General features: G+C 44.0%; 14 protein-coding genes across 22 annotated transcripts in view; 6 read left to right on the top strand and 8 right to left on the bottom strand.

Annotated features, from left to right (window-relative positions):
• Positions 1-43815: 43815 nt before the first annotated feature.
• Positions 43816-96230, top strand: LOC139346824 (collagen alpha-1(XVIII) chain-like). The gene is made up of 45 exons (XM_070986139.1): positions 43816-43911; positions 44004-44086; positions 74079-74326; positions 74432-74602; positions 74950-75081; positions 80338-80412; positions 81307-81399; positions 82990-83128; positions 83723-83766; positions 84051-84218; positions 84392-84418; positions 84680-84742; positions 84884-84964; positions 85592-85639; positions 85848-85973; positions 86276-86338; positions 87022-87075; positions 87476-87511; positions 87640-87774; positions 88036-88095; positions 88226-88261; positions 88528-88572; positions 88674-88736; positions 89125-89160; positions 89243-89326; positions 89459-89524; positions 89749-89802; positions 89962-90051; positions 90148-90183; positions 90321-90374; positions 90739-90795; positions 90973-91032; positions 91162-91203; positions 91907-91934; positions 92051-92119; positions 92604-92629; positions 92734-92832; positions 92922-93075; positions 93366-93439; positions 93528-93656; positions 93747-93794; positions 93910-93972; positions 94134-94331; positions 94457-94572; positions 94839-96230. The coding sequence occupies exons 1-45, from the start codon at positions 43901-43903 to the stop codon at positions 95038-95040; spliced, it is 3786 nt and encodes a 1261-aa protein (XP_070842240.1). The 5' UTR covers positions 43816-43900; the 3' UTR covers positions 95041-96230.
• Positions 64696-102476, top strand: ggh (gamma-glutamyl hydrolase (conjugase, folylpolygammaglutamyl hydrolase)). Of its 2 annotated transcripts, XM_070986137.1 has the most exons (10): positions 64696-64700; positions 99320-99431; positions 99626-99734; positions 99843-99893; positions 100510-100594; positions 100669-100807; positions 101213-101319; positions 101434-101524; positions 101606-101740; positions 101823-102476. In XM_070986137.1, the coding sequence occupies exons 2-10, from the start codon at positions 99350-99352 to the stop codon at positions 101939-101941; spliced, it is 918 nt and encodes a 305-aa protein (XP_070842238.1). In that variant the 5' UTR covers positions 64696-64700; positions 99320-99349; the 3' UTR covers positions 101942-102476. The 2 variants fall into 2 exon arrangements, with proteins under 2 accessions (XP_070842238.1, XP_070842237.1); XM_070986136.1 differs by lacking the exon at positions 64696-64700 and having other exon boundaries at positions 99271-99431.
• LOC139346823 (apolipoprotein D-like) lies at positions 97228-98326 on the top strand. The gene is made up of 4 exons (XM_070986138.1): positions 97228-97242; positions 97361-97587; positions 97714-97802; positions 98091-98326. Exons 1-4 carry the CDS (start codon positions 97228-97230, stop codon positions 98324-98326), a joined length of 567 nt encoding a protein of 188 aa, XP_070842239.1.
• A 270-nt stretch (positions 102477-102746) lies between the features above and the next one.
• Positions 102747-285142, bottom strand: LOC139346820 (A-type potassium channel modulatory protein DPP6-like). 5 transcript variants are annotated; one of them, XM_070986130.1, is made up of 27 exons: positions 284847-285142; positions 284677-284744; positions 151574-151688; positions 141605-141703; positions 130943-131037; positions 130413-130487; positions 128349-128401; positions 126772-126853; positions 122686-122806; positions 115485-115639; positions 115293-115390; positions 114671-114794; positions 114542-114580; positions 114248-114355; positions 113908-113999; positions 113039-113086; positions 112818-112936; positions 111354-111425; positions 109582-109689; positions 109015-109084; positions 108078-108272; positions 107731-107785; positions 107535-107634; positions 106803-106861; positions 106641-106713; positions 106479-106552; positions 102747-105035 (listed from the first exon to the last, which is right to left on the bottom strand). In XM_070986130.1, exons 2-27 carry the CDS (start codon positions 284731-284733, stop codon positions 104886-104888), a joined length of 2436 nt encoding a protein of 811 aa, XP_070842231.1. In that variant the 5' UTR covers positions 284734-284744; positions 284847-285142; the 3' UTR covers positions 102747-104885. The 5 variants fall into 5 exon arrangements, with proteins under 5 accessions (XP_070842231.1, XP_070842232.1, XP_070842234.1 ...); XM_070986131.1 differs by lacking the exons at positions 284677-284744; positions 284847-285142 and adding an exon at positions 263340-263500; XM_070986133.1 differs by lacking the exons at positions 284677-284744; positions 284847-285142 and adding an exon at positions 236184-236498.
• A 54054-nt stretch (positions 285143-339196) lies between these two features.
• LOC139346592 (adhesion G-protein coupled receptor G2-like) lies at positions 339197-355060 on the bottom strand. Its single transcript, XM_070985751.1, has 33 exons — positions 354939-355060; positions 354036-354361; positions 352856-353114; positions 352187-352228; positions 351995-352069; positions 350968-351015; positions 350812-350885; positions 349809-349895; positions 349670-349707; positions 349441-349580; positions 348136-348247; positions 347990-348048; positions 347852-347899; positions 347251-347318; positions 346720-346754; positions 346505-346632; positions 346304-346421; positions 344445-345688; positions 344041-344159; positions 343774-343910; positions 343544-343700; positions 342528-342683; positions 342307-342429; positions 342172-342214; positions 341989-342092; positions 341758-341882; positions 341399-341667; positions 341208-341307; positions 340784-341070; positions 340563-340664; positions 339745-339864; positions 339546-339645; positions 339197-339313 (listed from the first exon to the last, which is right to left on the bottom strand). Exons 1-32 carry the CDS (start codon positions 355054-355056, stop codon positions 339557-339559), a joined length of 4950 nt encoding a protein of 1649 aa, XP_070841852.1. The 5' UTR covers positions 355057-355060; the 3' UTR covers positions 339197-339313; positions 339546-339556.
• Positions 355061-362350: 7290 nt separating this feature from the next.
• Positions 362351-374223, bottom strand: ptchd1 (patched domain containing 1). Its single transcript, XM_070985497.1, has 5 exons — positions 373828-374223; positions 372960-373543; positions 369601-370315; positions 364185-364909; positions 362351-363885 (listed from the first exon to the last, which is right to left on the bottom strand). Exons 2-5 carry the CDS (start codon positions 373371-373373, stop codon positions 362785-362787), a joined length of 2955 nt encoding a protein of 984 aa, XP_070841598.1. The 5' UTR covers positions 373374-373543; positions 373828-374223; the 3' UTR covers positions 362351-362784.
• Positions 374224-383931: 9708 nt separating this feature from the next.
• Positions 383932-398582, bottom strand: phex (phosphate regulating endopeptidase homolog, X-linked). The gene is made up of 22 exons (XM_070986000.1): positions 397827-398582; positions 394922-394978; positions 394635-394796; positions 394449-394532; positions 393740-393966; positions 392907-392975; positions 391646-391762; positions 391359-391442; positions 390971-391113; positions 390703-390796; positions 389434-389562; positions 389033-389134; positions 388053-388130; positions 387673-387776; positions 387513-387571; positions 387025-387079; positions 385964-386031; positions 385732-385862; positions 385531-385596; positions 384577-384681; positions 384302-384378; positions 383932-384167 (listed from the first exon to the last, which is right to left on the bottom strand). Exons 1-22 carry the CDS (start codon positions 397948-397950, stop codon positions 384065-384067), a joined length of 2238 nt encoding a protein of 745 aa, XP_070842101.1. The 5' UTR covers positions 397951-398582; the 3' UTR covers positions 383932-384064.
• Positions 398583-401604: 3022 nt separating this feature from the next.
• mbtps2 (membrane-bound transcription factor peptidase, site 2) lies at positions 401605-413581 on the bottom strand. Its single transcript, XM_070986516.1, has 11 exons — positions 413276-413581; positions 411634-411782; positions 411391-411529; positions 410581-410684; positions 409704-409831; positions 406819-406937; positions 406199-406379; positions 405040-405146; positions 404314-404512; positions 403865-403940; positions 401605-402694 (listed from the first exon to the last, which is right to left on the bottom strand). The coding sequence occupies exons 1-11, from the start codon at positions 413348-413350 to the stop codon at positions 402472-402474; spliced, it is 1500 nt and encodes a 499-aa protein (XP_070842617.1). The 5' UTR covers positions 413351-413581; the 3' UTR covers positions 401605-402471.
• A 3230-nt stretch (positions 413582-416811) lies between these two features.
• On the top strand, positions 416812-429290 carry smpx (small muscle protein X-linked). 2 transcript variants are annotated; one of them, XM_070986019.1, is made up of 5 exons: positions 416812-416877; positions 421043-421102; positions 424521-424607; positions 424976-425137; positions 428613-429290. In XM_070986019.1, the coding sequence occupies exons 2-4, from the start codon at positions 421067-421069 to the stop codon at positions 425123-425125; spliced, it is 273 nt and encodes a 90-aa protein (XP_070842120.1). In that variant the 5' UTR covers positions 416812-416877; positions 421043-421066; the 3' UTR covers positions 425126-425137; positions 428613-429290. The 2 variants fall into 2 exon arrangements, with proteins under 2 accessions (XP_070842120.1, XP_070842121.1); XM_070986020.1 differs by lacking the exon at positions 416812-416877 and adding an exon at positions 417454-417632.
• cnksr2a (connector enhancer of kinase suppressor of Ras 2a) lies at positions 421212-485154 on the bottom strand. 2 transcript variants are annotated; one of them, XM_070986014.1, is made up of 24 exons: positions 484992-485154; positions 471323-471486; positions 470068-470270; positions 463970-464057; positions 463482-463523; positions 462077-462196; positions 460496-460555; positions 460146-460214; positions 458808-458954; positions 457248-457360; positions 456976-457130; positions 456212-456301; positions 454229-454443; positions 452302-452353; positions 448836-449011; positions 447350-447423; positions 447149-447220; positions 445896-445963; positions 445611-445708; positions 444814-445032; positions 443706-443847; positions 442475-442699; positions 441587-441777; positions 421212-424569 (listed from the first exon to the last, which is right to left on the bottom strand). In XM_070986014.1, the coding sequence occupies exons 1-24, from the start codon at positions 485053-485055 to the stop codon at positions 424522-424524; spliced, it is 2895 nt and encodes a 964-aa protein (XP_070842115.1). In that variant the 5' UTR covers positions 485056-485154; the 3' UTR covers positions 421212-424521. The 2 variants fall into 2 exon arrangements, with proteins under 2 accessions (XP_070842115.1, XP_070842114.1); XM_070986013.1 differs by lacking the exon at positions 421212-424569 and adding an exon at positions 436108-438821.
• Positions 431743-433625, top strand: LOC139346930 (kelch-like protein 34). The gene has a single exon (XM_070986307.1). The coding sequence runs from the start codon at positions 431743-431745 to the stop codon at positions 433549-433551; it is 1809 nt and encodes a 602-aa protein (XP_070842408.1). The 3' UTR covers positions 433552-433625.
• Positions 485155-490804: 5650 nt separating the features above from the next.
• Positions 490805-494857, top strand: LOC139346620 (toll-like receptor 13). Of its 2 annotated transcripts, XM_070985786.1 has the most exons (4): positions 490860-491305; positions 491366-493328; positions 493755-493872; positions 494243-494857. In XM_070985786.1, exons 1-4 carry the CDS (start codon positions 490970-490972, stop codon positions 494481-494483), a joined length of 2658 nt encoding a protein of 885 aa, XP_070841887.1. In that variant the 5' UTR covers positions 490860-490969; the 3' UTR covers positions 494484-494857. The 2 variants fall into 2 exon arrangements, with proteins under 2 accessions (XP_070841886.1, XP_070841887.1); XM_070985785.1 differs by having other exon boundaries at positions 490805-493328.
• Positions 494858-495433: 576 nt separating this feature from the next.
• ccl20b (chemokine (C-C motif) ligand 20b) lies at positions 495434-496559 on the bottom strand. Its single transcript, XM_070986443.1, has 4 exons — positions 496423-496559; positions 496142-496244; positions 495611-495685; positions 495434-495500 (listed from the first exon to the last, which is right to left on the bottom strand). Exons 1-4 carry the CDS (start codon positions 496502-496504, stop codon positions 495434-495436), a joined length of 327 nt encoding a protein of 108 aa, XP_070842544.1. The 5' UTR covers positions 496505-496559.
• An 11368-nt stretch (positions 496560-507927) lies between these two features.
• Positions 507928-514970, bottom strand: part of map3k15 (mitogen-activated protein kinase kinase kinase 15) — a 19210-nt gene continuing 12167 nt past the window's right edge. The window contains exons 19-29 of the mRNA XM_070986072.1: positions 514900-514970; positions 514536-514719; positions 512980-513157; positions 512167-512341; positions 511171-511356; positions 510462-510567; positions 510039-510279; positions 508932-509044; positions 508749-508855; positions 508586-508662; positions 507928-508367 (exon numbers count right to left, since the gene is read on the bottom strand). The exon at positions 514900-514970 is cut by the window's right edge and continues 87 nt beyond it. Of these exons, the coding sequence (XP_070842173.1) occupies positions 508274-508367; positions 508586-508662; positions 508749-508855; positions 508932-509044; positions 510039-510279; positions 510462-510567; positions 511171-511356; positions 512167-512341; positions 512980-513157; positions 514536-514719; positions 514900-514970 (1532 nt within the window). The 3' untranslated portion in view covers positions 507928-508273. The remainder of the gene's footprint in view (positions 508368-508585; positions 508663-508748; positions 508856-508931; positions 509045-510038; positions 510280-510461; positions 510568-511170; positions 511357-512166; positions 512342-512979; positions 513158-514535; positions 514720-514899) is intronic.

Raw genomic sequence — 514970 nt, 5'->3', positions numbered from 1 at the left:
CTCATCAGAGGCCAAAGTTTTTCACTTCACGCAGCTGCCAGCGCCGTTCAGCCATGAGAAGTTGCTCAGCAGCGAGACGCCCGGCCCACCTCGCGCGCCGCATGGCGGGCCTCGACCCCGCCACGCGCTGTCTCGTTGATACAGCGAGCGGTTGTGGTGCAGACCTGGAATAAAGTTGTTTTTCTCATCAGCTCTTCTGGGTGTTAGCAGCAGCTCTGGCTAAAAAATAAATCACGATGTCGTCTGGTGAAGATAGCTGCTCATAACTTGGACTTTTTCCATTAAATTCACTATATGCCCCCCCCCCCCCAAATGACTTATGTGCGTGCAGGCAGAGTCTGCTGCTTCCTTCTCTTCCTCACAGCTATAATTTAGTCTGTAATGGGAACCAAGCATGTGTGAGGGTTAACGTCCACTCTTGCAGACCAGAGGGCGAGCAGGGTTTTGTTTTTCCTCTCTCGAGTCATCCGTCTTCTCGGGCCACATTCTCACTGGGAACACTTAATCAAACTTTTTATTTTTTTCGCTAACAGATTCCTCTGCATCCATGACGCACTGGAGGCAGGCAGGGGGATGTAAAGGCGTGACAGCGAGCAGCGCCATGAACACGGTGCAGCTGTTGGTCACCACTGGATCAGATGTCGTGGCGAGGGCAGCGATTGGCCGGGCGGAGGGCCAGGCCTGTTAACGCCGCTCACGCTTTGTGCCTCCCTGCGGTCTCAGACAGCAGGTGTGAGGCTGGGGGCTGCAGTTCAGGCGCTGCTGACTGACGGTCTGCTTCTGTGAAAGGTGACTCCCCTTTCCAAGTAATCAAGAACAGGCAACGGCACGCACGCTTAATTACAAGTCAGCAGAGTTTGAGTTTGTTTTCTCCCGTCTGCAGCCGGTGCAGTGCTGACGGTTGTGGCCCTGCACTGTTTGAAGTGTGGCTCAAGCCTCCGCAAAGGAAATGAGTCACCAGGCTGTGGCCACTGAGGTGCTGTCTCTCTGACTGCAGTTCAGAGAAACTGGAGGGTGAAGAGCTGCTGATGGGGGCTGTTAACCACAGGTGAGGTGGTGTCATCCTGAGTGCTGTGGTGCACAGAGAGCAGCACTGTGCCAGAGGTGACAAGCTTTTTATCACAGTAACATGTAGACCGTCCTCACCTCCTTCATCCGAATCACCCACGGCTGTAAGAAATAGTCTCTTATTTGCCTGGTGTGATTAGCTTAGCTTAGCATAAAGGCTGGGAGCAGGGGGAAACAGCTAGCCGCTCTGTCCAAAGAGACAGAATCTGACTCTGAAGCTAATTAATTAACACGTTATATCCTGTTATTTTAAAAATGAAAAATATTGAAAGCTGCTTAGCTCATATGTCCTCTTGGGTGCCCACAAAAACATGACTGGTAATAAAATATTATCTTGATCCATCTGTTTTCAGTACATTTCCCTGTAAATTACCTTTTATAGTCTCTGTGTAGAATAAAACAGCTCACTGGATATTTGGGAAATATTAAAGTGAAAGTAAGAATAGAGACTTTGTTTGAGCCTGTGTCTCTGGGTGTCACGTGACCTGCAGTTCCAACCTTGGCCACTAAGCCAGAAATTGGCGCACAGCACAAAGCTGTCAGAACCGTCTTGACATCGTCCTCCTTCTGTGGGATTCGAAGGAAAAACTTCTGCTGTGCTGCGTCGTCACAGCGCCCTGTGGCGTAATCTAAGGAATATTACACAAATGCTGCTGAAACCATTGCTGAAACCTAAACGAGAATAAGAGAAGTTGGGAGCTGTTTGGAAGTTTCCGCTTTCGGTGAAGGAGCTTCTTTTCTGAACTCTCCGGACTGACTTCTGCACTGGGCGCATTAAGACAATGAACACCTCCTCATGTCCCTGTGACTAAGGGGAAAATGTCAAACCGTCCTTTTCGCTTTCTGGCTGTGTCTAAATGTTCCCCCAGTTTGCAGCTTCCAGGTTGAACTCTGAGAAAAAAGCTTGTTTCTCAGGTGCTCTGAGGAGCGCAGGCCTGATAAACCCGGGTGTGTTGAAACAGAAGCAGGTTTTAAGAGACTTGTCACAGTGACTCTGGATCAGAGACAGGAACCCGCCGCCTGTGCTGCAGTCTCTGTTTAACGGCAGTAGCACAAAGGTCCACAATCACTGCACCGCTCAGCTCGCCTCACAGTCAACAGAGTCTTGTCTGAGTTGCTTCTCGCATATGCTAATATTATCCCTCAGACAAACTCGGTGTTCCGGCGTTTGGCTCGAGCTTAGCGTTTCACCGTGCCAGAAATGAAGCTGCCACTTTGATGACACATTAAAATATTCTGACACGAGAACGGTGAAATCCATCTCCCCACTGAGTGCTGCCACTCGCAGTAAAGCAAATGTATTGTTGAGGGTGACTGTGGGGAATGTTAATGAGAGACGGGCCCTTTTGTTCTCCTCCATTATGCAGCCAGAGGGCTCAGCCTTGAAGGTTGCCTGCCTATAGCTGCCTCTGTCTGATCATTCTGTGGAAGTTTATTGATCAGGTCACAGAGGTGGCTGTTGAGATGGAGGGAAAACCTTTTTAGAACGCTGATGATTCCTTTGTGACGATAAAACATCTCTGGCTTTAGAAAATGCTCGAATTGAACGGTGACGCAGCAAGAGCTCGAAACCTAAGGCCAAAGTCGACAAGAACCAGTGAGGTTTTATCACGTCGTGTACGTGCGGTCAAGGGCTAATTCTCAATCTGAAGCGATGAATAACAAGTCAGGTGTCTACAAGGAAGTGGTTCGCCACTGATGGATCATCTGGAATGAACAGGCTTTAGTGGGAGAGAGGCCACAACAATCTGCACCGTTTGATGTAATGTTCCAAACAGCGGTTGAACTGTGTGATGTGTTGTATCGTTACAACTGTTGTACAACAAAAAATAATATATTTCCCTTTAAAAATCTCTTGTGTTTTACATCCCAACCTCACGCCCGTATGTCTTAACGGGACTCATTTGCTGTGAAATGATGGAAATGAAACATTAAACAACATTAGTCTGTGGTGCGCCGCTTTAACGTGACCCACGCCATTAACACTGCAATGTGTTTTCTCTAAAGCACAGCGAGGTGAGCAGAGCGGCGAGGGTCATGTTGAAAGGGGAATAGGAATGAGGAGGAGAGCTAAATGTTTATTCAGCCGACGGAGCTCTGTGATTGTAGGATAGCAGATGTGATGTGACTAAATTTCCAACCTCGCTGCCGGGGGGGAAAGCAGATTGTTGACTGTGTGGTCCCAATCTGCGTCAGACTGTACGATAAAAACGTTGAGCAGCATCAGATTGTGCGATAAACATCAGGTGCGGCATTATGCTAGCTCAGCTTTTTTAGATTTTGGTATAAAAAGTGTGTCCCGATGTGGCCACGGATTGTTCTCCTCACGTGATTGTCCCTCACTCAATCCCCGAATGTAGAGCAGCATTTATAATGTTGTAACGTAGCGTAACATAACACAATGTAATGTATCACAACTTACTGTAACACAATGTAACATATGATAACTTAATATGACACAATGTAACATAGCATAATGTAATGTATCATAACACAACGTAACACAACACAATTTAACATAGGGTACTGTATCATCATCTAAGTAAAAAGTAGATTAGTGGCTCAGAAATATAGCTACCATGCAGCTATTTGACGTATCGTTGATGAAGTGTACTGGCTTTTCCTCCCATGTCTCTTTAATTAGATACAGTGTTTCGGGCTTGATCCATGGCAGTCCAAACCGGTAGCATCAGTAATATGCAATGACAATTATTTTGAGAGCACGGCACAGTGGGCAGTTTCTATATTTGCCCTCAAACATGGCTGATCTCTCATGTGGGAAGTCCTGTGGGCTCCACAGCAAAGCCGCTTCAAGAGCAGTCAGCTTGTTCCCACATCGCAGCAGGAAGTGAGTGAGTAAAACCTTCCCAACACCTGATATGAAAGACGGGCAAGAAAGACAGCACAATGGCCCAGTAACACACACACACACACACACACACACACACACACACACACACACACACACACACACACACAGAAACAGACTTTCCTTTAATGCCACTCCACAGGCCCTCTGACCTCTTGAAGAACAACAATGGAGCAGTCCGATGGGGGTCACATTCAGCCATGATGAGGAAAGTGTGGCATCATCGATCTGGCAGTAAACCCCCCCCCCCCCCCCCCCCCCCCCGCTGCTTCGATCACCAGGTCTGCGGAGAGCAAACTACCGCCGCTCTGCCCACTCATCACTGAGTGTTTTGTACCCGCGGTGAAGTACCCCTCCCCACCACCTCCACCTCCAACACACACACACACACACACACACACACACACACTCCTCTGAGTTTTCAGAAAGACAATCTGTGTGCTGTCAGACAAGCCGAGGAGTGAAGTGACCTTTCAATCATTCCTCCAGGGACGCAGAGGGGCGGAGCCCCCCCCCCCCCCCAACAGAAGATTGGAAAAACGTCTGCCTGGATTTTGTTGCTAGGCAGCAAGGCCTCGCAATGACAGTGTGTCAACAATGAGAAGAGAATGAGAAATAGATTGCGTCTGGTCGGTGGAGATGAGAGAGCGTTTGATTCACGGAGTTGGAGCTTCCCGCCGGCCTCGCGGTTCAGGCTGCGTTCACAGACGAGCTCTTTCCGTGTCACGCCGGTTTTCATCAGTCATATTGGCTGCAGAGCGGGAGGCCTTGACTGTACGCCCCGCATGGCTGGGGAAAGTGGAGTCCATGTCGCTTGGATTTTTAAGTTTTGCACAGTAATGGTTTGGTCGTGATGTAGTTCTTCTCTTTTTTTCACATCCTGTGGAAAAACAGTCCTAAAAAGATCCTAAAATCCTGTTGGTGATGTCATATCCTTCAGTGGACCAATCAGCTTTTAGAAATATTTGAAACTAAATGTGATGGCAGTTGTTGACTTTTGTCCAAATTTAACTACATTGATGCTTATTTAGCCAAAAATACTTCATGTTGTCAAGAAAAACTTGACAAGCTGGGCTTTAATTTCCATGTTTTTGGGTCTAAATGATTTTTGAAGCTGGTCCAGAGCTGAGCGAGCGCGCCGCAGCCGGCAGCCATGAAACAGGCTGCAATCTAATCCGTCAATGTGCGTCCGTTTAAAAGCTCAGACTGTCATTATAACTGTCTGACAGCTTTATGGAAAGGATCCCAACAAAGAAATTAAACATTTTTCTTTGGCTCAATCCAGTCTGTGGTCAAACCAAGTCCCACTCGTCCTGAAGTCCTGTGAGAGGACAGTGAAACTCTTCCCAGCAATCCTCTCTCCAGCTGTCACTCACCTTTCCACCCTCCTGCAACGACTCAACTCTCACGAGACTTCAGAAGGAGAACGAGACTTGGCGAGACACAATAACAAACAGACCCGCTCAAGCGGAAAGTAGAGGAACACGTTTTATTTCTCTGCAGGCTCCTTTCGATCATGTCGTCAGACGCTGCACCAGCTCTTGTAGTGGACGTTCATTGACAGCGGCAATTTCCTGGAAGGATTACACCGCAGCCTGTTTCACGGCTGCTGGCTGCAGCACAATACTGGAACAATTTCAAAAATTGTTGTCCTCGTTAGTCATGTAGAACATGGGAAAAGAGGGTCCGGTCTGAGAAATAAGTTTCCCTTTAAGATTAAGTTGTCAGGGGCTTTACAGATGTCTGAGTTAAGCTTAAATCTTATTTTAAACTGGAGGAATCGTCTTGTATCCTGGTTCTACACGTCAACACATGGATAGTTGATGCAAAATTGATGGAAAGTTCTTTGTTAGTGGGCCTTGTGTGTTAGCACATGTAATTGTATGAAGGTCAGCAATTAAATATTAATTATATTCTGATGAACGCAGCACCTGTGAGAGAAAAGAAGACCTCACGTTCTCGTTGAATCTGAGGTTTCGATGGCTTTTGTTTTGGCTGAGCCGCCCCTCTGCGGTGAGACAAAGCACAGAAAAACGAGCTGTACTGATGGCCCAAATGGGAGTTTGATCACTTCTTAATAGTTCATCACCTCTTCCAGAGCCCATTACCCTTGAGAGAATCATGATGGTAATAAGAGACTCATCTGCAGAGCAGGTTTCATTCGCGTTGACGGAGACAGAATACGACAGTAAAAAAGATAAAGAATGAAATGAAGTCTGAGGCTGATGATTTCTGGTTTGTGCCGTGTGTCCTTCCAGGACTAAGAATTATGACTTCTAATCATTTTTCAACTTGTTTTGTTGTGTCTCATCTGCCAGGCAAACAGACAAACTGCAGCACACCCGAAAATGTGGCTGTCTCGATAAACCATGTAACTGGCATCCAGACACAGGCTGAGTCACACGTAGGTTGCCCACCTCGGGATCTGACATATCCACGCGGTCCAGGAATTGAAATTACTCTCTGATTAGACTTTCTGATGCTCGTACGGCTTCATATGCAAACGAACGAATCAGAATTCAGGCATGCTCAGCCGTAGACTCTGTAGGTAGAGGTTAAAAAAGGAAAAATGATGAAGAGGAGTGGGAGACTTGACAGGCAGGAGGCAAGGAATCACACTCACACCTGTTTGTGATGATGGCGGGGTGAAACAGTGTGAGATGAAGTGAATGTGGAGGGGGGCCCGGAGAGATGGACGAGTGTGGAGAGACACTCAACAGAGCTACAAGTGGTCCACTGTTCCCCTGCGGCAGCACCTGCCTCGCCGCCTCCCTCCTCTTACCCAGCAACAGAACTCCTCTTAAGGCCGCTGCACGGGCAATTCAGAGGCGGGGGGATGGTTGTACGAGTGTGTGTGCGCACTTACATAGTGCGTGTGTTACATCACAAAGAGGGTCTTTTACTGTCCGCGTACGCAGAATCCGCCAGGTACTTCCTCCATCTCCTCATCCTCTTTTGGCTCTAATGTGGGAGGTGCAAAATCTCATTCACAAAATACCGGCTTTTAATGTTTTTCCATTAACTGCTCCAAATGACTGACTTGAGTTCAGTGACACATGATGAAGAGAGTGAGACACTCCTCACCTTTCGCACAGCACATACACAGTTTACAATAATAATTTACCACTCAAATGTCTTAAAAATGTCATTTTTAAGCAATAGTTCCTTCATTTTAAAGTGTACAAAAGCAGCTTTTCACTGCTGGCCAACAATAACTGTCACCAGCAGATTTTAGCAGCTCTTAGCTAGCTAGCTGATGAAGCTAACATTAGCATCATGAGTTGGTTGAAAGCGCTGTGTCCGGCTCACTTTTTAATGTTTCCAGCTCACCTGGATGGATTTTTCTTGATGGCTACATGTGTGATATTGTGCTAAAAGACTGAAGCTAAAGCTAACAGGCAAAAATTAGCACTGTTCTTGTAGCCTATTGGAGTGTAGAGCTGATTAATCATAAGTAAGTAATGGAAGCTCAGCTTAGCTTTTAAACGTGTCTTTAATGAGGACAGGCCAAGGAGTTTTGGCAAATATTATTACTTATTATTAATTATCTTAACTAACTTAAGCTGGGAGTGTAAGATACAATAAAGGGCGGGATAGAGCTGCTAACGTTAGCCTAAGCTTTTTCTCACTTGCACCCCCACAAACTAAAGTAGTGTAATACATTTGCTAAATTGTGTTAATTACAGCAATAACTGTGTTCTCCTTAGCTTTGAATTAACACACGATTAGCCAGACATGCTAACGATTGCAGCTCACATTAGAGCAGATTAGCACATTGTTTAATTGATTCCTTAGCTACATTTTTGCTCTTGTGTTTTTGGTTTTTGGTTCTTTGAAAGCATGTTATCTCTCATAAAGCCCCACGTACGCCACAACAACATGTAGAGAAATCTAAAGGTCGACAGGCCTAACGTGCCTACTTCCTGTACAGGTGCTGAGGCTTTGATTGGACAGTCACTCATCTGGGGAGGGGTTTAGTTACTATTTTATTCTATCATTAGGCTAAAAATTGACAGGTACTGAGTTGGGGGAAAAAAATCTCTATCTTGCCTCACAAAAGCAGTCCACAGACTCTTTTTAAAAGACAGAAGTTCTGCAGCAGCATTTATCCCAATCTCTCCAAGCTCAGCAATTGTCTTAAATATACAGCTCAGCTTTTTGTTGTAGCAGTCATACAAACCACCACAGTTTGCTGATTGGACTGGCATTCAGCTGCCAGCCTCAATCGATTCTCAACAGATGTTCTCCACGCTAATATCCTGTAACAAAAACTGACCTTGCACGATTTAAGCTCCAAACACTGCAATGAAACACTTTGCAGCCTATTCTTAGTCTAAATCAGTGGTGGTAAAACCTTAGATTTGTTATTGACTTCCTCATTGTCCCTTGAAAATCAATGCAAGGAGGCAAATACGATTTTCTGAGAAGCAATTTGCCACAAGGGCGAATCCTGCCAGTCAATGGTCAATCAATGACAGGCTGGTTTTTACATGCCGTCTGTTGAGGATAATTACACCGGAGATAATTGGCTTGTTGATTCCGATGCATTCATGAAAGCGACCGCTGTCCAAGAATACATGACTCGCAGCATGCTGCAGCTAAAAAAGCACCTTTTTACTTGTGATTCTGGGAAATTTGTGCATGAGTGTGTTCTTGTATATTCAGGCCAGACCGCATTGGCTGCAGCATGTCAGCATGAACAGAGGTGCATTGAAGCACAACAGGGAAACCTTTTTTAGATATACAAATGCTATGTACACATGCAGATGCATTCACTGCTTCTGTACATTAATCACACCTGTGCATTTCCTGCTGTGATGAGTCGTGCCTTTACAACAACAGACTGCTTGCAGACATTGGCCTTCATCCTCATATCACAAAGCAAATTCTAAAAACTCCACATGATTTACGGAGTGTAAATCTATTTGTGGAGACAGAAAGTTCTCCTTGCTCGCTCGCGCCCACATCGTTTGGCACCAGAGCCTAAACAACATGCATGTTCCATAGCCTGCAACCATGACACCGCCCACTCTGCTTTTTTTAGGCTTCTGCTGGGGACCAATAGCTGCCGTCCGTGCACTGATAAAGAAACTGAGAGTTAATGTTAAATCATGACTTATTATGTATTGTGTGAAGGTGACCTGGCAAAATTTTGTTGTTGCTAAGCTAATCAAGCTATATTTTGCTGGTTATTACTCAGTGAGGTAAGGTGGCTTTTGTTGGTAGACTATATAAACAACTTCATTACTGTCCCAGAGGAAATTTGATTGGCTAAAAATACACACAAATTACACACACACTTTACTGCACTGATGTTTCTCAGGCTGCAGCGTCAGTAACTATCAGCCAACGTGAGAAATGTTTGCTGGCATCATGAAAAGTGGGTTTATACGTGGTCCTGTGTCTCAGCCTCGCAGACACACACACATTCACACACACGCCTCCTCAGTTAATGGGAAGGAGGACTCAGCCAGCTGGTGTAGCTCACACACACACGCGCGCGCACGCACACACCTAATCCCCCGTTCGATTTGTCACCCCTCCAAATCCTATTCATCCAACTTCCTATTCACTGCTGTAGAGCCTCTCCAGTGGAGTCTCCATCAGCCCCTCATCTTTGTTCTACGTCTCAATGGTTTGAGCCTCACAGTCAGTGTGTGACATGCAGCACAGCTGAGCGCATTTCCTGCACTGCAAAAAATGTCCAACTCAGTCCCTGAGACTGATATTGAGTTAGAAAGACAGTTTTTTCCTCAAATATTTTTTTTAAAATGTCCTTTTTCAATCACCTCACCCTGTCAAATAAACTATCTTGAGGTTTTTTGCTTCTTTTTAAAGGCACAATTCAACATTTTAGCTAGTTGACTTATTCACTTTCCTACAGAGGTTGCATGATAATATCATTGCTCTCATATAGATCCATTAAAAATAAGACTGGAGCCAGTAGCTGGTCAGCTTAGCTTAGCATTAAGACTGAAAACAAGGGGGAACAGCTAGCCTAGCTCTGTCCAAGGTAACAAAATCAGCCTTCCAGAATCAAGTTTTCTAATTAACACGTTTTATCTCGTTTAATCTGTGTAATAAGTTAAACATAAAAATATCTTCATATGGTTTTAGGTTACAAAGAGAAACATGGACATAGGTCTAATCCTGACGCAGTGTTAAATATGTGTGGGCAGTGATTTCAATACTGCATCACAGAGGGATTAACGATGACTTCCTTCTAAGATCACACTGTATGCACACAAACATGTGAGTGCATTCAACACAACTGTCCACATACTTTAGGCGATGTAGTGTAAGCAGACACATATGATTATTAGAGTTTTTCCAGTGGAAAAACAATTTATAGCAATACCAACTGTGGTTTTGTTAGATGGCTAACTAGCTTATATAAACTGCTGTAGGCTTTCTTTGCATAGCACCTCCCGCCTTAAAGGCACCCTGTGGAGATTTTGATCACCTATCGTCAGTCTGGTTTCTTTGTATTGGCCGTGATGTGATAAACATTACTGTTGTGGTTTAAACAAAGACAAGGCAGATGGGGAGTTAAGATATATAACTTTATTGATCCCACGCCGGGGAAATGAAGACGTTACAGACAGCAGTGATAACAAGAATGATAGACAATAGAAAGGAATACAAAACAAAAATCGACTGCATATATGTACATTTTATACAAAAAGAGTATAAAAATGCAATTGCCTTGAGTATTTGAATTGCGCATGTGAGCATAGTAACATAATGTGTAATATTGCACAAGGATTTAATGTATATTAACAAATGTTAAACATGAATGCAGCAGTGCAAACAGTAGGTTTGTGATGTTGTGATGAAGGCTGCAGGCTTGCAAACACTGATGCGAGGAAGGAAACGTATAGAACACATGACCTTGGGGATGCACACAGTGTCTTTAGGTGAAGGTAAACACAGCTCCACGGGGCACCTCTAACCCACACCTTTTCCACTGGACTTGAGGCTAACTCAGCTCCACCTCCTGAAGTTTAAGTCAACCAACAGGATTAATTTTGAGACAGCAGCATTACCTCTTAGAAATGTTAAACTCCAATCTGTTCCCATCCCAACGCTGTCCTTACACACTACTTAACACTAATCTTGGGCCACCTTATGCCCACTGCACTAAGTCAGTCTCGGCCTAAAGGCTAATCGTATGCTGGCACAAACTGCAGGCGCGGCTGACCAATGGCAGGCCTGCAAAGAGATTGAGAATGAACTCTGGTGACCTGTTAATATCACACCAGGTTACCCAATAAATGCCTTGCTGGGCGTCATTACAGGCCTGGGCTTGAAACAGCATGAGAGAGCTGACACACACACACACACACACACACACACACACACACACACACACACACACACACACACACACACACACACACACACACATACACACACACTGATAAGCATTTTAACAAATACAACACAAATTTGATGTCCTTTGTGAGCTAATATCTAAAAATCAAAAGCAATTATATTTGAAACTTGAATTTAGTGATGTAAGGAAAAGTATGTAATTATCCTTAAATTAGTTTTAAGCTTAGAATTGAACAGCTTTGAATACTTCAATAAATCTGTTACGGTTTTGGAGACGAATCCAAAATTATTGACAACTCTATGATTATGGCATTTTTCTTACTTACATCCCTCAGCGTTCACTTCATTGACCGTCTATCAGCCTCTGATATCACAGATTTGTATCTCCACCAAGTGGAGAAAGTTGGCATTACACCCCGAACATAAAGTGGCACAGCCAGTCCCAAACACTTAGATGTTACACAATATTCCATCCATCCATCCATCCATCCATCCATCCATCCATCCATCCATCCATCCATCCATCCATTTTCTATATGGAAAATAGAGGGGTAGGGGGTGCTGGAGCCTATCCCAGCCGTCAACGGGCGAGAGGCGGGGCACACCCTGGACCGTAGGGGACAAACACACAACCATTCACACTCACACTCACACCTAGGGGCAAATTTTACAGTCACCAATTAACCTAATGAGCATGTTTTTGGTCTGTGGGAGGAAGCCGGAGTACCCGGAGAAAACCCTACACAATATTCATTCTGTGAAATTTTTTATTGAAAATGAGCTCTTTTAACATGACTTTAAAGGCCTTTGAATAAAAACCAACAACCAAACCACAGACGCAATCCAGCACTTCCATATCGAAACATCCCACAGTCATTGAAGACGTGTGAACTTGCCGCAGCATCCATTTGAAATAGGATAATACTTTATGATATGATGATAAAATAATTGTACATCAATGTCTAAATCTGAAAATCAAATGAAGTTTTCTTCAAAAACAGTACATTGTGCACTGTGTTGTTAGCGCCCCGCGAAAACAGAAATGGACCCTGGACTTGAAGCATTTTGGAGGAGGCACACATGTGCTGCAGCGTAGCTACGTAGCCTAGCATGTACATGCACGGTGCAGCTTAACCCCTCAATGCAGAATGTACATGAAGCCTAACGGGAGCAAAAGCAACAGTCATAAAGTCATGAATCTGACTCTGTAAAGTAAGTAGAGTTAGCTAATGCTAGCTAACATTAGCCACCGCAAGCTGCTGCTCATACAGACCAAGTAGTGTCAAAACCTCTTATTAACTGAGCTGTGGTGCATTTTACTGCTTTTAAACTAACATTTCTCTAAGTAAAAGGAAGATTAAATACTCTCGCTTTAATTGCTGAATCTTTTACTTGTGTGCATGTGTGTGCGTGTGTCACCGGCAGTTGGTTTCAGTTGTTTGTCCTGTTGCTAGTAGCAGCACTGCTGGCTCAGTCACATAGAGCTTCCTGTTGAACTGACATTATTGTTACAGCCACCTTTTGTTTTTTCTTCTCTCTTTTTTTTTTCTCGTCACATCTGTTCCCAAGCAAATATTGACGTCCATGTTTTCCTGTTCAACATTCAGCCTCGTCAGTCGAACATCTGGATTGTCGATGAGTTTCTCACATTGCTGCCTGCAGCTCGGCAGGGCAGGTGTGAATGTAGATACTACTTTGCTGTGCATTTCAAATCATGATACCGGAGTGTGAACGCGTCACTCTAATTTAAAGGCCTTCATCTCCTCATCACCTCTCTTCCTCATCCTTCCCTGCTCAGATCCCGGTGTCTTCTTTCTCTTCTTCTTCATTAACTTTCCATCTCTTCCATGCTCCTTCATCTCCATGCTCTGCCTTATCGTCTTTCTCATCTTACTTTTTTCCCACTTTACCCATAGATTTCTGTCTCGCTCCCTCGTTTTCTCCTTTAATGAATGTGTTCTTGCCTTGTTCCTTTTTTTTAACATCCACTTTTGGCCTCTTCCAGACTTTCGTTCCCTCCAGTACTCTGACTCATCACCCTCATTTCTTCTCCCCCTACTTTTAAACTCATCATCCGCTCTCATCCCTCCCTCCCTCCCTCCCTCCCTTTTTTCATCAGATAATGAATCTGACTCATCGATACAAGAGCTCTCCATCAGCCCCTCGGCTTCTCCAGATCTCCCCCTTCCCTCTTTTTATCCCTTTGTGTGTTTGTTAGGCCTCCTCTTGCTACTGATGCTTCTCCTCTCTCCTCATCTTCCCTTCATTCTCTCCAGGATGTGACTCATCCTCATATCTCATATTGTTTTACCTCACCATGCATCTGTGTTAACATGGGGGGGGGGGGGGGGCAGTTTATTAGCACATGTACAGGACGTGGGAACAGCTGATATTGTGCAGGGGACCCAGATGATTCATTTCACAGCCATGTGAACAGAAGTCATCAAGCAACCAGAAAATCACAACATTTACAGAAGGTTAAAGATTAATGTTTGACCGGAGCCGACACACTGTAAGTTAGTTAATGCATTATGCATTAACAGCTTAAAACATGATCCATTGTACATCACTGCAAGATGGTGCAAAATGTTTCCATCTGAACCCTCATGGCCCCTAAGAGTCATTTTAAACACTGATTCTGGCACCAACAGTACATTTCCTTTGAAAATATTCACTTAGGAGCTTTTATCCTGGAACGTGGCGCCCCCTGGTGGTAGCAAAGCATACGACACCGTCTCATCCACAGTACGTCGAGGCTGCAAAGATGTGAGGATGAATGCAGTGCATGGCAGGACCTGCAGCCGAGCTAAATGGTGCATTTGGATGATAGATTTTGATTCTTCTGAAGTAACAAGTCTGAGTTTAAGAAAGTGCAGTGGGCACTTTGTCGCCCTCAGTACAGCCTGACAGGCAGCGCAGCAAGTGCAGGAAGTAATATCCGGTTAACGTCTGAGTATTAAGCCCACAAATAAATCCATAAATCATTGTACTACACATGGGGCAAAATTGGACGAGGCAAAATTGCAGGGCTTTCTTGATGACCAATTTTAAATCCCCCCTCGTCCCTTTATTTTGTGTTTGTGCTTTTTCTCTTCCATACTATTGCGACTTCTTCTTTTTCAATCTGTAATCCAGCGAGTTTCTGATTACAGTTCTCCTTTCGGCGCTCCATTTGGAAGTGTTTTAATGTTTTGTGTTGTCTGCAGTGTATTGAGGGTAACTATAAGTGTTCACAGAGCATTGAATGCCACCCAAGAATATAGAGACCCCCCCATCTGCCGGCGAACTCTTTGCCTGCTTTCATTTAAACTGCCAGCTCGAATTGAGCTTTTTCTCTGTTGTGACAAAAATACGTACCATAATCACACTCAAGAGTAAGATAATGTGCTGTTTTCGAGCTGAAAGAGTCATTTTAGTCCATGTCAAAGGAGATATGTGAAATTTTACAAAACAAGATAATCATTTTCCTATATATAACAGTTTGACTGACATCTCTGTACCAGATATTTAACAGAGTAAAGATGCAGCCCACACCCAGTTCCTGGGAGCTTTTGAATTTGCTGTTGTAAACTCAGGATAAGTATTTTCCAGGGAAAAATCTTCTGGTGCGCAGGAACTGTCGTACTTTGCATTTCAAACGGCACCCGCAGCGGCTCGCGAAGCTCTGTGCAAACAGCATGAACAGAGATAGCATCAGACAAAGAAAACAGCTGCTGTTCTCCAAGAGTGACTGAAATTTACAAAGGTGGAAATCTTAGAAGGAGACGTCCTGCTCAAACATTTTCAACAATAGCATGAAAGCCACCAGTGAGAGGAGCAGACGCTGAACAGACCAGTGTTTAAATAACGATGCACTGGGAGGCATGGTGAGCACAATAAAGTATGAATTTGTCTCCTCTGCATCATGCAGCACTGCCAGCTGTGACTTCCAGCGTGAGCCTTTGCTCCCAGCTCGTTCATCTGGCGGGAGGCTCTTATCATGTGGCTTGGCTAGCCGCTGATGCTAACTCTGTGGCGGATCTCAGTTTCTATGATCGCAGTGAGGCCTGGAGGCCTGGCAGCATGCTGTCCGCATGGCGTGAGGTCTTTGCTGTGATGGGTGGCGATCTAACTGGAAGTCTGAGGAGCGTGACATTACAGTTTGACAAAATGTGTTGTCATCTCAGACAGCATGTTTCGATGAGAGAACACTGAGGACGTGCAAAACGCTGGATCAGCATCACACGAGGGCCTGAGTTGATAAGTGGAGTCATGTGGACTCTGCTTCAGTCAAAGCTGCTGTCGTTGCTGTTGTTAGAAGCCTGCTTCTAGCGATGGCAGCGCTGATTGGTGAGTCACGCTACCAGTTGTGTCCAAACTGAAAAATATATCAGTAACTATTGGATGGATTTCCCTGAACTCTTTTACAGATATGCAGGGTCCCCAGGGGATGGACCCTCGTGACTTTGCAGATCCCCTTACTTTTCCTCTAGCTCCACCAGCCGGTTGACATTTAACATGTTAACATGCTAAGCTAATGTGGTAAATGTTACACCTCCTAAACATCAGCTTTGAGCATGTTAGCATTTAGCCTAAAGCACCAGTGGGCCTAAGTACAGCCTCCGAGCCTCTGGCTTCTTTTGTTCATTCTTAGATCTATTTCTACGGAAATGCCCTGAAAGAAGTTGTATTTTAATGGTGGAGTTAAGACGGAAACATGATTTTCTTCTTTGTGGACCTTTTTGAAAACTCAAGAACAAGCATGCAGATGTAAAATATACAAACTTAATGAATTTTCCTTTAAGCATCCTTCAGAAACGAGGTTATTTTCGTGCATATAGTGACGAACACTAAATAAACATTAAAGCTGCGTACTTGTGCCTCCGATGCTTTGATGTTGATGTTTCTTTTTGTTTGAAAAACTGAAAGCTTTCCCAAGACCTTTTCTAGTCTTTAGAAAAATTGCCTTAATCTTCTGTGCATGATGTTTTTTTCTTTTATGGAAGATTCTCCCAGCACGTAAAACTTCAAAATGTTCCCAAGAAGTTTTGGAAGAGCAAATCTTTCATCTTTAATTGACCTAAAAAAAGATCTTAGCTCAGATTTGTTCTGATCTCAGAGCGGGGAACTGTTTCGATGGTGCGCCGGTTCGTCATCCTGAGATCTCATTAACGTTTTCTCTGCAGACCGGGATAAAAAAACAGTCATTTTCACATGGGAAGACCCCCAAACTGCTTCACTTCACACTGATTCAGCTGGGTGGGGAGGACAAAGCAGCACAAGCCAGCGACAGCGACAGCATCCGTAAGTGCACACAAACACGTAGAAGCCGAGGCTACAGATCTTTGGCTGGTCAGCACTTTGGACAGCAGTCATGTTTAATGTGTCATTTCCTCCATCACTCACACACACACACACACACACACACACACACACACACACACACACACACATACACACACCTCTCTGGGGTCAAAGCTTATTTGTGGTCATTAGCGTCATAGCAACACTGGAAAGCCCCTGTAAAAGCTGTGGATTTCCTGTGAAGGGCTCTGCTTCGCTCTCTGCTGGCAAACTGAGATAAAAAAAACTGCTTTTTCTTTCTCCGCCATGATTCTGGCCGTTATCGTCCACCAACCTTATCTGACACATAATTAGCCATTAGAAGCCTTTTTTTCATGCTCAGTGAACGTCGTCGCTTTGATGCTCCACCCTAAACTGGACTGTGTCGATGCAGATGTTGAAACTGTAAAATATAAGAAATAGGGAGACATTTTTAGACTTTATAATGATTTTATGCAGTGTTTGAGAAATATGACTCATCAAATTAGTTTAAGGCTGATTTGAAAAATGCAATACGAAATCACAGGTGATCTTCAGTGTACCCTGTCAAGAGAAAAAAGTCCATCCTTTCCATTAAAATCAAAAGAATGCTGCTTAATTTCTCCTTCATTTAAGTTTTCTGTGATTATCTTGGCACATTTTATCCATTACGACCAGTTCAAGCCAGTAAACAAGCAACAATGAGCAATTATTGCCTCTTGTTTCCCATAAAACGAAGCTACGTTTTACATGACGACCTTTTTCATGACTGCGGGTACCACAAAATATTAAATAAAACATTTAGTTTGAACAGTTGGAAACATTAACAAATTGCTTGCACAAAGCCGCCCTTTCTCCTCTGTTTCCTTTGAGTTTGCTTTTGACTAATAATACATTTACAGCCCTCTGTAACGCGGATCTGGCCGTCAGCCTATTGTATATTACAGGGCCGTTAAATGACTGAGCCAAGAAGAGCTTGGGTTCATTTCAAGCGGACCATATGCCTGCTGCTCCGTGCCGTTACAGCAACATAACGTCACACTTTGATAAGGCTGTGTGAGCCTCCTGCCAGCGGTGAGCTGTTTCTGGAAACCTTTACAGGAATTTGACATGCACATACATTTATCATCCTTTAGTTTACAGATGTGCATTGAAAAAGTGAAGTTTTAAGTAGCCCATCCCGGAGAGAGAGACAATAACATCACTGTATCCTGCAACTTGTTGTCTTATAGACAGACCATAAAGAATGATGTGATGTAGTACAATATTTAGAAGGATTTCGCCTCAGTTCACAGCTATTTAAATCCCTCCAGTCTCTCCTCTTACTGGCATGAGTGTGTGTTGTCTGTGTTGCTAAGGCAGCAGTCCACAGGAAGCCTCCTTATTAACTGTACAGTCAGTGGGAGGATTGTGCCATTTAATCTAACTTCCATTGTCCTTAAATTTGCTCCCCCCTGCAGCACATTCCTGAAGGACATGAGAGAGGGTTATGTTTAAAAAAGAGGCTTGATCATGTGTGAAGATGAGTGAGGAAGAGCTGGGAAATGCCCTCTTTTAGGGGCACAATGTGGTCAGAGATGCTTTTTTTAGGAGCTGAGAAGTTTCTGGTCAAAAAAGGTGGCACATCCAATTTGCCCTGAAAGCCACGTGATGCGATAACATCCAAATCCAAAGCAGAGGTCCTGTGGAAATCACTGCTGGAGCACGGGATGAAGTGTAATGAAAAACTTCACATCAGAGTTGACCGGGTGAGGTTGTTTCCCCTGAGAGAGGATGCAGGGAGGAGGGGGAGGAGAGGGGCACGGGGAGGAGGTGAAAGAGAGAGAAAGAGGTGAGATGAAGCACAGAACAGCTCGTTCAATACCGCGCTCTTTAATTAAGCTCGGGCTGCACACGGGAAGAGTTCAGGCTTTGTGATTTTCACCGTTTGCATCATCCACTATTCTAATGGTGCAATTATAAGACCAGAGCACACATTTCCTGTTACAAAGTACTGACAAAATACTTCACACGCTGAGACCTTCCCTGAGATAAAGACTTAAGCCTTTAAAGCGTGCACACCGCAGCCAGCATAGCGAACTCATCAGTCATTTGTTGGAAAATGCTTATCTCACTTTGAAACTCACCATCAAATCCATGTTTTGCAGCTTCTGCACTGTGTTTTATTTTTCATATTCACTCACAAGCCTGTGAAATTCTTCACAAGGCAACATTTGTATACTCTTTTGTATATAATGTACATATAGCAGTATAGTTAATTTCATTTTGTATCTTTTTTATTGTCTATTTGTCTTTTTCTTCCTCTACCTTTTATTCTTGCTGTTGAAACAAGTGATCTTATCTTATCTACTCTAACTACAACAGGGTGGCCCAAACCAGGAACTGCTTTTTGACAATGGGTCACAAGCCAAAAAAGTAGCCAGTTAGCTTAGCTTAGCTCAAAGACTGGAAATGGCTACCCTGACTTGGTCCAAAGGTAACAAAATCCATCCCTCAGTGCTTAAAAAACTCACTAATTAACAGGTTATGTGTTGTTTGTTTAATCTGTACAAAAACCTCGGCTTAAAAATGCCATGCGGTTCCACAGAGGTGAGCAACGCTAGCTGTTTCCAGACTTTGTTTTAAGCTAAGCTAAACAGCTGCTTCGTATTTGCTGCACAGCAAATATGAAGGTGGTATCAATCTTTTCATCTAACTCTCAGAAAGGCAGCAGATAATTTCATTTCCCAGTATGTAAAACTATTCTTTAAAGTTCCCTTTTTTTACTGACGTCAACCACGTTTTGGCAAAATACCAACATTTACATCAGGCAGCAGGAGCAGAAATGACCAGGACTGACTTTGATCCTGCGTTTGATGGTCAGAATTACACGATCTCGTCCCTCGGGAATGCGAACCATTCCGGGGTGGTACGTGCATGCGACCGTGAAACTGCTGAGCTTCATGGCCGCTCAGGCTGGCGGGAAGGTCGCAGCGCTGTGGGGTGAATGCAGGAGGAGGCCTGCTCAAGTTGAGCATTTCACACCATTGTCACTTTTGTACAGCTCGTGCTTGTGCACTTATTTTCCAGATTATAACGCAAGCAAAAACTAGTGCGTCTAATTCAACAGCCCTGCAATAAATCCCATGTGTTATATTGTTGAATATTGTTTTACACTAAAAGGTGTTCCTCATATTTTGTCCACCCTACTTACAGAATAGCAGCGAGGATGTTATGTTAGCATTTTGAGCCCTGATGCTCAAGAACTCTGTATAAAAATATCCCATAAATAGCATCATTTATTTCAGTTGGGCTTCAGTGGATCGTCATTGGGCTCCAAATGTGATAAGGGAGGCCTCCCCTGCTCCCAAAGAGCAACATTTAGAGGAAACACTAGTCTATCAGGATATTGGCCTGGAGGGCAGGGAGGATGTCCCTCAGCCCGGCCTCCCTGTGTGGAGCCTGGCATTTTAAATAGGACGTTTGTCCGGCCTCTGGAAGGAAGCAGCTGTCAGGGACCAGCGCCACACATCCACAGCGTTGGGCTGCTGCAACACCTCAAATATCAGATCTCTCAGTGCTTCACGATCTTCAGCGGAGATCAGGAGCTTTTGAAGAGTTCAGAGTTTACCTCTGCAAATGCCCTTTGGTTTTTCTGTAGCTATTCATGAGCAACAACATCTAATTAAGTCAAATTTAAAAACTATTTTACGCAAACTTTAATAAACACAGGACTTATTTGGATTTATTTTTCAAGCTGCCTTGAAATCAAACATATTGCAAAATTACACACACGGCATCTGTTTGCAATAACAGGAAAAATCCTCAAAACAATCTTCCAAAGTACCTTTAAGCAAAATATTGAATCCATTATTCTGCTTCACAAGATCAGTCCCATGGAATGCAATTTGCATGTGAAGATATGAGAAGCTCAAAGGCTTTCTTCAAAGATTTGTTCCTGCAGCCTTCAGCGCAGAGCAAAGAGAGCTGAAATGTGGCTAACAGGGAAGAGCTAACAGAGCACAGTGTGCTCAACGGCATCCGAGCTAATGAATGTCTGAAAGTTCAAGGTTGTTCATTAGGATGTCTCTCACAACTGCTGACAGGCAATGTCATAATTCAATATTTGAAAACAGGAGAGCTTGATGTGTAATCAAGTTCCTATGAAATTTCTCTTTGACATATGATTCCCACATAATGAGGCAGTGAGGTTTATGGTCATGTCTGGAAAACACAGATTTTTCGCCGCAGCAGAGGGGCGTTTTGTCAGTCAAACAGCGAAGCCCAGGGGGCGGAACAGGAGCAGAGTGACACCAGTGGGCGACTTCCTGTCGATGTGATCATGCGCTGGAGAGGACGTCCGCTTACGTCTGATGGAGCGAGAGCGCCCACGCGCCCCTGCAACCGGAGAACATCCGAGGCATGCGTGAGCCCCCGTGGGCCTCTTGACACAGTCGATTTGAATTTAAAATGTGAATGCTGTGCGCTCACGTTTCAGTTCCTTTGGATCACAGTCGGCAGAGGTGACAGTCGTGCTCTCTCGGCGTGGGTGCCTCGCCGTTGATCTCATTCGCAGAGCAAACTGACAAAACACATGTGAAGGAAGAGACAGAGAGACTGTGGCTGTTCGCCTCCACGGTGTCGAGGTTCTGGGGCTGCATCTCACATCACAGAACGACCGCACTTTCATCACCATCATGGAAAAACGTTGAGGAACTGACTAAAACGTCAAGTTTGACGTGCCAGGCTAGCCAGCTAGAGCTAAGCCAGCTGCAGCAACAGGATGAAGTAAAGAGCATCTCCACAATATTTAGACTTCAGGACAGGCAGAGGCGCTAATTCATGCAGCAGAGGCCACATATGTAAAGAGTGACTAAATTTATCATGAGGTGCATCAGGATCTATGTGTTAGCAGTAATTAAGCAGAGCAGCGTGTCCTTCATCCCACTGCGCCCTCTTCTGTAGCACCTGACTGGAGCTTTAGCGCCACCTCCCAATGTATGTGCAAACACAGTGTGGAAAATGAGGTGATGATACACACCTTTTCATTTCAAATATTCCCCATCTCTCAGCGTTGTTAATGTTTCAGTAACCTGCTTCATCCTCTTCCTGTCGACAGAATGATGAATGTGAAGGAACGATGCATCTGTCAGCCGCCGCACGTCATTCACCTCGCAATTAGGACGGCTTTCCAGAGGTCCTTCGATGTTACCTTGGGGATAACTCAGCCGTGCTGTTAGCCGAATATAGCCAACAGATACACGCAGGCGAAAATACACACAGACATGGACACACAGATATAGTAATCCCTGTGGGAAAGAGGTTTATGTGGAGGTTTGGGAAGATAGGGGGAGCGTTCATTACCTGTAAGCGATATCCGCAGAGCCTGAGCAGAGCAGCCACACGGGTCAACGCGCTTCACCAAGTCTGCTGGTGACCGAACCTCATCCCAGTATGAGGAGCAAGATTAGCATTTTCTTTAGCTTGTTGCTGTCCTTTTCTCTGACCCAGACAAACTCCCAATCAACAGTTTGACGTATTTTTGAAAGCAGCCGAAAAGCGTCTCATTAAAAAGCTGCATAAGAGGAGCGACGCTTTTCTTCAACATCAAATGCACAAACATCAAGAGAAAGGATAAGAAGTCACCATTACCTCTTCCTTCCCAAAGGTTTAGAAACTGGATCACAGCCAGCTCTGGAAACCGTTTCTCTTGAAGGATTCCTTCCCTTTAAGGCCTGTGCTCCTTGCATGCTTTCAACTCCATTCATTTGAAGTGGAGACTTATGTAAGCTTGGCAAGCGTTTCAACGAGGTGAGCGGGGCAGCCGGTGCCGATGACTCAATGACAGCACGACCTGATGATATCGGCAGAGGAAGAACAAGCAACAAAGACATCTCTGACTTTCTCTGTCATTTGTGGAAGTTTCAAAGGTGCTTTAACGATCCCTGTATGGAAGCTGGGCTATAAAACACCCTTTTGAAAGAGTTAAAAAAAGGAAAGTGGGTCAACTGATATGATGACCAGCAGGATGGAAACGCTCTGGAGACGCCACATTTCCTGACGTCTGTCACTGAATGAGTAAAACGACCCCACATGGGTTTCCTGATTCCGTTCATGAGAGATCTCAGTGGATTTAACTGTAATGGTTTTCACTTCAGAAACAGCAGTCGACAAAATCTCACATCAGGTCATTTGTTTTCATGTGATTATACTGTAATCGTTTCTCCTTAATTTATTATATCCACCAACGCCCTCTTCTTTTCAAATTATCTTTCCAATTTTTAAAAAGATGTTCTAAAATTAACCACCCCCGCCAAGAAGTTCTGGTGTCTGACCGTAAATTGTCAAAAAATGACAGTACAAAGAGGAGAAACTAGAATAAGGTCCAAGCAAAACTGCATTACAGCAGTTTGATTCGCAGATGACCTCTGGGAAATGTGGACAAATGTCCACACAGAATAATCAAAAATGGAAAAATGTGGTGGATAACCTCTTCGAGTACTGACTCAGGCCAGAGCGGCTTCATAATACCGCTGCTTCCTTAAAAGGCAGCAGAGCGCTGCTGTGTTTTTGGGAAACCAGACTTATCTTAATGGGAAGACTGCTGGTTTTGAACAGGTTTTATCTGTTTTCCTGAGTTCTGTCACAGCGTTTTCAACAGTCCTGCCTGCCGTTAATGGTCGGCACGTTGGAGCAGACGGTAAACAGGAACAAACAAAATGAATGAATGAAAGAAAGGCAGGGGCTTAGTCACACTAATAGCTTCAGACACACACTTCCTCTGGCACATTTTCATGCGTGCACGGACACACATACAGATGCCAGCAGACACTTTTGTGTGAGGATGAGTAAAATGTAAGGGCCCTGACACGCTGTAGCTCTGCTGAAAGCACCTCTTCTTTTGGACTTGAACACAGCTCAAAGACTACAGTCAAAGGCCAGCTGACCACTGATGTGCATACATGTTATGTGACTGCAGGAGAACAACGAAACTAGGCAGTGGTGGAGTTCTGCTGTTCAATCCCAGCACAAGCTTAAATTTCACCGGAACCAAAACAGAGTACTCTGTTGAAACCTGTGGGACTCGGGGCTGGTTTGGGTCATTTTGTCATGCTTTGGACCAGGTTATGTGATTGCATAACTCTGATTTGCAAGTTAATACTCCATACACATATAGCAAAAATGTTACATAATAAATAAATCAGTAAATAGATAAATAAATAAATCAAGCAAGCAGCAATTTTCATACTACTGTGAGTCTGTTATGCCATTTGGATACCCATTGAAAATACGTCATTAGAAGTTGTTAATGGCACTTCCGCCCTCCCCCTTTCCCGGTGGGCGGTACACTGAAGTCGGCGCGTGCGGTGTTTAACGTCGTTGAACTCGACGGAGAAGAAGCAACAGAAGTTAATATTTTATGATTAAAAGTATTAATTATCAACCAGCCACTTGTCGACACTGCAAAGACTGTTAGAAAAGGTGAAGTTCAACGAGCCACACTGACTCCAAACACGTTAATGAAAGTTAGCAAAGACGGTTAGCTAGCAGACGTTAGTTAGCTAGCAGACGTTAGTTAGCTAGCAGACGTTAGTTAGCTAGCAGACGTTAGTTAGCTAGCAGACGTTAGTTAGCTAAAAGACGTTGGTTAGCTAGTCCTACATACATTGATTAAGATAGCTGCTAATTTTGGGATTAGCTACTTTACATGATGGATATTAGCTTCTTCGCGTCCACGAGGGACAGGAGACAGTCTTCGTCTTCAAATAACGTGAGTCAGAAAACCCTCTTTCTTTCTATTTGTCCCTCTCTTTGCTAGCTGGTCTTTTTTTGTGTTTTTTCTGACTGCGAAACGGCCCGCCGTGGCTGTGCTGTGGTTGTTGCGCACTTGTTTTTATGGCGGTCATATTGGTGAAATGTGATGTACTTTGTTTACCTATCCTTTGTTTACTTGTGCTTTGTTTGCCTGGACACCGCTGTGATATTGTTGTCTGCCTCCACTCCCCAATTTTGCATTTTTTAACACTTTCCTAGCAACGTTAGCCAAATTTATCCAACATGCTAGGTCAACCTTATTGAGGTTATATGCAGATAAAAAAAGCGTGTAAGTCATGTTTTGATGCAAACACTGATTCATTATGATCTGAGTGAATGAATGGATGAATGAACGAATGAATGAATGAATACATGTCTTGGTGTTCCAGAAACACTGCATATAGACTACAGTATTTTTGTTTGTTAAAAGCCATATAGTATAGACTGTATTAATAGCTCTGCATCTGTGACCATGTGTCTGTAGGACAGTTGTGCAGTTGGACTAAAACTCTGTTATCTGTGTGATGAGTTTGAGGTTTTAATGTGAGTTCACAGATGAGATAAGGCTTAATCCAGGTGAAAGGTTAAGTTCAGATGTTAGGCAATGAAAGTAGTCCGCATCATATGAAAAGCATATACTCCACATGTGCTTTAGTACTTGGCATTTCCACCCCCAGTCAAATGGACGGACCACCTGTGCCGTCCTACTCTGTCCCTATCAGCTGCACCGCCTGCTTTTCCTGCTGCTGTTTCCTCTCAGAGGTGGACTGGAAAAATCCAGCAGGAAAACAGGGTCAGATAATGAGGCGGTCACCGGAGTACGGCTTTGAACAGATCACTCTCCTTTTTAAATAGAGCCTTTATTTCAAGTGAAACCAGCTGCGGTAGTGTCTATTTTAAGTTTGCATCTGGGGTGATTTTTATTTTAAATCTGTATGAAGGACCTGATGGGATACTTTATAGAGGCTTGTGTGTGAGTTAAGATCAGTGTCAGTGGTACATTGGATAATCTTTCCAATCATTCAGCTATAAAAATATCATAAGTTTCCAGACCTGATGTAGCCAAACTCTCAAGAGTAGAGTATGTCTTCATTTTTGTTTTTTTTTAATCACTTAAATTTACAATCACAATCTAAAAATAGGACCAAAAAAAAAAAAAAGGTTGTTTCTAAGGTCAATGATTTCCCACAATCATATTTCTAACTATGCTGGTCCTGACCCACCAGAAACTGTCCTGAGGCCAGTTTTTGGCTTTGTCTCGCTTTCTGATACACACTGATCTGAAGAGAAGATGACATATTTCTTTTACACTGAGCCAAATGTAAGTGACAGTGTTTTGACAGTTGGAAGTCATGTCATTATTATTACTGCCAATCAATAATCAGTGTCTTTTTAGATTTCCATCTATGTTGGATTAATGGCACATAAAAGTGTCAGGATCTCCATCATCTTCAAGTGAAACAAAGCCACCGAACCCTCGACCTCAAGAATCCTTCTTTTCTGAACAGTATCCCTCTTTAAAGTCATTCGTCTTCAGCTGGCACACATTGTTTCCACTGATTAGTGTTGATGGATTTTTTTCTTTTCAGTTCTTGGATGTGACAGCACTGTCTAGACACTGTGATTCAGTTTCAATGTCATCTTTCTGAAGAAGGCCTATACTCTGCTCTGGTACCAATTATATTCCCCTTTTTATCCATTAAGAAAGTTTTTGGTAAAGTAGAACTTGATTTTAGAGTGGACAGTAATTGGTATTGGATATTTTTTACAAATGAATTCTTGAAATCAGCTTGTCGTTGCTTTTTGGGTCTCACCTGTCTAAATGAAAGTACGGACAAAGTCAAAGTTTTTCAGTGGCTGGTTTAAGCTGCCACATGATTGATACTGAACATAGTGTAACACATCAAACAGTTTCGCCCAGCAGGAGCTAACTGCTAATGTAGCACAAAGCTGGAGTGCTGTTACTGGAGCGTGCGTTTTCTTCAAACGATAGTTGAACACATTAACGATAATAAGATACAGAAAATGTGTGCAAGGTTTTCTGCTGTGCGTCTGAAAGCTAGGGCCTGGCCGCTGATTCCAGATGAAAGTCTTTATCATGTGGTGGCATCTAACTGTGATGCAACTCTCTGCAGTCCCAACAGTCAGACTTTAAAGTCACCTTGTCAGCTTAACAGAAATCTGCAATTGCTTTTTTTCAGCAGATTTACCAATAGCTCCCGTGCTTAGTTATTGTTCATACATAAAGTAGTGGATTCACTGTCTGTCTGGCGTGTGTGAACTTCACGTTTCAGCTAACACAGCTCTGTAGTCACACTTAATGCCCTCAGCATGGTGAATCCTTTTCTACAACTTTCTTAATCACTGGCCTAATTCCCTCTTTTCCTTTCCTCATCAACATCAAAGCAGAGTAAAACACACACATGCATTAAACTCTAGTTTTCATCTGCCGGAAGAGCGTCTCTCCTGCTGCCACCCAGCTGGGGTCTGGTTTACATCTGTGTGCCACTACCATTGCAGGCCTTACACAAAGGTGTGTGTATGCGTGCAGATTCCCTGGTGTTCTCAACAGTGGGGAGTGTGTTTGTTCATGTTAGCAGCTTTCTAAGATCCTTAACACCCCCACTGTAGAGACCCAGGCCACTTGGATCTGTGGATATGTGGTATGGTTACACACCAGCGTCAACAGTGAGATGCTTCTCATTGCAGCAATATCAAATGCAGCGATGTTTATACCATTTAGATAGCACAGAGGGAGGCATTGGCTGTCTGCGTCCAGAGGAATGCTTTCAATCTGGAAAAGCTCAAGGTTTTCAGATGACAGTTGGCACTGGCGGCGTCCTACATATGACTGCATGAGCAGGAATTTATTATGCCTGTAAAGCTTGCATTCCGGTGTGACTGGGAGTGTGTGTTTGCCAGCATTTGTGCAAGAGAGAGAGCTCAACAGAGAAGGGAAAGAGGTTAATTATAACTCTCGCGGTGACTGACAGTGAGTTCATCTGCATTCACATAATCATACTGTTTGCTTGCATGTGTGCCAGCCCAGGGATTCAAATCCAACAACTTTTGTGTCATGTTGTGCCTCCTGCTAGTGCTCTTGGATGTTATTATTGGAAAAAAACATTCCAAGGTTAGAATTATTGTGGTTGTACAAGATTGAATCTCACGACATACCTGTTTCTGTTTTTTTTACTGGTCTGAAAAATCAGTGTATCCCTGCGGTTTGGTGGTTTACTCCCAAAGTTTCACAGGGTGAAGAAAGACGGGAGGTGTCTGCTGAAGAAATGAGGTGTCATTTACAGATGGACAGGAGTGACTCCACGCTGAACACCATCATATATTGATTTTGAATTCTTTTGTCAAGTATTGCTTTTTGATTAGTTAATGCTGCTTGCCTATATGTTTCAAATAAAATTTTGGCTTCATCTCAAAAATCTCTTCACTGTTCCCAGCAGATTGTGAACTGTCAACCTGACCGTAGTCTTAGTGCTGTTTTTGTTTTAGTCTTTCCAGTGTTCTTATCAATTTTGCGTGAAGTTTCTAAAATCCACTGGAAAAGCTTCTTCTTGACCATGGAGTTAATGAAGTTTTCAGTTTGTCTCTTTCTCAGATTTGATGCTACAAAGCAATAATAAACTGACAATGGCATTGTTGTTGACATCTGTGATACTCAGCTTTAATAAATCCAGACAGGTTTGAACAGGACTTTAGACAAATCCGGCACTTCTTGTCGATCTTGTGCACTTTATGTAGAAAATGAGACGATGGCTCTTTAGGCTGCACAGAGTGGGTAAACGTCTCCACGGAGTGGATTTAGTGTTTATTTTTTAAATATTACAGTAAACAATTGCCTGCAGTGGGTAGAAATCCTTTGAGAAATGGATCACACTGTGGGGAGGTGAAGCATCTTGGGTAATCCTGCCACTAAAGGAGTAAATGTAGCCCTTGGTGAAGGATGAACTGTAAATGACTGTGAAATAGTTTAGGAGGTGGTGGGAACAAATACAAACACACGATCTATTTTGTAGGTAGGTGTACTCACTCATGCTTGATAGACTCATTTTCATCACTCATTACTCATCAGCTACTTATGACTGTCTCCTCTTTCCCTTTTCAGTCATTCATCTGTTTGCTCTTTATTAATTTCTGTACATTTTTGGCCATTCAGAGTCCACACATTTCTGGGCATAACCCTTGAACTCAAGGCAAGCTTATACCTGTCTGTCTTGTACAGGCATGAACTCCAGCTCTTCCTGTCAGATTTGGTGCCATTATGTTCATAATAACTTTATATGAACCTAACTCTGAGACTTAAAGTCTGATGCATTTGAAATGTTTGACACAACGCCCCAGCACTTCACAAAAATCTGTCAGCCAATTGGATCTTGACATGTTGTGTGAAATATGGGTGGTATCAACCATCACATCTCTCTTGTCCAGGTGCTGAGTCTGAGAAACTGTAGTTGTGGTTTCTTCCTCTTCTGGACTTGTGAATGCTCTCTTTTGAAACTTCCATTTTATTAAATTATATAAAGTACAATGTTTTGAACACAAGTTGGCCATTATTTTAATGTGACAGAGTAGAAATGATGAAGGGAGAGTTCATCAGTGAGTCCATGAGACATGGATAATAGATTTAAAACACTTCATAAGTTGTACTCGTTAATCAAGTCGAGGTCAGCATCCATGCTTTGAGCACTGACTACTAGCAGCCACACTGCATTTCATTTAGGAAATATGCTTCAGATTTTCCCTCTCATCTCCTTTTTTTTAAACACACATCTGAGGAACACAGTAATCAGTGGCAGCAGTTTATAGCCTACTACACACAGTAGGTTATGTGGACAGGACATGTTAAACATCTGTTTCAATATGGTGCTAACGCTGCCTGATGATATAATTCCTGGCTAATGTAGATAAATAGCCAGCAGTTACAATAGCAAGCAGCCCCCCTACCTCATCTTTCCTTTCCCATACACACAAACCAGGATGTGGACAGTGACACATCCACTGAGGTATTAGTTTGTAGTCTCTGGTGCGAGAGATAAGATGGGATACAGGAGATTAATGACTCTGTTATTGTTAAAGCAGTGGAAAGTCTGGGTCACACCGGGAACAATTACTCTACTGTACTGCATAACCATCTGTATGCCTCCTCGACTAATGCCCTCCTTCAAATCGAATTAATTAAGTTTTAAATCTCTTTCCACTTGAAGAGGATTATATAATCAAAGTCACATTTTATATGATGAACACAACCTTTGAAAGGTGCAGCTGGAGTTTCACTGAAGATCCACTTTGATATGATTAAATCGAATAAAATCAAGCAATTGCACTACTTAAAGTATTACTTAGAGGACAAAAACCTGTCACACTTTAAAAACTTTACAAGGTCTGCAGGTAGAACCAGGTAATTAAACAGCAGAGCAAAGCCGGCAGTGAATAAAGCTGCCTTTGCAACAGGTAACATCTGCTCTGGTGTTGCTCTGCGTAGGACAGGAAAAAGCACAAAAATCAAACCCAGGACTCACTGATTGTTCTTTTTTATGTATGAGCCTGTGTGACTTTCTGCTCACTAACGGGACCCATGTGTGTTCCATGTCAAACAACAGCAGCCACAGGCATGTCGTTTGATCAGTGGAGGAAAAAGCATCAAGGGGTTTACGTGGAAAGAAATGTGCTAGTCCAGCTTCAGACCTGGCAACCTGGGGCTCCTCTCTTGTTACAACCTGACAAATGATCCTCAAACCAGCAAAACTGAAGAAGTTTCGTTTAAATTGATTTGCCAAAAACAAAAATATCTGCCAGCATGAAGGCGTGCGTCCTGTCATCCTCTGACTACACACTCTCAGCTGAATCCAAATCCTAGCAACCCAGAAGTTTAGTGGAAATACATTTATATAATGCCTGGCAAAAGCATAATGTCTGGCAAAACAGTAGTATGGACTGATTGTGATTGTTTGGAAATATGCGCCCAAGTCAATCCCAAACCTGGCAACCCAGAGTGCAAAGGGTTTTGGTGCAGAGTCTGGCCTAAGATGGAGCTTCTCTCTCAAAGGGCTTAATATGTAGCCAGAAAGCCAGAGGAAAACTCCTGATGGAGACGGATCATCTGCAGTTTATACTCTCTGAGTCCTCTGAGAGCAGAGCAGTCTGACGCCGCCTTCAAGTGCTGTCAGGAAATTCTATGTAGATGAATGAACAGCCAACAACAGTAGGAGTTTGAAATTTTATACAACACAAAGGTTGCCAAGAAGTAGAGGATCAGTTGCCAAAAAAATGTTCCAGCCTCGCTAAAAAGTTTGAGTTAGTGAAGACAGACAGAGGTCGACTCAGTGCCTAATCAGTAAATCAATCAAATAAATGAACAAATAAGCACCAGACAGCAGTTTAATTGCCTTAGAATAACAAAAAACTGTTTATTTATGCTGACAAAATGATCTCACTTCAAGATACATTTCGGGGCTCCAGACTAACTTTTCCACTAGTGGCATGAAATATGAGGCGCCCCAGCACAAAATTTAGAAACAGCACTTAAATCAACATGCGGCGCAACACACGCATTTTCTACCCCATTGTAACTGTATGACTGATAAACACTGTGATTTGGTAATGGCTCTTGATTATACAATGGATCTGGCAGCTAGAGTGTGCTCTAAAATATGAAGGTTTTGGCAGAGTATTAAGTTGATAAGAATAATTTCCTGTAAATACAAGTTACCCAAGATGAGCTTTATTGCAATTCCTACCACTCCTTCAGAGGTCGTTTTATGTCCATAATGCCCTTTAAAGTAAGTAAAATTTTATGACCTAACCAGCCGAAAGGATTGCATTTCATTGCCTTTAATCCTTCACATAAAACATCCAGACTCCAGTACATCCATTACAAATTACATTTTTCCTCATATAAAGCTTGTTTTTGTCCCCTCGCCTTGAAACAAGACAAATACTTACTAAACCTCAGAATGACGTCCACTGGAGTGCTACTTTTCCATGTCCTGCCTGTCTGAGTCCCTCTTCATGTATGCACTGTATACCTTTTGCGTGTTTGTATGCGAGTAATGGAAATCCAAATAGGGCTGTCAGTGATGTGTTCATCGGGGAAAAAATGTCAGTCATCGGCAGTGAAAACACAGTGAGAGGAGAAGAGGACGCCATGAAAACATGCGTATATGTGTTGTCTGTGAAAAGAGACACATCAGTTGATTTTAATTTAACATGTCTTACTCAGGCATTAATTAATGTCAATGATATGTGCTCAAGACATTCTTTAGAAAGTAAACTTCTAATAGTCAAACAAGGAGAAATATATTGACACTGTGAATATACACTCTGTAAATAGTGGATATGTGTAATCTTAAGAACCAGTGTTTGCTGGGACAGGTCAAAGCTTCCCACAACTCTCTGCACAATAGTAGATAGTAGATAGTATGTTTGATTACTGTAGCTTTCGTACACCAGCTATAGTGGCTTGCTTCAGGAACAAACCAAGAGTAGTTGGGATTTGGACAGTTAATCAGTAGTGCAAGACACTGTCTTTTTCAGCATTATATTAACACTCTGGCACCAGTGCTGAGGCAGACATATTTCTTTCTTTCCATGGCTGTTTGACATTGAAGTGCCGTGGGCGGTATTGAAAAGAAGAATTTTGGGTACACGCTGTTTCAGCCCAGCTGCCTGACAAACTGTGAATCCTATTGTCACAAGTTTGTAGAAGTTTGCTTTGGGAAATAGTAATATGGCCTTATAGTGCTCTGTCTTGCTGTTCAGCTATTTTGATGTAATGATTTTCTTTCAATACATTCACAGAACCTCCTGTTGCTAAATGTCTTATTGTAAGTGACCACTGTGAATCCAGTTTTTCTCTGGTGATTAACACGCAGCTGCACTGATGAAAACCTTTGACCCTGAAGTGACCACTCTTAAAAAAAGAAACCTTTGTCTATCCGCCAACAGTCACCAACCACTTTTGCAGGCTGCCAAAGTTGAAACCTTGAAACTCCTTCATGTGCTGGAGAAGACAGTTGGTCTGCAGACTCTGTCCGGTTGGAGATCCTTGCTGAAAGTTGCGTGTGTTTGCTGAGTTTAGGGTTTCAGCCTTTACAATAACACACCACCATATGTCCTCATGCGTGTCCTTGAAGAGGGATGTGGAGATAATAGGGTGTAACATCATGGTGACAGTAAGCTGAATGGTGGTCAAGGATTCTGGACTTACTCTAAGACGCAAAGAACAAAGAAGCATCAGTTGGGCTGGTTAAGAGAAGAGGTCTCTTTGTGTTTTTGGTTATTTTCCAGTGTCATCATTGGGTGATCAGATGTGTGTATGGTGTGTACGTCTGTGCTTGCTTAGGCAAGCTTTTGTAGGGCAAATCCTTCATGTGTGACCACTATCCAACCATGAATTTGAACCTGTCTCCTCTGGCATATTTTCTCAGACTTACACATTTATTGCAGTGCTTCCAGCAAAGGTCTTTTTAAGCAGCTTTTGGTTTGTTTGAGTAGAAAAACTAAATCCTACATCTTAACGGGGTGATCACAAACCTCCAGACTGGACAGTAAAAGGAATTAGGCTCAATTAAGACATTCCACAGAAATTTGGAAATTGTCAGGGAAGTCCCATCTGACTTGCAAATACTTTCTCACAGCAGTTTGGCTAATCAGAACCAGTTGCCATCCAAATTTTCCGAAGACTCTGACCAATAAAAAAAAAAATGTTTGCATCCACCCTTGGTTTACATCACGCCTTTTTTACTTGGACAAGCAGTTGCTTTTCTTTGCCAAGCTTTAAGTACCACTGTGAAGCGCCTTTACAGCTATGAAAGCCAACCACATAGACATAGATTAGGTGATGATATCTGGGATGGAGTTTGTAGATGACCTCAGCTGGCGTTGCTGTTCATAATCAGTCTTTGCATGCATAATGGCCTTTTGCTGGGCAGGAATGAAACCAACCTCCTTTACAAGTGCTGAAGTTTGACTAAGTCACCATAAAATCAATAACAAAACTGGCAGAACCTGTAGTGTTGTATAAGAAAGGGAAAAGAAAGAGTATCATTTTAATTTTCTTTCCAGTCAAAATCCAGAGTCAACGTCATTTGTGCTCTATGAGGTAAAAGGGAGTTGGTTGGTATTGCGGTGAGTTAAAACAGTTCCTTGCATCACTTCGGAAACATCCCAGAAATATGCCAGTGAGGTGTCCAGGAATGAAGTAGATGATGCAGAATTTGGCCCGTTCTTAATCCAAACCCTGTTTGTCTATTTCCAAGTTTATCTTTCCTGTCTTTGCCTTTGTGTCTTCTCCAAAACAACTCAAATAAACAATTTCTGGCAACCTCATTGCAGGCTAGGTTGTGGTCTTGGCTTCCTTTAAATAACTGCTTGGTTAAGGTTAGGGAGAAATTGTTGCCATGCATAGTTAAAAACACCTTGACTTTTGGTGGGAGATGAGATGTGGCCTGTGGTGTCAAACTCTGACACTTGTACATCAACCATCCACCCCAACCTCCTCCTCAAGAGGTGTTGTGGTCATGTAACGTCACTCTATGTCCGTCTACACAGAAAAAACAGTAATTATTCAAGCAAATGTTCAATTCAGTGTTAGAAGAGGCTAGAAGTTGTATAATACATTGTATTCTTATGTTCACGAATCATATACTCCAGGAACAAGAGAAGCAGCAGCCATTTTGGTTTGCGTGCTTTCTACTGATGTATTTTTGTTTGTATAGACAGTCGCTCTACATGGCAAGTACAAAATGGAAGAAGAAGAAACTGATTACACAGCCCTGATAAAAAAAGGGGATGTTGGGCTAAACATAAACCAGATCGAGGGATTTTGCTCATCCTTTTTGACATGTACTCAATTGAAAACAGCACAAAGACAACATTTTAAACGTTTGACCTCATCAGCTTCATTGACTTTTGTAAATATGTACTAAGTGTGAATTTGATGGCAGTAATATGTTTCAAACAAGTTGGGACATGAGCAGATAAAGACTGGGTTCATTGGTAACAGGTGATAGTGTCATGATTGGGTATGAAATGGGCATCCTGGAAAGGCTCAGTCATTCACAAGCAAGGATGGAGCGAGGTTCGCCACTTTGTGAGCACATGATTGGATAAAGGACATGGACTCAGGAACACTGCTGTTGATAAAAACTGTTTGCAAATAGCATCGCAACTTTTTTGGAATCAGGGTTGCAGCAATTAAACGTTTCTCTGGAACCTGTATTTGGAAGACTAGCATGATACAAGTTTCAGAAACAAAGAATTGCAGTTTCAGTCCATGGGGTCAGTCGTCTGAAGTCATTTTAATGAGGTTTTGATGTTTACTTTCAATTGATGCAGTGTCATTAGTGCTTACAGCTCAGCACTGTTATCTTGCAGTTTCCTCTAATGTTGCAGAGGAGAATCCAAGCAAGGACAGCACCCTCTGAGGAACTTAGAAAAGTGTCTTCAGCTTTTCAGCTGAACTGGAAGGTCCTTATATGGAGCTCACTGAACTTAAAATACATTAGAAATCAACAATTCCTTGGTGATCCAGCTCCATTAAGCTTTAAATCTAATCTAGAAGATAAACATTACATTGACCACAGTACACTAAAACCTTCATGAATACTTTGAATAGGCTTTTATCCATAGTGTGCACCTTTCCTGACCCATTCAGTAGCCCAAACTTGTACCCAGCTTCATTTCACAGCCCACTGCCTGGGTGTGGTGTCAAGGCCTGAATTTGGCCCAAACAAATCTGCTCCGTGCATACTTTCTGCACCATCAGAGAAAAGAATATACAGTATAATTCAGTGAAAAGGTGGATTTTTTTCTGTTGAAATTCTGGATCCCCCCTCTCCATCTGGAAAAGTGACTTTTGATCGACGCTCAAAAATGTGATCCACCCACAGCTCAGACTGTCTGTTGTCCGAGATCTGAATGGAAATACTGGATGGAGCGATGGAGATTATTTATGGTCCGCAGGGGCTTTTGTCGGGGCAGCAAACATGAGGGGAAAAGGCTGGCTTGTCCCGAGTCGGATGTTAATACCAGACATTTGGATGGGACGCCACCCAGGCCTCACACTTGCACGCTCGCAAGGAGAAAATCTCCTGAAGACAGCCCCTCCCCTCGCCAACACTCTGTCTTTAAATATGTGTGATAGTGACGCATGAGACATTCGCCAACCTCGAGTAATGAGCAGTGAACAATAGGCTCCAATTGTCTGTCTTTCCTGAACATTCTCCAAATAGTGTGTGCAAGGACGACTTTCCTCCCCACATACTCTTTGTAATGTCAACACTGTACCTAATTAATTCATCGTGTCCCCTTTTCAGATGTCAGTAAGCATTTTGATGGTAAGCAGAAGAGCAGTGAACTTGAATATGGAAAGATTTTCCTAAGAAATTCTAAATTATAAACTTTACAGCTCATTTGGTTATGGACTCTTGACAGTCTGAAAATGGGCAGTTTTGCAGTGTGAGACTACACAGTGTAATTTAGAGTAAACTCTCTGATTGCACTGTGTATATGTTCATAAATAGCAAAAATCCCAGCAGCCCAAACTTGTTAATGAGCATATTTACATGTGCTGATGCAGAAATAAACTCAAAGCTGAGGCTGAACTTTAGATACATGCTTGTTTGTTTCAGAAACTAACAGAGAAATGCTGATTCAGAATAATACAGTTTAATTCAAAGAGATTTGGTTTTTTAGAAAACTTCTTGACCCTGTTTCTCACACTTTTAGACCCATGAAGGTGATGATGTGCAAAAATGTTTGAACAGTCGTTGGGTTATGAGAAAAAAAAATGGGGGATGTGTTGAATTTCTTGGCAGACAGGTGACAGTATGTGAGAAAACCCAGTGAATATATTCTCCTGTCCACAGAGTGAAGTATGGTAGAGGCAGACTCGTGGCTTAAGGCCTGACCACGTCTCTGTGTTTACCAGCCGTGTTTTCTTTAACAGACGCTGGGGGGGTTGGAGGCGTCAACAGCACCTGCACATACACACTCCTGAATAGTAAACGACACACAAACTGTTGTTCTATTGTTAATGTTATATTTGATCGTAATCACTTTGTGTAAGTAGGGTGCTGTGTGGCAGCCATATTAAAGGCCCATCCTGAATTCCCATGCAAATGCACTACAGTTTGGGCTGTAGCTGCTTGAGCAGGAATGGTTATTTTACAAAGGATCAAGTTTTGTGTTTGATTAACATTTATATGGCCGGGCGAGCATTAGTGGGTAAGCAGGAGCATTTGCACGTGTTGCTTTGATAAATTGGCTTTCGGACTAGCTAGCCAAAACACACAGTTAGCCCAGCCTGCTCCGACACCCTGAACAAACTGAGATGCTTTTTTAGGCCTAAACTCATAACATTACTGACCTGATCTGAACTGTTTCATATTATATTTACATTGATCCATTTTCTGTGATAACATAGTCTTTGTCACGTTGGACAGAACCAACTTAAGTTTGTCCAAGGCCTGTATACATGCTGCACATCATTCAAGGTGGAGCTCCATGCACTGATGACAAGGAACTCATGTCTATAGTCTGATTTGACAAACAGTCCATAAACCTGTCTCACAGAAAGCAATATAAGGCGCACTAGCTGTTGTGTTTGTTGGTGGCCACATTACTCGATGCAGCGAATAGCCAGCGTGTTGCGAGCCATTGGAAGTAATATGACTCAGAGCGCAGTGATGCTGTTACCGCGTTGCCTGACAGGTCCTTTCAGAAGATGCTGAACAGTGCTCCTCTGACATATTTAATTTTAAAAAACTTACAAAGACGTAAAAAAGTGCAGTGAATTGGTGAGGATCGAGGGGGCAGGCGGGGGTGGAATGCACCTAATCCTTTGCAGCTCATTGAAACCAGCTGCCGCTCACCCACGTTAATCACCTGCACATCTGAGTTTGATCTCACAGATCCCCAAAAACCAAAAGGTACGTCTCCCCTTGGTCACTTTAAACCTCTGTAACCCACGCTTAAGGCAAAATCCTCCCCAAATTTCTTCTTGAGTTTCATCTGACATGTTACACTCCTATATGAGATTACATTCAGATGTTACTTAACTCTTAATCTATTCTGGAGGCTGGAGGGATAAATGACTGAAAAATCACCAGTGTGAAATAAAAGAGGAAATTACAATCATTTGTTTTTCCATGAGCGGTTCAGTGATGCGGCCCACGTCCTCCCTGTTACCTAACTGACCACATACAAATGCAGGTAGAGGCAGTAAGGCCAGTGTGTACCACGCTAGTTTTATCTGTGCACAGAAAATGACATTTTCAGCAGTGATGTGGGTGTTTTTTGGATTAACCAGACATCGAATCTCTTATTATGAACTGTGGGGAATGCAACTGGGAACTCAAACCAGGCTTTAATGCCAGGCAGTATCTATAAAAAGTACACAAATGAGTCATCAAGGAAATGCAAGTCCATTCGAAAATTCTAAAATAAGATATTACATATTTTAAAATGACTTTTTGTTTCACAAACTAAACTTTCAAATTGAGTTTAATGTCATAAGATTGTCTTCCCCATTAGACTTGTATTTTTCACGAGTGAGACTTCAGCACACAGCATAAATGTTAAAATCTTGCTGTCTCAAAACACCCACCATGTTTAGGACTTGTTTTTCCACCTTTTTTTCCCCCTCCTAGTTGCAGCTGCACAGCCAAACGCAGGATGAATGAACAATATCTGGCTGCTGCTGCTGCTGCTGAATCCTCCCCTGACTGACGGTTCCATTACATTCAGGCTGCTTACATTTGCACTCAAAATTCCAAGCAAAGCGCAAACCCACTATGACAATTTAACATCATAATTACAATGCAGACAGCAGCCCAGTCTCTCAAACACGCAATCAATCCTGTCCTCACACAGGGTTAGATACAGTGTGCAAGCTTCATGTATGGATGCAGGGTCAAGGACAGCCTGTTTGGAGGTCAATCCTTTGGCTGTTTGCAGGAACACCTGCAAGGATGATTACACTTGAAGACTATAATAACATCCATACTGGAGCAGTGAATCGGAAGATAAATGGGACTTAAAATGCATCTTGACAACTGGCATCTCTCACTGCTTGGCACTCTCTGATCCGGCAACTTAAACGCCTATAAACACAGCCATGTTCCTGTAAAGGAAAGAGAGCGGAAAGGAAACATTAAAGTGGAGCTAATATGTATTTTAAAGCCAGATTTTATTTATTTATTTATTTTTTTTCATATTTTTAGTGGAACTTCAGCTGTATTTTAACCCTGGAAAACACTTTCATGTGCAGGCCAGAGGAACTCTTGCTAGTAATCTAAATAAAACAGCAAATGCTTACGTTTAATAATGTGTCAAACTTCCATAATCCCACAAGGGTATTGTCTTTTTGGAGAGACGTGCTATGAAGATCTTGAGCTACACACGTGAAGCCTAATCGCAGTAGTTTACTTGTATTTAATTTCTGTTTATTTGAGCTATATTGGCAGTGACAGTGTTAATGTTCAGCACATTTTATTTTTTTTTCTGTGCATTTGTGGTCTGGATCAGAACCTTTCTTTCTTAACCCACCATAAATGAATATACAGGTCTGCTTTGTCTCTGTAGGCTATTCAGGGTTTAAATCCATTTATTTAAAGCTCATCTTTCACTTTTAAAATGTGGCTTGACCTTGTAGCTCATGTTCCTGCCAATCACTCGGAGAGTGAATAGCGGATCCCTTGCTTGTTTTCGGTAGCGGGGTTACCCCCTTTTGTTAACATTGCGTTTGAATTTCATCTTAAAAAACACCAGAAGCACTTGTTATTTTCTGCATGACCTGGGACACACACGGCCACATGCTGCAGCCCAACCATCATCCCACCCTCAGAGATGAAGTGTGACCTTTAAACCCATGGCTTTGTGTAGAAGCTTCATAACGCTGCAAACCCCTGCGCCCAAATCCGAGTGCCGGGAGTCCGTGTCAGTCACAGGGAGTGTGTGAAGGGAAAAGTGAGCAAAGGAAAAGAGGGGGAGACAAGTGGCTAGACACACAAAGAAACCAGGTTATTTCTGAAAAAGGTAGAAGAAATTTGTTGCAAGATTTAAATATCTGCTACACACTTAATAAGTATTTAACACTGTTAGTGTCTACATAGTCTCTGTCTTCAGCGTACTTATTTCTTTTTGTTCCCAGTGAACATTTATCTAACACTGATGTATTATTCACTTGAACACAGAAAAATATTTGAAACAGTTGGATGAAAGCCATGCAAGCACTGGGAGGACATGCAAACTCCACACAGACGCGCCCCGAGGCGACAGTGTTAGCCACTGAGCTGCCACGCTGCTCACTCTGCTTACATGCAATGATGCAGAGTGTGTCTTGTATGCACAATGTGCTGTAGTTGGAACCGGTTCCATTAACCTGGTGTAAATTCCTGAATGTATTGTGAACTGTGGCACAGATCCACACAGGTTTGGTTGTACCGCTGGATTTATCACAGTATCACGGCTCTTGCATCTTAGTCTGGTTATTTGGTTTGCGGCACTTGGCAATGCTAACATCAAACCTGCATCATCTAAGCTGTTAGGAAACATGAGACATAAAGCGAAAACTTACACTGCCATTGATCTTTAACAGGACACAGATGAATGGATGAAATAAGATTTATTTAGGAACAACGAGATCCTTCTGGGCATGAAACAAAAGCATGCATTGCATGCATAGGCACATAACAACTGGAGTTTTAGACCACCGTCACTGCTCACGATGCACAATGTTGATTGGACTTTGGGAATGACAAAGCGTGTTAGTGGCCAGCACTACGTTACATGAGTCAACAGAAACTTAGTGATCCATAGTGATGTATATACAGCATAATCCCTCTTCTTTGAGACCCAGTCCTCTCACCATCCCTGTGTTCAGTCTCCTCACACAGCATTTATCACTGTTCTCTCATTGCTCTCTGAGGGTTAATAGACACTTACAGTAGGTCAGAGGTTCTGTGAGGAATTCTACACTCTGTGATGAGAAGTATTCAGAATGTAAGCAGCAGAAATTTCATCTTATCTAGAGTAAAGTTGGCATTTCGGAGCCCCATTCCTTCTTCCTCTTACTTTATTCTACATTTATCAGCTCTACATGCATCCTTTTGCTTTATAGCACTCGGCTCTTATGCCCTTTAACCAAATCTCTCCACATCAGTTTAAGGTGCAAATCCAGGATTGAGCTATCCAGTTTCATCAAAGTAGGCGCTTTGCTCAAAAAGTTTCATATCACAGTCTATTATTTTTATTATGAATTTTATTGAATTACACTCTTGGTGGGTTTTTCTTCCACTACATCTCTGGATGTCTTTTGGCAGCACTGCAGTCTATTAGAACCACAAACCGCTTAGGTTCACAACATGGAAATTCCCTACAAAAAAATGCCCCCCTTTTAGACTCAAAGTCAGTCACTGCTAGCAGATGTGTTTTCTTTTTGTTCTTGGGTGCATTTTGATGTCAGCTGGGGCAGCTCAGCCTGGCTTCTCACCACAGCCAGCTTAAGAGCGATGACGATCCGGTATCTTACTGACTCATACCAGCAAGATCTCGGCCTAGACCCCTTCTAATCTGCAGCCACCCACAGGCTGAAATCCCTCACTCCCCCCCCCCACTTCTCTGAGTAACTGTTTTCTTTGCATAGAAACAGTCTGTTGCTCTTTGTCCCCTTGTCTCTCTCTTCACAAAGAGTGGGCTTCCCACTTTGTTTACTTCAAAATATACAGACTACTATGGAGATCTCAGAAAATCCACCTAAAAGTCTGAGTGTGGGGGGGTGTAGAATAATCTTAGCAACCCACAAAATATATTTGTTTCACTTGAGATTCTGTGTAAAACAAGCATCCGAAATGTGAGCTTTCCCCACATCCTCATAAACTGATGATTCATCACTTTTTTTTTTTTCAATTATCATGCGCAGATTTTGAGTTTATATACACTGCTAGGTTGCACTGCCAAATGTACATTGGAGGAAATGGAATCACAGCCTGTATGATGTTTAGTGTCCACTTTTTGGTCCAGTGCAGGAAGTGTGATGCTCTTATACAGCTGCAAACTCTTTGTTCGGGATGGATGGTTAAGCGTTCAAAGCACTGTTGACAACAGTGCATCCATGTTTCAGGTGTGGTTAAGTTTGAGCAACCAAAACACTTGGTAAAGATTAGGTTAGGGAGAGAGAATGATGTCAGTGTTTGACATGTGATTTCTGGGCAGTACAGAGCAAAAGCACTACAAAGATGAGGCAACGTCCATGAACTCGTTACATCAAACCCAGCACGTCTACACCAACCAGCTGTGTTTTGAAGTGTGAATGCAGACAGAAACAAACACTGACTTTTCTATTGTGTGAATTTCTTAGTTGAAAGCTTATTTTTATCAAGACAGTCCTCCATCATCTACCCTAAACCTAAACTAAACTAGACTAGACTAAGCTGGACACCTGTGCATGTATTTTCTTTTATGTTGGGGTGTAAAGATGTTGAACTAAACCGAACAGATTGTTGCGCGGGGGGGGGGGGGGCTCTGAAAATGATTGATGAGTGTAAAACCTGATATACAGCAGATAAGACATTTACACAAAGAGAAAAAACACACTTTTCAGGCTTTTCGAGTTGAGAATGAAATGGTCATTTTAGCTGATTATTTCCGTATGTCTGCCGTAAATCTCTATATGTTGTAAATAGCGATACAGTATGTCTCTGCGTTGAGTTTGTGTGATTCCAAACTTTCATTTTGTTTGTATCTCAGAAACTTCATCCAAAAATAAATAAAGAGAGATTATATAAACAAAAGTGAAAGTTTCCATACCTAGAAATTCTATAAATGGATTTAAAAAGGTGCCCAATCCCCCATGACTTTTAAGGTGGAAGGGAAACTTTCTCCCTTTATATCCTGCCCAATAACAAAGCTCCAAAAATGAGTGTGTCCAGCCAAGGATGACTTTGAATATGAAGTCTTGTTAGCTACAGACCGTATTCGACAGACTGAGGAGGAATGTTGTCTGACAACAGCAGTGGTCAGTCTGCGTGAGGTCAATGAAGTGAGGATGGCTTATCGCCGATGCTGCCTGCCTAACAGCATCGCTCAGAAGCTCTTATCTGTCAGAGCTGTCAGAGACAAGGTCTTCACACATCTTTATCTGTCCTCCCCTCTACCACACTGGCTCCTGCAGCGAGACTGGTGGATGTGTTGGTTGCAGGCGGATTCCATTTGACACCACTGCACCAACGCTCTTGAGTCCAGACATTGTGGCAGATGAATCAGTGATGGTATCATCAGTCAGCGGAGCTGTTTAACCTCACATACTTTTAACGATGATTTCGTGATGCATTAGAAAACAAGAAACTAGACTTCGAGTGCATTTTAGTTGACAGAACATGTCAAGGTAACGCCACAGTTCAACGCATGAGTAAGTGTGGTTGTGTTGTGTACCAAGGTTGTCTTTTCCCATCAGTTCTGCTTGTGATTTTCCAGAACTGAATGAGTGTTCAACAAAAGTGAAGATTTTGGTAGCCTCAGGGTTAAATCTCTTCGCTGACAATATTGTTCTGTTTGTTCGAATTTTGACATATGATGGGAGCTCTGAGTTGAACCAGTTCACCTTTAAGTGAGTCAGTCAAGATGATATGGCGTCTGATCAGGTTGCCTCCTGGATTCCTTCCTTGCAGAGGAATTCTTGATATGTCCGACTGAGAGACCCTGGGAAACACTCACAACAGATTGGGATAAAATTTCCAATTTGGTCTGGAATGCCCCAAGATCTTCCAAAAGAAGCTGGAGGACATGTTTTGGGCAGAGCTGCCACCATTGGGACCCCAATGATAATGTTTGAAACACCCAGTGGAAAAAGGCAGTGGTGCATCTTTTGTTGATAGATATTGAATTATTGACAGGTGGTGATTTTACTTGGCATCTTTGGATAATCATTAGAAGTTACAATCTCATAGTTGGTTTGGACGTCACAAAGAAAACACATTCCTGTAATGCCAGTGATAAGCTGAGCTTTAGCTGTTTAAATTTTTGCGTTGATCCAGTGAAAACTTCTCTTGATAACTTACAAGAAAGTTTTGGAGTTGACGCTGCAGCTCCTCCTCCCATAGGTCAAGGTCACACATGAGAAGAGCTTTAAAGCACAGGGAAAGTGAGAGAAGCCACACTGGTGGGGAGGAGCAGGAGGAGGATTTAACCGGAGTGTGTTAATTTGTATTTGGAGTTGTGATGTCTGAGGGGAGGGCAGGATTAGAAAGCGGTGGTCCATAGAGAGACACACGAGGAGTCGGGTTTCAGCTTTGCGAGGGCCCCTTGAGTCTGATGCACTGAAGCTGCCTTTGTTTGACTGGGAACCACAGAGAAGGAGAGAGAGAGAGAAAGCAAGAGGAGGAGGAGGAGAGTGAGAGGCTTTTAGTTTGGAGGGAGTGAGGGAGAGAGGCAGAGTGGGCTCCATCTCTCTCTCTTACCAAGGCTTTCACACATGAACAGGACAACTTTAGTTTGGATCTAAGCTTACCGTCGCTGAAGATGACTTCACGGTAAATGAAAGCACTCTTTTTTTTCCATGAAGAAGTTGTTTTAAGTCAACATTTAATCAGTTTTCAAACTCTTCACTCCTCTCTTTATGCAGCATTCCTCCCTGGTTCTTTGGATTATTTCTGCTCGTCCTGCGGTTCTGCTGCAGTTGCTCCTCTGCCTATCAGCTGCTGGATGGTATGTGCACTCTGTTTGTTGATTGCTTATTGCTGTGTCATGTGTTTTTTTTAATTCTGTTGTTGCTGAACTTTCTGCTGCCTCATGAGTTTTCACTGACTATGACTGGGGAAACTGTTCGCTCTGGTCCTGGAAACTCAACTTGCTGCACTGACGCACTGAGAAAGATGCTTAAACAGCAGAAATACTGCAGGACTAATGTGCTGTTATTGGGTGATCACATAAAGGTTGTGGTGATAGTTTAGGACATTATGAACTTAATTAGTGTTATAATAATAGTCATGTTGATATTAAAGTGCCTGTATAGCAAAGACCATGGGAAGGTCTCTAGGTGTTTTAAGTCTGCATTTTGAGGGCGTATTTGCATTAGACGCTCATTTGATAAGATCATTACATCCCATGGGATGCTTAATGTTGGATTGGACTGGGTCCAGCTGCACTCTACATAACACTGTTTATTCTGGGAGTAGGGAGGTAACCGTGTGGAGAGTGAAACATGGCATTCCCCCAAACTCTTTGGAAACTTTTGGGAACCACTGTTTTTGGATGAACTTGGGGACACAAGAGCCTGTTTGGGAGATACCTGCTGGCTTCTGAGCACATGATGGTTTCACTTATTTCTGGACTGATATTTTCTCAGAGCCCCTTTGCAGCGTGTCGCTGTCTTTGCAGACTGTTTGCACAGCTTAAATCTAGAATTTCTCCATGATGAATGGATCAATCAGGACACTCACAACATGTTCCCAATTAGCGCTGAAGGAGCTGCAGATTTTCTTTTCCACTGCAGTTGGAAACCTCACAACGTGTACATCAACTGACAGGCTCTGCAATCAGTAGCTCCGCATAATTAAGGTAGTGAAGATGATGTAATGCTACTAATTTTTGAATGTGTGTGTTGGAACGTGCTTGTCGTGACGGTCGATGTCAATTACGTCTGAGAGCTTCTTTTTATTAGTTTTCGTCCTGGCCTTGACACAAGCTTCCATACCATCACTGCTTTCGTCAGTGTGCTGGAATCCAGATTGACATTTGCAGCTGTGTGTTTGTGTTTGTGTTTGTGTGTGTGTGTGTGTGTGTGTGTGTGTGTGTGTGTGTGTGTGTGTGTGTGTGTGTGTGTGTGTGTGTGTGTGTGTGTGTGTGTGTGTGTGTGTGTGTGTGTGTGTGTGTGTGTGTGTGTGTGTGTGTGTGTGGATATCTTGACCTGTGATCACTTCAAGGACCTCCGTGTCACAAAAGCAGCATTGTTTAGGCCCAGTCAAATAATTACGAGGTCTCTTCAGCTAATGTGGCCCAATGGAGCTTAATTATCACAGTCTGACTTTCTGAATTAAACACCACTTTGGCTGCTTGTGGCTAAAAAAATGCAACCACTTTGCAAGTAAACCCTGTCCCTAATTATGAAATAAAGTGAGAGATGATCAGAGGAATGAGTTTTGACTCAGAAGAAACACAGCAGAACTTGACTGTGGATGTGTGTGAGGAGGTGGGTGGAGTTCAGCTGATGTCTGACTGAAGAAAAGTTTTCTGAGTGTGATTTCATGGTCCAGTTTCCTCGACTATAGACCCTGCAGCAGCTGGCTGAGCCAGAGGCTCCACTCTCATGCTGTTTGTGCTTTTGCCATATTCATAATCCTCTGTCATGATTCACTTTTTCAAGAAGGGGAAAAAAGAAGTGTGTGCATGCTGGCTCACTCGACACAGAGAGCACTAGGGACAAATATTTCCAGGCTGCATGTTGTAAATATTCTTGAAAACAGAGCTGTCGTCGTGGCAACTTTCATATTTCTGTGCACAATTGTTGAAATAAAGCTGATTTAATCCATTTCCTCTATGTGAAATCGTGCATGCTGCTTCTTCCAGCTGTGTGTCTTGCTAGTGTGTCCTGAGGTTTTTAAGTGGATGCAGTGGAGCTGAGAGGTGGCAGAGTGGACACATTTCTATCAATGGAAGATTATGTTTGTCTCACATTTGACGGGAGGGGACAAGTTCTTATTGGCAGTCTTTGGTAATGGTCATGAAGTCTTGGTTGTATATACGAAAACAGTGCACAGATTAATGTATTACTTTGAAAACAGTTGTCTGATTGATTCGAGGAGTGACGTAGAAAGTGAGATTTGGATGAGATAAATACATTAATGCTTAACTATTTGAGTGCATGAATGAATGAATGCAAGACAGAAAAATGCATGTGCAAAAACTGAATGAGTGAATGAGTTAACACATGTATGGGTAGTCATCAGCTGAACAATTAGTGAATAAATGAATGAGCTGACAGGATGAAATACATGTACTCACTGCAGTGAAATGTCTTAACAAGATGTTCAAAACTGCATAAACAAGTAAACAAACCATCAAAAATGGCTGTTTTTTGGCTGTAGTCCTTTTTATTCAACAGAAGAGTCATAAAAGCATTCTCTTTGGGTATAAGCCACTTTTATTCTTTACTAATGAGTAACATGCCAACAAACACAGTATACATCTTCTTCAGCCTGGGGTGCTGTGCACACATACACACATGTGTATGCTTGCATATGCCTATACACCATGCACACAGAGAGAACACACACATGCAACTCACTCATGATGTTCTCCAGCTGCTGTACACATGGTAATTATTCACAAGTGATAATGTTTTTAATTATCTTGAAGGGACAGTGCGGATGCTCAGGACACTGTTGGCTGTTAGGGATGGTGGTAGATGATGTGGCTGATCATGTGAGTAGTAGAGAATGTGGTTGTGATGATTACACCGGGGCGATGATGGGGATGATGATGAGGACAAGGCTGACAGTGAGAATGATGTAGATGGATTATGATACAAGTCTTCGATCTGTGAAGGGTGTTGGTAGATACTGTAGAGCCAGCGGAGGATCATGTACAGGGTGAATTATGACTTTAACAGATTTATGTGTGGAACACATTTGACTTCCAGAAAGTGCTGTGAATCTGAACATTTTCATTCTTGATCATCGATGCACTTTGAGTTCATTTGAAGAGTGTACTTCCAAAACAAAACAGAAAAACTGGCGCTCGCTGTTAAAAGATAAAAGAGCAAGGGTCTGGTCTGCTATCAAAGGCAGGACTCATTATTTACTTTGTTTTATCTGTTAGAGTTTATTCAGGGAAGGTCAACTGAGTCTGTTTACTCTTTCTTTTTTTTCTTTTCAACTTAATGGTGTCACGATCAAGCCACTGACACCAACCTTTACATCACCACTGGTCCTGAACCAAATCAAAAACTCTTTGCAGGTTCAAGGGACTCTTTTAATGCAGGGAGGAAACCCCATGGCAGCATGTATTGGCATCCAAACATATTACTCATACAAAACCAGCCAAAAAACACTTCTAAAACCCTGTTTTTTTTTTTTTTTTAACATGAACAATTAATAGAATGAATAAAGGGGATGAGGAGGAAGGCCTTGATGTAATTGTCAGCTCCGGAGGTTGAGCTGTTGATTTATGGGTGTGATCTTTTGACACTAGATGGTGGAACTGATCACAGAACCCTGTGACTCACTCTTTTGTAGATCCAGAATACTTCATTGGTTAGTCATTTTAAACAATTAATGGTTGAAGTAATTTGGAATATTCTGGTAACGTGATGCTGAATGAGCTGATGCATTTAGTTCCACTGATTCACGTTTCTTGATTAGCTTAATGCTGGTTATTATTAAACCATTTTACAACCATTCCATACATCATATTGTAAATATAAAACACTGTCTTGGCATTTTTGATCTGAATTCACAAGTGTACTCTTGGCTGCTGCAGTGAAACTTTGGAACCATTTCCAAATTCTGGAAACCATTATGGGAGTAAAGCTGATTTCTCAGTGCTGGAGGGTTTTTCTCTGGTGTCCAAGCAAAAGCTGGAGAGAAAATTGACACATAAGTGTAGATGGCAGCTCTGCAAAACTAAAGAGACACAACGTAAAACACAACAGGGAGGTAGAGATGGACAGAAGCTGTACCTACAACCAGGCTTTCTAACTTGTTTCTTTCATCTGTGAACCCCAAATCCACTGTAAACCCATCTTAATGTAGGTAGCAGTAACACCTCTAGATTGACTTCACATTGCAGATTTGTCAACAGAAGTGAGATGACAGAGTTTAAGGAAGTAATGTGTAAATCCTTCCATGTCCATTTGGTCTTGGTTCTGATTTAATGAGCCCCTGCTGGCTTCAGTTTGATGTAGGTCATCTGGACAGCAGCCCTGCGCAGAGGTAACACGTCAGATTTTGATTTAAAGTCCAATTTCAGCTCAGGCACAGTCAGATTCTCAGTTGTGTCCAACAATGATTTCATGAATGAGCATGAAACACGCTCACACACAGCACCAGAGGCTTTTAAAGTCTTTGGCATTTTCCTCGAAATGAACGTCCAGTTTGTTTCCATCCACGTGATGAAAAACACCAGTGTCAACTTCTATCCAGTTCATGAAAGTTTTTGCAGTTTTGTTTGACACACGTGGTACCAGGCAGGCCTTTTCTGAGGAAAAAAATCACAACAGTGAGCACTGAGCACCAAAGCTGTCACCAGTTTAATAAAAACAGCCAAAGCAGATCACGATGGCTAAACGTTAGAGGTAAAAGCGGCCAGATGTTGTTACTCTGCATGTCAAATGTTTGAGTTTTTACAGGATGAAAAGCACTTTCTCTGTCGTAACATGAGGTAATGGTTTAAATGCTGACATTTCGCAAATGCTCACAAGAAAAGTGGATACGAAACCATAATAGAAAATATATTCTACGCTCATTTTTACAATGATGCAGCTTTTTCAGAACACTTTGAATTGTTGGTTTCTTTGTAGATAAAAGAGCTTGGTCTGTACCAGCTCTATATGGAAAGTGTCCTGAGACAACTTCTGTTGTGATTTGGCGCTATACAAATAAAATTGAATGAAATTGAATAGTTTGACAAGATAACCCGCAGGTGATCAGGGTTTTTGGTCTGGGGTTTTGTCGAGTCAGACTCAATGTGGTCAAACAAGACCAGACCATTGCTTCTGACAGAGACAGGAGCCCCATTATCGCTCACTTTCAAACTGTAAGAACTGAGAAGTTGAACAGAAAATGTCTGAGGAGTGTGGCATGAATGTCTTATAATTTCATCCTCCCTTAATCAGCTGTCGTCATATTTCTTTGTTTGCCCTTGGGAGAGTGACATGTGCCTTCATGTGGCTCTTCACACTTTCACGTGTCAGCAAGCTCAAACTGATTCAAGATGTGCTGCAGGTTGTGTGTGTTGCACATGTTTCTGCATCCCAGATTATTCCTGTTTACTTCCACCAGCTGCCAAGTTTGGTCCAATATGACAGCTCTTATTATCTTCATCTGGCTCCTGGTGAAGTTCCTTCTCTCATAATTGATGAAGTTTGTTTTTTGTTGTTGAGTCAGTCACTGATTTTGTTCCGTGACCTTGGATTCTTCACTCTTTTTGACGAAGACAACCAACTCATGAAAAAGTTTCAGAGGGAAACTGGAGCCGATGTAATGGCAGTAAAAGTAGATTATTGTCAAATTATGTAAGTGGCGATAGATTCTGCTGACTTAACGCTTTGAGGAAAGCTGCTCAACAGTCCCGGAGCCTCCACGATTCGATCTGCAAATAATCTGAGACAAACCCCAAACAAAAAACATGTGCATTATCCTGAAGGCTAAACAGGAATTGCTAAATTTGTCTTGGACAAAACAAGCCACTATTTTGAGTCTTGGACTCAGTGTGAGCACACGTGTGTGTGTGTGTGTGTGTGTGTGTGTGTGTGTGTGTGTGTGTGTGTGTGTGTGTGTGTGTGTGTGTGTGTGTGTGTGTGTGTGTGTGTGTGTGTGTGTGTGTGTGTGTGTGTGTGTGTGTGTGTGTGTGTGTGTGTGAGATGACGTGGGCGACTTTCTTCAAAGCAGGAGAGCAGAGGACAAACACAGGATGTGTTAAGTATAGGATTGATTCAGTATGGGAGGGTAAAGGTGTGACGCCGAATGTCACTTTGACCTCCGTCCTTTGTACTCCCACATTTTATGAATGTCTGACCTCTTGAGTAAAACCATAAAACAGAGCAGCAAGAAAAACCTTTTAAAAAAGCTCCTGAATGCCACATCCTTAATGCCTTGTTTGATGTGGTTGACTGTTATCGTTCCTTGGACGATGCAGATCAGATGGAACAGCGCATTGACTCCTTTCTAGCTGCTGTTGCAAATCGTGATACATCTACATGTCGATGTCAAGGGTCCGTATTCCGTGGTGCTATGACAGAACCCGGTGTTTCTCACAGAACGGTATTCAGGCAGGGATGTAGTCGAGCTGATATCCAGCCAGGCTTTTTCAAAACTATTGTCTTGACATGTTTTGACATGCTACCTGTGTCGTCTTTCAGCCTCACTTAACAGATAACGGTGTTGAGCATCCACTTGTTGCTCAGCTCTGCAGCAGACAGTGTGATTGTTTTAAAAACAGTGCATTTCCACAGTAAAGCTCAGAGGAACAGGCCTGTGACGAGGAGATAAATGATATTCCAAAGTGACAGGGAAAAGTAAAAGAACTGATGAAGTTCCCTTGAGCAAAGCTCATGCAAAGCTGTTCACTGGGCAATACTAGACTGTGGCTGTTGAAGGTTGGAGTGAGTGCAACTGTAAATGTGACGCAGGATGAAAAGAAAATTCCTCTCTGTAGCCGAGTGTTGGAACATAAACACATAAACATGGTTACAGCTGTAAATGGCATGGTTGTGGCCGACCCACAGTACATCCTGTGTACTATGAGGACGTTTTGCTGAATAAAATGTGCCATGAGTCGTCCTGCATTCCTGTAGGAAATGCTGTGCTCATGCAGAAGGTTTTGCCATCAGAGGGGATTAGAGGAGCATCAGAGCTTCAATTTGCAATAATGTAAAGTGGTCAGAATTAGTGTGTTTATTTTTCCGGGAGCGGCCGGCTTCCTGGCTTTCGCGCCGCAGAATCCCGATGTGTGAAAACATGGAATATTTAACAGTCTGGAAAATGTCTGTCAGTGCGGAAGGATAGAGTTGAAACAAGCAGGTGTCTGTTCAGCTGTGTGGAGACCACAGAGAGAGAGGACATGTCCTGTCGTACAGCAACGGAGCATCTGAGTCTCTAATGAGGTCATGGAGTGCAGAGCAGCTGTGTGTGGCTCTAAAAACAAGCAAGAAATGAGGCTTTTGGAGTCCTTAATCTACCAAAAATCCCTGTTAAATGAGAATTCTGTATTGATAATAATGAAGAAAAGTATTGTTTTCCACATAATATGTGTACATGCTTGTGTATGGGCATGTATGAGTGTGCATCTTTTTGTGTGTCTGTGTTTGCACTGCTGGAGGACTCCTCCTCTAATGACAGAGCAGTCGTCTGTGGGAACAGATTTATGAACGCTTCCTTCACTATATCTTTACCCTCCTTTGCTCACTGATCTCTGCCTGTTTGATCAGTCTGTTGCCTCTAAACCAGGATGTTAGTGTTGAAGATAAGGCTGTTTTGCTCTCCCTATTGCTACATGAGAAGAAGTTTCAGCTTCTTTGAACTTGAAGTTTGCATTTTATCTTAATTTCAAAGTCTGCGTCTCATCCCCAGCCCTCTTTCTATATTGCTTTACATTGCCAAAACTAAATGGACATCTGAACCTTACAAGTATTTGCAGTTGTTTAACATATCATAACAAATCTATAGGCTTTAATATTCTCCAATAACAACTTTTCTGGGAAATTTTCCACAAGATTTTGGAACCTGGAACTCCCATTGAGCTTCTAGAGCATTAATCAGTTTGTCCACTAATATTTGGCGATAAGACGGTTCATCCCAATGATGTTTGATTGGGTTGAGGATAAAGCCTTGGGGACCAGTCACATCCTTCCACACCAAAGTGTCTACAATATTTCTGCATGATGTATAGGATTGAGATTAAGATGTGGACATAAGTGTCCACATACATTTTGCCTTATAGCGTTAGCACAGGTAAGTTTTCGTAGATGATTATCTTTCATATGTTGCTTAGCAAATACAAAATCCTAGGTTTACTTTTGGTCTTCCACAAGGTTACACCAGGTCACAGCTCAGTAGTGTCAGTGGTATGTTGACCCCACCTTGAACCTTTATGGCTCTGGTTTGGTCTCCTGTCTAGCTGACGGATGAGTAGTGGTCATCAGCAAACCAAAGAACAGACTTCAAAGAAAGTCTCAAGTTTAAGCTTTGCTCAACAGAAACTTGAACTCTGTATCTTTTGTTGGACCTTTTGTTTCGTGTCCTAGTTGGAGTGATCTGCTTAATTTCTATTGGAATTACGAGGTGCTCGCATGGTGTGAGTTTTGCTCGTTGATTTCATTGTAAGTGCTGAGCGATGGGTGTTTCTCTTTGGCAGCTCGAGGCGTGATGAAGGGAAGAGATCAATTTGACGATAGTTTGTAGGAAAAGAGAGAAAAATATTCCCTGAGGAGCGCAGTCAGGATCCTGATTGTTTCCCAGTGGGCGGTGGGATTAGTGGTGGTGTTGATGGTGGTTTTGTGGCATGTGTGTCTCCGTGTGTGCGTGCTCAGCTGGTCTGCAGCTGCGTTGTTTTTGAGCACACTGTCAACTCACTTCCTGAAAATCCCACAACAAAACTAATTAATGGTTTGTTCTCAGTTTACCTTATTATTTCACCACCTCTGGCGAGTAAACATCAGCAAACATGTCGTTATCTCCTTTTACTTCTTGTTTTTATTCCTTCCTTTCATTTCATTGCCTGGTTTTTATCCTTTTTCCATATATTTTTCTCATATTTTGCCATTCATCATCTGCCTCTCATCTCACCATTCTTTCTGTCTCATCCTTTGTCTATTTGATCATTCACTTTCTTTGCTTGTAACTTCCTGCGGGTCTGACAAAGGTGAGTGCTGTTTATTCTGCTGTGTGTTTATTCATTTTGAAAGTTCATGCAGGAAGTAATAACTGTGAAAAACAGTCAATTTCTCACTTTGGTTTGCGGTTAGCTCTTTGCTGCTGTTTCTGCTGTTGGTCTCTCAGGAGCACTACCAATTGTGTTTATGCATGTGGTCAACTCCTTCACTTTAAAACTGTATGTGACACCTTTCCATCAAAAAAATCCCCTTAGTGGTGTACATGTGCTTTGTTTTATATTACTGCTCACTGTCATTTCCTCCAGTTTGCCCCTTTCTTAACCGCTTAAACCATAGACTACTAAATATAGAAAAGATAGAGAAAGATAGAAAATATAAAAGTTTCACAACACATGCTCATACCTGGACGACAGAATCAGTTGATTGCCAATGACTCCCAAAACAACATGTATGACCATTTGAGAGTACCAGCGATAGGCATACCAGACCTTTGTTGCACTGGGCCTTCATCTTAATGTAGTTTATGTTGTGAAACAATCGTTTCCTTAGGTTTCTGGTGAGGATGAGCTATATTATGTGACTCATTTTGTCTCTAACATCTGCATTAATAAAAGATTCTTCATTTATCTAAAGCCCATTGTGGCCTCTAATATGGAGTCCACACTATTTGCAAGATGCCCATAACCTCAAGTTTGTTTAGTCACAAAGATGAAGTCAAACATATAGGCTTGTAAGACATTGGATAGGTTTGTTTCATATGGCTCTGGTTGTGTTGAAATATGAAATGCATTTTTCTGGTAACTGTCATCATAAGGCTATGACGTGTCCCAAGTTATTGACGTCTCTGCAATTATACTTGTTGATGATGGGCAATAAAAAACGTATTCAACGGTCAACAGAGCCCGCTAGAGTTCCCCAAAGGGATCCTAAAGATCTATCCCAATAGCTTCAATGTTTCTGAGACAAAGTATTTTAGGGTGTTTTTCACTTCTCTGCTTTCTTTCCTCCTTGCCAAAGCTGATTTCACTTCAGCCCATTGTACACTACTCCCCTCAATAGATCTAAAAACACTTAAAAGACACAACAGACAAAATGTGATTTAAAAAAAAATGTGAAAAAGTGAAGGGTTCATAAAAAAGATGTGAATGTGTCTTCTCATTGCAAACTGTTTTAGGCTAAAATATGTTGGTCTTAGTTCTGTTGAACTTTTTCTTAATAAAAAAAATTGGCAGGTGCCCAATTTAAAATGAGAACCATGTTTGTGTACTACAGCGGACAAGCAAAACAGTGCAAGACTAATCAGCCATGTTCATTGCTTTAAAATGGGTTTATTTAACCTCAGAGATTTGGGAATTTTTCTTGCATACCTTTGTTGCTAAATGTTAAGTCAAGACAAAAGATTGAAGCGATATCATCAGGCTGGCATTGTTGTCTCAAACACTTTACAGCTAAAGAACCTTTTTCATGACTTGTCATCTGGCAAATTGAAGTTTCTTTCTTTTTAGAAATATTAAGATAGAAAACAGACATGTCTTTTGAGAGCATGGCTCTTGTCCTCCGTCATTGATTCCAAGAAATGTTTAACTGAACTGTAATCCGCAGCTTAATTGGATGAACATTGCGCTCACCCTGACTTTGGGGAACCACCCAAATTTGATTCATGAAGGTATTTTCTAAAGCTACTTTAGCATTTGAGGTAGTAGAAAGAATTTTAGATTTCAAGTGGCTGAAACCTGTAAATATTATTCTTGGTGACTGCAGAGAGCTTTTCTTCTTCTTCTTCAGCCCCTGGTTGAACAATGCTGTCATCAGCCCATCCTTCAGGCAACACCAGACATCCCAGTTTGGTGCTCAGCCCCCTAAAGCTTTCAGCAGCCTCTTTTGACCCGAGTAGAAGGAAAAACAGACCTGTTTCCCCAAGAAGCGCTCAAATTTGAGAGTTGGTTCAACACCTAATCAGTCCCTGAAAGCAGTCCTCATGTTTTTATTATGCTTGACTGGAAATGTCTGGTTGTCATGTGTATAATTTTGGCCAGGCTTTAAGACTAAAAACTTTATAGGGATCAAGAGATTAGTTTCATATAAGACCACCCTTGTGTGGCGCCCAAACCTCCTTTTTAAATGACCTCTTCCACTAAAACAGAAAATTAGAGCAAAGTTCAGTCCATATTTGGCCCTTGTCGTCCAAAAAATGCCATTTCCTCACTGTCTCAGCAGCTTCTCTGCAATTCAGTCTGTGAGCCCTGACTCATGACGACACTATCAAACAGTAGGATTTAGGCACAATGTTATTTAATAGAGCAAAGGGCAGTCCAGTTTTTTTTATTTTATTTTTTTTACATTTGTTCAAAATAAGCAGTAACGGCAAGATTGGAATGACAGTCTGATTTTTTTCTGTTGATCTAACATGAGTGGTCCTGCTGAGAAGTAATTTGCCTTCTCTCAAACAGCTACTTCTCTTGTGTGTCAGTGATGTGGTGTCCATAAAAACTGATTGAAAGCTGGCAACGTGGGGGAGCTGAAGGCAGTTTTAATGGAAAATTGTGGTGGTTAGAAGTATGTATCTGGCAAGCAGAACCTGAAATTAACTGCAGTGAAACAGTGAAATGCTGGTAAATTTTGTCTGTGGTTTGTCTGGCAGAACTAGTGGTTTCTCTGGTAAGGAGATACGGGTTTTAACTAGTTATTGTATTATGTTTTGTTTGTTAATCCATCACAGCTGTACACGTTTCCTTTTGGCATCCTTGAGTCTTGTAATCCAGTGGTTTCCTGCTCAGATTTCCTCTCCTGAACATCATGTGAACTGTCTCTTCCATTAATATATGTATGTAATTATACCAAAATCTCAAACTTTTAATATGGACTCATACTGACTGGCATTGATAAAACTGGTTTTATATAGTAGGTGTATGGTTTAGTTCTGTATGAGAGAACTGAGAGCATAAATACACAAGTCCCAGCTCATAAATCAGCTCCCAGCTCGTGATAAAAAGTCTTGTCTTTCCATTTGAACAATGCCCTGTATACCCCCTCATCAGCCAACTCTAACAGCTGAGTCAAACCTGGCAACGCGGCCAAGGGTAAGAGAACCAATTTAATGTGATACCGCGCTTGCCTGAGGAGACTTCTGCCTCCTGACTTCTCCAGGCAACCCTGGATTTGATAACTCTCCCACTGGCAGCAGATATGAAACGTGAACTCTGGCCCAATTTCCTCTCCGCAAATAACACCAACTGGGAAATCGCTTTGCTTTTGATGCATTATTGAGCATAACCTGACTGCAAACCCTCGTGGCAAGAGCTCCAATTTTGGCAGAAGTTTTATCTTTTGTTTCGATATTTTCCTTTTTCTGCATGTGGTTTAGCCGAACATAACAGCAAGACTTGTATGTAATATGTTTCAGATGAACTCAGCACCTGTAAAGTGGGAGATCATTGTCAGAAGTTGTGTCAGTAAAGTCACCTTTTGTCAGCCAGAACCACTGAGAGGAAGTCGGTTTGCCATGTTGGTTGTGGACAAGCAGAAAGAAACCTCAGACGTTTGTCAGTTTTCCTTCAGGATTTTGTGGTCAGAAGAAATAGAAACAAAATACAGGGTTTGTTGTTCAAAAAGCCAGGGTGCTTAAAAAGTGAAGACATGGAGAGTTATAGATGTGAAAACTTGCTGGGTGCAGGCAAGATATCTTCAAAGAAAACTAGGAGACTGTATCATTAATTGTGAAAGCCTCTGTTGCTGTTACTTGGGGTTACATTGGCCAGCTGGAAATGTCACAACATGTATTTCAGCAGTTAACTGTAACAGTTCCTTTCATCCCTTTTTTTCTTCATCTCACTCCTAAAGACATGTTTTTGATGGCAAGATTGTAAACCTGCAGCTCACCCCCCTGCCCCATCCTCTGTGTGTTTTTGGACAAGATTAAGTCTGTTGAAGAGCTTCAAGGCCTTCCAGTGAAGTTTCCAACAGATGATGCAATGTAGATGTAATGGTCTGGAACAAGAAGAGGGGGACAGGCAGCAGTATTATCATTACAACCTTGGCTTGTCTTGTACCCCTGGAGCTCTGAAGTTGAGGGTAACATGGTGTTCATCAGGGTTATGACTGAGGTCTCCCCCTAGTTTATGATTGGAAGGAATTGAGGTTTCAGAAACACGTGTCTTTCATGTTCATTCAGCAGCAGCAGTCAACCACAACTTAAAAAAAAGCTGATTAGGAAGTTAGAGGAGGGTGTGATCAGACCCGACATTTAGACCTTTTAAGATGTTTAGTGTGACAGATTAGGTGACCCTTGTCCTGCCATGGCTTGGCAATGAGACATGTCAGTGCAATGCAATCTGGCAAGAGAGGCCAGAGACGGGCCTGTGGACGGTCAGGAACATCAACAGTAATGGCATCTGAAGTGGCACATTGTAGACACGTAACATTAGGCATGTAGAAACAGAAAAACTATGGACGTGTTAGTCTCTCTGATATGGCCTTGTTTGTGTCTGTTTCTCATTTTTGTCCTCAAAGCACCCCACATCTGCTTGATTGTTGCATTCTGGCTTAACATGGCAGAATGATAGTGGTCCAAAGGATAGGCAGTGCTTTTCTCTATAAAATCCTGAGAAAGTTTCACTTAACAAGTGAAAACAATACTAATTTGACCAAAACCCTTTCAGACACAGTCTCATCATATGTGTATGAAGATTCTCATTCATCCAGGTCATGGTACCTTTCTTTGTTTCATCCCAGAATAACATCTGTGTAATCAGATACAGCATCATGATTATTTCTTACTGTTCAGGACACGTGGCTGTCCATCACAAACTATATTAACAGGTGTTTTGGTTTTTCAGCATTTGTTAGCAATTTGTATGCATTGTCAGTACGAGGCAGAGAGCCTGGAACCAATTTACTTAGAAAGATTTTATTTATGAACACTGTTTCATGAAGGAGTTTGTAAACAGTTTCAATTGGAGATGAAATGCACTCATGATTATGCCGAGCAAAGACAAACAATAAAACAAATGATACAAAGTCAACAACTTCATCTTCTAATCGCTCCAAAATAAAGCAGGACCTGATGTCGCTTTCATTCATGATGAATCGTAACAGAGAGCTTGAAACTTGATCTCCATGAGCAAATCTTGATTATCTGTTTTTTGAGGTACTTTTGTATGCAGAGGATGAAGTCATCATGCTGCCAGTTCATGTCATGGATGGGGAAATTAACTCCACCTCAGATGTTCAGGATGAAAGAACCTGTCAGGGTGCCAGCAGGTACTTGTTGAGGGTTTTTATTGAGGCTAACAGCTATGTGCAATCTCCTCTGTTAAAGGATGACTGTTAGCAAAGGAAGAGGCCAGCCTCTAAATCTGGAAAGCTTTACACCCCTGCAAGAACTTGTACTCTTAGATGCACATGTGCTTGCAGACATGCATCTGTAGATGAACTGATTAGGCCACCTCAACACTGACTGTAAATCAAACTGCTTACTCTGGAGAGCACTGAGACTCTTCATGATTAGAGAGAGGAGGAAGAGGTTGTTGCTTTGTGTGTGTGATTGTGTAGTTTCCAGGAGTAAAGAATAATGGTTTTATTTCCAGTTTGACTGACTGCAGCAGGTTTAGGGTGATGAAACTCATTGCAAAGTTTTACTTAGGAGAAGTTTGGTCAAACTGATATGATCAGTTTTTTTAATGAATGACATTGATAACATGAGATTAGGGCTGGGCGATATGGCCTAAAAATAAAATCTCTGATTTTTTCACAAAAAACTTGAATTACGATTTTTTTCAGATTTTTTTCCTACTTTTTAAAGAAGACAATAAGTACAAATGACAGAGATTATTCAAAACAAGTTTTGCATTTATTTTATCAAAAACTTACAGTAACCCCTATTTCCCTCTGGGAATTAAAGTGCAAGCTGTTCTTTTGTTATCAAAAAGGTGTGTTGGTTGTAGTGGTCTTGTTCCCCCTATCTGTTGATTCCACCTTTTTAAAATGAAGATTTTGAATGAAGAGTCACGTCAAAATCTCTCATCAAGCTAACACAGTGCAAGTTTTTCCTTGAGAAGCTGATAATGTGGAGATACACAGGTCAAAGATGTTCTCTGTGGGGTAATATGGACACAGTGTGAATATGGCAAATAAAATCATGTTAGAAGCTTCTAGCCTTGACTGTAAAAACAGTGCAGATGTTTCCATCATGTGGAGCAGTAAATGGAGCAGACACATCATTGACTTAAGGGGGTCCAGAGGAGCTGGACCATTTCAGTGCTGTGAGAAATGGCAGTCTTGGGATCTTGGCTATGAGGTTGAGACGTGTTGCTGTTTGGCTGTGTTAGTTTTGTGTGTGTGGGTTTTTTTTTTTTGGTTAAACCAAGTTTCTGAAGAGTAGAGAAACATGTGGTATTAACAATGTAACTGTCACTGCCTGATTAAGATTTTATGAAAGGGATAGCACCCGATTAGCTGACCATTATTAAGAGTTAATGGACTACAGGGAGGCCAGATCCCTCTCATACCATGGTCCCCAGGTGAAGCAAAAAAATAAGACCATTAATTTATATTTTCATGCGTTTTGCTATCAAAATCGAAACATAAGCCATAACTCAGTTTCCATGGTGCCACCCGAGCATTTGATGAATACCTGGAACAGTCATTATCATCCCATAAGGGTGTTATGCAATGGAGGCATTGTTCACTCCTCCCGTAAATGGGACCTTAGATATGAACTGGCAGCAGGAGGACCCATTGTCTCAGCTATGAGGCAAAAAGCTAACATTATGCTACCAAGATTCAAAGTCAATATGACTGTGCTTGACAAACAGTAAAAATGAGTACGACTGGTGGAGGCTGGGATCTTTCCTGCTTTTCCTGCATGTTTAAGTTAAAACACCAGATTGCTGGTCTTGAATGTGGTATCAGTCAATGCACTGAATTCAGTTAAATGACAGTCAGATGCTTTAGGCTGGAAACGACATTAAAGCTCCCGAGTGCTCTCAATGAGAGCATCAGCAAGAAAATCCCTCAGTGTATTACTGCCCATTTGTTGTTTTGTGTGTGTGTGTGTGTGTGTGTGTGTGTGTGTGTGTGTGTGTGTGTGTGTGTGTGTGTGTGTGTGTGTGTGTGTGTGTGTGTGTGTGTGAGATATTTCATTCTTCTGGTGTTAACCTTATGCCATTTCTCCCTTTTCTGTTGCTCTTTCTTCAGCTGTATCCCAGTCATCCAAGTTGTCTTGTTCTCCAAATAAGTTGAAGGAAATGTTGAAGTCACTCTTTGTTAGTAGATGTGAGCTTATTGATGTGATGCAATAAATTGTAAACGGAGGCTCCCTGTTGCCATGGTTACTCATTTTAGATACAGGCGGCACATCAATGTAAAACGGCGAGCAGACCGTTTCACTGGGACTACTTAGTAGGTGTCAATTATCAGAAATGAATGGACACCCTGCAGCCAATCAGAATCAAGTATTCACCCAGACCATGGTATGAAAGGTGAATAATAGCTGACAGTCCTTGACGCCAATAAGAACTGTGAATTATATTTCACCTCCTCTCCTCATATCTTGCTCTCTGTATTAACTTCGTAGTTCACTGAATGTGCCATTTGCTTTCTCTTCTTAGTTTCTTTCAGGCTAGACTCAGTGCTTTCTCTTTCTCCCTCTTAATCTCTGCCAACAAGAAAAATCCACTCATTCTGTAAACAACTTACTAAATAAATGCCTGTCCACCTCCAAATGGGTAGTTCTAAAAAGGCTTGGCCTTTGTTTTGGCCGCACTACTTCAAGCACTTGGGAGACAAGAGGAATTTCAAGTTAGAATAACAAGCCAATGAGCTTGACCTGGTTTTGAACTGACAAATGATGCTAACAGCTGCTGAGTGTTCTTCGTTGCTGTAGGACACTGGGGTCAAGGATTGGGGTCATTTCCTCCCCTGGGTGAATCTGGACTACATTTTGACTCAGTTTGGCATCTAATTGACCAATGCATTCTGAGACAGTTGGGATGCAAGAAGACATTGTTCTGTGAATTGCTCAGGGGTTACTTTCAGCAGCATTTTGCTTACAGTGGTAATCTGCACTGTTTTGGCAGCAACTCGAAGGTGTTGAGGAGTAATTGCAGAGTTTTTTCCACTCTACCTCTCAGGAGATCACTTGGCAGTGAAGCAGCATGAAAGTAACAGTGCACTATCAGAAAGAAATGGTAGAGAAAGCTTCACATGGGTAGCAGGTAACAGCTCCTCATTTATTTATTCCAAAAAAATATTTGCTCTTGGTTCCTGAAATACAAAACCGTTCTCTCCCTTGCTCCAAGAGATCTTTTCCTGGAAATGCCTACCTGTGTTTACCGCAGCCAGTGAAAAGTATGTTGTGAAGTCGCTGCCGGCTGAATTACTTTTAACCTTCAGTTTTGGTCCGGTATCAAACACAATAACCCATAATATACATCTGGCCTTTGTATATGCAAAACATTATTGCTTTTCAGATAATGTCAAACTTTTTTAGGACACTTCTTTCGCCCTTGTCTGTGTGACTAGTAGGAGCCTTTTATAGGCACCACTGACTGAAAGTGGCTCGGTAGCACTCTATGAATAGAGTGCATAAATCTACTGAATAAACACCATTTAAAACTTCAAATGAGCACATTGAGTCGAGGTCATCCAGGTCATTCTCATCTGGGTCAGCCAAGCCGGTCAAGACTCTTTGAACAGTGACAGTCAACCGGCGCCTTGGGAGTGGCCACACTTGAGTCAATGAATGGACCGGACTGCAAGCGGATTGGCTGAGGGCCTGCTCTTCAAAATGTAGCTAGCGACTTACACTGCAGAGCCAAAGCAGATGGTATCACTCAGACCCCCCTCCACCTCCACCACCACCACCACCACCACCACCACCACCACCACCACCACCACCACCACCACCACCACCTCCTTCCCTTTGTAGTAACAGTTTGGATAAGCTGCACGAGGATCTACTATGTGATGAATACAAACATGCCAAACCCTCTCGCCTCACATACGTGCCATTCATCACCGCAGAAGAAGGAAAGCGGATCTTTAGGGATTTCTTTATGGATTGAAGAGCTGATACGGATGAAGATGAAAAGGTCACGGTGTGATGTGAAGTTGCAGATGTTGATCTTTCAGTCGCACCTCAGCACATTTGGTACGGTTATGGTTTTTCTTGCTCTGTACCCTTTTTTTTTTTGTTTTCCCGTCTTGGTCTCTTTATTTCTCACTCACACAGTCATCAGTTTTTCCATTCCTTTTCTCCTCCTCCTTTTCTCTTCTGACAGGAGCTGTGACGAATCACAGCCAAATTGCAAGGTCCCAGTAGTTTCATTGATTAAGCGGAAAGAAGCTTTGCAGCTTCCTCTCTTTTGCTTCTTTTAATTGATGATTGATTGTTTCTTTCTCTCTCATCCACATCGATCAATCTCTTCTTTTCTCTATCGTACCCTGGTGATCATTCATCACATTAATTTCAATTGAGAAATCACCCCTTCGTCTTCTTCCCACCTTTTCCGTGAGGAAGTAAAAAAAAGAGGCTTGCACTTTCTCTTCAAAAGTACAGCATTGAAGGCTGGACATAGTGGCGGCAAGCTGCCAAAAACAAGCAGTGTCGGCCCATCATTCCTCTGACACTTTGGTCAGAGTGCAGTTTCTACAGCTGGTTAAACACAGCTTGGGGTAAGCCGAAACAACATGCCGTTTACACGGAGCCCCATGACATCTGACCCCTGTGGACGTCCGCTTTTACCGCCTGCCTCTAGTTGGTTTAATTAACTTGAAGGCAGAGTAAGGGAGAACTGCTTCCAAAACGTTTTTAAACACTGTCACATCACTTTGTATATTAACAGATCCAAATATAATGAGAGGTGGAAAGTAGGAACTACGAGGAAATCTTTATGGAATCAAGCCCTTCTTCGATGTGGCGTTTGCTTGGCATGTTAACATTTAATAATAAGTTTTTGCCACTTCACTTTTATTCAAGGTTCTTCGTGGTGTCCGTTTCCTTACCCCTGCAGTGAACTGGCAGACAGGAGGAAGACTGTTAAGAGTGCAAAACCGGATGTTCTAGAAAGACCAGATTTTGTTGTATTTGGTCCTCTTGTGTCAGTCAGTTGTGTTTATGTTTTTATTTCCTTAAGAATTTCTGCACCAGCATCCCTCTGTAAGCTGCATAAAGTCTCAATCCAACTATTGAGGATTTTCTGTGTATTGATGTGTTCTTGAATCAGCAAACTCCCAAGTTGGTGTGACGACTTTTTGGTAACATTAGATCTCCCGTAGCTGCTTTTGGCTTGCCTCACCAGACCAGTATGTTTTAACTGTAGTGAATGCCAGTTAAGTTAAAATGTCGCTCGCATGATCTGTGTTTTGTAAGTAGAATAAGTACATTAGGAAACAGTTAATAAGTGGGCTAAGGACATGATGGAGCTATAGTGTTACAGATATTTCTCTTTACCTGTGTACCTAAGCAGTGACCAGCACATTTTTGTGTAAGGGTTCATTCACCAAACAACTGCATGTAACTCTGATATTGTGCTGAAATGAGACTTTATGCAGTTTAAATGAAAAATTAAGAGAAAACGCTGAAAATATTCCGCCTCATAGAGGTGATACTGTTCTCTTGCCGATGCTGCCAAGTTGGTGCCTCATATTAAGATGGAAGATAAGAATCCTGTAAAAGCAGGGAGCTGGAGGCTCTGTGTGTGAGAGAGACACACACACACACACACACACACACACACACACACACACACACACACACACACACACACACACACACACACACACGCAGGCAGGCAGACAGGAGGAATACTTGGCTCCACTGACCTAATGGACCAAACTATTTGGCCTTTGGCGCTCTGCAGCCTTGGACCTGCCAGCTTGTGCGGGCTCGGAGAAAAAAGACCCTTATCAGTGACCTCAGTCTTGTCCGCTGTTAGCTTATATGGGCACACTCCAGAGCTTTGAATCACTGGTCCAGACGCGCACCAAAACAACTTTAAATCTGCAGAGACAGGTTCCCGTATTACTGAGTCACATAGATTCCTGAAGTCATTGCTAACATTGTCATTGTTAACAAGGAAAGGATGCTTTGAGGGTGACAAACATGGGAGTATGATTGTTATAGCAGGTGGAATATAAAGCTGTTCTGTTATTAATGCCCAGTCTGCACCAAAGAATTTCTAAACAGTACCCACTCATGCGCACTTCTAAATTATTTTTAAAAACAGTTAAGCATCATCAACATAAATCTTGACACTACTAGTCTGTCCTGCCCTGCAATGACCTCCACACTTCGGGATGTGACCCCGTCCTCCTGGAAGCTACAATTACACTGTTGTCATTAGGCAGCCATTATGTGCTGCTCTTCCACGGTCTGCTGGAGTCGTCACACAGAGACCTTTGACCCTGTGTGAAACCTACAACAGTGCTGCCATTAAACCACAGTGCGGTGTCAGCCAGTCTTTCTTGGCAGACTTCTAATGTTTTTCCAAGACATAATCAGAACTAAAATATTTGTGATGTCAAATTACAGCTATTTGGGGGCACACAATAACTAAAGATTAATAATTTTGATCCTATCTTGCTCTGATAAGTTGGATTACTTTGTTCTCAGTGTATATTTCCATTTGGTGCATACTAAGTAATGTGTACATACACTGTTTTACTGAACTTCACATCATCTATAAAGTGTTTGCATTAGCACAAAACTGCAAGTGACCCTTCTTTCACCGAAGAGAAAGGTAATCAATCAGCAAATTTGCACCAAAAGTCGGCGTATTTCAGTCAAAGTTCCCCTGTGTACATTATCACACATTAAATGGACTGTAGTCTGTAAGACCACCGGCCGAGAAGAAGCTGGTCCGACTCACTGAGAAACAGTCAGCCCTGCTCCCCAAGATGAATGTTGGATTAAAAACAAGAATGTGCTCCGCTTACCGCTCAGCCCCTTTTACCCCGGTCCAGACCTCACTTTACCTGTCACACATAAGGCTCCCGTTGTGTGTGGATGTGTAGTGCAGTGTGAAAGAGGTATAGAAACAGAGACCTTTTTAAAGCTGCATTAAGCAAAATTTCTATGCAGTAATACACTCATTGTTGCAGCTTGTGTGATCTCCATCGGTCATATTTCCCCATATAAAATAAAATCTTGGTTTAGGATTTGGCTACTGGCAGAAAATCGTCCAGAAAAAATTTGCAATAAGAAGGAAATCCAAAGCACTATATCCACTCTGCAGTAACACTTCCTCTGTATGTTGTTCGTATATTTCTTCCATCCATCCAGCTAGTCAGCTACAAAGGGTGCTTTCTGATCCCAACCACGTCATCCGATGCATGGGGGCCACCGTCCAATAATGCCAACAAAACTACATCATTGGCAAAAAGTATATGCAGTGCTGGGATCCCTAAAATGCATATTTCTAAACTGTGCCAACAGTTCTGTCCATGAAAACAACGAACAGAATCGGTGAGAAGGCCCTCAATCTGTGCAATAATAACTTCATCTCCTCACATCTGGGAGTCTCGCTTGGTGGTTTCAGTGCTGCAGCTGGCATCAATAAGGATGAGATAGTGTGCACTACCTCATTCTGCTGCGGTTGGCACAGCGAGTCATTTATTGGAGCACAAATTGGCAAATCAGAGCTGGATCAGTTTCACTTGTTCAACAACAACACAACGAGGTGTGTCCGTTTGGGCCACAGTTACAATGTGGTTCTCACTTTATTTCCAGGCATCGTCTGACAAACTGTGGCAAGTGCAACAAATGTGAAAGCGTCAGTAGGAGTCAGTCCTTTTGCAGACGGTGAGGAGTGCGGTTGTCTCTGCACTCTTTACATATGCACAGGCTAGAAAAACAGTATTGTTCTCACTCGACAGATACAGTTACTGCAGTGTTTTCAGTCTAGAAATGTTGTTCTGAGAATTTTCCTGGATGCTTTTTGAAGATACTAACCACAGAGATTTGTATAATTTATTAGTCTGCAGCCAAAGCCACTTAACATTAGCTCTCCATCCAGCTTATCGCTTTGTCCCTGCAGGATCAGGTATTATTTGTACTGGTTTGGCTACCGTGGAATTTCCCTGAAAACATTTGGTGTTTAGGATTCGTTTCCCTTTACCCGCCGAGGTAATTGCTTTTTCTTTTATTTATTTATTTTTTCCACCATGGGAACTAATTGCTCTTGTCTGAATAATCAGCCCCCAGCATATTGCTGAGGTTGCCCTTTTTCCCCAGTGGGGACCAGATCTCTGCACAGGGGTTAACTGGGGACATGGGCAGAGTTTTGGTTGAGTCAGTCTTGGCACTGGAACTTTGCAGAGCAGAGCTTTGAGTCTGGAGCACAGTGTGTCACGGAAAACCGATTGCTTATGAAATGCTGCAGATAGAATTTGGATACGATCGGTGGTGATGTTGTTGGTAACGGCAAGTTATTGCAGACAAGATTTTATTTTTCTTCTCCAGTCAGTAAACGTTGCACACCGCTGTGGTTCATGTTCTCAGCAGCTAGACTGCTTTGTTTATATGAGCAACCATTAAGAATGAATTGGGAGCACACCTACTCAGCGTTGACTGATGGCTGTGGCATGCAACAATGGAAAGAGGCTGTTGTGAAATGTATTTTTAAACACACTTCTGTCATTTGAAAGTTCCCAAATGTTATGATCTCATGAAGTTTGAGCAGGAAATAACTCGAAAACTCTCTCATGGCCGGAGGACTGTTTGTTTTTTTTAACTGCCATTGCCCTGATAAGCATGGTGAAATGTAGATAGCTTAGAAAGAGAGGGAGCTAGAGACATATTTATCCAAATATGAATTAAAATACCTGTGGAAATACGCTTGGCTCTGCCCCAGCAGTGAGGATGGTAAGGTTTGAAAAGGCTTATTCTCATTCCTGTAAACCATCTGGTTCATCTCACAAGCAGTTGAAATTTAAATTGCTGTAGAAGCTGTTTCCATTTTATGGGATAATCAGCTGTGCTGTGTTGTGTTGATGGCTTGTTGCAAGGCTATTAGAGCATTATCTCATGTTGGCTCTATTGTAGAAAATGTCCTACTATATGAAGACTGCTGGTGCCAACTGTTTGCACTCCATGGTGTGACAGAAACAAGCACATTCAATATTATACAATTTACTCTATGTAATGGTCTTGGGTATGAATTGAACTTTATTCCAAAGGTTTTTTAGAGGTCTTGGTTCAAAGGAACCTGCGTCTTTTCACATTAAGTGAGCTTCCTGACTGGTCTGACATTTTCTGGATTCAACCAAATAAAGAACAAGCCTCTTTTATACTTCTGCTATACATTAAAGCTGCACTATGTAATTTCCCACTGTGGAAAGCCCACATGGCAGCTCCACATATCTGTTTGCATTTCCGAGCATATGAAGGACTCCATTGTAACTGTGCTTCCTAAGGACTAAATAAGTGTATCTAGGGCAAATTTACAGTTCCCTGTTCCCCAAACTGTGATTTAGGCTTGAAGCTGCACATTAAATGATAAAAAAAACAAAACAAAACATATTACTTGTATCTAGCTGTGCAGATGGTTTTGGTTTTGAGATGCACAAACTGACAGCAGTTTTCATAGACTCTTTTTTCCTGTGAAAAGTATTCGCCGTGAGCTCTGTTGATCATTCACACTGATTCTGAAAAAAGACTCATTGCTTCTTTTCAGCGCATCACAGACAAAGCTCTGTTCACCTCCATCGCATAGCAGTGGAGGCAGAAAGAAACATACGTCTCAAACATGAACAAAGAACACGAACACCAAAGCGATCTCCATGGCTACCACTAGAAAGAAGTGAGAAAATGTGTTTTCTTATTATGTGGGTGAACTCACCGTTGCAACAGTAGGATAGATTTTCCCATACAAATCATCCCGAACTCATCTCCACAGTAGTTGCCTCCATGTGTGGTTCATATGTTTCAGTTGCAGTGGTAAGGTGCTTGCAACACCAAGTAATCCATTTTTCCCACTGGGTTCAATAAATTGATGCAATATCAACCACAAACTGCCTGTTTTGGATCAGACTTCTCTGAAAAGCTTCATCAAATTGAACAAATATGGTAGCTTGCTGACTTTGAGACATTCTTGATGTGTTAGACTGTCTCTTTCTGTGCACATGGCGGGCGCACACGCCTTGTCCTCCTATCTGAGCATGACTATCACATTCCTGACATACAGGAGTCACATATGCAGGTGCTCCCTCATTCCTAACATACATAAGTCTCACATTTCTCCTTGAACATGACAGTCACATTCCCATGATGCATTTTTTTTTGCACTAATGAAACCAGAGAATGAGGCGGTGGGACCTGACTATAGGCAAGGCAGCTTTATTTATACAGCACAGTTCAAACGCAGACTGTATTAATCAGTGGATTCGGGGTGAATGTGGGCTTCACTTCCTTCCTTGTTTACATAACTGACAATGTAAATATACTCTGCCACACTTGTTAGTGTGTATATAAATCCATAGAGTTCAGAAAGATTGTAAAAATATATGTTTTAAGAGTGAGAATTAGATTTACTTGCACCAATAGTAGAATCCTGCCCCCTTACTGTGATGGACGAATAATATTTTTATTGTTTAAGCAACGTGTGACTTACCAAGGCCCCCCTGAAGTCAAGAAACATATTATTACTGGAGCACTTGAAGTCTGTTTCTTCCTACGCTAACACAAACAAGCTTAATCTCTGCCGTCGGATATGCGTACAAGTGAAAGAAATGCCTTTTGTTTCTGACATCACCCTAAACAAGAGCCATTCATGGCTGAGCTAAGCGCCATGAGGCTTTGATCACAGCGAGAGCGTTAACACTTAAATCTGCCCTCCTCTTCTTAATGACTGTGCTGACTTGGTGCTTTAGCTGGACGCTAACAGAGCAGCTTTGTGCTAAATGGGAGGCCTGTAGCCTCACCTGGTCACACGCATGCTCGTGTGTGTTCTTAAGCTAAATACACGGGCTGTGTGGTCTTAGCGATTTACCTAGACCTTGCTGCTTTTCAGTACAACTCACAGCTGACGTCACCTCTGCTCTGTCAGTCAAACACGGTGAGCCGCTGAACGAAAGGATGTGAGATATTTTGTCTAGCTGCTCTTTGGAGTTAATCTGCAGTTGAATGGAACAGGAAAGAACTGCCTCTCAGAGTCTAATTATTTAAACATATTTAAACCAGTTATTTATTGAAACTTGGTCAAACCCTCAGATTTGAGGTGGAAACCTGTTTATTTGCAGTAAGCCCATTTTTAAAGCCCATACCTGGAGTTTTGTATGTTTTAGCCTTTTAACTATAAACCAAGTCTGCTGAACAATACTTTTAATTGCTTCCCAGTGATGATTTATTTCCTGTCGGCAAAGCAGCCATTAGATTTAATCAAATTCACATGAATTTTTGTTGTGTTTGTTTTTGTGAAAATCAAGTTATTGTTGCCTGGTACTGCAATTGTTAGCAGGTGCAGCTGGCAGTAAGTAACCTTTTATGCAAGAAATGAACAAATTCACATTATTATGAAATCAGTGTTTCTATTTTATTTGTTGTCTTGGTTTAATTTTCTCCACCGTAGCTCTTTATTACAATCTTTTATGTCGAGCCGACTCTCAAAACACCGTTATGACATTGGTGTTGTTTGGCGGATTCAAAGTTCATGTCAATCAAAGTCTGGGAACAAACGGGGGTTAAAATGATGACACAGTGAGGTGGGCCCTGGAGAGAGAGTAGTGTGTTTGAAAGATGTGGTGTGACCGCAGCCACAGAGGATTTGCTGTGTAACAGTGAGGTTTTGCATGTCTAAACACTTGGATGGAGTTTACGAGCGATTGGTCTTGTATTTCTCTGCTGAAACAAAGTGTGCACATGCGGCAGCACGCGTGGTGCAGAGCGTGCTCCTGTCCGAGTCCATGAGGTGATTGAGCTTTGATTAGATTGCATTTACTCGGTTTCTTACTAGACGTGGCAGCTCATTACAAACTGCTGCGGACTGACCGACAGCTGAGTGACTTTGGCCAGCACCATTTAGAGCTGTCCAAATGCTGTGTCCATCATCACCACATTATTATGTGGTTTCTTTCTGATCAAGCCCTAATACTCTATCTTTCCATCTTAGCCAAGTCCATGTAGAAAACACACATACTAAACGTAGAACTGAAGCAGAACTGCTATACAGAGCAACTGATTTTGTCTGACAGTTATAGTCATACATTTGACAAGGACACAAGATCCCTATGTGTCCAAATATGAAAATCTCCTGCTGTCAGTAACATTGAGACACTCAGAGGACACTGTCTTGCAAAGTATTTGTGCATTATTGTGTGTTTGTGTGTTTTACTAAAGCGTTTTCCCCATCTGCCGTCCGTTATATTAAAACTGCATTTTGTTCATCTGAACACTCGTGCAGTGAGTGCTGCTGTGTTTGGTTTCACCTGTTTTCAATCACACTGAGCCACAGTTGTACTATTGTACAGTTGAACTTTGTATTAACCTGCAGATGTTGTGCTGTCAGTCATTTTATTAAGAAGGGCTTTTTCTTACCGAGTGAGTGAGGCCGCTCCTTTTTGACATGGCAGTCTCTCAAGTGGTGCTTAAGAGTAAAGTCCTGCACTTTTTGCCATTCATAACAGTTTGCCATCATAGTGTGTCACATGGGCACTTCGTCAGTCAGAGAGACACACTCCCAAAACCCACTGGTCCATTTAAGAAACATTTAAGCCCTGAGGAGGCAGCAGTGTTTGGATCATTTTGCTCATTTGCAAATGCAGCAGGCATGCAGACACTCACACCGTGCTCATTCACGGGATGTCAGATACCAGCGTTTGCTCGAACTCCTCAGCATCTCATACAAATGCACAAAGTTGGTACCCTTTGTCGTACTGGGACGCACTGGGTTTTAACTAACTTCAATGTAAACCCATCCACAGCAATTTTAGATGCTCAGAGCAAGGTGAGGTTTCATCATTTGAAACCAGAAGTCAACCTTGACTTGACTCACATATGTTAAGGGACATGACAGAAAGACTGGTTTTTGACAACCTCGGTATGAGAACTGGTTGCAACAATAGATAACCTGTAATCAGACACACACCCTCACACACATACAGTACACTTAACCTGTCTACTTAAATGCTCTCTTTTTTGTGAGAACACTGCAGGGACTAGTCATCCATAATTGGAGTGCCATCATTTGCATTTTTCTGTTGCTTTATTTTAATAGAAAGAAATACTTTCTCTTTGTTTCTGAGCTACTGAGACTGAAATCTGTGACTGTAGAAAACAGGAGGTTTGAATCATTTCCTTTGCATTCAGTGCTACCAGCTAACATTACACTAAAATTCAAAATACTCTTTATAGTGCTAGATACTGAACCTAGTAATTACAAAAATGTTTTGTTTCCAATAAATAGCTTGCTTTCTCTGCTTTCACTCAACATCATATCCTTTTGTTTGGGAGCACTGTAAGCATGTACTGAAAGATTAAATGCGATGTCACGATGTGTCAACCCTAAAATTATAAGTTAACTCATCTCCATGTGTTTTGCTGGCCAGTTGTCCAACATATATCCTCTTCCAGAGAGAAGGGAGTTCACCTTAGAAAAACCAGTGTTATTCCTTTATGACTCAGAGATTTGATCTCATGGCAGCATCTTGTGCTTGATGTATACACCTTGAAGTTATTACTGCAAAGGGGACATATACTGTGTCTCGTGAGCCTTCCTCAATCCCCTCTGCTGTCTTTCTCTTACCCCGTTCCAGTGCAGGTGGTGCTCACTCTCAGCCAAGCCTGATTACACTGTCACACCCTGACCCAAATTACACACAAGTTTCTCACAGCTGACAGCATCTTGCGCTGGGATGTTTTACATTTTCGCTGCTCTGCTTTTATTATTCACAGTATTCTGAACACGAGAGGCCAGGATCAGCTGTTTGCTCACAAGTATGGGATGATGCATGACACAGGACGAATAATGTTTCGCTCAAAGCTCTTGTGGGTTCCTGTTGCATCATGAGAACTCGAGCGAGTGCGGAGAGTGTGTCTCAGTTTCCATGGCGGTCTGTCCAGCTGTTCAGCCTCTGACCCAGCAGAGGAACATCTGCAGTGATGTCACTTTCGGGCAAAGACAGAGCGAGGTGACAGGCTTAGCTGTGGGACTGCTGGCCGACACACTTTGGCAGGACTTCGCCACAGAGAAGATCCGGAGTGGCGTCCAAGTCGACTGGCGAGGCAGCCAACCAGCTAATCAACATTTTCTGATTCTAGGCTTCTCTGGAATCAGAAATGGGTCAAAGAATATTTGGAAACTATTTCTGGGAGGAGTGTTTGAACAAAGGCAGCTCGAAACTACAATCCAACTCGGTTACAGTATTCAGCTACAGTACAGTGGAGGTTGTACAGCAGCGTAGTGTGGGTTGCTCTTTATTGTTATTTCTTAATTGCTGCAGGCCGTCTGGTTTCCAATCCAATTAATGCATGGGGAAAGAAGTGTGCCTCTCTTCCTGTGGGGAGCCTAACTGACCACACACACACTCATGGAAGTCTTTAATGTCTGCACTCTCCATCTCAGTCTGTCTCTCCTTTCCCCTCTCTTTTTGTCTTTGTCGCTCCTTCACACACAGACGTACACACACACGGCACGCGGTAAGCCTAATTTACAGGAGCTGCCACCGCGCAGAACGTGTGTATTAGTCTAACCTAATGCCTTCCAGATGCCCAGCCTCTATACCCCGCTGCCCATAGGCTCTAAAAGAACAGACGATTGTTCCAGGGGTCTTCCCACTAAGGAGAACCAGGTGCAGAGTGAGTGTGCAGGAGTGTGTCTGATGGAGAGAAAGGGATGTTGTGGTAGGTGGGCATTCACAAAGTGCTTGCGTGCCGGTGGGAGAGAGAATAAGAGCCCATGCTGGTTGTCTGGCATGCTTATGAATATGTGTGTGTGCAGTCGAGTGCATTCAGCCGTGCGTACAGTAATGGCGAGTTTACAGAATGAGATGATGATGAAGGGTGGGGGCTTCTGATGGATAGATGCCCCTTCTCACCCTCTTGGCAGACTTTATGGGGTGTGTCTGACATTTTGTCTTTAAAATGTCTAAAGACAATGATGGATGCAAGCAAGAATGGGTGCCTCCCAGACTCTCAGACCAGATCTCACAGTGGGTTTGAACTCCAAGGTCGAATTACTTTGAATTTTTTTTCCAGTGTAGTAGGAAATGATAAATTATAAGATGACTACAACTCCCACACTGTCTGTGCTGTGGAATGTTTCCATTTCTAAGATATCAGTCCTGTGACCCATGGCTGGATTAACCCACTAGGGGGCTCCAGTGCAAAAATGAGCTGTGGACCACCACGGGCCCCACTCCCCTCTGTGGATTGTGTAGCCTGTCACCTTCAGGTACCCGTCAAACCCTGAGCACACAGCATGCTACACATGGCAGCTTCATTATGTTTTGTCTAGCCACAGATGCCAACTGGTGCTCCTACTTAACTGACTGCAGGTTTGCTGTGTGTCAAATCAGTTGATGGTAATTCAATTAAACACAAACTTATCATGTAGCGTATACCATTTTAAAAGACAAAAGTGATTAAAAATGGCCCTAATTTGAGGTAATAATGAACAACTTTGAGGGCTTTATCGTTTTGACATTGTGTTTTAGTGTCCTTTGCACTGTGAATTTGCCACAGACTGACAGGTTGCACATGTGGGGCTTTTGCAGCTCCTTGACAGCACCTTTTCTCTGACCTTTGCAAAGTGCAAGCCATATAACCACCTTTTTATACTGGCCGATAGTAAAGTACTGTAGTGTGATTAGAAAAAAGTGCCCAATTGTTCAGATAATCCATCATTCAGAGAGCACTGGATTTTCACTTGACTTGAGAAGACGGCCAAAGGGGAGACCTGGCTGCAGGTGCTCCTGCTCAGAGGAACACGATCCGTCATACCTCGTTAAGAAACTAATTGCAAGTGCACGAGATGCCAAATTCTGCACCAGTGAGGTTCATTTTAACCCTTAATACCATGTTGTGTCCATGTTGCAGCAGTCTGTGTTCTTGTGCCCCACTGTGTCAGTTTATTTCTGATGAAGGTGTAAGTGGACCGATGATGCACTCTGTTACCCTCCACTCATGTGGTTTCCACCTCCATGCTTGTTTCTCCGCAGAGCGAGGTTCTCAGGGGGCTTTGGACCTGACGGAGTTGATCGGCGTCCCCCTTCCTCCCTCTGTTTCCTTTGTTACGGGTTTCGAGGGTTACCCGGCCTACAGCTTCGGCCCAGACGCCAACGTGGGCCGCCTCACAAAGTCATTCATCCCTGACCCGTTCTACCATGACTTTGCTGTCACAGTTACAGCTAAACCTACCACAAGGCGCGGTGGTGTGCTGTTTGCCATCACAGATGCTTACCAAAAGGTGGGTGACTTCAGTCTTTTTAACTCCACTCTTCTGTATTTTTTGATTTTAAGTAAAACAAAGTAAGTAAAACAATCTTCTACATCTCTTTTTTTTCTTTGCTAGATTGTACACTTGGGTATAGCGTTGTCCGAGGTCGAGGACGGTTCCCAGAGAGTCATCTTGTACTACACCGACCCAGGAACAAGAGGCGGGACCCAGGAAGCAGCTTCCTTCAAAATGGGAGACCTGACCGGGAGATGGGCAAGGTTTACCCTGACTGTACAGGGGGCAGAGGTGGGTGTGCTGTGCTAATGTACTCATTGGACATCAATAGAGGTCTGTGGAACAGAGGAATAAGATATATCAGGCTTTGTCTACACACAGGACTTTTTAGGTTAAATTCAGAGTTGGTCTTGTGTTTTATGCAGCCCTTTTTATGTTTTCAAAATCATGAGTGTAAAATAGGCTCCATACGGCACTTTTATCTTTCACAGATGTTTGTTTAATATGCGAGGATGTTGTCATAAAATGAACGTGTATTTCTGTATATATAACAGCAGTGAATAACACAGACGTTCTTTTTGTTTTTGCTATTGATTTGTGGAAGTAAGTACGTATGTGTGTTTGTTCTTGTCACTCAGGTGCGTCTCTACATGGACTGTGAGGAATACCACCGCGTTGCCTTCACCAGGAGCCCTCAGCCTCTGACCTTCGAGGCCAGCTCGGGGATCTTCGTGGGGAACGCCGGGGGCACGGGCCTGGCGAGGTTTGTGGTGAGTCTGGAATGGACTGGATTTATTGTCATGTGTTTGCACATAACTCCTCCGTCCGTGTACTCATCATCTCTTGCAACATGAGCGCCTCAGGACTTTCCTGTGCGAGAGCCGCATTTCTATGTAGTTAATTCCTCATTCCTAATGTCAACGGATTTGGATCGGTGGGTTGACAACAGATGTCAAATCCACTTCTAGTTGCAGAAACAAACGTGGCGTTTGGGCGGTTGCCGATTTCACATTTGAGACATGAACACGATCGTCGTAGTTGGCAGCTTTATGACCACCACAGGAGACAAGGAATGAATGACCACATGTGTTTATGAGCACTGCTTTATCCTGCGAGAGCTCATAAATGACAAGCTGTATATGATTTACATTTCTGGAATACAGCTGATCTCTCATCTTGAACGACTTACGCTGAGCGCAACTGGGAGTGCAAACGCCAGTTCTTTAATTACACCAAATAGGATCAAACAATGGTACGGATGCAGGAGTGGAGGTTCCAATACGATGCAAATGCTGTTAAAAATACCCCCCGAGTGGTTATAATGAGGGTTTGTGACAGAGAGGTGCTGACTAATCAGATCCAGGAGAAGAGGTAGTAACACATGCAGCGATGTGTTCTCCTCTCTGTGCTCTTGTAAAAGTAAAATAAACTTGTAAATGCTTCAGCACTTTCCTCCAAATCATCTATGATTAATGCAAGAAAAAGCCTGTGCCAGTGTCAAAGGGAGAATGATGCAGGGGAAATAGTTCAGTGTAAAAGGAATAATATTCAGTGATCTGCTGTATGTATGAGATAAGTGAGTAAAGTTGATGTTTAACTGAGCCAACATATGTTTTCACTCTTATCAAGATGAAACTTGGCCAAACTGTAGTGAGAATATGAAATTTTAATCTGAGCTAAGCCCATATTATGAATCAGCTGTATGGCCGGTGGCTAAACAAGAAAAATACACGACCTCTGACCTTCAAAACAAAAACCAGCCCTCGTCTATGCTGCATTTTGCAACCTCTGTCCTCTGCTTCTCGTCTGATTTGTAGTTGCGTAAGTTCATGTGACGGACCAACTGCAAGATGTTTCATGTCCAGGACAGTGGAAAGAAGTTCTTATAGCCAAGTAGCTTTTTTTCCCTCATTAAGATTTTATTGGAGGAATCTGAGGAGACGTTCAAAGAAATCCAGTGAGCCAGGGAGAGAGAAAATGTGTTGATTCAGGATTTTTTGGGTCTCAGAGGGGAGCCCATTTTGTTGCTGGAACAATTTCTCAAACAGGTTTTGCTACCTACTGTGGCTTAAAACCAGCTCTGCCGCGGAAATTTACACAGTGACGAGCTCGAGTTTCATTTCAGACCTAAATCACTTTGTTATTTAGCATCCTGTCAAAGCCTCATAAGAACATAATAATTTTTGTTGTATCCTCGCTAAAATACCAATTTATACGAATTAAACATCTGGGAGAAACCTTGACTGTGCTAAATTTGGAAAGAGCAAGGCTGGCTGTGTCCAGTCACGCTAAGCTAATAAAGCTAATCACCTGTTGAGTATAGCCCCATATTTAGCATACAGGTATGAATGATATCGGTCTCTTTCAAGCAAGTAAAGTTTTTCCCAGAAAGTATTCTTTAAATATTAGAGCTTACGATTTACTGCATCCCCTTTAAGGGATATAACAGCAGAAAATCATGCTGCCCAAACCCTATGAGGCCATCATAAGCTGTCCAACATCAGCCCAAGGGCCTTTAAAAGCTTTTTGTTCCACCTCTTACCAATAAGCCTTCTCCTCGCTCTCTCCTCCCCGCTCAGACAAAGAGGAGCAGTAGTGACCGTCTGTTTCCAGCTGTTCAGTGTTTGAACTGGCAGCTCCGTCAGAGATCCTCCATCTCCTTGCAGGGAGAGCAGCAACAGCCGCGCAGCAGCAGTAGCTCTCTGCAGTAGTACACTCACACACAGCTTCATGTGAACCAGCAGACTTAAATATTTTGCTGTCCTTATTAATAAAACACACCCTGTGCAGGGTGTCGGAAGATGCTCATGTGTGGTGGACATCATCTGTACACGAGTGAGAACGAGACAGAAAATCAATAAGAAACAGTACGTGCAGCTTTCTGATTGTCCCTGAGCAACTGAGTGTGTTTTCTTACTCATAACATTGAAGAAAAACACTGTCAGGTATGTTTATGTTCAGGTTATGTGCATGTGGGCTGAGTGTTTCATGCCACATATTTCCAATAAGAATGCAGCTTTTGAGTGACATCACTGAACCTCCAACAAGTGGCACTGTCCTGTTAAAGGTGCAGAATTTGCTCTTCATGCCTGTGTTTTGACTGTTTTGCAGAGTTGAACAGCTAAAATATGCTGAGGTCTGTTACTCCTAACAGTGCTAAAATCACTCTCTGCTCTACAAGTCATGGTACATTTTGTTCTAATCAAATTGGTGCCACCTTGTGGCAAAAAGAGGCTCTCAGCACATGATCTGCTACAGCCTGTTGCTGATTCTTATGTTCTGTGACATTTGTATGCATCAGTTTCTTTAAAATCATTTAAAAGTGGGCTCACACACACAGACACACACACTCAGCTAGCAGCAGCTGAAGTGACCTCGTCTCTGTTGCTTTGGCAACAACACGTTCCTCAACGTGGCGAGTGCCAGAGCCTGCAGACACTGAACAATACCTTAGAAGCACTTAACCTTTTTCTTTGCCATCCCTGACATCTGAAGACTCCAGAGAACCCGTCTTTGGACACCGAGCAGACTGCAAAATATACACAAACAGCTGACTAACATCAGCCACAGCTCTGAAATGTTCTAACTTACATCAGGAGCTCCTCCTCTGAACTGCTGCACAGTTTGACTGGAGAAGTCTCAACCAGAGATATAGACAGTGATTTATAGTCATTGCAACTATTCACAATGTGTCACCTAAGAATTAAGCTATGTTATCAGAAACATAATGACCAGCAGTGAATAAACAGGCCATTTTTGAACACCCTATCGGTTAACATGGCTTCAGAGTCCAGATCGGTCAGACCTCACACGGTGCAGGGTCACCTCAGTTCTCCCACAGAGCTCACCAATTTCGGACCAGTAAGCCTAAACACCAAACACAGCCAGCAGTGTGGCTCCATTGTGTTGTCTCATGTCCAGAAACAGATGCTCGACTGTGGTAAACCTTCCAACAGATTAACACGAGCCATGTTTATCGAACAGGGCGGCCCTGTAGCAGTGAAAACCCACTCCACACCTGGTGACCTGAACCTGCTGATTAGCATCACAGGTGGAATGACTGTGTAAGTCAAAACAGTGTGTGAAGCACACAACTACTACGACTACATTAAGCCAGTGTGGATAATAATAATAATAATACTAATAATGATTCTTAACCAAAAATGATGTCCTGAATCTAAAATAAACAGCTGACATTGTCCACAGATGGAAGGTCACTCCTGTCTGTGGAAGCCACAGTGTGATCTCACTCTCCAATGCAAGTGGCTGTATGACCTTTTAAAGATCTCCTGTTTGCCTTCACTGCGCGCATGGTTGCACGCCGGCGTGTCTGTTTTGACTTATGCGGCCACGTTTGGACGCAGTTGTGTGTGTAAATGTGTCACAGCCTGGCGCTGACGCGTCCTCCCGCTGCCGTCAGGTGTTTACCTTCACAGAGCTCAAAAGTCAGACAAACTGACCAGCTGAGTCATTCGACCACGCTGTTGTGGCTCACTTTATGGGGGAACTGGCATATTAAAACATTTGAGAGGAGTGGAAACGTTTGCATGGCGCGCTCTTTGTTTATTTCAGATGTGTTGTTTACTGCACCAACAGATGTCTCTGATTTGGTTGCTACCCCGACTCATATCCACCCAGTCTTTGTCGTGCTCTCTGTTCCTTCCCTCCCTTTCCAATTCTCGCTCCTTCAGCACCATTAAATTTCACAGGCCGTTCTCCATTCCATTAAAAACAGGTGTTTGTCCCCTGGCCTGAACTCAATATCAATAAACTGGGCTAAAATTGAACTGGTCTAATAAGAGGACAGACCCACTGACTCTCGGTTTTAAACTTCCAGTCTGAATAAATTGCACAAAATAACTGGAAATCTCCTGCCTTCATTGGCATACAGTGTTTTCATGCATTGTTCATTTCCAGACTTGCTTATGAGCAGGTTGCTTTGTTACAGGTTGAAATTAACTCTAACGCTGACTAAAAAAACAGCAGGAAGTGATGCTGCGTGCCCTTCCTGCTCATAGTAGATTAAAAAAAAGTGTTAGTCACTGAGCAGCATGAGGCATTAAAAGCAGTATGCGTGGTGCAAAGCCGGTTGGGCTTTCGAGAGCATTCATTAGTGTGCTTAATTAGCATACACTGGGTACATTAACACCTGTGTATTGACAGCTTGATGCTGGAGTGTAAATTAGCATCATAACAAACCAGGCTCAGCCATTCCTGTCTGTCGTTTTCATACTCCCAAAGGAAATGAGTGCCGACAACAGAATAACGCTCCCCGTCATAGCACGACAATAATCCAGGGCTGACGCAGGTTAAATGTCAATAATGTCAAACAAGATGAGATTTAACATCTTCTGGATGCGCTCAAACGCAGCTGCGTGTAAAGTAGCAGGGCAGCACTGTTGTCTGCTTAAACGCTGGTGAGCTGTTACAGTGTTGAAGTGTTAGCACTACAGGCTACAGGTCCCTGGTTGAGCCACATGATGTCTCACAGCTGTTACCAGACTCAAAGATGGTCCAACATTTCTAAACAGGGGTCTTTATTTTTCTGGACACTCAGTGTACTGCAGTACTTACAGTGAGGAGATAGAAAAATGGCATTTACATCGAAGCCTGTTGATGATTTGAGTCCTGAAACACTAAAACTTTCAATTAATGATTTTGTTTTTCTGTTGTTTTGAATGTGAATTTGCACAGAAGTCCAAACTTTAACATGATGCTTTACAATCAAGTTCGTCTTTAGAGGGCAGGTGGTTTGGTTCAGCGTGAGACACCTGTTCCACTGCCAGATGTTTGCCAACCATCTGAGTGTGCGTGTTACTGTGTGCAGTTATGCTGGATAATGTGTGTGGTAATGAGGAAGTGGGAGACAGATAAACTGGTATGCCGAAAGAAAGAGGCAGCATGTGGTTGGTGTGTGGGAAATGTCCGCGAAGCGTCAATAAAATTTAATGACACAGAATGAACCAGATTACCACGCAGCGTAACACAGGACCGTCCTCATCTTCCTGTCCTCTGTCTCTCTCCAGGGCTCCATCCAGCAGCTGGTGCTCAAGTCAGATCCCACGGCCCCAGATGACCAGTGTGAGGAGGACGACCCTTATGTAAGTGTGCAAGAAAACACCTCAAATCAGAGTCTGGGGGAAGTTTTTACTGCCTCTTCAACAGCCTTAACGTGGGACTGTTCCTCCCTCTAGTGGTTAAAATCATGTACTACAGTAAACTATGTGGACAGAGTATCTGGTCCTCCCTATTCCTGCTGAAGATCTTAACCATACAATATGAAATTATATTTTACACAATATTGTGCTTCCAGCAGTTTCTTTGTTTCTGCGTGATGAAGCCAGCTTCATGAAAAAGGGAAAAAGGGAAGACAATATACAGCATTTAGATTAAAATGACCACGAATGTCTGACACAGCTTAGTATAATGTGTAATTCTTCAATATTAGTGATATAGTGAAAGTTCACCCACATGTTCCTGAAGTGATATTTGCAGAAATTTAAGCTAATTTGCTGATTTCAAATTAAGATATGTGGTCATGCTTTATATTAAGGTACGCATATTCACCATTAACTCCCTGTAAATGCCCTGTTCTGGGGGTTATAGCAGCTTTCTGGCTTACTATCAATAAGCAGTAATTAGCCGTAGAATGAGTTCAGGCAGAATAAGGCAGACGTGTAGCAAAAGTGCAAAAGTTCGACATTACATTAGTAGAGTTGCTGTTGCTTTGGTATAAGGATTTTAAATGCGTGTGTATTGAGTCCTGTAGCCAGTACATTGAGTTCTGATCACAGTTTGCTTAAACAAAAAGATTTTGGTCTTCTGCTCCTCCTCTAACCCTTACTTTCCTCCCCCTCTCTTATCTTCTTCTCCCACTTTCTTATTCTGCTGCTTGAACTCAGATGGCATTTGTCCACTGGAGGATTTAATCATTTCTGTCTGTCTCTCTGTTTATCCACTGACTTTTTTCCCCTTTCCCTCGTTTCTCTCTCCAGGCCTCTGGACACGGAAGTGGCGACGATGCTTATGAAGACATGGAGGGAAGAGATGAAGTGAAGAAGGTCGTGGAGGAGAGAGAGTACACCATGGTGGGCACACACTCATACACACCACACCGTTCCTCTGTCCTTCCCATTAAGCTGGGTTGGACTTGGACCAAAGAAAACCGTTCTTATCCTGACAGGCTTGGTGGAGACTGGAACATGGTGATATGTGCTGCTCCCTGCCAGCTCTGTGTTCTCTGATAAAGAAAAAGAAAAGAGTACAGCAGGGCAACAGAAGAGAGGCAGGGGTGGAGAGAGCGTTGGGTTATCTCAAAAGTAGTAGTAGATGTTGGCCTCTCATGCCAAGAGTTAAATAAGAAGATTGGTCCCAGTAACCTCAGCTGAACAGAAAGAGTGAAAGTAGTGGGAAACAGCTCTGCTGGCTCCATCAGTGACCCACCCAAGGACCAAACAACGCTCTCAAACAAACAAGCTGCAGCGTGAGCTTTAGAGGTGCTGGTCAGAGAGCAAGGCTAACTGTTTCCTCCTGCTTCCTGTACTCATGCTAAACTAAGCTAATTACCTGCTGGCTCCAGCTTCATGTTTATGCCACAGACATCAGAGTTAGGGTACAGTGTTCTCATCTAACTATCTGCAAGAAAGCGAATGAGCCCATCAAACATCTCTGCACAAGTGAGGCAATCTGTACTCAGAAATGTCTCATTTGCAATAATAAAAGTACTTTTTTTACTCATTGCTGAAATTTGGTGAAAGCAGTGGGTCATTCCTCGCTCTACTTTACAGCTTCTTCTGCTCATTTTTCAAGTCTGAATTCAGGGAATTTTTGCTATCACACGTTCACACACTAACGAGTTAACCTGCTCATTTGGAGGTTTCTTACTATGAGGACAGATCAGGGAGATTTGCTTCATTTCCCCTGATTTTCTTCTTCAACTCCAGCCCACTGTGGCTCAAATGAAATACTTGATGGCGCCTAAAGTACCTCAGTGCCGTGTCAGGAAGATTTGAAGGTGTGGAAGCACGAGGTGTCCTGCAGCTGCTCTTATGCCGCCACTTCAGAGCTATTTGAAAAATGTCCTCCTCAGCCACATGAAGACAGTCAGGAGACAGATTTAAATCCCAAGTCCGACGTTCTTCCTCAAAGATTTATTGCATTTTCATTGCAGCTCTTCTCCACGGATCACTCATAATAAACAGGACATGAGGTCAAGACGTGTTATCACCGCAGCACATCTTGTAAAAATAATGCAGAATTAATGCAGTAATGCGTTGCCAGCTCAGAGCAATGTGAGGAATGCTGCTTTCAGCCTGACGCTCAGAGAAAACATTTCCTCTCATCCTTTCTTTTTCACCACCAGCTGAAAATCAAAGTGCTGTTTATGAACACAGACATGCTATTTACACACGCTAGGCTAGTTTATCTTCTTATTGTTATGCACAGCCGGGGAATATTTTACATAAAAATGTGCTGAATGAATAAAACCAAGCCGGAACAAAACGTGTATGCAAAATATTTCCCCTCAAATTATTCATCTGAGAATTTTATGATACTCTGTCTTCATTTCCATTTCATTAAATAGATGCATTATAATGCATTTTGTTAGCATCTGTGGAATGTTGCAGAAAAAAAACATTTCCATGAGGTGACTTCAGATTTGTACTTTTTTTTTTTAGCCTATCCCAGAGCTGGACCCCACTGACAGCGCCCCGGTCCGAGCTCCGCCCACTGAGACGTCACTCGGTGACGATGAAGACGATGATGAAGACATAGAGGAGACTTCTGGACAGGGGGTGGAGATGACCACAGCAAGAGGTAAAGAAAAAACACATGAATCTTATTGTGAAGTTGAAGTGCTTGTACTTTTACTTGAGTATTTCTGTTTTATTTTGTTTTATACTCGGATATTGTACTTTTCGCTGCACTACACTTTTCTGATATATATTTATCTGATATTTATGAACTTTAACTGTTGAATGTTCTTGAATCTTGCTATTTTAACTTAGGTAGGCTTTAGCAGCTTGTAAAGCTACTTTATACAGTATATTAAAACCCTGTGTACCAGCTTCAGACTTCTCTACCTTTGTTTGTACTAGAAAGGAAGGTTTACTGACTACATATCACATCGCTTTCAGAGAATGTATTCAGACCGCCTCTGCTGTATTTCCCAAATTAGCCAGCAGATGGTGCTGGAGGAGGCAGTGTGGTCTCGCTCACAGATACGCAGCCTCACCTGTCTCTGTTTCTGTCGTCTGACTGGCCCTAAATAAGGTTTCATATCATAATAGATCATGTAGGTTTCCAGTCTGTATGGTTCTACCTTTCAGATCTCACTAATGATGTGCTGCCATTTTTGTTGACAACTGAACAGCTGTTTGTTTTAATATGTTCACTTTGTCTTTTTTTCAGGAAAATCATTTCAGACTCATCCTCCAGCCTCCACACTTGACACTGTAAGTAATGGTTTTTCCATAATTTAGATTATAATGATGATGTAAAGAACATATTGTATGTGAGATTTTAATTAATATATGTATCTGTGTGGTTGCCCAAGTCCTGCAGTCCACAGTTACCATAAGTGAGACTTTGCCATAGAAAGCTGGAGCTGCCAACATTATGATGACGCCATGATCAGAAAAATCAAGTTTTATGCACAAACGAGCCAAAAACACCCTCTGCCTTTAGCTCATGTTACTGTAGATCTGCACAGTGTTTGATGCCTCGCTATCACGTTCAGTCCCTCCAGATGTCTCCAGGACAGAAAGGGGAGCCGGGTGAGCCAGGTCCTGCCGGTCCCCCAGGACCGGCCGGTCCCCCAGCACAAGGGGAGCCAGGACCCCGGGGTCCACAAGGACCACAGGGACATCCAGGCCCACCTGGACTTCCTGGGAAAGATGGACAGCCTGTGAGTTTTATCTGCTTGTTTGTTTTGTTGTATTTGTTCTAGTTTTGAGATGTGTTGCTTTCTATTACAGAACATCATGACAGCTAATTAGAGTGCACACTGTTGTTTAGGTCAGTCCTGCAGGTCAAAACATACAATGATTTATTGCTTTTCTATTTTTGTCTTTTCTCCAGGGAAGCAAAGGTGAAACTGGTGCCCTAGTAAGTGAAGTCTTTCCAGTCTTTTTAGATTTATAGGCTCATCCTTGTAGGAATGTCTCTGGCGTAAATAAATGCAGGAATGTTCCATTTTCACCACACAAGTCAAAATTTAGACAGCTACACTTTTATTAGCTGCTACTGAATGCTGATCTGCCCTCAGAGCCTCATTCCTGATATCACTACTTACAGCTGGATCATGTCTCAGTGTGCTAGACTTGGATTGTGTTACATGAGCTCAGCTGTAACTGTCTTTTTCCCAAGGGAGCTACAGGAGTTCCAGGATTCCCGGGACTCAGTGGAGAGCCTGGTCCTCAGGGAGAAAAGGTAAACAACACCCCGCTTTAATACCGTGATACCTGAACTTGAATATGGTCAGAATGTAAATACGTAGATTATTTATTATAGTATATAGTAATTAGTCACTAAATGTCCGCATAAACACATGCATTGCACTGTTTCCCTCAGGGTGATCCTGGTGTCGGACTGCCAGGTCCTCCAGGCCCTCCTGGACCTCCAGGTCGACCTGACAAGTTGTCCATGTTCCTGGTAGGTTGTTTAACTTTTCTACCTTTACTTGGTCCTTGCACAATCTCCATCGAAGCCTCAGGCTGAAGTACAGAGATACTGAGCTTCAGTGGAGATTTGAACCGAAAAATATATAATATAACTTTATTTATCTGCATGTGTATTTATCACACTCTGTCCTTACTTTGCTATTTCCAAACTGAACTGGTTTTCATGGTTGCATCTTTGCAGGTGCAGCACTAATGCTCAGTCATCAGTAACACATTGCAGCTGGTCTTTGAGATTTTTAGTCATCCAGTTGCTTTTAATTTGTACTAGAGGACGTTAATCCCAAATAACTGAATCCACATTCATTCCTCTGTAAACTGCGTTCAGTTGTGGTTTGTCTGGTCTTCGTTTCATCTGCTGTTTTCACTGTGTTTACAGCGTCAGTGATATTTAGAAATGAGATTATAAAAGCAAATTTTGCTCCCAAATGAAATGACTGGTGTTTGTGTGTTTACAGCTGAAGCATTTATGTTTTAGAAGTGTGTAATTATGAATCTGCAGGAGCAAAATGTGAAGGAATGTGAAACCTTTCAGCTCGAATCTGAATCCAGTAACTGTGACTGTAACTAACTGACTGGTCATACGGTGCGTTTTCATCAGGAGGGCTCAGGATTTGAAGACTTTGACAGCGATGCAGAGATTATCAGGGTAAGTTTACTCGGTGTTCTCATTCTGTGACATTATTTTTAGCATCACATTGAAATCCCACTTCTTTTTCAGGCCTTCTCTCTTTTATCTCATGTTACCTGTTGCACCTTTTTTATGAGAGTGTTGCGTTTTGATGCTACAGAACTGTCAACATGTGCAAGGCCCCTTCTAAAAGAACTCCTCTTTGTGCGCCACCTTGTTTCATCAGGGACCTCCAGGGCTTCCTGGCCTCCCGGGACCACCGGGGCCCCCAGGAAACCCATCCGAGGACATCATGCCAGGACCGCCTGGGGCCCCTGGGAGAGATGGAGCGAGGGGTGAACCTGGACTGCCTGTAAGTCGTCCTTTCTTCAGTTCATCAACAAGAGCTTAAACCAAACAGAGAGGTTTTAAAGTGAAGTTCTTGTGTACTGTAAAACCAGGTTGTGGTCCTATCAGACAAGCAGGACATGTTTCTTTGTGTAATTAGTAGTTCCTCTATTTTCTTTACGATATCTGCTGTATTTCAACTTAAACTTAATTTCACAGACACCTGAACTTAAGGTTGAATTTGTGAGAGGACCATTTCCTCAACAGGACAGCAGCGATTTCCATAGAAAGTGCACTTTCAAATGCTGACCTAGCTTCTGTTTTCAGGTGATTGAGGAGTGGTTTAGTGGCTCTGGTTCTGGCTCTGGTTCTGGTTCAGGGTCTGGTCAGGTATTAACAGCTGGTCCCATCAGATGGAAGGGACCAAAAAGACAGTATTTCCCCCAACTTCATTTGAGAAGCCATGTTCGTTAGCTGCTTCTCTCCCGCTGCTCGCTGCATGATTGTATTGACTGGTGTGCAAACATGTTGAGTGTGTGTGCATTGATTGTCATGTGGTTGTCTTTGTAAATGTTACTGCCGTCCAGCACACCTCCTCAGTAAGAGCCCATTTTATATCTATATGCGCCCACGTACCAAAAGTTCAAAAGTCCAATTATCCTCCAGCTACATTAATGGCACTTGGGCAGAAAATCCTGTAAGAGCTTCAGAACATGGTGTGAGCTGCAGCATCTGTCGGGGGAAATGTGTCTTTTATCTTTAAAATGTCAGAGGCTTTTACTAACGGCGTGAATGGACTACTCACAGGTTTACATTTACTGCAGTGCTGCTTTGGTGCATGAAAGGTTTCCACTTCAGTCCTCTGGAGCCCATTAGCTTTGTTTAATATGTTTCATTTGAAGCAGATAATCTGTTAGTTTACACCGAGCATCCACCTTCATTCAACAGTATGAGCGGTAGCAACAGTTTAATAAGCCATGCAGGCTGTGCAGAGGCAGTTCCCACTGGTATCTGGAAAAGATAAACATGCATCTGAAATCAGGAATGTAAATATGGTGTTGTCTCTTCTGCAGGGAGTTGATGGAAAGGATGGAGATCCAGGGCCTGCCGGGGAGAAAGGAGATAAGGTGAGGCTAATGGGTATTAGCTTGCATCATAGCATGCACACAAGGTTGATTTAAAGAAGTCCACCTTAAATTACATTGTACTGTACAGCACACCAACCAGGAGCTGCCTCTCGCTTGTGTGACCGCGCTGCCTTTTGTATGAGCTCACTGTGATTTCCCTTGAGCAGGCCTCTTAGTGCTCTGTTAGCAAAAACAATTACACACAAGCTAAATAACCACCTAACACAAAGAGCTAAGCTCTTAATGAGGTGACCCTACGGACTAATAAAGCGAGGGCTCGGGTGTAAACAAGTCTGCGTTGCAAAAGCTGCTCTGCCTCTTCGTGTAAACCAGGAACTACAGTTGCTCTCCAGTCACGGCTGCAGCTCATGTGATTTAATGTATTTCATGTGTTTAACAGGGAGAGTCTGGTGTGAACGGACAACCTGGACCAAAGGTGAACATCTTCACATCCTGCTTCCATATCTTACCTGTCCCTCTCTGTTAATCCCTCCCCCTCGTACTTTTGTTTTTTTATTGGTTGAACTGATTTCAGGATCGTTTTGAATGTCACATCTCTTGCAGGGAGATCAGGGTCCTCCAGGGTTTCCAGGCCTCCCAGGCTCAGAGGGTCCTGACGGGCAGCCTGGTCCCAGGGGTGAACCTGGCCCTCCTGGGCCCCCAGGCCCCCCTGGAAGAGGCTTCATGCTGGACTTTGAGGTGCTTGCAGTATGGCTCTACCTGTCACAGACGACATTAATGTTATTGTTTGATGTGCAGACAAACATCCACACTGTTGTTGTTTCTGTTCAGCTGTCTGAAGGCGGTCTGGAGCATCAGCAGACTTTTTTGAAATGTGTGAAGCAGAAATAGTTGCTCTTTGTTGTCATCAAGGCGTTGTGATTTTATAGATGTTATTGGAACAGTTATAATTAATGTGAAGACAATAACTTCCTTCATTATGCATTTCTTTTTGTCAAGGACTTAGAAGGATCTGGGATGCTGAGTGGGTTCAATGCTGTGCCCTCCAGAGGGCCACAGGTACAACTGCTTCCACATGAGGAGTGTTCTGCACCACAATACTCTGCTTTTGTATTTTTATTCTTAATATCAATCATCATACAAGGTAGTTTCATCATGTCATCAGCTGCTGTTTTTGTCCCTTCCACAGGGTCCTCCAGGAATCCCTGGACTGGAGGGACCCAAGGTGAGACGTGTGTGTGTCTGTGATACAGTATTAGTCAAATGGGGCAAAGTCTGGGGACTGCAAATAAATAAGTGATTAATTTCATTCAGAAATAATCTTACTGGATTAAAATTTACCTTCCACCGCGGGTTGTGGTTAAGGTAGGCATACAGGAAATGAACCCTTAAGCCGACTGACTTCACTTAATTCCGTGTATTTAGGTACTGAATTCTAAATTCAGATCAGAGGTCGTTTGGATTTTAATCTTCATCTTTCTCTCCTCGCAGGGTAAAGATGGTTCAGATGGCCTCCCAGGAAAGCCGGGTCAAAAGGTGAGTCCGCCGTCGCTCTTTTGTGAGATGCTGGATTATCTCAGCATGCATAAATCACAGGCCCTTTCATTTGTATGAACGTTTCTCTGTGGTCCCTGCAGGGGGAGCCAGGTGCCGCAGGACCACCAGGCCATCCTGGACTGAGGGGACTAGATGGGGCCGAGGTCAGTAAATGAATGTACTGACAGACGCACGGACAGATGATTTCATGAAAATGTCAGCTTGTACTCTCTGATGATCAAAATTAATGTGCAACCAAGACAAAACAGCTCTGGTTAGGTTTGAAACTCTCCAGCTACCAAGAGATAAAAGAGGGTGCGGGTCTTCAAGACTGAAAGAATACCCTCATGCTGCCCATTTTGTGTGTGTTGGTGCAACCAGATTACACATTATTGTTCAGAATGATTAAAAAAAACACAAGATAAATAAACAAATGTGCTGAAATGGGTCAAACCAGCCACATATGATAAAGGATTCAGAGGATTAAGTATGAAGCTGTGAAAAATACTACTAATAACTGAGTGTCTGTCTTTACTTTTGTGTCATCAACAGGGACCAAAGGGGGACAAAGGTGATCCAGGACTAAAGGTAAATCCACCGAGGAGTGGAAGTTAAGAGCATTTTATGCTGCACTTCACTGTGAGGCTGAAATGTCAAACGTGTTTTTCAGGGAGAGGCGGGACGGGATGGGCTCAGTCTACCTGGCCCTCCAGGACCACCTGGACCTCCAGGACCCATTATCAACCTCCAGGATGTAAGTAGTGGCTTCTTTAGGCTTAAAGGGGACAGTCTAGTGTTTGTGCCACGTCCTACTAACCTGTGGAGGACGGAGAGCTTGAGGGATTGATTTGATTCCAGCGATGTTCTCCCTCTGCCTCTTCTTCAGCTTCTACTTAACGACACAGATGGCGCCTTCAACTTCTCAGGGATTTTTGAAGCTCAGGGAGCCGCTGTGAGTATCCGACAAAAACGTACTGTTGGTTTTTTGTTTGCAGACTGTAGCGATGCTGCGTTCCAGTTAAAGCTGTCAGCTGTCAGCTTACCTGTTGCAGACAGAAGTCTCATCAGAAGCATCGTACATGACACACACACAGAGATAAGACAGCATGTAGAGAAATAATTTTGACTGCATTCCATTTAGATTTATCCTTACTTTAATTTCCTGGATGTTTGCAGGGTCCAAAGGGCGACGTGGGGCTGCCAGGACCTGAAGGCCCTCCAGGACTGAAAGTAAGAGCACGCCTTGTCTCTGCTCACATGCAGCACCTGCATCATAGCTGAAGAGACTGAACAAACATGATTTGTACTCGTGCGGTTTAGTAGGAGTTGATATTTGTGTACGTTGCATTTCTTTGTCTACATATGGTTTGTTTGTTTGTTGACATCCAGGGTGAAAAGGGCGAGCCAGGGTTCATCATCGCAGCAGATGGATCCACGATGTCAGGCCTGGCTGGTCCAATGGGACCCAAAGGACTCAAGGTTACAGCCGTCATCGCAGTCTTTTTCCTTTCAGATACACATCAGTTTCCTCATATTCTCGAGTACAAATTGTTGTAAATGTGTCTTCGTTTTCAGGGAGATAAAGGTGTGACTGGACCTTCTGGGATTCAAGTGAGTATTTCGAGCAACGGAAGCAAATAATTTCACTTTTCAGGTTTTAGAGCACCTTTGACTCCAGTCTTTTTCCTCTGCTACAGACGTTACGAGTGTGTTTAAGAAACACACTCACTGTGTTTTGTTCCCAACAGGGGCCTGTGGGACCACCAGGACCCAAAGGAGAATTTGGCTTTCCTGGAAGACCTGTAAGCACCATGAACTCACCGAGCATTTCCAGTCTGATTCAGAGCACACACAGACGCCTCCTTGTGTTAATATTCGGCTCTTTGATCAGGAGACTCAGGTTAAAAATCTAGATTTTCTGCGTCCCTTTCAAGTAAGAATTGTTGGTCTTGTGCTTTGAAAAGCTCCTCAGCCCACAGCTGAAGCGCGAAACACCTGCTGTTTGATCAGTTCTACGCTAAATTAAATCACACATTGACTCAGTCAACAAATTACCCTGATTCCAAATTTCCCCGCGGACATAATTAAAGTTAATCCAATCTTCACTTGCCATTCTTCTGCTGCTGTTGCAACTTAAACGCTTTCGGATGATGTTTCTCTGCGTAGGGTCGTCCGGGCCTGATGGGACCAAAGGGAGAGAGCGGGGACTCTGCGGGCCTGCCGGTGAGTCCCACGCCTGAAAGCACGTGAAGATGTTTGGATGTTGAAAATAAGATGCAGGTTGAGAATCTGCAAATGAAACTAATAGGATTTATTTGTGTCACTTTGTTTCTCCTTTTAGTCCCTCCGTACTTAAAATGTTTTCTTCTTGTTTTCGTCTTCTTCATCTGCTATTTTTAGGGTCCTCCCGGCCCCCCTGGCCCGCCGGGCCGCCCAGGAATGTTAAACTGCCCCAAAGGAGTAAGCACCCACACACACACACACACATGCATCCATTAACACACTGTTGTGACTCATTTCTCCTCCATCACTGGGCCTGTTTATTCGCTGATGTGCTCACTGTCCTCTCTCCTCCTCTGGTTTCTGAAGACAGTGTTCCCCATCCCCCCGAGACCCCACTGCAAAATGGCCGTAAGTTTCTGCCTATGCAGCCGTATTACTCCATAAATTCAGTCATTCATCTCCATCTGTCATCCTCCTGCTTTGTCTGTAATCTAAATCGTACCTTCAGTTTCCTCCTGGTGGCCTGAAGGCTTTAATGAAAGCCTGTAGGAGTCAGCGAGATCCGCTGCTCTGTATTCTTTCATGTCTTGCTCTGTAATAGCCAAAGAGTGAGCTGCTGTCTCTACAGGCCTGTCGAGTGATTAAGGTTCCAGCTACCTTCAGTAACCTCAGCAAGCTCGTAACTTCTTCTTTATGTGTCTACAGTATTTAAGTGTCTGCTGAGGCCTTTCACACCTAATCACAGGCTCTCTGTCATCCTGTCTCTTTTACAACTCTCCCCCCTGTTTACCAGTTTAAAGTGCATGTTTCTCTGTGTAACACTGGTACTAGCTCACCTTTTATCACTCAGAACTGCTCAAGGATGGTTCTTAGGTATTCCTGCATGCTGCATGTCCGGTCTGGAGAGGTGAAGGTTCTTTGCCATAACAAACACGAGGTAGCGCCAAAAATCACATCCACAGAAAACCTGACTGTCATTTGCACGTTGATTAAGATTTTAGCAGTACAGATTGGATGATTTAATATTTGATAAGGGAAGCGTTGCCCTGATGTTTACTCTGAAAGCAGCACGAGCTTTTCTCATCAGCTGTTGTTTGTGCTGTCATTTCAGCTTAATCCCAATGGAACCATCGTAGCAGGTAGGTTGGGTCACCTCACTTAGATCAATTATAGACCAGCTTTACAGAGCAGCAGCGCAAGAAAGTTTAACATACTTGCAATGTGTATAATAGAGTTTGGCTTTTTTTCCTCCAAGGTAACTGTCAGACGGGACAAAAGGGAGAGAAAGGAGAGAGAGGCCTTCCTGGGCTGCCGGCGCCACCGAGTGAGTCAACACTTCAGATTCCAGATGCACAGACACAAAGGAAACATGTTTAGTACAAAAACACTTCAGAAGGACATTTTATCTTGTTTTCTCTACAAACCCCGGCTCCGACAAAGTTTGGACGCTGTGCAAAACTTCTTACAGACAGCACAAAGTGATCCTTCATCCAATCATGTGCTCACAAAGTGGTGAACCTCGCTCCGTCCTCGCTCGTGAATGACTGAGCCTTTCCAGGACGCCCCTTTCATACTCAATCATGATGCTATCACCTGTTACCAACCTGCTTACCTGTGGAATGATCCAAACAGGTGTTTTTGGAGCGTTCCACGTGTTTGAAATGTGCTGCTGCATCAGATTCAGAATAAGCAGATATTTACAAAAGCCAATGCAGCTAATGAGGTCGAACATTAAGTATATTGTCTTTACACTGTCTGTTATCTAAGGTTTTGGACTTTTCTAACTGTCCTTGTGTCCTCTGCTCTAGACTCGTTTCTTCCCAGGAGCGGCTGGGTGAGTCTCACACTGAAGAGCTCTTTTAAATCTTGTTCTGGTGTCTTCGTGTCCGTCAGACTCCGGTCTTATGTGTGTGTCTTTGCCTGTGCATGGAAACACAGGGGACAAGAGGCGACCAGGGCGTCAAAGGAGAGAAGGGAGACAAGGGGGAGGTGGGGTTTCCTGGGCGACCAGGCGTTCCTGGGAGACCAGGTCTTGTGGTGAGTCAGGTTTCCATGGATACAACTGTATCATCTTTGTGAGGACAAAAATGTCAAAGCAATCAATAACTTTATTTGAAACATTTCAGGGACCCAAAGGAGAGTCAGTGCTTGGTCCACCAGGCCACCCTGGAACGCCAGGTTCACCAGGCAGTCCAGGCTATGGCAGACCAGGACCAGTCGGCCCTCCTGGGCCACCGGGGCCTCCAGGGCCCCCTGCGTCTCCCTTCAGATACGGCTCAGGTACAACTCATCAGTCATATTTTCACGTTGGACAAAATTTGTTTTTGTTTTTGGGGATGACATAAACACAACGCTCTGCACACTGATGAGCCAAACACATATCTAACAGGAAGGAGGAAGTTGAAGCTTGCTCAACTGTTATTGGAGCACAGAGTGAAAAGGGGCGGGACTTCAGAAGTGCTAATTCCAGCTAAATGTAGTGTAGATAGGATGAAGTTTACGCTCTCATTCTTTGAGCCGATAGGATGAAACATAATGATCTTCTATAAAAGACGTTTTTGTCGTGGCAGCTTTGACCATTGCTGGCCCCCCCGGACCTCCTGGGCCTCCTGGACCTCCTGGACCTTCGGGTAGCGCAGCATCTGTGAGTGAGCCTGTCTCCTCTGGTTGTGTTGTTGAACTTACAATCCACCAGGATGCCATTGACAGTTTTTTCTTTCTTTGCTGTTCAGCTGAAAACCTTTTCGACCCGTGAGAGCATGATGCAGCAGACGCTGCGGGATGCAGAGGGAACTCTGGCCTACGTCACAGCAACAGGATGTCTCTTCCTCAAGGTGCCCCAGGGATGGAAGGAGATCCAGGTACTCACGAAGTCTCATCCTTAGTGCATTCAACACTCTTTAACATGTTTCGTAACGTTCAGTCCTGATTTCTCTGTCTTGTCTCCACAGCTTGGCAGTCTGATCTACCTCTCCAACAACATTATTCCACAAGATGAGGTTCTTATTTCTTATTTTTAAGGCTCTGAGTTCCGTTAAAATAAGCTCTCGTGGACTGTTGTCCTGTGTATGCATTATTTATTCATTGAATATCTTGTTTCAACTGTTCATCCAGCCCCGAGTTGCATATCAGATAAGAGGAGACACGATGGAGAGAGTACGTTCAGTTAATGAAAGGGTGAGTGTTAATAAGACTGGATTACTTTAGAGCATCTATGGAACAAATACTTACAGTTATATCTATTCTTATGTGGTTTTCACAGCATAGTTCTCTTTATTTCACTCGTGAATACAGACTAAATGTTTTTGCTTTTGGTCTGTCGCTTCTTCTCCCTCCAGCTCAACCTGGTGGCTTTGAACCAGCCTCACTCAGGCGACATGATGGGACTCGACGTGGCGGACCGGATGTGTTACGAGCAGGCCAAGGCGATGGGGTTGGCTCCCAACTACCGCGCCTTCATTTCGTCCCACAGGCAAGACCTGGTCCATGTGGTCTATCCTGGCTTCCGGGAGACTCTGCCAGTTACCAACCTCAGGGTAAGTCTTCGTCTCTGCTGTTTTTCACCGTCGAACAGCTACTTTGATTAACTTTTATGATGCAGGAACCCTCCGCAGACGCAGAACGTCTGGCTGCTTCTAACCCACTACTTGTCTTCTTTTAGGGAGACGTGATGTTTAGGAACTGGCGGTCCATTTTCAGCGGCAATGGGGGGCGAATCAACCCCAAAATACCCATCTACTCCTTTGACGGCCGGGACGTTTTAGCTGACCCCTTCTGGTCAGTAAACAGCCCTGTCTGTCCCCATGTTACTGAATCTGTCATATTCACGTCTTTTAGTGCAGCAAGGACATGCTTTTAAGTCAGTCCATGTTTCAGTCCATGCATGTAAGCCCTGTGATGTGTTAAACTGACACATTTAAAATCCAGATTTTAGTCTGAATCTAGACTTCCACACCACAGAAGAAGACAATGGACATTGTTTTTAAGGCGTAGCTCAACGCTTGCGAACCACACATTAACATTTTCTGTCCTCCACCCGTCAGGCCCCAGAAGAGCATCTGGCACGGCTCCAGCAGCAGGGGTCTCCGCGTGGTGGACAAACACTGCGAGACGTGGCAGACGGACCACATGTCTGTCGCGGGCCAGTCGTCGAGCCTGATCTCAGGTCAGCTCCTGGGCCAGCAGACGCGGAGCTGCTCCAACCAGTACGTCGTTCTTTGCATCGAGACCCACAAAAACCCTTAAACTCCCCACCGAGACCACTCAAGACCAAGGACCCCATCCCGCCACCGTCCAGCACTCGGGGAAAAGATTTGAGTGTCTTTCTTAGCAAAGGACGTCGTTTTCAGCGCGTCTTTGGTGCTACGTGTAGCATTTTGAAGACCACGTTTAACACCCAGTTGTTCACAAAGAGGACGTCAGTCTGTTCTCTCTGAGGAGCCGGAAGATCGTTAAAGGCCCTGCAAAGCAGCCAGGGTTTGATCTGGGAAGGTCAGCTAACATGAAGCTGATGCTACGCTGTGGAACTGGAATCATTTTGAGGATTGTTCGTGGTCCAGATCAAGAAATGTCCCCTTGTTTTGTAAAGTAACCCAGAAGATTTCCTCTGATATCAAAACCCGGTGGCACATAATGTAAAATGAATGCAGCACAGCGGACGGCGTCTTCCTGTGCGATGCTAACATCTCAAAGAGAACGTGGTGACGATCCGGTAATGTTAAAATGATACACGCAGCACCTTTAACCTTTACTCAAAGAAAGCGGACAGACACATCTGTTTCCCATGCAGTCACCCAGGTGTCTGGAGGACAAGACGTCTCTTTTTCAAGTTTATTGTCTCTTCAGACTGAATTTAGAGACGGAGGCGAGCGTCCCCAAACGTGGCGATTTTCACAAATGATCGATTTCCAAAGACTTTTGTGACCGGAGCATCAAGAGCTTCCTTCACTGTTGTGTTTACAGGTTGTCGTGGAGAGTTTTGAGTTTAAAACATTTCAAAGTTTACTTTCATCGTCCCTCGTCCAGCAGCGGGACGACCAGACAGCCAGTGTTGCCACCAAAGTCATTTTTAATGCACTGTATTTTGTTTTACGAATATTTTCTCGCTCTACACTTTCACCCTCGAAGGCGGCGTCGGCATCTTCGTGATCTCACTCCTTAGCAGCTCTAACTCTCAATAGGCTATTTAATTTAAACTCATTGATTTATTTATAACGTCACAGCACATAACATGGAATCAGATGATTAAATTTAAGAATGTAATTTATCGTTCGTTGTTTGTGAAATGACTGTTCCTCCTCACTTTTTGCCTCTTTTCTATTTTTTGTACAGTTTTTTTTCTTTATTGATTTGTGGAGAACGTTGAAAACAGTCCAAACAAACTGCAGAGACACGATTGAAACAAGCTAAATATTTCAAGAAAAGAATACTAGAAGAAGAAAGTGAGAGCACGTGTTTTTCTGTAAAAATCGGTGCTTTGTTGAATAAAGTTTTCTCTTTTCATAACCCTGCTCGTGCTTCATTCTCAGTCCAGTGCACAGAATAACTCCAACACGTCTGAAGCAGCACAGTGCTGCTTTTCATGCACTATTAATGCTTTTTGCCCGTAATGCCTCCCTTGGTGTCTTGATTCTGCAGCAAACAGCAGACTAAGTTGCCGATTAGCATGTGCAGCGTCGAGCAGCTAAAGATCCAAACGGCTTACAGAAGAGTGAACGTTGGACTTGTATTGGTCCGATGAGGAAGAACATAATTCTAAATGAAAGCTAATGCTGCTCTGCGTCTGCTGGAGGTGTAAACATGCACTGAAATCTGTTAGGAATCATTATTGTTGTAAGCACTTCTTGCTGTTTCTGTGCTGCAGTGTTGTGGTTCAACATACAGACTAAACCCACTCACAGATCTGTGATGAGCTCATGTATAATGATCTAAACGTACAGACGGGCTCCACTTTAAATCTCACAGCACAGACAAACATGTAGATTGATTCTTTCTTTCAGGGTGTGCATTGCTGTAATATTTCAGTGGCTAAAACGTGAATGTTTGTACTCTGTTCCTAATCTTTGAACCCATTACAGCTGCTGTTATCCACAAACGTTTCTACCATTTCGCATTGAAAACACTGTTCTTTGGTGGATTATTCCGTTCAAGGCTGCTAACTTGAGGTTCATTGCTCTGTAGCCACGTCGTAGCAGCGCTTGCAGCAGAGTTGTGTAATGTTTTGAGTCAATGTACAGAACATGATACTTGGATAAGCTGCTTTTGTGCTGCAGGTTAAAGGTTTAACTGTCCAAATATACAGTAGCTCTTCAAACACTCTCCTTCCAAAGGTCTAAAATGGAAAGAGGAAACATAAGGCAGCTCTGGTGCTCGTACCTCAGTCTGTTGAGGTTTTCCTTTGCGTGTTTTGTGAGTTTTCCCAGACGCTTGGACATGAAGGCACTCCAGGTAATTGCATGTTTCATTAAAAGGTATATTTGTAATCTGCAGTGTATTTTATTCATGTCAGTCCTCTGACAGACGCAGACAGTTTAAGCTCATTAACTCCTCTAACTTTGACGTGGAGGTCCTGTCGGTGCTCCTCCTGACTGCTGCAGCAGCTGACGCGCAGTCTATCCACCGTGGAAACTGCCCCCGGCCGTCTGTCCAAGAGGACTTCAACATCACAAAGTATATGGGCACCTGGTACGAGGTGGAGAAGCTCCCTGCCATGTTTGAGAGAGGGACGTGTAACCAGGCCATGTACAGTCTTCTGCCTGATGGGACGGTCAGCGTTCGCAATTCAGAGCTGCTGTAAGGAGTGACATCAAAACAATGACACTAACAGACACATCACCCTCCACTGCATTTGTGATAAATAAGGATTATTTTGCATTCATTGTGAAATCCGTCTTTCATTGGTCTCTTTTCTCCGTACAGGTCCAACAGAAAGATGAACTCAGTTGAGGGTGTCGCCAAAGTTAAAAACTCGTCTCAACCTGCGATTCTGGGTGTCAGCTTCTTTAAAGGTAAATGCACTGTGGACGTGTTTGGGTCGGTGTGTTTGCCATTATAACATGACAGAATACCTGACTTTGGCCACAGTTGACTGGCTGAGACTCATCAGTGTGAGGTGCAGCACGTGTGCGGCCGCAGGTTAATCAAACCAGGTCTGCTGCAATCTGCAACCTCACCACTCGATGCCACTAAATCCCACATGCTAGACCTTTAAGTAAATTCATCTCACAGTGAGAGGGTGACATAAATGTTTATGCTGGAAGTCTTGCATGCCGTCTGACTGCTGTACCTGCATCCAGGTGTTTCAGACGGTCCGTACTGGGTGCTCTCCACAGACTACCTCTCCTACTCTCTGGTGTACTCTTGCTCTGACTACTTTGGCCTCTTCCACATTGACTTCGCCTGGATCCTGGCTCGCACCCGGGCGTTGCCTGAGGACCTCATCAACCAGCTACATGACAAGCTGTCTGCTGCTGGTGTGGACGTGAACCTCCTTACAGTGAGCAACCAGACAGGATGTGATGTCATGAGCTGAGGTTCCATCAGCGGAATGAAGACGGGAACAAAGTGCTGAAAGACTGATTTCAACTGTAGTAAAAACCCAAAGCAGAGTACTTTTTCTTTACATCATGAAAAAAAATAAAAGTTTTGGGAAAAAGACATATTTCTATCTGAATTTCACTTGCAACTTATTCCATAAATTGATTATTGATTGTGTTACTGCAGAAGCTGTTTGTCCAGAAAATCGTAATTAATCTTACGTCATTGTCCAAGAGAGTACTTCCGTTTTCGATTTAAAATAAAAGTAGAATAAATACTGCAAAGTAAAAGTCATGTATTTTCCAACATCACATGCGTCACAATCCAAAAATGTGTCTGAATCATTAAAATAGAGTTATTTAGAAGAATGTTTTGACACAGCAGCAGTGAAAGGAAAAGGTACAGATTAAGATACACATATTAACGTTAAACCATCCATCCATCCATACATCCATTATCTATACCGCCTATCCCTTTCGGGGTTGCGGGGGCTGGAGCCTATCCCAGCTACAATGGACGAGAGGCGGTGTACACCCTGAACCGGTCGACAGCCGATTGCAGGGCCACATGCAATCAAACATTCACATTCACACCTACGGACAATTTAGAGTCATCAATTAACCTAATGAGCATGTTTTTGGTCTGTGGGAGGAAGCCGGAAAACCACGCAAACTTCACACAGAGAGGCCCCCGCCTGACCCGGGGATCGAACCGGCAACCTTCTTGCTGTGAGGCACGCGCACTACCTGCTGCGCCACCGTGCAGCCCAACGTTAAATCAATTAATTGAAATTATTAGTAGAAAATGTTACAAATAATCTAAAATAATGATATGTTTGCATGTTACTGGTTTACTCGTTTATTGGTGAAAAACGTGTCGTAATGTTTATATTAGAGGTCTCATTTGATGCTTTTACTCTGAAGGAGCTATCCCGGAAATGCCGTGAACAATAATATCGCTAGCCGACGGAGAGGTGGCGAAATTCGAGCGAACTACGTTTGGTTTTAGTCGGAGAAAAATGACGCTGTTATTGTTTTGTATTTGTCTCTCGTGCCTTTCGTTTTGTTCCTCGGCCAACAGAAATGACAGACCCATCATTGGTCAGTTTATTAACGCGTTATTCACTCTAACAGTCAGTTAAGCTAGCTTACATTTAGAAGACACTGAAGGCTAAAGTCAACTAACAGCTAGCTAACGAGCGTTACTGTAAAGCGACAGCTTGTGAAAACACACACTTGTTGAGTCACGTCACTACCTGTAAGTGTTAAAACTGCGTGTGTTTGTCTTATAAAAGGTGTTTTGGCTCAAGAATACCATTTCCCGAAACCATATCAAGAATCTATCATCGCTGCCTCTTACGTTAAATTCCTGGAGTCTGCAGGAGCGAGGGTTGTCCCGGTCATGTGAGTCTGTGTCTATAAAGCTAGATCACCTGCAGCACCTGAGAACAGGTGTTACACGCATTAAACACCTGTGTGTTTGAACTGACACATTTATTCTTATTTTCACAGGATTAACCAGACACTGGAGGAGTATAAGGCACTGTTCAACTCCATTAACGGGTGAATGTGTTACGATACTGTTGATCAGACAGAGCCTATGTGCTGCGTTTGAGGACCTGGTTTAACATTAACAGAACATTTGCTGAGTCAACAGAACATTGACTCCGTGCTGCGTTTGAGGACCTGTTTTAACATTAACAGAACATTTGCTGAGTCAACAGAACATTGCCTCCGTGCTGCGTTTGAGGACCTGTTTTAACATTAACAGAACATTTGCTGAGTCAACAGAACATTGACTCCGTGCTGCGTTTGAGGACCTGTTTTAACGTTAACAGAACATTTGCTGAGTCAACAGGACATTGACTCCTGTCTGTCTCAGAAAAGTTTACATTTAACTTTTTTAAAGATTTGCTCTTCAGGACTTTAACCCTCGCCACATTGCGTAATTCTGCTCCACTTATCAGCCACTGCAAAACCTTAATTGCAGGCACATATAATGTGATATAATCTGTAATGTGCAAAGCTGTAAAGCAAAAGTCTTGAGTTCAAACTCGTCTGAAGGCTGCAGGCACATCACACAGTCAGGTTTCCTGTTATTTTGTCCACCCCCTTTGAAAAAAACTGAACATTTTATTCAGTGTTTCTTTGCAAATCGTGACTCAGTCTTTGTTAACAGGATCCTCTTCCCGGGCGGAGGCGTCAGCATCATCTCGTCTGGCTACGAAAGGGCCGCAAAAATCTTCTATGAGCTGGCTTTAGAGGTAAAGAAACGGCAGTAAGTATGTTACGGTGTGTCGATGCTGGGTGACGCTGCATGCTGGATGTGATGTTTCAGGCCAACAAGAGAGGCGACTACTTCCCCGTGTGGGGCACCTGTCTGGGATTTGAGCAGCTGACCTATTTGACGAGCGGGAAGTCCATCCTGTCATACACCAATACGAGCGGCGTGCCGCTGCCGCTGAACTTCACCGACGGTTCGTCTTTGTCTGAACACACCTACGACTGATCCCTGAGAGACAAGTCTTAACGTTAAATCAGCAGCATGAATACTGACACCTGCAGCTCTGACAGTCCAAGAACAAGACTTAACTTTGGATTGTTAGGAAATGTTTGCTTTTAATTAACATGAGCAGAACTAGTTATGTCTGATTATGCCTGGTTATAGCCACAAGCTCCACCTGATTTTCTGCTGAACACTGCATTATCTCCATTTTAGTGCTGCAGTTTTGCTCATTTTACAAAGTTTTAGGAGACTTCTATTTGATCAGGTTCCATGTTAAGGTTGCAGCTGCAGAGTTGTACTTTGCAGGATAACTATCTTATGAAAATGTGCACATTTGTTTTAAAATAATGATCATAATGTCGCGACTCGTCCCCAGAGGCCAAAGACAGCAGGATGTTTAAAGGCTTCCCAGCTGAGCTCATGGAGGATCTGGCCTCTCAGCCGCTGACAGAAAACTCTCACAAGTGGAGTGTGGCCATGTTGGTGCGTCATCCTGTGGTGATGTTATGATGAGAAAAGGCCTCAGTCAATAGCATGACTCTCAGATTATATAGTATATAGTTAACCTCCACTCTGCTTTCTGGTGCTTCCTTTCAGACTTACAACACAAATGAGGATCTGAAGAGCTTCTACAAAGTTCTCTCCACTAACACGGATGGAAACACAGAGTTCGTGTCAACGGTGGAAGGTGCGCTAGTTACAATGCAGCATCAGCCAAAAGGCTTAAAAAGCATTTGTAACGACGCTCTCCTCCCTCGCCTCTCTGCAGCGTACGATTACCCCATTTACGGGACGCAGTGGCACCCGGAGAAGAATGCGTTCGAGTGGACGAGGCCGTACATCCCACACTCGCCGTCAGCCGTCAAGACCACCTTCTACATGGCCGAGTTCTTCGTCAGTGAAGGTGCGAACACTCGTCGTGTTTGGTTCTTCGGCTGCTCGGCGGAGTCTCTGTGTGAACCTTGTTTTGTTTTCTGTCTTTACAGCCAGGAAGAACTCGCACAGCTTTGAGTCCGAGGCGGAGGAGCGCAAAGCGCTGATCTACAACTACAGTCCTGTCTACACCGGACTTAACAGCGCCTTCGAGCAGATCTATTTCTTCTAATTCATCTTCCTTCTCGGCGGCTGATTCGCTGTCTCAGTCATGCCACTTGCGAACATTTGCGGATAATTTGCCGTGTTTGATTTCGCTTTGCGCTCCGTCTTTCGAATAAAGCGCTGTGAGGTGGAAGCGGGACAGATTTATAGATGCAGCCTGAAGCTTGATGCAGGGCAGGATGTAAAAAATGTTGAATCGTGTTTCGGGGCTGCTGTGGCTGAGTTCACAGCTGAGTAATTCAGTTTTATTACAGGAAATGAACATTTCGCCTTCACCATTTGGATCTTTATGGTCTACGTCTTCATGGTGCAATTACCAACATAAAGCTGCTGCATTTCAATGAGGAAATACACATTAAAAGCTGCACCAATCAATATTTTTCCATTAATACTGCATGTAAAAAAAGGCTTCTTGTGTTGGTTTTCCGGTCGGAAAGCTGTCATTGAACCCGCTTCCAGTCGGCAGGTGTTTTTACCCAAAAACGCTCAGATGAACTTGACGCAGCAGCCAGCAGGTGAGCACAGCGAAGCATTTAACGAGCACAGAGCCAGAATGTTCCTCTCAGGATTTATTGGAGACCAAAACAGAGTGAACGCTGGACTTCATTCAGCGGGTCACCAAAAACATGACTCCAGGTGAGCGTTGCTGTGAGTCTGCGAGGAAGTAAGCCACCGTTTGATAACAAGTAACAGCTTTATATCGTACAGTGATAACATGTCTGCTCGTCCGCTGCCCCCTAGTGGCCAAAAATAAAGAACACAGCTTTAATACTCACAAGAGCAACAAAACAGATGAGCCAAAAACACCGAAGGCTGATAAAATATCTATTTTTTTAATTCTAACATTTACCTTCATGCCACAGTCTGACATTAATCCCCTTCTATGCTTTGGATAACAAAGTGAAGCGTCTGGAAAAAGTCCTCGACCGCTGGCAAGAAAGTCCGACGCTGCAGAGTCCACGTTCGTCCACGTTCAAGGACAGCAACAGGAGAACAGAAATGAGTCGTCAGATGTAACTTCCAAAATGCTTTATGCACAAATAACACTCAGGTAATATAGTTTTTTTTCTCTTTTTTTTTTAGAATAAAATGATATTTGAATAACATTTACACATCAAGCTGACGAGACTGGGATCTCAATCACGATACTACTGGAAATGTAATTAATGCAGTCCAGTAAGGAACATTCAAGATGTCAAAAATTACCACGTGGAGCTGAGCGATCAGGGATAGTGCCGCAAATAACCTCTCAACATGCACTGAAACGCAACACAAATGGCTATTCAAATAAAAAAATGGAAAATTAAACTTGTGCCTGGAGAATTCTTCATCCGTGTCGGCGCGTCTTCGTCGGCTAACACAGTTTCTTACTCTTATATACAAATACAGCTCTTCTCGGGGTGTAACGTTAATCCTCATGGTTTCTTGCCTTCAGCCTTGATCAATGTATTCACTGATTTACGAGTTTCAATAACAAACTGCGGTCTTAGCGCTGGCTGCAAATGTTCTTCACCCACCGGTCTTAAAAATCTTGCTAGCAATGACGCATGCAGGCTCTGTACACTGTAGCTTGGTGTCATAATGTCATTGGGCTCCAGAAAGTGGTTCGTTTTTAGCTGTGAAACTTGAAAATCCCTTCTGGTGCTCAGTCGAGTATTAGCTGAAAGTAGCTCTCATCGTTGATTCTAATAACGATCGATTTCAGGCTGTAGCTTTGAAACAATAGCTGCCATTTTGGGAAATATGCTTATTCGCTTTCTTGCTGAGCGTTAGGTGAAAAGGTTGATTCCGCTATCTGGGTTAGCACAGCTTAGCATAAAGACTGGAAGCAGAGGGAAAACAGCTAGCCTAGCTCCAGGAAGTCACTGCTCCCGGCCGAGAAGTAGTCCAGGTCATAACCCCCATAAAACCACGGCAACCACAGAGTTTTTATGAGGTACGCTTACAGTTTAATGTGCTACTAGTGAGCTAGGCTAACTTTTCCCTCCGCTCCCAGTCTTTACGCTAAGCTAAGCTAAGCTAAGCTAACCAGCTGCTCCGTATTAAACAACATGAGCTTGGAAACTTCTCATCTGACGCGACAACAGGAATAAGCTCATTAGCCAAAAGGTAAAACTGTTCTTATAAAATTGGCCTTGTTGTAGTTCGTACATGTACTCCCACAGCAGGGTGTGTTCTGACAAAGTAAGGCACAGTGACCAAAACAACAAGATGCTTCTGTGTCCGATAAAACTGGCTCAAGCGAACGTTAAAATAAAAAAAAAAAAAAACATGGCGCTTTTTTCTTTTTTTAAGAGAATTCTGCCGAAATACATAAAATGAAGCTACAAGATGAAGCCAATGTCATGACAATGAAAGAAAATCGATCCGTAACGGCCGAGTGAATGCTCGTGTGCTATTTTACATACTAGACACAACCACAGTCCAACATGAAAGTTCTTCACCACTTTAAAAAGAGGAGCGTTTCCTGTATCCGCGCGTCCAGACGCCGTCATGAACAGTTTGTCGCCATGCGTCCGGGTTCAGTAATATACAAGCCCGCCAGGTGTGTGCTATCAGGTGTTCCTTCTCCTCACAGCTTCAAAGTCTGCGTGAGAGCTGACGCTTTCCCGCCGCCGCTGCGGAGGAGCCGGTCCGTCCCGCCGTGAGGGAGGCTGCTTCCTGTTAAATCCGTCAGTGTATTCCAAAACGTGGGGTCGGGCGCTGCGGCGGGCCGTTCGGGCGGAGGGTGGGAGGATGGCGGCGGATCTGTCGTCTGCTGGAGAGGCAGTCTCAGGTTCAGCATGCGGACACGAGGAGTCCAAATCAAACCGAGCAAGGACGGGTGACAGTTGCATATCGTGGACAGCTGGATGCCAGTGTTGTGCTTGGGCACGGGGACGGGATGGAGGTCGGGGCGGGCGAAACATGGATGGGGAGGATCCGGGAGGCGCGGGCCGCCGGAGGCCGGGCTAACCCTCGTCTTCGCTCTCCTCCTCCAGCGCCTCCTCGAACACGATCTCCGGTAGCCTGAAGCATTCCTCGAAGAAGTTGACCAGGGACTGGCTGAGGTGCTGCCGTGTGGCCTCGCTGTGGATGAAGTGGCCTTCGTCCGGGTAGATCTGAGGCGCACACACAACAGTGACACGCTGGTTACGGTCACATGGACCAGAAGCTAATCCACCAATCACAGCTCAACATGTTCAGAGCGAAGGATGCAGAACTGTTATTACACTAAAACTAGAGGACGCTTCATGAACCTTTAATCTCACGTTTAGGGTCGAGAGTATGGCAAGTACATTTACACAAGTACAATATGAAGTACTCGTACTTGAGTATTTCCATTTCTGCTACTTAATACTTCTACTTCGCTACACTTCAAAGGCAAATATTTACTCCATTACATTTGATATCTCTAATAGTTTAATAATGAAAAATATTATCAACAAAATTATAAGATGTGATTATAGATTAAGATAAAACTTCATTGATCCCTTAGTGGAAATTCACAAACTACCCAGCAGATAAACTCTATAAAGTATTTAAACCAAATTTATCAGCTTTAATATTAAAGTGAGAGACATGTCAATACAACAATAACTATAATCCAGATAATATGATAGACTCCTCAAAATGCCTTATCACGGTAATACCTTTGTACTTTTACTTAAGTAAAAATGTAAATGCATGACTTTTCTTGTCCCTGAGTACACAGTAAACAGTGATGGAAAGTATTCCCTGTACGTTGAAGGAACTATTCTACAAACACAGATTTTTGTGTTTATTCCAAATTCATGACTGAGACCCGAAACTAACATGAGTAAAATGTTAACGAGCTGCAACCTGTGATGGAAGAAGAGCTCACATCCTTTAGTTAAAGCCCTGATACCACACTGTAAAAAATACGGTAGAGGTAAAAGTCCTGCACTGAAAAGTGTAATCAGGAAAAGATAAAGTAAGTAAAAGTGATCAATGCAGACAAACGGCCCCTGTGACCGTTGAACTATACATCCTGTAATATTAGAGTGTGACTGAACTTTATTCATCTCAGAGTACATCAGGCATCATAAAATTAGTGTAGGCCTGCAAGCAGCAGTTATTTTAACTATCAGTTAATCTGTCGAGTATCAGTTTATTAATCATTTAGTCTGTGAAATGTCAGAAAAAGACCGATGACGGTTTTGTTCAGAAAATCATAATATATCATTTAAATGATTCTAAAAAAGAAAACTATAATTAATTAATTGGAACATGTTAATACAGGATGACCTGAAACCTGTGGAGGAAGCAGGTGAATGCACGTGTGCGCAGCAATGAGCTCGATGAACGCTCAGCTGCCATACATCGCGTCTTAATTGGATTAGTCCTGGTGTTAACGCAGGATGCCCGAGAAGGTCTCATAATCTCATTATGTGGAATGGAGGCATTGTGAGGGCTAATCCTCCGCCTGCTGCGGCGCCCGCTGGGATCACAAAGCTCCCAGAGGTTGCAGGAGAAGCGAACCAGGCGAGGGAAGACGGGCGGAGAAGCTGGATCAGCTTACAGAGTGAAAGCAAAGCACGCACCTGTAAGGTGTAGTTGGCCTTTTCATTGATGAGCTGGGCGATGAACTTGGCTGTGTGCTGGAAGTGGACTTTCTCTGGGAAAACATAACAAGAGCGAGGCCAAAGTGAGGAACAGAACACCTTTTTGCTTCATGAGATTTAAGAAACTAAAAACTGACCTACCGTCAGCTGTCGGATGGATAATCAGAAACTTCTTATCCATGAACTGAGACGCTCTGTGAGCTAAATTGGCCATCTGAGGAGGAACGACACACAGCGACATGTTAGATTCAACCATTCTGGAATAATGATCCCAAATGAAGCATAACCGCTATCAGGGCTTACTGTGTACGCTCTGGGGTCAGGCTTGGGCAGTCCCAGATACCTCTCTGAAAAGGCGGAGGCTGCAGGGGGGAGAGAGTTTCATTAGCACGCCACTTTGACGTCAAGACTTCACATTCAGACCAACAAAACAAGCACCTCTTCCAGGTTTCTTCCTCCATATTCAAACATATTCAGCCATCTACACTCTTTGGTGTCGCAGCTGTTGTGGACCGCCTTCATTTGCAATTCCAAACTCCTGCAGTGTCACAGCGTCTCTCACCCCTCCGGCAAAGCGAGAGAAATCAAATAGATGGCAAATCAGTCACACCGCGGCGCCCGGCTCCTCCTTAATTTGCAGTTTCCTGTCTCGGCGCAGCTACGAGAGCAGCGTATCTCGCTCGGCGTCGCTCCCTCCCAATTCTACATTTCACACGTTTTATTCCCGCGGTGGCGGAGGTGAGGCTGCGCCGGTTAACTTTGCCCGCTGCTGGTGTGATTGGGTTCTAAGGTGTATCTGCGCCATCACACTGATAAGGTGTACAAGCGTATCTCTTCCCTCCCTCACACACGTTTTACACAGTCACTGAAGTAACTCCCAGCTGCAGGGGTGAAGGTGCTAGACTTGCAATCTCCGCCCGTCTTTTTCCGTTCGAATGCGTCCTCCCTGAGCCCGAGTGATCGTACGGAGATTCTGTGTTTGTTTACCACATGCAGCGGGGCCGAACTACACAGCCGACAAAAATCACAGCTTACCGTACAGCTCAAAGTCGGTGATGGGCGAGAGGACGGCGCCGCACTTCACCGGGGATTCCTCGCCGCTGACCAGCAGGCTGGTCACATAGCCGCCGTACACCTGAGGTGCAACACAAGCAGAGGAAATTCAGATAAGGTGGAACAGATCGCTGCAGCCTGACGCGATAATCCGAGCATTCACTGACGCTGCTCTCACCTTTCCAAAAGCTCCAACTCTGGTTTTGTCAATGTAAGGCTCTTTCAAAATAAAACTGCAAGAGAGAAACATCAGTGTTAGTTAGGAGGAACGTTTCTGTGTTGTCTCACCTCTGCAGCTGGAGCTAACTCTGAACATGAGGTGCTTTTATTGTCCTGAAAGGCCTCTGAGATGTGCAGGGTGAGGCCTGTTCGCTGTGCAGCTCTCAGCTTTGGAACAACCTGGTGTTTGGAAAGCACCATTTATAATAGAAGTGCTGCTTAAATCCTGCTAAAGCAACTTTATGGGAGCCAAGTAGCTATTTATAGCTCTAACATCTGCCATGGTGAGGCGGAAACTCATCGTACTTGAGTGCGTCCTTCTGATCCTGCTCCTCGAACACGCCCAGCTTCTTCTGGATGCGGTGCAGCAGGTTGGTGCCCTGGAAGCCGCTGCCTCGCCCGTCGCAGCGCACCACGATGACGCCGAAGCTGCTCACCAGCACCGTGGCCCAGTCCATCTGAAAGCGCTCCGCCACCGTCTGGCCGCCGGGCGTCCCGTCGCTGCGCGGACACGAGCACAGCGGTTACTGTCAGAACATCAGCTGACTGACGAATCACAGTTTAAACCCGCTCAATCTAAGCACGGAGCAGGCTGCAGAGGTTGTGTTCATCATGATCTCAGGTCATTTTCCTGAAGAGTATTTGGAGGAAAGAGTTCAGCGGTATTCCCTGTCAGGCCACACTGAGGGAACATCGACTAAATGAAAGCTTTAATATTTAATTCTTCTTCTTTTGGAGTCTGAATTATGCTCTTTTTATCAGTGTTAAAACTGCCGTTATTGAAAGAAAGAAGAAAAACATCCAAAGCAAATTTGATATATTTTAAAATTAAATATGAGCCGCTGCTCGCTGAGCTGCAGCCTGAGAGGAACGCTGAAAGAGAAAGTGCTAAGTCATGATTTCATAAGACTGGAAAAAAGGGAAACATGGTTGTTTTTTTCTGAAATCTGCAGTCTGAACTCTGAAAAGCTGCAGAGTGAAAACAATGAAAGGCCTGAGGACAGAAACGCTGATGAAGAGGAGGCAGGAGGCCACGTTCTCTCGCTCACTGTGTAATTATTATCCAGCTCGAGTCGAGGACGAAGCAGCACGTCTTCAGATTAATACGCCTGATTAAGACTCCGTCCAGGAAGTCTCACTGAGGAGGAGTCAGCCCCTAATGCACACACACTTTCCTTCGTTTGAGTGTGTGTGCACCGCATGTGCTGGACATAAGAGTGTGTGGAAACACGCTCATACATACACGAGCAGGAGGAGCGGGTAGTGCGACGTGTCCACGAAGCCGGCGGGTTTGAGGATCTGCATGGACAAAGCTGCAGCGGAGACAAACAGACAAACTGTTGTCCAAACTAAAAACAATATAGAATACATGAATATTGAACTGTATATATCTGTAGTCATACTTAGCAATTACACATTAAGTATGATAAAAATGATAGTACAGTGTGATGTCAGGAGTGAAGAGCCTCATCTTACAAGACGCGGAAGCCAAATTAATGTGTTTCTAGATTATAATATAGTTAAAATGTGACTGTTTACAGTCCACCCAGGATGGAAAATGATTGACAGGATAGAAAACTGCTGCACAAAATGAAGTTAATCCTTGTTTTCTTCTCAAATATTGGATAGTTTTAGCTCTAAAATACAGTAATTCAAACTGAAAAATAAGAGTTTGAGCTGATTCTCGTATACAAACTGCTTCGTTTTGAGCGTTCACAGGCCAAAATGTTTGGCCGTCACTTCGTATGTGAGAAGCTAATGTAAAGTGTCTTTTCAACTTATTGGCAGACGTGGACTTTGTGACACATACTGTAGTCGTCCATGTTGATCTCCTTGTACTCCACTATGGGCATCTGCATGGACTCCAGGGTCAGCCTCAGGTTCTCGTTAGTCTCCAGCTGATGCACCTCTGCGATACCTGCAGACACATGATTAAAGTTAAAGTCAGCAGTTTACAGGAGTTTTAAATGTCACAAAAACACTCGTTTTATGCAAATCTGTCGTCAAAAAGACTTTTTAAATTGCATTCATTTACTTTTGACTCTTTGAACCTTTTTCTGACTGGAGAATTGATTCAATGTGAACATGTGATCATTAAATGAGTTGATTTGTAATTTCTTTTTAATAAACAGATTAAGACTGTCAGCTTTAATAGTTAGAAGGTTATCCTGGTGTACTGAAATACATTATTCATTTTTTGATGATTTGCTGTAGAAATACAGATTTCGCCGTCAGCTTTAAAATTCAGAGAAGAAAGCAGCTCCACGCAGCATCAGAGCCGCTCATCCCCCAAAGCATGAACTCCAGCAAAATGCAAAGCAGAAGAAGAGCAGACACGACTGCAGCTGAAACCTGGACTGTGACCTGGATTCGCTTAAAGCAAACTTCACGTCTCAGGAGGCTGTCCTGAAAAGGGAAGCAGCTGTACTTATTCAGCGGCGCCGGCTGGCTGGTGCAGCTCGAACTCATCGCCCTCGACTGCTGCAGTCAAAGAGGATGCAGCCAGCGGTGCATGCTCGGGATTGGTTTGTGCAAGCGGTCAAAAAGCAGCATCCAGGAGGGAACTCCACAGGCCAGAGCTGCCGGCACTGACAAACTCAGATAAAACCCGCCGGGCTGACGGAGGAAAACTTCAATTAGGAGAAGAAGAAGAGGAGTTCTGTCAGGATTACTGACTTTCTGATCTGACTGTTTCAGTATGCACGCACAGCCTCTGATACGACCTCAATTCTGCCGCTGCTCGGCGTAAAGTCTTCATCGCATACAAAGCACATCGTTATTGTGTCGATCGTGGCCTCGTATCCCATTAAAAATTAAAAGCATGACTCAAGGAATGGTGATGTCAGCCGGTCGAGCACTTGAGTTTATTCTGAAGCAGCAGCGGCAGCTGGTGGACGCACTGCTGTGAAATCTGGTTTTCAGATTTAAATGATTGTCGTCTCATAATTAGTCATCTATTGCCACCAAAGTTTAGTCCTTAAGTTTGTTAATCCCATCAGCCACTGCTGCACTTTGTCCTCAGCAAATGTGAGCATGCCAACATGCTAATAATGCTACAGCACTGTGCTCAAGTTTAGCAGGCGAGCACGGCTAACACTGAACCTGCTCAATGCTAACATGCATTGCGAGCATGTTAGCATGCTGTTAGCATTTTGCTCAAGTGCAGCCTATTGCATGATCTGATATTATGTGACTCTTTGCATACTTCATGACCATCATTCACACACACACACACACACACACACACACACACACACACACACACACACACACACACACACACACTGTAGTGATCACATTACAGTATGCTGATGCAGCCGCCAGGCAGGTCATAATTTAATGAGGACATCCATTGTGAGGAGTAATGTGATTACTGCCATTATGCAGCAACTTGGCCTGTAGACAAACAGTGACTCAGGTGGTCATTCTGCGCCGCGACACAAACGCTCCCGTCCTCGCTCGACAAGGTCGTTTTCAGCGTAGGCGTTACGCCGCTGCGTCACAAGGTCGCTCGTAATGTCTTTAACATAATTCACAGTCTTGTAAATGCAAATGTGGGATTCAGCTGGTGGAGATACTCACTCTCCCGGTCCTGCGTCTGACTTTCTCCGTCTCTCTGCGTCTTGTAAATGGCAACAAACGGGATGTCCCGGCCTGAAGAGACAATGAGAGGGTCTAAGATTTCTGTCACAGATTCATATCTGAGCATCACATGACGCTGACGCGGCGACAAACGGGGAAAAAGCTCTAGTTTCAGTTTTGTTTGTCTGTGCTCATCAGTAAATGCACCATGATGTCAAAGCGACGTCCCAGATCTTTTGTCTGTCAAACAAAGATTCTTTGCTTATCAGATTTATCTAACGCAGCAGCTGAAATAGCTTTTCCATATCCAGGCAACAAACAGAGGCAAAGTCCCTCAAACTGAAGCCTTCAAACCTCAAATGGGAGGGAGGAGGGACGGCAGATGAAGTGATTGATGCACTTAGCAAATTGGGAACGCTGTGGTTTGGTATGGTGGGAAACGCACCAGCCAGCCTCCCTCCCTCCCGCTCGCTCTCCTTGTGGTAATGATATCATAACCTCGTCACTTAGACTCCTCCAGGCGGACTCTGAGCAGAGTGCTGGATTACAAATGCATGGGGTGCACGACCGGTGATTGCTGGGGTTTGATGGTCGCCCTCTGCTCGATCTGTCTGGATTTCAGTGACGATCGCTTGCAGAAGGTTCAGAGGGGACTGACGCAGAAGCGAGGGATCAGCCGTTAAATATTGACGCTGCGCGGCTTCGCGCTGAATCCCAGAAACATGAAAGCCGCCTCTTCCTGAGTCTCCTGGCCTTTGTTTCTGCAGCAGCCTGAAAGCTGTGCTCTTCTCTTGGTATTGTCATGCCCAGCACATCATATTTGGATCAAAGGTGGAGGGAAGAGGCACAACATGAGGCGAATAAGAGCTGGAGAACAGACAAACAAAGATGGACTATTTTTTGATCGTTGCACCAGAAAGAGCTGAACTCAAAGACTTCACATACAAAACATACGGCTGGTTTATGAAATATGATGCATTGTCCCAGATAAAACTACCAAACAGTCAATGCAGCAGTTAAAATAACACTAACAGAGGCCATTCTGCATCAGCAGTACTTCTACTTTTGAACACTTTGACATTTACAGAGTATAATATTGCTACTTCTACTTATGTTAATGCAATCAGCAAATAAGTATAAATCTAATGCAAGGAGTCAGTAAGCCGGTCTGCACTGAGCTTAAGATCTGTGTGGAGCAGCTTATATAAGTCCTATATACAGTAAGTCCTATATCGTCTATAAGTCGTCCCCTCCAGCTAATAAAATCCCTGCAGCCACCTGAAGGACAAGAGATATGCAAACTGCAGCATTACGTCTGCAGACACCTCTGTGCATGTCAAACTGGGCGGCGAGCATCATTTCCCTGCTCGAGGACGCCGAACCGGACCACGCCCACTTCCACATGCACTTTACACGCCCGGTGAGCGAAGGTGGAGGGATAAATAGTTTGGTTGAAAAAACTACCTTGGCAGTTGAGCAGGAAATAGCTCATGTCGTAGCTGAAGGAGCCGCCGATGTAGCCGCAGCTGTCGGACAAAGCGCACGAGAGACAGCGGCGGTTGAAGGAGCCGAAGGTGTCAGCGCTGTGGGGGCGACGGAGAGGACTTTTAGCTGTTTGGAGACTTTATTTGATAAGCCTGTTTCACAGCTACCGCGACAGAAAAGACAAAGAAAGCAGCCGTTACCTGTACAAATGTCTCCGCTTTGGACCGTCCTCAGTGCTCAGGAAGTATCTGCACTCAGAGAAGAGAAGACTGGAGTTAAGCAGTGACTTTGATCACGACGGTTTGTTTAGTCTTTTCTGTGACTTCAGCAGAGCTGAGTTCACCACAGTGGACAGAAAGCAGACGAGCAGTGAGCAACTACTCACTGGAACAAATGTCTCATAAATGAATGATGGGGGGAAAAAGGGGGGATGAATCCTTTTAGGACAGAAGTGGGCCAACTCTTACGAGGTTTTGGGGTTTTTCAGCACTGTGTAACTTTATCTATCGACGTGTTTGTGTGAAGTGCAGGTGTGTGCAGGTGAGACCACGTTAGTCGCATCACAGCTGCCCTGTGGCTCGGTGACGTGGGGGGGAAATCATCTGGTGGTGATGGAGATGAGTCACATGCCTCATGGGTGCAGCAGAGACCCTTTTACACCGAACGCACCGAGAGCAGCTTACTGTGAGGAAGCGTGCGAGCTCGTAGAGGAACACGATATGCTAAGTGTAGCTGCTGTCTCACAATACGTCTGAGTCGATATTCAGGGTCGATCTGCTTCACCGTGCTCTGTCCGAGGTGCTGAAACACTCAACCATCATCTCTCCTGCACGTGTTTCTGATCATATGTGGGTATTTCTAATGAAACAAGCTTAAATATGTTGAGTCTGAGTCCTCATTGTGACAGCTGACGTGTTCATTTAGCTAAAGTTAGAGAGCAGAAGCAGGTTTATCTCTGACACACCTGCAGGACAAATCTAGCAGAATGTCAGCTCGACAAAACGTCTTAAATACTGAATAAATGAGCCGCCGCTCGTTTGTTTGCTGCTGCTGGTTTGTGGGCGCTCACATCAACTGGCTGTCCTCATTATAGGCCAGGACCTGCGTGACGTCCCAGTCTCCAGACGTGATGGACTGCAGCGTGTCTGTGCTGGTGTTCGGCTTTGGAGAAGAAGAGGACACGTCATGATGAGGACCAGTGCATATCACCACAATAAACATGCTCATTTTATGGCCTAAAATGGGCATAAAATATAAAGTTTAATTGCAAAATCGCCTCATAAAGTTGTTTTGAAATTAAAATGTTATATCAAATTGACTCTGTTATAAAGGAAATAACAACCAGACTGTGTCATAAATGCGTTTAATGTTTGCTGACTCCAAACATCACATGTAAAATACTGTCCCACCTGCGAGATGGACATGGAGATGTGGAAGAACTTGCCCCGGCCTCCTTGAGGAATGGCGCGGGTGAAGAACAGCTTCAGGCCATCTTTGGAGAACAGAGGCTTCTCGTTCTGCAGACACAGAGAAGATCGTTCAAATCTTTGACTCCATAAAAATCAAAACATACAGCAACACAAACAGCCATAAAAAAGCAGTGATGAACACAAGTTATAAACGCCTGAAACGTTCCCGTGTAAAAATGAGGCGTTCAAAGCAGAAAACGCTGCTTTTCATTAGCAGATCGTCGACATGCTCACCTGTCTGTGCAGCCAGCCTTCGCTTTCATCCTCGTGTTTCTGTAGAAAGAGTCGACACGTTGCAGTCGTTGTATGAAAGCGGACAGAAAACACACACACGTGCACGCACACACACAGGCTGAGGCGTACCTTCGTGCACACTCCTGTCGTGGCCTCACACAGCGTCAGTATGGAGATGTTCTGCGCTCTGTTCAGCCAGTTGATGGCCAGTTTGGTGGTTGTGGCCCATTTCACCATGGTGACGTAGTACTCACTGACAAACAGACAAACCATTACATGACGACTGTTTACACGGCGACGGCTGCACCATCAGCGGCTAAATGACCAATCAGTGAGCGCCAGTAGAAAAGACGAGGAAAAGCCCCAAAATGTTTCCATTGGCTAATTGCAGATGATCTCATTTTAAAAAGGGATGAAACATTAATGATCTCTCGCAGATGAATCGAGATATTAGAGCAGCTCATAATGAGCCGCAGCGAAGGAGGGATAAAAAAAAAGTGGATATAAATACGAACAGAGCAAACGGAGGCATTAAACTTAATGGAACTAAACACGGGACGACAGTGAGTAAAAATGCATCACTGAGGGAGGAGGATATACAGAATCTCTGCAGGATGCGCAGCAGTGTGATTTTTGTGTACGCAGCATCAGAAGAAGAGAGATTACACACACGACAGAATCTATCAATATGAACAAAATGTGTAAATTTAAGGAGTGAACGCAGGAGGTGTGAAATGCCTGCATGCCTCACCCTATCCTGGGATCATCGGGCCTCCTCATCTCGATGGTGTGAAGAGGACCGTTAAGGTTCACGACGTACAGAGTGATGACTGGGTTCTCCTCGCCGGCCTGAGCGGGAACACGGAAACGATTGAGCGACACTTCCAGCAAAAAATGAAAAGTTATGTGTTGTTAAAGTCGTGTTGAGGATGAAACTGTGCACCTTAGGGTAGTGGTACTCTTTCCCAGTTGGGTAGGGTGTGCCGGTGAACATGGGCAGCTCCATCCTGGGCACCAGGGTGTCGTTGATGGTGGCGTATGCTAACCTGGCACCATCTGGAGACCACCAGTGGGCAATATGGGACTGGAAAATCTCCTCTGGAAGAGTGAGAAGAAGGTGAGGATCAATCAGAGGTTAAAGACTCCCACAGCTGTGATGCAACTCAACACAATCAAACAGGTGATTTGGGAAATGTCTTTTAAAACGTACAGAAATGCTGTATGAGGAGGATGTGCATTGCTTTGCTCTCTCTTCACAGAAACCCATTACGCTTTTCATGCATGAATGCCGTCTCCTACTCGCCATTGTGCAGGATTTAAGGATGTTACATTGAGCAGTTTAAGATAACACAGTGCCAAAACCCACAGTACCCACCACCAGAAGAAAATACCAGTTCATCACAAACCATTAAATGAAAAAATGCAAATGAAAAGAAAGAGAATTGGCCTGAAAAGGAGCAATAACTCCCTCAAAGTACGGCCAGGAAATAAAAAGTTAGCCTCTCTGCATGCTAACGCTCGCCTGACCTGTTTTCTATATTTGGACTCTCTTAAACACACACAAAAACACACACAGAGTGCTGAACATTGAGGAGCTTTTAACCTTTTAACAACCCCCCCCCAACCAAAACAGAACGTGGCCACATCTCAGCAAAAAGGAGGCAAACGGCACGTCCTCGCCACAGCGACGCCAAGTAACTGTGACCAGGTACCGTAATTTCCGGACTATAAGCTGCTACTTTTTTCACACGCTTTGAACCCTGCGGCTTAAACAACGGAGCGGCTAATCTGTAGATTTTTACGGGCTAACAGCCTCCAGGGGGCGCTCTAGCAGGAAACATAAGAGCAAGACAGACAGGTGGAAGACACTAGTTTGATTGCGTTTTCTGGTAGGCTAATAGGCTACAGCTGCTAGGCTGGTTATGTTTTTTAAAACCAGCCGTGTTACTGCACTTTAACTGTTGTTTTACTGCCGTGTTACTGCATGTTTGCTGACGTTTTACTCCTGTTACCGTTACAGACACTGTTTGGAAAAAAACATTTATTTACAGTAATTAAAAATTTTAAAAATCTGACTGTATACCATCTTTCTGTGTAAATATCTCATGCTACAACGTGGGCACCTGCGGCTTATAGACAAGAGCGGCCTATATATGTATGTCTTTTTTTCTTTCAAAATTTAGTTGGTGCGGCTCAATAGTCCGAAATTACGGTATTTATCACACTGTGGGGGAAAAAATCTGTTTACACAGTCACATTGTGGGGACTCACCTGCCTCACGGGGACAAAATGCAGGTCCCCTTAATGTAAATCATTAAATTTTAGGGTGAAGACTGAGGATAGGGTTACGGGTTAGCTAAGGTCAGGTTAGGTACAGGGTTAGGAATAAGCAAATAGTGGTAAGGGTTAGGTTCTGGGAAATGTCTGTAGGGTTAGGGTTAGGGTAGGGTTAGCATATGTATGTGTGTGTGTGTGTGTGTGTGTGTGTGTGTGTGTGTGTGTGTGTGTGTGTGTGCACATCTCATTTTCAGTGAGAAAGTCACCTCAACTCATTTCAGACTTGCAACCTGGAGGGTTCCCTCTGGACCCTCTGCGTGCAGGTGTGTGTTTCTAAAATTACAAAGCAATCACACACACTCCTGTTGAGCAGACGTAATGGGGAATAAGAGCAGCTGACGTCCTTTATCTCTGCTGCTGCAAACACACGCCGACACACACGCTCCTCCGTCGACACGCGCCGAGTTATTAAGAAATTATGCAAATAAACGCTCAGCGGAGGAACTTTGTGACAACATAAAGCACGGCCGTGACAGTTCCAGCTCATTATGAAGTCTGATGCGAGCGCGCGGACGGCGTTCAAACAGCTCGACTCATTGTCGCCGCGTGCCACGAGCTACATTTAAATCAACTTTTTGCAATTAAAATTTCATTAATGCTGTTTATGTGCGGGACTGGGTGCTGGCTTTGGGGAATTAACAGCCATCGACTACCAATTAGCATTTTCATTAACTGTGCACACTTGGTGGAATTGCTTGATACGCAGCATCATTTGACAAACACCCTCAGATCGGCCGCGCTTGTACGTTTGTTCCTTAATGTAATTCTGCTAAACTAATTTCCACCGCCGGACACTGCTAAACTAATTAGAACAGCAGACGTCTCTATGCCGGTGATGAGACCAAAGAGGGCTAATGGCGCCGTTTGGTCCAGTCGGTCTTTGCTCTCCCTGCCCTCCTGGTGAGTCCACCTGCACCCTGCTGGCTCAGCTCACTGAGGAGAGACTATGCTGCATTTGCAAATGCTGATAAAAGAAAAATGAAATAATAAAAACGATTTCCCGCACGGCCGGTTTCCACGTGGAGTGGAACCACCAGGCTGTCCGATCCTCTCGGCCGGGGACGCCCGGTTACTTTGGCGCGTCAAGGAGAAAGTTTCCAGAAGGATCCTGATACGTAATAAACAAAATAAAGCAAGAGAGAGTAAGAATGAGAGGCGGCCGTGTAATGACGAGCTGACTCTCATTGTCTCGCTCATAAGTAATGAGATTGTGTCTCTGTGTGTTTCTTTTTCAGCCGCCTCGTTGTGATGATTAGCAAGCTGAGCTTTTGGAGGCTCATCTCGTCTCTCCACATCGCCCTTCCTGCTGTGCAGACTGGATTATTCCCTCAGTAAAGGACATTATTAATGCATGAGATACCATGAGTCAAGACGCCAATGGGAAATAATGAGTGCAAGGTGACAGATCCGGGCAGAGCGAACTAATGAGAAAAAGAAAAGAAAATCAAGCATTTCTTCCATTTCTGTGCGTCGACTGAACTCTGTGTTGACAAAGTCTTAAAAATGGCCACCAGCAGAGGGCAGCAGTGTCACATGTTAAAACCACAGAGCAGCACAGAAACACATGCAGCTTTTTCCTTAGTTCTCAGTGTCTCATGCAGGTTTTTAGGCCTCTGATTCTGAGCTTTTGGAGTCTATGTCCTCTCCTCTTGTGCTCTGTACATTCACAGCCTGTCGTCACACTTGCATCGACTCTACGGCCGCCTCCACCCATCACACAGGACAAAGCTGAACCCTTCTGAAGCTGGTCTGGATCAGCATCGCCGGGCAAACAGATCCACGTGTTGAAGAAGTCACGAGTCTGCAGACACGCCCTCCTCCCGGCTCACGATGAGCAGGTTGTTTGGATGACATGACATTCAAGCTTTCCATCCAGCACGCCAAAAAACACGCCCGGGAAGCAGCTGTTACTATAAATACTGTACAGACTGAGGTGACAGCGTAAGTGATAATTGAGCAGGAATAGAAAAGCACATGACGGAGCGAGGCGAGATTCTGCCGAGCGTCTACAGTCTGCGACGGCACCACACACAAATCCTCCTGGAAGACTTTTCATAGATGATATTTTCAGGTTTGAGACTAAACTGCAACACAAACAATGCATTTCAGACTGTGGGAGCAGAGAGCATTGACGTGCATTATGGGGAATGTAGTGTCCTGCATTTTCAGCTTTGCGTCTTGTGACATAATTGATAGAATTTGAGTTTCCCTCTCTATGAAAACAACACATGACTTCCTGTCCCCCAGGTTGTTTAACAGCACACCAGCTGGCAGTAAATCTTGCAAAAAGAGATATTTATTTCCATCGTGCAAGCATTTCTTCCATGATTTCGACAGATTATTTAAAAAACAAGCCCAAAGATGTTGTTTATAGTGTTATTTTAACTGTAAATGCACAGTTTTGTTGACTTGATCCTGAAATTGTCTCGATATGATAAGAAATAGACACCAAATGTTGCCAAAAATGTGTTGTTTTTCATGCTGTGAAGACAGACTGCTGCTGACTTTGCCAGACCTGGACAATCCAAAGCATCCTGGCTGTATTAAACATTTCTCATTCATTGTTATCCAAGGAGGGTTGAATCAGCTGGACCTGCACAAACTTGAAAATGTCTCACCTCTCATCCAAGAGGCTCCTTCAGTTCTAACTAATCAGCGGGGAGTCCCAGGATTTAACCTCTACCAAGGTAATTGATAGCAGTCGTAAAATGTTCCACAAAACTGTGTCTAACTGCTCGGTCACACCAGCTTCAGCTCGTCTGCACACCAAACTAAATCCAACATTTTTAGCGGTTTTAATCTCTCCCTTTCCAGCGCACAAGTGTTGATGTTGTAGTTACTTTACGCCCCGCAGGCTCAGCCGCAAACGCAGCGATAAACAGACATCACCCTACGAACAAGCCTCTCGATACAAACAAGTCATCTAGCCAAACATCTACGGGGGCAAACATGACTCGAATCAAAGCCGCGCCGGCTTTTTATCTCGGCGCAGCAGAGCCCAATAAACAGTTGTTTCCTTGGGCTGCGTCACACTGCAGGATGCGTCAGTATCAGTACAGCCTCCATAATCAGACAGCCGGCAGATGACAGAACACTTGAGACCCTCCTGAGGCGTTCTGGACTATTACGCACAGCCGACGGGTTCTTGGCTGCGTCTCTTTAATTGTTTTTCACAAACACTCACGCACAGATTTAAACCAGCAGCGCGCGCCAGACGATATTCAAGCCAGGGAGATTATTTGCCGACCTCTCACCCCTGAGCATCAAATCTGGCACAGATTAAGACCTCATTTCTCCTCGGCAGGCAGCCTGAGCCTCGGCTTGACCTCGGCCGGAGCGCAGCCTGAGTCGTTAGCATGAAAATCTTCTGCCTTGCACTTTCCCTGATGGAGGTAAACATTACACAACCTGGCGCAGCGTCTAAGCTCCCCTGCAGATGCGGGCATCAACGCTGGGTCGGCGCCAAATCTACGTACAGGCTTATAGACATTTTTGAAAAGGGATTTATTATTAACAGGAATGAAAAGGACTTCTAGTGCGCGAGCAAAAATGAAGAAATAAAACCAGAAAGAGATCATCATCATCAGATACTTGGAAAAACGCTGTGGACACCTCAACACGGCACCCACATGTGACATTTCATGCTTCAGTCATGAGCGTTAATGTGCTGCTCCGCTCTTCTCTCCACGCGATGCTGGAACCTGGCTGCTGCTCAGCTACGAGAGCGTTAGCGAGGTTAGGCTCTGATGCTGGGTGATAAGGTCTGACTCACAGCTGGTGCTCCGAATGATCCGTGAGGAACGGCGGAAAAATCCGTTTCTTTCTGAACCTGGCTTTGTGCACGGGGGCAAATATGAGAAAACAGGATATATCATGAAATATTCACCCCAACAGGAACTTAAGGAACCACAGAACCCTGAAAAAAAGGCCCCAGACAGCAGAGGCGTCCACATACTTTTGGCCATATATTGTCTTGAGCTGAGGTTTGACTGCTTTTAAATAAAGTGTTTGACTTTGGTCTAATGTCACTGATACACACTCAGCTGCCAGTTTATTAGGAACACCTGGAACAGACTAACACAACAGTCCTGCAATAAATCCTCCCTGCAGGAGGCTTATATTTATGTGCGTTAATGCCACTTTAGCATTACTCAGCCTACCCTCAATGATATAAATGGGGTGGACAAAATAATAGAAACACCAGTGCACAACAAAGTACAACCTCCAATGCCATGAAGTTGAGTCAACGCCTCTGAGCAGCAGTCAAAACTAAACACTGTTGTTGTACTAGACTGCTCTCGTTTCAGCTCCATGCAACTGAGCATAAATGTGGCTGACAAAACATAAGAAACACCAAAAAATCTGAACATTTTAACCCCTGGGACTGCACACAACAAAGTGACCAAAGAAACCAGGACCACTAATAATTAGTTTAAGCCTGGTATCTTTGGATTTTGCCTTATCTACATTGTTAGTATCTCGAGACACATCTCATTATTTTAAGGCGCTGTTTGCGATCTAAACTTAAAATAATGTCTGATATCTGGAATTAATGTGAGTAATTAAATATTTCATGATAACAGGCTTACAGATATTCTACTATGTGCTGAAACTGGAGGATCCCCTCACGCCATCACGTTACACGATCAACATTTGGAAAGTTACACACAGGAATAAACAAAATGTAATTTTACTGTTCTATGATTCACTTTTTATCTCAACATTACGAAGAGGATTCTGCGTTTTATCTCTAACCGGTCAATAAATGATGAGTGTAAATTACAAAGCCTTCAGCAGCTCATAAATATGAGTCGGGGGGTCAGACGCTGCAATAACGCTCTGATTAATGTTTAAATGGATATTGCTCTTGAAGGATGGATGTGGTTTCCAATGCCGGGCTGGCTGACGCAGAGATAAGAGGAGCCGTGGGTTGATAACGTTGAATGAGAAGGGACCAGTGCTGAGGAGGAAACGTCCCGGTGACCTCAGATAACCTCTGCGTCACAGCTTCTCAGGCCTCTGAGGTGGCAGCCGTTCACATCATCCAGCTCATATGTATCGTTTTACCCTGCTACTCGAGGATTTACGGCTTGTTGTATATCACAGACTGTCTCTACTTCTGCTACTGCCGCTCCCCCGTCATTCGGTTATTAAAACACTGTTCCACCGGAGCAGAGAGTGCACCCAGCGCGGCGGATATAAATCCATTAGTTGAATGCGAACGCAGTATCCGTCCTGATGTTACTGCGAGGCACACAGGTGATTTCTTGATCGGTGGCGCTGACGCTCGGCGAGGCTCGTGACATCTGTAGCGGAGTGTGCGCAACACACGGCGCAGCTGAATTAATGTAAATCAACCCATGTAGAACATTTATTCATTTTCGGGGGTGTGTGAAGCAGAAGCGAATTGACAGCGTTTCCCTTTTTAATTTACCTGCAGGAAATCAAGCGCCGCACGCCAAAAATACTAATGTGGCTGCAGACGCTGGGGAGTCGTACTGCCTCATGTCATTACTCGCTAATACACGTGTAAATGCAGAGTGTCCAAATTAGAGTAATGGGATGGAGGGGGAGGACAGAAGGAGGGAAATGGTTCACTTTACATCTCTTACATCAGGGACACGCAGACATTTGAGAGACCTGAAAACACAAAACCAACGCTAACCCTGCTGCCTCTACTTTAGCCAGCTAGCTAGCTAAGATTGGTCCATGTGGTAGGCTAATATAAGGCAATAATGCATGCAGATGTGAAATCTTCTTCTCTTAAAGAGGATTAAACTTTTCCTTTAATTTCTTTCCTGCCTTACCTTCGTACAGCCAATCACTGAGCCCATTGAAGATGACGCCCTCCTTGCCGGTAGACACCAGACGAATAGAGCGGCTCTCCACCGTAGAGCGATAGTAGATGTTGTTCTCAAAAATGAAGATCTGCAAGAGCCAGAAAGATTGGAAATACGTTTTAGCCACATTTTGCTGGAAGACACAGACAGGTCTACGGACGTTGATCCGCAGCTGACCCTGACCGTCCTGCAGGGAATATCCTTACAGTGAATACGCTGTTACGTTATTATTATTATCAACATGCACATGAAGAAGCCCGAGGACGGTCTGCTATGTATACTGAGACATTATATCGCAGGTGGGAGACCTGGATAAGGCACACACAAGAGATCACTGCACGGCAATAACACCTTTGCACTGGAACCGAAGTTTTGACTGGATACAAAGAGGGAAAAATGAGTCTTTTCAATTCCTGATAAGACGGCAAACCTCAGGACCAAATTTTGACTTTGACGCTCTTCTCCGCGGGCCTGCGGGGCTTTCAAGATAACTGAAGGTCAACTCTTTCATTACAGAGAATAATAGATCATCAGCACCCACGGTGAGCATGGCAGGGCGGTGCGGCTCCAGGGGCTGGAATTTTAAAATGTTACAGCCGTAATGCCACGCTGAAATCAATCTCAGGCTATTACAGGAAAGGGTTCGCTGAGTATCTCATGGATTATGGAATCTGTTGGCCTCCAGCTGGTATCGGTTTGTGAATGACTGAATGAGAAAATACTCACTCTGACGGGTCTAAATGAAGGGATGATGAGCAGCAGGAAATCCAATACTGTAGCTCTTTTTTACTTTTTGTAAAGAATAAAAAGGGTCAACGCCACAAAGAAGACACTGACACGCTGTGTCTCAGCGGTGTGGTATTTAGTCTACACAGTTTCTCCTGCGTCGCTGTAAAAGTAACACAAATCTGTCACAGAGTTTCTCTTGAGGAGACGCGATCTGGGCGCCCGTGTGGTTTGGTGTCACCTTGGTGCAGATGGAGTCCCTGTATAGAAGCTAATCTAGGCCACAGCACAGACAGAAGACCTGGCCCCGTTCTCTGAAGGAAGGTACAAGTCTGCCAGCGATGGCTGGCATCCACGTTTATCCTCAGTGAGAACATTTGGAAGGGATTACACAAACTTTGGCAGTTTAGTTTGGTTTGTTGGGACTGGCGACGCCGTGCAACTGAAACTGCACCAACACCAGAGGAAAACTCATCCAATGTCACGACTTTACCGAGTGTGCTATGGTGCTGTTCAGGGAGGAGAAAGTAAACTTAACAAAGTAACAGGAAACAAACTCGAAATGTGAGCTTTCTGCAACATGGCGTCATCTGTCACCTCTGAGAGTGACCTGTGTGTCTCGGTTTGGGGCTGGAGGCCATTTTTAGCCATGCTAGCAGCATATAGAGACGGCCATGTTGGTCAGTGGGTCAGTGTGTCGGCCCACCGCTGGACTGGAATCAGGTCAACATCTACTGCGATAACACAACACCATGTCTTAAACTTTGGTTTAGGATTTCTGAGCTCAGCTGTGTTTAGTGCTATTTAGCTAATGTTTGCATGCTAACATGCTAAACTAAGACAATGAACACGGTAAACATAACACACAACAGCTGGAAAGCAATGCTGTGTCTCACAAAGCCGCGAAAAGTCTTGTCAGTCTCTCTTTCTAATGTAACACAAAGGTTAGGCCTCCTGCGGCTGAGCGTCCAAACTTTGATTGTGTGAATGTGTGTCAGCCACATGTTGAAGATGAGCCGCCTACAGGGAGCAGAGAGACTCCTCCATTCACCAGGGGATTCACTTTGCACAAAAAAAGAAGTAAGAAACATCTTTGCACAGACACGCCTCTGTGAAAATAAGATGCCACTCATGCACCCAATTACATCGACTTTTTAGCCCAACAAATAGCTTAGCATGTGGCCGGACAGCTGCGCTCGTGAGCGTAAATACCGGCATGTATGTGCTCATTCTCTGTGGGAGAGTACAGGAGATTTAATTAAGAGCATGAGGGATTTGAGATCAGGATAACAGGTGGGCTGATTTATGTATATTAGCTGTCTAAATATGACAACGCACGCCTTGGTCGACGGTGTGAGCTTGTTTTAGCGCACAGACTCCCACTTCAACCTCCACCTCTTCGACGGAGGACATGTGAACCTTCAGGGAAAGCAGCTGCTGCTCAGTTTCACGCTAACATAACTCGCCTGATGGAAGTAAAACCACTTCATGACTAATGGTGGGAAACTTGAGGCTATATCAATCTAGCGACTGTGTTAATTAATCCACTGATGAGATAACAGGTAATTAATAGCATTGTGCTGCAGGATGTTATCACTTACAGTCTGTCTGCCCTGCAAAGCAACAGACTGAAGCTCATTAATGCTCTGACAAGTTCGACTGAGATGATGGAGGTGGAAAATGACTCATCTTGGAAGAGTTGCAAAGGACCATTGCTCCTCGCGATTCGAACATTTAATTTGAAATTTGTTTACTGGGAAATCTCAGAGAATCATTTGGATGATTTTAACCCCGAGGAACAAAACAGTTTGCGTAAACTAAAGACTCAACCGTACACCATATTAATGAGCTGAGGAAAAAGCTGCGTCTGAAATATAAAGATTATCTGAGCCCTAATTCAATGGATCCTGTGAAGCTTCTTCTGTATTTCTAGACCAAACTTGTCATAATGAGCCAACAGAGTCTCTCCTTCATCAGGTATTCTTCCAAGGAATGGAGCTACCTAATGTGGAGGACACACCCTGTGGATCCTCGGCAGGCCTCAGATGGACAGTTGGTCAATGCAAGGAAGCGTTCAGGTGATGCTGGATGGCTTGCAAAGTCCGAAAATGTAACATGATCATGTCACACATCTCAGGTATTTGTTTTCAGGGGGTCATATTGGTCTACTGGGAAATCTGTGACATGAAGTGGACCAATGAAAAAGCCACTGGGGCACGAAAAGAAGGGAAGTCAGGCATAAACTTCTTGTTAGCGGCCTGATTTCGGTGGTGTCCCATTGACACATTTACAATTACCCTAAATCATGTTTGCCAGTTGTAAAAGTTTGTTTAAGTGAAATGCTAACAACTCCGAGAGTGACCTCTACACGATGGAACTTTTTACTGCTGATGTTTACTGAGCCGTTTCAGGTTAATTTCCTGAAATAACTGACTTTGTAATTTGACAAGGAGCACTTGAATGCACCATTAGCTTTGCTCTATGTAAGGCTTGACCCAAGTTCATGGGCTGCAACCTTCAAAGGATTTGACATCTGTGCAAAGACCGACATTGACTTCAGCGCATAATTGCACTCAAAGTAACCTTAAAGCTGCTCCGATGAATATTTCTGTTTTAACAATGGATCAAATGAGTGCATGTACGTTAAAGGTGTCGCTCTTAGCAATGAATTATTGACTCTGCAGTTCCCCTCAGCTCTGCAGAGTGTTTCGCGATCTTTCAGTCTCACTTCTCTCATAAGGGTCCAGACGCAGCAGGCGGCTGTTTTTAGCTTAAAAGCGGAAACAGCTAAAAAGCTCTCAGCTTTGAAAATTGGACTTACATTACAAGAAGTCCAATATTTCATCTGGACACAAATCCGAACAAATGCTAACGTTGCTGCTAATGTTATAAGGCGAAGATCCGTCAGTGTTGTGTTAACAGCGTGCTGCGCTGCCCCCAAGTAGAAAAAAATCAATTAATGCAGGTTTAAATATGGGAAACACAAGTACCTTTCACACCCGCTTCATTACTCATCCCGGCTCCTCCCATCACAGGGCTGATATAAATCCCCCTAAAATCATTAATTCCACTTTCCATTAACTTTACAAACCTGCAGTAAAGGACGCTGCGTGCTTGCACCGTACACACATTTTGCACTTGGCTGCATCTTGCAGAGCCACACTGACTCCATTTCTTTAATCTAGCATGTACAAATTATGCTCCACATCACAGAGTGTCAATGGCTACATGTTAGACTGTGAAGACGGCTTGAATCCAAATTTATGAACATCATTGGTCGGCTGGAACACATTAAACCAGGGACATTATGAAAACTGTGGTTCTTACCAGTTGCTGACCCTGGGGTCCCCAGCCTGCGTACTGCAGCTGAGCATTTCGCACCTCTGGAGGGTTCAAGTTCCACGTCTCCCTGAGGGGGGAGGAGGAGGAGGAAACAGTGCTATCAGATAGAAGTGCAGACACACACACACACACACACACACACACACAGTGATTGTCTGCTTCCAGCCCTGCTGCAGCAGAAGAACAAGTGTACCACATCTGAGAACAAAGGTTTAAGTGTATCCATAAATACCCGCGTGCTATAACAGTGTCACCTCTCCTTATTGGGAAAAGTGCTGCGCAGTGCAGGCTGCAGAATTAGAGGTGCCACTGCCTCTATGTCTTTGTCTGGAGCTGAGGATGAATGAGGTCATCAGCTGAGGTGGGCTCTCTGGGACGCCACCACTGGGTGGCAGCACACAAATAGATTTGAGCACGAGAGCCACTGACAGGGCTGTAATGCTGTGACCTGGTGTGGAAGTAATTCAAAAGGGAAATAAGTGCGGTGACTACTTACTGGACAAAATGGGCAAAATATGTGCTGGCTGTGGACCAGCACCAATTAATCAAGAGCGACGAGGCCTGCGCCATGATTTTCTGTTTGTCAGGAATGAGAAGACAGTTTTCTGGTCACGTTGCGATGGTTTCATTCCACTTTGGAGCAGCTGTGGCTCAGCAGCTCCAAATGGTCACGCCAGCGCCTTGCATGGTAACTCGCCGCCATTGGTGTGTGAGAGTGTGTATGAACGAGAGGCTTTGGATAAAACACTATGTACCAAATGCAGCCATTCATACAATAAGGAACATTTTCTGCTCTCATACGTTTTAGCATAAAGAATTGAAGATCAGAGAGGTTAAACTGCAGCAGAGTGCAGGCTTGTACTGCATTCGTTCTTCTCTCCAGGTGTGTTAACAGCTCAACACTGAAGGACCATCACTCTCAACTCAAATAACAAAGCAGTGTTACTATCGTGGCATTCTGCCTTGAAGCGGGGATGTCTGATGACCTCTCTAACCAGATAGCACTGCACTAAATTGTTAAGATGATGTGAATAAAAATGGAGGATCTGGAGATGCTGTGGGAAGCTTGGCTGCCATTTCAAGTCAGGGATTACTTCCACTTCACAGGCAGCACTGATGGAGGATTGGACGGTGAAGGCGGGGTGAGTTATGCTGGAGAAAGGTGGTTGATATTGCCACCTCTCCTTCCTCACAATGCAATCATTAGATTTACCCTCTCGCTCCGCTCCTCTTGTCGTGTTCACAAGCACGAACGCCATCTGTTGCAGGTCGGCTGGAGCAGTGTTTCGTGGCTCCGTCCGAGCCACTTTGCATGTCTCTCATTTACAGAGTACAAAAACTAGATGCGGACAGCTAGAGGACTGAATTTCAGACTCTGCAAATATCCAGAATTTTCCTGAATGCCTCACTCCACCTTTAACAGCGTAGCTGATGTCAGAGATGCTTCATGGGAGGCACGGTGAAAACAGGTTGTGAGAACAGGTGCGAATGAGTTGAGCTGAGTGTCGCGGGCAGCGGGGTCAGGTGAGATATTACAGGATGAAGCCCTGTTGACTACTTACGGAGTCTCCAGACTGCAGATGATGTAGAATGCCGTGTAAGAATGCTGGTACACCTGAAGAGGAGGGAGCAGCGATGATTGACATAAAATCACTTCACAGAAAGCAAGTGACAGTTTTACCTTGACATCTTCAGTTAACCTTTTCTGGTATTCCGTAAAATGAACGCAGAACTGTCAATGTCACAGAGGACTTCAGAATGAAATCTTTAAAAATGGAGAATTTAAAGGAAGAAAATGGACATCGAAAATAAATATTTTCAAAATTGCCACCTTAAACTCAGGTTGTGATTTTGGAAGCGACATCTAAACCTGGAACCATCTCTAACACTCACCTTTCACCTTTGAATGCTTAACTATGTAACTGCTTCTGACAGATGGTAACTGAGTGCTGCCTGCTAGAGGCACAAACAGGAGACGGGCTGTACGCGTTAGTATGCAAACACTGTGTTTATTATGATCCATACAACATGTTATAGAGATGAGGTGTGTGTGAGTGTGCATATGCCGGTGAGTGACTGTGCTGCAGCGGTGAGCGTATAGGACGAATGACACTCATCTATCAAGGTGACGGAGGTTCTGATGGAATCGCAAATGCAAACACATGCAGTACAACACACTTGATATCTCTAGAGTGCGTAACATTTCCTATTCATCTCAGGCAATAACATAAGGTCATATCTCTGCAAGCATCCTTCACACGTCAACAACAGGCCGAATCTCTTCACAGTGACTCAATGGTGAAGCAGAATGAAGTAAACACAAACATCAAATAGCAAAAATGATTAAACATTTAATCCCCCTATATTAGGAGCCGAAATGCTTCAATTTGTATCAAGGTCAAGTTGATGGAGCACAAACGTTGACCAAAGTGCTTTGCATTGAAATAAAACTGAATGGAAACTCAGGAATAATCAAATGAAATACACAAACATGAGTGAGTGTTTAATGAAAGCGCACAATATTTTGATAAAATCATAGCACAAATAGCACCGCACAAGTGAGGTTTTTAATAGGGTGCACTGAATGGAAAGCAGTGATTGGTCACCAAACCTGAGGAGTTGGGAGGTGGAATAAAGGATCCGAGATGTAACCTGATGCCAGACATGTAGTGCTTTTAAAGAACCCTAAAATCAACTCTGTACAACAGGTAACCAGTGAAGACAGGCCAGTACAGGGGAGATATGGGATGATTGACTGTGGTTGCAGAGATGTATGCTGGGCTGAAGATTAGGGCCTCAGTTCTATTTGTGTTAGGTGAAGGAAGCTTTTTATCATCTATAATTTTACATCCTCAATGTAATTTAAAAGGGAATTAACACTGCATGGATCCTTAGGATTCAGAGGGAGGTGCAGTCGGATGTCGTGGGCATAACAATAGGAGATACCATATTTTTTAAAAATCGACCCCAAAGAAAGAATATACAGAAAGTAAAATAGGACCAAATATGGAGCCTTGTGGTACTCCACAGGAGTGAATGAATGCCAACAACATGCTTGAGGCCGTCCAAAAGGAAACAATGGTCCAAAAGATCTAAAATAACTACAACGATGTGATTTCTGAAGTTAAAGACAAGAACAAATCATTTGTCCAGCTCAGGAGAATGAACTCTGTGCTTCTAATTGTTTGCTGAATTTGTCCAATAAGTTGAGCAAAAATAACTTTTTCAACAGTTATGGATAAGAAGGAGAGCTTAGACAGTGGTTGATAATTGTAGTCAAGGGCGCTTTATTGCGAACTGCACAGAAATAATAAATTCCCAACCAATACTTCATATTCCTTCTGTCGATCTCATCTCCCTCCCTGCGAGTCTATGGAGCGCCGGGGGGTTTGTTTGTGTTTCTGCCTCCCTCGCTACAGTTCCACTCGGCTGTGCCGGCTCCCCGACGCCATCGCTGACAAGCAGCGGAGTGCGACAGGCCTTCACAACCCGCCATGATTACTTTCTCCTCCCTGCCTCCGCCGCACTACAAGCCTACACCTCACCCCACCCCCAGTGGAGGCGGCTGACATATTTGGCTGTCAGCTTGCTAATTCAAAAAACAAGCAAACAAATGAGAAGCTCACCGGTGCAACGTTGTAGGCCAGCAGCACATGCTTCATGTCAGGAGACACCTCATACTTGCTGGCTTTGTACATTTCCTGGGAAGCAAAGGCAGATGTAAGAGGGAAAAAAAGACAAAAAGATGAGACCTTTAACCACGCGTGGTATTTTTTCATTAAACTAGTCTTTAAATGACTGCGTTTGACGGATTGCTCGGCTCCTGAAGCAAATGGGAGTTGCATTAATCTTTGCACGAGGGCTTGGCGATCTGATGGCGGACATAATGTTGTGTGTCGTCACCCAAGCTCGCCGCAGTGCTGATGCTACATCTCCATCTCAACTTTTTTCCCACATAACCAAGCCCCAAGTTTTAACGACGCAGTTCACATTTCACTGCAATAAGGGATCATATGATTAAGCTTTGTAATAAAAAAGAGCTTTGGGTGCTTTGATTTGCTGACACTGTGAGAAAAGTTTTAATTGAATTCATGGGCAGTTGTGGTCAGTTATTCAGATTGTGAGGAAGTGAGAGAGAAGATGACAAAAGACTTACAAACTTCTTGTTATGCACCAAGATGGTTTTTTCATCGGTGTCGACGTTGAACTTGACGACGTCGCCGTCACGATTACGGTACAACAGCTCATTACCTGCGAGGACAGACAGAGACTTCTTTAATGTAATGTCATCTTCAAAACATGACAGCACATGACAATACTGTCTCAACTTCTCTCAAAATGAGACAAAAGAGTCTGCATGACCCAACATCCTCAAATTCACCCTGGGGGTCGGACACACTCGCTGCCCTTTTTCAGAACACAGCTGAGCTTTAATTAAGCCCCTCAGATCCAACACCAGACTCTCAACATGCACAGAACAAATGTAACTCAGCGACATGAGGCAGAGAGAGCCAAAGATCACTGACTACTACAAAGGAAGTTACGAACTTGACCCTCCGTTGTAGTCTGATGTCCAATATGTCAGCAGTAAAACAGGGAATTGGCTGGTTTCCCGCATTCATATTCTGAACAGGAGATCTACCCTTTGAAAATGTTACATAACAGCTGCTGGACTAAAAAATATTCAGCGTTAATGAAGGTATTAGCTGTCTTGAGCATTAGCAATAGAAGTCAGTCAGAGAAAGGCAGAGCGAAAACACAAATACAGAAATATCTTATATGAAATAAACTGAACAGTTCAAACTTTAGATGTCGGACCCCTTCACTCATAACAGGAGGCTAATTGAGTAAAAGGGTTTTCAGGGCCATTAATACATCTTCCCGGTCCTTGACACAATGCAGAGTACTTAAGAGTGCCAATTCACCCAAAATAAAAATGCTATTTTTTCAAAAGAACTTTTCAACTTTCAGCTCGGTTTCACAGAAGTGCTCTAGAAACTGACCTCCTCGGTGTCATAGAAAAGGTGAAGCTTTCAATGTGTGCGAGCACAAAAGCTTCCAGAACAAAGGTGGCGAGTTCGGGCCATGAGAGGAAACCCTTGAAGGGAGCTGTTATTTGACAGATGTATGAAAGTTCACAAAGCCCCTCATCCATCAGGCTTTTATCAGGGAAGGATAAGTTTAATACAGCAACTGCCCCCTTTCACCTTCAATCTATCTGCGCTGCTCTGTCTTATTGCTTTAGTGATCCATAGGCGCACGAGCAACCACGCCATTTGGCGAGGTAATTAGAACCCAGAGATTGTTATGCAGAGTGCTCTCTATCTGCTAGCATACCTAATTGTCCATTAGAGGTGACAAAATTACCATCACAATGGCTTTAATTCAGAACGTGCTTGGGAGAGCAGTTTCAGACATTTTCAGATTGGCATAGCCAAACGCCCCCTCAACAGCTTTTGTCTCCTTGTTAAAAACCATTGGCATGCTAACCAGGGTATAAAATGGACTCTTTCCTGGAAATCATGGAGATAAATAAAACAGTGCAGCTTTTTTTTTTTTCACCACGCTTCATTATTTTAGTTTGACTCCGTCTGGCATCTTGATAAACCCTCTACTTTTATGTGTGAAATGGTAATCACAGATAATGGGCCTGGATGTGTGAAAAGACAGACAATATGATGATAAATCAGTGGTCAGAGACTTTATTTTGCTCCGTGACTTACTCTGTTTTCATAGCATGGCTTCATCCAACCTGCATCTCTTTAAGGCACTCTTTTCATCTTTATTCCTCAGCGAGTCGCTGATCTTTTCCTTTATCCACATGCCCCAAGACACCTCAGATATACCTCAGATTTCTCAAATCCTTCCCATCACTGCCCTTTCATAAGCCCTCCTGCTGAGTTCATCATTTTAGACCTTATCATCCCTCCTTCACCTCTCCAACTCTTTGTTTTCTGCTCTTTCAAAGACTGAGAGCCATCTATTCTTTCACAGTACCCTAGGCATTACGTCTTCCCTTCAATCTCTCTCTTTCTCTTTCCCCTCTGCCTTCACTTGCTGCGCATTAGCCCAGGGCACTGTTTTCTCCTGTGATCTATACCTTTTCACAGCAGTATGTCTTATTAATACAGCCTCCTGCCCTGGGCACAGCCCTAACCCAGCCTCACTCCAGGGAGGCAGAGATACGAGGCGACACACTCGAGCGAGACAGAGAGTCAGATAGAAGGTCCGATGCACCTCCCCTTATCGAAGCATATATTAGCAGTCATTAACTTTTAAAGGATAATTTCTGTTTATTCCAATGTAAGTCTATTGGTTAATTAGTTAGTAGTTCGTACCTCTAACCAATCTGGTTGGGAAGCAGACCAAACCACTTTGTTTGCAGGTCAAGCTGAAAGTGAAATATTTCTAATCATTCTGTATCGTACAGGAAAACTGTGTGCATAAATACAGTAAAGTTGAACGATGAAGATGAACCACATGTGCTCTCAGGTCTTAGCAACTGACTTCTATACTAAAAAAATAAGACTCCTATTGTACCAAATTGTCGTTGCACGTGATCTGACTCTCTGATCCTCAGCTACCTTCTTCTCCTCACCTGGGAAACCAGTTTTTTCGAGTACGTCAATGACTTCACTGCACTGTACGCTTCATTAATGGCTCAACAAAGCCCTTTCGTCTCATGCAATATGACGGCTTAATTAGAAAGACAGAAGAGTGCCTGAAAGACTAGTTAATGCTACTTCAAGGGAAATGGACTCTAGTCTCTTGAAGTGAAATGATCCTCTGCAGCACTGTAATGGTTCAGTTTCATGTTCCACTGCCTTCCCAGTCCTCCTAATCCATCCACACTAGACCCTCTCTCGAAGGCACCGTTGTAGCAGCACCATTCGGTGCTTTCAATGTTCTCCTGAGTGTTTTGTTTTGTTCAAGTTGAGAGGTTGAAAATACTCCAAGAGAGCAGCTGGCATGTTGGTGGCAGTGGTACCAGGCTGATCGCTTGGATAAAGAAGGTAAAAACTACCTACTTGTGTGTGTTTTTGGATTTTTCTGACTCACATAATATAATTTACCTGAAGAATAAGCACTTATCATCTTAAAATGTCGACTGAAGGAGCAGGTTACTTAGAAATGTCCTCTCGTATTGTTTCATTTGCACATCTGGGTACCTAAATAACCCTAAACTCGAACCCTAACCTCCACATTCTACATTATACGTCCCCATATGAATCCAAAACACACTTGTGGGCTTAAAATCGGTGCTTTCTGTGGACCACATACTCATGAGGTGAGGCTTGATGCCAGGGTTGGGTTAAATTCTGGATTTTCCCTGTTCATTTGTCCATGCCCAAGGCTGCAGATGATGACTAGTCTGATAAAAGCGACACTGGGGGAGAATTACGGTGTTTGTCTGCGGCTGAATAAAATGCAGTCTCAGATGTAGTAAAGGAGTCTTAAACATTGGTTTAAATATGTGGTGAAATATAGGTTTCAGCAGAAGTTTCAATTAAAAATCTGCCCCTTATATTTCCCAGAATCATTCTTGTGTTGCTCTTGAAAGGGAATCCAACCTGACACCTCGGTGTGTTTTTTCTCCACTGTTGCAAAGCTGCACTGGCAACACCACAGGATCTGAATTTTATTTCTGACCGCATGACAAATGAGCGCGCTACCAAATGAATGGCAGAGCAAACAAATGAGCAAAAACCTCCACCTGCAGACAAAATACGAGCCTGCTGACAAAATATGAAACCACCCAGGGCTGCTGCCAACCTGCTGGCCAGTTTTCACAGCGGAAGTCATTTATGTTTATCAGGGATGCCAATCAGTGCGTGCCTGCTGGCTTCATTACTCGCTGCTTGTTTTGCTTCCGAGTTCACCGTTAAGCTTTTAAAAAACAGCACATTACCAATCAATTGTGCTTCATGCTGTTTAGCTTCTCAAATACAGATAATGTTTTTTCTTTTTTGTTGTTTCATCATTTGGTTTACTTGACTTTGCATATCTGAAGGCGTTAGGGGTCCAAGCTCAGTTTAAAGAGCGACTGTCACACCTCCACCTTTTCCACTACAGCCTCAACATCCTGCAAATAACCCGCTTCAAAATCAGAGTACCTCTTTAAAATAGATGACATTAAGCCATGCACATAGGTCAGCTTTTATGAACCTTTATGAATTATGCATCCTTTGAGTTCAAATATAGGCCAACACAAAACAAAGATGAAGAGGCCTGAACAGGCACAAACAGCGCCGAGACTGAAGGACACGGCACAAAAAAGAAAAAGCTGCACAAGGTCATTATATAACGACGGTGAGCAGATTTGCTGAGTGAAAAAGGTTTATGCCCCAGTAACACAGGTGCATGTGAGGAACATCGAGACAAGAACATTTCTAAAAATGCCACGTTAACATCATGGTTATATGCGCTGCCCGGGACTCCAGATGTTTGTGCAGATCGACAAAGACTCAATAATCCCTCCACTGAAAAATGTTTTCAAAATCCCCGTCGCTACTGGAAACAGCAACAATAACCTCTGAGCTGGCGACCTAGAATGATAACGACGGGTGCAGCCAGACCTCTCTCCAGCTCTGACGCAGCACTGTGGAGGTAGGTCCGGCAGTGCGAGACTAATTCCACCACGATAAAGCCAGAAAAGGAACAGTTAAGCATCGGTTTGCATTCAACATGTTGGCAAAAATGAGTAACGTCTCAAGACTGAAGCCCACCTGTCCACAAGGAGCAGTGTGGGGGGGGGCAACTCAGAACCTCGTCGTGATCCAGGACTCACTGTGATGCAGTCAAACCGAATCTTTACAAGTCCATTACCTCTGAAAGCAGTTGAGTGGAGAATTTGCGAAACATTAAGTCATCAAAAACTCACCCACTGCTCATCTGACTCCATATTCCCTCCAAGACGACTCCCGTGGGAGCACGCCAGTGTTCTCAGAAACCCTCCATCAACTTGCCAAAAACCCATGTGCTTTTTGTAACCTGTGACCTCAATTTGCAATTCATCCTTAAATCACTGTGTCGTGGATTTGGCTCGCTGCCTCCGGGGTGACGGTCATTTCACGAGTGTGTGCCAGCTGTTCGTATTCTCCACATACATCCATAACCTCTGTCGCCGCTTGATTCATCACCCACTGCGCTCGAGCTTCTTCTCTTCCCGCTGTGTGTCGGTGCAGCAGGTGTGTCGCTGAACTTGAAAAGACCTGCTCCTGCTTATAATAATTAAGATCATTGGGGAGGCCAGTCAGAGCAACGATAATAATAATGGCAGTGACCATCACAGCAGTCAGTGGGCTCTCCTGTATTATACCATCACATAGCTTCACTGGTCCAAAACTTCCATATTTGAATTATTTGTTGTAATTACGACAGAATCTCTCCGAGTACACGATGCTCGCATGTGGATTCTTTCATTCATTCATAAACGAAAGTGTTTGTAGAACCGCTGCAACAAAATTATCCAGCGGACCTCTCGCTGTGAAGGGACGCTCTCAGTCTTTCTGCTGCGTTACACAAACACAGTTTAGCTGTGAATTCTCAATGCTAAGACTGCTGAAGTGAATTCAAAGGGGTGTAAGTCCATTTCACGGCTTACATGCCAATGCAAGTCAGTGCAGCAGGAATTATGGGGATGTGGACTGGAGACGTGCTCGCTGGATATTCAGCTGCAGTAGAGATGTGTTTGTCTGAATGCACGGTGGTAGCTGCTGCAGAAATACTCCATCATTTATGGCCTAACAGCACAGACGATTGGCCGTACACAACTTTAGCTCACAAACAAGGAGAGTCGTGAGCAATGAGTGTGTGGATGTGTTGTTCCTGTTGTGGGAACATAAATCTGGGTCAAGACTTGGGTTAAGGTTGACGTAAGTGTCCAGAACATGTATGTATGTAAGTCAATGTAATGTCCTCTGAAGTGATGGAAACAGGACTGTCTGTGTGTGTGCAGGCTAATTAGCATCACCTCTGTCGTCTCCGCGGGCAGAAATAGGCGCCACAATTAATGCTTTAACATTAAAAAGGCTATTAGTCAACTGTGAACACCAAGAAAGGCCAACTAAGAGACTAACACCACTGTTCCAAAATCTACACTTGAAAGATGAAATCTTACAGATGTAGCGCTGTTAGCTCTGGGCTGGCTAACTGGGTTTTTGTACAGCAGGGTTTTAAGCTGTGGTTTAGACTTCAACCCTCATGTAACCAGTCAAAGACCTGCACGCGGGGCATTTTCATTTCGTTGCCAGGAAAAGCCCTGAAAAGTCACATTTCCCGTCCAGCCCTTGACCTCGCAACTGCAGAGAGCCCCTGCTTGAGTTCTTGAGACTGATATCCGATCTAAAGATAAAGATCTGACTTCAGCCATTCTTTGCTCCTCGCTGTCATTTCCCCTTCCCCAGGCCCAATGTCGAAGTCCCTGGGAGTTGATTGGAGGGTTTTCGGATCTCCCGTCGTGCAGGGTGTGGAGCCTGGCTCCTAAATAATGATTGAGAGCAGCTTGGTGCACTCCCCTCCTGGCCAATCAGGCTGTGACGCCACCCTTTCTTTAAGGCTTAAGAGAGGCGGGGAGCTGGACACCCCCGCGTCACTCTGATCCTGACTGCAGACCTCATCTCAGCAGATACTCACAGCCCGAAACTCTGCTCTGTTTGTGATACGATACAACTTTATTGTTATTGTTATTATTGCATTAGGGCAGATCTTGGTGGTATTTGTGCTGTTCTTGCTTGCCCAGCGACAGCATGGCGCCTGCAGGCTTTGCTTTGTTTGCTTGTTTATCTTCATTGAAACCCCATTAAACGCAACCCCCTTTATTTCATTTGGGGACATAAAGGGAAAAAACATTTCAGTTCCCTTATCATTGAAGAGGCATTTGTTCGTTATTACTATTACTGAAGAGGCACTTGTGGGCGCACTTGTGAGACTTGTGTCTCCCAGCAAATATTTTTTGTATTTTTCTAGGTGGGAACTGGTTCTTGGGCTTCTTCCCGTTCAACTGAAATCTGGGGAATCGCTACCATCGCAGTGCCATTCATCTGGAACATCTTTAATTAAATTTTGAAGCTGAAAATGAGAGCAATTTAGTCCCTACTTGAAGTTCTGATCAACTGCTTTGCTGAGAATTGCGCCCGATGCGGAGCTGTGCCGTTGCTTCTCGGTGAAAGGAGGCAGCAAAACACAGCAATCAAGAGGAGAATCATAAAAGCTTTCTGTGTCAAACAGGCGTCTAATTTTAGCAAAACTCTTCAGTTGGACAAAACATGACTGAAATAGCTGTTTTTCAGTTTCCATTGCTCAAAACTTGGATCAAAGATGACATCTAACTGCTCAGATATTGCCTTGATGTGCGCGGCTAAGGAGCTAAGAGACCGCTGAATTTATCATGAGACGCGCCGAAGCAAACGTGCAATTCCAAAGTCTGCTTTTCCTCTTCGGCGCCGCGGCAGATGCTGTTTTCTCTGTCCCTCCCCGGGTATTGAGACGCTGAACAGCATCGGTATATTGTGACAGCTTGTTTCTGTCAGAAGATAAGTTGTCGCCTCACTTTCCGGAGGTTGAAAGGGACGACAAAAGTTTGAGTTTGAGCCAAGACGTCCTCTCAGATTACGCATCAGTCATGCTTTGAGGTGAAACTGGGCCATCTCAAAAGGGGATATTTGCACCTGCTGCTTCACATACTGTTACTACGGTACAAAGGCTGATTGTGTGTGACACTGACTGAACACTGGATACTAACAGTGAGTGTATGAGCCAATTTGATATGTCTCATTGGTGAGAAAAAGACCCGCTGCAGAACTCCATTAACAAACGACATTCACATCATCGCTCATGCTGCATCATGGGAGCAGAGCGATGAAAAGTCAATAAGGGAGTGAAACAACTGGTTAATCTCCTCCAGAGTGATTGCTTTACATAAACATTAGAGAGGCTGTGCATCACTCGTGAACGAGGCGATTCTCCGACATGCATGGAGGAGAGAGCGCACGCTGACAAAGCAAACACCATCGTGCTTCACTCTTATCTAAATCACAAGTCCCTGAGTCACAAGTCCCTCTCAAAGTCATGGCGATAACACTTTTAGGTAGTCTCAACCGGTCGGCCGCTTTACAAACAACTCCCCTCTCACCATATTTAACAAACATCAGCGAGACAAGAGGAAACGTGGCCATTAAAATGGCAAGCAGCTGCTCGCGGCGCCTGCGTCGTGTCCCGCAGGGCCGGCTTCACCTTGGTGGTGTGAGAATGATGTTGATGCCTTGTCTGTTTGATTCAGACGGAGCGGTAAAAAACAGGCGTATGCGAGGAATCGGCGGTGTCTGCTAACTGTGCAATTACCAAACCAGGGAGACTTATAGTGATGGCTTCAGAGGGTGATCAGAATACTGATGCTGAGTGAAGCAGTTCACGCGTACGGCGTCACATAATTAAAGGACCATTTCAGATTATTACTGTTTGGGTTCTGTCAGTTGCTTTGGCTGCTGATTCTACTGGTTATGGCAACATTATACTCTCAAGGTAATTACTGAGATCTGGGAAAGAGGCAGCATCACTTCAGTCTGACTGGACAAGAAACAAGCAATCAGATGAGACGGAGAGCATCGCTGCAGCCTCCAGGCATGAGGACAGCGGAGGCGCATGGACACACTGCTGGTCGATTCCTTTGAGACAGAAACAGGATATTTCTACTGTTGATTTATGCAGCAGAAGGTAAAATAACTGTTGCTGGTATAACTGATAAGCATCTGATCTGAAGCCTTCACACTAATGGACCTATTGCTCAAAGCAGCCTTCCTGGATCGTATTTAAATTGATGAGCCATTGGCTGCACAGGCAGGGATCGCAATCTCTGCAACCACTGCGAAGAGCGGATAAAGAGCGGCTAATGACACTTAAGCACAGAATATATTTAAAGCTAATACTCTCGGACAAGACATGAGGAAGCAATTTTTTCTGGTAAGAAATAGCCTAAAATATGATCATTGAGGATTTTAGAGGTTATATTCAGTCTGCCTCCGGGGAATTGATTGATAGGTGGAGACAGCCAGGGGAAGGGAAAACATAAAACTGGCCTAAATTAGGTTTAAAAAAAGGAAAATTCAATTTCAGGCCCCAACCAAGGAAGCCATTACTGCAAATCCTATAGACAGGCCTGAAAGAATGCAGGTTGGTCGAGCAGCGGGTCCAGTAAAAATGACTAACGAAGACAAAATATTCAGCTGATGGATCTCTCTTTTTTCTCCTCCCTGTCAGCTGTATCTAATGATACACTAAAAATACCTCCAGATCAAGGATGGTACTGTCAACAGCACAAAAAGCAGGAGATGAAATAGTGGACGGCTTCCTCGCGACAAGTGGCTGCTGTATTTATGGATTATCACAAAGCTCTTTTCTTTGTGCGTCTTATGTAACGCTCTTAAATGAAGGGAGTGTTTTGCGCTGAAATACCCACAATTCAATCTCAAAAATCACAATGACCTCATGCACAACCTCTGCTTTGATGCTAGGAATATGCCTCTGAATGCTGCCTGAGCTTTTCGCTGAGGAACATCTGCTTGCTTCCAGATGTGCGCAGTTTGCGATGTTGGCCGGCGCTCACTGGAGCGCGATCGATTTGTTTACGCCGTTTGTGAGTCGCAGCAAGTGAAGACGACAAATCAGCCACACGAGAGACGCCTCGTCCTTAAGCACATATGGGGACCTGTACCTAAAGCAAACACCGAAATCAGGCCAGACAATTTACTCATCATCTGAGCCTCGGAGGAACGGCAGCTCACTGTCACTAACATAATAAATATGGGTTTTCAGCTTTCTAATTACAGCCAATCACGGAGGGGAAGGCTTTGAGATCTCAGGATGCGGGACGAGATTTAACAGCTGCTCCGTTTCTGGGAGCCATCTTAGATCCTGAGATTGGAAAAGACAGCTTCGCCGGGCGCCAGAGAGGACAAAATCCACCTCATTAATCCTTCAGCTGTACAGATTCCTCACATCCTGGAGCCGTGATCGCTCTCTCCAATGCAGCGCTGAGACACGCCAGGCTGCACCAAGTCGCTGTTTTACCTTGATGCAACATAAAGTACATAATTGTCCTCTTATTGGCTCCCCGCGGTGCTGCCGGTGTTTGTACTGTCAGCGTCCCGCTATTAAGAAACAAGCCTTTGAAATTGGTGGTGATGAATTGTAACAATAGCAGCATCCACAGGCTGTCATTGATCACAGAAAAATGAGGGTTGTGGTTACAGGTAATTGGGTAACTGTTGAAGCATTATGGAATAAATCGTTGGAATGTCAGACAGCACACACACACACACACACACACACACACACACACACACACACACACACACACACACAAATGTATAGAAACACACAGCTGAGGGACAGATGATGTAAGAAAAACAATACTTCAATACCTTTCAATGAGTGCAACGTTATCAGTTACCGTTCATGAAACGGGTGTTTTAAGATGCTGATTTGTGCAGTTTTATGGCGCCACTGCATCTTTTACAGCAAATCTGCACCTCTGCATCTAAAATACAGCGGACTCTCATCGGCCTACAAGACAATATAAAGGGAGAAGGATTTTCAAGTTGCTATTAAGTTACTTTTAAGATGCACTGAGCAAATTTAATCAACTACTGTAAGGCAGACTGCCAATTCGAGGCAGAGGCTGGAGGATGAGTACGTCCAGTGTTCCCTTCTCTTGCATTTCCCACAATCAGGATGCAACACCTGAGCAGCATCTCCTGTTCTTGTTGTAACAACACCTTAAATACCTTTAACTTCATTTCATTTCAACAGGACTACTTACTGCTTATCCATTTGGCGTTGGGGTCATGAACCTTGAAGTCTTTTCTGAAGAGGTCTGCGACAGTCACCTTGCCTTTGAGAGCCAGGCGGTCGTCCTCACCTGCAAAAGGAAGCAAACCGCAACGTTAACTCTGCAGCTACAGCAGAAACATCCTGGAGGGAGTCGAACAGTCCTAACTTGCTTGAAAGGTGTTGCTGGCATCCAATTGAATGTTTTTTTTTTTTCAGCAGCACTGCATGAGTGAGACCACGAGCGGCAAAGTGTGAGATATCGTCAGAAATATTATGTTTGTTCGACAGATCGACATCCAGATGGAGAAAAGTGCAGACGTGGCTGTTTTCAGAGTAATTACACATGCGTACAGTGCTGATAATGCAGCTTTCAGTAACATGCTGTAACCTAAAGCTCCGCCGGCACAGTGTGTATCCTCAGCGTGTGACGCCTAAAACACATTCAAAGCAAACCAGTTGTCGTAATAACACTACGAACTGCTGGGGCAGTCACAACTTTTTGTCTTTTTTTTCAAGGTGAAATACAAATAAAACTAGGTGCTGTGAGGAAAAGGTAAATAAAGATAAGAATAATTCACTCGCTGCTTCTGACAACAAAAGCCGAGAGACTACAGAACGTCCTCTTGACACATTTTGATCTCAAACTGCATCTTAACAACTTTTTCCTGCGGGCTGCAACTGTTCACCTTTAAAAGAATAAAGAGCGCAGCTGAGATAGAGGAAAAAAAAGAAAGAAACATGAGTAAAAATAACAAAGCGGCGCTTCGTCTGAACTCCCTCAGGCCTTTGATTAAGACTAGTGTGGCTTCTGATCATCAGACCAGACGTGCATATTTACAGCAGATGCCTCCTGCAATTCATTTCAGCTTAATTTCATCCATCAGTGCTCATCACATCATCTCCTGCTACATACTCATTTCACCTCCGTATATGTGGTGGGAGGATGAAAAGCCAGTGGCAGGAGATGCTTTGTTGTGCCTGTTTCTTGTCTTAATGCCTTTACGTAGCGTCGTTTAAAGGTGCGATACGAATAAAGTTGCCTCGTATCCAGCAGGAGATTCTCAGCCAAGTTTCGCACTGACTTCAAACATGTTTTGAGGGATTCGGTCTCCTGCGCAGGGACCCTTTGACAAGACATGGCAGTTGACGGACACATCGGCTGCTACGAGGATCAAAGCTGTGATATTCCAGGGACGGGACTGTCTTTCTAATGTGTGATGTTTAATCCCTCTGCTAAGCCTGTCTGTGTCCATGCTGCAGCTGTCGTTTCATATGTGAGGTAACATTTTTTGGGCTGTAACAGCATCAGAAATGTTTTTCTTTAGGTGAATAGACAATGGAGACGAGATCAGAGGGTGAAGCAGGATGAAAGACAGTAAAAAAACAGCACAGGGGATGCTGAGTGGAAACAGAAGAAGAATTCAATGTTCACACACAGTATACTACTATATTACACTTAGACCAACCCCACACAGAAATATTTCTTTTAATATGGCACTAAATTGTGTGACGTATGTAAATGGTGTGTTTATGGCGCCTTTCTATTTAAACAGAATAGCAGAATCACCTGGAATAAGTGTTTCTTTTGAAAAGCCTGAGCATCAGCGGGCAGACCATTATGTGACACCATCAACTGAAAGGCAGACTAATGAAAATGCTTTTAGGTGAGTCTGAAGGTCCATAAGGCCAGATGACCCACTGTGCTCCTCCTGGAACTGAACAATCAAAGGACCACAGCGGCGCTCTACCTGTTTAATGTCTACATTTCACATCGCAGCAGCCATCTTAAAAATCACACTGTGTTTTAGTGCAGGTTCTCACACTGGTGAAAGCTTTGCTACCAACCAGCGGTTTCTCTTCGTGTAAGTGAGGCTTTTTACTGTCCATTATAGGTGTGATTGAATTGAGACATGAAACCTGCGATGTGGCTGCCTGGTACTGTGGGTGAAAATGTGGCTTGTTTTAAAACCTTTTTGCGTGACATGTTCAAGTGCTCGTGAGTGTTTTATAAAAAAAAAAAAAAAATCAAAGGCACTACAGTGTTGTGGTGCCTACAGTATCTCAAAAAGAGGCTTTAAAAGATGCATTTATCAACCTGCAAAGCTTTAACAAGAAGAATCCACAGCGACGCTAACAGCTCTGTAAGGGTGCACTTACATGCGTTGAGCTAAATGCTAATGCTGCTATGCTAACATGCTTACAATGCTCGCACAGCACAGCTGAAGCTGGTGGGCAGTGGTGGACTCAGATGGCACATCTGTGGCTTGAACGTCATCACTTCTGCAGGTGCATGGCGATAAACTGAACAAATTAAAATTTTAACCTGAAGAAAAGCCAGAAAATGTAAGCAACCGAGTGGCATTACAATCCCTAGAGCCACGCCGCTAGTGTGGCTGAACTCACTGGTAGTCAAGTAAAGTGTATGGGATGCTAGTTAATGGACAAAAAAATGAAATGATATCAATATGCAAGAATTCCCCAAGCTTTGCAGACTGTTTTACGTAGCAGAGGTCCAGGAAGACCCATTATTCAACGTCATATACTCACACTTGCAAAGAGGTTTTCTAACTGCTAAAGCCACAGAAGAAGAGCTCCAAAGGTTTCCTCAGCAAACCGTGACCACGTCCCCTAATTTTAATCTGACGCATGCTTTGATCCGTGCGTCGCAGACGTCGGAGAAATCATCTTTAAAGAGCAGATGGATGGAAGGAGGGGAGGTTCAGACAGAGGCTGGCAATAAAAAAACGACACTGAACATCTTCCTCTTGTCATGTTAACACCATCACATCACACACAGTTTAACGTCAGCCTTCAGATCTCTACAACTGGATGTGATGCTGAGAGTGTTGAGATCATCAAAGTGTGATATTCACTTCAATGACAGCAAATGTCTTAAGAGTATCTGAAATATTAATATCAGATCATGGGGAGTAAGTTCTGTGATCCTCATATGCATTTCAACTTCAGGCATTTATTACAGCGAGTAGAGCTGCAATTATGTTTCTTTTATATTGATTTAGTCTCTGAATTGCTTGCTTGGTCTGACCATCACTGTCTGAATACAGTCAATTTACAAATGCAAGAGCTGGACGCAGGAAATGCTTATTCAAAGAGTGATTTTCACCTTATTTCCTTTCGACAGCTGAAGAAGCAAGGCCTCTTTGCATGGTGTCTTCAACAGTAATGCAATTCAAACTGTTCAAACTACATAAGACATGAAAAGGCATTAGGACAAGATGTCAAAGTAAGACAAGGAGGGACAAAAAGACACAAACAGGGCTGAAAAAAAAAGCAAACCTAAACTGGAGCTAAAATCAGAGCAGTTTGACAAAAATGGGGAAAAACTCAATGAGTACACTCATGATTATCTTGATCCTGCGACCTCTCGAGGGGAGACCCGACGTCCAGGCTGGGAAAAACTGGATTAATCCACTAACATTTTCTGCACTGGGAGCAGGTTGAGAGCAGGCACAGAAGCTGTTTACAGTCTTGATTTAGTGTTGGGAGCTTTTTCACAGAATATGCTCCATATCTCTGCATCTTTTTCCTCCTAAAACAAGACAACTGTTACACCATTTTCAAGACTTATGGCGATGATGTGTCGCCTAGCCTCTGAATTGATTCCTCCCACTGAGCCAGTGCCAAGTCAACATGGGTTCAACAGAGTGAACAAAGCTTTGTTTTTCCCCACTAAAATTCAGCCAGAAAACAAACGTTTTGGGGATTTTTTTTTGTGTCAATCAAGGGGATTTTGCATGTACTGTAAACTGAACAAGTGTGCAGATATAATGAGGCAATTAAAGTAAGAAATGAAAGCCTATGATGCTAATATTAAAATCAATTAAAACGGTAGCAGCATCAACAGCACAGAAAAACTTTATTCAGTCAGTCCAGCGCAGGAGAAATTGGTTAAAATACTCCAGGAAAGGCCGACGAGCCTTGTGGTATTTCTTAATAGGGCCTTGGTTGAACCATGGATGGTTGCAGATTCTTCTTCATAAAGAGCTCAAACCACCCCTCCTCTCATTTTGACACAGACGGTCTCCTTTCAAACCAAAGGTCTCCTCCATCTAGGACCTCACGATCATTGAAATGATGTTTCCTTTGCTGTCAGTGTGTGAGAAGTCCAATCCTGAGGAGTTTGCTTGCCTGCGTTGGGACAAGCTGTTCGGTTTACACTCCTCGCACTTGGCCGCATTTACAAAACCGTTCTCGAGACGTCTGGATGGACAGAACACTGTCTCAGCGTGTTCTCAGGTTGAAGATAAACAGGGATGTTGTGCTTGGAAAAAAACCTTTCAGACACTCCAGCTACATGCAGAGTGACGCCATGTTTCCTTCAGTCCCTTCATGTTTCGTGTGTGTTTCGATGAATGTCCACTTTGGATAGCCACAACGTTTCAATGCTTGTTTAATGTGAGCATGTTCCTCCTCTGCAGCCTCAGCATGTCTCAGCTCGGCTGTAAAGTATCGACCACTTGTTTCTAACACAGCGTTACCGGTCAGTATGGCTGAAGGTTTCCCTCTTTAGTGCACTGTCCAATAATAAAGGAGGTTGGGTTGTACTCATTTCTTGTCTAGTGAACCTAATGTTTTCAGCCACTGAATTAAGGTGATAAAGAGTGTAAAAGAGCCTGTTTCATGGCCCTTGATTTTCACCCAGGTGTCATCCATATATCTGAACCAGTGGCTTGGGGCATCCCCCTCCAACTCCCTCCTCTTGACTTCTTCAGTATAAATGTGAGACATGGGCGATCCCATAGCACACCCATGTTTCTGTCAGCAGAAAACATCCTTTTACTTAAAATATGTGCCGTTCAAACACAATTCTAGCAAACAGCCCACCAGGGGCCTCATTTCTTAAGAATCACATTTCTAACTTGTGATCTAGAAATCTCAAATCAACTTAAATTTACAGCACCTGCCTTGAGATTTCGCCTCATATGATGCCGGCACAGATGAGGTTTTAGTCGTGGACTGAAAGAGAAAAGCAAGATCACAGCGAGGGAAAAGCAGAGCGGAGCTAAGAAAGACGTCAGTGTATGTTCTGATTAACAAAATCTTCATCGGACAATCGACGTGACAGTCCAAGTGGTTTTGAACTGCAGGAGCGCAACAATGACTTGCATCATTATCCAAACCTGTGCGCTAGCTGCGAGCGAGCTGCGTGTGGCATATTGTGGCGAACAGATGGACAGACATCGACTGATCCTCAGTTCCTCCTGATTTCATCACGGGGGAGAAAAACACCTTTGAAGGCATCTGCTTGGTGCATCACTGGAGTTTTCAGCGTGATTATTGGAGTCACCAGACTGTGTATAGACTGCAGGGAAATGCAGTAGCACGCTTAAGTCGCAGCTTCCCATCAGATGGTGGGGTTTAAAGGGGATAAATACTGATTTTATAATCGGTTATGATAGCCAGATTTATGGATTGAACACAGAAGCACTCACTGGAGAAATGAAGTTAGAGTTTACATTTAGAATTAAATTTTTATATATAGCACAATCTCTAACAGGCGAATCCATTTTCTGTAGTTAAGTGTGTCTTTATCTCATCCTGACAGAGTGCTGTGATCATAGGCAGAAACTTTGAATTAGTCTGACAAAAGTGAACCGTCAGCCCTGCCAGGGTCAGCTCACTCGAGCAGTTTATATGCTAATGTGGAACGAGCTCCTTTCAATACAATGCAAAGGCAGAGGGAGATTCGATCGATCACTGAACCTGGCAATTCGAAAGATAATTTGCGGGTCTTGACTAATACAGTAAGTCTGCAGTGTTGACTACAAAAGAAAAGGTAATCCTATCCAATCATATGGAGATTTTGCAAGCACTTCAATCCAAAATAAGAAATTCACCAGCCGAAGGAAAAACCTAGCTAGTTAAATTGAACTTCATTGTCAGAAGAGAGAGAGTTCATTCATTTTATTCCAGACTGTAAGTTAGTGACTAACCGGTGAACATAGTGGAGCATATAGCATCATATTTCCTTCTGGAGTTGACACTAAAAACAGAGCTAAAGAGTCACTATTGGACTAATATAAATGGACAGAAACACAACTCAAAATGAATGCTGATGTTTCTTATGTGTAAGAAATTATGCAGAAATAGGCAACTGTTTGCTAATACATTCACTGTATCACAAGTTATGACAATATGCCAGTGGTGTGTTCACTGGTTGTTTCTGATGCCCCCTGGTGTCCAAGAATATGTTACTGCAAGTGTGGAGAAATTTGAATACGCTAGTTAGAGTTCTCCATTTGAAAGTGTGATTCTGTGGCATCTTCCTAACCAAGTTTCTGATCATTGTCTGACACATGCTCAGGCGTGTCCTCAAGTAGAGTTATATAGTAATTGGACAAAATATAATATTGTACAAGGAAAATCTAAATCGAACAATGGAAGATACATCCTCTGTTGGTAGTGACAGGGTCAAAGACGCTACATCCAGAGTTTAAACACTGATGCATAATGGGTATTTTGAGTAGTTCCATAATTTTTGGACTCAACATGAATTTTACTACCTAAAAAAGGCAGAATTTTATACCTTGTGCTGCGGGGGGGACTTTGAAAGAGCATTTAGACCTTTGTGTTGGGAAATACAATTCATAAAAAGCATAAGTGAGTATCAATAAAACCTGAAAAATCCAAATAAATTTAAAAATGGAGATACTTTGGGTGGTGAGCAGTGCATTGGAGAGCATTTTGCTTCTGAAATCCTGGCTATGGCCTGTAAATCAGTGAGGATATAAACTTATAACGGCTCGTTAAACGTGTCGTTGAATGCCACTGAAACAGTCATTTCTGGTCAGGAGAGTGATCTACTTATACAACTTATCGTCGGCCTCTTGCAGTAATCTCATTGACTGCTTGTACTCAGCTGCACCAAACGATCGTAACATGTGATCCTCCCACAGTTTCAGTTAGCTGTCACCCTGTCAGTCAGCCTGACACCCCTCACTCTGACGAATACCCAGATGCCAATTGTGCTAACTGACCTAGTTGTATTGATGTAGAGAACAGAGCAACCTCTTAGTAATATGGAGCTATCAGTTACAGCCACAGACACAGATTTTCAGAGAAGGAAAAGGAGAAAGAGACCGAAACCCTGTTGTCTGTGTGTGTGTGTGTGCATGCGTGTGTGAGAACAAAGTGGTTGTCAGGAGCAGTTAGAGACTGGCTGGCTTGTCTGGCAGGGGAGCATCCATCAACAAACCCTCCTAACTGAGTGGAAACAACATGCTACCTCATAACTCCTCACATGAGCTGCACTGCCACAGTTTGCTGCTCAGAGTGAGGTGCCCTTCTTCCCCAAATGTTTCTCCTTCAAGTGTAATTACAGCAAAATAAGTTGCTCTGAACGACTGCCGGATTTAGCATTTTAATAGGAAAATCCTCTGTAAAGCACTTAAACGGTGTTGCAAAATGGTTAAAACATCCCTTCCTATCAAGTTGTTTTTGTTTTTAAGCTCTTACTGCTCACATAAATCTTGTATCAGTCTTAATTTATCTCATTGCATTGACCTCTCTGCTCTTTTGTTTCAAGATCTAAAGGATTCCTTGAGGACTACATCACAGAAATAAATGCCTCGATAAGATGTTTTTGCAGTGTAAATTCACCCTTTGACTGATTCACAGCACTTACAGTCGAGGCTTTTACAAGACAGCACATAATCAGCAGTTAGCGTGATACCAGTCGCGATATCAGCGCCTCAGAATCAAACCATTCTCGCCACATTCGCTATTTTCTTCACAATCATACGGGGAGGAATTCATCTTAAGTGGCAGAGAAAGCAATTTCTCCCCAGACCGGAGCTGAAAAGACACGTTGCCACACAGAATGGATGCGATGCAGCCCCTTTAGAGATCAGCAGCAGCAGCGTGTGAAATGCCGTTTTCAGTGGGTACTTATAATTTGAACACCTGGTTTAGGCAAAGCACAGAATTGTTGACAGGTAAAAAGTTTATTGAGGCTCCCTCCATGTGCATGAACGCAGCGTACAAAAACTAGGGACATTTATTCAGCTGTTAAAAACGCTAACTCCAGCTATTAAATCTGTGCTATTCACAGCTGAGATGTGGATCGTGCTGAAGGTGCTGCAGCTGAAAAGAGGAAGCTGTTCCAGATACACGGTGTGGCTGCCCATAAAATGCACTTTATTTTGGATCATCTTAATTCTAAAAATGTCTAAAAACATCAGTATAACTAAAAATGTAATGCACATCATATTATTTGTAGAATTATGAGATCTTTATGTTTTATTTGTTTCACTCTTGAATTAGCCCATATTCAAAGTTTAAGGGAATCCACTGTCAAAAAGACAATTTAAAGTTCAATAACTGCATGTTTCCACAGTCAATCAATAATTGGGTGGTGATCTTGACATTGACCAAAATAATCGTGAGCAGCCTTAATTGCTGCCTGTCAAGCACCGGAGCATTCGTGAGCCCGCTGATGTTGGTTAATAAGTTCCAGCTCACGGTCCGTCTTCAGTTCATCCCATCATTGTTGGATTTGTTGAAATCAGGGATTCGTGCAGGCAGGGCAGCCTCGTTCTTCCACAGCAAGCTGTACAATGCAGAGATTCAATTAACAGCTTCATCCCAAATACAATAACCCCAGGAAGGAGTGAAATAAAGTGTCCTCGCACTAACACACTGCTGTCCTTGAGGACTGATATATACAGCTGCATTATCCTGAAGCTCATCTCAGCTGGTTAGGAGACCTAATTAATCCACACCAACTTTAAAAAGTGCGTGTGATGAGGCCAGAGCACATTTTAATATCCCAAAAGCCTCTGAAATACCAAGCAAACATCCGCCGTGACGGGCTGTCTGCTGGAGGTCTCTCGGTTGCTGCGAGGACCTGGATTGTGTCGAGACTTGGAGCGGAACAGTGGTTCTGCTTGAGAGCACAGTCTCGACGCAGGGAGGGGACGGATTAAGGCGAGGTGCAAGCTGGAGACACCACCTGCCCGGCCTCCACTTTCTGCCCGGCTCCCGCTGGCCCGCCTTGTTTGGAAGCGGCGCATTAAACAGCTCTGGTTGGTGTGAGTCCGTAACAAACGCGCTGGGACAGGAACAGGTCACAGCCAGGAGGCGACGAGGCGTTTTCGGCCTCGCTGCTTTGCCACCTGCCGCTGCGCTCAGGTCTGCGCGGGTAATATTTTTGCTCTGACACTTGTCTAGGTCTCCAAGGATTATGTAGGAAAACACCTTTCATGAACGCTGGCCCTGCTTTGCCAACGCTTGCCCGACATCCTCGGAAACATTACAACATTGTCTGCGACGGGAAATCATAAACAAGGGCGCAGCGATTACTGTCTTTGCAACTGCATAACAGTGCAAACACACTGGCAGTTGCGTTGACTGATCTGGCTCTGGCAGCACATAAAACCATATCAAAGAGCTTTATGAGCCTGAATATAAACAGATGGCATATTGATTAAACTTTCATGTAAATCTGCAAACAGAAAACCTGAAGGTCACACTGAAATCAAGCTCAGATGCCTTAAAACGACTGAGGAAAACGTGCACGTACGCAATGTGGGTGTTGTGTGTGTGCAGCCAGAAGACGGGCTAAGTGAAGGAGACAGATGGGGACCGTGCTTATGAAGAAAGCAATGTTGCGCAAGCTGACTTCAATGAGGTTTACTGACCTTCACTAAACGTGGCCGTTACAGCAACAAAGACAGCTCATGCGGAAGTTAGCTGTGTTACAGTGGGTGACACTGCAAATATCGCATGGCAGCATGGACCACACACACACACACACACACACACACACACACACACACACACACACACACACTGACAAACACAACATCTTTGCACTGTTCGTGTTGAGATTGATTGCGAAACCTAATGGGCATGTCTGTGCATAATAATGGCCGTGTAAACAGAGCGATGTGTGGTGCATGGTGTTGCGACCCCCCCTTCCTCGTCCTGCGCCGTGTACCTGGTGTCAACAGGATGACGGAGGTGACGATCAGCGAGCAGATGACCAGAATGACAAGAAGGGCGATCGCTATTCCCTTCCAGTTCCTCTGCGGAGGGTTACTGCCTACCAGCTCCTGCAGAGAGAGAGACAGAGAGGAGGAGAGAATTCATGGTCAGAAACAGTAAAAAGACTACTGGGAGCAAATCAGCCTGAACAAAGGATGAGGACCAAAGCACAGAAAACCTGAAAAGAATCAAACATGCGACGTGGAAGTGAGGAAAAGAAAAAGAATCACAGGTGAAACAAACAGCAAACTCATGAAAAGGAGCGATGAGGCTGTCAGTCAAGGGCGAACGTGAGTCAGAGTCGCAGCCTCTCGGCTCTCAAGGAGACACGCCGGCAGCAGCGAGAGGAGGAGGTGGAGAATTCTTAATGAGCCGAGCATCAGCGGCTATCACCCGCGAACGAATGTGACAGATAAAAATGGAGCCCTCGACGCGTTGGCGAATTGCATGCTTGACAACAGCTTGGCAACAGCAGAGAGAAGCTTTGGGGTTGGGAAAATGAGCCTGAGTTATGAGCAACCTTGAGGCATTTTTTTTTTTTTCTTTGTCTGACCGACAAATCCAGAAACAAATGCACTTATTGCAGTTTAATATTGCCGTAAGTGAAAACTGAGATCTAAAGAATGAATATGGCACGAGACAAAGTATCACCGCAGGATGTGGAATAAGAACAATAAAGGGAAAGCAGCTTCAGTCGTCTTGCTCGTGCCCAAATCTAATAAAGAGCAGGGAAAAGTACATTTGATGCTCAGTGATGTGCAGCAGGTGGCAAGATTCAGCAAAAAATGAAATGAGCACAATAGATTACAGTAACAAGAAGACGGTCCAGTCAGCAGCTACGGGTGACTAAGATGTGCTCCAAAGTTCGGATTTTAAGAAAAATATACTCGATCTTTGCTTACTTCACTGCTATTCAACAGCAAAATTTATTGATAAAGTTCTGCATCTTGCTTCATCTTGCTTCACTAAAATAATTGTAGTGTGTTGTGATGATAATAATAGAAATGCATTTTTAGCAGCTTTCAGGTTACTTGTTGACTTTTAGCTGCTAGATGTTCACATTTCTTCACTAGCTAGTCACTAATTTTGATTTTAGCCGCAAAATGTTCACATTTCTTCACCAGCCAGTTGCTAATTTTCACTTTCAGCTGCTAGACGTTCATATTTCTTGAGTAGCTAGTTGCTAATTTTACTGTCTGCCACTAAGCGCTAGGCAAGGAGTGTACAGTTGGATTATTAAAGCAGTTATCAACCAAAAAAACAAGCTACTGATTGCTGCACATTTAATGGTGATGATCTTAAAAACACTCAGGCAACAGGCAACAAAGGCAGAGATGCTACAATCTGGGCTATATGTACATCTCTATTAGACTGCGTCTGCAATAAATACACAATCTTACAAAGGTGCATTATTTTGGAAAAAACACACCCAGAGAAAAAACCCTCAGCTTAATGTAAGACAAAGCGTCCCTGACGGTTTTCTACCTCGGTCACGTTTGGTCCATCGAGCACAAAGATAAACCAGCGCCAAAGCCACAACCAAGAGGGAGTCACACAAAAAGGATCTGAAGCCCAAACTGTTAGTGGAGGATTAATAAGTTCTTAATTAGTTTATACAGGATAAAAAGAGTGAGGCAGAGCATGTGCTTCGGGGACCTGTGGCTGGGGCGTTAATGAATACACGCTAAGGCTTTAATGACAGTGAATGGCTGAGCTATGAAGCAAACCCTTCAGTGACCTCATTCCCACCTTAATTGAAATGAGGCCAAGACATCATTAGCCTGCAGATAAGAGCAATCGAGGCTATTTACCAGACTGCCCATTACCCACATTCATTACAACAGGAATCAGTAAGCTATACAGCCACGCTGCACAGCCGTGACAGCCAGAAGGCACAACACCTTGGGCAGAGACAAATATGTAATATTCAGTAAGGAGTGCAGATAGCTGATTTTCTCTCATAAGAGGGGTTCAATAAGCTAATGACACAGAATAGAGAAGGTTAAAAAGATAGTCGTTTATTTGGAAGAGCCACTAAACCCCATTTTAAGGATTTCTGTTAACAATATCCTCAACACGGAAATACAGCCGCACAATCCAACGACGCAGTCTTAGTTATGCATCGGATTTAATTAGTTTGACTTTGTTTCAGATAAATTGTTTTTCCCACTAGGTTGGTTGGCAAATGGCTGCAAATATTTCAATACCCATGAGCCTCTGCTGCCACAGACAAAGCCAGCGAGAGGAGAAAATCAGAGCTGTGGTAAATTTAGGATGAGTTTCAACTGGGAACAGAAAGCCCTTTACATAGAAATCTGAATTATCAATGCCAAAATATGATACCTGTAACTAATTCCCACTAAACAAGATAAGCTGGCACAGCTCACATATTCATGCACATATTGATATGAAAGTCATCACAAAGTTTTCAGAGAGCCATGCACAACAGGTGAGGCTACGCAACAAAAGGCGCTTTACGCTCAGGCTCAATAAAACTCGACAGGAAGTCAGCTTTCTTACAGATCCGCATTCAAACTGAGGTACGGTTAAACCTCCAGTGCGACGACAGCGATCGCGGCCGATTGTTGCAAAATGAACAGATCGATAAACACAAACAACAAACACGCCCACTCCGTTGTGCGGGGATCACTTCAGAGATCAACCGATAAAACACAGCGATGTGGGTGACGAGCTGCCGGCCTGCGGTGTGATTTACTCTCTCTGATTCTGCGCTCTGCGCTTCTCTCTGAACAATCTCTGTTTCACCTGCAGAACTGAAAATTCTGCAGGAGGTTCTATTAGAGAGCGGAGGCGGAGAGGGGGTGTGAGGGGGATTTACAGTATGGAAATGGTGACAAAATTGGAGAAAAACTGCTCTATAGCGAGCAGTTACTCGCATGCAATAATGGGATGTAAAGTGAGCGTGACAGAGTGCTCGCTGTGTGTGATGAACAATGAGGGGGAAGACGAAAATCCTCATGCAATGCTGAGCAATGACTGTTTATTGGGTCCTATGCGAATGGCTCTGTGTAGTAGAGAAGGCAATCTAAAGCTGGGCGTGATTCCATCTTCAACCCAGCGTCTTAAGTTTAACAGTCTCATCTGCGTGTGTGTGTTTGTGTGTGTGCATATTCAGAAATGCTGACTGTAAGGCGCCTAAACTACAGCAGCTCTCGTGCTGAATGGGTTTCAGCGTGATGCATGCTGTGCAGCAAAGACTCTCTATAGTTAAATCTAAATGTCTGTCCAATTTTGTCCCATTATCTGTACAAACATGGACGCAGCTGCTCAGTGAAGCATGGAAATCTCACAGCGGGTCTTAGACCAACAAATGGTTTCCAGGTGAAAGGTTTTTCTTTAAACTCCTACTTTCATGGAAAACTTTGAAAATTAGTGACCTTTCTTCTTTGGCACACAGACAACAGAGCTCTCAGATTTCCCACTGTCTATGGAGGCAACGTCAAATTTTGGCTCCACTACTGTAGAACAAGCCAGCGTACACACACACACACACACACACACACACACACACACACACACACACACACACACACACACACACACACACACACACACACACACACACACACACACACACACACACACACACACACACACACACACACACACACACACACACACACACACGCACACACACTCAGCAGCTGAAACTGCCTCTTATTTTCTCTCCACATTGTGCAGCACTGTTGCAGTGACTTGAGAGTCAATGTCAAGCAGAATTTCCATACAGATCAGCATCTAGGTGAGAACATATTGACATTGGAGGCGATCCAAAAGAATAAAAAAATCCTCTGGAGCTCCTTCTCACACGGCGAATGAGCAGCGTTCTTACGAGGATCCGCGCCTCGCTGGGGTCGATGCATGCTAATCACAGGATCCCAAACAATTCAGCCAAAAAGATCAAGGACAGAAAGCTCACCTGGGAATTTTGTCACCTCTTTCCTGCTCCTGGGCCAAACAGTAACCACTTGTTTAGTCTGAGTAAAGGTGCAGACACAGGCTGAAAACCTTGCCTAACCTTCCCGATCATGCCCCTCTGGTCTGTAATTATAATAATGATTGAAGTAATTAGGTAGACCTTATGTGCTGAGGTAATGGCAGGGCAATTACAAGCGACTATGGCAGAAGAGAGATGAGGGATAAAATGAGCAGCGAGGAGACAGACACATGTTGGGAGGCCGCAGGAAAATTCACTGACAGGAAAGCTTGAAGCGAGACCGAAACATGACAGAAAGAGCGAGAGGAAGATCCAGGTCCAAAGGCAAATAAAAACACGATGCTGGGTTTACTGGTCTGCAGTAACTGTCATGTTTAAATCTGCCCAGGAATCATCAGTGTGTATTCTGCCCTGAGAGGGCGAAACACCACACTGAGCCAGCGACTCTCACAGTCAACGACTACAAAGTTAATCGAACACTTTTCAACAGCTTTGAGCACACAGAGCCGTCTGATCTCTTTGAATGGACGAGCGCCTTTCAGTTCACTCATTCACATGAAAAAAAAAATCACTGATGCATTTTTTCTTTTGTTGGACAATAGAAAAGGCTGGAAGTGTCGGTGCTGGTTCAGAAGCAGCAGACATGCATGGAGTCCTGATCCTTTAGGGCCACTTGTCGGGTAAAGAGTCACGGAGTTACAGGTCATTTTTTATTTTCTTAGATCAACACCACCAGAAAAGTAGATATTTTCTCAGGTTCATTTCTAAATGTGATGATTTCTATGCCTGAGAGATTTGGAAACACTTGTCCTGCAGCCTGTTACTGCAACATTAAAGCTACTGAGCAGCTTCAGCTCATTCAAAATTCAGCCGCCCACATCTTGACTTGCGAGGGCGTAGGTGCCGTCCATGCACCCAAATATTTTCAAAACTGCTGACTGTCAGGTAGAAAACAAAGTGGAAATATAGATTAATAATATTTATTATAAATAGACTTCTTCAGCCCTGAGGGGTGAGTGTGCTGCATGCTGCCCCAACAACTTCCACCAGTGTGGCAGGGCAGGCAAAGCAGCGGCTGCACCACTTAGACTTTATTCCTGTGAGGACACTTTAAGAACTGAAGGCAACTCAGATGATAATATTAACAACTGTTTCCTCATCTGCACTGAACTAAATAATTTCTTGTGTCAAGGCTTCATTTAGCACCTACAACAAGGACCAGCCAACATGGCATTTTCCTTTACACGACCCCTCTGCGTGTTCTCTGCCTGCATCTACTGTTTTGTCATTGCTTGCTTTATGGGATGCTTAACTGGAAATGGATGCTTCCAGTGTTGCTTTAAGAGCTCAAACTGAAATGTCTTGTGCGTGTGTAGGCTACATGCGTCCTCCCCGAGGATGAAATCATTATGCCTTTGGGCTCCAGCATTATTGATGGTATAGGCCATTAATTCTGCTTCTAAATGAATACGTTGGCTATAGCATGCAGAGAATCTGGTATCCCAGAGCCAGTTTACGCCACTGCACGAGTGCATGTGTGCCTGTTTTCCATCGGTTCAATTATTCAATACAGAAAGTTAACAGTGCTACTAAAAATACCACATTGTCATTAGGCATGCGTCATAATTCACCGGCAGCACAATGCTATTGGAGATGTAGGGGGAAGGAACTGTTGGGGACCTACGGAAAGCCTGAAAACATCATGGAAATGCAGAGAGGGTGAATGACAACAGACTGCAGCAGAGAACATATTTTTCTGCTGAAACCAAACAGACTGCAGCAGCAGAATGTAATGAGCCAGTCAGCTTTTAATTTGTGCACTTATCCACAGAGACCCACGCAAGCAGTCGAGGGTCTGCTCGCTAAAACTCTGACAGGCACAACAAGGCGGCACACGCTGTTAAACGGGAACAAGTCGCCAGCCACGTGGATCAGGCCTCTAACCTCGGATCAGATAATGATGAGAGCGATGTCTCTCAGCACGACAGGCCTGATGTTGGCTGATACGGCGAGCAGCAACAGAAGCAACTGCTGGGACGCGCTCGTCATCAAGCATTTAGTAAACGCTCTTATCCTAAAAGACTTCAAATGAGAGAGCAGCCAGAGGCTCGGAGCTGTGACACGAGGGTCGACAGAAACATCAGAAACTGAAGAGGCACTAAGTTATTCATGGCTGTTTGAGGTTAAAATCGACTACGACAACTGCAACAACATCGACAATTATCGGGCAGAGCTGTGGCTTGTAATGACAGGATACAGATTTCAAATCTATTATTTAGATTAGATTACACAGATACAAACATACAGTACAAGAGGAGCAGACACATGCTGTGAACATGCAGTGAAAAGAGGCTCCATGCTGAGATATTATTCAGTATATGAGGGTTTTTTTACTGTGACTGAAACTGTATGAACGAAAGAGTACGGGAGGTGCAAATGTTGGGCACTACGCTGGCACAAATATCCCACAATGCACTGCAGCATTCGCGACAACAACAATGGCTAAACGCCTTATTAAGGATTATTTGATGACAAACACACCAGTGAGAGCCACAGCAACACTTACATAGCTTCTTAATGCATGCATAGCCAAAAAGAAAAACTGAAGAAATAAATAAAAAACTGATGCAAAGCGTTAACAGTAAACAATTAGGCACAATGAAGGTAAAAGTTCCTATAAATTATCCGCCCTTTCAGCACAAAAAACTGAAAATTGTGTGAAAAACTATTGAACGTTTGGACTAAATAATTCTTTAAATAATCTTCATGAGAGCAGTTTTAATTAGTGCATTGGCCTTCCTTCCACACTGTACTAACCTTGTCCCTGAGAAGACAGTAAAGGTGTCATTTCAGCTCATTTTCACAGAGCGGAGACGTGATTCTAATCCTCAAAGCGAAGGATTTGGAATCTCTGCCTCTTCCCTCCTCCTCAAACGGACTCAAAAACACGAGCAGATTAATCTCAAATCCAAATCCTCTGCTATTGTTTAAGCGAGTTTAAGTGCAGATGGATTTTCTCTCGGGCCAACCTCGCCGAGCATTTCTAGTCTCTGAATAAAAGAATCCAAAATCAGGCGCCTCTTCCAGCTCGGTGCCTCACAGGCCAAGAACATCAGCGCTCCGTGATACCATCCAAACCCATTTGGACAATCTTGTTGTTGTCATACAACAGGGCGCAGCAGTAGGACTGCACACATAAACAAGTTGTCTTGTTTGTTACTCACGGCAGGAGGACTAATTTCCAGTGTGTGTGTGTGTGTGTGTGTGTGTGTGTGTGTGTGTGTGTGTGCGCGTGTTGTTCTTGAGCTTCTTCCGCCTGGTTTGTTTGATTTGCAAGTGAATCTCTTCCAGTCCATTAGAGAGATGCTGGGAGGGCGCCACCGCCAGCTGACCTCTGCAGAGTTTGCACTAAATCACATCTCATATAAAACCCTCGGCCAGAGGATGAGTCAGTGTGTACGGCGCAGAGCTGCTGTAGCGCGGAGGAAATGAACCTATAGGAGTGATTCTGATGATACGGAGCGCGCTCAGACGTGATTTGCATGTGATGAACGGTCCTCCTGAGCCGGAATCTGATTTACCACGAGAAACAAAACCCTGGAGCTCATCTCCAATCCCATAACTGATAATATATGGACTTTACATATGATTTCTCATGCAGCTATAGACAAAATGCCTGTTTGCATGCAAGTGAGCGTTCTGTAGAGGCAATTAATCACATCCTTGTAATGAGAATGATTTCAACAGGCTTTTATTAGCGAGCGTCTCCTATGGATGCAGCGCTTCCGCTTGCTGGACATGCATTATGACACGGCTAAACAACTGATGAACATCACTGGCTGAGAAGGGGAAATCGTTTCCTGCCCCTCTCTCTCGTATAATGCATGAAGGCGATTGTTTTTTTTTTTTCATTATTTTGTCAGTTTCCGCTCAATTGTCTTCTCCAGAAAACAAAAACAACACAGAATGCAGCCGGAGTTTCTCCTCGTTTCATCACACATCCCGTGGAAACGTCAGTCTGCGCGTCTGTCAAAGGAGGCAAAACGTAACGGCGTCTCCGCTGAATCAAAGATTTTCCTCCATCTCTTAATTTCAGCAGCACGGCAAAGATAAACGACTGCTAGAGGACGATCGCGCACCGCTGTGTGGTCATCCTCCTGCCTGCTCTGTGCCACTGCTGCTTTATGGCAGTTGGGAAATGTTCCAGCATATCATTAGCCAGGTTTCTGAAGCCGTACCCTCGCGTGCAAATGTGTGATGTGCTGACTCCCAGACCTAAACTGGATCTGTATGGATTGCCAGGGACAAACTCTAAATTAAGAGGAAGACAATGGTGTGCGCATTAGAAAGCATATCTTAGGTGCTAATTTGTTATTGGTACATGTCAACGCATTAACTCCTTCAGAAAACCTCCCTCACAGTCACATCTGCTCATTACTCTTGTCTGTTTGGTTAGGCGACCTTTTACGAGTCTCAGGTAACGTACACACAATGTACTGCTCTGTAATTGGTGGGTAATCCTCTCTCTTGTCAAATGAGGCCAAAATGCCATAAAAAATGAAAGCGCACAACAGAAAAAGTACTGACAACAAATCCTTACAGGTAGTACCGTACTGCGCAGTCGTCTAACAGTAATGGATGTGAACTGTTGTCATCAGCAGCTGCAGCTATTTGTTTTAAATTAAAACCGCTGCTAGAATGCAAAAAATAATCAAATACCTGCTCTGCAATGATCTGTAATTTTAAATATTCAGCGTATAAGCGCAGTCACCGCCCGGGGCTTTTCACAAAAGCGCCGTCTGTCTGACTCACGCTGACCCACGATGCTCCGGTCCGGCGCTCTAGGTTATTGTTGTTCTCTCTGCGAATGGAAAATGGGAGAAAACTGGCGAGCTGTGATGAATGACTAATTATAGATCTGGAAATCTGGACGGTTTGCAGACTTTGTGAAGTGACATCGGCTTGTCGTTCAAGTGCGGCAGCATGGGTTGAATTTGAATTTACTTGAATAAATTACTTCTAATACACCAAAGTAAAGGTGAAAGCACGCCTCCCCGCGACTCCGGCGTGTTTCATTCACTCAAAGTTGACTCTGAACATAATCCAGGCAGCAATCACGTTTGTGATCAAATTATCTGTATATAAAACTAATTTCTAGGAGACAGGGCTTGCTGCCCGCAGACAGACGGAGAATCAGCCCTCCAATCAGAGGTCTCCAACTCCAAACAACTGGCACTTAACAACCTGTGTGAGTTACTTGAGTTTTATGAGATGCCTGCTTGCTGCTCGGGCTCACTTGACAAGGTCAAACAGCCGGTAAAGTGTTTCGCATTGAAATCTTTTGAGGAGCCGACTAACTAGAGCGTCGTCTGAGCCGCTGTGGAGGACGAGAGCTGGGGAGAATACAGACGACCGGAGAGAGGAAGGCGGGCAGGAAGAGCGCGTCCCTCGGCCCTCGCCCGCAGCGATTGGTATTCACTGCGGCCAGGCGGCAGTGCCAGGGAGCGTCGCGTCGCTCAGAAACATTAAGAATTGAAAAGCGTCTTTCCTACTGTTCTTATCTATCAGCCTTCATTCCACAGCGCACACTTGTCGCGCCACTCCGGCAAAATAAATAGCCGTCATGGAAACAATATGTGCCGGCAGACGCGCTCGCTTCCTGGAAATGAAATGCCCCACAACCCACTGCTCGCAGGCGCAGGGGTCTAATAAAAAGAGGCTGCTGCTCCTGTTGATGTTTACCCAGGCTAATGTATTCTGGCCTGCTGTTATTTTATCGCTTTCTCCCACAAAATATGAACAGTCATGTAGAAAGAATAGACTTCCAGCCTCTTATCACCGGCATAATGTTTGGCTGAAGCGCTCTCACGATGAAAAATGTCTGATAGTTAAGAGCAGTCTCTTCTCCTTCTAAAAAAATGATAATAAATGAAGTCACCTGCGCTCACCTCCCTGCTGCAATGGGAAAAACATGGACTGCTCGGGGCGGCTACCTCGCCTGCAAACAGCGTCACCGTGTGAGACAGAGGAGGCGGGACGCTGATGGGCACTGTCATGTATTATGAACACCACAGCACCCCCGAGAGCGCCCAGTGGATGTTCAAATACACTCCAGAAGCCCAGAGGACTAAAAAAAATCATTCAGAATAATATATCAAAATGTGTGATGAATTCCCCGGTACGGCAGCGTGCACACCAGCATTTCCATCCACTTTATTTGTATGGCTTCACCGCTCAGCCTCCACCCGGCCACCTGTTATTACCGCCACAACCCCCATTGTTCCTGCCATTCAGCCGAAAACGGGAGGGCCAGCTTTGCATGCAAGAGCGGCCGCTGAATGATTTAACAGGTTTGTAAGCACTATATTTATTTAATAATTGGCGGCTCGGGCGTTTGTGCTCGACATTCACTTTAACTTACAGCTGCATATTACATGAGGCCTTATTGGAGGCGGCGCTGGCTGTGTGGAAATGCTGCGTGGTTTTTCCATCCCAGGCTTCTGCTGGACTCCGACCTGTGAGGACAGCCGCCTGCACGCAGCACGCACGCACATATACTACAGAGTGCTTTTTGTAAACGCAGCATGTTTACGCTGTTCGCTCCTCTGAGTCATTCATGTTCCTTAAACACTGACTGTTTACTCGCGTCCATTATTATTCTGAATATGGCACGGGTCGTCTCAGCAGCATTTCCCGTCTGGAATTAGGCTTTCTTTTAGATGCAGCTTTTTCCAATTAATTAATTATTCAGTTTTAAGAGCATTCTGTGGACGATGTATACGTCGAATTCAGAAAATGTGTCTCACTTGAGGTTTTAATCACAGTTTGTGGCCCATGTTTCCGGTGGGAAGGAGAAGCACACCTGCTTCTAAAAACTATGAAGGACTTGGATATCAACATGTGTTTGGTTACGTGCAAACGCTGCAATGCCGACCTTTTCAAGAGGGTGGCTGAGCGGATGAAAGAGGGAGGCTGTGTTTGTAAAAAGCCCCCCCACTGGGAATGCTGGTGAAACTCATTTTCATCAGCCGTGCAAAGAGCTGAGCACAAGCCTGATTAAAAAACAAAAAATGCTGTGAAGACAAAATGCGATAATTTTCTAAACCTTTTCGACATGGAAACTCAATGGAAAACAGCACCAAGACAAAATATTTAACATCTGAGCTCATCAGCTTCAATGATTTTTGTAAATATCTGCTCATTCTGAATCTGATGCAGCAGCATGTTTCAAACACGTTAAGACAGGAGCAACTAAAGGCTGAGAGAGACGTGGAACGCTCCAAAAACACCTGCGTGGAACATACCACAGGTAAACAGGCTCATTGCTAACAGGTGATAGCATCATGATGGGGCGTCCTTGCATGGATGGAGGGAAAACTGTTTTATGCTTTAAACATAATGATGGTGAATTCCTGTTTGTTTGCTCTTGAATCACCAACCGCCATCAACCACATCTATAGCTCTGATGCTTACGCTCCAATTAGCATAAACAATATCAAGCTTCTACATGGATTCTGCAGGGTGTGTACCAGGCCTGCTGTGATATCGCCTTTGCTCTGGGTTATTCACAGACCTCACTGCGTTTTCACTGGAACTACTTTTTACCAAAGAAATAGTCCCTGTGCAGGCAGGCAGTGTGTCCTGTAAATAACTTCAAAGCTGTGAGAGCCACAAAACCTCAGCAGAGAAACACAACCTGCCGCTTGGCTACATATCAGGCAAAAGAGAGAATATTTTTTGGAAGCAGCGCTTTCGCGCTGCACGCGGCGCGAGCGGTTTTCCGCCCGACAGCAGGATTCTGCGAAGTTGCTGAGAAGTTGGAGGTATGCTGTTAGATGAGGAGCTGCTGCCTGCAGCTCTGCACACTACAGCTGCTGCTTCATGTTTCATCACCGCGTGCAACATTTAAAACTGATCAACTGAGGAGAAAACAGGTCTGAAATGACATTTTAAAGACAAATTGTGACCGATTTTAAAGAGCGGCGGCGGCGGCGGCAGTGAGAAACGTTGGGTTTGCATTAGCAGTAACTCAAACAGCTGGAGGTGAGTGAATACTGAAGAGTGAGGCTCATATCAGCTAACAAGATTGCAGACAGTTTGGCTGGACTGCATGCTGCATCACTTCCTGTGAATTGCTCACATAAGAAGGCAATCAGAGCTCAGCGCAGTGATGATGGACTCAACCACTATCAATTTCAAAATGTAAATACAGTGAATGGCTACTGCTGAACTCTTGCTAGCCAAAAGTGGGAAGTAATATCATGAAAATAATGTGTTGCTTTCTCGTCTGTCTCCTTTTCGAGCTATGTTTTGGTGAAATACACGTTATCCACCTGAAACTGTATTCGCAGTGACATTAAGGAGGTTTTTAGACATGTACCACTCACTCCAGGCATGGTCAGTGACTGCCCGGGTTGTTTGAATCAACCAAAAAAAAGTCGGAACAACAAGGTGGAAATGGTGGACAGTGCAGGAGGGCGGCGAGGAAAGCAGGATCTGTCTGCTGCCTCGGTGCCTGTGGGGGTTTCATAGATGCTGGTTCCCTCAGTCTCAGGATACATGCTGTTTGAAGGTAGACAGCTCATCAAGTTTTCAGGGCATGAACCTGACCAACTGAGACAGAGAGGAGCAGGACTACAGATACACTTACTGCTGCCACAAGGCGAAAAGTTGTGTGGTGTAATTTCAAACCTAGAAAAGTATTTTCTTTTCTGCCACATACAAACTTCTTCCAAAGCTTGTTTTTTTCTGATAAGCCTTGTTTTGACACTTACTGGAACGTTACACAATTAACATTTTCTTTAACTGGAAAGATATCGCCGTTGCGAGCGTGAAGCACTCACCCCCCGAAGACTTGAAAGGTCGCTGTGCAAGTTTGTAGTTTGCTTCTTCACAGAGAACGTCGGCAGTTCTCGGCTTTGATTCACAGCAGTTAGAAAGGAGAGCAATTATGGGAAGTTTTCACAGAGGGGAAAAGAAAAAGTCCACAGAAACTTCTCAAACCACTCCTGCAGCAAAATCCAATTCTCCGTCTGTCTGTCTGTGTGCTCCAAACATCGGATTTTTGGCCAAATATATACAGAAATGCACTGCTTCTGTCTTCTGGGAGGAGCTGCTCCATCCTAGGTCACTCATTGGCTACCCTGCCTCTGCACTTCCTGTTAACAAAATGTAGCACGGCTGTGTGCACCACCACATGAAGATGAACAGATATTGATTTTATCTGGATGTAATAATGAGCTGTCTCGATTCTCCTGTTTTGTCTATAAAGAACCGGTTTGAGTGACACGCTCAGGCCAACAAAAGCCACAATCAGGTTCTCTGGTTAGCCAGGAAGTTAGCCAGGAAAGAGAGATTCTGACCAATGGAAGAGGAGGAGGGAGGAGCTATAAGATATACAAACCAATCATCCTCAGCTGTACACTGTGTTTAGTGCTAATTGGCAAACAACACAAAACCAACATTGTAAACATGGCAAATATCACGATGTTAGCATTATCCCTGTAAGCATGTTAGCATGCTAATATAAGCATTTAGCTCAAAGCACCACTGCACTTTACTACAGCATCACATTTCTTGAGATACTGATGCATTAGCATTTGTTGCTTGGTGTGCTTTTGGATGCCTAATCGCGACTAACAACTGGCTGCGTTAAATCCCCGACTGGCTTCAAAAGACTGTGCGAAGACAGCGAATTGAAATGACCTCCTCACCTTCAGCAACTACAACTAAAAAAAAAGGGAGAGGCAAAGCACTTAACCCCCGATAGCTCCCGCTGACTGCTCAGTGCAGGGCAGCCTCAGTCTGTACGACTGCACCGGGCAGCTCCCCGATGTAAACTGTGGAACTGTGTGAATGTAATCACAGCCTGGTTAAAGAGCAGGATTACTACTGTCAGTGTCTGTCGGCTGCGGTTAAACAGAGTAAAGACGAGTGTCGGTATCACACACGAGAATTTATGCGACAGATCAGCTGAATTTTGTTACATTTCTTCTGCCCTCGTGTTTCCTTTAGAGGACTTTGTGAAAGAAGACAAGGTTTGCAATCTTTGTAATCTTTTTGTAGCGAGAATTCCACCTTGGCAACAGCAATGCTTAATATACTAAAATGAAAATGTTAAGAAAACTAACCATCAGATCCCAACCCCTCATATAACCATTTCTGCTAATCAACCTACATTTCTGCATTCCAGCTCTTCATTATTTTAACTATATGTTTGCACACTTTGCTCTAAGCTATTTTTCTCCACGCATAAGATGGAGTGCGTCATGCATTGGGATCGGTGCATACAGTAAAAGATAACTGAGTGTAAAGGAGGCGTGTAACGTGCAGAAAAGTTTCTTCACAAAGTCTAAAATCATGCAAAATTCAGATTCACTCCTCCACAATGTGTTGACAGGAGCAAACTTAGAAGATGACGGTGGTTGATGTCTCGGGGTTTAGGCAATCAGAAGAGCATTTCCTTTCTCTCCAGTCTATCATACCAGTGATGATAATTGCGAGCAGTCATAACAATCATACGGTTTCAAGAGCTCAACCGCTCTCATCAATACAGCTTAATGCTCCTCCATCGAGTCTCTTCACGTTGTCTTTCCTGATACAAAGCTTGACATTTCAATTCGAGCCAGGCCCTTCAGTCGCAGAGCAAGACAATTACTGGCAAGGAGAATGCACTGAAATAAGGATAATTCTCAAGCAACACCCACCAATGAACCAGCCGGTGATCCTGAACGAGTTCTCAGGTGCGCCAAAACAGTCACAGCAAACGACGGAGACGGAGGAGGCAGTCGGCTCTGACGGACATGCTTAGCGGGCCGCGGCTAATGAGCGCTGATGCAGAGGCTTGAGGATTGTCAGCGAGGCGGCAGAGCTGGCCAGATGAGGACGGATGATGGTGCGATTTACGCAAGGTGCCACATTCACGCACACACACAGACGTATGTGAGCCTCAAGTTTGGCTTGATTTTGTTCTCCAGCTCACGGTAATTACATCTGAAGGGAAACATAATTAGCATAATCGTCCACAAACTGTCAACACAATCCAACATAAACACACAAACACACGAATGAAGTGCTAATAAACCCCACATCCAAGTGCTTTATAGGTGTGATGCAGCTTTTTTTTGTATTTAATATCAGAGCCAAAGCGGAGGTAGCACAGCAGAATTGATTTTTCAGTAAAGAAGAACATGCATCCCCTCCCCCAGCCTTCCACCTTGCTGCTGCCTCCGCCTGAAAATAGCCGAGAGAAAGTGCTCTCGTCTCTGACAAGCTGGGAGCAGTTTGCTCTCCTGTCAAGCTACACTGGAAAGAAAGGTCGACGGTGTGTCTGCTGCGAGTGTGTCGGAGAGCAGAGAAATGTGTGCATTAGCCTCCGCGGGTGCATCAAATCCGAACAGAGACACAGAAGTGCTGGTTAATCTCTTTATAATGAGGATAATGTGTCCATCAATAAGTACAGGTAAGCTCGCAGAGGATGGGGCTGTGAGACGCCTTTGCATGAGACTCCTCTCAGCAGAAAAACAATCTGTTTAAACGCTCACATTAATAAGTCTACACTTTTCAGCAGATGGCATTGATACTGCTCCCATTACTGAGCCTAGCTTGGCATTAGCACTGGAAGCAGTCCTTCAGGGGGAGTTCGGCTCTGTAGCTGTTTCTTGAGGTGGAGTTCATCCAATCGCCCGTTACCTCTGTGGAATGTCTCCAGCTGCAACTGTGGAGGCCTGGCAACATCACTGTGGTGACTCCAGGGAGTCACTGCTAACGGTTGTTAGCCAAAAAGTAGCTGCGGCAAGTAATGTCCCCTTAAATCACAACCTTTCATTTTTAGATTTCTGTTTGTGTATAAATCGAACAGAAATGGGTATAATGTGTGAATAAGTGAGCTTTAGACGTGTTGGTAGATGTATTTCTGAACTCTGGACAGAACCCGGCCGGCTGTTTACCCCACGCAGCTCCGCTAATTGCCTCTGGGCTCCGGCTCCACATGCAAATAAGCATATTTTCAAAAGAGCAAAAACAATATTTCCCTGGAAACTAACCTCTGGCAGTTGTGCAAAGTGCAAGGCGACATACTGTTGTACTGCTGAAGATAAAAAATCTTCGGGAAGAGCGTGCTGTTCAATTACACTGAAGCCAGCGGGGACTGCACGCACTCATGTGTATGGCGATGTCAATATGCACAGGAAAAAAAATGGCTAACAAGGTTTTTGTTCATGCGGAATGCCTCTCGCGCTGGAGTCAATAGTGTATGTCAATTACTTGAGGGTAAAGCTATCGATGCTGCTCTGTCAATTTGTCATCTAATTACTCCATAGCACTGTTCAAACTTACAGCACAGAGGTTGTAATTAAGCACACAAGCAAGAAAAACCTTTAAAAGAACTCATTTGTGGGTTAATTATATTTTCCATTGACCACCCTGATATGTTTACCTTTTGGTTAATTCACATTCAGGCAAAAGGAGTACAAACTTTTTGTCATAAATCAAGCCAGACAGAGCTGTGAACTTAAAGCGCTGGTTGACATCTACAGTAGATCCAATACTAAATAATTAGTTCTACAATAGCAAGCAATAGCTGCCATCAGGTTCAATCCATATTGACATCGGAACTTTTTGATTCCTTTCATTAAACCAAAGAAAGGAGCTGTAAAACGCATCGCCAGCAGGCATCCACGATGGAGCTGGTTAGCAGACAATGACAGCACCGACACAACATCATCATCGGTGAAATCCTCCAACATGAACTTTTACATCTGTTCAGCTGCTCTTGTGAGCACACAGACTGACAAACCACTTATCGGAAAGCTGTCAAACAGTTGTCAAACGTGCTGCCTGAGAGGAACAAGGTAACTATTTCTTCACACAAAAGAAACCACCGATCTCTTAAAGATGGATTACGATTGTGCAGGATGGCTGTCGGCTGGATTTTGAAGCTGTGGGAGATGACAGGGTGGATACAGAAAGGCGCCTTATACGTTTTGCATTATAGCTGCTTAGGAGTTCTGTAGGGTTTGTCACATCAAAATCACAGCATGCAGAGAAAAGAAGCAGTCCACTGTAATGACTCTGCAGCCGTCTGATGTGCTCGCAGTGAGTGCAGCACTTCTTCAGATTTTCAGTCCAGCACAGATTCAGTTTGGTCATGACCTTGAATGAAAAGGCTCGCACTAAACTCTAATAGCTTGTTCAACCAGCGAGCCCACAAACCATTCCCTCCAAATCAATGTGGCCGCTGCGAGGGGGGGGGGGAACATTACATCCAGCCCCTCAGAATCATACACGTCGTGATGTGTTCAGCAGCCGAGGCGATGCGTCTTTACCGTCCGCCCTCACATCCGTGTAGACGGTGTACCATGTTTTACCGTCTGCGCTCAGAAAACACTCACTCTGAAATTACGGGTAATAAAGTGGGAGTGAGCTGCTGCTCATAATGGCAGTGAGAAATTGTCCCACTGAGTGCAAATTTAGTAGCAGGGACACTGTTGTTTTATGTTTCAGAGCATTCCTGGAGGTTTGGTTTTAGAAAACACGTCTTTCAATCGCCATCAAAGAGGCCGTCATCCGCTCTCAGTATCGATTTTAAGCACGAGGTCGAGGAGCTTTACGAACAGCAACAAGAATGTTTTTGGCCTTCAAAGATTTCACGACTTCACGATTCAGACATTAAAGCAATGTGAACACACTGGAAAGCCAAAACACGCGCTCAAATAACGGTTCAAACTGGAGCCTTGGACTGAAACAGAGCTCGTGTCTCATCATACAGTCCACCATGCTCTCTTCACTGGGTTGGACTGGATTCACTGTGAGTCGTATGAAAAGGCTGGACGGACTTTGAAAGCATCAGCACACCTGTGTCTCCATCCAGAAGGATAGTTGAGAGCTAATAACCGTTACACCCACTCACAGGTTGGCTTATAGGTTCCTCATACCAACTCTGAACTGGTTTCCAGCAACTGGAATGAGCTGCAACATGCACTCTAACAACATCTCTCTTTTTGTGTGTGATGGTGGTTTTGAGTGAGTGAGCTTTCTCATCATCTCGCGTGTGTGTCATTTGGTCTCTCTTGCAAAATAAAACCAGAAGACTTAAGCGTTCCAACAGGAGAGCTGGAATTGTAATCTTTTATGTGAGCTGAGAAAAGGAAGGCCACATTATTCCCTGGGTGCCTGCTATCAAAGGGACCGCTTCGGAGGGATGAGTCATTTATGCATTTTTAAAAAGGATGGCGAAGCAAAGACTCCTGAAATAAAATTTGGTAACTTAATCTCAAAGACGTAGTGAAGGAATGAGGTGGCCTTGAAATCTGATCTTCTCCTGGAAGGCTGGCGGCTGGAGACCAAATATAGGCCTGGTGCTCCGGTCGTAATTGGGAGCTTTATTGATTTCCGGGCCTGTCGTCACGCCTGAGGTGACCTTTTGTTTGAGAATAATTGCTCTATTAGAGGGTTTATTCAGGCACCTGCTGGGTATCTCAGACACTATTATTGTCCAATAAGAATCCCCAGGCAGTAAAGCAGTGACCCTGTTCTGATATGTGGGCTGGACAGAGAGAGCCTGACTCTGCACTGCGGGGGCTTATCATTAAATGAGAACACAGAGCCGGATCGCTGCTACTGGTGGGAAGCTTGATAAGGTTATAACACATTTATTGCTTTCATTGCATTGCTTCATTTCAGAGAGGCGGCAAAAATCATTTACCGTCCGGCGCTAGTGAGGCGCTCACACACACGTGGGAAACACATGAGACGTAACTGTTCGTTATCGCACGTCCATGTAATGCAGCGAACACTGAGGACGGCGTCGTAACAGCAGCACAGTATTATGGACACCGGCAACAAAACACCTGGTTCTCAACACCTCCGGACAGAAAAGGTTGGAGCCCCATTGAAATGCAGCGCAGGTTCTCGATGGGTTCATCCCAAGTGTGATCAGCACAGAGTCAACCGAGAGTTAGAGAGGTTTACCGAGGAAACTTTCTCAGGCTGCGGCCGAGCTTTCGGTTGGTTTTGGCCGAGGCACACTGGCCCCCCCGACCTCCGGAGACGTCTGCGAGAACTGCGAGCCAACAGTCAATAATTAAAAAGAGAAAGCCAAAGAATGCTGCTTCTCTTAACATAACTATTCTTTATTTATACTGCTGGGCTGTGCCAAAAGGGCAAATGTCAAAAAACTTCAAAATGCATATTTGACACGTTGTCAGGAGAAGGCTGTTTTTACATAAAACATGTCGTGTCTATAAGTTTGCACCAATACAAAGAATAAATATGAGTAGACTCAGGATGGGAGGCCATATGTTGACATCATGTCTCATATCATGGTTGACTTAACTGTATTTTGCATTTATTTAATCAGAATTATTTTTTCATCCAGATGTGAAAATAAAATAAAATTTCCACATGTGAGATGGAAGGGCACTACAGTGGAGCCTCAGAGGAGTCATCGATAAGGCTTTCAATGTGCCTGCTCTCCTTTCAGGTTTCCCAGTTCGCCCTGAGTGTAGGTGGGTGAAAAACCACAGCTCGCATATCATATTATTAATCTCTGCACCTTAAACCCTGAAGACAGGCGGCGTGCACGCTGTGTTATAAACAGAGAGATCAAAGCGCTGGAGTTTAACTATCGTGTTCAAATCAAACTTGGGACCCGGTCGTCACAGATAGCTCTGAAGCCATGCGAGCGGGGCCGGGGGGGAACAACACAAGCGATGAACAGGAGGGTGAGTGTTCGTCATTGTGCTCTAGACGTCACGCTTTCCTTGGGTTCGTGCTGTGAAAGCGTCATGCTCCACGTTCCCTCTGGCACTGAGCGCGTTCGCTAAGCCTGGGCATAAACAGTTATGACTCACACTCGGCTTTTATTGTCATGCCATCACTCTTGCTTTCTCCTCTCTTTCAGAGCACAGCTACACACAGCTTGGTCACACTCGAAACATATAAACATTAATCCAGACGGCAGCACCACAGTAAACATGAGGCAAAAATCCATGTTTTAAAGCTCCATTGAAAATCGTTGCCATGCAGTCGATGTGAAGCGCGTTGGGAAAGCTCCTGCTCAATGGTCTTAATGCACTAATGCTCTGTAATGCATTGTGCTGCCACAAAGACGGCGTCAGCATACACTTTCTCAGTGTGATGAAATTGATTTTCAACATGTTCTTTGTTCCCTATTAGCAAAAACACATCAGAGAAGCTCCCAGATGCTGTTTACCTATTGAAGCCAATTTGCTCTCTCTTGTGAGAGTGTGTCCCCAATTCAAATGCAACCACCACATGAGAGCACACGGTCCTTTGATGGAAACCATAGAGCAAGACGTCCAACTGTGGGCTCTCTGCATTACACTGCAGGTCCTCCCAACTATCTCAAATACATTGGACAGATATTCCCATTAAGATATACACTGTATGTCTGTTTAACCTCAGCCAGGCTGAAGGCTTCAAGCCTGCAAACCCTGAACAAACACCAAGAGGCAACACCGCCTCGAACATCATGTGCACAAGTGGAAGCGCACCACACAGCAACGTTAAAGATTCAGTCAAACTATGTGATCGAGCTGCAGGGAGACGCTGTGCTCAGTTCACACATACGGTGAAAGAGGGAGACAAGAGGAGGCAGAGGTCAAAACCACTTCAGCGAGAACAAAACTTCCACGGGAAGAGCACTTAACAGGACGCGTCCATTCAGCACCAAGAACCCACAGCACACGGCTGAGCACCAATGAGGAGCATTCTTCATCCCAGCGGCCTAACATTAAACACAGCCTGATTTTTCTTGCCTTATGTGTCTCACATTCGGCACATTTGCTTGAATTTCCTGGCATTTAGCAGCTCACAGAAGGTCTGGATTTTTCACATTAGCATCCTGGTTTTGATCATACTCGGGATGCGGCGTTAACAGGTTGTGTTCATTGGTCCAAAGCCGCATCGTGAGATGAAAGACCCTTCTACAGTCGGCATCAGATACCGAGCTGGAGAGCAGGACTGACTCAGGCTTTAAGGCTGTGAGCTTCACAGCGGGCGCTTCAGAATCTTCACCCATCACTGATCAATGAGACCCTCCTGTGTTTTTACCTGTTTGACCAGAAGCACGTTGCTCATGATACAAGCTGAGCGGAAGCAGTTCCTTTCCCACCGCTGTGCCTCAGTTCTGCTTCTCTGTGTTGACCCCAACTCTCAACATCATGAAGTAAACGTGCTAATTCAACACGAAAGAAGTGAGATTACAGGTAAAAGGTCACTGAATGAGCACTCTGCGCTCTGACAGGTCTATAACAACCAGGAAGCTGGAGTTCCTCATTGTGGAATCACTGGAGCACAACCATCACTGTTAATTCTGATATTTTATTGGCCTGAAGCAACTCAAGGGTCAGTGACAGCTGATAATAAATGTGTGATATAAAAAGTCACCGAATGGCTTTCTAAGCCTCATTCAGACCCAGAGGTTACCCAGGAGGGCACTTTTTTTTCTTCCTCCTGAAAAGATAGCAAATGACTGAGTGGGGGAGAACCTGTATTTCACTGATATAAGCAGAGGCAGAGCATGTAATTCAGTGGCAATTGACAGCACCCCGAGGATCACTGCAATGAGATAATAAACTGCAGCGTGCGAACCCGGGGACTGCGTGGACTTCTAATCTCTGAAACGGTAAAGAAGGAAGATTCATTCTCGCCGTGTAACTGCCACTTAGTGCAGAATCACTCGTTTCATCTCTGCTTGGTCGTATAATGCAAATGAGGAGCACATTTTGATTGGGTGATTGCTCAAGTATCTTTTTTTAAATATATATTATTTTCCGTTAGCAAACAAGGAAACTCTGGAAAATTCTTTATTTGATAACCCCACGTGTCTACATGCAGACTATGAACTGCGGCATTTCCAGGGACTGAATAGGTTATGAACACACTAAAGTGTGTGTGGGACTGACTTTCTGGTGGTAATTAGCACCCTGTGTGGAATGCCAATTCCAGCAAAGTGCCGATGTGCCACATTTTCATATCAGCAGAACAATTACCAAATCAAAAGCCCCAATCAAGCTTCCTGCGGCGTTTGATGTTCGAACAAAGTCGGACGCTCGTTTGCTGGAACACTCTGAAATTAAGGCTGCGTGCCTATTTGCCAGGATGAGATGCACATTAGCTGAGCATTTGATTCAATTTCAGCATAAACAAGATGGTGACACAATTACTGAATTAATATTATTTCCCCTCACTCACTCGGTCTGTTTTAATCTGTGTGTGTTTTCTTTGCATGAAGCTGCACACTGAGCGGCGGCATCTCCATAGAAACTAGGCTGCTGCTGGGCGTTTGGAGCGCGCCCAGCAAATGTCATGATGAAAGTCGGTATGTCAGGGATGGGCACTGAACACCACTGAGGAGACATGCAATGGCTGCCAATACTTTGAGCGTGGAAAATCAGAAGGGGTTTGACATTGTCGCCTCTGACCAGTTCCCTTCCACCCAGACTTATTTTTCATGCTGCAGGAAGCGGGAGTGGGATGAATGCCAGCAGATACGTTGTCAGCTCCGTCCTGGACCGCCTGACTGTCAGACAGATGACAGGGACGCTGCTTTTCAAGTAGAGAAGGATGCTATTGCGGCGGGCCTCCTACTTTCACGCTCCCGTCACCATAATGTGATGAGCTGTCACATTAAAATCCTCCAGTTGGTCAATTTGGAGCGCCATCAGTATTGCGTTGAGGCGAGAATTATTGCAGCCATAACAATAACACTAAAGGTTCGAGGCGATAAATGTCAGCGTGAACACTGGTTGGAAGACTGGGCCAGGCGTTGAAAAGCAAGCTCGCTCCTCTGGGCCTGTGCCAGGCTGAGCAGCCAGATGCCAAGATTTGGGCACAGCCTTTAGCCTCCTGCAGGCGACTGAGTGGCTCTATGTGCTGCCTCATCGAGCAATTTTCACCATTAGAGGAAATGGGGAGGAATTTTTGGTTCTATTTTTAGGGAAAAGACACAACTCTGCAACTTTAACAACACACGCCAGGTGTTAAGGGCAGAGCCTGAAAGCGGGGCTTAAATAAGACAAAGCTAATGACGTTCCAAGCTCACCTCGGCTGCGAGCTGTCACACACCCCCGACACTCGCACAAACAGCCCTCTAGCAGCATGTCCAATGAAGCTGGAGCACCAGCTTCTCCTAATTCACATCTGAGCCTACAGGCAATTACCTGCTTATCGTTCGTGACTAGCGCTCGCTCTTCTGCATGTTTGTCACCGACATGGAGGCAGCGCAGAGACGACAGCAGTACCCAAGGGCGGGAGGGACGGGGAGGGGGGATGACGGTGGACCTGGCAACGCTCAACGTTTCAATTAGAGGCTGGGCGGAACATGGCGGCTCCTGATCACCTTCCTGCTCCACAGCTCTGGGCCCCTAATTACCGTGGGTCGATAAGGCCAGAAAACACAGCTCGAATGGACTGAGGCGAGGAGCAGATAAACACACGCAAACTAAGACAAGAATACAAAGGCATTAACTTCCACACTGATCCACACACGCCATGCACGGTGAACACACACCCCCCTGACAGTCTGAAGCATGATATGTCATTACTAGCTCACTATTTTGACTCAGCAGCTGCAACCACAGAGACTGGACTGCTGCGGGTCATCTATAGAAATACACCCCGCCATCAATTATTCTACATGCACTTCGCTTATTTACCTCCTTATGAGACCGTGAACATGAGAGAGAGAGAGGAGTGAAAGCTTTGGTTTAAAATTCTTGTTGAGCTGCTTCATTTATGCAAATACGACCGCTCGGGTTGATATAGAAAAGGCTGATTTAATGGGATCTACATGCATATTCTGTGCTGACTTCTATAGCTTAGAGACACCATTAGAAGATACCTTATAGGGAAAAAGCTGACCTTTCCCTAAAGGAGGCAGTTTTATGTACCATTTGGAAACTTCTCCTGAGGTGTTTCCACACAAACAGACACACACACACACACACCTGATGTCTACACTGACTATTAGCGAGATGGAGGATTGTCATGACATTTAGTTTGACCGTTGCTCCAAACACTGAATATTTATTGCTGTATTAAAGCAACTGCCTCCCACACGTAATAAGCCATTTCAGCAAAGAACATTTAAATCATGACAACAATGGTGATGAATCACTGTGGCGGCCGCCTGGCAATCTCGCCTCTAATCTCCACTTCAGACCCCAACATCGCTGCTCGATTGTTCATAATTGCCCTTAAGATGAACTATGGTAAAAACATTAGGGGCATCCAATCCTCCTTTAAATCAATCTTCCATTCGTTCTTATCAGTCAAGGGCACTCTGCAAACAGGAGGAACTGGCCTATTATCTCTTCGCATTGAAAAAGTGAATCATCTCGTCATGTTAGCGACTGAGTCACCTGCAGGAGAAACGTGGTGGGATGAGGAAAGCGTCAAAATAAGCCTGATGCATGAAGTGCGGTTGTGTGATTTCAAATTAAACCTGTTCTCCAGCATGTCAGTCGAAGTTTGTAGCAAAATAGCTAAAACCTGGCAAGAGAAGCAGAAATGACGTCTATATAAGCTCATACATATGTAAAACTGCCTCTCGGGAGATGGGTAAAGTTTCTATTTCTTGCATTTTACATTTTCAGCATTTTGTTCACATTCTTATACGGACTTTCTCACACTGAGGGGGGCAGCTGGTGGTCCAGTCTCCTCCTTAAAGCTTGCAGGACGAGACTGCGCCTGGTGAGCTAATTGCTAACAAGCTGACCTGCTGGGAACATGCTAGCGCTAGGCGGTCATTAAAACTCTAAGATGCATCATCTTATCTCAGTACTGCACCCTTTTCTTCCCCCTGGCGTTTTGTTCTCATGATGATGCACATCATTTAATTAAAAAAAGGTATTAAATGGGTGAAATGATGAGAGAAAACTCTCAGAGCTAGCAAGCTAGTTAGCTGGGTTGCTTCCAGGACAATACGCTCACACAGACGCACTGACGCCATCAACGCTGACTCAGCATCCTGCAGATGTTCCTCTTTTTTGGGACTGAACGTTGTCCAACAAAGGAGGTTCAACAAAAGTGGAAGGCTCTAAATAGCAAATTAGCCATGTTAGCTTCCTGAATGTAGGACTCTACAGCTGTGCTAAAAGGTTAGCGCTGCCAAGACGCTTTGCTATTGACATTAACTGATTTTGCAGCAGTTTTTCAGTCCTTTCCAGAGGCTCCACAGGCAGAGCACATCTGCATTCACTGCGGTCTAACTTCCTGGCTGACCAACAGGTGACCTTGACACCTGATTTGGCGTCATGTCTCAGTCCCTTTGACAATGGACTATATTACATTACCAAAGAATTGAGTCCTACATTAATGACATTTGACATGTTGAACAGCTGCACGTCTGGACCAACAAATACAAATAAAAGTGCATAAAAAGGAAACTAAAGGGCACTGAAGCGGCATCACTAGGGCGATGTTGCATTGCACATGCTGCAGGCCAGTTCACGCAAAAACACAAAAGCCGTGGCAGGTGTCGTGCAGATGATTCCTCGTCGTCCCGCTGTGCTAGTCGCTACTTTAATTAACATCTGTTTAAGCACTTATCACTTGAGCTATTCATCAGCAGGCCACTGAGGCAGCAGCTCCACCACAGCGAGGTGAATGAAACAAAACATGGCTGATTAAAACCACACTTGTTTTCTCAGTGCAAGATTGCACGCACACACACGCACACATACATTAAAATGATCTGATAAGCTGATTTTTTTTCCCCCCTCTCGTCAATATTTTGGTTTAACTTTGAAGTGAGCATCTTCACATTTTATGCTCGAATTTATCAGCTCATAGCAGACAGGCACCGCTTCAAATAAACAACATTTTGTCAATATTTGACAGGAGCGCATCCTCGGAAGCCTTGCTTAAGATTTATATGGCATTGAGTGCATCGAGATTACTAAGTCGGTATCATAGTATCTTACAAGGAACATAAATAAGCACGAAACAAATATGCTGCAAGGACAGGCTTTAATACCCCTTTTCTCCTAAATTTGACACCACAACATCCCCTATACTGTAGTCACTGTCACTTTCAGCTCCACTGTTGGCTTGGTGAGGATGTGAACAGCCATGAGGTTTCTCTGGTATAAGATCCCTCTTGTCACCTGCCAGGAAAGAGTCTAATCGGGCTGAAAAAGTTAGGTCTTTACAGCGTATTCATGTACCACAAATGTGATTGGAGATACGACTTGGAGGCAAGACCCTCCATCCTATCCATGCTGTGATTAATACCTTCTTCAGGTGTCTGCTCTGTTCAGGAATACCTGCAGGCTGCTCTGCTCATCTGTTTCTCAAGCTGCCTTGATGGCCTGATCTGAGATTTCGGCTTTGAATCACCCCCAAAGTCCTTTACCGCTCTGCTAGCTTGAGATGCTACAAAATCACCTTTAACAGAGCACACCTCGCCTTTCAGCTCGGCTCTGGCAGCATCTAAGTCGCTCCCTTTAGCATGCATTATCCACTGAGGCCTCGCAAGTTCGAGAGTCACACAGAAAACGAAAAAGCAGCAAAAAGGCTGATTACTGGGCTGGAGGCAGAGGCGTCTCCGCTGAAGTCTTCCCCATTAAACGCGGGTGCTGTGATCCTGCGCTTGGCTCTAAATGACTGTGAGAAGCCACAGAGAAATCTCAACTTGGAAACTCCCAATTTCTCGTGCAGCGTGACATTATTAAACCACAGAGAAATATTTACAGAGCCTGGGAGTTACGAGATAAAGGATACTAATAAGACAAGAGAGGCAGAGAATGCGAGGCATTTAAGTTTTCATTTGACATTTTTGTGTCCGTATCAAGCAGCAGAATTTAATTTCAGCAAGTGCTTTGTGCCGAAGGTACAGCTTCCCTCTCACAGAAGTGGCTGTAATTAGTCAAAGATCAGCGCATTCTGACAACAAAAAGTGCTACTTAAGCTTAAATTATTCCAGAGTGTCTCGCCTCTGTGAGTGCATTACTGCACCCTCTCCTGACTCGGCCTTCCGCACCTTGAGAACCTCCACCCTGCTGCAGTAATGAGGGTTAGTGGTGTGACTCACTCTGTGCTGTGTCTAGCTGATTACTGGAGGGCTGTTGCTGCTGTTGCTATCTCTGGTGAGCTGCCCTCTATCTGTGTCCTCTGTCCCTGGACCATAAGCCCAACCGGCAAGCCATCAATCAGGAGGCCGCAACAGGACCTCACGTAATCACAGTGGCAGTGTACGTGTGTGTGTGTGTGTGCGCGCCCGTGTGCATGCATGCATGTCTATGTTACATCGATGATTTTACAACCTAATGTGCATGAAGCAATTTTTCACTTTGCTGGAACTTCACACCTCGAGAAACTCCTCTGACAGGCACCATTTACTATTTATCGGCGTTCCAGCATCACCACCTCTGGAATCTCACCAGTAATTAGAAAAAAGATGCATTTCTGCAGGCGTTAACGAGCAACTCTCAAGTGATTCAGAAACAACCAGAAACACAAAAGCAGTTTCGCCCATCAAGCTGTCACCCTGACGGACAGTTAGGCGGTCAGACAGTGTCACTGACCGTCTGCCATCAAAACATCCACCGACTGGCCATTTATCATTCAATAATGCACCGTCTTTAACAAGCTCACTGTCACTGTCAACATAAATCTGCACATTGTACATTTCTGTGTCGATATTGTTTATTGTTTTTATTATTATTATTTATTGTTTTTCTCCTTTGTACATTGAGTGCAACGTTTAAACCAGAGTCAAATTCCTTGTATGTGCACACGTATGTGGCCAAAAAAGCCGATTCTGACTCTGATTCAGTTAATATTTAAACTATTAATGCAGCCAATACTGTAAACTACGCACTCATTAAACGATGAATGATGATAAGGTCAGATAGTAAGTCAAAGCCAAATTTCAGTCAGAAGATGTAAGATCAGGGCGTGAGAAGAGATGAATCGAGAGGCAGAAAACTGATGGTTTAAATCAATTATCGAGCAAAAGTGCCGAACACTGTCTGGTTCCAGCTTCTCAAACCCAGTTTAACATAAATGGTCGGACAAAACAGGTAGTTGGACGACATTCTGCAGCCTCGACGACAACATGTCCATCGCAGCTCGAGCCAATGTCTTCAAACTGTTTTGTCTTAACTCAAAGAGTCAATTAATGTAAGAGAATAAAGTCTCCACTGATCATGCTGATGTGTTCACCTGCACACTACACACCAGTCCTGCATGTGCACAGTATGCAGGGTGGGACTGGCGGACCTTTGGCCGCCTCCAAGGGTGTGACTGACAGTCTGCAGCTGAATCACAGCGGGGGAAGATTGTCTGCTTGGCAGGATAAAGCCAAGTGTCCCTCTCACCTTCTCTGTCATCTTTAGACAGGTGCAGCGCACAGGTGGAGGCTGGCGGCGACAGATGCCGTCTGTGTTGATAGACCGGCTCGAAACGAGGAAAACTGGACCAAAATAAAACCTTATTCCTGCATGTGACAATGAGCAGCATGTGCGAAGATAAGGATAAAGGCAGCTACCACCCTCGCACATGAAAGCCACACACGCTTTCAAGGCCCTGTGCTGCGAAGTTTAAGGTCTGAAAATGAGATAACATCAAGGTCAAACCTGATGGTAGCTAAAAGTAGAGTCCTTTTGCAGCCGAGTGACTGTCGCTGCTGTATATTAAGACGATGACTTTCCTCGTGGCGATGCAGGAATAAAGAGTGCCTGGGTGTATTTTTTTGTGTGCGACATTGTTATATATTAATATGAAGTGTGATTTCTAATTTCCATTCTCTATTCACAAACTTTCAAACGTGCTGTGCCTGAGGAAGGCTTATCAAAGGTGTCAGTTCAGCAGAAACCGAGTGATCCTTTTAAATATTAATAGCCTAAAATAAACTCCGTCGTTTGCTTCATTGTTTCGGCTGTTGCACCTCTGTGGAGGTGAGTCAACAGATGCTTCATCATCGCTGCCTGAGTGATGGAGGGTGCAAAAGAGAGCAGAGCCACCCTGCACCACACTGAAACGCAACAGTGTTTTCAGCCTCCGGGCTGGAGACACAGTCCACCACGAGCTTTCCTCAAGAGGTCGGACGCGTCAAAGGCGTCTCAGGCACGACGGGGCATGACACGGTGATCTAACCACGATCCAAACTCTGCCGGTCATTTTGCAGGCCTTTTACAAACGCGAAATCCAATTCAAGTTGCGCTAATTGATCTGATTTGCTGTCCTCCCTGCAAGGTGAGGCGCGCTGGACGTAACGGAAAGCGCAAACTGCCCGTTGTCCGCCGCGCGTAAAGTCACCGAATAATGATCCCTGCTGGACAATGACGATGATGATGATCACAAGCTCACGCGGCTGTGAGAGCCTCCGGTCGTGATGAACTGCCGGAACCTCACCGGAGACCACTTCCAATTGACTCCCAGTGCAAACGTCCATCACGAGCGGAGGCTACCAATTTTTTTTCTCTCCAGCAGCATCACAAGCGGTCCGAAAAGTCACCGCAGCGCCGCATGCAAATAGTATTGAGCGCTGGCCAGGCAGACACAGGTTACTGCTGATGTTACCATGCGAGGCTGGAGAAGTGAGGGAAAAGCTCGTCGGTACCTGGTCTTGCTGCTGAGCCGCTTTCGACGGTGCATTGCCTTCCTTCGCCGTGGTCATGATTCCCTACAGCAGGGAGAAACTGTTGTTTCCCCGGCAGGAGGACCAGAAAAGAAAATGACAGAGACACACCGGTGCGGCAGAGAGCCGGCAGGCACAAGATGAAGAGGAAGAAGACGGTCGATTCGGCGCCCACGGGCTTCGTTTGCAGCGGCCAAGGTGTGAAATAACAAGTGGCGGAAGGACGCGCTGCTCAAGAGGAGAAAAGGCAAAAGATTCAGTGGAAGCGAAAGAGAAGAGGAGGAGGAGGAGGAGGAGGAGGAGACAGCACAGAGAGCGAGAGGGGAGAGAGAGCGAAGCCGCGCATCTCTTCCTTAAACGCCTGATGCGGGACTCTGCGTGATCCATTCAATATTCCACAGGCGCGCGCGCTCACGCACACGAACACGCGCCCGGCTTGCAAGAGTCAGCCAAAGGGGGGTCTGAGAGTTACAGCGTGGGCATCAATTAAAAATGCACATTGAAATTAGATGCTGAAACTTTAATGATGAATTCATGAGAATATACACTCATACAGTATTCAAATGAGACCAGAAGGACAGTGAGACGCTGCGGTTTGGATCACACACGGTGTCAGAAAGCGATGCTCTGTGCACATTTATGACCATCCCACTCAGTGAAGTCCACAGTCCTTCATTGGTCAGAGGTAATGCTGTGCTGAACTGCTGATGAACTGGGCGAGGAGAATTTAAAGCATCATGCTGGCAGGATCGGGTTCTCCTGTTTGGATATAACAGTTTCTCCATTACATAACTTTCTGGCTGTAATTAGAAACAAACCTGCGCTGCACTGATGCATTAGTGATACTGAAACACTGCAAGTGTTCTGAATGTTACTGGATTAAACATGATGCTCGCACAGGAGGAGCAGTAACACCGAGAGGCTTTGAAATTATGTTTAGGACATGAGTGGCTGTAAAAAGTTATGATCCAGGGGATGAAATAAAGCGGAACTTGTTAGGACTGAGGCAAAAACTGCCTTTAAATAAAGTTTTTAAAGTCAGTGTGAGGCTTTAACTACATCTCTGAGACTGAAATATAATTAGAATATTGAGTTTACTGCAGCAGCGCTGAAAGGATCCTCTCATGTCGTCCGGCTCGTGATAAGAACCACATCTCTTTTCATGGGCTTGTTCAATTAATTGCATCTACAAAACGTGTGGTACAATCCCTTTTACACACCACGAGGAAATGACTTTGATTTGCTCTGATATGTACTTAATGTTAATTAATACCTTAGTCTCCAGTTTGACTCTTTATATTGCAAGTTTGCAACCCAGTGTGCCGCTCGGTTAATTAAAATCAGGTGGAAGCTCGGTGAAGTCAATTACCCGGGAATCCCAAATGAATGTCTGCTGTGTTGCTTCACGTGACCGGCGGAGCACAACGGGCAGAAAAAGACCCGTCCTTCAAAAAGGCACCCTCAGAGGAGAAAATGTTTTTGTTTTGCAATTTGCTTTCACTCAACCTGCCAGATGAGGCGATTTCTCGACATTTGCATAAGCCAGCGTCGACATTCCCCAAAGAAACGCTTTGAGCTGAACTGGAGCGAGAACGGCGTTTCCATGTCTGCTTAAAACAAGACTACAAATCTACAGCGATGCTAGCAGCTCTGTGAGGATACTTGTAGCAAAATGCTAACGTCATGACGATGTACGTTGATGTTTGGCAGGAATAGCATGTGCTTAGCATATGTTAGCATGCTACAGTTTGCTAATTAGCACTGAGCACAAGTATCGGACAAAGTGAAGTTTCAGCCTGATAACGGCACTCGATGCTAATTAAATTTCATCTCAATCCATCCAATAGTTGGTGCCACTTTAGGAGAAGTTGAATGAATCACCAAAGTCAAGAGGCTTCCTCCTCTGGGGACCGTGAACGTGTGTGAAAAGAGATTAGCACAGCAGTCCTTTTAATGGATATGTGAGTCTGGACCAAAGGGATGGACTGATGGACCGACTGAAAGACAGACAAACATTCCTCAAGTCGCACTGCCTGAGTGGCTAAAAACCCACTGGAGAGGGACGCCTGTATTGATCTGCAATGATTTCCCCGGAGGAATGATCACTGCAAAGTAAATCTACCCAGCCGAACATCTGTGTTGCCATTCTTGACGTGAAGAAGAATGAAAGCCCACCCGGCGCTCACAGCACCGGCCACTTGTGGCTCAAAACTATATTAGCAGCCTCCTCCAACAACTCAGCCTGTGTTTACCATCAAGAGGATGATGTATGAAACCCAAAGGACTCCTCAACAGCCAATCAATCAGCTCCAGAATAATGACGGCCACTCTGGGCCAAAGCCCTATTGGCTGATGACGGATGCCGTGTGGTCGGGCCGCGGCAGCCGAGGAACACTATAACCACCTTATTGTGGCTGTGTTACAGAGCGAGTGTACAAGCCTCGTGTCTCTGATGTTGACAAATGGACGAGAGACGGCGGTGATGAATGGTCCCGAGGGCGGCTCTGTTTAAATACACATTCCTGGAAAGTCCGGAAATTAACTGACGGTGCCAACCTGCCCACACAGATGGAGCCGCCCGCTCACTTCTGCCTCATCACTTCACTGCTAATGCCGAGCTAGCGGCCAACCTGATGAACTGGAAGCACTGTTGCCTAATTAAAACTTGAATACAATCAATGCATGCCACAATCTTAAAATACTTTACACTGATGCATTCATTCGGCGCTGATTATAGTTCTGTAATTACTGAAAGCAAAATCATGGCCACTGGGTGACGATTATGTAGATAAATATAATTGCTATTGTTAAAGAGGCGTCTCCAATTAACCCTGCAAAGTCTGACATTTCTATTTAGGTTGCTTCGATGCAGCCGAGAGGTGGACCGGCTGACTCTGCAGAGTCTGATTCTTACTTACAAGCATCCAGTTAAAACCCCCTGCACAAGCTGAGAGGATGGAGAAAATGAACAGGAATCAAAATGCCAATCAAGTGGAAGCTCTGAAAAATGAACTGATGCTCAAACTGAAAAGATGAGGTGAAAAGTGCACAGATTGAATTCAAATTCTGTTTTCTTGCCTCAATTAAATTTCAGAAGCACAAACCAAAGCGGAGTCTGTCCGAGGCTTTCGGTTTACGTAAAGCAAACGCTTGTTTCCTCGAGCGCTGGAGCTGTACAGCTTTTTAATTGAGATATTTGGAGAACTAAAGCGTTAAATCCCCGTTAACACCACTGGGTGCGAGAGGGATCACGCACATTACACGGAAATCTGGTGCGTTTTTGATGGAAGTCTCCTGTCGAAACTCTGGGAAGTTAGAAATCGCAGCCAGGCGGAGCGGAGCGGTGCAGCACGCTGGGAGAAAAGCTCAAACAACACATAACTCCAGCATATTAAATATATGATTATTTACATCAAGTAAACTTCAAGTGTCTGCGCCCACATGCATAAAATACGCTTCCTATTTGGTTTTAAGCTGATGCATGCTCACAGCCACATCCATAAAATGTGTCCCTATACACCCATTCGTGGAGAAAATGGATTCTAAAAAAAATGTATTTTCTGAGTTATAGCCAGCTCCACTCTCCCAGAACATATCCTGTCATTGCATATGGCCAAAGCCATCTGTCAGTGTTACATTAATTCCTATATCAAACCCTTCAACGCAGCGAGCCCCCAGCACGCGGAACAGCCGGGGGAACGGGCGTAATGGGATGTTTCAAAAACAAAAGTTGTTCAGCGCTGTAACACGCCATGACTGCTTTTGATTAAATACTTTAAGGAGGTATCTGTTTCCTTGTGGGCTGCGGTGTTATTTCTTGGAACGTAAATTTTGATAAGGACAAATCTCATATGGTATGTGATGGAAAAAGCTCGCCGCAAAATAGGGCCAATATCACCCCAGAGAGAGGTCGAGGATGGTAAGTGATTACTCTGCCGCTGACACGGAGTAAGACCAAAGGTCTGAGATTCACACTCCGGGCTTCCCGGCTGCTGGTGTGTCGTTGGACTGTGTGCCTCAATTTTTCCGCCCTTAGTTGTCTGACACATGATGGCAAGCATTGGGATATTGGAAAAAAGTAATTGCTTTTCCATCTCTCCCTCCTGCTCCCTCTCCCCGCGAATGCTCCGCGTGAGGTCCTTACATAAATACAGCTCGGACCCGTCATCCCGACAGAGGGGATGCATCAGGATGCAGGCTCTCCTCTCGCTGGCATATAGCACTTCACGCCAGGTGTGACTCATCAGCCTTCACACCGCTCAGCCGTGAAATGTCAACAGAGCCAGATTCCAGGACCGCGCCTGCGTTTCCAGCACCGGGCGAGATGAGCGCGTCTGAATGAGATCTCACCTTTTCCCTTATTAGCATGCTGTCTGTGCACCGTATGTGCTCCCTGCTGGAGCCACACAGGCCAGTCAGTGGCACCGTCTTGAGCAAAACTTCATGTTTAGATGCATTTGTGGCGCGACCTCACGTTCCCATCGTAGCACTGAGGAAGTGCACATGAGCACCCACAGCGCCTGCAGCCAAGAGCCCGCGAACGCTCTCCACACGCTAATAAACGTTAACGACACGTCCTCAACAGGTGTCGCACGGACATCGCCTTCTTTTTGAAAGGCCCCGTTGTCATGACAACAGCGGTTGCCTCGTGCACTAAACGGGGTTGTTCAGGGTTGCTTTAAGTCAGCGCTTTGTGTTCTGCGTCACATCATGTGCTTCAGGAACTGAGCCGACTGTCAGCAGCTTTTTGGAAATGATCTTCAAGCCAATTAAAAAAAAAATAAATCTGAAAATATCACATAAATTGCTTATCAGGCAGCACGTGTCTGAGCCCCAAAAGATATATTTTCGAAAGAGCAAAGCAGATGTGGAGAATAACGCTATCTCACACGCTCTTTGAGAAGATGAGAAGTGGCTGATTTGGCATTGTGTCGCTCCTTCGAGGGCCGCCGCCTCCTGCTACACCTGGAATGACAGCACACTCCCAAACAGCACCTGCTACGACATTTAGGGCCGCGCTAAAAGGCCGGCGTGCTATAACACATTTCAGCGCCAGGCAAAAGGACAACTCCCGATACTGATCCATCCACCGTCAGAGGCCTGACTGTGCTGAAATAGATTTCAGCACCACTTAACGGACAGCTCCGACGGCGCATTTCACCGCCACATCCTGGACGCCTTTCACTGAGGAGGCAACCTGGAGAGAAAAATACCAGGACAATGGGCTATTTTTTCCCCTTTGAGGAAGATGGTGAAGCCACGAGGTAATGGAGACGGCCATCAAATGTCATTAGGGTCCTGTCATTGCTACGAATTGATTTAATGCGAGTTTCTTAATAATAGCACATCATTATTCTTAATTGCTGTGTTGGAGAACTCTTTTGCAGTCGACAGGCTGACAGTTTTAGTGACGTGAGGATGGCAGCGACGTGTTTCTCACCTTCCCTTAATGCTTCTTCACTTTGCATTCACTGCACTTTACATCACATCAGCAGGCTTTTATTGCAGGCAACAAGCCTCAAGCTGAATATGAGCCGATACTGATACATCAGAGGCCGAACACACAGCAGCATTTGGGGCTGCGATGTAAAAGCAGATTAAAGCAGAGCATGTGACATATTGCAGGAAAGTCGCAGCTTTTATTTGATGTAAATCTAGGAGGCAGAGGCATTTAATTAATAATCTTTCAACTCATTCCACTCCATGAGGTCGCTTCAGCTGAGCTAACTTTTCCATCCTTACTCAGGTAACATGAGGTTTTTATCAGTATTCAATCTGTTAGACGCAGTGACATGATTAAAAATAAATGCATGCCTGCTGCAGATGTTTTAGTATGTTATTTATTATATATACTGCACACATTGCACACTGTTTATATTTTTGCACTTCTTTTTCTGTCTTTCTTGCCCTTGTTGAGCTGCACGTCCTTTTTCTTACATTGACACAATGTTTAAACAGGAGTCAAATTCCTTGCATGTGCACACACACTTGGCCAGTAAAGCTGACTCTCAGTTTTGTGACCTTGCGTAAATACCTGCATAACTCCAACAGCGCAGATCCACAGTCAGCCACAACAACACAAAAGCCTGCGTGGACGTGCAGGTCCGGGGTCGTACGTTTCGCGAGTTTAGTGCTTTCCACCACTGCAACTTACATTTTTGACGTTGACTCTAAATGTGTTTCAGGCAGCAGCCAAATGACAGCAATGAGCAGCAACTGAAGGATGCGCTGCCATTTTCCGTGGTGTCAAGAGGGAACATCGTCTTCCCAGCGATGCAGTGATTGAAGACCAGTTTCTTTCCGAGAAGCTATATTTAAGTCTAAAAAGGCTTTTTATCGCAAAGCAGTGCCTTTTAATTCTTTGGGATAATCACATTTTTTAGTACCACAAATGGCTTTCCGTCTCAAATGGAGGTATTTCTGACAGTTTTGTTGGAAATCGCTCTCTCAAGCTTTCCACAACTGACCACGAGCAGGGGCGAGGCTTCCAGCCTGAGGGTCAGGACCCTCGCAAGGGGATGGAAGAGTGATCTGAAGGGTCACGAGATGATCAACTGGAAAGGGGGGCGGAAAAAACAACTGCTGCTGCACCAAATTCTGTTTATTTTTTGACACTTTCCTCAAACTGCACTTCTCTTTCAGTATCTGTGTAGCTGCAACTGTTAAAATAAAACTAGAAAAAGTTCACTTTTTGGTGTGACTGATCGTAACACACAGGCGCAGTGATGAGGGGCTGCAGGTAAACATAGCTCAAATCACAATTCACTTGATTGCTTAGAAGGAAAAAAACAACATAATGGCGTTCAGAGAAAGCACAAACAAAGAGAAAGCACAACCTGCCTCTTAATTACACGCGACCGGCCCGGCGTTATGGCACTGTGCTCCACTGAAGCTTATTCAATAAACGGTAAGCCACCAAACTGTGCGCTTCAGCAGTTTTTTTTCCTTCTGCCTGAATGAAAAATAGAGCTGTGACTCCAAACGGTGTAAGCATCTCTTTTATTCCGCAAGGACGTTAAGATAAAGCCCAGCGTCTGCAAAATGACTCATGCGCTTCATGCAGTGACCAATGTTAGACTGGTTCTGCCTCCTTACGGCCTAAAAACGCGTCTCAAATAAACAAATGAACGCGTAGAAGCAGTCAAATCAATGCAATCTATATTATCCACAACTGCACTGGTTGAGCCGGAGCAGCTGCTTGTGTTGCTCTCTCAGTCTCTGGACCGTGATGAATCATAAGTCGGGAGGACATTCGTCACAGTGGGCCACATGTCCTTTCATCACGCCGGGTCTCCCCCTCTTCCTCCCGCGCTCGCTCTCACTCTTCCTCTCGCCTCTCATTTCTTCAACCTCCATGGTAGTTTCATTCCTCAGAGAAAAGCTTTGTTGTGAATTTGTCACCGCCCGAGCCTCGGCGCCGCGTTAGCCATGCCCTTGGGTTCCCGATAGGGCCGGCGGAGCATGGTGGAGCCGAGATAGAAGGGGAGCTCGGTGGGCCGCTCTCTAACTCAGCCAGAAGAAGAATAGACGGTTCTGCTGTGAAGTGTCGGACAGGTAGGACAGCGGTGCCACAGGGGGGATCTGAATGCAGAGACTGTACGGACATACGCCACACCGGAGTGGTATTTGACGTATGTATGGTGCGCTCCTGCACTGTGGAGAGACGAATAAAAAGTGTACAACAATGGATCTTGGAGACGAGGAGGCTTTGGTGATGCCCGGGGAGGGAAACACAGTAATTGGATCTTCTTTTATAGGCGCTGGTGCCCACATTCTACTTGACACATCCCTCCGAGTAGCGCAACAAACAAAAGCCACCCTCGCCGTGATATACTGCACGTGTCTTGTTATTTTACTTTAAAAAAAAAAGAAAAAAAAAAGCAGCGGAGCAACAAAGCATCGGGAAGGAAGTGAGGATCTGAAAGCAAAGCTGGCAACCGGGTTTCTGTCTGCATCCCAAAGGCAAGAGTCAAAACAGATCCATACGGTTAAATTTAAAAGTCAATGACGCTGTCTGGAGCTTTGAAGATGGGACGAATGAGCCAAGATCACGAGCTGATTTGAGAGGTAATTATGGAAGTAAAAGTACTGCAGTGACATGAGTTATACCCGCGGAGTATTCCTTTGCATGAGTACGAGGTGAGGATGATTCAAATATTAAAGGTGAGATTGCCAGCAGGGGGATACTTCCTCGAAGCAGGCAATAAAATAACTCATTAAAACTTCTCGTCTCCTAAGACAGAAGATAAGCAACCGGGTAAGAGTGCGGATTGTGACAAAGACAAGCCAGAATCCGCAGAGCCGCGATTCGTTATCGAAATCACCCCTTTTATCGAGCTTTTCTGATTCAATGTCAAAGCCTCCCGCGCATCAGCAATGACGTGGATTTCAATAACGGGGATTTTTGCAGAATGGAGCTGATTGTAAAGGGCATATGGTGCAGAATCTGTGCGCGTGGGCGCATTCAGAAGGACATGCGCTGCATTGTGGACGTTGAGCGCTGCAAGCTGAACTCAGCCCTGATCTGAATGTCATTAAAGACGAGTGAGCGCAGACGAGCCACTTTCAGGGTCAGTCTGGAAATAAAAATGAATAAACGCGTCTGGATTGCTGAACGTTCGGGATTTAGCAGCGACATCCATGAGAAAGATCTGAATCAGGACGCTGGAGGTCTGACAGAAGTGTTGTTACACAAACCGACGCAGCTGCTCATGCAGAACTTAACCCGACGTGCTGTTTCAGGAGGTTATTTCAAACTCAAATCACAAAATGCTAACCCATCGTTTCCGACATCTCATTATCTCATTGTTTTATTGAGAACACTGTCTCCAGACCTCCGCCAGCTCGACAAGACAAAGGTCTGGCTGCATGATTAGGTGTTGAACTGACATTTGTGTTCCAAAGAACACAGTCTGGTAGAAATATCTGATTTTGGGTGGCACGGTGGGACAGTGGTAACACTGTCGCCTCACAGCTAGAAGGTGCAATTCCCACCTGGGGCGCAGTGGGCGCTGGGGGCATGTTCTCCACCATGTCTTCGGTGCCTGCTGCCCTTTATCTTAAGGAAAGGGGCCTTTTGTGTGGAGTTTGCATGTTCCCCCTGTGCTCACCTGGGGTATCCTCCATAAAAACCCCCCATTAAAAACATGCAAGAAGATCACCACATGATGACAAGAAGAAACTGGGTCCCCGGGCGCCGCTGGCAGCTGGCAGCCCACCGCTCCTGGCCTGCCGCAGAGGAAGGACTTACCAGGATGGGTTAAACACGGAAGAAATAATTTCACTGAAGCATGGCGTGTGCATGTTTGTGTTGTTGTGATTAATGAAGTGGAAAACCTAAAGAAAGGACGGCAGTGCAAATTACATCGACTCCACAACAGCAGACTGTCTCTGCATTCTGGACCACACGTATCTGTACAGCTGGGTTTATACTCGCTGCATTGTGTTTTGATTTATAGCTCAGTGTCAGATTTCAGCCTGTCTTTGATGTATAGCGACGGTGGGCTATGCACATACTTAAAGACCTGGAGTTAGTAACTTGCATCTCTGCTCGTAGACTTTGGAAGGACTTGCGTGAGGAGATCAGAACTGCAGACTGCGCCTGGGGAGCTGTGGGCGCTGGGGGGCGTGTCCTCCACCATGCCTTCGGTGCCTGCTGCTCGAGGAAAAAGAGCCTTTCTGTGTGGAGTTTGTATGTTCTCCCCGTGTTCACCTGGAGGATCCTCCATAAAAACACCCACTAAAAACATGCAAGAAGATCACCACCTGACAAAAGTCACCGCTCCTGGTCTGCCACGGAGGAAGGACTTACCAGGATGGGTCAAATGCGGATGAACAATTTCACCAAAAAAGCGTGGCATGTGCATGTTGTGTTGTTGTTGTGTTAACCGAAGCATGGCATGTGCATGTTGTGTGGTGATTAATAAAGTATGTCTTCTCGCTTCTTCTCTTGATTTATTGATCATTTTCAGTGTTTTGACTTTGTTTTATCTGTTGTGTTGCTGTTTTGTCGTATTGTGAAGCTCACAGCGACTGCGTTTTACAGAAGCGATAAATAAAGTTTATTATTCGACACACTCCTCTGCTGTGTTTACGTTCTTTCATTCATTGGAGGCGAGCAGAAGAGTTGAAAATGGAGATGGCTCTGCCAGATGTCTGTTAGAGAAAAGGTGCAGATAGCTGAGGCTTTCTTCACTTCCACATCACAGGCGTCAGATACTCGCAGGAGAGAGCAGAAGCAGTCTGAACATGTAACAGAGCCATCGTCAGAGCCAGCTACGGTGACTCATAATGTTCATTTAAGCTTAAAACGGCAGCTAAGGGGTTATTTGTTATATAAAACTCATGATGCCAAAAACAATTTCCTGGGAAATGACATTTATGTGATGATATCATGTCTCGAACGCTTCATCTTTTCCATTCTGAGCAAAAAATGAACGACAGTGCATGAAAGGATGAAAACGAGCTCTGATTAAATGTGTGCTAAAGAAACTTTAGCTCAAACTTACAACTTTATGTGTGTTCAGCTGCTGCTGCAGGCTGATGGATAAGACCTGTGTGAAGTCACGTTTGCTCTGATGATTAATTGCTGCATCGCTGCCCAACACAATTGAACATAATGACCTGCTTTGTTTGCAGCAGAGGAAGGCACAAGGGAGGCGGCAAAGGAGAGGAACTCTGACTGCCAGGAGCCGGCTCGCTCTGAGGCAGGACTCGTCCTCCTATCAAGCAACAGGCCAGCTGCTCGATCGCCTGGGGTGGACGACTTGACCTTCCACCGCTCCGCAGCAAGGGACGCGAGCTGCAGAAGGGTTTCCGATCGGCCGGGGCAAAAACCTGCTGACTAATTCACTTGAAACGGATTTGAAAGCAAATATATTCTGCGACAACTATCAGGCCTGGCGGGCAGGGCTCCGAGGAGCGGAGGGCGCGTCTGTTAAGGACAGGAACAAAGTTGGACATCGGGAGGCAGGACGAGGAATGAAAGACGGATAACAAGAGAGGAAGAAAGAAAGAAGGCGCACTGTAGTCAATGAACGGTTATGAGGGTCTTACACAGTAATGAGAAATTCATGGGCAGGCTTTTCAGTTGGGATGAAGGTAGTTCATGGACCCACATGAGGCCCAGAAAAATTGAAATGAGATGTTGATCTTTCTGGGCCCCTGTGGGTGTATGAGAGCAGCTTTTTAACCAGGCAAACTACTTAATATGTGGACACACGATCATTACAGCCTCATGTCATTGTTTAGCATCTCACTGGACACCACTGACGATAATATTCTGCAGGAATTTACCAGAAGAGCATCCAAGTTTGGCAGTTAAGTGCGGCTCGCAGTTGCTGTTCCATTTCAAAGGTGTTGGATGGGGTCAGGACCAGTCAAATTCCTTCATATCAAAGTGGAAAACCATTTCTTTATGGTTTGTCAACAGCAACCAGAACCAGAGGGAAGACTCATCCTTGCATCAGCGTCTGAATCATTGAATCTTTACAGAGTGAAGGATTTCCAGCTGATTCTGTGAACGCTGAGTACACGTCGCTGTTCTTACCACTGAAACACAAGACGCACATCCTTTCCAGTGGAGACGAGGAGAATGTATTGAAGTAATTGTGGGTAAATATTGGCAGAAAAGAGAAAAAATCCCAACCAACGATTAGTTTGAAGCATTTCCTCTGCCACCTCTCGCTGTGTGTGTCTCGGTGCTGTTGACAGAATGACACAGTGCGGTTCACACATCACAGTCTGGCAGGTCTGAGCTTTCAGAGGGAAAAAACGACGGTCATAAATCACAAACTAGTATTTGAAACTAAAATGACAACTTCAGTTGCATTTGGACAGCTCTGCCAGCCATCGGCTGAGAGTGACGGTCTGGAAATACCAATGCACAGCTCGTGTCAGCAAGCAAGGTGTACGTGGCGGGGGGGGGGGGGGCACTCAGACTGTCAAATCAAAGGAAATCAAAACAGCGCATGGTCGGTTGATCAAAGTGTCAATGAGGACCTGTGAGACTCCATCGCTTCTTGCTGAGCAGAAATGAGCAGCTGCAGTGAAGACGCGGGCGTCTGGGGAGGACGGACAAGCCGTCAGATAAATGCTTTCTGCCGCCTGTACGGAATAATGGCTGGGGAGCAGATGGAAGAGATTAGGCTGTTCTTGTGTATTATTTATCACAGCAACGTTTCGGATTCGATGCTGCTGTGTTTTCATTAAATCGTACTCATGCACCGTCTAGCTGTTGCTATCTCTCCAGCACAAAATGATTTGGTCTGCAAACAGTGAGTGAAATATGAACCTCTGCGAGTATCCGGTTTCAGCATCAGTTCCTGCTGAGGAATTAACGTTCAAATAAATCCTGAATTAACGCTCCACCTGATACCCCGTCTTACAAATCCAAAGGGAGCGCAGCTACAGGGAGATAAGATGATTTTGTTTCGTGGAGAGGTACGAGCTACGAGCACCTGGTCGGATTTAGGGGAGTCTGCATGGATGGATAACTAAACAGGCCAACCGGGCACAGGTCCAAGGGCCCGACAGGTCAGGAGGCCCCCGGATCAGAGCCTCTATATGAAGGGAGAGTTTTCCTTTTGGAAAAACAATCAATTGACAACAAAGAGACCACAAAGAGACACCAAAGGACAACAGAAACAACTACAAAGAAACTCAAATGATTACAATGAGACTACAGACATATCAAAACCGTGAGCAGATGCAAAACAACCGCAGAGATTCAAAGTGACAACAACTGACAACAGCTAAACAACTACAGACATTAAACGACTACAAACAGATACAAAATGACTACAAAGAGGCTCAAAATGATTCAATTATGAGAATTATAAACAACTACTGAGAGACAAAAACATCTAGGAACAGATTCGAAACAACTACAGAGACTGAAAAACGACCAGGGCGTCAGAGCCGATCCAGGCGTCTAATACTGCAGCAGGTTGAGATCGTGTTGAAACTAGTGTTGTTTTTGGCGGCCGGTTTTAATTTTAGTCTTAGTCCAGTCTTTCAGTCGACTAAAAGTCTGAGCATTTTAGTCTTATTTTAGACAGAATTATCTGTGACTATTTTTGTCTAATTTTAGTTGATGAAAATTGTATTTTAGTCTCTTTTTAGTAATGCAATTCTATTTAACCCAGTCAATATAGTATAAGTACCTCGTAGTATAGACCAAACCAAAATGTTCTTTTGGCCAAACCCATTTCACAGTTCAAACAAGGTTGTCTTATTATTATATTATTGTTAGCTTATAGACTCAAGAATACATCCATTCAAGACACGAAGACGCTCTGATTTCAATTTACAACACATTTATTTTACCAAGCAAAGCCGGCTGGCCGGCCATCGGTCCCGTTCTCTGTGTCAGCTGTCTGTCGTTAATGCTAACCTACCGTAGCTGCAGCTTCTAAATAACGCCGCGAGTGGGAACTAATGCTGCGACGTCGCCTGCGACTGCGCAGTGCGACCTGATGCAGCCCCTGAAGTGAGACACAGGAAACAGAAATACTGCAAAATAATAAGAACAACGCGACTAAACGAGAAGAAATAACATGAGAACATTTGCTCTCGTCTTGTTTGAGTCAACGGAAATGAAGAGACATTTTAGCAGTTTTTACTTTGTAAACCACATTTAGTCTCGTTTTTATTCGTCGACAGTATTGCATTGTATATTTAATCGTAGTTATTGTAACATCACCAGCATTTACGTTGCATCTTGTCTCATTTTCATCACGTGATAAAGGTTCGTTGACGATGATATTTAGTCATAATTTTCGTTGACGAAAGCAACACTAGCTGAAACGACTACAAAAAGATTCAAAACAACTACAAAAAGACACGTAACGAAATACAAACAGACAGAATGACTACAAAGAGACACAAACTCACTGCAAACATCAACCTCGAGACGTTTTTCTGTGTCTGAGTCTGAGTTTGAGTCCACCTGTGAAATGTTACTCAAACACCATCCCACAAAATGATGACAGTCATTTCGTGTCTGCTCTCTTTCAGTCTTGCCGTCTTGCTCTTATGCAGCACAGAAAAATACTTTCATATCTCGGCGTTTGAGGCAGACATCCTCCTCTCCCTCAGCCTGGCTGGATGGACTTCTTCCTCGATTGCCCTGACAGCGACAACTCATCATTGAGGTAATTATGAAAATGCCATTAGGCAGCTGTGATACTGTAATCAAGAATCAAAAAATTGTCTTTGCAATTGACACCAAGTGTAGGTTTGAGGAGGAATAATCTGCCACAGTTTGCAAGTTGATTCACTCACGCTGCTGAGACAGGAAGTCCACCTCCCACTCCCTCTCTAACCCTTTCCATCAAATGATTCAAAGCTGCAGCAGGAGAGCAATAATTAGTAGCCACTGGTGCCAAAGAGCGAAAAGCATAATGGTGTTGTTGGGAGGCTTCGGGCCAATTGTACATATTATACCCCAGTTGCTCAGGCTGCAGCTGTGCTGGAGGATCAGAGGGGAAATAGATTCCTAGAGCAAACAAAGGTAGTGGATTAACTCTCAGATGACAAGCAATGCTTCATGTCCACAATTCTCAGCATAGCGAGGCAGTAAAAATACCCTCCTTACCACCAGTGCACCAACGCGACAACATAAGGATTCAGGCGTTAAGCAAAAGATACTGTCAGCGTGAATAAAAGCAGAAAAACGCTCCGACGTTCGGCCTTCATGTCTGTTTGAGGCGGCGTGATCGACATGATCAAATCTGTCCCATTTCCCATCTTTCCATTTATCACAGAAGCATTCAACAATGACTCGTGCAACCTGTTATCACCAGAGGAGCGTTCACGACGGGCAGCCCCCCCCCCCACCCGCACTCGATCTGTTTGATTCGACTCATCTGGGGTCACCGTCTTATCACCTTCCCGCGGTTTCATCATCAGGCCTTTACAGCTGTCGGCCTTCACTAATTCTGCTGTTATCTGCTGCGGCGCAGTCAGCATCCAGGACTTTCCACCTTCAGTGCACGCATGCAGGCACATGCTAGCAGTCAGGCAGATAATGGTCTTTTATCAAATATAAATATAAATATGAGATGTTGGAGGTTGCTGGAGACCTATTTCTTATTGAAAAGGTTTTATCACGAACCTTTTCCTAAAGGCCCTGAAGGCACATTTTCTCAATCAGCTTCCCACTAAGAGCAACACAGTCCTGCATAAACAGAACAGTAACGGTTATTTCAGCGCTCTTCTCATGTGAATCATACTCTGATGGCCGGCGTTGGGTTGTCTGCTAATGCTACCAAACTGAAATCTGATCTGAAGACAGTCCTGATGACGCAGATTAGCTGAGTTTCTGCCTGTTAAACAACTTAATAAATAACACTTAAGGATGTTTTATTGTACAAAATGTTAACCACTGAATCCAAACTGGCTGCAGCTGCTGTCCTCAAGCTGCAAACTGATGCCGCTTTCAAGCCAACTGGGGGTAATAAATGAACAATTTTCAGTGCATTGGTCCTTTAAGTGTACCCAGTCTGTGCGATGACATAAAAGCACTTGCGCACAAATTTCAATCAGAGGCAGATGCACTCAGGAGCCTCTCAGAGTGAGCCCAAATTAGTCCAAAACAAACCCCCGCCGAGCTTCGATCTGCACCGAGCCCATGCTTCACTCCAGAGGACGCTGACATTTGATGACAGAGCCTTGACACGGACACGGGGAGCCGCTGCGGCTTTGATTCACAACCACAGCCATCTACGCTAAAGGACTCTGTGGTTTTGCAGGGATGAGGACAGGCAGCGCCGTTTACCACGCTCTGCCCAAGCCCCTTTCAGAAAACTGCTCCCATCAAAGCGCCGTGTTGTTTTTGTAAACCAGGCATTTTGGAGTGCCGTTCCCCCGTCTCGCAATATGTTCTCTAACTTTCTTCAGCTCGTCTAATTTTCATACAACAGAGGCCGGCGAACAGACAAATGTGCCATTAACACTGCAGAAAGAAAGAGGCTTTGTCATCTAAACCATTATAACATGAATATTTGATTACGACATAAAAGGTCTCCTCTCGTAAGTTAGCCTGGCGATGCATACAAAGAGGAGATTTAAGTCTTACTGTGGCAGTACACCACAGTGGGTCAAACAATTTTAGATCAGCATAAAATCAATGTGTTCTTTGGTGCTCATCTAATATTTACAATGCTGTTGCTAAATCTTATAATCTACGCTCATTACTTCCATGTACAACCTTGAAATCTGTGCAAGCGCACAACGCCTAATGAGAGCATAATAGCAGAGTTGGGAAGTATTCATCAATTTCTGATGCCCGCATCTTGTGCTGCTCTTGCGGCGTGTGTGTGTTACGAATGCACAATGAAACACAATGCACACTCACAAGAGCGTCTCACATCTCAGACATACACTCCGTGGGGCGAATTTCCCTTTTTGAAATGAAGCGTGGATCAACACGCAGCGATCAAAGACGGAGGGAAGGACGAAGCTCGCACTCATCGCGATCATGACGCGTGCACAAAGAATCTCATTAGTGCCGTAAGAAAAAGGAGAATAAACCATTTAAGTGCAGAAAACTTCAAAAGGAAATATCTTTTTTTTTCCCCCTTATTTTCACAGCTTTGTTCATCATTCCTGTTGGTTATGATGACATCCAACTCACTGACATCAATGCTCAGATTTGACATGACAGCTCCTCTAAAACTTCACCTTTTTTGGAAGTGAAAACGAAGGTGAGCCGTCAAGTTCTTTCCCAAACTGTCCACTACAAACACATCTCGAAAACACTCTATACTATTATTTTTCTACAATGCAACAGAACGGAGGATACAGAGGAAGCTTTGAAACGATCATGAGGAGAGCTTTTATCACAGCTCGAATGTTCAGATGATCTGTGATATTACTGAATAAAGGAAGAATATTCAGTATTAATGACAGTGAAGTCGTAGATTGACTTGCTGCAATTTGTGCCAAATATCTGACTTCTTCTTCTCTGAGACAACATTTATTATCACAGATGTTTATTCCGAACAAATATCCATAAATCTGGTTAGATTTCATGGAGAACAAACGCTCCTTTTAATGGCAGAACTTGCCTGAGATTCACCATGTTTTTAAGTTTCCTTTAACATGAAAGTAATCCAGTGACAGTTGTCTGTATATCAGCGGATACACAGCAAACAGGAACTGCTAAGAGCTTATTCGGCATACTTTTAATGTTGCCAAAATCCCAAATTTGGACACATATAGACAAAAGATGATGGGGCTTAGGATGCAGGCAACACTGTACTTCCTCTTTACAAAAGCATAATGGCAACACAGGAACGACCGAATCAATTAATATGAACTTTTCATGCTGTTTAATTCACATGTTTTTTACATTACTACAGCAGCCCGAAGGCCACGGCCACATTTCTTCAGATCTCTGCAACAAAACAGGCATTTGTTTTCGCATCAGGTAGCGATGGTGACCAAAGCCCACAGCCAGAAGACGGTCGCCTCTGCACAGAGGCAGCATAAGATTCACAGCCTGAATGACTCCTGCCTGCTTTGCTTAAAGGTTGAAGGAGTTGCCCTCTAATAAATTTCTCTGCAGTGACCACAGTCTCCAGCTCATGAATAATAAAAGGCTCGCACTGATCCTATTCTTCACCCAGACATCCACCTCATCGAACACTTCACACTGCAATATCGCTCTCAGAGCACAGCAGCGCTCTCGGACCCGCACGGCGCACAATGGAGTCGCATTCAGGTTAGTTCTCACAGCGGTGTCACTTGCAAGCTAAGTGATTGTAAACTCATTTACTTTTTAAGAAGCGAGTCGATGCGTCTGGCAGCTTTGTAAGGTCAGAACAAAAAGGTTTGTGATGAACGCACATAGGAAGTCAGTCAAGCCTGCAGCGCTGCAGGCCTGTATTTACCTCTCAGAGCAGACGGTCGCCAGGACGAAATGTTGACATTCTACGTTTCTGCAAACCACGGATACGTTAAATTTCCTCATTAAACTGAGTATTTCTTCATGAAGGCTGCAGGATATTTTCCAGCTGAGCTTGTGGTGAATAAATGTGGTAAAAAAAATGCTCTTTTCCTCACCTTAAAGTGGTTTCTGTGCCTAACCAGACCTTCACCGCAGCATCGTCATAACACTGAAAATCAAAATGTAAAGTTTGAACAAGAAAAACATGAAGTTAAATGCACAGTGAGTTCATTCAGAGACACAGAGGCCTTTGTACTAAACAAATTTCATCTTGCTCAATAAGGCTTGATTTTGTTTTCTCATTTTAATTAGCTGTTGATGCTGTTAGCCGTAACTCTGACGCTGCTTCTCTGTGTATCTTTTGGCTTCATAAATCTATAATAAATCACAGTAATTCCACAGCTTTCTCTCCGTCAGTACAGCAGCAAAGTTATCACTCTGCTGCTGGGAGTTCCTCTGAAGCTCCCACTTTTCTGCGCACAGGGAAGACTCTCTTCTTATTGATTACAGCCTCGATCACTTCAAAAGATCGATCTGATGGGTTTCCTTATGATGAGACGGCAGCAGCCAACGTGGCACTGAGCCAAATTCACAAAAGCATAAAACCCAGTTTAAAAGTGAGGTTTTTTTCCTCTCTGCTGCTACTGTCAATGAAACACCTCCTGCACAGATGTTTCACATTAAAAGCCTTAAAGGGCACCTTGCATGCTTTTAGTTTGAAACATCTGCATTTACTTCACATTTCGCTGTTTAGGCAACATATTGATCTTTGCTGGTCTCCATATTCCTCCGTACAGTCTCTGCTTTATTTTACTGTCTCATGGTTTAAAATCAGCATTTAATGACTTCAATTCATGGAAAATAGTAAAATCTGATGGAGTACAAGAACATTTTAAGAGCAGATCTTAAGTCAAGACACTTAGACCGAATAAAAGACAGATTCTAACAATGCGTCCAAAGGTGGACTCTTAAAAGCTCTGCCTCCTCATTATAGCTCCATCAATACCCACAGACACTGTCGTATGGCTCGGGTTTCCTTATCTGACCATTCCTCAGAGCGGGGCTGAATATACAGTGTATATAAATACTGTATGAGGCTATAAAGCACCTTGTGTAAGTGGGTCATAAATTACCTGTGCACATTAATTCTCAGACCCATATCAGCTGAGTTATGGCCTCCAGCTCAAAACAGGCGAAAGGACAACACCCTCCACCCCTCACAGCTAAAACATGATGGATGTTTTAGCTGTGAGGGTGGTGAGAGAGCTTTAGAAAGTAATGTTGTGTAGCAAAACACTTGGCGAGGATGACATTGAGTCACATGAGGGACGGGTGAAATAAATACTATGTTTACTGCAAACAATCCTGACCAGAAAAACCTCCACTGACTATTCCTTTAACCCGCTACACGATTCAGCATCTACATGACGGACTGTGACATTCATGGTGAATCCTACGATTTCAGCTGGCCCCATATGTGGTTAATGACCTGCAAACATCACACTCCCATCAGTTTCTACTGCATGCTAGCATGTCATTTGACCTCAAAGAGATTAGGGATGCACCGATCCGATATTGGCATCGGTATCGGCCCCGATATTGAAGAAAATTCTAGATCGGGTATCGGTGACATTGGACCCGATACATAGGGGCCGATCTATTCAGTCTAACGCTATGCTACAGGCGCTGTGAGGGGCGTCATGCGCTAGCAACAAACAGTGTTCAACACGACCAACTTAATCAAGCACCTACAGAGATTTCACACCAGGGAGCACGCCGAGTTCACTGAGCTGGTTAAACAAAAAGGAGGCGGTAGGACGCAGCTAACTTTGCAGGAGAGGAAGGAAAGAGGTCGAAAATTTAAACCTAATAGTGTGCGAAAATCACGAAGAGGACGTCACGTGTCACTTTTAGGTTTAACTGCACGCTGGCTGGATGAGAGGTACGTTCCACACAGCGCAATGCTCGATGCTACAAACCTCCGTGGGTCACACAGCAGCGACGCCATCGCAGCTACCCTGAAGGAAATGTTTGACGTACGTTGAGTGAAGTCCACGTGATTCTGAGGGACAGCGGCAGCAACATGCGAAAGGCGATGAACAGCGTGAGACTGTGTAGTTCAGGCTGCGTTGAACATACAAGCAGCTGGTTGTCAACGAGGGGCTTCTGTCACAGCGCTGTGAGTGATGCTGTTGCAGGTGGGACACAGATTGTTGCACTTTATATTCCTTTTATATTCCTAGTTGCATTAACTGAACCAGTTACACTAAGCAAGAGAAGCTGTTGGTTTAATACTGTTGTACTGGTGCATAGTTATTAAATAACTAACATTTATACATTTCTATCTGTTTGTTTTAAAAAATGTGTAAGTCAAGTGTGATGCACAAAAGAATGATCCCAGTCTTTTCCACACATTGAAATGTACCATTCGTTGGGTAATTCAGCGCTGTCTTTCTGGATCGCTATCAGCTGATTACTAAACCTCAGATATGGGTACCGGAGGTGAAAAAGGCGGATCGGCGCATCCCTTAAAGAGACGCTGTGCTGACATGCAGCCTCTGGTGAGGCTCGGTCTCGTTGCCTGATTCATGACTTCAGTGATGCTGCGCTCACATAAAGTTGGAGGACTAACAAAGAGTGATCACAGCTGAAGCAGCTCAGACGCTGATATTCTTACTTTTAGTAGCTCAGATCAAGATATGCAAATGTTTTGTAGTACATCCCATTATGTGTAAACTGATTTTTATCTCTGAAGTGCTCCATTAAATGATTAATCAATTTTGCCCTTAAACGGCTGTTCATTTCCTGCTGATTGAATAGTCAATGAATTGGCCAATTATTGCTGCAGTATTATTTATTAAAATGAGTTTTCATGAGGAGTCGGTGATACGTGTGGCTTCCATTTGTCCTGCCATTAGCTTGTTCTCCTGCTCTGAAAGGAGGAAGGAACCAAAGTCGTGCTGAAACGGCATTTGCTACAGATTCGCTGCAATCAGACACACAATACCTTCCTGTCAGCTCCGCCGCTGCAACAAAAGATGGAGAGAGTTATGGGGGAGCGGAGGGTGTGGGAGGCATTGATAAATGAGGAAAAATGTATTGTTCCTGTTTCACCAGCTGATGAAAAAAGACAAGACAAGGTACAAGGCAGGCTGCTCGGCGCTCTGCTGCAGCCAAATTACAGAGAGCAGCCATGCATAAAATGCACACATCCGGGCAGAAAAATGCTGAAAAACAAGTTGAAATTGCAAATACGTATATCTGGGATCATCTGCTGAATACAGTGTTTATCTGCAGGGATATTAGTGCGCGCGCTCTGATAAAAACCAGCTTCAAAAGCACAGTATTTCCAGAGCTGCAGTGTATCTCAGAGTGTTTTATCTGCGTTTGGGCGCAGAAGAAAGGGCTGCTTTAGCAGACTGGTAATCTTTCCTGTGGAACAGCCCAAATATTCTGAAGTCACGCTATGATTTCAAATGTGTCTTACATTCACGGTGCGATGAGGAGGTGGCTCTGAAGGAGAGCTGGCCAGTCTGCTGTGAGAGATAGCGAGTGGTAGGGTGGGTCCGGGCTTTGATGCTACATTTAACTGAGCTAAATGTCGGCTGACTGCATTCATTCTGGCTTTTCTGTCACTTTTTCCTGCCAAAACTTTTACACTCTCATTCCAGACCGAGCTCAGACACATCGTACATCATTCAGCGAGTTCGGACCAGACTTTTTGAACTCCGGGGTGTTTTTACTCCAGCGCCTCAGTTCATCAGGATGGGAGGGAACCGTGCCAGCTGAACTCTGTCCGCACAACATAAGTGCACCCAGACATCCTCGAATTCAGCTCTTGTTTCTCTTCCAAGGTAGCCGAGGTTTCCAAAAACACAAAGCAGGCAACAAGCTGAAAAAGGACGTTCGTGTTGACATTTGATATGCAGGAAGGGCTCGACTGGAGAGTCGAGCAGAGCGAAACCTGGCAAGGACGAACAGAGATTATGCAAAGTTGAGAGGAGCCTCGTGTCTTAATGACAAGCTACCAGATGTGTTCAGTGCACGAGCTGCTCGGCAGGCGAAGCGCCTTTTGTTAAGATGGCCTTGTTAATTTCTAACTGGAGGATGTGTTGTGAAATGAAGCACGTCCGAAAATGTGTTCAAACTTCAGCTCGTCAACACACGTCCGCTGTGTGATTGATGCTGATTGGCTGCTTCACTTTTAAAGCTGCGATTCAATTCAATTTCGCATTATTAACTGCTAAAATCAGGTCTTGATTTGTAGAGATGACCAATGTGCCGAGCTTTTGGTTTTGATGATCGGAGCTGAGATCATGACACCCTGAACGTGACCTTTCTGTTGTGGGACAGAGCATCTTTAATCCCTGCACAGGCGCTGGATCAGCCCTGTTTCTCATGAAGCCTGCTGCCGTGGCGACGCCACAGACATGATGACAGACAACATCAGATGCATTGTACAGAATGAATATTTTTAAGAGAAAGACCTAAACAAACGTCTTTTGACTTATCGGACGTAATGACGGGGAAAGATGGCTTCCAACGCCAACTTTAACAAAAGAGGGAAGTAAACTTAGACGACCCTGCATGCTGCCTTAGCAACTTCGAATATAACCAGAGGTTAGAGGAGACTGTCTGTAGGATGTGAGCAAAACTGCCTTTGAATGGTAACAGGAGAAGCAGCGGCGGGAGAACAACTATTGCTCTAAGGGATGATGTGCAGGAAACTCGACTGACCCTGAAATGACTTGCACTCTACCTCACTGACTTCATGAACAGAGGGGCGAAGGCTTGCTGGATCAGCAAGACGCACGCTTCCTGTCTGAATCCATACAGGCGCATCAGAAACACCTTGTGAGATGATACTTGATCTGACAACAGAACAAAGGACTCCGCTAATCACCGACTAATACAGCCTCTGGTTGCCAGGAGGACGACGGCGGGAGGTTAATGTGTTGTGATAGGAAAGAGATGTTGTGGTGGATTGACTGAGATGGGCGGAGAGGCTGCAGCTTCCATTAAAGAACAGAAGACAGCGGAGGGAGCGCGAGCAGAGATGAGTAAGTCTTTGCCGGTTTTTTCTCCAAGACTTACTCATCTTTATTACAAATATAGATTCTGGTAGCATTCAGTCATTTTCCAGTTAAGAGCTTAGTGTGATCGTCAGCTTTCCGCTCTGTTAGTGTGAAAAGCCACATGATGGATTTGGCTCGTGAAGCCAAAGTGAGTCATAACATGTAATCAAGCGGAAATATGTTGCATTAAAAATGTAGAGAACTAATATGGTGGAAAATGTTAAATAAAGTCAGACGATGGAACTAGAAAAAATGGTGAATACACATAATACATAGAGCCAGTTAACAATATGCCAAAAAAATACACAAATTCCTTTCTTATGTCGAAATCCAATCATGTTTTTTCCTGTAAAACCATATCCGACGTGTTCAGACCCAACCAATCAATCAATCTCCATCTTTGAGCGGCACAGAGCTGAGATTCATTCGTTAGCTGGTTAGCGGCAGCGTGGCACGTTTTCAGGTCGAGAAAAGGCCGAAATGTGAAGCGCCAACGTGCCAAAAGGTGCTAAAGAGGTCTGAGCTGCAGACCAGAGCCAGCTGCCCGTGCAGACCTGTCCTGACTGACACTCAACACAGTGGAGTCAAGTGGGGTGGAGCGCAGACCAAACAGTGGAGAGTAAAGGTCGGCGGCATGAGCTGGGCAGAGTTTAGCCTGCACACACATGATGAGTGATAGAGATTAAAGCGAAGAGAAAGCTCCCGGGTGATGGAGGGCGGCAAGATTGATGCAGGCTGGAGGAAAAGAAAACAAAGCCACGGAGACGAAGGGGATCAACGCGCGCTCCTGATTTCAGTCCAGATCTCATTGTGAGGAGCCACCGAGTCAAGGTGCATAAACCGCATCGCATCAGTATTCACCGCTCGAGCCTGTGCAGAAAGTCTGCCTTTACCCTTTTAAAGCCACCGTCCGGGGGGAACGCAATATTGACTGGCTCCAGCGGGTGCTCCAGACTCCCTCTGTAGCATTTGGGTCGTACCTCCAGACAGCAGAGTTTCATTAGGTTCTCGTCTCTCCTGGGATAACCTTTAAAGAAATGGACAAACTTTGAGGCCAGCTTCTCTCAGAGGCGAGCCTGATCTGAGGTAGACTTCTGGTTTTCTGAGGGCTGCTTTTCAAAGGGACCAGAAGTTGGTCTTTTGCAGGCTCATTAGACTGATTTTCTGGGAGCGATGAGGACAAGTCTTTACCAGCGAGACGGAACAGCTCTCCAGACAACAGAGAAGCTTTTAAGCAGGATTTTAAAGATGCTTAAGGAGCATGCACTGCAGCCATCTTTCTTTGAAACAGCGACCTAAGAGCTATCTTTTCTCTCTCAAGTGATGCAGAGATGAAGATGCAAACCAAGGGTAATGTCTCTCTTTTAATCTTATTCACAGCTCTGTTCTGATGCTACATGAGCGCTTCTCCAAAAGATCCCAAAGCTTCTAGTCGTGAATCTACAATCAGTCTCACAGTGTCTAATCTCTAACAGGCTACGTGTTCTCCACACTGCATACAGAATGCCTGAAGTTTTTCCACTTGCTGCCTCACACACTCACGCAGCTTCGCATGCACACACACGCTGGCAGGAGCTCCTACCCATCTCTTAAAATCGGACTCACCCTCCAGAACCTCTTGGCCGACTCCACCCTGGAGGGTTTCCTGTGAAGGCCCAGCGGTGGCCCCAGCTGGTGATCGAACATCATTGTGGAGCAGCTCGTGGAAGCTAGTTAGCTTCTCGCTGCCTGCTGATCTCTCCACTCGCCGTCCTAGGATTGCTGTAGCCGCTCTGCCGCTGAGCCACTGTCTGCTTTGACGGCACATCAGCCTTTCCCATTTAAGAGGCTGCTGCCACACCCAGAGCCATTACACTGTGTATTTCCCAGCAACTGCATGCAAACAAAAACAACCGCCAGTCCCTCTGTCTCCAAATCCTGCTGCATGGCCCGCACATTAACGAGCCCTAATGGAGGCCGGAAACAGTCACAGCCAAGATTAGCTTTCACTTTCTGCTCGGAGGCAACCTACGCCAGGAGAGTCCTCATAAACAGCAACTTAACTTATTCAAATTGATGCTTACCCCTATCAGCGCAACAATACGATTAGAGGGCTTACACTAATCAGCGAGAGGAGTTTGGAGATACAGATGCAGCCGGAGCGTAGTGATGGAGGGTGAACAGATGTAATTCAACACCTCCATATGAGATGCCACTGAGGGAATAATCAGTGCTAAACTGTTTATCCAGGCATTAGAGCCACAGCATGATGGGGCGCACTGACAGGTAAATGGCTGATTCCAGATCATGAGGCCACGGCTGGGACTGCAGGTGCGTGCAGAGCGCCGGCTCTGAAAACATGCAGCAACAGTCCTGCAGCATGTTTCTGTTTTAAAACTCCTGTTAGTGTTGCTCACTGCGGTGGCTAACGTCAGAGCATCGACAGCCATGGACAGCCAGGCACGTTAATCAAACCAGGCCAATTCAAAACATGAAGAGATAGATGAGCAAATTCAAAGATAAATAAAGCGTTAGTCAACTCAAATAATGGAGAAAATTGTGGTAAAAAGCTGCCGTTTCACCATCACTCTTGTTTCTCTTCTGTCCAGATGCAGCAGACATGATTAATCGCAGCAGAAGCTTAATAATAACAATTTCAGCCTCATCAGGAGCCAATCGCTCACGACAGCAGAGCCAATAAAATATGACAAATCTGCTTTTGATGTCCACTGCAATCATCATTAAATTGCCCACACGCGTAAGAGATGAGGCCGCTCACATTTTCCAAGAGCTTAGAAGGCACTTTTTTCCCCGGCAGCGGTCCCTGCATGCGCTCCACACCTGAGCGTTGATGTGCAAATTCGTGGGCGTGTACACAGTTGAAATATCTGCCCACTCTGGGACTACTTGATCAGAGTTAATAATGAAAATCCCACGCATTTACTCGAAGCAGTGTGCCCACACATGCATTTAAAACAATACCGCTGATCTGTGAAGCTTAAGCTGCCGATTCTGGAGCGCCTGCATATCATTAATCTAATGCAGCCTTATTGATGCGTAAACAACAGGCAGATTTTCATTTGTATTTTGAATATTTTATCAGCAACTCTTCTGGCCCAGAGGCTACTTCTGACAACAATAAAACACACTTTAACCAGTTTGCAACGCTTACATAACCCATTCTAACGACAGCAAACACATTCGTGAATATCTGCTCTGTAATGCAAACAGTGAGAGAATCTGCCGCTTAACAACTTCCAGCATGTCAAATGTAGTTTTTATAGATTAACAGTGCAGTCATATTAGGACTATGTGACAAAATGTCAACCCATTTGCCTGTAATTTGTAATAAAATGTGTTGTAATCAGGATTACAACCTGGATTCTACAGCTTCACAAACCTCCGTTTACCGACGGGGCTAAACTGTCGCAGCTATAGGATTAGTCTGCACACTGCAAAGCAGCCAAATCCCACCGTGACACACGAGGGTGGTTGTTTTGGAGGGAAAACTATATTAAAAGCTTTATTTGGTTAAAATGGTGTTTGACCTCAGAGGGCTTTCAGGAGGGCAGAGATAAAGGACGTTTATTCAAGAGCACTTTAAAGCGAGACTGTAAAGCTTTCGGTGAACAGCAGGCGGCATGGGCACAAGTGGTAATTACAGGATAATGGCAGACTGAATGTGCCTTCAATCCACAAGAGTCACTTGAGACAGCTGATTTAGAGGCCACTGATTTAACCCGTGACGAGCTCCGATGTGAGACGTTCAAGTGCAGGGAGAAGCAACACGGACTCGGTCGGGCCGGCTGCACGGCATCTGTCCACGACTGGTGTGTCTCACTCAGGAATCAAAGTTTCAAAAGTTTCTTTTACTGTTCGGATTCAAGTTTCTCTCAAAAATCACAAAGTAATACAGCCTTATTACAACAGGTGGAGGGTAGTCACAAATCGCAGCATAGCGTGCAGTTGTTGCTTACGTGCTGCGGTGTATTTTATTTCACGTGAAGTGGTGGAAGAAGCATTCAGATCCTTTACTTAAAGGACCACTGTGCAGGATTTAGAGGGTCTATGGGCAGAATATGTAGAAAAGCAATTAGTAACTAAAGCTGTAAAACAAAGGGGAGTAAAAAGCACAATATTTGCCTCTGAGTTGCAATGAGAATACTGGAAATACTCAATTAAAATGCCCTGAATTTGTATACTTGAGGAAATACAGGAAGTTACAGTATTACAGTATCTTGGTGGCTGAAAGGCATAGTGCATTAAAAAGACCACAGCATGGCTGAAACATGACCAAAAGCCTGATTTCATCAACCTGAAATCCATTAAAGGCATCACTAACATGCTGCTTGATCACCTTCAGCATCATTTTCCACAGAGCAAACCCGGCAGAGGCCTGTTCTGTCTCCTCTGCTCTCACACGCGGGACAGTACAGTATTTATCAGCAGTGTGTATAATTCAGGCTTGCTGTGTCCGACCGCTGCTGCAGCCTCATCCAAGGCCTTCACCGGTCAGCGCGAGGCTGACAAACAGTGAGGGATAAACCGTGCAGGCTGCATTCTGCTGCCGCCGCACGGCTGACAGCGCCTGAAATGGATTACTAATGGATCAGATGGAGCACAAAAAGACCAACTACCACAGGAGGGGGACGGCGGGGAGGCTGCAACTGTCTGTTTGACTGGAGAAAAAGGGGAAGAAATAAAGATGGAGGCTGATCGAGGGAGAGCAAAGAGGTAAGACGCGGGGAGGGGCTGGAATGAGGGAGCCACAGAGACAGGAAGAGGAGGGGGAAATGAATAGGAAACCATGAGAAAGTGACACTTTTGAAAGACTCGGAGGCACTGCGGTGGAACGGTCCAGTGAGCGCTCGGCTCGGCGGCCCTTGGGAAGAAAAATCCGCCGGGATGGAGAGGAGCGGCTGGGTGTAGTTTCCTCCAACCCCCACCAGTAGACAGACAGCAAACACGCTGACGCTTCTGAGGTTTTCCCGCCGCGGCGAGCACAGACGCCGCAGCGCTCAGGAAGTGTCATTAATGTCTCGCCCGTGCTTTATTTGCTGTCAGATCAAAGGTGGCGAGGGAGCCGCATCCTCAAGGCCAAACACGGATTCAAAGTGTGTTTGGATGCAAGAGACAGACGCTCCTGAGCAAAGAGTGTGTGAGCATTTTGTATACACACATTTCCCCGCGCACCCCCGTGTGTTTCACGCCGCGCTGCTCTGCAGATTGTGCTGACACAAGCCGAACGGCCATCACGCGGGAGCGTCAGCGGCGTAATGATCTAACTCCTGCAGACCCACGTCGCACAAAGCTCATTTACAAAGCCTCGTCCCCCGGCGGCCCCCCGGTGGCCCCCCGGTCCCACACAGACAGGATGTTACGTCTAACCAGCTAATAACTGTCTCATTTGTGGGCTGCAAATCCTCCACGGCGAAGGATTTAAATGCAATATCTTGCAGCTAATTTGACCTTTTCCTAGAAGCTCCAGAGAGCAGCATCCCTGCCCCCCCCCCCCCCCCCCCCCATGTTACTTATATCAGATCAATGTCTGCATGCTTTGCATTAATGCTAACCATTATCATAAATGCTAAATGGACTGCATTTATATGGCTCTGATCGACTACTCAAAGTGCTTTACGATACATGTCAACATTCATCCAGTCACACACACTCTCATACGCTCACGGCAGGGGCTATAAGACACACCAGGGTTCATCATCCTGACCAATGAGGAGCCGGGGATCGAACCGCTGACCTTCTGCCACAGCTGTCCTTAAAGCATAACATAAGTTTTTACACTCATGTCAGCATTAAGTTGTGGCCAGAAGGAATAATTCTGCCAACCCTCCTCTATGGTGCATTCAAGGACACTCCAATATTCAAAGCTGAGAGCTGACAGCACTGTATCTGTGAACCCTGACGACAAAAACAACACAGGAAGCAAACAAGGACACCGTGGGAAGAGCAAAGGTAGACAGATTTAAGATACTGTCGCAATTCTTTGATAAGATGAGAAATGATCAAAAATGTTGATTTTTTTTTCTCTTGTTTTAACAAAAATGAGACTCAATCATATGCAAAAATGAAAATGAAGATATTTTTAGCAGTGTGGCATAAAGCACATCTGCCTTACAGAGAGGAAGCTGGACGAGAAAACAGTGTTTTACTGAGACACACTGAACCGACAGTCCATGAATGCACATCTCAACCTATCTTCCGCTTTTCAGCCTTTCACAAACAGCATCCAGGAGTCCTTTTCAGCAAATGAACTCATTTCACAATACTGTCTACCGTTCCATCAAATTATTTTCCATTTCTATTGTTCAAATAAAGTTCTTTTCCCAGGCAGCTCCGCACCTTCATCTCCGCAGCCTCGGAAAAGCAATATTCTCGGTTGCAAATAAAAATGAACATTTTTTTCTTTCCCTTCGGTTCATATCTGAGAGTAATTCTTCACACAGGCGAGCAGAGGGGGCTGCGTTCGCCGTGAGCCCGGCCGCGGCCTCGCAATGACTGCGACGGCTCTGCGGATTCCAAACAAATAAAAAGAGCTGAGGTCGTTTGTTACGGGCGGAGACTCGCGACACGTGTCCTCGCTCGTGTCCGTGCAGACATGATCTCTGCGGCGTGAGCAGGTCGGAGCGAGGAACAGATGTCCTCTCCATGTGAAGAGCGCGAGAGGAGCAGACAGACCGTCATCAGGTTGTTTTATTAATAGCCGGTTCAAAGGTGGTGAACATACAGAGAGATGAAACACGGAGGAAAAATCAATCTTTGATGTTGATCTGTGACTGAGGAGATGGAGAAAATAATAAAAACGCTGAGCTGCGTGTGTGTGCCAGCAAATTCCTCACTGATAAACTGAGGTGTGTGTACCTGCTTCATCACAGGTGAGACACCCAGAAACCCCAGCAAAGAAGCCAGATTCACGCTACGGACATTCTTAAGAGAAGAGAAGAAGAGAGAAGAGACGTACTTTACTGATCACTCCACACAACCACACGCATGACATGCACACGCCATGCTTAGTGAAACTAATCCCTCCGCGTTTGACCCGTCCTGGTCGTCCTTCCTCTGCGGCAGACCAGGAGCGGTGGGCTGCCAGCCGACCAGCACCCGGGGACCCAGTTTCCTTTGTCACCATTGGTCAGGTGGTGATCTTCTTGCATGTTTTTATGGAGGATACCCCAGGTGAACACGGGGAGAACATGCAAACTCCACACAGAAACGCTCCTTCTTCCTCGAGCAGCAGGCACCGAAGGCATGGTGGAGGACACGCCCCCAGTGCCCACAGCGCCCCAGGTGGGAATCGAACCTGGGGCCTTCTAGCTGTGAGACGACTGTTTTACCACTATGCACCGTGCCGCCAAGATGGCCACTGTATCGGATTAGGCGATTAAAGAGTCATATGTGAGACCACATGTCCATCTCTGGCCAATCACAGCTCTTTCATGATGTCCACGATGTCATCGGGAGGGAGGTGCTGAGGACAGACGTCCAGGAAGGAGGACGTAAACAAACAATGGCTTCCAAAAAAAAAAGGCACCTCTGCCCCTCAGTTCCACCCAGCAGCATCAACATCACCATCCTAACGGCTGCAGAGCGCTCCGGGCTCCCGTTGGTCAACGTCGAGGCGTCGCGAGCGTCTGTCAGCCGCTGTGATAATCTCATGTAGTCTGGATCTGCCACTGCTCAGATGGATATCGCTGAAAGTTAGGCCTCGCTCACACCAAGCCACACCTACATCAGATGCATTTCATCGACTTCCCGTTTCGACGTGAAGTCCTGATGAATGCGTCTTTGTTATCCAGCTGCCCGCTCTGCTTTGATTTATCAAACCACTGAGCCGAGAGTTCGGAGAAATCCGACCGAAACTCGCACAAAAGCATCTTTCTGTGCACCATTTGTATACAAATACTGGCAGTTTACATTTAGCTAATTCTCTTTGTAATACTTCAATATGCTCAAGACACACGAGATGGCTGCGGGAGTTCCTGAATTCCACTTCCAGCATGCAAACAAAGAGTTCAAACTCCGTCCAAGCGGCTGAACTGAACATGCTTCCCTCTTACCGTACTGTGCCAGAGCCGGCGAATTAGCATTTCTATCGTCTGTTAAACATGATTCCTTGCAGGCGAGTTTTACAAAAATCTGAGGGATGATGCAGTCCAACCCACTTACCAGGCAGAATAATGATATTGGACGATTGCTCAAAGCTCCAACTTCAGCGCCAGCGTCTTTCAATTATCTAGTCCTCTAATAACTGCTCATGGCAGCTGCAGTATGGACGAGGGTTGTGTCTGCGTCACAGTTATGGCTCCCTGAGAAAACTACAGATGAGTAAGGGTAGGTGATAGTTTGAGTACAGTTAAGGTACAGGTGTGTTTACAGTTAAGCAAGAAAATTTCAAGGTTTGAGAAAGTGGACAGGGTAAAAGAAGAAAAGTAAAGAAAATCAATTGTAAGTCTGAAACGGTACAGAAACTGCAGTCTGCAGGAATCAAAGAGTACATTCTGGATATGTGTAGAATTCAAAACCAATATTGTCTGCGCTCTCTCGCTGCTCCCTGAGTTAAGATGGAGAGCGGGAAGCCTTCTCGCCGCGGCACAACTCCCTTTCCTCCAGGAACAACGCACCGAAACATTTGAAATTCTGCGAGCTGATGACTGTGGAGGTCAGATTCACTGTTTCTCCGCCGCCCTCTCGGCCAGATCCGTCTTGAAAACGAAACTTTTACTTGGTTTAACAAAGGAAACTTCCCACCCTCGCTGCATAATGAACTTCGTGCACTCTGAACATTGGCATCGCGGCAGAATCATGTGATAAATCAAAGTAATTTAAGCTTTCAGGATGCCGTGCATTCGTGCTCTTTAGCATCTAAAGCAACCACAGTGTGCTCCTTGGCCTGACGGCAGAGCTGCGCTTCTATTTCAGACCTCAAACAGAATAAGACCTCCAATGGATGGCTGGGCGTCTGCCAGAGCGGCTGGTAAACTGAAATGCAGCAGCCTCACCTCACCTCCGCCATCACACACGGCGTAAGCGCAGACATTGACTCAAAGCAACTCATTTCAGCGGACATACAAAGACGTGTAAGCCTTGGTCCACGCGGCCGCGACCCCGATCCTGTGTCGGGGACAAGAGACAAGGTTGCTGATGTAATGTTAGGCTTCAGTGAGCCGACGCCGTTCGACAGGACAGAGGGTCAAAAAGGCGAGCAATGAAGAGGAAAAGAAAATAGATCGGAGGGAGGAAGGAAAGCGTGGCGGTGACGATCGAGGGCTGGGTTCTTTTCAGGAGCTCTCAACAGGTCAGCAGCAAGGAAAGAAAGGCAATTCCAGTTTGTCAAGACTTCTGGAAATAACCCCAGAAATGGATCAGAGGATAAATATACGGAACAAAGAAGCTCCCCGGCAGCAGAACTCAATTTATTAGCAGGGAGGGCCTTCATTTCAGCCTTACATCTGTGGGTGTCGTTTAAACATGAGGAGACTGAGGGATGTAAAGTCTAACTGAAAGACTGCAGCATTATTTCTGAGCTCGAGTGGACGCTTCCCTCCAGGGCATCGGCTGTTATTTCATGTACTCCCCGGCAGCCATACAAGCAATTTGCAATCAGAAACACGCGAAGCTCTGCTCAAAAACCACCAAGGGCACCGAATTAGGAAGCGGTTGAGTCGAATTTAGATGTTTACGATGTGTAATTGGGAACACGTGTCTCTGTGAGACAACAAAAGAGAAGCGAAAGGTGCAGAGGAGTAATTATGCTTTAAAAATAGCATCGCAGATGAGGGGAGGCGGAATGCAATAACCCTGTTTACCAGAGAACAAATTCAAAGAGGAAGATAAAAACTGAAGTGGAACTCTGGAGTGAGGGGGAATAAAATTCAGCAGCGCTCTGCAGATTGTAGACATCCAGCATTCTCCACAAACACTCAGCAGTGACACTCAAAATCCTTTCCTGTCTGTATATGAGCTCGACATTTTGTTTCTTCAGACGCCGCCGCATTAATAATGCACAATCGCACTCCTCTCGATCACAGATGAATCCCGAGCTGCCATGTTCAACCTGACAATCAGAGACGCGCCGCTTCCTCTTCTGAACGCACCTCTGAACCGCGGAGGTAAACTGCAGCCCCTCCAGCATCAAAAAGACAGCGTGTCAGAGCGCCCCTGAGATTTCAGCGTTTACGGCTCGGGCGCTTAAAAGCGTTCCAGCCAAAGAAAGGCAAAGTTTGGAGGAGACAACGGGAAAGTGCTTTTTGTTGCTGGAGAAGTGCGGAAATAACAGCACAGAGCCGCTTTGCTCAGCCGTGGAGAAGGCGTGCATGTGCTGCATCTGTCAGCAGCCATTACCTGCAGGGAAACGCTGCCCTCTGCGGAGTGCCGTGTGGAATAACGATCGCTTTGTTTACGCGCTGAGATGAACTCGCTTCATTATCTGATAAAGAAAAATCTGGGCGTTTATCCTAAAAGATCCTGCTATAGATGTCTGTTTCCCGCCAATGTTTTAACCCCTCCATCTGCACACACTCGGGGCAGAGCAGCGAGCCAGAGTTGGAGTCATGTTGCAGGAAGACGTCCAGACGATGAGCGGCCCGCCGCCTCAAACCTGGTCACCCTGGTGTGAAAGCTTTGCAGGAACCTCTGGCTTACAGTCTTAATAGGAGTATTCTGCTGTGCTGACTGTCCATCAACCTGCCCCGTGTACCTCCAAATGGGGCTGCAGCTAACATTATTGTACTGATTACTGTGTCAATTATCACTGTTTTGTCTGTAAATGTCAGGAAATAATGCTTCATGGGAGCTGTAGTTCTAGGTGTGTGCTGTCCTTCTCAATCCAAATACAAATTTCCGGGTAAACGTTCCCTCCCACGCTGATCTGTGCCGGGAAACCACGACTTTCCTATCATTGTGACAAACCAACAACTAAGAATAACAAGAAGACTCCAGCAAAATGAAGAGGTATTTTTCTGTAGTTTCTACCTCGGTAGGTCACGACAACGAGGATAAAAGACGCCGTTTGGAGGAAAATAGTACCACTACAGTACTAGTCTTCGTCACTCCTCGCTTCTTCATCGGATCGGCCTGTTTCCTCAGATACAGGGAGTTAAAAGATTTCACCTGGCTTGTATACGAAGCCAGAATTTGTATCTGAAGTATAAGAGCCATGTCTAATTCAGCCCAGCACAGACAGTTCACTGATGCGCATCGAAAATATAACACTGTTGATTTTTCATGTTTAAAAAGTTTAAATTCATCCTGTTGTGTTCAGGTGGAGGAAAAATGAAGGTTAAAGAATCAGTTTAATTGTTGCTCAACATTGTTAGAATTTCTCATCAGTATCAATTATAATAATTAATTTAGCCAATAAACACGTTAACTGTCCAACTGTGTGTGCTGCTACACTTTTCTTTGTGCAACTAAAATGTTTAACTTGCTAGCATCAGTGCTAACGCCTAAAAAAGTAAGCCCTGGAAGCCAAGGTGGCATCTTCAATTTCAACCGACCAGTCCAAAGATGACTAAAAACGCTCAGTTTATGATCATACACGACAGAAAAGCAGCGAATCGTCTGTTAGAGTTCACTCGTTTTGCACCTTCACAGGTCTCAGATGCGTTTAAATGCTCATTGAGCATCAGCTATGTACTGCTGGAGAAAACAAGCTCCTGCTGCTAGCAGCTATTAGTCGTGACTAAAAGGACTGCCACACACACACACACACACACACACACACACACACACACACACACACACACACACACACACACACACACACACACGCCAGGCCTTGGCCTAACCATCAGGAGTCTTGCTCAAGGACGGGAGGAGCCGGGGATCGAACTGTCAACAGCGCAATTAGCGGCGACCCGCTGAGCCGCCGCCTCGCGCTGATACTGAGCGCAGGCCAAAGTTTCACTCACTTAAATGGAGACACATTATCGTAATGCGTGTCTTCAGGTAAATTAGATTACAGAGGAGGCAGGTGGATATTTTCCTGCAGTTAATGCAGTCAAAGCGTCTTGGCTGCGAGCGCTCGATGCAAATTTGCTCCCGCTGCTACATTTTTCAGCCAGTCGCTGCAGATGTGTTGAACAGGGTGTTGTTTGTTCACACAGGGATGATGCGGCTCTGGGACAGGTGTTATACTCCATCTTAAAGTGCTGAATTGATTCTGGTGCATGTGGACATGATGGAGATTTCTGATGTGCATTTCAGACCACTGAAGTTACAGCCGCTGGATCATTTTGTGCCTTCTGTCCATTTAACGATCGATTTCTTCACGTCTGCTGAAAGCTGGGGAGATGATAAGTGTCTTTGACCCTTTGATAAGATATGCTGGTGGTTTCCTGCTAATGCTAATTGCTAACTATGACTATGACTATGACTACACATTCATTGAGTTCATTAAACTGCTTATTTGCTTGGTGAGAGTTGGGGTTGCAGAGACAAACAGATTAAAGGTCCTTTAATCCAAAGCCTTCACACAGCGACAGATACATGAAAAGCAACCGCTCTAACTCTGCCTGTGCTCCTGTTATTTCCTCTATCTGACTCCACGACCACGAGGCAGGAAGTCAGGTGATGTACTTCCCCCCGCCCGACCTCTGCTGTGCCGGGTCACACCTCCTCTTTATTGTCTTTCAGAGGCACTGCTCATCTTTTATCACATAACACTATTCAATTATCTGCCTCTGGTTTTGATCCCAGCGCCTTCTTCTGTTGGCCTCTTTGCCTTTAAAGCAAACGCTTTATCTTGTCCCTTCCTCCCTCCGTCTCTGCGCGTTCCTTTCATCATCCCTCATCCCCCGTATCGTTTAACCTCACTTTGTGGGACTGGCCTTCGGTCCCCGCAGACCCTACGTCCAGACCGACAGGTTTCAGCCGTCTCACTGGCGCTTTGGAAATGATACATCTGACTCTGAGACAGCAACAGGACAGCCTCTAGTGGTGCACCTGCGGCACTTCAACTGAAGCTTTCTTTTCTCCCAAACATCAAAGGTAGCTGAGAAACACTGACTGATGTTCACAATCCCATCAGAAAATGCTAAATTTCCTGTGAAAGTGAGCTGCTTTCATTCATTCCAAAGGGTGTTTTCAACATTTAAGGACTATCGCATGTCTAAAAACTACAGAAAGTCTATTTGTGGTTCAGATCAGATCAGCTTTGATCTGCTGCAATATGCTTTAAGTCAAATCCTGTGAAACACACCTGTGACAGTCTTTAAAGTTAAGAAAACACACATCAGGAGCACATGTAAAGATCGAGCCTGTCTGGCTAAAATTAGGCCTGTGGAGAAAACAGCTGCTCACAAAGACGCCGTTTTGAGTCTCTTTGGAGGATTTTTAAGCAAACGCCGCATTAAGGTGCGCACAGATTGCATCACACATCAGTCCACGGCCATGTTTGATGTCTGACATCAGCCAGCTTCGTGTAAATCACATGCTTGTTGTCTCTCAGCAGGAACGCTGCAGAGTTATTCGCCTCTCTGCTGTTTCCTCCTAATCTTAGAAATACTGCGTCCAGTCATAAATAATGACTAAATCAGCGCTCCGGTTTTCTGACCCACAAAAGTGAAACGCAGCACAGCTCTTAAGGCCCCGCTTGTGCTCGTGTGCATGCGTCAGAGAGATGGATAAAGGGGGGAAGCGCTCTGCTGAAAACCCAGCGGAGGAGCATTTTCAGCGGCGACTGCCTCCCCGTCCTCCTCCTCTGTCGCCCGAGAAAATGCCTCGTGAAGAGGCCGGATATGAATTCATTTTATGCTGAGATGAAGTTATTAATGCCCACCATCTGTTATCGTCAGCTAGCTGCCAGAGCAGCAGCGGCAACACAGAGAGGAATGCAGCAGCAGTTGGAGAGTTGCAGACGTCGACAGTGAGACACGCGGTGCCACCTTGGTATTGATGAATAGCCTTTTTGGGAGTTATCTATAGCCTTTCCTCCTTTTCCTGAGCATTTATTCCTCTAAAACACAGAATCTAAGAGGCGTGACAAAGCGTCTCTGACAGGGAGGAGTGCAGACACATTGGTTCAACGATCACTGTTATTTTTGTTTTGGTGGCCTGCAGGAAAGGACAAACTCCCCTCAAACTGCCATTATTTTGAAAATCCCTTCAGTGAGTGGTACAGGATTACCTCATGGTGCTACCCCCCCCAACCCGCCCCACCCCGCCCCCTCCCTCTGTGCATGTTTAAATAAGGATTTTCTGCATTTGGTGGCACGTTGTTTTTTAAGGTGATGAGTTTAAAAGGCTGCAATCATTGCAAATCTATTTTTGCACTTTTTTATACATTATAGATACACGCGCACACACACACACACACACACACACACACACACACACACACACAGAATCATATATGGCGCAACTTTCACACGCACGCATTAAAATCAGCTGGTCTCTCTTCGCACGAGGATGCCAACTTAGCCACGTACAGCCCCCCCTCCTCGGCCCCTGCCCCCTTAATGTGCACCTGATTTAGTTAGTGCGAGCTTGCTGACGATAAATAAACCATATTGCCGTTTTACACCCCGCTGGCTGCATAATTCATCACTTGGGAAAATGGCGCACACGCGAGCACATCATGTTCGATCAACGTGAAGCGTTTGAGGATTTGTTGACGGAGGGGAAATTAGCTGGATGTCAGAGGGGTTTGTCACTGAAGATTTGGACCGTGACAGTAATCAAGCGAAGGCTCGACGCTGTTGTTGTTGTTGACAAGAGGAAACATTTACGCGGGCTGTCTTCTGACTGGACACGTCTTCTTCTTATTGTCCCCTCGGGCCCTCGTTGGTTTTCTTCTCTGGGAAGGAGGCGCAGCGGGAGGCTGGAAAGCACTCCCACCCTCACCCACGCTGCAGACCCACCAGTTGCCACCCTGAATCGAGCGTGCAGACTGATGACTCAATCCCTCAAGTGCCATTATTGATCACTCACTTACTATTTACTCATCAACGCGAATTAAAGCAAAACCTGGCGAACACTGTTTCTGCAGTCAGACAGCAGTAGACAAGCAGCAGTTCATTATTCTCAACTGAATAAGAGCCGTTGGCTGGGAGCAGAAGACGGATAGCGGCTGCATTTACTTGCATGCAGTGAGCTATTCGCTAACTACTCACAACACTTTGAAGCCCATGAGAAGAAAGAGTTAAAGCACATGAAAATGTTCTGCATCTGGTGCTGCCGGACGTCCCGGTGCTGACTCCACATGAGCTAGCCATGATGAACCGTGCACTGCAGCAGAGGTGGGCCACCTCGCCTGAAACGAAGACCAGCGCTGCTAATGTCGCATTAATGTGTCTTTATGAAACACATTCAGTTTCAGGCAGTGGTGGAAGTGAAAGTCCTGCATTGAAAAAGAGCAATGGCTCCATTTCAGACAGCAAACAACATGATTGTGGCTTCTGTTTAGGACTTTAGTAACGATACCTGAAGCCAAATGCTAATGTCAGCACGCTAACATGCTGATTTTAGGCAGTTTAATGTTCATCATGTTCATCTTATTTTAGTGTGCTAGAATGCTAATTAGCTCTAAACGCAAAGTACAGCTGTGGCTGATGGGAACGTCATGAGTTTTGGAGCTATTTGTTCACAACCTAAAGCAACAGATAACCTGGACCTTTTGATCTTAATTCATTGTGAGGGGAATATGAACGTCTCTACCAAATTTAAGGGCAATCCCTCAAAAAGTCACTTAAAAACAAAAATGAAAACCTCATGGTGGAGCGAGAGGGGTCAGGATTAATCTTCCGGGGGACGTTCAGAGCCTGCTGACACTTCAGTCTGGTTCAGACTGTCGGACTGACGCGACCATCTCCCTGGCCACGTTGCTAGCATTCCTAAAAACAAACATTCGCTAATTTCTTGCAAAGTTTTGAAGTGAGTAAGATATCGATCTGAGTCTAAACAGGTCAGCACGGTTCCTGTTTGTCTTTGTGCTGAGCAGTGGATGATCCAACTCTGACTCCTGATCCGAGCACTCACGACGTGACTCATTCATGCTGTTGTCACTCATGTAACACGGTATCAAACAATCACACAAATGCATGCATTATTTATGACTTGTTTACCCCTCAGCAGGCTGTCCTGTCACACTGTTATGTTGCAATGTACTTACAGCCAACGGTGCACAAGAGCCAACGCCGACTGAAGTGATTACATCTGACAGAAAACAGTGAATCAGCCCGCGGAGCAAAGTGCTTAAAGTTAATGAAAAACAAACTGGCTCGTCGGAGAAGGAAGGATATTATTAGTATGAATGGCACTGCTGATGTTGAATGAAACAAGACAAATGAAGTGAAATGATTTGCATTTACACACACACACACACACACACTGCTGTGTGTGTCGTCAGAGAGGACAGAGACAGGTCTGCCATTTGTAACAGACCATCACTGCGGTCTTTTAAAAAAACAATATTATGAGCATAGGACAATCTACGAAAGAGTGATTTTTTTATCTAGCCAGCAGGAAAAAATGATTCCCATGACTTATTCAAAGCCCTATCACACCCCGAAATAACCTCTATATCTGCTGACAGTGAAAAAGGATAGAAAAACAGATTCTACTGTATACTGTATATTTACTGCTCTCCATTCTCTGCTCCTCATCACTTTATTTGTGTTATAATAAAACCCAAATCTGGTATTGGCCAGCTTATTAAAAGGGCATTTCAGGGCTCGCCCGTCTCATAATCCATACGCAGAAAATATCCTCTTTTGCGTGTGTGCGTGTGTGTGTGTGTGTGTGTGTGTTTGACAGAGAGATAAAGCATAAAGGAGGAAGGGTGTGTGTGCATAAATGGGCAGCGGTGGATTTATCCCTTTTTTTCTCATCCTCCTTAATGCAAAGTGCAGGCGCAAAGCCATTAGACCGCAAAAAAAAAAAAAGTAGAAGTGCAGGGATACGCGACTCAAACCACACACACACACACACACACACACACACACACACACACACACACACACACACACACACACACACACACACACACACACACACACACACACACACACACACAAAAACACGACCACCTCTCCGTGAGGAAGAGGTCTAAATCTCAGTATTTCACTCCGGATATCTCCTGAGCCTCATTACGATCGGGCTGATCGCAGCAGACAGAGACACAAACAGAGATGTTTACTCTTGTAATGGGGTCTGTGGAGAAAAACAAAATCACACCGCGGGGACCGAGCTTTGATGGAGACAGGAAGGAGTCATTTCTGCTCGCCGTCTCGCCTTTCCATCGGTTTAAACGCCATTGGAGAGGATAGCTAATTAATGAGGCTGAAATGTGAGACGACGTGTGCTTTTCTCCCTTTAAACCAAAGCAGAAACTCAAAGTGGGAAACAAAAAGTTTCCATCAGGACAGACGTGGACTGGACCCAATGAGGGTGAGAGGACGCACAAAACTGGACAATAAACTCTTTGACTGAGCTGTAAAAGTGAGCAGAGTGAAGCTTTTGGGGGGGCGTGTTTGATCAGATTGTAATGAGTTGTTTCACCAGCTGCGACTCATCATCAGAGCGGATTTCAAACTAAGATCTCTATCAAACGTATTGACAGAGAAGGATTTAGCGCGCGATGGAAAATAAGTCGAGCTCATCCCAAACAAAGGAGATAATGAGTTGTTTTAAATGCATTGTCTGTTCGACGGAGGCTAATTCTTCTATCTGCAGTCCCCCATTTTTACACCAAACGCTAATCAGTAACCTTTTTTTATGACTGGAAGTTTAAATTAAGCAATCTGATGTGATAACGCTGTAATTCGGAGCCTCTGTTGGTGCTAATTTGTTGCTACAGCATCACTTCTGTGGCTGTTCTCATGAAGAAAACAACGACACCGACCCTCATTTTTGTAATTAATACATTATCTGTCCATCCAAATGCAGCGGAGTGATGAGCTGTGAGCGAGCTCGCTGCAAAGGATCAAGCTCTGAAGCTTGTGCAGTGAGATGTTCTCCTTTTCATATGAATTCCTCTTTGTGGGAACAGACAGTTTCAGCACCACGCTAACACCGAGTGTGTCTGTACATAAGCAGTCACTCATTCGACACCTCGGAGAGAAAAGGTGTCCACTGACAGCCGGGGCCCGAATTCACAAAGCATCCCGAGGCTAAAAGTGGCTCTTACTGACGTCATTCTTAGAAAAATCTGAGAGGTCGTAAGGTGAAAAACTGTTCGGAGGAGGGAGGAGGACGTTTTAAAGCCTCAGAGTGTCTCAGACAGACGATCAGGGATCGCAGCACCTCGTCTGTCGCTCGTGCGTCAAAGGAGAGGAAACGCATTGATCTGCTGAGCAACGCGCCCCCAGGTCTGCCTCTTCCCCTGGGCTGTGATCCCGGGACCCAGTTTCCCCCTTAACACTGTTTTATTTCCATCCACGAGCTGTACCAGCAGCAGCCACTGCTCTGTGTCCAGTTTCTTCTTCTCTTTTTATCCATTTCGTTCGTTGTTTCGTTCATTCTGTCAAATCAAACCGCTTTTTATAAGGACGCCAGCAGTCACAGGCTGCGTCCACCATTGACATCAAATACACTAAGTGGTAAAATTACCTGCATGGACAGTAAACATAACAATGAGCAAATCAATATAATCGGCACGTGAGTGAGGTACGTTCAAACATTCTGAAGCTGTGTCACAATTCATTTAATTTTCATGACATAAAATTAATGTCACAATTCTTAATACAGTCCGAGTTATATGATTGGTTGATTTTACTGTCCATTCATTATGAGGAGAGCGGAGCCTTTTTTTTTTTTTTGTCTTTTTCCCTTTTTGTAACAACCAATCACAGCTTTCTTACCTAGAAACAGGGTCAACCACACCTCCTCACTGAGATAAAAGTTTGTGTACCCTCCTCGCTCAGAGTTGCTCTCAGACACTTCCTGAATCACTCTTAAGCTTAGATTCCTTGCTCGGAGTTTTAAGGCTCTCTTAGAGGACTCTGAGAAGCTTTGTGAATACGGGCCCTGGTGTCCTTCAGCAGGACAGCGAACTCAAAGCTGCATCCACACTCTCTCTGATCCTGAATTCAGACTCCAGCTAAATGTAGAAACCGCAAATCTTGGAGGGAAAGAACAAAAAAAAGCAGCAAGTTCTGGAGATGACAGGGAAGAGCGGGAGTGTTGAAACAGGAAAGAAGGTGTTGAGAGCACGGGGCAAACAATGAAGGTGTCAAAGTGACGCTTTCAGACTGAGAGACTTACAGCGGGTGTAATGAACCAAACATCTGAAGGATTACAAGCGAGCATTAATCAGTGATACAGTAACAGAAAGCGTGCTTCAGTGAATTCATTGTAACACGAGACGAAACAACACTCTCAGAAAAGCGACGTTTCCGGCTGCGTGTGACAGAGAAGCGCCGTGCAAGGAGCCAGCAGCAGCGAAGGGTGGATAAAGTTTTGAAGTGGCGGAGCGGGGCCGTGAGCCGGCCCTGCAGGGAGGATGAGTCAGTGGATGAGCTCTTCATCCCAGTGGGCTCTAGTTCTCATCCACACAGCGTGATGTAAATGTCACCTCCACCAGTCTCACTCATTAAGGCCGCACAGCTGGATAGATGCCAGAGCTCGGATTGACATTCAAAGAGAGTACGAGTCAGGACTCGGTTCAGGGGACTGTATATACGGTATATGGGTGTATATATTGTGTATGCTGAAGGGGAGAGGATGTGAAAGGCATGCCGGTGAATCAGCAGAACAGAGGCTTCATTATCACATCTTTGTCATGCAATAATCACCGCACAGGCCTGCATTCAAGCCTCTTTATGTCCGACAAAGCTCTCCTTCTATGCAGAATTCCCCTCCACGCTCTAAGCTTCATGCATACAGACCATACATCACTGTTTGCATTGATTTCAGATTACGCTGGAGTTCACTGCACCAACAAACACAAAGACAGGACCACCGGTCAATAAATCAACCTCATGTTATATTCATGTGCGCCTCAACCAGTGTTTTACCTCCTGCACCGTACTGTAAGCACAACAGTTTGCAGCACAAGCTAGCGTGCGATAGCTGAGATGCAGACATTTGGCCGGAGAGCACTTTAAAACACAAAAAGCATGCAAATATGTGTAAAAGTATAACAGATCTTCATTGTGTCAGCTCACTGCGCCGTGACTGAGACGAGAGGAGCTGAAAAGATTTGCAAGCTCAAAACTGACAACCCTATTTTATCCATTAGCTACCATGCTAGACAGCTTACTTGCTAATATGAAACATACAGGTCATGCTGCTGCCTGTTAGCAAGGATTAATGACATTATAATGACATTATCAGACACTAAGAGCAATGAGGCAAAAAGTAATCCTCAGCATCTAAGAAATATTCAGGTTCCAGGGTGGCTAACTTTTGAACATGTGAGTGACCTGATGCTAATGCTACATGCTCCTAACTGGCTTTATGTCTGTTTAGAGCTTGATTGCTGCAGAGGACACAATGAGGACGGCAGTGACCACAGTCAGCTCAGACTAACAGCCCCTGCAAAACAAGAAGTAGATGCTAATGTGGGAGCAGAAAGGAGACCAGAAGAGCACTGAGACATTAGCATCTGTCCATCTGGAATACATCTGATCTAGAGAAACCTCACTGAGGTTATTTTGAGCAATAAGACAAAACCTTCCTGTGTTTTAGGATGCAAAGCCTCTGAAGCTCAGTGTCTCAGTGTGCATGTAAACACTTAAAATCCACTCACACACGGACAGTAAACACAACTGATAGTAATGATGGCAAAGGCGGGGGGGGGCTCGGAAATGTTAAGTGTATTCACGAGAACGACTACAGAGCATTTTGCATTTGCTGAGTAAACAGATGAGAGCAGCCTCCGCTTTGCTCTGCTGGGTTGAGGTTTCAGCACCACGGAGAGCGACAGCAGCGGCGCGTCAGGCCGCGCCGCGTTTCAGCACCGCGGACAGCGCCGCCGCTCTGCTCCTCCCGCCTGGATCTCTGGCGACGTTTCAGGCGCGTTGAGCGGCCAAGCACGGATTACCACCCCGCCAAGGTGACCCCTGTTGAATTTATGAAAAATCCACCACACAAACAAATCACCTGAGGTAAACAAACACAGTTTGTGGAGCCGCGCTGAGAGGTTTACTCCGCGATTAGACAACAAAACATTCCGGTTTGACACGAAAGGCGGATTTCTGCTGACAGTGAACGCACCGTGTTCAGCACGTTAGCAGGGAACAGAAACACAAAGAGGTGATAATTGAGGCTGAAAGCGGTCAGATGGGGGATTTAAAGCAGCTCCGCTCACATCGTGATCAACAAACAGATTGAGCTCAAACACCGACGAGGCCTTTGAAAGATTGATGAAGCGAGCGGAAGGCGCCGCTGAGCGTCTTTTACTTCACGGGAGACGTAAGAGATGCGTCATTTATTGACAGACGAGCCAACCAATTGAGGCAATGACGCAGAAGTTTGACAACTTTGCCTCTGAAATGGAGAGTTGTGATTAACAGCCACATTAGGCGGACACGAACACATTTTGCCACCTGAGAGTCTGTGAAAGGCGTCACAGCTGACGTGTGAGCGGACAAGAGAAGTTTCTTACATCCTCGTCCTCGCGGCGGCGGCTGTGCGGATCCTGAAGCCGGGGTCGCTGGCTCTCCGCCGCCCTCTCCCCCTCGGCTCCTTGCCCGAGGAGATGGCTCGCCTCTGGAGGGTTGGGGAACGAACTGTTTGTGTTGATCTTGCCGGTGAATCTCTGATACAGCGACGCCATTTCGACCACTTCTCCAAAAAAAGATGAAAGAATAACTTCTCTGCTGTCAATCAATACATGCAAAAAAAAAAAAAAAAGTCCAAGTTACAGGAGGTCAGTGAGTAACGGCTGATGTAACTCGATCAGACGATGCTCCAGTTCAGCTGAAAGAACAGAAAAAGCCGCGTTCGGGATTCACATCACGTACTTTCAGGCTCACCGCTGCTGCAGCGACGCAGTTTCCACACTTTCCCAACTCGCAGGGAGACTGATGCGAAGACAGCCGAGCGGGGGTGAGCGGAGACGGAATCACACACTCATGATCCGGCCCCGAAAGACGGGAGGAAGCAGCACCGGTGATATCCCGTCTCCCTCCTCGCCTCCCTCGCGGTGGAGGAGAAAGTGACCGCTGAGGAGCGTTCAGGGACTCTTTGCTCTTTGCCGTCCAGCTGCGCGCGAGAGACCAAGCAGCCGCGAACGACACGGCGCCACGTTAACAGATCAGATCTCTGAGGCTCGCGGTGGAAAACTTATCATGACTTTGCAGATGGAGCTATTAGTTTATCCTCGCCTCCATTTGAGTCTGTGGGGGCGCCGCGCGGAGAGCAAGAGTGCCCCCACGTGGAGGAACGCGCGGGGAAAGTTGACAGACGTGGCACATTTTCAGGGACGCGCGCTCTGACAACAAGATGAATCTGCCTGACATCACTCAGTGAGATTACGGCCTTATTCTTTCTGCGGGTTTTCATGTGACAGCTGACAAATGACACTCATTTGTTTCCTGTTTAAACCCAATTCCACTAATACAGCAGCCGAGTGGTGGGAATTCACAAGGCAGACAACAGATAATATCTCATACAGTCAGGGCTTAAATGGGTTAAAATAAACTGATGTGCATTAAAATAAAGATAGAAAAGTATTGCTACCACCTTAAAATTTTGTTTAAGAGTGAAAAAAAGTCTAAAACTAAAAAATACTCAGTTTACCGTCACATGATGAAGAAAAGCTTCACATCCTGACGTCTGAGAAGCTTAAACCACTCAATATTTAACATTTTTGCTTAGAAAAAGACTAACATGATCACTGGACTATCAGAATAGTTGCAGCTTATTTATCTGCCAATGAACCAATCGATTGATCAACTCATTTTTTCATCTCTGCATGTGGAAATGAGCAATGACAAAGATTTGTGTGACATTAAAAGCAGGTTTGGAAGCAGGAAACAGAGTTCAGACACAGAAAGCCAGAGAAGATAACACTCTTTTACATATAAGAGAGGGAACATTAAAAAACAATAAAAGCTGCCGCTCCCACATCATGCAGCTTTATTTGCAGTCCCAGCACAGGAAGAGCCATTTTATTCACAGCAGACCCAGAATCTGTCATCTGATTTGATTTCCTTTGGCCTCACAGGATGCAGAACACCTCCCTCCGCCTGCCTAACAAGCCGAGCATGCTGGGATTTCAGCCTGATGGAGACGAGCTCCAGGAAGAAGCACACGTACTCTGGAAGCGCAGACGTCCTCCTGCAGTATGCTCACAGTCTACCTGCAGCCAAACTCACCACCGTCCACATTTACCTTTCAATTAAGAGCACTTCCTGAAAAGATTAAAAACACGCTGTGTGACTCGATTACTCGGCTGCACGCGTGCATCGCGCGGACTCCAGCTCCGACGCGGTTCTGGCAAAATATTTCACCACCAATTTCCAAGAGAGGTTTCCTAAAAGGGGGGAAAAATGCTGCCATGTGTTTCTGCACATCAAATCCATCTCAGACTCTGGCACAGGACCCAGAAATGCAATTCAATTTTCAGGCACTGATGTGATTACGAAGAAGAAGAGGCTGGGTAGCACCATTTGCCAAACTGCAGGAAATCCTCAGGGTACGGATGCAGTGCATTTTAAGGTGGACTGAATATGTCTGCAAACTGATTATTAATACAGTAAAAATGAACGGTAACGCCCTCCTGGACCTGCAGTGTGGTCTGGCTTGGCCCTCCGGCCAGATCACCTTATTAGATTACCTCCATCATCTTGGCTGAGATCATAAAAAAGAATTAACAGGATTATTTGTCAGGCCTCCCCATGAGGAGCTCGATGCAGCAGGCCGTGTGCTCTGTGACGCCTGAGCAGATCAGCCCTGCAGCCGGGCAGCAGAGGGCAGAGCTGTGTGCTTTAATCCCAGCCACAGTCCTCTGTTTGCGGGTAGGGATCGGCTGATATCAGCAGACATCACAAACATCCAGAGGACGAAGGAAGCAAGACAAGTCGGCACACTCAAAGCAATCAGCGTGCACACAAAGCAGAGCCAGGGAGGGTTTAGAGCGGCTTCAGCTGCACTTTATTTGGCCCACTCTTCTCATTGAGTTGTCATGTAATCATGCGTGAAGGCAGCTTTCCCCGGTGGGTCGCTGTGAGGGATTCCTGGAAGCCGCTAATGGGAAATTTATTTCTGCTTAACTTCCATTTTTGTGCCCTAATAACTCATAAAAAAAGCAATTAAAGGTAAAAGCAAAACAAAGACAAGAACAGCATCTCTGACACTCTCACAGTTTACTCAGGAACATCACAAACCAAACACTGCCATCTAGTGGCTACACGTGGCGTCATTTATGTGCATTTACTCCTGAATGAAAAGCTCAGTGTGCTGCTTCACCAAAAACATCCGTGCTGCAAAATTCACTCAAAAACTGGATGCATGGCCACGACGCCGCCTCCCCCGGCGCCTCCACCCATCATCCCACCACCACTTATGATGGATAGCTTCTCATTTCACGGCACCGTGCGAGAGCTGCTCGTCTCTCCCTGGACTGGAACTACCTCGAAGGGCCGCAGTCTCTAAATCCTTCCCTCCATCGTAAAGTGAGGGCGGCGTGGAGAAGCTGCCACAGCGAGGTGGCGGGGGGAGTCTGTCGGGTCAGGGTCCGCCGTATTTCCACTGCCAGACGGCAATTAATGCTGCCGGAGGGAGGCGGTCAATCATCCTGACAAGCTTTAAGTAATGTGAATTAAACAAGAGGATCAATAGCTTTGGTGTGAGAGAAAAAAAACAGATTTAAGAAGATCAAGATTTAAAGGGTCATTTCACCCAAAATAAAACAAATAAAACACGTCTCCCTCTTTTATTACGTGGCTGTAAGTCATCTTATTCCACGCTGTCAGACTCTGCTGTGCATCTGCTTTCTCTCTCTTTCAGGCTGTATATTTAAAATATGGCTGCACATCCCATCAAACGGGAATATTATCTAATATCCTGTGCCTAATTCAAAAGGCATTTCCTCTAATGTCACGCTCATACCTGCGATCTTTTGGGAATTTTGGGAGCTCGCAGCTGCGTAGAGTTTAAAGTGTTTGGCTACCACGCAGATAGAAAAGGGCCATTTTCCCCACCGCCATCGCAGAGCGCTCGCTCACTGCTGGGTGTCTGTAAATTAAAGAGAACAGTGCAGACCTGCTCTATATGAAGAGATAAGATAATGATCCCATGCCAGGGAAATTCACCTGTTACAAGAGCAAGAACAAAAAGCAGAGACAGAAGAATATTGCCTTGTGAAGAACGGCTCAGTGTCACAGTGGATACATAATACTGGCTCAGACGTAAAGGACATTAGTGTATTTTGACATAAGATGCTGAAAAGTGTCATGAGATACTTTTGTTGTGACAGAAACAACACTGATTTGAACTAAACTGAACAGATTTGACTTCAGGTCGTTATGATTTCTGCCTCCACCTCGACACAATGGAGGTCAATGGAACTCCAGTTGTGTCGCTCTCAGCGTTGAAAATGAGACTTTCAAATGATTTCTCCAGAAACAGCGTCTCGCTACTTCAAAAAACATGGCTGCCATCGATGGGGAATTGTGCAAGGACTCGAAAAGTAGCTGAGATGAAAAGATAACGTGAACGAAAATAAGAAGGGAAGTCAATGAAGGGAAGTCACGCGGTGCTGCACGCGAGCGAGTAATCAACCCACCTGCTCAACGCACAGAGAAGTTTCTCTCGTCTGCCTCTCGTCTTTCACGTGTGAGGTAAAAGACAAGTTTGACCTTGACGACACCCCCCCACCCCCCACCCCCTGCCCCCGCCGCCACCGCCGAAGCTGTGATGGGAGCTGGTGTTCGCAGCGGGAGCGCGGGTTCAGACGAGGGAGGAAAACTCATGAATTTATACTGCGGTGTCACATTTCTCTGTTGCAGTCCATTTCTCGCTGAGAATACTGTCATAAACCTCCACCTTCAATCCGGAGCTTCGCAGAGGGGCGATCAATCTGGCCATTACTCCACATATTTGGGTCTGTTGGAGCTCTACTTTATGACGAGAGAACCCAATTTGCAGCTGCAGTCGTTTTACACACCCCTACATCTGTCCCAAAGCATCGGCGAGACATCACAGCGGCAGCTTGAAACCTGCTGGAAAATAAGCCTGATTGGTTCAGAGGCTTCTTCCGGAGTGTTTGCATTCTCAGGCCGAGCTTCAGCTTCAGATTAAAAGCCTTTTTGCTTCTTCTGTGTGTGTGTGTGTGTGTGTGTGTGTGTGTGTGTGTGTGTGTGTGTGTGTGTGTGTGTGTGTGTTTGCGGACGCTGGCTGCAGGCTTGTTTTGAATGGCAGGGGGAGATTGAAGGTGCTGGAGCCTGACGCTGTCGGACTTAAAATTAAACGGCCAAATTAATAGCCGCTGTCACTTGCCGCCACGAAATGACCTCCTCGCCTCAACGCCAATCCGACGACGTCACCTGTCTTTCTTTCTTTTCTTTTTTTTTTTGATCGACACCTCCATCTGCCCAATGCCGCGCCGCCGATCGCTCACCACGAATCAGCGCGTTACGGAGGAGAAACAAATCTGGGAAATGACAAATAGCCGGTGGGAGGGAGAAGTTTTGACGAATCACATTTTGCCCATTCTGCGGCTTTACGGCGCGTCTATATCGAGCCTGGAGTTCCGCAGCAAAGTGACATGAAGCATGGCAAATTGAGTCCCAATCCTATTTGAAATGGGTGAGATAAAGTCCCCGGGAAATTTAGAGGGACAGAGCGAGCAGGGGAGGAGGGCTGAAGGGGGGAAAGAGCGGAGAGCTCGGCGTCGTGAGCGGGCGTGGGCCATAGCGGCGGCTGAAACGTCGAGCACGTATCAAGTGTGAGAGGCGCGAAGGTAATTTGCAGATGCAGGCTGGGAGGGGAGAAGAAGAAGAAATGCATTTCGGTTATCACGCTTCTCTGTTGACTTGGACCCTGTTTCCAGCAGAATTATTTCACATATGGTGGAGGTGGTGGTCCAAGTAGAAAGAGCTGATTTGTCATTCTGGAGGCTCAGAAATAACCCAACAAATCCAGTCGGGGGGGGGGGGGGGGGGGGGGGGGGGGGGAGTGAAAAAAAGGCATGAGAAATCCTGAGCTGAGAAGGACTCGCTGCTGCGGGAGGCTGATAAATGTTGAATGTGTTGAATCTACGGCTGCTTTTTCCAGGAATTCCACGAATCACACTATTTATCCTAAACAGTAACTATCAAAAAAAATGTCTCCTAAAGCGTCCAGTTATCTGTCTTTGTTTCCCTTTCGGGGTGTGAAATCATCTTTTTCCACATGGTATCACTCTGTGTGGGGCGGCTGTAGCTCAGGAGGCAGAGCGGTCAGGAGGTCGGTGGCCAATCAGGAGGTCGGTGGTTCGATCCCCCGGCCTCAGCACTCCTTGGGCAAGATACTGAACCCCAAAACTGCTCCTGATGCTGCACCATCGGTGTGTCAAACCAAAGACGCATTGTCCGCAGCGCTAAGGATGCCGATGTCGGTCCAGACTGAACCATCTCAACAATTACTGAAAGGGCCGCCATGACATTTTGTTCACGTCTTGTTCCCAAACGACGCCCTGATGACTTTTCTTCCAGCGCTGAGGTTGACATTTGTGGTTTTGAGTGAAATGACTCAACAACAATTGGAGGGTTTGTCAGGTCAAAAAACTTGGTCAGCATGCGCCGTCATCGCGAGCGCGTTAGCATGCTGATGCTAGTGGCACCTGAGGACAGAGGAGTCAGGGAGGCGGGCATTGAGACGTCCTCGCTTCCGATCTGTCATTTTAAAGCGACGCCAATTAAACGTGACGCGAGGCGCAGCTTCATCGCCTGTCTGTTGTGTTGTTACAGCCCACAGCTGCATTTCATGATGAGCAGAACTGTGCTCCTGACAACTTACGTATTTACTTTCAATTCAATTCACGACGCGGCACAATGTGACAGGAGCGTACGGACGACTTCCTTCTTCTAACGTTTAATGGTGTGAATGTATATTTTCTCTCTTTCTTCCTTTCTGTCTGTCTGCCTCTTTTTTCTGCCCTCAGTGTGATCATTTGTGAGCGTTTGATATATGACAACATGAATTACAGCCAATTAGCGCTGAATGCAGGGGAACGTTCTTGTTGATCTAATAAATAGTTTGACGCTAGCAGCTGTTTGCACTTGCAAACATCACGTCAGGACTGCAGCAGCTGAATTGGTCGCAGCCTGAACATAAGTAATGAAAACAGAAGTTAAATCATCCGTCGTTAAGGAACAGCCTCACGAGGCGCGACACAAACGGTGAAAGTTTGGTGGCGCATCTGATCATCTGAATACAAAAAGAAGCACTAAGATTTGGGTTCGAGGTGGTACAGATGTGCCTTCCCTGACACACACACACACACACACACACACACACACACACACACACACACACACACACACACACACACACACACACACACACACACACACACACACACACACACACACACACACACACACACACACACACACACACACACACACACCTGTGCATCCTCGCTCACAAACGTCGTCTCTCCTCAAGACACATTTTTGGAATTGAGACATCCGTCAAGATGGCGCACCGAGATGGATTTACGGGACACAGGCAGGAGGACGGAGGAAACCAGGAGGCTCAAAACAGAGAAATGAGAAGAGCTCGTCTCTGTTTCTGCCATTTTCCAAGTTTGTTTGCACTAAAGTAGCTTGAAGCTTGTTATAATCATGTCAGTTCGCTCCTCATCACGGCTGTAACTCCTCATTGAAGCCATATAAAGTTTACTCTGAGATCAAGTTTGCAACTCCAAGACACATTTTTATGCACTTGTACCCCAAAAGTCAGTCTGAAATACTTGCTAATCTCTGGGATCTCCACTATTTAGACTGTATTTCTGTGGGTTTGACTCATGTTTGGCTGAGTCCACCGGTGGGCCGCTGCTTATTAAGAGGTTTTAATATCGTACCTTCACTTTACTGGAAGAGTTATCAGGTGAAAACCATTACAGAGGAATAAAATTCAGGCGTGTGGCTGCAGCTCGCTGGCTTATTATTACTCTATCATTTTTCTGGTTGTTGTTCTGCTGCGAGCACTGCAGCACAACACACACGCCGAGCCCGCTGTTTGTTTGTACCTCCAGATGTCCTCGAATTATAACTGTGAGAGGTTTACAGAAGGCGAGACCAGGGTGGAAAAAGAGAAAAAAAAACAGAAAAGAGCAGAGAGGAGAGGAAATGTAAAGTAAAAAAAAACTAAAGTGTTAGAAGGGAAAGCCGAGGCGGAAAGGATGAAAAGTTCAGATACATTTGTCGCAGCTGGCCGGCTGCCATTTGAGCTGGACACACACACACGCACACACACACACACACCTTAAATCTATGACTGTGGAAAAGCTTTGTTGTAACTACAAGAAGCTGCCGTCTTTATCTGATGGCTTTTTAATTTGTTTTATTCGAGGATTCCAGTCACAATTTTGACTGGAGGCCAAGCGAAGCGGCCAGCAGGCGTCAGCCAGGGCTTCACTTAGCAAAGAAAAAAATCCATACGTTCAATTCCACATCAGTCATCTCTCAACCGAGCTCCATCTCGTTGGGTATCCTGGTTCGGAAAGAGAAGAGGTTGTGTGAATGACCAAAAAAAATGTGGATTTTAAGTAATTATTGATTTATCTGAAGAGAAGTAGGCCTTAAATGCCACAGAGGAGCAGCGCCAGAGAAAATCACTTATTCATATTTCAGCCTTTGTCGCGTTGCAGTCAATCATCTGTCATTTCAAGAAGAATCAATATTAAATCTCACCTTTATTTCTTTCGTAACTTATCCCCCGTTTTTACAGAACTAATCTGCTGCATGCCGCACAAATATTTCTACGCGCTGGATGAAGCCCGGGTAGAAAAATTCAAGTGTTTTTTCTGCTAACATTTGTATCAAAATGCCATTAAAACACACTCCTCCACTCTGCTGCACACTCACCCCCCTCCCTGACTCAGCCAGTCAAGCATCTCTGGCGTTTAAAGTGAGGAATTTCCATCAGGGATAATAGTTCATGAGCGGGGAAACCATTTTAATGTAACAGATTGGAATTAGACACATTAGCTGGGAAATGAGACATCTTAACAGAGAGTGGTGATGTGCGCCGTCAGCCTGGGGAGGTTCGAAGGGAAATGGGGGGGGGCTTTGTATTAAATCTGGCATCAAAACCCTCAGACGGGCCCGGGTGCTGCCACGGGGCTGCAAATCATTTGATCTGCAGGTATCGAAGGGCTCCGGGACACGAGGGACCCAACGCTGGATCCAGTACATCACGGTTAAACTGCACTGGCGGCGGCTACTTAATGGGGGAGTGATTTAAAGTGAAAGAGGACACCGAGAGGGGACGGGACCTGTCAAGACATGAAGCAGCATGAAGCTTCAAGGCTGAAATTTTCCAACTTAACATAAATATAAGTCGAAGTTCAAATGAAGAAGAAGCGAATCAGCTGCTGATCTATGAGCTATCAGATGTCAGAGGTTAGCATTTTAAGGACAGCTGCAGCTGAGGCTAATTTAACTGCAGCTATCAGGGACGCCTCATAAGTGGCACTGATTCAGTACATTTAAACACAGATGTGCACATGTTGTGCTTATGGAAACAGACGAATTCAGCGATGGCCGACTGTCGCTGATGCTAAATATTTCCATGATCAGCTGCTGTTAAAATTAACAGTAAGCAGAGAAACAAACATGGAGACGGTTTTCTGTTGGAAAGCTGAAGTTTTCAAACTTTCTACATGTTGCTCTCAGGAGGAAATGTGGGGTTGGAGGGTTGTGTCAGAGCTTGCTTTTCATCCGAATCAGCCCTCACATGAGAGGGAAAAGGCAACAGATGCGAAGAAGCTCATGATTGATTTCTATAAAATACAGATATGATGGGAAATGTGTTGAGTCCAGTGTGCAGGCTCCTTTGCTAAAGAGCCGGGGTGAGTCATGAGAGGAAGATCAACGTTTCTACAGGCAGAAAATTGACAGAAAAGTCCACAAACGCTTCACAGAGGTGTGTTTAACTTACACCACCACATAATCATGACTTACCAATAAAAACTCTAGCTTTAACTTTTTCTTATCAAAGCCACATGCTGAGTATTTGCAGCTTTCACTAGTTCCCAAATGGCCCAAGGGGCAACAGGGCCACCTAACCCTAACCCCTAACGTTACTACAGCTGCTTCGCCTTAAACCTTATTCACTCTTCTCTGTGCTGCCTTAATTGCAGTGGAGTCGCACTTTGAAATACAGTTCCTGAAGGCATTTAGTTGTTACAGGCTGAACTGTTGGCCTCAAGTGAACTGAGCATTTGAGTGCAAAGCTTCTCATTTTTGTCATACATCTTCCAAGTAAACTGAAACTCCCCCCCAAAAAATCCACTGCAGCCAAGGCCGCCTGTCAAGTTTGTTGCAGCAGCCTACATTTCATCCCCAAACAAGCGGCACGAGCACTAAAAGAGTCGCTTCTGGGCTGAGCCACGTTCTATCAGACCCGCTGATGGGACACAACTTTGATGGGTTTCCGAGGGTTCAAATGAGGGAGCCGAACGAGCAAGCAAAGTGGACAAAAAGACGAGCAGATTTAATGAGACAGGTGGCGAGTCTGATTTAGCGTCCAGCCTTAGCCCAGCAGCCTTGAGAGGCGGTGAGTGAGTTATGAAGGAGAGCCCCGGCAGCCCTCCTGTCACTGCACCCGGGTAATATAACACTCACAGTCCAGCAGCCTGACCCGGCTGTCTGCTGACAGGACGGTGCAGACGCACACTTAGACTGCAATTAATACCCCAATCAGAGCGAGAGAAGTCAGACAAACCTGGCCACAATTCAGCAACGATCTGACAAAAGAGCGGGAATACACGTCTCTGTAGAGTGAATTAGCATCATGTAAACCACATGACGCTGATACAGAAGACAGGGCTCACTAACGCTCAGCTGCTGCAGTCAGCGGCTCAACAGCATGCATCTTCAGCCTTACCATTTTGGAGGTGGTGGTATCGATCTGCTGGGTGGCAATTAGCATTGACATGGCTGAAGTGACAGCAAAAGCTCCTCCAACACTCTTCTTCTCTCCTTTTCCTCAATACAGAAAAGTCCTCTGGACAAGTGCCCGAGCGAGTGGGAGGCTTCACCTGAAGTGGGAGGATTAGTGGAGCACTCTTTCCTCGAGCCCGAGACCCCCCCCCGGTCAGCTGAGCGGCACACTCCAAGCACACTTCCACGCTAGCCAATCAATCACATAGTGACAAGGATTCGCTCTGATGCGCCGTGATCCATTCGTCGGGATGGGCTCTTTGGAAATGTGTGCTCCCCTGGCTTTAGTCGCTCCTGCCGTCTCTCCCCCCCCGCTCCCCTCTTTCCTCCACGGCGCTCTGCCTATCCCTCTTTGACTTTTCGCAGCCTCTCGATCTTTCTCATTGACTCCGCTCCCTCACAGGGTTTATCAGTCTTTGTCTCTCCAAGACAAGTCGTCTCCTCGAACTCCCACTTGTAGTAGCTGCAGACCGTCTGTGTGTTTGGCTATTCTCTCCTCCCCCGATTCACTCTCAGTCTTATCCGTACCTTTCTCCCTCCCTGCTAAGCTCTTCCTCACAAGAGGCTGGCTGTTTTTTTGGCGGGTTCAGCACCTGAACTAAATTGGGAGGTTTAAACGTAATCTGTCGGGCTGGCCATGGGAGAGGCATCTGCCAGCAAACGCTGCCAAACAGCGTTCTTTACATCTCCATCGCAGCTTTAGTGAGGAAAAGGTGTGTGTGTGTGTGTGTGTGTGTGTGTGTGTGTGTGTGTGTGTGTGTCTGCTTAGAGTTGGCAGGTGGGCAAAGAGATGGAGACACAGAGGAGGGGAGGGCGAGGGAAACAGAAGAACAGACGGAAAACAGAAACGTCTGAACTGATAAGATGCAACTAACAGAAGCAACGTCCAGAAGTTGTCATACGACGTTAGAATGACTCAGGTTACTGGATACTGAGCACGTCTGCCATGCAACTTCTACAAGAGTTTGTGTTTTCGCAGGTCGCTGTGTGAATGAGGTGTCCACCAATCTGCAGATCAATTTAATCAGCCCCTCTGATGGGCTGTAATAAAGCAGCAGTGATATATTCGTGGCACAAATCGCACCCTGTAAATTACCCCCCACCTCTCCGGAAGATTGGTCCCTCGCTGTGCCCGGGGACCAATCCAAATTTATGTCGCATTTATAGCTACAGCGTGGTCAGAGCCAAAGTGCCGAGATGGAACGACTGGTTTGACACCAGCCCAACGTGAGCCGGGCCAGCGGCGAGTCAATGAGAAGCAGCGAAGGACCGGAAGAGTCGGCCGCGATTGAAAAAGACTGAACGGCTTAACGCAGGGCAACACGAAGTTTGTGATAAGAAACTTCTGGAGGTTTTCCATCAAGTTTAATTTGCTTGGTCAATATTGGTCCAACTCTGCAAACTCTCAGGGTCGGCTTGATTTAGTAGGAGCGGGGACAACAAGGCGGCTGCTGCTGATGAGCGCCACAGCGAGGCTGACAGAACTGCAAGTCACATGACCTCCCTGACAAGCAGGTCAGGTAGCCGCAGTGTGGCACGACAAAAATAATCCAGGAACTAATCTTAAATCAAATCTGCTATCAAATGAAAGCAAATAAAAGGCCTCAGTATGCTTAAAAGGATCAATTCGGAAAACATTTTGGTATCACATAAACGTAATTTCTAGGTGACGGAGTTGCATTTCAAGCAAAGAGTATTATGACAATTGCAGTTATGAAAATTTTTGCCCAGAAATACTGTTCTTGCACACTAATTAATTCCCTAAGATCATTCAGCATTGTATTTCTTGTTATTGAACACCTCATACAGATATTTCACAATAAAAGTCCAGAACGGAAGAGAAAATGGAGGAGGCAGCGTACCCTGAATGGCTGCGGGGCTTTTAATGTGTAACTAATTAAGGAACTGGAAGAGGTTTTCAGTGTGCAGTGACATCAAAAGCAGCACCATAAGCGCAGGAGAACAGGGAGGCATATAAGTAAAATATCATCCCATCATCATAAAACTCGGGGAATTGGATAGAAAAGCCGCCAATAAAAGCTTGTATACTGCAGGTATAAAACCTATAGCAAAATCATCAATATCAGAGACAGATTTCAGGAAATCACGTCGTAGAAGCTCAGCAGGTCCATCTGGTCCGTGTGGAGACCTGGCTCTGGTGCTGCCGGAGCGTTTTTCACCTTGACATCAGATGTTTCAATCCACACGGCGCCAGAGCAGAAGGCATTCACCCAGCACACAATCCTCCCTTAAACTGCTTTTATTTTATGGTTTAAAGACTCCACAGACCATGTGATGAGTTGCCATCGTGGAAGTAATGAAGTTAACTTGCTGGATTGATTTCCTGGTTGGATTACGTGTTTGTGTGTCGAATTATGCCGACGAATAAACAACTGACACATATCAGCTGCCAGTCATAAAACATAAAACCTTCATCCTTTGTGTATTTGAAGAACATATTTTATATTTGCTTATTTCAACGTATAAGCGATAAAACAAGCTAGGAGAGTTTTTTGTGTCAGTGTAGAAAATACACACAGCAAAGTTGAGAACACCAAAAGGCATCAAATATTAAAGATAATAGCCACTGGAGTGACAAATCTGCAATTGGTGGAGCATTTATGGTTGACAGAGTATCAAACACAAGCCTGATATTGTGTCTGGGCTGTTAACTAATGTCTGGATAAGGACACGGTTCTCCACCTCAACCCGTAAAACCCATTTATTCCATTATTGAGCACTGACTTTTCAATTCCCCCAGATCACAAGAACGGAGCGAGGAGACAAAATGAAAAAAGTCCCCGAGGTCTGAAGAAGCACTGAAGGCAATTCCAACATATTGTCTACGAGGATGGAGCTGGATGGATCCAGAGCCAGCCAGGTAAGACAGGAAGAGAGGCAGCCGGGAAGAAAAATCGAAATCGGACTTTCAAGGGTAAAAAATCTGGGAGATAAAATAAAAACATGCTGCTGTGGAAGCTTTTTTTTATTCAGCAGGGAAAAAACACTCAACTGGCAAATCTAATCCAAGCATCATTTGGTGAAAAACAGGAAGCAAAACATACTGCTCGAAGCCATCCCAGTGAAAAATGACCGCAACGTCGCACCAATCCATCTCGGGATGGCTTTCCATTGTTTTGATTAGCAAACAGTTGAGCATTTTGCTAATTCAATCTGAATTGAATTTGTATTACAGCCGTGGTTAATAACTTGACATTCAGCGTACGACTCGGTGCTATTTAGATAAGTGATGGGCCTTCTTTGAACACCCGCATGCCTCCGCGCCAAATTGCCCCATTGCTCATAATAAAAACCTGCGTCTGAGTGAGTCACTGCTGTTATATTTTATTTGAATTGTTATTAATAGGACTATCGGAATATAATGCCGGGTCCATATGTAGATATATGGTAAAGCACAATGAGAAGAACAATCTTTGGGGAGGTTTTGGGGCGGTGAGGTAAGTCTGCGATGGCATTCATGCCACGGCTTGTGAATAAAAGATGAAAGTTTTGACTTGGCTCCAAGTTTCTTCTCTCTTGTGGCTCATCTCAATTACTATAGAGGCGGTTTAGAGGAGAACAGAGTCAGTAAGTACACTCTAAAGAGGAGACGAAGTGGAACGCTCCAGGAAATGTCTCATTTGTAATACATGGAGGACAATGACTGACACTTCAGAAAGAGACCAAAATCCCTAAACACAGAGTAACAACGCAAAACGTCGGCGCTCAACCTACATTTTCCGCCGTGCCGAGCTTTAAAATAGCGTCATGGAGCACTTCAATCAATCACGGCTGGAGAGCAACAGCCTCGCGGCGGATGAAAGCTCTGAACAATAAAAGCTCTGCCAGAAAAAACGGGACTCTGTCCTCGATTACCGTGAAACTCTGACGGCCATCAGTCTTGGTTTTAACAGTTTAAAACCAAGGAAGAGAAAAATAATGGGAAGAAAACACAAATAATGGTTTGTGGTTCCCAGAGGATGAAGCGCCACTGTGAGGTCTGGACAGAAATGTCTCCACGTCTCTCGTCGTCTGCGCACAGACTTTCATTTTCCCCTCAGCTGAATTGTAATTTTGGAGATCTCTTAATTTTGCATCTAGTGCCACAATCAGGCCAAAATGTTAGTTCGTACTGCCTCCATTTATGACCCAAACACCTCAGATCTAATGACGTTCCCATCAGCCTCAGCTCTACTTTGTGTTTACTGCTAATTAGCCGTTGGTATGTTAGCGCACTGATGTTAGCACTTAGCTCAGAGCGCTGCTGTGTGTAATGTGGCATCACAGAGCTGCTGGACCTGTTATTCACTGAAAAGGAGATTTAAACTGATTCATGTGTTGTTGCACAGCTCAAAATATGCCTCTGACAAATTAATAAATAATCATCTATATGGTTAAACATTATAAATTGTGCTTTTAAAGTCCATTTTTCAGCTGGATGTTGGTATATTTGTTTTGTTTTCCCTTAATTTTACTTCATTTTTCAAACTCACAATTTAAATACCCATAAATGCAAAGAAAGAAACGGCGACCCAGAGAACAAAGTGTAATAACAGAGGTAAAGGTTGACATTTCCAGCTGGGTTGGACGTTCTGTCTCTATGGGGTTTGAACAGTATGGGCTTTTAAATGCCAATCAATACCAATATTTAAATTAAAAACTATGCAGAGCCAGAAAAAAACTAATGAAAATTTCTGAAATATGAACTAAGAATCAGATGAGAGATTATAAGTGTGGTGAGAAGGCGAAACAGCTTGGTGTAGCTTCAGAAATGCATCTCCATTATGTCAGCGGCGGACAATGTGATCAGACAAAAAGCGTTTTAACCACAGAAATCTACAATCTATCTCCAATTTCTCCCCGTGAAGACAACATCTTCACCACCAGACCTCAATTTGTCAAAGTACAGTAAACGCTCACTGTGAGATTTGGCTCCTGTTTAACGGCAGCAGAAAGGTCAGCGGCGACAAAATGTTGATTTCATGAGAAGCGTGCAGAGAGGACGAGCTCGATCCTGCACTCAGCCAAACAATCCGCCTCGGACGGGACGGACGAGGACAACGCTCCTTTTGACTAACTGACTTTTGAGCTGACTTCTGCCCAATGCAAAAGGGCAAAGCAATTCACCGACACCAACAAACAAGTCGACCACTCGCTCAGACGAGAGGGCGCTTTAACCAAAACCCTGAGACATTAATCCAAGGCACCTCCTCCATTAGCCTCAGCTTGTCAGAAGTGAAATTGGAGCGATAAAAGCCCACTTCACTGGCATATAGTTAATTTCATGGCATGCTGAAGAGAGACAGGGATGGGCAGAGAGTAAATGCTTTAGGTCGAGGACTTTACGGCACTTGTAAATACTCATCTATTAGTTTTGGAATTTAATTCTGCTTCCAGCCTCTGTGGGGTTTGGTTTGGATGGGGGGGGGTCGAGTCCAAGGTCGGAGCCGCTGCTCGGTCCCACCATTGATCTGAACGGCAGGCCAATTCAGCAGCCTGTGATTGATGACAGGCTCAGCCAATCAGGTTGTGCAGGTAGGAGAGGCCGATATGGTGACAGACGTGGGAGCACGTGCACTGCGGTTAATAACGTAAAGGCTGGTCATACGGCGACACAAGGCAAATGGCAGCAGGACCGGGGGGGGGGGGGGGGGGGGGGGGGTCAGACACGACCTGCTGACGCGGTTTACTGCATCTGCTCTGCTTCACCATCAGATCGGCTGCATGCGGGACAGATAAATGGATTTCACCCAACTGTAAGAGGATTAAAAAAACAAGAGCAAAGGGAAAAAAGTGAAGTTTGGACAGTTTGTTTAGTGTTGAGAGTTTCAAGACTTCAGCTGAAGTTCAGGAGGTCACTTCTGGCAGGAAACAGCTGATGTTCACCAACATGGCGGCGCATCTGCTGATTAGACTTTCGCTCTGTCGTCTCTGCTTGTTTTATTTGAACTCCTCTGATCAAAGCTTCTGATTAATGATGTAGAAATTGTTTGAAGTCTGAAAGCTACACGTGTTCAAAATTGATTAAAAACTAGAAAATTAACTCTCACATTTGATTCCTGGAATATGTTTTTAACTGAGATCTGATCAAAGTTTGAAAGTCTGTCACATGAAAAATTTAAATATTCTAAATTTGTGTGAAATTTGTGTTCGCGCTGGATGATCTGAGGCAGATTTCATCGACTTATCTTGGATTTTGGACTTTGCACTGATGTCGAGCAGACGAGGCGTGCACGAAACTGCTTTTTAAAAATAAGCCAAATAGAAATATTTCTCTTCCTCGGTTTTAATTTTGTGATAAATCTTCCTTTTAACTGTTTGAGATGACAAAGAAAAACTAGAAAGATGTGACTCCGTGTGAGAAAAAAAAGCACCAAATGTTCTCTGAAGAACGACCCAACCAACCCAACCTACAAAATGATGGCGTCTGTTTTCTGGACAGTTATCGGCCATATGGAAACCCTCCAAATTTCAAAACTTTCATGTCTGTTAAGATCCTCAAAGAACAAACTGAATGTTTCAAATTTAACTCCGAATTCTGCTCAAACGTAAAATCCTCCGTCTTCACTCGCAGACTTCAGCCTGGCCGCTGCATTCGCCGCTTGCAGCTATAATTTAATTTTGCCTCTGTCGCCCTGTGACCACGACCTTACATCATAAAGCCTCAGAAGCTTTCAGGCCTATCTTTTGGCCAACAGCAACACAATAACTATCCATCCTGGATGGAGAGCCGCAACCCCTGGAAATGAAAAATAAGTAAAGGAAAATTCCTCCTCAGACGCCTCACACACTCGAGTAATGATGGATTTTTTTCCCCGCTTTCCTCAATCAGTCTCATCTACTTCAGGTGTTGTTTTCCTGCTTGTAGAATATAACAGATGATAACTCTTTGCATTCACAATGTGCAGGAGAGCAAAACTGAGCGATAAGAGGGGCAGAGCTTTTTCAGGCGTGGAGGAGACGAATCAAACAACTTGCCTCAAATGCATCTTTGGAATTGTGGTTTTGATGAATTATGATCTATCGAAGCGGCTGCAGCAGGAAGAATTTCGATTATTATTCTGCGCCCGTACCAAAGAACAACATCCCTCCAACCTCTAATTTGAAAGAAGCATTGCTCTTTAAATCTCTGAGACTGGCACAACAGTCTGATTTGTTCTGATATATAACTACAGATTAATCTCAATGTGATGACTCATCGTTTGGCTCTTGCAGGGAAACTTACTGTCTGCACCACAGACTGGATAAAAGAAGTGGACTTAGCCACCGTGACGTAACCACTGGTTTGTGGACTGCTGCTCTGAAGCCTCGAGTCTGGGAATTTGGCCGTTGCCATCTTGGTTTTTTTGGAGCCAGAAGTGACCTGACTGAGAAAGCGCTTAATCATCTGTTTTGCTCTAAATGGGAACATAATTTACAAAATGATGCTGTATAAAAGTAGGCTTGAAATGAGAGATTCAGGCCAATAACTCCTCAACTGTTTACTGAGGTAATAAATCCAGTGAGAAGACGGGTCATCTTTTCATAGACTTCCACACAATTGGACTTCTTTTTGCAACCAGTCCCCCTGCTGGCCATTGGAAATAATGCATGTTTATTAAGGCACTGCTTTTCAAAGTCACGACAAAAAGGCCCCTGAATCATAAAGTCTTTCACTAGCAGCTGCCTTTTTTCAGTCTTCTCCTGTAAAATGTTAGCAGTTCCACTTCTCCACCAATTAGGTGTGTTTTAGAAAATCGCCCGCAAGTTGAACAATGTCAAAACTTCAGAGTTGAGCCTTTGAGAATATAGAACACGCTGGCGAAGCATATCAAACGTGGTTCCGCTGTGCTTGTTCGATCTTGAGGGCCACTGGGGCGCGAGATAAAGAGATGTTGTGCGAGCAGCGGGTGGATAGCGCGGCGAACCGCGGAGATCTCAACCACTGTACCGCTGACAGGTACAAGTGGAAGAAGAGGGAGGAGGGCGACGCTCAACAGAAGGTAGCAGAGGAGTGTTGGAGGCGCTGCCAGTCAACCATCCCCTTGTTTCCTTGTAGACAGGTCCAGATACCCCCCCCCCCCCCCCCCCCCCCCGCTCCTCATGCCCTTATTGCATTCTCCACACCTTCCCCTGGAGAGTAGAAGAGGGCTGAGAGAGGGTACACAAACGGGGATACGCCATGGTGGACAAAAGAATAGCACATCCCCTCTATCTCTTCTCGCGCTCCACCTCCTCCTCTGTGTGCACAGCGCCATAAGCACCATGGGGATATTGAGACAGACATATCCCTCCTAGATGAAAGGGGCATTTCAGTCACACAGGCCCCAAAGGTAAACGTGGTCTGAGTTAGCAAGCAGCTCCTCGTTTATTGTGGCGCGGGAGAGGGACTCAAAGGCACCATAACGCCACTGAAAGCAATAAAGGGCAACTGCTCTGTTCACACTTCTGACAAGCTATTTGTGGCTCTACCAGGCCATAAAGACGTATGCTTATTTGCTATTGTTTGTGAAGCCCTAACAAAGTTTGTCCCTGTAGAGGTTACTGTGGTTTCCCTCCCTCTGTTTTCCTTCACAGCGCAGCAGCAGCAGCAGCAAGCGTTTCATTTGCAGATATGAAGCCCTGCCGGTGCTCTCGCCTTATCATTCATTATTTGTGCAAGCGATTATGCATGAGATAAACCTGACAGCTTGAAATCTCTCTCTTCCCTCCCTGGAGGTTTGCATGACAGCTCTAAGATCTTCAATATTTTGTTAAGGCTAAAGTCATGCACGCTATAAGCTGTGTGAAAACAAGGCAAATATTTGCCAAATCCTACATAAAAGATTCCACATGCGTTTATTAAAGCGATCTGTAATGCTTCAGCACGTCTGATTAACTATTCCACCTATTCTCTCTCTGTTGATAAGAACTGAATAAACAGGCTGCAGAAAAAAATACTCTCCGGAGTTTCGACACCATCCCTCACTCCAGGTGTCACTATGTCTCAGTAATAAATACAACAGTAAACTGAAGGCATGCAGCACCTTCCCCAAATGACAGCCGAGAGCCGGCGCAGTTAGACAAATTCCTTCGACAGCAGTCAACACCGTGCAAACACGGCCTTCACAGGGCGGCCATGTTCATTTGTATTCCTTTCTGTGTAAGAGAGACATGCAAAATGTCAATGACAAATTTGTCTAGACGCCATTATCTCGGTCTGGATTTCACAACAGGACCGAAGTGAGGCTGAGCGCGGACGCCCATGGTTCATTTTACAGGAGCGCCACAGAGATGCTGATGTATTTCCCTGGAGACAATGTGGCTTTCTGTGCTGCAAAAATCCTTTCCAGAGAAACACATTTTGCTCAATTTAGCAATGAAGCAACACGGTCCTGAGATTCATTTCCCACACTGTGAATTTCAATGAGTCTCTCGGTTACAGTGAAATCTACATTGGCGTAAGAGCTAATTCCGCAGTTATGCTACAGACTAAATTGGAGGCCAATTAGCGCGCTATACGCTAACGTGAAGAGTGAGCTGTAGAAGCGTCTCCTATCGACAGATGTTCTGCTTGGCCGTAGTTTCATGGAATGCATAAAATAAATTGCAATTAGTGACTGTTGCTTAAGTTTTCTTTCGCATTCAGCTTAGTTTGACCACTTCCTTGAAACAGACGAGTGGATTAAAACAAGGGAAGATGCAACACGTCTTAATTCAATCATAATTAAGAAAACGTACATCTGTTGAAGACTGGAGTATTTACTGCAGCACATGAAAAGGACACTGACAGAAATACATTTGCATATACTAATTAGAAAATACATCTACAGTCAGTTCATTATGCTCAAACAACTTTCTATTCACCGTGTGTTCAGCGAGGTAAACTTTCTTCTGAGACAGATTCTTTTTTCTTCTTTTTTTTTTTTTTTTTTTGCTCCTTTTTGCTTTGGTTTGTCTCCGGGAATGTCAGCAATTTTCAGAAAGTTGTTGTGTTGCAGAAAATGGTGCCTCCAATAATTATAGTGCAGCTGATTGGCCTGGGACACAACCACCCACAGCAGAGGCAAACTTCACTTCACACACCATCTTTCGGGACCTGACAAGTCCATATTCCACCAACACTGCGCTCTTTGAACACTAATGTCCATCAAGGCTTCTTTAAATGATTGCTTTGTTGGCCTGTGCTTTGCTTTTTTATTCACTGTTCGCAGGATGTGGTGCAGCTCAGTGTCTTTCTCTGGGCTTCCTATTGTACGTTATCTAGCTGCAGCCAGAATTTAAAAAACTGGCTGCACAATTAGTTTCTGTAACACAATAATTGTGAATATTTTGAAAGATATTTTGATTGGGAGAGTAATAAACTTAAGCAATATGAGTTCTTCTTAACCTCTGCTTATCTATGAAGAGCCAGCTGTGAATGCAGGCTTTCTTTTACACTTTTCTACTCTATTTTATTCTTGGGATGCTTTGAGGAAAGGGAGGAAATCACAAACTGACATGCTCCCAGACACTATACGGCCAAAAGTATGCAGATGCATGAAAATTTCTTTCTAAAACCAGGAGCATGAACCTGCTGCAACAACAGCCTCTTCTAGGTTAAGGCTCTCTGCAAGATGTTGGAACCCGGCTGCAGATTTGCTCTCATTCTGCCACAAGATGATCGCTGAGGTCAGTCAGTGATGCTGGGCCATAAGGCCGCGCTCGCATCTGGCATTTCAGTTCATCCAAAACCTGCTGGATGGGGCTGAGTTCAGTGCCGTGCTGGCAAGTCAAGTTCTCCCACAGCCGGATGGGGGAAACCATTTCCTTGTGGACCTGGATCCGGGCATGGGGGCACTGTCATGTTTAAACAGGAAAGCGCCCAATGGAAGCACACAATTGTCTAAAATATCAATGTATGCAGCAGCATTAAGCGTTCCTTTAATCAGGACTAAGAATCCTAGACCAGATCATGAAAACAGGTCAAGACAAAAAACACAAAAAACATAAGTGTCCATATATTTTTGGCCTCATAATGTAAAAATGCCCACTAAAAATACAATTAAACCATATAAACATACAGGAACAGCAGGCTGAGAGCGAGGAAGCACAGAGAGGAAAAGCCGCTATTCACAAAGAGCAACTTGGCTGGCGGAGAGAGAGAGAGAGAGAGAGAGAGAGAGAGAGAGAGAGAGAGAGAGAGAGAGAGAGAGGAGGATGTGGTCAAGATGAGGACGAGAGCCAGAGACAGACAGAGAGAGACAGAGAGGGCGAGAGACTTGGCATGGACTCTCGCTGCTGCAGCCAGAAAGTGAGCTGAGAAATATGGCTGCTGTCCCTGGATCTGGCCACTTCGACTTTGACTCAGAAAGACACAAAACACACATAAGTTATGTTGCCATTAAAATACTCCCATAGTTCAGAGCAAATCACTGCAAAATAAAAGCAGCGCGTGTTCACATCAGTCACCTTTATGGAAATAATAAAAAACATTAAAGTGGTCGCGACAACATTTGTATTCATTTTTAGCTTTTGAAGAATAAATACCATCCATGCGCACACAGCGGTGTTTTTTAGCTGCTGCTATGGTGGAAATGCAGGAAATAGCCACATATTCCTGCGGCTGTTTCACAATAAAAGCCACCCCAGCTGAATGCTTTAAATGCAGTAGGAAGTGTTTGGTTAGCATTAGCACTAGCTTAATACAGCACTGACACAGCGGTAGAAGAGTGAGTGAACAATGAGGCTGTTATCAAAGAGATAAAATGACAAAATTACACTAACGCTGGATTACATCATACATTGTATCATTTCCTGTGAATCACTCTTGTACAGGTAGACAATCTGAATCCAGAGCGGTGACGGCGGACTCCGCCACTGCCAATTGTAACTACAACGTAGAAAAGAAATAAAAGAGTCAAAATACACTGAAGGGTTAATGTCGGGAAAAAAACAATCATAGATATGATCAAAAAAGAGGTTTGAGTTTATGAAAATATTAACGATTATGACTTTAATCAAGAAAAAATGTCAACCATTCTGCCAACCAGATGCCACTAATGAGAGATTTTGCAGCTTTTTTCCCCATTTCAGATCATTTTCATGTAAACAACTTTTGGTTTTGGACTGTTTCAAACATTACTAAACCTCTGACGTCACCTTGGACTCTGGGAAATGTGTGTTTTGCACATTTAACAGATTAAACTAGCAATTCATTGTGAAAACAGATTCATCGATAATGTAAATAAGCTGAGTTTACGGTCGGAGAGGCGATTTTCCAGCATAAGCATATTCAACGAAATCATCCTATCTGCTCCATTTTAGCCAGTTACCTCATTAACATTAACTGGTGTTGAGAACGTCTAAAGCTTTAAAAACTGCTTTTTGTCTACGACACATTCATCGTCGTCGCCACAGCGAATATTCCACATCTACGCATTTTTAACTTTTCCTCGTAATTACTTTCCTGTAAACTTTTTGAGAGGCAATTATCTTCTCTCCACCTCACACACACAGACACGCGCACACACACACTATTTAAATTCCAGAGGCAAGCTTTGATCACCAGTACATTAGCTTTACATTAGAAACAATCATTAGGGGGACATCATCCCCACGACCAATTTGCCTTCGGAAAATAGTAGTGCTTGAGTGTGCTGCAGCCCACGGAGGACCAATGAGCCACACCAAACTTGATTAGGCCTCATAGTAATACATCATTCCTCCTGGCCAAGCCTTTGTAGATGAAGGACTCGTCTTCATATTAATCTGGAAACGGCTAGAAACTGGAGTGGACTCATTTTCAGAAATCTCTTTGAGGAGGTTTGCTCTGGCAGAGAAGAATGTGTCAAAAGATAAATGAGTAATGAGTTCCACGTGTTCATTGGAGGCTATAAAGATAAATTCTAGGCAGGCGTTTCAGGTTTGATTTTCAAAGAGCCACCTCTGAGGCTGCGGCTGCTTGCTTTCAGACGGCACGACGCGCCATCACAAGCAAAACTTTTAACATTTTCAGACGGCCGCGCTTAGAAACCCGTTTGAAAAAGTTGCAGCTCTTCTATCGAACATGTTTGATGGCCTGCTGAGAGACAGAAAAGCAAGCAGATGCCGTCTCATCCGAAGAGAAACTACCCACCGAAGAAACTTCCTCTCAAGGTTTCAGAGCAGAGGGATGAGCTGAAGAACCCCATCCCCTTCACGCCTTCACAGCATTAAAATCATCTTTAATGCGCAATGACAACCCATAAATAAAGTATACCTTATGAAAGTCAATAAAAAGAAAACCTCCTCGAGCGTCACTGACATGCACTGTCCCATGTAGCTGAGATGAGCTCATTTTAAGAGCATAAAGCCTCCTCATTACTGGGCACAATCATACACGGCCATCAAACCCACCTCACGACAGCTTTATGAGAGCATAACGGACGCCATTTTGTGGCTCGGGGTAACTTTGAGGGAGCAGATGGGAGTGAACTTTAAACTCAGCAGGGAGCAGGCAGCAGCGTCCAGCTGACAGTGGGGATGGCCTGCCTGATGTTTGATTAAGAGGCACGTTGACCTTTCCGAGGCTCCAGGGGGCGCTGAGACACGCTCTCACCTGACAGCCCGCGAGTCGGAGCCTTCTCATTATGGCCCAAATCTATCAATCTACTCGGGAGCTTTTTCTCTCTCCTTCGCTGGGAAAAACGAAATGCCGTGGGTTTGTGGGAGAGAGGCACGCTTTGAGGAGGCTGTCAGGTGTCAAAGGGGAAATGTAGAAAGTTGCGCAGGTTGAAAAAAAGAAAAAAGAGAAAGGAGAGCGAGGTGATAGATGCCTGCAGAAGCTCGGCGCTGCTGCCTCTCAATGCAGTTATCCCAAAGCTGAATGTCCAGCTCTGAAACACGGATCAGCCAGTAACTAGAACGACTCTCATACCAGCTATAATGAACACAGAGGAATCTACTGAGCACAGCGCTGACGCCTTACCTGAGATCATAACCGATGGCCAGGAAGAAGCTGAGGCGAGTCAATACTGTGTGATGAATTAGACCTGCAGAGTGGCACTGGGTGTGCGCCTCTACTGTTAATGACAAATTGGCCATGTCAGACTCCAGGTATTTCCCTCACAATCAATACATGCTGACGAAAATGCAGCTGAGGCTGGATTTAGTTTGTAATCGCAGAGACAAGATGGACAGGGACACGAACGCTTTTTTTTTTTACCCAACAAATGCAGACCAGAGCTGGAACCAGTGATTTAAATCAATATACTGAAGGGCACGTACGCACATGCTAACACTCACACACCAGCGCTTTTAAAGTATTTCAGCCCGTTGTTTTGTTTTTACTGCAGCGACTTTGGTTGAGTCTCACAGCTCTCATCAGCAAGTTCAAGAGCCTGGAGGTGAAGAAGCTAACATCTTAGCCATGAAAATCTACAACGTCGACGGTAAAAACGTTTGGACGTTGTTTAAAACATAAATAAAAGCATTCCACATCTTTTCGACTGGAAAAGTTTGTGGAATGGATGTGGAATGTTTGAATGTCAGAATAAGCAGATATTTACAAAAAAATCAATGAATCTGATGAGGTAAAACATTAAATGTATCGTCTTTGTTCTGTTTTCAAATTAAGAAAATAATTCTGCAAAAACTTCTAATAAATGATGCAACGTTGACGCACACAAGCAGCCTGAGGCGTTGCGCTGGATGAGGTCAAGGAGCGTTTATTTCCCTCGGTGGGTCGGTGAGGAGAAGAAAGCCCCTGGGCCTGCATCATCTGAAGGGAAGGGGACCCGCCGGCCATCCATTAAGCCTGATTTAATGTGAGGGAAGCTTTTACTAAAACACTTCTTGACATCAGTATAGAAATGTTGGTATTCCACCCAGCCATAATCCAGACACTATAAATTCACCTTCCTGTTGTCCATTTCTTGTTGGAGTGTGTGCTCGGTTTGCACGAGTGCATAAAGATGTAGCACTTACGAATCATAATGAAGGTGATTACAAAGAGGTTAAATCTGAATGTATTCTCAAAGCTCAAACAGAACATTCATTCTGTGCAGGAACGCCGCCCTCTTCATATTTCTGGATCAGAAAAGCCGTTGTGGCACATTTGACTGTAACACCATCAAGAGCTGTCTTATAAGGAGCTGCCTCTACCTTAAAGACAAGCTAAAGCGATCGAAAGAGTCACAGTCCTTGTTAGATTTTTTAACTATTACTGTGTGAAAGCAGCCTTCCTAACTCTGCCTGTACTGTACTGCTGGGGTGGACGCCCGCCAGTGAGCAGCTGCCCAATCAGTGGGGACTGGCAAATGAGCCTGCGATGCTACTGTAATCCATTAATTCAGCTTCACCGAGCGGCCTGTACGATACACTGCGGCGCAGCGTGTAAGGTAGAGCTGTGTGTAATATACAGTGCAGACAGCACTGCTGTAGCTGAGAAGGAATGTAATATTTCAACTCATGTAGGTGAGGGTGTAGCAACTGTTAGAGCGTCGCGCAATGAGCTCCTAAACTGCTGTATATCACCTGCTTATACGCTATAAAAAATACAGGTAAAAGGTATTGATTGCTGTCTTTTATTACCAGATTTCATCAGTTAAAACATTCGATGTTAAATCAACTTACAAATTTGCTTCTTTTTCTCATTTGCATTCACTGCACAGCTTTCTGAAATACAGTAAATCAAGCAGGCCTTGTAAAGCTAAGTTTCACAGACTCCCTGTAGCGGCTTCATGTGCCAGACTTTTGATAACCTCAACCTCAACCCTGCAAAGTTACTGACTCTGGCAGCAGCGGGGCGCCGTCATAAATCTTGAAAGAAACGTATCTGCCTGCATTGAGGAAGCGTTTCACCTCATCTTGACTTCCTGCTCTGCCTCGCTTCGTTTCATTACTCCTGCCTTTGCGAGCGTGAATAACTGCTGGCTATCAGATGCAGAATGTTTGTCTGCTTATACCCATCAAACCTCGCCTTTCATTGTTGCCGCGCTGAGATTATGTTCCCCGTCTAAATGAACCAGCCATCTTCCAGGCTTAATCTTTTTTTGTGTTTCCATTGTCTGAAGAAATCAAACTAAAATCCTCCAGAGGAAAAAAAAAATAAAATGCTGCAGACGTGCGTGGCGTGCATTGTGCCCTTCGTGTTACATCAAATGTGCAGAGAAAATGCAGGTCCGTGAGGCATTCAAGGGACCGCCAATTAATTCAAATGAATCCCAAACATCCATATCATAATTAATAATACATCAGCCACACAAGACGAGGATGCACAAAAGTTAATTTAGCAGTGCAGAGCGTTCTCCCAACGCACCGTGAGGTTGGTAATATTCTTCTAATGTTAAGGGAATATACAACATTCCCCGCTACAACAGGTGCTTTTTCATTTTCTGTCTGGCTAGCTTTAATGATCTCATTAGACAACCACTCTAACCGGGGAACTGCCTATGGCACCTCTGGCACACGACAGGAAGCACAACAAGAGCGCCAAACAGGGAGGTCGGGCATCCGTCTGATGTCACGCTTGTAACAGACGCCGCTTACTTACAAGATGGACAAGACTCTGGGAGAGCGCTCGGGAAAAAAAAGGCTAATTGAATTCCCCGTGCACTGCCGCGTGCACCACCCCCCCGCTGCAGAGGCTGGAGGAGACAAGCTAAGAAGCCTGTTAGACTCAGTTGTACATCATTACCCAGAATTCTAGCCGGCAGTTTCCCCAACTTCCTCTGCCAGGAACCAAATGGCACAGATTAATCATAGATGGCCTGATGGCAAAAGGCAGAGGAAACGGTCCTATAGGCTGATCATAAAGCTTCTACAACAGCAGAAAAGCACATAACTCGCACTTCAGAGCGAAGCTTTGAAGCTGTTTGAGCTGGTTAACGTCCCTGTTAGCGTTTAAAACGGCGCCGTATATTTGCATCCAGCATGTTCTCTTCAGCCGGATTATCTCATCATTGCCAATTAAATAAAAGAGCTAAAGATTCTGGATGCGAAATGTTCTTTTTTCATGATAAAGAGATGCCGTGTTTCCTTTGGAAGTGCATTTTGCTGTGGCTCATTCCAGAACGAGGAGAAATAAAAACGAGATTCGAAGCGAGAGCTATTTGACGAGCAGGATGTTTCATTTTTCAGCCAAACGTTTGCTGATTTCTGCTCCTCTATCACTCCGACCTACAGTAAATGTCTCCAGGTTTTGGGCTGTGGTTCTGATGAAACAGGACGTTTTAAGGCTTCACCTTGGGCTTAGGAAGGTTGTGATGGGCATTTTTCACTATTTCTATTTCCCTACTTTAAGGCCGAATGATTAATCGTGACAGATTTGAAATTTAAATAATCGATAGCGGAGGCCTCAACTGAAAGAGCATAATTTAAGCAAAGTCAGGAAACGGAAAAAAATCTGAATGTAAATTGAAGGTTAATGTCAAACGGATACCCAGCTGGAAGATTTCCAAGTGCAAATTCATGACAGGATGATTTTTCATCTCCGCTCTCTTTGGTCTGAGCCTTTGCCGTCGATTCTTCTGCCTTTGCTGCTGCAGATCCTCATCTGAGTCTGAGGGAGAAAGATGTTTATTTGCCCAGCCTCACAAAACGCGGCCATCTTGGCACATATTTGACCGAACTGTTCTCCTCAGCTTAGTTTTTAATAGGTTTCCAAACTCCCTCATCATGTTGGACTGTGTGGTCCAATTTGAAAGTCAAAAAATTGGCACTGGGTGTGTGTGTGTCCCCCCCCCCCCCCCTTCCATCTGCCCCTCTTTCTGTCAGTCGTTTCGCCTCCCTCCATCACTCATGTTTACCTTGTTTTACAGGCTGTAACTGAATTAAAACACACAGCCTTTCAGCATCCCTCCCTGTTTTACCAAGCTTATCCGCAGTATGGAAATACATAAAACAGCTACACACACACACACACAGGATGGTAAACACTGTAGTTATGTGTTGAGATGTGGTGATTTCAGACAAATTGAGTCATTGAGTCGTCCGCTCGCTCATTCTGCGCACACAGTCTGCCTGTAAAATGCAATTACACTCAATGCCATGAGTAAGTGGTGGAAACCAGCTTATCATGTCAGAGCCCTAACGAGTGTTACGGAGGGAAATCATCGTTAATGCCGAGCACAAACACAGAGTTCCCAATGCAAGGGGAGGAAAGAAACCTCCTTGAGAAGAAAGGCCCTCGTCTTTTTGCTTCTCACTGAAGGTGGAGATGATTACAGGATGAGCGATGAGGTCGTGTTTATGATATGTAATATACTCCACATGCAGATTTGCTTCCCATATACGTCCACATCTAGCACAACACAACAACCTGCCAAATTAGCCTGTAATTACATTTCTGTGGATTTATCACGTGGCGTCGGCTCATCCAGACCCCTGTCAAAACATTTCCTCTCCAAACACCGAGCCAAACCTCTCCACGGCAGCCTCCCAGCGCTAAATGTTAGCTAAATCACCCCGGAGTCGCAGCGACTGTCACACAATCCATATCTCAACTGTGCTCGAGCTTGAGGAACCATGGCGCTGGTTTTGGATGTTTTACTCCATTAACTACAAATTGCATATGCAGTTATTGCTGTCCACTTTCCAAAGTATAACATATGCTTTTAGATTAATTTTCTTCCTTGCAGGCAGTTTCCATTAATTTCGGCACACTATGAGAAAATCAACTTGCAGGGACTTGAAACATGCTTGAGACGGGTAATCCATCACGCTGAGCGTTTCTTCAACTTTTTGTCAAGGTTATGCGGTGATGCAGCCGTGAGAAGGAAAACCGAGCTCTGGTTTGGAGAAGCGTTCAAGCACACTCCGACACGAGCAACGCTTTTAATGACAGACAGACAAATTTACATTCTGCTTTCCACAACGTTCTTTTTTCCGTTTCTCTGCAGCCCTCGCTGTGGCTGACTCAAAGCTCCAACATGACTGAATGTACCAACAAGCACATATTTGAAGTCTGGTTTCGTTTCTCCCTCTTGTCAGAGTTAACCTCACGATCACCTCCGATACTTTGGAAACTGTCCTTGGTGGCACGTCCACCAGCGCTGAGTCATCTGAAATCTGAAAGGCTGCTGAAAACCTTTGCATCCGCAAGCTCAAATGAACTGAAATCTCTCAGCAACTGCTGGGTAGACTGCCATGAAATCTGGTTCAGATGTCCTCGTTCTCCTCTGAATGAAGCAACAACGTCTGTTTTCATTTCGCACCATCATCCAGTCAGAAAACTTTGGTTTTTTGATCAAATCCCTGAAAAACGAATCATATTCCCACCAGCTTCAGCTGGACTTTGTGTTTAGTGCTAATTAGAAAACCGTAGCATGCTAAATGTGATGGTGAACATGGCAAACATTACACAACTAGCTGCTAAACATCAGCATGTTAGCATGCTAATGTTAGCATCTAGCTTAAAGCGCCAATCCTACGTACAGCCTCGCTGAGCAGCCATTTTGGGTTGCTCGCTTTCTCACTGAGTCAGATGAGAAGCTTGATATCTTTCTGTTGTCTGGCTGCTAAATCTGAAGCTGCAGGGAGCAGCTGATTAGTTTAGCTTAGCATTAACACAGTAAACAGGGAGAAACAGCTAGCCTGGCTCTGACTAAACATAACAAAATCCATCGTTTTGACACTTTTATACAGATTGAACAAATGAAACAGAACATCAGTCAGCTGTCTGCCCCCCGTTTCAGTCTTTGTGTGAAGCTAAGCTACCCAGCTGCCGGCTGTGGCCTCACATGTGCCAGTCAGATACTGCGAGAGAGTCGCATCTTCTCATCTTATTCTCTGCAAGACGTCGAATAATTCCTTTGAGATGGCCTGTAGCTGCATGAAATAATAAAGTCGCACGCTAGCATGGCTGACACAGTCTTGTTAAACAGTTAGTCCTCATAACTGTCTGACCACAAAATATAACGGCTTTCAAAGGAATATGAGGGTGTCGAAATGTCAAAAACTGAAAGCTGAACATGTAAGTTTAGTTCCAGCTCCACAAAGTCGGACTACATCTAACGAGCCCAGTCTGTCACGTTTTTGGTTTCAAAGACCAGCGGAAGTCCAGTTAATGCTGCATGTGTCCAATCAGGTGTCCAAATGGGACGCCGATCCTCTCACTGGACGGACTACTTGGTATAGTCCTTTAAATTCTCCACTCCACTGACTCTACATGTCCTTCATCACAGCATATTATCAATATCAACCAGATAGGCCACATCAACGCAGTCCATGAAAGGACTTATCAGTCATATACTGCACATTGAGCCGATCTCAGCTTCACTATGAGGAGCTCATAAAACCAGAAGAAAAGAAATCAACACGATTACTTGAACAAGCCCAATTACGCCATCTCCTCATAAAAGCCGAACATCGCGGCAATCAGACCTAAACTAGCACGGGTCCTCGATCTCAAGATGCAAACAACGTAGGAATGGATGGGGCGGGCTGGATGAAATATTCAGCTACTGTATACTCATTATGTCGCTGGAGCACTCAGCATGGTGTAGCCTGGCTAAGTGGTGATTGATTGCCCGGGGATGGGGAGAGGCGGCAGATACTGTACACACAAGACAGGGAAAAGGCTTGTGCATATCTCCAGGATTTTAATGTGGGACGCTTCCACGCATGAGGCAGCAGAACAAGACGCAGCAGCACAATGTGACGCCATTGTAACAGGTTTAAAAATTCAATCATCGCCGTGGTGTGAATGAAATGAATGGAGCAGTATACTGGGACTCTACCAGTACGGGGTTGACTGCCAAAAACAGTTATTTTGAATCTTCAATGTCTTTGAATGGTTGCATTTTCATGCCAATGACTGCTTTTTCTTTTCCTCTGGCATCTCACTGTTGGCAGGGTGCAAAAGCAGCTGAGACAGACCACCATGTCAGGCTAAGACGCACACTTGAAACCCTAACTAACGAAATAATTGTATTTTTTATTTGCTCTTCAAGGCAGGATGAAATATGAACAGCAGCACTATTAATAGACTTTAATTGAATAATAACGGCTCACAATAAACCTTAAGTAAATACACGAATACCGTGGTGAAGAGGGGTACTGATTCATATGAAAATGGACACCACCTGTCCAGAATTGAGATGCTAAGTAGCTGGAAAGCATTCATACGAATATCACTGGGAGATGGTGGTCAGTCTGAACCCTCAGAGGCTACTTCAGTTACACAGACAGCTAAAGACACAAAAAAGCAATAAGTTCATCGTTGTTTAATTTAGTTGTTAAGCTGTTTTGGCAATCGAGGATTTGGATTGTTGTCTATGATTTAAATGAATAGTTGCGAAACATTTTAGCCTTTTTGTTTTCTTGTTGACGGATAGATGAGAAGATCGATACCACCCTCAGGTCTGTCTGTTAAATATGAAGCTACAGCTAGTACTGGTTAGCTTAGCTTAGCATAAAGACGGGAAACAACGCTGGAAAAGTGGGATGCTTAGCCTTAAATGTTCGAAGCAGATACTGTAGAAGAAAGGCTTCGATCTTCTCATCCAACTCTCACCAAGAAGGCAATTAAGTGCATTTCTCAAAAATAGTCACAGTTTCGAAAGTTGAAAGTAAAAAAGTTTAAGATCGATGAGTTGAGCAGAGATCCAACTGAAGTGTCAAAACGTAGAGCGTAATGCAACAAAACAACATCGCAGAGCTGATTTTCCCTGCAAATGTGCTGAGACGCTGTTCGCTTTTAGCAGAGCCCTTGATTGCGGAGCAGGTCAGAGTGAAAGCAGGATGAAGCTTTTTGTTCAGAAACAGCTCAGGCTTCGAAGTGAGTTTTGAAAGTTAGACATTTCAACGTCAAAGTGATCCTTAAATTATTGGTATCGATCAGCTGTTCCTTCAGCGAGCGATTACAGTCATTTGGTGCTTTTTAATCTTCTCTTCAGCTCACAGACAGATGGGCAAACAGGTGAACAATGGAAATAACAAAGAGTCTGTTTTAGGAGACGAGGCGACTTCGTGTGAGACAACATTAAATCCAAATAACCACCCTTGCCATAAGATTCCAGCTCTTGTGCTGCAAAAGTTGATAACTCGAGCCATCTGCCAGCCTCACTTGATTGCTCGACAAACAAATGTAGCCAGAGGGGAAACACTCAGCGTGATGGATTCCAGTGCGCCTAATGAAATGCCGCTGTTGTGAGCTGGCACCGCTGAAAAACTGTGGCGCGCATAAAGGTCACCATAAATCAAGTCCCTCAGTCACAGCCTCCCGCATTTCTGCTTTTGCAAAAAGCTGACCCCAATCAAGCACATAAATATCCCGAAAGTATCCACAGACCACCTCGCAGGGACGAATCGGAAAATAAGAGCTGCAGCGTTCGCTGCGCAACATCAGCCTGTGACAGCTCTGAAATGTGTTTATTGTAGCATTATGCAAGAATAAAGACTCCATTTGGTGCTGAAAAACAGGTGATCTGCACAAAATTAACTGGCAAATATTTTGATAATTGATTGATGGATAATAATTTAAGCATTTAATCAAGACTTTGGCTTATTAGCGTGTAGCTACCTGCTTTCACCACTGCAAATTTATTATATTTGGGTTTTTGACAAGCTCTGCTGAAACTGGTAGGACTGCTGATGGACTTTTTACAGACTAATTAATTCATTAAAAAATGGTCTATAGCTTTTTTTTGGTAATGAAAATAATAACTAGTTGCAGCCCAGTGGAGCTTTTCTTTCCATCACAGTGCTGTTAGCAGTGACTTTACTACGTCTAACACCTCTTTTCAGGCGCTGCTTGAGATTTCTGAAAACCTCAGAAAGCAGCAACAGCAACGTCAAAAGAGCTACGATGGTAATGCTGACTCACTCACTATGAGGCAGCGGGTAACAGGTGCACAGATACCAGATGTCTGGAAAATCACGGTGCAGGGTGCAGCAGGCATCGCACAGCAATCAATAAAGCAGCATGCATGCGGAGGTGGACAAACGGCGCTGTGATTTCACTTCTTCTTCACGTGGTTTGGAATGGACGGGGATGAAAACAAGTGAAGTGAGCTATTGACATAACACCTACGAGCTGGCCTGCAGCCATGAAGTGTGTATTGGAAAGGCATTAACTGCGTAGTGGAGCGCCAAATCATGCAGGGTGGTCCTCCATCAAAATGCACTCATCAGCCTGAAGGCGCACACGCAGTAATACTGCAAACAGCTGTTCGAGGCACAAAACAGAAGCATTCTTCAGTATGCAAACAGGAGCACATCTGCTTCCAGTCTGTGCTCTGGGGAAAACACAGCGGCCAGCAAATTAGGTTGATCTTCAATAAAGGTGGCAGTTTGTACACGGAGCTTATCGGTGAAGTCTGGTGGAATAATCTTGTCTTTAAAACAGCAACATGCGAGAAGGAGAGACTCCGCTTGGACCATCTCTTTGTGATTTTGTGCAGGTTTTCCTGTTGGGCTGGGAAATAAGTCATTACTGCCAAATGACAAACGACTTTTGGTGGAATTACTGTGACAATGTGATTACATGCTGGTGCCATGTTATAAAATTCTGTTTTCCCAGTTAATGATTGAAGCAAACCACAATTAAAATAATTATTAAGGTTCAGTTTTACATGTCTGATGCCATGAATAAGATTCACCATCCTGAACAGAAATTTGATCATTTTATGTGTAATTTTGCAACACGTTGTCACACCTTTAAGACAGAACAGGTTGCTGGAGGGTACCTGCGACAGGTGGACAACAGAGCTGCAGCTACATCCAGAAACTGCTGCTTAACATTGGAAAACGGTCACAGTTTTTTCAGACTGTTTCACTTTTTACACTACCTCACGTCCACCTCACGTGCTCCCGTCATAATTAGTATGGCCACTAGAGGTCACTACCTAACGATGAATATAAATATGAGTCGTAATAACTGGCATTTTTCTGGGGAGGACAATCAGCAAAATGAAATTAAAGTCAGGCTTGTGACCCCTGGTCTATTATACTTTCTGCTTTTGATCAGCTCAGCTTTCTAATTAGAATTAGACAGATTAAACTGGAGACTCCAGAATAATCTGATGCATCTAATTGTATGTAATAGTGATTTGATTACGGTATTTGTCGTACAGGGCATGACTATTTTGCTTAAATACCCCAAAGAACAGTAATAAAAGTAACTTAAAACCATAAATCCCAACTGTGACCTTATAATGCTGCTAAATTCGAGTTAAATTGAACGCTTTTATCACAGAGACTTCGGAGTTAATGAGACAACAGCAGCCCTCACTGGAGGAGCGCCAATGTTCCCTCAAACTCACAGCAGTCTCAAATATAATAACCGTGATGAGACCCTTCCTGGTTAGTATTTTGGACGCCTTTTGCAGAGATAAATCTCTCAGTCCATAACATTGCGTACACATTTTTTCATTTCAGCCCAGAGGAATCATTAGCTGTTGAGCGGCGCTGCCGTCTGTGCCCTTGAAGAAGGATGTTTGCAGTGTCAGTGAACAATTAGACACAAAAAGCTGCAGAGCGGACGTCTGAGCGGCTTCAGCGTGGTCTCACGCTTCTGCCGAAAGCTCATTCATTTGCAGACATCGAGCATGAAGGCCTTGCCTCCCTGTAACGCGAGTCTGCAGGTGAGATAATAGCATATGTATCCCATGGAAACATCTTCGCTGTCAATACGCCTTCAGGCATCTGAATGCAGACTCGGTTAGCTCCAATTTCCTGTGCAGGTTCAACACCTCGGGGTGTTTCGGCACCCATTTTCAACTACCTGTTTCAGTTGCAGGCAGAATCCCCAGTGAGCAACAACGATGCCCAACCGCCACGTCTGGTGGTCAGATATCACGCTGTGCAGATTTCTCCCTGTTATTGAGAGGACTTCCCACTGAGACACAGCAGTTAGTCTCCATCCCAGGAGGACGGGCTCATTGTGCAGGAAGCAATCACTTGGTGCAATAAACCTGTCACGCTGAAGCCAAAGTACACCGCCTGCCTCGCTGTCATGCACTTTCCATGTTGTTATCTGCTAAATTCCGCCCCAGAGGATGAATAATGTTACAGCTGATTGAGTCCATAAATCAAACTGTGAATTTAGGGATACGGGCATGAGAATACATCCGTATCCAAACGCAGCAGAAGCCCTTGGTTCAGTTCTGGACCGAGCGTGCAGATCTCACTGAGGAGGCTCAAACAAAATGGCGAGGAGTGGGGCCATTGTGGAGGCGTTTTCCAGCAGGTGCACGTTCACTGGATTCCTGCAGGACTGTCGCTCCCACTTTGACTGCAGCTGATTGCAAACTGCAAATTGAGTTTCCATTTTCTGAAGAGCCCACAGGGCAATCTGAACGATTCTGGTTCCTGTTTTCTGTAAATATTTAAACAAACGGTTCGACTTTTTGGGGAATAAACTTAATGAGCTTCATACAAAAAAAACGCATGTTTATTTACAGAATGAATATTTCAATGTAGCTGTGTTTTATGGTGAGGTGGAGGGGATGAGGGATGAGGGGACACTGTTTCACAAAAAACTAAAAAATTAAGGAATAAATAACACCACCTGTCCATAACTATCCCAACACAGCGTGTTTTAGAAACTGAATAGCTCAGAAAATGTCCTGCAGGGACTGGACATTCAGGAGATAACCGTTGGGAGACAGCGGTGTTGTACTGGCAATCAAAGACATGAATTATCTACAGGTCTCATCCACAATTTAAAGGACTCATCCGACAGCTGGTCCAAAAAGCACACCATGAAATCACTTTTACACTTTGGGTTTGAATAGACTGAACGATCATACACGTTTGGACGGAGCCACGCTGGCTGCTTCCTCCTGCTTCCAGTTTTTATGCTAAGCTAAACTAAGCTAAACTAAGCTAACTGTTTCCTCGCAGCAGCTTCACATTTAATATAAATGTTTAAGAGAGGTACGGATCTTCTCATCTAACTCTCAGCATGAATATGCAGATTTTCCTAAATTTCTCAAACTATTTATTTAAGGAGGAATGAGCTATATTCTATTTTCAGGAGCCTGTTGTATCAAAACTTCCAGAGTCATTTCTTTCTGATCTTTCTGATCTTTCTGACCGTCTTCAGACGTGGCCTCAGCGGCTGCTTCAGGCTCCAGATTCTTCACATAATCCACAACTTTGTCTAATGTAAATAGGACTGCTGCACCACTGCCAACTGGAATGAAAATATTCGCTTTATATCTCGCTCGGCACAAGTGACTCTGATTTGGAAATCGACCAAAATCCTCATGATAAACACCCGTGTTTACTTTTCATTATGCAGGGATAAAAGAGATAAACACACGGCGCACATCTCTGCACAAAATAAGGCCACAGGGAGTAAAAGACCGTCTTCAGTGAAGGAACCATTTAGAAAGGCCTGACTCCACACAGCTGTGTCCCACATCCTCCAAAATGGCCTGGAGTGGCTGCAGAGCACGGCTTATTCAGCTATAAATAAAGCAATCATGGGCCAAATCGAAAAATTAACATCCAACTAAACTGCCCAGGAAGAAAGTCGCTCTGAGTCATCCACGTGAAGACAACATCAGAGGAGGCTATGAAATAATATAGAAGTCTAATATTCCACAGATGAAAAATTTAGAGAATCAAAAGCCTTTAAAAGTCACGTTACTGGCCCTTAATATCAGAAAGAGTCCCACAGGACATTTGCTATTCACCCCCCTCATCCATACATCCAATAAAGCTGCCTGCAGCTCCCAGCAGGACAGCCGGCGTAATATCTCCTGCACCTCGCAGCTTTAGATGCAGTAAAATATTAATGGGACCCTCCTTGGGCAAAAGGTTACCTCTGCCCTGCAAAGCTTCACGAGGCAAAGCAGACAAAGCCAAAACTCAGCAGCCATCACGATCGGCCCCATAAAACCAGGCCAAAACTTTCCAACTCCTTTAACTGTGATTCACAGCCTCACCGGCTCCGTTAGGGTCGCTTGGACTTGGAGCAGGGGAGGACACGTGAAATCAAAAAAGGGCGTGAACTGCCACAAATCACCTCAGTGGGACTTTTTTTTTTTTTTTTTTTTACAGCAGCTAAAGCCAAACGCGAGCAGCCAATGCGCTCGTTTCCAAAGCTTCATCGTGCGCCAAAGCGCGTGTGGATGACGGAAACGGACGACTTCCGAAAGATCTTCAGGAAGGCATGAAATCATTTTATCGGCGTCATGCAGTCGGTACGAAAAGCCACCAAAAGCCAGCTTACCATGACGTTGCCCTGCATCTTTGCAGTCTCAATCAGACTCTTTTCCTTCATTTTCGCTCCCTCCGCGGCTGCGATCTGCTTCCGAAAGGCTCAATTTGCAGACTTTTGGACAGCTTGTGTCAGCTCTGCGTCCCCGCCAGTTCCCAGCCAGACCCTTAGGTAGTGAGCCAATTCATAAGTGGGTGGGCTTACAACCCAGCGGATTGATTTAAAAAAAAAAAAGGAAAACAAGGTGGGCTCTCCTCGGTGCTCTGATGAAAATGTATGTCTGCCGACTTCACCCTCCTTGCATACAAAACAGTAAATCATGCAGGGGGAAATGAAGCGAGGAGGGAGAGAAGTTTGGTTTATGAGCCTCTCCAGATCATCGCTCGCCTCGATGCGCAGAAATTTCTTTTTCTGTTAATTTCAGGGAAACAGAGGATCCCTCTTGCACACTGGTCTTTGGGGAGGCGGCGGCCGCGGCGCGTCCGAGCTGCTGCAGGTACCGTTTCAGATGTGATGGACAGCGCGCAAACTGCCGCTGGCTCTACATGCAGGCTTTAACCTGCACGACAAACTGACCCCAGCTCAGCTGTAATCAGCTGCGCGTTTACACGCATGAAGGTCATGATCGTGAATAAACTGCTATCACGGACATCAGGTGTTCGCATCCCATAAATCTGATCACTTCCGAGGGTTTTTATTAATGGCTGTGACGTTAATGCCTAGTAAATATAAAACGTTAAAGGTCACGACTGAAGGGGAATTATCCTCCACGAGCCTGTGAAGATCTATGCTGATCTCCCTGAATACTTGTTCCTCGCTTACTGTAAATTATTTAGCCCTTTAGAAGCTCAGCCTCCTTTCCTCAAGGCCAGCTTTCTCCACAGTTTCTCACTTTCTGACCAAATTTCTGAAACAAAAAAAATCATCCACTGTGGGCAGCCTTCAAACATCGGACTTTTCCCATTCCCAGCTCCCTGAGTCTGAGCTGTCTACAGCAGTGGTTCCCAACGTGGGGGTCAGGACCCCTGAGGGCCTCGCAGCATCAATCTGAGCCCCAGGATGATCAACAGGTTGGGAAAGAAAAGTGTATCTGCAGGATTTGTTTATTATACAATATTTTTTCCTTTTCAGCCAACAGATTATCCAGATTAAACATGAACAAATGTCAGGCTCAACTTAAAGTTCCAAAAAGTTTTGGTCTAATTTTTGGCTGTATGTCTCCTTGTTTTAAAAAATGCAGATGAGGATTCATGTCGTCATGTGGAGGCGATCAGGGCTCCTCCTCTGACTCGTACTGTAGATTTGCTGACATAAATCAAGCCAGCAGAGCCGCTCGGCTGCAGCTAAGTAGCATATGTTGATGTTTGTGCTCCTCTTGAGTCTTAATGTTCAGTTTATTTGAACCTTTTCAATCTGTACATTCTTCTGGTTCTGTACATTTACAGCTAATATGGACACTCGACACCATGGCTGAGCGTGTGTGGACCCTTTTTGTCGCTGCTTTGTGATCCTCATGTTAATGGGGGAATCAGGCGGGTCATATAATTACTCTAAAACTTAATAAAAACAAAAAAATAAATAAGTCACACCCCCGACTAGATACATTTAGTCACAAGGAGGCTTTATTTTAAGGGGTCCAAAAAGGTTAGGAACCAATGATCTAGCATGAGCTAATTATGGCTCATTTTTAAGGTGAATGAAGCTTGTTAAATAGCAGGACGCATAACGCATCGTTCTTGCAGCCCAACATCTAACCTGAACAGGCACTTCTGCTTTTGGAAACTTGCTTTTGGGAAAAAAAAGTGGGTTTAAGATCAGGAGAATCGAGATGCTGAAAAGATGAAGAGCGGTTACGCCTTTTGTTGCACAAGCAGTCTTCATAACCGCGGACGTCTCGTTATTCATCCATCTAAAAGAGAGCTGCAGAATTTTAATGAACAGCACACGAGGTTCATTAGATCCCCAGGTAAACGCTGACTGATTCCCATTACTGACATTAATAACAAATCGCAACAGAAGCGTACATAAAGGGAAAATTCATGCTGTAGATGTTCACGTACTGAGACAGCTGGGATGTGGATGAGCAGTATTTTACACCCCTCTAACCTTTGATCTCACTTCTACCTTTAATATTTACTATTTTAAGCTAAAAAAACCCACCCACATCAGACCAAGCCCTGCGTATCAGCAGCTTTAAAGATGAAGGCTGCCTCAGTTCTCACTCTCTCTCTCGAGCTTCATAAATCAATATCAGTCTGAGTCTTCAGGATTCAGACTCTCGGTGTTTACTGTACTGCATATAAAAGGTACACTGATGATGCAGCCGGGCAGCTGAGCGTCCTGAACTCGCAGCAGCAGTTCACCGAGAGAAGGTTCCCCCAGCTGGGAAGTGCAAACAGCATGTCTCACATAAATCTCATTTTAAAAGTGCCTGGTATTAATTACTGTGGATAAGGCTGTCAAAACAACCTAATGGGGGCATCGGGCTCCCTCGACTCCAGCTGGACTGCTGACAGAGGGAGAACACAGCGGTTGCAAAGATAGGTAGCTGGCTGCGCTGCTTCATTACTCTGTCGGCATTTTTTACTGATTTTCTTCATAACTGCTCCGCGGAGTTCTTCTGCCAACGGCTTAAAGGATAACCTTCAAAACACATTATTTTCAACTCATGGCATACAACTCCTGTTTGTAACAGGGGCTGTATGCTTTGCTGATAGTGCCACATTTAATCAGGCTTATGCATCAAACATGACACATAAACTCCCCTCGACCCCACGAGCTGGCCTGTACTACACGTGCAATATTGAATTCACCATGTTGCTTGTTCCCCTACTAGGCACACTGGGCCAAGCTGAAATCCATCATGCGCAGGTGTGGCGGCCAAGGACATCTGTAACAACAATGTTGGCTGTGCACAAGCAGGCAGCAGCTGCCTGATGTTAAGGCTCTCAGAGAAAATGGCTGGCCAGGGATGGGTAAGTGCCACTGCGCCGTAAAGCTCCACAGAAATGGGCAGATGACAGCAGCAAAAGCTGCCGAGCTGCATGGGAGCTCTGCTGGAGAGGGAAAATCTGCCGGAGTGTGGACAGCTGCTGCTCCAATATGGAGGACCACCGTAAACTGTTGGCAGAGGAGCTGTGATACATAGATGGTGCATGGCAAAAATGTTAAATATGATGCCGTGCAGCACTCCATTGTCACAGCATGCAAACACAAACAAAAACTGCAAACAGGTGCATAAATAAAGAAATAAATAAAGCGTTTTTCTTCCCCCTGCAACTGCATCAACTGTGATTTGTGATGTAACTCGTGAGTTAGAATTGTCCTTTGATAAATTCTTTGAAATAAAAGGTGGCACGATGGACAGTGGTAACAGTGTCACTTCACAGCTAGAAGGTCCCAGGTTCAATTCCCGCCTGTGGGCGCTGTGGGCGCTGGGGGGCGTGTCCTCCACCATGCCTTCGGTGCATGCTGCTCGAGGGAAGGAGCCTTTTTGTGTGGAGTTTGCATGTTCTCCCCGTGTTCACCTGGAGGATCCTCCATAAAAATACACCACTAAAAACATGCAAGAAGATCACCACCTGACCAAAGGTGACGGGAAGGAGCTGGTTCCCCGGGCGCCGCCGTCAGCTGGGTCAAATGTGGAAGAAACAATTTCACCAAAAGCATAGCATATGCACGTTGTGTTGTGTGGAGTGATAAATAAAGTAAAAATCTTAATCTCTTAATCTTAATCTTATTTTAATCTTACACATCCTCCTCCATTCGTTCAGTCTGAGAGGGAGCAGGCAAGGCAGGCACAATGAGAATGAATGGTTCTACTTATCCAAACTTCAATGCCCGTGAGACGCAAACTACTTTAACTTGTCTGTGAACATATTTAAGAGTTAAGAAGACGAAGTAAAGCAGCTCCTCCTAACCTCCTACAAACACCGAGCAGAAATTAAGCTGCAGGCAGAGCACGGACACAAAACAGGAAACATTTCTATCTGTCTGGCCAGACGAGGAGCACAAAGAGGAGCTGGGGAACACAAACGGATAACGTTATCACTGCTTGTAGATAGTTTCTTTGCCTAATCTGCAATTTTAAAGAAAGTGAATCTGTAATGGAAACCTGAAAAGTCAGAGACAGTTAATTAAAGCAATAATAATGGAGTTCACTGTTTAATCTGCGTCTGCACCCAAACATTTCTCAATAACCGTTTTTCATCTCATTACTTAAGTTTAGCTAACTTTCCCATTTTTAGTCATGCATTTCATCACATATTTCCATGGCTTTGTTGAAGGTTTCTCTAAAGGCAAAAGCTTTTTAAATAGCATCAAAAGAGCAGCACAAGACGCTGCAAATTGCACAACTGATCAGTGGTGGAAGAAGTATTATTACACAGAAATAATATCAGTACAAAGGAATTACAGTATCAAAAGCAAACATTGATTATGCAGAACAGCCCCTTTCAGAGCATTAAATTACAAAGCCCCCAAAGTCTTTCATCTTGTGCAGAGAAGATCTTACTTAAACTCTTGGTTTGACTGATCTGTTATACTGAATGCTACACAATAGGGATTATTGAAGAAGCAATGAATGAATGAATGAATGAATGAATGAATAAATCCTGAGGAGTTACCTTAGCTGTAGTACAAAGATAAGCCATAAATGCCACATCAGACCACAGTTAACCAGACGCTGAGTCACAGACAGTCAGGACAGATAAAGTCAGTGCGATGTGCTTTAGCTCTTTATGACTACTGCAAATACTGACACCACCCAAGTACAAAACAGATGTAAAATTAAATAGCTTTTTGGTTTAGCACAACTCAATTAAACCATCTGACCCCCGGTGGCTGTTAAGATGTATGGCAATGTCAGTAGAGCCATTTACATGATAAAGAAATTAGTAAATAATATATTTTTAATATATCTGATTAGCTAAGCAGCCCTATGGTTTCAATGCATTATGCTTAATAGAGTTTTATTGAAGAGTATTTCAACGCCATGCCTGTACTCCACAGCTTATGTCGGCATTTTCAAGAAATAAATGGATCAAAGTTACGCAGAGGACAGTCCTGATCATCAGCAAATTACATTTTTGTGTGTGTAGAGACTTAGCAGTATAACGGGTGTTTGTGAGTATTTCCTGTGGTGCTTTCAGAACTGGGCGCATTTCAAACTAAGAGTCTTTGACAAGGCGGGAAGGCTCTTAAAACAAAAGTGATTAAAACTTGATCAAATCCTGGATTGATTGGCCTGGATCTCCAGTGGAGTGAGTCCAGAGAACAAGCTTCATTGTGGTGACGGCAGTCATCCAGCACAATAAACTCAAGCGAGACCTTCGCAGGACAAAATCGATGGTTTCATTATCAGCTTAATTGCTTGATACCATGATATCCTCTACGCTGCCGTCACCGTTGTCTTTTGCCGTTTTAATGACAGCCTGAGAGATACTGGACTTGTTTCAAAGAGGAATAAAATTACTGTAAGCAATATCCCCGTCAAACTAAATTGAATCTATGGGAAACTGAGATTGCCACTAAATCCTTCCCTGATACGACGGCACTATCTTCAACAAGTTTAGAGTTTCAGGAAAACATGATAAGAAAAGGTGCTGCGGCGTCTGAGAGCAGAGCCTAAAATGTGGAATCACGTGGGTCAAGGTGTCAGCTACAGGTTAAGAGTGAGAAATGTGAGGCCAATCAGCGTGAGGCCCTTACTGAGCAGCAGGAAGCGACGACGCCAGCGAACGCACCATCCGCTGATTTGCATCTCAAACATCTTTCTGTGAGATTCTCTCAAAAACGCTGGCTGCACTTCTCCGCTGATGGGGAGCTCCGTAATCTAGATAAGAGGTTTCTGCTGACCTTCCCCACCCTGGACTGTCAGAGCGACAGATCGTTATCATCTCTAATGAATTCTGGAGCAGGAAAAAAATGGTGCACAGACATGTAAAGCGCACATTAATCTTGCAGCTGCGATGCAGGAGGTCTATTAGCGGTATCGCTGCCACATACGGGGCTGGAAAGATCATGAACTAATGTGGCGTTTTGCTGGTGTAGAAGTTTTTGGTTTTCCTATGGAAAAGCAGTTTTAGCCTTTTTATTTTAGCTCTTATGCAAATACTGAAGCCTAAATTCAGATTTCTGTTTCTGCTCTCCAAATGCACCGACTTTAACTCTGCCTAATAAAATTCGACATGAAGTAAATTGCAAACTGACGCCACACCTCACAGCCGGTCCCTCCTCACAAGCAGTTGGCAGGATGAGGCAGAAAAGTTACTGTAATTATTCTCCAACTTAAGGCGACTTTTTGCTTCCCCCCCACCCCATGACGGAGCCGGTAAGCACATCTGAATATTAATGGAACAGTTGCCTTGAACAGCAGGCGTTTGTCAGGAACTTGGATCAGATTCATCACTTTAACCTACTCTGCTCCGCTCAGGGACGGATGATGAGTTCCCACAGCACAGCAGCTGGCGTCGGCTTCACAACTCACACTTGAGCGGTTCAAAAGAATGTCAACACGAGTGTTAAAGTGAAAGTATGAGCAAGGAAACTCAATGCATGCACGTCTAAGCTACTACAAATTAGAATTTTGATTTTTCTGCATGTGTATTTTGTTAAAAAGTCAGTTTTTCTGCTCTACCCATGACTGTTCTGAAGAGGTCGGGTCGGACTTCACCTGGAAGGCAGGCAGGCATTTTTCTGCCTGCTGGCAGAGCTGTAGTAGTTTACATTTGGTCTAACCATAGCTAGCTAGCTAATCAAGCCAACCTTAGCTTCACAAACTGGGACTGTCTCTGGATTACATTTTAGTATATATGCCTACAACTAAACCTTGTGTAAGATATCTTAAAAAGACACTTGACAGTCACAAACGTGATGCTAAATGACTGAGCTAAAGCTAAATGTCCAAGGAACTAGCATACCAGCATTACAAGGAAAATGTTTTTCCTTGATATTTGTGCTTCTACCATGGTCTCCTTTTCTGCTTGTTTTAATTGCATTTACAGTTGATGTGCAGACTGACGTGTCAAAAATAGACTCGGTGCATATTCTCCACAGAGGGACGCTTCTGAAACGGAGATGCTAAGCACCCCGTGGAATTGCACGCATTGTCTCGAATAGCAGCAATCACCTCCGTCAGATGCGACGTGAATGTTACGCGGCTGGTGGAATTTAGGGATAACGCTGGTAGCTAATTATCAAAATGCTCCTTGGCCTTGGAAGTAGCATGCGGCTACTGCCAGCAGAAGTAAGCTAGTTAGGCAGACATGCTAACAGGCGTTGCTTACGTTAAAGCCGATACACCTGTTTTAACTGATTCCTTACACTCTTCTCTTGTGTTTTTGGTTCTGGAAAGGCTAAAATACCTGCCGCGCGCAGCTAGTTGCTGAGCTATGACTTGAAGATAACTGGGTGGGCTTTAGCAAACGCTCCATTTGAGTGCTTATCAAAAGTGTCAACAGTGATTTATATTTATGGTTTCTCAGCAGTTCTCTATCTCCCTGTAGATACATTACACACAGTGAGTGGGAATATGGGAAAACCACACATTTCTCACAGATTTCTTACACACCCTCTCTGTTTACCTGTCAGAATCTCAGCTCCATCACCTTTTACATATACGTTTGTCCCACTCTACTGTCAACAGACTGTAAAACCATTAGCCCTGGTTACTCTGTAATGTTAACAACCATTAAGGTTGACTGATGGCACTGCGTGGAGTTGGCTGCATTTGCACGCATCTCGGTGGCTCATGTTTATCCATCAGGGAGATACAGCTCACAAAGCTTCACAGCACCTCTGATGAATTTCATGCAGCACACCTAATCAGATATAGCGTGATTGACTAGACTGGACATTTAAGGCTGGTGAATGCATCCAAAATCCACGTGGACACCCAAACATCACGTCCATATCTGATTGACGGACATTTCATTCCAAAATCACGCGCATATAGCTCATGCTGTCTCTTGGGAAAGACTTTCCACAAGATTTTGTAAAGTGGCTTCAGGGATTTGCTGCCATTCAGCAACAAGAACATCAGTGAGGTGAGGCGATAAGGCCTGGATTCCAGTTCACGCCAAAGGCTCGGGATGGGGCTCTGTGCAAACCAGTCAAGTTCGTCCACACCAAACTGGAAAAACGATTTCTTTCTGTGCATGAGGGCAGTCATGTTGAAACAGGGAAGGGTACATCTTAAACTGTTGCCACAGTGTGTGTGTGTGTGTGTGGAGGGGGGGGTGTCCATACACTTCGTCGTTATGAACAGAAATTAGTGTTATTGTCAAACACTTCTGTCTGTCTGTCTGTAGGCATTATGTATTCTGCTCTTTCATGACGCCTCTTTGACACAGCACCAGAGCACATCTGCAGCTTTACCGCCTGACATTATGATTCATAAACAGCATTCATTCACTTAAACAAATCAACTCTAATTACCTAACATATAGCTGTACAGTATCAAGATCTTCCATGGAAGTGTACACGTCAGCGAATAATGAAACATGCCAGCAAAGCTCCCTTCCTGTCATCCTCTTTGTAATTTTTGCTTCTTTGAAATGAGCTGCATTCAGACGTGCCGCTGGAAAAGGCTTTCTTTCATTACCAGTCAAGGCCCGTGGATGCCAGATATCTTCTGTGAACGCCCATTTGGGAAGATTAACTACAGGAATATGCTTTAGTGTCTGATAACGGGAGAGTCATATCACATCGCCCAAGGTGGTTTCTGGGGCAACAGCGTGGCCATCAATCAGCTGGCTGTAATCTCACTAGAAATCGTTGTCAGCATGCAAATTAGTGTCACATTTCACACACTGCCTGTGTGTACACACCAGGAAGACTGGAAAATGTCTGGTAAATAACACTGTAAAACAGGATCTGTACTGTGTGGGAATATGTAAAGCGACTGTACAGAATGTGCAGCAGATGTGTGAAATGTGTGTGCAGAGATGACATCTAACTGGATTTCACTGGAGTTAAAAGGAAAATTTTCCTCGACGCTGGCATTAACATAGTCATCACACAACCGTGCAACAGCATGACACCCTTTGTGCAGACTGTGTGTATAAAACACTGCAAGTCAAAGCGGTGAAGCTCATTTCCCATCATGTTGCATTGCAGCAAACGAACAGGCCAAACGCAGCCTGGGTGTTGTTTTTGGAAATCAGGTGAAATTCAGCGATCGTTGATCACGTTGACCTGCGGGCAGTGGTGCATTTCAGCTGCAAATGTCTCTGTGTGGGGTCAATATCAGAATGATGGATGACAGCAACATCCAAGGCCTTTCATTTTTCAACCTTGTGAGATGCATCCAGTGGACAGACTCCTGGAAATTACTGTGCCTGGCCAAAAAAAACTACGACACGCATTTTGCACATATTAAACAAATGAGAAAAAACATGTCATTAGAGCAGGCTTCCCCTGTTTCCAGTCTTTGTGCTAAGCTAAGATATTGCATGCTGACAGTAATTGAAGTTCATTATTGTCATATGCACAACAGACACAGTGAAGCAGTGGCTGATAATGAAATTCTTGCTGCAGATATGAATAAAAGTCTGAAGAAAAATCATGTAGTGGAACAAAATCTAAATATAATCTAAGACAGAAAATAAAGGACTACAATATAATACAAAAATATGTATAAAAAATAAAGTAGAATACTAAAGTGCACAACTGGCACCTGTGTAAACAGGCTGTGCAGTAATGAAGTAAAGTATAGTGTAAAGTATAGTGTCCGCCAAACCGGACAGTTATCTACGTTTTCTGACACACATCTAATGCTGCTTTCTGCATCACATCCAGAGTGTCCATGCCTCGCAGACACCGCCGCTAACGACGGAAAGTAATATATAAAGAGGCGATCAAAGATCGCAAATGCAGAGAGTGATTACTGCTGCAAAATGTCGGCCATAAATAGAAGCAAAGATGATGTTTGACGTAAAGATGGAGCCTCTAACTTCAAACTCCAGGCTTCTGGTCCCATGCATAGCCCGCTCATTAAGACATATATTAACTTTATCATTAAGAGAAGAGTTAATGATGCAAAGAGATTAATCCCTGAGGCACCATCTTTCTGAGGAATATCATGCAACAGACGGCGCACTTGTATGCGCTGCAGGTCCGCTACAACACACTAAACCAGGTTAGCCTAACGGACGGGGCTGAGTGGGCTGTTTTTTGACACCGCACCTGCATATCTGTCCCACTTTCTGCTGTTGTCTACAGCTTGCGGCTCATTTTAGATTGTCCTGTCTCTGGAGGCGCAAAAGCCATTAAGTGAAACTAATACAAACAGGCAGCGAGGTGAGGTTCAACAGTAGTGAAATATCAGAAAGTATTCTGCTTCTGTTAAACTTTGAATTGAGTTGAAAAGATGGTTGATGGCTTTACTGATCCTTTCATCTCTCTGATTCTTTGCCATTTTGCCACAAAACCACTCATTATTACTGGCTGACAGTACACAGCATTGGCCCTTTGCACTTTATCCATCTGTATTAATGTGCCAGTGTGTTCATAGATGTTTTGGCTACACGGATTGGATCTTTGTTTGCATGTCTCCTGTGGATGATTTACAAAGCATTGATTTGGAGGCTCACAGACTGGAGCACAATAAAACCGTTGTTTATGTTCAGGCGGCGAGTGTTCATTGTCAAGGGGAGCAGCATCTTGTTTTAGGGCAATGTAGAGCGCAGAGGGAGTTAACACGACAAATCACCTCTTTTTAACTGCCCGGGATGCGGGGACAGATGACGCTCGGCCGATCGGTTATACACCAGCTTTTTGCAATAAGTCAATAAAATCTCCTCCACCAGTTATATGAAAATGGGCCGTGGCAGGGCCGTGCTATACATTCCAATAAAGGCTGCAGATTGGAAGTGCAGTGAGACAAGGACAGAGCTCGGAAAACAATATGTAAAAGTCACGGCCAAGCCAGCAGAGTGCCAAGTAATCAGGCCAAATAGGGCTAAATGACTGCCTTAGTTCAAATGATTATGTGGTGCACATATGGAGGGGCTTAAATTCACTTTTAAAGGTGCTAATGAAAATCCATGTGCTATTAAAGTGACAATTTAAATGCATATAGTGTCACAAAATCTATTTCTAACACAACACATTATTTATAAAAGGTAACAAAACCCCTTTGATTGCTTTGAATTAAAAAAAATACCCTTTGGATTAAAAAAAGAAACTATTTCATTCTTGAAAACAGAGAAAGGAGCAAAAACAAAGACAAAAACAAAACGCTGCACCTTTTAAACCAGGAAGCCAAAACTCCCTGATTGTGCAACACACCTTAAAATTGGAGGGTTGCAAGCGTGCTGGGGTTTAGCTGATCACATTCAAAGCATGTACAAAGCTAATATGCTTTCACCTGAAATCAAGTGAAGTGATTCTAATTAAAGGATTTGACCCAAAGGTTTCTTTGTTGCTCAGTGTAAGTAAGTGTGAGGAGACACGCGTGGACAACCAGGAGCTAACATAAGGTCTTCAAGAGCTTACTGCTGAAAGGCTCAGCTTAGGGAAGGGATATAAAAAGGGATTTCAAAGACCTAGATATTCCCTGGAACACACTTGGGACTATAATGAAGAAGAGGAGTTACGGCATCGCCAAAAATGGTTCCATATAACGCCTCTGTGTAGAAAGGTCTTTCCAGCTCTGTAAAGAGCCCTTGTGGTTCCAGCAAACTTCACATCAAAGTGCAGAAATGGCTGCCTGCATTAAATGAACCAAATGGCATTTTCTTTACTTTGACTAACACGTCATGAGAAGACTGGAAAAGTCACGCTGATCGATAACAATAAATCATCTAATAACAATATTAAATAACACAAATTCATCTTCAAATGCCAGGGCTGATAAGCTGCATCGATTTCCTTCTTCATACCACCAGGACGGGCTGTGAACTTAAAAATAAACCTTTTTGCAAGAACAGGAGAGACATTTTGTTTCAGAGACGGTGACCAACCAACTGGACGTATATTTTCCTGAAGTATCCACCGGTAGCCTCACGAAGCCAGCCCACACAGTTCACTTCACTCACTGAGGTCTGGAATGGCTCAATGTGCATTTGTTTAATAAGCTACGGGCGCAGTTATGGATCCCAGTGGGATGATGGGAAGAAGTAAGCCAACTGCCAAACCTTAACGTTAAAAGGGAAAATCCTCCCCCTCATAGCATATACATGGTTCTGTTCCAATTATTCTGGATAGTGAAGCATCTGCAGCACAACACCAGCGACGGATGTTATCCGGGTCAAACATTTGCAGTTGGTCCACTGACAGTGAATTTGACATCGACCCTGTGAGCGTTAAGAGGTGCATTTAAGATATTCCACCAAAATTAGCTCCAAATGTATGAATCAGAAAAGGCTCCAATGCCAGCCGCTACTGTTGATGTCACAATGCTGCAAGTTGGTTTTAAGTTCCATAATCCCTCAATGACATAACAAGTTTAAGTTAATGCATTCCTAAAAAAGATGTATCAGCATCTTGTATAACACATTTGCAGTCTTTTGCTTTGCTTTAGATACAACTGCAACCAACACAAACTCACCTACAATCCTCTCAAGTTAAACTGTACAGCAGAAAGGTTAGGGTTAGAGGTTAGGGTTAGCACTCGCTTGCTTGAAATGAATATCCAGAACTGTGCAATAACAAATTGGCTTCAAGTTGAGACCAGACAAAATAAGATGCTGACACATCTATCAGGCTCCTTACAAAAACACTGTTTAACCCTCAAAAACATTACATAGCAATCCAACTATGCTGCACTAGCACTGTAACCTTTAGTGCAACACCACTGGCAGTCGCGCACCAACCAACACAGAACGCTTTAACTTTGCCATTGGAGACATTCAAAGCACATATATAAGCTTCATTTAACCAGGGAAGGTCATTGAGAGCAATGAAGCCCTGATAACAACACACAGAAATTTCATCTAACAGTTATAACACATATAAAACAATAGAGGGACACACAGGATTCAGAAGATAACAGACATATATTGTGTCTTCTACTAATATCCTTGCTAAATAAAGAAATATTAAATGAAGGCAAATAACAACATGAGAGCTGACATTATTCAAACAAAATCGACATTCACGGCGCCCCACGTCTATCAAAAGAGATTAAAATTGATTCAAAGGGATCAGCTCGTTCAGAGTTTCTGCAGGTTGCTCCATTTGTGCTGTGCATCGGATTTTAGAGCCAGTTTCTCAGTACTGACACGCTGATCCTCGACGACCAGACAGTCTCAGGACCTCATGCGGTGCAAGCTTGATTTATAGTTAAGAAGACATGAGAGGTACTCAGGTAGATGCCAAGAAGGCCTTTATAGATGAAGAGTGCAGCGCAGTTCTCCTCTGACTGCTAACGACCACCACCCAACTTTCTCGTACAGTGAGCATCGATGCGTTCTAAAACCATCCCGTTATGAACCTAAGGGCAGAATGATAGACTGCATGTACGGGTTTAAGAGCGGAGGCAGAAGCGTGCATATAAATTACATCACCACAGTCCATAGCGGGTAAAAAGGCTGACAATTTGTTTTCTGCAGGTTTGACTAATACAAGTCTGGTTTCCATAAAAAAATGCCAGTTTTCCTTTAAAGGGCTTAGTCAGTTCATTAATGTGTTTTTAAAGCGCAGCTTGTCATCCAGCCAGGAATCATTTATCACAGGATGCTCCTTCAGTTGGACTCACATTAAGAGCAGTGAGCTTCATTTCAGTGAGTCTGTCAGTTTTCTAACATTTAAGATCAATCAAAGTTTGCTGTAAAGGAATCAAAATGCTAATTTTGAACCGCCTGGGCAACAGAGGGCGCTGTTGTGCATAGGATGTCGTCCATGTACAGATGAATAGAGCCCTGTGGCACACCTTTGTTAACACTAATGACAGTGGACAGATAACAATCAGCCACGACACACAATGCAAACCGATTTCAGGATTTTTCATCAAATCAAGAGAATCCAGCCACTTCAAAAGCATCTGATGATCAACAGTATCGACAGACTCACTGATGACTGATGAGGATCGAGAAATTCAGCAGTGCTGTGTGTTTTTATGGGTCTGTGGACACTGCTGCTGTACAAAGCTGCGTTTATATTTAACTTTTTGACATTTTCTACAATAATACAGTTAAAAAACATCCGCAGCATCGAGCATACAGCCAGAATAAACCCATAAAGAGGTACAGCTATTTGTATGCATCTCTCTGGATATGTGACCAAGGCCATTCAGCACATAAGTTTGCCCAGAGCGCTCGTGCGTGGGTTGAGGGAAGATAAGGATAAACAGTGCGACTGAAGAAGCAGAGAGAGGCCTTTATTCTTCATCTGAATTTCCAGTCCAAGTGCAAGTATAGTACGTTACAACTGCAGGATCAAACACGCTGACAACACAACAACAACACAAAGGATCCTCTTTATTTTCATATTCCCTTTCATGTGAAAGTCAATGCAATAGCAGAATGAATACAATTATGGTTTGCTGAGAGGAGCCGAGGTCCTGCTGTCTTATATGATGAGGTGGAAAGTCGCACTGTGCCTCTCTAAGGAGTGATGTTAGACTGTCGTGGTATGAAGCAAACTGCAGCCTATAAACAGCTGCAATCATGCTTTGCTGCAACCGTCCACGCAATCCTTCTAAAAACAGCAAAATTAAACTCTTCATAATGCAAACCACCTCATTTCAGGCTCGCCATCAAGAAAGCATTCATTTAATGATGTGACCATTTCAGATGGCTCATTATGCACAGCTCACTGAGGATCATGAACTCTTTCATCCAGCAGAGGGCAAACTCAAACCTGACCTGGAGCCCTCAGCTCTTCTTGCATGTCAGCTCATTGCAATGTTCTAGCGAATCTCCTCTTCCTGAAAAAGGGGCTCATTTGCGTCATATGTCCATAAAAGTGGCATAAGAAGGGGAAAAATCCATTGCGACAGGCTGTGACAGCATGAGACGCTCTTGATGCAGCCGGTTCAGTGTGGTTTGATGGGTACTGAGGCCTCCGGGGGCTCATAGTGGATATGCTTGTGATTTTAGATATGGCTCATGTGTCTATCTCCCAACCAGCGGCGGCTGTTTACTGTTGTGGTGCCATTTGTCTCATAGGGCCTTGTTGACTGCTTGTGATACGCTACCAGATGGGCTGTCATGACCCAAGCATTTTGCCGAGCCAAGCACTCACTCAAAGGGTCAGGGAGGTCTGGGTGACTCGTGCAATTACACTCCCCGCGGTGTCAATCATCCCCAGGAAAACACAGAGCCGTGGCCGAGCTGTTGCAGCCACGCGGCACCAACACAGCGCTCCGACCTCGAACGTGCGTGCACGTACACACCGCCCTGTGTTTGCATGTTTTTCTCGAGCTAACATACTGTCATAAAGCTCCTGTTTCCATGAGGATTTCCTCTGTGCGGCGCGAGCTCGGGCAGGGGAGCACGGCTGCACCGCCCAATGATTCAGTGCACCACAAACAGAAGTGCCACTACAGCAGAATTAACAATGTGCAACACATTTAAGAAAAACCACTTCACCTACTGGTGTTAAAAGAGAGAGAAATCTATTCTCTCTGTGCGTTGCATTATTCATTTCACAGGGGTAGAGCTCTGAGATGTGGCTCCAAATGAAATCTCATTGTGTACACTCTAAACAAGTTCCCATATAAATAGGAGACAGCGGCACAAGGTGGGTTTGTTTTTTCAGGAGTCAAACTCTTCTTCACGTCACCGTCAGACAGCAGCTTTTATGTGTTGGAGACCAGCATGAAAGAGCAACTTCAAAAGACAAAGACGCAGCACTGCAAAGGCCACTGCTGTGCAGCAGGGATGGGTTCGGTCTGACCAATGGCAGGGCCCCGTTCACAGGCGTCGTCATGAGGAGAAAAAGATTACTGGTGCCAATGAGCAGGAGAACACCTCCAGTAGAGAAATCCAAAGTGCAAAGATGATTGAGACAGACGCTCTCCTGCCATTTTACTTCGGGTGCAAGAAAAAAAAAAAATCAATGATCATTTCCATAGACTCCAGCGAGGGAGTCGGAGTGATAACGGTGCATTACAATGGCCTGCAGTGTAATGAGAGCAGGGATCAATACTTGGCACATCTGCGCTGGTGTTTGCCCCGCTGTTGGCCAACAAAGCTGCGGTAATTAAGAAGTCTACCCTCAATCCAAATACGTCTCAGCTTAGCTCCTGTGCTGCTTGAAATATCTGTTTAGCACCCGTTCGCTCTGCATAACGGGTCGGCGTGGTTATTTGTATTCTGATGTAAGCTCAATAACTGTTTTAGCTTTAAGAAATCATAATGACACAGACAAATAAGCCTCAGGGAACTTCCAATTATTCGACAAGACAGAAGTCCAATACCTTCAGAAGGCAGATTTAGTCAAGTGATCAATTTATATTTGGGCAGCAGCAGTTAATACATATTCATTGCAGGGGACCATCAATTTAGTCGTGTTTTTCCCGAGTCCCACAAATTAAACTTTCATATTCTCATTATGAAACCATAATCAGAAGAACTGGGGGATTTTCTGGGCTTTGCAGATGCAGAGATTAGCAAAGTTGCAAATGGTTGTGAAACTGGGGGAAGCTAATTGGGATTTAGCGTGCGCACGCAGGACTGCAGGGCTGTCAAGGGCCAAGATAATCAAACTAGCCTGCTGTGACGGAGACAAAGGGAAAGGAGCGGCAAGAACCATGGAGTCAAAAATAAGCTAAGCTCTGAATTGATCTCAGAGCAGGGGGAATCTCACAAGCTGCGAAAATCCTAGATTTATTAAAAGCAGTCAAAATACAACTGCACTCCTAACAGAACAAGTAGAGGAACTAGTGCATTGTATCATGAACAGACAGAGTTAGAAATGGCTGATCAAGCTTGACCAAAGGAGAGGCAGGAAAGGATTGAAGTGTGAAATAAAATATCTTCTAATGATGTATAATGTGTTCATTAGACTGTTTTCAGTCTGAAGTGTGAAATAAAAGATAATAATGGATTTCAAAATAACTGTTTCAAAAATAATACACTTTAAAAAATATATTCAAAGCAAGAGTCCCTGACAGGTCCACGTCCTGCAGTACCACACTGCCCTCTAGTGGCTCTGTCACGTCCCGACATCATAGAGAGACTGCAATGCAATATCAACCCCTCCTCAATCTGATCTCCTACTCACTTAAGACACATAATACACTCCGAGTGGAGTCTGAATGCTTGTTTTCATCCTACAAATGAGGTGGGACATCAACAATACTGCTGCTGCGTGACTCCGTCTGCGTTTTTCAAACAGCAACAGCCAATCTGGTTACAGGTCGTTATGCGCTGCAGTGTCCTTGTGATACGACTTCTTTTCTTCTGCTCTGCTGATCTAAACGGGACCATGAACTATTGCGGATGCTTAACGTGAACTGTTATATAATCCTAAATGATTCAATTAGAAGCACTAAATACTCACTTATCAGCTCACTCACTATGAGAGGCAGCTTGTGTTTCTAACGAGAGCGTCTCAGAGACTTAAAGGAAAATTTCAGCCTTGTATTCTTACACTAGATGCAGTTTTAGTACTGCAACTAATGACTCTATTGATTAATCTGCTTATGGGCTTGACTGTTGTTTAATCTGACCTATAAAATGTGAGAAAATATCCGAATTAGGTCTTAAAATATCAAGGCAACAGTCCAAAAAGATATTCAATTTATCAATGAATCAGCTCACTGCAGCTCTTCTAGGTATCATCACTTTAAGTTCTGCAGAGTTAAAGATTCATTTTCACGTGTTCAGAGTCAGAAAAACTTTACTGATCCCTGGAGGGAAATTGCTTGCAGCAGAGCTAACATTTAAAGTCCTCCGCTCATTGAAACTGCCTCATCTCTACTGCTGCTAATGACCTCCTACATTTCCCAGAGGGCCTCTGAACAACCCCCAGAAAGAGGACCCCCTCTCTGTGCAGGTAGATAAGAGTGAAAGTGTGGGAAGTGAGCACAACGGGAACAGTTTGATGGTTAGAATGAGTAAAAAGCTGCAGGAAGGAGCTCCGAGATGCTGCTGCAATGCATGATGGGGGCTGGAGGACGCTGCGTACTGTTGGCGTCGCAAATAACCGGAACATCTTTTTGCATTTCTCCATTGAGCCAGTGAGCTACGGGAATGACACCAGACTACAACATGGGCGCGAGGATGCTGCTTGCATGGCCAACGGCTTCTTTAAAGTCTTGTTTTAAATGTTAGAGCCAGTTTTATCTTTTAAAAACAGCAAACTACACAAAATCGACAGAATTCTCAAGGATCCTAAAATAATCTCGAGACACAGCACACTCGCTCTCCTCTCGTTTCAGGTGTTTAGAAAGCTGTCAAAGCTCGTCACGAGCTGATGACCATGCGAAGCTTATCCTGTCGAGAGGCTTGCAGAACACATGCAGACCTAATCAGAGTGTCATTAATCCACGACGAAATGTCTCTGCGGCCGACTGTCAACATGAATGGAAATAGAAACTCCGCAGAGAGAGAGAGAGGACTCATCAAAGAGAGGCGCTCAGCAGCACCAAAGCTTTAAACAGGCAACAAAACACAAACAGTTTGAAACTGCGGACGACTGAGCCGGCGGGCTAAAAGCGGCCACGGGACAGATAATGAAAGGGACACTGCTGTCTGGAGACGAAAGTGTCTGGAGAGGTGTTTAGTCTCAATCTATTTTCTCTCTCAAAGTTGATGTGTAAGAGGAGATGAAACGGCCCAAAATTAGAACAAGCAGTGAGTGAAAGCTCCTGTGAATATTAAAGCACGGACAACAAAATTCCCCCGCTGAACAGAAGCCACGGGGAGGACGGACGCAGAGACACAACAGACGCATTCATGGAAAATATGAGTTTCTGGCAGCGACTTCCAACATTGGTGTCAGATGAGCTCGAGCAGCTATCACGTTCTAAATGTGTTCGTTGAATCTGTTTGAAACAGGATGTTATTGAACACTATTGATTATTGAAATGAACAAAGTGGGTTTTTTCCACATGACTGAACCGGTCTGAACCACTTAGCTCAGTTTAGTGGCACCTCTTGGGAGTGAACAATGCCACGATCACCACGCTTTATCGATAGTTTGGCCTGTTTATATATTACTTTCAGGAACATTTGAGCATATTTATCATTGCTTTTAAATCCCAGTTATTCATTACTAATTTGAGATTTCAACCACTTCTTCATCACACTTTGGCCTGTTGATCCATCACTTTTAGCTGTTACACTTACTGCCTGCTTGCTTCGAGCTAACTAGCCTCTTTAGCCATTTATCCATTACTGTTAGCTCGCTGTTACACTTATTTTTCACACAGTCTCAATAGCAACATGTGATCTCAGGTGTTACAGCGGACTCATTATGTGCCCTTTTAAAAAAAACATGTCGTAATTTCAATTTTATTCAATAATTAGTTGAGCTGCACCCGACTATCCCTTTTCGGGGTTGCGGGGGGCTGGAGCCTATCCCAACCATCAACAGGCGAGAGGCGGGGTACACCCTGAGCCAGTCGCCAGCTGATCGCAGGGCAACACACAAGACAAACAACCATTCACGCTCACACTCACATCTAAGGACAATTTAGAGTCACCAATTAACCTAATGAGCATGTTTTTGGTCTGTGGGAGGAAGCCGGAGCGCCTGGAGAAAACCCACGCATGCACAGGAAGAACATGCAAACTTCATACAGAAAGGCCCCGCCCGACCCGGGGATCGAACCAGCGACCTTCTTGCTGTGAGGCACACGCACCTGCTGTGCCACTGTGAAAATCACTTCATTATGGGATAAAAATCTTTACAGCTCTTAAAATAAAAGCTTTTTAGCTTGTCAATTTTAATACTTGTCATAAGAGCTGCAACCATTAATCGATTGGTTGTCAACTATTAAATTAATCGGCAACTATTTAGATAATCAATTAATCTGAGCAATTTTTTGCAACAAAAATCAAAATTCTCTGATTCCAGCTTCTTGAATGTGAATGTTTTGTCGTTGTTCACTCCTCTATGACACTAAACTGAATATTTGGGAAACCTTTTATAGACCAAATAGCTAATTGAAGACAACTGACAGGCAACGATAATCATCAGATCAACCCGACGTGTCATCCTTTGGTATTTATGCTGCATTCTGTACATTAAAAACCAAACTCAGCAAAAGAAATCAAACACACAGTGGTGCCTGATGGAACAATCATGCATTTTGCAGGCTCCCTTTTCTGCACGCTTTAAATTCATGACCACGAGGGTTTTATTGTGAAGTTCCCAGCGCGAAGCCTCGCGGCCCGTTTCACCACACGGAGGAAGAAAACAAGCGTCTGTGTCGGTTACACGGAGAGCGTTAACCGGCGCCGTGCAGCAGTGTGTTAACACACGCCCATCAGGACTCATTTAGCACATCCCTCTGCACACCTCTGCGAGTGCACCTGAGCCATCAATACGCATCAACTCCAAATATTTGCAGCTGAAAAATCAATATTTGTAAGCAGTGGGAACTCTGCTGCGGATGCTCCATGTGTCGTAGCTGCTGGTGATAAATAAGCTTTCACACTTCATCTCCGCTCGTGGTGCATGTTGACAGAGCCAGATGTGTTGGGAATGAGAGCAGCTCCTTCACACACACACACACACACACACACACACACACACACACACACACACACACACACACACACACACACACACACACACACACACACACACACACACACACACACACACCAGAGCCTGTCTCTCCTCTAATGGTTTGCACTGGAAAGACTCTATCACGCAGTCCCCCTTTTCTCCTCACTCCCTTTCCTCCCACGTTCTCCAGCTTTTCTCCCCCATCCTCCCTTTCATCCCACCTCCACTCCCCGCCCCCGCCCCCCCCCCCCCCTGTTGACTCCACATCCACTCAGCAGCAGTGGAAGCAGCCTTGCACTGTGGGTCACGGGCTTGGTTAAACAGTGTCTTTATGGTAGTGTCACCATCTCAGACCTGAGCAGATGACCGCGGACTGACTGATGAGGAGGTCTGAGATGTGAAGAGCAGGAACTGAGCAGCCAGCTGTTAAACGCATCACTTACTGCTTTGAGAAAAACTTGCAAAATGGAGCATTTTCTTTTGCAAACTAGCCTGACTTGCACAAAACAGTCCGATATTCCTACAACCCGACACCTTACATCCCCCACTTTCATTCAGCTGATCACTGCAGACAATCTGTAACATCTCCAAAGCGCGCGCGAAGCTTTTCTTTGGCTTGCGCTCAGTATCTCTGCCACGCTGCCTCCGGAGCTGCGCCGAGCCTGGACGCACGGAAGAAGCGTGCTGGCACACATCTGAACTCCTCTGAGCGAGTCTTTCTTACCTTTCCTCCCTTGGAGCACCTGCGGTACGCATTGGTGGCGCCTGCCGTTTGGTTCATGGCGGAAACTTCTGCGAAAAAGCAACAAAGTAAAGCTTTTTTTCCCCTGACAAGCTGAAAGTTGGAGTCAGATTCATGCAGGCGAGCTGACGAGCAGCGAGTGTTTGGTTTACCTGGCGCGCGGGATCGCCCTCGTTATCGGCTTGCAAAGCGCTTGTTTGGCATTCAGAGACGCTTTAAATGTTCTCCAGGTGTAGTCCAGAGGATTCCGCGAGGTTTCCTGTTTGTTTTTGCGCGCCAAATGCGGGCGGAAGGACGCGAATGTAAATCCGATGAGAACTTTTCCACCAAATCAACTGGTCAGACTGGAGCTTTCACAGCGTTTGGTGGCAGGAACTCCTTCGCATTCGCGCGCTTCCCGGATGGTTTTGGACACACACCCGCTCACTGCGAGGAGCTGTGTGTTTGTGCGTGGCTGTGTGTGAGCGCAGCAATTGCGCAAGCGCATTCCGGCTGACAGCTTGACTGCACGGGGTTGAGGAAGGAGCCTGTCAACAGCGCTCGCCCACTCCACAGTAGAGAACAGCAGCGGGGACTGCGAGGTACACTGCCACCATGTATCATGAAGGAAGACATCAAAGTAGGCTGTGCAGATCTGTTTGTGAGAAATGAAATTTGATTCTGGCTCTACTCTGATATTCTCACCATTTCAGTTTGGTTTGTCTCCTTCCTGTCAAAGCACACCTCACACCAACACAAAGTGACCTCCATCAGATCAGATAACGTGGCTGACACCAACAGTTCCACTTGACAAATTATTTGTGACCATCACAATCATTATCTCAACACGAGGAAGTGAATTTGTTTCGTTTCAATTAGCGGCTGATGAATGAATGTTAGGAGGGCCAGCTTCCTCCGAGCGTGACAATTAGGTGGACAGGGTGGTGCCGAGCTGTGACGAAGCCGCTGTCACTCACTCTGAGGAAGGTTTGCAGGGCAGGGAGGCAAAAATGAGAGATTACTGCATTGAAACAAACAGGAAGTGTCTGAGAACGTCCTAATGACTCTCCAAGTCTCTGTAACACCACCGGAGGGGTGGACACCATGTTCCCATAAGAAATTTGGCGTTATGATGATGGTGATAGAAGGACTGTGGAACATACTCCCAACAGGTGTCACGGCTGTTCAGATGGGATCTGGCAGCTGTGAAGGCCAAAGCAAAAGATTCCCATTATTTTCACAGTGACTGAACCATGCCGGGCCCCTCGTACGGAGACATCATTTGTTATGTTTTTCCCTCAATTTGTCACCTGTCTCGGACTCAATTATACCAAGACTATATCTGTCCAGCATGTTAATGAATGATCAAAAGACATATGCTGTTATGTATTCCTTCATGCACCTCAGATCATAAATCATGCAGCAAACCGCCGCATAAGCAGTGCCAGCACACGTCAATGAGGGGGACTTGAGACTGGTGGTTTGAAGGAGCTTGATGTTGTGAATCCACTTCAGTCTCAGGGACGAGTTTGCGGTAGATGGATGTCTTCCTCTCAGGCTGAAGTGGTTTTAGTCACCTTAAACCTTAAAAAAAGTGCCGCTGGGATGCTGTGTTTATGAAAGATTTGATGATTTAATATAAAGTTGGAGTGCTCATGCTGCGGTTTGCCTTTCAAAACTTTAGTTTAGCACATTTTAATGTGTGTTAAATGGCCAAACACTGCACTGAAAGCGTCGCCCCTTCAGCTTCCACCAAAATTGCACAGCTGGCATCTGATAAATTATTTTGTTCTAAATATTTATAATTAATAATTAATCAGAGCCGTTCCTGCAGTCGCTACAGATACGTGAACGTGTGTCGTGTCATCCTTCAGTTACAGGATGCCTTATGCGCTGAAATGCTGACTTAATTTGTGTATTTCACATTAAAATAATTGAAATTCTAATGTTATTTATTGAGTGAAAACCATATAAAATGTTCTGATCCCTCTTTAAAAACTGTCCAAACTGAGCTTCAAATGATCACCGTTATGATCTGATTTTGGACCAATCAGAGCATTTGGACTATAAACATGTGATCAAATGTCCATGTTGTCTATTAATATTATAAGACACAGTATTATAGCACAGTGCAGAGTTGTGTACATATATATTTGATGATGGGAGACATGAGCAGGTCAGCATTCACCGTCTTGCCCAAGGACACTTCAATAGGATATGTGTCTGCTGATAGACAGACTTTGACTGTTTCAGCCTTCTGTTCTTCTGCTTGCCGGACATCTCGCCCCCAGTTAAATCAGCCTGTTGACAGAATCTATCAGCAGGCCATCAGTCAGCGTGGAAGTCCGGTTGTCAGTGTGTGGACAGTGCTGACCCACGCTGACAGGTAAGGACACCTGAGATTCAGGTTCACCTCCACACTTGAGCCACGCTGTCACATCCAGGGTTAACGCTGACGTGGGCGCCGGCGTTTTCCCACGGGAGCTCAGGCGCAGAGACACGAACTACAACGTTAACTAAATGATGTGTGAACTGAAAGATTGGTGTCGAAGCTCGACTTGAAGCCGCACTGAGAAGCTGCTCTTTTGTTGTGTTTCGCTGTGCTTATGCTCCATTTGGCACAACTGCTGACTTACAGTAGTTTGCCTGCTTGGTATTCCTTCTCACTACAGTGAATGGGCGCCTCCATTACAGCCATATTGATTGCGGAGCTTATGATGCTTTCCTGTCTGCAGATTTTAGTGTGAAATCAGCAGGTGCCGCGTGAGGCCATTGCATTTAATTAAGGGCCAATCTGTTCGCACAAACTCGCACGCATTGGAGTGTATTTCTATCATCGAGGCTCTGAAGATACTTTCAATTAAAATAATCCTCAGACTGACTGACTGCGCTCAAATTACAAATGTAGGAAGTGAGAAAAGACAGTGGTGTGCTCTGAAAGGTGAATGGTCACACTCTTGGAGAATCACTCGCTGGTATAAACAATGCTGAAGTTAGAATGAAAAGCACTTGCTGGCTCGTCCAGAGGACAGATCGAATGACCTGACATGCATTCAGTCTGCATTCAAAGAGGATGTTTGGAAGTTTAATGTTAAAGTTAGGCTTTTCAGGTGTTTTCAGGTGGAACCCGAAGTGAATGTTAAACAGGACACAGTCACACTCAAAGGCAATGGAAAGACGCAGGCAGTCCGACTGAAAAGAGTTTAATTGAGGGGAAAAAATGACAGTTAGCCAACAGAATGGATCATTTGCCAGTGAGTCCCAAAATGACACACATGATTGGTGGCTAACTTGCTAACAGTCGCAGCTAGGTACCTCATGCTAACGATAATAAACACGTGATTAATGTGAAACGGTCGTACTTTGGTTAGGTTTAGGCCACAAATTTGGTTAGATTTAGGAGAAGATCATAGTTTGGGTTAAAATAAGCACAATCAGGTTCAGTTACTTACGTAAGTTATCTTACGTAGGTGACGTAAGTGCTGAACGTTGTCTAAGCTAACTTGCATATATAAGTTAAAATAAGTCAACGTAGACTTTTGGTTTACGAAGCCCTGTGTTAGTTTGACCCATCCATCCACCCCACCTCCTCTCCACAGGGATTGATCTGAACCCTTTATACTTCATCCTTTGAAGTCATAATAACTGCAGCCACTGGAGGTCGCCACTGAACAATAAATGTAAATACAGCGTGTAATAAGCTACTTGCATGGCCGACCTAGACGGCTGTTTTTGGGGGGGGGGCGGTCTGCAGTTATTGCTAAAATTGTATGACTACTTCATGAATGAACCGGCACCAGAGAAAATAGGAGAGCAACAGTAGAAGAGGTGGAGTTTTGTTGTCTGCACAACACATCGTAGAGATTTGACGTAAGAGTCAACAAGTGTTGGTAACCCAGGTTCACGGGTAACAGACTGCAAAAACACAACACGGTTCAAAATCCTGAAAATCAAAAAGGTCACTTCACTTTCAGCTGAAACACACCTTCAGCCTTTTCTTTCTTTCATTCAACTTATCATCATCTGTAGGCTTATAAAGCACATGGAACTGGGTTTATGATTAACAGCGGCTTCCTTTAGCCACTGGAGAAGCTACTGTAGTTTACAAACATGACTAAATAACACATTCATACCTCTACAGCAGCCTCGGCCTATGGCGATGCTGCATTCACCCACATGCATTCACTGAAAAAGCAATTCAGACCCAACAAGCGGCACAAAATCGCACAAAAGCTTTTGACTTGGAAATATTAACCTTCAGAAAAGTTTTAAATGCCGAGATGTAAAATTGTGTGTGTCCTTAATGATGTAGGTGGGTGGCTTTCATATGGCAATCCTCTTTCTCCAAAGCCTCTGAATCAACGTGGTACAGATTATTTGGGCTGGATAACCTTTTGATGTGCATGTCCTCAGATATTTACGTCGGCGCTCCTCGCTCCTACTGTATATTGTGAATGCTAATGTAGGGTGCTGCTTTCTGTGTTGCTGTAACCAGATAATGGATTTATGCATAATAATGTTGGGTCGGGATAATCTCATTTCGGAAGCTTCTCTTTCTTTTTTTTTTTCCCCTGATAGCATCCAAATGTTATAAAAGGCCCTTTTTTTGGGAGAAAACAGCCTCCCAGACACTTCAGAGAGGAACATTGAGTTTGATTTGTGTTGGTTTAGATGTGATGAGCTGCCATTTTAACCCACAATACTGGTATTTTCAGACTACGTGAGGCTTTTTTTTGTTTGGCATGTAGTATTTGGGCTTCATTTGCACATTAGATTAAATTAAGGCTGTTTTTTTGCATCTTGCACAAAAAGTTAGTGATTCTAACAGGTAAAAACAGGTAATCCAAGTACATACATGTGCTATTAGTGGTTTTATTTAGTGCTATTTTGTTGAATTTCTTTTTAACTTCGAGACTAGGACAGGGAAGGTTATTTACATGCTAGAAAATAAGATGACGGATACATAAAGTCAAGGTGTGCTCAGTTTCTCGGCAGATGACAGAATGGCTGCACAGATGCAGGAGGAAGTCCACAGTAAGTAACTGCACACACGCACACACACGTGTCTAAAATAGCACTGTGTTTATTGCACAGCAATATCTGAACATAACCCGAACAGTGACTTGGATATTCAAAACACCCCTGTTGGCCCAATTTTACATTTTTGGCCAAGTTCTGTGCGTCAGCATCTCCCTGAACAGCAATCTGTGTCTCTGCAGTGAGTCGAGCGAGTGGAAGCAGATGGCAGGCAGGTGATGCGTTCAGGCTGGAGACGTAGCTTTGAGCACGCCAGTTGTGTGAAATTCAATTACATGATTGGGTAACCAGAGTGACAAAGATCCTAAATCATCAGATATTCAAGCCATGATGGAGGCCAAGGTCCCCTCAGCTTGAGCTGCATCAGGAAACTGACTCGTATTGTTCACATTGATTTCACTCGTGTCACTTTTAAACATGAAAAGCAGAGGAATGGAGTGAGATCTGGGCACTTCACCGAGGATGTAATAATTAATTTGTGCTGCTTAATTGTAGCCATCTTTGAAGCTAAAATCTATAACATTGTTGCTGTTGATCTATAGTAAGACTTTGAAGACAGGTGCATTATATCTGAGATAAAAAAACCATCATGGCTGATGAAAACATGGCAGCATTACTGAACGATGGACTGAAATTCAGCAGCAAAAGTTGTGTTTTGAAGTTTTTGACTTTGAAATGAGTGCAGAGGAGGAAAAGGTCGCCGCATAGATTTAGGGATTATAGCAGCTGCTGGGCGAATCCCAGTCCACATCTGCTGCCTGCCGTCCTGCCTGCTAACACACCTCTGGCTGCTCGGCAACACATCGGATGCCAATTAATCCTGGAACAGTCCACGGACGGCACGTTTTCTGCTCCGGTGCAGGTGTTCAGGTCTTAAATGCAGGTTTCTTTGCTTTGCTTTCTGTTTGTGGGTGTTAAAGCGGTTATGGAGCCCGAATCGCATCACACACACCAGATGGAATAAGGAATTGGTGCATTCTAATTAAGTTACCACGATTTGTTTTCAAATGCAGCATGACTGAAGAAAATAATGCAGGTATTTCCGCGGGGAAGAGAGCTCACAGAGTGCCTGGTTTTAGCAGCTAATTGGTGAGGGAATTAAAGCGCTGACTTCAAAATGATATGTTAAAATTAATAGATTCTTGGAAATTCAATACCTGTAAACTGAACCTCTCAGACCCATGAAGGTCCAGAAATATCCTCCCTGAATTACCTGTGAAGACACTAATGTGTTTTTTTCTTGCGCTTCGATTTTGTGTGAGTCGCACCAAGTCTTCACAAGTGTGTAGATAACATTGTTATGAGCAGTGATTCAGAACAGCTACAGAGTGTAATTGATAAGCAAACATCTTGTAAACAAGAACAGCAAAATTTAACATGTTGCTTGCTGTTTGGTTATCCTATAATCTTAAGGACTATATGCATTGGAAGAAGGTATTGATTCTCATCTGGTCTGAGAAATATGTCACTGCAAAGGACAACATTCACACAATAGTTGACTCCTGAGAGTCACAATAATGTCTGACTAATAAATCTTCCATCTTTGCTGCGTACATCAGCATCAAATTGCCATAAACAAGTATGTGTATGTGATTTGAAGCCTGAGGCCTTGCTACCAAAACATATGGAAATGAGCTGCGTGATCTTATTTTGATTACGGCCCCAGTATGTGAGAGGAGACGACCTCCATTCTCTCAGGTGGGAAAAGCTATTTGACTGCTGTTTCCACTGAGGGAACAGTTTGTTTGCAGCTGAAGTAATTCAGTTTACAGGTTATTATTCGTCATCACGTGTGCGGCGCAAATACCTGCTGATGGTTTGTTTGTTGCACATGCAGCTGATTCACCTTCGTTCCATTAGTGATTCGAGAGTTAAAATAAATGATGAAGTTCAAGGGCATCTTTTTATTTTGACTTTTTTTTTTCATGGTAACACTGACTTGGAACTGCTCTTCATGTGTCCTCCTCTGCATGCTGTGTATACTTTATGTAACCCAACATGACATTATCACCTGAAGACTGTAGGGTGGCTAAAAAAGCCAGTTTATCACTGATTTAATTGATCAAAATGCATGCATAAAAATAAGACCGCTGCTGTTTCTGAGGCTGGATGCTCATGCAGAACAACATCATTTTGTACCAGAGACAAACAACATAAAAGGTTCATCTCCAATCTCTTTAAAGAAAGTCTTTTTGGCTTTCTGTGTAATGTCAGCTCCCACTTAGAGTAATTAGATATGTCTGACCCTTGTTTTAGTCTGCATAGTGCCATTTTCTGTCCATTCCTGAAATAGTGGGATCCATCTCTCTGGTTGTGTGTGTTGGTGCAGTGCTGAACAACATGGAGCCCAAACATGGGAAGATCCCGGTGTGCACAGAGGAAATCCAGCACATCAAATTAGCTGAGATGAAACGGCCATGCTAACAGCACCGAGAGGCTGCAACTAGTCACAGCGTTGCTTTGAGCTAAATGCTAATGTCAGCTTGTTAACATACTCACAAGGACAGAGCTGACATGCTGATGCTAAAGCAGGGGCTAACATGGTAATTAGGATTTAACATTAGGTAGGGCTGAGGCTGATCTGAAAGTTATTAGTTATAATTATTATTATTATGATCAAACAGTTGCTGAGATGTTTAAATCTGGACCTAATCAACTGACCAACACTGTTGTCCCTAGAGAAAGACAGAAACACACACACACACACACACACACACACACACACACACACACACACACACATATATATAAAATACATAAAGGAAGGATAGAATAACACTTAATAACCACAAAACATAATATATTGATGCTCAGTCTTCAAACACTGTTCTATTATTGACATACTTGTTTGAAGCACTGAAGGAAATTATAGAAGTTGTGCATAAAAATAGAATTTTTTTTTTTGACAGACATCTAGCAAGATATCCTGTTGTTTTTGGTCTTCAACAGAGAACATCAAAGTCTCAGATTGTTCTCTGGCAGAGAGGGAAATAATTCCTGGGCCCTGTACTTGAGATAAACAGCAGATCCCATTTTACTGTCTGTTTCTCTATTCTTTAAATTATCACTGCCCACCGATAAGTAAGAGCAGACACAATCATATCTATGTACTTCAATCATGACACGTTAATGCAACTGGAGTGAAAATGAGAAACCGTGGTGCAGCATATACTGTGATACAGATAAGAGAGGCACATGAGAGTGAAGCTGTTATCGTGCGTAGATGAAGCTGTTAACAGGAACGCTAACAACTCCATCTCATTCCCGACTGTGATCATGCCGCACTTACATCCAGGTGCAGATTCCCCAATTTCACCCAATATGCTGAGAGTCATAATTTGCTTTTCCGCTCCATGACACACTGATATCAGCACCATCAATCTGCGGCGGTCCTGCAGAAGGCTACTTATTACTTCAGATCAGTCAGCCTTTTCAGTTCCGTTGATGAAACATCTCGTGAATTGTCAACACACATAGGTGCATGATTGGTGATAACCACCTTCACAGTAGAGTGGCTGACAGAGCGCTATGACACGAGGATGGATGGGCTGCAATTTCTGTCTCACTCTGGATTTGCATCTTGTACAGTGTGCTTAGGCCTGAAACCTATTTTCTTACTTACTGCTCTTACTATAGCTATAGGGTCCTACATGAACAGTCGCAGTTGTAACAATAATGGTTTAGTTTTTCCATAAGGGATATTCCTGGATTTGTGTGTTTTGTCTGTGTTTCTCTGGTTCCTTATGATAGGTTGGCCTCCTTCAGCTTGAGCAAGTCCATTAGCAAGCGAGCTACTCATTATGTAGCAATACGACAGACACTGTTACTCTCTTTCTCTCACTTGCTGAAGACAAAAATTAGCAGAATTTTTGGAGAGTTGTGGTGCAAAACTTGCATCTGCAGTGCACATTTTGGACAGGCGCCGCTTAGTTTGCCACTTGAAGACACCGCCGGTTGCTAACACCTGTTAGCATCTGTTTCTTTGTGAATTTGTCGGTCAGCAATTGAAAGATGTGAAGCTAACATCAGCGTTAAGTGATGTCATAAAACTGAAAGGAGCCTAGTCTGGTTCATGTTGGTCATTATTAAATTTGACCATATTAGACAGCAGAAAATACACTGAGCCTACAAGCTAGTTACGAATCCTGAGCTCCAGATGAGCTAGTTAGCTGGTGCACGTGAGTTTACGCTATATTTGGGCTGATCATGCTTAGTGGGAAATACTGCTGGCATGTTACTGGGGTGCGATTAATGTGGTAGGCTACCACAGCTAAAAACCTGACATAAATGCTCTGAAAGAGACTTAAATAGGTGGTTTTGTGTGTTAGTATTGCTATTTGATAAAGCTGGCTGATTTCTGAATCAGAGGCCAAGGTAGTTTTGTTCCTAATATGGGTCAAAAACACTACACTGTACTTCCCATAATGCAACTGCATTGTGAATAGCTATTTGCTAGAAGTTCCTTACACATGTCTTTAAAACCCTTTGCCCCCAGTTTGAAACACAGCTTTTCGATTCAGATCAAAACATTGAAAATCATGGAGTTCGTGGACTTTTGGTAAAAAGTTGAATCTATAATATTCGTGCATGCAGCATTAAAAAATGGATATTGCCTTCAAAGCTGTCCTCAAATTTATCACCAGGCATAAATGGTGATATATGCATACATACATATTCAAATTCCTTTAAATGCATTGAACTCTGATGACACTGCAGTGAGGGTCAGAGGGATTCAGATGCGTCAGATGCGAGTGTGGTGACTCCTGAGATCTCAAAGGGATAACCAAGTTCAAATTGATTATCACATCAGTCTTCAATGGTATCTGACAACGGGGAGAGAATGAGTCTACTCACAGGGAAGACACGGTGCACTGCAATTTAAGATTAAATCAAGACAGGGATGGAGGCTTGGAAATAGAGTGCATTGATTGACTTGAGAGAGGAAAGTGAATAACAGGCCCGGCCAAGGAGATAGAATTATTTCTAATTCAGTTGGACGACGTGCTAAAAATTTCACTTTGCAGCTTATTGGCTCCCACTTTCACAGCAAAGCTCTCGAATGTGCGTCTGAGATGAAATAATCACTCAACAGTTAAAAATTTGCATTTCAAAATAAAACCACTTTCAGATTTTGTTTTTGAACACAATTTATGTTAATTCCACGATGATGCGAGATGTGACAAATCTGTGTTCAGACTTTAATCAATTGCCTGTGGTCGGCGTCGTTGTATACGTGCTTACACACAGACATGCACAGATTTCACCGAGAGCTAATCCAATTTGCATAATTTGCATAAAAATTGTATAAGTTTCTTTTCAAGGTCGCATTTATTTTCCCGCTTCAGTGTGACACAAACGGGGAGGATGTGACACAGCGCTGCATTAATGAAAGCCTCTGTTTGTCTCACGCAGATCAGACTTCACTATTCAGGTCACTTGGTAGAGATGTAGTGACAGGAAGGAAAACAGTCATCACATCAACCACCGAACATGTTTGGCATCAGTAGGTTAGAACAGCATGATGTGTAATTAGACGTTGTGTCATAACATTGCGTATATTTGCCCGCATCACTCCCAGAACTCTTCAACAGCTGCTTGAAATTTCATATTTAAATGGAAATTGCAAAACACAAACAAAGCTTCACCTGCCTGCTAGCAAAGAGCACGATTTGTTGCCAATTTGAGCTTTCAAGAAAAATCTGCGATTCAAATCATCCGCTCTGCAGGAGGATCGCGAAGTGCAAGAATGACTCCTCTGCGAATCCCAACTTTTTGACTTATTCATAAGAATGTGTCAAGACAAAGAGGAACAGAGACGTCATCGTGATGCCCCAGCAGAGGCAGAGGCAGAGGCAGAGGCAGAGGCAGAGGCAGTGCCGATGATATGTCTTTCTCTCGCTTGAACCACGACTCTGACACCAGCTGAGCTGTCAGGCCTCCTCCGTCTCCACTCCATCAGAAACTTTGCCAGCTGGCAGACAGAAAACACAGGAACAAATAAGAGTCTTACGGAGCCATGACACAGATCATAAATGGCTTTGTAAAGTCAGTGCACTCTTGAGTCATTTATTGCACCACATGGTAACCATTTTGTTGTCAAGAATGAAAAATTCCTCAACAGCGCAGAAGAGCTCAGGTCAGTTTTATAATTACCATTGCAAGGATGTTCACACAGGACACTTCCATGTTTGTTTTGCACACTGAGCTGCACATGTAAACTTTATTTTTGAGTTCTTTCCAATTATTTCCCGTAAGCTTTCAACCGACCTTTCCATTGTTAGATGAAATAAAAATCAGGCGTAGCATGTTAGATCTTTTACTTCAGCAACAATGGTGATGCAACATGAAACTGTACTTCATCTGAAGCAAAAGTCCTGCATTCAGGACTTAAAGGTACCCTGTGGAGCTTTTGACCACTAGGAGCGCTATGGAGCAATGTTTTTACCAGTGGATCCCATTGTTTACATCATCCTCAGAAAGGAAAATAGCTTCTGTTGCACTAACCACTATAAAATGATGAAACGATAGTGTAATAAAGTGACTGCATGTAAGTTAGTAACCCAGAAAGGTGGATTTAGTGTTAAGGCACTCTTTGAGTACAATTTTGAGGAACAGACTTTCAAATCCAAGCACACACAATATGTATAATGTTGGAAAAATCATCTATATTCTGGGGTGCACATAATTGTTTGGGTCAGGTAATCAGGTGAGTACCAGGAGGTGATGCTTGGTACTCGCCACATTCACAGCGTAGTCTGAATGAACATAATCTTCCTCGCCGTCCTCTCCAGCTTCAGCCTCAGAGACGAGTATGTGACAGAAGAGATCTGTACTTGGGTTTTATTATGTCGAGATGTGAGAGTCCCCTTCACACTTGCTGCACTGCTCAAAGGCAGTGTTTCTAGCGCATTTATTCCCTCACAGCGGAGTCTCTGTCAAGTTGCAAGGTGGTTTTTGTGATGTCCTGTGATCCATCAAAGAGCAGCGCCCGAAATTCATTGGACTGCAACTTTGCTCTAAACTCCCCGATGCTCTCCATTGTCCCTGTTCCCCCTTCACAGGTAAACGCACCTCCGACATTCACACCCAGCTGCTTCAATAAAGCAAAATCCTCAGCATAGGAAGACACAGCATGTGTTCAGATTCATGAAATGTTGAGACAAAAACATTAAACAGAGCTTACTGTTGCTCTTTATTCAACTTGCTTTGCCATTTAACAAGTGGGCAACTGGACTTGACTAGCTTGTTTGTTAGCATTAGCTTGTGCCACATTTGTGTACTAGATTACTAGATTCCAGCACTGCCAAATGATATTTACTTAAACTAAAAAGTTTCCCTCCAGACATAATTTAAGATGTATATAAACATTGTACTTTGACTAATAATGTGTTTCTGGTGTCTTTTTCCTACTCCTTCTCCCTCATTAAAAATCTTGAATCTGTGATTATGCAAATATGTTGTTTCAAAAAAATTCACAGAGGTTGTCTTAATTACAGTATGTGTATTTTACTGAAAGTTCATTTTCAGAGTTTGTGCACTGGAGGCTTCAATATTGTGCAAGTTGAATATTGTTTCCAAACTATTTGCGATGTCTCAAGTCACACCAATCGGCCCGCCTTTTCTAAAACTGGATTTTCATCTTATGGCAGATGAATGTGAAAACAGCCTTCGAGTGTCAGCCTCTGCACATACATCATTCTGCACTGTAGGAACAAGAAGATCCCAAATTCCCGGTGTAGAGCTCAGAGAGGTGTTTGTATTTTTAATTGTAGCCTAGCTCCTTTGAATAACAGCATGAAGGAAGTCCTGATCTCTTTCTTGTGAGGGGTAATTGGATTGTGTGTATGTGTGTGTGGGGGGGTATTATGTGTTGTGGAGGTGTGTGCATATGTTGCATGTGTTGTAGGTGGGAAATATTTCAAAGGAGAAAGAACTGTCGGCTTTAACACCTCTCGTGTGAGAAACAATGGTATCAAACAGCATAGTACAGCAAAAAAAGAGAGAAAAACAACTATTGGCAAAGAAGCCTACAACCAGATCTCTCCTTCAGCTACAAAAATGTTCTATTTTATTGCATCTGTGTTGACAAACTATATTTGCTGATTTCTAAATGGAATATCCTGCATCTACATTTACCAAACGAGGATTGGTCCCCCAGGCTCTGCCGTAGCAGAGCAGTGAAATTTATTCCCTTCTTCGCCCAGGGAGCTAATGGCTAAACATGCTAGCGAACTCTATGCTACAGCTAGTCAATCACAATGTCTCTTTGAGCTTCTTTGTGTTTTCTCTGTGTTGTTTTATTCCTCCTGGTGTTTGATTCTCAGGATTGTCTTTGTCATTTCATTCAATAAAGACTTACTGAAGTGTGGAAAAAAAGGCTCCCTGAGCTAGTGAGCGTGCTAACTGTCGGTTGCTAGCGGGACAATAAGTTCAAGTTTATTCCAAATTTGTGTTTGTGCCATTGACTGACTGTCTACTTACCATTCCTTTTGTGTGGAGCGGTTTATATTCTGACTGCAGAAGTGAAATAAAAGTTGACGATAACAGCTAACAAGCTACAAAAGCTTCCTCCAGTGTGGTTTCACCAGCTCTCTCTTTAAGTCAGCAATGCCAAGAGGGATTGTTGTTGCTCATAGTTTTAAAAGAAATAGAGTTATTTCACCGCAAAATTAAAAAAAGAATTGACTGAAAATCCTTCAGTGTCTTGCAGTGTTTCTACATCCACCAAGTACATTAAAAGCATCACATTATGTATATTTTAAAAATAAAACACGCATAAACAACCACAGGGTTGCTGAGGAAACACAGTAGTTTAGAGGGATGTGACCTCCAAAACGTTAGCTTTTGTCCTGATACTAAAATAAGGAGCATGTACTGTGCCTCCATGACGGTGGTAAAAGCATTTTTCCTGCAGTTTGCATTAGCGGAGATGTGACGGAAGGACTTTTGATGACAGATGTAAAGAGAGTCGAGCATGTGAGAGGAGATAAAAGTGTGTCTGACTTTTTCCACGTTGCCTGAAGGATAAAAAAAAAACGATTCACATTTGAGATACCTCAGAAAGTAATCCCAAATGACTTTCCTGTGGTGGAAATTCATACAAAAGACAAATAATATGATCCATTTCTGGCCACACTGACAGACAGGATTGGAAAAAGTAGACATCTGTGATTTTTTTAGCGAGAGGAGCTGTGCAGGATTTGATGGCTCTGAAATAAAAATGCCTTTTATCAAAGTCTTTTTTAAGATAAAGACGGTGCTCTTCCTCTGCGCCCCTCCTCAGCCCCTTCAGCTGTGGTATCTCCCTTCATAGCGTTTCAATGGCTCAGCAGTTCTCGTGTATGATATTGATGAGAAATCACGTCACGGTGTCATCCGCACTGTAACAGTGATGGATCGCGCTCAGAGAGCTCCAAACTAAACGAGGGGTTAAACGGCGTTGCCGGCAAGATGAATAGCCACTGGCTGCTGCGAGGTTGTTGCCATGGTGACCACTTTATTGGCAAATCATAATGATGAACCTGAATATGCATCTCTGGGCTCACATGCTGATATGAAGACGGTGCAGGAGATATTGCCCAGAGAGATGTCTCAGTCTGGCGATCACACATTTGTCTCTATAAATCTGAGATGAGATTTCCTGTTTCCTGTTGGAACTAAACATATATCCAGTGTGTGCTAACACAGGAGAGATAAAAGAGCACGGAAATACTTTTTTTTTTTTAGCTGTTGTCTGCCTGCGTGGTGAAGTGAAATTATCCCAAGTGATACAATCACTCCCAGAGTTTATTCTCTCAGCAGATTACGTCTGCCAGTGTGGAAGTTGCTTTATTGCTTTTCCGTCCGCCCACATGGGAACTTCTCATGACCCACTTGGCAATTCATCTCATTTGGCTCTTTGGTCTCTGCATCAGAACACTTGTGTAGAATAATGTACAAGATTTCCCAGCACTGGAAAATCTAATGACTGCACCAAAAGCACCAAAAAAACCTGCTACTGCCTCTGAGAGGTGTAATTCTGTCCCCCATAACACATGCAGTAAAGTGTGTTTCCTCTGATCACGTCCATCTAAAACATATCCAGGCACGCTGATCTTCCTCAGCACGACAGACGAAAGCTGAGCGAACTCCATCTGCTGAGGAAGATTGTGTGATACGATCGAAAGCTCAGGAGCAGCAGCAGCTACTAATGCACCTGCTAGTCGGTCTGTTTTGTCAGCTGCTGTTTTCAAAACCTGAAGAAGGCTTTTGGATGAGAGGCCAAACGTCTTCTAGAACCACAAGCAAGTCCAGTTACATCTCCAATGTGAGCACTTATTGCTCACATGTTCACTCCCAAATGTATTAGATTTTAATATGCAGTCATTTAATACTGATGTGAACTGAGCTAATCCTTTTCTTAAACCTGGTTACAGAACAAATCAGTCTACTCTGTCTCTGTTTATGTGACCAGGGTCAAAGTCTTGTCTTACTTGTTATTAATTTTCTCTTTTAAATTATTTAATCATGTAATTTCAGAATCTTTCTGTTCCCACTTTGACTGTAAACTCTTTGAGGTTGTTTCTAACTGAGGGAAAATAAGTGTGAATAGTTTATTGAATATTTTCTGTTGAAATAAAAAAGTACCTGCAGCACCTGAAAGGCAGCAGAGTTTTCAGTGTCACAGAAACCTGTTTTATTACAGGAGGAAGCAGACATTTCTCTCTCATATCAGAGGACCAGCTTAACTAGATTATGATGTTTAGATTGATACATACATAGATTGCTATTTGGATAACCTGCTTTGAGAACATCATGCTACATGCATTTAACAGCTAAACAAGGTCCAAACCACAATAATATGTCTGCAGGGGCATTACCTCATTATCCCTCCATGAGTTTCATTGTGTGCAAAGCAGCTAATCAGATCTTAAGGCACATTGCACATAAAGGCACTTATGCAGGTGCTTGTGCATAAATAGCTGCACTTACGGTAAGGAAAGTAAATTAGTTTAGAGGAGAAAATACTGTAAAAATAACACAATGCAAGATGCAACAGCACCATAAGCTGCAGCCTCTGCAATGATAATAAAGTTGGTATGTTCAACAAAAATCAAACATTTTGTAGTGAACTGGAAACTGTCCACACATATTTTCTCAGTCTGTGATTCATCAGAGTAAATAAACATGGTTAGATTTATTAATATTAATCCTTTATTTGAAGCAATACCTTAAGTTTATAACTCCCTGTAACAAAAAAAATCTGAGATGTACATCAGGAACAGAACACCTCAAATGTCCTAAAATAATATGATAAGAAATCGATAAAATGATATGTTTTCCTTTCCCCTGATGAGTTAGTACTGTACCAGCACACAGTCAGTGTCTTCGCACTGTCCCTCTGAGCTACTGTACACAGCCGTGTGTTCATATGGTCTAAATCACTGTGAAAACATCCTCTGTCACACTCTCTTTGATAGGATTAACGCGCAGCTGTGGGCAGGAATGTGGAAAACTCTATTTTACATAATGTATTTTCTGTGTGTGTGAGATGTTTCTGAATTGACATGCGGGAGCTTAAATGAAATGTTTACACAAATACCTCATACACCTCCTCATGGACATGTGATCAAAGACGGTACCTTCTTCCTGTGGGAGTTGGCAGCGTGCAAACGGCGGTGAGGATGTGCCAGAATGTTATGTACCATATACTGAGTTGCCAGTGGTTTGATAACTACTGGTAACCACTGTCACAGCTGCGAGCCTTGGGACAAAATGATAAAACTGTGTCCTACTTTCACTTTTTTTTTCCAAAAACTGCTTATGAAAAGTACTTCTTGATAATACCGTGGCCTTCCTCTTCCATTCTTATCCTCGCCTCCCTCGCCATCCGGCCCTGTGTTTTTCCCCCCAAATAAAATTATTTTCTTTTGTGCCCTTGTAATATATTCATAGCACAGAAAAGCGGGCAGAGGATCAAGATCAAGCAGCCCAGAGAATATCAAATGGAATATATGCATGTGTGGCTGTGTGGGTTCTCTCTGTGGTGGACAAAAAAAGAGGAAAAAAAAAAGAAATCAAGCATATTTTATATATAGGATACACACTAACGCTGCATGGAGGCAATCAGCGTAATGTTCCAACAGCAGAGAAGCAGCATACTTAACCATGTCGCCACCCGCCGTGTTGATTGAGAGAGATGCTGTTGAGGAGACTGCGAACCCCCCCCACCCCCCCACCCCCACCCAGACTCTCCTGATTTCATGTTTAAGTGTAAAAATAAAAGATCATTACTTGATTTTTTGTAATCATGTTAGACGTGAGTATTTGGAAGCATTTGATATAAAGAATCGCTTCACATTCAGTGTACTGTCTGTCGAAATCAGCGTGATTTTTAGGAAGAAGAAGCAAATAACTTTATTTAGCAGAACGTCAAAAAGGGCTTCACAAAACAGACAGGAAGAATAAAATAAAGGTAAAGATTAAAATAAGAGTAAATAGAGAGTTAAACAAAGGCAAGTCTGAAATCTGGAGCTGCTTTTCAGTGGATCTCCACCGTCGGCAGGAGGTTGACCATGTAGGGCTCCGTAAGTGATCACCAGAACCTCGAACCGCGTCCTGAAGCCAGCGAGGAGACATCAAAATCACTGCCACGTGAGACCTGGTCTACAGCTCTGCTGCAGCTTTTAGACCACGTCAAATGATCCAAAGATGGAGCAGCAACAGCTGAGACGGGATGAGATAAAAGCACGTTCTGTAGTGTTTCTCAGCTGGAGGACACGTGCACATGTCACGCACTCGAGATGCTGGTGAGTCAAAGCCTGTTCCATGCTGACAACCTAAGTTTCACAGGGAGGAGGGTGGGACACTCACCCACCACCTAAATCTGTTGATCAGGACGGTGGTCCAGTGTCAAACGCTGCATTTAGATCTAACAGAACCAAGACTTTATTGTATATTATTATATTTATCAGGGTTTCTCAAAGTTCAGACTTCAGTCTGCAAGTCGATCCACACCCAGCCCATAACTCAGTGATTGTTAACTCAATCCAGTCTCATTTTATGGAAATGCACCAAGAAAAAAAGTGAATTTGATTTGATTAGTCCCTTTGGATGTTGAAATGGCCTCGTGAGTTAAGCTGGAGACAGACACTGCAGCAGATTTAACATGAAAGATGAAATGATTTGTGAAGTGTGAGTTGGATTTTTCTTTAGCTATATATCCCTCTAAAACATACACAAGCACAATATGAAATTCCACTCTGGATCACATGTATAGATGTGAATAAAAAGCCGCTTCTAATTAGTCCATCTGGGAAATCACTGATTTGTGCATCAGAGGCTTATGTGCAGTTTCTATCAATAACATGCATCACAGGGGGAAAAAATGCCAATACACATCTGGATGCCAATTAAGCTTTTGTCTCCATGCTGCAACGCTCTGCTGGTCTTGCATGTGAAATGAAAAGGGAAACCTGTCATCACCTGCATTGATTATTTTCTCTTTTATTCATCCATTCATCTATTTATCTGTCATTAGTCGTCCTGTTTGCGGAGGGATCGAGCTGCCCTCGCCTCGCTCTTAACGGATCGTGCTTGTTTGACGACGCAGTCTGAGCTCTTTTGATTTGGTTTGAATTGGCACAAAAAGCACATCTCTTGATTAGCAATGGCAGGAGAAGTCTAAATATAGGAACCTCAACTATGGCGGGGTGATGTTGGGTTCCCACAGAAGAAAAAAAAGACGAATTTACAAAACTGCCTTTGAACTTTATGCCTATGAATTCTTTTCAAGTCTTTTTTTAAAGCCACCCCTGCGCACCCCAGTTCTTGTGGGTCTTTGATATCGTGTTTCTTTGACTCTCAGATCAGCAGGAGAGGAAGGTGTGAACCTCAGAGAGATTAGATGTGTTTACCGTAGGCAACCGTAGCGCCTGAGCAGGGACTACATGGTTCGTTGTCGCCCTACCTGAGCGAGACGTGGACATCAAAAATGCATCCATGTTGTTTTTGCTGATCTTCCGGTCTAACGAGGAAGCTTGTTTACTGTGTCGTGCATAATGTGATTTAGAGGCGTGTTTGGCACAGATGGCAAAAATCCCACCTAATCGCGTTTCATAAATGTCAGGAAAATTTGCAAGACAGGGCCTCTGTGACCGGACGACTGCTGGGAAAAGGCTCAGCGGGGCGCTCGGAGAGAACGGTGCGCGAAAAGGTTACACATTTTACAGGGATTGTTGCTTTTCCCAGTTTGACATTTCATTCTCACGATGATGACTTTAATGTGAGTGACGTGATAATGTCAAGGATCCTCCGCTCTGCCGACGACACCGGAGTGGCATTCAAGGCGCTTGCTCTGAAATCCAGTCGGCGTCAAAGAGGATTCGCCGCCCACGTGCGTGAATTACAAACACAGACGTGAACATGTTCAAAGACAAACAGCTGGAAGAGGTAGAAAATCCTTTCATTTGAATACACTGAGAGGTAGAAGTTCACTCCCTGTCACCCTCTGAATTTGAACTGCATGTTATTACGCAGCACAACTTTAAGAATCCCCTTTCCATATTCCCCTGAGAGCTTTCACCTCTATTGATACTCACTCAGTGCCTCCGTGGTGTATGGATGAAAGATTTTGCCTCAGTCACAAAGGAGCACCCACAACAAAAATCTATCTAAAGCCAACCTTTTGTTCTCACCACCAGTGCACCGAGAGCGCATGTTTTAAAACAAAAACACGGCCCCTCCGTGCCCGATCTGTCTTTGGGTGTGTTATTGATGTGGGAATCTCTGCACCTGCTGTAGACGACCGCGCTCCAGACAGGGACGCACATCCGCCGCAGTCTTTTTTGCGGCTACATCCATTAGCGATGGAAGTTGTCCCCAGAGAGGGAACCTGGAGGCTTGAGGAGCTCCAAAACTAAGCACCAAGAAGCCACATTAGACTAAAAGCAGCTTCACTGTAGGAGTTAAATCCCTGCGGAGAAGCTAAACTCCTGTGAGATTACATTGTTTCACCTTTAAAACCAGCTCTTATGCAGCCTCGTCAACCTCTGCACACTTTAATATTCATGCTTACAAAGCTGAAAAACTCCTTTATGTTCTGAAGGAAGCGTAATTGCTGCCTGGTTTATGTTCAGCGGTTGTCAGGAGGCGGTCGGGTGCATCCAGCGTCCCGTCAACACATGCGAGATCATGGCTACATGTTGTGTTAAATGCTAATTTGGGGCGTGAGGTACCGTGTTACAGTTAGATTAGTTTGGTTAAGTTTCTAGTACAGCAGAATGTGGCACAATCATTTTCACTGAATTAATGATTAAAAATAAGTTTCAAAGTGCATTTTAGGTGCAGTCACAGAGCTTTGTGTTCGAATTAAACAGCCGGCCCGAGATTCAATCTGCTCGTCACAAGCAGCTCTCATACTTCATATTTCTAGGGTAGCACCCCCAATGAAACTGAGCACTGCTTTATGAATGAGTAATGCGCACACACACACACACACACACACACACACAAACTTAATGGCTTTCCACATGGAGCTGGAATACTGGGAAAACAAGGAGCTCGGGACAACGGATTGAAATGTGCTTCTTTACATTTAGCCACTTTGTAAGGTGAAGCTCATTACTGTTAATAGTCTCAAATAGGCTAACAATTCGCCCCCGTTACCCACCTATTTGAATTACACTGAGACGCCTGAACCTCTGTCAGTGTAATTGATGTTCCTCACTTACTGCAGTTCAAGGTGAGTAATGGCGATCTTCCTCTCCGTTGCTGTTTCTCTCTCCATCCCGTAATGGCTCCTCTGGGAGCCATAATGGCATCTGAGATGGGCAGTCGACTGCTAATACTCTCTTCTCTTTGTTACTTATGGAAACTGGAGTGACATTTTAGGCCCCGCGCAGAGAGCTATCTGTGCAAGATCTCTGCAGAAAGAAAATACCGGAGACACAGGTGACATTTTCCTTCAATGAGCAGTTGAGACTGTTGGGTTTGATTAAACAAATAAGGCTGTCAGCTGCGCTTATTATCCTTTCCAAATACCTTCTCTATCCCTTTTCCAACCTTGGATTGGCTATTTGGCAGTACAGCCATCCAGAGGGAGGACGGATGATCCAAACAATTCTGCCTTATTTTCTTCAAGGGTCTAACCTGTGCTCAGAGGACTCAGCCCCCACCAGGAATAACGGCTGTTGGAAGGTAGACACGTTTGAAGTGTAAATATCCCACAGGTCAAAGACTGCAAACTGAGAAGTCAGATAACGCCGTATTTTTATCCATGCAAAAACAACTTTGATTTATTTCATACACTTTATTCTTCCCTGACTGCAGACAATGTTAGGGATCTGCCAGCGGTGGATATGAGTAATTTTTCTTATTTTTATGGTGTGGGGTTGAAGCTATATTAAGAGCAGTCAGCTTGCGAGAGTTTGCTTGGTAAACAAAAGTCTGAAGGAAGGTTTGGAAGTTACAGAGGCTGCCCTGTTAATAAAATATCACAGATTGAGGAACAAAAACAAAGCTCTGCTTAAATCTGGATGCTAACATTAGCATTTCCTTTGTGAGAGCCGGGCACGATGCTGAATTAGCTAAACTAAGCAGTCAGAGGCTAACTGCTTTCAGCGCGTGGTGTTTATTTTTAAGAGACCCATCAATGGCCATCGACTATGATCTTTCCAAACTCTCCAGTGAGCCAGTTAAGCCAAATATCCCATTATCCCAGGAAACTTGTTGTGGAGCCGATCTGTGGAGCCGTGGCTCATTTAGTATTCATTGGAAGAACTCCCATTGAGCCTAAACCACACTCATTAGGCAGAGGCGGCCCAGAGTAAATGTTTGAGGCTAAATATTTAAAGGATAGAGCCGGCTACTTTCAATGTGGGCCCACTTTCTGAATCATGACGTGTGATTTGTTGAAAATGTCTTCACTTAATTCAGAGTGGAAAGTTGCTTATCACATCAAGGGCGCGTTAACTCAAACAAGCCCTTTGAACACAGTTACATGGACTCTGCCGCTTTGCATCCATTCAGATAGATGCAGAACTGAAAATCTGATTTAAAAGCCCTTTGACTTGTTGATTTGCACGGCTCACACGTTTGTTTACTCTTCACCGCTTGCTGTCACTCTCCTCCGGCCTTCATGTCATTTCAGTAAACCAAGAAACCGACTTTCTTTGCTTGAGCCTTCTTTAGAAATCCTGCATCTAAAAATGACAGTTTTCTGAGTGTAAAAGTGAATAAAACAGCTGTTCTCTGATATAAATCTTTTTTTTTCCTTAAGAGACCCCTTTGCTATCTTTGAGTAAACTGACAGCTTTTGAATAAGTGACATATTTATGTATATTTCATATTATATTTAATGCAGAACAACGGATAAACTGTACGATTAACCCAGACAGTGAACACAATAACTGCAGGGAGTTTGTGTAAAACGAGCGATTGGGATGAATTTTGAGCAGATTTTTTCCAGATTTCCAGTTTTAGGGACTTTTTATACAATTCTCAGTCTGCATTATGAATGAATGTATAACTGTCAGACATACTTAATAAGCCTCTTCTCTGACAAATTCACTGTTTCCTTCTCCCTGATGCTTGGCCGTCATTCTTAGCTCTTTGGTTGTTTTAACTGCGTCCTTTTCTAATGCAGAACCGGGCTGCAGACCTTCACTGCATCCTCATCCTGTGAGACTCATGTTTTAAATAATAATCTAAACTTTAGAAATAATAAATCCATTGTTTTTGAGATACAGACCTACTTTTTAAAAAGTTTTCCTCCAGCCCTTGATATCAAAAAGGCCCCCTGACTCCCTGTAAAAGCTTTGGTGAGGGACCCCCCCCCCCCCCCCCCACCCATGGGAGCCAGTGAAATAAACACCAGCACACAATAAGTCTTTTGTTCATCACACGCTCCCAGAAGGAAAAGCAAAATAGTGTGACATTGTTACAGAGCAACAAAACGCAGCCATGGGAACCCCCTGTTCATTTCCAGCTTCTTTTTGATGTAGTTTTGGTGCCTAAATTCTGCCAAACCTCCAAACCGTCCTATTTAACTGTTCCCAAATACTCGTAATCGATGTCATCCTGCAGACAGCGGCATCAGATCAGAAAAGCTCCAGCCACGTCCAGCCATCTAAAGCCTCTCGTTTTACTCTTGTGACTGCGACCCAAAGCATATTTTTACACCATTTTACGCCCATAAGTGCTGTGATTGTGTGTTTGACTACACTCGATTCTGTCCCTGAATGCATCTTGTGGAGACGTGAAAGAAGTACTCAGATCCTGCACTCAAGTTAAAGTACAAATACCATGAGGTAAAAATTCTCCTTTCCTAGTAAAGGTTCAGTGCAGTATCGAAAGTAAAAGTATTCATGATGCATAATGACTCTTTTCGCTGTGCTATAGAATATTATTATATATTAATACTTAATGCACTGCTGGGTAGACCTGTAGTATAGTACTGCATTATATCATAGAAGAATATTCCGTTTTTGTTACCATAAAAAGTAACAAATTGCTGTAAGTGTGAAAGAAATGTAGCAGAGTAAAAAGTACAATATTTCAATCTGAAAAGGAGTAGAATTACAAAGTAGCATAAAATGGAAATGCTCAAGCAAAGTACAAGTGTGGTACGTCAAAACTGTATTTAAGTACAATACTTGAGGACATGTACTTAGTTTCTTTCCACCACAGGGAGACACTGACAGACTGAAGCTGCTGCTCCGCTAATGTGATGCATTAGACACACTAATTGTTTAGTATCAGATTTAGATTATTTACTTTCCGGTGAGCAAATGTTAGTTCATTTATCGTACAGACTCCTGCAGTATGCATGCTGTACATCTGAAGCACTGGGTAATTTCACATTGGATGTACGCTGGCCTTATTGCAGGTGTTATTGTGTTGTCTAATTACTTTGTGGAAACTGGTCCCATGTGCATGCTGTGCAGCAGCAGCGCCCCGGGTGCCTGGAGCCAAATGAAACTCTACAGAGAAGTAAGTTAGGAAACGAGGAAAAGGTGTTCAGGTTGAAAGTAACTGAAAACATCATTAAAAGCTGACAGTGAAGCAGCGAAAAGCCAAAGAATAGAATCAGACCAAGCGACAGTCCAACATTTTACAGTTTACAGTAAAAATAACAGAGTGTACTCTTGGTTTAATGTTCACAGGATGCCCTGGTTTACACCTCTGCTTGTGCTCTCTGCCTTTATATAAAAGTAGCCTCAGTGTACCGAGCGTGTACTGTATTCTTTGGAGCTTTTGTAGCAGTGTTCCTGTTTCCTAACCCCCTCAGCTAAACACCATTATGGAGCCAACGTCCCAAAGAAAATAAAGTGTGACCTACATGGAGGAGATGCTGAGTGGACTGTCAGTTCCCTGAGGTGTGTGTGCTGGTCTTGTGAGGCCCCCATCCCGATGCTTTACTGTACATTACACATCTAACCTCCTCCTTCCTAAATTATCAGTGAGGAGCACTCAAGACCTAAGAGCCCTCAGACCTCCAAGGAGCATAATTGATCAAATAATCATGGATTTGGTCTGTACTCTGCTCATATTTCAATGCACACCAAAGAAATAGTATATTTTCCAGCAGCCTTGTCTGCATCTGTGTGGGTGTATGAGGCATTTACTGACCTGCCTTTACCCTAACCTTTCCTGTGGGCATGTTACAGTGTACATACAGCAGTATTATTGACAACAGATTAGCAGACCGCAGACCACTGTGAATCTACACAAGCAAAACCACCAAAATAAATGAAACTCCAAGATAGACTTTATTACTTTACCTTTATCTTTATTACTGTGCACATCTCACAGGGCACATGCCGTGTGCATTTGAGGACAAAAAAGTCCTGAATCTGCCTCATTGCATGTCGTTGTTGCTCTGTGAAAACCTCCAGCCTTGTTGACTTTCATCTTTTGCACTGAAGGATTTCACGCTTCTGTTTGGCTGTAGCTCAGCTGGCGGGTTAACATAGCGAGGCGAAAAGTAAGACCATGGAGGTCAAGTGAGAGGAGTTCACCTCCCATCACAGACCTGCGAATACCATTAGCATTTTTAAAAGTGTGTTTTAGATGCCAAGACTCCAATCTTTCCCTAAATATATCCACACAGTAGCTGCCATTAGCAGATATTACAGCAGCAATAGTTTAAAAAATGGTCTGCAAAACAATGTTGTTGTTGAATGTAATGTGGGGTTTTGCTGAATTCGACAGTATCGCTGTACTTTCTTGGGATTCAGTGCTCCAGTTTAGTTTGAGTCAACCTTATTTTGCCATAATTATCTGTGTGAATGTAAAAATATATATAAGTCTCTTTGGATAAATTAATATAATCGAATGTAATGTGTATTGCTATTCATAAAATCACAGGCGTCTTTGCTGCTGAAGAGTTGTTCTTTCGAGGTACAAGGCGTCCAATCAGCGACGATGTTTTGCATCCACCTTTCCCACGGCAGCCATCCTGACTTGTCAAACAAAGCAGTGACTAATGGCATGAATAATGGCTGCCGTGCCTTGCTGGGACACTTAAATAGCACAGAGCCATCATCATTATGTGTTACACCGGTGAATTTCCTGCTCTGACGAGACAATGTGTCTGCTTTGAGAGATGTTTTCAGGCTGGTGAACTTAACAATTTACTGGTTAATTTTGTGCTTTTCTATGAGAAGTAAAAATATCTGCCGTAAGAAACATCTGTTTTTTTTTAATTGTTCCAGGGGGTTAGGGTAACCCTAACCCTATCCCTGATCAGCCAAGGGGTAACATCTCAGCAGTCTGAAAGCAAACCTCATTCCACCTACCTTTTCAATTCATTTCACTGTGCCCTAGCCTGAAGAAGACTGTTACAGGTCGAAACGTCGCGCAAGGGCACTCTTTTCTTTTATTAAAAAAATAATAATTTGGAGTTAAAAATAATAATAATTTAGAGTTAAAAATTTGATTTTATTTTTTATTTTCCTTTTTTTTCCCCATTTTTTTAAAAAACATTATTTTCATTTATATAGCTAATTAGAGTAATTAAAAAAATACATAAAAAAAAACTTAAATAGAAAAACATTAAAAACCACAGTCATGAGTCTCGTTAGAGACTCGGACTGGACTATCGTACGCCACGGGAACTGGTGTGGTCGCTCCCATGTGCGTACGGATTTGAACAGACCACGCACGCATTTTGACGGTCCTCAGGGCCATTCTTGGAGTCGTGGGGGTCCCTCCCCACTCCCGTTACTTTGGGGGTGGGATTCAAGTCCCAAATCCTAAGCCTAACCCTGACCCTTACCCAAACCTAACCCTGACCCAACCCTCCAGAGACTCAAAAACTTCAATGTGTTGGAAATAGCTGATCAGGAAACCTGTTCCTTTAAACATGCCTATAAATAATAACCCAGTTGTTAAAACAGCCAATAGAATAATTGGAAATGACTTCCAAATTTACATTAATATCACCTCTCTGGTACTGATGCTGCACGTATTAACTTCTATGAACTCTTCTCTTAGCCACCACTCCACCCACACAGTAGGGAAATTCCCCACTGATCCTCTTTTAGTGAGTGTGTTTCCAGCTCCCACAGCAGTGTGTTGCCTTGGCTCGTTTGCAAGTCATCAAAATTGCAGGAAACAGAAGCTGCATTGCATGTGCTTATCAAATTTGTCCAATCCCCTCAGTTCTACTGAAGCCTCCTTCCCTATAGGGGAAATGGATGCAGCAAAGAAACCAAGGACGCTTTAGAGGCATTATCACACAGCATTAATCTTATGGTATAATATTCACAGCGTGGAGCATGGTGAATTAGCAGATACTGAATGCATACTTCATAGAACAGCAGCTTGAAGGCAACCAAATTTACATTTAAGAGAAAATGTTTGCAGCTTCTGGTTTTTATTGATCCAAACACACATGACAGGCCTTGATTTGAAATGTTCAGATTGCCATCAGTGTAAACAAGTAAACAGCTTTTTCTGGATAGATGAAGTCATTTCACAGCTCTTACTGCTGAGGTTCATTTCGTCAACATATCTTAATCTCTTAGCAACTGTTAACTATTCCCTCGGAGATACAAGAGATGTTATTATCACTGAAGGCATGTTTTGGCCAATCAAAACCAGCTTTTTTCCACCCAGAATTTTAGTTTCGGACAGATTTGTGTTACACTCCATATTCGGCAGATTAATATTTCATTCATTGCTTGAGGCTGTGTAGACACTCTCTCCCATAATTGCACAATGGGTTGTAAAACCATACAGAGACGTGTGACAGCGGATGGCGTCATCCTGTTTATTGTCTCCAGTGAAGGAGATGCCTTTTTCAATCTAATTTAAGAGAAACAAAGTTCACAGCTCTCTGTTGAAGTTTAGTTTACTCAGACAAATTGAATATTTCCTCACAGCCACTATTAAATCTCCTGGGTTAGCCGTAATGAAGGATGCATATATTGGTGCTGTACTGAAGGCTAAAATGAAGTTATTCACTAAATAAATGACTTTAGACTAAGTTGCTGTATGGGCTTATTACTTTCCTGTAGAATGAGAAGATGCTTGGAAATCTCAGTTAATGCGACCTAATCATTGTAAAGCAGTGTGATAAGTAGGAGGATTTTTTAAGATAATGCTTAAGAGTCACCCTCAGGAGGAAACAACCAACCTTTTTATCATGAAACACGTGTTGACTAATGGGGCAAACACAGAGGTGAGTCTACCCTAAACAAGACTAAGAGTCTACAGTCCTGCTAGCAGCTCTTTGAGGCTGCACAGGCAGGACTGTGGTTTGAGCTAAATGCTAACATCAGCATGCTCATAATACAGGCTCATAATAACAATGCTAACAGACTGATTTTAAGCAGGTGTAACGGTTACCATGCTCATCACCATTTAGATGTCATTTGCAGGTATTTTGCAAGCAGCAACCTGAAAAATGAAGAAAACGTGGAAGTGGCAAAAATTGCAATTCCTTGAATGGCCACTTGAGGCAATCCCCATAGACCCCCATATTGAAATGCCCAACTTTACAGCAGAAATTAAATGTTTACAGCCTTGGTCTCTATAGCTAATTTTCCCGTTCATGACAACTGTATGTCTGTATAACTCATTTGTTTAATTCTATTAAGGTTTAAGGTTATGCATAATTATGGCCATGCCTGCTTCAGCTCCGCTCACACTCCATTTCTGAGGCAGGCACAGCCAAGAGACTGACTCTGTCTATGTTTTATACAGTTGATGGCATTTGGTAAGAAATTTTTGGTACAACACGAAAAATTAAGTGATCACCAAAGTTCTTATAGCACATCATGAAAGGGGCATGAATGTCTTTACTTAATTTCATGACCATCAGTGCAATAGTTTTGAAGACATTTCACCGGAAACCACAAATGTGAACCTTACCTACACTGGAGACTTACTGTGCTGCAATTTGTGGCTGAACATTTAGAACATGTTTTGAGCACAAGCTGAGCAAACCAAGCATGAATGCTAACTAACAAAGGAAACAGTGATGGATGGATGCACAAAGGAACTTGTCTTATTAAGCCAGCAAGTCAGTGTGAAGGTCAAGGTTCATCAGTTGTAAAGATCACGACTCACAAAAGCTATCATGCAATGCATGCGCTCCCTATTAGTATGCTACGTGTCAACATGTAGTACAAATGTAACGCAGTACATAAATGAGTAAACCAGCATGAGAGTGTTTTCATGCGACCACAGAAATCTCCAGATGACCTGTATCTGTAACTAGCGTCTGTTTATGCTGCTGCAGCCCTGAGCCCGAGGCAGCATACTTTATTTAAAACAAAAGAGGAAACCTATACGAGCCAAAGATACTGTAATAATGGTCTCAGTAATTAAACGGCTTTGGCTTGATGTATCGGAAAATGCTCAGCTTTTATACCACCGGGCCCTGCTCGTTTACTAATCCATACCACAGGAAATGCAAATGTCGTTTCCTGTCTCACCGCTGCAGAGGAGAATTGAGCGCTGCGGTGGAAACCTTAGCCATGAAAGCAGCAATTACATTACTCACATTATTGTAAACTGATCATGTGTGGAAAAAAAAATGTAAGAGGGGAATTCAGCAGAGGAGAACACAGAATTTCAGAGTTCAATTCGATGTGTTTTATTTTCTCCTCTCCGGCTGCTGGATCCATTTCAACCGCTTTTCTCTAAGTGGGCAGGCCTGACTTCTTTATGATAGCAGAGATGGCTTCATTGCCACATTCTTACTCATAGCACCATTATATGGAAACTCCCAGACTATTTATAAAAACATTTCATGCTTTTCACTGTACTTCACCCTGGTTTCAGATATACATGGGTTTTGTGATCCTGGAATTTGAAAGAAAGACATTACCTGAAGGACCAAGGTGATTTTTAACTGCATAATGTTGATCGATGCTTGTTTTACTTGTCAATATGCTACTGTGAGGTCTATTTATCTTTAGATAAAACATCCCAAATGTGCAAACTCTTGTGAATGTGCATAATGATTTTGCTTTAAAGTAGCATGATGTTATATGATGCACACAAAACAAGTCTAGGTCAAAACATGTATGACCGGACCATGTTTCAATGTTCATCTGCAGTTGTCACCCCAGTCATTGTTCTTAAGATGTAATGAAGTAATGAATCACATGACCTGGTTAAGCTATGTTCTGTGAGTCGAAGCGTGGTAGAAATGCAGTTGCGAGAACATTGCTTTCCACTCATATCTTAAGATGTTTGATTGAAAGAGAACTTATACTAATTATAACCCTCCTAATCATCCATTAGCTCCCCCTGCTCTGTCAATCGTTTCTACCTGTGGGATGTCTCTCGCTTTCTATGACTCACTGTGTATTGAGTGTCCTGTCAGAGTGATTGTTACTTGGGGTGATTTCACTCCCACTCTGCTCGATGCTCGGACTGTTACAGTGCGTCAACCATCGGCTCTGCCTCTCACAACAGTCGGTTTTATGTTGTTTTTCAGCTTCAGTCCCTCATGGTGGATATCAGATATTGTACTGTCTCTGTGCCATCTGTGCACGTATCAAGTACTGTGATTCGCGAGGTACGGACTGGTTACTGATTCCTTGTGAAGTGGGTTTGTTTGTGCTTGTGTGTACCAGACAGACCCAGTGGGCATGGGCCATATTCTGCAAAGTTGGGGACAGTCCTATAAATGTGGATGTTTGTGACTTACTAAGTGATTGAGTGATTGAGTGAGTGATGAAGTTACACCATTGGTCAGTAACTCCAGATTCTGTGAGTACAGGTGCAGCCCTCTATGGCTGGTGGGTTAATTCATCACTCGTGCAGCACTGCCTTTAAGTCTCTGCCCACTTACTGTATCAGCCCCACATTGGCTGTACTTTCCTTACAGGCTTCACCCTATGAGGCTGCTATACACAAAGGGAGACTGAAGAGGGGCCCACACAGATAGCGAGTGAAAATCTCCAGTGCTGTGCAAGTGAGGGATGAACCCACTACTGGCTGTAGGGAGCGCCTTTCATGTTTTAGCATTTATAGCACTGTAGGTTCGTCTACATGCTGAAAAGGGGAGGGTGAGGTGGTGACCACTCGCTGTCACTAAACTACACACTGGACCTTTAAACTGGAAATCTTGGTATCGCCAAGATTCAAAGGAGCTTTGATCATTCATCTGTTAATCAGCCTCCTGCTGAGCTCAACTGCAGCCAGATGCACACGTGAATAAATGTGTGCAGGCTGATTTGACAAACAATTCATTCAGTTTCATTGCAGCATCCTGCACCAAACAGCATCCGTTCACACAGATGCTTCCAGAAATCATCACCATCAGAACTGACACCAGTCATTGCAGCTGTCAAAGCTTAACACACTTCACATTTTGCTTCATTAATTCTGAAAATGTCACAGAAAGCAGCTCAGACAGGTTCAGTAATGCGCTCATTACCTGTGCCACTAACACTGTAGAAGTAGCTCATGTTTGAAACGGTAGTAACGTGTATTTTTGTCCTTAAGTGATATTATCTGCTGAGCTTAAAGCGATTCATCGACCACAAACTTTTCTCATGAATAACACATTAATTGCTGCATCTGCCACTCAAAAGACTGTGTGATTTTTTTTTGGAAGCTATTATGTAAATGCATTTCCAACGTTTTGACCCGTTTATCATTCAGTGTAAGTGAAAGTGCCTTGATTGGTCAAATATTGGTTCAAACTGTGATCTGTTGTTTACCATCAGACTTCGCTGAGCTACTTTGCAGCCCAGCACTGTTTCTTCACAGATAATGAGGCCTGTGATTACCATCTTAATAGGCATTAATAAGAAATGAGTGATGGCACAAGGCACATTTGCAAACAGTACACAGAGAATGGAGTATCAAGGAATTGAGCACACTTGGGATGGGAGCTATAATCTCATGAAAATTCAATTAGCCCACTTTAGAAATGGATTATGCACAAGAAATAAAATTAGCAAGATAGGATGGAAAATAAGAACATCTATAGAGCGTGGAATCAGATACCAGTTACCACTGTGACATTCACTCATACATTTCCACAATTGTATTTCCCTTACATTTTCACATTAAACGCAGTTCAAAGTCCTGTCACAGCCGATGCGACTCCCTCTGTCGCCAGTTTGGAAATGGATCAACTTGACAAGTTTCCCATTATTAACTACTTATAATGAACTAAACAAAGAAGTCCCAATCATTTACCGGAAACGCAACACTTATTTCATTAAAGTGGATCCAACTGATGCCATCTTTAGAATGACTGTGAGTGCTTGTTGTATGGAGAATGAAACATTTCGTCCTAAAAGCACCACATTTAACTGTGATACAAGAAACTGATGTGGATAAAGAATTGAAAATGTTGGTCCACCACTTTGGTCCTGGTTATAATACCTCAACATATCCTTGAGGCCATTGTCTTAAAACTCATGGCCCCCAGGGGATGAACCGACTGGCTGTGTGGATGCCTTATTTTTTCATCTATCATCATAGTTTGGTCAAAATTTGTACAATACTTGGGTTTATGACCTGATACCTGCTGTACTCAAATCAGTTCTACTTAATGTTTATTGCCACTTAGCATTTTAGCAGGCTAACACAACTAAGATAGTAAACATGGTAAAGCGTGTTAGCCTTTAGCATTTAGCTTAAAGCACCACTGTACAGCCTCATAGCCTCACGCTTCTTCAGAAGTGTTTGGATGGTTGAATGGCTCCTGAAACCCCATCCCTTCACGCCTTTCTGATGTCGGATTAGGACATGCTGCGTCTCACCATTTCTGTAACTTTCCCAAACCAACGATCTGACATTCACACCCCCTTCACGCCATAACTGATCGCCTGTGCGGAGGTGAGAAAGCAGGCTGGGTTTGAACTTCTCTCTCTCTGGCTCCCTTTTTAAATTTGTTTCACAACTATTTCTGTCACTTTTTATGCGAAGAACAGAGCGCAAAACTATGAATGTCTTCCAGCAGAGGCTGCCTCAAACGTGTACTATTATCTCTGCATGGAAATGATATCACAGCAGGCTTTTCACTCCACCCTCAAGTATGAAAAACTATAAACTCTTGATATCTGATGAGGGCTGACAACACATCTTGTAACAAGTGCTGATCAAGGCAGGAGCATCAACCTACCCTTAGACTTGAAGGAACTATCTGTAAGGTTGATCGGCTATTGATCATCCTCTGGAGTGACACTAATGTTTCAACATTTACAAAAGTTCAGAATCAGCCACCGTACTTTTGTGCATTGCTCTGATTAAACTTCTCTAAAATAAAGTAAAAGCAGCCACACTAGCTGCTCTGTGAGGCTCTGAGTATTACACTTTTTTTTGTGGGAGAGGATAATGCAGGCATTTTAAGACGTTGACATATTATAACAATTCATCCAATGGGGAGCATGAATGCATGTACCAAATTAAATGGCAGTTCATCCAATAGATGTCCAGAGATTTTGCACATAACCAAAAAGATAAAGTTTCTGGTGTTGGTCGATGAAAGGCAGTCAGATCCAACCTCTGGGGACCATGAATGTCTGTTTCATCCATCCAGCAGATGATTATTATATTATATTTTTATGTGAAAATGTTGATCTGCTGGTGGTGCTGAAGAGGATCAGCAAAGTAATTCATCATCTACATCATCAAGGAACCATGAATTTATACCAACTTTTGTTTATGAGTGTGTCATTAGATAGATATAAAATTTAAACTGCTGCAGAAGGTCAGGAGTCGTTCAGGTTCAACCTGTGGTGGTGGGCTGCCAGCCGACACTATTGGTCAGGTGGTGATCTTCTTGCATGTTTTTTTTTTTTGGGGGGGGGGGGGGATCCCCCAGGTGAACACGGGGAGACACGCAAACTCCGAAGCATGGTGGATGTCTGTTTCGTGGAAGTCTTCCAACAGCCATCGGGATGTTTCCTCTGGGGAACATGAACGTCAGCACAAAACGTCACAGCAAACCATCCAACAGTTCCTGAGACAGTTTCTGAAAAGGCACAGAGATGGTGTAACCTGCTTATCACCTTGAATCGTATTATTAAATTACCAGCCTCTGCCACTTATGCGCTTCAAGTACTTCACATATTTTGGATTATCTGATCGAATAGAAGTGAGCTCCAGTCTTTAAAAGATACTTCTAACAGCTCCGATGACTGCAGCAGAGGGGAAGTGTGTCTGAAATGAGTTGAATCATTGACCAGACATTAAACCAGAATAATCATTCTGTCTGTTTGGCTGCAGCTTCTGTTCCAACAGGCTTTGCAGGGAAGTTTCAAACACCTTCAGGAGAGAGTATAATTGATCAGCTTCAGACAGTGAGATCAGCATGTTCCCTTTTCTTTGTTCTTATTCATTCAGAGGACTTTAAATTTGAAAATGGCTGTCAGTGTAGTCATGAAAGAGCAAGGCGGTAAAAATCTTTCGGTACGGCCGCGGATTTTGTCCGTTGTTGCTTCTGCATTAACCGATCAATTTCACTCTGTCGAGGGTTCATTGATTCCTGTGTTTGCATATTAAGTGAAATGGGGAGTGGTGAACCCAGAAGTGACCTCACGTACTGGTAGTTTATCATGTAAACCTCCATAAAGAACATGTTAGAAACCCAGTTACAGTCACTTAACAGCTATTCATCTTAATGATTATTACTATGTATCAACAAGATAGATAGATAGATAGATAGATAGATAGATAGATAGATAGATAGATAGATAGATAGATAGATAGATAGATAGATAGATAGATAGATAGAGCTGTAAATTAGGCCATTCGTGGGTCGACCTTTTCAATCTGAATGAGAAAAAAAAGACTCCTGCAGTGAAATTAAAACAGGCTTCAAAGTAAGGAGTCGGCATTTGCGTGATAATGATGTGGACTGGGCACTTTAGCAAATTAAGGTGGTGGAGTGAACAGCAGAAACTTTTCTCTTCTGAGCTGAGCTGCAGCATACAAAGCAGAGCCTGACAGAGGGCTGCGGAGGACGACCTGCCGTCTTGTGTTTTATTAGTGTGTGTTTTTTATAAACCTCATGATTATCGTCGTCTTACTTAAGGTCGCGTTCTGGTTTTATTCACATTCTAGATTTTCAGGATTTTCTCTTTTTGTCTGTTGCCTCTTGTCTTGTTAGCTCTCTTAGCATTTTTTCTGTTTTCTCATGTCTTCTTTTGTCTTTTGTCTCTTGTCTTTTGACATATCTGGTGTCTTTCTGTCTGTTGTCTCTTGTTTGCTGTCTCCTCTCTTGTTTAGCCTTTGCTTTTTTCTGTTTTCTCTTTTCTCACATCTCTATTGTCTTTTCTCTCTTGTCTTTTGGGTGGTCTGGTGTCTTTCTTTCTGTCAACATGTCTTTTTCCTGTTGTCTTGTGAGGTCTCACATCTTGTCTTTTGTCTGTTTCCTCCCGTCTTGGGTCTTTTTTCAGGTGTCTCTTGTATTTTATCTTATTTAGTCTGCTGGCTGCTTTCTGTTGTCCCGTGTCTTCTGTCCTTTTTCTGTTGTCATGTCTTGTCTTTTGTCTGTTGTCTCTTGTCTTTGTCCCTTGTCTTGTCTGTTGTCATGCATTGTCTTATCTTTTGTTTGTTGTCTTTTGTCTTGTCTTTTGTCCCTTGTCTTGTCTTGTTTTTTGTCTGTTGTATCTGCTCTTGTATCTTGTGTTTTGTCTTTCGTCCCTTTTCTTGTCTTGCCTGTTGTCTTGTCTCGGGCTCAGTCCAGACTAGAAGCCTTAAAAAGTGCTGACTGTGGAAAAAGATGACACTGATAGACTGGAGATCTCAATAAAATCACAACGTGTGAAAGAAATTACTGTTTTGACATTTGATCAAGCGAGCCACCAAAATGTCCTTTTTTCTGCCTGTCAAGACTGAAGTGATCTGCATGTCGCTGTGGTTTGTCTGCACACATTTGAAGCAGTCTTCCCATGCATAACACAAAATAATGCGTGTTCACTGTCCGTGGTGACCTGTCCTACTTTTCCACCAACAACCTCGACTCTCCTCAGTCTTAAAAATCAACCGTTGTGATAAAACTGCGGCTTTAATCAACCTTTCTGTTAGTCACTGTGTGGACTTTTAATTAGAGGACACAAATCAGGATTGTGAACAGAAATATGTCACAAAAATGAAAGAAATTCCCTCAAGGTTTGAGGCTGTTTTCTATTTTAACTGACAAAATAATTTGTCGTAACATCTTCCAGACGGGGATGCTGACGCTGACCTGAGTCCATACTGTTTCCTTTGGCGAAATGCCTCTCTGAGCTCAGATTCATAGATTCCAGGTAGAAGCTTCACCTCACATGGCGAAACATAAGCTTTCCAGCAAATACACTGCTGTTCCTGTCATCCTACAGAGCAAAGCCCCACATTGATGAGAGGAATTTCGTCCATGCTGAGGTATGTAGAGTCTGGCAGATCAGGGAGAGGATGCTAAAATATGTATGCTTTGGCCTTTGGTCTGAGACCTATGGAAAGCCCATGAATAATGGATGGGCCATAGCTCCTATAGATTTATCTGTTTATGTTGGCTTTCTTTTAAAAGCAGCGGCTTCCTGAATTTGATACTGTGGATGTGAGATCAAACCCGCTCTGATATCCTCAACCAGCAGTTATTCCTGCTAAGAACATGAATTTCTCCGGGGTGAAATACTGTAGCCTTGGCCGAATCTTAAAGCCTATTAAAAGTTGCCACGATTTCAGACAAGTATGGTCTGGTGCTGTTTTAAAGTCATAACTATGAAAAGTTATTTGGCTTCTAGCTGCTTTGGTGTGAAGCTGAGCCGCTGCAGCCTCGTGTCTCCATGTACAGCTGAGGGAAAATGGATGTTAATGGCTGACTGCAGTCACGTAAGTCGCCATCAATCTTCCGACTGTTTGGCCTGACAGTGTTTTCCCCACTGTTAGATTAGCTTTTTTTATTTTTTCATTTGAATGCCATGACTCCAGACTGCAAATTTGAGAGGTTAAACGACCGGAGGTACCTCAAAGACGACCTTTCCCTACAGGAGGGCGACACTCCAAGAGAGACTGTTTGGTCTTAGTTGAAGCCGCTTTCGAAGGAATTACACATTTCTTTATTCATGAGCAGCGTACTTCGGCTTCTCTCTCGTGCTGAAAGATGACAGTGGCGAGCCTCGGGGGATGTTGTCGACAGTCATTGGATTTCAGGCTTGCTGAGTCGACAAAATGAGGCAAGTCGACCATGATGGTGGATTCATGAGGAAAACATGAATCAAGAGAATGTGTGAGAGTGTGTGTGTGTGTGGCACTCGGACCATTTTGTGTTGTGTTTCCTTTTCAAACAAAAGGCTCCACGAGACACCTCTGTCTCGTGAGGCTTGTGTGCTTTTTTATGTCAAAGTTGGAGGATGTCTGTACTGGAGTGCAGCTCGGGCCACATTCATCTGTCTGAGCCCGAGTCTGATGAAGCTCATTGTAAACTGAGCTTGTGTTATCCAGATTACACGTGTGTGTATCCAGAAATGATCTTACACAGCCTATAGATAGACTGTTTCTGGAGTTATAACCATAATAAAGTTTGAGTCTTACCATTAATGACTGCATCTGACCCGAACCCAAAAAAGCAAAGTGAGTTTTGGTTTTAAGGAGTTATGTGGAAGGTTTTCTTGGCTGAGCACTGCAGCTTTGTTGTCATCGTGACAAGAGAGACTCCACTACGTCAAACAAGAAACAAAGTGCTAATTAGTGAGTTTCTGAGATGCTGGTAGACTTTTTTTTTTTTTACCTTTGGACAGAGCCAGGCTTAGCTGTTCCCCCCTGCTACCAGTCTTTATGCTAAGCTACGTTAACCAGCTGCACGAAGAGAGGTGTCCATCTTCTCTAAGAAGAAAGAAAATAAGTTTATCTCCCAAAATGTCAAAAAGGCTCTTTAAAAAATCCAAAAACACTTTTGGCTTTCTATCCAGCTTGTAAAAAAAGACAGCAGCAGGACACCTGCACCAAAATAACAGATTGCACAAGGATGGCAGTGAGCTCTGAGGCTGGCAGACAAAGCCCGACATATTGGCAATGGGCTGAGAGGGAAGTATTAATAAAATATCTTGAATTTCGCATTCTGTTAATGCGACCTCTATTTTCACTTTGTTATATTTCTTGGCCGCTCATAACTCAGCCGCGGTTTGTTGAATAGCCAGATGTGTCTGAAAGCGAATCCTGCTTTCATCCGTCCTCTCTGTCCTCTGGCCTTCACCTCAGGGACCCATGATTGCTGATGAAATGAGGCTTTGCCATCAGATAATCTCCAACAGGTCTCACACAAGGTACACACAGGGTGCACAGTTCATCACGCTCTTCCTCATCTTCCTCAATAACACCACCACCCACACATCCCTCCTCAGCCATCAACTGTTTATAGACCACAAACTGAGAAAGAAATGGATCGACATGCAAAGAGAGAATGATAAAAACAGTCAGGGATGGAGGAAAAGCTGGAGTGAGATAAAAATGTTGTCCGCTCAATATTTAGAAACTTATAAAAGCAGCCATTTCAAAGAGTGGAAAAAATTCCATGAAGCCAGGTGGTAAAAGCTGGAAAACAGATCAGGTGGATGCATGGCTACGAATATGAAATCAACTCTCTGGGAGAGCTGCGAGTTATGCACCCTTGATCATCACAACCTGACGTGATATTTTTTGGGGGATACACTACAGCCAAGCCACTCTGCAGCTTCAAATAAATAGGCAGATCTTGCTAAAATTAAGTGAATTGCTTAACTTGACCGCCTAGAAAAGGTGTTACTCTCAGAAGCAAACCTCAGGAAATGAGAGAGCTCAAACCTGATTAGAGATAAAATGTATAGTGCCTCTTTGTGGAGCTGCAGTCAGATAATAGCTCCATTCTGTCTTTGTGTTCAGCCAAACGCTGCCTCAGCTGCAGGACCTGTGCTGAAAACACAGATATATCGAAGACATGTAAGACAGGAAGCTGTTTACTGAGCAATTTGCGTATGAAGAGAAGCGCCATCGAGAGCGAGAACCTGCAAATGTTCTCGACTCAAAGATGCTTGCTCTTCAAATTGCAGGTCAAGTGCTCCTCCAGGAGCCGAATCCATTAATAGTAATGTATTATACAAGAGGCACTTCAAAACGCAGGCAAACACAGCTGGTTTTGGGAAAGTCTTGATTTCTAACCTTCGGGGCATATTGAATGAAAGCACAGAGGAAACAATAAATAATTTGGCTGTGCAAAAAATGAAATGAGAGCCAATGGCAAAATCTATATAATTAGTGCATTTTGGCATCATTAAACTGTAATTAACTTAAAATGTGCCTTTTGAGACACCTAGTGAATGTGATTACTGTGAAGCTTTTCCCCTTTATTTCAGATATCCTTGTGCTTTTAATTGGTAATTACAAAAAACTTTGTGCATTGACATTTTGAGGACATTTCAATGAAGGAAACTTAATTTTTCCACATAAAAAAATCCTCAAGGTCTCCAATTCTGCTGCTGGCTAACAGAGTGAAAAGAAGAAGCTCGACAACAAGCTCCCAGAAATGTGTCAGTGGTTTTCAGAGAGCGTCCACGGGGGGCGAGACACAATCACTTCCAGTAAAATACCTCCCTCACGCTCTGAAATGCAGATGGAGTGTGTCACCCAGGACAAAATAATATACGGTGGTGTAACATTTTAAAGGAATTGTACAATAAAACCCATTTCCCTCAGCAGGGCTTGAACGCTGCAGGTGTAGAATCACCTTGGTGGGGGCTGACATGTACAAGGAGCAGGAGCAGTGCATGTTAGTCTGAGAACAACCATCCATTCATTCACTGCACTGTGCACACACACACAATAGACTTCAGCCTCACTATGACCATTTTGAGCTTTGAGTCATCGGCGTGGGAAGGGGGCGAGGGGGGTAGTTGCTGAGGTTGCTGCAGCACTCTGTACTGAAGTCTGTAAATAGGCTATTTTGACTTAACTAATTAGCTATCCAACCATTTCTTTTTAAATGTTGAACGGCAAATATCTGACAAAAGGTTGTTTTAAAATGTGTGAATTTAATGAGACACATCGTCACGTCAGGTCAAAGGATAAAGGGTCGGGGTCAACTTCATTTGGGGAGAAATCTGGCGGTAGAGGGAGCCAATCAATGGCCCGGGAAGGAATATTGGATTTTTTTTCTCCTCTAAAAGCCAAAAAGCAACCAAAATAGCAACAGAACAAGAGGACACAGTGTCCACCTTTTATTCAGTCTGTTGTCAGAACAGCATCTGAGTTCCACCAGAAGGGCCGTCGTTAGCCGCCACTGCCACCGTTTGTGTGTGTGCACATACATAAGTCATGCACGCACATATACCGTGCATCTAACCTTAACATGCTAACACATGTGCAGCTGAGGCTGGTGGGACTGTTATTAGCTTTGCAGCTATTTGGTGTGAAACCAAAGGATTTTGAGCTGAAGTTAGCATGAGGTGAAAGGTCAGGGGATCGCCAAAGTCATAAGGGTTCATCCTCTGGGGAGCACGAATGTCTCTACAAAACTTCACAGCAATCCCGCTAATAGCTGTACAGATATTTCAGTCTGGACCAAAGTGGTGGGCCGACCAGCTGAGCTACTGACAGACTGATTGCCATCCCTAGAGGCACGGCTCTAACGCGGCTAAAAATAGAAAATTATCCTCGAAAGGGTGGTGGAGCGGGGGGCGGGTGGTGAAGGGTTAAACTCTTGGTCCTATGGGAAAACGCCAACATGAGGAACCTCTACACAGAAGTCAGACACCGGGACGGAAAAGCATCAGAATGGATCAAATATGAAACTACAGCAGTTTAATGCTGTTATTTCTTAAAACGCAGTGTTTAAATATTAAATATGAATCCCTCTTCCATACATTATTATCACTTTAGAGTCTACATCGTGGGTAAAGTGTTTGATTTAGGAAACAATGAGCATATGTGTGTATGCCCTCCACTGAAAGGACGTCTTTGGTGGAGGACTGAGAGAAAAAGCTGGACGGACCCTTTGAACACGCTTTTAAATATTTCAGCTAGCAGTGATCAGATTAGAAATGAGAGACAATGTAGGTCATATAGATCTCAGGTTGTAACCTCACACCAAATCAAAGCAACACGAGACAGACTTTGAACTTCACATAGAGCCATCCGGACGACCTCAGGATCACATTTGAATCGCTCCGTTGTTATTGAACGTGCAGCAGAGACAGCACAGACGACTGTTTGTAGTCGAATCAATGGCGGGCCTTTACCGGTTTCCTCTTTATTTGCCAAAAGGCACAATGTTTTGCTGCAGCCGATTAAAAAGGTAGAGCAGACAGCCGTGTTTGGCAAATCTCAAAAGGGATTTGTGATTACAAATAAAACATGCGTGATGTGCTGTGAGGAAAGGGGGGAAGAGAAGGTGAGCGTGTACTTTGCACAGCTGGAAGCTGAACAGGAACCAGTGTGGGACGTAACCGCCTCACTGGAAAGGTCCTACGTGACGCGATTGTGGAGATATTCTTCCTTTTACACACAAACAACAGGACTATGCTAATGAGACAGATATCACACAGCAACTTCTATGTGCTGTCCTTGAATAAGACTCTTAATCCCCAACCTCTTTAGTGGAACTGCTCAAAGCCAAACAGGAGAGGTTCATATAGAAACGCAGCGCAAACACTTTCAGGTGAGCAGATCGCAGCTCAGAAAGTCTATTTCTCTCCTATTTTTGAGTCTGCAAACATCAGTAGAAGAAGAATACCAGCTCTTAGTTGTGCACCTGATGATATTTAGCTTCTAAAGGTGATGTAGGCTAAGGTATGACTGGGGGCTACTTTTGCTTAATGTGCTCCATTTCTGGTTTTTACAGTTTATCTCACATTTGGACGAACACTCACTTTTAATGGCATAATGGGAAAAGGTGAGAGGTCTGATCATGAAGTATGAACTCCACTGCAGACTGGAGTCTCTGTTACTGTCAGCGCTTGTTTTCCTAAACTTAACCAAGTAGTTTTGGCGCCTAAAACCGAGCAAACTACAACCGCTTCCCAACATTAAGCAGGTGAGGACGAAGGCGCCGGCCTGTCACTGGTGCTCTCCAGCAGTGATATATGTGCTGAATGCAGTCATGTTCTCATGAGTTTTCTTCATTCCACAGAGCAGATGTCTCGCTGAAATATATATTTAGTTGTTTTCAGTACTCGAGGACATACCCAAAGACGGATAATGAGTTGCTAATGAACCCGATGACAGCAAAAGAACGAAGACGATGTGCCATAATCAACCAGTGATGAGATAATTACTTACTCTTAATGAACAGCTCCTTGACCTAATTTACTGTCCTGGGAAAACCATCAGACACCCAGAGCATCTCTGCCACACTGTTTTTCTAGCAGATCAGGAGCTGCGATACGTTTCATGTTGTGTAACTGATGAAACCTCTTATCGCAGGGCATATGTGTCCTTATCTTATCATCTCCCATCCACAGCGTTTGTGGCCCTGGGATATTGAATGTGAATTGGATTGCATAACGAGCACAACAGCTCAAAGGTAAAAGCTTGGAAGACGGAGTGAGAGGGAGGACTAAAGCACGGGCCAGCGCTGAACTCGCCAATCTGCTGACCTTGGCTTTCTTGTAGAGACAAGCTGGAACACAAACAGACAGTAATGGATGGTCTCATCACAGTAACACTCCGCTCTGTCTCTCCATTTGACTCTTGCTCACTCTCCTTTTCTGAGCGCTGGCTAGAAAAAGACATTTCCACTTTCCACTCCTAACACAGAGGGAAAGCCCAAGCCTTACTTTAATGAGGCCCCGGAGGGTTTGGAGTCAGGCGCCTCAGGGGTCCACCTGCGGTCCACCTGGAGCACCAGACCCCACTGTGCATGGAGCACAAAGGGCGCAGACTGGATGCACTGTGTGATGTGCTGTAGATTTGCAGAGGTGAGTCACATGGAGTCAGACAGGAAAAGCAGCAAAAAGTGTCAGAAAAAAGTTTACTGTAATGTAAAATTTAAAATCTATCTACACCTCTGTGAATTTTAAAGAAGAGTTTGACATTTTGGGGAATTTGCTTTCTTGCAGAGAGTTAGATAAGCAGATAAATAGCACTCTCATCTGTCCATCAAATACAACCTGCCATGAGATTGACCCATGTAGGCGTTTCATGATCCGATGCTTCAGTAGACCATTTTCAAAATAAAAGCTCTTTTAATGTGACAGCACTATAATTAAGGTAGCCCGGTTAGGTTCAGGGAAACATTGTGGTCTGGGCTACAATTTCTACACCTCGTTCTAGTGGCCTGCCTGCAGACCGTAGCGAATATCGAGCCAATCACAGCTGATTTTGCAGATGATTGATGTTTCGATTCATCTCAAATCAATGATTTGGTGCTAGTAGTGATATTACACACAATTTGAAGTGATAAATACAGTAAACAACCTCAATATAAAGATATATTGCCAAAATATAGATATAAATACCCTAAATATGAATATCATGAATAGAAATCTAGATATTTATGGAGATACATTTATAGTAAATTGTCCTAATTATACCAAAACATTGAGAAAAAAAAAAATCAGTTTTTGTGGTAAAAGCCACTTTTCTGTCTGTGCGTTTTCAGTTTTTATTGAACTTGGACTAGACTAAGGCTTCATGCTGCGGTCTAATTGTGTTTTCCAGCTAATTAGGCCCAGATACAGTCATTGGCTCAAAACTTCTACTTCAGTGTGTTCAGACTTCTGTCACTCAGTGCCAGAAGCACATACAGTGATTCTGGCTGCTGGTCGTGATGTGCAGGACTGTTTCTGCTGAACAAACGAGATACAACCTGCTAATTGGTGGGTTTTAGAGGGGCTGTCAGGTGGATTTTTATTCCATTGGACAGAGCCACATGAGTTGTTTCTATAGTCTTAAAGCTAAGCTAAGCTAACCAGCTGGCTGTGGCTTTGTATTTACTGGACAGACATGAGAGCGGTTTCAAAGAGTATTTCCCACTTTTTCTACCAAACATTTCCTGGCACAGAGGCAACTTTTGATAAAGTCCAGTATTAAGGCCACGTAGTGATATGTTCTAAAAAGAAACATAAACAAAACTGCATAGCCATTAGCAGCCTCTTTGTCATGCAGGGTGAATGTGCTAATCTACTAAAGGCAGATCTGGGACATGTCTGCACATCACTGGCTCTGAAACTACAAAAACATCCTGCTAATGTGGCACAAGCTCCAGGGAACAAAAGATCAGGACGGCCAGTGTGCTGCGTATCCTACTCCTCCTCACGACCGAGGAAGCTACAGTAAGACTCCGAGAATTAATGAAATGAAATGCTTTAATCAGCTTGAGGCTGTGGAGAAATCACTCTTAATCAATAGAGCAGCGGCTAATTATATATTCATTACTGCATTCAACATTGATTAAAAGTTTCTCACACACTGTCAGGTGTGGGTTTTATCAGGGCGACACTCGCCTGCGATGGTGCCCTTTCCTGTGTTCTGGAAATGCCATTAGTCCTAATTATGAATCCGACTGCTAACATATTGATTCTCCTCTTAATTAGAAATGCTACAAACCCCCATAAAGACACAGCTCCCCATTATTTTTAGCACAGATTCGTCTGATTGAACAGAATAAATCAATGTGCTCTGTGTGATGCTCGTGGTAGAAAATGGCAAAAGAGGCAGTGGCGGGAGAATGAAACACTTGCATCATCCAGAGAAAGGACTTTTTTTTTTTTTTTCCTGTCACGTCTTTGGAAAAACAATGAGCAGAAGGATCTTAAAAGTCTTTGCAGCTGGGAACTTCCAGCGTCTTTACAAAAAGTCGGCTCAGAAGCGAAGCAGGAAAACATTTTTTGCTCTTTTATCAGTCAAGCTTTCGTAAGCAGACGCAGCTCCAGTGAGTTTCTATGCAAACTTCCACTTTAACTCTGCTCTCCTGCGCCTGTCCGTCCGTCCGTCTGTCGCCCGTCCCTCTGCATTAGAAAGCAAGATGTCTGCTGCTGCTAACTGACATGGTAAGCATGTCAAATTGATGGGCTATTTTTATCCCAAAAGCAAAGCGCAGGGGAGGGGACGGAGTCCATTTATGAAAGCCTCGCCTGAAGGTAAGGCTTTCAAGGGACTGATAATGTGACTGTTTCCTATAGGAGGGGTTTAAGCGGCTTTTTTATTTATTTATCTACTCGAGCTTTGTTGTGTCAGAGTTGAACTTGGACTCAAGGTTGGCTCAGAAGTCGACACAGAGCTGCGAAGCTGCCAACAGTTCTTTATTGCAAAGTCAATATAGCAAGTCTTCCAAGACACTGGTTCACCCATGTCTATGCTCTCAAGCTTTTTTTTTTTTATTGATTTACCCTTTTCAAAACATGCACTTCTCTTTTGATACGAATATTAAAAAAAGTCTCCAGATCAGCAACTTTGTGCATTTTTAGTTTTCACATAAGAGGCATAGTTCTTGTTTTCCAGTTTGCATACTGTGCAACGCTTCAAATCACTGGATGCCTTTCAGTCAGCTTCAGACTGGCAGAGTTTGCAGAGGGGTTAATTTTCCCATGCCTGCAGGTAAAATATGTTTCCTCACTAATGTTAAATATGGAAATAAATTACTTACACTCTCCTAGATTTACAGCTGGCGTGAAACTTAAGCTCATTTTATGCTATCACTGAAGTTTGGAGTCACCTTGAGACATTTGCTTGTGGGGCAACTGATTTTTAATGAAATCCAGACCACTTTTTACTCTCGATGCATGGCTTTGCAGAGGACCTGTCAGCTCTAATTCTTGGCTGTCCCTCCTATGACCCTCTGTTTTCCTAACACAGCATATCAGCTGTCCGGAGGAGCAGGTCAAATATTCATGAGCCTTCACAGCAGGGCTGAGACGTCAGAGACAGGAGGAGGCTCTCTGTCATCGAGGTGGGGATGTAAATAAAAGAGTATTGACAGATTTACCATCAGATCCAAGAATAGGAGGTGGAGGAAGTATTCAGATCCTTTACTCAAGTAATACTGTCGAAATACTTTGTTACGAGTAAAAGTTTGGGAATTGGGAAAATTACTTGTGTATCAAAAGTAGAAAAATGTCCCCTGTGACTGTTATATTGTTAAATGTGATTTCATTAGATTATTTTGGCCCATGCATTGGTGTAAAAGCAGGATTTTATGGTTGTAGTTGACTGAGGTGGAGCTCATTTTTATTTCATATAGGACTTCAGCTAATGCGTGTTTTCATTATGGATTCATCCGCTGATTATTTTCTCCATTAACTGGTGGTTCGCTTCAGAAAGGAGGAGCTGGAGCGCTGCGTACACTCTGAGACATTACACCAATTATTTACCTCACCTGTGGCTGCTTTTCATTTTTCATTAACAACGAAAGCCAAATCAATACCATAATCACCGCTCCCAGAGCTGTAGGAAAGCTGAAGCCACCAGGCATTTCAATTGATCAAATTTAACCACTTTCTCTGCAGCTTCTCAGCCGCATAATTTTGTCTGCGTGGAACCCCACTGGTTCTGTTTACAGAGCAGCATTCAGGCTGTAGTGTGCTGGCAAAACATACCCCCACTGTGTTTAAATGGCTGTACCAGTGGACGCTACCACCCCACAGATCTGTAAGGCTGATTAATGCGCAAACACGCGACCAGACTGCATTTGTACACGCGATTGATGTTGTTTTAATAGCTGCATTTCAAATGTCTCTTTATCACCCTGCCAGCAGTGTGAGGCACATCTCCTCCCCAGGACGGCCGGCGCTGAGGAGGATGTCATTTCCTCTGGTCGCCAACTCAAGTTTAAACCAGACGCTTTAAGCATTTCTATTAAAAACTGTTTTGACTGGTCTTAAATGTCAAACTGACCTATTAACATTAGAGTTTTTTCTGCAGATAGCCCATTTAAAAAAACAAATTCTAGCATGAACAGCTGATGAAAAGATGCTGACAAGACTAATCGAGCTCCTAAATATCAGCTGTGGTTCAAGTTGTGCTCTGAGAATGCTGTATGTTCAAGCTGAAATCTAACATCCATCCAAAATCCACTCAACATTCGAGAGCAGCTCTTAAAAAGCATCACTTTCTCACTTTGGAAAGAGGGAAAACAACCCAAACACAGCACAACGGCTCAGTATTCATCACAGTCAAGCTGGAAGTCTGACTGATATCTATACACAGGAGCTTAATGAGGGACAGGTGTGGCTTGATGAGGTAATGACAGACAGGTGTGCAGGTCAGGTGACTGTCAGAGGCGGGAAACTCGTGAGGGACGACTGGTGGACAGATGGGGAACAGCACGGTCTGGAAAGTTCTGGCCTGCAGGAGCTAGCCTGGCTAGCAGGCTAACAATTTACAAACAAGGTTCTTCAGTTTGTTTGAAGCCCCCCCATTCGCTGCCCCGCCTGCTTTTAGCTACGTAAGTCTAACCTGGTAAAAACCAGTCTGACTACGCACTGAGAGACAAACGACACTGTACACAGATTCAAAGAGAGAAGTATTGTCACGCTCACAAGGACCATCTGTTCTTCAAGAGAAGGGTCTTCGGTGGGGGCGAACATGCTCAGTCGGATGCATCTGATGTTGGTTTCATTATTTCAGGATTATGGGTGCTTTCTGTACGTTTTGAATCCTCTGATACTGTACTATTTTTACGCCCTCCTGCTGAATGATTTAGCGAACGCCACTTTGAATGGCGAGGCTTGTTCATATCATCAGGAAACGCACAGATGGTAGAATTTACACGAAACAATCAGCGTTTTCATCAGACTGTTAGTCTCCATTTGTTGACCTAAACTTTAAGAAGCAGCACCAAAGGCACAGTTCCTCCGGCTGAGATTAAACACGAGCCATTGAAATCGCAGCAGTTCATTTTTTGCTGATAATTAATTACTTGAGCATTTGCAGTCTATCTAAGTGGTTTGCTCGCAGCAGCAGCAGCAGCAGCAGCAGCAGCAGCACAGGACTGCATGACGTCCGGCGACTCTCCGCTCAGATTCAGCTCATTAAAAGTGCAGATTAGAGATAACGCCGACATCTTTGAAAGTGCAGTTCAGTTCCAAGTGAGTGCCCGCTTGTCCAAGTTTTATTTCCTATACTTAGTGCCAAAGTTTCTGCTTTTGAGCCGTGTAGTCATTCATCGTATCTCCCGCTGAGTGTGTTTTGCTTCATTTAAATGTCATCCTCTGATTACAAGTGTTGTGTTCTCACAAGGATGGAGTGCCAATCTAGCAGCTTCCTCACGGTTACTGGGAGGGTTATTTGTGGTGGCTTGGCTTGAGTAACTGGAAGTTTTACTGTCACACTTACTGGAGAAAACATAGTTTGATCGCTTGCCTTCTGACTAAACATGAGGTGCTTCCAAGTGTGTGATCAAAATGTCAACAGCTTGTCTTGGAGGTGTGCAGCCGCGGCAGCTCTGAAGTCCTTTTATCAGCTGCTATGAAAGACAAAAACGTGTTTATTTAGGCCATGAAGTGCAGGGGGGCAGCTAATGAAGCAGTGTGGATCAACAGTGTGGGTATTCTCTTTAGCCCTCCTGCTGAAGCTTTTGTTATTGGCCATTTTTAGCAACTTTTGGATTCTATTAATATTCTTAACAGTGACAAAAACGTGTGTAAAACATGCAAAAAGCGGCTAGAATGTGCACACCTCTTTGAATGAGAAACAAACTGCATTCATCAACATGCTGCTGCTGAACTATGAAAAAAAATGCATGTCACAAAGCAGTTTTTCTTACCTCCTGAAAGGTTGACACTCTGGAGATACATGGTTTTCCCGGGACAATGACATAACATAAATATTAATGATTTCATGGCTTCCCAAAGGAGACTATGTAGGTCTGAATACTGATGTATTATCAACTGCGTAAGCATAGCGCAACTTAGGCCTTCAAGTATGCATTTTCAGTATGTAAATAACTTGGTCTGCATGTATGTAACCAATCACATTTCCTCCCCGCTGACCCCCTGCAGATGTAGTAGACATGTACTACTAATATCCGTCCCTCTTGCTCTGGTCGCATCAGGCTATTAAAAATACATTTTCCATGAGTCAGAGAAGTGAGAAGAATGATCTGAAACTCCTCGCTGGGACTGCTAATCTCTCCTGGTGAACACCCTCCCTTCACCTGATGCAAGCGGGACAAATAGGTATTGAATAAGAGCTCCCCTGGGACCAGGCAGCACTGCTCTCCTCTTGTAAAGTATTGTGTAACCGAGTTTTTATTCGTCTGCTGTCTGCGTCTTTGTACACACATTGTCTGGTCTGGGATGTGAGTGTACAGAAAGGTTGAAGGAACAGTCAGCTTTGTGAGTACGCTGTTACTCATAATAAAAAAAGCTGATATAACAAGAGTGTCGACTGATGCTCATGTTCAGCTGTATATTTATGCCTTCTCCTCTCTTTCTTGACTTTTTAACTGCCAGAAACTGCATCTACATGTTACAGCTTCACAGTAAAACACTGGTGGAACACATTTAATTACAGGGGCATCATGTGCAAACATATCCATAACAATGGTGAGCAACGTCAGAAAAATACTCGCTTATGTCACCCGTGCAAGCAGCTCATTACGATCCATAGACATGTTTATTGCCAGGCTGCGACCTCTGGTGGTCATTGTAATTATGAAGAAGTCAGCTGATGTAGTATAAACATGTGGCAACTCCAGAGGCGGAAAATGAAGCCTATGTGGAAGATCCAAAAACTGCAGTTCCTTGAATGGCCACTTGAGGCTGGCCCCAGTGGTAGTCATTCCCCATAGACCCCCACATTAAAATGCCACTACTACTAGACAGCGTACTGGTCTTTATAAACCCAAAATGACCATTAATGGTGGCACTTTCACGAGTCTGTGAGTTGCTCATGCTAATCATTAACACTAATGCTAATACTGATTGCTAATGCTAAACTCAGCGTGCACTCACCGTGTTTCAGACTAGCACAGATTCACAACACTGTCAATCTGTTTCTCTCTCACTTTTGAACTGGGGGGCTTCTAATGTGCATTAAAGGACGAGTGTGTAGGATTTAGTGGCAGCTAGCGGTGAGGTTGCACCCCCGGTCTGGCTGCTAAAATTGTGAAAAACAGGAAAGGCCCTCGTTAGAGTCACCGTTTGCCCGTTCTGGGCCACGGTGGAAACATGGCGGTGCAATATGGCGGACTCCATGGACGAGGACCTTCTCCCTCTGCAGATATAAGAGCTCATTCAGACATAATGAAAACTATTCTTATGTTCAGGTGATCATACATGAAGGAAAACATACGCATGAACATTATATTCAAGTCCTGCCTGTAGTTCCCTTAAATCCTCCACACTGGACCTTTAAGTGTTTGGTAAAGCACACTATGCTGCTCAGTTCATCGCGGCTGTGCTTGTGAGCCACAAATAAAGAGATATGTTCCCAACACACTGCAATAAATTAACTGGTGGGATTCCACGAGATGCTGTTTTAACAAGCTCTCATTTTCTTGTCACTGAGCTGCGTGAAACAAGCAAACCTTGAACGCAGCTGAACACACGTGAGCGCACATTTTACATCCCTGAAAGGTCTGTAATAGCCGGAGGACAATAAGTTCATGAGCACCATGTTAAATTTCCAATTTGCTGAAAAAATAAAGGTCCTGCTGATTCAGTGACTCCCTTCAATCAACGTTTGATTGAGAGGTTTGCCTCATTGATCTGATGGTTCCCAGAGGAGACTTTTATTTCTGCTGATGCCGAGGAGTGCACGTGTTATTAGCCATTCTGTTTGGCTGCAAGTAAAAAAAAAAACACTGTTTATGCAGGCGAGACTCCGGTTTACAGCTTTTATATTAAAAACTGATCGAGATGGAACAACCCTGACGACAGTGTCAGGGTGTGCCTCAAACTTTATCAGGCCAGAGAAGGAACAGAAAGTACAGACATCGAGTTCTCTGACATGTTTGGAAAATTGATATCAAATAAAAAAGATTCATGGACACACACACACAAACACACACACAGACATGAAAGCTGCTTTCCCTGAGCTCAGATTCCTTGTGTTTTACTGCCCTCCATTGCTATACAAGTTTACACAGCCAGTAATTCAGACACAATCCCTCCATTATACTGCCTCCATAACTATGATAACAAGCCATGCTTGGGAGATACACATAAAAACAACCTTACTGGAAGCACTTTTGACCTTTTTTAACATCCCCATAGGGCCTTCATCAATTTTCACCGACACAACTACCCTCTAAGATCGTCTGCAGAGGTGCCGATAACACAGACGTGTATTAATATATCATATATTAAGAATATATGCTGTGATGTTAAGACCAGACTAATTCTCATGCTGTGCATATCATAGTTACGTGCTGACATCATAGCTGCTTTGCATGTTGAATAAGTCTGTCTGTATGACCCTAATGGTCTGTTCTTCATCCTGGACATAATGTACGCACATCTGCTAAACTGCTAAACTGCATTTCATTGTTCTGGCACTAACTGTGTGCAATGACAATAAAGCTGAATCTAAAGTAATTAATGAAAACTTTTTAAAAAAAATCTCTTAGCATCATATTGTTTGACTATAAGAAGCTGAAAGTAGTGCTGCGTGTTACCCATCTGCATGAGCATGAGACATTTTATGTAGTCGGATATATCGTAATTCATCATATTCCAACGTTTCTGTCAAATTATTCTTTCTTTTTCAGCCCAGAACGAGGTCCTCAGTGAGGTCACATTACCATTATAATACAATTCTTACAAAAAAACATCTAACTCCACAATCTACGGTGCAGACAATGATGAGAATAAAGGAGAAACCACTGAATCAGACGTTTGAGTGGTATATACATCTCAAGCTCTGCCGCATTGATGATTGACATAACTTTGTTCTTTAACTGTCAGTCGTGATTGTGAACACGTCACGGAGGAGCAGCGCTGAAGCACTGGGGTACTCTTTGTTGCGATGTGGTGATCTGTGCGAAAAACCATCTTTTTGGACACTCGAATAATAACGTCCATGATGTGAAAGGTGTTCAGATTTTAGATAACGGGTAGATATTTCTGTAAAATCAGATGTGTTCTTCGTTCGAGGGCAGACTGGAGGTAACATTTCATTTTATTTGGAAGTAAATAAATGTAACATCTCCGCATCTCAGGGTGTCAAGTGAGCTGTGTGATGTAAACTGAGATATTTTGCAATCTGACGGCTGCAGGCTGCAACATCTCAGGATTAGTAATGCAGGTTCAGCTACAAGCTGTAACTGTTCTCGGTGAAGTGCAGAAGACAGAACTCACAGAACACTTTCTCCGGAGCAGATTTCAGGCAAACAGCAACAGACTGTTTGTATTTCCTCCCGTATCACCGGGGCTCAGCTGCACTTTTGCTCTGGGACATTTGCCTTAAAAAGACGTGACACACACTGCTCCTTTCCTCAGGAGTGACTCTCCAGACCAGCCGGGGAATCAGAGTGATTGAAGAGGCCAGAGCTGCCGAGGCACCAATGTTCAATACGCTTGAAAACTGTAGCTACAACAGATCCTCTGTGCTCTTAAAGTTTAAAACTACACAAATAAATCAAGTGCATGAGGGGGAAACATCTCAGATGCTTCAAATGTGCGAGCTCTGGTAGGCTTTCACACACTTTCCTTCAAAAGGCTGCTGGTGTGACTTGCATGGAAATGCTGGTCAGGTGTTAAGCTGCAGAAGCAACCCCCAGGGAGAGGCAGACCTTTCATTTGACCTGGATTAAATATTGATGGCCTCCAATAATAGAGGATAGAGCACAAATGTCTCTGTCACAGCACAGTGAGGGGGAGGGAGGGGGGTGTCAATCCTTTGTTAATGAACTTTAGGAGGCAGATTTATTCATGTACCTTTTCCCAGGCCCTGAGATGAGTCATAAAACGTCCATTTAGAAATGAAACGCTAATCGATTCTGATGCGTCCGTGTATTCCTTCACTCTTTCACCCTTCCTACACTTCCTATATTAGTGTGGGCTGTAAAAGCACGTGGGCCACACTTGCACAGCTGCACTAAGTTAACCTTCAAATTTAATTAAAACTCCAGACAAGAAAAAAAAAAGCTACCCCCATGACTGATGTGTGATTAGTTAGTAAAATCTGCAAGCAAATTAATCAAGCGAGCCCGACAGCCACATTTATTCTGCATCCATGCTGCTTGTCAGGACACTGTGATAGTCAGTCTGACAGGATCACAGCAGCCAGACAAACGTGATTCATGTGCATAAATGAATAATCTACGTGGAAATCGGGATTTAAGGATTATGTAAATCAGATGTTTGGAGTGTTTTGTCCCAGCTGTGTTTTGTTTTGTTTTAGTGAGATGGCAGAAAGCATGACTGTAGAGGAGCAGGACGACTTTTCCCAGTAACCCAACGTGACACTGCTGCAGCGACGCTGCTCCTGGAGGAACAGGAGTCTGAGCAGAGTCCTCTTTCCCTGTATTAACAAGAGCCACCGTGATGAGATTAAGAGGTGCAGGCTTATGCTGACACCTGGTGGAAGGTGTTGGAGCTTGCAGGGTATACAGTATTTATGACAAATCATCCCCCTGTCAGAAATGTCATTATTCATATCAGCTGTATGAGATGTACAGTCATTGTCCTTTATTTAATCAGGTAAAGGTCGCATTGAGGCCAAAATCTCTGTTTCAAGGCTGACCAGGCAAAGAGACAACAGCCTCGTGCTACAGAATAGCATCGATGCAGTAACAAAGTAGAGAAAACATCCAGTTAAGATGCATGAACAGGTCTGATTTTAAAGCAAACACGGTGGTTGAGGAAGGAGCAGTACATTTAAAAGCTTTAACATCTGCATCTGAGTTATTGTGATCAACCAACAGTCTGCACACGCGCTGATGGTCATTCATGGTTTTACATCCCTGTATGTGCAGCAGCAGTATGTGTAGTAGTAATGAGTTTAAGCGCTAACCCTTCCTTTCTCTCAAACCTAACTTGCATAAAGCTGTGTTATTACACCAAACAAATACTATACTATCGAGAGTAAATCTGCTGTCTTGCATTGTGACTTGTGTTTCAGGTAAGTTAGAGCTGTGAGCTACTCAAAAACTGTTTATTATTATTATTATTATTATTATTATTATTATTATTATTAGAGATCACAGAGAGGTCTAAAATGTACTGCTGGGTGTCTGAGATGCCACACGGAAATAAGGCATCATTTTCTGCAACTTTTGTTCTACTTTAAAATTATATTTGTGAGAAATTCGTAGGAAAAGTTCTGAAGAATCAAGCCGCTAAAACAAAAGTTTAGTGTATTTGGGCTGTGATAGAGGGGCTGCAGGAACAATAACCACACTGAGTATGATTTCAAGAAGCAGCTGCTGAAGGTCACACAGCACAGTGATGAGCGGGCAGTCTGCAGGGATCAGATGTTTGATTAGAGATGTAAAGATGTCGTGCACATGAGAAACTCAAAAAAGACAAACCGGACGAGTAACGAGATGAAGTTTTATTATCTCCTCTTTCATGCACGTGGGCGTTCAGCAGCAGGTCCTCGTACATGCTGCTGAACGCTGCACGACCACACTTAACGTCTTTTATGCTTAAAAAAAGATTACATGTACAGCGTGTGAACAATGAGGACTAACATCAACACTGCACTGCTGCAAAATGAAGCAATATATCACTTTAGAGGATGAATGCAGCCTCAAATACTTCTAACAGAGAGAGATATGATCAATCTGTAATAAATAAACTCAGCAGTTGATACTTTTCCTTCAAAACACTTAGTTTCTACTAAAGGAAAGAATCCTTTTGATGCCCCCGAACAGAGGAGGAAACTCTTCAGTGAAAACTTTGAGGAAATGGTCAGTGGAGCCTAAAACATATGAGACATATCTTCATCTTTTCCATGCATGTTTGTGAACAAATTAAATACAATGTTGACTGCGTCTGCCTCTGGCTACTCATTTTTAATACGATTGTGTATCTAAAACACATCTTAACGTTTGTGGTCATATTAAGTCTGCACGAACACAGTTGCGGCAGTAACAGTGAAACATTTCAGGTTTTCAGTCACAATCTCACCTCCTGTTTCAAACAGGTCCTTCTGTGCTCATATATTCTACTATCAATGCAGAAAAGGTATCAAGTCACACTTCAATTCAAGCAGTAATCATCCTGGCTTCACTTTCACTGCTCAGGTGTTTTCTGTCCTTCATTACACCTTTAAAACCTTCATCTCCTGTGCTGAGTGATGTGGTTCACTCCCTGCAGGAGCTCACTAATCTCTGACTGTTCCTAATTAATCATTGTACCCATAAATGAACGCTTGACGGTAGCTCACCTGATGGAGCGCATACCACCAGTCCTGACCGCGAAGGGCCCGGATTGAGTTCAGCCCGGGCCCTTCGCTGCATGTCACCCCCAGCTGTCACTCTCCGGACCATGATGCCAAAAACCAAAACCTTTAAAAACACTGCTTGACACTGCCGTCACGCCTCGTCTCCTCACAGCATCAGATTTCGCCTGTGGATCTCGTTGAGGACGACGTCGCTGCTGGAGGCGTCAGATATTCCGCTGTCCGCAAACACGGAGCCTGCAGGGGGAAGCAGCGTGAGGATGACGTGACTGTGCGCAGTGTAAAAATGTAGGAAAATACAGGTGAGGCGCGGCCACCTGCCACCTGTGGACGTACCGCTGCTGTTGGTGCCGTCGCTGATGACGGACGAGCTTCGAGAGGTGAAGTGGCGTGCTGACGTGGTTGCAGTGGCGACCGACGTGTTCCTGTTGTTGTGGGTGGCCGTGCGACTCCATTCTGGAGAAAAATGCACGAGACCAACTCATTATCTAATTTAATATTTAATTTTAGATCTACTCATATTAACATCAAAGTTAATTTTTTTTTTTCACTCATCTCACATCATGTGGACGCCACCGTGGATTCAGCAAGTTAGAGTTACGTCGTTTATTTTAGCCTACGTTAGTTGACATTTTGTCAGATTGGGACCTTTGAAAGTCACGCCGAAGTGACTATTAACAGTTCCTGTTCGCAGTGAACCCATGGATGTCCACACAAGTATGACGCGATTGCATTGATACTGAAGAAAACATTAAAATGTGATGATTCTCAGGCAAGTTCTGCAGTTCTGAGGAGCGTCTTTTTGTCAATGTATTTTTGTGTTTATGTGCAGCTCCACACTTCTGTCACTTTATACCTGGCCCTAATGAAAACAAACTAAAACTATTTATATATAAAAACTAAAAATGAGCCTTTCTGAAAATAGAAAACTAAACTAACAAACACTCTGAAAACTAACTAAAACTAAAGGAAATTTAAAAGTCAAAACTAAAATAAATAAAAGCTAACTGAAAATTTTAAAAAAATATGATAAACTTTTAGAACCTTGGTGTGCACCTGTACCTCTCACCTCTCATGTGTCACAGTTTGAAAAGCCCCTCCCTCACCTGTCTAATCACATCCTCACAGGTAGAAGAACACATTTAGGTGCTCACCTGAGTTTTCAGCCAATCGCAGCCTCCCACAGCAAAGATACGTTCTCCACTGCCGGCGGACGTTCTCCTTTACGGCACAGTGGAAGACAAATACGAGGAAACCTCCACAGGACAAAATACATGGTGACAAATTAGTTTTTGGGATGTGTATTGTGATTTGGCTCACATCATGTTTCCTGCAGTTTGGGAGCTGAACCCAGGATGTTTCATACCAGCCTCACCTTGCAGAGTGTTGAATATAGAGAAAAGGTACACGAAGGGTAAGTAGAGGGGCCCCCAGGCGAACAGGGCGAACCCCCAGGTGAGGCCAAGCAGGATGATGAGGCCGGCGATGCTGCGCAGGTCTGTCAGCACTCCCCTGTTAGGAGACTGGTTCTGGGGGTTCTGCTTCTTGATCCGGGCCAGCTGGACCATCACCATGATGAAGACCAGCAGGCACAGAGCAAAGATCAGGAGGAAGTAGGCCACCACGCCCACATAGAAGGCGATGTCGTTACGCAGCCAGCAGCTACAGGACGACAGAGAAGACGTATGTAAAGAGTAAATGTCGCAAAGAAAAACAGCTTGCTGTCTCCTATGTGGCTGCTCGGGTGAGGAAACTATCTGCGTTTACAAAAGGTTTTTAAGATTTAGGCATTAGCTTACAAGTCATCTGAAGAGCCGTCGGTGTATTTTCCATATGTGACCAGGCCGTAGTTGTCTTTGTCCACTGATATTACAACAATCACCACGATAAGAGGAATTCCTGCAAAGACCAGGATGTTAACGAGCAGACCCGTCTCAGTTTATCCAACGAAATTATTTTAAAAGAAACGGCGCAATCATCTATTACTCACCCCAGCCCATGAGCGAGAACTTCAGCATGTACCTGCTGAGGTAGGGCGTGAACACCTGGATGACGCTCAGGTACATGTGCAGGGCCTCAAGCCCCGCCCAGGTGAATGACGTCAGCAGGAAGTAGTGCAGGAAGAAGGCGGTGCTAATGCACAGCCCGATGGCCGGGTAGAGCGCCAGCCAGCCGTCCAGCAGGAAGACCAGGTTGAGGAGGAGGAGGGACATGCACAGCTGAACCAGGATCTTGGCAGGAATATCCCGCAGCAGCTTTCTGTCAGGAGAATTATTCATCAGCCCGATGATGAGGATTAATTAAAGCTCAGATTTAAGTACAACTGTGTTTTTAAAGACAGATTCTTACTCAAATGAAAGATATGTCAGTAAGGTGACGGCGAGGAATATCGCAGAGATTCCACAGCCGATGTAGGTGATGAAAGTAAGAATCTGCGCCTGCTGACGGTCAGCTAATCCCTCTCTGGACAGATCCTGGATTTAGGAAAGGGTGTTCACTTAATTCCTCATGCACATGTTGTTAACTGTTTGAAGCACTTCATTGATAATATTATTGTCAGTCTAACCGACAGACACAGACCAGCAGTATTGCAAAGGACGTGAGGTGGTTGCAGCTGCAGCTTGTCTCTTCCGGCGTGGCGTTGACAAGAAAGCAGCCCGCAGAGCTCCAGCCCCCTCCACCACCTTAACACAGCAAAGAGGAATATTAAACCCTGCAGCAGTTTGGACCTTAACCAGCCTGATTTGGCATACGTGCACTCACCATTGAGCGTGAAGTCCCAGAATGCACATGAGGCGTTGCTTGCCTGCGAACCATGAAGCAAAGAGAAGGAGAAAACTGATTTCTCTGGATGGATTCATGACATAAACGTGGAGTTTTTTACGTGTGCACGCTCACATTCATGCGGTTGATGTTCCGGATGGTGAACTGAATGTTCTCAGACAGGTTGCTTATTGACAGATTGGCCACACTGGAAGCCAGGACTGGACTGACCAGGGTTTGGTTATCTAACGTTGCATCCTGTGAAGAAAGGAGAATCATTTTGAAGGGAGGGGATGTTCAGTTCTGATGTAGCAATAGTTAGCTTAAGAGAGAAAAACAGTGAATAAACTGATAACCTGGAAGAGGGCGGACTTGGTGTAGAAGGTGAACTGGACCCTGCTGGCCTGCTGCTGCTGCTCAGGACTGAGACCCGTGGTGAGGGAGGAGGGCAGGAATACAGACCCCAGAGCAGACCCTGACCTCTTGAACCGGGACCCGCTGAGGGCACGGAGCTGTACACACGAACGTCAGCAGTTAATGAAACTTGCACTTCCTGCTTTCAGCTCATTTTTGTCGTGTTATGTCACAGTTTGTGGATTTGAAGACACAAGAACCGCTCTTGTGTGTTTCAAGTCCGATTCAGCAAACTCGTAAATGCTCAAACTTGTATTAAATCATTTGTTTCAGCCTGAGTGGGTCTGAGTTGCTCAATAGCATAATCTAATATTGAGGTCCTTTTAAGGGCTCTGATGGTGGGAGAGTTTCATTCCCAGAAAAGTCACCAAATAGTAAAAAGATGATGATTTCTCACCTGCTGCTGGAACAGAGGAAACAAATTTAGCAGTTGTCAGTGTAGCAGCAACAGAGGACCCAAAACAATTATTATATGAATAAGCTGTCAACAACGTGCCATCAGAGCGGCGCTGCACTGTGACAGAAATAAAGAGCGAATGATTTAACATGAAGTTTGATGCAAAAAAGCATCTCCCTAAAGCGAAGAGTAATATGAGAGGCGGTCATGTCACACAGATGTTAGACGGGATAATGTTAAAGCCTACAGCGGGTGATGTTACGCTGTCGGTGCAGCACAGAGATCTACATACAGACCCTGAGCGTGGAGAACTGCATTCGTCACTCTGCCAAAATATGCCAAGAAAATCGAATCGTGTAATATTTAAACTCCAAATTCATTCAGATTCAAGTCAAACGAGTGTGTTTTACTCTGTTCGGAAAGGCCGACTGTCTGTACATGACGCCTGCAAAAGGTCTGGTCCACGTTTTATTTTGTTCATACAACCCAATTCCAAAAAAGATGTGATCCTGCATGAGGCCCATTGTGTCTGAAGAAATGCCAAATTCAAATCAGGGCTACCTGGACGTTATCAGTGTTGAAAATGTCAACGGATGTTGCTGGAAAGTTCGTCCCATCGACCGTCCTCACTGCCAGAACCAGCGAATTAGAAGAGATGACCTCTCTGTCGCCAGCTACGACCAGCTTCAGACCCAGATCGTCCACCACCCGGATGAGCCTGAAAGAAGACAAAAACGCGTCAGACGTTTGTGAAAGTGTGTCTCTGTGTGTGAGAGCTGTGTGAGTCGTACCTGTTAGCAGACGCAGAGAGGGCCTGTGAGTCGCCCTCCATCAGGTTGCTGATTATGCTGACGGCCTTTTGTCCCACCGCCTGAGACACCGTGGGGCCGTCCAGAAGCTTCTCTAACTGCTGCGCCACCTGCTCCACCTGCAACACCCAACACATCAGAAAGATCACCTCCAAGATGACACCAGTCAGTCTGGCATGAGTCTTAATGCTAGCTCATGTATCCCGAACACGTAATTGTTTTATGTTAACATTTCTTATCATACTTCACCTGAGAGGAGTTGAGCTGAGAGGCGTCCTGTATTTGATCCAGCAGCTCGTTTGCCAGTTCCTCCTGCGCCTCCTGGCTTTTCGTCGTCTCTGCGGTGGTTGTGGGGGTAGTTCCATTTCCTTGAATCAATTGTTCATGTATGGTGTTCATTATATAGGTAAAATCCATCAATATAGCGAAGGATAAAGTCTGCTAGTTGAGGCTTTTATCAGGAGGTCCTCCTGTTGGACCTTCAGTTTGAGCTGCTACACAGGAAGCCTTTATATCCATACAGGTTAAGGTGCTACACCAGTAATAAATATATATTTAGGAAAGCTATCCCAGCCAATTTCATCCACCGTACTGAAAATCTTTATTTATGGCGTCAACCACACAGTAAATGTTGAAAACTCAGCTATACATACCAGGTTTTGTTGTGGTTGTGCTGGTGAAGGTGGGGGTTGTAGGAGACGTTGGGGAAACCTCTGCAGTGGTGGTGCTAATCTGGACCGGAAGTGGACCAAGCGTGGGCGAAGTTGCAGCTGCTGTTAAACTGACTCCTGGTCCTTCGGTCGTTGGGTCGGCGGCAGCAGTTGAACTGCTTGCGGTCGAGCTCAGGTTGATTCCCGCAGTTTGATTGAGGTCAATAATGGGACTGACCCCGGCGGTGGAGGTGGTGGAGTTGGTGGTTACAGCTGAATCTGTTGTGGACGTCATTGCATTAAGAGTTTGTCTGGCAGATTTTGTGGTGCTTTGAGAAGGAGCGGTCGTGCTCTGCTGTGTTTCCCTGATGGGTGAAGCGGTCACGTTATCTGCGGCTGTTGTTGGAGATACAGTCGTAGTGATCATGCTCTCTGCTGTGGTGGAGCTGTTAGAGACTGTAGTTAGATTGTACATCGTTGTGTAATTGGAAGAAGGTGTAAATGTACTCATTGTTGCGTTACTTGTCATAGTTGTACCATTGTGTAGACTCCTGCTGTCCGCTGTGGTTACATTGTACTCTGTCGTGTAATCTGTGGTTGTATCGATTACTGCGGTGCGATTCGTTGGTGTTGGTGTGAATGTGCTAACCGTTGTGTTGGTTGTTGTCATCGTACTGTTGTGTAGGTTCCTGTCGTCGGCTGTAGTTACACTGTAAAGTGTTGTGTCATTTGGAGAAGGTGTGAACGTGTCTGCTGTGGTTACGTTGTACCTCGTTGTGTGATTTGGAGTCAGCGTGGTTGAGATTTGTAACGTTGAGCTGGCTGAGGATGTCGGGAACCCTGTTGTGTTTTGTTGTGCTGTGCTTGCGTTTGGCAGTTTTGTACTTTCAGTCGGCATCAGCGATGTTGTGTTATTAGACAAAGCTGTGCTCTGTGCTGTCGTGCTGCCAGAGGGAGTCACGTGTTGTGAGCTGGTGTGGAGGACAGGTGGCGCTGTTGAGGACTGGGCACTGCTAGTCGCCGTGAGCGGGGTCGTTGCGTTCGGCTGAGCTGTCCCTTGTGATGCGTTCAGGTGCTTATGTGCTGCAGTTGTTTCAGCCGTGGTGGGAGTTTGTGCAGCAGTGTTGGTCACAGATGACATCGAGGCTCCAGGAGCTGTAGTGACGCTGCTGCTGGCCACAGTGGACGGCTGGGTTGTGGGCGGGCAGCTGTCAGTCAGAAGTACAGCAAGCATCTCATTTGCCTCACTAAAACAGAGGAAAACACAAAATATCATATAAATCCTATTAAGTGACATCATTTCTTTCTGCTCCAACATGGTAAATTAACTAATTCTTTGGTTAATTCAATGATAACGCACTCTATAATTTACATCTTAGAATGAAAAGGGCATTTTTCTCAAGTCATTTTAGGATAGAGGGTAAACTTGGTTATCCTGTGCCCTGCTGATGTGCAGCCAGTCAGCGTGTCTGCGTTCAGTCAGGACGGATCTCGAATTTAACAAGCAAGTAGTTGTGTTCAGCTGATTTGTTGTGAGTCCAGCAGAAAAAAAACACTTAAGATTTGCTGCTTCCAGTGTGAGAGAGCATCCATCTGTTGTTCCATGCATACTAACAGCTACTTTGTTCTGTAATTTACATTTTCCTCCAGCCTGACTCATCTAGAAACTCAGCATGTGGGTTCCTGAATTTCCCAGAAGGACTACAAACATCATCAGAGACATTCTTGCTTTCTGTTGTGCCCTTTTCCACCAAAACAAATGCAGATTGTTCTCTGGCAAACAGAAAGAGGCTCCAGCATCCTCCCTAAACACAAAAAAAACTTCACAATGTCACCGCCACACAAACGTTTTATGCGTTCACCATTTCAGCAGAGAGGGGTCGGCTTGGCACAGGTCGGAGGTCAGCAGGTCACTGGCAACCCAGGTCAGGTTGGACGTCAACAGAGTGCGAACAGGCAAACCAGGAGGACCACAAACCGCTGTGGACACAGAGTAATACGGTTACACAATAGCTATTTGTGTATGTTTCATAACAGGAAGAAACTGAAACCAGCAGGCTAACCCATGCGTGTGAGCGGCCTTTCGCTTGTTATGCCAGGGCTGCTGTCCATGAGTCGATGCAGGAGTTTGTTCAGGGAGCAGCTGTCGACAGGACCGGACATCTCCAGGATCACCATACAGCTGTACAACCTGGAGACCAGTGAAGTCATTAAATCTGTTTGCATCATGCTTTGTGTTTTTTATACGCACATAATAGACAACATGGAGAGCATGTACCTCTGTTGTGTCCCATGGCATTCCAGGTGAGCACCCTGGGTAGAGAAAGCGATTTGTGAAGCGTGGTTAACAGCTCTAGAGTAGATCAATGTGATTTTATGAGTCTGGGGGTTTGCACCACACTGTTTTCTGCAGTACCTGATAGAGCTTTAATATCTCTGAATCTTGGCATATTGACCTGGAAACAACAAATCGTCCACATGCATCAATCATCACCAAAAATGTTCCATGTTCAGCGTCTAAACTGTTCGGTAACTTCCAACACTGATCATCTTCTTTCAATCCCATTGCAACATAAACAGAGACAAGCAGTTAAAACACAGTGCAATCGAACAAGTAGGGTGATAATAAACTTTAACATGGCCGACATGCATGAACTGTAAGTGATTCAACGTGGAGAGACTTACCCTGACATGGTGTCACACATGTGGGCTACACTAACTCCTGAGAGCTGTCAAATAAGGTTAGAAGGTCAGTACATAGCATTTATACAACAGGAAGTGCAGCTCAGTCGTACTGGGCCGTACGTACCAATCCTTTCAGGAGGTCGACGCTAACAGAAGCGCTGCTAATATTGATTCTGGTGGCAAAAAACTGGCCTGAGGAGAAAAAAGAACAAAGTAAAAGCTGTCAGGGGAAGTTTAGGATGTAATTCTCACACCCACCCTCTGAGATGCATATGTTTCTATTAAAGCAGTAGTTCAATATTTGGGGAATACACTTATACACTTCCTGCAGAGAGTTAGATGAGAAGATCAGAGATGGCAAATTAGTCACTGTGCAAACAAACAAGATATAACATGTTCATTTATCAGCTGTCGAGGTGCTGTTAGGTGGGTATTTTTACCTTTGGCCAAAGCTGTTCGCCCTGCTCTCATGTGTGCTAAGCTAAGCTAACAGGCTGCTGGCTCTAGCTTCATATTACATCATTTAACTTCCGGGAAGAAAGGTATTTCCAAAATGTCAAATTATTCCTTTAAAGTTTAAATAACACCCCATACAAACTTAGTACACTCAGCAGCTGTGTGTGAGGATATCTGTTTACATGTGTATACACAGAGCTTCTTGCATGACACTGCAGTGCAGACGTATGCACACAGGCAGGAAAACCACATTTTGGCTCTTTTCTTACTTGTAGAATTACAGAAAGCGGTGCAGTCACAGAAGCGCCGCACTTCCCCTGAGGCACAGACAAACACGGTTACAGCAGCAGAAACAACAGTGGGTTCTGCTGAATATGATAATGGCTGTCTGTTTTTGTGATACTCACTGCTGCAGGACTCTGCCATAGGCTGGGGAGCCGGATTAGAGTGGGGCTCTATGAGCGAGCTGGTGGATAAACAGTGATAAGATACTGAAGGTACACATGTACAGATATAAGCTCAGTGTGTACAGGGAAATTAAAGCACTGCTCACCACGTAAGCTTGGACTGTTTGTTTGCCTGACAGATATCCTCCAGGGAAGACGTGGAGGTGCACCTCACAAAGCCGCCACTGGAGGGCTCCACATCCTCACAAAGATCCCGACCTGATGGGAGCAAAATCCACTCCAGTAAGTTAATTACACTGTCTGTGCTTTTCTGGGTTTCAGATCTTCAGATATTTCTGGAAAGTGAGGACATTTTGGCCTGTCTTCACATCTTCAAAGAGGGCTAAGATGTGGATTTTGGGGTAAAGCTAAAATTAGAATTAGGTTTATGTTAATGTTAAAGAAGCATGTAGTTATGAGTCATAGGTCAGGACAGGGACATTAAGTGTCCTCACAAGTAAAGAAATACATGTTTTTGTGTTTTTGTGGTCCTGTACTTCAATCTTTTAAGAGTTTTTTAGACCTTAACAGTGAGGTCATGGATTTAAGTTAAGGTTGAACACACTCACACATTTTTACTTAATGCATGTTTTTGTGTCTGTGAACAATGTGGGTGTGTGTATTCCTGGTGCATTTGTTTATGTGCGTGCTCACTCAATCCAAGCTTGGGTGCATTTTGCATGTCTGCAAGACTGAGTGCGTGTGTGTGTGTGTGTGTGTGTGTGTGTGTGTGTGTGTTCATACTGTTATAACTGTGTGTGACTTAATGGCACAACTTGAAATCCAAAAGGAAACTAAAGTACACATTTATAACACGGCATCACCTCGAACTGTTAGCACAGAAGCTAACGCTAAAATAATGTTCAAGATATTTTTTAATGCAAGTTAAAGTGTTTTTACATCACTAATGTTCATAAATGCAGGACAATTCCATGTGCAGCACATAATGTGAGAGTGGATGCAGGGGGACGCCATGGCCTTGGTTAGCCTGAAGTATAAACCCCCATCCCCTTGTAGCAGTGTGAATGCAGAGGCAGAGGGCTTGTTTATTGGAATATGTTAGTCTAGTCTGGCTGATTTATTGATCCTTTATCTGCCTGAGGTTTGTTCAGGCTACAATCTGTGACCCTGACCGTGGCTCTGAAACACCAGCAGGCTGACTGTGCTGTGTGTTGATGAATCCATGGTGCTGCCCGTGGTGCTGAAGCAGCTGACGGATTCATAATTCCATAGTTTTTTAGTGTTTTTCGGTGTCGGGTCACTGTTGGCTATGAGTCCAGTTAAAACTGTACAAGCTGTCCATGCGTAAAACTGATCATATATATGGATGCAGTTGTAATTTATGATCTGGTCTTTAGACCGTGGTGTGTTCTTGCGTATGTGTGAAGATGACGGGGTGTGCACGTGCTCACCGACTCTCTCCACCTCTCCTGTGATTCGGGCTTGTATCTGCTGGCCTCCAGCTTGCTGCAGTGCAGAGACTCCAGCGCGCTGCAGCTCACACGGCGAGACAGCGTGGCTCAGCTGCAACAGCACATCGCAGGTTGTTTTTCTGGAAGCAGAGCATTCGCAGTGATGTGAGGAGGCGCAATCTGACGTGCGCGTAGAAGTTACACAAAACACTAACCGACAGGCTGTTACCTTATGTTACGCTTGGCCTTGCAGCTCACCTGTACTACCTGCAGACAGAGAGAGAGTTGCAGTCATTTGTTTGCCTCACAGAAGAAATCTGACTCTGAAAAGTGAAAAGAGTGTTGCCTGTTTCTGGGACAGACTTGACCTGAAGCTGTCTGTCATCCTGACAGAAATCTATAAAGCCCGTTACTCCGCGTGCTGCTTCATCGTGGCAACCAAACGCCGTTGACACCTGAGTGACAGATGGAGAGACAGAGGCAGGCGGATGCTGATGCTGCGTGGGAGGTGATGGGATCTAAGCATATACAGTTTAAATATTAGGACAGATGTTTTGTTGCGTTTGCTTTTCTTCTTCGTTTCTTTGGATTTGAAATGAAACGACGGCTGAGGTCAAAGCCGCGACTCTAACTTGGAGATGTTTGCATCCACGTCGGATAAACTTTGAGAGAAAGTGCTGCTCTTTGACATCACAGTGTCACGAAAAGTTCTATAAAAGTTCTATGTTTATGGAAGCTTATTCCCTCTTTGCGGGAAAATAATTATGATCAGCTAAAAGCACGAAACACATGAAAGGCCTTCTCTGGAGCCAGCGTTCGGTTTGTCCGCTCTGGCCTACTGTAGAAACATGGCGGCCCAACATCCGTGGAGGTGGACCCCCTTCCTCATTAATTTCATGTGACTGTAGACTAATGAAAACATGAATATTATATGACGTTCTGCCACTGGATCACCCTAAATCTTACACACTGGACCTTAAAGTCAAGGATCTGAAGGCGTCCTCCAAATCTGATGATTCCTGCATCCAGGAGCTCATCCAACACTTCCAAAAACACCTTCAGACTCCTTTAAAGTGAGCAGTTCACTGAAGTCAAAGGTTTCATTTTAAAGGCAAAATGCTGAAGTATAAAGAAGTATTGACATTGTTGACATATGGCACATGCAGGTTGTTATACAGCGTGAATGCTTCCCGTCTGAATTTATTCCAGGTGCATCACAGCGTTGGAATGTGCTGCTCCTTCAAACTAATCCTGAGCCGCCCGGCAAGACTTGTTTGTCACAAGCTGGCATTTAAAGCTATTATGACTCGATGACGGGCCGGAGACGCAGAACGGAGGCACACAATAAACTCAGCACACAGTCACTCTCACCAGGTTGTGGACATCTTGTTCAGTCTTACTGCCGCCTTCAGCCTCCACACTGATTGACATCCAAAAGTACGCGTCTGCAGAAGAAAATGAAGCTGTAAGCTCATAGATGTGCCTGAATAGAACGCTCTGATTGGACGAAAGGTGGATATTTCTTACTTTCATTTGAACAGAGTTGGCTGATGTCACAGTTTACTAATGAGGATCCTAAATAAACAGAGGAAACAGCATGCTTTAAAGAAGATTATTTACATCAATAACGCAATGCTATACAGAGTCTCTAATTATACTCCCACGCAAATATGCACTAAATGTGTGTGTGTCCGCTTAATTGATTGTTTAATGTTTAATTGAAGCGTACAGGCGATGTCTGCTTCGGCTTTGTCAGTTTTCCTGCACAATGAGGGATTTTTGGGGGAAAGTATCAGAACAAATAAAGTTAAATTACAAATTCAAATTAATTTGGTGATTACAATGTTATCACAACCACCAGAAATGATGAGCAAAACCATAAACAGGAGCACTTTTTATCATTTGTCATCGTAATGGGATTATATGTCTAATGAAATTCTGACTTCCACAGAAACAGCAGTTTGCCAAATAAATGCCGCGGCTGAGAAGAGAAACAAATGAGCGCCACATGCAGGAACTCAGCCTTCATCAGCAGAAGCAGCCAAAGGAAACAGAAACTAATGAAGTCACATCTGCTTTAAAGGCTCGTGAATATGCAACAGTTTAAACCAGAAACTTGTCCAACCCATTTAGATAACATTACTGATGTTGAGTAATGTGGCGCGATTAGATTACATTTCGTATCCAGTAATTTGCAATGAAGGACGTATTAAAAGTCAACAATGTGGGACTGTTTGCTGACATTACTGTGGATTTCTGAGCGTACTGCAATGCACAAAGGAAACTGTGCTCAATAAATTAAGTTTAATTTGGTGAAACTGCTTCAAAAAATCTGGGAAAAACAAAAAAATAAGCCTGATATTAGCAGAAAGTGATGCTCCAAAGTCACAGTTTGCTTGTCCAACCAACATCACACATAACATTATGTCATTTCCTGTCAGTATAAAAGGTAATCATGCTGATATTTGGTATGCTATGATGATTACCACATACAGCGCAGTACACAGTGTGTTAGTTTACAGTATAGATTTGGGCCACTGCCAGCGTCACTCACCTGTGACTTGTGTTGTCTGGTTGCTGACGTGAGTGACAGGTGTTACTATGACAGGACTCGAGGTAGCTGAAGGCACTTCGGGGTAAAGAAAGAAGGAAGAAAGATGTTACATAACGATGAGGAGGAAGCACATTTGAGATGATTACAGTCATTATTTTATTGTTAATTACGTTCTATTATATGGTTGCTTACCAGGTGGGGTTGTGAAAAACCGTCCAACTCCAGTTTTAGAAGCTGAAAGAGGGAAAATGACTTAAGGCTGTGGTCTGCGTGTATTTTCAAATCCGTCTTTCTCTCTGCTGCATTGATTTTTTGTTCAGTTGTGTTGTCTTTTCCCAATTCAAAGCGCTTTGAGTAGCCTCCCTGGCCTTGCTTGCCTACTCGAAAATCACTGCGTTAGTATCTTCATGGCAGAATCATCCAGCCTTTTCTCTCCCTAACCCTTAATATTGACTAGAACTTTCTTGAAAAGCACACTGAGATGCCAAGAAGATATAATTTAGACCAAACACATGTTTGAAGACATGAATGGACAACAAAACAGTTCTGTTCTTTTTGCTATCTGTCCTCTCCTTTGTCCTCTTATAGGCACGAACATGTACAAATACACATCAAGACAACACTAAAGTACAATTATTAAGTGTAATATTCCACATGCGATATTATTGTTTCATACACAAGAGGAATTTTATGTCAGATTATACCAGTGTTTTAGTTTCTCTGCAGCCCTCAGGAGCCATAACAAATCAAGGACTCCTACTGTATATGATTCAATACATTTTAGCTAAAATTTGAGTATTATGCATTCGTGAGTTATGTTTGCGTTTGTTGTTGCTGTAAAGACGAGCACATCTGTCTCACCGCACAGAAGGCTGGCGTCTCTCTGTCTGGCGTTGGAACTAGTCAGGCCCCAGTACTGAGTTTTCCAGCCAATCACAGTGCCGTCCTCGCAGAGGCCGTGGTCGCTCAGGTCCTCCCACATGCGGAACAGGTACAGCTCCACCTGTCCGAGCTCGGCTCCCAGGGGTCGGTCTCTGGGACGACAGCCCAGCCACAGGGAGCCGGAGGGGGGGATGGCCTGAGCGATGACCGTCCTCTCTGCCACCATTTCTCCATCAACCTGAAGCCATTCAACATGAAACCAGTAAAGAGAAAGTTCAAAAGTGGAACTCCTGCACCCACGCTGCCACCATGTTTACGTCACCACGCTCCCAGATACGAGGAAAACCTTCAGTGTAAACAACATTATCATAACACATGCTGTAGATATGACAGCCAAAAATTAACTTGAGGGATGCTTTAAGTTATTGTTGCTCTGCGTTATGTTTGAGCCAGAGGTAGCTGTTGAAATTAGCATTAGCATTTTCTGCTTTGCTGAATGTAGTGAGGGAATAGGGTTTGTCACAGCAGTACAGGATATTTTCATGTACTCTGAGGTACTCTGCTGTGTGAGTCCAAAGTTTACTCGACTTGAGTGCATTGTTTTGTCTTTCATACCAAACCCCACCCACAACGCGTGCTATTTCTGCAAGACAAACTGACGTGGTTGTGTAAACAAATGTATTTTTGCAAACACTGTTTGGTTTTGTTTCGTTTTGTCTTCAAGGTAACTAAGTGCATTTACTCAACTGCTAAACTGAAGTACAAATCTGAGGTATTTGTATGTACTTTGAGTGTTTCATGCTACTTTATACCCTACTGCACTATATTTTGTAGGGAAATATTGCACTTCTTCTTTACTGTCATTGTTTGTAGTTAGTTTGCAGATAAAGATTTTACATACAAAACACATAATGAGCTTATAAAATATGATACATCATTACAGACAAAACTGTGTACCAGTGTATAAAATTAAAACTTGCTCCACCTTGATGAGCAGCAAAAGTAAAATGGTGCACATTACTCCATCAGTAAAAATATCCAGTAATATGATATTTAATTCAATCATTCACTTGTAATGGATTGTTTGTTGTAGTAGTAGTAGTAAAGGCTCTGGATACTGCTTCCACCACTGGGCATACTAGTACACTCCATGTATTACCTCCAGGCTGAAGGTGTTGCGCTGCACGTCCCTCCTCAGACACACCCTGTGCCAGTCTGTTGGACTCAGCCGGAGAGGAAATCGGTGGCGGACCCTCAGCAGCCACCCATACAGCGCCTCGTCATCTCCCTCCAGACCCAGCTCGGGTCCGGGTGCGTGGACCGAGCTGTAAGAGAAGGCCACCCAGGCTCCGGGGACGACCACGCGGACATTGACACATACGGTCATCTGAAAGAGCAGCGGCACGGCGGCCCCGTCCTGCAGGGTCCAGTGGTCCTCACAGCCATTTAATACCGCCTTAGTGTCCCCCATGAAAAAGCCAAATGCTGGAATGGATGAAAAAATGTCGAATAAAAGTTTAATTGCACCACAGAATTGTACTGGAAGCAGAAACACACTCAAAGCACTAATGTAAGCGTAATGTGAATTAACCACTTTGTCAAAAATCTAATAATTTTTAACACTTAATTGTTTCTTATAGACATCAAATGTTACAACCCAACTAGCATTAAAGATAATCCCTGCAGACGATACGTTATCTGTTGAGATATTTTTCAGTTACTACTGAGATTACTCTCTTGTGATAGATGTTTAGTTATTATGCTAATTTTAGCATTAGCATTTAGCTCAGTGCTTTGGTTACTGATTTTGTTACTGTTAAATTTCTCTTGGAGGTTAGTGGTTTTGGAAAAGCTAATCACGCTAACTGATAGCAAACGAGACAACAGTATCATGAGTGAACAAACCTCTGGTTCTGTGTGTTATCTGAAGTTAAAAGCCTCATGTGCAAGAGATTCAAGTGCATTTCCCTGAATTAAAATAAATATTTCTAGATGTATTTCTTTTATATTCAAAACACTCCTTTTCTTTCTGTCTGCACACTACATGTGAATCATTGATTACCGTTGGGTGGAGCGGCTGCCAGCAGCAAAAGCCAGATGATGAGCGGGAAACGGTGCGTCCATCTCCACTGTCCTTCAAAGAAAAGGCCACACATTCTCCTGGAAACACAAGGCGACATAAATTCAAAGAAATGAGACATCCTATTTGGTTTCATTTTGCCGTTTGCCTTTGCATTGTAGTTTGTGTCTGCTGCTTCTCTATCCTTCATTCATGGCTGTCACAAATATGGAAATCTCATGTCAAGCTGCATCAGTGAGAACAAAAACTTGATTTGTTCGTTTACCACCTTCCTCTTTCCATATTTCTGCAATCCTCTTCCCTTGCGTGCAGTCTGTGAGTTATCATCATAGTGTCATTGTTTAAGTGGTGGGATTACACAGAAATTCTCCTTTTCAGCTGGTAAACTGAAACGATCTAATATTATCCGAGACTTTGTCCACACTGCCGGATTGACTGCAGGGCAGGGGTGGGCTCAGCAGACTGGGTTACACCTCACTGCAGTCACGCCTTCATAAATTGCAGGTTATTGTTGCATGCGTCCTGTAAAATTTAGATCACAGAGGATCCCACGCAACACAAAGTGCTTTGTGACATAATGGGTCAAAAAGGCAAATTGAAAGCATCAGAAGGTGGAATATACTGACAAAACACTATTTTGTTACTGACTTTTTTTCTTTCCTTCAATGTAAAATTATGTAATCTTCATTCTTAAAGCTGCTTTCTTTGATTTTTTTATAGCCACTTTGATGTATGGTCACATTTTACAGTAATTTGACTCATGTTTCTGTCCTCTGGGCACATTTAAGTCTAATTTTCACTCTCCCTTTAGCTCTGTGTGGGTCTCCACCAGCTTCTAAGGGAAATATCTGGTCCTTTAGCGACTAAAAGCTCCACCATGAGTCACCAACTTTGTCTTTTTTCTGTTTATTGCTGGGCGGGTAGAGTAGGGTCGACACCTGTCTGCTGTGCCTGAAAACGAGGCTGATGAGAGCCTTGAGAATCAATCCAAAAATCTGGCTGGAAAACCAAAACAATGAGCTTAAAGGTGCTCAAAATATTAAAGCTGATGGGAACTACAGAGCCAGCTGATCACAGTCATCAAGACATTTCTTACAAGTTAACTCTTTTGATCCACGTCCATGTGGAAATGATGGAGTTTAAGCTATTTCATGTAATGATGAAATCTGATTTCATTCTTTAACTTACTCAGCAAGTGCATGCAGTCGATGCTGAAGCTCAGAGAAAGACCTAAACACTAGAACTGTAAAGCTGTCATATCATAAATATCGTAACTTCGTAGCTATGATATGTAAATCTGCAAGAGCAACCACTACATATGTCTGAATCTGTATATCCCATCTTTTTAATCAGGCTTTTAACTGACCCATTTAGCTATTTATAATTTCTTAAGCTGACCTTTATTCTTACATTTCCTAATATTATATATATTTTTATTTTTTTATTTATTTATTTATTTATTTATTTATTTATTTATTTATTTATTTATTTATTTATTTTTTTATTGTGTTACCTCAATGTTTTATTTCAATTGTTTTAGTCATTACTTATGGTCTATTTCATACATTCTATTGTTTTATTCTCAGTTTTAGCTTCTATACCTTTTATCTTATTTTACTGTTCTAGCCCCTCATTTTCCAGTGTTTCCTCCTGGGGGCCTACCACACCGGGATTTGATTCTGGTTCACCGATGGGGGTGCTGTTCCGTGGATGGCCCTGGCCCAGGTAGCTAGAGAGCTTTACACCTTGGTGTGGAGCCTCCTGCCTGCCTGGGCTGGGGTGGTCCCTGTGTCAGCGCCCCCGCAGTCATGGACCATGGTTCCTCTCGGTGTGCATGGCCCCCAAAGGTAGCTTCTTCCTCACCTCGGTTCTTGGTGCCCAGCCATGTCTCCTCAGCGACAGTTAGTGTATGTATGTGGGTGTGTGTAAGTTTGTGTGTGTGGGTATGTATGTTTGTCCATGTATGTGTGTGACTGTATGTAATTGTGTATCTTTGTGTATATTTGGGGGGGTGGGAGGTTTGGGGTCACAGTGTTCTATAATGTTGTTGTTTTTAACCCCTGTGAGGCACTTTGTATTACTATAAAGTATGAAAAGTGCCATATAAATAAAGTTGATTTGATTTGATTTGATATCAAGCGTTGAACCTACAGAACAAATCTGTATTAACACACGGACATTATCTATTACAGAAATTATACAGGAGCGCTATGTATTATAGTTTTAGATTAGATCTTTATATTTGGATGATTGCATGAATAAGCAGCTGTATCTCCCGTGTTGTCACACACATTATCTCATTATGTGATAATGTCACACACATTATCTCATCTTATCTGGCACTCTAGATCAGGCTCAGTGACACTTTAAGAAATGCTTTCACTGCTCCTTTAGCCTCTGTGAAGCCCTCCACTGCAGCCCTGCACAGTCATTAATACAAATAAGCACATGAGCACACATTTATAGAAACTAATGTTACATGTCTTGATTATGCTTTAACACAAGGAGTGTCCGCACTTCAAAAGAAGCTGATTAAAAAATGTTGATCTGCAGGGTTTGCTGGCTGAAGTATTTGGCTTTATTGTAATGGAGCCAAACCAAATACAGAACAGATACAATCTAATACTGACTTTTGGTAAATTTATCTGTCTGATAATAATAATGATCCATTCCTCACCACAGTGTCACTTTGATTCTACACTGAAATCTTTGACACAAGATGCATTAAAATCTGCTGTTTAAAGCTTTAAATTGTTTACCTGTGAGATGCAAACAGTATTAATTATTATTAACATAATGTCTATTTCTGGGTAAAACAAGTTTAATTGTAAAAATTCAAATTGTGCAGTGCCGTTTAAGAAAACGTTGTAGTTATCTGTTAGGATGCGATGATCATGTGCATTGTGTCACCTCAGAATAAGAAACAGTACCTGCTGAAGCCTCGAGGCTACACAGAAGCCATACTGTTAATGTCATTCCTGACCTCAAGTTCCCACAGAGTCGAGACATCTCCAGGACTGCTTTGTCTGTCCTGATCCTCTACTCCCTCCATTGTCTTTGGTTACCAGCATTAAACCCCTTTGCGTGCACAATCCAAAACATGACATCTTACAGAAAAAAGTTCCTCTCTTAAGTTTTGGTGTCCAAGACATTATCACCAATTTGACAAGTTTAATTAAAGGAATCTTTAAACTGCTTACCTGATGCTTTCCAAAAGCATCTGCAGAGTCAGTGTGGGTTTAACTGTGTGTTTGTGTGGGTCCTATGAAGGAAGACTTGTCCTCTTCACTGTGCTCACACAGCGCACGTGTCTCTCCATCACTCCCATAATGGATTTATCTGTCAATCTTTAGTCCAGGACTGCCACTGCTGAAATATCTGTCACAGCTTGTGTCAGTGTTTTCCTCTCAGTCGATCTCCCTCGCTCCTCCAGAATCCACCTGTTTCTTATACAAGAGCATCCGTCGGGTCGGCTGCCAGAGGTTGTGCGTGAGGTGCGTTCAGGAAATCAGAAATTCTGAATTGTAACGTGAGGTGTGCCTGCGGGAAACTGTAAACCAAATAATGACACACCCCCACAGAGGAGAGGGAGGAGGGAAGGCACGCATGGTAGATAATAATGACAGCAAACAATCTTGAGCAGTGTTGTCCATCTATCCATCTATCCATCTATCTGTTGTATATCTGTGTTTTTCTGTCTCAGTATGACTGGAGGGCAGCAGCTGGTATTACAGGATGCAGGGCCAGACAGTTCCTGGACAGAGTATTAGCCTTTATCTGGTGTGTCTGTATTTGTGTGTGTGTGTGTGTGTGTGTGTGTGTGTGTGTGTGTGTGTGTGTGTGTGTGTGTGTGTGTGAGAGAGAGAGTGTGTGTGTGCACAGACAAGTATGCAGCAAATTGCAAAAACAGGCAAAAATTACACGGTGGACTCAAGTATGAAATGTTGGATTCAGGTTGACAAACCGGTCAAACATCTTCTCTCTCTCTCTCTCTCTCACACACACACACACACACACACACACGCACACACACACAGACTGGTGGCTCGGCAGTGAGGAATGGCATCTGACGTCAGATGTAAAATGAATCCAAACAAGACAAGAGCAGCCTCGGGGCGACACAAATCTCAGTGTTTTTACTTGTCTTTACAGTTTGTGTGTGTGTGAGTGAGGCATATGGATAATTAAGTAGTTGACACCGACCACAAGGGGGCAATAAAGACTACAGCGAGTTTTCCACTGGAGATCAAGTGTCAGCCTTTGTTCATTTTTACTGAGGGATAACAGAACTGTATCAGATCAGTGGAGCAAAGCAGGACTGCAGCACGTTATTGCTCTTCTTCAGTGACGCAGCACTTTTGGGGGAGTTGGTTGTCACTGTGTGTGTGTATGTGCGCGTGTGTGTGAGCACAGTTCAAGCTCAAGTGAATCAAAATCCCACCGGCAACCTTTTCTCTCTCTGCTTTTCTGCAGGGGGAAAACCAGACACGACAAATTATTCAAACTGAAAACTCATAACGTCTTTGCAAAAATGGCCTTTTCTGCAGCAGAAAGAGCATCTGGGCTGTCCTGTGTGACTAGATTACTGAGATTTAAATGTGAATACGTGATGCTAAGACAATATGCCCCCCATACCTGTCTCTTGACGTAGGCAGGGCAGCAGCAGTCCCATTCTGAAAGGTCACATCTTGGGTACATTAAGTTTCCAAAATCTCCCTGAATAAGGTCAAAGTTTTTATTCGTCCATGTCAGGGACGGAGCTCCAGGACACAAGATGCAGCATTCTGCACATTTTATGTTTTAAAAGTGTTTTCATTTATTCCAAAAATGAGAAAGAGCAATGTAAAATTTTTAAAAGATCATTGACTTAATTGCCCACAAGAGGTAAAAGAAAAGAAACTGAACTGCAACAAAACGAGGTGATTTATCTGAGTCGGACAAAGACAGAACTGAGCTGACAAACAGGGGAACATATATACCAGCAGGCCAAACCAATCCAACAAATGAGGGATGGACAAAACACAGAGACCGCAAGTTAACAGTAGACAGTTTGTTATGAACTCAATTTTAACTGGGACAAAATAACTAAACAAAATGAAAATTAACCGCAAAATACACAAACAAAAAGAGTTTATCCCCAGACCCTCCTTTGCTGTGGCAGATGGTACAGTCCAGGGCCCAGGTGTAGGCATTTAACACTGCTCATCAACACCTTTCAGACTGAAAATTGATCCCAACTTTTTTGAAATCAGCCTCAGTATTATCAGAGTTCAGTCTAAAACAGTTTTAGGGTATGGAAGTGGTGTGAAGGGCAGAAGAAACAGATGAATGAAATGAATAAAGAACACTGGACAGTGCTTAGGACTACAGAAGGAGGCTGTAGTGTAATTTGAAGGATGGCAGCTGCCATAAAACCTCAAAGAAGCCACATCTTTAAGATGGTGGAGGCCAGATGTGAGACAGGGCCAGCTGTGCGTTGACTCAAAAGAGAGAAAATGAATGCAATTGGAGGACAGCAGAACTTGATTGTGATTACAACATGAACTAAATGTGTGTGCCTCATCTGGAAAAGCAAAAGTGACGGAGAGCGGCTTCACCAAACTGTTTGTCAGACACAGTTCAGCACTTTGGTTTCTGAGGAAATATCTGCAAAACCAAAGATCAGCCTCAGCTGTAATTTGGGTTTCGTGCAAATTAGCAAACACTAGCATGCTAACACGACCAAACTATTGCCACATTCATGGTCAGCCTGACATAACGGATCACACTGTATGCATCAAACCTCAGTTTCAAACCTCTCACTACACACTATGCGTATTGTACCTAATAGTAAATTGCAGCCCAATATTTTACATCTCACGTCACTCTCCACAGCTTCTACCTTCATCCACTTGTGAACCTCAGCAGCGATGCCGTGGAAGCAGCCATAAACTGCGTTTGGATTGACAGCCTGATTGATTTGGTGCAGGAGGCGCCTCTGGGTCCTGATGGTCCTGCTGCATCCTGTGCAATTCTACCCTGAGTGCTCAATCTTTAGTGTAAACCAATGGGCTATTAGTTATGGAAAGAAAGGGTTGATATTGATTTTAAAAGGAGGGGAATAGGTTGGACTGTTTAAGATTTTGATGGGTATATTGGCTGTTTTGCACTCAAGATGTACAGTTTTTCAAGGATGTTCAATTTTACCATAATTTACCATTTCTAAATGTTCCACAGCAGTGGTGATCCCTTTGTGTGTGGATTATATTTAGAAAGAACTGCTTTGTAATTAACAAAAAATGACACAGCCCACACTTAGAGGTACCTCCAGGTGGAGGTCGTGCATTAGCTCAATTAAACCAACTGGCAGCGCTCATGAGTTGGAGGCTGGTGAGGGATCACGCTCTTGTCCTACTGGTTGTGGCGCCTGCACAGAGCCTGAACAATACTTTCATTCAAATGTTGGAGAGGAGCATGGATTAAAAACAGGAAGCCCTCCCACACACACGGACCTTCAGCCACAGAGATGAATTCAGGAATAAAAAACCTTTCCCTTCAGGGAGGAGAACCGTAGGAGGTTGAAAGAGAACGATATTTCCATTCAAACTGATTTACGGGTCAGAAAGAATGGAGACACTCGTGTAGGTGCTGACATCCTTTCTTGATGATAGCTCTCATCATAGTGGAGTCATGCTATTATCACTTCCAAAGCTTTGAGTGATCGGATATTTAGAGTGAATAAAACTTGGATCTGTATCCGTGACCAGATTTAAGAAACAGAAAAAACACAAATGCACATTGTGTTGGAAGTATGGTGCATTTTTACAGTGTTGTGCCTTATTCTATTGTGTTTTTCTTCTGAGAGGTTTGAGGATTTTTTCTGCGCACATGTGGTGATTCGCAGACAAATACTTGTTGACTGATCAAAATGGTAAAGTCTGCTGTATGTAGCACCATGTCCGCAGCGAGAGATCTGATTGGCTTGAGCTCATGGGCTCATTTGCTTGCTTGACTGCCGAGGGGCAAAATATCAGAAGAAATTCTTATAGCATTGGGTAAACCATGCTAGTCAGGTTGACCCAGCCCATATTGATTTGTGCATTCTGGATAATGAGAAAAAGAGTCTCAACTTACTGTCAAGATGGACTGTATCTTCTGTAGAAAGTAGTTCAGGAAAGCCATGTTTCTACCACAAACACCTGCATGGCTTGATACCACAAGTGAAAAAATGTTTGTTGTGGTACCTTAAAGTAGTTGCACCCTTAATTTTAGGATCTGATGTGTCATTACCTAAAAGCTAGCTAAAAACGGTTGGTTATCCTAATCTGTTCTTTGTTCGGAGGTTTTAAAACAGATGATGAATCCATTTAAATACTATAAAAATATCATCGCCTGCATAGAAGCCAAAACCATTTACGCACGTTTTCTTGATCTGACTTTATTTGTCCAGCATTGAAGTAGAAATACTTGAGTCATACAGATGATTGCCTCGTGTGATTGTAGCTGTATTTTTGCGAACAGATAGCAGTAGCCAAACAACATGATCAGATCTAAAGCAAGTTTTGGAGACGTGAAAAATGTGGCACTTCGTCTGTGGTGACATCACATCCAGGGCCTGGCCTCAAGCTGATCCTCGACTTCTGATTGGCTCTTTGGGAAAGAGCTCGTTCACATGCCACGCAGAACTAGTAACAAGCAGGTAACTTGTTTGTTTCCTCTTCCTCTATTTCTCTTCTTCTTTCCCTCAGTGACACTCTTCCTCTTCACAAGGATCAGCATTCCTGTCGGCAGCGTGCATCAAAGCTGCTCAGACTGCACCGAACCAGCTCCCGGCTGGCAGTCGCCGCGCTCAGACAGTGGTGATCTGGTCGACCACTCGAGTGCTGTCATTCATTTCAACGCACTCCACCTCCTGCCTCTGCCCCTCTCCTTCAGGCCGGTGTCCCCGGCTCTTGGAGGGAGGCAGGAAGGTGAGGAGGGTGGGCAGGAACGCGAGCGTGTGCAGGGCCGAGCAGCCGGCCGTGAGGGTGAGGCAGCGGAACAGAGTGCGTGTGAGGTTGGAGCGCACAGAGCCAACGGGCACCAGAGCGGCGCTGTAGCAGATGAGCGTCTGCAGGGAGGGGACCCCGTGTCTCTCCAGCGCCACTCTCACCCAGCGAGTCCTGCTGTCACCCCGACCCGAGGCGAAACCGCAGAGGAGGGGGCCGCTGCAGTCTGCCGAGTGCCCCAAGGCCGAGATCAGACACAACACAGACATGCAGTCGAGCTCCACACCCCACAAGGTCATGAAGCCCAACACCCCGAACTGGACGGAGAGCAGGGTGAGGCCCAGCCAAACGGAGACCAGTGGCTCCACTACGGCCAGAGAGGACAGACCCAACAGGAAGAGCACCGCCAGCAGTGAGTGTCTGAGGGGGGAGCTGACCGCTGCAGCGTAGCGGTCCAGGTAGACGAAGGAGGGGTTGAAGATCAGGAAGCGGACTCGTGAAGTCAGCGACAGGCGTCGCAGCGTGTCCAGCAGCACTGACATCTCCTCGCGCTTGTTCTCCGTCGTCTTGGCCACCAGGAAGATCCGGGACGCCGCCACGTCCGGCTCCTCGCCCTGACCGCGCTCAGCGAATATGATGTCGTCGGCAAAGTGGGCAAACTGCGGCTCGCGGAGGAAGGAGTGGCGGAGGGTGTGGGTGAAGTTTTCCCGCGGCTGGCTGGTGGACTGGTTGCGATCTGACAGGTAGTTCAGGTAAGCTTCCAGCCAGCTGATTCGCTGGAAGCCTTTGGCATATTCCAGCAGATCCCGCTGCACCGAGGCATTCCAGTAGGGGGCACTCTCATAGATGTAAAATCCAATGACAGGCGAGTACGAACTGAAGTATCGCTGCTGGGCACGGGTGTACAATACTGTCGCTGTATCCATTGCAACCAGTGCACTGGGGTCTGAACCCTGGGTCACCTGTAAACAACAGAATTTTTTTTTTATTTTTCATACATACGTACAAAAATAGTCACAATATATACATACGTATGTACCAAAACTCCATTTTTAGCCATAGGAGCTATGCTAAATATTTTTTACATGAACAAGCCTGAGCATTACATCCAAGAAAAATGGCCGCCATGTGGTGTGATTTGCTGGTTGTACTGTACTTATGAATCCCATTGTGCTCCATTTGAAGGCTTGATGGGAGTTGCTGATATGAAATCGAAGAGTAACATGTTTGCATACAACAAAATGATGTATTGTTGCCTCACCTGTAGGAAGCCCATCAATCCAAAGGAGATGTAAACCAGATACAGCAGGACCACGAAGGGTTTGACATAGGTGTTAGTGATCCAGTCTCCATAGCATCGCCTCACACACCCCAGCAAAAGGTGAGAGTCCGGAGGGTGAGGGTCCGTGTTAGCTGTGGAGAGTGTGTGTGGGTGTGGATGAGTGTGTGTGGAGTTAGCCATGTGGCCGTGTCCGTGCGCAGCAGGATTGTTCGCCGTATGCGGATGCGTGTGTGCATGTGTGTGAGTTAGGTTAGGATTTGCCATGTGTGCGTGACTGTGGCTGACCCCATGTGGTGGGTTGGTGGTTTGATTCTCATCCTGGTAGCGAGTGTACATGAGACACCTGTACCAGGCCGGTTTAGAGTCCAGCCTGTCCGGTTTGGGGACACGCCGGCAGAAGCAGCCATGTCTGTACCCGGTCTCTAAGTATCCAGTGAACACCAGACAGGAACTGTAGAAGGACAACATGTAGACATAGCTGATGGTGACAGCCAAGGCGGCAGTGCGGCAGAAGAGCCGGACAGCCTCCATGTTGGTGAGCGGCGAGGCGGCCAGCCCCAGGGTCATCAGGTGGAGCATGGTGGAGCCAGAGAAACGCAGCATGACGTCCTCAAAGACGCTCGCCACACGCTCCTTCACATGCTGGTCCTCTCGAGTTCGCCTCCACGATGACAGCATCTCGAAGGAGCCGAAGAGCCCGTGGCCTGATGGGAAACAGAAATAGGAATGTGAGTTGAATGAAACCTGTATTATCTTCAGTATTTACCCCAAAAAACTCAAGGAAGGCTCTTTTTAAAATAAACCTATACATAATATAAAAGGAGTTGCTCAGAGTGGTGAAACACTGTGGAGCATTTGAACTTCGTTTCAGCTCACTGATTTGATTTTACAACCCACAGATTTGGCTCAGTCTCCAAACTAGCTAATTTCCAAACAACTTGTTTCCTTTTTTCCTGGGGTGTCTTGATTACACCCCGGTGGTTGATGGCTCTCATCAAACTTTCCAGCTGCAGCAGGCAGCTATTTCCAACAAAGAAAAAGGGATAAAAACTGTTTGCTGCACACTCAGCACCAACCAGCAGAGAGACAAAGTTAGCGACTAGCAGGTGAAGCGTTTAGCAGCTAAGATTCAGATTTGTCTTTCAGGAGTCAATGAAAACCAAAACAGAGCTGAAAGGAAAGTTAATATTGGACTTACATTTGTCAAGTGGACAGAAACTTGACTACAAATGAATGCTAATGTGGCTAAGAGTCCACTGGATGCATGACTGCTTGCAAACACATTCGCCATTGCAGCTTTAAAACATGATGATATGATAAATTATAATTTGTAGTCTTGGTCTTGAGGCTCCCCTTCTTTAGAGAGGAGCTGCTATTGAACTTAAGCTAGGCTACGTTAATCTAACTGCTTAACATACAATCCACCTGCACAGACACAAAACTCAGGTGCAGTTACCCTTGAACGCTTTGATTGGTCCGTGCTTGGCTTCAATTTGTTCATTTTGAGGAATCACACCGTTGCAAAAGGAACTGCAGTAACTCAGCCTGCTTGCTTTTGAAGAGTCCTCTCTGCATACTGTCACACCTCAATCCTGTTTAAACTAGGAATATGTGAAATCATAGACAGACCACACCATGGAAATGCAGTTTTCGTGTGACTTTAACAATCCTAGTTGGGAAATTGGTACTTTCCCGGAGCTGCAGTACATGAGAATTTAAGAATTTAACAGTTCTCAACAGAGGTAAAAAGTCATTAAAACAAACTTAAATTATGTTTAACATAGAACAAGTTGTGATCCAACAGATGCACAAAAACAAAGCCTCACACTGAATAGATTTATAGCTGCAAACATCAGTAGTATCATGTCAAGAGTCAGGTTTTAATACACTGATTCAAAAACCCTCATCAGTGTTCATTTGAGGTGACTGAGTGCATCGGTCCAGTCTTGCATGCACGCACATACATGTGTATATACTGTATGTGCGGCAGATGGTTTTTAATGGTTTCCTCTTCCATGGTTGCCATGGCACCCGTGAGTCACCAGTGACACACATTACCCCCCCCCCCCACTCCTCTCTCTCTCTCTTCAGTGACCTCACCATGGCGAAACACTTAACACCTTAGCAGAGGCATAACGTACCGACACTTCAGGCGTGGGCGCAACTGAGAAAGTCTGCAGACCTGTGATGTGTGTGCAAGTGTGTGTGTGTACGAGAGAGATCAAGTATTACTCACATTGTGGGGACATTAATCTGTTCATGCATTGTGAGGACTCGCCTTCCTTATGAGGACAAAATGCAAGTAACCATGACATGACATCATTACGTTTTAGAATGAAGACTTGGGTTAAGATTTGGCTAATTCTCCAGGAAATGACTGTCAGTCAGTGTAATGTCCTCCGAAGTGACACGTGTGTGTGTGTGTGTGTGTGTGTGTGTGTGTGTGTGTGTGTGTGTGTGTGTGTGTGTGTGTGAAAGAGAGGGAATTAGACAGTGAACGACAGCGAAAGAGGCGGAGAGGTTAATCTTGCAGAGAGAAGATGAGAACAAAAAGAGAGTCACTTGCCCAGCGATTCTGATATTTACCGGCGCTTCAGACGGGCTAATGTGCACTCATGGACAAACACACACACAGACACACACATTCAGGTACTAACACAAGAAAAAACCCAGAAAATGAAGATGTTTCCTTTGCCAGAATGCTTTCCAGCCCCTCGATGTTACTGTTGTGTCATAAAATGGATTTCAGACACTGAAAACTCTCCATTCAAACATGCGAAAAGTAAAATAAACTTCTCAAACGTGGTTCATTTTAAATGCTGTAAATGAACTGAACTGAGAAAAACAGCCTAGAGTGAGTAAAAGTATGACTGTTTAAAGATTAATCTTTTTTTTTTGACATTATAAAATGTCAGAGAAATATCGAAAAATGTCTGGCACGACTTTCACAGAGCCCAAGGAAACATCACAAAATATCTTATTACGAGACTGAGAAAAACTGCAAATCATCACATCAGTGAAGTTTGGTCAAAACTGAAAAACTTTTCGAGATTCAAAACCACAAAACTTGGATCTCTTCCAATTTAAATGTTTTGAAAATGGACAACGTTATTAGTAAATGGATGCACAGATGACTAAACCAACACCTTCACATCATTAACTCACCTCCTTTGTACACAAACACACTCCGGTCTCCCCGTCAACACATCACTTGCAAGCTAATAAGCATCTATGTGGAAACAGTTGATGCCTGATTCTGACAGAAACAGTTTTTAAAAAAAAAAAAAACCCATCAGTATCTACTATATTTCTCCCTCTCCTGTCGCCTCTCTCCCTGCTGTGAAACCACACATCCTTCTCTCTCCTCACACTTCCTCCCACCTTTTTCCGTCTGCCTACTCGATTCTGAAAAATCATCCCTGCCTGCTTTCCTTCCCTCTAACTGCTGTTTAACTTCATTTTCTGCTTCTCTCGACCCCCATTTACAGCGATATTCCATCGAGCCCCCTCACCCTCTCTTTTGCTTTCTCCACATTTATTTTAAGCCTGACAGCAGCCCTTCCTCCTACGCATTACAGAGTAATTATGGTATGGACTACATGTGAGCGTGAGTGGTTACATTTAGCACATCCTGTAGTATTTAGCATGCGTGTACTCAAGATAAACTCCACACTTTCTGTTTGTTCCTAGTTTGTTGTCTTATTAATTTTTTTGCTTGTTCATATTCTCACTGTCCAAACACATAAACTAAACTTTCAACATGCAGGCAGCTGATAATTAACTCCACCGCAATCAATGCATTTGGGAATGAAAAACAGTCACATTTGCCTCAAGTGTATCTGAAACACTGCAAGCTCCTGCAGTCTGCACAAGACTTACTTCCTCATTAAAGTATTTTATTTTCTAACCTGAAAATGTTGCCCCTCCAGATTTGCGGGCTACCCTCCTGAGGACTTTGGTCTCGAGTACTGTGGCGTCAGGTCTGCAGTGTATCTATGAATTATGGTAGTCTGGGCATACTGACCTTATTAACGGGACAGGGCGTCAGCCATGATGTGATCGATCCACATTAAAAGCAGTTTCTCCGTTGCTTTATAAAATTCAGTGTTCCTGCTTTAATTTACATCCACTGAGTCACACTTGGCCACTAACTCATTTTTTGGTGCCACAGCAATTCCTGGCCTTCTGCCTTACATAAAAAATCAACTGATTGAATTCCACACTGAGGTATACAGTACATATTTTAAATGTTGGAAAGCGAGAGATAGTGCTGGTATCAGCTCATTATTGGCAGATAACCTGAATTTATGTTGGTATCTGGAAAGACTTTGGTGTCAGTGTGTCTCAATGAACAGTAAAACACTAGAAAGTCAAAACTCAACACTAAAATCAATCATATTTGTTCCTGAAGTCAACTGTCTGTCAACAGGAAAAACACTGTTGACTTACTGGGTAAGTTACATACAGATCTATACTTACCACATCTGTATGTGCGACACACATCAGGTCACTCCTACTATACACGGCCACAAAAACCTACAGCAGCTATAATTCATACAGAATACAGACTTGTACCCTGCAGTCCCTGCTGTAGCCAATGGAGAGCTGGAGCACTGCCCGTCTGTGGGCAACACCAAAGCAATGTTTCCCAGCGATCAGCGTATAATGATTTATTAGTCTATAATCAAAACTTGGGTTTAGTCTCATTTTCAGGACAGAGAGGACAGGATTCAAGACAGCTGCCCATAATTAACTTGACATCTGGTCAATGAAGTGGGGGTGATTGTTGGATCGCTGGTTTTGGGAAATTACAAAAATTGTAATTGTAAAATAGTGAGAAATCTTCTGGTTCCAGCTCTGGATTGGTTCCAAACTCCAGTTCATGAACCTGAGCAACTTACTTTTCAGAGCCTTTGGATTAAGTTTATGCCCCCAGTCACAAAATGTATTGTTAGTGCCATCATCCTCCCTCTCTGTAAGTCAAGTTCATGCCCTGCCACTTGTCAGTCATTCTGATGATCTGTCTACTTTGAAATGGTTTTCAGCCCGAGGCTGGCATCTGCAAAACCCATCACAGGTACTCAAAAAGCAGACGGTGAACACAGGCAGTCTGTGATATAAAAGCAATGGCAATGTTCACCGCAGCTCCCACCTGCCATGTTTTAGCTTCACTTTCCTTTGATTTCTCTCTGCCTTAATCCATTGTTTTGCTTCTCTGCATTCAACAACCATGAGTTCTCAAAAAGTGTGCATCCAAAAATGTCCTGAACTGAGAGGCCACTTCCAGACAAATGGAGCTGAGGACATCAAAGCACAGAATTACAAAGACCCAAAAGATAAAATATTTCTTTTCTATTTGTTATTTTACTGTTAAAAGTACGAGTTTTAAACCTACCAAGCATGACGAAAGGGATGCCCAGGTACGTAGAGTTGTAGGTGGCCCCGGTCAGGTTGAGTATCCCAGCAGCAGTGAGGCCTGACAGTGTGATTGACAGCAGAGCCAACAGTCCCAACCAGGGTTTCGACCTCACGCAGTCCCTCATAGAGCAGCAGAGGACAGCCAGCACACCACACACCCCCAAGCTGGCCAACAGGGGGCGGCGTGCTAGAACCGAGGAGAACTGGAAGTCTGTCCTCAGAGATGAGGAAGTGGAAGGGTACAGGCCCAGCTTTGGGTGCAACGCTGCAAAGTGCTGTAACTCAGCGCAGAAGGCCTTTTCCCATTGGTTGGCCACCTGGTCCATCAGGCCACCGCGGGCTTGGAGGTAGTAGGTGAGCTGCAACGCCCTGGCTGAACGTACACCTTCTCCCCTGGCCCCTGTCCCCGGACCACGCACCGCCCCGCTGGGACCCCAGCCCTGCACGCCACCCAGCTGGTGGCCAATGTACGCCTGCCGGCCGTCCGCCAGCTGTGTGATCGGATACCGCAGGATCGGGACGGAGCGGTTGGAGGTGCGAGCTGCCTGGATCTCCTCCATGGCACGGATGATGTCATCGATGATGCAGACATTCTTGTCGTCGGGGAGACAGAGGTAGGAGAAGGAGTAGTTGAAGCTGTTGAAGCCTGCTGCCGGGACCATCACCTGCATCTGGTAGATCCGCCTGTGGAGCTGTGCGGAGAAAACACCCCAAACATGAAAGAAATGAGCGTCCCAGTGGCCCAGTTTAGTGAGAGTAAACTGTGACAAGAGCAGAAAAAGTTTCTCACAGTGAAACTCTGTAAGTGTGGCTCACTCGCCTTCTTCGTGTGCCTCGACTTTCTAGCTGTTTCTTTTCTAAAGGAACTTTATTTATTGACTCTTCGTGCACTAATTGGAACACAGCCACCTCTGTACTTAAAGGTCCAGGAGCTACACAGAGATGCACACATGAAAACATATCACATGGTTTGCTGGTGTTTGTTGACTTTCCTCTGAATTAACTCTGCAGCAGACAGATGGGCTTAAAAACATCCCCCCAAAGTTCCTCAGATATCCCCTCCCCCACGCCCTCCTCCTCTCTAGCTGTTTGTTTGAGTGAATAAGAGAGAGGGACGTGCGGGGGAGTGTATGTGTAGGTGTGTGTGTCTTTACTCGACGGAGTAACAATGAATCCTCCCTCCGTTTCTATGGCGAGATTACAACAGCGCCAGCATCCACAGTCCTGGTTACTAAGCAACAGGCCTGATGCCAGTCTTCGCCACAGCGAACATGGGCAGAGCCGTCTCCCGCCTCAGAATACTGCATTGACTCCAGAGAGGGAGGGTGTGTGTGTGTGTGTGTGTGTGTGTGTGTGTGTGTGTGTGTGTTGGAATGTCACCTGAACATTGATTAGTTCTGAAAGTTTGTTCCTTGACTTGTTATGAGAGTTACCCAAATCCTCAGTTTCATTTTTGTGTCTTTTTACTGCAGAATCTCACCAATCTGTCATTGTTATTGTGAGCAATTTCTTGGCACGACCTTAAAATTCCCTGTGCAGGTGCCTCAGATCACTAAATTCATTTTAAAGGCCCAATTTGAGAATATTAATTCCAAAACATCAGGTCCCACAGGTGAAGATCTTTAATCCACTAAGAGTCTGCAGCCATGCTAGCGGCTCTGTGCTGGCTAAATGCTAACATCAGCGTGCTAACATGCTAACGATGACAATGTTAACATGCTGATGTTCACATGTCAACTGTGTTAATTCAGCATGTTAGCATGCTAATGTTTGCTGTGTAGTCGTAAAAACAAAGTGGGGCTGAGGCTGGTGGGACTGTCTTTAATTTTGCAGGTATTTGGTCATGAAGAGTTGAACACATTAAAATTTAGACCTGATGGTGGTGCTAAAATAGATGGAGGGAATCACCATAGTTAGTATTCATCATCTGGGGAGTCAATGCTTCAGGTCGATGTTGAGACTTTAATCTGCTGCTGGAGCTGGAAAAAAAAAAGTCAGGGGCTCACCAAAGTCCACCAAAGGACCATGCAAGTCTGTACAAAATCACACCATGGTATTTCCAGCCTAAAGGGGACAGAAAAGTCAATCAACTTCCTGGACAAGAGTGACGGAGGTAAGGTTGTGCTTTGACATGAGCATAGTTTGACTCACAGTCCTGCAGAGACACTAATTAATGAGAAGAAGAAGAGTTACAGGTTCCTTCACTGACCAAAGCTTAAATCGTCCAAAATTCAACTGACTCATCGGGTGTGACACACAATTCTTCCTCTTGTTGCAAGTGGAACTCCTGTCTCGTCCTGGCTATCACTGCTATTCTCTCTCATGCAACAGGTTCAGACCCTTTCTCACAGGGTTGTTGGATGGCATTTTGGGAAACGTAGGAGCTCGCAGACTGATGCACAAGTCGACAGGGCGGGCTGGGAGTGTAAGATTATGTAACAGCGAGTTTTTTCCTCTCACAGCACTCTCTGTTATGCACCACCGCGTGTGTCTCGCAGCCTGTTTGCAGTAAATGATGCACAGCTCTAAACTAGCCAGTCTAACTGTGGCAGTCCTCTGTGGACGGAGCTATGGGTCTATTTAAAGTGGGTCACAATAACCATATTTGACATACACTTACACACAGAAACAGGCATTCTGCATAGAGTATGTAGGCTACAAGCACACACGCAGTCTACACAACAGAGCTCAGTGTCTCTGGCCTATTAGTCAGCAAGCTCTGATTACAACCACACAACTTCATGAAATCATTTGGCTAATTGCTCCAGTGGTGTCAAGCTAATACTCATAAATCCATTTAGGAATACAAACAGAGAGAGAGTGGCCTCGGAGCTCCAGCTAACTCTGCTTTGTAATTAAACTGCTCTACTGCATAACCACAAAGGTTGCCGGCGTTATTTGAAATGGGACTGGGTTGTTCTGCTTAACGGCCATCAATCACCGAGAATGAGGAGGAAGACAGTTTGCATATGTGCTCCGGCCTGCAGACTCTGACCTTTACCTCCGTGTGTGTTTCTGAATTGATTTGTTTTAAACTTGGACTCCGAAGATGCATTGTAGCCTCATTTTATGGCGTATAAACTGTGATTTAAAAGGCACAGATGTTAAATTTTCTACAAAAACGAATCACAAGAGAGCTGTGTAAAGTGTTAATGTTGTGTCCATGATTATAAGCATTTGCTGATTGGTGGTTGCTGGCTTTGCATGTGTGCACAGTGTTACTTAAAAGCACTTTTTAAGGATCCCACTTCATTTATCATCCTAGTTTGTCAGCTCCCATTGAGAAGCACTGACTTTTTAAGAATCAGCGTGTGCGCGGGCCGTGCGCGCGGGTACCTTCAGTATGGTGTCCAGATGAACCGGATCCAGCACGCTCCCCTTTCGGGTGGTGACAATCACGCGCCCGTAGCGACCCGGCGTCTGCAGGTCGGAGTAGAGCGCGTGCTTGGAGCGGTTCATGGGGAACAGGCTGTCCACCAGGTTTCCCTCTATCTTTGCCAGGCTGTGCTTGGGCGCGAGCAGGCTCTCCACGTCCTCCTCCACGCGGTACCGGCTGAAGCTGGCCCCCAGCAGGATGGAGAGGAGCACGGGTGCCGAGGCGAAGAACACCGGGTGACTCGCCACGAACCGGCCCAGCGCGTGGAAGGAAGTCCTCAGGCCCGCGTGCAACACCTGGCGCAGCATCCTAGCGCGCGGCCGCGGCTCGAGCCTCTCCCACCGACCGGAAAGCCCCGGAGCACTGCCGAGCATCAGGGGCCGCCGGACGCATCGGTGGGCGCCGTCGCTCTCAGGATGGTGGAGGAGAGTTGACGCCGGGCGGTGGGAGGATTTGTCCACCGGAGCAAGAGGTCGCCAACCGGGGAGAATCCAACCCTCCTCCGGTCACAGGTGCGCCGCTGTCCCCGGGGTTCGCTCATCCGCTGGAATCGTACAAAAGAGAGAAAGCTGTTAAATGAGCCAGCGCTCCTCTGCTCTGCGGTTAGAAAGCACACTGACAGCCCACTTTACATTTAATAAGCAGCACCCTGCTGCGTTCAGTGCCCTCTGCAAGCTGCGCGGCTCTGTGCGCAACAGAGGAAAAATCGCAGAGCCAAAGTGTTCTCATGATCAGACTTATTCAGCTGAATTCAGAGCTTCTGTGTGCACTCGGACAGGTTGCAGAGCAGACGCGCTGCACACTACACTGACGCCAGGTTGTACATACCTAAACAGGGGAACGGGGAGGGGGGACCGACCCGGCGATGACGGAGATCTCGATCCAGCCGGCTACTCGTGCGTCCAGCTCCACCCTACACCACCGAACCGCCACACTACCCGATGGGTGGTCGAGGTGGGTGGGTTGGCCGGGTGGGCTCGTGACGCGGCGTGGACGCACCGGGGATGCCGGGAGAGCTGTTTGTCAGATCAGCCTAATCCGGGTTTCCTCTGCGGCAGAGGGGCTCTCTGTGGTCCGTCCACTCCTCTCCTCATCGCCCCGGTGGTTTGACGGAGCCCCTGTTCATCCGCCACCGGGCTGCTCTCCCAGCAGCGACTGCTCTCCTCCTCGGGAAGGCACGTCAGTAATTACCGGCTTTCAAACCGGGGATCGTCTCTCTCTCTCTCTGCCTCTTTTTGCCTCCTTTGCACCGCCCTCACGACTCCGCCTCTCGCCGCGCCGCGCCGCCACAATGCAGAGAAACACCGTCAGTCCGCGGTGAGTGAGTGGCAGCGGGCAGCTGGGGTGTGATTTCTAGGATTTCACACATTTAAAGTGCAACCTGCATGAAAGTAAATGATGCTTTGGAGGTGAATCTCTGTGACATCTCAACATCTCCATACCAGTCACAGAAAAACGTTGCTTCTCTGTGAAAACCAACGCTTCTTAATGCTTTTGCCTCTCTGTGTGGGGTTGTTGTGTTTGCAGCCAGTAATATTGTTTTAAAGATCCTAAAACACTAAAAAGTTATTTTCCATGACATATTGGGGTGTGCACATGAAAACCTGTTGGCAGGAGCATCATGACAGCACAGGTATCTGTTTTCCTGCGCGGTAAGCCGCTCGTGCCTGCTCATAGACTTAAACGCACACATAGCATGAAGTGTCCTCAGCCTCGTTGCAGGTGCATGCAGCATCTCTCAGGGCTTGCTGTTGTGTAGCAGGTTGCCATAGAAACCAGACAAATTACTTTCTTTTTTACAAGCCCTTGTTCCCATGGCAATAGGGATGCCACCCATCCCCCAAAAAGCGCGCGCACACACACACGACACACTCTGTCATGCACACAAACACACACCTGCTGACTCCCAATCTGCTTATGGTGTGGAGGTGTTTGACACAGTGGCGTTAAAAACGAAAGAGCGGGAGAGGGAGAGGAAGAAATAATGAGTGCAGATCCATTGAGATCACACTCTCCCCGTCTGTCTGTCTGTCTGAGTTTGTGTTAAGAGCCATGAAATCAAATAGCCAAACAGCCTTTAGTCCGCCTGCATGGGACCAACTAATGGCTCCTTCGTCTGCCGTCTCCCCAGATATCATAAATTAAAGGCTGCTTGGATTAACAACAGAAAAAACTTTGTCTTTGCTCCCTCTGCATGATGCTCCGAGTCGAGAGAAAGGAAATGTTTCACAACAAAAGCGTTCTAACTTCTAATCTGGAGGCTTTTGGCTTCAGATATGATTGTATTTCAGAAGTTAAATGTGTCTGTTTTTAAGATGCTGCATGTTAAATGCAAAGACCAGCAACCTGTTTACAAATCAGAAAAATGGATTTGTTATAGTTCGAGACCTCCATGTGAATTTAATCTGCTTTGTGAGAAGATTAAATGTACAGAAAATGACAAACAGATCTGTTTTTGCATCATGTATCCATATTATGTATCAGTAATAAGACAATATAATCCATTTATTCAATAAAGATCATTGGATTATGCTGTCAAGCAGCAGGACGTCCACTGTCTTTGCTTTTTCTCCCCCGCGTCTGCAGACAGTTTTTGATTTTCTGCAAACACATTATTCTTTGGACTGAGGTGAGAATTAGACAGACAAGACATTGCCAACATAGATAACTAGATAGATAACATCGAAGCCATCCGTGTCTCAAAGAGTGCAAAGCAACACTCACAATAACCACCGTCTCGAAGGTCTCACACGAAACACTTGACCCACAACTGCTCAGCCAAGGTGTGAACATGCAGCTGTGGGTTAATCAGCATGCTGAGAAACACTATACGTCCATGCTGCCTAAAAAAGTTAGATAAAACTAAAAAAAATTTTTTAAAAATCCATCTGTGCGCACGTGCTTATGCATGTTCTAATCCATTATTCAATTAAGCCTCAATTAGCCTTTAATCCCCATTACCAGTCCAGTGAGAGAGGAGCGGTGAAGGAATGAATGAGTAAGTGTCTCCCCGGGGAGGAAGGAAGAGCAGAATGGAAAATGAAAGACTGCAGAGATATAGGGGGCTCGGGGCAGTTTCTGATAACAAAAGTACTAATTAGTGTCGCTAAAGGATTTATAGAAATCAGAATAGTGTGTGTGGGATGGAGAGAAGATGGTGGAGAGAGTGAACGGAGGCGTTCGAGAGCGTGGCGGGATATTTTCTGCGGGAGGGGAAAAACAGAAGAAATCCTCCAGAGGTTGAAAACTGCCGGCAACAAATCCACTTAAACACATGCACGCACACACTGGGGCGTACGAGATGGACAGATGAGGAAAACAGTATAGGCAGCAGAGAGGAGAGCTCCTCTTCTGAGTCTAACTTTGGACAGGATGTCATTCTGCGTCCAAATCCGGGCTCCACATTTCATTTGCGCTCATGTGTGTCCATCTGCGTGACAGCTTTCCTCCATAATTAAAGACGGCTATATGGACGCAGAGCTGGTCTGATATTCATGAATAAGGCTCTTCGCTTTTCTTTCAGCTCCTGCTCCTCCAAACCCACACTCCCTCCTTGTCTTCCACCCCTCCCATCCCCCAGTCCATCTGTTTTGGTGGAGGCCATCCATTAATAAAGAGTCTGGCCTTTCATTTCTATTTCCCTCCTTCTGTATTATTTATTTACCCATCTATCCAGGGCTACGGTGGGCAGATATGGTTGCCCGATTGGGATTCAGCTGATCCACCTTCTTCCCGGGTGGGAGAGAAAACTTGAAACTTTAAGTCGCCCAAACCTCTTCAGCACAAATGCTGTTCCAGATATGGAAACATGGAATCCACCAAAGTTTCTAATGAATTTGACTCAAAGATCCAGAGTGTGGGGAATTGAAAGTTCATTAATATGTTTTTGTTTGTGAATTATTATTTGCTATCTTAGAACGATCTCTTTAAATCTACAGAGGGAGCAGGTCCTCCTCATGGAGTCCAACATGTCTCTACAGTAGCCCAGAGTGGACAAACTAACACTGGCTCTAGAGGGACTTTTGCATCTTTGGCGACCACCATAGTTTCTCTGACGTGCTTGGAAATGGAGGGTCAGGCCAGCGGTGTTCAGTTGGTTGCAGTCTCCAACCTCACCACTAGATGTCACTAAATCTGACAGACCGGCCCTTTAAATGGTTCACAGATTAAAATCAGAATAGTGCTGAAAACCACTCAAACAAACTTTGACTAGCAGCTGCTCTGATTGCACATGTTGCACATGTTCAGAGCGTGGGCGTTTCAGCCGCTGAGTCGAATTCAAACGCAGAAAACCTGCATGATTAGAGGAAGTTTTACACTCCAGCCAGTCAGAGTCAAAATGTGACGGCTGGAGTCAGAAAAAACCTGTTAAAGTTATTTTCAAAATAATTACTGCAATTAACTACCCACAATAAAACTTTTGTCTTTGTGACACATCCTGGCGCATAAATGCTGCAATAATAGAGCCATTAAAGCTGCAAATCTCTGCCTTTCAGATGGAAGCATTTAACCTGTGCTGTCTTTGAAAATGGCCCAAATATGGCTGATATTTGTGCTTTTTTTCTTTAATCACTGGTTCCGGTCTTAGTTCATTTTGGGTAATATAACTTCACAGTATTGTTTCTATTAGCTACCACAGAAGAAAATATTACTTCATAAAAGGTCTAGATGAGTTTTACAGAACAGAAGTCGTTGGTATGACTTGTGGGTGGACTGAATGCTTTAACATCACCTGTTTTCAATCTTAAAACTTCCACACATTAGGCTGAGCACCGAGTCTTTAAAAAACAGCCTCGTCTGTTCAGAAGTTTCAAAATAATTGTGCTCAGGTCCACAGTTTCCAGCCTCTGCACCATCTCCTTCTGTCTACCCGTTTATCCATCTTTATTTTCCTCTCTGCTATTTCTGTCGATCCATTCTCTGCATCCTCTTGGTGGTCAGCAGCATTCATAATTTCTAAATGTCATTTGGACATTAGCTCACGAGGTCAGGAAGGATGCTGTAAGTGTGTGTGTGTCGGGGGGTGATGGAAGAGGGAGGTCATCGGGAGGGGCATGAGATGAGAAATACAGTAAAGTCATCTTCATGGCCTCTTGGAGGCTCGTAGATTTGATTACAGTTACAGGCCAGAAACGGAGAAGATAGATGCAGACGGATGCAGATAAAACGCGCCTCTCATGCTCGTTCTGCTTCTCCACACAAACGCAGGACGAAGGAGACAGACGGAGATAAAGAGCGAGTGCCCCGAGTCTGATAAAGAAAACTGGGAGATGACTTCAGCAGTGCCTGAGGAAAACCAGATTTGTTAAAAGGTCAGAGTGTGATATCTGAGAAGAGCCATTTTCACGTCTCAGAAAGCTAAATTTAATCTGGGTGATTACTGGGCCCATCTGTAATCTGTACAGCACCTCAAGAAGGCCCTGAAGGCACGTTTCCCCGCCCTCTGTTGGACAGACGCAGAACTGCACGAGTGGACTGCATGTGTCCAACCCCACAGTGTGTGTTGGGTGGTTTTTAATGATGCAGCTATTCGATGTGTTTCTGGGGATTACTCCACTTCGTCATCTCCTCCACAGAAGGAGAACTTGGAGGACATGAACGACAAGGTGTTTTCTGGCCTGGGCATCAGACCAAGTTTGAGCCTCTGGGTGGCAGAAATTGCTGCTTTTTGAGCTGACGTTGCTGCAAACTGACATCCACTCACCAGCCGCTTACGGCCAGCTTTGACAAATCTGCAGGATTTGTATATAATTTGGTAATAGGGCTGAGATACAGATACAAATCTTCTTTCAAAGTATATATAATCATACATCACGATACTGATAAGCTGTGCACTGTGTTGGTCTAGAGTAAATTCAACTGAACAGCAGTTTACAGATAAAATAACCAGAGCTGAATGTCTGTTTTTGGCTAATCCAATGAAACAATACTCAATAAATTTAGGTACTTAGCCACACTGATGCAACAATCCTGCTGCTCATTGATTTGCAAAATTATAGCCAAATACAAATACTTAAAGATATCAATGTAGTATGTCTCTGTCATCTCATACTGTACAGTACAAAACCATAGTACCCTACGATAGATGGCAGAAACTGGCTCCCACAGGGATGCATTGTATTGGACAGGTTACTGTATTTGTGTCCTCCCCCAAGCGTCTTCTCAAATATAGAAAAGAGATCCCTCTGCACACTTAGGTCCACTGCAAGTATCTAATAATAAATCCAAGCTGTCAGTCAGCTGATCTTCATCACACAAATGATTGACAAAAGGGAGTCCCAGATCTTATCATGACAGAGCACACATGTCCTTTGTCATGGCTGTCTCACATGCAGTTTCCAAGGTCCAAAATACAGAGAAAACTGCAACACACCCAAAAATCTGAGAATAACCCAATAAAGAGGACGAGCAGGATATCAGTGTCAGATGGAAATAGTGCACCAGCGCTGGGAGAAAGTTCAGCTTCTACAACCCTCAAACGCATCAGTGAACCCACCTGTAGTGAGGTTCATATGACAATCCACATTTGAACCTGTGACATCCAACAAAGCTCTTTTGACAAAGGGCCAACACCCTGCAGAATGCCGCCTATAAGACAGTTGTTTTTAAGCAAACATGCTCTGAAATCCATTTTTGATTTACAATGTTTGGACTTCCTGGAACCTGAAGGAGCAGGGGAGAAAAAATTCAAATGCTCAGAGACAGAAATCCTCTACATTAGTTGACACGGTCGCCACAAAATGCACCCAGCGCGATTTATTTTGTGATTGCTGGGGTTTATCTTTGCCCTCCTGTGACGTGATTTACTAATGTGTGCAGATTGGTGTGCTTTCGTTTAACAAGGACTGGGTCCAGGTGACAAATCAGTGCTTTAATCGCCTTAGCTGTCATTTTTACACTGGCCACTAAAGCAGATTTATCACGATTCAATGAAGTAATGGCCTAAAGTCAGGCAGTAGCTCATCATTAAATGCTCCACCAACACAGAGCATGACGGCGTCTGCAGGGACTGATTCTCATGTTAGCCTCCGATTAGCAAGGCTGACTGCAGGGGCTTCAGTCGAATCCACTTAAATCACATTTTTAGGTATGTTACTGAAATATAAGCACGTAAAAACATTTATTATGATTACACTCAAAAGCATTCTGTGATGTTTGCACTTAAATTGTGCTGTTTTCCAGGATTTGTCAATGGGGGGGAGAAGGAAAAGATGTAATCTTAAGAATTTTCAACAAGGTAATTCAAGTTTTTTGGAAAAACAATCTCAGACATACATTATTATTCAAAGATAAGTATTTTCATATATTTTATTGTATATTCATTATTAAAAAAAAGACATATTGGTACCATTCACTCCTGTTTCATAGCCCCCTGTGAGCCATTGCTGTTTTGAAGAATGCTTGATACTCCCGACGGAGGACGTTAAATAAAAGTGCAGCACAGCTAATACCACAGCTTCGTCCATTTTGGGCTCTTTGGGTCTCCATCCCCTCAGCCCTCAAAGGTCAGATCTGTCAAAATGACTTGCTATTGGCAAATTTGTGAGTCAAAGTTCACTAAAAAAAGTAGCAAAAGTGACTGTTTTTTCTGTAAATCGGTATCAAAAAGCCTGTAGTTTACATGAAGCGATGGCAGCACATATAACGCTCCCATTAATTTATTGGACTGTTCCATAAAAGTTTCAAATGTTTAGTCTGAACGACTGAAAGTCAACAAGCCGTTTCACCTGTTTCCTTCGTACAGTTGTTGCATCTGTCATTGATAATAAATGTCACTGTGAGGCCGGCTGACAGGGGCCTGATCCACGACGCTGCTTATACATCTAATAAAACGAGCTCTCTGCTCATTATCATCCATCTCACTTACGCTCGCTCTCTTTGTCTCTTAATCATCCCAACCCCCCCTCCAGCACACACACACAAAGAGTACACACAACACCATTACAGGCTGGTGCACTGGACTGTTTCTCTAATTGGTGTGTATTGATGAGGCTGCCGCTGGTCCTGCCACAGATACAAGTCATTAATGTTACCCCCTGCCTGGCAATGACACACGCACGCACGCACGCACACACACAGTGACAGCTCAAGAGCTTCCTGTATGAACACAGAATAAGTTGCCATGGGAACTGCTAACATCAGTGTGTGTGCGTGTGTGTAATAGCAGGTCTGGAGGGAAATCAATAAATGGACATGTTTTCAGACGCAATCTCTTTATGTCTTTTGTCCTCCATCCATCAGCACCTGCCATCCGCTGACTCACGCCTTCTCTCTCTCACACACACATTTACCTAATCAATCACAGAAAAGTTATGGCATCATGTCTCGTCGTTTTATTAAAACCCGACAGAACGAAGCACAACCAGAAACAGCAACACAGTGAGCCTTAATCACAGCATACAGATACAAATATTTCCTATAACAATGGAAAAGCAGTGATTCATCCCATCAAGTTACAAAAATATTAGATATCAAGACAAAAACTACTACTTTTTGCAATATACAGTGGTTAAATTGAATCATTTCCACTGTGGCACTGTGGGTTCTTCAGCATAAACCTCAGTGGGTGATTAGAGTGATTTCTGAGAAACGAACAACAAAACCTGACGAAAATCAGCTGTCAACAATCTTGATAATCATTAACCATTGAAGTAATTTTCAGTTTCAGAATTTGATTTATTAGATTTATTTGTGATCTTTGCAAACTGAATATGGACATTTTGGGTTTGAAACAGTTGGTCAAACAAAACATCTGATACCTGGCTCTGGGAAATTATGATGGAATTTTTGTACATTTATTTATAGAAAACTGTAGAAATAATTGGCAATTAGTTGATAATGACGATAGTAGAACAGCCTGGCTATTAATATCAATAACACAAAAAACATATTTAAGAACCTCAATATTTATCCGTAGGTTATGTTGAAATTATGAAAACATCCTGATAATAATAATAATCATAACAATAATCATCATCATAATAATAATAATAAAGATCAATAAGTTTCATTGACTATTTAGTTTTCACATAAACTCTTATTACCATCATATATACGGTAGAGATGAGTGCTGCCCCCATTAACAAATCATAATTTTCCTGCATCAGCTCTTTGCTCAAAGAGCTAAGCTAATTTGAGGTGTATAGTTATTTATGTGAAATTTTATTTTAATTAGTTTAACCTCATCGTTAAACTGCATTTTATCAAGTTTCAGATTTGTCAGCCCCGTTACCTCTTTTACTTTTCACATGGGTCACGTATCAGCAAGCTAATGTTAGCTTTGTCCATCAATCTAGCTACTCCAGTTAGCTACCTAACAGCTAAACTTGGCAGTTAGCCAGCTCGAGACGTTAGACCTAAATATTAACTCACTCCTGGTTTGTATAGTAACTCACAAAGCTAACAGCTAGCTAGCTAGCTAGCTAGCTAGTTCAGCTAGCTACATAACAGTCACACCAGGCAGTTAGTTCTTTTTGAGTTCTTATGTTGACATTAGTTGTAAATATCAAGTCACAGCTAATAAAGCTAACATTAGCTTTGTCAGTTAATCTAGCTAGTTCAGTTAGCTACGTAACAGTTACACCTGGCAGTTAGCTAGTTCTTTGTCACTTCTTATGTGGACATAAGCTGTAATAGCTGGCTTGTTTTGTACAGCCTATTTTAATTTAATTAGGTGACTATCTTCTCTAAATAAAAAGTCATGTTATAAACAGAGAAAGTCTGAACTAACAAAGAGCTGGTGCAGAACCATTCAGGAGAGCGCAAGACGAGGCACGAGAGGAATCAGTTTGTGTCAAAACTACACAAAAGAGTGCTTCAAAAAGCAGAATATGATAATATGAAAAAAAATAAAATAAAATTAGGAAATTACTCTCATAACAATCATTGTAATCAATAAGACAAAACCTTAAGATTTAGGATAACAGTTATCTTTTAATGATTACTCATAAACAATACTTGAGAAGATATATCCTGACATTTTGATTTTGTGACCACCTTATGAAACCTGTTGTGTAAAATTCTCCCTTTATTCCACGGCAACAACAAATACCACAAACCAGCTTATGTATGAGGGCAGCTCAGCAGTGCTGCTCAGAAAGACGAGTGGAGGGAGTGCGTCTCGTAGTTCGAGTGCTTGTAATTCGGAGTTCATTTGCCTCAGGCTCAACCGGAGAATGAAAATAAATGTCTGACACAGCACCAAGACTCAAACAAAGTGGGACATAAAACAAGGTGGGACTTTTCAAAGGAGAGCCCACGCACACACGCACACACACACAATACAAAACACACTCCATCTTAGGAAGTTTAACCTCATATTAAGTCTTAAAAATACGCCAGCAGGTTGCTCTGCAAGTTTAAAATTATGATACGAATTTCACAAAAAAAAAAAAAAAAGGTAAATTTGGTTTAAAGACTGTGAGATAAAATTGGACTGTAAACGTCTAATTGTTTTTGAATTGATTTTGTATTCTTGTTTGCATTTTCACTCATGCTTTAATTAATTCATCTCTGCTTTCCGGTGTTTGGGAATTCATCAACAAAGCTGCTAATTAATATACACAGATATTGACCCAACAGTTAGCGTAACATTTGAAATATAGGTTCCTATAAAAAAAAGAAAATCTAGTCATTGTTTGTTTATTTCAATATACGTATATCTTTTCATTCCCATAAGAAGGGTTCTAGTTTTATTGAGTCATACTTAGACTACATATAAGGCTGTTTTAAAATCTTTTTCCCAACATTTCTGAAATCCATAAATTATGGTCCTTACAAACCACTTCAGTTGTACTTTTTGCAGCAGTAAATGTACCTGTGGAAAAACTGGAACAACAAAATTTGTTGCAGCGACAATATACAAAAGCCCATTTGAAGGCTCGTACCCTGACAGGTTTACACGTTAGGCTGTGTTTTTTTCTGCGAGAACAACTGCGCTTCATGTTTGCTCCATCGCTCCCACATCATGTAAACTGTGTCGGCTAAGTCCAGCATTATCAACCTTTTCGAGAGACGTCCTGCTGACGGCTCTGGTCTGGCTCGGGGGTCAGGCTGAGGGCAAAGGTCACCACACCCGGCAGGACTCTGCACCTCGGTTCATGACCGACGACTCGGGACAGCTGAACGCTTTCCCAAACTCTTCATAGTTACTCATTGCTCCGATAACTCTGCAGGGCAACAGTGACGGTGAAGGTCAGGTTGGAACGACTGAGTGCATTCATCAGTGTGTGTGTGTGTGTGTGTGTGTGTGTGTGTGTGTGTGTGTGTGTGTGTGTGTGTGTGTGTGTGTGCGCGCGCTCACCTGTATTTTGGTGGACTGTGAGCTCCACTCTGGATCTGGTCCCTGGCTGCTTCTGGTCTGTATGAGTTACATCTCACCTGTAATGTTACGAAGCACTGCAACGTTACTGGTTCATTTATTACCTCAAAATTAACCTTGATTTGCAAATACCAGCATGCAACAACAGAAGTGCACAGAAATGCTCTCACTGGTTGAAGCATTGGCACAGTGGCAAAAATAGTTTGTATCTGTGCGTGTTTGTGTGTGTGTGTGTGTGTGTGTGTGTGTGTCTTTACATGTGCATAGCTCAAAAAGAAGAGTTGGTTGTTGTTCAGTCCCACTCCAGGCAGCTGGGGCTCCTCAACACCACCTCTGCTCTCATCTACCCACCGCCTGTACGCCTGCACACAAATATAAAAAAAACAACGTTTTCTCCTCTGGACTTCTTAACATGACAGCTGGGAAGTTTTATAAAAAGTCTGTGCACACGAAGGACATTTTGAGTTGCGTAACACGGGTACCAGTAACTGATAAATAAATGTGAAAATAATATACACAGTATAAAAACACAGGCGCAATTAACAACAAAGACAGATGAAACTAATAGCAAACACATGCCAAACTAATAACAGACACAGTTGAAAGCAATAAAAGTGTCAGTGGCAGGACACTGGTATTCATGCTGACTTATAGACCACATTACGCTCAGGGCGGGAAGCTCAAAAGCTGTTATCAGAACGATAATGTCACCCTGCTGTAAAGACAAATGGTTATCAGTCATCAGCTACTGAAAAGACAATAGAAAAAGAAAATCCAGAGGGACATCAGGACATATTTCAAGGTCAAATGACATATTTGATAACTCATTAGCTACCATTAGACAACAGGACATATTAGCATTCAACCCCTCCAAAGTTAGCATGTGATAGTGAAGCACGATACAAGAGAAAAGGCGGAAAATAATTGTGGTGTGTAAACGCACAACTTGCACACATTTATTTAAGCCTTGAAGTAAAACACACAAAGATGTGCTTTGATATGTCAGATTTAATTTACACCTTTACTATCGTTAATGTCAGCTTGGAAGTTGCTAAATGCTAACATTAGCTGTTGCCAGTAGCTTCCTGTTTTACCTTGAAATATGGGCTGACGTAAAGGTCAAATTATCTGCCTCGAGAAAGCCAACAATCAGTTTTTGTGGTAGAGACAGATAAGGCCAGACAGTGAGAGCGTAAGAAAGCAGATCGTACCCTGAAAGCTTCTCTTATTCCTCCATTGTCTGCGATGTTTTCTGCCAGAGTCCTCTTGCCCCGCACCTACAGAGCAAAACATCCACATCCAATCCACAAAGAAAACATATTCTTGACTTGATCATTATGGTTTTAGGGGATTTTTGAGATTATTTGACTGCTGCAGTTGTAAATTCTGTCGACTAAAACTCAGATTCTTACATTTAGGCCTGCCTCGTCCCAGTGGTAGTTATTATACTGGTCAATCATACACTGGGTCTTCTCATTGAAGGCTGTTACAGACGAGTTGCTCCACCACTGGTCGAGGTTGCCATTACTGTCGTACTTGCGGCCTATTCATGAAAAGCAACACACACAAAAATCATGCGTGTTAAAAATCTCTTCTGTTCTTGCAGATGTTTTCTGAGGTCCTTTCAGCGATCAATATATTTACCGTTATTGTCAAAGCCGTGTGTTAGCTCATGTCCTACTATCACCCCGATGGCACCGTAACTTAAAGATCTGCAAACAGACAGCATGGGGATGAAGTTTAGTCACATCATTTAAAACACCTAAATTCTGAGACAAAATTTTAATTTAATTTCAATGAAATCGCTGCAGGATGGATGAAACTGCTCGTAGCAGAGTCGATGAAGCAACTGAGCTAACAGACATTCTGACAGTTAGCAAGCTCGCTAGCTTTCAGAGGCTTTCTTAGCCTTCAATAACTCTTTATTGAATTAAATGATCTAAAATGCTAAGAACAAAATCCCAGGGGAGAGTAACAGCACAGTACAGAGATAGTAAAAAGAAGCTACTGTGACTGGCTAGCACTAGCATGTTCCCTGGCTGGCTGGGGTGTTAGCCATTAGCTCGCCAACTACAGTAGTTAACTAACTGCAGTAGCTCCTGCAGACAAGGGAGTAGACAACAAACCACAGCATGATGAACAGCTTGTGAGGAGATCAGCATTAGTCAATGTTTTCATCAGTTTGTTATGAGTGAAGCCTTGTCTGATTTATGCTAACATTACTCATATGAGGAGACGCTCCAGTGCTAACTTTGTGTCGTCTTGGTTAGCATGATCACTGCTATTAGCTGTTGTTTCTCACTGGAGCTTCATGTCGTGTTAGCTAGCTAGAGCCAACATGACTAGGCTAGGACAGGCAGGTGGTTGAAGATTTGACCTTTAAATAGCATTTTAATTGAACATGTCCATAATTAAGCTATGAAATGTGTTTTGTAACCTACTGCTGTGCGTACATCCTGGACACCCGTCACCAAGTTTCTACAACCACATATTTTGCACACATTTTAGTCATTAAGAGATCTGCTTGTATTTCCAACTGAAAACTAAATTGTTTTAAAATACATACAGCACATTACAGGATGCTCATGACTATAATTTCATGATCTGTATTTCTCAGGTTAATTACTTCAGAGCTCCACATTACTCCTGAGTAAAGCACGAGGTGGCATTTCTTTGGTCTGTTAGTCACACTTCTTTAATCTCACCTTGGATACTCTCGTCCCCAAAAGAAAGGTTTTTGAAGCTCTCCGGCGGGGAATCCTAAATGAGGAGATCAAAACAGTCTGAGTCTTTAGCCGTGTCCACACAGCAGTGTCATTTGCTGCAGAAGGTCGACTAATTTTCAAAGGCCCCATTTTTCAATTTCCCCCCGTGTGAGGCAGTGATTTGTGATTAAAAAGTGTGGTTTCTCCTGGGAGTCTGTATTATAAAACAGATCCCATTTCACCTGTTTGAGAAAGCACCCCTCCTTTGTTTTTAATGTAAATTCCTAATTATTTCTGACACTGAAATGCCTACTCAGCCATTTTAGGGGAATAAAAATCCCATTAAAATGAATTACAGGCAGACAAGTGAAACCACTGAGGTGCACTGCAGCTTTGTCGTGTCTGGACAGAGCTCCAGAAGTCGAGAGCTTCTGGATAATTAAATAAAAACTTGTCCTCTTGGTGATCAATCACACATTATATCTTACTGATTTGATTCGTGGAGGAACTGTAGAAGGCGTTCACAGTTGTCGGGTTAGTAAACCACCTGCAACACACACACACACACACACACATTATGGCACATCAACGAGGAAGTAAAGCACAAGAAGTCCCGCAGCAGGTTGACAGATCAGTCCTGTCGCTCACTCTGTGCGTGGGACGCTCTTCCGGAGCCAGGCGATATCAGACTGGGCGATGAACTTCAGCGTCTGCATCACGTTCCCGTAGTAGTCCTTCTTGCTGAACTCTAGCTGAAACAGACACAAATGCAAATATGCACCGTCAGCTACTACAGCAACCTCAGGCTTAAGCTCTGCAAATATTCCATCAGGATAAGAAATTTAGTCTGAGCAGCCTCTGCCTTACCGCCAGCTGCCATCTCTGTTTTTCTTAACTGTTAGATTTTAAACTCGGTGCATCTTAGACAAACTGGTGGAAATCTTTCAGCCCATGAATCACTTGAAGTCACACTGATGGGTTTACGTTTGCCGTGCTAAAGAGCCAACTCACAGCAGTGCAATACGAACCTGCTTTAAATCTTCATTGAGGTAGGTGTCGTTCAGAATAAACTCGGGGTAGCCAACCTTTGCCAGGACTGCATGAGCCTTGAGTGGGTGAGACAACAAAGTGAAGGTAATGGAGAGTTTAAACAGGTTTTTAATCAGACACTCGGTCAGAGTAACTGACAGTGAGTGCAAATGTTGAGGAGTGTGAGAGACATGGCGGCCTGACAAAAAATGTTCCTGAGTCCCTGCATTAGGAATAAAGAGCCAGCAGGAACAGAAGGTTCCACTGAATGCAGTGATGTTGAAGTTTTAGGTCCTTGAGCTGAAAAACAAACTCAAGTTTGTTCAAATGTTTTCAACATTTTCGTTGTAGCAAAGTTGGTGGTTGAGGAGCAGTTTGGTTCAAGGATGAAAACACTCCATGAAAAGAATGCAGAACATTTTAAAAGTCAGCGGTTCCTCACGTACAAAGACAGTAAAATGTGGAAGGACGGCACGGCACCGCTGTGGCAAAGGAGAAAAAAAAGGTCTTAAATCAAAAATGTGTGAGCACCAATGATGAAATGAGATGAAGCAGAATCCACAGACGTGACGCTCAATATTCTGGATTAAAGCTGCTCTAATTCAGAATTTTATGGCTGTGTAATGTGAAAGGAGTCACTCACGCTGACAAACCCACAGAGAATGATGATGATGTTTGGGCTTTACGTCACATTTAGCAGCGAAGGTGGAAGGTAGTTTTTCTCAAATGTTGATGGGTTAGGGTTAGGGTTAGCATTTTAGCATCTTTCAGCTTAATATTGTTGTCAGCCAAGAACTTTACTGAGCGTCTTTTTGGCTCAGCAGGAAGTAGTTAAAACAGTAGACAAGCAAAATTAGCGACTAGCTGGTGAAGAAAGTCAAACATCAGCTAGGGAGCTAGATATTTTGCATGTGCTGCCCCCAAGTGGCCAAACACATGAATGCAGCTTTAAGCAGCAGAGAGCATCAGCTGTTCGTACCTTCTCCACAGCTCTCTTCTTCGTTGGTTGATCCATCCAGTCGTTCTCCTTCTCCAGCATGTCGATGAACGCCCAGCGAACGCCCTCGATCAGCTCTTCCATCTGACAAACGTACAAAACTCAGATCAATTAGGAGAGGATTAAAAGTGCGATGCGACCTCCTGAGGACGCGCATTCATGTGCAAACTCGTAGGTGTGTGTGTTTGCCAAAAAAATAAAGCACTCAGTGTCAGAAAAACACACACACCCGCACTGACGCACAACAGTAGAGTCATCTCCAGACAGACACACTCAGCACACACACATCAGCTACGCCACAAAACAGATCCAAAAATGACCCGCAATTTAGGACATGATGCGGTGATGTCTACAACACACTCATCACACACACACACACGCACCATGTGCTTCTTGTCCTCCTGGAAGTGTGTGTTGACAAAGAGGCGCCCGGTGGCATAAACAAGCGAGTTCTCGACGTAGTTAACGCACTTATCCCAGCGCGGGGTCAGAGAGGTGGTTCCCGTGGTTACCTGGTGGGGGAGTGAGACGGAGATGCGAGGTGACATTGACTCTTCCTCACACACACTCAATTTCTCAACCTGGGACTGACACACTGATATCTTTCTAAGTGCAGTATTCTATTATACAGATCCTCCTTTGTGTTCAGGGCATGTTTTAAAGTTAATTTGAAGCTCCCTCCGCGGTCTTAAAAATAGGAAACCGTAGTACTCAAAATCACATGATCTCTAATTACTGTCATCAACATTTGGGGACATAAAAACAGAGACTGAGAAAAGGAAAGAAAGCTCGCCGTGTGGGTTTGCTACTTATATTCTGAAAGCTTCTATCTCTAAAAAAAGTGAGTTTCACTGCTGAAAAACAATAATAAAACAAACTGTCTGTGCATGTGAGGCTGAATCTGTGTCCTAATTTGACACTACACACTAATTTGAAGCAGGTTTTCAGTAAGTAGTTCACTCCAACTGGGAAAGTGACAGAATACGCATGCTAATTGCAAACTAAATGACCTTGCAGTGAGAGTTTGAGGGCTTTAAATTTTGTCTCTTATTTACTCTCAAAGGTATTTTTTGCTTCCTTCCTCCCCCTGATTTGTTCTCTTGCCTTTGATTTGTATATTTAACTTAACTTTCAGCACACGATGCAATGCAAGGAAGTCAAGGAGCGACTCACAGCTGTGAAACGTTTAACAGAACGCACGTGGTGGCGAAAAAGCATGAAGTGTTTCACCTTAAGTTTGGTGTAAAAATCACAGTTTCATTTACATCCTTTGGCTCATATCTCTGGGAATTGAAGATTTATTAAAAGGTGTATGTTGCATTATGAGAGTTTAGAGAAATTAGAGTTACAGTAAACAACAAATGTAGGCAGCTGAAGTCCTCATGACCCGTTTTCCCTGCTTACAGTCACATTTAATTGATTTAATTAAGTTTGATTTAAACCAAATTTACTAAGTCACAGCCAAACAATTTCCACACATATACAAAGCATGCATCTGCGAAATGTCAACTTAAAGTGGAAAAACAGCCTGTTTTAAGTGAGTTTTCGATGCAATTTAACTGTTTTTTAGAGTTTGAACCTGTGAAGGAGAAGTGTGCTCTTCACTTAAAAAAAACTAAAAGTGACCAATTGTAGATTTTGTGAGTACCGACCCGAGCGTAGTCCAGGTATCTGTAGAGGAAACGACGGCTCAGAGTGGTGATCCTGGAGAAGACTGTCCTCCATTGTACGTAGTTAGCTACCGTCCTGGAGAGAGAGAGGAGGGACATTAATTAAATGCCTACATGTAATCTCATTATGCACTATAATATACTTATAATGAGAGGCAGGAGCCCTCAAGCCCCAGTGTGTGCTCATCAGTCTGTGTGTGTTTTCTGTCTAGCTGTTCGTGTGTGTGTGCGTGTGTGCGTGTGTGTGTACCTGGGATCTGTCTTGTCGATGAGTTTGAAAAGCTCCTTGAAGTACTGCGGAGCTCGGACGATGACGGGCTCCGAGGAGGAGATGGACCGGGCCGGGTCGGCTTTAGACTCCACCACAGCTTTTACATAACCCAGCCAATCAAACTACAGACGGACGGATGGACGGACGGACGGAGCAGGAAACACAAGCAGTGACGGTTACTTAGATAACACAGAGGACGGAAAGGGTTATTTAAAAGCAGCTGTGTTGATATTCTGCATCTTTTTTACATAAACAGTTAGCATTAAGTGTTTTTGTGCATTGTGGGCAATTATCATTTCAATCAGCTCATATTCTCCACCACAGAGTCCTTCTTAACAGATAGTTTGTCTGGGTGGATCTCAGTTACCTGCGGTATGGAGCGCTGCAGGCGAGAGAGGCTGTATCTGTTGTACATATTCTCACTGGTGCGGTTTTCATAAGGAATCAGGATCTGCACACACAAAGAGCGACGTTTCGCTGACATGACAGATCATTTAATGACAAGATCATTTACCTTTGTGCTGCCGGAGGAGCTGATGATCAAGTTGATATTTCACATTTAATAACTCTGGGTTTTAATTAGCCCCACTGAGGCCTCTCAGATCGACCCCATACATTCAGTGAGATTATATTTATCTAACACGGCGTGTTTACATGAGCCAGTTTGGTCTCGAAGGCGAGGGCCTTTTCCATCTGGGTCAGCGCTGCTTTCTCTGTAGCGCCCAGCATGACGGCTATATCTACCATCAAACTCAGCAAGGCTGCACGATACTGGAGAGAGAGAGAGAGAGGGAGAGAGGCAAGGGAAGCAAAAAAGATTAACGTCATTTACTCCCTTATTGCTGTGAGCTGCTGTCACGGCCGCTCCTGAACATCAGATGTCATCAGACACCAATGAAGGACTGACATGCACGCTCAGATACGGATGTACTGCTGCATCAGCACATCAGTTACATTTATGTATTTTAATCATTATGTGTCTTCAGGAAAAGATGAAGCGCAGCATTAAATATTCACTGAATAACACTGCGACCACGTTCAAAGGCCTGAGGCCAAATGGACCTCAGAGGAATATTCATACTGTATAGATACATTTAAATCTAGTGGTGGAATGTAATTAAGTACATTTAATCAAGTTCTGTACTTAAGTACAAATTTGAGGTATTTGTAGTTGACTTGAATATTTTCTCCTCATGCCCACAAGCTCCACCTCAACCAACTACAACAGCAAAATCCTGCTTTTACATGGATGCCGGAGTCATAATAATGATAAAATATGTGATAGTAAACAGCGACGGGGGCATTTTCATACACTGAGTACTTTTACTTTTAATACTTTAATGCTTTAAGTACAGTTTCCTCCTCATACTTACATACTTTAGTATCATTTTGAATGCAGGGGCATTTACTTGTAATGGAGTATTTTACTTATTTATGCTATTATTAATAAATGGCTGATGAATAAATGTTTTAGATAATGGTTGAATAAATTAGGGGCCCTTACTGTTAGCACCCCTTTGAAACCTCGAGCAGCTTTTTCTTATGAGCTAACGCAGACGTTTGGATATTGAGGGAAAGACAGAGTTTTTCTAGGAGAGAAAAATTAGTCACTGCATACTCATCCAACTGTCTTATTCTGGCCTAATGAGGCTGCTATTAGTGGGGCAATCTGTATCAGCTGCCTCTTCATCCATTCATTTCTCGCATTGTGACTGTCTGGCATTTGTGAAAACGTTGAGTCTGGAAGGAATCTTGTTGCTGATATAGAAACCTAACATGAAGCGCTGGTATTTAAAGAGGCTGAAATTCTTGTTCTCCCACAATTCATCACTCAAGCGGGAAGGAAATAGCTGCCGCAGGAAGAGGGGTTTGTAGATGACAGGTAAAGGGGGTGAAAGATGAAGCAGAAACTCACCGCCTGAGCAGAGGTAGTGTTGGTGATGTAGTCCTCCCTGGAGGGCAGAGACAAGGACGCCTGATCGAGCTACATAAAGACAGAGAGCGCAGATTATTCTGGGTTGTTTTCTGGGCTGAAAAACATGGCCGAGCAAGGTGCTGAATCTGTGTCTGCACACATGTCCATGCTAGACATTATTACCTTGTAATGGACGTGTGAACAGGCAACACTGTGCCGCTCGCGTGCACTCTGACAATTCAAGATTTTTGAGTCATCGGGCAAAAAAACCCCTCATGGTTGTTGTTGTTGTCTAAACCTTCATTATTTCATTAAAGCTGTCTGGAAAGCAGCAACGGGAAAAGTTTCCAATAGAGTTCCTGCTAGCAAGCGCGTGATCGTATAATGTGAATGTAACTGACAAAAAAGAAGGTTACATGAGCATTTATGGCGTCTCCAGAGGGCAGTTTTCAAACTGCGGTGGCTTTGACAAAACCAACAGCTGCCTGGAGGATAATATAACATTGAAAAAGCTGGTGTGTTTTGGATAATGGTCTGCAGCAATGAAAAGTATCCTCAATATGCACTCAACTGGTTAAAATCCACAAAACCACCAGAATGGGTTCTCCATGTGAGGAAGCTCGCTTGAACGCTTTCTTTCTGAGAATTAGCCGTGATGCCAGTTAAATATGAAGCCAGAGCCAGCAGCTGGTTAGCTTAGCTTAGCTTAGCTTAATTTACATCAATTGAAGGGTAAAAATGACAATTTGTGGTTTCCTGTAGGTGAGACAAATGGGCGTCCTGACAAACATGCAGGCAGAAACAGCTCTTACAGTGAACTGTGGGTGTCTCACCTTGATGATGTAGTGTGAGGAGTTTTTGTCATCGGGGGACACGTACAGGCGGATCAGGACACTCTTAGAGTGCTGGTTCCTCATCTCAGCCAGAGTCTTCCGGAGGCTCCACTGCCCGGCCGACCACTGATAATCCCCGCCGAGCCCATCCCCCACCACGGGCCACCGAAACTCAGGCTGTTTAAGCGTTTTCAGCATCGGTTTGGAGTCCAGCTGCTCCAGTACAGCTATGGATGCACACAGCAAAGCTATTTTACAAGCATTTTGTTGATTGATTTCATTATTTGATATTGTTATTTTGCCACCTTTGTGTGTAAAATGACCGAGACCGGCTACGGGATCAATAGAAGTTCATCTTATCATATCTTACATGATCACTGTCTTTGTATTTTGTCCTTTGTGAGGACCTGATTGTGGACGTGCAGAGTGGGGACATTTTGAATTGTGGGGACACTTTGGCTGGCCACCACTTGTTCAAAGAGATGTCTGGTTAAGATTTGGTTTTAGTGTTCAGCTTAGAACCAGGTTCAGATCTAAGTCAGCGTGAGTGTTGGGATATTTAGGGCTGGATTCAGGGACAGAGAAGCATTATGCAAAGTGCATGTGCAGCACAAATGCTTGTGGGTGTGTGTTTGGTTGTATTATTCACACTCTGGGTACAAAAAATGACATTATGGGGACTCGAGTTTATTGTGTGTGCTCCACTCACTCTCGTTCATACAGGAGCGGTAAAGAGTCTTAGCCTTGCTCACTGCCTCCAGTTCATCAGGGTCCAAAGGAGCTTCTAGTAACTCTGACGGAGAAAATAATCTGTTATAACTCACTTAATGTCTGTTTAAGTCAAGTCCTCTCAAGGCGGATGAGCTCATCATGAAATCTGTGGGCCAACGCACACCTTTGAGTCGGATGTCCACATGCTGCCGCAGCCAGGGGTAGATACCATACGAGGAGGAGTCTTCAGGGATCGGATTGTCCTTCAGCCAACCACCGCAGGAGAAAGTATAGAAGTCCTCGCAGGGGTTAACGGATCGATCCATTTTACTCAGAATGGACCCCGCTACAAGATGCATGAAAAATAAAATCACATCCCAGTCAGTCTGAATAATACATTTTGAGCATCAGGTACACAAGAAACAACTAAAACAGCCGAAGCTGAGGGTGAGTGTTGCCGCCGCTCCTCACCTGCTTCAATGCATTCTGGGCTCAGGCAGAACTCCTCCTGACTGGATCTTTGAGAGACTGAGGGAAAAGAAAAGACGTGAGGGTGAAGCTTGACAAGTTAAATGTGAAGTCAGTTTTTATTAATTTGGGGGACATTTAGCTTCTTTTGCACTTCACATCTGGATCCTTACAGTCCTCTGCTGCTCGGTGGCCACTGAGCAGTGTGGAGATGTTGCTCTGAAGATCCTCAAACATAGTTTTTGATCACACGTTCACGTAATCAATAAATTACCCCAAGTGTCTGCATTAATAGTGCTGAGAAACAGACCAACAAACCACACATGACCAATGAAAAGTTAGCTAAAGCTCCATTCTGTCTCTGCTAAAGGCGACACGAAGCATTTGAACGTGCAGGAAAACGTAAACTGAAGGTGTCAACTAATCGTGCTGTCATACAGCTCAAAGCGCTATCAGAGAAAAGGCAATAAGGGACATTCCCACAATCCTCTCTCGAACATACGGGACAAACGCAGACCAAAGTGCAGTTGATACAGCTGGAGAGCTCCACTAACAGAGTAAACACTTGGCGGATTCAATTTTTAACCTTCTGCCCGCCTGCACTGAGGACAGCCACCATTTACAATCAGCATGTAACTTTCAGCTGTGCGATGCACCGCGTAATCTTTATTTAAACAGCCTTACCTTGAACCAAAAGAAGGCGTGAGTAAAATACACATCAGGCTTTTCACTTCAACTTGACTGTCAGGTGTAATTACCTCTTACACACCTCCAGTGAGGGCAATCAGACTGCCACAAGAAGACAGAACAGAGCCACCCACTGTTTATGCTACTCGCAGTGAAACCACAGGTTTACCCATTCACTTCCCTTCCTGGAGGGTGAGCGACAGGCGGCTTCTCTGACCTCTTGCCATTTATGTGATGTGGCTCTGAGGGCGTACAGAGGCAGCACAGGCCCATGAAGTGAGCTGACAGATTTAGCAACCAAATCCCACTTGTGAATGGATGAGCGGAGCGTTACGGATCTGCGCCGCAGCGTCTGACCTCTGAGGTCGACTGGTCTCGTTGTCTAGTTAGAGCCGCTTGTGGAAGTTGCTCAGTGTTGTTCCCACTTTGAGCAGCAGTGCACGCACTCACATCTCCAACCCTGCGTGACCCGCTTGGCCTGGGGCAACCTCAGCAAACCCCCCCCCCAGCCGCGCCGCCAGAAACATATTTACATATATTTAAACACACACACAGATGTCTGAGGCTCCAGTGACCAACCTCGTGTACATTACTGAGATACCCAACAGGCCACCAACACAAACACACGTGCATAAACACGCATTTGAGAGGCAAGCTGGCTAAACTCATTAAAGACAAAGTAAAAAAAATCAAACAACCACTTGGCATTCCTGCGTCTGGTCATTCGCATGGCTGCAGACCAGAGGAGGGTTTCCATTAGGGGGTGCATGGCACTGCGTACATATGCACATAACATAACTACACTTCAATCCCACCACAAGTATGCCGACTTCCCTCAATAACAAGAAACAATGCTTACCCCACCCTAGACACACACGCCCCTCCCAACCACGACCATCCTCACAACTAGCACTGCACAAACTACTGAACTACTGACGCAGCCAACATGAAGACCGGCTGAAAGGAGTCGTTCCGCTCGGCTGAAAATGCCCCAACCTTCACCTTTAATTAACATGTTATGTCTCGTTTGTTCAATCTGTATAAAAAAAGAAATGTAAAAATGGAAAGTTGTGTTTTTACTGGAGGCTGTGCTGGACTTTTTCTTGGCCGGGCGCACGCCGGGACTTCCTGTAAAATCCCAACATGTCGTTTTTGCACTTCAGTTTTTGCACTGATGCAACAAGCTGTAACAAGTTAATTAGTGAGTTCTGAAGGTGCTGGGAGGTTTTTCTGTGTGTGTAACCAGACTGAACAGAGCCAGACCGGCTGTTTCCCCCTGTTTCCAGTCTCCATGCTAAGCTAAGCTAGTTAACCATCTCCAGGCTGCAGCTTCATGTTTAACTCCCACAACTTAAGCAATTGGAGGAAGTTGACCATCTTAAGTATCCTGGCATTTTCAAGCTGTACTAATATTCATGTAGCAACTCCGAGAAAATAGGACGAGTTGGAGGAAGAGACTCAGATGGACAAAAGTTTCTCCGACAGCAACAAACACCTGGAGCTCTCCAGCTGTGGACACAAAGAACAGAAGCTCAAACTGAAGACACTAAAATCAGACTTGACAAAATCTGTAGTATTTGATTTTTTCTACATTGTTCACCTTGTTTAATATTGTCTTTTAACATCTCTTGTGTTTCTTTCGCATCATTGTTAAAAGGTGCTCATGAGGTCAAAGCATTTATAGACTTATGTGTAACAAATTCATCTTTTTCCCTGTTTTTAGCTGGACTACAGGCTCAAATCACTTCTTTTTGGCACATTTACGTTGAAGTTTTTTTCTAAATGTCAGTGCTAATGAATGAGCGCTGCCCCCTGTATATAAATAAATCTACACACACACCCTTCCCATGACTCTGCCACACAATTCCCTGCTAATTAATTTCACATTCTGCAGGATGTGATACCCACAAAGTGTCAACACACACATTCTCCTTTCCCAGAGCTCAATTTGACTCCCACAGCGCATTATGGAGCGGCTCTGCATGTGCATGTAGGCGGGTATGAAACCTTATATGAACCCAAAATAGTTTGACACAAGTTCCCGGCGAGCGCTCCACAAAGACCTTTGCTCCCAGCCATGTGCTCGCGTGGGTTATTTCTAGCCTGCATGTACTATAATCTGAGGACAGCGCGCACACTGTACGATACATTTCCCCTGAATTCCTCGCAAATTATACTGCAGGTTGAGTAAAAATGTGTGTGTATGTGTGTGTGGACTTACCCAGTATGAGTGCAAGCAGCAGAGCGACACACAGGCACACACACATGGCCAGTGCTATCTTGTAGAGACGACTGTTGCCCCTCTCGGGTTTAACCCCACCTCCACCTAAACGCTCCAGTTCCATGACTTACTGCGCTATATCATGCACACACACACAAAAAACAAAAACAAAAAAAAAACAACAACACACACGCACTCTAAAAATCTAACTTTCAAGTGGGAAGATAAACTGAAGAAAACACACCAGAAAGCAAAAATATCTGTTAGAAAAACCTGATTTAAATAGAAAAAAGTCACATTTATGGAGAAAATGAAATCCAAAGTTATGGTGACATCTTCCTGAATTTACACACTTCCTCGCTGTCTTCTGGTCTCTTTCACAGTTCAACAGCACAGACTTTGTTTACTTTCCCAGTGTCTCTCTCTCGGCTGCTGTCCGTCTGTGTGTAGCTACTCTAACTTCACCCTGGCTCTTCAAACTGTTCCTCCCTCCTCTCCCTCAGCACTCCTCCTCTCCTCCCTCCCTGTGTGACAGAAGGGACCGAGCCTCCCAGAGATGAACAGAGACCATTTAATAACATTATAGGACATTACATGTGTGTTACCGTGCAGCGTTAGAGGCTGCACACCTGGTTAGTGGCACACAAGTGAGACGTCTGTGTCTGTCTGTGTGTGTGTGTGTGTGTGTGTGTGTGTGTGTGTGTGTGTGTCTAATCTCATGTAGAAAAACAGCAGGGAGCTCTGCTCGAAACATTCATCAGATCAGACAGTCAGTAGACCAGAACCAAAGTAGACTCACTCGCTCACACACACACACACACACACACACACACACACACACACACACACACACACACACACACACACACACACACACAGAGGACGCTGAGTACAATCGATTAATCTGATGATGATGATGATGATGCCGCCTGTAAAAACACATCAGTGTTTTTGTCAGAATGCATCGATAGTTTCTTTGAAGAGAGGTGCTGATGGCAGCGACACCGCAGCTCCTGGTTGGTCCTCGGCCCCCCCCCCCCCCCCCCCCCCCCGCCCGCTGTGGTGAGAAGTCTATCCGCACGTGCTCATTAGGGTTTGGGGCGTCGGCCACAAAGTCCTTATATAGAAGTGACTTCCTGCGATGCTAAAAACACCCATTCATCAAGCAGACACATCGACCACGACGCTATTGTTCACCATTGTGACTCACAATCACTCGCGTCCTGTTTTTATTCTTATTGTTTAAAGCTGCAGCGCGGGACTTTTACAGAGAACATCCGTCACCAAACAGGCTCACACGATGCTGGTGAGGTGACGCCAACAGGTGCTTCGCTCTGTGTTTGGCAGCATACCAGTATTTTTACATCCGAGTGGACTACAGCAGCTATGGTGGAGCCTACGGTGACCATCAGCAGTGTTTATGTAACATGGCCAGAAGGGGGTGGCTAAATTTCCACAGTGCAGGTCAACTGAAACCCTTTGCTCCAGTCTGGTTGTCCTCTCTTAGCGTCCATCAGTCCACCGCTTTGGTCCAGACTGAAATATCTCAACATCTACTGGATAGATCCATGAAATACTTACAGTTCTCAGTATATATATTTTGTTTTTTATATATATTGATTCCCCCCCCCCATCTAATTTTATCCTTGTAAGGAGCGACTGTAACAAAAACAATTTCCCCTCTGGGATCAATGCAGTATTTCTGATTCTGAAAGTTTGTCTCATGGTCACCAGAGGATGAATGACTTTGAACCCATCATTGGATCAAAATGTCTGTTTTTATGACCAAATACTTCTGAAACAAAACTACTGACAGTCCTATTAGCATCAGCTGTACTTTTAGTACTAATTAGCCAATGTTAGCCAGGGGCGGGGCTTGCGGACAGGCAAGCCAGGCAGTTGCTTGGAGCCCCCAGCAACTAGGGGGGCTCCAGCCACTTATTGATAGGCCTGGGCTTTCAGGGACCTCTGTTGGTCCCTGGACCTCACTTTGAGAACCACTTATCTATTTTTTCAGTATTGAAATGGCCTCAGGGATTTCTTGCTTGGAGCCCCAAGAGACCCCAGCAACGCCATTGATGTTCGCAAGCTGTCTGAAATAAGAAGCTGAGCATTAACCTGCTGCATTGTCACTGCGACATGTTGTGTGAGCATTTAGCTGAAAGCACCACTGTGCTACAGTACAGCCTCACACAACCGCTAGCATGAATGCAGACTCATAATCCTGTTAGCATAGAGGAGGTCACAGAGTTAATTCATGGCCCCATCTCTCAATGTGGAGCAGACAGTCAGAACATGCCTCCTTTCTGCCCTCTCCTCCTCTTCATCATCCTCCCATGTCTGTTTACTCGAACGTCCCTCCAGGCTGTCATTAGCGCTGCAGATAAGATAAGCAACAGAAACATACATGCAAAGATGCACAAGCAACCTTTTCACATAGATCAGGGAAAGAAAATCAGCCTTCAAAATGTCTTATCTGAAGACAAACACACACACACGAAAGTCACCAACTTCTGCATGCGGGGGGGGGGGGGGGGGGGGGGGGCAAACCTCCGCACACTCCCCTAATTCTTCAACGATAAAGCAACAATATTGAACCTGCTGACGGAGGTGTCTGCTCGTCTGTGGTAAACACACCTCTGTGGCTAAGCTGAAGGCTGTTCAGTATTTATATGTCTGTGGGAAACACCCTTCCAAATTACCATGTGTCAATGTCTCACGCTCACACACTCAGGAGACGTAATCACTGCACGACTCCTTGAAAACACTAAATTAACACTGCGGTCTGGAGCTGTTACTAGAAGTGTAGCATGTGTGCTTTTGTGTCAGTGTCTGAGGAAGACAATGTGCCAATGTTCTGGGGATATGTCGCGTATTCAATTAGAAAGGTGCTGCACAGTCCAGGCGGCCTTCCAAGAGGAACATCTGGCTACCGGCACGTTTCAGAGGCGGTTTTAAGACCTTTTCCCAAACGGTAAAGGATGTTAAATGATTCAAACAATCATAAGAAAACCCCAATGAACGCTCTTTTTGACAATTAAAGTGCCTTTACCGTCGAGGCGTGGTCACGTCAGACCTTTACAAACTGCTCTGACGTATTTTGGCACCAAGCTTTCGTCGGGGAGTCAGAGGTGCTTCGACTCCTCGAGGAAGGCAAAGGAAAACGAAGAAGAAGTCAATGCAAATTAAATTCTGCATTCATGTGAGTGGATACGCAATAAAGATTTAAGTGCACAGAGAACAAAAACAACTGATCGTGTTTGACTGTAAACGTCTTATCCACTGTACACGCTCTACACTTACTGACACCCTACAGCACATATCAGTCACTCACTGCACTGCAGGTACATTCTATTTTTAGCACCCTAAGCAGCATATAGACACCACATGCAGTTAATATAAAGACAGTTTTAGGTGTTTATTAAAGTACTTGTCAACAATTCTGACTTATCCTGTGAAGACATACTTCATATTGCCTTATATTATCTTAACAGATACATTAATTGGAGGCTTGCTTGCCTTGAGTTGCCCCTTGAGGGATAAATAAAGTCTTTTGCATTGAACTGGACTGCGTGTAGGGCCTGTGCAGCAGGCGTGGATGTGTTTGTGATCGCGTCTCTTGCACAGTGTGTTCTGGGACAGTTGTGATGTGCAGCAGAAAGCCCTGCAGTGACCTTTGATTCGCTCCTGTCAGGCAGTAACTTTTAACATTTAACACCACAGAACAGTTTTCTGCTCTGATGCAAAAAAATCTGGATTGGACTACAAGACCCAAATGACAATGCAGGTAAAGAAACAGCACATTTTATTAATAACAGCTTTTAAGAGAGCTCTTCAATAAAATTAGCCATTTATTCCAACCATTCAGATCACAGACAGTGACAGGCCGTACTTACACTCTGAGAAAAGGTGGGAAGAAGTCCATTAAGAAACCTGCTGTCCCACTACAATGCCCGAGGACGAGAAAGACACTTGGTTCGACTGAAGAAACCTGTAGAGAAATGACTCAGAGTCCTTTAATTTAATCATCTGATTCATGTATTTGCTCAGGAGGAGGCAGTTCTTTTTAAACAGGAACATTAGGTAGCAAAGTTTTTCTAACAGTGATATACAGTCGAAGTATTGCCATGCATTCGCTGATAAAATGAAGGCTTTTGAAACGTTTTTGTCCAAAGATGGCTTGCATTCAAGTTGTTCTCTCTGTAACACACCGAAGCCAAGACAGACAAAACCTCCCTGTCGCTCCAGAGGGGGGAAATATGGCATTTTGGAATCGAACCCTTCAAAAACCGAGTGCAGATTTTCAGATTTGGAAAGACTGTGCGGTCTTTGTAAACAGTCACTTAGGACAGTGCTTTACAGCAAGTGCATTATTCATTTGTATACGTGCTTTTGTGTATATGGTGGCAACAAGGTGGAAGTCAGTTGTTTATGGTTTTCCCTGGTGGTCCAGTGACGCCTCGAAGGCAGTCAAACTCTGCTCGGCTGGCTTTGAGCAGCGCTGCTGGGTGTGACGCAGTCCATTCCCTGTGTGTTCACAGTTTAGAGGTCCACACGTGTCAAACGCACCCGCAGAGAAGAACTCTCAGTCCACACGGGTTTGTTCATTTCGTTTGTGTTCTCCCAGAGCTGCGAACTGCTGTGGCTACCGCGCCGTGACCATCCACAGGCCCAGAGCCACGTTGGCTGCCAGCAGGGCGCTGCCCGCCAGCAGCAGGAAGAAGCCAATCAGCTCACGCTTTTGACGGTCCGTTACCACAGTAACCAGCGTGGCCTCCAGCAGGGCGTTCATCATCCACTGACCGTCGAGGGCGAAGCACGGCACCGAGTTTACGACCGCTAACGCGCCGGAGAGGGACACCAAGTATCTGAGAGACGGGGGAGTTAAAGGGAATACGAGATGACACCCAGCGATTAAAACAGCTTAAATTCATTCCTCATCTTTGGAAACATCAGATGCACACACACACTGCTCATGAGCTTCATCAGCAGATAGTTTGTCCAGCTGGTGACTTAAGAACTTCTGGTCCATGTTAGTTAAAAAAAAAGACCATGTGATAAAATCGAAAGACAAAAAGAACCACAAAATCGACCGAGTGGTGAGATTGTCTGGTTTTATCCACCCTGACGCTGAGCTGAGCCGCACAGAGGTGACTGGAAACAGCTCAAAGGTAGCAGCAGCTCTGCAGCCAAAGGTTCAGCTACATGTGTCGGCTACCTGAGGCTGACCTGAGGATGTGGACTGATGTGGAGTCTAGATTTGGCTTTGTTTCATCACCACTGAGCTTTACGACCATCTAATGGAGCGTAAGATGTAAAGCATTTATTGCGCCAAGCCTGACTGATGTCGCAATGTTAACAAAAGCAGTTTGTCATCTGTCCCATAATTTGCATCTGCATCAAATTTAACGGGCTCTTCTCGGCCCACACTGCACACCTCCCGCCAAGTTTCATGAAAATCAGGAAAATCTTCACCCCGCTGACGAACAAACAAACAGACAAACCAAATGCAGATCCTCCTCAGCGGAGGCAATAATGTGCACGTTTGAATTTCTGGGCACTTCTATTGTTCGCAGACAAAGAGCTCGTCTGTGCAGCCGATGAGGGAGGAGGTGCCCATCGGTGCTTTTTGGATGCTGCTCTCAAGACACCATCAGTAAACTGTGAAACAAGCTGTGAACTTTGAGGCAACAAATGCTTGAAAAAAAAAAAAAACTAAATAACTAATAAATAATAAATAACTTAATACTAAATTCTTATTTCTACTAATAAGCTGAAAACAAAGGCGCTGAAATTCACCTTTACACTCAGCAGTTTGACCGGCAGCTTATGGAGGCTAACACTAACAAACGTCAGCTGGACCTGCTCTTCATCATTCAGTCAGTGCAGACCTTCATTTGTCATCCAAGGACATATTTGACTGTCCCGTCCTTTAAAAAGTAAAATCATCTGTTTAAATTTCGAGTTAGCCACTGTGACAGATGAAGAGACCCTCAAACATCCATCACCTGATTAGAGCTTTAAACATGAAAGGATACTTGCAGAAGGTCTCCAAGAAGACGGGCAGATCCAGGTGGAGGAAACCAAAGCGGGGCACAAAGTTGGTCAGACTCACTGGAAACGACAAAACACGGGAGGTTGATGCAGTCACACTGCAGGAATTCATGCAAACACTGTGTGGTTGGACAGTTCATCACTACAGGAAGACGCCCGCTTTGATCATTTTGACACTTCTGTGACAGCAGCAGACAAGAAAACAACAACAATATCTACACTGTAAACAGCAATTATGTGACTATGACAGATACGAGCCTCGTCTCGGGTGTGACTTGTTATCTGAAATTACAGGACATTTCTGCTCAAATATTTACAAAAAAAGGAAATATCATTTGCAGCTTTACAGGAAGAATTCAGGCCGAACATACTTCTATCACAGATTACACCTTACAACTGCGCTTAGATCAAATGAAACGGGAGGTGTACGTACCAGCGTACTGAAGGTGCGGCGGGTACCCCACAAACAGCATGTGCGCGTCGGGCAGGTGCGTGACGCGGATGAAGCGAGTCTGGTTCTCCAGAGACGGCGTGACGCAGACGCTGGCGGCGTGGGAGTGTGCGGCGCAGTCGTCGTCGCTACGACACGCCCGCGTCCCCGTCACCATCTTACGCACCGGCATACAGGCGTACTGCAGCCACAGGGCGACAGGGGGGTGCAAATAGAAGAAATGTGAGAGGGGTCAGTGGGGATTTATCGTTTCTGACTTCAAGAGTTTGACTTTTCCTCGTGGCGCCTTGTTTTCTTCTTCATTTATCTCCATTTGCGATAGAGCACTTTTAACGTCGCACTTCTCCTTCTTGTTTCCATCTATCACGGCGGTTATCTCCTCGGCTGTCTTCTTCCAGGACTCTGACCTTGTCACGCAAAATGTGTGATACTTTGCCGCCGACACACAGGAAGCGACAGACAGACACTTGTTTTATTTCACTGTGGTTTTGTTTATATTAAGAAATGTTCTTCTTTTTGTGGGTTTGACTCATGTAGTAGCACACAAAGGAGGACAAAAGGGGAAAAAAAGGAACTGAATTAAAAAAAAGGAAGGAATATAAATATGCTTGACTGTCTGAAAGAAATGGAAATCTGCTCACATGATGCAGCAGTCAGACCTGTGTGCGTGCGTGTGCGTGTGAGTGTGCGTGTGTGTGCGTGCATCACCTCTCTCTCCCTGCTGTTCCTGCCCTGTGGTTTCATGTAGGAGAAACAGAGGTCTGTCAGGCTGTTGTTGCTGCAGCAGTCCATCGTTCCATCCAAACGCTTGAAAGCTGGAAGAGAGAGAAGACGACGGTTCGCGCCATTGGCTGGAAGACGGAGAGTCACAAAAACAAGGCGCGTCACGCTGCACGCACGTCGGCTGCGGGGGCTGATTAGGCGAGGACAGAGTATCAGACACGTTATGACACGTTAGCTGAGATTATTGTCCTCGCACGTCAGCAGGACCTACCTTTCTTTAGTCTGAATTTGCTGTGAAGTAAACTTTTATTGAAAGAACTACATATATATAAATACACACACACACACACGCAGATGATGGGAATTCCTATATGAATATATATAGAAAAAGAGAGTCAGCAGCTTCTAAAGTGTCTGCTGGACACGACGAAACAGACAGTCCTTCTTCTTCTCTGCCTTAATTTCTTTTTTCTCAATTCATTGGACTGGACAGCAGGGGACAAACCCAAATGACGCCAGGCGCGCTCCTGCGAAAGCATACGGCGCCCACCGACCGACCAACCAAACCTGAAGATATTCAGCTGGCCAATGGAGGCAGAGAACATCTGGTATTTTTGCTGAGCAAACAATAAATTTATCATGAAAACAGTTTCAGATTATTGTTCTGTGGATCCACTCATCAGCTCATCACTGCAGCTCTTGATGAAGTTTTGGTATTTTGGACGTTTATTGATGAATTATGACGCCTAATGTTTGCCGCTGGGATAATTACAGCCTACGGAGAAGCTCTGATTGGCCAGCTGTTGAGCTCTGACCTCACACACGGCCAATCGCAGCCCCCGCTGCTGCTCTGTGGCGTGACCTGTTTTAATGTTTAGGCAGCAGACGGAGGTGATACAGCAAGTGAAACGTTAAAGCAGGAAACAGAGTTTTTAAGGAATTTGCCACTTGAAATGAAGAAAAGAAATGAAATGAGTCTGTTTTCCAGGCTCACACTGCTGACTCTGAATTTCACTGAAAATAAAGCATGAGCCACCACAGTGGAGGAGTTTTCATTTCATGAGAGCTTAAAAAATGTCTCGCTCAGACTTGGAGCGAACCTTTGGCTGCCCTCACAGCGGCGCCCTCACAGCGGCGCACTCACCTCGACCGTGGGCCCAGCTGGGCTGCAGGCTGGCGACGGGGACACAGTATCCGGTCTGCGGAGTGTGAGAGAGGTGAGAGAGGCAGCGGCTCCAGTCGTCCACCCCCCTGACCGGACAGTCCTCCAGCCCCGTCACTATGTCCCCGACTGACAGACCCCGGGGACCGTCAGCCGCAGAGCCCTGCTCCAAAGACACAGGCGGACACTGAAATACGCTTCGAGAGGCCCAAAGGTCACAAAAGCAAAGTTTGATGGTTTTATGGTTTGAATCCTGGACTCGTTCGGAGAATCCGGGTGGAGACGTGGATTGGCAAATATGCTTTTCCTTGCCAACTACTGCCAAGGAGTCCTTGAGCAACAGACTACTCCAGCAAGCAACTGTGGCTGATTTACTCACTGTATGAATGTGCAGGGGGCAGCGATGGGAAAAATAATTTCACGCCCTGTCAGATTAGTCAGATAAATAAAGGTTATTACTCTCTGCCACATTGGAAAACACGCCGCAGCAGCGAAGCAGCTGCTCCCATTCTGACAGACGAGCGATGAGTCCCATCACGGAGAAAACGTCCCTCTCAGAGTCAACACACGTTGACTCACCTGTAGTGACCTGCTGCACTGACCTGGACGACCTCTGTGACCAGCGCGCCGCCGCCGGTGGAGTACACGGGGAACAGGACGACGGGCAGCAGGAAGAGGAAGGCTAACGCTGCCACGCACAAGACAAAGTTGTGCCACACTCCTGCAGAGAACACACAAACATCACTTCCTGTTAATCTGACATTCTCAGTGTTTACATTTATTTAAAGGACCCCGTGTGTGATTTCTGGCCATCTAAAGTGGAATATAATATTCCTAACTATGTTTTCATTAGTGCATAATCACCTGAAAATAAGAGTAGAGGGAGAGGCGAGGGGCGTTCAATTGGTCGCAATCTACAACTTCACCACTAGGGGCCACCAGATCCTAAACACCGGTCCTTTAATTAGTTTGTTCGGGTTAATTTTTACGCTGAAATGAAGTTGAAATGATTTCCAAAGACTTTAATTTGATAGTTGCTTTACTTACTGAGTATTAAGTATTAAAAAAATGCTTATTTAGAGTTCTCAAATAGAATCCTGAAAGTGTAAATATCATGAACCTGATCAAGTTAAGCTCCTGAGAGTGTTAGACTGAAGCCACTGTAAGCATTTATAACACGCTCTCCACATATTGGGACTGAAGGATGTCGTGGCAGAACAGTTACCACTGCTCACTATAAATAACCCTCCGTACCATCTTAATTATGCAAGATGACACAGTCGGTCTCCCAAAACCACGAGGAAAATTTCTCATTGCCTGATGAGGCCAAGGCACGGCTTTTAGATCTTATTTTTCCCGAAACATAAAAAACATGCAGAGCCATCACTCAAATGCGGCTGACGGCGGCATCGAGCAACAGGCTGCGCTGAAGTCTGAGAGGAGAAAATGAATAGCTGAAGGTCGTCTGAGGAGCTCCTGGGAAAGAAATCTGAAGAATGCAGGCCCTGCTTGTAACTACATCCAAATTAAAGAGGAAAAATGACTCATAAAAGTCTAATTTTAGGCCTAAAGGGCACACATATTCCCCACTTTGACTTTCTACAGTAAACAAACGATTAAAGTTGCATCACCTATCTCTCCAGGAATAAATAATAAACATGTTATGTGAGGGAACCCCTCTGCGATGGCCGCTGTGGAAAGAGAGCGAGGCGCAGATAAATAAACACTGCATGCTGTTATGTCACCACTCCCCTGATGGGAATAGCATCTTTGTCTCCCCCACTCTGCTTTGTCGTATGACTTGATTGGACGTCTCAGTGTGGTGCTTGCAGTCACCCACCCCACTTATTTTCTTGTCACGTTAAGCAGAAGAAACGCCTGCAGGAATCTTTAACCTGGTTAAAGACACAGAGGGTTTTACAGTAGCTCGTCGCTGCCCTCTAAAGGCTCCCGACGGCAGCAACAACTTAGCAACTTTACACTTCGAGTGTCGTGCTCTTACACACTGATGGAGTCATGAGCATCTGAGTTTGGCCACCAAATCATCCTGATCATCGCTGCTTTTCCCTGACAGATCCACCGAAGAAGAACTGAAATGCTGAATTCCTACGGCTGGTCTCTGGTTAGCGAGAGAGTCGTGGAAGCAGGGGATATCATGGACAGCTGAGGGAGCATTGTGGGTAATCAGTAGGTGATTTGGGGGTGGGATGGGGGGTTGCCACCCCTCTATTTAGCAAAATGTCCAAATGGCCTTGTTTAACCTGCCCTGCATGGTGCTGTCCGTGGTGCTGAAGCAGCAGATGAAACTGTGACGAGTTCCTTCTGTCGACGTCATCTTGGACCTTTAATACTCTCTAAAATACAAACTATAAATACTCAGTTCTGTCCTGTACTGCAGCCTGTGTACTCTATAAAGTCACCTTCATGAACAAAGTGAGAGCAGCAGCAACGTATAGTCACGGAAGAGAGACACACTGCAGCCTGTGGTGTTCCTATAATATTACTACAGTATTACTACAGTATTACTATGATCATTCAGTCGCCCCCAAGATCAAACCACCTCTGTAAGACCACATTCTACGAGACACAGTTTTTCCTACAGGTTTAGGGTCAGTGTTGAGTTAAAGATGAACATATCACTGTAATACTCATACTAGCAGACCATGGCGGGTCATCAGCAACAGTAAAAGTGACATAAATCAGCACAAAACCGTCACAAACTGTCATACTAGCTTAAATTAGCGCTAACACGTTAGCATTAGTTTATTAGCACCAGGGTGGAGACAATTTAACTTGATAAACTGAAGTAAAAGAAATATGATTGAGAACAAGAGTCACTCGACAAACTTGGAGCACAATTCATAATTAATGCAGAGACAGAAATTCACTTTTCATGGTGGCCATATTTTGCCTTTTGATTGGATTTCTAGCAGCATTTCGCTGTTTGCTAAAGCTAATTTTACTACACTTTATATCAAACCTTAGGAAATAAAAACTCAACTTGAACCTCTGTCATTAGTTTTAGCCTCTTTTCCTTGATTTTAGACAAACAGGGGAGTGTCCCTTTCCCTCTCGAGTGTTAATATAATATTGTTTTTGCAGTAATTTGTATCACATAAGCATTTTTCCTCCTGCTTCAAACCGCCCTCTTAACTGCAGCATTCTTCTTGACCAGACTGCACTGAAAATAATCAGACTCTAAGTGGCACCCTATGGTGGCCTGCAGGAGACATCAGTCGCATTCATGCGTGAATAACTGCCAGCTCCACCAATCAATTCATTAAAATCTAATTTCCTTAATTGCAGAGTGAAATGATTTGATGTGAGGCAGCTGTCTGGTGTTCAGACGTGAAAGACCTCAGCGTGACCTTCACCGGCAAAACAGAAAGCGCCGTTTAGCAAAATGCTTCAAATAACTGGGATTAATAACTGGGATTAATAGCTGCGATCACATTAGCTGGGAAAACAGTCAGGATTATCATCTTACCGGCGCAGAAGATGCGGAGCTGCTGAGCGGGAGATATGAGGTTGAGGTGCGTGGTGAAGAGGTCCACGAACGCACCGGGATACACCACGAACACAAACATGCCGAAGCCGTTGACCCGCACCTGCTCCCTGCCGGCCGGAGGACAGGTCACACGTTAAAAGACGTCCAGAGAAGTGACAGAGGCCACATCAAACACCCAGAACTCTTATTTACTTTACTGCAATTTGTACTTCGCTGTGTTGTTTTTGAACTGGGCCACAGTACAAACACTGTGTCTATTATCCACACTGGGAACAGTATTTTTATACATATTGTACATTATGTAAATTGTGCCATTCAAAGTTCTTCTTATGCAAGTGCAATTCATACATGATGTACACATACAGAGTTGATGCTTTATTCTTTATCCTGTATCCTTTTTATCTTTATCTTTTAATTCTTTGCTGGCCGTAACAACTTAATTTCCCCGGTGTGGGATCATTAAACTTTTATCTTATCTTATCTTAAGTAACTTTGCTTGTTACTCCAAAATAAGCACGTAGCAGAAAACCTGGCTTCTGTGTAAGAGTGTAACTAAGCAAATGAGTCTGTTGTTATTATTATTATTGGATGGAGAAATGTTGTATCAGCACATGTTTTGATGCATTCATGTGTGTCACATCATAGTCAGACATCTGCAGATGAAATCAGAGGATAACGAGCTCTCACTGCAGGACACACAAAGCACCTGAGAAAGATCACTAAATATCAAACATCCCTTAACCCCCTTGTGTATTTACACAATTTTTTCGGTCTTTACAGCCATTGGATGCGCTTCACTCTGGTGGTTGTCATGGTAACAGATTGGGTCATGGGAACATGTGTGTGTGTGTCTTACCTCAATGCCGCCACAGCGTGGCCCAGCTCATGTATGACGCCGCTGAGCAGCAGGGCGATGAAGAAGTAGGCCAGCTGATTGGTGGGCAGATTGACACCGGGGACCTGAAGACACGCCCGACACCAGAAAAAGAAGAGCAACACACGACTGAGACGGACACGGAAAGGCGGCGGGGACATCACCAGAGACTTTTCTGCCTCTTTGATCTCATTTTTATGGACATTTTAATCAATTTTAGGAGGAAATTTCATGAAACTATGATGAAATATACCCACACGACACATAATTTGTATCACCAACATCTATTTAAACCCCCCCTCCTTTTTTTGTTTGCCTCTTCACATTAATTCATTCATGTTTTTCTGTGTGGTCTGCATTTTCCTCCTCCGCCGGCCCTGTGGTGCATTTTGTGCCGCTCCAGGCTGAATACTCAGTCATAAATGCCTTACTAATAGCTTCCCATGAATCACCTGCAGCGGTCTTCTGGGATAGCGCTCGCATTAATGCGCGGCTATTTGACACCTCGATGAATAAAAAGCGAACAGGACGACAAACTTGGAGCTAAGCTTACTTGCTAAGTAAGAGCCCTCTTCATAATTGGGGGCATTTGTCGCCCCTCGTTTGAATATCACACACTTTGTATGGACGTTCAAGGACGTTTACGTTGTGAACTCCAGTTAATCTCTGACCGCGCACATTGAAAAGAGATGCAAATCATCCTCCGTCCGTTCATGTGTTCACATTTTCAATCCCCTGGTGTGAATTAGTACTTAGAAAAACACATAAGCGCCCAGCTCGGCGTGTACGCACCACCACCTGCAGGGCCTGCTGTCCTCCTATCCGAGGGTTGTCCGTGGTCATCTGAGCGAGAGTCTGCTGCAGCGTCTTCGTCAGCAGCACCACTGATCCCAGCATGGCGGCTATACCAAACACCACACCGCCGTTGAACCTGGGAGAGGTAATATTGATACAACGGCGGCATCAGCGCAATCTGGCCGTACCGCATGACGCGACAAATGTGATGAATTTATCTGAGAACAGGTGAATCCTCACCACAGGTACAGCGCTCGGGGGTTGATGCGGGCGCAGTAGGCGAACAGCCGGTTGAACATGGCGGTCTGCCACCTCACGTGGAAAGGAGACAGCATCAGCCCTCGACTCGCCAACCACGACTCGTAGCTGATCCGATGGGTCACTGACGACTGCGCGAATCGACGGAAAAGTGGGAAAGCTTATCTCAGAGTGTATTCGTAGTGTAGAGCCTGTGACACTTGACAGACACTGATATTTGAGAGTTTAAAATATCTGTTGATGACATACTGACCAACATATTTTTTTTAAATAAACACACATTTTCATGGAGGATCGACAGTGACCAAATTATATGATATGAAAAATGAACAAAATAATATGCAATGTGTGTAATCACTTCAAATCCATCGTTAACTGCCTGTGAAGCTAACACTGACTGACAGTGACATGTTGTTACATGTTGTGACTGAGAACGCACTCTTTCTTTTAAAGGACCAGCATGTTGGATTTAATGGGATCTACTGGCAGAAATGGAATATGACGTTCATAAGTGTGTTTTCATTAGTGTGCAATCACCTCAAAACATCACTGTGTTTCTGTTACTTCAGTACGAGCTTAAAATCTACAGATACGGGTCCTCTTTCATGGAGTCTCCATGATTCACTGCCGTGTTTACAGCGTGTGCAGCTCCTTTCGACTGAAGCATGAAACCAGGGTGAGAATAAACATCGTCCACAAAAACCTTACAAGTCTTCAGGACGGCCTTGGTGTACTTCTACTTGTTTTTTCCTGCGTGCGCCGTAAAGAATTTCAAACAAACCCTGCAGGAGGTTTGAGAACACTTTGCTCTCAGCGGTGGGTTTGTTCTGCCTGCTGGTTTCTGTTAGTTTCGCCTTAACTCACTCCACCACACGGTCACATCTGTGAGTGAGCACATCTCAACAATCACACAAACTCTTCTCCTACTGGCCTCGCTGAACAATTACCTGTACTTCATTTTATTCTGGCTGCTTTGTGATCAATTATTTGTGATTCCCTAAATTCTGCTAACCAAGACAGCTAACACTCACTGTCTGTCTCTGTTTATCTATCATACATTTGGCCATTTATGCTTCTATTCTACATTTATTCTACCTCGCTGCTGTAAAAACATTCATCTTAGCTTCTTTAGGTGCTGCAGTTTTACATTTCAGCTTTATTTCAAATCACGTTTCTGCATTTCCAGCAGTGCACTGAAACTTATTTTAGCTTTCACCAGTCACGCATTTTCTTGTCAGTTTGTGATCCAACACTGTTTTCACGGTTTCCTCTGGTGAACACTTCAGGGGCTAACTCCAGTTTCCATATAAATTGCAGAAGGGTTAAGCTAGCTGCATAGCTGCACACCAGGGGAAGGCAATTTCTGAGCCTCTCATTTGTTCTTACATGCAGACAGGTCGCCAGTGGGTTACTTCAGTAAACAGTACCATAAGAATAACTGGAAAATAGTGGGCGTTGAACCCCTAAACTGAAAACACAGCACATTACTGAGACAACTGTTGGCTAACGAAACGGCTAATCTGGGTGGCTAACGCCTCTCTTTCTCTGCTATCAGCAATTTACCCCTTAATGATACCTGTTGGCCGATATCTTCTTCAACATCGAGAAACAAGAACATACTCACCCTCAGCAGTGTGTCGGTGAGGTAGACAGCACACCAGGCTGCCATCACACACACCAGAAGAGGCACCGGGATCATAGTGCATCAGTGGGCTATTCGAAGGCAGAAGGAAGCAAACTGCGCCGTCTCCATCACTCCGTCTGCCCGCTGTTCGTCGCGCAGCTAACCGCCCTTACTCATGCTTAACACTGCATGAAAACTGAACATTTTATAATGAAATATAAAAGGACCATGGGTTTTCTTTTAGAGACGCTTTCAACGCAAAGAATCGTCAGCACTGTGCGACAAACTTCCGGGTTGCGCTTCTTCTTCTTCTGTTTTAAAATTAACCAAACGGAGCACTACCGCTACCAAGTGTTGAACTAGAGAACTTCCTATAAAAGAAAAAGACGACTACGGTAATTTCATGGGCTGACTTAGACAATTGTTGAAATTTAATACCTTTAAATTTCATTTATTTTCTTTAACAGTTATAATATGATACATATTATTCCACAAAATCCAGATGCCACAGTCAGAGTTTGCCCAATTCTTTCCCATTTTATAAAAAAATATATTTTGAATGAATAAATATAATAAATTCTTGCTTGTCCTAGTTTTACGTTACTATTCACACATATTGAGCTACATCAGAGCTGTCCACTGTGTTGCCGTCAAGTGCAGCAGGAAGCGTGAGAATTATTGCCCGAAGGCTGAAGAATTATCTATTAAAGTTGTAAAGTTCAATCATTCAAATCCTCAAAGGTCAGTTTTCCCCGTTTACACGTCAACACTGCAAACAGAGATTCTCAGTCTCTTCACCCTGAAAGTTGTTTTCCAAATGCTCTGTTTTCAGTGCCGACGAGTGCGTTTGTGTCTGGATGAAAGGCCAAAAGACAAAGAAAAAGATACACTTTGACAAATAGCCATGTATGTGTGGACTAGGCAAAAGAAATTTTTGAAATTTGACTGCACCAAGAGAACCTGAAGGCAGCACAAGCCCCTGAAATGGAGCACAGAAAAAAATTGATCACGGTTGCAGAATGACTTTAACTGAGCAGCAGCAATTAAAAAAAAAAAAAAAATGAAAGTGTGTCTGGATATTGCATTTCATCTTACCAAAAGGTCAGGAAAGTAAAAGGACACCAATAAATGTTGATGGTCTGACTCAGAAGCAACATGGAAACAACTCCCAATCTGACTCAGTCAGTCATAAATGTGACAGAGGAAACATAAAACTGCATGAAGCTTTGGTTGTGGATGCATTTCACATCGATGTTCAGTGTCGCACTAAACCTCCATCTTAATGTCTGACATCCAGACTCACTGTCAGCCGGTCAATGCTCTCAAAGAAAGTGAAATGTCTGTGGCTGTTCTCTCAAACAGGACAGATGCCCTCGTGTACATGTGGTCTCCAGCTTCCCCTTTCCTGCCAACTAAACAGCCATTTGTGGACAAGAAGGCAAACTGTCACACAGTGACAACTATGATCTGATCTCTGATTAAAATAATGACACATCAGAGGGAAGAACGCAGTCGCTATATCACGCTTCATTTTCCATCACCTACTTTAAATTCTAGTTTTAATTCTAGTCCCAAATCTATCCAAGCTGTCCAAACTTCAAAAATGTAGAAAAGTAAAAGAAAGAAAGAAATGAGGATGATGAATGTATAGAAAGAAAGAAATAAACAAGGATAAATAAATCTTTAATAAAAGCAACAGCCAGATTAATCTGCTGCAGGGCCACAGGGTCAGAATGAGCTGTGGGCCCCTGTGAGGGCCCCCCTTCATTTAATATGAATATAAAATCTAAATATGAAGCATAATATGTAACATTTCCAAATCAAAATGTCTAAAAACAACCAGACCTACAGTGTGTCATCTGCTGTATTTTGTTGTGTTGTTGTTGCTTACATGTGTCCATGGAAACATGGACAGCACGTCAGAGAGCGAGGGAAGAAGTCTGCGAACTAGCTCGCCACTCAGGTGTCATTATAGTTTGTGTTTCTCAGGATGGAGCGGGATTATTCATTTTCACCGGGAATTGTTGTTAAACAACCAGGACAACAACTCCCATGATCCCACGCTGCTTCACGATGTCATCAAACTCTGTCTTTTGTTGTTGTTTGGATTGAGAGACCCCATGCAGCAAAACTGAAATAATACTAAAACATTACACATATAGATAAATCATAGACAGCTACAATCACTAATAACTGTTGTAATTTAGTCTCCTGTTGAGTCAGTTTGGATTATTTATTCTGCCTCTGTTACTAATCTCTGTCTCTGAGGTCCACCTCTCTCAGGTGAGTCTGAGAATGCAGCCACCTGACTTTATTGGACTGTACCAACTTGGGCTGTTGAGAGGGGTGATCCAGTGAAGGATTCCATAGTGCTTGACAGAGAGCTGAAAGCATAGTTTTGTTTAGTTTTGTCTCTTTTTTTGCTGTGTTTTGTGAAATCATGGTGGTCCAGCAGTCTGTTTGGACTTTTGTTTTACACCTCAGTGCTGTGTGTCACCATCCTACAGTATGTTATATTCTGTATTTCGCACATATTGTTCCTTCTATACACACTAATGTTGGGGGAACTGGTTTCAGGCACCATGCACCTTTTCAATGGTATGAACTACCCTCAAACTTCACTCTGTTCACATTGTCTTTATTAATTATTTCTTTATTGTGTAATAGACATTATAAAAGTTTATCGGTTGTGTACTTGTGAGTGTTTCTTTCTCTCGGCTCTCTTTTATTCACAGTGAGACTTCCTTAAAAAAACCTCACAAGCCCTGACTCCTTCCATTTCTCCCAGTCTCTTTGTGTTTGCACCCAGTCATCATGCACACAGTGCAGACAGCACATGGCAGCACATCCTTCCCTGTATTTGCTGCTTTCCTTTTGGCCATAACTTGCCAAGTCACCATCCACACCTGTGCATCTTGAGGAAGTGTCCAAAAAAAAAAAACCCACCTGTTTCATCTCACCCACAGACCTACCTGCAGGGCAGCCTCAAGCTGCTGCAGTTTCAATGCATCTCCTACATTCATGTATTTTGTAAATGAGGTTTGGTCCACCAGCAAAGCTTCAGCTACAGCCATAGCATGTTAGCAAATACAAAAAACACAGTGATGGTGTTTTTCTGTAATAGGTGAGGGCTGTCTATGCCAACCGGTGAGGCCAGTGTGTGTGTGTGTGTGTGGGGGTTGGATTTGCATAGTCTGAAACATATAACGAGCCTCCAGTCTGCTCATTTTACTACCTGAGCACACAGCAGATTAGTGTCACAGGTGAGACTGACAAGGATCGCTGGGGTTTGATGTGGCGCCGGTGGACAGCTGTGAGGAAAAGTTGAGAAAATCCTGAGAGAAAGGTAGGCGGAAACACACACACACACACACACACACACACACACACACACACACACACACACACACACACACACACACACACACACACACACACAGAGCTGAAAACTCATTCTACCTCTCTGATGATGGGTCGGATTCCGCTCGGGGAGGAGTTTGGCGTGTCTCTGAGCCAATCAGGACGTGCGGAAACAGGTCAGGTAGCTGAAGAGGACCTCAGAGAGAGTGCAGGCAGGGTAGAGCAGCCACGCACGGCAGGAGGTAAGAGAGCACACACACACACACACACACACACACACGCACACACACACCTTTAACTCTGGGAGATCACAGTTCCCCTCTGGATGTGCATCAGTGTATATGTAGATACATATACCAGCATAACCACTTCTGTGTGTGTTTCACTGAGTGTCAGAGCAGAAATAGGGCAGAGCCATTTTAGTCACTAAGATCAGGAGGAGTGTTTTGAGCTCTCAAGTGTCAGAGTTTGATGGAGATGCAGCCAAAAATGACCACACGTCATTAAAAATATCACAGAAGCAGACAGATTTGGGTTTGAGTCTCTCGTGCTTAAATGTTGCACTTTTTGAATGAAGTTTGGTCCTGATGTTCAATTATTTTAGTCATCAGAGCAGTTTTTGTGGCGTAGAAACCTTAAAAAGATGTTCTAATTAAAAAAGATCCAAGTTCTCGGTGCTGCTGTTTGACAGTGTTTTGGTCCGTCACTGTGTGTGAGTGTGTGTGTGTGTGTGTGTGTGTGTGTGTGTGTGGTGGATAGAAAGCAGGTCCCTTCTGTGTATCACTCTTCTATTTATAGTGAGAACAAATCCCAGATATGAGAGGAATCCTTCTACCACTTATGAGGCGAGAGAGAAAGAGAGAGAGAGAGGGCAGAGACGAAAAGAGAAAGAAAAAGAAAGAGATGAAGAGCAGATAGGAGGCGTGTGTGCGTGAGAGATTGATAAAAAGTGTGTTGTGTAAAGCCATTAGTCGATTCAGTGCTGTGTCATCAACAGGTAAGTCACATCTTATGTGTTCATGTGTGTTTGAACGGCAGGTAGATTGAAGCATTCAGTCATTTTCAGTTTGTTCTTTTTAAAAGGAACCTGTTAGTACAAAAAATAACTTTTATTCTTAATAAATTTGCTTAATTAGGCAATATTCTGTATTTTTTCCTCTCGTCAACAAATCATCTGTCTCTGAGCTCCTTCACATTTCCTTCGCTGTCTGTGGTGCTTCGATGTAAATCTATAAAGAAATGCTTTAATGCTTATTGGCTTTTTTTGAGAGTTAAATGAGAAGAATGGCGCCACTCTTGCGCCTGCATGCTAAATATGAAGCAGGAGCCAGGAGATTATTAGCTTTGTTTAGGAGACGCTGGCACAAAATATTAAAGCGCGTAAAGTTTGTTTTTTGGCCTCAGTGGCAGAAGCATCAAAGGGGAAATAAGGTGTTCATTGGCGCTCTTAGGGTTCAACTTGGTCTCACTGTGTCGCTTCTTGGAAGGAGCCAGGCTAGCTGTTTCCCTCTGTTTCTAGTCTTTATGCTAAGCTAAGCTAATTGCCTTCTGTAGCTTCATGTTTAGCAACCTGTTCCCACTCCAAGCTTGTCACATATAGACGTTTTGTCACCCCTTGGCGTCACATTTCAAGGTACTGGGTTTACTTTAGTGTCATTTGTGAACTCTGGAATAGTTCAGAGAAATCAGAAACAAGGCTAACAGTCATGTTAGAGACTATGAAGCTGTACTGAAGCACAGCAGTGCTTTGAAGTAGATGCTAACTTTAGGATGCTAACGTGCTTACAGTGACAATGTAAATAGATTATATTAAAGTTCACACTCTTTTCTTAGCCTGTTAGCACGGTATCATTTGCTCATTAGTACTAAAACCAAACGGCACAGCTGAGGCTGGGAGCGTCTTTAGCTTTTCAGATATTTCACTCTGAACCAAAAATATCAGCCTCATGGTGGCGCCAGAGGTAAAATCAGGGGATGACAAAAGTTAGTAGGTTTCATCTGATGATCATGAATGTCTGAACTATGGCATGATTTTATGGCAATGCCTGCAACAAATTACGAGATATTTCAGTCTGGACCAACAGACTGACGTCCTGCTGCCAGCATGGCTGCTATAAGAAGATAAGATAGACTTTATTTATCCCACAATGGGGGAAATTCACGAGTTGCAGCAGCAACGAGACGGAGTGCAAGAAGTCGTAGGACAGGAAGACAAAAATAAAAAAATAACAAGAATAAAAAATATTGCACAAATGTTTTATACCTTATGGTGATTTGCAATATGTACAACACAGACACAAGAACAACATGCCTCATCAACAAAACAAAATATGTTTTCTTAGCCCTTCATTCGCGCTACAGTAGGTGCAGCTGCAGCTCTCTAAACATGCCCTCATGTTGATATTCCAGAAGCACTGACGCATGCACACACACGCACACACACACACACACACACACACACACACACACACACACACACACACACTGTACCTCTAAGAGCCTTTTTGTTAGGCGTCTGCTCAGAGCTTTAAAGGGTTTCAGTGTGTGAAGATCAGAGTAATTTGAAGCATGAGGAATAATTGCGGTTGTGAGCACGTGGCTGCGTGGCAGAGTGTGTGCGCACATGCCGCACGTGTGAAAGTGAAAGGGCTTGTCAGACTCTGCAGTGTGGCATCAGGGGGCAGCTGCTCCTCATGGCCAACATAAATATCGTCCCGTTGTGTAAGCGTGAAGTGTGTCTGTGTCTGTGGTTGTGTATTTTGGGGTGTCCAGGCTTTTGCTCCCATGTCAAGGACAGCAAAGCTCTCACTGTATGTTGTTGCACAAACAGCGCCGTATCTAAGCGCCGCCATCGAAGGCAGCAGCAGCAGCCGGACGAGCGGGGACTCACTCTGCTCTGAGCCGCTCGATAAGATAAATAGGCCATGGAAACTTCTACGATTAGGAGCCACTTGGGTCAGTGTTGATCTGTGAAACAGCAAAATGGAGGGAGGAAGTAGAAAAAAACGGACAACAGGCCGAGATAAAATGAGGAAGCGGGGGAAAGAGAGGGATTTACAGCAAATTCTTTTGGAATAATTTTCAGCATTGCGTTGTTTTACAGTTTTAATGCTGAAGATAATTTTATTTTGTTAGAGAGGAGTAAGCTCAGCAGAAACCTGCAGAATTTAGACCATTAGGAGATGACAAAAACACAACAAATCCACTGCTCACCTGAAGGTTTCCCGCTCAAAATTATTAGTAATTTCTGAAACAATGAGTCCTTAAATTCATACAGAAATGCACAGAATCAGGCCTCATGTCGTGCTTTTTTCTGAGGCTCGCGACCTTCAGTTTCTGTTTCTACACTCAAGATTTCCGTGCCGGCACATCTGCAGTTTACAGCGATAACCTCAATTAGCTGTTAGCTAATGAAGCTAACCGTAGCTCAGCGAGTTTGTCTAAAACATCGTCTCTGGACGACATTGTAATGTTTCCTGCTGACTCAGACTGAAATGAGAATCTTGTAAAAAGGGTCTTAAATATTAAAAGTTAGAATATATGAGATATAATATATTTATTATAATTCACATAATAAAGACACATTGCTCATAATATAGTGCATACAGGTGAACGGCGAGTGATTTCGGACATGCATCTTTAACCCTGTCTGCTAGAAACTATGTTCATAGCTCTAATTTGTTTTCCCAATTATCCTGTGTTGACAGATATTTGGGAGAAATACAGTCAACATTTTACTGTTCAATATTAACATTTTTCAACTTATTTAATGTTTCCTCATTTTTAAATTTAACTCTTTTATTTTTCAATTCATTTATATTTTTATGACCCAGTTTTAAAAGTTTCTGTCTTCAGGAGGAACAAATGAGCTTCGGGCTGTTGGGTTTGGCCTTTTCATGGGATTTAATGGCAAGAAGAAACATACAGAATAATGCCAAGTGCTTAATATTGGTAATATGCTGTGAATTTCAACGAGCAGCTGAGGGAGTAAATGTTTGTTGAGATTGGAGATGAAGCCATGTAAAAACCCCACTGCTTTCAATTTCCTACAATCCTGACACACATCACTACACCGAAGCCAGAGCTTTTCTCTCACACTCATCTGAAACTGAGGCACCGTGGACGCTTTTATTTTGACATTCCCTGCTGGCTCTCTGTCTCCCTCTCATGAATGATTCAGAGAACAGTTCCTCTACCTGCCTCTCGCTGTAAGAGTCGCTAAGCAACTGAAATGCTATCCCAGGCCTTGAAAACCACAGAAACAGAGTCCCAGTGCCCCCAACATACACACACACACACACACACACACACACACACACACACACACACACCCACACACACACACACACACACACACACACACACACACACACACAGCTGAACGTCTGTGCTCTGTGCTTCCTCCAGGTCAGCGGACTTACCGGGAGGATTATGTCCAAACCTTCGTCCAACGTGAAGGCCCTTCAGGTAAAACGTCTCACCTGTGTGTACAGTGAGGTGTGTATTACTGCTTTAAAGACATCATGTCAAAGCTTAAAAGAGGACAAAAGGATGAAGAGGTTCCAGGTGACAGGTGTTTCCACATTTAGGTATTTATTGGCAAAGGCAAATACAGAGTTCAGACTGTGCATATACAGTATCAAGGCTTTGTTAGTGCAGAGTTGGAGCGAGGCAAAGGATGAGTCGTCTGTATCACTGTGTGTGTGTGTGTGTGTGTGTGTGTGTGCGTGTTTCTGTAGTAATGGCTTTGTGAGTGCGTGTCAGAGAGGGTTTCCTCCATCGTCTCTCTCTTCTCATTGTGCTCGTTGTCATGTCTAACCATGGGATAGGCATCAGGACAGAGGAGTGTTAAACGCCACCGCGGTACAAACGTGAGGTTCCTCGTCGTCTCCGTCTCAGTACAACATCAGTTCAACGTCGATCGCAAGCAAGAACAGCAGCGCAGCTCTACGTCAGAAACATTTCCGTCAAAAAAATCTTTAAAGTTCAAATTTTTAAAATCTTTTTAAAAGCATCCCGTCTTTATTGAATTGAGTCCTCATTTTCCCGACAGCTGCAGACTTCCACTGAATCCTTAAAGTATGAATTCCTGCAGTTTAATCGCCCCTTGTTTGTGTTTAATGTTGCATTAAATTGGGCTGCAGATTCTCAAACACTGGACGTTGGAGAGTTCAGGCGCATCGTGCAGAAAAAGTATGACTTTGACCAAAAAGCAGCTAAACAAAATGTGTATGTCTGCTTGTTATTTAGTACTGAAGGTAAAACAAAGGTCAAAAAGTCAAATTCGGCTCTTAGCTTGAGTGCATTTTGCCTTTGTGGGGCTGAACAGTGCAGCACTAGTGCAGGCAGGTATAGCAGTACATAAAGAGAGGGGACCTAAGGCATTTGGGACATTTTGGTGGGCATCTAACAGTGAGAAAACCCCCAAACTACTGTTTTAATGAAGTAACCGCAACTGAATAATACATTTTTTTAAGAAACAATTGGAAAACAGGGGCTGTCTGGAAGGCAGGAAATCAATTATAAAGAGTTGATATGCTTTTGAAAACGGTTGGGAGTAATGTCAATTCTATCTGACCGATGGTTAAAGGCCAGTATTCAACTGAACTCATTTCTCTTGTGGCCACAGAAGCAAATAGCTCCTACAGATCGCCTTCAACACTAAAATAAAGTAGAAAACAACCCCCGAACAGTGATAAGTCGCAGCTGTAATGGCGGCTCCAGTCGACAAATGTACCACAGCAGCACAGTTAATTATAAAAGGCATTTGGTCAGGGGTCTCATATCTCAGCCAAACAGTAATTAGGAACAAATCTGGCATCAAGTGGCTGATTTAAAGCCGTTTCTCCCCTCTACCCTGCTGGCCCTGGTCGTTCCGTTCCGTTCATGTTCACATGACACTTTTCGGTAAGTTTACTCAGGAGGTAAACTTAAAGGATGAATTCACCCTCAGAATAAATCATTATGTTGTTGTTGTTCCACTCTGTCCCTCCATCTTAGCCTCATTCTGGATTCATACGTCGTCCTACAGCCCCAAAAACAAACATAAAAGCTCCAATAAATTTCTCCAAACAGCTTGTGCAGCACAGTTGAAGCATTTTGTGTCCAAATGTTTCCAAAGTCCAATATTTTCTTCTCTGATACGTATCCTTCACTGATATTGCTTTGGCTGCACATGCACCCCGGAGCAGGGGAGCAGAGTTTAATTATTAGTTTGTATTATTAATGAAAGGAATAAAGATGATAAATGAGGACTTATTTAGGCAAATGCTGTGTGCTGCATGGACTGGAGGAGATTTAAGAGAATATAAATCGCGTACGCTTTACATAACAGCTGTGCTCCAGACATTTGAATGCAGATTTTCTCGCGTTCCATCCGTTATTTTCCACTCATGTCGGACTCTGACAGGCTGCTAAATCAGTTATCCATCACAGCGAACATCAAGTCAGCATACATTTTTGTCAAAGTTACATCTTTTTCAGACATTGAGAGTTCACAAACTTCATAGTGCAAAGCTTTATGTCTTGAGAGTCACACACCGGCGTGGCCTCGTAGCGATGTACGGTGGCTCAGATGGAATTACAGCTTGTGTTTGGTTTTACTGGAAATGGAGTTTGAGCAGAGTTAAAGGAAGAGTTCAGCATTTTGGTAAATGCGCTTATTCACTTCCTTTCCAAGAGTTAAAAAAAATTGACATCGCTCTCATATCTGTTGAATTCGCACTTACATTAGCCATTAGCTTAGCTTAGCATAAAGACTGGAGGCAAGTGGAAACAGTCTGGCTGAAAGATTTTGGGTACGGATCAAACAAACAAGTTTTACAATTCCAATTAGTCATTTGGCAGACGCTTTTATCCAAAGCGATGTACTTATGAAATCACAGGTAGTTTTGGGATTCAGTATCTTGCCCAAGGATACCTCGGTATGTGGACTGCTGAGGCCAGGGATCGAACCACCGACCTCCTGATTGGCAGACGGCCACTCTACCTCCTGAGTCTCCTTTTGTTAATTTTTATTAATAAGTGAGCTTTCAAGGTGCAGAAATTTACAAAACTTTGGATAAAGCCAGGCTAGCTGCTTCCCCTTGTTAGCAGCCTTTATGCTAAGCTAATCATAACCTGGCTATAGCTTGAGAAAGGCTTCTACTCTAACTCTGGGCAAGAAAGCTAATAAGCATGATTATGTTTCCTACTATGTCAAACTATGATTGACTTTTCAATTTAAGGTGAAATATTCTTTTACCCGTTGGCTGGAATGTCGGAAGATGTTTGCTAACAGCACGCTAAGCATAAGACAGTAAACAATCCCAGCCAAAGCCACGTTACAGCGATACAAATCTGAGCGGACATGCTGTGAATGAGGCGATTTCTTCCAGAGCTTTCCATCTTTTAACCTCAATGTGCAGGAGAAAATAAAAGCGGCATCCTCTGTGACACACAGCGCACTCCCTCTCTGTACAGCTGTACAATATGAGCATATATACAATACATTACAGTACAGTACAACGCAAAACAAATCCAAGGGACAGGACATCAGGGCAGGCAGCGGTAGAACATCAAGTTAGCAGGCAGATCTCTGAGCTCTGTGTGTGTGTGTGTGTGTGTGTGTGTGTGTGTGTGAGAGTGTGTGTGGGTGTGTGTGTGTGCGTGTGTGTATCCCAATTTTCATAAAGACACATTGCTCTTTTAGGGACATGATGATAACCAGGAAGTGGCGGTCATAATTAAAACAAGGGGTTTTGAGGAAACAGAAGGAGCACAGGCACACACACATCCATCCATCCACACACACACACACACACACACACGCAGAACCGCAGAGACGGGAAACTTAATTTGTTTAAGTGTTGAAGGTATCTCATTGGCTGTTCTTGCTGTCCGTCAGGCTAATTTGAACATCCCGATGGGAGCTCTGCGTCCAGGGGCGGGACATCCTGTCAAGAGGAGAGAGGAGACAGTAGACACAGAAGAGGTAAGACCGACCACACACACACACACACACACACACACACACACACACACACACACACACACACACACACACACAGGTCTTTCACTTTGTCCATATTCTGTCGTCCCTTCTTATGAGAAGCATGTAATATGATGGTATACAGTGTATTCACATGTATAACAGTATTACACACTTTTCAGATGTGTAGTACCATGTACTACTGCTTTATTTTCATCACCATGATCACCTTTACTCATAGCACTGCTGTGTTTCTACCGATATGCAGGAGATGAATCCACTCTAATAGTAATGGATGTAAGTAACTCAGTGCTGCAGTCGCCTGGCCCGCTCACAGTTTCTGTGTCTGTTTGTCTTATTTTTCTCCTCAGGCTCATTCACCAGACCAGACCAGCGCTGCAGCCCAGACGCCGGAGGAAAAGAAGGCGTTGCCGGGCGCGGTGAAACTGCCCGGGCCTGCCGTTAACCTATCAGAGCTGCAGAACGTCAAGAGCGAACTACGATGGGTCACCAAGGATTAACACGGACAGAAGGTGACCATCAGCATACGAGCACGGCTGAAAGTCCTCATTGTTCTGGGATTAGAATTAAGAATTAAAACAATGTAAAGTCTGTTTCAAGTCTGCAAAGCTTCCACTGATCCCTCGTGATAACATCTTACTTGGAAATATTTGACTCAGCTGTTGTCAGTGCAGACGCAGTCGGCCTTAAAGGGTCCAAAGACAAAATGCAAATCAGAACCAAACGATGGAGAGAAAGCACAAAGATGCGTTTACAAACCGGGTCACCTGTTCTTTGTGAATGATGCAAATCCAGCGCATGAGTCTGAAAACAGTCAATAACTATACAAACACAGGACGGCATATCTAAAGAGCAGCTTCTGTGTTTTTTACTTATGGATGCAACTAATAATCTTTTTTTTTATGGATTCATCCAGAGAAACAATCAGTCGACTGGCAGAAAATTAGTCTGCAACTATTCTGATCATTCATTAATGGTTTTAGTCGGTTTTTCCAGGCAGCATTGCCAAATATGTATTGCAGCTGGGTGGTTTAATCTTTTACAGCATATTTCAAAAGTTCTTAATCAAAATTTTCTATGTAAAATCTTAATTTGTAAAGTAACCAGTAACTATTAGTCGTCAGATAAATGTAGTTTCAGTTGGGAGAAAATGTGGTAAAGTAAAGCGCAAATACATGATTTTTGCTCCCACAGACACACACAGTGTAATCACTGGATTACCAGTCTACACATGTCTACACCGTTTGATCCTGGGTGGGGTCATGGGGGTGTCGAACATACATATAGATAAATACATTCAGCTATTCAGAGTTTCAGATCCAGCTAACCTGCACGTCATTGGATTATGGGAGGAGAGGACACTGGGAGGACATGCAGAGTGGAAAAACCCCTGCTGGCCCCATCTATTTGCTGGAAAGCCACAAAACCAACCACTGAGCCAGTCATTCTGTCATATTATGTAACCAAGCTGTAACCAAACCCTGGATATTTGATGTAATTCCTGTGTTATTAATGTACTGTCAGTAACATTTAGTTTCAGATAAATGGATTTTTATTTGCATGTTCACTACGAAGAGCATGAACAGTGAGGAAAAATTATTCTTAATATTTCACTAAAAACATGCAGATAAGGTGAAGGGACATTTTTCAGCTCCAAACAGTCTCCACCAATCACAGGGCACCCTGTATGTAGCCTGAGAGTCCAAACTCAGGGCTACGAAAAGCTAAAAGCACCCTCCTGCTCATCGAGTTCACTGAAGGCGACTCAGACGAGTGTGTCAACATTTAGACCAACTCAGAGCTTCTGTCAATCAGAGGGAATTCTTTATTACTGAAGTGGAAACTTAAATCTGTTTTATCTGCGTTATTGTTCCTGGGTTTTAAACACTTCAAGCATCACAAATGAAAATCTATCGACCTGCACTGTTCAGAGGCGGCTGCAGAATTCTCAAATCCTCTGTATTATAATTTGTGCCTCGCTGCTGAGGCACCATGCAATGAGAAATTTTGAGCAAGTGTGTAAATTATATTTTGTAGAGATATTACCACCGAGTAATAATTTAGCTTGAGCTGGCCAAAATCCACTTTGTGAGGTTATTGTTCACTCAGTTGGAAAATAGCAAATACACTGAGTCAGCACAAACTAAGTTTTTAAGTTATTCTTTGCGTGATAATCTCTGCTCAAACTAAATTTATGTACTCTTCAAAATGTCCGTTCGTGCAACAAAGACACACTGCATAACACAGTGCAATAAACTGTGTTTTTTAGTTAATTAAAGCACAAATTCAATTCCATAAAAACCTTAAATTAAGTCAAAAGTTGGCTCGTGGTGCAAAGCGTAATCATGTTTCCTGCTGCCCACAGAGAGAATCCAAATGTGACATTTTGTGAGAGGAAAGTCTAACAAGACGCTAAATTATCAGACAGCTCTGCCAGGTTCATTATGTCTTCATCACAGTGTGATAAATGCTGACATCCTGGATGCTCTCACTGGCCAGGCTGCGCAGTAATTGCTTGCAGTGGCCTGAGCTCACCACCGGGGGTCAGTGTGGGCCGTGCAGTCTTCGTTCAGGTCAAGCTGCGTGTGTGTCGGTGCCTCTGTGTGTGGGCTGGAGAGGTTGAGTCAGGCTCTATATTTATACATTATAGGAGTGTGTGTGTGTTTTAGAAAATGTGTGTGAGCGTCGAGGGGCAGTCTGTGCTGTGACTTTCTCAGCGGGACGCAGAAACCGCGGTATCCAAACACTGTGGCTGCTCTGCCCTGCCCAAACCGTGTGGGTGTGCTGTGTAGGAGACAAATGAGAGTGAGAAGCAGAAGCTGGTTCAAGTTTTAGTGGTAAACACCAGAAATGGTACTACATGCTATTTCTGAGCAGGTTTGGAGAGTGCATTAACACTCTGCATCCGGCCGACTTCTCAGTGTGCATCTGACCCACAATGCAATGCACGAAGAAAGTCACAGCTGCAAAAAACAAGCAAATCCTGAAGGAAGATCATCTCACTTTCAACAAGTTTCACTAGTTTTACTCGAAGGTTGCAGCTTGATCAACATCCCTCAGTTCGTGTCTTCTGCGCTACGTGGCCAAAAGTATGTGGACATGCAGACCTTTCACCAGTATGTGATCCCTCTATCCCAAAACAATGTGAGTGTTAATCTGCTGCTACAGTATAACAATCTCCGCTCTTCTGGTTTCAGGCTTCCCAGCAGATGTTTGGAACCTGACAAAAGCATGAGTGAGGTCCAGGACTAATCTTGGTGATAAGGCCTGGCTCGTTCCAGTTCATCCCAAAGTTTTTAGATGGGTTTGAGGTCGGGCCAGTCAAAGCTCTTCCACACCAAACTGGGAAAATGTCAAGATTTTCCTTCATTGTAACAAAAGGGTCCAGTCCAACCCATGAACAAAAGAACAGGACATGAACAGGGGTGTCCACTTACTTTTGGCCAAATAACATATCACTTTATGTCAGAGTGATTTTGAAGACAAAGACAATAATAAGAATGCATCACAAGGATATAAAGCGAAGCTAACACACACAATTCAGCATGGGACTGCTTTATTCTTCAATTCCCAATGAGGGTCCTGTCATTCAGATTATTATTCAGATTCAGTGGATCATCACTTAACCAGCAAAACCGCTCTGTGGCTCCGTCCACTGATGCTTCACCTGAAGCCTGAAGACCTGCACTGCCTCCGAGAAGTGTTTGTATGACTAATACTCGAGCACTTTGAGATGGGAATAAACAGAAAAATGTGTCAGACGGTGAGGGAGATCAAGACGCAGAGAGAACCAGAAATGGAAAAAGGTCAAGAGAGAGATAAGTGCGGAGAGAAAGCAGGTGATGGATCAACCAGATCTCATATTTCCTCTCAGTGAATGCGGCGACCTGGCCGTCCTGCTGTCTCTCACTGGTCAGCAGCTCTGAGAGCTCTGATAGCAGATGGTGAAAATCCCTGACGGTGTCTTTATCTGTCCTTTTCCTGCAGGATCCCCGGCCAGGCGGCGAGGAAGGCCGATAATCTCATACACACAGACTCGCCCACTGCCACTGACAACTAGCAAACTACAGTTAATCCCAACATGTTCGGAAACAGCAACAGCCAGCGTCTGACCACCAAGGAGCAGGCGTCCATAAACTCTCTATCAGCCAGCGCTCCGAGAGGCTGAAACACGTTAAATGTCCAGACTTATCGTGTCAGTTGACGTTGTTTTGTCTGTAAATTCAGTCATACTTTGTTCAAAAAGTTGAATGCTGTCAAGATAAAGCGAGATGTTCTGGCGTGTTTCTGCTGCAGATGAGACTCCACTTTACTCGGACTTTTAGCAGGAAGTGAGTCGTATTGCAATAATCCTTCTGCATATTCTTTGCTTTGTTTGCTATTTTTGAGTCTAGAATAGCCAGTTTAGAGAGACTTTTATTGACTGTTAGCATAAATCTGAGGAATCCACTTGACTTCTTTTCCATACTGTCAAAACTCCAACAAGTACTGATTTATAGTAATTGATTTCTAAATGTTGTAACAACTTGCGATGGGATTTAAGTTCACTGTACGATTTTTTTTGGCGGCGGGGGGAGGGAATTATATTGTTTTTACTGTTTCATTGTTATGATTCCCAGAAAATCGTACCTTCAGGAGAATATTTCAATAAATGAAGACGGTTCTAAAAACCCCGAAGTCCAAACTTTTCTATGTGTAACTGACTGCATCTGCCATTACAGTGAAGAAGAACAGTGGTCGACTTTTTTGCTTTGACAGAATCAGGAAGAAATACGCTCCCGAAGGACGGATCTCACAAAATTTGGTGATCTTCTGACTTTTCCTCTAGCGCCACCAGCAGGTCAGATTCTTCATTTATCCATCTCAACAACATGGATTAGTACAAAACTTTGCGCAGATGTTCATGGTTCCTAATGATGTTTCCTCTAATTTTGACTTCACCTGGTCAAACTTTTGCTCTACTTTATTTTCAGTGCTAATTGCCAGATGTTAGCATGTTGGTGTTAGCACTTAGCTCAAAGTGCCACTGTGCTAATAGCCTCACAGATCCAGTATTGCTGGTGAGGTTGGCAGCTGTGTCAGCCAACAAAGACACCCCAATTTAGAAGACAGGGCGTGACAGTTAAGTTTTTAAGGTGACATGTTTAAAAAGGATTATTTCACCCCTGCGGGTGTCAGGAGATTGACAGTGAGCAGAGCGTGACATAATGCACGCACTGATTTAAAAAACAGTCCGTTCAGGCAAAATTAAATAACCTGAAAACTCTGACAAAAGCTAATTTAAATCTAATGTTTACTGTGATTGAAAATGCAGCTCGGAGACTCTTTTAGACTCAGTTTTCACATGGCTCGCAGCGCACGACGAGCGGAAAATGAGCCCTGATATTTCCGGCTGTAATATTCTTGTATTATGTGCATTTTTAATGGGTATTACTGGATTTTAGGTGGGAGTCAGAGGCATCTTTGTGCATGGAGACACTTTGATCCTGACCTAAACCTCCAAATCCAACTCTTTCATGAAGGAGTGGATCACACACATACACACACACACCATGGGCCCAGATACCCCCCACATCCCTCCCTCATTACAGCACACATCCATCATCGCATCACATGTCCTCTTGCACATAGACAAACACACACAGAGCAGCTGTAGCTAAGTTTAGCCTCCATCAGGTCACGGTGGAATATTCAGCCAAGGGAGAAACACTGCTGGTGTTTTAACAACCATACGGGAGGATCTGACTTTGTGTGGGGAAGATTAAAAACACTCTGCAGTTTCAAAAAGGCGTGAGTCTGTTTTTTTCTTTCTCTCTTTGCGAGTAGCTTGTGCGCTGAATTTTGAACTCTTCCATAAAACAAACACACCCACACGCGCACACACGCTCATCTCTGAGCGCGAGCCAGCATCGCCTCAGAGACGCTGATCATAACTCACTACAAAATGTACGTTGCTGCAAGAACTTGTAAGAGTGCAATAAAGTGATGTTGTTTGCATATTGATGTGTGTGCGTGTGTGTGTGCATCTGGCAGACAGTAGCACACACTCACACAGTAGCTCAACATTAATCAGACGCCTGTAAACACGCTGGACAACTTGGAGCCTGGTACTGAAAACAAATCCTCGCTTTATTATTTTTGCTCGGCCGCTCGTCCCGCCGCCTCCGATCTCATGAAAATAATAACATGACATCAATCTGCATGATTTTAGAGCGGCACGCGTCATAACGAGGTCAAATGCCTCCGGAAAGGGCACGGCTTACTTTGATATCATAATGCTATGCAACTGCTTTTGACACTTATAAAATGTTTGACAGCTTGGCAAAACTTCCTCGGGTTTGATACCGCGTGAACCTCGCGCTGAATCCGGCGAGCCGTGTTTCTATTCCTGACCGCTGATAGGTGCCGTGGCAGCCGTGCCCTGGAATCTTGGTTCGCAGACTACAGCAGCTGTATTTACCAATGAGTTCATCCACCGGGATAGACACTAAAATCCTGCCAGGCTCCCTCATGTGTGTGCGTTTATCCATTCATCTGCTTGCTGGCCGGGTCGGTGTGTGTGTTGGATGCATGTATTTGGGTGACCCCCCCCTCCCACCGGGCGCAGGGGAAAGGGCAGCAGACAGACAGCAGAACACAAAGCCAGCAGCAGGCATCACAGAGAGAGACAGGAGGCTTTGGGTTGGACCGTGTTGGAGGGCCAACAAAAGGGGGAGGTGGTACACGGGACTGTGTGTGTGTGGATGTAGGGGGCAGTTGTTAACCTTTCTATCATGGTGTCACATGACCGCCGCTGCAGACAGAGCAGGACAAAAACACAGATGGAGCGACCTCGACTGAGGAGACGCACTCACTCCTTTCTTTCCCCCTCATTTCCTGCTTCTTGCTTTCAGCCGCCTGTTATCCTTTTCCCAAACTAACGTCTGACTCTTTGCCTTTTGTGCCGGTTGTTGGCTGCATCGTCTTTGACAGCACTCACCGCTCATTTTCCTGTTCTTTCTGCTTCTTCCTTCCTCTCTGCTAACTTCCTTGTGCAAGCTGCTTTTGTCTGCTTTCACTTCAACCTCTTGTCCTCTCTCCTCCTGCCTTCCTTCTCTCCTCGCCGCCTATCTTTCGGATGGATAGCTACTCCCTCCTCTACAGTTCCTCCCAAAGAACCGGGCTTCTCTCCGGCTTCCAGCGCCTGCGCTCTCAGAGGAAGATGTGCGATGTCGTCCTTGAGGCCGGCGGTGTATCCTTCCCCTGTCATCGCGCCCTTTTGGCCAGCTCCAGCGAGTATTTTTGGGCTCTTTTTGGAGAGACTACCGCGGAGAGATTAGCCGATTCCATTAGCCTTCCAGCACTAACACCTGAGGGTTTAGATGCTATTCTGGACTTCCTGTATTCTGGCTGGCTCAGCATATCGCCGTCAACACTTCCTGTTGTCTTAGAGGCAGCCAGGTACTTGCAGGTGGAGTCGGCGGTGTCAATATGCGAGCGGTTCATTGCTGATGGTTTAAGCTCTGAGAATTGCTGTTGCTATGCTAACCTGGCCGAACATCACGCCCTCTCAGATGCACTTGAAGCTGCCAATCAAACCATTGCTATGGAGATGGGGACGTTGCTAAAGGAAAGCAGGGATGACCTTCTCAGACTAAATGTCCAATCACTGATGGCGGTGCTCGATGCTGACGAGATACCTGGTGTCAAGGAGGTGGAGCTCATAAAGCTGGCTCTGGATTGGCTGAATGAGAACGGGCCCCTCCCTCTGCTGAAATCAAATCTTCTGCTGAGTCGACTGCGCTTCGGATTGGTCGCCCCCTCCGACGTCACCAATCTCAGCCACGCCCACAGAGCCATGGCCACACCTCTAATCAGAAGTCAGCTGACTCGAGCTTTGGAGTACCACAGGCTGGGTTCAGCTCAGCCAATCAAACAGAGCAGACAGTCAACACTCAGGGTGTCACCCAATCGTGTGCTACTTGTGGGTGGAGGATCCAACCCTGATTGGCCAGAACAACAGATGCTGGTGTTCGATCCTAGAAGCAGGAAGTTTTCATCTCTGAGTTCTAGTCTCCCACTGCGACTGAGAAATCACTGTGTGTGCTCAGTGGGAGGTTTCCTCTTCGTGATTGGAGGAGAAGAAGTGAAAGATGGTGACGAGGATGGGAAAAAGTCTGTCAACACGGCAACATCCAACCAGGTGTGGCGCTACGATCCTCGCTTCAACCACTGGGAGAAGGTGGAGTCCATGCTGGAGAGGCGGGCGCAGTTCTCCTGCTGCGTGGTGGAGGATGCTATTTATGCCATTGGGGGTCGACACACACGACCAAACAGCAACACACACACCTCCTTAGCTTCTGTTGAGTTTTACGACATGGTTACAGGAGCGTGGAGGAGAGGAGCAACGATGCCTCGCCCCCTTTACGGCCACGCTTCTGCTGTGCTTGACAACAACATCTATGTGTCAGGTGGCGTCCCGGGCCACCAGGGCAGCATCCATGGTAGTAACCACACTGATAACCAGGACGACCAGAGAGAGAGCAGCAGAGAAGTCATATTTTGGGACCTGAAGGGCAGAGTCTGGGAGAAGCGAGCGTCCATGTCCATCGCCAGGTTCAGTCACCGCCTTGCAACCGTCCACGGCCACATCTACGCCCTGTTGGGAATGTACGAGCCTTTCTGCGATATTGAACAGTACGATTCACAGTCAGACCAATGGACCCGCCTTCGACCACTTCTCATTGGCTCCTTCAACTATGGAATGGTGCCAACGCCGTCTGGGAATCTGCTGGTGTTTGGAGGGAGACGATGGAGCGACGGACAGGAAGTGATAGTGAAGAGTGTGTTGGAGTATGATACAAAGAAAGATCGCTGGAGAGAAATCTGCCAGCTCCCCAGACCTCTCACTGGGACTGAGTGCACTCTGCTGCCCCTGCCTGACTAAAGTTGACATTATGTAAGAACATTTTATCATGAGAGTGACACAATTTCACTTATAGGTGCAACAGGGTCTCAAACACTGAAACAAAGCCCAAAATGATGGTATGACAACATTGTGAATTGTACTCTCAATTCTAATGTGTTTGTCATGTAAACAACACTTATGTTTAAGGAAGCTCATGCTAAGCTAAGCTACTGTGCTACTTTTTATAGGAGTAGTTCATGTTAGGACGTACGTTCTCCTTTTTTATTAGAGTTAAATGAGAAGATCAATAGCACTCTCAAAAAATATGACGCTTTAACTGGGAGATGGTTAGCATGAATTAGCATAGGGCATTACATTAAACTTGTAAACATCTTATTTTTACATGTTAGTTTTTGTACAAATCAAACAAACAACATAAAATGTGTTAATTCATGATCTTAAGATTTGTCTGTAAGCAAGTTTTTCCTTTAGGGCCAAGCTAGCCATTTTCCCTGTCTCTAGTATTTACCCTGAGCTAAGCTAACCGTCTCCTGGTTTTAGATAAAGAGAATAAGCTAGTTGACAAAAAGTTGAATGATTTTTAAAAAAAATTATACATTTTTTCTTTAGCTTTTTGACAGATTGTTGGAAAGGACAGAAAAAGATGCAACCAAACACTGCAGCTAAATCCTTTTACGACTTTAACTTATTTAGCGGATATAGCTAGTGAAGGCTAATTACAATGACAGTAGAATAAGCTTTAAGTCCTGGATCACCATAAATGACAAGGAACCAGTGAGAAGTGAGATACAGGGTGTTTTGTGAATGATACTCCTGTGATCGAATGTGGCAATGCTGTGAGAAGGCAAATTAAACCGAGGAGAAGAGATAAAAAGGATTTGGAGAACAGGCAGAGGAGAGGTAAAGAGATTTAGTAGGAAGAATGTAATTCCTGCACAGATGAATTTCCAGGAAGAGGCTGAGCCAGGCTGCGGAGGAGGCTATCGCTCATGTGAGGGAATAGAGAGGAGGTCGAAACAGGAGATAAGGTGATGAAGGTGGAGGAAGACACCTTTGAAAAAAAACAGAAAAGCTGAGCTCAATATTTCATGGAGGTTGTAGATAGAGTTTCCATGCATGTGACATTCCTGTTTATTGACTAGCGATGAATAATTTAAGTTTTCTTTAAGATAAGGTATAGAAATAGAAGCAAAACAACAATCTTTTTCTGTACTGTTTTCCCGTTTCACCTTTTTCCATTTGCACTGGCAACCAAATGGACATAGCGGGTTAAAGCTGCAGAGCAGAAAAGGCATCAGCAGGTAATCATATGCATGATTTGTGGGTAATAGCTAAGTATCCTGCTGGAGTTCATTATTCATTGACTTTGGTGCTTGTATCTACTTCCATTTTAATCCTGGATGTCAACTTGTGCTGTCTGCATAAACATTATTTATTCAACATGTTTTATGTTTGAAGATAACGTAGGATTCAAAATTAATTGGGTGTCTGTCTCCTTTTATCCGGTAGTGATTCCTGTCAATGAAAAAAAAAAAAGTGTGCTCAACTCGAGCAGTAACTTCTAAAGTTAGACATGGTTTGCAGACTTTTCAGTTGCTAATTATTGTTTGAATTTAATAGCAATTTTTGCAGCATTTCACAATCAAACATTCCAATTGGTAATTATCAAGAAGTCATGAATATGTACTACAAATTCTGGTCATGAACCACTGAAAAAAAATCTGAAAATGATCATGCATTCATGCTATTAACAACCAATAAAGCTGAATTATGACAGTGATTAGCTCTGGTGTGTCTTTTTACTATATCTCCCTTCGAATAACCCGAATCATTGAGCAGCATCCTTGTTAGCCAAAGAACAAACTTTTTGACTAGATTTGCTAATGTTTCTGGACAACAAGCGAAGCTAAGCTAAGATGATGCTGGCTAGCAGTTATCCTCAGATACTCTTATAATAGGATCATTAATCCAGTTTAATGCTAACCAAGCTAGCCATACTTTCTGTCTAACAGTGTGCGCAGACACAAGTGAATTTTCCGCACGACTGCTAACAAAGGCAGTGAGTCCATTGCCAGCTAGCTTGCAGCTAATTGATGTTAGCTAGCTAGCAAGCTAGGTGATATGTTAACAGTTTCAGACAACCACGGAGGTCAAATCTGTGTGAATGGTGTGACAAGCTAACTGTTACTGTATACCTTTTTACTTTTACTAGATTAATAATGCTGTTGTAGTTCCTTCAGAGACTTAATGTTGATCTTTCAGTGGTGATCAGGTCACAATGTCGCTTAAACTGCAACAGAACAACTGAACCAGCTGCTGGTGTCGGACCAGTCCTCCTGCAAGAGTTTCTGCTGAGCTGTGAGCGTCCCATTGATGGAGACAAACAGGGATTCTGATTGGTCAGATGCAAGGAGGAGCAGAGTTGAGTTTCTAAACCAGAAGATCTCTGCGGGTTTGTCATGGACTCTCTCTCTACGTCCCTTTGCAGCAGCTGTTATCGGCACTCATCATCCCTCCCTACATCCCTCCTCTCCTTCTCACCATCCACGAAAACAAACCACAAACACACCTTCATCCAACGCTTCAACCACGCTTTATTGAACCACCCTCTTCTACACGCAGAATGATCACGTAAATAAATACCGTTATTTTACCATAATTTATAGATTGAACATTAAACGATCTTTACTCAACTGTCCAAAATAAACCTGATAGAATTAGAGAACATCATCCAAGACACTTAGTTTGCACTCTATAAAGAGAGATGTACTGTATCTAGAGATTTCAAACACAAAAACAGAAAAGGAATATTGTGTTTATCTACAGCAAAGACATGCTACTACAACCAACCACGGGCAGCAGCATAGAAACAGCATTCAAACAGTGTTTATCGTTGTTTATTGGCGTGTGTGCGTGTCTTTATGTGTGTGTATTCGTGTGCACGATTGCTTTCATAGTTTTGTGCTGTGTCTCTGAGTATTAAGTCATTTGCCAGCAGCGTACAAATAACAAACTAATATATTTTTATTAGATCCATATTTCAAGTCTTATGCAAATATGTCCTCATATTCTCTATGTGGCATGCAGGATACGGAGAGCCTCTGAGGAAAAATCCACCCTGAGAAACTTTTACACCGTTCAATAAAACATAATCAATCTGCCATGATCACAAAGTCTCAGGAGGTCTTTTCTGTGGCGACCAGAGCAACCTCTCACAATCTTTTCCAACTGTAGTTGATTCATAAACAAACCCGACTCCAAAAAAAGTTGGCACGCTGTGTAAACATAAATAAAACTGAGTGAGATTATTTGCTGATTGCCGTTTTGATATAATCACACAGCACAAAAACAAAATATTTAATGTTTGACCTCATCAGCTTCACTGATTTGTGTAAATATCTGCTTATTCTGAATTTGATGCAGCAACACATTTCAAACATGTTGGGACAGGAGCAACTAAAAACTGGGAAAGATGTGGAACGCTCCAAAAACACCTATTTGGATCGTTCCACAGGTAAACAGGCTCATTAGTAACAGGTGAGAGTGTCATGATTAGGTGTGAAAAGGTTGGAAAGGCTCAGTCGTTCACAGGCCTTTGAAGGTCTCTTAAGAGACAATTTTCCTCAGTTCTTAGAGTTGGATATTTTGAAAATTTTACCTCCACAGAGCCTTTGTTAGAGGATATGATGGGTAGGTTACATTATGAGGGTCTGCTGAGGTCAATATGAGGCTTCTGCAGTCTCAGTTAGACAAGTCAAATGAGTATTTTTTATCAAAGTCACCATCTGTTTTGGACAAAATTGCATTTTGTATTTTCATGCAGAGCAAGGACAGTGGATTTTGCCCATTTCTTTCTGAAAGAATGGATCTCTTTGCAGCCATTATGAACAGGGGGAACGCTTTCAATGTACATACAGGCATATCGGTATTGTTATAAGACAGTCTCAAAAAATGTGAACCTCTTCTTTATGTGGTATCATGGGATTGAGGATGTAATAAAAGATATTACAGAATCTTTACGCAGGCCTTACAGGGACTTTGTCTGAACATGAGCTGTTTTTATGGAGATGAAACAATAATAAAAAAAACAATAATGAGGTGCATTATAATATTCAACCGAGGATGTTTCATGTTTCCATCAAAGTGATTTAAAGGAGCTGTTTAGGCCCAGAAATGAATGAATGAGCTCTGATAAATGAATCCACAGTTGTTTTCTCTAACAGGACTCTTGGTTTGCAGTGACATTGCTGGAGGTAAAGTGATGCTGACAGTGAAAATGAATAACAATTTGACAGGGTGGGCTCACTAGCTGTTTGAAAGCAGTGTCAAAGTGTTTTTAGGGTGGACTTTTCCTTTCAATGGGTCGTATTCCAGGAGTGTGCATGCTTCAGGTCCAGCCCAGCACAGTATGTACAGTAATTCTACCAAACCAGCACACACAAAAGTCTCTAAGACTAGATAGAAACTGAGCCTAGTTGATTTAAAAAAGACCTGTGCTAACGGTTCTCTGCTGTAACACTGACTGTACAGAAAAAACCATCATAGACATCAAGTATTGGGCTTGATAGAATACACTCGGTGTCACTCGGTGGCTATGGGACTGTCTATGAGACGCTGCGCAGTCAGTATAAACATGGCACAACAAGCAGGATGAAATATTGTTAATGGCAGCTCATGAAGATACTATTCTGAGACGTCTGTCCATGTCAGGAGGAACAAACTGATGTCCAGGGTTTGCTTCTTTATATGGCGTTTTCCACGGAGAGTATTTAAAGAGCACGAAAGCTAACATGTAATACTTAAGAGTCAGTTTATCATCCGCCCCCGAGCCAGCTGGAGTGGCATGACCAATCAGCTCGTAGATTGATGTGACATGAGGGCCACGCGGGCGTCTCCTCGGAAAGCTGTCATGTTGCACTTGTACACTGCGGCTGCTGAAAGCGTGTCGAGTCGCCCCTAGCAAGTCCATCACTGATCGCAACCCTGATGCTCCAAACCGTCCTCTGCCGTTTGCTCGACTCCTTCCACAATCAGGAGGTGAGAGCGACTTAAGCCTGTGTGTGTGTGTGTGCGTGTGTGTGTTGCACTCGTCAGACGTGGGTCTCGATGTAGGAGTGTGTGTGAGAGAGTGAGGGGGTGAGGGGCGGGCCGGGGTCTGATTCAGCGGTCGAGTCTGGCTCCTGAGAGAACAGCTCCTGATAGGCTCTTTTCCACTCCTGGAACTCTGCCGACGACAGCTGGGGATTGGCCAAGAGCCTGTCAATCAGCGCTAGCTCCCCCTCCCTGTCCTATGGGGGGATGCAGAAACAGAGGAGGGGCTCCGTCAACTTTTGGGATTTTTAATCATTTTAAACCACTAAAACGCAGACACACGTGAAGCAAGACACACACTTAAGGGGACACACTAAGTTTGGGGGAGATTTGACGCTCGTTACAGACGCTAACACCATCCATCTGTTCTCGGGGGATTATTCTGGTTTTCTAAGATTTCATGTGAAAAGTCTGACTGCTACAACGGCTAACGCTAATTGGTAAGTAAGGACAGTTATCATAAAGGCCATTATCAATAATTAATAAATCATTTACCAATGCTTTTTTAGATATGAGCCATTAATAAGGTGGGTTTGGGTTGCCAGGTTGTTAAAAATGATCTCAGCTAACAGACTGTTTGACCTCATTCAGGAAATCTCAAATTCAGAAACCTCGCTTGGTTTTCACAGGAAACAACATTAACGAAGACTCGACGGCTCATTAGAAAATAAGACACACGGCTGTTTATTGATGACTTACTATAAGTGCAGACTCGCTGGCTTGAGTTGTCCATCATGGCTTAAACCTGATCTATAAAGCATTAGTAAGAATTAGTAAATCATTTATTGATCATTAATAAAGCAGTTAATAAACACTTCATGAAATGAATTAGGTTTAATGAAGTGGATCAATATCTGAAACAGTCGGATATAAAACGAGCCGCTTTGTGGAGTTATTGATTGTTCAGCATTACTTTTTGTGAACAATTTAAGGTTTTGGATTATTAAAAAATATGTTTTTTAGTTAAAGGCACTGATTCCTCTGATAAAACTGAACCAAATCAAATCATTTATGTAATCATCATCCATTTACGATGTCCAGTATGTGCTGCATATGCTACAACAGACACGTTTTGCATCACTGCAGCTATGAGGAGGACAAATCTTCACTTCTCATCTCGACTGGAGCCTCGTTTCAGTTTTGATCCATAAAATAAACACAGAAAACATGAACGTCTTTGTTGTCAATGCCGCCTGAACACACAAGTACAACCTGACTCAAGACGGGGTCTACCAGGGTCACATGGATGAATTTAGTGTCCACTGTTTGCTCTCATTATCCAAACTCCCCCCGAAAACTTGGTGTATTCCTTTAAGAGACGCCAGACAGGGAACAAACATGTAAGCTCCTCCACCCAAAATGCACCAGCAGACACGGGCAGCCAAAGCCACAGACCCTCGCAAGAAGCCCAGTAGCTCCACGCACAAGCGACAAAGCCCCCAACGCCCTCGCCGACCACCCCGGCCCACATACACGGAGGAAGCAACAAAGATACGAACTCTAAAGACAGAAAAACACAGCCACAGCAAAAGAGCCAGTCACAGGCACCCAGCCCAGAAACATAACCGCTGCTCATACAGCACAAAGCCACAGACGGCGGCCGGACAAAGCTCTGCAGAGAAGACTCAAACCAAACCGAGGAGACAGACTGGGACAGATGATGGCACTGCAGCCAACAGGACAAACACTTTCCAGCATGTGTGTGTTTATATGTGTGTTTATGTGTGAATCAGGGTCAGAAAGTCACGGTTTATTACAGCGAAATGCAAAGGAAAGTTTCCCTCTGCGAAAGTGATTAGGAGTACAGTTTGATCCATTTCAGCCGGCACACGTTTAATGTGGTTAGGTGCATTCATGTGTGGATGTGATTATTGTAACCCAGCGGGCCAGGAAAAATCCACAGTGACAAAGGTCGTTCTTTCGATCCAGAGCGCTTAAGAAAAACGTGGATTTTGATGGGAAAGTGGCGAGATTTCAGTTTAGTAAATGTAAGCAACACAAAGTGAGTTTATCAGAAAAAGCCAGCCTGGAACTAAAGCGTTCATTACTCTGAGGGGTGAAATATCAACAAAGGCAGGCAAACAACAAAAAACAGTCTGCAAGAGCTGCAGAAGAATCAGATATGAGTGAGATGTGAGGAACACTGCAGTTTAAAGTTGTAATCCTTAAGATTTTCATGAAACCAAATCTTGTGTTTGATGCTATTTATGGTTTGCATTTTTTCCTCTATCGCCATTAAATGCATTCACATTCACTAATTACCCCTCTGTGTAGTAGTTTTCTATCTAATGGCGGAGTCCGCCATTCCCTGTTATCTCGTTGATAACAGCTTCACTGCTAATGCAAACTGCATTTCCTATGCTGCTAGATTTAAAATGCTTTTTTGTTAAGCATTCACAGGAAAGAACAGATTGCATTTATCAGGTCTACAAAACAACTGCGATTTGCAGTGTTTTTTGATGATAGATTTAAATATGGCAGCAGGTAATGGAAGAGGAAGCAGCAGCCACACCTCCAGCTCTTCCTCCTGTTGCTGCGCTCTGCTGTTTTGTGCCGTGTGCAGCATGAAATCAGATCACAGTTGCAATTATTTTTGATTGACGTTAAACAAAATGAATTTGTTTGACTGCACTGTGAACAGAAACACCAGCTGCTCTTATGTTAAATTTCAAACAGAACAGCCGCTCAAAGTATTTCCTGTAGTTTAAAACAGCGCTTCAGGTCATCAAATCATCCAGGTCAGAAGTCTTAAGGATTATAACTTCAATATAAAACAAACTATTCAAGAAAATGTGTTTATTTGTACTAAAGATTAAAGTTAAAAAGGACTGAAAATGCTCTGAAATGTCCTTTAATTATTACCTCAGTGTACCAGCTTTAATGTGTGCATGCTATTCATGTGTGTTTGTGTGTGCATGTTTAAATGCATATATTTCCTGCTCGTGTGTGTATTCAAACCAACCTTCAGCGTGGACGTCAGGATGCGGAGGCGGTGCAGACGGTCATTCAGCTGAGGGTCGGCGGCCCGTCGGAGGAAGGACTGCCTGAACTCTGATTGACCTTTGCCAGACTCGGACCCGCGGCCTAGGGGACACACCCCGCCCTGCTCGCACGCACGAAACAGGTCGCCGAGGGAGGCGCCCTCGCTGCCGCCTTCACACAGACAGACAGGAAGACAGTCGCACTCTTAATGGTGATTTAAACCCTCCTTCACTCTCACACTCAGAAGATTTGCAGTCAAAGGCTACAGAGCTGTCAGTTAGTGATGTCTCAGAGCGTCCACTGGAGGACAGTAAAACACACCTCAACATTTCACTATAACACAGTGACATCTGCTCGTCACAGAAAGATTATTCACGATGATAAAATCCTGCTCTCTCTTTCCCTTCAGCCTCAGGAACGTTTCTCCTCTCTGGCAGGTTTATTTCCTCTGCCTGACCAATTGAAAGAGAATCCACGTGATCATTATATGTCTTTGTTTCTCTCTCCTGTTTACTGATTCAGTTTGCCGCTTTTCTTTTTGCACACCGCTGCGCCCACCTTGGCAACAAGTGCGCCATCGTGTCATTAGCCTCATTAGATGAGTGTGTGGCTGCAGTGTGTGTTACCCAGTAGAGATGGAAATGTGTCTGCCTGAGAGCGTTTTTATTTCTGGCACATGTTCTGACGTCTTCACCTTAAAAAAAATAATCTTTTTTTAGTCTCTGGTGGCTGTCGTTCGAAGTGAGGCACATTTTCCTCTCTGCTGTTCGTCCACCCGCCCACGCATTACAACACTGCATGTTTGCTTTGTGCTCGTCCTCCTTCTGCACGTGTTTCACCGCACACGTATGATCCCCACTCAACTCACCGTTGCGTGTTTGCTGCTCTTCTTTGGCGGGGGGCGTGAGGAGCGTGTGCAGGTTGCTGTCTCGCGGCAGTGTGAAGCTGCGGGGTTTCCCTCCCTGGGTTGCCATAGGAATCAGCCTCTGCATCGCCATGGGCAGCGGGACATTCCTCTGTGCAGGAAGAGTGTAAACGGCTCCGGCCATCATGGTCCCACCGCCCGGACCGGGCTCGGCAAAGACCGCGTCCTCTGCGCCGATAAGAAGACATATTGAGTGGAAACATCAATCAGCATCACTTATTTTTAACAGCACATACAACTACTTTTTCATATTTGGTGCAGAATCGTAAAGAAAACTTTTGCAGCCATATTTTGTGCCAGTTAAATTCTCTATGGAGGAAGACCACCGATCACATCAACTGCAAACGCAGTGCAGCAAACATAAGGAGTCAAACATCATCCACATTATTAAAATGTGCAGCCGAGAGAATATTTCTTCTTCCAGATGGTTAGAGGACACTTTGAGGATTCTGGAAACACCTTCAGAACAGCGGTAAAAAGTTGCAGAGACATTGCAGATTATTTTTTTTCGATGCTTGTCTCTGTGACCTGAAAATAATGGTAATACATGAGAGGCATTAACTGGGGCTCCGTCACCCTCGAACAGCATCAAATAGTGTACAAATACTTGGGTGTTCACCTTAACCACAAACTGGACTAGACAAACAGATGTCCAAACGAGGTCCTTTGGAGGATGGAGGACACTGTTAAAACCTTTTAAGATTCTGGTGGCACCTGCAGTGGGCTTATGGGAGCTCAGAGAGGGACAGAAAGACACTGAACAAACTGGACTGCCCTCTGGACACCATCGAGGAGGTGGGTGAGAGGAGGATGTTAGCCAGGCTGACATCAATCATGGACAACCCATCCCACCCCCTGCAGGAGACAGTGGGGGGCTTAAGCAGCTCCTTCGGTAACAGATTGCTGCATCCAGCGAGGAAGACAGAACGCTACCGCAGGTCCTTCATCCCAGCAGCTGTCAGACTGTTTAAGTCCAGCATCAGTTAATGGAGCTCTGTGCTGATGCTGTTTTTCCCTTTTCTACATCATAAACCACACTGTATTTATTACCTACACTGGCAACTGTATTTTTTTTAGAAACAGTACATATTGTACATATACACACACTCGTGCAATTCAATGCTCTTCATCAGCAGGTTGGACACGTGAAGCACCTGCTTTGTTTGCGTGTTACCTAGTGGTCCAGTTTGCAGGTAGTGCAGTCCAGCCTCGGTCAGAGGCGTCTCGATCAGGTCCTGCCAAGAACGTCTCTGAGATGAGGAAGAGCGGCCCGGAGACCCTGTCTCACTGCTGCCCCCCGCAGGACTGGAGCGGTACTAAAGGTAACACCAACAGACATACGTACACAGTAAGTGTTGTTCTGCCATATTGTTCATTCATTCATGTTTTTGAGTGAGTTATCTGACTCACCAGAGGTAACTAAAAAATTCTTCTCCCAAACTTCTGGATTTGGTCAATTTCAAGAATCATAAATGAATAAAATAAGTAAAACATATGGAGACCTGCCAGTGGCCCCTCAAGGTTTAAATATTCACTAAAACCAACACTACAAAAGTGTTGGAGCAACAAACATACTGAGGCTTTGCCCATCTCAGAGTTTTACAGGCAGTGGGGCCCAAAAAATGTACAATTTGTCCTGTGAGTTGTGCTGGAACAAAATCCATTAAAATAATTTCTATGGTAATTAAAATCCCACTGGTTAAAGTCTCCACTGGCAGGATGAAAGTAATCAGCTGTGTGACATTTACATCATGACATTTTAGCCTCAAAACACCCCCAGAGACAAAGAAAAATATATCCATGTACTGGGCTGAACTGCAGTAGAAACGAATTAGGAATGATTTTTACTGTACTTTGAGAGAAATATGTCTTTGAGACCTTTCTAAATGACTTATTAAAGAACAGTCTGACATTTTGAGAAGTAGGCTCGAGGTCTTGGCAGTTGGATTTTGTTACCTTTAGACGGGACCAGGGAAGCTGTTTCTCTCCTGTGTCCTGGCTTTATGCTAAGATAAGCTAAGCTAGCTGCCAACTGGCTTGACAAATTGATCGTCTCATTTAACTCTCAGCAAGAAAGCAAATAAGCATATTTTCTCAAACGTGCATTGTAGAAAATGGAGAATGTTCATTTTCTGGAGAAGACGAATGCAGCAACAAACCAGCTACATTTTGGCCTGTTGGTGGCACTAAAGGAGCAGACATAGGGTCATATAAAATAATAACTGTCCAGAGACCATAAATATTCATTTGGTTGTGGACATGTTGTGTTTTAACTGACATACCTCTATAGGATCGCATCTGTACTGCACGTCGCTGCTGCTGCTGCCCCCTGGCTTTCTCCCACTATGTGTGGTGCCTCCCCCTAGCGGACCCGGGTGGTACTGCGGCTCTGCGGCCACCGCGGGGGGCTCACCGCAGAGGAAGTCCTCTTGGGAAGAGCGAGAACGAGACGTCTCCGTGGAAGACAGTCGAGTGGTCCGGCCTTCCAAGTAGGCACTCATCTGACAGAGAGAGGAAAGAGAAAATCCACCTCACGTCAATTATCGACTGGTCTCATTCAACTGTGATGACACACTTAAAAAAAAAAGGATTTCAATCAAGCGAGGCAGCCGGATGACTTCCAAGGAGGCAGGGTGATGACTGAATAAGTAGAGGGAAAGTAAGAGACAGGAAGACAAAGAAGAGATGAGAGTTTGGACATGAGTGGAAATGAGTGTATTTGACTGTCTGCAGAAACACCAAAGACTCCTTATTACAAGGATTTTCAAGCATTATTATCTTTATCTCTTTATTATAAGCTCAGCTTAAAAGGTGTAGCTGTTGTTGTTTTATTCATTTTATCCCAGGCTACAAACTACAAGCCTGACGACAAAGACATCTGATGTGGAGCAAAGCAGCAGGAGGGCCAATTATAGCAACAATTAGACTGATTTTAGCCCAACCGCTGCCCGTAGGCTAAACTGGCAATAAGTTTAACAGTTAAAATGGCCAGCAGAGGAGCGCTGAGCATGATTTTTGCCTTCAAGTACAGCATGTACTTTACATGAGCGTGTAGTACAGTCATGTGTGAGTGACTCACTGATGGAGGCCGTGGGTAGGTATCGTATGGGGGTGGGGGACTGTCCTGTTTAGGGCTGGAGGTGGTGTCATCCTCATGTTCACTCTCACTCCAGTAATCTGCAGGAAACCCACACACACACAGTCAGAAACACCATCCATCTATTTACTACACAGATCTAGCACAGGAAGTGTACTGTAAGTCTAAAAAAGAACAGAAGTATTATTGTGTTTTGTACTGAAAACGTCATCTTTCAGCCACCATCTGCTGAAGATCCCCTCAGCGAGTGACTGAATGAACCCTCACCCTGCTCCTGGCGTATCCTCTCTCGCTCGGCGTAGCCCACAGCGGCCATGTTGAGACGACTCAGCCACCTGACAGAAGGGACGGAACACCCAGAAGGAAGTTCAGGTTGGGATTAATAGATTTATGGCATAAAACAAAAACGGGGAAAAGAAAGAAGGAAATACTCATAGTGTGACAAATTAACCACAAACACCCTCCAGACATCACGACCAACCCACAGGAAATGAAACCACATGACAGCAACACAACCAAATAACAAGAAGAGAAAAATATCTCGAGTGCTTCAGTGAGTTATCAACACACTCCTACAACAATGTCAGAGAGAGTTTAAAAAAATGGAAAAAATAATCAAAACCTGGCATCCAGATTACCCACAATGCACTTCAACCACCAACAGTTCAGTCGGAGAGTGGCAGCTAATGTAACACATCACCTCATGGCTGACTCGAGTGACATCACTGGAGGACAGTTATCGGACTGTTACAATATTGCAACATATTATAGCAAACGTGTTTTATACTTATTAAAAATTATGGGAAATATGTTTATTTGCTTTGTTGCCAAGAGTTAGATGAGAAGTTAGGAGAGGACTAGCTTAGCTTAGCTTAGCTTAGCATAAAACCTGGAAACAGCTAGCCTGGTTCTGTGTAAAGGGAACAAACAAAGCTCACTAAGTAACACGTTATATACAAAACCTTAAGAATTGAGCTAAGGTTGTTGTTTCTCCCTGCTTTCAGTCTTTATGCTAAGCTAACAGGCTGCTTCTCACTTAACTCTTGTGAACAAGCATATTTCCAAAAAATGTCAAACTATTCCTTAATAAGTAAAAGTGAGTAGTAATTTAGATTTTAAAGACTTATTTCCCTCAAAAAACAGTGAAAATTAACCCTCCATGGTCTGATATTCTTCTCCTTTCCACTGCAATTCAACCAATTTGGTAAAATATTATTTTCATTTTGAAACTCATTGGAAACAACTGATATTATTTAAAAAAAAATCCATTCTCGTATTTAGGGGATGATTATGTAAATGATTGAAGGTTGAAACTGGAACCACAGTGGAAATTATCTTGCAAATTATGGTTTTCATGCATCGCTTGGCAAATACAAACAGGCGGTCTTTTTATTATCAGATTAAAAGCCGATTCCTTTTCTGCTTTGGGGACAGTGAACAGGAAGCTGCACTCCTGCCATCCAACAGGGAGCTCGCCTTTCTGGATAACCTTCAGCTGTGTTTAGCACATGCTGATTTACCTGTTCATGTCATCCACTCCATCTGCTGCAAAGTAGAAGCTCTTGACCTTGGGGTGACATGCTTTGAAAGCACTAGAGAGACACGAGGGGAACAGAAGGAGTTATTTTTTCAGGCAAACATTTATTCATCAGAACATGTCAACTGAACATGGACAAGCATACACATTAATATGCAACAGAGTGTTTTCATCGAGCACTTACTACTTCTTGCGACATTCACTGGCCCGGTCAATCTTGAACTCTGGAAGACTGACAAAACCCTCAGCTTTCTCATCCTGAACAGACAGAAATAAAAAAAACATCAAGAGATCGATAATTATCTAACAGGAAGATGGAAAAGCTAACAAAAAGTGCTTGCTTTACTCCAATCTGGCGTATTTCCTTCAAATGTGGTGACTGTGACTCTTGGGCTATAAACACCTCAATCGGCCAGCTTGGCCAATAGCAGAGGGATCCAGGTTGCGACGGTTCCTGGGATCATCCAGTCATAGCGAAACCTTTCAGACCCACCCCATGCCACTAAGCCAATCCATGGCCAAACTCTGCCTCTGATTGGCTCACCTTGATATTCTTATCCTTACCCTAACCAATCTCACTCCTCATGCCTAAACCTAACCAACCCAACAAATGAAGGCAACCAGTACTAGCCAATCAGAGTCAGTAGTGCAGGTATTGACTTCGCCAACCTAGAAAAAAAATGTCACCCCTAACCCTTATATAACCTTCCTGGGTGTGATGTTAAGTTTGTTCGCCAAGATTTACAGTGTGAGGCTGTAGATAGCACAGATAGACAATTTATTATGTGTCCATGCTGACTCTAAAACCATGCTAGCTAAACTGAGCTAAATGCTAATGTCAGTGTGTTGACATGTTCACAAAGACAATGGTAGCATACTGATGTTTTGCAGATGTAATAGTTACCATGGTCATTATCTTTATCATGTTAACATGCTAATATTTGCTTTATAACACTAAATACAAAGCAGAGGAGTCTGGAAATATCATTATTTTGCAGGTATTTGCTGATAAACCAAAGCTGACTCACTACAATTCACAGATATCAACCTTATGGTGGCGACAGATTAAACGTCAGGTGATCACCAAAGATATTGGGAGTCGTCCTCAGGGCAATGTGGATGTTTACAACAGATTTAAAGGCAATCAAATAGCTGCTGAGGCATTTCAATCTGGACTGACTGACTGAAGTGACAGACTCACCAACCAGTCAGCATCTCTGAAGCCTCACTGCCGCCATGGCTGGAAACCATGAAGTTCTCCTCGGACTTTGTGACATTTCAAAAGACTTCAGAGAACTTAAACTTTACACACATTTATGCTAAAATCAGGGTGAAATCTTTACTACTACACGGCAAAGTATTGATGACTCATCCGTAGCTGTGAAATTGTAGTATAAAGCTTGACTTCAGGGTAGCTTCTGCACAGTGTTCCCTCCCTTTGAGCAGAGCAGCGTTAACAGCAGCTATTTCAAAACCTTGCACAGCTCTTGTTAAGTTACAGCCCGCACAGATTATGACAAATTTCATCATTTGTTTCAGACCCCACTTACTTTAACATTGTGAAATGTGGTAGCATTTTTGGGAAACTGCCACTTTTTCTGCATCTATTGTCAGTAAACATGCAGGCAGGAGGCTGGAGGAGGAAAGGTCAAGTATAAAAGGAGACTTGCCTCCTCATTGATGTACCAGTACAGGCAGTTGTCCTTCAGCACAAACCAGTACTTCTTCCATTTCTGAGAGAAGTAACCTTTTGCATCTCTCTTTCTCCACAGCCAGCCCTCGCAGTCTCCTCTGCCCAGCGCCTTGCAGGAAACACGCCTCCGACTGAGGGAGGCCAAACTGCGTCCTGGAACAACACGGAGGAAACGTGAAGGCGGCGTTGCCAAACGGAGAGAATACAAATGACACAACTGAGGGAAAGCTGAAAGTAAGAGAAATGGTCAAACAGCAGAGCATAGTACTAATGCTGCTTGTAAGTGCTCACTCGTTCATAGTAGTGTGAATAAAAGCAATCACAAAATGCCACATCCTAATGTAGCAATTATTCTTGGCAAGAGTTCGGCCTCTGGATCTGACAGAACGCTGCTGCACTGCAGTAAGGTACGAGGTGTTTCATAAAAATTGCCTTTTTTCCTTCTGGCATAAAAGCCCTGTAACATTTTTCACAGCAGGCTCCTCATTAGAGATTACTGGAGAAACTTGGCTCCCAGTTGAGGGTCGCCGAGAAACTTTTATTGTGCTGTATCAAAAGTCTTACAGCTCTAAAAAGGAGAACACAATTCAATACTCCCCGTACTTTCTGAAGGAAAGTGCAAAGAGTGAATCTCCAAACGAAACAACTTCTTCCACCGCGCGACACAGGAAAGCGAAAGTGAAAGAAAAGGTCCAGCATGAAATGCTTTGAAGCCTGGAGAGACTTTGCAGATAATTAACAGGTTATAGAAGAAACCAAAGAAAAGAAACTGTACGTCCTGAAAATGTACAAAAGTGTACCCCTTTTATTTTCAGGTCCAGCTCACCCTCACCTGAAAAGCAGCAGCACAGGTCGTTTGTGCAAGCAGGTTATTACGACCCACATTTAGGTTTATGCACGTCGTTAAGTGGTGACCTCTAGTGGTCATAGTAATAAAGACGGGAGCAAAGTATGAAGTCAGGTGATCTATAAAGAGGAAGAAAATCCATATATGGAGGAGGTGAGGTGGATGGATGGATTTTAACTAATTTTAACTGTAATGTACTTTACTTATGTCACATGTGTAATAGTAAACTGCAACCATTTCACAACACTGACCACGTGACGATGAAGATCCGGTACGCCGTCAACAGTCATATATGTCATTTTGGGAGTCACAGGCTATCAATCTATTCATTCAATCAGTCATTTAGGCACGAGGACATGTTGCTCAATCCATTTTCTGTGCAGCAGCTCCACACTAAAGGCCGATACCATCACCAATTTGAGTTTTGGCTTTCGGACAGACTTATCAATTTAAGAAAATGAAGACTGGCCTCAGCTTGAACCAAAAGCAGAAACTCATATTTCATTAGCTCTTTGATAAGGACTCAGAGCATTTTAACCGTCATTAAATCATTATTATCACATTCACTTTCAAACTTTGGTGTAATCGCTGTAAATAAACAAAGCCGTCGCCTGAGAAAAGTGCAGATGGGCCCGAAGCTTTTCAGAGCTTCTCAGGAAGGCAGATGGTGAAACGAGTGAAAGAATCACTTCCAACATGTTGATCCTCGTTAGTGTGGTGAGAGGAAAAGAAAGCTTTGGTCAAAGAGGCAAAGAAACTGATACCAGGGAGTAAAATCATCTAAACAAGAGGAAGAGCAGAAGGATTTATGGGATACCGTCTGTGGCTTTCAGCCATGTTTGAGGAAATATGACAAAGCTTCTAAAGACAAGTAATAAAAGAATTCAGCTTACAATGAGATTCAGTGTACGTATAAAAACACCACATATTACACGTTCAATGCTTAGTTTTCATCTTCCAACGACCTTCTGACAAGAAGAAATGCTGAATAACTGGACTTTTCTATGGAAATCTTCATGTGGACTCAAACAGATTGAAAACTGCCTCGCTGGCAGTCCAGACTGGACTCATGAAAATCTGCAAAATCATCATAATGTATTAAAATGCAAATACAGTGGCCTCTGCACAAAATGTGAGGAAGATGTTTTTCTGTCGTGGAGACTCGAGTTGGAGCAGATAATAATTTAAAAACTCCAGTCAGAAAAACTCCCAACTTGTAGCATATAGATTCCTACGATCTGTGAATTTTTTATTTATGTCTCACCGGATGAAATAAACAAGAAGCCGTGACTGATTAGTCTGATCAGCGTCTTCTTGCCCACACTGTAACATTAATAAATGACCAAAACAGCAATGCAGTATTAACTAGTGCTGAAACGATTTGTCAATTAGACAATTAGTCATTGGACAGAACATTGATCAACAACAGTTTAGATAAAAATTTATCAAGAAAAAACGTCAAATATCTGCAGGATCCAGCTGCTCATATGTGAAGATTTACTACTTTTCTCTCTTTTAAATCAGTTTAAATCAATTCTTTTTGGACAGTTGGTTTGCCATTTGATGAATGAAAATGACCAATTGATTAATCAAAAACCAATACAAATAATGGATAATAGCCATTAGTTGCAAACCACATCCTGAAAACAAATCACAAACTAAATTATCACACATTTCAGTAATAAGCAAATATTCGATCTGTTGCATGATACTAATGAAAGATCCACGATATTCTACCAAAATAAAAATATTAGAAAATGACAAAACCTGCACTGACAGAGAAAATCAATCTCTCTCTCTCTCTCTCTCTCTCTCTCTCTCTCTCTCTCTCTCTCTCTGTCTAATAATAATAATAATAATGATAATAGGAACATGCAGACCCCGTGTTCAGTGGTGCATTTCTTAGTAATTACGTCCAATTAGTTGCTACCTTCAGAGAGCCTTTTAGTAAGTGCAGAGCAGGTCGGCTGCACATGCGAAAATATTAACTCAAAAAGGTGTTTTGCTTGTTGCTTCTTCACTGGGATGTTTGAGCCTCACTGTGCAGTTTCACACAGGAAGTCTGAGGAGGGACAGTGTCTCTGTGATCGCCTTCGATCTGAGTTGAAGACGTACGAGATGATTTTAAAACATCTCAGCCGGCTCGGAAACCAATCATTCATCCGATGAACATGCACCGAAAAACGGCTTCTCAGCAGCAGAGATGAAATTAACAATGTCTGCATAATTTCTGTGGTTATCAGAGGAGTATTTTTATGTCTTTGGATGGGAAATGTGTCCACAGGCAAGCTTCTAATAATGAATGAATGGTTATTTTGCTTATCTTGGGCCTGTCATTTATTGGAAAACTGTTCATAAACAATAGAACCAATAAAAGTCTCCTTTTTGCCTGTAATTAGAACTAAAATGCACATTTTTAAAGTGTCACTAAGATAACTGGTCCAATCGAAGCAGCAGCTGCTCTCACATTTTGGTACAGCGTCCATTAGCTGAGCGTCCCTGAGAGAGTGAATGAATGAATGAATGACCGCAACCGGCGAGTCGGACTGTGACGGCAGCTCGTGCTTGAAACCGAACAGGTGGCGTCTCTGCTTACCTTTATTCTTCTTCCTGGTTTTTGACTGCAGAGAGGAGGACTGTTGGTATGTCTGAGAACATGTTGGAAAGAAGAGAAGAAGAGGGAGGGTGAGCAGGCTGTCAGGATGAATCAGTGGCCTTTGTTTGCTGCAAAGAATCCTGGGATATAAAAGATGACAGATCTTAGGGAGCGGAGGAGACGAGGCAGGAGGCACACAGATACAAAGGGAAACTCTCTCTCTCATTATCTCTTTTTCACACTGACACACACATGTGCGGGTGGAAAAGTCAAGCTCATGGAGCACTTCGGCGGCTCTCACACCTCTAAACATAGAACAGAGGGACAGGAAGGGAGGGGAGCGAGCGCTGGCACCATAGGACGTCCAGGTGACGGAGGAAACGAGGGAAAATAGAGCTCAGGGGCCTCGTGGGATTAAACTGAAATTTCAGTAAGCAAAATGTGAAGGGCGAACATCTAGCAGAGGGGTTTTAAAGGTCTGACACTGAGGCCCTTTGTTAGCTGTGGACCACAGCTTGATCCCAGTGTTTTTAGCATGCATTTTTATTAGATTCTGCTAAATTTCAGCATTAAAAGTCACGCCGAATGAGCCATGAGCCGCTCCTGTTCGCAGTGCAACCATGGATGCACAGACTACTATCACTGGAGCACTTTGACACTGAAGAAAAGTTAAAAATGTGATGATTCTCAAGCAAGTTCTGCAGTTAAACAACAGTAAAATCCTGCTTTTTTCTTTTCAATGCAGGACTTGTAATCTAGTGAAGTATCTCTACACTGTTGCATGAGTACTTTTACTTAAGATAAAGATCTGAATACATCGCTGCTGATATCTGGGCAGATTCATGGATGTTTATTTGCAACAGACATCGGAGATTGCAGCATCTTTGCGTCATGTCTCTCGCCCTTGGAAATCATCAAACCCTCAGATCTGAAGCATCCATCTCTGACCGGCGCGTTTGAGACGTGACCTCTCTCGACAGGTCAGATGGGGCAACGTGCCTCTGATGTCACGATATTACACATGTCAGAGTCTGGAGCTCAGCCACTCACGGCCCCACGCTCAGCAAGGCAGATGACATGGACCCGCCCACACCCACTGACACGCCATCTGCCATCGCAGCATCCATGCACGCTGTCAACACGCACACACATTTAATTTCCAAAGAGATGCTGAGATGTATAAGGTCACCACCGGCCAAACCGACTGTCTGGACGTGAGAGCGGCGAGCTCAGGCGGACAGGCGGGGTGGACAGATGTCATGGGACTGACGGGGGGGTAATAACGAGTCAGCATTCGCTCAGATCACACTTCACTGCGGTGCCTTTTCACCAGCGAGCTCAAATGTTTTCTCTATTCCCCTCAAATCTCTGAGCATCAAGTCAAATCAGAGAGGAGGCAGACTGTTGCATCATTTGACTTGTTTCACTTTAAAGAGGGCAAAAGTTTCACCACCTTGTTTGATCTGCATTACGCAACCACGTAATGCAATCTGGAAGCTACTACCTGCAACCTGCAAGTACAATTAAATTTTATTTCACTCCAAATACAGGTACTTTATACTAAGAGCTCATTGCAGTGCAGTTTCAAACTATTTCTTACAGAGGAATAGTTTGGACATTTTGGTGGGAAGATTGATACCACTGTTACAACTGTGTAGTAGAAATGAAGCTGTAAGCAGCAGCCGTTAACTTAGCTTAGCTTAGCTTAGCTTAGCGTAAAGACTGCAAATGGGGAAAACAGCTAGCTTGGCTCTGTCACAGAGTAACAAAATCTGCCTACCAGCAACTCTAAAGCTCACTGATTAATATGTTACATGTTGTTTGTTTAATTCGTACAAACACAATGAAAAATTAGCTAGCTGTTCCGTTATTGAGAAAAAGTAGCCAATTATACAGTATCTAGAACGAAAAAGTCAAAATGGCTTACGTGATAAATGGAGGCGGGGTCTCTCGGCGGAGAATCTCTCTGGTTGGTCTGGAGGACGTAGTGGGAGGGGCTTTGGCTGTGGTGGCTCCGCCTCTTGGCACGTTTGGCCGTGTCATTGGACCGTTTGCCCGGACGAGCCGTGTGGGAGGAGTAGTCCTCAGAGCCGGTCCTCTCGTCCAAGCCAGACAGTCCAACGTAACGCATCAGGGACGCTTCTGCACAAGCAAATCAGCACACACACGCCAAGTATGTCAGGCTCACATCGACAGTTGCATCAGGGATGTCGCTAAAGGGCCCTTATCATTTCGTCGACAGCATGATCGTCTGTTCCTTTGTTTTCTAACATTCAGTCATTCAGTTAGGTATTTTCAAGGCTTAATTTGAGACTAAATTAAACAGCATTTGAATAAAACACAATGGCAAAAGGTCACATCACTCAGAGATCCATTAAAATTAGACTAGAAGAATTATGAGAAATAAATAATTAGTTACAGATTTTGACCTTTAATCACAGCAGCATTATTGAGCCAATACCAGAACAAATATCTGGAAATCCTTCAGATTAACTTGAAAACATATATTCTTTAATTTTAATTGGCTTTTAACACAGAATTCAGTAGCAAAAATATGCAACATGTCTGTCTATTGTATCATAGTATAGAGCTGTTTTGCTCACTTTCTGCACATTTGCAGCTCATTAGATCAAGCAGCAGCTGCTTTGCGTCTGTACTTGTTGATCCAAAACATCTCTGTCATCGCTCATTTTAACCGCAGCAGACCTCACAGCACAGCTGCTAATCGACGTTTCTCGTTCAAATTTCAAACTTGTTCAGTCGTCTGACAACAGAAATCAAATGTTAAAACAAAAAACAGACGACCACAAATCACAGAGATGCTGATTTGTACAGGACAAATATGATCACGTGACCTCTGTGTCCCCTGATACTCGTCCAGTACGAACAGGGCTGAAGTGAAAACTGTGACAGTGTCAGAACTGGAGTTTTTAAATGGTCTTCTGGGTTTTTTAAGCCTCGCCGGGTTCATTGTTCTCGGTAGGAGCTCACAGTCACCTCAAACAGGAGACGCACAAACTGGGGTAGCTGCTAGCTTACAGCTAACGTCCGATTAGCTCAGCGGGGTTAACAAACAGAGACAGAAACAACTTCACTGGGTCAGAAAATCATTGGCTGCTTGTTTGACAGACCAGCGTTGTCATTTTTCTGTTGAGGTGCGTCGTCTCAAAAGGCGATGGATCCATATTCCACCGCCGCCTGTCATGGCGCCCGGTGAAATAATGCTGTTTTGGCGCGTGTGCTGTGTCCATGTGTGACTGCGTCCCTGTGACTGAGTGTTCATTGGATTTCGTCGGGTTCGCGCTCGGCAGGTCGCCTCCCTCTTTTTCCACCAACTTCCTCCTCGGCGCTCCAGCGGGGAGGAAGCTCAGGTCTCGCTACCTCTTCTCTGCGGTTCCCGCCGTGTCCTCCCCTGGTTGCTAGGCAGCGGCCAGAGGAAAGCGAGACACCGAGAAGAGCTGCTGTCAGCGTCGCCATGGCAACTGTGTGAGTGATTCAGGTGGAGGTCAGGGAGAATAGTCTTTTTCTTCTGTTTCTGCCTCCTCTCGTCCCTCCTTTCCTCCCTCCTCCTCCTCTTGTCTCTCTTCCTCCCTTCCAATCGTTTTTATTCTTCCTCCTTCATGGCGCCTTTCATTTTCTCTGCCTTTGTGCCAAGCGTCTACCTTTTTCTCCCCTCTCATCCCCTCTTATGTCATTCCTCTGTGATGCTAATCACAGAGAGAATTAGAGGAAGGGATGGAGGCCCACACACACACACACACACACACACACACACACACACACACACGCTGATCTTTTCGTAATACAGATAGACGGGAACATTTAACTGAATCTAACAGGCTCTTCAGGTGGTGCGCGCGCACACACACACACACACACACACACATGCACTCCACACGCCGACACTCACCTCTGCGGCTCTCTCTGTTCAGCTTGGCTGGGTCTTCATAGTCGCCCACCCAGTTACACTCAACAGGCATGGAGATGGGCCTCAGCCTGCCTACAAGAGCACGCACACGCACGCACACACACACACACACACACACACACACACACACACACACACACACACACACACACACAATAACAAAACTTAATATTCCCCTTAGAGAATATTTCTGACCAGTGTCGATTTTTACACCCTGATATGTGATTTTTAGGATTCTTGTTCAGAGCTCCATCACTTTCTACGACTTCTTATGAGTAAAATTCAAGCACTTTTCAAGTACTTTCAAGGTACCTAAACCCAAGATTTTCAGACTCTTGAAGCCAATCATGACCTATAAATTGTTGCTATAGATGGAAATGTGAAAAACAGGCAGAGGATTATTACTTTATGTGACAGCCATCAATGCTTTACAGATGTTATTTTACCGGCTGTCCATATTAACTTTGACTAAAGCTTTATTTAATTTCATCGCCAGGAGACAACAGACAAATACGCCGACAGGATCAATTCAAAATATTACAATATTTTTTGTTTTCATGAAACACCAGATTGTGTTTCTGAGCATTTTCCAGAAGCACATTCGAAATCAAGCATATTCTTAACCAGTTAAAATTAAGCATTTTCCAGACTTTCAAGGCTTTGTATGAGTGCCTCAGCTGGCAGCTTCAGTACAGACTGAGCTCAGTCCCTCTTATTCTCTCACACTCTTCATCACAGGAGCGTACCATAAGTAGGCGTGGTGCAGTACACGGACTCCTCCTCTTCTCGCCGGCGAGACTCTTGATCCAGGAAGGAGTTTGGTGACTCAGAGCGCTTAGCAACGCTGATGCCACCATGGTTACGAGATGCCTCATCTCCAGACAAGGCTCCTGTCTCATCCCTATGGCAACAGCAGAGGCGGATTTACCAGAAAACAAACGCATATCAAAGTCAGAGCTCTTCTTCGCTGTCACCAGATCGGCTTTTCTTTCAAAGTACAGAGGCAGACACACTCTACCTGGGCATGTATGGCTCAGCAGGTGGAGGCGGGATGTGAAGGTCCTGGAGGGCGGAGTTCTTGGTGGGTGTGCCTGAGGGTGTGGCCGAACTGCTGCCTGGGCTTCTGGTTGGCTGCAGAAAGCGAAAGCGCACATGGTTCGGGCAATCTTTCCTTTACCTTTCTTTTTTTTTTATATTTAATCATCTTTAATGTCTAAACGATTATTAAATTCAAATTACGACTCATAAAGATCATCCACGGAGAGAAAGACCGGATCACCACTAAAAAGAGGTCTATACCAGCAGGTTTTCAACAGTTTCTGGGTTAAACAAACTTGGAAGAGAAAAATAAAGAGAGCAGTAAAATCGTGACCCGCATTGTTCTTTCTAACATCCGTCACATCATCACTTCACATTTTTCTGACCTCACAGTTTTTCTGTGCGACGAGGGATTGTCCCAGACGTTCTTCACTCACTTCTGCTTTTACCTCCGAATAAAGCGGTTTAGATAAAACTGTCGGCTTGTTTACAGCCTGACCGCTCATGTTTTCTGCCCCGTCAGACTTTACTGTTTATGTTCCCACGTCAGCAGTTTGGTGAGTGCAACGAAAATCAGCCCTGTCTCCAGGAAACTGTGTTTATAGATGACAAATTTGCAGCAGCAGATATGTTTTGAAAGATACATATCAGCACAAGAAGAGAGCTTTTTAATGAACATCATGAATGTAAGAATACGGATTTAGTGTATCTGCAAAGTGTTGACTGACAACATGTTTATTTTAGCAACATTACATTATCTACTTGTAGCAGCTAAAGCATTTTTTAATCACATTATGTTGTTATTATGTTGCAGAGTGTCCACCCCAACCGTTATTAAGTGACACATTTAGGGCGTATTCAGACCAGGAAAGTCCTTTGGTCTGCTGTCTTTGGTTCGGACCAAAATACAATGTTTTGTTTTTGGTTTGGTGCGATTCCTTTTCACATTGCAATTTTCGCAAGAGCCCCAGAATTTGTCAACAAACGCACATGTGAGTAAAGATCGTTCAATCATTGGACAAAACGATCGGGGGCGGGGCAACGTGGTAGAAAAAAAAAGGGTTTCATACAGTTATGAACATATGCAGAACTTTTGAGCTAATCAAAACAATATTTCCCATAATGCCTGCAGCAATGGGAGCCTGTTGCATCCAAAAAGGCATATAGTCAGGTCTCCACCAACTTCAAACACCTCCAAATGAAATCCGTGCAGTGTGACTCCATGGCTGATGAATGGAGGGCTGAAAACTGTTTTCCTTTGTGTTTCCTCCTGACTGTGTGGATAATCAGTGTTAATCAGGGAGATGGATTTCATAACTTGCCAGCGCACTGGGAATGTGGGTGGACGGTGCCATCAATTTACACTCCCAGTCTTTCCAGTTTGTTTCAGCTGGCAAACAAAAGCATGCTGAGCCACAGTACCCTGACCTAATTACACGCTTTGGCTGCAGTCGTACAGGGAGAGTGGGAATGCTGTGGGGAATTATGTGGGCCAGTGCAGTGTTTTAATAAAGTCTATAAAAGGTAGAGCCGGTCCCACCTGCAGAGCGAGGGGTTTCCAGCGCATGTTCTTCAGCAGAGCGGGGGCCGAGCTGAGCGTGCTCTGCGGACGCTTCTTCAGGGTCAGGGACACGACGCCTTTATCGGCCCTCAGCGAGCCGACCAGGTTACGCAACTGCCAGCCTACCTGTGGACGGGAGAGGACAGAGGGTCAAAGCACGACCTGGCCTGGTGGGAAGTTATTATTATCATCTGGATAATGATCAACACAATGGCAGCATTACATTTGTATTCAGCCCGTAGTTTGAATTGGTTCCATGTCGTGATTGGATCTCGCCTGTTGAGCCTTCTGTGCGAGCGTGTGTGGAGGTGGTGAGACTATCTATAGAGCTTTCATGTGATGTAACCTGCCCTCAATTTGAAAACAAATGCATTTGTCATACATCTCTCTACATTTTTAGCCACTATTTCTATAAAACCATGCCAACACTCGCCTTTGGTGGGACATTTGTGAACAAAAACCCCACAAAAAAAACTGAAAAATACCAACTACAAGCTCTGCAGAACTTTATTTTACTTGCTGTTCAAGGTTCTTTCATCTGTGCTTTGTGGGGAGATATTTTCTAATTAAGGCAAACACACTATCTTAATTGCATTTACTGGATTGACCCGAGATCTGATAATAATGCCAGAGGAGGTGCAGAGACGGCTGGAGGATCTGATTACACTAATTGCAATGCATGCTGCGTGCATTTGCACCTTGTAAAAGTAAGGGCACAATCTGCAGTACAGATGTAGACAGACGGGTCGGCCCGCCATAAAAATTCAACACAAATAACTGCGACTGGCTGTGACTCCCACTTCAATTGACAGGTCTTATAATACTGTCTCACAGGGTTGATCCTGATTAGAGCAACGTCAAGAGACATCAAAGTCTTACTGATATAATCATAGCGTAATGTTATTCTTCATTTGATTTGCAGAAACCTGCATTAACCTTTTGGCCACTTGGGGGCAGTGGAAAGAAGCTATGAACGCCGTCATATTATGAGTTTTTAAGTCGATATGGCATCGAACAAATGTAAGTCCAGTATTCACTCTGTTGTGAGTGTTGGCTGTTTTCATCTATAGGTCAAATTCTTCAGTTATACATGCGGAAATACAGGATTTAAAAAAGATTAAATGGACCTTTCATATGCATTTTACCCAATCCAGCTGAAATGTACGTAAAGTTCCTCTTAATTTCAGTTTTTTTCTAGAAGATTTACGTGCACTGTTCTGCTCTCACATACAAAATCTATAAACGCCTGAATAAAAACAAAAAGATATATTTAGCACATATACTAGAACACAAACACAGACACAATAAGAAACCCACCACAGTCTGATGATTGACTTGAATGACTTCATCTCCCGCATGGATCTTCTTACAGCGGTCAGCTGGAGACTTCAGAGATACAGAAAGAAACCATGAATTGATCTGAGTTTATTGATCCCTGCATGCCAGTGTGGGCAAGTTGTTCAACAAACTGTGATAGAACAAAGCAGAGTCATCCTCGCGGAAGCTGATATGCTGCTATGGATCTGTTATGTTCTGAGTAAGGGTTTTTCATACCCTTCAACCCTCAGGCATGATGGGAAATCCACTTCACCGGTGTTTGTGTGTCACAGTGGAAGCTAACTGCTCGGTTGTGGTCTGGTGTGAATCAGTGGAAATGGGACTCTTACCCCTTCAGTGGTTCCTGTGATCACGTGGAGGCCGTCGTAGGTCGACTTGATGTACATTCCCTGACGGACAGAGGGAAGGAAAAGGTCAAATCCAGTGTCAAGTCCACTTATCAAATCTGGATCCTGTCACCTTTACCTTTCACCAACAGTAAGCAGCGAAAGGCTTAAACAGCTTCAGCTCGCATGCGTCTTATCAGCTTTTGTTGGCTGAGAAACCAGAAACACTACAGGTTGTGGTGGCAGTCTACTTAATGTTCACAGCTGCTACCTGCAACCTGAAGATGAGACGAGCTGCTGAACGTACGAAATGTTAATTAAACAAAATCTGTCAGAATTTAGCAGCTGCGGCCTTCTGTGCTTCAGGAGCTGCCGACTTCCCGATTCAGAGCAGTGAGCGAAATGTTGAGAAATGAGTCAAAATCTAACTGGAAGACTCTTAAAATGACTTGAGGACGTGAACCACGGACCTGAACTGAATCAGCACTGATTAGCTGCAGCTGACGTCTATCATTTTAAGCGTCAGCGGGCTAAAATGAGAAGCTGCTCTGTTTTCCACTGCTGTCTGCTAATTAAAAGAGGGAGGTAATAAAAGGTTTGATAAGAGATCTGTTAGCAGCAGAGCTCAACGAATCTTGATATTTTGCCAACCAGGAACTGGATCCAAACTGGAACAGGCTTTCCTCTCTGTCTGACACTGTTATTAGCCTCTCAATGTGTTGGATAACTTGCAAAAAAGTTGTGATAAGTTTTGTTAATGGACGGCAGGATGGTAAACGAAACAGCTCTAAATCAGTCCAAAACCATAAAGGTATGATTTAACTATTACAAATCCAGAACTCTTGTTAGCTGTTTGTTTGTTTATAAGATGATCTGTTGTCTGCTGTTATCTTCATTTTGTATTTCACCTGTTTGCAGCGTTTTTTTTGTTGATTAAAAATGCGTCAACACGCCTCCTGATGTCTTTCCTGCCGACGGCGGCGGGGCCACGATCACGCGTGGAGCAGCTGTCACAGATGACGAGGAGCTCCGAAAGACAGCGTGGAAAATGCTAACTGTCGTCATTTTGATCAGTTTTAAGAGCCTGAATGCAGCGTGTGAGTACGTGACTGACTGTAAAGCTACGCTAATGTGCCGTTTCCATTCTGCTTTAATGGTGTTATGTTATGTTTCACTTTAACAAGAGAAAAGGCTTCGAGGATGAGGACTCTTTCCCTTCAGGACGAACGTTAAAGTGTCTTCCATAAATAGCTGTTGGAAAAGGGAAAACCTTCTTATATTTGGGCCTCTGTGGTCTTTCAAAACCCTGCTGAGATACATGCAATCATCATCCAGAGGGGGAAGAAGTACTCTGATCTTTTTCGTAAGTAAAAGTCGTGTATGTGTATCCGAATTTTACTTAACGTAGCAACAAGTAAAAGCACTTCTTACCCAGAATGGCCATTATACACAAAGAGAGATTAGCAAAAAGATGCTGAAACACACATGCATGCAAACAGAGGAGCTAAAAACATATGAAAGCCCAGCACACACACACACACACACACACACACACACACACACACACACACTGAGAGTCATTACCAGGCCTTCAGAGGGTTTGATGTTGGTGAGGTGGACCAGCTCGAGGTGGGCTGACTGAGAAACCAGCGGGTCCGATGACACACAAACGATGTGCTCACACACCTCCGACAGAGTTTTGCACTACAGGGAAGGAAAACAGGAACAGACGAGTAATAACACAAAGCTTTTAGAGAACAGCTTCAGCGGTGGAAACACTGATGAAAACTAAAGAAACACATCAACAACATGAACACCTCGTGTGTCTAATAAACCCTTCTGGCTTCCTGCTCCATGTTGCCGCTTTTGTGTCTTCATTAGAGCTTTTCTCTTCGGCTTTACTGAGAAAATAAACATTTTTCCTCCAAACGTTAATACAGAAATGATGTCGTTAGACGCTGCTGTTATTAACACAGCTGTGTCTTACTGCTGCTGCTTTCTTTAAAGGGTCAGTTCATGTAAATTCATCTCACTATGTGGATAATTTCCGGTTTATTTGTCCAGTTCCTCCAAACATTTGCATGTGCACAAATATGATGGAGGTGAATTTAATCTGTGGCGCTCGCAGCATCGAAAAAACACAAAAAACATAAGAGCAACGTTTGCAAAAGTGTTGTCGACAGTTTTAGGGTTAGAATAAAAACTGCTGACAGTATATTTTCTGGGTAATCCACAGCAGTGGCTCCCAAACCTTCACAAAAACATAAAGCTTCCTTCTACACTGACAGTGAAAACGTTTTCCTTAACATGAACCTGGAAAGCTCTCACACTCATCCACCTGTCTCACAGCAGCCATTTTGACTGGTCAGAGCAGGTAAAGCACAGGTGGAGCTAATACCACTAACGATGGCGATTAGCGAAAGCATGAGTAACACTTGTGTGTGACAAGTCAAAACGGCTGCTGTGAAATGGTCAGTTAAACTTTAGCAGTTTGAGAAGTGTTTTTTGCTGTTAACCACACACAATATAAATAAATAAAATCCAAAATCACTGCTGATGCACTCGATTCAGCTCATTTAAAACATGCTGCTTTCACTTGTAACACAAAAAGTAGGTAATTTAGGCTCTTTAAGTTATGTGACTCACTGCTTGGTTGTTTCCCTTGTTTCCTCTCATCATGCTAAGCTAAGCTAATCACTTCTTGGCTGGTAGCTTCATATCTAACAGACAAAATGTGAGAAAGATATCGATCTTCTCATCTAACTCTTGGCGTGAAAGCAGAAACACATATTTCCCAAAATGTCCCAAAATACAACAGAATGTACTGTTGAGATTTAGTCAAATACTGGAACCAGCTGGAGCTCCAGTTTCTGTGTTTGTGGAGTATTGTGCGAGCGGGTATGAAGGGATTTGAGATCTTAAAAAAAAAGGACTCTACCCATCGACACAGAGCAAACAAGCGACAGCTGGACGAGGAAGAAGGACTCACCACATGAAGGATTTTGTTCTCCGTCTCGAACACCGTACAGTCCTGAGGGAGAAGCAGAATTTAATGTAGCGCGAGCAGAACATCCTGTCTTGCAAAAACTCAAAAACACACACCATCTCGCCGCTCGCGCCGCGACCTCTTAATACCGTCTGGGCCTCACACTACTGAACCCTGCACCTGCACGCTCCGTACCCAGATAGAAAACAGGCCCACACAAACAGACATCTTTTATTTACACACACATCAGTCACACAAAAGACAGACTGTAAGGACGTAAATAGCAAAGAGTCGAGTCTCGCTCGAAGATGCGGAGAGCAGAGTCTGCAGCATCACACCCACACACACCGTTCTTAGGGGGATATGACAGCCATGGCAGAATACAAGCTATATCAGCCTTCAAAACACACACACACACACACACACACATACACACACACACACACACACACACGCAACACACACACACACACACAAACAATTCCACACACCTGCTGTACAATGGTGGTGAGCTCCAGGCAGAGCTGAATGACATTATTTCGGGTTACTGAGTAGTCTGCCACTGCAGCAAAGGGAGACCTGGGAGGAACAGATAACACACCGGTATGTCTTCAAATGTTCCTGCTGCAGTAGATAATGCACAGAGGAGATGGACAGGAGCATTGTTAGAGAGGCAGACACGCCGTGTGCACGCACACCGGCGCACAAATTTACAGGAAGCAGTTTTGCAACTCATACGCATTGGCAGCATAACGAAGTGAAAATGGAGGAAAGCGACGGATGACTCGCTTTGGAGAGAAAGAAAACGGTGTTAGTGTCATTTCACTTTACGTTTGGCCTGTTTGCTTGCATTGTTTTGCTATTGGCCATCACAGACAGGTGACCACAAGTGAAATGATGTAAAGTACCAGAATATCCAGGCTGATGTTTAATTAAGAGTGTGTCGTGGTTCTCCTTTGAAATAGTTTACGGATATTTAGGGCTGCAAGAACTGATTATTTCCATTATTAAAGGTAGAATTATTCCACAAAATGGTGAAAACTTCTCATCACATTTTCCAGCAGCACAAAGTGCCATCTTTAAATCGCTCATTGTCACGGTCAGTTGATGATGGCTTCTTCCCTGAAGTATTTTCGTTTGGTTTCCATCTGCATCTGCAGTATTTCACTTTCTTGTTGGGAAACCGAGGCATTCAGGGTTTGTCGTGCCTTTAAATAACCGACTTGATGGTAACCAAAGAGCTAAAATCCGAAAAATTACCAGAACCGCCTGAGCTGTGATTATTTGATTTCTAGTAATGTTTAAAAAGATGGAAAACGATGTGAATGTGTGGAATTTCTGCTTGAAAAAGCAGATTTTATGTGGATCAACTAATCAATTAATCAACCAACTGGTGCAATAGAAAAGAGCATGAAGAGGAGGTTCATTTTCAGACTGGCTCGCAAAACGAGACCAGCTCAGAAATCTAAACCAGTACAATTACGTTCAGGAGACACTGGAGAAAACTGGCCCTGACGTCTGGCTTCCTTAAAGTGGAGATTCGCCTGTTATATATTTCCACAGAGGAAAGAGGACACAGCTCCGGTGGACGGATGAATGAATCAGAGAAGCAGGTAAATAGGCCATTGTGTTCTGGGTGCACCGATTTACACACCTCGCACTGACGACCCGTCACATGTTTTTGTTTTTTTTTGTTTAGAAAACTGAAATAAACTGTGTGAGGAGGATTATTAGAGTGGATGTGTTATGCTGCTACAATCAATTCCCAAAGTCTCCAGTGTTTGTATGGATAATGTCCACACAGGAGAGCGCGTTCTGCGGTCAAATTTGTTTTTAGGAAGACTTTTTAACCTCTGAAGCGTCTTTAAAAGCCCAAACACAGTGCTTAGAAATGAGGCCCCAGGAGTAACAGACTATTCAGGCGTGAACAAGGTGTTAATGATAAGGAACATGTTGCAGCTAATGGGGCGCTAATGACGATGCTCAGACACAAAGAGGCATCGAAACTAACGCGCTCGATATTACTGATACGCAGCGAAGTCATTATAACACACACAAAGACACACACCATTACGTTCCTTCATTGTTCTAAAGACCCAGATTAAAATCCGGCCACAGCCTCTAGTGTATGATGTATCTGTGGTGTGTGTGTGTGTGTGATTTGGGTCATCAGTATCGAGGCTGTGTGCTATATATACGCAGGACCTAAGGCTACACAGACTGTTTGCTAACTCCAACCCTCAGAAAACGCTCAGAAAACGCTGTTTAACAGTGTCCAACTGCAAGAGGCGAGAGGCGGTTAAAGTACTTTAAGGTACTGAAAACTTCTTAGAGCCTTAACTCAGTCAAATGTGGCTACACAGGCATGGTACTCATATCTTTAGACTCAGTGTGACTTAGACTTTACGAGGATAAACACACATAAACGGCAATTACTCTGCTCAGAAATCACAGAAAACTAAAACGACAGTCTGGCGGCTGTTTGCCTCCATCAACCAATTAAGCTGCATTTACATCCATCTCTGTCCACGCTCAGATATGAAGTGAGGACTCTGAGGATTTTTTTTGATAGAGAGCTTCATCACATGGTGCGACGACGATCACCTGAAGCTCAGTTTCAGCCAAACCGATGAGCTCGTGCTGGACTGCAATGCCTGGAGTGTAGATGAAGCTGCAAAGAAGCAGATGCTTCACGCACATCTTCAAGTCAAATGTGAAACATGGTCACAATCTGCCTTCTGCTCCTGAGCTATGGTGTTGAATAATGGCCAGAGGAGAGCGTTATGACGTCACAGTGAAGCTGACCTTTGACCTTTTGGGATATGAAAAGTCATCATTTTAACCCATGAGACATTTGTGTGAAATTTTGTCTTAATTAGCGGATGAATTCTTGAGTCGTGGCCAAAGATGTGCTCGGTGTGCTCACGCTGACCTTTGACCTTTGACAGCCAAAATCAACAAGTGAACACAAATTTGAAGAAGCTCCCTCAACGTAAACAAGGTAAACAAACTGGACCAAGCTTGTTTGGCTGGTGTTTTTTAAAATCTTAACTCGACATTTGAAACATTAAGTTACATAAAAGTTTCTGCTGATCAGCTGAGTCACCGTCTCAAATCATTACGCAACGTAAACTGCAGGTAACAATAGCAAGAAAACCTTCTCCTTTCTCCTCTTTATCCACTGTATGAGTCTGACTTTATCCCACAGAGACGACCAGCGTACATCCCCAGGAATGAACCTCACCTCAAGATTTAAGGTCAATGCCAAATGTAGGTCTGACTCTTGAACATACCGTAACCGTTTATTTCCCATGATCCAAACTCTTGTCGTCATGTACAGGTGTTGCAGAAAGCAGGAGTTTTAAAAAAAACTTGGGTAAGAAAAAGGTGGTTCAGAATAATCACACCCTGACATTCATGTCTGCTTATACGCACTGAACTGGTGTCAAACACGAACACCAAAACCGCAATTTAAACGACTTAACTACAAGCAAAAGTCCTTCACTCAAAATCTACTTCAATTCCTGAAGTATTAGCAGCAGTAAAAGTACTTCTTTTGCAGAAAAATGTCCTGTAACTGATATATTACCATATATGACATTATCAGATTGCTAATCAGGGGTAGTTATTAAAAAATTCTCTATGGGCCCCTCCCCACATCCACAGCTACTCATTACAGCATCTTTGTGGGCCCTCCTCACATGAGGGCCCTGTACTCTGCCCCCTTTAACTCCCAGTCCTACACTCCTGTTGTTAACACTGATGCATTATTGTTCAAGAGGCTTTGTAGTCAAGGAGTAACTAGTTTTAACGACTTCAGATTCAGCGAGGCGGTTTCATCCAGTGGTTCTGGACCCCGGGGTCGGGCCCTCTCCAAAGGTCACAGAATTAATCTGGATGATCGTGAGATGATTAAAGGCAGAAGAAAAGTTCTGCTACATAAATCTCTCTCTTTTCTTTAATCTTTGCTTCTCTTGTGAAATGTTTGAGAGTTTTCCCTCGTTTGGCCTTGAACGGTTAATTAAAATTATTTAAATGAAACCTTATGAGAGGTTCAGAGGGAGAATGACTCTTTGATGGAACGGCTAACAACTCACAGACTTCAGAAACGTGAAAGAAGGGGCCTCAACTCAGCTCTGCTTCTCTGTGAGGGGTCACAAGTCCAAAAGGTTGGAAGCCACTGGTTGAATATTTCATAATGTTTTGTATTTTCTGATCTTATCCGATGTTTTTGTGTAATCTGAAGAATAAAGTAACATGAAATGGAAACACTCAAGCAAAGTATAAGGCCCTTAAGATCAGCCAGCCCTCAGTGTCCCCCATATGTTGCTCAAAATTTAAAGTCTATTCATTCACCCCATTGGTTAAAAATAGAAATACAAAAAAAGACCTTTTTAAGCTATCAGCAAAATCCATCACAGATAAACTGTAGTCTCTACGGCCGTGTTATTAATTCATGGGTAGGTGCTTTCAAATGTGCATATAAAGAGGAAATGAGGAGTTCAAAGAAAGAGAAATACTGCGAATTCTGGTTACCGCTGAATGATAATTCCACTTTTCTCCCTGACAGACTCAAAGAGGAAGGGTTGTCGCCACAGAGAGAAAGCACACATACATAAGGAGACATCACGTATCAGAGGCAGGAAAACGACGATCTGCGCTGCGCCACACTCTGTCTTTACACATGAAAAGGTTGCACAATGTTCTCAAGTCACTTCCAGAGAAACTACAAAGCGCTTTACATTTGCCGCCTGAACGCTGAACCGATGTTGCACTTTTGCTCCATCCCTGAGAGGTCTAACAACTAGCAATCAGGGAGGGATGAAAGTTCAGTTTTAACACGATTTATGCTAATTTGCTGCTGTTGTAAACCCTTTAGGAGGGCGTCATCTTGCAGGTGTTAGCAGAGGACAGAGCGCAGCCCGACATGCCTGGAAATGTAACCTTTTCTCCATCGTTAGGGTCAGTTAATTAACATACCATCCATCAAGCAGCTCTTATTCACAGAGAAACTCAGCTTGTTTTACTCGCTCATTTGTTATTCGTAGGCAGCGGAAATCAATTTCAGAAGATGAGATTTCCATGAAATAAAAGCTCTGGTGGCATCATATGCATGTGAAATTTATCAGCGTGCTCCCACACAGCTGGAAAATGCTCTTTTCTTCACGTTTGGTATGCGCGCTGTGCAGGACGAAAACACAAAAAGGAGTCTTTGACAATGCCTGAGCACGTAGTTATGTCTCAGAAATGGAGAATAGGGAGCATGAAGCGCCGGCTCTGCTGAGTCTATCCCTTTCTCAATGTCGCTTTGCCATTTACAGTTGCATCATCGTGCGTGGGCGAACGCGTGTGCGCTTGCATAAGTGTGTGTCAGCGCGAGTGTGTGTTTGTGTGAGTGTGTGGGCTTCTTCTGCGGGTCCGAGTGCGCTCGCGGCTCTATATGATTTAGTGTGTCTAGATGGCCGAGGGACAGATGTGGGTGCCCGGCATTTCGAGAAGCAAATGTCAAAGACCTTTCGTTCTGTATCTGATGTGCGTGTCGTGTGCAGGAGATCGAGTCGAGTCATGAATAAATGAAGCGACAGGGAAGACGAGAGCGAGGCGGAGACAGAGAAACACGGCGAGAAAAAAGGTCTGACATTATCCCTCTGGAAAAAAAAAACAAAACAGATTTCTCAAAAGATGTGAACAACCAACAGCTGCAGGAGAGTTTATGCTTTGCAGATCTGGAGCTTCAGCTGCACAAACAGAGCAAAACAGATATGAAAGTTTTGCAGGCGCAGCATCAAAGACTGCAACAGAGGGGAGATTTCAGGGAGGCAACCAGTGATTTTCCAACTGTTTGATTCATCAATTGCTAAATACTAAATGTCCATCACAGTTTCTTAGAGCCCAAGATGAATCCAAAGCCATCCAGCCCAAAACCGAAAGACATTCAGTTGCTTAAAAATTGTTAATTTCTGTTGCTTTCCTAATAGATGATTTGATTAATCATCCCAGCTCTAATAACACACATGCAGATAAGTGGAAAACTTACTGTAATTACTAAAAGGACTGTAATTATTCTGAAACATAAAAGGTCTAAAAACATAAACTCGCCTCACTGGCAGTTACATAAAACCCCACATTAACACTAAAACACAGAATTCAGCTCATTTAAAAGGAGATAAACACTGTCTGCGTGTTTCCGGTCCCACCTGTTAATGAACCATGACAGAAAAAAACAAAACGATGCTAAATTAGGATGTTGTGGTGAGGCTACGACACTCCAAAGTCGGGCTAATGGGAGGGTTTTTTGTTCTCACTACGGTGAGTTTGTGAATGCAGCCAAATTATAATTGCACTATTAATGCCTTTAATGGGTTTTTTTCATTGTAGACATTTTGATATGTCACAGGGGGGAAAGCGCGGGAGTAAATAATAAAAGAAATGACGTGTGCCATCGTTAATGTCATTAATAACGCCTGTGCATTTCCTTCTGTGAAACATGGTTATCCTGCTGATGTAAAACATTAAAATAATGTAAAAGTGCATGTTAACCTCCGTGTTAACCTGCGTGTTGTGAACATTGAGTGTGAGTGAACATTACCTGTCCAGCCAGGCGAGCAGGCTCTTGGCGGCGGTGATCAGGTCAACCACGGAGGTCAGCAAGTCGTTGGGGAGCCGCCGCGAGGACCTGCTCTCCGATTGGCTGCTGCGGCGGCGGCCGGAAATGAAGTTCTGCAGGTTTTTGGCCGAGGCGCCGAGCTTGTGAGCCAGAGTCCTGACGCTCTCGGTCTCCAGACCTGAGTTCTACACACGAACACAGACACAAAGAAATTTAAGCTGGACCTCCAGACAGTGAACCACCACGAATACAAATTAGAATCAGAACAAATTTACCAGCTTGTCCAAAGGAGTCTGGTGCATATTAATGACTTATATTAAATAACGCAGCAGAAATTACTTGAGCAGATTCTGTAAGAAGGCACCTAGCTTTCATGTCACTTTCAATTTTTCAGTTTGCGTATTTAACCAATCAAATACCATTGAAGGAACTACTTTTTCCTGTTTGTCATTCTCACATTTGAACACACTTCATGAAGATACTTCTTTATATCTTTACGTTTTTCTATTCTCCGAAAAGGGAAGCCAGAGCATCACTGTTGCCCCCCAGTGGCTGAATGCGGTATAGGTCATAAAGCCCACCCCTTCCATGTTAGCAGATGGGACATGGCCAAAATAAGTTTTTCACAATGATGGTTTCTGTCATTTCAGATGGCAGGACGTCACCTGTGTCCGGGATATAACGGACTCATTGTTGTCCAGTGGGAGGAAGTGGAGACGCGTCATCCATCTTTATCTACAGTCACTGGTGTGAGCCAGGAGTCAGCAAATATTTGACTGACTTGAAGACGCGATGGTGACATTTAAATTCAATAAACATAAAAATGAAGGTAGTTATGACACATTGTCCAGGTGGGTTGAGTTTGTTTTCTAGCTGACTCAGTAGCCAGTAATCTCCTCCAGGCTCCCCACAGACCAGATTATTACAGGTTGTAATTTTAATGTTTAGGGTGTACTCAAGGAATTCCAATCGTATCTTTTACAGTGCTTTTATTTTGGTAAACCCCCTCACTTCTTGAAGTTTGAAGTGGATTTATAATGCCATTTCTAAACTTTTGTCCTGTGATTGTGGCAATCAGAGATGTAAGGATGCGATGCAGTGCGGTGAAAGTCTACTCTCTGCAGTCTATTACACTGTGCATTCAAGCGGAGCATGAATACATTAACAGCTGCAGCCGTAAAGATAGCTGATGAGAGTCCGGGACCACGTTGAAACTACACAAGAAACACAAACTCACCAGAGCACAGAGCAGGTCGACAGCCTCCAGAATGAGCTCCTGGTGTCCGATGCGAGAAACTCCCAGCTCCTCCAGCTCGGCGTGGCTAATCCTCAGCAGCCTCTCCCCGCACACACCTCCACGCTCAAACACACACACATATTGCTGCAAGCAGTCATCCAGACCTGCAGCAAACACATAATATTATTAGGGTTACTCACTGTAAACACTCTCAGAAACGAGATCACGACCACAGTGAAAATAAATACATTGTTTTCTTCTTCGTGGGGAACTGAAAACAAAATGTGATGTTTGTTCGTACGGTAAATTGGAAATACGCTGGGTTGATACTGCAATGTTTTGCCACGATGCTTTATCATCTGGTTCCACTATATTGAATCTACGGTGCAAGAAAACATTTAACAAGTGATTCTGTCCAGATTCCAAAAAAAAAAAATCGAAATGCTGAAACAATACTGATGAGTAAAAAGAGGCTGTACTCGATTACAAGTGACCCCTTTTAGATCACATGTGGTGATTTCATTCATCGCTAATATAAAAACATTGATTAGTGAAGCTTTAAGGATTCGATTACAAACAAAAATTACACTTCATTTCTAAACGTTGCTCTAAAAAGTCAAGTAAATATCTCATAATATCTTTTATGGACTTTCTCTACCGTCGGGGAAAATACATTTCTTCTCGTCCTGACCCCATTATACTGCCACATCGAGATATACTGTTGGTGAAGGTGCCTGCTGTATATCTGCGATGCAGCATATAATCATGTCTGTTTTTATGGCAGTTATGAGAATACACATAAGGTAGATAGAAATTGCAGGCCTGAGGCACAGGAGGGGAGTTGCTCCTAACAACACCATCATTCCTCATGACCTGTCTGCAGCTAAGACTCTGCTCAACACCTTCAGTCGCTGATCGATCACCAGGAACGTCCCTACTTGAAATTATAGGTAACGGGCTGCTCTCCAGAAGCACTTATCGGCTTTCGCTGCCATGCTTTTCACCGACAGTTTCCTCCTTCAAAGTCAGCCTATAGGGAGGACAGATTTCTTTTAGTCTGCACAGGTAATGCTGGAAACATTTCTACTTATTCCCATTTGTCTCGGATAATACAGCAGCTGCTGTCTCACATTTCTGAGAGAGACTTCAGCACAACGCCTTTAACAAAGATGAGGTAAAAGTATAAAATATAGTTTGTTTGGAGAAACAACTGAGGGCCACGGGAGGAATTTAGGTCTTGTTTTCCTTTCTCTTTTTTATACATCAGGCAGAAAATATTTTGTTCCTGTCTATTTATGAGCCAAATGTGTGACACTGAGGCCTGTTTCAACATGAAAGGACAGACTGTTTCTCTCTTCCTAAGCGCTAAAGGGACTGATGAAGACGATCAACAATATTTGGTCTTGCAGATTTCCAGATATCACGGGTTTCCTTTCATTCCTCTAAAGCATGAAAATCCACATGTAGACATGTCTGATCTGGATTCCCGTTTGAAAGGACAACATGGTTTGTCCGTTCATGCGACTGCTATCTGACCTTCCAACGCTACACTTAAGATATGATTTTGACGGCTGACATGTTTAATCAGGTCTGGAATTGATGAAGTGTTAGCCTTAGCGTAGGACTGCAGCGAGTAACTTAAGTTTGCCACGGGGCTGTAGCAGCTGAATTTTATCTTTCACAAGGTGATGGTCACACTGCAAAGTGACATATTCAAGTGAAAGAGGTGGAAATTTGGGGGCTGGAAGTTTGGTGATACAAAGCGACTTGTAGGACTGCCTGGTGAACTGCTGTCAAGCTAATCTCTAACTCGCTAGTCAGCTCGATCGAGCTAATCAATCAGTCTTTTGTTTTCCTCAGTCCTGTTTACTTCCCGCTGACTCTTTGTTCACCACTCCACCCGATTCATGTCAATTAAATGTTATGCAAGAGTGAAAGTAATACTCGTTGAGCTAACAGTCACATTTCTGTGGAACAGTTAATATTCAGAGAGAGGATATTAACTAATGCAACACGGCTAGCAAGCTACGATAGCGTCCTCCGTTTGGACTCTCCGTCCCCTCAGACGTCAGCACTGTCAAGACGGCGCGCCATTGGTCGAGGGGTCGAATTCACAGCTCGCAGTCCAACAAAGTTGAACTCGACATGAAGTATTTGGGCAAATTCACTCTTCAAAGGAGTTAAAACAAACCCTGTGGCTGAAAGAGGAGTCGAGAGACAAGAACAAAAGAGGCACTAGATGGGCAATCAGGCAGCCACCCAGTTAAGACTTTACCCTCTGTTGGATTGTATAACATCTGTGTTGTGAGTGGGACGGTCTCTCTAGATCTGTGAGTGTGTGAGCGTGTAAGTGGGTGGGTGCATGCTTTGTTTGTGTGTGTGTGTGTGTGTGTGTGTGTGTGTGTGTGTGTGTGTGTGTGTGTGTGTGTGTGTGTGTGTGTGTGTGTGTGTGTGTGTGTGTGTGTGTGTGTGTGTGTGTGTTCCTCTGGCCTGGCAGGGTTTGCTGAGTCAAAGGAAAGCAGATCAAGACAGAGAGGCTCAGCTGCAGCCCCTGGCTCCCAAAACAATGAATGTATCCAGCTTCTAACCTCTTAACAAACAGCCAACTGGCAAACACACACACTCCAAACACACACAGACACACACACACACACACCTCTGAGGAACGAGCATTGATTTCCCCCGCTTCAAGTCCCCGCTTTGTAATACACTCATCTATCATAACCACACTAACAAAGATGGGAAAAAAATGGGATGAGTGCGGAGGAAGAGAAGGAGAGAAAGAAGGAGGAAGAGGAAGGAAAAAACCTCATAAGCCAGCTGCTAAATTGCGTGCAAACTATTTAAGACACACACACACACACACACACACACACACACACACACACACACACACACACACACACACACACACACAAATTCCATCTCTCATCACAGACGAGCAAACAGCATTTGTCGCCTTCTGCACCCTCCCATCGCCTCCTTCCCTCCCTCGGCCACATCTGAAGTCTAAATGAAGCGTTCAGTTCCGAAACGCCATACATCGAGCCGCGGTCTGAATATATAAAATGTATATAAACAGAGCTTTTATGCTCTTAAAATGAAGCACAATCAATTTTGAAGACGAGGCACCGTCTTTTCACCATTATCTTATTTTGGAGGGAAACTAGACAAATTGATTCCACTATCTGGAGCCCCGAACACTTCAACTCGATGAGCGATATCTCGGTTCGCAGCTCCCACTGACTGCATGAAAGGATTTGATAAGAATTAAGACATCAAATCGCTCAGATGTGATTTGTGTGGCTTTAAAGTGAGGCCTAGGTCGCTCAGGTACGCCTCAGGTTGAGGTATATTAATGAGGCGGATGCGCATGTTTGTATCCACACAAAACGGTCGAGTGGTGAAAAGTATTTACTAAACAACACATTGCTTGAATGTTCAGTGTGTTCATTTGATGCTATTTTACATTTTACAATAAAATATTGTGTTACATGCTCATCTTTAAGACTTTCTGCGCATTAAGTATTAAGCTGGAGGCAGGAGGCGATTGACAACACTTGGCTTAAAGACTGGAGGTGGGAGAAGCAGCACGATGCTGGCTAAAGTTCAGAAACCGCCAACCAGCACCTTTAAAACTCACTTATTACAAGTTGCATCTCATTAGTTTAGTCTGTACACAAACAGAAATGCAAACACGACAACCCGTGGTTTCAGGGGGTAGTTTAGTCGTCTAGTCGTCTTCGCAAAGAAACACTTATTTTAATTAGGGCTGTCAGTTTAACGCGTTAATTAGATTAATTAATTACGCTGCAAATTAACGCGCTAAAAAAATTAACGCAATTAATCATGAGTGGCAAGTCAATGCGCAAGCACTTTAAATTTGGCCCTTTGAGTGACCCGTAGGCTGCAGTGAGGTCGCATCCTACCTGCGCCACTAGTCAAAAGCAGGGTGACAACAGACGTGGATGCGACACCGGAGAGCGAGGCAAGCCTACTTGGACCTTTGAACGGCAAGTTTATTTATAAAAAGAACAAAGACGCGACTATTAACAAGAACGCAGTGATTTGTACCTTGTGTAAAAAAGACTTTTCCTATCACCGTAGCAGCTCCAGCCTGAATTATCATTTACACGCTACATGTAAACATTTAGTTGCTGCTAGTGCCGCTAGTGCTACCGTGAGCTCACTCCGCCAACCCACACTTGCTGCGTTAGGAAAACGAATGAGCAAAGCCACGACAGAAAAACTGACAAACTCAATCGCAAAGTGGGTTGCTGCTGATTGCAGGCCGATTTCAATCGTGGAAGACGAGGGCCTAAAAGAGGCGTTTCAGATAGCATCATGTGACTCTAATTTCCAGCTACCGTCGAGAACTACAGTGATGAAAAGAATTCACCAGCTGTAATGTGAATGTCAGTGAATTGTAATGTCCTAGAATTCAAATTATTTATTTGGGGACCTTTAGCAGATATGAGATTAAAATGCGATTAATTAGATTAATTAATTACAAATCCTGTAATTAATTAGATTAATTTTTTTAATCGCCTGACAACACTAATTTTAATATAAAGTGTGAATTTGTCGGTAGTTTCGGATGTTTCCCCCTCCTCCCTGTCTTTGTGGCCTGCTAAGCTAAGCAGGCTCTGGCTTCACACCTAAGTGCATTCTGCTGTTCCTTAAAGCAGCTATAATCTGTATTTTTATGAGAAACAACGCATGAAATGACAGTGTGATGGGGGTCACTTGTAGCGATGAGCCCACAGAGAATTATCGCCACGATCTGCTTTAACCGAGCTCTGCGGTGGGTTTCGGCTCGTTTATCAGCGTCATACGGTTCTTTTAGGCCATTGCAGGCAGCTGTTTTCAGCAAATAAGCTCTGAAAAGCCACTGTACACAACCTGCTCAGCACCAAATGGCAGGCAGACACAGAATATAGCTGGTGAACATCGTGGAGCATTTAAGCCGCGGCAGATAATGCCCATGGTTTTGGAGTAAGATGTTCAGTAATCCCATATGGGTGTATTCTTCAGTCCTGCGGTGTATTTTTACACTGTGATACTGCTATTTTTACTCAAGTGAGGCGTCTGAGCACTTTTTCCCTCTAACAGCGAGACTTGTGTTTTAATGAGTGTTAATAGCAGCTGATTCCTAATAGACGTGAAGCTGATTAAAACAATGTTGGCTCGCGCAGGCAAAGTGTTACTATTGCTGCGAGAGGGAGAGCGAGGCAGGGAGGCAGAAGGGGAGATATACACTGCGTAGCAAAAGTTCACTGATAATCAGCATCGCTTATCGCTGGCAGTGAGGGAGAGCGTGAATGCCCTGAATACCGATGAGTCAAATTGTTAGTGGCATAAGCGAGCGAGCGCACACACACACACACACACACACACACACACACAGGCTGAAGCAGTGCTATATGGTTAATGTACACACAGTATAACGACTGGATTCACTCTCTGGCCGCAGTGGTCCTCAAACTTTGTTTTCAAATTTACCTGCACAGCCCTTCATCAACACAACCATCAACCATTTCTCCATTTAGTTTGACTATTTCAACATTTAACCATCAGTTTTAGCTAATTATTACAACCACTTTTCTTAGCTGACGGCCATTTATTGATACTTTGAGCTAGCAGTTATTAACAATTGTTTATCTATTACTTTTAAATAACTGTTTTCTTATAGCCGACTGCAACATTTCAACCATTTATCTTTAAGCTAACGACCATTTATCACATACCAGTTCTCCATTAACTATTACACCCTTTATCCATTACCTGAAGTTAATGTCTATCCGTCGCTTTTAGCTAATTACTTCAACCACTTATCTTAGCTAACAACCATTTATTGATACTTTCAGCCAAATGCCTATCCATTATTTTTGAATACACGTTAAAAACTTTCTTTTTTTGCTATTTCTATCATTTATCAAGTACTTTTAGCTAATTTTTAACTGTTTATTGATTACTCTGAGCGAACCATCCACCAAACCATTTCAATCATTTATTTTTTAGCTAACTACCAATTATCCGTTACTGTTAGCCAACAGTTTGAACTGGTTTTTGATCACTTTAAGCAAAGTATTAGCTCACCATTTATCATTACTTTTACGTATTTCAACCGTTCATCCATCACTTAACTATTCGTGGAGCTCACTATTTCCACCATTTTCCTTTCAGATAATCTTACCTTTTACTGATTACTTTCAGCTAACAGATTTACTTTCAACTAACTGGGCAATTTCAACTGTTTATCCAATTACTTGGCAAACTATCTGACCCATTTATCAGTTACAGCCATCCTTTAGATAACTGTTGACAACATTTATCTGTTAGCCTTGTTTTGGCTAACGCTCCACACTGTCTCCTTGCTCGCTTACTGGTTTTCACACATCGTCAGCATTGGTGTTCCAGCTGACTGTGTTTTTTGTCTTTTATTCAGTTAGCAATTCCTATTTTCTTTTAATTAGTTGTGCCCAAAGCAAGTACTGCAACTGCAGAAGCACCACCTGGGGAACAAGCACCCCTGCTTGGCAATCTCTAGTTTACTGAATATCCAATAAAAGTGCTAAAATGTACCTGCTCACGTTTTTGAATAAATTATCAATCACAAGCTCAGTGTGAGCGCCTGTGTGGGTTTGTTGTATAATGGTGTATAATCTGTATAATCATGCGCTTGCATCTCCATGTACAGTATACATGTGCATGTGTTTGTGTGAGAGAGAGAGTTCATGTGTTTGATTGGTACAGAAAAAGTGTGATTCATAGCTGACTCACGTACTTAACTCCCACAGAGGCACACTTTTCACAACAGCAGGCGAGCCAAACTCCCACAAACACCCTCTTTCTCTTTGTCACACACACACACACACACGTCTAATAAAACTAGATTTTGCGGTGACTTCTGGGATGTTAGAGAGTCCAATAAAAGATCGAGCCCTCCCAGTCAGGTTATCCGTCATCTGTTAGCACTCTGAAGCTTTGGTAACAATAAAAGCTGGATGAGCGTTCGCTGCGTTCTGGGATTTGTGAATGCTGGATGTTAACAGCCCAGAGGCTATCAGAAGTGAGTTTATGGCCGGAAGGTTGCCAGTTTAAATCCCAGTGTCGTCTTGGAAGATTTTGCACGGGGGAAATAAATCGGGCAAATCCTTTTTCTCCATTAATAACAGTTATTTGTGCTGTATTTTCTTGAAGCTTCTGACTTGAAATGTTGATGTTTACTCTAAGTGCTCTTCATTTTTCTCAACTCCAAGGCTCTCTGCATTACTGTTCTCTCACTATCAGCCTCCCTATCAGTCTGAGGCCAATATAAGTAGGCAAGCCAAAAAGAAAAACAAGCCCCATGCATGAAAAGTCTGTCAAAAGAGGCAGCTGAGGCAAAAAAAAATGCATCGCCCCCAGCAACGCTAAGCAAAGCAAAAGATATGTCCACTCAAGTTTGAATTTTTCACCTTGAAAATTTGCATTAGTCAATAAACAGAAAACCAATCTGTGTCAAGCAAGATTATGTCCAGGTGCCTGTAAATCTCTGTTCCCATCTGGTGTTTTTAACTGGAGAAAAGACCATTAAATTTCAGCCACAGAGACACAAAAAGCTTGTAATTGGATAAAATTAGTACAATGCTGATTACTTTTTGGAGGTAAAAGTTTGTAAAACTTTCTATCCTCGTTAAATTGGAGCTGTTGTATTTTTAAACAGCTCACAGCAGACTACTACAGCATGGTTTTAACCCTGCAATGGTAAAAATATATATTTTCCAGGTTTAGTCTCACTGTTTTCATCATCGTCTTGTGTCCAGCTGCAGCAGGCAGCTGTTTTCAGCAACCAGACAGCAGACAGCTAGAGACGAGCTGGTGAACAAAGTGGAACATTTAGCAGCTAAAGAGCCGGATATTTCCCTGAGGAGCTAACAGAGACCAAAACCAGAGCTAAAACAGATTGAAAGACGTGACTGCAAATGAATCCTAATGCTGCTCCCTGTCTGCTGGATGGGTCAATAGGAAATTGACTATTCGCTAAGCCCTGCGCCTGTTAGCTGTCGACCTTTCAGTTTTCCCACAGCACGTAATGCAGTTTACAGAGATAAGGGTGAAAGTACTGTCTGCAGCTGGCTTTTTAAATGATTCAAGTTGACTTGTTTTAAAACGAATCCTGTAAAATTTATCTTATATATGTGATTGATAGCCACATACGATATTATTGAGCTAAAACACTGAGGCCAAAGCTAAAAGGTCCGAGGCAAAAAGTCCTCACCAGCTGCTGATCCAAATAAAAGACATAAAGACGGACTGTTCTCGCTCTGCAGCGTAGAGCCATTATGAGTCTGTTAATCACAAAGTGCATTTGTACCTGTTCAAATTAGACTTCCTAATGGCCAGTCCACACGTACAGACGTATTTTTCAATCAGACTTTTTTTTCTATGCGTTTTTGGTCTTTCATCTGCACACAAACACAGTTTTAGGTCAAAATGGAGCTTTTGGAAAACTCCTGTCAGGATGAAGATACACAGACACTCTGTTAGCAGTGCAGTGTAGACAGAGGAGCAGTTTTTGGTTTGTGAAGCCATTATTTCCTGTGCTTGCCTGAGGCCATTTTGTGCAATGGTGGACGTGGCCAAAATAGCACTGGTGCTAACCTTGCTAACAGGACTTTTTTACATGTTTACACATAAATGTACAGTAGCTCTTCCACTTTCACTGAGGAACAAAGGCGTCAGAAGAAGTCACTGCTACACAATCCAACACTCCCACAACACAGACCACCAGCGTCACTGGACAAGACCTGGCTGCGAGGGTTAGGGTCAGGGTTGGATTAACCCTCATAATTTGTAATTTAGCCGTCAGACCCTTAGTTGCAGGTGCTGGCTTTTTCAGGCGTCTGATTGGCCACGCTGAGCTTGATCGCTGAACCCGATGCCCGAACCCCAGAGCAGTATCATGCTGGAGCGACTTTGAGTGACCAGAACAGCTCACACCTAATTCCCCTACACACCACTTATTCGCTCAGCACACTCAAATGAAGCAACAAGCACAGTCTGGATTTTCCGATGCAAATTGACAAATGCTTTGAGTAACTTAAATCCTCGTTAATCTCACCGTGCCTCACCTTAAAGCATAAAAAGATCAAGCCCACGGACCCAAAACCCTCTGATCCTAAAGGCTGTGACTATCACTTTCTCAGCTTTCTCTCGTGGCAAATGGTGTCATCAGATGTGCTCGCATGCTGTCACGACAATTTCACTGCTGACTTTCAAGTCTAGCAATCAAATTCATGCAAGAGAAAATAGGTAAATTTATGCCCAGCTTCCTGCAATAACAAGATGTGGGGCAAAATTCCCATCATTCCCAGCAATGCACGGTAGGTTCTCACATTACTACTGAAGTGTACCACTCCCATATTGTTTTAGCCTCAGACGTGCCAATGCAACACTGTCGCCAAGTCAACAAAGCCCAGACCTTTTGGCCCCAAACGCCTGTGGCATATGTGATCTGTACATGTTATTGTATACACACACACACACACACACACACACACACACACACACACACACACACACACAAATACAGTATATCATATTTCCCTCTGTCGCCACAGACACACCCAAGAGACCCAGCACGAACCCAATACCACACTAAGGCATGCCACGTGTGTTGTGTGTATATGTGTGCACATATGTGTGTGTGTGTGTGTGTGTGTGTGTGTGTGTGTGTGTGTGTGTGTGTGTGTGTGTGTGTGTGTGTGTGTGTGTGTACGAGCGCAAATGTCCGAGGACCCGGGTGGAGCCTTCTGTTCAGCACGGGTGTGTGTGTCTGTCAGCTGTTCTGCACAGACGGTCTGAGACGAACAACTCACCATCCACCCACACACACACACACACACATGCACACACACACACACACACACACACACACGGGGCACACATAGACACATGCCATATGCACATGGCCAACCTATCCAATGATGATCTCTGAGAAACTGACACAGAATATCATGTAAATAAAATCTTTGTCACGATTTCCATTTGCATTCTGCTGAGGTGTGTGAGTCAATAGACTCCCTGACCTGCTTTTTATGCATTAAACAGACACGGCGAACAATAATTATTGCTAATATTAGTTGTTATTCGTCATTTTTCTCCGTTGATGTGGAGTGAGGGATCAGGCTGAGTTTTGTGAGAACAGCCTGATGAAACAGGGAGTGGTGACGCATCGTAGCGCTGCACTTCCAGTATGTGAAGAAAGTCAATTATTGACCCAATGAGTGTGCTGCTACAGGCAAAAAAAAAAAAGTCATGGAATAGGAGGCAGTGGTGGAAAGTAAATTTACAAGCACAATCTTGACGTACTTTTGCTTTGAGTATTTCCATTTAAGGCTACTTTTACTTCGCTACATTTATTTAAGAGCTACAATTGCTAGTTACCTTTCAAATTAATATTTTATATAAAAGAATCTCAATAGTTGATTTCTGATCGGTTACTGATACTTCAAAGAATTGTGGTATTAATTAGATAAATTAGACAATAATTAGCTCAAAACGTAACTGAAACTACTATTAGGAACACTAGAAAAGCAGCAATTTGATATTAATTTGTTGTGTTCTGTATTCTACTGTTTACTTTAACGACAATATATTTCTAATGTGACACAAAAGTACCATACTGTGTTATTAATGATACGCTGTCATGATGTCATGAATCCAAAAGCAATATTCTTGCAGACTGTGATGTGGACATCGGCAATATGGGCGTGATTTGGTCGTAAGAGGTCAGATCTCCAACAGACGTACGTTAGCAAAGTAAGAAGACGGGAACAGGAAAATCACTTCATCATCTCCAGCATCATGTTGAGCCTACGGAGAGCCAGAAATGCCAAGAAGGGGAGAGTGCAACAGCTGATCTGAGGTCTGAACCAGACAGGCTGCACTGCTGCAGTCGCTAATAGCACATGCTTCACCATCTTTTCATTCTGTCACGACCTTATTTATTTGAAGGAGGAATTGCCAGATCAGCGTCAATAAAGAGCATTCCTCTGAATCTCGAATCTCAGACTGGAGGAAATTTACGATTTAGGGAGCCATGACTCGTAGAAATGACGTTCATATACGACTAATTAACAGCAGCAGCAATGCGATCTTCCCCAAATGTAACCAGAGTGCTTCTGTTGCCTAAATCTAACCACAGTCTCTGGATTCTGGTGCACGGTGCATAAAATGTCATGTTTCGTCCACCTAAACAGACCTTGACTGAAAATAGTCCAGCAGCGATTACGTTTGTCAGTGTAACGTAGTGATAAATGCAGGTTAGTTGTACAGAAATGCAGTTTGGAGGGCACAAGGTTGAGTTTACCAAAACTTATCACCGCTGGAGTCAGCTGCAGTGAATCAAAGCTTACCACAGCCTCCATTTTCCAAAACCTGCAAACTTTTTACGACCACCTCTTTGGCTTGCTATAATACTAAAAAGAGAGATTTTGGGCGGTGTATAACTTTAATGACCTAATTTTGTTTCTGTGCCAGATAACGCCCCCAGATCCCATAAATTTGTGTGTTCTCACCAACAGCTGAGAAGTTGAAGGAAAACTGAGAATACGATGGCACTCTGAATACCAAAACCAAGACTGTTAACTTCTTTAAACCCAAAATAATTTTGCAAACTGGATAGACCCTTCAGGAGGTTCTGCGTGACCTTCACATAGTCCATTTTTTGGCCAAACCGGACGACAGTATATTCATTTTTTAATGGAACTTGTACTTGCAGTGTTGGCATCACAGCTAAAACTCGGCGGTTAATTTAAACTAAATGACGGTCTGATAATAAATCAGATTAATGGACTGGACTTTACTGTAGCAGGGTTAGGTCTCCTGTTGGCAGGTGGTTTTGGGGAGGTCTGGGTGATACTGGCCCTGGATGGTGAGCTAAAACGAGTTGTATTCAACACACAGTGTGCTGCAGCAGCTCATACTGAGTGCATGCTGAGGTTAGAAAGAGCAGAACATTGAGTCTAAAAGGAAACTCATTTCTGACACCGAATCTCGTGTTCCTCCTTGATAATTTGGGACATTTTATGATATTCAGCTCCACTGTGCCGAAAAGCAGAAAACGTTGAGTATGTCATATCTGCCAAACAGCGGTGTGGAGGCTGGAAAGCAAAATGTATCAGCAATAGCCATTTCTTTTTAATGTAAAAAAGGGTTTTACAATGCTCACACAGGCCCCTGGGTACAGACCTAATCAGCCCGCCTCTTGAATTATGCATGACTATAATCTGTAGTGTGATCACTGCAATGTATCCCAAGCGCTCATGTAAATGAAACTCGCTTACATTTTCAGATAAATACTCATTTAGGGGGTTTTTGTGTGCCTTTATCTGATGTATTTTTCTTTAAAGGCTCCTCATTCCCCAGTCTCAGCTTGGCTCTTAAAATGACAGTTCATATCTGTGAGACTTTCATCAGTCTGAAGGACGAGTGAACTCAATGTAATCCTGCTCTGTTAGTGCTGACATGCTAACAGTGGGGCCAGAGGGGTGACGCAGGCTTACCTGGAATTTGATTGGCCAGCCCTCATGCAGATGTGCAATGACCACGAGGGGACACAAACGGCTACAAAATGACACAGAACTGCGACAAAATGATGCAAAGTGAACATAAAGAGGCACAATACGACCACAAAGAGACACCAAATGATGACAAACAGACGTCTCTGTCTCCGTGACTCATGCTCGTACTCAAACTCTGACCATGGATGTATAACTGAGGTAGAAATACCAGCTACTTAATGATATTACTTCATATCAAAGTATTTAAAGTTCTTTCTTGGCATTAATGTATTTCTCTGCATAAAACATGTAACAAGTAATACAGTTTATTACCCACATGGAAAGAATGTGGTTTTAAATTCGACTCCAAACTCATTTTTTAGCTGTTTCCCAAATGTGCCCCCCCTCAGTGAATCTATGCCCCAGTCTTACCCCCCCCCCCCCCCCCCCCCCAACCATCAAAAGTTTCTAAGCCCGCCCCTGCCCTCAGTGGTGAAGTTTGGCTGCTTCTCCTCCCGTCATTCACACATTACATCATCTCCCACTGATCATCAGGTGCCAGGATGATGCACGGGCGCGCGCGCACTCACACGCACACCTCCCACGCGTCATAACATCTTGCCAGCCGCTGTCTCCCCTGCACCAATCTTCATCAGTCATGATCACTGAGTGTGTGGGAGTGTGAGTGTGAGTGTGTGTGTGTGTGTGTGTGTGTGTGTGTGTGTGTGTGTGTGTGTGTGTGTTTATCTCCATCCAGGTGTGTAACTAATTGATTTCTGACTATAAATTCAAGTGCACAAGATATGCGCGTGTTTGTGTGTGTACATGCGCGTGTGTAGGGTGTGCGTGTGTGTTTATCTCCATCCAGGTGTGAGGCTAATTAATTTCTGAATATAAATTCATCAAGTGCACAAGATGTGTGCGTGTTTGTGTGTGCGCCCGCGTGCGTAGGTGTGTGTGCTTGCGTGTGTGTGAGAGAGAGTGTGTGTGTGTGTTTATCTCCATCCAGGTGTGAGGCTAATTGATTTCTGACTAGAAATCCATCAAGTGCACAAGATGTGTGTGTGTGTGTGTGTGTGTGTGTGTGTGTGTGTGTGTGTGTGTGTGTGTGTTTCTCCCACCTTTCATCCAATCCACCACCTGGCTCGTGCTCCATTTGCTCACCGGCTCCATCACCAGCGCCATCGAGGAAACTTTGCGCCGACTCTCCGTTGCGCGCAAGCGGTGTTATTAACCCCGAAGAAAAGCGCTGTCAGCCGGGCACGGCTCCCCCCTCCGACCCTCCCGCCCTCCTCCCTCCCTCCCGCGCAGCCAGGTGACTCCTCGTTAGACTATCCCGGTCCGGTCCCCCCGCCGCCGGCTCAGCCCCGTGTCGTGTCCCGTTAACGCAGCGCAGCCCTCAGTGCGGGACAGCCCGGGCGTGTGCGCAGCGGAATCCGGTACATTCCCTCGCTCGATCCGGTCTGACATGTGTCTCTTTCTCCTCTATTCCCTCCCTTCTTCCCAGTGCGCCAGTCCGGTCCTGCGCTCCCTGTGTGTGTATGTGTGTGCGTGCGTGTGTGTGTGTGTGCGAGACAGAGAGAGAGAGAGGAGTGTGCGCAGGTTTGGTGTGTGCGCAGCCAGTCCGCTACCGACAGCAGCAGAGTAGGATAGATAAGTCACACCGGACTCAACACCCGACAGCATCTCTCTCTCCTCCCTCTCTCTCTCTTTCTCTCCCTCTCTCCTCTCTCTCCTCTCTCTCCAGATATGATTAATCCGTGCACGCGCGCCGTGGGTGGCTCCGCGCGCACATATCCGCGCATTTCCCTCTGGAGCAACAGAATCACGCAGATATGATGGGGGAAAGATATCACAGATATTCTCAGAGGATGTTTAATCAGCGTGCGTGCGCGTGTCCTCTGTGCACAGGAAAACATGGGCCGACCTGCGCACTTTGTGCTTGTGCTGCTGAGGGAACTTAATGAATCCTCAGCCAGCCTCTCCACCTCCACTCCACAGATCATCTCTCTGTACCCTCCAGCTATTTCTTTCTTTCTGTCTCTCTTTCTTTCTTTGGTTCATTTCAGTGAGTGAACCAAATTAGTGAGCTAATTTAGATGTTGAGGGTTCAGCTGTTTTGTGCATAATCCTGCAGTAACAGATTTTTGGCCACTTGGGGGCAGCAGAAACAACGCTGACCTTCACCTTTTCAGCTGGTATGTCGAACTTATTGGTAAACAGTTGCTTATTGACACATCCTGCAGTTACAGAGGGACATCATAGTCCATTTGAAGTCGTGATTGTGTCCAATATTGTCCAATATTGACTCTCTTGTAGCTCTGTGTTTGGTCTCCACCAACTCCTGAGGTAAATCTCTGGCTCTTTATCGGCTACGTTCACCAGCTAGTCTGCTACTTCATTTTATTGTTCACACCTTTATTGTTCAGAGTTTATCTGACATTGTCGTGCACAGCTGAGGGTGGCTTTTAATTCAGTCAAAGTACTAATACCACAACAAAAATTACTCGTTACAAGTAAAAGTCCTGCATTGGAAATGTTACTTAAGTTAAAGTATAATCAGAAAAATGTGCTTAAAGTATCAAAAGTAACTATCATTACGTCGTTATTGCTCATTAATGTAAAACCAGGATCTGACTGCTGCAGTTGGCTGAGTTGGAGCTCATTTTGAACTCTTCTGTACACGACTGCAACTAATGATTATTTTCATTATGGATTAATCTGCCGACTGATTTCTTCATTCATCAACTGATTGTTTGGTTTCTAAACTTTCTAAAAGATAGTGAGAGATTCTGCCACCCAGAGACGAAGCGACACCTCCACAATGCTCGCATAATGATTAAAACAGAAAATAGCTGAAAGGAAAAGCAGCACATCCTCATTTTTGCAAATATATTTGGAACAATTATCGAAAGCTTTTCCACTGGTTTCCTCTGAACTAAGCAGTCTGCACTGCTTTCACTTTCACTTTTACTTCTCACTTACTTCCTTTTTTTAAAAAAACATTTTGTAAAATCACCTCACTGAGTTCCTCATAAGGAGAATTTATTTGAACATTTTGATTCCTTTGTTTCTCTGCAGCCCAGCGCTGCAGAACTACGCTGCAATGTTTCCCGTATTCCAGAATAAAGCTCCTTCTAGTCACGCTAATGAAATCTTACTCATATTAATGTTTACCAGTGGGATGCTAAGCTAACACATTATAGTGATTTGAGCCAGTGTGATCATATAATGAAAGTATGATTAGGACATTATTCAATTTAATCAGATCATTAAAGATTCATTGCCTGTGCTACATTAGTATGTGAGGGCTGTGTATGTATGTCTCTCTCACACACACACACACACACACACACACACACACACACACACACACACACACACACACACACACACACACAGAAGCAGGCAAGCACTGCACACACACAGATCAGTTAAAACAAGTGAAGAAACAACATGCACTGAAGGTAAAATCAGATCTGGTTTCTCTGATTTGATTCACTGCAGCGTCATGTCCTCTGTATGGTCGTATGCACAGACAGCACAGAGGCAGTAACCCAGTGAACAGAGACGACCAAGAGTTTCCCGACTGAGACCTCTGCTGGTGAAAAGCGTTGCTGACGTTGGTCATGAAGTGAGAAACAGCAGTGGTACTTTAAGCTCTACTCTATGACACACTTTCATTGTCATATTTTATCACAGACACATAGAAATTGGTGTCAGGCGGTCAGTTTTTTTGGTCGTTGTTTGGACTCTCGGAAGAGTTTGTTGTTGCTGTTCTTGCAGGAGGGAAGCCTGAAAGCTCTGACTAGTTTTTCAAGTCATACCTGGATATTAAGCCTCTGATTCTTGTTTTAGTTTGCTTGGCTGCTCCCAAGAAGCTCATACTGATTTTGGTGATCCCCCAACTTTTCCTCTAAAGCTGCCATGAGGATGGCAGTTTTGTTTGAAATGTCTCAGTAGCTACAACTAAAAGCAGGACAGCAGGTGACAGAAACTCTAACAAGCAACAAGCTTAACAAAGGCCGGCATCCAGTCTGCTGGAAGACAATGTGGCAAACAGGTAGTGGATCACTTGGGCTATAAGAACCTGGGGTGCTGATTGGATGATTGAGAACAGGTGGTAAGTGAAACTGGCTGGAAACAGAACAGACAGGGAGTAAATATACAGGAACGCACAAAGAATGCTCCTACAAAACGAAACAGGAGATGCAGTGACGAGGTCGTGCACATCGTCACAGCCATAAAATCTCCCAGCTGACAGCGACACATCGTCCTGTATACAGGTCCAAACCTGAAGAATATCAGCACATCTCACATCTTAATCAGAAAATTGGAAAATGCTCCATTAAATATGAGGCCTAATGTGGAAAATGCGACCAGAAAGTGCTGCTTACACGATGTGAAATTCAGAATATTGTCATATTCAGAAAAAAAGTGCAATATGAGTGTGCACGTGTGACACCGTGGCAGGAAGAGACTAAATCAATGAAGGAACTGACAGTTAATAAACTGCAGATGAAGAAGTGAAAAGGGGATCAGAGACACATGAACGTTCATTAAAAATGATTTTCTCACACTGAAGGCTCAGCGGCTGCAGAGGGGAATAAATTACACTTCAGTCTCTTATAAACTGCCGGTTTGTCTTGTTATACACCGTTGATCTGTAATAAAACTATGATGAAAGATCAAAATCCAAACACACACTGAAGTGGTTAAGATGAGGAAAACCAGCAGTTCCTTTATCGCTAATTTCCCCTTTTTTTTGTTTTTCTTTTTTTAGCTGTTGCAGGCAAATGTGGTGGACCTCAATGGTTGAGGGGGATTCCAACTAAATCTTTTTGCAGATTGTGCAGGAATGGATGCTTCCCAATAAAAAAAGAGAAAGTAAGATTAATCTGAATCAAGGAGAGGTGTGACCACCACACAGAGAAGCACCTGACCACATCGCAATAGAAGCTGAGAAGTTAATCCATCCATCCATCCATCCATTATCTATACCGCCTATCCCTTTCGGGGTTGCGGGGGGCTGGAGCCTATCCCAGCTACAATGGGCGAGAGGCGGGGTACACCCTGAGCCGGTCGCCAGCTGATTGCAGGGCCAGATGTAATGACAAACAAACATTCACACTCACACTCACACCTATGGACAATTTAGAGTCATCAATTAACCTAATGAGCATGTTTTTGGTCTGTGGGAGGAAGCCGGAGTACCTGGAGAGAACCCACGCATGCACGGGAAGAACATGCAAACTTCACACAGAAAGGCCCCTGACCCGGGGATCGAACCGGCAACCTTCTTGCTGTGAGGCACGCACACTACCTGCTGCGCCACCATGCAGCCCGCTGAGAAGTTAATCATTTCTTTAATTTCCTTATCCCGAAAAAACAAGATCATCAGCCAGGAGGTCGTTTCCTCTTATTGCTCGTCACGTTTCTCAGAGATCAGGAGTGTCATGCTGGCATGTACAGATGGCGTCGTGACGGCTGTGGCGACCGATTTAAACTGAAAATATCAGATCCCGTCACTGATCAGGACATCAGGCTGCGCTTCAATCAAGGTCAGTCAAAAGTCAAAGTTCTCTCAGTATACCTCCGACCACTTCTTACCACAGCTGGTATTTTTCTATTTTCTATTTCAAAGCACATCCTCAGATGGCATTTTCACAGTGCGTTGTATTCTTCTCCACGCCACATCTTTTACGTCTGAAATCAACCTGCTTTGAACTCTCCTTGAGCATTACACAAAAACTAATTGCCATCAGTGTAATTACTCAAGCCCACGCTGAGTCACCCTGTTCACCTGTTTACTAATGCACCGTGTCTCTGCCTCATGTTGTTTTAATGAAGTTGAGCTCTAAAAAGCCTCAGCAGTCTGTGTTTCCTCTGGCTGAAGGTACAGAGGAACAGAAGTGTTGCTGTTGCAGGACATGTCTCCCTGCTTGTTTTACACCAGTCTTTACTAGCTTTTGTAGAGGAAATGATTAAAACCACAGCTCTCTGGTTTGTACAAAAAAGAAGTAAGAAAAGGAACAGAGGACAGCCATGAAGAGAATAAACAGGACTGTCTAGACCCCACGTAGTAACAGCCTTTATGAACCTTTGTGAACCTCGCTCCATCCTCACACGTGAACGGCTGAGCCTTTCCAGGACGCCCCTTTCACACCCAATCATGATCCTCTCACCTGTTACCAGTGAGCCTGTTTACCTGTGGAATGATCCAAACAGGTGTTTTTGGAGCGTTCCACGTCTTTCCCAGTCTTTAGCTGCTCCTGTCCCAATGTGTTTGAAACGTGCATCAAATTCAGAATAAGCAGATATTCACAAAACTCAATGAAGCTGATGAGCTGAAGCATTAAATATATTGTCTTTGTACTTGGATTCTGGGCCGTGCATGATGGCAAAATCAACATCTGGAAAAAATTCATTCTTATTTTGAACGAAAGGTGAGAAGCTTGAATATACGGTGAAGGTTAAAACTGAGATGCCACTGATAACAAGAAACAGCCAGCCCTCTGACCTACTCTCACTTCCTCATTTGATCTATAGAGGCGAGGACAGAGACCGAAGGCCGAGAGATGGTGTTCATGTCGTATGGTGGTTTGATCTGAGAGGAACATTTTATTCAAGCAAAAGAAGACAAACAGCTTCAAGATTTTGCGGATTAATCGGTGCTCCTTTGTGTAACAGTGAGTATCACAAACCATTATTTGTCATATGTTCTGAATCATTGGCTTATTTCTGGTCTTCAGAAACTGAGCTCAGATTGTTTTTCTACAGTGACAAATTGCACCTGCATACGCTGATCATTTCTAATTTTGTGTATTTGTTGATTGTTAACGTTGACGGTCTTTGTTTTATTGGGTTTTCAGGATCACCTCCTGTACCAGGTGAAGAAACTGCAGTTCCCCGTTGGTTGGATGAAGATTTAAAAATGAGTTCTGGAGCAAAAGAGGACAAAGCGAAACCAAAAGGAGGATCAAAATGTTTCAAACTAAGTATTATTTTCCTCGTACTGAATATCAGCAGTTTTGCTGTTCCAGCCACTGGATTTTCACTGAGAAACGGCCGAATCAGTCAGGGTACCGTTAAATGTTCCATGAGTCATCTCACTGCTGTTCCTCACGATATTCCCTCATCAGTGAAAGGTTTTGACTTGTCTTCAAACAACATCTCCACAATACAAGTGTCAGATTTCAAAAATCTACCACATTTGGCACAGCTGGACCTAAAACACAACAACATTTCACACATCGATAAAGGTGCCTTTGCTGATCTGATTTCCCTCAAGAACTTAAATCTAAACGATAACAAACTTGTTCAGCTTGGAGATGATCTTTTTGATGGTTTGAGGAACCTCACAGAGCTGAGAATTAAGGGAAACCACATCACAGTGGTCGCACCCGACTCTTTTAAGTCCTTGACAAGCTTGAAGGTTTTGGACATCTCTCAGAACAAACTGCGCAACTTAACAGCGGTTCATTTCATATTACAGCACCTGCCAAATCTAAAGACTCTGTCAATCCAAAACAACAGTTTAACCAGTTTTCAGTCGTGGGAAATGACCAACAGCTCGCTAGCACTTACTTCCCTTGATGTGTCTCAAAATCCCTTAGCAGTCTTTGGGATCACTGCAGATGTTTTTCCACATCTCACCTCGTTGACCGTCGGCGATTCCAGAGAGCAGCTGATGAAATGGGACGTGCAGAACAAGACTTTTCTTCATCGAGTGTCTGCTCTTGATATAAGTGGGCTTCGAATGGTGTTTTGTGACATACAAACATTACTACAGACTGTCAACTCCTCTCTGACTTCTCTTAAGATGAATGCAATGATACTTGACCTTGAAGCGCTAATCAACATTTCCTGCACCATCCCAAAGATGTCCAAACTCCAACTCCGACACAACAATCTCAGTTTTGTCAGTTCAGACTTGTTTTGGTTGTGTGTAAACGTAGCAGAGCTAGATTTAACATCGAATCAGATTCAAGATATCCAACAGGAGGCTTTCAGTTCTCTTCGAGCTTTAAGGATCTTGAGTCTGAGTCGTAACAGACTTCCATGTGTTCCCGCTGCAATAAGGAATCTACCAGCTCTTGCAAAACTGGATCTCAGCACTAATATGATCAACACGCTCGGATGCAACGATTTCGCCAATATGACGAGGCTCAGAGAGCTCAGCCTTTATCTGAACTCGATCTCATCTCTGGAAGAGTGTCTTTTCAAGGATTTAATACAGCTTCAAGTTTTAAAGCTACAGAACAACCACATCTCCACATTAAACGGCGCTTTCAAAAAATACTTGCCAAATCTCAGACAGCTGCATCTGAATGAAAATTATCTCACTGCCCTTACGCTCGGTGAGTTTAAAGGCTTGCAGTCCCTCCAGAATTTGTCATTACATGAAAATGAAATACAAGAAATTGAAAATGGGTCCTTTATTGGATTGACGAAGCTTACCAGTCTTCAGCTGCAACTGAATAACATTGAAAGGGCAGCACTAGACAAAGGTGCTTTCAATGATCTGACCAATTTAATAACATTGGAGTTGAGGAATAATCACATTCAATATGACGACAGTTCAGCTTTGCCCCATCCACCGTTTTCTCAGCTGTCCCGTCTGGAGACACTGGCAATTCCCTCTCAACATCGAAGGGGGAAGTCCCATCTGCCTTGCAACTTCCTGCAAGGTTTGACAAACCTTTCGTTTTTCAATGCCAGGAACATTCAACTTTTATCCTTCCCCACAGACATGTTTAATTACACGCCTCGGCTGGAAACGCTTGACATGAGCTCAAATGATCTTGTGGATCTCTCTCCAGATTTGTTCACCCCGATTCGAAGCCTTAAAAGAATCTACATATCTAGAACACATCTTCAGTCCCTAGATTTCCTTATAGATGCCAACCTTACTGAGCTGGTGTTCATGCAGGCGAGATGGAATGGATATTCGGTTATCAGTGAGGATGTAATGAAGTCGCTGCCAGCGCTCATTTATGTGGACTTTCAAGGCAATAGTTTCACCTGTGACTGCAATAATATCTGGTTCCTCCAGTGGGCAGAAAACAACAACCAAACGCAAGTTTTTGACGCCTTTAATTTCGAGTGCTACAACCCTCCAGGTCTAAAAGGGACCAAACTGTTGGAACTTAACCCCGAGTCCTGCACAGTGAACATTGACTTCATCTGCTTTGTCTCCACCACATGTACGATCCTCCTGTTTATGGTGGTGTCCTGCACATACCATTTCCTGAGTTTCTATCTGGCTTACGCCTACCACTTCTTTTTGGCTGTGCCCTTTGACGCAAAGCATAAAAACAAGCAAGATCCGTATGAGTATGATGCCTTTATCTCCTACAACACCCACGACGAGCCGTGGGTCATCAGAGAGCTGCTGCCAAAACTGGAAGGAGAGCAGGGCTGGAGGTTGTGTCTGCACCACCGAGACTTCCAGCCAGGTAAGACTGACCCTCACACCTGGCATCAGGCTATTTTCTTTGCTCCAGCTGAGCTTTGATGGAAAAATTTTAATTTGTCCAATATTTTGGTTTATGACCAAATACTTGTAAAACTAATAGTTACATCAGCGTCAGCTGCAACTTGTTTACAGCTAGCAAATGTTAGCATGCTAACACTTATCTAAGATAGTGAACATGGTAAACATTATACTTGCCACCTGTGCTTTTTGTGTATCTGGAAATCAACATGCTGAGGTGCACCTTATTTAAATGTGCATAACCACAATAGTTATTTTGTACTGTCATCTGTACTCCAGCAGGTGTCACTATAGTACTTCTGTGCCGCGCTATCAAAGGAAGCGACGAGGAGAGTCCACAATATGGATTCATTGACTGACCCTTTTCTTTGACTTTCCTCTTCTTCAGGTAAACCCATCATAGACAACATCACAGAGGCCATCTACAGAAGCAGGAAGACCATCTGTGTGATCAGTCGCAGGTACCTCGAGAGCGAGTGGTGCTCGAGAGAGATCCAGGTGGCCAGGTGCGTGTGACACACTGTGCTGAGATTGTACATGAGTACATTAGTGTTATTTGCATGAACTGTTGACACTCGTGTGTTTAATCTCTATCTTCCTACAGGTTATGTTCTTGTTTCCATTGCACTTTGTGGCTTTCTCTTCTTTTCGATTGACCAACTTTTGAACCTCACACTGACATCTTTGCAATATTTCAGGGTTTTTTCCAATTTCCAGCGTTTTTCGCTCAAATGTTTCTATATACAAATTAAAAATTAAATTAAAAATTAAATGGCACAGTTTTGTTTCTATAAGATTAAAGTCATCTTGAAAACCGCTTTGTTTGTTTGGGGTGTTGTGCTCTTCCTCATCCGTCCTTCTTTCTCCTCGGTCTAGCTTCCGTCTCTTTGATGAGCAGAAGGACGTCCTGATCATGGTGTTCCTGGAGGACATTCCCACCTATCAGCTGTCTCCTTACTACCGCATGAGGAAGCTGCTGAAGAGGAGAACCTACCTGAGCTGGCCTCAAGCCAAGAAGCACACTGAGCTCTTCTGGGAGAAACTCCGGCAGGCTCTGAAGGCCAGAGAAGATCTTGGTGAGGACAGGTTGCTCCTCATTGTGGCAGACAGCCCGTGATGGACAGGACGTACAGTCCTCTCTGTGTGAGGTTTACAGTCACTGGGTATTGAACATTTTTCATTTTCAGAGCTCACTTTCTGGCCTGTGCCTGTGATTAGATCAGCTGATCTGACTGATGGGAGCCACAGATATTTCTGTGCAACCAAACCGGACAACCAGGTCACGACTCATTACAAGTGACATTACTTTTTCCAGTTTGAAAGATTAATGAGGACATCAGAAAGCTTCAGACGGGCAAGTGTTTCTTCTGCTGAACAGCTGCAACGCTGCATGTTTTATTGTCTGGGATGTCACACCAATCGGAGACATTTGCATTTGATTATCAAGCGCATCTGATTCAAGAGGAGTATCGCACGAAGAGGACTGTGAGGTTTAAAAGATGATGCTGGGAAAATTGTGTTTTTGGGTTTTACCATCTGCAATCAAAGGAAAACTACTTAATGAGGTAGAGAGTTTTGGTCCTCTGAGTCACAGTGTTTGGTTTCTATGAACCCGACAGCGCTTATTAATTCTAGGTTATTGAAGGCTGAAGAAAGGAAGAAGAAAATCAACCATAACAGTATGTATTATTAATCCTCTCTGTTTAATAAAGCCTTTGACAACATCAAATACAATAAAACCTCTCTGTTTTGTGAAAACACAATACTCTCTGGTTAAACATCGACGCAAAATTCACAAAAATCTTGCAATGCAATGTTTTCTTTTGTTACTGTTCTTCATGTATTAAGAATACTACACTTCCCTGTTTATAAAACAGATCAAATAATAAGAGAGAAAAGCAACAAAAATTACATGATGCTTCCTATCACAGTAATTTGAAAAGATTTAAGCGTAGATGGTGAAGCGTTACTACGTCAAACACAATTTTCGCTGCTAAGTTTGCTTCTTGGGTTCAGAAATGCCTTGAAAACAAGAGTCATGCTGCAGAAATTCACTGCGTGCAGAGTTCATGCTGCTGTGGCGTTGACTCTGGTTTCCTCTTTGATGATCTCAGAGCTCCTCCTCCTCCTTTCACTGCCAAGAAACATGAAAACAAAACATGAATTCAGGTTCAGTACCTGGTTCAAGTATCAAACTCATATGATGTAAAGAAAAACACATTAGAGAGACGTGAGCGCACTCACTCCAGGCACTCCTTCCCTCTCTGGGTCCACCCGGCTGAAGGGTCGGCACATGCGAACCTCCCTGGAAGGTGGAAGCTGTGGGATCCAGAAAACACAAGAAATGATCAAACACAAAGACGCATGAGTGCACTTCATCACAGTTTCCCTCCCTGTGGTCTCATCCCAGCATGACGGCTTAGGAATTAACCTTTCTGGTACATATTTACTGCAGTGTCACCTCACACAGAGTGACCCTCACCACTCTCACTAAGTCTAACTGAACATTTTTCCATGTTTTCTGTTTCATAGACCAAACAATCAAGAAAATAGTCTGCAGATTAAATTATAATGAAGATAATCAGTCATTTCAGTCCTTATTCTTATTTTATGTACTTGCCTAAATTGTCTGTCTGAGACCTCTGATACATATCAGACACCTGGTTTGATTTCTCATCTGACTGTTTCTTCCTGTTTTTGACCTTCTCCCTGCTGCTGTTACAGCGTACTCATTTCTGACCTAACTTACTGCACGAGCTCAAACTGTGAACTCACATGATGGCGTTGAGGTCGCAGGAGGTGTTGATGGTCTGGACGGTGTAGCCCAGCAGGCGTCTGCATGGTAAGGGACGCTTGACGTACCTCAGGCAGCAGCTCGCTACAAAGACAGAAAGACAGTCTTTTCATTTTGATGCTGGAAACACAACACTGAAAGTTCATTTAGCTGCTTTTTAACCCTGATTTCTCTGTAAACGTATACTATATACTAGTATTTCCTTCCTAAGTGTATCTACATTCAACAGGGCTGCCAGAAATCCCTCAGCTGAAGGACTCACCTGACTGTGTGCTGCTGATGAAGGTTGTGAGGATGATGAGGGAGCACAGAGCTGCCAGGAGACGCATTTTGCCGCTTGCCATGCTTTTGCAGTTGGTGTTCTTGCTCTGCAGGTCTGTATCAGTGTGAGGCTGCAGTAGCTTCAGCGGTGTGAGGTGCCTGAAGGCTTGCAGTGACAGCTTAAATAGGCAGTCTGTAGGGTTTTCCCCTGCTGGGCAGGGTTATGTGATGCCATGCATGATTGTTTAAACAGTGGACATGAGCCAAGTACAAGCTCCAGCAGGGAGTGAGGAGCATGTTAGAAAATGAGACCGATCGAGTTTCAGGTGGCATATTTCCAACGTTAACAATTCAAGCCTCAGCCTGTGCTTGAGACTTGGCTTCAAGTCAGATTTGAAGTGGCGCCAACAGATTTTTTTGATAACAGTGTATAAAATGACTATGTGGAAACACCGAATGTGGAAGGCTCGTAATCCATCCATCCATTATCTATACCGCCTATCCCTTTTGGGGTTGCGGGGGGCTGGAGCCTATCCCAGCTACAATGGGTGAGAGGCGGGGTGCACCCTGAACCGGTCGCCAGCCGATTGCAGGGCCACATGAAAGGACAAACAAACATTCACACTCACACCTACAGACAATTTAGAGTCATCAGTTAACCTAATGAGCATGTTTTTGGTCTGTGGGAGGAAGCCGGAGTACCCGGAGAGAACCCACGCATGCACGGGAAGAACATGCAAACTTCACACAGAAAGGCCCCGCCTGACCTGGGGATCGAACCAGCAACCTTCTTGCTGTGAGGCACGCGCACTACCTGCTGCGCCACCGTGCAGCCCCTCGTAATCCATGAACTTAACAAGACTGAATTGTCAAGTCTGAATTTCACTGCTCTCATAGAGACACAGAGATTTTATGGAGACTAAAAACAGAGCTAAAAAACAGTCAACACTGGACATATATTCATCAGATGGACACAAACAAGACTCCAAATGACAATGCTCCTCTACTGTGTACTCTCCATATAAACTTAAACGGTGATAAAGCATCAGTGTTTCTGCATCAGTGGCCAAAACAAATGAGTTATTGCAGGTTTTAAATCACAAATATGAGGACTTGGGGACTGAGTTGTCTGCAGTGAGACTTGACTTCCTAAATGCTTGACTTTAAACTTCTTAAGTCTCAAGTTTTGTCAGTTCAAGCAAAGAGAAACAAGCCACAAGACAGGCTGCAATGGCTGCAACATAATCTGTGAGGGTGAAGGCACCCATCAAAGCACATCCACTAAACGCCCACATCCCCCACTGACAGGCTCCGATTGTTATTAGAAACCTATGACAACATCATGGAAAGGATCCCTACAAAGCTGAAGCTGTTATCGCTCTTTAGAGCCACCAGACTCCTTTGACAAAACCAGTAATTTCAGCTCAGCACAGGAGTTGCTGATCTTCCGCTGCCTCAGTCGGTTAGTTTGTTTGTATTATTATGTGACTTTGGTGTTCATGCTGCTAATGTTAATGTTTTTCTCCGTGTCAGGTGCAATGGAGGCAAGGAGTCTTTAGCAATTAGCTTTAAATGTTTGTATTTCATGTTTTCTCAGGGTTGAGTACCCTTACATTAGGTATGAATGAAGTTAAGGTCTTCCAGTAGTAGAAGTACATTGTATTCTTTACTTCCTCTTACGAGTTATTCAGTAACTACCTCCGGTGACGTCGTGCGAACGGAATTTCAGCAATGCATGTGCTGGTGTGCATGTGGGAGGGTTTCCATAGCATCTTTTATCCAAATAACAAATAAGAACACAAAATGCACACAACGATACCTGAAGGTCAGATATGTCAACATGTGGCATGATGACACGGTGGGAAAAACCAATGGCACCTTTAACAGTAACAATTACTGTTCCACATGTGAATGAGTGAGGAGTGATGAAGCTGTTTCAGAAGTTTATCTCAGGAGCGCATAGCTCAGATAGCGATGCTTGGTTAGAGATCGGAAAGCTGCACAGAAGCTTTGTGTTGAGTCTAAAGTCCCTCGGGTCCTTTATCGGTTCTTGTTGGCTGTGTGGAAAATCCAGTGCTTTCCAAGGCCAGATTGCCATTAGGCAAAGTGGGCCACAACTGCACGTGTTGTTTAATGCTGTTTTGCACCACAAAGCTCATTAGGAACTGAAACGATGCAGCACTTGTGTTAGTGGTTAATGATTGGGCTGATCATGTTTATTGAGTCCTTTATGATTAAATACTTTAAATACTTTATCTGTTACTCACCCAGGAACAGTTTAAATGTCTGCCATAAAGTCGTGTTGGTTCTAATCATCACTTGACTACAGGGCGGATATTGTTTTATTGGACAGCATTGAGTTAAAGCCGTGTGAGTCTCCTCTGCTGTTTGTCCCTCCTCCTCTCCCGTCCTCTCTCCCAGGTGTGCTACATCTGATTGCTGAATGAGGTGCACCTGAGCTGGCACTGAAAACTGGCCCTCAGACTGGGATGTTGTGACTTTATGTCTTTGATTAGATTAATTGTCTTTGTTGTTTGCGTGTCTTTATGTTAACAAATCCCAATTTATTAAACCATCTCCCTGTGGAGTCTAAGAGCCAAAGACTTTCTGATTCAACTTAATCATCACATATCATCTGTCATAATAAACGATCGTCTTCATTCCCTTGTCTCTCCTGATTAAAGTGTCATCCGCCCCGTAGAGCCGGATACGGGCGGGCCGTAACAAATAGCACTGCTGGTGAAAGTGACCTGATGTGACTCATCAGCTGTAACAGCACTTGAATGAGACACAGTAGGTTAGCTTGTATCGTAAAATGACGAATGAGGGAGATTATCTGCAGACTTTTTATGGTTACAGAGATTACAGTGATTCATTCTCTGTGGACTTCAGCCATTTTAGAAACGCCTTTGCCTTTCACCTGAATCCTCTCTGAAACACCTACAGGGCTGCTCGTTTGTCTTATAATGCTTATAGTGCAGTTAACATGTTGATCAGTGAGTTTTGATACCAATTCCAAAACAACACCTTCCATTGAGGAATATGACATTTAGAAGCGCCCTCCACTCAAAAACATGTTTACTCTTACTGCATCTTGATGTTTGACCTTCACTGTGCAGAATGAGTGTGACACACACATCATTTCTATTGATTTTTCTTTGGAGGGTGGGAGGGATGGGTTTTCTCTGTTTTTAAGTTTTCCTTTATAATGTTTTTAACTGTTGTAAAGCACTTTGTGTTGCATTTTATCGTGTATGAAAAGTGCTATATAAATAAAGTTTGATTTGATTTGATTTGATTTGAATAATCTGGTACTGGCATGACGCCAAATGAAAGATGAATCCGCATTCAGTTAAAAACATGGTCTTCCTCGAAATTTAGAGCAAGAGCATTTCCACCGTACATCCTAATTTCCATGAATTTGTTCTCTTCAGACATGTACACTGCTAACCCTAACTTATTTACAATGTAATGTTGGTCATGACTAACTTTAATGCTGATGTGAACAATTCTTAGATGAAAAAAACGAGTTTCTTTGTATTTTCTACTCACGTGAAATCCATGAGTGACAGTGACTCTGCAGAACTTCAGTCTGAGTTGAATATTTACAGCTCTGGCAGCAAAAGATAAGAGATAAACACAAATTATAAACAAATATAATTATTTATTAATCCATTAATGTGTTAATTTATTCATTTATTATCATCAAACTAATTAACTTTCAGCCACCACTGATAGTGCCCAATTCCAGGATGGTTTTGAAGAACACTGGAGAAACCGGAGCACCTGGAGTAAAAAGGATCCGACGACACACAAAGTCCGAAAGGCTCAGTGTCAGGAATCCGTCTCGCCATGAGGTCACACTGCTGAGGTCCTGCTCTGGACTCAGTTGACCTCCCGGTGGTGGAGAGGGTATTTTTCACATCATCAAACCAAGCTTTTCGTCACAATGGCACACCAATTGCTGCAAGATAGTAGGAGAAACCAGAGCACCTGAAGTAAACCTTACCACCGGACCAGATGACACACAAAGTCAGAAAGAATCAGGACCGGGAATCAAACCCTCAATATAGATATAGATATAGATATAGATATAGATATAGATATAGATATAGATATAGATATAGATATTGATAGATTTCAGCACATTTCACCTAATCATCCGGCAAAATCCAACAAATCACAGAGCCGACTCTGTACACAGAGCAGATGCACTTGGAGAGGAGGCTAGGTTTTTTTGGTGGTGCCATCAGGTGATGCTTGAAAGTGGAGGCAATACATTTTTCAATTTCTGGATCCTTGATCTTGATTGAAGTCACCAACAGATCTATGTTGCCCCACTTCTTATATAGGTCCTTGAAGATGGCGTCGTCAAGCTTTTTAAACATGTTTTCGTTGATATTCGCACCCTGGATGTTGGCCCATGTGCTTTCGGACAGATGCCTAATGATGTCCTGTGGGTTTTCACCATTCAAGTCAAGGTTTGCTTTCCTCAGGATCTGCATTAACAGCTTCTCCATGAGGACCTGCACAGACATTTTGTTTCTCTCTGTCTGTCCTGTTGCCTTCTGGTCAGCAAGTTCCTGTGACTCAGTGTCCAGTAAAGCAAGCATCACCCTTTGACTGAAGCTGTCAGCCTGAGAGGTCAGCCACCAGCTCATCAGTGTCAGGAACATCCACACTTTCATCTGTACCTCATCGTGTATCCTGGAACGTGACTGATGAACAACGTCTACGCTCGTAGATTTCGTCATCAGTTGTGAGATGAGCGTAGGCCTCATCCCATCTGTGATGTGTCTGTAGAAGAGATTGCCAAACTTTTGAGCGTATGTCAGGACTTCATCTCTGGGAAAGTTGGCAAAAGTCTGAATGACAAAATCCTGATTTTCATCCTCTTTTTTTTCCCTATTTTGAAGCAGAGAGGAAACAGCAGTTGTGAGTAACTGTACTGACTTCTTACTTTCAGCTGTAGCATTCCGGCAAAATATGTTCCTCAGCTTTGCCCCCATGCGATGTATCAACGCTACAGCAATGTTCTCTGTAAAAAAAGACTTAATCTTGTCCCGCACCTTCTCTTTGGCTTCTGGTCTTCGACCGCCAGTGTCTGTCTCCTCTGTAGTCTGAACTGTTTCATGAATCATTTGGCAAATGTCACTTGCAGCATCTTCAATCTCCTGAGAGGATTGAGATTGCAGCCACTTGTACTGAGAGTGTGACAAGTCGTTCAAAAGAGGTTCCACGATATCAGTCACTGTGGTCATAATTGTTTCAAAGTGATCATAGGTGTGTCTCCACCTCTGTCTGCGTTTTTGATGTGAGCAGAATATTTTAATCTTACCCTTGAATGTCTTCAACATTTTGCAGGCATGATTAACCATATCGTTTAGTCTTTTGGGGGGAGTGAGCTGATGATATCGTATAGACTCTACAGAACTCCAAGAAGTGGAGAGGGCAGAGTTGACATTTTCTGAGACCTCTTTACTTATCAAGCTTGACAAGTGGTCTGAGCTTTCAGACCAGTCTTCTTCTGAAATCCCCAAAGACTCTGAAAAGCTCTGGAAGAGTGTGTTGCCCAGACTGGACAGAACGAGCTCCTCAGACACCTGTACGCTCTTGGTCTGAGGAGCTGTGAGGAATGCTTTGCTCAGTAATGAAATCAAGCTCGCTAACAGTTCTGCCATCATTATCTTGGTGGAAGTATCAGGAAAGCCGGCTGTCAACAGCCTCCACTGTATCATGGTCAGTCCTTCGCAAAAGGACTGAACCAGCAGGCTCACAGCCTGCACTTCGATCTTTGGTAACTCCATCTGTGACAGTGCTGTCCTATCCATTAAACTTGCTTCTGAATCGCTGTTATTGTGTATGAAGGACTTTTCTGTAATTATAACGTACTCTCTGACGTACTCTCTAATATCAGATATACTGAGACATCAGGCTTTGATGTTGCACATCAAAGCCCTTGTAGAAGCTGACGTCAAAGACCAATTTCTGCTCGCTAAGCCCCGCCCCCACGCCGCCCTAGCAACCGTTGCTAGGCACGGAGTCCTGCTGGAAACATGGAGGAAAGGAGTTTTCAAAGACTGGAAGCTACAGAAAATATCATAAAATATCTTTATCAAGTAGAATAATACAGCATAATCATACACACAGTCTCAGCTATGACGTTTTGCTATTTATTTCAAATGGGAAAAAATCAACTGTGCAACGACTTTACATCAAATCAGCTCGGTCACTTTATTTTTAGCATCTTGACATTTTAAAGAAGCAGGTTAGGACACTTTTCATTCATAATATACGTTCATTTTCATCACAGCTATACACATATTTACTGCGCTGTAAATCTAACAAATGAGACGGACTCATCGGGCACAAACTGATCGTGTCAGAGTCGCTTTCTTTGCCTTCTTGGCCGCAAACTCAGCAATAAGATCTTTATAATCCAGTTTGGATGTAATGTCCTTTTCCGATGATGACAGGGCAAGCCCTCACGCTGCGTTTCCATTACAGTTGTTCGCAAAATAAAAGCGATATTTCTGAAATTTCGACAAAGTTCAAGTGCTACTTGCAGGTGTTTCCATTAAACGGTGTTTTGCGAACTAACCGAAATTCTCGTAAATTCTCGGCCGTCCCGCGAGACTTCACTTTGAGGAAGATTGCCGAAAGCGTTATGCGTCTCGGTACACAAATCTCAGGAGCCGCTACGGCTGTTGCTGTACTTATTATGATTAGAAGGCGGAGGCAACGTATAACTGTTCAAAGGCGAAGCCCTTATGTGTGGCAGCGGCCACGAATAAGGGATTTCTGGGAGAAGATTGTAAATGAGGAGTTCACAGACGAAGTGTGGATACAACATTTTCGGATGACCCGGGCCACGTTCAACGAGCTTTGCGATGTTCTTGAACCTCTTGTGGCACCAGATGTGTCATGCCCCCGAGAGGCTGTTCGCATGTAAATGCGAAAAAGGTGTTTCCATTACACTTTTGCGATACACTTTTATATCGACACGTCTGAAAAACCACCTCATGAGAGCGTAAAAATGTTTTTGTGATATTTGAGAGGATTTTCGAAATATAGGTGTTTCCATTACCAGTATTTTATTGCGATATTTAGGTTTTGCGCATTTCTAGGGGTAATGGAAACGCAGCTTCAGTCTGTCCTGTGACGTGTAGGTGCAAATAGTTTTAAATTAGTTTCAACTTTGAAAAGCTTCGCTCGCTTGATGCCGCCGTTACTGAAAAGTCAACAGGATCCTGAGCGCAGTCTCACAGTTAGAGACAGTTTCTTCAGTCCCTGCGAGGTGTCGAAGTGTTTTAAGTGCTGTAGTTGTTCCCTTTGGGATTATCTCTCCAAGTATCCTCATCTCCGCGAAGAGGTCCGTGCATCCTGAGATTGGGACGTGCTTCAGTGAGGCCTGGTGACGTAGCGACAATGACAATAAACCCGCTTAATTTGTTGGATTTGTTTTTTATTTATTTGTTTCAGCAGGGCAGTGCAATGCATTTTGCTTTCAAATTTTCAGGCATTTTGTTTGACGTTTTTGCATTTCCAGAAAAGCTGTCAAATGTATTTCAGCTCTCAGCATTCGCGCTGCATGTTCTTCAGGAAATACCATTTTTCTAGTTATTAGTGGGAGCATTAGTATTATTATTATGAATCTATATGTTTTTTGGTTCACTTCTACACTGCATACTTTGAGCTACAGAAACCATTCAAACATTGAAAAGCTTGTTTTTCTACTTTTTAAAATATTAAGCTTTTTTTCAACTTTTTAGTGTAAGTAAACGGAGAAATCCTCCTCAAACGTACTCCACTTTGAAATGCTGCTTCTTCGGCATACGTTTAGCTGCAGACATCATTTAAACTTTAAAATGTTCACAATACTTTAATCTTTCAAACTTGTTCTCAACTTTTTGAAAGATGTTATACTTTTCTAAGTGTCACAGTTTTAGTTTGATGCTTTATTTCCTGCCTTCTCTGAGTTTATAATGGGTGTGCCTTAAAATATTCACAGCTATATGTGAGATATATGAGTATATATGAGTGGGTAACATCATGGCTGGAGTGCAGAGAAGCTGTAAAATCTTGTAAAAACTTTATTGTGAAAACGTTTGAACTTAAAGCTCTGTGCGCGCGCTTGCATGCATGAGCTGCGTGGGTCGAGGTCGATCACTGTCATTCAGGCTGTGGCATGCTGATATATACAGTCATGAGCAGCAAGATACGCCCTCTCTGCCATTAATGCCTTCAAATCTGAAATTAAAGCTGTCCCTTATTTGACTGAATGTTTAAATTGCGTCTCTGTATCAGACACTTTCTACACATCCAGCAGAACATTTTATGTTTCCTCTGGTTGCCGTGAATTATTTAAAATGTCTTGAGACTGATGATTGCTTGCTTTACTGTAAGCAATCAGTAACCTGCCTCCAAGTGACATCACTTGAGGCAGTCATCACTTTTACTTTTTTCTTCGGGTATGTTTGCAGAGTCGAACGTTTACCTCTGACGGCCGGACAAACTTTAGTCACTACTCCAAATGTTTGCATGATTAGAAATAAGATGGAAAAACGTGAGCAGCTCGTAATATTCAAAGTCAACACGCCTTTTGTGAATCACTCGCTCTTACTCTCTCAGTGATCGTGTATGTGTGCTTGTTCCACCCAAACTTTGTCCCAGTCATCTCTATTGATGTGGCCGTGTGATAAAATAAGTATTGTGTCATTAGCACATGTGGGGGAAAGAACTGCAGTAGTTTTACTCTTCTCAGTAGGCCTTGCACCAAACTGTATTTTCCATATAATTTCTCTGATACATAGAAAATCTACCCCTCATAACATGAACCTGAAGGCTTCGTGGATGTCAATCCTGCTACGAACTCAATCAGAATGAATGAGAAGTAAAACTCAAGTCAACATTCAGACCTGAACCCAGATGAACTCTTCTTGGCTACTCCAGAGGTCAGAATCTATTTTTACACCTCAGCTGTGAGGCACTAAAAATAGCACAGGTGCTTACAATAGCAACAGGCTATCAAGGCGGGAGTGTCCAGGAATGTGACGTTTCCTCATCTGCAGAATAGGCTCAGATTACACTTTATGTCAGGTTTGTTGAGGTTTGCACGCACTCCTATGGGCTGAGGAAGCTAACAACCATCTCATTTACAACTACGCATACACACACCGTTGTTATAAAACACTGACCACGTCACATTTTGCCGACTCAAACCAGGTTTCATTCAACAGTGCCGGTAACCTTGTCTTCTGTTGATCAGGTGAGGAGGTTTGCACAATGACCTTGACAGTGTGGGCTGCTCCTGTACTGCCACCCCCCTTCTAGCAGCAGAGTGAATGCAGGGTCAGAGAGGCTGTTTACTGAATATGTGAGTCGAGTCTGACTCATTGATCCTTTATCTGACAGGTTTGTGCAGGTTACAGTCAATGTCCCCGACCATGGATCTGAATATCATCAGTCTATCATCTGTGCTGTGTATTGATAAATCCGTGGTGCTGAAGCAGCAAGTGGATTTGTAAATGTGCCTTTTTTTCCTGAATTAAAAATCATTCTAGTCTAGTTTTAAGCTATTTTCAAATAATTATGCTGTATCATCCAGCTCTCAGCAGCCAAAGAAGAAGAACAAGAAGCAAATCCTTGACTGAGCTGCACGTGCTGCAGTTAGCTGGCTAATGTTCATTATGCTCATTTTTCATGTGTGACATTAATCTTTGACGTCATGATAAAGAAAGCAGTGAGCCGAATGTGATGCCAACTACAACGTTACTGCAAAATAACTTGTACTTTGAGTGATTTATTAGCCAGGAACTTTTCCACTTTTACCTGAGTAGGTTTCTCAAAAGGTTTTACTTTCATTTTTTATGGGGTCGACCGTATTTTTTGTGTCACCTGTGCAGACTATTAGCACACACTGAAATGCCAACAAGCTAACAAAAACAAATCATCTTTTCATGGTCTTCTGCTGCTTCTCCCAACTTGGTACATGCCTTTATCCCTTGAAATGCAACGTAACTATAAACTACACTACAAACTACAAACTACATGCTGCAATCCAAAACTGTCACTGCGCAGTAATGCAGGCTCACCCAGTTTTTGTCTTTCTATTCAGCAGCAACAGACAAGCCCGCCAGGGAGACAGTAATCCCAGACACCTACACAGGAGGAAGAGCGAGGAACCTCCTGACCGCAATCTGGAGACAGCCCATCTTAGTCAGTAACACTTATCTTTTGTTATGCAACCCAAGAGTCGCCTGTGAAAGTATTTTCTGTCAGCAACATCTGTAAAGAGACACCAGCTCAAAGTGTGAAAAACGTCGCTGGAAGACATGCTCATTACTACTTTTACTGAAGTAAAAGTAACAATACCATGATGTAGAACTACCTGTTACAGGTAAAAGTCATGCATTTAACATTTTAAGTTAAAGCACAAAAGTGTCAAAATATTCTTAGTCCCAAAAGTAAAAGTATCCATCTTATAGAATGAGTGACTGCAGCATGATTTCTACCTGTTAGTGACTTTTAATAATTGATGTATCATTGTGTATATCATTGTGTAATCTTAATAACTTATTTATTGCTGAATAGCTTAATCTATAATTATACTTAATTATGTATTTGTTAATTGTGCTTTGAATTAATCTGGAGTCACATTTGCCTCATGTGAGTACATGGACACAGATACTAATAATAAAGCGGGCAGATCTTAATAATAAAGCTTAATAATAAAGCTCTATGGTTAAAAACAGGATTACAGTCACAATTGGCAGGCAGTCAGATGAGGTAATGAAATGCAAAGAGGTCAGAGAGGAGGTGGCAGACAGGTGGGAGGCAGGTACAAAACAAACAGCAGTGGCTTTGTGTAAACTACCAGGTAAATGCTACAGTCTATAGTTACTCTCTCTTCTGTATCTTTGTGAGACTATTTGTCCTTGAGTCTATTTTAAAAGGCTGAAAATGACAAATGGCAGAAGTGTCTATTTGAGCATGTCCTGTGAACACGCTGCAGGTTCGTGTCAGGGCGAGGAAAATGACCTGAACAGGTGAAAAAGCCTCATTTCATCCTCAGCTCGTGTGCAAAGAGTTGACAGCAAAGCAAAGTGAGCAGCGTTTTCATTATTTCCAGGTTTATTGCAGTTGTAAAGAAATCATGAAAACAGACAGGCACGTAATAATAGTTGGAATAAAAAAAAGGCATTTAAATACAACACAAAGAGAAGAACAGTTACATCGTTAAGATAATAAAGAAAATCTTACACAGCTAATAAATAACATGCGCACAAATGGAAAGGCAGAGACGTGCTGGCAGTCAAGATGTGTGTGCATGAAAACGTCTTTAAGTCACAAAATTTAAGGAATTATTGGGCTTTCAATCTGTATTCAATAAGACTTCCACACAACAGAGATCTCCAGTCAGATCATCATAGTTTTGGAGCAATTTGGCTGAAATACGAGGAGACAGAACCAAAAGGAATCTCGACAGATGCGTCAGGTTAAAGGTCAAACAAGTGCTTCTGCATGTTTTCACTGAATAAAGTTTGTGTGCAGTTTATCTGATGTTTGCTTAAATGCACAAACGCACCATGGCACACACACAGATGGATTTAGATGCACGTACAGATACATTCAGTAGTGCCTGCACTAAAGCGCTTTGGTCTGGTCGAGTGTGACGCTGAGTGGAGACGCAGAGTCGAAGGTTCGGTCAGTCCTGTGCACACAACGCAGAGGCTACAGCAAAGAAAAGGCACTGAGGAAAGAGAGAAAAGAGAGATGGCCATGCAGGGCTGGTGGTGCGCAGATGTGTGCGTGTTTCTGCAAAAGTCCAGAGTTGTAGTCCATGTATCCCATCATGCATTATCCTCCAAGCCTTCGTCGCCCCTGAGCCTCTCTCGCTCTCGGTGCCGCTGGATGGCTCGCCAGATGCGGCAGAGGACTCCACCCCTGAAGGAGAGACAGATCCCTTAAGCACCGGCTGAATTTGCAGTGAAAACTTGTAGATGTGAGAAAACCGTGTCTCAAAATCCACGAGACCACGAGTCTGATTCCTCAGATTTAACCTCTCCAAAGTGGCTACTTCTCATGGAAGGTAAACGAGACAACACGCGTGTTAAAACTTGTAGAAACTGTGAGAGATACGATTTGAGGAACAGGGCAGATACCGTAGACGTAGACAGCGGAGGTCATCTTTGGTTACGTCATTGAGAATGTCAGTCAGTGTGTATTCCTCGAGCACAAACTGGAGCACAGAACACACACAGTCAGAAACAGAGCTTAACGTAACGTGAAGAGGCTACAGATACAACAAACCAGCAGATACTCAACCTTATCTATGGTGTCAGCGTCTGCCCCTTGCTCTTTCAACCAATCAGTGAGCTGCTTGTCCGGCTCGTGGTCCGCTGGGATGTGGAAGATGGAGGGAGGGGATACGTCTGTAGAAAAAAATTGTTCGAGAGGAACAGACGCACAAAAAACTGAAGAATAATCAGTCAGTCAGTGCGTGCCTACCTGGCGGTCTGTGCCTGACTTTGACCAGCTCCAGGTCGTATGTTCTCTGCTGCAGCGTGGTCTTCAGGACCTGCTGGTACTCCTTCTCCTTTTGCAGCAGCTCCTCCAGCAGCCTGCAGGGGGCACCACAGGAACAGTAAAGTCTGTTAAAATGAGCTGGAGGGCCGGGGTAGATAACAGCTCAGCATCGATGACCAGAAAGCGATTACAAAGAGACAGAAGCTGTTCTGTTCATCACTCGTGCACTTCAATGGCAAACTACAGGACACACATGAGCCACAGGTTGGTGGATAAAAACAGTGAAGAGGGTGGTGTGGTTATCAATTCTGCACAGGCTGCCTCTCTCACATTGTCATATTTTTATACATTTGAAATCTGAACATCATCATGAGGGAAGTCTTTCTCCTGCACAGGGCATTAAGATCGTCAAATGTTGGATAATCTCTATGAGCTTTGGCGCTGTTCTGTGCTTTTGTCTTTATCGTCTTAATAGTTTTGAAACAGCAAATAGACATCCCCTAAAAAAGAAACTGTGACTCCAGTGAGACTTTCAGCTTGTGCAAATGGTTGAGAAAAATACAAAATACATTCAATATTTTCCATTTTTCATTATCAGTCACGATGTCTTGATGTTATATCAGTGCTTAAACCTGGTGACGTTCAGGTAGGGTTTTGCTGTGTGTGGTTTTCACTTTGCCGTTACAACGCCGCTGTCTGTCATCACTCTGATGGTTTTAGAAACAAACATCCATCACATGAAGCCCTGGAGCGACTGCCCTCTGTGTGTGTGTGTGTGTGTGTGTGTGTGTGTGTGTGTGTGTGTGTGTGTGTGTGTGTGTGTGTGTGTGTGTGTGTGTGTGTGTGTGTGTGTGTGTGTTTGCAGGGCTGGGTGTGTGTCTGTGTGTAGGTGCACATTCTCTTCCCTGTGACACTAATAATAATGAGTGGAATTTCATCATCATTTCCATTCAAACGATGTGTGTGCGCGCCTGTGGCAGTTTCCCATGTGTGAATGTTGGAAAGTATGTGTTGACATCTTTGAAGGACGCTCTCTCACCACAAAACACGTTGCTTAACGCGCTGCTTTATGTGCCTGTCTGCACGTACCTGTTGGTCTCCTGTTTGAGCCGCCCCAGCTGTGCACCCAGTTGATGATGCGAGCGGTGATGCTCTTGGGAGTGGGCGGAGTTTAGCGTGATGACCACAGAGTGGGAGGGGTCAGCTGCCGTCACAGAGTCGTCAGCGTGTGGAGCTAAAACGGGACCAAACTCTGCCTCCTCTTCATCCACTTCGTCTTCCTTCTCCGCTCCCTCACACTCTGACGCCGGGCCGAAGTGGGTCTGCAGCTCTGTGGGGTGACAGGTGGAAGGTCAGAGGTCAAGGCTGTGTGCATGTCAGCTGTAGAATATTTAGAAGAAGAAGAATATTTAACCCTGTTTTCCTGTGGAAATGTGCAGATGGAGGATGGAGAGTTGTCCACTAGATGGCAGTAAAAGCTCAGGCCAGGCTGCAGCCACCTGACCCGCCTACCTGGTATGAGGATGGTGATGGCAGCCTGCACAGCTCTGCGGATGATGTTATCCATAGCGAACATCCAGTGGGGTTTAATGTGATGGTTCCTTAGGACTTTGTTTACCTAAAGAACATCACACACAAAGACATGAGGACAGACATTCAGACCTAAAGGCTTCTCTAACTACTGACCTGAACTTACACACTCTCTGTGTCTGGATACGTCAAGTTACACTGACAGTCACAGTGTCAAATCAAATGCCACAAATAAACTGGGGATAACATATTTGTTCAGGAGTAAGAGTCAAAGTTAATTCTGAAACCTTAAAGAAATGATGTTGTAAGATCATCTATACTCACTGCGCATCATTTCTGCTATAAAATCAGATCAAACTCATCTTCCTTTCAGTTAGCCTCTGGCTTTCACAAGTGTTACTCAAATATTTTCTTACCACAGTAAAAAAAAAAAACTAATTAGATGTTTAACAATGTTGTTTTTTATTACATACGCTCATATCAGCTGTCAGCCTACAAGAGTTTGCACATGTGTGACTACCAGCTTTGCAAACGCTGCTTGATTATCTTTTCAATGCACCTTTTATGGGTCATTGCTTCCATATACTGTATGTCCAGCTCTGTGTGTGTGTGTGTGTGTGTGTGTGTGTGTGTGTGTGTGTGTGTGTGTGTGTGTGTGTGTGTGTGTGTGTGTGTGTGTGTGTGTGCTGACCGAGTCCTGGAAGCCAAAGAGCACCAGCTGTATCTGGTTGATGGAGGTGGAGTCGAAGTCCAGGTCCAGCTTGAGCTTGGAGATGGTGGCCGCCATGACGCGCCTCTCTGGGGAATGGATGAAGTCTCGAAGGATGCAGATGATCTGCTTAATGTGTTCAACGGACAGCTGGAGCTCTTCATTGCCCTGTACGTGCAGCAGACACACATAGACATTTAGTATACAGAAATCCAAAATAATTTCAGAAAAACATTCATTTAGGTCTATAGGTGATAAAGATTTCTGTCAGATTTCTGGAACTGAATGGGTTTCTGTCTTTTCGGAGCACTTCCCTGTCATGTGGTGTAGTATTTCAGAAATCACTGCACATCAAGTATAAAGATAAGCTCTCAGGTGCAACTAAGACTACAAATTTAAAGCCTCTTTAATGGATTTATGAATGGACTCTTATGCCCCCTGGTGGCAGGATCAGAAATGACACTGTGGCAAACAGCTACAGTACGCGTAAAGAAACTGCCTGTTCTTGGTCACATTTGAGACAAAGTTTCACTCAGAATACGATTCATGAAGGGAAAATAAAGAGTTTGCTGATGCTGTTGTGCTCACATTTATGTCACTATATTTCAAATTGTTTGCTTATTGATAATGATTGATAAACCAGTGCCTCATGCAATCCACCTGATTTTCACTAATTTGCTATTGAGTGCTACTGGACTCTACGCTGAGCACGAACATTATTTACACTGAGCTTAAATGGGGTGAAAACTGGTGTCGCTTTGCACCTCAACAGGTTTGATCCCCAGGATGGAGGTGTCTTTTTTGTGGTTCCACTAAGAATTGCTGAAATAGTCAAAAGACTAGCAGCAGCAGCGAAGCTTCATCGCAGACACACACACACACACACACACACACACACACACACACACACACACACACACACACACACACACACACACACACACACACACACACACACACACACACACACACACACACCTGGATGTGGTTCTCCTTGAGGTTGGAGATGACCTTTGCCTGGTCTTCATTGAGGACCTTGAACAGAATGGCCCGTCTCTCGCTGTCCTTCTTCAGCAGGAACAGACCACTGTCCCTGTCCTCAGGGGAGGGGGGGGCACTGCGGTCCTCCGAAACTGAACCCTCATCTGGAACACTGCAACACACACACACACACACACACACACACACACACACACACACACACACACACACACACACACAGGGAATGATCTCACTGCAATATAAGACTGATTTACAACTGCGTGATGCGGCGTTCAGCTTATTTACAGATACAAGCCTCTCCTGGCTACTATGTGTGCCCAGGAAAGTGCAGAGACAGCATGAGTCAGCGCGGCGGCGGCGTGCACGTATGTATGCACACACATGTCTGTGCATGTGCAGATGTGCGTGTGATGGTGCGTGTGTGCTCAGCTGCCAGCTGAAGCTTGTAAAATTATCAGAGCTCATTATGTCAGTGTTGTAAAAGGCAGCAGAGCGCACTGCGAGCACAATAAGGCCACCTGCCACTCAAACACACACTCAAACACACACACATTCACATCTTTTCACATGATCTGGACTGTCGCAGCGGGATTTTAGCTGCAGCTTTAGCCGTTAGCTTGTGACAGTATCTAATGCTTTCAGAATAAGCAGGACTGTTCGAAGAACGAACAGCGGAGACAAAGCAAATCCGAAATATTTTGAAAATCTGAGCCCCACGTCTGAAGTCCAGAAACGTGACCCAGCTCACCTGGATTAACTCTCTATCTGCTCTCAAACACGCACACACACCTCAGGTAGTTGGAGTTGGCGGGTTTGAGCAGGTTCTCAGACCCGGAGCTTTTCTTCTTCTGGAAGAAAACGTCGTGTTTGGAGTCGCAGTCCGGGCTCACGGAACCGTGTTCGCTGCTGCTGCTCCCGGTGGCCTCGCACTGCAGCTGCACCGGCAGCGAAACGTTGTGGATGTAGTCTGCAGAAACGTCAGTGAGGAAAGTGAAGGGGATAAATGTGAGTTTTTCACAAATGCGGAGTGAATACTAAAGTAGTGGAGTGGATACTAAAGTAAACTCAGCAGAGGCTCCATCAGGACAGCATTCTTACTTCAGTCTCACTCCACATGTGTAGCTTTTCCTTTTTCCCACATTCGTCATCTCACTGCTGTCAAACTGTCGCTGTCAGCTGTAATTTCAGTCTCTGATTGATGCAACCCACTTCCACCCCTCACCCCTTTCATCAGAACCAGCCGTCTAATTGGTCCGTCCAATTAGTTCATCACTTCCAGCTGCTCTTAACGCTCATGTTCTTCCCCACCTCCAAGAGTCTAGACACATTGTGTTTTTGCTTAATTGCCAAAGACTCCACATGCATCTTTTCAACTTTTTTGTCACCTTAGTAGAAATAAATTATTTCCTAAAAAACATTTAAGCCCTTCTTTCAACTAACCACTCCTGAATTAACTAAATTCAGGGGTAAAGACAGAAAATGTGATCTCTTATGCCGCATTTCCACTAGCGCGGCTTGACTCGACTCGACTCGACTCGACTCTACCCGGTTGTTTTGTGTTTCCATTAGGGATAGTACCTGGTACCCGATACTATTTTTAGGACCTGCTCTGGCGAGGTTCCAAGCGAGTAGAAGCGATACTATATGTGTGACGTCAACAGCCTGTCGGCCACTGATTGGCCGGAGAGTGTCGTCACTGGTCTGCGACGTCCAACACCGGAAAAACAATCCCGCCCCCTTCATTGTAACGCCGGGCAACAGCAACCGCTGACTTTATTCTTTATTCTCAGTCGAGGGAAATGGCTGCTCGTAAAATATCACCATGGTCCGTCCACAAAAAGCCACAAACAGCAAATACAACATCGTCTTGATGTCCTCCATTGTTTGTCGGCTCTGTTTGCGTCAGGTACAAATTGACGTCATGGCAGTTTCGCGCAGCCGTGGTATGACGACCCCGCCTACGTTGAGGAGGTACTATGAAGTACTCAATTGTAATGGAAACGCAACCAAACCAAGTAGAGTAGAGTAGAACCGAGTCGAGTAGAGCTGGAACTGTGCAATGGAAATAGTTGCACAGTGTTGCAATAGTGTTGCTATTGCCGTGGCTATGAGTTTCATGTGCGTCCTGCTGGGCGCTGTGTGTCTTCTGTTATTTGTCACATGTGCATGGGCGACCTGTTAGTTTCTCCTCTGAGGATTCATTAAGGTATTTATCTCTCTCTGGGAACATCCCACACAAATTGTTTGTCTGGAAACGGGCTTCACTCTGCAGAGCCTGATCGATGACACCAAACATTTTCCATTCAAATGCATGTGCTCCCTGTGCTTTGCTCGTGTGTGTTGACCTGGTGGTTTGAAGGCGATCTTGCTCTTCTTGCCCTTGGTGTTGTGCCTGACAAAAGTGTCTCTGAGGAGGTCCGAGGCGATGGCTCTCTTGTGAGGGTCCGGCTCAAAGCAGCGCAAGATGAAAGACTTGGCCTCCAGGGATAAGGACTCAGGGATCTCCGGGTGGATCTTAAACATGCCCACCTGTAACATAAAACCACATCGACCCACAAAACTCAAGACAGCTACACGAATGAATGAATGGAAAGTTTAGAAATCCAAACCTGCTTTCCTCCAGCGTTTCTAACAGAAGACTTAAGATATTTCTCTCCTTTAAAACTTTGTTCAACATGTGCAAACATCATGCAGAGCAAGTCCACCTACCTTAAACATGGCCGCCTGTGGCTCTCCCAGCTCATGAAAGGGGGGTTTCCCAGTGGCCATTTCTATAATGG

This window comes from Chaetodon trifascialis, chromosome 18, assembly GCF_039877785.1.
Source record: "Chaetodon trifascialis isolate fChaTrf1 chromosome 18, fChaTrf1.hap1, whole genome shotgun sequence".
Taxonomy (NCBI): Eukaryota; Metazoa; Chordata; class Actinopteri; order Chaetodontiformes; family Chaetodontidae; genus Chaetodon; species Chaetodon trifascialis.
This window is presented reverse-complemented; position numbering and strand designations above follow the sequence as displayed.

Excerpts from the sequence above, each read along its gene's own strand:
- LOC139346824 (XM_070986139.1), top strand. Across the intron at positions 91,204-91,906 it reads GACCCCACTGCAAAATGGCC|CTTAATCCCAATGGAACCAT; the intron begins GTAAGTTTCTGC and ends CTGTCATTTCAG. Across the intron at positions 93,440-93,527 it reads CTTCGGGTAGCGCAGCATCT|CTGAAAACCTTTTCGACCCG; the intron begins GTGAGTGAGCCT and ends TTTGCTGTTCAG.
- LOC139346823 (XM_070986138.1), top strand. Across the intron at positions 97,588-97,713 it reads GTTCGCAATTCAGAGCTGCT|GTCCAACAGAAAGATGAACT; the intron begins GTAAGGAGTGAC and ends TTCTCCGTACAG. Across the intron at positions 97,803-98,090 it reads GGGTGTCAGCTTCTTTAAAG|GTGTTTCAGACGGTCCGTAC; the intron begins GTAAATGCACTG and ends ACCTGCATCCAG.
- ggh (XM_070986137.1), top strand. The coding sequence starts at position 99,350 with ATGACGCTGTTATTGTTTTGTATTTGTCTCTCGTGCCTTTCGTTTTGT. Across the intron at positions 100,595-100,668 it reads TCTATGAGCTGGCTTTAGAG|GCCAACAAGAGAGGCGACTA; the intron begins GTAAAGAAACGG and ends GTGATGTTTCAG. Across the intron at positions 101,320-101,433 it reads AGTGGAGTGTGGCCATGTTG|ACTTACAACACAAATGAGGA; the intron begins GTGCGTCATCCT and ends GCTTCCTTTCAG.
- LOC139346820 (XM_070986128.1), bottom strand. The coding sequence starts at position 225,918 with ATGGCGTCGCTGTATCAGAGATTCACCGGCAAGATCAACACAAACAGT. Across the intron at positions 112,937-113,038 it reads AAGCGGAGACATTTGTACAG|CGCTGACACCTTCGGCTCCT; the intron begins GTAACGGCTGCT and ends TCGCCCCCACAG. Across the intron at positions 106,714-106,802 it reads CTGACCCCAGAGCGTACACA|ATGGCCAATTTAGCTCACAG; the intron begins GTAAGCCCTGAT and ends GTTCCTCCTCAG.
- LOC139346592 (XM_070985751.1), bottom strand. The coding sequence starts at position 355,056 with ATGTCGCCTTGTGTTTCCAGGAGAATGTGTGGCCTTTTCTTTGAAGGA. Across the intron at positions 346,633-346,719 it reads TGCCATGGGACACAACAGAG|GTTGTACAGCTGTATGGTGA; the intron begins GTACATGCTCTC and ends ACTGGTCTCCAG. Across the intron at positions 341,308-341,398 it reads GTTCTCGCTCATGGGCTGGG|GAATTCCTCTTATCGTGGTG; the intron begins GTGAGTAATAGA and ends TGGTCTTTGCAG.
- ptchd1 (XM_070985497.1), bottom strand. The coding sequence starts at position 373,373 with ATGCTCGGCAGTGCTCCGGGGCTTTCCGGTCGGTGGGAGAGGCTCGAG. Across the intron at positions 370,316-372,959 it reads ATCTGGACACCATACTGAAG|CTCCACAGGCGGATCTACCA; the intron begins GTACCCGCGCGC and ends TTCTCCGCACAG. Across the intron at positions 363,886-364,184 it reads GATTGATGGGCTTCCTACAG|GTGACCCAGGGTTCAGACCC; the intron begins GTGAGGCAACAA and ends TGTTGTTTACAG.
- phex (XM_070986000.1), bottom strand. The coding sequence starts at position 397,950 with ATGGAACTGGAGCGTTTAGGTGGAGGTGGGGTTAAACCCGAGAGGGGC. Across the intron at positions 391,114-391,358 it reads TGCAGCGCTCCATACCGCAG|TTTGATTGGCTGGGTTATGT; the intron begins GTAACTGAGATC and ends GTCCGTCTGTAG. Across the intron at positions 384,379-384,576 it reads TCTTTTTGAGCTATGCACAT|GTGAGATGTAACTCATACAG; the intron begins GTAAAGACACAC and ends GTAACATTACAG.
- mbtps2 (XM_070986516.1), bottom strand. The coding sequence starts at position 413,350 with ATGATCCCGGTGCCTCTTCTGGTGTGTGTGATGGCAGCCTGGTGTGCT. Across the intron at positions 405,147-406,198 it reads CAGCTGGGCCCACGGTCGAG|CTTTCAAGCGTTTGGATGGA; the intron begins GTGAGTGCGCCG and ends TCTCTCTTCCAG. Across the intron at positions 402,695-403,864 it reads TTCTTGGAGACCTTCTGCAA|ATACTTGGTGTCCCTCTCCG; the intron begins GTATCCTTTCAT and ends CCCGTCTCTCAG.
- smpx (XM_070986019.1), top strand. The coding sequence starts at position 421,067 with ATGTCCAAACCTTCGTCCAACGTGAAGGCCCTTCAG. Across the intron at positions 421,103-424,520 it reads CCAACGTGAAGGCCCTTCAG|GCTAATTTGAACATCCCGAT; the intron begins GTAAAACGTCTC and ends GCTGTCCGTCAG. Across the intron at positions 424,608-424,975 it reads AGACAGTAGACACAGAAGAG|GCTCATTCACCAGACCAGAC; the intron begins GTAAGACCGACC and ends TTTTCTCCTCAG.
- LOC139346930 (XM_070986307.1), top strand. The coding sequence starts at position 431,743 with ATGGATAGCTACTCCCTCCTCTACAGTTCCTCCCAAAGAACCGGGCTT.
- cnksr2a (XM_070986013.1), bottom strand. The coding sequence starts at position 485,055 with ATGGCGCTGGTGATGGAGCCGGTGAGCAAATGGAGCACGAGCCAGGTG. Across the intron at positions 463,524-463,969 it reads TCACCACCATTGTACAGCAG|GACTGTACGGTGTTCGAGAC; the intron begins GTGTGTGGAATT and ends CTTCTCCCTCAG. Across the intron at positions 442,700-443,705 it reads CCTGCAAACTGGACCACTAG|AGGACGCGGTCTTTGCCGAG; the intron begins GTAACACGCAAA and ends TTATCGGCGCAG.
- LOC139346620 (XM_070985785.1), top strand. The coding sequence starts at position 490,805 with ATGAGTTCTGGAGCAAAAGAGGACAAAGCGAAACCAAAAGGAGGATCA. Across the intron at positions 493,329-493,754 it reads CCACCGAGACTTCCAGCCAG|GTAAACCCATCATAGACAAC; the intron begins GTAAGACTGACC and ends CCTCTTCTTCAG. Across the intron at positions 493,873-494,242 it reads AGAGAGATCCAGGTGGCCAG|CTTCCGTCTCTTTGATGAGC; the intron begins GTGCGTGTGACA and ends TCCTCGGTCTAG.
- ccl20b (XM_070986443.1), bottom strand. The coding sequence starts at position 496,504 with ATGGCAAGCGGCAAAATGCGTCTCCTGGCAGCTCTGTGCTCCCTCATC. Across the intron at positions 496,245-496,422 it reads CATCAGCAGCACACAGTCAG|CGAGCTGCTGCCTGAGGTAC; the intron begins GTGAGTCCTTCA and ends CTGTCTTTGTAG. Across the intron at positions 495,686-496,141 it reads TGCGACCTCAACGCCATCAT|CTTCCACCTTCCAGGGAGGT; the intron begins GTGAGTTCACAG and ends TGGATCCCACAG.